The following is a 572676-nucleotide window of genomic DNA, read 5'->3' as shown; positions in this document are numbered from 1 at the left end:
AGCTGAAACAGGAGGTAAGGGGTAGAGCACGACCTTGAAAAGAATGACATGGCCATAGGACTGGTTAGAACCATGTCCAAGATGGTGGAAGATTAAATTTTTCAGTAGACCTTGAGCCTCATTATACGCTCATTGTAATGCATTGTTGTTCAGTTGTCAAGCTGTGTCCGACTCTTTGCGGCTCCATGGACTGCAGCATACCAGGCCTCTTTGTCCCTCACCATCTTCCAGAGTTTGCCCAAGTTCATGTCCATTGAATCAGTGATACCATCCAACCATCTTATCTTCTGTCACCCTCTTCTCTTTCTGCCCTCAATCTTTCCCTGCATTAAGATCTTTTCCAATGAGCCGGCTCTTTGCATCAGGTGGCCAAAGTAGTCAAGCTTCAGCATTAGTCCTTTCAATGAGTATTCAAGATTGATTTACTTTAGGATTGACTGGTTTGATCCCCTTGCTGTCCAAGGGACATTCAAGAGTCTTCTCCAGCACCATGTAAAACATTGAAAAAAGTGAAAGTGAAAGTCGCTCAGTCATGTCCTACTCTTTGCAAGAGATGGACCCATGAACTGTAGCCCACCAGGCTCTGTTCATGGAATTCTCCAGGCCAGAGTACTGAAGAGGGTAGCCATTCCCTTCTCCAGGGGATCTTCCCAACCCAGGGATTGAACCCAGATCTCCTGCATTGCAATTGGATTCTTTACAGTATAAGCCACCAGAGAAGCCCATGTAGTATATTAGCATGTGCTAAATGGTACACCCACAGGCACCACAATCGGTCTGAGACCAACTATAAAAGGTCAAAAAGTGAGCAGAGGCCCATCTCCTGCAAGTCCCTGCCTCTTCTCCCCAAATGATTGCAATAATCCTCCCACGCATTAGCCTATGAAACTACCCAGTCTATAAAAACAAACCACGTCATATTTCAGGGCTCTCTTGCCTTCTGCAGTGGCTCATACTCTGTCTGTGGAGTGTGTTTCTCTTTAAATAAATCCACTTCTTACTTATCACTTCATCTCCAAATTCTTTCAAGATGAAGCAAGAACCTCAGATTCACGGGGAACACAGTCATCACCGTGAATGTAGAGGGGCAGACACTGCAAATACGTGTGAAAACTCAGCTCCACAGACCAACTCTGCAAGCCAGAGGCAAATATTTGTTTAACTTCACAAAAAAGGCTGTTATGAGATGTGTAGGTATCCTGTGGCTTCCCCAGGGTGCCCCACTGTGGCCTTGGCCAAAAGGAGATCAGCTGTGGTCTGGCAAGGGACAGTTGAGAATTGTGTGGGATTGAACATGTCTTTATATCAGTGCCAACTGAAACGGTAGCTGAGGAAGGCATGTGTTTGCCTGAGTTCTAGAAAGGATCAGTTGGAGTGTGACCTGCCTCTCTCCTACCCCTTCCCACTAAAAAATTCCCCTTACACTCAGTTCAGTGAATTCTGAGGTTCTAAACTCAAGGCCTGATCCCTTTGATGGGAACCAATTAGAGGTTTGCAGGCATGCCTGCATGCTCAGTTGCTTCAGCTGTGTCAGACTCTGTGACCCTATGGTTTGTAGCCAGCCAGATTTCTCTGTCCATCAGATTCTCCGGGCTAGAATACTGGAGTGGATTGCCATGCCCTCCTCTAGGAGCTATTTTATGCCATTAGAATAAAAACAGGTTCATGCTTGGCACCAACAGAAGGCAACGTCAGAGAAGGAATTGGTCAATTAGTCAGAATGTCATTGCCTTGGTGGAATTACATAGTTTATGGTCTGACCCTCATTAGGCAAGTGCAGGAGACCCGTTGCCAGTGTTCCAGGAGAGGACAGGTCTCTATGACGGAAAGAAGGCTGTCAGAGACTGATGTTTAAAAATACACATTCAAACATTTTCACGTAAAATGAAAAGTATGACTCTCAAATGAAGTATACATGTTGTACTCATTTGCTGGACAGCAAATGTTCTCTGTAGAAATCTACAAAAGAAGTCAAATTCTAATCAGAGAGGTGTGTGGTAAGCATGAAGTTGTGTGTGTATGTGGGTGTGTGAAATGAAATTTGTTTGTTAACATTAATGACTGGTATCATCAAGCATTTTTATCAGTAATTAGAATCCAAGCAGAAAATCAGAAACCACACCAGATATTTCAAGAGAGGAGAATTTAATATCAGCAATGGGTTCAACACAGAGACAGTAATCACAAGAAGTAACCATCTTTCTTATTACCCCTGGAGACTGCACCCAGACACCTGGACTGGATTAGAGCATTCATAGATGACCTTTTGAGTCTTTCTCTTTCAGGGAATAGCAGACCCTAACAGAATGACCTCCCCTAAGACAGCACAACCCCATTTTCTTCATTCAGAAACTGAGGTTTCACTTCTACCAATGGAGGCCAAATGAACTTGATCCAGATGCTGAAGAAGCCTGAGGCAGAAGCAGCTGACCCTCAGGAATTCCACTTTCCAGCAGGGGCCAGGCCATACCATCCTTCTGGTCACTTGAGGCAAAGTATAGTCACATAATCAAGGTGAGACAAGTGTGGTTTCCTCAGAGATCTTGCTGGACTTAAAGCAAGATCCAGCAAATGGAATCAATGGATGCATATATACATATATATACATACAGGTGTGTGTATATATGTGTGTGTGTATACATGCATACCTATATCTATGTATTCCTGCTGTGGGCATCTAAGTTGCTTCAGTCATATCTGACTCTTTGCAGCCCTATGGACTGCAGCCTACCAGACTTCTCTGTCCATGGGATTCTCCAGGCAAGAATACTGGAGTGAGCTACCATGGCCTCCTCCAGGGGATCTTCCCAACCTAGGAATCAAACCTGTGTCTCCTGCAGCTCCTGCATTACAGATGGATTCTTTACCACTGGGGAAGCCCATATCTATGTATCCATGTATATATACATAGATATACATGAGAGATTTGGATGCATATACACATAAAGAGTGGAGTAGGAAATGGCAAGCCACTCAGTATTCTTGCCTGGAAAGTTCCATGGACAGCGGAACCTGGTGGGCTATGGTCCATGGGGTCACAAAGAGTCAGACATGACTGAGCACACACACACATACATAAAGAGAGGGCTTCCCAGATGGCGCTAGTGGTAAAGAATTGCCTGCCAATGCAGGAGACGTAAGAGACTCAGGTTTGATCCCTGGTTCAGGAGCATTCCTTGAAGGAGGGCATGGCAACCCACTCCAGTATTCTTACCCGGAGAATTCCAGGACAGAGGGGCCTGGTGGGCTGCAGTCCATAGGATCACAAAGAATCAAACAGACTGAAGTGACTTAGCATGAAGTGCCCACACATACAGAGATTTACTTGAAGGAATTCCCACGTGCAACTGTGGAGGCTGACAGGTCTGACCTACAAGACAGACAAGCAGTCTGGAAATTCTAGCAAGAGTCCATGCTACAGTCTTGAATCCAAAGATGACATGGAGGCAGAACTTCTGTCCTCCTTGCTGACCTCAGTCTTTTCTCTTAAGACCTTGAGCTGATTGGATGAGGCCCATCCACATTATGGAGGATGACCTACTTTACTCAGTGCCTACTGATTTCAGTGTTAATCACCTCTTTAAAAACACCCTCACAGCAACATCTAGACTGGTATTTGACCCAGCAACTGGGCACCAGGGCCTAGACAAGTTGACCTGTAAAGTTAATCACTACAGGTATCATTAAAAAAGGTGAATGAATAGATATCTCAGGAAAGCTGGGTGTCTTTGGTAACCATAAAGATTAATCCAAGAGTATTTGAGATTCTGGAAGAGAATTTTCTCATCCTGAAATATTCCAGAGAGTATTAGCCCTTGGGCACAGGCCTGTGGGGGTCTCTCACTCTCCCTCTCCCTACCTCCAGTATCTCTAGGTCCAGCCTTCCTTAGCCTTCCAGAGATGTCTTTGCCCCAGCCTGACCCTTCCCTCCCATGTGCAACAGTCATACGTTCCTCTCTCCTGGTTAGTCTCCTTGCCTGAAAAGCCCTCCATGATGGCAGAGTTCTTCATCATGTTTTGCCAGTCTTATGCAGATGACACCGGAAGGGGTTCTGTTACTGTTATAATAAATGTCTTAACATTCATTTCACACTTAGCATCATCTCCATGGCAGACACTATTTGTTTGAGGCCTAACAACTACTATTCTCCTTCTTCTTTGTAACAAAATCTTGATTTTGTTCTTCTTTCTGAGGAAGCAAGTCTCAGCCACAGGTAATAAATCAGGATTGATGTCATCTTTCTGCCTGTGATTACTTGGGGCGTCAACACTTACATTACCCAATGGGAAAGGAATCTGCTGGGGGACTTAGGGGAAGGACTCTTCACTCTTAAAAACAAACATGCAAAATGGGAAATACACTTCTTCTGTCTCTTCTTTCACTTAATCTTGTCAGGTTTACAGATGAAGTCAAACAATATGAACAACCCCGAGGACAGCAGAAGGGAAAGATGTAAAGAACCTCATCCTCGAGGGCTTCTATGAGCCGTTGATTCTAACCTCCATGCCACTCGACTGTCTTGTGAGAGAATACATGTATTATTTATGCCTTTGATAAACAATACTGTCTTTATTATATTATTTCTTAATACTCTGCACATTTGTTGTCTTTCAACTAGACAGAAGGGACCCTTAAGGGAAATAACACCATGTTTATTATTGTACAGAGCCTCATTCTGCAACTTTCACGTAGTAAACATACCATAAATGCCTTTCTTTGGTAGAATAAGTAAATGGAAAATATAACCCAAACTAATATGGACCAATTAGTGAAAGCTTGCTTTCAGTGGCAGTAAATAAACCAATTAGAAAGAAACCAAGGAATTTGGAGGCTGGGGAATTCTGCCCCTACTTGCAGGTCCCCCAGTACTTCCTAAAGAGGCAGTGTACTCCCACTTCATGTCAGTCCCTTTTTCCTTAAGGAAGGCTTTTATGACTTCTCACAGCAGAAATAGTGCCCTCTGTTGCCATTTCATTGTTCTCTTCCTAGACATTTACCAGCCTCCCTTGCTGTACAGTTGGGACCAGGTGACTGGATTTTGGTCGATGGACATGGGTGAGGCAAGACAGTTCTGAACCTGGCCTTGAAAATCTCCAGTGAGATTATCCTATTTTTCTTCTCCCACACTGACCTTGGAGGCCACGTGTTCCAGATGGGGGCTGTGATAGCAGAGCCTCTGTTAGCTGAGTGACTGGGTGGAGGAGAACTCTGCTGACCCCTATAAATCATGTACTCTAAGTAAACGATGAACTTCATTGGGTTAAACCACTGTATTTTGAGGATGAATTTATTCATAGGGGTAGTCTATATCCTACCCCACTTAATAGGCATCCTTAACTATAGCAGTTCCTTCTCTCACATGTTCTTGGAGCACTAAAATCTCTTCTTTGTAGTACTTTCCCAGTTAATATTTGTGTTTGTTTCTTGTATTCTTTTTTATTAAAGTATAGTTGATTTGCAATGTTGTGTTAGTTTCAGGTGTACAACAAAGTGATACATATGTGTATATATGTAAGTGTATGTGTATATATATATATCATCTTCTGCTGCTGCTAAGTCACTTCAGTCATGTCCGACTCTGTGCGACCCCATAGAAAGCAGCCCACCAAGTCTCCCCCGTCCCTGGGATTCTCCAGGCAAGAACACTGGAGTGGGTTGCCATTTCCTTCTCCAATGCATGAAAGTGAAAAGTGAAAGTGAAGTTGCTTAGTCATGTCCGACTCTTAGTGACCCCATGGACTGCAGCCTACCAGGCTCCTCCATCCATGGGATTTTCCAGGCAAGAGTACTGGAGTGGGGTGCCATTGCCTTCTCCGATATCTTCTTCTACATATATATAAAGTACCACATTTTCTTTATCCATTCATCAGTCTACGGACATTTAGGTTGCTTCCATGGCTATTGTAAATAGTGCTGCCATGAACACTGAGGTGCATGAATCTTCTCGAATTAGTGTTTTCCAGGTATAGGATCAGGAGTAGGATTGCTGAGTCATACAGTAACTCTAGTTTTAGTTTTTTAACGAACTTTCATACTGTTCTCCATAGTGGCTGTACCAATTTACGTTCCTACCAATAGTGTAGGAAGGTTCCCTTTTACATGCACCCTCTCCAGCATTTATTATTTGTAGACTCCAATGATGTTGTATTCGTTTATTAATGTTGTTCTGTTCTCTAGAATGTGTATTCCATGTGAGATCTTTTGTTTTCTATTATATTTTTAGTATTCAACATAGCACCAGGAGTGTAAGTGCAAATAAATATTTGCTAATGATGAACAGAGCGATGAGTGGGTGAATGGATGAATGATTGATCAATGGATGGGCAGATAGGTGAATGGATGGATGATGGATGGGTGACAGATGGGTGGATTTGCAACTCTATGGACTGTAGCCCTTCAGGCTCCTCTGTCCATGGGATTCTCCTGGCAAGAATACTGGAGTGGGTTGCCATTTCCTTTTCCAGAGGATCTTCCCAACCTAGGGATCAAACCCACGTCTCTTATGTCTCCTGCATTGGCAGGCAGGTTCTATACCACTAGTGCCACCTGGGAAGGCCATGTATGAATGAAAGGATGGACAAATGGATATCGATTTTTACTTCAGACTCAACTTGAGTTTGATTCCCAACTCCCAACTTTTAAGCTGTGTTTCCTCAGCCATTCTAAGCCTCAGGTTCTCCATTAGTAAAATGACACTAATCATATTTGTCTCCCATGGTGGTGGTGACGATTAAAAGAGATGGTTCTGTAATGAGGCTCTGTCTTCCCAGCACATTGCTTGGCACCCACTAACTAATATTATAGCTCAGGGATAGAAAAAAGGAATGGCGCTGGAAGAAATTATTAGAAAGAAAACATCTGGTCAATATAAACTTTATTATGCTTCCTGCTAGTGAGTAAGCAATTAAAAATAACATTTGAGTCATTAGACCTATTAAGAGATGTCAGATCAATAAAAACAGTGTGTTTCTTTTTTTAAGTGCTGGGAGAAATGTTTGCTCTGTTGAATTCAGCTTCAGGAACTATGGGATATTGGTGTCCAGTAAATAACTTGGGAGACTTGTGTAATTTTAAAAGATATTTCATTAACTTCTCAAAGATAAATTTGAGAAAATGAAGATAGATTTCTTTTCTAGGCAGAAACAAAGACAAAGCTCCTGAAGGAATAAAGCTCTGTATGTATATGAATAACTCATAGAAAACATTTAATCCACCTTGAAAATTAATCATTTGGTTCAGCAAATAATAGAGCAGCCCTGTCTTGCCTGCTTTCATGGTTTGCCACAGGCCGTTCCAGGATCTTCTGGAGGTATTAAAGAGAAAAATGTTTCCACATGAGTAATGCTGATTCCAGACACTCCACCCCAACCACAGAGTGGAGTAGATCTTGGGTTGGCGTCCCAAATACATTTCTTTATTCCAAGCCTTCAAGTAGGCCATACAGGAAAGACATTCTTGGATTCTAAACCAAGAGTCTACCCAGCCGTGCTGGCTAATGAGTGTCCTTATCCCATTGGTCCCTGTCCTCTGGTGTGACATAGTGCTCACCTTTCAGAACCATCTTTTCCTTCAGGCTGCAGGACTTCCCATGAAGCCAGTCGAATGCTCGTGCCCATGACTACATCGTTGGCTGGCCCCACTGAGGATGAATTTGGATGCAAAATCAGCCAGCTTATTTTTTTTGTTGTTTTATTTATTTATTTATTTTTGGCTGTGCTGGGTCTTCACTGCTGCTCAGGATTTTCTCTAGTTGTGACGAGTGGGGGCTACCCTTCAGCTGCAGTGTGTGGGCTTCTCATTGTGGTGGCTTCTCTTGCTGCAGAGTATGAGCTCTAGGGCACACGGGCTTCAGTGGATTGCAGTTCCTGGCCTCTAGAGTACAGGCTCAGTGGTCATGGTACACGGGCTTTGTTGCTCCGCAGCATGTGGAGTCTTCCCTGACCGGGGACTGAACCCTTGTCTCCTGCTTTGGCAGGCAGATTCTTAACCACTGAGCCCCCAGATCAGCCCCCAGATCAGCCAGTTTTTATGCACTTAGCTGGGATGTGCATCTGTGGAGAGGTCACATGATTTATAGCAACAAGAGCATCTTAAAAAAAGCAGATTTCATCTAATTCCCCCTGCCTTGTTATGTCTGAGCAGATAATGGCCCAGGAAAGGAGAAACAACATGCTGAGGGAACTGAGCTAGTTAGTGGCAGCATTAGAATGAAAGCACACGTCTGCTGATTTCTAGATCAGTGACCTTCATGCTTCATGAATGGTGTGGTATGTCTCTAGCACACCGAAATGCTGCCTTCAGCACTTCGGTACTGAAGGGAGATGAAATAATGGTGTTGGCTTGGGTGGATCTCACTCTGGCTTCTAAGGGAAACTCAGCTCCCACCACCTCCTTTAAGGCTTCCCTGATGAACCAGGGTGACAGCAGAGAGGGCACTAGGCTCATGTAGGAAGACTTGGCTTTGGGTCATAGTTCTCCTTCACTAACCAGCCTGTGGTCTCCAGCACTTGGCTTCCCCACGCTGCCTCCAGAAGTGTCTAGGCCCCTAGGGAGCAAGGATGGAGAGCTGCTTCCATATTCTTTCCCTGGTTGGTCCCTATCCTCTAAGAACACGAATCCCAGGCTTCCGAGATAGGACAGGCCCCTTGAGTTAACCTTCAGCATGGGGAATGTTTATCTCGGGCACACTCCTTCTCCTTTCCTGGGCCTTTATCTGCTCAGACATAACAGGGTTGGGGGGGGGGGGATTAGATGAAATGGACTATAGCTGGTTCTGCTTTTCTTAAGATCCTTGGCTGGGCTGCTGTTGTTGCTCATAAAACTTGTGACCTCTCCATGGATGCACAGCCCAGCTAGGTGCATAAAAACTGGCTGATTTTGCACCCAGATTCACCTTCAGTGGTGCTAGCCAAATATGCACTCATGGGGCTGGAAAGGGTGGGCCTCTAGGCAAATAGTGAAAAATAAGAGGAAAATATATTTCTGTACTTTAATTCCCAGAGATTCAGATGTTCTGGTGAAGGGATTGACAGCCTCTTCTGGGAAGGGCCTTGGAGTAAGTATTTTAGGCTTTGCTGGCTGTACAATCTCTGTCTCAACTACTCAGCTCTGCCTTTGCAACTTGAAAGCAGCCATAGACAATACGGAAATGAATCAGCATTTTCTTGGGCTCCAAAATCACTGCAGATGGTGCTTGCAGCTATGAAATTAAGAGATGCTTGCTCCTTGGAAGAATAGCTATGACCAACCTAGACAGCATATTAAAAAGCAGAGACATTACTTTGCTGACAAAGGTCCATCTAGTCTAAGCTATGGTTTTGCCAGTAGTCATATATGGATGTGAGAGTTGGACTGTAAAGAAGGCTGAGTGCCAAAGAATTGATTCTTCTGAACTGTGGTGTTGGAGAAGACTCTTCAGAATCCTTTGGACTGTAAGGAAATAAAATTAGTCAATCCTAAAGGAAATAAACCCTGAATATTCATTGGAAGGACTGATCCTGAAGTTGATACTCCAATACTTTGGTCACCTGATGTGAAGAACTGACTCATTGGAAAAGACCCTGATGCTGGGAAAGATTGAAGGCAGGAGGAGAAGGGGATGACAGAGGATGAGATGGTTGGATGGCACCACTGACTCCAATGGACATGAGTCTGAGCAAGCTTTGGGAGTTGGTGATGGAAAGGGTGAGGGACATGAGTTTGAGCAAGCTCCTGGCATGCTGCAGTCCAGGGGGTTGCAGAGAGTTGGACATGACTGAGTGACTGAACTGACTGACTGAAAAGTTCTGGTAAAAAAAAATTATTTACAAAAACAAATGGATATAAGAATGCAAGGGATTTCTGTGTGTTAATTTTGCATCCTGAAACTTTGCTATATTCATTGATTAGCTCTAGTAATTTTCTGGTAGAGTCTTTAGGGTTTTCTATGTAGAGGATCATGTTGTCTGCACATGGTGAGAGTTTTACTTCTTCTTTTCCTATCTGGATTCCTTTTATTTCTTCTTCTGCTCTGATTGCTGTAGCCAACACTTTCAAAACTATGTTGAATAGTAGTGGTGAGAGTGGGCACCCTTGTCTTGTTCCTGACTTTAGGGAAAATGCTTTCAATTTTTCACCATTGAGGATAATGTTTGCTGTGGGCTTGTCATATATAGCTTTTATTATGTTGAGGTATGTTCCTTCTATTCCTGCTTTCTGGAGAGTTTTTATCATAAATGGATGTTGAATTTTGTCAAAGGCTTTTTCTGCATCTATTGAGATAATCATATGGTTTTTATCTTTCAATTTGTTAATGTGGTATATTACATTGATTGATTTGCAGCTATTAAAGAATCCTTGCATTCCTGGGATAAAGCCCACTTAGTCATGATGTATGATCTTTTTAATATGTTGTTGGATTCTGTTTGCTAGAATTTTGTTAAGGATTTTTGCATCTATGTTCATCAGTGATATTGGCCTGTAGTTTTCTTTTTTTGTGACATCTTTGTCTGGTTTTGGTATTAGGGTGATGGTGGCCTCATAAAATGAGTTTGGAAGTTTACCTTCTTCTACAATTTTCTGGAAGAGTTTGAGTAAGATAGGTGTTGCATTCCTATACACTAACAATGAGAAAACAGAAAGAGAAATTAAGGAAACAATACCATTCACCATTGCAACAAAAAGAATAAAATACTTAGGAGTATATCTACCTAAAGAAACAAAAGACCTATACATAGAAAACTATAAAACACTGATGAAAGAAATCAAAGAGGACACAAACAGATGGAGAAATGTACCATGTTCATGGATTGGAAGAATCAAAGTTGTGAAAATGAGTATACTACCCAAATGCAATCTATAGATTCAGTGCAATCCCTATCAAACTACCGATGGTATTTTTCACAGAACAGAACAAATAATTTCACAATTTGTATGGAAATACAAAAAACCTCGAATAGCCAAAGCAATCTTGAGAAAGAAGAATGGAACTGGAGGAATCAACCTGCCTGACTTCAGGCTCTACTACAAAGCCACAGTCATCAAGACAGTATGGTACAGGCACAAAGACAGAAATATAGATCAATGGAACAAAGTAAAAAGCCCAGAGATAAATCCACATACCTATGGACACCTTATCTTCAACAAAAGAGGCAAGAATATACAATGGAAAAAAGACAACCTCTTTAACAAGTGGTGCTGGGAAAACTGGTCAATCACTTGTAAAAGAATGAAACTAGAACACTTTCTAACACCATACACAAAAATAAACTCAAAATGGATTAAAGATCTAAATGTAAGACCAGAAACTATAAAACTCCTACAGGAGAACATAGGCAAAACACTCTCTGACATAAATCACAGCAAGATCCTCTATGACCCACCTCCCAGAATATTAGAAATAAAAGCAAAAATAAACAAATGGGACCTAATGAGACTTAAAAGCTTTTGCACAACAAAGGAAACTATAAGCAAGGTGAAAAGAAAGCCTTCAGAATGGGAGAAGATAATAGCAAATGAAGAAACAAAGGATTAATCTCAAAAATATACAAGCAATTCCTACAGCTCCATTCCAGAAAAATAAATGACCCAATCAAAAAATGGGCCAAAGATCTAAACAGACATTTCTCCAAAGAAGACATACAGATGGCTAACAAACACATGAAAAGATGCTCAACATCACTCATTATCAGAGAAATGCAAATCAAAACCACAATGAGGTACCATTACACGCCAGTCAGGATGGCTGCTATCCAAAAGTCTACAAGCAATAAATGCTGGAGAGGGTGTGGAGAAAAGGGAACCCTCTTACACTGTTGGTGGGAATGCAAACTAGTACAGCCACTATGGAGAACAGTGTGGAGATTCCTTGAAAAATTGGAAATAGAACTGCCATATGACCCAGCAATCCCACTGTTGGGCATACACACAGATGAAACCAGATCTGAAAGAGACACGTGTACCCCAGTTTTCATCACAGCACTGTTTATAATAGCCAGGACATGGAAGCAACCTAGATGTCCATCAGCAGACGAATGACAAGAAATCTGTGGTACATATACACAATGGAATATTATTCAGCCATTAAAAAGAATACATTTGAATCTGTTCTAATGAGATGGATGAAACTGGAGCCCATTATACAGAGTGAAGTAAGCCAGAAAGATAAACACCAATACAGTATACTAACACATATATATGGAATTTAAAAAGATGGTAACGATAACCCTATATGCAGGACAGAAAAAGAAACACAGATGTATAGAACAGACTTTTGGACTCTGTGGGAGAAGGCGAGGATAGGATGATCTGAGAGAATAGCATTGAAACATGTATATTATCAAGTGTGAAACAGATCGCCAGCCCAGGTTGGATGCATGAGACAAGTGCTCAGGGCTGGTGCACTGGGAAGACCCAGAGGGATGGAATGGGGAGGGAGATGGGTGGGGGATCAGGATGGGGAACACATGTAAATCCATGGCTGATTCATGTCCATGTATGGCAAAAACTGCTACAATATTGTAAAGTAATTAGCCTCCAACTAATAAAAATAAAAGAAAAAAAAAAATTGAGGCCCACAGGTTGCAGACCCCTGGTTTATTCTAAGCCTAGTCTCTCCAGAGTCTTCTTGACTGAATTAGGGAACAGTTGTAATTTACCAGGAATATTATTTGGAAAGACACAGTTTAAAAAAAAATAAGGGATAACAGATGATGCTTCTAAAAGAGCTGTGGGAATCTAAATTTTTCATCTACTTCATAACTTTTCTATTTGTCTTTTGTCTTCATCTGTATGTCCATGGCTTCCCTCATAGCTCATTTGGTAAAGTATCCACCTGCAGTGCAGGACACCTCAGTTTGATTCCTGCGTTGGGAAAATCTGCTGGAGAAGGGATAGGCTATGCACTCCAGTATTCTGGCCTGGAGAATTCCAAGGACTGTATAGTCCATGGGGTCAAAAAGAGTCAGACACAACTGAGCGACTTGCACTTTCACTTTCATATCTTCATGATATTTTTATCATCTCCTCCTCCTCCTCCTTTTTGGTTACCACTATGGGTCACTTGTTCCCCATCATACAGAGACCAAAAGGCATGTGTATCAATCAGAGATGTGGGTGGAAGCAATGGAAACTATCACAGGATGTCTTAGGCAAAAAAGTTCACACTGGGAAATTGTGAGATGCTCATACAATGGACTGACAGCTCGAGGACCAGACTTTGAAAACATGTCACAAAGGCACTATGAGGCTCCTATATGGGAAGTGAATCAATAATCTTGCAGGAGGAAACATAAGGCTGCAGTGTCATTTCTTGGGATCAGATCCTGTGTCCTCCTGGAGACCATGAAGACACCATGACTAAATTTTAACTGACCCTTCATTCTTTTTTGTTTAGTTGAAGTCCTGCCTGATTCTAAACCACACACAAACCCACTCCATAGTTAGCAGTGGGTAGGTAGGACAAGAGATCTCTATATTTCAAGTGTCTTAGTGGACAACAGGCCACTGAGACCCACAAGCACTACACACAATGGGGAATTTTTCCATATGGACAGGATAGGGGCTTGGGATAGCCAATGCAATGACAAAAGTCAACTAGCACAGATGAGAAATTCAAAGCCAAATTTGATCCCTGTGTGAAATACCCAATTCATATCTGCAGACTGACATCTGAGGGGTGGATTCTAAATTGACCAGAATGTTGTTCCATGTGTTCTGCCTATGGGCACAGGCATGAGTTGGGGGTATGGATTGTCAATATAATCAGACTCACATTCCCTGCAGTAGAAGGATTTTCAGTTCATGGAGGGAGCCCAAGGCTACAGATTAATCACTGACATGGGATTATACCCCTGTCAATGCTGGGTGGGCCACATGTGTTTTCTAAGTCCGCAGGCTCTTTACCAATAAATTGAAACTCCAGAGACAGACACAATGCCCCAGCAGTCATGCCTGTGAAAATCTCATATTTTCCAGTGTGCAGTGGGGAATGTGCGTATGTTCATCACTTTTCAATCCTGAAACACACAGCAGCTGGGAGACAGCTGCTTGGCCTGGGGATAACAGAGTTCATTGCCCACTGACAGCCACTCTTCATTAGCTGGTCATTTTGCTCAAATGGTTGCAGTTCTAGGTAACAAGCCTCTCTGGGGATGTATCACCTAACCTGGTCATTGTCATTAGAATTTCTGGGATTGCTCTTCTCCAATTTAGGGGCAGCATTCCTCAATTTTACCTTGAATGCATGATTTTTACCAAGCAAAAAGCAAACAAGTGTGTGAGCTCAGTCGGGTCTGACTCTTTGTGACCCCATGGACTGTAGCCTGCCAAGATGTTCTGTCCTTGGAATTTTCCACGCAAGAATACTGGAGTGGGTTGCCATTTCCTACTCCAAGGAATCTTCTCAATCCAGGGATAGAACCTGAGTCTCTTGCATCTCCTGCATTGGCAGGTGGATTCTTTACCACTGTGCCACCTGGGAAGCCACCATGAGTTTTACACTTGTTCCCCTCACATTTCATTAGTTTACATGAAAAGATTCTCTGCTTTGATTGAAAATTATGCAAGACTTTGATGAGTTCTAACCCATTGTAGTTTCACAATAGGCAACACATTGGAAAGGGAGAGAATATGGGGACTGAATGAATACAGAATAACGAAGCTCAATTGCAGGTATTCATCATGATACAGCCTCTTTGCCCTTCTCTTACAGTTGCTTGAGTATATTTATCACACTCATGATTTTACCTGTCCCAAAACACACACACTTACTAGTCATTATTTACCCAAGAGTCCTAGTTCACTTTTTTAAAGTTTGACATTATTCTGGGTTGTAGAATTTTACTTGTTAATTTTTATCATGACCTTATAGTCTAGTGAACCAGTCCAGGTACTTAATGCATTTTTATGAATTGGGATATAATAAATAAAAGAGAAAGAATGAAAAAAAAGTGAATTTAACAAGCATGAACAACAACTTACTCAATTCTATAACAACAACTTAATGCCCTCAGCAGACTCCAATGTCTTCTTTAACTGAACCTAAGCAGAGTCCAGTGGCCCAAGCTCAACCTTTGGTTCCCTTACAAAGTGTAACACTTATAAAGGATGCTGTGGTGTTTCTGGGCTAATACTCCAATTAGTACCTCAAAATCTGTGACAGTTTTTTACATCCACTTATTTTTTTCTGAAACTGTCACACTACCTGCTAACCATATGATGGAGATGTGACAAACAGTTGTTTCAAAGACCACACTAGAAAAGTACTTGGCTTTCACGTTGATGAAATAAAAGTTATATCTGAAGGCAGGACAAGAAAAAGATTAAACCTAGAATTCTCTCTCTGAGTTTGTGTGGGCCTTCTCCCTCCCTCACTCACTAATATGTAGTGTGCATCTGCATTCCATTAACCACAGCTCCTCAAAGTGCCTGCTTGACCAGAAAGATTGATTTTTTGCCGTTTTCCTGACACTAGCAATGTATCTTCTTGAGAACAGTGTTCTTTCCCAGCTCTGTATGGGGTCATGGTGCCTTGCTGCTCGCTTTGTCCGTTCATCACTGGACTATGTATCCTTGGTGAAGTTTATGTAAAATATCAGTATGTCATTTTAATTACGATCATTTATCTCAAAAATGTATATGACTGTGCCTTTGACTTCTAACAGGCAGAGCAGTTCTCAGAGCTTCTGAGAGTCTGTTTGCTGGGTCATGATCCTTGGTTTGGCTCAAACAAAATTCCCTTTTTCTTCTGAATTTGATAGTTCATTGAATTTTCATCAACAATGTCAAGTGGTAAGTAGAACAAGTGACATGGAAATATTTAGACCCTAAAATCATTGAGTTTGGGGTTGAAAGGATCTCTAGGAATCATTTATAACACCATTGAAGATCATGATCATGAGTGTGAATGACTGATTATATGTGTCAACTTGTCTGCACCACAGTGCCCAGATATTTGGCCAAACATTACTTTGGATGTATCTATGAGTGTGTTTCTAAATTGGATTGACATTTAAATCAGTGGAGTTTGAGTAAAGCATGTGGCTTTCTATAATGTGAGTGGGCCTCATCTGATCATTTGAAGGTCTTGAAAGAACAAAGACGAATTCCTCCCATCCTTCCCAAGCGAGAAGGAATTCTGGCAACAGATGGCCCTTGGACTTGAACCACATTAACTTCTCTGGGGCTTTAGCCTGACAGCTTACTGTCAGATTTTGGACAGACCAGTTTTCATAATTCTGTTAGTCAGTTCCTCATTTCATGCTTTTGTTTGGTTGGTTTAGTGACTTGCAGTTTCCCATTATTAAAGTTAGCTGATACCTGGGCTGTGTGCTTCAGTCGGGTCTGACTCTTTGCTACCCCATGGAATGTAGCCCACTAGGCTTCTCTGTGCATGGGATTCTCCAAGCAAGAAAGCTAGAGTGGGTTGCCATGCCCTCCTCCAGGGGATGAGCCAATTCCTTAAATAAATCTCTGCCTCTCTCTCCATACATTGGTTCTGCTTCTCTGGACAACCCTAACACAAATCACTAAGGATGAATGTGTGAAACTGAGTCAGGCAGAGGACAAAGATGACAATGAACTTATAATAATAATGTATGACTGACCTTCTTCAGGAAATACTTTGCATGGGCACAGATGACGTACAGGAACGTTTATCTTCATGCTACACACTATGAGGACAAAAATGTGCAGCTGTCTCCTAAGCCATTTATTCCCAGCTTACTTTTGCCAATTGACAGATTTTCCCTATAATCTTCTTTCCCATAATCCATTCTCCAGGAAGATGTGCCCTTCAGCAATTCTAAAATATTTATAAATGTGCTTTCTAAATCTTCTAGCAGCAATCCTTTGCTGAATGTCTTTTTTTTTTTTTTTTTTTTGATGACTAGGGAAAGTTTCTCTGTATCCAGGAACTTCCCTGGTGGCTCAGACGGCAAAGTATCTGTCTACAATGCAGGAGACCGGGGTTTGATCCCTGGGTCGGGAAGATCCCCTGGAGAAGGAAATGGCAGCCCACTCCAGTACTCTTGCCTGGAGAATCCCATGGACGGAGGAGCCCGGTGGGCTGCAGTCCATGGGGTCGCAAAGAGTCCAACACGACTGAGTGACTCCACCACCACCACCACCAGGGAAAGTTTCTCTGTATCCAGGAAACTTGTCTGCATAGCAATGAGGAAGGCTGGGAACCTGAGGCGTATTCTTCCCATTGACCAGTGTAACTCATGGATAATGAGCACGCCCTGTCTGTGAGCTGAGGCAGAAGGTATCTTGAGTTCCTAGAATCCACAGTTCCTCCAACAGAGCCAGGTAAACACTTTTCTTCCCACTGTAAACATGCCAGTGGATACTTGAAGAAAATGTCTTTCAGATGAAGCCCTAAATTATTTTCCTGGGCAGGAAGCAGGCCTCCCTTGGCTCCTCAGACACCTGAGCTCCAATCTGGACCATTTTTGGTAAGAAGGAAGAGGATTGCCTCTGGCTTATTCGCGAAGATGGCTCAGTCCACTGAAAGCATGTCTGTGAGTTTCTCCAGATACTCTTACAGAACAGAGTCAATGATGGGGAACTTCCTCTGGAAAGTCTCAGCCTGATTTATTTTCCCATCATATGTGTTTCCCCTCTGTGGATATCATAGGAAGCTTCTTTTCACTTCAGACTTGGTTCCCCCACCCCTTTATTTCACCTATATTCTCTGAAGTTTAAATGAGCTCTTTGTGAATTCTGACTCTGCCATCATTGAGTAAAAGTTGCTGATATGGTGTGGAGGGTAGAAGGAAAGCAATATAGTGGGAGAGAGAGAGAAATGAGGGGCAAGGCAGAGACCTGTTTAACCACTTTTCCTGCTAGAGTTCCTGCCAAAATCTATAACTCACCCATACATTGTTTCCATGACTATTGAGCAGCTACTCTGCATGCATCCAAACAACCCAGTGGGCTCAGAGAAATGTCATTCTCATCAGAATATGATAGCTTTCAGCCCTAGTGAAAGCCTAAGTCAGACAAATGATGGGCTGGCAAGGGAGGCTTGGCCAGCTCTCAGTGCATACCAGAGCACAGAGGAGATGGAAATGTTACTGGCAGCTAGCTCTGCGTTTTCCCCTTCCTCTAGCAGTTGATCTAGCTCAGAGCCTTATACAATGTGTTAAGTTGCAGAAAGTAGACTTTCAAAGCCCACTGTTGGAATCACAATTGTCCTAACATTCTATCTGCCATCCTGCATAAGGCTCAGTCAACTGCCCCATTTATTTCAACCAGTCAATCTAAGAGAAGACTCTAAAGGCACACATAGGGGCCTCTTCTTGCTCTCTTAGGAGTAGAAGACAGGCATGATTTACTTTCCTTCCCTACTGGAAAGAGAAAGGGAAAACAACAACAACAATAGCAAATATATATATACATATTTGGCTGGATGAATCACAAGCTGGAATCAAGATTGCTGGGGGAAATATCAACAACTTCAGATATGCAGATGATACTGCACTAATGGCAGAAAGTGAAGAGGAACTAAAGAGCTTCTTGATGAAGGTAAAAGAGGAGAGTGAAAAAGCTGGCTTAAAACTCAGTATTCAAAAAAATAAGGTCATAGCATCCAGCCCCATCACTTCATGGCAAATAGAAGGGAAAAAATGAAAACAGTGACAGACTTTATTTTCTTGGGCTCCAAAATCACTGTAGATAGTGAGTGTAGCCTTGAAATTAAAAGATACTTCCTGCTTGGAAGAAAAGCTATGACAAACCTAGACAGTATATTAGAAAGCAGAGATATCTCTTTGCCAACAGAGGTCCATCTAGTCAAAGCTATGGTTTTTCCAGTAGTCATGTATGGATTCGAGAGTTGGACCATAAAGAAGGCTGAGTCCCAAAGAATTGATGCTTTCAAACTGTGGTGCTAGAGAAGACTCTTGAGAGTCCCTTGACTCAAACGAGTTAATCCTAAAGGAAATCAGCCATGAACACTCATTGGAAAGACTGATGCTAAAGCTGAGGCTCCACTACTTTGGCTACCTGATTTGAAGAGCTGACTCATTGGAAAAGACCATGATGCTGGGAAAGATTAAAAGCAGAGGAGAAGGGGATGACAGAGAACGGAATGGTTGGATGGCATCACCGACTCAATGGACACGAGTTTGAACAAACTACAGGAGATAGTGGAGGACAGGGAAGGCTGGTGTGCAGCAGTTCATGGGGTCACAAAGAGTCAGACACAATTAGTGACTAATTAACAACAACAAGAATCTACACCATCACTCTAATTTAGGTTGCAAGAGTGACTGTGTGTCAACTCTTTAAATGAACAAATAATTATTGGCACAATAACTGAACAAATGAATAATAAATGTTCACATCTTCAGCATGACAGGCACAAAAGTCCCCAGTGATACTTCCCTCAAACCTTCACAATGTAATCAAAGTGCCAGGTGTTAAAAATACAAATGGATCAAAACAGTCCGTCCTCTTTAGGCACTCCCAGTCAGAGGAGGAGGTCATGAGGAGAACAAAGAATTACAGCCATGTGAAAAGTTACAGTGAAGGTTCACACCGGGTGCAGGAGAGCAGAGGGGAAGCTGGAGGTGCCAAGCAGCTCCCCACCTCTTAACAGCTCTACTGGTTGGCTTGAGCCGTCGCAAAAAGCTACCACAGGCTGAGCAGTTTAAACAACAGGAACTTATTTTTTTGAAAGTCTGGAGCCTGGACGTCTGAGATCGAGGAGCCTGCAGGTTTGGTTAACCCTGAGGCCTCTCTCCTTGGCTTGCAGATGGCTGCCTTCTTGATATGCCCTTACATGGTCATCTGTGTGCATTCATACTTCTTATAAGAACACTGGTTAGACTGGATTAGGGCCCACAGCAAAGGCCTCATTTTAATTCAATTATCCCTTCAAAGGCCCTTTCTCCATATATAGTCACATTCTGAGCTACTGGCCGCTAGAGCTTGAATATGTGAACTTTCAGGGAACATAGCTCAGCTCATAACCAGAGCAATGGCCACTGAGGAGCCTGGCCCACACTTCAGGCCCCAGCATCCCAGCCTCCAAAATGTGCCAAGTCCACCACAACCACCAGAGCCCCTGGATTCTGGGTCTGCAACTCCATCTCCGAGGGTATTATTACACGACGAGGAGTGGCCGCCTTCTTTAGCGCCGGCTGGAAGGGTTCATGTCTCTAAGTGATACCCTTCTGAAGATGCAATCAGCCTGTAGAATGTGACTATTTATACCAGCTTGACCACAGGGGCTCTCATGCAAATATTTCCTCACTGAAATGACCTCACTGTCTGACACTGTGGAAGTGGCCTTGAGCAACGTTAGAGAGCTGATAACGTGATTCTCCACATCCGCCCTGGTCTTTGATTGACACTTCTTTTGTCTTGTCCACAAAGGTCTGGTGTTTCCACATAGTCCGTTCCTCTGTGTGAGAGGAGAGGCCCACCGTGTCCATGCATAACCTGGGCACTGAAGCATTAACCTTCCCATGATGGCTACATTGAAAGAGGAAAGGACAGAGAAAATTTTCACTCAAAAGGATACATGGCTATGACACTTTTCACAAATTTCACCAAGTGCTTTTCCTAAACCTTAAGTATTCAAAGAACTCCCTTTTGAAATGCCTCAACAATCTTTCCTTCTTTAATTGCTCATTAGTCTCACTCATTAGAGGTGCTCATTTGTCATTGGTTTTGCTGGGCTGCAAGAGGTTCCCTAAGAGCATTTCACGGATTTCATGAAACCCTGGACCTGTTTTAATATCTGCAATGTTACTTTGCAATCAGCTTGCCTGGCACTTGCCTGTTGCATGGGCTAAAACTCTGGGAGAGGCTGAAGACAGAGTTGTGAAGAGATGGATAGTGACAGATGTTATTAAAGTGAGGAGGGAGAGATGGGTGGGGGTGACATTTCTATATAGTTAGGTCATTGGTGACCTTTAATTCCTTGTTTGAGGAATAAATAAGGAATCTTTGGATAGTAAGGCTCCTCTGTATTTCCTTCACATCTTTCTGGGTATATCCACAGCTCACCAGACGTGGCTTCCTCATCCTGTGGTAGGAGGAGTCGGAAGGAAAAGTGAAAATAATTTTAGATTCAGATCTAGGATGGACTACTGGTTTCACAACAGTATCTGGTCTCCTCTACTTCCTTATTACTAAGACCATGCAGGGTATAATAGGCTTTTCTCGTGGCTCAGATGGTAAAGAATCCACATGCAATGCAAGAGATCTAGGCTCAATCCCTGGGTTGGGAAGATCCCTTGGAGAAGGAAATGACTACCCATTCCAATATTCGTGCCTAGAGAATTCCATGGACAGAGGAGCCTGGCAGGGTATAGTCCAAGGAGTTTCAAAGAGTTGGACATGATTGAGTGACTGAACACACACACAAGGACAAAATGTGTATGTATACATACTTGCATATATAAATATATTTGCATTTGTACCTGTGCTGATGATTCATATCTGTCTCCCCACCTAAGTGCAATCCTCCTGTGACTATGAAAAATGAAAACCTTTTCCTTGACACGGAAGATGCTCACCATACTTTGTGTCAAGAAATGTCCGGTGAAAAAGGTACTTACACAATAAGCATATGTGTCTACAGTGAAAAAATTTTCAAAGTCACAAATCTCATCTGTAACACCTACCTTTAAAATTTGTTCCAAACTTAAACTAAATTTGTATCTTGAGCTGTCATTTCCTTTAGAAGTGATGCTGCCAGTGCAAGACATTTGGTTATGTTAGTAATAATTCAATCACTTCATGTATGAAAATTTTCAATTTCAGGAAGTTCCCTGAAATTTTCCCATTTTTTCCCCTTAGGATGACAACTAAGTTTTTATGAGAAAGATTATACCTCAAAACTACAGCTAAAGGACATCTTTAGGGTGTTCTGTGTCCCTCCCGGCCCAGGGCAGCCACTCAGGGGATTCTCTCAGGCTCAGCTCCAGTATTATCCAGCAGCCACTTCTATTTTCTGCCACAGAATCTTCTCTTCTGGTGTGTGCTTCCATGTGGTTTGCCCTGGAAGTCAGAGGGTTTCTCTGTTTTCAGGAGGAGTGAGGGAAGGAAGGAGGGTTGGGTAGAAGCATTTGGGACTGTAGGACTTCCAGGGAAGTTTGGCAAGGCTGACGAGGAACCCTCAAACCAACCTATCCCAGAAATGAGCCTGCTTGCTGTCCCTGCCACCACTGAGCAGCCCAGGGAAAGGCTGGTCTCCATGGGAACCCGAAGATGGATTTCGACCACAGCAGCTGGGATGTTGGTCATTTGTGAGATTAAATAATGAGATCTAAAGATGTCCAAAGCCTTGAAGGTCAGAATCTTTTTTGAGAAAGCCATTTATGGCTAGGCATGTCCGACTCTTCGTGACCTTTTGGACTATAGGCCACCAGGCTCCTCTGTCCATGGAATTTTCCAGGCAAGGATAGTGGAGTGGGTTGCCAATCTCTTCTCCAGGAGATCTTCCTGACCCCGGAATTAAACCCAGGTCTCCTGCAATGCAGGTGGATTCTTTACCACTAGCGTCACCTGGGAAGCCAGGGCATGGTAAGAGGCTGAAAACATAATACATTTGATTGATGGAAATTCTTCACTTGCTCATTTGCTTAGAAAGTCATTCTCCTTTTGCAAACTCCAGTTGCCACTCAAGGAGGATTGCACTTAGGTGGGGAGACAGATATGAATCATCAACACAGGTACAAATGCAAATATATTTATATATGCAAGTATGTATACATACACATTTTTAAGATAATTGGGACCATGTTTTAGTCATTTTTTCTATATTTTTTTTATTGAATTTTTAAAATTGGGGCAGATTCGTATCTTTGTAACTAAAAGTTCTTGCAATGATGGCAATCAAATGCCTCTGTGCCTATGGAAATTATTTAAAATGCACAGCCCAAGGGTCCCATTTCTTGTGATGGCCACCTGAAAGATGCAGGTACATGGTTTAATTCCATGATAGCAAGGAACAGCATCAGAATATGCTGCTCCAAATATGCCACTTTGGCATAAAGATCATTTAGAGCTGAAAGCAATTGACGAAGAGCAGATTGACAAGCTCTCCTTAACCAGGCTTCTCAGGTGGTGCTAGTGGTAAAGGGCCCACCTGCCAATGCAGGAGACCCGGGTTTGATCCCTGGGTTGGGAAGATCCCCTGGAGGAGGACATGGCAACCCACTCCAGTATTTTTGCCTGGAGAATCCTATGGACAGAGGAGCCTGGCAGGCTATTGTCCTTAGGTACCAAAGAGTCGGGTACAACTGAAGCGACTTAGCACACATGCACTCCCCTTAACAAAACTTCAGTTCGGCTCTTCTGAGCACTGTTTGGCTAAATCTTGACTTTTGTACTTGTGTTTTATCTCTACACTATCCAATTAGCAATCCTGCTGTCAGTTTAGTTAGAATCCCCACCTTCAATATCTGATCATCTGATCATCCTCCATATTTAATCAGGTTCCTCACCTCCACCAGTCCTGGTGATGTCTAATGACTCTGGCCTGCCTTCACCAAGAATCAACCTCCTATTCTATGTTTCCTTAGTAATTTTCCTTCCACTGACCCCCACCCTGCTTCTTGGCTATAAATCCCCACTTGGCCCTGCTGAAATTGGAATTGAGCCCAGTTCTGTACTGAGGTCTCTTTTCCCCTACTGGAGTAGTCCTTGAATAACTCCTGTTTTTACCATTTTACTATCCAGTTATGATATTTCTTTAAAAAGACACAGAAACACTGTTTGTCTAAAATCAGGGCATTAATTTCCCTTTGTGGAGATTTTCCCCATCCTTTTGCATACCAAGGACAGAACAATTCTAACTCACCATTAATCTCCAGAGAGGACTCTAAACTCTTATCAGCCCAGAGACACAGGGAGAGGAATCTGCATAACAAATCTTACTGATTGACCCTTACCTCCCATGACTTTCCTCCTTGTACTTACTTTTCCACAATTTACTGCCTCTAAAAGTTCAAACTTCTTTTCCTGTCTGTCCCATGTCTACAGTGTATCTCTTTATGGTAAAAATGGTCTATAAGCTCTCAGGCTTAACCACCTCGGAGGGTCTTGATTTCTTTTATATGAAGGATTACAAGTACACATAAAAATATTAACATCAAATAAAATGTGTGTGCCTTTTCTCCTGTTAATCTACCTTTTGTCAGTTTAGTTTCTAGGGCTCCAGAGGCAGAATCTAGGAGGGCAGGAAAGTCTTTTTTTCCCCTCCTCCACAGTTTTACAAGGGTGAAAATCAGCATGGAATGAGGAAGGGAAAAGGACATCAGTTTCATCAGTGAGAAGAGTTTTGCTGTGTTGCAATCTAATGGTTACTCACAAACTGAACTCTTTTTCAAATAGACTCTGACATTTGAACATGAGCATGGTCCTTAAATGTATCCTCTTGGTGTTGGTTGAACTTTGGGGCCTGGAATGTGGGGTTGATCTGCCCACAAGACCCTGGAAACAGATAGTAGCTGACTGGTTGGTTTGAACATGCCTTTGACCGTGGTTTAGTAAAATGGGTCTGCACAATATACACAGGCCCAGCATCCATTTGCTTTTACTTATTAAAGTGACAGCTATTCCCAGAGTCATCAGGGACCAGTTTTGTAGAATTTTTTATGTATCTGAATCCCCTGAGTCGAGTCCCTGTGGGTTAGGGGTCCTGCCTTCTCCACCCTCCGTGGATTTCGGCAGCCTGATCACTACCACCAGGTCAGAGAAAGCTGAGCCCCAACCACTTTACTGGGACAAGGAGGTGCTCTAATCTCTGCTTCTTTGTCACAGGCTTTGTTACTGGGGGAAGCTCACTTGTTGCAGTTTGTGGAGGGAAGCTCTGTACAAACAGGCTTTCTGGCTCTCTGATTGCAGCCATGAAGTCAGTTCTCAAATGTGATTCCCAGCTGCTCCCTCGAACTTGACCACAGGCCACATGGCAACTGGCTAACCCACTACCAAAGCCAAGCCACTCTCAGCAGCTCATCTGCAAATCTTATTCTCCTGGGATTATAGGAACATCTGCAAGGTTCATTTTATCCTGCAGAGTAAGGAAAAGAAAAATGCCACATAGTGGCTTGTTTGTTAGAAAGGAAAGACTTTCCTTGGAGCTGAGCCATTTGCTTCTGAAGAGCAATGCAAATGAAGTCGCTCTGCAGCTGGGCCCAGGCTCAGTGATCCTGGCATCTTGACAGAAGGAAGGGTTTAAGGACAAGCACGCCTAGTCATCAGTGTCTGTCCTGAGACCCCTACACTCAAAACGGTGTTGGAGAAGACTCTTGAGAGTCCCTTGGACTGCAAGGAGATCCAACCAGTCCATCCTAAAGGAGATCAGTCCTGGGTGTTCATTGGAAGGACTAATGCTGAAGCTGAAACTCCAATACTTTGGCCACCTTATGTGAAGAGCTGACTCATTGGAAAAGACCCTGATGCTGGGAGGGATTGGGGGCAGGAGGAGAAAGGGACAACAGAGGATGAGATGGCTGGATGGCATCACTGACTTGATGGACATGAGTTTGAGTAAACTCCGGGAGTTGGTGATAGACAGGGAGGCCTGGCGGGCTGCATTTCATGAGGTCGCAAAGAGTCGGACACGACTGAGCGACTGAACTGAACTGAACTGAAAGTAAAGCAGGAAACATATGAGATTTGAAGAACTCTCAGACAGAGCTGTAAAAGACTAAAGCAACAGCAAGTTCAGTTCAGCTCAGTCGCTAAGTCATGTCCAACTCTTTGAGACCCCATGAACTGCAGCACGCCAGGCGTCCCTGTCCATCACCAACTTCCAGAGCTTGTTCAAACTCATGTCTGCTGAGTTGGTGATGCCATCCAACCGTCTCATCCTTTGTTGTCCCCTTTTCCTCCTGCCCTCAATCTTTCCCAGCATCAGGGTCTTTTCCAATGAGTCAGTTCTCTAAAGTACTGGAGCTTCAGCTTCAGCATTAGTTCTTCCAATGAATATTCAGGACTGATTTCCTTTAGGATTGACTGATTTGATCTCCTTACAGTCCAAGAGACTCTCAAGAATCTTCTCCAACACCACAGTTCAAAAGTATCAATTATTCGGCACTTAGCCTTCATTATGGTCCAACTCTCACATCTATCCATGACTCCTGGAAAAACCAGGAGCTTTGACTAGATGGACCTTTGCCGGCAAAGTAATGTCTCTGCTTTTTAATATGCTGTCTAGGTTTGTCACAGCTTTTCTTCCAAGGAGCAAGCATCTTTTAATTTCATGGCTGCAGTCACCATCTGCAGTGATTTTGGAGCCCAAGAAAATAAAGTCTGTCACTGTTTCCATCGTTTCCCCATTTCTATATGCCATGACATGATGGGACCAGATGCCATGATCTTGGTTTTTTGAATGTTGAGCTTTAAGCCAGCTTTTTCACTCTCCTCTTTCACTTTCATCAAGAGGCTCTTTAGTTCCTCTTCACTTTCCTCCATAAGGGTGGTGTCACGTGCATATCTGAGGTTATTGATATTTCTCCCAGCAATCTTGACCCCAGCTTGTGCTTCATCCAGCTCAGCATTTCACATGATGTACTCTGCATATAAGTTAAATAAGCAGGGTGACAATATACAGCCTTGACATACTCCTTTGGAACCAGTCTGTTGTGCCATGTCTGGGTCTAACTGTTGCTTCTTGGCCTGCATACAGGTTTTTCAGGAGGCAGGTAAAGTGGTCTGGTATTCCTATCTCTTGAAGAATTTTCCACAGTTTGTTGTGGTCTACACAGTCAAAGGCTTTAGCGTAGTCAGTGAAGCAGAAGTAGATATTTCTCTAGAATTCTCTTGCTTTTTCTATGATCCAGTGGATATTGGCAATTTGATCAGTGGTTCCCCTGCCTTTTCTAAATCCAGCTTGAACATCTGAAAGTTCTCGGTTCACATGAAATTGAATCCTGGCTTGGAGAATTTTGAGCATTACTTTGCTAGCATGTGAAAACATTAAGATCTCATGACCCCCAGCATCCTCAAGAATTAACCCACTCAGTTCTCCATCCAGAGGTAACACCCACTGCCCTAAGACATTCATCTCTACATCATGGTCTTCTTTCTGGGTTCTTCTCTGGGGGCATTTCACTTGAGGTTTCTGAATTTATGATACAGGTCCATTCCTCCAGAAAATGATGACAAACATAATAAACAGGTTTGAAATGTCCAGAGATGGAAGCTAGCCTGTGAAAGGTGATCACAGTCATCAGGAGTATAAACCTCTCAGTGAAGGATTAGCTTCTCACTGATGTAGAGTCTGAAATGAAGTCTTTCTCCTGCTATATACTGAAGAAGGTGTCCTATACAATTATAAGTGCACCCGAATTGTGCCTCACAAAAAGATAGATTGAAGTCTGACCACCATCCCCTGTACCTATGAATGTGATGTTATTTGGAAATGAAGTCTTTGCAGATGCGGAGGAAAAATTAATTAATAGTCAATCAAAAAGGAAATAGAAAATTTTATTAGAGACAACCTGAGGATTATAACCCAGGAGACAGTCTTTCAGAAAGCCCTGAGGACTGTTGTGAAGAGGTAAGGGGGTTGGGGGAGAGACCAGCATGTATGTGGTTTTAGTGAAGGGGTACATGCCATCAAGCATGCATCTCGGTAGAAGGTGACTGTTATTCTCAAGGACCAGACATCTTCGTCAGTGGTTTCAGTGCTTTTCTAAGTGTGGGAAGATGCAGGAAGCTGGGTTCATAAGATATTCTCCTAAAAAGGCTTAAAAACTATCTGGGGACTAATTCTACCAGCTTTCCCAGAGCACAAAATGCCTCATCTTGATCTTCACCCTGAATTCCTTTCAGAGTGTATCGTAGGTCAGCGACTGCAGTGGCCAATGACTTGGTTGTTGTAGAACTGGCTGGTGGGCACCATTCTTTATTTTACAGTCCTCTCCCTTTTACTCAATTTCAGCCAAGGTTTTGGAGGCATTTTGTGACCAACTATCCCACTGTACTGGGAATTCTCATTCTCAGGCCAGGTCAAGATTGCCTTGTTAAGACTCTTCATGTACTATTCCTGGGTCAGGCCCAGTTAACAGTGGCCAATAGCCTCTGGACCACTGTCTTACTAGTCTGTTATGATCCAGGAAATGGTTGCTGCCTGTTGCTTGTTCCCATATCTAGAGTTACACTATTACAATAATTGATCTTACAGAACTGTTCATTTGGTCACGTGTTTCAAGTTCCCTAGTCATCATTACTTTTATGGGAGTCTCAGTCACACGTTTGGTAATACAAGAAAAAATAGCCTTGTAGAACAGGCAGAATACTGCTGACATTAGTAAGATCACAAGTATTTAAGCTCAGAACTTCCATTAGGTTGGTTCAGTAGCTCCCCAGGTCATCTGATCTGGTCTGTTCCTTAACTAAACTCTAGTTTTTAAGGGAAATGACATACTGGACTTCACACATAAAGTTCATCAAAGATTTCTGCTCATACATGGAGAGTGGTGGGTCATTATGACCCCTTACAGGACCAAGAAAGAAAATGATTTTCTAAGGAGTTACAATGCCAAAAGAAGATAAATTGAGCTTTGTGGTTGAACAGATATTTCTTCTGTTGGAGAGGTCTGGTTAATGCATAATGCAGATGTACAATGAACACTAGAGGGGAGGGAAGAGGCTGAAATAGGCAAAGAAAAAAACCTGTGTTTAAATTATTCTTTTCTTGCCTTAAATATGAATTTTATTTCAAGACAGATATAATTAAGTATCAGTTAAAATAAATTCATACTTACGTATGATTCACATGTAATTCATATGTAATTCATATATGATTCATACTTACATATACTCCAACAACTTCTCTTGGAGTAGGGTGGACTCCAACCCAATGATTGATGGCCTTATAAAAAGAAGAAAATTTGGCCACACTGGAAAATGCCAGGTGATGACAGAGGATGAGATTGCAATAATGCAGCTGCAAACTAAGGAAGGCCAAGGAAAGCCAAGTGCTGGAAAAAGCAATACTGGAAGCTACTGAAGGGAGAAGAGGGTTCTATCCAGAGTCTCAGATGGAGCATGGCCCTGACCACAGCTTGATTTTGGACTTCTAGCCTCCAGACCTGTGAAAGAATATATTCCTGCTGTTTTAAGTCATCCAACCTGTACTACTTTGCTACATCAGCCCTAGGAAACAAATATGGCACAATAGATTTTCTTTTCCTCTTTTGATAGGAATCACATGAAATAAAATTCATCAGAATTCCTGTGTTTGTGTATACAAACCTATAGCAGTCCTGGAAGCAGTAAATGTGTGGAATCATATACTCTAGGCATCCAAACTTTCAATCATAATATGTACACTTGAATAAATCATGATGGAGTAAATGGAACTTCTTTCTATTGTCTGTACAGAAAATGAAATTATTATAAAATTATTGTCATGTGGAGAGGCAGTCAAAGAGTACACAGCCAAAAAACTTGGAAAAAGCATTCAGAAGTGTGTCAGGTGGTTATTTAATAAAAATGCAATATTATTTTCCTGATATTTGTCAGGTTTATGGTATTTGTCAGTGTAGTGAGATGAACAGTGGCCTCCAAAAAGATAGGTCCACATCCCATTCCCTGGAATCCGTGAAACTTACCATATTTGGAAAAAGGGTCCCTGCAGATATAGTTAAGTTAGGGTATTGAGACCAATTATCCAGGTGAGCCCAGAATCCACTGACAAGTGTCCTCATGAGAGATATAAAGAGGAGCCAAAATAGAAGAAAAGGAGGCAAAGTGACCACCGGGGCAGATATTGGAGTGATGCGGCCACAAACCAAGGAAGCCAAGGCCCGCTGGGGGAGCTCTCAGAAGCTGGAATAGGCAAGAAAGTGTTCTCCCCTAGAGCCATTGGGAGGGAGGGAGTGTGGCCTCACTGGCGGCTTGGCTTCTAACTTCTGACCTCCATGACCATGAGAGAATCGATTTCCCTCAAGTCACTAAGTGTGGGGTAATCTGTTAAGGCAGCCACAGGAATTTAATACAGTCCACTGTTGAAATTTTGTCATTTGTTGTGATTTCTGCTCTTCTTCTGAATAAACAATCACGTCTACACCTCTTTGTATATTCATAGCCTTGAATTGTTTTTCTTAAAGAGGGCTCTCCAAGTTTCCCAAGGGCTAAACTCCACAAGTCTGGAGTTGTGTGCTGTTGCATTCATATAAAGGTGATGGGAAATGTTGACCCAGTCACCTTTGGGGGTGTCTTTCCTCTCTAGAGTTGGACAAGAAGAATCCAAAGAGGCAATATTTGGAAAGAGGAACTCTAGATGTGGTTCTTTCCCAGTCACCCTGAGGGGTGACTCCATTTGAAGACAGGCGGCTCCATTTCTTCTGAGCTAAGTGAAGAAGCAGGAATGTTTTGCCTTAGTCTCTAGGCCATGGCTCTCAGCTTTCTTCTCTTGTTTCCATGGTTGAGCCTTGCAGAAATCCCATACTTGGCCTTGCAAGCTGTGTGATCACAAGGCACAGGCCCCCCACCATTCTCAGAAACCCCCCAAAGGCCCAGCACCCTCAGCCATCACCAGGAGGCTGGCTTCTCTCTAGTGGGCCTCTTGCTTCCCCAGCTCCCAGCACCCACCTCTTCTCAGACTGAAGCCTGTCTGGGAGCTGGTCCCTGCCATGTTATTACAACTTTTCAGTTGGTCACACTGAGGCCTTTGAGGTAAAACAACCGGCCTGACCCCTCCCTGTGGTGAGCACTACGTCAGAGAGGAGGGGACCTGGCCAGCCGTCCAGGGGCCCTTTCTCCCTCCTGGGACCCTGCCTCTGCCCTCGCAGGCACTTTAAACTTGAAGAGTTGGGGTCCGCCCTCTCTTCTGTTTCAGACAAGTCTCCCCTCCAGCGTCGCAGCATCTTGGACACCTCTTGGACACCTCAGCGTTTTCCCACCCTACAGGATGAAGCCTGAGGGGACACGACATTTGTCAGCAACACTGATCATCCTGGGGCATGTCATCTCCTACTGCCCTTTGGCTGGACAGTTTGAGGGAAAATATGCCTTGGGGAGAAAAAGACAACCGTGCCTGGCTGGAGGAACAGTCCTTGGCAAGCTGCCTGCCTCAGTAAAGTTTGTTCTTCCTCCAGGTCAGTGAAGCAGTCACCTGACAGAAGTCACCAGTTGCTGGAAGCTTCTGGAAGTCGGATGTGAACTCATCATATTCTTTCTTTAAAAATAGCCCTCTACTATGAATAATTCTGGTTGTATTTCTGTTATTTCACAGAGGTGGAAAAAAAAAAAAAAAAAAGCCTTTCCCTTCAAAATATCTCTGTTAATCCCTTTCACGTTTTTGTCACCATTTTCTACGTCTTTATTTCAGCCCTTCAGGGTCCCAGTCGGCTTGCTGCTCTTATGTCCAAATAAATTCTCTGTCTCTCCTCTGCAGTCCTCACTCCACAGGACCCCCAGAAAGCCCTTCTGACACCCCCACTTTCAAAACGGCCTTCCCTGCTCAGGTAGAGGACACAGGTCAAGGACTTGGGCCTCTGATATCGTAGCCAATTGAGGTTGAGGGTTCTTCGACAAAATTCATATGGTTCAGGGCAGGCAACTCCCAAGCCTTGCCCTGGACCAGTGCCTGTCCTGCACTGTGCATTAAGAATGATTCATAAGTAGTTTAATTGCCATGCTGATGGTGCTTTCACACTTCCTTGCACATTTCCTTTTGTTGTTCAGTTGCTAAGTCATGTCCAACTCTTTGCGACCCCATTGACTGCAGCACGCCAGGCTTCCCTGTCCTTCACCACCTCCTGGAGTTTGCTCAAACTCATATCCATTAAGTTGGTGATGCCCTCCTAACATCTCATCCTCTGTCGTCCCCTTCTCCTCTTGCCTTCAATCTTTCCCAGCATCAGGGTCTTTTCCAATAAGTTGGCTCTTCACACTTTTCCTGTTACAAACATTTAATTTGTAAAAGACAAATACTGGAATGTGACTCTGTATTCAGACCGCATTTGGAATTGCTCCTGTTTCTAATAGACCCATTTTAAATACCTTGAAATAAAACTCTTATGATGCCTAAGATACTCAGCCCCAAGTGCTCAACAGGGTGGACCAAAAGGCCCAATTTTCAGCAGCGCTCAGCACTCCTCAGCATCCCCGCCTCCATAGGCAGTGGGCACTGGTTCGGGAGGGTTCTATCTGGGCCCGAGGCAGTCCTGGTTCTGGGATCCAGGGTAGATAGAGCTGAGCTGGGCGAGTTTCCTCAGCCTTTGGTTCCTCTTACCTTTCACTTCGGTGTTTCCCTTCACAGTTTGCAAAGTGCCTGCTGGGCTCTTCGGTTTTGTTCTCCAAAGAGCCCTGAAAGGGTAGAAACTGACCCTCAGGGGGTGGTGGGGGGAGAACTGGCTTCTTCAGGCTCCCCTCACTGGCTGGTGCAAAGCAAGACTGGAATCGGGCGTCCTGACTCCACACTCAGTGCTCAGCTACTAACAGCAATGGCAGTCCTTTATGGAGCGCCTACTGTGTGCGGAGCATGGTTCTCAAAGCTGACTGCATTAACCTCACATGAACCTCAGCGGGGAAGCGCTTGGGTTGGCTCAGGTTCCCCCAAAGGGGACTTTGTGGTGAGAACTCAAGAGCAGGCTGTTTGTTCAGAAGGGGGTCTTGGAAAGCAAGCTGAGGAAAGCTGGAACGTGAGACAGGGAAAGGGGTGAGACTCACGTACTGCTCACCGAGGTCACTGGAGCTTATTCCTGCTGAGGAAGCTCTAGAATCCGCACAGGACACGGAGTCACAATGGGCCAAGAGGGCGGGGGTTTGGACACACCCATCTGAGCAGTCATTGTTCCGGGGCTGCTGTCCTGTTAGCGGATGAGGACAGGGCACTTAGATGCAGAGGGCTGGCTTTGGCATCCAGAAAGAGCAAAGACCTCAGGGAGGGGTGTCCTGAAGGGATTAAGGGGTGGCACTTGAGCAGCACCTGCTATGGCCCTACTACTGGCTGCATTAGAATTTTAGGGACAGGAGCACAGAGAGAGAGAGTCCAAGCCTCCAACTCAGGTCACACACATACACAGTAGGTGGCAGAGCCAGGATTCAAACAGTCAGATGAGAGCTTGTGCTCTTAGCCACCCAGAAATTCCATGTGCTTCTCATCTCCCAGCCTCCAGCCCCACCCTGACCCCCCTCCTCCAGCCTCGGGGGCCCCAAGCTCCTCTATCTCTTGACCCCCACCCTCTCCACACAATTGCAGGACAGGGGTTCAGTTTCACAGGGATCAGAATCCCCAGGCCCTGCTCAATTATAGCCCGAGTGTCCGTAGCCCCAAAGGTCTAAGGAGGGCAGGAACTTGCATTTCTATCAATTTCCAGGTGAAGCTGCTGCAGGCCAGGGCCCGGCTTTGGGGACCTTTGCCCCACACTCAGGGAGAGATGCAATCTCCCGCCCCACCCCACCTGTGGGTCTGAGAAACAGAAAGCTGGAGATGGAAGGGAACAAAGAGTTCCTAGGCTCAGGTCTCAGGTCCAGATGACAAAACTAGGTCACAATGATGAAACTAGGTTCCCATGGACTAAGTGATGTGCCCACGGTCCCCTCTGAGGTTCTGAGCAGTGTCACAAGATGAAGTGATGGGTTCCAGGCAGAGGAGGGAAGAGATATCTCTTGTTGCTTTGCTGGGGATCTGTCCTGGACGTGAGGGCCAGGAGGCAGAGATTAGAGGAGCAGAGTGAGCTTCCCCCCACCAGCCACTGGGGAAAACATTGGGATGGCTTCAGTCCCCTCTAGGGCCAGGCTCACAGTAACCCATCTGCAAGGGTCTCTGTGGGGAAGAAAGTCAAGTAAGGAGAACGGGAGGATGCAGGAGAGCTGAGGGTGACAGGGCAGTGTTTGCTCAATATGTTTATTGACTTTGTCCCTGTGATCTTCAAACAAAGAGCTGATTCATTTAGCTGAGTTGTTTTTTTTTTTTTTTTAATTCAGTTAAAATGGTTATTTAGCACCTCATAAACTAAACAGCCAGTGACTGAACTTCTCAACAAATTCTAACATTGAATATATCAGTTATGATACAAAGATATTTATAGGCACTAATAAGTGGCAGGCAGGGATGCTAGGCCCTGGTGAAAGGGGCGTGAACCAAAAACCCCTGCTCATTTTGACCAACTGAAAATCCAGTGTGTGTGTATGTGTGAACCCACTTCATTGTTTAGGATGTACAGCCCTCACTGTTCTACCTCCTTCATTATCCAAATTCCCTTTGTATCTTAGCAGTGTTTGCAGACTTGGCCTCCTAAACACAAGAATGACGCTCATTCTGTGTGCAACAAAATAACGCTGCCCAAACTGTTATCTTCTGTGTTTCTTTGGGCTCCACCAGGATGTTGAATTACCCAAACCATACAGCATATGTTCAGCAGAGATACTGTTGTAAACAAACATCTCCACCACAGCTGAGCAGGAAGCTGAAAAAATGAATTCAGTCTGGGATTGCTCAAAAAGATGAATTTTCATAGACTGGAGTGGGAGCGGACGATTCACTGGATCGGAAAATGGTTTGGCGACACTCTAATGGAGTTACCGTTGGGTGACAGCGCCCTCTATTGGTTCCCTTAAGGAAAACAGGCAGGGTTTGAGAGCATGGTGATAGGAGAGCTACACATACTAAAATTTGGTTCTGGTGGGAAAAGGTCAGTGGTTTGTTTGTGGGATTTGTCAGGGTGTTGAGGTGCCAGTTTGTCAGGATATTCTCATATTCAGTCCAACATGTGTAAGAGCCACCCCGTCACTCAGAGCTGCCCTCCCAAGTGTTTTATTCTCAGGCTTCTCAGAACTCGTTTTTGGAACTTTACATATACCATCACTTCTGAGGACGGTGGCCTAAGGCCTTGGGGTTCTGTAAGATCATCGTGCTACAGGACTGATGGATACAAACAAGACTAAAGAGGCTCCTCCCTGACAACATTATTGGTCCAAAGACATCAATGAGTAACAGGGGGAGGCAGCGGGGGAGGGCGCCTTGCAGCTTGTGGAATCCATTTAGAATTGCCATTCAAGAGTGTTCTGAAGAACAAATTGCCGGCTGTTCTGTCATTTGGCAAAGAGTTCCTTTACTTCAATGAACATTTAAGGTGGAGAATATGAATTTGGCAAACAATGTGGCAAGGTAGAAAGTTCCCAAGGCCCAGTACGGCCAGAAGGACATGTAGAACCTGTGTAGTGGCAGAACAAAATGGATCTCAAGCACATGATGCCTTCTGCAAGTGCAGCTTGCCTGAATTCAGAAGGATTCCAAGAAGACAGTGCGTCCACTGGGGCGGGCTCACCCAGTGGTGCAGCAGTGAAAAAGAATCCACCTCCAATGCAGGAGACGCCGGTTCGATCCCTGGGTCGGGAAGATCCCTTGGAGGAAGAAATGCAAGCCACTCCAATATTCTTGCCTGGAAAAATCTCATGGACAGAGAAGCCTGGCAGCAACAGCCCATGGGGTCAGAAAAGAGTCAGAAACGACTGAGCACGCTTGGACAAGTGCCCTCTGCAGTGAAAGTGCAGAGACCCAGCCAGTGGACCGCCAGAGAATGTCCTATGGGCAACTGCTTGAGGCAATGACCCAGTCTTTGCTGTCTGTCTAGAGATTCTGAGTAGGAAAGAAATTTCAGGCCAAGAAGAGGGGAGAGAGATGTTATACCTCATAGACCAAGGGAGAAAACAGTTCAACATGGTTTCCTCAAATTAGAATTAGTAGGCAGTAATGACTATAGTGACGGGTCATGAACATTTCAGAAAAACATCTTGTTTGTTAAGAGTGGTAATTAAACAAGCAGGGTATTGGACCGATGTGGCTCTAATGTGGTGATGACTTACTTAAGAAACAAAAATCTAAGCCTGTAGATGCCTCGGGGTTCCAAATCAAAACACTAAGGACAACCAAATATAGTCAAAGCTATGGTTTTTCCAGTAATCGTATGTGGATATGAGAGGTGGACCATAAAAAAAGCTGAGCATAGAAGAATTGATGCTTTTGGACTGTGGTGTTGGAGAAGACTCTTGAGAGTGCCTTGGACTGCAAGGAGATCCCACCAGTCCATCCTAAAGGAAATCAGTCCTGAATATTTATTGGAAGGACTGATGCCAAAGCTGAAGCTTCAATACTTTTGGCCATTTGATGGGAAGAGTCAACTCATTGGAAAAGACCCTGATGCTGGGAAAGATTGAAGGCAGGAGGAGAAGGGAGCAACAGAGGATGAGATGGTTGGATGGCATCATTGACTCAATAGACATGAATTTGAGCAAACTCTGGGAGATGGTGAAGGACAGGGAAGCCTGGCATGCTGCAGTCCATGGAATTGCAAATGGTTGGATACAAATGAGTGACTGAACAACAAAAGGACAACCAATCATAAATAGTCAACTAGGCTTTAATCTACAGCCTGTCAACAATTTCCTTGCTTTGTTCCTACCTTTTCTTTATAAAAGTCTTTCTGTAGCTCCAGTCAGTGGAGTCCTCCTAACCACTTCTGCTTTGCCACAGCCCTGTGTGAATCAATTTTTGCTCAGATAAACTCTTCATGTGCCTCAATTTATCTTTTAATGAGAGTCAGAGACTCCTCTTTCATGACACTTCCAAGGTGTCCCTCCTGGAGGGCTCACAATACCATGGAATACATTGTCATCATATCATAATATGTCTGCAGGAACTATGTAAGGCTCGAGTTTCAGTTTATATTTCACATAACAGTCACTTACACAGATGTTTTAATGTCTGGTAGACACAAATCCAGGGGCTTCCCCAGAGACTCAGTGGTAAAGAACCCATCTGCCAATGCAGGAGACATAAGAGACTCCAGTTCGATCCCTGGGTCAGGAAGATCCCTTGGAGGAGGGCATGGCAACCCATGCCTGGAGAATGCCTTGGACAGAGGGAGCCTGGTGGGCTACCGTCCATCGGGCCACAAGGAGTCGGACACGACTGAAGCAACTTAGCAAGCATACAACTCATTGCTCAGTCAAATTCCTGCTGAAATGAGCACCTCATCTCAACTAGAGCTAAAGGTTTAAAAGAGTAAAGACTCACTTGTAAAAATTTTGTTGTAACCTAAGGAGACTCCAGGCCCTGCACTGCTGGAATCAACAACTGACCCTCACCCACAGAGGATGCTTTGCAGATGTGTCCTTGCTGGGGGCACGTGAAGACCAAAGCCACAGCCTGGCCAAAACATTGCTGAGAACACCTCGGCCCACAAGGACACAGCTCTTCTCCCTGGTTGGGTTACTCCTTCGCTGATCTTCAGCACCTTCATGCGAGATCCATGAACGGGAGGTGGTTTCCAACTACTTACTCATCCGAAGGATCTGAACTCTAATTTTTAAAAAATGAATGACTAAACAGAGGAAAAGTTAAGGAAATATTCCAATTTGTATTTTCTGATTCAGTAACATTCATGTGATTTCCCATTTCCGGTTTGCCTAGCAAATTCTACCCTGGATAGCTTGGGAGGCATCCCTGGAGCCCTAGAATAAAAACCAACAAAGCACTTAAGATCAACATGGATTCGTTTTAAGGTGAACTTCCTTAGTTTAGTTCAATTCAGTCACTCAGTCATGTTTGACACTTTGTGACCCCATGGACTACAGCACGCCAGGCTTCCCTGTCCATCACCAACTCCCAGAGATTGCTCAAACTCATGTCCATCAAGTCAGTGATGCCACCCAGCCATCTCCTCCTTGTCGTCCCCTTTTCCTGCCCTCAATCTTTTCCAGCATCAGGGTCTTTTCCAGTGAGTCAGTTCTTCGCATCAGGTGTCCAAAGTATTGGAGTTTCAGCTTCAGCATCAGTCCTTCCAATGAATATTCAGTGTTGACTTCCTTTAGAATTGACTAGTCTGATCTTCTTGCAGTCCAAGGAACTCTCAAGAGTCTTTTCCAACACCACAGTTCAACAGAATCAGTTCTTCGGCGCTCAGCTTTCTTTATGGTCCAACTCTCACGTCCATACATGACTACTGGAAAAACAATAGCTTTGACTAGACAGACATTTGTTGGCAAAGTAATGTCTCTACTTTTTAATATGCTGTCTAGGTTGGCCATAGCTTTTCTTCCAAGAATGTTTCCATTGTTTCCCCATATATTTGCAATCAAGTGATGGGACCAGATGCCATGATCTTAGTTTTCTGAATGTTGAGCTTTAAGCCAACTTTTTCACTCTCCTCTTTCACTTTCATCAAGAGGCTTTTTTGTTCCTCTTCACTTTCTGCCATACGGGTGGTGTCATATGCATATCTGAGGTTACTGATAATTCTCACAGCAATCTTGATTCCAGTTTGTGCTTCATCCTGCCCAGCATTTCATGATGTACTCTGCATTTAAGTTAAATAGGCAGGGTGACAATACACAGCCTTGACATTTTCCTTTCCCAATTTGGAACCCATCTGCTGTTCTCTGTCCTATTTTAACTGTTGCTTCTTGACCTTCACACAGATTTCTCAGGAGGCTGGTCAGGTGGTCTGGTACTACCATCTCTTGAAGAATTTTCCAGTCTGTTTTGCTATCCACCCAGTAAAGGCTTGGGCATAGTCAATAAAGCAGAAGTAGATGTTTCTCAGGAACTCTCTTGCTTTTTCGATGATCCAGTCCATGCTGACAATTTGATCTCTGATTCCTCTGCCTTTTCTTAATCCAGCTTGAACATCTGGAAGTTCTCGGTTCATGTACTGTTGAAGCCTGTGGAGAATTTTGAGCATTACATTGCTAGCATGTGAGATCAGTGCAATTATGGAATAGTTTGAACATTCTTTGGTATTGCCTTTCTTTGGGATTGGAAAGAAAACTGGCCTTTTCCAGTCCTGTGGCCACTGCTGAGTTTTCCAAATTTGCTGGCATATTGAGTGCAGCACATTAGCAGGATCATCTTTTAGGACTTGAAATAGCTCAACTGGAATTCCATCACCTCTTCTAGCTTTGTTCTTAGTGATGCTTCCTAAGGCCCACTTGACTTCGGACTCCAGAATGTCTGGCTCTAGGTGAGCGATCACACCATTGTGCTTATCTGAGTCTTTAAGACTCTTTTTGTATAGTTCTGTGTATCCTTCCACCTCTTCTTAATATCTTCTGCTTCTGCTAGGTCCATACCATTTCTGTCCTTTATTGTGCCCATCTTTGCATGAAATGTTCCCTTCAGTTCAGTTCAGTTCAGTCGCTCAGTCGTGTCCGACTCTTTGCGACCCCATGAATCGCAGCACGCCAGGCCTCCCTGTCCATTACCAACTCCCGGAGTTTACCCAAAGTCACGTCCATAGAGTTGGTGATGCCATCCAGCCATCTCACCCTCTGTCATCCCCTTCTCCTCCTGCCCTCAATCTTTCCCAGCATCAGGGTCTTTTCAAATTAGTCAGCTCTTCGCATGAGGTGGCCAAAGTACTGGAGTTTCTGCTTCAGCATCAGTCCTTCCAATGAACACCCAAGACTGATCTCCTTTAGGATGGGCTGGTTGAATCTCCTTGCAGTCCAAGGGACTCTCAAGAGTCCAACACCACACTTCAGAAGCATCAATTCTTCGGCGCTCAGCTTTCTTCACAGTCCAACTCTCAGATCCATACATGACCACTGGAAAAATCATAGCCTTGACTAGATGGACCTTTGTTGACAAAGTAATGTCTCTCCTTTTTAATATGCTGTCTAGGTTGGTCATAACTTTCCTTCCAAGGAGTAAGTGTCTTTTAATTTTATGGCTGCAATCACCATCTGCAGTGATTTTGGAGCCCCCAAAAATAAAGTCTGACAATGTTTCCACTGTTTCCCCATCTATTTCCCATGAAGTGATGGGAACAGATGCCACAATCTTAGTTTTCTGAATGTTGAGCTTTAAGCCAACTTTTTCACTCTCTTCTTTCACTTTCATCAAGGGGCTTTTCAGTTCCTCTTCACTTTCTGCCATAAGGGTGGTGTCATCTGCATATTTGAGGTTATTGATATTTCTCCCGGCAATCTTGATTCCAGCCTGTGCTTCTTCCAGCCCAGAGTTTCTCATGATGTATTCTGCAATAAGTTAAATAAGCAAGGTGACAACATACAGCCTTGACGTACTCATTTCCTGATTTGGAACCGGTCTGTTGTTCCATGTCCAGTTCTAACAGTTGACTCCTGACCTGCATATAGGTTTCTCAAGAGGCAGGTGAGGTGGTCTGGTATTCCCATCTATTTCAGAATTTTCCAGTTTATTGGGATACCCCTAATTTTCTTGAAGAGATCTCTAGTCTTTCTCATTCTATTGTTTTCATCTATTTCTTTGCATTGATCATTTAGGAGGGTTTTCTTATCTCTCCTTGCTATTCTTTGGAACTCTATATTCAAATGGGTATATCTTTACTTTTCTCCCTTGCTTTTTGCTTCTCTTCTTTTCACAGCTATTTGTAAGTCCTCCTCAGACAACTATTTTGCCTTTTTGCATTTCTTTTTCTTGGGGATGGTCTTGATCACTGCCTCCTGTACAATGTCACGAACCTCCATCCATAGTTCTTCAGGCATTCTATCAGATCTAATCCCTTGAATCTATTTGCCACTTCCACTGTATAATCATAAGGGATTGATTTAGGTCATACCTGAATAGATAATCTAGTGGTTTTTCCTACTTTCTTCAATTTAGGTCTGAATTTGGCAATAAGGAGTTCATGATCTGAGCCACAGTGAGCTCCCGGTCTTGTTTTTGCTGACTGTACAGAGCTTCTTCATTTTTGACTGCAAAGAATGTAATCAATCTGATTTCGGTGTTGACCATCTGGTGATGTCCATGTGTAGAGTCATCTCTTGTGTTGTTGGAAGAGGGTGTTTGCTATGCTGCCGGGGTCCAGCCCCAGCAGGATCCAGGGGAACCCTCAGGATGAACGGCGTCGGCGAGAGAGACACGTAGGACCAGCCTTGATGGCGCCAAGTCTGCTAGGGAGAGAGAGAAACAAAAAGAAAGAGGCCAGACCAGGAATATGCAGCAGAGTCTGGCAGTTGCTTTATTTTTCACCGTAGCCTTTATACCCTAAGTTGGTACATTTCTAAGGGGCAGATAAGCATACAGACTTAGTTTAACATTATATCAGCTTGTCCTTCACGAAACCAGGTGTGCTCTGTATATTTTTTGTTTAGGAGAGTCTTTTCCATAGATTTTTTGTACATTATCTTCTGGCCTTGAGCTTAGCAGAAAACAGAAAAGTGGCAGTCTCCTGATACAGCAAGTTGCAACATAATAGAAATACAATCTTGTTAACATACAAGTCAGTCTTTCTGCAGAAATTCTCAGCTAAATTTATCTAAAAAGTTTAGCACACAAAGACTCTGCAGCTCTGGTGAGGGAGACCCTGTTTAGCACTCCTGGTTAAAATTAACAATTATCTTATTGTTTTTACACTAGGGCTAAACTCTTATTTTACTGTATCTTTAACTATATTAAACAATAGTTTCCACTGCACAACCTCAGCACATTAACATCAATCAAACATTGATCTAATAACCACTTTTAAAACAATATTTTTTGTATTCTCTAATAGGGCTTCCTCACCCCCGAAAGGGCTCTGTGCCTATTAGGGCCCTTTTTATGGTTAATCTCTATGTATAATATCTTTTGGCTTTCAGGCCTGTTGACAATTTATGGCTTGCACCTGGTGCAACTTAAAGCAACTTCAGTAGCCGACCCTGTCTTTTTTGTGGTTAATCTATTTTCTTTCTATTAGGCGTCATCTCCAAGGGAACTAGATAGGATTACATTTTCACAGAACAGAAATGCAAAGGATTGCAAAAACAGCAGATATGGCACAAAACAGGCTCTTAGTCCAAAAGTTAATTACCTGCAAAAAGTCACCAGTTAATCTCTATCTAAACTATTTTCTATTAGGGACATTTGTGGCTATATTTGTGGGGCTTTTCTCACCCCGCGGAGGGACCTATGCTTAATAGTTTCTTTTGTTAGTGTACTATGCTTAGGATGTTTAGAACAATCATGAGCATTTTTTGCAATGGTAGCACACATTTATCAAACAAGCCAGAATGCCAGCAAAAGGGTTTGAATTGAAGCATTTCCTTCATCCCTGGCCCCTTCATAGGGTAGCAGCGTCCAGGAGATTTATTAATTAGGGTTTTAAGTTGGTCCTCATTCAGTGAAAGAGGAGCAGGAGAGCTCTTGGCAGGCAACACAAGAATCTGCAACAGGGCAAACAAGAACAACAACAGAAGAGGGGGGAGGATATAGGGTGGGGTAGAGGCCGAGGCCAACCTGGAGGGTCCCTTATCCTAGATGGCCTTGCCTGTCAGGTTTTTTCCTCGTGACCTTGTCATGGATAGGGTCCCAGACGGCCTTGCCTGCCCGGTATTTTCTTCATGACCTCGTCACGGGCGGGACGTCCCATAACGGCTCCCGGCACTATGCCAAGTGCATTCTCTTGGCACAGTTCTGTTAGACTTTGCCCTGCTTCATTTTGCACTCCAAGGCCAAACTTGCCTGTTACTCCAGGTTTTTCTTGACTTCCAACTTTTGCATTTCAGTACCCTATAATGAAAAGGACATCTTTTTTGGTTGTTAGTTCTAGAAGGTCTTGTAGGTCATCACAGAACCATTCAGCTTCAGCTTCTTCCGCATTCCTTATTTTTCTGTAACTATTCTCACTCTCACAAATGTTTTCTGTTTTGATGCCACCAATTCCCCTGGGCCAGATGGTAATGGATATGATTATTATTCACAGTCGATGGGAGGGAGGATCAGAGGGTTCAATGGATCTGCTTCAAAGGCATAGGTAGTGAAGTTGCAATGGCCCTCTTCTGGTTCTCTATTAAATAATGCAATCATGCCCACTTTATAGATTAAGACAATCAAGGCAAAGTGTCATCTTTGCTTCAGTGACTTTTGATACCACCTCTATCATTTAATAAATTTCCATATGCATTTGGGTCTGTTTCTGGACTTTCTATCCTATACCATTGGTCTGTCTTTGCAATGCACTAGTGCCGCACTGTTTTAAGCTGTATTGGATGTTTTAATGTCTGATAGACACTCCCCTACAGCTTTTCTTTTTCAGTGTTTTCTGGCCACTCTTGCACATTTATTTTTCCATATGAATTTCAGTATCAACTTGCCATTTTATTCCATTATCTCAGTACCTTGGTCTTTGACAATGGTTTCTGTACTTTGAAACCAGTTTAAATTGGCTTAGTGAATGGAGGGCTACCTTGTAACCTCTGAAAGTAGAGATAGTTGGGTAGAAAAGCAGCTTCCTTCGGCTGATTTCTGACATGAGCTGGTTTCCAAGATCTGTCAGAGAATTCTTAGTGGAAGAACCTCAGTTACCACTATAGCACACAGCCTTTCAGAATGCAGAGGGTAACGATTTAACTAAATGTCTTGCTGCTGCAAAACAAAGACCCCCACATTCTCAGTCTACAGTATCTGAGTCCTCACTGCCCTTTTCTTTACCACTTCCAATAGACTGTTACTAATAATTTACTTTCTGTGACATTCAAAAAGTCATTTCTAGGTATCAACTGCCATATTAAACAAAATCTAAATGTATTTCTTTCATATCAAGTAGATCTGGAAATCATCTGGGGTTGGCATGGCAGCTCATCAAGTATCAAATACTCAAGGAACTTCTATCTTGATATTCTGCCAACTTCAACAAATTCTTCTGCCTCTTGGTTCAAAAGTGATTCCTTGAACTCCAGCCATCACACTCACACTCCAGCTAGTCAGAAGAAGTTGTGGATAAGGGCAGAACTGAGTCATAGGCTGAGAAATTAGATCTTTATCCCATGTGACAGCTAGGAATTAGGGGACAGACTTCTTGAAAAGTGGAAAATAGATATTGGAGGATGCCAGAACATGAGCATGAACTCTGAACACAGTATTTATTACACAAGACATCACTGCCCACTCTCAATAAAGTTATAGCAATTCTGATCTGGCAGTTGGGGTTGGTGAATTGTTTGTTAATTGTGATGATTTTGCGTAAAAACATTCCTTACTCTATAAACCTACTTACACATTAAGTACTTCTTATTTCTAGAGGGGCTGGGAGACATTAGAATTATAATGCTAATTGACCTATAAACCTAAATTGACCAGTTCCAGCCCTTTTTAGAGGGCCTCCCCAATAGCTCAACGGTAAAGAATCTGTCTGAAAGGAGGAGACACAGGATACACAAGTTCCGCCCCTGGGTCAGGAAGATCCCCTGGAGGAAAATATGCAACCCACTCCAGCATTCTTGCCTGAAAAATCCTATGGACAGAGGAGCCTGGAAGGCTACAGTCCAAAGGGTCACAAAGAGTCAAACACAGTTCAGCACACTGCACAGCACAGGTCTTTTTGGAAATCCTGTTTTCGGAGTAGGCTCTTTCCCATCTTTGCTATTTTATGTGATGTATTGCTACTGCTTTGAATTTCTCCAGGAAAGAGCGAAACAAAGAATTCTGAGACTTAGGTCTGTGTGCAAATGCTGTTGTGCTATATCACCACTAGGTGGCGATCATGTCCAGGCGCCTGGAACTCTTTTTCGCTGAACCCAGCTCTGTCTCCAATCTTGGAGCAAAGTTTAAGATCCAGTCTCCATCAGATTTGATGGAGGGAAGGGAAGATGGGGGCAGGGAAGCATGAATCTCCGGGGGTGGCTCTGTAGGGACAGTTAGAAATAATCAAAGTGCTTTCTTCGTTGCCCTTGCCAATCCAGCCTATTTCACGTAACAGTTAAACTAATATTTACTAATCGCTTTCTTCTCCAGGCACTTTTCTAAGCTTTATATGTGAATTAATCCCTCAGCTCCTCCTCATTTCATACATGACGAAACTGACACGTAGGCTATGTTATTTTGTCCTAGTTAGGGGGCAGTGTTAGTACTCAGGCTGTCCAACTCTCACATCCATACGTGACTACTGGAAAAACCACAGCTTTGACTGTATGGACCTTTGTCAGCAAAGTAAAGTCTCTGCTTTTTAATACACTGTCTAGGTTTGTCATAGCTTTTCTTCCAAGGAAAATACTTGTATTGATTGTGCATCTTGAAGCAATGTCTGTGTTTTCCTCCTTTCAGGGCTAATGTGACCTAAGGGCAATTCTTACCCTGCCTGATTCGAGTTTCAGGAAAACCATCTGCTTCCTACACTGTAATCTCTTGTCTTTGTGAGAAAAATTATTTTGCCCTTTTGATAACCACCAGCTGTTTGTAGTTAAAGGGACAAAACACAATTGCTCCTAAATGGGCTCTTATATTGAAGGCAGACGTGATTTGGGAATTCTTTCTTCATCTTGGCACCCCTGTTGGTCACAGGGCCAGGTAAGACCAGGTGAGAATCACGGGACTGGAGACACATGAAACATGGCTGATACTCAATTCACCAATCACTCAGGTAAGAATCACAGGACTGGAGATGCGTAAAACATGGCCAATATCCAGGTCACCAATCACTCAGTTTATTACATACATTTATCACACAACACAGGTCTGTTCAAGTAGGGAGAACAGGAAAGGGGGTAACCTGTAAGGTACAGTTCCGGCGAGGCAGAAAAGGAAAGACGACCTCAACAGAAGTAGGTTACCTTTATTCAGGCAAGGAGGGGCGACAGTCGGCCTAATGACCAGGCTGAGCGCCAAAAGGGATCAGGGAGGCTTCATACTTATAGGGAGGTTTGTGGAAGCGATAAGGGAAACATCAATCAGGTGGGATATTTTGAGTATTCTTTTGTTGAGATGACACTTGTAGTTGGGCAGGGGGTGATAAGTCTTCTGGGTGGGTGTAAGGGGTGGTAGGTTTTTGGACAGGTGGTGATAAGTTCCAGATAGATGCAGCTGGCCTGGAGCATCAGGATGGAACTAAAGTTATGCTTTGTTTTCTCCGAAGTTAGATGATTCAGCAAGGGGCCTTTGAGACTGTTGTTGTTCTCTTTTCTAGGCCCAAAAGACTCCTTCATAACCAGCTTCAAGAAGTCTGGGAAGGAGGTCTTAGCAGGAGAAGGGTTCTCTGGTCTGATTCGGGCCCCAGGACAGGCATGATCGGGTTCACTCTCTGCTCCTAGGGAGCCTCCAGCAGCTCCACCTGTAACAGCTTGGAGTAGGGTCCTCCAGAGAAGAGCCTTCAAGTCACTGGGCTCAGAGGTCTCTTTTTAAGAAGCAGTGGTTGTGCCCCAGGGGACGGGGTCTTCTCTATCAGTTGCTCCTTTGATATACATTGCTCCTCAAATTTTTTTTCATTTTTGGGAGGACCTTACTGGGAGGCTTGTGGGGTCTTAGTTCCCCAACCAGGGATTGAACCCTGGCTCTTGGCGGTAAGAGCACTGAGTCCTAGCCACTGGACTGCCAGGGAATTTCCACCCATCAAATTTCTGATCTAAAGTAACACTGTTAGGGAACGAACTTGTGGTTGCCAGGGGGAAGGATGGAGGGAAGAGATAGGGAGTTTGAGATGGACGTGTACACTCTGCTATATTTAAAATGGATAACCAACAGGGACCTACTGGAGCTCTACTCAATGATGTGTGACAGCCAGTCTGAATGGGAGGGGAGTTGGGGGAGAAAGGGTACACTTATATGTATGGCTGAGTCCCTTCACTGTTCACCTAAAACTATCACAACACTGTTTGTTAATTGACTACACCCCAATCCATGGAGAAGGAGATGGCAACCCACTCCAGTATTCTTGCCTGGAGAATCCCATGGACAGGCGAGCCTGGCAGGCTACAGTCCATGGGGTCACTGAGCGTTGGACACAACTGAGTGACTGAGCATAGCACAATACAAAAAAAAAAAAAGGTTTTAAAACAAATCAAAAAAATAAAGTAACACTGTTAGCATACCGTTCTACGACATTCATAGTCCTACAGTGAACATTTCAAAACAACCATCGTGGAGGCTTACCTTGGCCACTGTGACTCCATTGTGGACTAATTAACATGGCCTATGGGCTTCCCTGGTGGTTTGGTGTTAAGACTCTGAGCTTCCACTGCAGGAGGTACAGGGGAACTAAGATCCTACATGTCAAGTGTCACTGCCAAAAATAAAAAGGCCTAAAGTCATACAAGATGAACAGGAATCACATGATTACAAACCACAGAGACAAATCGATGGAAACATGGGGCCAACCAAGTTCTGGAAGACTCTACCACCAGCCAGCTGGGGGTGTCTAGATGCCATTTTCTGAGCAGGGAAGAAACAGGGCCACCCACTGGACGTGTGCCTCACTTGCATATTTGCTCTTTTCTTCATCCTCACATGCTCATCCTGCCGGTGCACGGCTGGCCTCCGAGCGTCGACTTAGGATCATGATCAGTGACAAGCAGATGGGGCCTGCTGGAGCCAGTTCTTTTACCTGATCATGTAAAACAACCAGGGGCTTAGAGCAGTAAGTCACCTAAGAGGGGAGGAAGGAAAAGGTGAGAAGAAGATCTAATAGTGGACTGAGAGGGTAAAAGGATGCTTAAGGAGGGTTAAGGAGGAAAGGGAAGGGGCAGAAGGGGTGTCCTGGCTGCAGTAACAAGCCATAGAGGGAATGGGGCCACATTCAAAGGAAAGTCCAGTTTGCCCCTTCTTCCACCAGAAACACGCATTCTGGTCCTACAGAAACTCCTGTAGCCCACTTGGGACCTGCCATGTCCCCCACAGGCTGACACCAATGTACCCCATTTCTGAAAAGCCACATTGGAGCCTCTGCGGAGGCCCCACTGATGATGGAAAAGCCTAGACTTCGGCCTCTCAGTCCTGTCCTGCCCACTGCAGTCTCCATGAGCTGAGGAAATTATCCTTCCTGTCTTGATCTTGGCGAGGCAGCAGTGTGCGGTGGTGTGAAGCAAGATCTTCATTCCCTGTCCAGGAACTGAACCTGGAAAGCCTGGATGAGAACCAGGAATCCTAGCCACCAGACCAGCAAGGGCTAGAGGCTAGAAACTATTTTCCTCTGGATCTTTGCCCCCAGTGAAAAATGCATTTATCAGGGAGGCAGACACTATACATGCAGGTACAAAGTTTATTATTAGAGACAGAGCACAACAACAAGTGGGACAGCACACAGAGAAACAGTTTGTTTACTTAGGACAGAAGCAGGGCAGAGCCACAGCCCGAGAGGAAGTGTGTGGGTGTCCCTCCTAGTGAGGAGGACCGCAGTAAAGAGGCAGTCAAGTCATTTACATAGGTCAGTTCTTCTGGGTCTTTGCCTTTCTTCACGCCAAGTATCTGGTTTCTTTTTCCACACCTGAGCTACCCTGGGACACTCCCCAGGTGCGCATGCAACCCTCAGCCAAGATGGATCCTGAAGTGAAGGTTTCTGGGAGGAGCAAGGCTCATTATGGCCTGGCATTATCGCCTGACTTTTGACCCACAAGGAGCCTTCCTGTGCATGCGCAGTGTCTCCTTCGTCCCCAAAGAGGGGAGAGCGGAGCTCCCTTAATCTTGTACTCAGAGGAAGTTTTGTCCCTCTTCGTCTTTGTCATGACTGTTTCCTTGACTATTGTCATGACTATTACCTTAAGGCGTTTACAAAAGACAAACATTGTCTGTTTACCCTGTTTCTTTGTTACTTCCACTACAGAGGGCAAACAGGAGGCTGATCATAAATGCCTTAACTGGAGCCCACCTGTCTCTTGTCTCAGAAAATGCTAAGTTTTAAGTATCCAGCCTGAAGCCCATTTCCTTGTGCCCTATGAAATGCAGACGGGACGCCAGTTGTAAATGTCTAACCTGGAGCCCGTCTATCTCCTACATCAGTCACAGCCTCAGTTTCCCCATCTGTGACCCTAGCCTAGCGGTGATTCTGGAGAAAGGAAAGAGTGGACCTCAGTGTGGGTTGTGGGGTGGGGATGGGGTGGAGTTTGGGGGGTAGGGGAGAGCTAGGTACATATTCTTGCTGCCTCCTTCACGTCACCCTGTCAGAGAGCCTAACAAGGAACAAAACTAACCGGTTCATCTCTGAAAGCGCAAATGGGCTTTCAGCGCAGCCACTGACTACGCTGGCTCTCAGCAGGGGCTCAGAGGCCAGACAATAGAACGATGACTCTTCTCAGCCCTAAACTTTCTCAACTTTGCGATGAGTCAGTGGTTTTGTGTTTATAACCATTGTCCTTGGAGTCTTTGTGTTAATTTAAACACACACACACACACACACACCTAAGGCTATTTGGTAACATTTTTCCTACTTTCAAACAAAACGAAATTCAAGTTAGACAACTGAATTTATTTGCCAGCAAGGGGACCAGTAAGAAAGTAAACTACCTTTAACAGGGAAAAAAAAAAAAAAGAAAGTCCAAACAATTTGCAGGAGGAAAGAAGCCAACTTCAGGTTCGAGTTCTGGGCCTCGCTTCTGATCACAGTGAGCAGTCAGGGGCTTCTTCCACTCTGCAAGGAGGTTTCCTCTTCTGCAAAGCGAAGCGTTGACTCGAGGGTTTTTATGGTTGTTTGTTGTCGCTGCTGTTAGTCACTAAGTTATGTCAGGCTCTTTGGGACCTAAGGGACTGTAGCACACCATGCTTCCCTGTCCTTCACTATCTCCCAGAGTTTGCTCAAATTCATGTCCAGTTATTTATTAGTAACACCTAACTTTGCCCCCAGAATTCTACTTTAAAAGAGATGTAAATATGCAGTGTAAATTCACGAATGTAAACAACTTCAAATGCATTGGATTATTACAAAGTAACGAAACAAGGCTATATGTGTATATAGTTCAATTGCACTAATCACCAAGATCCTGATACAAGTGAATGTGAACACTAATGGTCTTTTTCTTTCTTTTTCTTGTGTTGTTGTTTGTTTTGCTTCATTTGTTTTCAATAATGCCTTGCCAATTCAGAGTACTACTTAACTGGGTCAGAGCAGATTTTAATCTGATGTCATCAAAAACAAAACAATCCCCCCAAAACTAGCTAATCAGGCAGCATAAATTAGTGCATTTGAGTGGGTCAATGATTTTGAGCATATATATATATTTTTTTAATTTTAAACTTCTATTTGAGTATAGCTGATTAACAACGTTCTGATAGTTGAGTATATATTTTAACAGCACTTTTTATCACAAGATAAAATATATTTTCAGGTGAAATTGGGATAAAACATTTGAATAGCCCTAAAGAACCCTCTAGATTCACAGAGTACTTGGAAATCTCCTGGGCTAGAGGTTCTCTAACTTGTAGTCTGAGAGTCTTTACATTTGCCCCTTCCCTAAACAGGGTTCCATCCTCTGCCCCCTCATGCATTCTAGAAATTCCTACTCTGAACCTGGCATAGTTCTAGCCTTGGAACACTTTAAGTGAATCTCTCCCAAATATGTGTACAAACCATCAACTTAAAGAAAGACACACAACACGAGAGTAGACAGTTTAAGTTTTAATCAGGATCTTACTGAGGGTGATAGCCTGGGAGTCAGCCACTAACTCAGTTAGCTCTGCTCCAAAGCAGGAGAGAAGCCTACCAATGGGATTTTTCACAGAACTAGAACAAATAACTTCACAATTTGTATGGAAATGCAAAAAACCTCGAATAGCCAAAGCAATCTTGAGAAAGAAGAATGAAACTGGAGAAATCAACCTGCCTGACTTCAGACTATACTACAAAGCTACAGTCATCAAGACAGTATGGTACTGGCACAAAGACAGAAATATAGATCAATGGAAAAAAAAAATAGAAAGCTCAGAGAAAAATCCATGCACCTATGGACACCTTATCTTTGACAAAGGAGGCAAAAATATAATGGAGAAAAGACAATCTCTTTAACAAGTGGTGCTGGGAAAACTGGTCAACCACCTGTAAAAGAATGACACTAGAACACATTCTAACACCATACACAAAAACAAACTCAAAACGGTTTAAAGATCTAAATGTAAGACCAGAAACTATAAAACACCTAGAGGAAAACACAGGCAAAACACTGTCTGACAAAAATCACAGCAAGATCCTCTATGACCCACCTCCCAGAGTAATGGGAATAAAAGCAAAAATAAACAAATGGGACCTAATTAAACTCAAAAGCTTTTGCACAATGAAGGAAACTATAAGCAAGGTGAAAAGACAGCCTAGCCTTCAAATTGGGAGAAAATAATAGCAAACGAAGCAACTGACAAAGGATTAATCTCAAAAATATACAAACAGCTCCTGCAGCTCAATACCAGAAAAATAAACGACCCAGTCAAAAAATGCACCAAAGAACTAAACAGACATTTCTCCAAAGAAGACATACAGATGGCTAACAAACACATGAAAAGATGTTCAACATCACTCATCATTTAGAGAAATGCAAATCAAAACCACAATGAGGTACCATCTCATGTCGGTCAGAATGGCTGCTATCAGAAAGTCTACAATAAATGCTGGAGAGGGTGAGGAGAAAAGGGAACCCTCTTACACTGCTGGTGGGATTGCAAACTAGTACATCCACTATGGAGAACAGTGTGGAGATTCCTTAAAAAACTGAAAATAGAACTACCATATGACCCAGCAATCCCACTGCTGGGCATACACACTGAGGAAACCAGAATTGAAAGAGACACGTGTACCCCAATGTTCATCACAGCATTGTTTACAATAGCCAGGACATGGAAGCAACCTAGATGTTCTTTGGCAGACGAATGGATAAGAAAGCTGTGGTACATATACACAATGGAATATTACCCAGCTATTAAAAAGAACTCATTTGAATCAGTTCTAATGAGGTGGATGAAACTGGAGCCTATTATACAGAGTGAAGTAAGTCAGAAAGAAAAACACCAATACAGTATATTAACGCGTATATATGGAATTTAGAAAGATGGTAACAACAACCCTATATGCAAGACAGCAAAAGAGACACAGATATATACGAATAGACTTTTGGACTCTGTGGGAGAAGGCAAGGGTGGCATATTTGAGAGAATATCATTGAAACATGTACATTACCATATGTGAAATAGATCACCAGTCCAAGTTCAATGCATGAAACAGGGCACCCGAAACCAGTGCACTGGGACAACCCAGAGGGATGAGATGGGGAGAGAGGCGGGAAGGGGGTTCGGAATGGGGGACACGTGTACACCTGTGGCTGATTCATGTCAATGTATGGCAAAAACCATGACAATATTGTAAAGTAGTTAGCCTCCAATTAAAATAAATAAATTTTTTTTAAGCCATTGACACTGGGTCCATTTTGTATTTCTACAAGGATGCTCTAAAGGAGGTTGCATTTTTTCTTTTTTGGTAATATGATGCCCTACTAAGAAAAACCCAGAGTCCTGTCAAAATGCCCGCAAAGACTGACCAATGGAAATGTGGCCTTTGTAAACCTAGAGAATAAGGTATTGTCAAAGTAACTTGTCTTATTGAAAGACTTCTGTCCCTTTAGAAACAGCACTTGATTTAGCCTGGAAAGCTAAATGTAGAATATCTAATTCTTCAGACTCTTGGAGAATATCAGTAGGGATTCACATTATGTCATTTGGATTCTGACCAAGAACAGGAAACAGAAAGATGAATAGATACACCTGAGAGTTCCTGTCCAATCTCCTTTCCCACGAGCACCAAAAAGATGGAGTTGGTGTTGCACTGTCCTCCCATCAGATGCAATTCCTACGTGCTGTTGGAACAAACATGTAGGAGGATTGGGTAGAGAAACATGGGAGGAGAATGGGGAGGCAAACAGTTTTTTATCAACTTTATCAACTTTTTCAATACCACATGACCAAGAAAACCCATCTGAGCTTCCCTGGTGGCTCAGACAGTAAAAGAACCTGCCTGCAATGCAGGAGACCTAAAATTCGATCCCTGGATCAGGAAGATCCCCTGGAGAAGGGAATGGAAATCCACTCCAGTATTCTTGCCTGGAGAACTGCATGGACAAAGGAGCCTGGTGGGCTACAGTCCATAGGATCACAAAGAGTCAGACACGACTGAGCAGGACTAACAACAAGCAGGCAAGCTGGACTTAGAAAAGGCTGAGAAACCAGAGATCAAATTGCCAACATCTGTTGGATCATAGAAAAAGCAAGGGAATTCCAGAAAAGCATCTATTTCTGCTTCAGTGACTATGCAAAAGCCTTTGTCTGTGGATCACAACAAAATGAGGAAAATTTTTAGAGATGGGAATACTAGACCACCTTACCTGCCTCCTGAGAAACCTAAATATTCAGGTCAAGAAGCAACAGAACTGGACATGGAATAATGAACTGGTTCCAAATTGGGAAAGGAGTACATCAAGGCTGTATATTGTCACCCTGCTTATTTACTATGCAGAGTACATCATGAAAAATGTGTTGGCTGAAGCTCAAGCTGAAATCAAGATTGCCAGGAGAAATATCAATAACCTCAGATATGCAGATGTCACCACCCTTATGGAAGAAAGTGAAGAGGAACTAAAGAGCCTCCTAAAAAGCTGGCATAAATCTCAACATTCAAAAAACTAATATCATGGCACCCAGTCCTATCACTTCATGGCAAATAGTTGGGGGAAAATGGAAACAGTGACAGACTTTATTTCCTTGGGCTCCAAAATCAATGCAGATGGTGACTGCAGCCATGAAATTAAAAGATGCTTGCTCCTTGGAAGAAAAGCTATGACCAACCAAGACAGCATATTCAAAAGCAGAGGCATTACTTTGCTAACAGAGGTCCAAGTAGTCAAAGCTATGGTTTTTCCAGTAGTCATGTATGGATGTGAGAGTTGGACCATAAAGAAGGCTGAGCACCGAAGAATTGATGCTTTTGAACTGTGGTGTTGGAAAAGACTCTTGAGAGTCCCTTGGACTGCAAGGAGATCAAACTACTCAATTCTAAAGGAAATCAACCCTGAATATTCATTGGAGGGACTGATGCTGAAGCTGAAGATTCAATAATTTGGCCTCCTGATGTGAAGAGCCAACTCATTGGAAATGATCCTGATGAGGGCAAGAGGAGAAGGGGACAACAGAGGATGAGCTGTTTGGATGGCATTATTGATTCAATGGAAATGAGTTTGAGCAAAACCAGGGAGATAGTGAAGGACAGGGAAGCCTAGCATGCTGCAGTCCATGGGGTCACAAAGAGTTGGACAAAACTGAGCAACTGAACAATAAGTAGGCAAAGGAAATCATGCCAAAATTCATGAAACAATTTGGCTTACTTTTTAAGGTATAAAAACATCCTTTACCAAGTTTAATTTAATCAAGAATGATAGTATGCTTAGAACTATTTAATCAACTGCTTGCTAACCTGAAGCCTGGAAGGAGCCTGACTTCAGAGAATATGTTGTTTTTGTTCTCATCCGTTAGGGGGCACCAAAATCCTATAAACTGCCTTCAGAGAGCCCTGGAAGGTTTCAATCAGGAGGAAGGGGATGAACAGGCAGGCTGCCCAGGTCCAATCAATGCTCTAAAAGTAGTAATGTCCAATGATTGAAACCCTCCACAAGAGTCCTGTCAAGTTGCTGTATAAGAATGTGTGGCATTTGCATTAAGAAGAGAGTCTCTCGAAGTGACTCTTGCCCTCTGAGGTGTCATAGAACAGGTCTTATCCGGCTTATTCATGGCCAGACATTCAAACACAAGCCTCCAATTTTCACATGTCTTCAGTCTTTTCCTCTCCAGAATAAATACCATGGAAGTTTTGGCAGTTCTTAAATGTATTAGTGAAGGTTCTTTCTGTTCTGTTGCAGGCTGCAGAACTGGGCCCTGGTTAGCTTTACCTGGCATGTCTGACAGGATCAAGAGAACAGTTAAACACCTAAAGCCTGAGAAAGTGGCTGCTAGGAGTTCACAGCAGCAGTCCAAGGTCCTCCTACTAAGGCCTTGCCATTCACATGAATCACACAGGTGACTCGCGCTCATCTCTGTGTCTCCCAAGTCCAAATTTCATCTTCCTGTAAAGGCTCTGGTGGCTCAGACAGTAAAGAATCTGCCTGCAATGCAGGAGACCTGGCTTCAATCACTGGGTCAGGAAGATCCACTAGAGAAGGAAATGGAAACCCCCTCCAGTATTCTTGCCTGGAAAATTCCATGAATAGAAGAGCCTGGCGGGCTACAGTCCATGAGGTCACAAAGAGTCTGACACGACTGAGTGACTAACACTTTCACTTTCATAGAGATTCTGGAGCCCCATCTGGGGTCAGAGATCTAGCCCTGGGCAGGGGATGTGTGTCTATAATGAAGACATGGCTACTGAGTTTCAACACTGAGAAGTGAAAAAACACAGGTTCTAGTTTTGTTATTCTGATCTTGATATCCAGCAGGACCCTAGTTTTCCATCAAGGGACATACATAACAATATCTTTGAGCTGTTTGGCAAATACTATCACTGCAGATGGTGACTGCAGCCATGAAATTGAAAGACACTTGCTCCTTGGAAGAAAAGCTATGACCAATCTAGACAGCATGTTCAAAAGTAGAGACGTTACTTTGCCGACAAAGGCCCACCTAGTCAAAGCTATGGTTTTGCCAGTAGCCATGTATGGAGGTGAGAGTTGGACTATAAAGAAAGCTGAGTGCTGAAGAATTGATGCTTCTGAACTGTGTTGAAGAAGACTCTTGAGAGTCCCTTGGACTGCAAGGAGATCAAACCAGTCAGTCCTAAAGGAAATCAGTACTAAACATCTGAACATTCACTGGAAGGACTGATGCTGAAGCTGAAACTCCAATACTTTGACCACTTGATTTGAAGAACTGACTCATTGGAAAAGACCCTGATGCTGGTAAAGACTGAAGACAGTAGGAGAAGGGGCCGACAGAGGATGAGATGGTTGGATGGCATCACCGACTCGATGGACATGAGTTTGAGTGAGCTCCGGGAGTTGGTGAGGGACAGGGAAGCCTTGCAGGCTGCAGTCCATGAAGTCACAAAGAGTCAGACACGACTGAGCAACTGAACTCATTGAAGTCCTCACCAGGTGGGAGAAGTTAGTAACATGGTGCCCAAAAGCATGTAGACCCCAGACCAGTTGGGAACAAGAAGGTGGAAGATGCTGACTCCCACCTACCTCACCACCAACCAATCAGAGAAGCATGCACAAGCTGACCCTCCCCTCTTTTAAGCATTACTATAAAACTTCTCACTATCTCCTCCAGTCAGGACACGGTTTTGAGGCATTAGTCTGTTGTGGCCCCCTTTTCCTGGGAAGCAATAAAGCTGTTATTTTCTACTTCATCCAAAATTCTGTCTCTGAGAATTAATACAGGGTTGGGTACAGAGGCCTGATCTGGCTCCCATCTCTCCTCTGAAAATTGACCGTTTGTTCATTTTCTCTTTACATTGGCGGCCAAGTGTTGAGGGTGGGTCTGAAACCATGCAGAGCCGGGGACTATCACCCTCTGATTCTGAACTCCATGCTTCTATTACTGTGATCTAAGATATGAGCTTTCTTTTGATTCACATTACTCTTCTCGGCTCTTGATACATCACCTTCATCTTGTATTTCAGCCATGTGGTCTGGTGATGTAAATGTCAGGTCATCACCCCAAGAATTTTCATCTATAACATCTGAATTACTGTTCCAGCTTGCCAAAATCTTTTGCATTTTGATTCTATCACGCATTAGAGCACAAAGTTACGCCAATATTATTTTTGGCTATTAATTTAGCAAAGTTCTGCTTTGTTTTAAAAAACTGAGTTTGGCAGGAGAATGAGACAATAGAAATCACTGAGCTACCCAGAGAAATTGTACAAAATGTGTAAGAGAACTCCTTACTTTTAGGAATCCATCATACTTTCAGGAAATTTTAGTTCTATAAACACAGATTTGAATACTTAGGTTTTTGTCTTATTATTTATAATTGAAAAAACATTGGAAACTCATTTACTGCCTAATGGTAAGGGAATGTGTAAATAAATTTTGATATAGTCATTCAATGAAATATTTTTGCCACCAATAGAAATTTATTTATAAAGACTTTTTTAAGATATAGAAAAATATGTATCACTATATGCAATATACTTTATATAAATTTAGCAGAAACTTGTATTCTCATTATGATATTTTGATTTTTTTCTTTTCTATATTTTTTTCACTTTTATAATGAAATAAGTGGAAAGTCTTCTCTGATGAAAGTCTGTTTCATGATCACTCTCAGCTTTTGATTATGGATAAATTCTTTGCATTTTTATGTCTAAGGAACAATTTTTTGTTGTTGTTGTTGTTGCAGTTTTCAAGCTATTTCTTGGAGAACACTGGGCCCTGTGCCCCCGGCCTCCTCCGGGCGCCCCCCTGAGCCGGCGCATCTCAGCAGCTCCGTGCTCACCCCATGTCCACTCAGGCTGAGATCGCAGCGGGGCCCACAGGTCGGGGGCCCAGAAAAGGCCCGTCGGGTGAAGAGGAGAAATGGTCAATTTGTAATAAACCAAGTTCTCCACCTTCAGGCTGCTGTGGGCGGAACTTTCATTTTTTTAAAACTATCTTGTGACATAGGGTTTCCTTCACTTTGTCCCACTCACATATGTTTTATAGTAGAACCACCCCAATGCGATAATTAGCACTTCCTGTTGAGCTTATCTGGAAGAGCTCTGAAGCCTGCTGCGGCTGTTGCTGCTAAGCCTGAGTCTCTGTCAAATGTTGTCGTTCAGTCACTAAGTTGTGTTTGACTCTGCGACCCCATGGACTGTAGCCAGGCAGGCTCCTCCGCCCATGGGATTCTCCAGACAAGAATACTGGAGTGGGTTGCCATTTCCTCCCTCCAGGGGATCTTCCTGACTCAGGGATTGAACCCTCGCTTCTTGCATCTCCTGCCTTGGCAGGTGGATCCTTTTACCACTGTGCCACCTGGGATGCCCCTCCTAAACTGGGAAGTCTGCAGTGTCAGCTCCCCAGAGCCCCTGTGTGGTGTGAAGTGCCTGACTCTAAGATTCTCTGATTGTACTGGAAGGGCCAGACATGGAAGATTTTGATAGTGAGGTCTCCATCTCAAAGATATCTATCTCCAACAAATCTCCACATTGCTAGCAACACAACCAGATACAGTATCAAGTTGCCTCACCCTTGAAGTTCCCCTTGTAGGGAGCCCTGGGTGAAGTAGATAACTGCCCCCTTGCCTGCTTTTCTCCTCTAGCACCCCAATCCCTGCTCTTATGTTTAAAGAGCGAAGTCCTAGCCCCCTCCCACCCTCAACCCCAGGAAAGGCAGAGCCCCAGGTCTGCACTTTCTCTCTCTCTCCATGACCTCACTATGTTGCCTCATGCATGCTGTGTCCCCTCCAGGACTTTGGAGTCATACACCTTGTCGTTGTTTTTTGAAGTTTCCTGATGGTTGTAGCTGATGTGCCTCTTACAAATACAAAACAACATAGGGGCTGGCCCAGCCACAGTACTGGTCCCAGTTCTAAAAACATCTGTGAGACTCACCACAAGTGTGAGTGTGTGTGTTGGTCACTCAGTCATGTGACCCGATGGACTGCAGCCCACCAGGTTCCTCTGTCTGTGGAATTCTCCAGGCAAGAATACTGGAGTGGGTTGCTATTGCCTTCTCCAGAGGATCTTCCCAACCTAGGGATCAAGCTCAGGTCTTCTGCGTTGCAGACAGATTCTTTACCGTCTGAGCCACCAGGGAAGCACCACAAATAGGACAGCTAAAGTGGGCACACCCAGAGGTTCTGAGAGCATCACTAGCCAGAGGCTGAGACCGATAGGAAACGCCCTGTCATTGCTGTCTTCTACCTGGAGGCTCAGCTTTGCTCTTTTTCTGAGTTAATCACTGGAGTCGCAGAAAGATTAGTGGGATCTGAAATTATATCACAGGTCTGGTCTAGGGTTCTGTGTGCTGGGAATGAACCACATTCCTCCATGTCATGGAGGTTGAAGCAGAAGGATTTCCGCTGCCATTCAGCAAAGAGCTGAGTTTGGCCTTGTTTCCCCACCACTATCGCTGTCTTCCACACCTTCCACACTAAGACTGGATGTGGGGCACCAGCCTCTTTGTCTGCGGTCCTATGGTCCCTGTCCTCCGTGTTCTCTGCCTGCCTTCCATCTGTGGGAAAACTTCAGCCAGAGAACAATTTTAATCAGAGAGGTGACAGAAGGCAGAAACAAAGGGAAATAGTCAAAGGAGACCAAATAATAATAGTTTCATCATTAAGCATAGTCAAGGACTGTAGTTCCTTCTCAAGGGCTATAGATAATATTCTGAGGCATATCCTGTGAGCTGTATTACAGATATTAAAACTTCCACCAGGTGGAAGAAGTTAATTGCATGATGACCAGACCATAGCCATGACATTGTTGCTGCTGTTCAGTTGCTCAGTCGTGTCTGACTCTTTGCGACCCCATGGACTGCAGCACACCAGGCTTCCCTGTCCTTCACCATCTCCCGGAGCTTGCTCAAACTCATGTCCATTGAGTTGGCGATGCCATCTATCCATCTCATTCTCTGAAATTCCCTTCTCCTCCTACACTCTTTCCCAGCATCAGGGTCTTTTCCAATGAGTCAGCTTTTCATATCAGGTAACCAAAGTACTGGAGCTTCAGCTTCAGCATCAGTCCTTCCAATGAATATACAGTGCTGATTTCCTTTAGAATTGACTGGTTTGATCCCCTTGCAGTCCAAGGGACTCTCAAGAGTCTTCTCCAGCGCCACAATTCAAAAGCAGCAATTCTTCGGCATTCAGCCTTCTTTATGGTTCGACTCTTACATCCACACATAACTACTGGAAAAAAAACATAGCTTTGACTATATGGACCTTTGTTGGCTAAGCGATGTCTCTGTTTTTTAATATGCTGTCTAGGTTTGTCATAGCCATGATGTAAGCTGCCGAAATTTTGAGAACTGGCCTCAAAGAAATGGAAACAAAGCAGCCCTGGAAGTGAAGATTGACTAACTATACCTTAACATAATAAAGATGATGCTGGTCAGTCCAATTTCAAGATGGTGGTCTGACCAGCCATCTTTCAAGATGATGACCAATTTCAAGAAGACTATCAGAGCTGACTGTACTGTTTCTGCACGCAGCTCCCTCCCTCTGTCTATAAAAGTTCTTTCCCACTGATTGGCAGTGGAGGGGAGTCAGCCTTTGGATAGATTTCTTCCCCACCCCTCCTTCCCCTCCCTCCCCACCACCCTTGCCAACCCTGGTTGCTGGCATCCAAAATAAAGCAAATTTACCTTTCCACCAGCTTCCCCTGTGGCTCAGCTGATAAAGAATTCACTTGCAATGCAAGAGACCTGGGTTCAATCCCGGGGTTGGGAAGATCCCCTGGAGAAGGGAAAGGCTACCCACTCCAGTATTCTGGCCTGGAGAACTCCACGGACTATTTAGTCCATGAGGTTGCAAAGAGTCGGACACGACTGAGCCACTTTCACCGTCACTTTTCACCTTTCCACCAACCTGGCCTCTTTAATGGCTATGAGCAGCAAGCAGCTGGACCCTCATATTTGGTTACACTGTCACCCTATTCAGATATTACCAGTGGACCCTGTATCCTCTCATTTCACTGCTTACCTGAGCTCCTCAAGATCACCCCAGGGCGAGAGCACCTGTGCCCAGAGATCCTCCTCGCCCCTCTCCCTGCCAGGCTGAGCTCTTGTTGCCATCCCTTTCCAGCCTTTCTCCTTCTCGTCTAGGGTCCTCCCCCTGCCCTGCCTGCCTAAGAAATCAAGGACCCAGGACACCTCCTCCTTGGCCCCCAAGCTGCCTGTGACACTGTTAAGTCTGGGGTGCACTCCTGGCTCTGGGAAAATTGGGGGATAGGCAGAAGAACTGGGGAGAGGGTACCATCTTACAATGTATTTTTTATTATTATTTAAGCAGAAAGTAAAAATGATAACCTTCTCACTTTAGGCATAACCTTCATTCCTTAACATCTTATACGTCGTTTTTCTAGTCTTTTATGGGTTATGCCATTTTTATAGCAGCTGAAACCATATAGCAGCTTTTTATAGTAGTTGAAACTATTTAAAGTACCCTGGAAAGGTACTCCTTTGCTGTTTGACTCTCCCTTTCCTTTTCTCCCTCCTGCACAACCCTTTTTGATTACCGGTTATTGAGGCAAGTCTGAGAGGGGAGGTGAGATCAGCCCTAGTTAACCCCATTGCTAATTGCGATTCCAAGGCTAGCTGTGCTGCCTCCTTCAGGCTCCAGCCTCCTTTCAGAGGGACAGCCGGGTACCAGCGTTCATTGCCTTTTACATTTGAGGAAACAATACTCAAGGAGCTTTAGTGGCTGGACCATCATGACACAGCAAGAGGCAGGGCCAGCACCAAAGCCCAGCCTTCACAGCCCCGTTTCTATGTCCCTGCTGTCAGCAATGGGTGTGGGCTGATTTGATAAGGATCTTCTTGGGGTCTGATTTCAAGTGGGCGAAAGGAGAGGCCCGTGAATGAAGCTGGGAACAAAAGCAGCAGAGAGCAGAGCAGCCAGTGGCAGGGTGGGCTGGCCCCCCTAAGCCTCCTGGGCTTCTGGGAGTGTTCCAAGGAGCCTGGCCTCTATTCCCAGAGGAGAGTTCATATTCGTGCTCAGTCACAGACTATTTACAGCCCATTTGTGCCTACCTGGTGCGCTGGCGATTAGAGGGGCAGCCATGGGCCCACCAGGGAGTGCAGGTTTGCTTTCCCTGGATTCTGAATGTGAGCAGGAAGAGACCTTCCCCTCCACTCCAGGGTACGGCGGAGTCCCCGGGGTTTTCACAGAACTGTCTTTGAAGGAGGCGGTCCTCGGCACCAGTGGCCATTCTGCCACGGGCCCCTCCCAGACCTCCTTGGGTTTCCAAATGGCTGCTCATTCTTTTTTTTTTTTTTCCTGAAAAGAAGAAAGTATGTGTAACTGTACTCATCCCAGGGTCCACCCTCAGGGGCCTCTGTGTATCCTAACAGAACCCCTGCCCCGGGGCTGGAGACGCGGCCCCTAGAGAGCCTGGGCCGGGCCCTGCGTGGGATGTCAGGGGAGCATCTCAGCACGTGCACCCTGCCCCAGCCCCCGGGTGGGGGTCCTTTTGTGGTGGGCCTTGTATGAGCCATTCATTTCTTATTCCACAAACACTTACTGAGGAGCTGCTACGTGCTGGAGACGGAGGGGACACGACCACCACAGCTCCCTGGTGACGGGATCCAGGGGCAAAGCTTTGCGAGTCTGCGCCGGCGCCTCAAGGCCCCGCAACCTCCGCAGACAGGTGAGCTGCGGCCGGAAGATGCCGAAACAAAAGTCGGCGGGAATTTCATTCTGTCGCAAAGCCCTTCCCCTACCTCCGGAACGACCCCAACTCTGTTAGACGCTTTCCTGTAATTAAACAACGGAGTTTATCCAGAGTGGCGACAAAGCTGAAAGTCCGAAATGATTTGAGCCAGAGGGGATTTTGAAGGTTAACTGTGTTAAGATAAGGCAGTATAAAACCGGATGCTGCGCCTAATAAGCACCATGACTTTAAAGCAGTATTGATTACTTTGCTCAGGAAGAGAGATGACTTTCTTCCTAACCATAAAGATTCTTGTTCCTTTACAGTTTGTAAGCTCACATTCTTGACAGGCCACTTAAAGGAAAATTGTGTAAAAATCTGATTTTAAGTTGCAATTTTTCTGCTTATTCAAAAATTAATGTTTTGCATAAACATAAATATTAAAGTGTACATCATATATTAATTCTCTTGTAAGGAGGATTGTCCTTTTTTCTGAATTTATGTATTTTGCAATTAGTTAAGGTGTTAAAGGAAAATGAAAAGATGATAATAGTAAAGAGTAGCTACTTTTTAAATACCCTTGTGTGATAAAACACTGACAGTCCTATGTTAATCCCCCATATTCTTAAGTTTTTATTATTCTTTGTTATTATGCTAAGATAGAATTTATTTTATTTATTATATACAACATTACATAATGTAATTTATTATATAATAACATAGTAATGTTGGACTTCCCTGGTGGTTCAGATGGTAAAGAGTCTGCCTGCAATGCAGGAGACCTGGGTTTGATCCCTGGGTCAGAAAGGTCCCTGGAGAAGGAAATGGCAACCCACTCCAATATTCTTGCCTGGAGAATCCCATGGACAGAGGAGCTTGGTGGGTTGTAGTCCTTGGGGTTGCAAAAAATCGGACGTGACTGAGTGATTAACACCTTCACTTTATAGTAATGCTATTATTATTTACACATTTATTATTAAGTGACAGAGCTTAAGTAACAGGGCTTCCCTGGTGGCTTAGAGGGTAAAGAGTCTGCCACAATGCAGGAGACTGGGGTTCGATCCCTGGGTTGGGAAGATCCCCTGGAGAAGGAAATGGCAACTCACCCCAGTACTCTTGCCTAGAAAATCCCATGGACGGAGGAGCCTGACAGGCTACAGTCCGTGGGGTCGCAAAGAGTCAGACATGACTGAGCGACTTCTTTTTCCTTTCCTTTCCTAAGTGACAGAGCAAATATGTAACTACCTCTTTCTTCTTAGAAGATCACCACAACCACCCCACACTGCTCACTGCACCCCCCCCAAAAAAAAAAAATCAAGAAACAGAAATGCAGCTTCATCTGTGATGAGACCAGGCAACATCTGTGACCTCACTGATCCTGACTGCAGTATCTGGAGTGAAATTGTTAGACGCTCAGTCGTGTTTGACTCTTTACAACCCCCATGGACTGTAGCCCACTAGGCTTCTCTGTCCTCCACTGTTCAAACTCATGTACATTGAATTACTGATGCCATCTAATCATCTCGTCCTCTGCCATCGCCTTCTCCTTTTGCCTTCAATCTTTCTCAGCCCTGGAGCAGTTGCTCTCTGCTGGCTGGAGAGAAACAAAGGCTAACTACTCACCCATTCAAAGAGGCTCAAGTTCTGAGAAACTGCGCTGTGATCTAGGGAGAATCCTGTGTGTCAGGAGGCTCAGCGTGTCAGATACCAATTGATGAGTAATGAACAATCAGTCCCCAACACAGTAGCTTAAAAGAATATCCCAGGGGACTTTCCTGATGGTCCAGTGGTTGAGAACCCACCTACCAGTACATCGGACTCAGATTTGATCCCTGGTTGGGGAAATAAGATCCCACATGGGGCAACTAAGCCTGAGTGCCACACCTAGAGATCCCTTGAGCTGCAATGAAGGATCTTGTATGCCTCAACTAGGACCCGATGCAGTCAAAAAACAAAACAAAACAAAACAACCAAAAAAAGAACATCCATTTTATTTGCTAAGGATCCTGGGGGTCAGCGGTTGCAATGGGTTCAATAGACACGTCTTTGAGTGTCTCTCTTGGGGTTATGAGGCAGAAGTCTTCCTGTTTGGCTGGGGCCGGTCCTTGATGGTGTCCCTTATGTGTCTGGCAGTTGGAGCTGGAAAAACAAATTCAAGGAATTTGGCCTGCCTCAAACTTTCTCCTTAACAACTTACAAGATTAGAAGTCAATAGAGCAATGCCTTCCAAGTTTAAGAAGGAAAAAAGTGACCTGGAAATAAGGCTACAGAAACATGTTTCTAAATGTACAAGAATTCAAGGAATATATTTTCCTCATGCTTTCTTCAAATTAATCACTGACAGGTGAAGTTTAGCCAACTGTTATGGACTGGATTTTGTATGCCTTCCCCATCCCCTCCCCCCACAACACAAAATATTTATATACTGAATCCTCATTCCTAGTGCCTCAGAATGTGACTGCATTTGGAGTTTGGGTCTTTAAAGAAGTGTGTGTGTGCTAAGTCATTTCAGTCATGCCTGACTCTTTGAGACCCTATGGACTGTAGCCTGCCAGGCTTCTCTGTCCATGGGATTCTCCAGCCAAGAATACTGGAGTGGATTGCCACGCCCTCCTCAAGAGGATCTTCCCAACCCAGGGATCGAACCTGTGTCTCTTACATCTCTTTCATTGGCAGGTGGGTTCTTTACCATTTGAACCACCTGGGAAGCCCCTTTAAAGACGTGATTAAGTTAAAATGTGATCATTGCAATGGGCTTGAATTCAGTATGACTAGTGTCCCAATAAGAAGAGGAAATTTGGCACAGACCCATACAGAGAGCATATAACGTGAAGATAGGGGGAAATCGGCCATCTACAAGCCAAGGAGTGAGGCCTCACAAGGAACCCACCCTGAAGACACCTCGATCTCAGACTTCTAGCCTTTAGGACTGCAAGAAAATAGCTTTCTTTTGTTTAAGACATCCCATCTGTGGTACTTTGTTATGGCAGCCCTAGCAAACAAATACACCAACCAAGAAAAATAAGTAAAAGAAATGAAAAAAGAAGTGGGATGAGCCTTGAACCACGTTACCGCAGGGCTAACTCTAACACAAATGGGGGCAAGTGTTACACATGGGCCGAGCATTGGTAAGCTCATAAATCCATTTTTAAGGGACTTGGGCTCCACTTGCACCGAGGCCCACAGGTAACATCAGGCCAGTCACTTGGGTTCACTGGGCCACACTGGGCTTCAAGGTAATGAATAACTTCCAACTCAGGCTCTGGAGGGTCCTAGGCATTCAGGACAAGGGCTTCAGGGATTTCCAAGAAAATGAGGAGGTGAGTCTGTGGGGTCTGGACCCTCCTCTACTTCATGGGCAGCCCCAGGCCTTTGCAGTGAGAGCTCATGGACAGGAGTTTGCTGAAGCTAAAGCAAGCCTGAACCCCAGTGACCTGGATCATTTTCTTAATTTTCTGCCAAATCAGAAAGCTGATAGCATCTTCAGGTGGTTTCACCCCATTGTGTGTGTGCTCAGTTGCTCAGTCTTGTCTGACTCTTTGAGACCCCAATGGACCACAGCCCACCAGGCTCCTCTGTCCATGGGGATTCTCGAGGCAAGAATACTGGAGTGGGTTGCCCTGCCCTTCTTCGGGGGATCTTCCCAAACTAGGGTTCAAACTCAGGTCTCCTGCATTATGGGCAGTTTCTTTACCGTCTGAGTCACTAGGGAAGCCCTTCACCCCATTAGCCTTAAGATAATGTAAGGACATGTTGGTAACTTATCTGGGGTTCTGTTACCAACAACATTTCTAGCCAAGACCCACCACAGGGCTCAAGCTTGGCTCCTCCTCCCTCAGGACCAGCCTGTCACGGGAGATGGACGCTGCTGCTGAAGACAGAGGGGAGACCCAAGGGGCCAATTAGGTAGCAAATCTCAGGAACTCGTTGTTGGGACTTCCGGCCACCTCAGGGAAAGGGTCAGAGTGACCAAGCCCTGATGGACAGGACTGAGCTCTATAGGAGACATTTTTTTTTTTTTTGAGACATTTTTTACCAAAGCAAATCTTTGTCATTGTTATTCCTCTCTCCCCCTCCTCAACCAATGACTCGGAGTTTGAACCCTGGGTTGGGAAGACCCCTGAAGAAGGGCACGGTAACCCACTCAAGTATTCTTGCCTGGAGAATCCCCAGGCACAACCGAGACATCAGTGGGGCCGGGAATTTTCCTTAATAATAAGACAAACAGCAAAAAGCTTTTGCAGCAACATTGATGGACCTAGAGATGATTATACTAAGTGAAGTGAGTCAGAAACAGAAAGAAAAATACAATATGATATCACTTATAAGTGGAATCTACTTCGGCTTTATTGACTATGCCAAAGCTTTTGACTGTGTGGACCACAACAAACTCTGGAAAATTCTTAAAGAGATGGGGATACCAGACCACCTGACTGGCCTCTTGAGAAATCTGTATGCAGGTAAGGAAGCAACAGTTAGAACTGGACATGGACCAACAGACTGGTTCCAAATAGGGAAAGGAGTACATCAAGGCTGTATATTGTCACCCTGCTTACTTAACTTATATGCAGAGTACATCATGAGAAATGCTGGGCTGGATGAAGATTCCACAAGCTGGAATCAAGATTGCCAGGAGAAATATCAATAACCTCAGATATGCAGATGATACCACACTTACAGCAGAAAGTGAAGAAGGACTAAAGAGACTCTTGATGAAAGTGAAAGAGGAGAGTGAAAAAGTTTGCTCAAAACTCAACATTCAGAAAACTAAGATCATGGCATCCGGTCCCATCACTTCCTGACAAATAGATGGAGAAGCAATGGAAACAGTGACAGACGTTATTTTTGGGGCTCCAAAATCACTGCAAATGGTGACTGCAGCCATGAAATTAAAAGACGTTTGCTCCTTGGAAGGAAAGTTATGACCAACCTAAACAGCATATTAAAAAGCAGAGACATTACTTTTCCAACAAATGTCTTGTCTAGTCAAAGCTATTGTTTTTCCAGTAGTCATGTATGGACGTGAGAGTTGGACTATAAAGAAAGCTTAGCACTGAAGAATTGATGCTTTTGAACTGTGGTGCTGGAGAAGACTCTGGAGAGTCCCTTGGACTGCAAGGAGATCCAACCAGTTCATCCTAAAGGAAATCACTCTTGAATATTCATTGGAAGGACTGATGCTGAAGCTGAAACTCTGATACTTTGGCCACCTGATGTGAAGAACTGACTCATTTGAAAAGCCCCTGATTCTGGGAAAGATTGAAGGCAGGAGGAGAAGGGGATAACAGAGGATGAGATGGCTGGATGGCATCACCAATTCAATGGACATGAGTTTGAGTAAACTCCAGCAGTTGGAGATGGATAGGGAGGCCCAGCATGCTGCAGTCCATGAGGTTGCAAAGAGTCGGACACAACTGAGCAACTGAACTGATCTTAACCAATAAATGGAATCTAAAATACAACACAAGTGAACATACCTATGAAACAAAAACATGTCCACAGGCATAGAGAACAGACTTGTGGTTGCCAAGAGGGAGGGAATGGGGGAGGGAAGGATTGGAAGTTTGGGCTTAGCAGATGCAAACTATCATATAAAGGATGAATGAAAACAAGGTCCTACTGTATAGCATAGGGAGCTATATATTCAGTAACATGTGCTAAATCATAATGGGAAAGAATGTGAAAAAGAATGTGTATCTGTATAACTGAATGACTTTGCTGCTGTTCAGTTGCTCAGTAGTGTACGACTCTTTGCAACCACATGAACGGTAGCACACCAGGCTCTCTTGTCCATCACCATCTCCTGGAGCTTGCTCAAACGCATGTCCATTGAGTCGGTGATGCCATCCAAGTATCTTGTCTTCTGTTGCCCCTTCCCCTCCTGCCTTCAATCTTTCCCAGCATCAGGGTCTTCTCCAATGAGTCGGCTCTTCGTATCAGATGGCCAAATAATTGGAGCTTCATTCTAGCTTCAGCTAGAATGAATATTCAGGGTTGATTTCCTTTAGAATTGACTGGTTTGCTCTCCTTGTAGTTCAAGTGACTCTCAAGAATCTTCTCCAAATCACAGTTCAAAAGCATCAATTCTTCGGTGCTCAGCCTTCTTTATGGTCCACCTCTCACATCCATACATGACTACTGGAAAAACAATAGCTTTGACTAGACAGACATTTGTTGGCAATGTAAAGTCTCTGCTTTTTAATATGCTGTTTAGGTTGGTCATAGCTTTTCTTCCAAGGAGCAAGCATCTTTTAATTTCATGGCTGCAGTCACCATCTGCAGTGATTTTGAAGCCCTAGAAAATAATGTCTGTCACTGTTTCCATTGTTTCCCCATCTATTTGCCTTTAAGTGATGGGACTGGATGCCATAATCTTAGTTTTTTGAATGTTGAGTTTTAAGTCAGTATTTTCACTCTCCTCTTTCATCTTCATCAAGCTCCTCTTTGCTTTCTGCCATAAGGGTGGTGTCATCTGCATATCTGAAATTATTGATATTTCCCCCAGCAATCTTGATTCCAGCTTGTGCTTCATCCAGCCCAGCATGTCTCATGATGTACTCAGGATAAAAAATGTACTCATGATTAAATCATAATGGGGAAGAATATGAAAAAGAATGTATATCTGTATAACTGAATCACTTTGCTGTACAACAGAAATGAAACACAACATTGTAAATCAACTATACTTCAGTAAAATGGTTTTAGAAAGCTTCTAAGTGGCTGACCTGGAATTATTCCTCAATTTCTCCTTAAGGACCCTCAAAGAAGGCAACACCCGTCACATAAGAGGCACCATCACATGCTTCACTTTTTTAGGGGAAGAAACCTTCTCTCCCTTGTCAGGCTCTCTGGGAGGCTTTTAACGGAGGTCTGGCCTGTTCTCAAGGTGTGTGGCGTGTGGGGTGAAGGAAGGACGGATGGCCAGAGAGCATGGACGAGCATTGTCTGAAGAGAGACTGCCAGAATGTTCCTCTGGGGCGCACGTTCTGGCTGCAGCAGTTGTTTCCCTTCCAGGAAATTTCAGACAAGTTCACAGACCACCATGAGCTCGCAAACAAACTGCTAATAAAGAGGCTTCCAGCTGGGGTGGAGCAGGAAAGGGAGAAGCCCTGAGACCATACACCAAACAGAAACAGAAAAACAAGTGGTGCACGGAGGGGCTGAGCGTTGACCTTTGCGCTGGGGGCCCAGAGGCCACGGGAAATGGCCAGGGCTCAACAAAGGCTTCAGAGGCGGGTGAGTATCAGGCCCCGGAAGGCAGCCAGGGTGACCTAGGTCTCCTTTGCTGGGTTTCTAACGGCTCCTCTGAGACCCCGCGCTGGAGGAGAGTGAGGAAAGCAGCCGGTTGCCGGACTGAGTCCCCGCAGAGCAACTTGGACGGGTTTTTCCGGTGATTTAACAGCCTCGGTTGCCTCTGAAAGGGGAACGCAGTGCAGCTGGCCCATAAAACTGCCGCGCTTTGGGGTTTGGAAAAAATCCTCTTCAGAGAGAGTCAGAACGGCCCGGAGGGCTGACCGGGGCCAGAGCGCAAGGCTGGCTGGGGAAAGCAGCTGTCCCCAGGGTGGCCGGGTCAGCGAGCGAGACACCAACCCCACCGGAACTGCGGAGGCCCGAGGGCGTGGCGCATGCGCCGTGGTCCTCACGCAGGCAGAGGCTCGCTTCCATTTCCTGGGTGGCTGAGACCCGGCCGCCCACCCGGAAGCGGCGATCCTTGCGTCTCTCTGCTGGGAAGCACAGGAGGACGTGATGGGCGGTGGGCCATGCGGGACCCACGCTTTGCCACGGAGAACTTGGTTCTAACAGATCCCACCAGCAGGTTCAGATTTCAGCTCCCCACTCGGCCAGAGACTTCCGTTTGTCGGTTCTTTCTGGAGAAGGGAATGGCTACCCACTCCAGTATTTTTGCCTGGAGAATTCCATGGACAGAGGAACCTGGCCGGCTGCAGGCCATGGGATCCCAAAGAGTTGGACACGACTGAGCCACTTTCAGCTTCTCCCCCATGTCGAACATCACTTGGTTATTCATTGACACTATTCATTCAACAAATACTTAAGACCGGCTTGGTATAAAACGGCCGTGAGGATGACATCAGCGGTGACTTGGCCCAGCCCTGTGCCAGCTGCTGTAAGTGAAAGAACAGAGTTAGGCACTGTCTTTTGAGAGTATCAGATGGGTGGAGGAAATGCATGTTATTTCTTTGATTTCTTTAACGCTCATGTAGTGAGTGCCCTTTATGCGGAGACCACTGTTCTTAGCACCTAATACATTTAATCCACCTCACAATCCCATATCCTCATTTTACAGAGGAGAAAAATAGAGACAAAGGAACCTGCCCCAGGACCACACAGCTATAGACTCCTATAGTCTATAGGAGTCTATAGACTATACTGGAATGAAGAGTCTGCTTGGTGCTTGGAAAGAACAAAAGGGGGATTTGTTTTCACAGAGGTTGGGAGTCAGGGTGGATTTCTCTGATATGGTAACAGAAAGGAGGAAGTCTGTTCCACAGGAAGAAAAATACGAAAGCAAAGGTCTGGGGTGAGCAAAGTCATGATGAACTCACAACACTTGGAGGGAAATCAGTGCTGTCATGAGAATGAGGTGAGCCCCAGGCAGGATGGGAAGAGATGAGGTTGGAGGGTAAGGTCAAGCCATATTCCGTTTCCTTTGGCAGATCTCAAGGTAAGGTGATAAAGGGTGTGGTGGTGGTCAGGTAGGGGGGTGGAGATCTGTCTTTAAGAAATCAGGCATATAATGTAGCATGACCATGTGGGGAAGTTGCCAGTATTCATTTTGAAAAGCCCCCATTGCATATTTCACATATACTTGACACTTGCAACCACCCTGTGAGGAATTAGATCAAATTAACTGCTTTGTGATCGCACCCAACCCCACCCCTTCCTCATACCCACTCTCCCTCCTTGCTGCTGCTAGCGGAGTTCTGTTCTGGGAGGCCATGCATCCAGCCCTGGCAAACACCCCCATCCTAGCCTCCACCATGGCCAGGGGTGGCTCTGCACCCTTCCTGGCCAATGAAACATTGGCGGGGATTCTGGGAAGCCTTTTGCTTTTCCTGACAAGAGGCACAAATGTGAATCCATCACCACTTTCTCTTCCTCTTTACCTGGAAAGGGACAGGATGTCTGTAGCTGCAAGAACTATTGTGCAACATGATACAAGAAGCGTAGGAGAAAAGCCAAGAGACTCTGAGAAGCTGGCTCTGAACTGGTGCCAGCAGCCACCCACAGCTAGACTTGTTATAGGGGTGAGGGGTCAACCCTTATTAGTTTCAGCCATTTCTGTAACTGAGAATTCTATTACTTGTGTGTTCCTCCTAAAGAAAACACTGTTACACCCTAAACAAACTGAGGATGAGAAAATATCAGACCTAGCAGAGAGGAGATTTAACCCCTAATTCACCTGAGTCTTCATCCAGTGCTCCTCCACCATTCTTAAAAGAATGCTTACCTTGCCTTCGGTATTTCTATGTGTGTTTAACTTTCTTGGCGTTGCACAAGCCAACCCCCAAATCTGCATTGCCCCGGGCACCTTCCAGGCAGCCACGATTTGAATCAGGTGGCCCCACCCTCTTTAAGGGACCAAACAGAGTCCCTGACCCAATAGTGTCAATGCACAGACTAGTCAAAAGCCCATGATATGGTCTGCTCTGGAAAAGAGAATTGGCCAAATAAGGATTTCTCTTGCAGGAATGTGAACTAGGTCGTTCTGGGAGATTGGAAAAGGAAACAGAAGAGCTGAAGTGGGAAGGTGAGACCACCTGGAAGGATCTTGTGTCATCTAAGTTATGAGGAAGCCAAAGCCATGAGAAGCAGAAGTTACAAAGTAGAGAAAGCGCATAAAAAGCAAAGAAGATGGGCTAGTATACCAAGGGCAGGGCAGTAGAAGCAGTCAGCCCAAGCTGTAAAATGCAGGCTTTACTTGGACAGAATTTAAACACAGTCATGAAACCTGCCTGTAACTGATCTTTTACAATATCACTTGGGCTTCCCAGGTTGTGCTAGTGGTAGAGAACCTGCCTGCCAATGCAGGAGATGTAGAGATGCAGGTTTGATCCCTCGGTCGGGAAGATCCCCTGGAGGAGGGAATGGCAACCTACTCTAGTATTCTTGCCTGGAGAATCCCATGTAGAGAGGAGCCTGGTGGGCTACTATCCATGGGGTCACAAAGAGTCAGACATGACTGAAGCAACTTAGTACACACACATGTTCCCTGGCAAGTCTGAATGAGAAAAGAAAAGAACTCTTTTGTTGGTGTAAGTTCTGAACTACTGCTGTGATTATTGCTGAGTTTTAATAATACATATGGAAGTTTTAAATGAACATGCTTTTCATAACTAACCCTTTAAGAAACACTATATTCTACACAGAAGTTAATTCAGAGAACTTGCAGTTTGTGGTCAGACCCAACACATGTAGACTCAGCTACACATGTTCTTTTCAAGAATAAATTTTTCACAGTTTAGAACTGATGAAACTATCTTAGGATACAGCTTATTTCTCCAAAACCCTGGAGTATGACAGATGCCTGCATTTAAATACTAATTCAAAATAGACCATGACAACCTAATGTTTGTAAAGAAGAAAACACAGTTTGAGTTACTCTGCCCATGACTGCTGGAGTTTTCAATTTGTGCTTAAAATCTAAAACCACAAAGTAGATTATTTTTGTTTGGAAAGTGCAAAGTTAAATTCATTCATGTTTACATTGAAATATAGTCTTCTTTCTAGATTGTGAATTGGAGTGGGTTGCCATGCCCTCCTCCAAGGGATCTTCCAGACTCAGGGATCGAACCCAGATCTCCCACATTACAGGCAGATTTTTTACTGTCTTAGCCATCAGTGAAGCCCAGGAATACTGGAGTGGGTAGCCTATCCCTTCACCAGGAGTACTTCCTGACCCGGGAATCAAACCAGGGTCTCCTGCCTTGCAGGCAGATTCTTTACTAGCTGAGCTACCACAAAGCCACTGAAATACAGGGATTCTTTCTTACAGCAACTAAATGTACATAACTATTATGCCTAAGAGTTTTTTTTTTTCTTACAGAGTTCCAGTTATTTATTGAAACTCATCTGATTTCTCCTTTGTGAGTTAAAAAAAAATTTTTTTTATTGGTGTATAGCTGATTTACAATATCCTAAAAGGTTTTATTTATTTTTTAAAAAAAATATTTATTCATTTACTTATTTGGCTGCTCTGGGTCTTAGTTGTGACTTGTGGGAGTCTTAGCCATTGGACCGCCAGGAAAGTCATCCTAAGACCTTTTTAAAATACATGATTCTAGGCACCACCAAAGACTACAAAATCAGAAGCTCCTGTCACTGTGTCTGATAATGTATAATTTTAAAATGTTATTCTGCCTGAAATGGAGACTGTATAGTCCTTGCCATCTCCCAACCCCCACCGTGTCTTCTGCCTACTTTTGGCCTGTAAAAAAACTTTAATCAAAGAATAAGTTTAATCAGAGAAGTGAGAAATGGTGGAACAAAGGAAAACAGTCTAAGGAGACTAAATAATAATAGTGTAATCATTAAGCATAGTTGAGGACCTTTAGTTCTTTCTCAAGGGCTGTAGATAATATTCTGAGCCATATCCTGTGAACTAAACCCCCAGGTGGAGAAGTTTATGACATGATGACCCAGACTGTACTCAGGACTTGAGCTGCCACAGTTCAGAGAATTGACAGCAAAGAAATGGGAACAAGTGCACCCTGGAACTGAAGATTAACTACTGTACCTAAAACGACCAACGACCAAGATGATGCTAGTCAGACTACTGATGATAATTGGAAGATGAGTGTACTGTTTCTGCATGTAACGCCCCCTACACACACACTTTGTCTATAAAAACTTTCACCCCCTGCTTTTCAGGAGTGGAGGGAAGTCGGCCTTTGGACAGATGTACACCACCCTCCTCCCCAGTTGCCGACATCTGCAATAAAGCAAACTTTCCTTTCCACAACCTGGCCTGTTTACTGGCTTTTGAGAGGCGAGCAGCCAGACTTCTCCCCAACGCATACCTTTTGGTAACATGCCTGGTTTAGGAACCAAAGCCTAAATCACCTTAAAGAGATAGGTATATATTTGCATTCACCAAGTAGTAACTACCCAGATCATAGATATGGTACTTAGAAAGAGTTAAGCGAACTCTTCAGAATTAACCCTGTATTTTTAACTGTTCTTCATGATAGAAATATCACTGATAGATTCAGTGTAGAGATCAGCATTAAGTGATTTGTGGAGGTATTTGCCATCCCCAGCAGAAGAGAGTTTTCAGATATAGTGACTGCCTGCCAGCCTTGACTGCCATTGAAAACCAAGCTTTTGGTAAGTATGTTGCAGACACTGGGCAGATTAGCATAGCAACAGACAATTGCTGGGGCTCCTTGAACCAGAGAACTCAGGAACTCCCAGCATGAGATGGTCTGATTCAGCTTCTCTCACTTGCCTGGATTCACACACTTGCTTTAGTTTTTGTGGTTGTTTCCCAGGTGTCAGAAGTAGCTGAGGCATGTACTTAGTGACAGGTGTCTTCTTCCAGGGGTCTCCCACAGGCTTTGGTTCCCAGGTCAGTTGGCAAGGCTTTTGGAATGCAAGTGAGAGCCTAGAACGAGTGAAGGAAAAGGCAGGATCTGGTTGGGAGGTTTCATCTGAAGACAAAGGGTGATGGTGAATGTTGTTGATGTACCAAGACCCTCCCTGGGCTTCTCAAGGAGCTCTAAGTGATTGCTGTGATTCTGTGTCTATACTGATGGCAGGAGAGCAGAGTAGCAAAAGGAAAGCATCCCCTTGACAGGCTCCAGGCAACTCCTTCCTGAGGACTTCATCCTTAATAGAAACTAGAGAGGAAACTTAATAGAAAGTCAATAGACTTAGTAAGAAACTTAATAAACTTAATAGAAACTTCCCTCTGCCTTCAAGCAGGATGCCCACCTAAACAGTTCACAGTGCTAAACAAAAGGGCTCCTGGAAAGCTTATGGGCATGTTCCCACAACAGCCCAGGAAAGCCCAAATTAGCAGTAATTATAGCTGACAAGTTAACATATGTATAACATATATATTACTTTGCCAACAAAAATTCATATAGTCCAAGCTATGGTTTTTCCAATAGTCATGTATGGGCGTGAGAGTTTGACCATAAAGAAGGCTAAGCCCCAAAGGACTGATGCTTTTGAACTGTGGTGTTGGAGAAGACTCTTGAGAGTCCCTTGGACTGCAAGGAGATCAAACCAGTCAATCCTTAAGGAAATCAATCCTGAATATTCATTGGAAAGACTGATGCTGAAACTGAAACTCCAATACTTTGGCTACCTGAGCCAAACTCATTAGAGTTTGAGAGCCGACTCATTAGAAAAGACCCTGATGCTGGGAAAGATTGAAGGCAGGAGGAGAAAGTGATGACAGAGGGCAAGATGGTTGGATGGCATCACCGACTCAATGGACATGAGTTTGAGCAAGCTCTGGGAGATGATGAAGGACAGAGAAGCCTGGTATGCTGCAGTCCATGGGGTTGCAAAGAGTCGGACACGACTGAGCAACAGAACAGTAAATAGCTGAAGAGGGAAATATAGCTTGAAAGAATTATGGGTGTGACTTTTGGCAGGTGGGATGGAATAGAATGAAATAGAGAAAACACTGTGCATTCCAAAACCCACAACAAAAACACACAAAGGCTTTTTAGCATATCAGTGAAGTCTTAAAGCTATAGTCCCTAGGCTATAGCCTGGACTAAGAAGAGACTGTGATTATTTGAAAGGTAAGCAGACCTTGGACCCCCAACATTCTGCAACAAGGAAACAGGTAGTAAGAGCTGCTTAGCTACCCAAAATGGCATATTTGTCTTCCTCATAAATGGGCAAGGGGTATGATGAGGAAGCAACATCTTCCAGAGCCAAAGGGGAAAATAGACTTGGGAACTACTCCCATAACTGGAACCAAAATAAGAAACTTTACCTATTTCCAGAGTGGGGAGACCCAACCACAGTTGCCCAGGAGTCTTCAGGGACCAGTAACTGCTATGGCTCACATCCTTCCCTTGTGTGAATAGGAAGAGCTTTTCTGATTATCCCTCCCTAGTTCAGCTTTAATCTTTGGTGTATATGGAGCAGTCAACTCCATACAGGTTACACCTGTATCCTGCTGTTCGAGGTGGTAGGCGGAATTTTAAAGATGTTTGTCCAAGACTCCTGTCTCCTGCTGTTTAATAAAATACTAATCCAGTTACACCTGTCAAGGGCCTTTGAAGTGAAAAGTGAAAGTGTTAGTCACTCAGTCATGTCCTGCTCTTTGCAACCCCATGGGCACTGTAGCCCACCAGGCTCCTCTGTCCATGGAATTCTCCAGGCAAGAATAGTAGAGTGAATTGCCATTCCCTTCTCCAGGGGGTTTTCCCTACCCAGGGATTGAACCCGGGTCTCCTGCATTGCAGGCAGATTCTTTATCTTCTGAGCCACCAGGGAAACTGTTTAAAAAATAGCAAATCAGTTACAGCTGTCAAGGGTCTTTAAAGATTTAATTAAGACTACAGTTGGTTCTAATATGGGGAGATTATCTTGGATTATGTGGGTGCACTCAACCTAATCACACAAGTCCTTAAAAGTTGAGAACTTTGTCCAATGAAAGCAGAGATGAGACAGAAGGGGAGGTCACAGCGTCAGATGACTTGACCTACCATTGCTGGCTTTGAAGATAAAGGAAGCCAAGGAATGCACAAAGATTCTAGAAGCTGAGATTAAACTTCAGCCAACAACCAGTAAGGAAATAGGAACCTCGGTCTCACAACTCTATGGAATTGAATTCTGTCATCAATCAAGTAAAACTGGAAATAGATAACATTTCTAGAGCCTCCAGAAAGAATGACATCCTTGCCAAAATACGGTTTCAACCTGGTGAAACTCTCAGCAGAAGATCATACTGTATCCCAACTTTTGACAGACAGAACTATAACTTAATAAACTCATATTGTTGTTTGAAGTGAATACATTTGTTTCAGCAGCAATAGAAAATGAATGCATGCCTTCTCCCCTCAACAGCTCTCAAGGAACGACCTCTAGCTCTAGTTGCTTGCCTCTTTCACTTAAGACTTACCAGAACTGCAAGGTTCAGATAAGAAAAATGAGTTTAGTTGATGCCTAAGTGGCAATAGAGACTTAAGAAGCAATAAGACAAATCTGATCTTGCTCACTGACTTGAACCCTTCTACTGTCATCATTTAAGAACTGTGAGATCTTCAAATTTGTTGAGGTGAGATAAAGATAAAATATGTCAGCAAATGGAATTGTGTACAACCCTCAAATCTATGTGCTTACGGGGAACTGAAAGACAATGTTTAAAGCAGGTTGCTCAAATTACAAGTATCCTGGTTGTTCAGTCGCTCAGTTATGTTCGATTCTTTGTGACTCCATGGACTGCAGTACACCAGGCTTCCCTCTCCTTCACCACCTCCTGGAGCTTGCTCAAACACACGTCCATTGAGTTGGTGGTGCCATCCAACCATCTCATCGTTTGTCGTCCCCTTCTCCTCCTGCCCTCAATCGTTTCCAGTATCAGGGTCTTTTCTAATGAGTCAGTACTTCACATCGGGTGGTCAAAGTATTGGAGCTTCAGCTTCAGTTATCAGTCCTTCCAATGAATATTCATGGTTGATTTCCTATAGGATTGACTGGTTTGATCTCCTTGCAGTCCAAGGGACTCTCAGTAGTCTTCTCCAGGACCACAGTTCAAAAGCATCAATTTTTCTGCACTCAGCTTTCTTTATGGTCCACCTCTCACAACCATACGTGACTACTGGAAAAACCATAGCTTTGACTAGATGGACCTTTGTCGGCAAAGTAATGTCTCTGCTTTTTAATATGGTGTCTAGGTTGGTCATAGCTTTTTTCCCAAGGAGCATTCTGGCATTGTGGAAAAAGCATCATGTTATACTCTCTAAGCTGCAATTTTACTTTCTGTAAAGCAGAGATGATATAATCTCCACCACAGATTACATTACTGTGTTGTCCTAATGGTCCGGGAGTGAGAGACAAGAATGAAGACAGAACACGAAATCTGGGCCAAGGGACCTGCAGCCTCTATTGGACTGAGGTGCAGAGTCTACTCTGAGTCTAGCTTTTATTCCTAATTGCAGACTACAAGACTTTCTCAGATCTTTTCTTTCTTAAGACACATGTTGTGTTAATCATCTACTCCTAAATGGCATGGATTACACTGGAATCGTCCAGATTTCCTTGTGTTTACCCCAGGCCATTCCCTTCTGAGCTAGTCCTGGGAACAATTAGCAAATGATTTAGGTAATGTTCATGCCTGGTGCTGACCCCTTGTTCCAAGGTCCATGCTTTCATGAATCCCAGTCATACTCCCTTCTGGGTCTGGCCTTAGGGTTTGTAACAAGGAGATAACTCTTAAGAAAACCATGAAAGATAATCATTAGCACAGTTTCTTAATATATGCTGTTTTTCCAGGTGTTACTTCTGTGGAATTTCTCAAGACTATGAAAGTACATTATTAGGAATTCCCACTGCTTTACTGTAGAAGTTCAGCCTCATGATATTTACCCAACTTGAATCACCCAGGTGCATTTTTTGTAAATTTACCGTATCTGCATGCTGCTTATTCTACTCTTTACCTAATATTTTCCTTTAATTTACATACTCTGTACTTTTCACTTTTCAACATGCAATAAAATAATCACACAGCTATTAAAAAGTTTAAACCTCCATCCATCCATGCAAGTCCTAAAATTATTTCACATGCTGTTTTTTTGAGAAGCCATAAACTGATACAGTCAAAATGTAATAAATAGTAGCATATCCTATACAAATGTTAAAAAATGAGTTATATATTTTCAAGCATTATTCAGAAATTTTATTTGGGGATAACAATTAAAAAACTTCCAGGTATGTATATTAATAATGCCCTGATCACATGAAGTTTTGTGCATTTGTTCAACAGATACCTCATGAGCATGTACTATTTGTTAAGCACCGTGCCAAGCTCTGGGAACAAGGATGAAAAAACAGATGCAATTCACAGTCCAGTGGAATAATGAAAATCCAACTGCAGGTTATACAAATAATGATTTAATTGCAAATGTTACATGTATGCAAAGGACTTTCATTTCTAGATATTTGGTAGCCATCTCCCCAGTTATATTATAAACTAAGTGCTCTGTGGCTATTTAAACTGTCTGCAAATATTTTGACCCTTTTCCTTCTGAGTGCTCAAGTTGGCATCCCCTCCCCTTAAATCTGGGTTCTTAATCAATAGAATAGCAGCAACTAATGCTACCTGAACTCTGAGGTTCAGCATTAGTCACCTACTGTTCCACAACAAATTACCCCTCAAAATCAGTGACTTAAGATATCCAAGATTTATTATCCACAGTCTCTATGGCTCAGGAATTTGGGAGTGGCTTACCTGGAGATTTTTGTCTCAGGGTCTTTTATGAGGTTACAGTTAAGATATCAAACAGGGCTACAGTCATATAAAGACTTGACTAGGGCTGGAGGACATGCTTCCAAGATGGTTCACTCACATGGCCACTGGCAGGAGGCCTCAGTTCTGTACCCTGTGGCTCCTTCCATAGGGTTGCTTGACTATCATGGTAGCTGCCTTCCTCCAAAGCAAGTGACTCAAGGGGAAGCAAAGAGGAAGGCACAATGCCTTTATGTCCTAATCTCAAAAATCACACACCATTACTTCTATATCATTCTGTTCATTAGCAGTGAATCACTAAGTATATTTCACACTCAAGGGAGGGAAGTTAGGTGACCCTTTTTGAAGGAAAGAGTATCAAAATTTTAATACTAACATACCTTTCAGAAAATTGATGCTGTTTCCATGCAGCTTGCTGGTTAGGCTGAAGTTGCATAAAACACTTCCTCCATGAGTTGCCATAAAAAAACATCCACATTGTCTAAGCAGGCCATACTGTGAGGAAGCCCAGCCCACATGCAAAGACCAGTTGGTGCACCAGTTGCGAACCCAGCTTAGGTCCCAGCAAGCAGTCAACATCAATGAAAGAAAGATAAGTAGATGTTTCCAGATGATTCCAGCCCTCAATTGTTGAGACATCCTCAGCCATCATCTCTCTAAGCCATTGAATTGTCCCAGCTCCCCAGACATAAGTCATCCCTAACTCTGAAATCAGCTTCTTAGTACTGAAGGGGAAAGAGTATAGCACAAGGATTATAAGCAGCGGTTCTGGATTTCTGGAGCCAGGAAGCACGTCCTGCTCTGCTGCTTCAAACCACATGACCTTAGGCAATCTGTGTTAATGCCCCAGGATCTTCATCTCTACATTAGGAAAACTAGTGCAGTCAGTCCTTTGTACCCTCAGATATGGAACTCTTGGGTACAGAGAACTAACTGCAAGGAACTTGAGCATCCACAAATTTTGTTATCTACAAGGATTCAGATACCGAGGGATGACTGTACATAGTGTGTGGGTTTTGAAGACTGAATGGAGTAATAGATTCAAAGTTCTCATTATATAATGTATTCCAGATATTGCTATTGGGGCTTTCCAGGTGGCGCTAGTGGTAAAGAACCCACCTATCAATGCAGGAGACATAAGAGACATGAGTTTGATCCCTGGGTCAGGAAGATCCCCTGGAAGAGGGCATGGCAACCCACTCTAGTATTCTTGCCTGGAGAATCCCATGGGCAGAGGAGCCTGGTGGACTGCAGTCTATAAGGTGGCTAAGAATCAGACATGACTGAAATGACATAGCATGCACTGACGTTATTATCAGTATTTTCATTATTATTTTTAAAATTCTCATTAAATCTGTTCCTCTTCTGATATTTCCCATATCAGTTCATGTCACTCCTGGCTCAACATTAAAAAAAAAAAAAACACTTCAATTTCTGCTTCTATTTCACCAACTTTTTTCTGGCTTTATTGAGATATAATTGATACATAAAAATTTATATATTGAAATGTACAGCTCAATATTTGATATACATGCAGTCACCACAATCAAGTTAATTAGCAGATCCATTACTCCACATAGTTACCATTTTCCTCCTTGTATGTGTATATGTGTGTGTGATGAGAAACTTAAGATCTATCCTCTTAACACATTTGAAGTATACAACACAGTATCGTTAACTATGCGTACACCGCTGTACATTATTATCTCCAAAACGTATTCATCTTCCATGACAGAAACTTTGTACCTTTTGACCAGCATCCCCCCATTTCTTCTTCCCACTACCCCCTGGCAACCACCATTCTACTCTCTGCTTCTGTGACTTTGACTATTTTGGTTCATTGCAGCATTATTCACAACAGCCAAAATGTGAAAGCAACCTAAATGTCCATCAACAGATGAATGGATAAAGAAAATACAGTGCATATATACAATGAAATATTATTTGGCCTTTAAAAAGAAGGAGGTTCCACCATTTCAACAACATGGCTAAACCTGGTGCTTGTATGCGGAATGAAATAAGGCAGACACAGAAGACAAACACTGCATGACCTCACTTATGTGTGGAATCTAAAATAGTCACTATTTATAATTTGTTGTCATCTTGTTGATTCTACTTTCATAGTTTCCGTTATCTTTACACTTTCAAAGCCAATTAAGGAGAAGGCCAAGTTCTCCATGGACACCAAACAATGAAAAAGGGAAAATAAACACCCTTAGGAATAATGAAAGCGCTGTATTTACCCAAAGGATAGTGGCGAGTATAGTTGGAAGAAAGGTTTAGAGAAGTTCATGGTGTAGTCCTAAGATAAGCCCTCAACAAAAGATCATGAGAGGAAATGTTTTGAGTTAGTTCTGTTTCACCTGTTTTAAAGGAATAACTTGCTTGAACTTACTCCCTCCTCTCCAACCTGTGATCTGGAACATGAATGCCTGAGTCTGACTATGACCATGGAGAGGAAGAAATGCATACTTCAATGGGAGGTGGAATAATCAGATGGAAAGAACCTGGTTCCCCAAATAATGTCATGAGGTCAGGTTGCCCACCAGCCCTGACAACTGCATAAGAAAGAGAGAAATAAACTTCTCTTGGTTTTCAGAGTCTCTGTGTTACACCAGCTTTGCCATTGGGTCCCTATGACCTGCTCCTTCCATTGCCAAGGAAGGATGGGCAGGGGCAGGGGCAGGGCATGGGGGTGGGGGAAAGACGAACCACTTTCTCAGATATGCTACTGGCGAGTCAAGTTCCTGGAGTAGAAAATGTGCACATGTCTAGACAGACAACCTAAGTCAGCCTCACAGAGCGCTGTCACCCTGGCAAGGAGCAGGTGCAGCACAATAACCCCCATGTTCCCCAGAGGAGCGAAGGAGTGGCTAAGAGAACTTGACCCAAACCATCTGGTCCAATACCCAGACTCTCAATTAATTAATGTTCAAGGATAAACACAATTTCAGGTTATTTCTCCAGAGGTTCTATTATTTGAAGTTAGATTGCCAATAAAGGATTGCTACCATATAAACTTTTTTTTAACGTCTAATACACGTACAGAAAAGTATGCAGAAGTGTATGACTCTATAAATTATCACAAACTGAACACACCCATATAACCAGCACCCAGTACAAGAGAAAAAACATGAGCAGAACCCCAAGGTCCCCCACTGTCACCCTTCTGATCACTACCCCTGCCCAAAGGCCAGTCACTTCCCCTGAGCCCACTCTTTTGTGCTCCATAGAATCAGAAGTCAGTTCTTGCAGGTTTTTCCTTTGTGGGTCCAGCTCATGAAACCAGCAGTTTCCATTCTTCTTTTTAAACCTATTCAAAAACAGAAAAGAAACCAAAATTTGCATGCTCGACTTACCATCTTTCCTCTGTTGGAGTTTTTTTAGATCAATTCTAGTTGGCAAACATTTACTCAGCTATAAGCAGGGCACTTTGTGTTTATTGAACAATGGGTTACAAAGGCAAATTAGACCATTGTGTGCCTGTCTCCTAAAATAGCAGGGGACACTGGGTACCAGTGTGCCTTTAAACCTCTTTGGTGACTGTAAAGAGCAACATTCAATGCAAGAGACATAAGAGATGTAGGTTTGATCCCTGGGTCGGGAAGATTCCCTGGAGGAAGGCATGGCAACCCAGTCCAGTCTTCTTACCTGGAGGATTCCATGGACAGAGAAGCCTGGTGGGGTCAAAAAGAGTTGGACAGGACTGAAGTGACTTAGCACCCACACATGTGAAGACCTACATACATGCAAGGTGGCCTTATGGATTGTATATGGCTGGCAGGCCGGTGCCTGGTAAACTGTGATTGGCATCTCACTGTGTCTGGACTGGGTGCTTTTACAAGGATCCCTTAGATCCCCTAGGTGCTGTGGAATTGGAGAATATGTTCAGATCTATTTGGGATCGCACTATTTGGGGGAAATAATTTCCATCGCTGCTGATGAAAATCTGTTAAATGTCAAATTGTCCTTTGGGTTTTGCAAAGTTCTTGGGTTGTCGTGAAGACATCTCAGGGCAGGAGGTGGGCCTAGATGTAGCCACTGTTTCCTGAGTGTATCAATCAGGGTTCCCTCTAATTCTCTAGGCACAACCAGTAATAGACAACCCATATGTGTGTGATGTGTGTATCTGCATAAAAATGTAGACGCTACAGACAAACACGATTTTCACTTTAATTTCCACATTTAAGGAGAATCTTTCGCCTGTTTCCAGTTTTTAGAAGTCATACTTCAGTAGTCATTACTTCTCAGAACCCACATGATCTTTCTCTATCTCTAAAAAGTAGTTGACCGGCTTATCTTTGGTTTGTCCACCAAACCCCGCTTCTACCTTCCTCCCTCCTTCTCTGTGCCCCAAGAGAAGACCTCTGGCTCTGCTCCAACAGGCCCCCTGGCCCTCTGGCTGCACAGTTGTGTTCTGACCACAGGAAACAGTGCCAGATCAGAAGAGGGAAGGGAGACAGCTGGGAGCGTATGTTCCTCTGGCTCCCTCCCTGCAGTGTTACCTAGGGCTGGCTGCATCCCTCTTCCACACAGCTCTCGAGCTCTTTTCCCCTCTCTCTCTCTGTCCCTCCACCTCCATCCCTCTCTCTCCATCTCTTTCTTGATGACTGCTCCCTCTTCTCCTCTCTTCAGTCTTCAGGCTGGCAAAGTGACCCATCACATCCACACATGGGTTCTGTTGCCATTTTATAAAACTTTCCTCAAAATATCTAGACTAAATGTGCCAAAGACATCCTTTAACTGATATAGCAGCCAAATCCAGCACTGAAACCTAGGTAGTGGTGCTCAGTGTGGCCCTCCCAGGCTTGTTGATAAAGATACTCTCTAGCTTCTTTTTAAAAATATATTTATTTTTTATTTATTTATTTTGGCTGCCTCTGGTCTTAGTTGTGTCTCCCGAGCACATGGGTTTAGCAGCTCTAGTGCATGGACTTAGCTGCCCCAGGGCATGTGGGATTTTAGCTCCCTAACCAGGCATTTCCAGAGGTTAGGAGTTCTTGTGCCCAGTGGAGACTCAATAATAAAGTTGATGACAGACACATAAATCTACCACAATGACTGGATTTCTAAAATGCCTTTTTTCATTGCTGATCTTCCTAAAAATTATTCCAGAGCATCTCGGCCCACCTTCATACTGTTCTAGCATTTGGGGGAAAAGGGTTGAAGTGCAAATTCATATCTGCATTTGTTGATTGTTAGGGCTGTATAACAGGGCTTTCCTGGTGGCTCAGATGGTATGGAATGTGCCTGTGATGAAGGAGACCCAGATTTGATCCCTGGGTCGGGAAGATCCCCTGGAGAAGGAAATGGCAACCTACTCCAATATTCTTGCTGGAGAATTCCATGGACAGAGGAGCCATGGGTTCACAAAGAGTCAGACATGACTGAGCAAAATTTCAGGGCTGTATAATATTTAGACTCCATTCATTCTATAGATTTATTAATATTTATACATAGTATATACATAATTCACCATACTTTTAGAGAGTTCTCCTCCATTGATAATTGTCTTTCATTAAGAACCTCATAGCAGGATGTTTATTTTTTATTTTCATGAGCTGGTCTGGATATAGGCAGGAGGATAAGAACATATTTAAAAGAAATACTCAGTAAACAAAATGCCACCCCCAAATAAAACCATTCAAATGTCTTGATATGTTGTATTCAGATATTTTCCTAAGTAGAGATGTTTGTTTCACATTCAAACTAGTAACTGTACATATTGCTTGTTTCTAACATTTTCTACCTTATCAGATATTTTAAAAAATTGAAATGCAGTTGATTTACAATATTAGTTTCAGGTGTACAACATACTGATTCAAAATCTTTATAGATTATACTCTATTTAAAGTTATAAAATATTGGCTATATTTCCTCTGCTGTACAACAGACCCTTGTAGCTTATTCACTTCACCAAACATTTACCTTTTACAACATATTCATAATTAAAATTTTAATCATTTTTTTCAATTCTCTACAGTTAGAGATTCTAAATGTATTCTAATTTTTTCCATTGCAAATAACTTCTTTATGAACACTTAATATAAAAATAATTTTTATGTTTTTACTTATGATTATTTCCTTAAGAATCACTCTCCCTCCCCTCCAAGAAAGATCAGGTCCAAGTACTATGGTCTCACAACTCCTTTTATATCATAATCACATATTCTATATCTGAATCATTACTAGATGAATGTCTGTCTATTAATGCTCAAAACTGAAGACAGTCTGTTAAAGAGAGTCACATAATTTGCTAGAAGGAGTGGACTTTGGTACAATCTTTCAAAACCTTTGATAAACATTTCTTATTTCAATATATGTCACCTCTCTTCACCACTGCCTTGTCATTTTGTATCCTTATATTTATTTTGTATCAACTAAACTGTACATTCACTTGTTTTCCCCCATAGCATAAGGACATACACATATCCATTCTTAAATAAAAATATTAAAGTGAAAGTGAAGTCACCCAGTCGTGTCTGACTCTTTGCAACCCCATGAACTGTAGCCTGCCAGGCTCCTCCATCCATGGGAGTTTCCAGGCAAGAGTACTGGAGTGGGGTGCCATTTCCTCCTCCAGGGGATCTTCCCGACCCAGAGATTGAACCCTGGTCTCCCGCATTGCAGGCAGACTCTGTTTACTCTTTCTTTACTGTTTGAGCTACCTGGGAATCCCAAAAATGTTAACAACCCTATCTTTTTGCCACAAACAACTGCTACAGTCAGCATTATTATTTTTGAACTTCGAATAGTAGAAATTAATTTTTTAAGTAAGTCATGGGTATGCCACTGTTCTCAGCTCTTCAACTGCTCTTACCAAGCTGTGTTTCAAGAGCTTCTCTCTTAAGGAACCATTGCATCCAATGCCAGGAGATAGAAATGGATAGAGCAGATCTGGGATAAGGAGGCAGTTTTTCAGGTGAGTGGTTGAGCTCTCTTGAACTAGTGGCATGGAGAAGTGAAGGAAAATCATGTTAGAGAAAAATAAATGATGACTTTGCATTGCTTTACAAACAGAACTAAGGGGATGTGCAATAAAAGAGAATGGAAAAACCAATTGAATTGAGGTCACCATTAGCAGAGCATGATGCTGTTGTCCTCAACATTGGGCACGGTAGGCTGCAGCATTCCTGGACCCTCCAAGTAAAGCTAATGTAAACCAGTAGGTGGCAGTCACATGTCTAAAATAGCCCAGAACACCGCAGACCGAGTAATGAGTCTGCTGGGTGTTCAGGGTGTGCTTCCTCGGGCCACCTAACATCATAAATTCTCATTTCAGATTCAATTTTGGATGTATTTTAGTATTTCATGACATTTGTCAGTGCTCGTGATGACTGATCAAAATCATGGCCCAAAGCAGTTACTGTTCTCAAAGTTACCAGTGTGTGGTTTTTCCTTCCATTGTTCAGGAATTTATACTTACACACTGCTCCTATTCTTTTTTTTCCCTTGGGGACTTGACACTACTTCTGCCTTAGAATTGATCATAAATGATATCCCAGGCAAATGCTTCTTACAAAAAGGATGAGCAGAACAAGAAATTGGCCACTTGGGGTTTTGCTTTGTCTGAGCTTGGTTTTCTTGTTCGGTAGGTTTAAACAAAGCTTTTCAACATTCTCCTTTCCAAACAAGACCCAAACTAACAAACCAGGTTAGATCACAACAGTGTGAGATGCTAATCTATTTTGATAGATGCTTCTGTTGTAGGTCCTCACTCTATTTACTGTGCATTGAAGTCTCTGAGCTTGAGCAGCAAGATATAAGAAATACAGATTGTTGTTGTTGTTCAGTTGCTCAGTTGTGTCCAACTCTTTGTGACCCCGTGGACTGCAGCACACCAGGCTTCCCTGTCCTTCACCATCTCCTAGAGCTTGGTCAAACTCATGTCCATTGAGTCAGTGATGCCATTCAACCAGTTCGTACTCTGTCATCCTCTTACATGGGGAGCTGGATGTTTGGAGATTCATTCTGTGGGAGAAAGAAGTTTCTCTGAGCCTTTCCATATCGTATGATGGAAAAACATGATAAACCACTCTTCCATGTAACAGAGCCCAGCAAGGCCAATGGATTGAGTGTTGGTTGTAGGTTACTCCTCACCTGAGTCCACAGGAGTACTGCTCTCTGCAAAAATCTCTGACTCTGGCCCCAGGCCATCAAGGGACTGTGCCCTAAGTTGCCATGTTTGACAACTGTCTGCAAAAATAAACTGTTTTGGCTGCCGTATAAGATTGAGGAGTTCTCAGTTTCATTGTATTGACCTCCCCAAATGAAGAATGTCCTCCACACTCTGAAACAAGAAGTCATTCTGAGGTTGTATATAAGCACAAGTTATTTATGGATACACTGATTACAGAACATGTTATAGCTGAGTCCTAAGTGCTGCTGAATTCACAATAACATCAACTCTGGATTATGTTTCATCAGTGCCTATGGGGCACACTGGGGATAGACATTATTAGCTACACCCTCCCCACTCACCAAACACTCGTTTTGTTTCACACACTCATTCTTGACCAGGAACATTTTTATTTATGGAGGACAGTTTCACTTTTCATGGTGGTAGAACTTTGCCCTGTGTCCTTTACTGCCCACTCTTTGTTCTTCTCCTTTAAAAAAAATGTTCATTTATTTGGCTGCACTGGATCTTAGCTGCAGCATGTGGGATCTAGTTCCCCAACCAGGGATCAAACCAGGGACCCCTGCAACTGGGAGGGCAGCGTCTTAGCCACTGGACCACCAGGGAAGTCCCCCACTCTTGGTTTTTTTTAATCAAGAGTTTATTTGGTACTTTTCACTCTCTTTCTGTACTTAATCTTCAGTCTTGGTTAATGCAAAAAATGAATCACTTAATTTCAAAATCAATTTCAAGTTCATTTTATATATAGATATGTTTGAGCATATATGCATATGATTATCTTCACATATATGACTATTCACATATTTATATCACTCATATATGGATGCATGTGTATAAAATGATTGGGCCTTTTTTGTTCAAAACTAAGAACATATTGTGGACTGGATATGTGTGTACTCTTCAGTTTCATATGTCAATGTCTTAGCCTATAATATGATGGTATGGGGATGCTGGGTTTTGGGGAGGTGATTAAGTTTAGATGAAGTCATGAGGGTGGGACCCCAAGAGGAGAAGAAACCGAGCTTCCTCTTTACACCATGTGAGGACACAGGGAGAAGGTGGCCATCTGCATGACTGGAAGAGGGTCCCCATCAAAAACCAAATTTATCAGCTCTTTGATCTGGGACTTTCCAGCCTCCAGAACTGTGAGAAAGAAATACCTGTTGTTTAAGCCTCTCAGTCTACGGTATTTTGTTTTGGTAGTGCAAGCTGGCTGCCACATAATGTGTTAATATATGTGAGGAGGGCACACAATATGAAAGGCCATGCACCCACCTGTCGCCAGCAGTTACTATCCATTGTGGAATCGCTTTCTCTGCTGATTGCTCTTCCTTTCTTTTTTATCTGTGTCTTCCAAGTTTGCTATCATAACCAAATATTACTTTTATATACAGCCAAAAGCATAATGCAGCAGTTTTGGAAAAAACATATCCCATTGGAATAATAAAGCAATACGTTCCAATGAAAAAGGGAAGGTGCAATTGGTCTTAGAGCCTGTCAGCCAGGCTGATTCTCGAGTCTCTGTTTACTAGGCGCTGACATGGCCAATGTGACTTGAGTGTTTCCTCATTTTAAGCAAAGGTAATAACATGTGACTGATCTTATTCAGGAATGTTGAGCAATCAGAGGAAAAGGTTATATGAAAGCTCTGTGCGTGTACCTAGACTGCCTATGTGAAAATGTGCTGACTCACTTCAGTTATATTTGCACTTTCCGTGAGCTGGCTGTGTGCCCATTACAGGGAATTCCTGGCAGCTGGGGCCATGCAGGAGCCTTCGTGTGGAACTCCCCGAAACCCCTGGTCCAGGGCTTGTGAACAGTCAGAACAGGGCAGAGATGCCCACGTTAGGGCTGGACTTTGTTTGAACAGTCAAGAGTCAAGATGTATTTCACAGGATATCCGGACTGCAGAATTCCATGGCAGCTGGGATTGTCAGCTAAAATACGGGCACTCAGTTAAATTTGAGTTTCAGAGAAGGATGCACAAGAAATAATTTTTAGTATGAGTATGTCCTGAATATTGCACAGGATATACTTATACTTACTTACTTCAACTTTTTTTGCTTGTTTACTAAGAAAAAAAAGTGCACAACCTAAAAGTTGAGAATTATGTTTTATTCGTTGGACTTTCTGAGGACTTCAAGCCTGGGAGGTGGCCTCTCAGATTGCTCTGAGAGACTGCTCTGAAGAGGTAAGGGAGGAGCCAGGGTATATAGGAGTTTTTGCGACAAAGACCAGGTAGCTGGAACATCAAAAGATTACTGTTCATTCAAGAAAACCAGATATCTCAAGTTTAAAAATTTAGTGCTTTTCTACGTATGAGAAGATGCAAGACTCTGGGCTCACTGAAATCATGCTTTTGATGTGCATCTTAGCTATCTCGGGCCAGCATCCTGTTCTTTCCTGCCCCAAGTCCCCTCAGGGCTCACTGTGTGGGCCGCTGCAGTGGCTTGTTGGCTGTGACATTCTTTGTTTACTGAAATGACAGGCAGCATTTTTCATTCACAATCTGAAGTTCAAACTTCACTGGCATTCTGCATTTTTATTTGTTAAATCTGGTAACCATAATGGGGAACATTCACCCTCCCCCCTTCCAGTTTGGTTTGTTGGGATTTTTACTTATTAAACTCATCTACCTAACAGTTTGGGGCTTCCCGGGTGGCGCTCGTGCTAAAGAACCCGTGTGCCAACGCAGGAGACAGAAGAGGCGTGGGTTCAATCCCTGAGTCGGGAAGATTGCCTGGAGATAGAAATGGCAACCCACTCCAGTATTCTTGCCTGGAGAATCCCATGAACGGAGGAATCTGGCGGGCTACAGTCAGTCTATAGGGTTGCAAAGAGTCGAACATGACTGAAGCAACTTAGCACGCATGCATACACACACTTAACAGTTTAGATATTATAAATGCATCCCTGTGAGCCTCTCTGGAAGGCACCCCTGCAGGTAAAGCTGGTGTGCAGTAGACAATGAGAGGCTATCTCGGTAGTGTCAGTGGTGGGGCTGGCTAGGGGCTGGGGAAACACAAGGTCAGGGCTCCATGGGCCTTCTCTCTAGACATTGTAAACTGTAAAGAGCCTCTTGAAAAAAGTGAAAGAGGAGAGTGAAAAAGTTGGCTTAAAATTCAACATTCAGAAAACTAAGATCATGGCATCCTGTCCCATCACTTCATGGCAAATAGATGGGGAAACAAAAGAAACAGTGAGAGACTTTATTTTGGAGGGGCCCCAAAATCACTGCAGATGGTGACTGCAACCATGAAACTAAAAGATGCTTGCTGCTTGGAAGAAAAGCTATGACTAAGCTAGACAGCATGTTAAAAAGCAGAGACATTACTTTGCTGACAAAGGTCCGTCTAGTCAGAGTTATGGTTTTTCCAGTCGTCATGTATGGATGTGAGAGTTGGACTATAAAGAAAGCTGAGCGCCACAAGAATTGATGTTTTTGAACTGTGGTGTTGGAGAAGACTCTTGAGAGTCCCATGGACTACAAGGAGATCCAACCTAAAGGAAATTGGTCCTGAATATTCATTGGAAGGACTGATACTGAAGCTGAAACTCCAATATTTTGGCCACGTGATTCGAAGAACTGACTCATTGGAAAAGACCCTGATGCTGGGAAAGATTGAAGGTGGGGAGAGAAAAGGATGACAGAGGATGAGATGGTTGGATGACATCACCAACTTGATGGACATGAGTATGAATAAGCTCCAGGAGTTGGTGATGGACAGGGAAGCCCGGCATGTGGCAGTCCATGGGGTCACAAAGAGTTGGACACGACTGAGCGACTGAACTGAGCTGAAAGAGCTCTAAGGGTGATGGTTAGGGCCACATCTTAGCCTTCATCTGGCCATAGTACAAAAGAAGCACCTGCAAAATGCAATGAGCTCACCTACCTGTAGACTGAAGCCATTGTTCGGCCTAGTGAAACTTGCCAGGGGCGAAGAAGGATTGGGAAACAAGAATGGGCAGCCAGGCGTGAGGTCACGATTGGGCCACAGCCTGACTTTCCACAAGGACTCTCTTGTCTCTGGATGGTGGGGGCGCTGACGTAAGGGAGTCAGGGACGGAAAGTCAGCTTTCCCTGTTGGTGATGCAAGCCCCGAGCCAGGTGGCAGAGCTGAAAGGCTGAGAGTGTGAGGGCCCTGACCCAGTGTTTCTTGGCAACCAGCCAAATGCCCCAAAGCCCCACTGTTGGCCTCACACTCAGGGGGCACCTGAATATTTGAACTAGATGATAGCGTTCTCCTATGTAACCAATGCATTCAGAGGAGTTCCTCTATGTGGCTAATTATTTCCTAATAGACAACAGAAGAGAGGGTACAGGATAAAGGCAGAGCCATAGACCGGGAATCAGGAGTCCTGGTTGTGTGACTTGAGTCAAATCTCTTCCCCTCTCACCTCCGGACCCTTATTTATGAATTGAGTGGTAGAACTTGATGACCACAGAGGCGCTCCCAACTCCATAATGCTGATCGATAAATGAGTGAGATGCAGGGTCAGTAAACTTTGGTAAAGGAAAGGATTCTGTGACAGGTTAGACATCTAAAGCTCAGTTCACGTCTCAAGATTTGCTTTCAAATGGGGCCCTAAGGTGATAGGGGGTGGTCTGAGACCACCAAAGGAGTAGCAAGGGAACTGGGGCTTAGGAGGAGCCCAGTCCTCCAAGACCCACCACCTGAAACTTTTCATTCCACTCCCCTAAGTCCCAGCTCTTCATAATAAGGCCATGTGTACAATATGGGAGAAACTGATGCTAAACTCATTAACCATTTACATATCCCTTCTCCAGACCAGGCAGGTCTTGGCATCAGAGTTTACACTATAAAAAACTGCTGGTATGGGCTGAATTTCTCTCCTTCAGTACTACTTCAACAAATATTTATTGAGCATCTACTCCATGCCATCATTGTTCTAAGCTCTGAAGAGACAGTATTGAAAGCCCCCTTCCCCTCTATCAGCAGAACGTGGGGAAGTAGTTCACAGGGCATCACTGCTCCTCTGGTTGTTAAGTGAGCAAAAGCTGATTCCATGCTTCACGTTTATTTTACCTCATCCCCCATCCTCACTCTACCAAGCTGGTTTCAACCAGCCCTGGAGAAGCAAGAAGAGTGCTACAGGTTGAATCAGGTCTCTCCCCACACCGCCCCCCAACCCAGTAGCTCAGAACATGACCTTATTTGGAAATAGGGTCTTTGCAGATGACCAAGTTCAGATGAGATCATGAGGGTGAGTCCTAACCCAACATGATTGTGTCCTTATAAAAAGGGGACTTTTGGACACAGGGAGAATGTCTTGTGAAGATGGAGGCAGGAATCAGGGGGCTGCCTCTACCAGCCGGGGATGCCAAAGAAGGCCAGCAAACCACCAGAAGTGAGGAGACAGGCATAGAACAATTCTCTCTCACAGCCTCAGACGAAACCAGTGCTGCAACTCCTGGATTTCTAGCTTTCAACTAGGAGACAGTAAAACTCTGTTGCTCAAACCGACAAGCTTATGCTCCTTTGTTATGGTAGCCCTAGGAAACGAACACAGAAAGCCGGGAGCCAACGATGCTGCTCTCTTTGCTGAAGGCTGTCTCCTGTGTCTGCGCACGCAAGGGCTCAGTCGTGTCCGACTCTGCGACCCCCATGGATTGTAGCCCACGAGGCTCCTCTAACCGTGGAATTCTCCAGGAACAATACTGGAATGGGTTGCCATGCCCTCCTCGAGGGGATCTTCCCAACCCAGGGATGGAACCCAGGTCTTCCACATTGCAGGCGGATGCTTTACCAAATGAGCCACCAGGGAAAGTGGGTGTGTGTATTTCTAGTAGCCTCAGAACACCACTACTCCTAATTCTCAGTTCAGAGGCTCAGAGCTTTTGGGAGAGTTGCAAAGACTGAGGCCGGGTTTGGGGATCTGCCAAGGGCTGGAGTTTTGGGATCAACTTGTTTATAGATGCTGCCAGCTCTGATGTCATAAGCGCTCCACTGACTCTCTTTACCATCTTCCCTTGCTCCTCCTGGATTTGGGATTTAACTTTGCCCCTCCCCAGGCACCTCTCATACCCAATCCGGGCCATGGCCCCACTCCATCTCTGTTTGAAGACTAAGTTACAGCTTCATTTTGTGTCCCGTAAAGTCACTCAGTTGTGTCAAGCTATTTGTGACTCCATGGACTGTAGCCCATCAGGCTCCTTTATCCATAGGATTCTCTAGGCAAGAATACTGGAGTGGGTAGCCATTCCTGTCTCCAGGGGATCTTCCCAACCCAGGGGTTGAACCTGAGTCTCCTGTTCTGCAGGCAGAGTCTTTACCATCTGAGTCACCAGGGAAGGCCATTTTATGTTCTCTTGACCTTCCGTTTCTGACCTTGCCTTGACGCTGAAGAGCTCACATAGGCTGTGCCCTAATTTAAACTGATGGTGAGACAAGAATGCTGCAGGCTGTTCAGGGATGATGGAGGGGGAGTGAGGAATAGGGAAGAGGGTTCATAAAATAAGGATGCATTTGACACAGATCATAGGAGAGGTCATAACCGCTCACACTTGGAGCTTTCCTAGCACTTTCGTGTATAGGAACTTGAAGTTACACAACCACCTGAATTGCAAGACAGTTGAGACAGATGTCATGTTTGCCATTATCCAATCTCTGTGTCACCAAAGATGAAACTGAGGCTCACCCAGGCTATGAAACTTGACCTAAATCATGCAGTGGATAAGTGAGGTGGCATCTGGCTTTCAATACGAGTTTTTTCTACCCCCACCAGACTCTCTCCTGATAGTTTGGCACTCAGAAACTGAAGGAGGGTGCAGAGTCAGGCTGAGACGCTACAAGCAGAGGCAGACCAAAGCTATCACTGACTCGGCTCTTCCTCCTTGTCAAGTACAAACTGGCCAAATACCACACACTAATAACAAAACACCTTGCATTCAGGCAACACCCTACAATCCACAGTATTCCTACAAACATGATCTCATTTGAGCCTTACAAATAACCCTGTAAGGTAGGCATGGTAAACCTGGTTATCCTCATTTTGCAGATGAAGCATCTAAGCAAAAGTGGGTTAAATACCTAGCACCTGGTCACAGAGCCAGCAGGTGAAAGAAATAGAACTCAAGCCCAATCCTTCTCTGCAAGACCATCGTCTTTCCTAACACTCAGGAAGGGGGTCCTGTCCAGGAATGGCAGGGCTTCCCAGGTGGCACGAGTGGTAAGGAACCCACCTGCCAATGCAGAAGATGCAAGAGACACAGTTTAGACCCCTGCATTGGGAAGATCCCTTGGAGTAGGAAATGGCAACCCTGTCCAGTATTTTTGCCTGGACTATTCCATGGACAGAGGAGTCTGGTGAACTACAGCCTAGGAAATCACAAAGAGTCAGACAAGACTGAGCACGCTTGCACGAGCCAGCAATGGCAAATACCTGGTACACTTACAGCCCCATGTTCCACCACACCTTGAGCCAACATTATTCATCAATCACAGCACTGTGCCCGGATTTAGCCTCAGGTTCCCCGGGTGGTGCCAGTGGTAAAAAACCCATCTGCCAACGCAGGAGACACAGGACACACACTTGGATTCAATCCCTGGGTCAGGAAGAGCCCCTGGAGGAGGCCATGGCAACTCACTCCAGTATTCTTGCCCAAAGAATCCCATGGACAGAGGAGCCTGAAGGGCTACAGTTCATAGGGTCACAAAGAGTCGGACACTGAAGCGGCCTAGCACACACACACCTCCTCAAAACAGTCCTCCAAACAGCCATTATTGGTTAAACAGGCCAGCTAGGTGAAAACTATTTTCCAGCCTGCTCTAAGCGGTGACTATAGTCGGCCCAGGGCACAGGGACCTGATGCAGTGTGCATGCATTTGATTAGAGATCTGGCTCAAGACTCTAAAAGACCCTAATAATGTGACCGTTCCCCTATAGTCAGTCTTACATGTTAATGTGTAACCACAGCAACAATGATAATGATTAACTTTTTGGAGCACTTACTGCATGCACAATATTAGGCACTTCACATGCATTTTCCTGAAAGGTAAGTCCTATTGTTACCATTTTATAGATGAAGGGATGGAGGCTTTGAGGATTTAGGAAACTTGCCAGATGCAGGTTGGTCCTGCCAAGGCCTAGAGAGGCCCCACTTATATACTGCCTTGTGTGTTCCTAGACTGCAGACCAGCGGGGAAGCATTTCTTATTTTCCCAAACACTTAAAAGAATGGAGTTGATGCCAAGAATAAAGCTGAGCAAAGCAAACTCCCTCAGAGGTGGCTTTGGGGAGGGTAGGGGAGTTTGCAGTGTGAACAGAGCTTGGCCATCTGAGCTGGAGCATCCACACACATGGGCACAAATTCGTGGTGGTACAGGATGAGTCCAGGGTAAGAAACTGGGGCCGGGGGCTAATTCCCCCATACTGCCATGTTCTGGCATGTTCTTCTGAGGCATTCAAGAACGTAAATTTGACTCTGAACATCCACATTGCTATGAAGGTATGTCTGTCAAGGGTAGAGCACATCTGCAGCTTGATCTGTAACTGGTAGCAATTAATGCACATGGTCAGTGGTCCTACATTTGTTCTTTTGCCCAGGGTTATGTACTTACTAAAGGTGCAGTGAAAGTGAAATTTGCTCAGTCGAGTCCGACTCTTTGCACCCCCATGGAACATACAGTTCATGGAATTCTCTAGGCAAGAATACTGGAGTGGGTAGCCTTTCCCTTCTCCAGGGGATTTTCCCAACCCAGGGATCAAACCAAGGTCTCCCACATTGCAGGCAGATTCTTTACCAGCTGAGCCACAAAGGAAGCTGGATTTGATAAGAAATGAGGCTTCCCTGCTCCTACTGTTTTTGCTGCTTCCACAGGCAGGCCTCCCCTGCCATCGGGTATTGGTGGAAACAGAGGCCCCTGCCATCCTTCACTGGCTTCCTCGGGTTGAAGCAGGTGCTTTGCATTCGTTTGATGGTGCTGACTGCAGCAGGACCAGTAGGGACTGGGAATGGCAGTGGTTCCTGATCAGAGCAGCCTCCTGACCTTGGCAATAGCAGGGGATTCTGGAACCAGCTCCCTGATTGAGAGAGAAGGCAGCCTCCAAATGTGGGAGGAACCTTGGCTCCCTTTGGTGGCTTGGTTCTTTGGTGTCATTTAGGAGTTGTTCCTGAGCCTTAATTCTGAGTCTGCTTCTTCAGCCCTCTCAGTGATTCTTTAATCCATATGAGTCCCGGAAATGAATCCTTTCTGAATGAAATAACTCCAGGGGATCCTGCTCTGTGTCACTGACCTACACAGGGCAGTTCACAGCCTACTTTCCATGACCAAGATTCTAGTATCTAAGGAAACACACTTTTTGCTACATTGTTTGGCCTCATTGCTCCCTTAAATTGGCTCCTTTGGTAAGGTCTGCTCAGCCTCCGTTCTGTACCTGGATTAAACCTCTCTGATTTCTCCCTCAGGTCTCCGTCTGCCTGCCTTGGGCAGCCTGGTTCCTGGTCATTTTCTCTCAGGTCCTCCTTGGTGCCATCACAGCCCAGGGGCCGACCCCAGCACCACGCCCTCTCCAGCCCAGGCTCCTGGGGGCCTGGCCCATGTCCAAGAGCTCTCCCAGGCCTGCTGTCTCCGACGAAACATCAGACACATGTCTGTCAAGGCTACGTGCAGCACAGCTGGGTGACAGCCCTCTGAGGACGGTCACTGGGATTGTACCCAAAGAGAGTGAACTTGGAGACAGGGTAGGAAGGACTGTGGAGATAAGTCTGACCTTATCAACTACTGAGAATCACGCTCACTGAAATCAGTGATTGCAAAAGCAAACAGAAAGTGCTCCTTGCTTTCAAGTTCTTCTCCTACAGTTTCTCTGAGAGTCTCTCAAGGGCTTAGGTGAAACCAAGCAGTTTCGTTTTACTACAAGTCCCTGCAAGAAAGTTTCCAAATTCCAGTGGCCTGGTTTTATCTACTTTTGCCTCTTCAGGTTTGAATGATCTTACACAGACTTACAGCAAGTCCCCTTGAAGCCATTTTTGTCTCATTGGGTTTCATCTCCCAGCTCATGAGCTCATGGGTTTTGCATGATTTCAATATGAAGTCATCAGCTAGTCCCTAAGATTCCTGGGCAGGCTTGAAAACCTCAGGATTCTTTGAATAAACCAGAGGTAAACCTCTTGGTTTGCACTGAAACACTGAAACCCAGACCTTCTCCCAGGTGTTCTCATGTATGTATATTTAAGTTTATTATATGGTTCAAATCTTTTTCTTTTACTCTTGTTTTCTTATTTTTTATCCTTAGTGTTTTTTCACTGGGGTATAATTGCTTTACAATGTTGTGTTAGTTTATGTTGTACAATGAAGTGAATCAGCTGTGTGTTAGTGTGAGTTGCTCAGTCATGTCCGACTGCGACCTCATGGACTGTAGCCCGCCAGTCTCCTCTCTCCATGGAATTCTCCAGGCAAGAATATTGGAGTGGGTAGCCTTTTCCTTCTCTAGGGGATTTTCCCAACCCTGGGATCAAACCCGGGTCTCCAGCGTGGCAGGCAGATTCTGCATTTATCAGGCTTCCCAACTGGTGTAGTAGTAAAGAATCTGCCTGCCAATGCAGGAGAAGCAAGAAATGCTGGTTCGATCCTTGGGTTGGGAATATCCCCTGGAGAAAGAAATGGCAACTCACTCCAGTATTCTTGCTTGGAGAATTCCATGGATAGAGGCGCAAGGTGGGCTACAGTCCCTGGGGTCGCAAAGAGTTGGACACAACTGAGCGTGCACGCGCACGCACGCACACACACACACACACGTATATCCGCTCCCTCTGGGATCTCCTTCCTACCCCTTCAGCCCCCATCCCACTCGTCTAGGTCATCACAGATTACAGCACTGAGCTCCCTGTACTATACAGCAGGTTCCCACTAGCCATCTATTTTACATATAGTATGTATGTCAGTCCTACTCTATCAATTCATCCTACCCCCCTTCCTCTCTTTTTAAACTCTAGAAGTTTCCATCTTGCTTTTCTTCTCCTCAGCCTTTGTGCCTGCCCAATCAAAGAAGGAGAAGACCCAAAAGGAACTCAGACCTGGAGGAGTTAAAGGATCAAAGCTCGGGAAATATTGAGCCCTCTGTTTTACAAAGGATCATGTAAGTACACGCTGGGAGCTGAAACAACACTGAGATTCTGGTGGGAGGAGAAAAGAAAATTCCACCCTAAGACAGTTGCATAAAGAGTGGAAAGTGGTATATATTTCAAGTATCCATTAATAGAGTCAACATACTGGAAACAAGCCAGAATGTGTAGGCTAGGAATTCTGGAATGTGCATTGACAGAACATTCCTGATTTCCAAAGTCATAGCCAGTGACAAAAATCTCATTGTGGTCTCAGGGCTTCCATTCTCTTTTGTATACCCATGGGTTCTCTCTGAGCATAGACCATGAAAGAGTTTATAGAAAATAACAACAAGAAAGTTATAAAGATGGTAACTTTGAGTTTGTAGTTTGGATTAAAAAAAAAACACACACAACTCTGATCAAATCCACATAACTCCATCTAATTCAATTCAAATTACTTTTTAATTCTGTCCCTAACTACATTCCCAGTGCTAGATTAAGTTGTAGGAAATACAATAGAACTATATGAAATGATGATGTCTTTTCTGGAAGGGTAAAAGAGGCAAATATTAAACGTATTAGATAGAGGACAAAACCAGGGGAGATAACCTGAAGCATGTTATTGACATGAAATCTGGTAGGCAGTAAACAAAAGACCAGGGTAGACAAACAGATAGGAGAGTATGAATTGGAGGCAAAGTCCTTGAAATAGTCCTTGAGGTTTGCAAACAGTTTGGGAGGTTTCCGATCTAAAGCTAGTGTAGGTAAATTTTTTTCTGAAAGGAAATAAATCTAAATGTAACTTGTCCCAGGGAGAGTCTGGGGAGTGGTCAGGTGGAAAGAAACAAAACTCAGTACCCATCTCCTGATGAATCTGAGCTCCTCCAAGGACTGGAAAGCTCCCAAGTGAGAAGATTGTAAACCCAGTGTGGAAAAGTGGAAGGGAAGTCAATGTGGGTGATTAGCCATGGCAGAGTGCCAAATCCCACGTCTCAGCCACTTTATCTTTGCTTCCTATCTGTCCTTGGAGGAGATATTGTCAAGAATAGTATACGAATCTAGAATGAGGAAGGAGAAAGACCTAGTGGTGAGAGGTGAAAAATGTCTGAGAACACTGCTGAGAACTCTGGGTGGATATAAATCTTATGGTAAATTAACTCCCACTTTTATGTACTCTTAGGTACATAAAAATGGAATGAATAGTCTCTGCTATTTTCTTCCACACCTGGTCATCTTTTTATGTTGCCCATTGTATTTAATGCCACTTTCATGATGTCAGTCATTGAGGATGGAAATTTATTTCTGTGATGAAGAAGAAAAGCTTTTCTTTGATTCTCTTATGTTTAGTGGCTGGGGCCTATGGATTAAACTAACAAAAGACAGGTTAACAGGTGGAAAAAAGTTTATTTACATGTGCAATGTGCATAAATGCAAGTACTCAGCGATGAGTAACTTAAAGAGTTATTAGAAATAGTAGATTAGTAGGAAAGGGGAGGAGGGAGAAAGACTCCTATGGGAAGAACAAATAGGTTTCTTTAGAAAAGACAAACAGGTTTTTTTAGAACAAACAAGAGATAAAGTTTGTGGTAATGTTTGTCTCCACAGGTATGAGCAGTCTTTCTGACTATCAGGATCAAATTTCCCCCAGAGAAGGGTTTTATGATAGGTTTTACTCTTGGTCTCTCCTGGGGGCAGACCTGTCCCAAAGAGAGAATTTATGGCACGCGTCATTTCTCTAAAGTTTCTGCCTTAAGTCAGATAAGAGAAGCTCTGAGAAGGCTTCTTTCTGTATCTGTGGAATTTCCAATGTCTTCAGTTTAAAAGAGTCTTTGTAACAACCCTGGGGTTCTGAGTGGTCCCCACACCTGCAGCTCTGCTTTTCTTCCTGACCTAATCCTCTGATAAGGCTGTGAGTTTCTGAAGGATCTTATTCATCATTTACCCCTAGAGCCTAGGATGTGTGTGTGCTAAGTCACTTCAGTCACATCCGACTCTTTGTGACCCTATGGACAGGCTCCTCTGTCCATGGGATTCTCCAGGCAAAGAATACTGGAGTGGGTTGCCATGCCCACCTCCAGGGGATCTTCCCTACCCAAGATCGAACCCATGTTTCTTATGTCTCCTGCATTGACAGGCAGGTTCTTTACCACTAACACCACCTCGGAAGCCCTAAAATCTAGCACATGGTTTGCATACTTGTTAAGTTTGAATGAATGAGTAAATAAACTAAAAGTGTATTGTTTTCTTAACATTTGTCAAAGGGCAATAAACAAAAATCATGACACCTTTTAGAGGACAATTCCCAGAATATCTTTAGCCTTGATCTCTCTCCTGTGGTATTGTTTAATCTCTAGCTCGTGTCTGATCCTTTGCAACCCCATGGACTGCAGCCCTGCCAGGCTACACTCTCTATGGGATTCTCCAGGCAAGAACGCTGAAGTGGGTTGCCGTTTCCTTCTCCAGGGGATCTTCCCAACCCAGAGATCTAACTCAAGTCTCCTGCATTATAGGAAGATTCTTTACCACTGGGCCATCTGGAAAGTCTTATTGTCAACTCTTTGTAGCCTATCTCCACCAGGTTTCATGATCATCTCAAATTCACCCTATCCTACTATGAACCCATTATCTTTCCTGAAAACCTGTTCTTCATATGTTCCTAATTCAGGGGATGGCATGTCACCAGATACCTAACTACCCAAGCTTTATAAATGTTATTCCTATTGACTCTCCTCTTTCCCCCTATAGGGAATCATCACACAATTCTACAGACTATACCGCTAAAGTATGTAAAGAATAAACACTCCCTTTGCCCCTGTTCTGTTCTCGTCATCCTTGCCTGGTGTTCCAGCAATCTCTTAACTGGTTCACTGTTTCTAATGTCTTTGCGCTCCAATCCATCACCACATTTTTCAAAACAGGTAACCCAACAGTCTGCTGCTGAAAATCCTCTAATATTCCAGTGCTCAGCAGTCATCTTTCCTTAGTTATGAAATGACATTGCTGAGGCCTCACCCTATATTACTGCCAGATGTAGTCTCCCCATCACACTTTTAGGGTCACAGCCCAGCTCCATCTCTGCTTCTTTCCCCACTCTGACTCCTCAACTCCGCTCCCAGCTCACATGCAGATCTTGGCTCTCTTTGCCTCTAGTCACCTTAAAGAATTTCAGAGTTACTTGCTGCTTTCTTCATTTCGATTCCATTAAGCAAAAGCAGATTTTTATGGAATCTCCAGAAATGATAGGGCATAATGATGGCACAGTCAGAGGAACCATCAACACAATTGTTTAAAGATACAGTGAGTTCTCTACATTGGAAACCTCAAGTTGCAAACTTTCAAAGATGCCAATGTGTGTTCCATCAATGAAAGGCATGAGTGAAACTGCAGTATGCCCTCCATCTCCTTCAGATGATCCTTCAGCTCTACCATCTCCCACCGCCTGTTCCTCCTCCAGTCAGTAACTTTTCTTGCCTGTTCACATGATGCCAGTCCCTGTATGCCAGTTGTTGTATTGTACTACTGTACTTTCAAGGTACTGCACTGTCAGATTAAAAATGTTTTCTGGGGACTTCCCTGGTGGTCCAGTAGTCAAGACGCCATGCTTCAACAAAGAGAGCATCACCAGACACCAAATCTTTTAGCTCCTTGATCTTGGACTTAGCCTTCAGAACCGTTGAAAATACATGTTTGTTGTTTAAGCCAAAAAAAAAAAAAAGACTCCCCACTTCCAGTGCAAGGGGCACGGGTTCCATCCCTGGCCAGGGAACTAGGATCCCTCATGATGCATGGTAGTCAAAACAAAAAAAAAGTTTTCTTTATTTTTTTGTTTGTTTTTATGTATTATTTGTGTGAAAAGTATTATAAACCTATACCTGTATAGTACCACCTAGCCAATTGTGTTAGTTGGATACCTAGGCTAACTTTGTTGGACTTACAAACAAATTGGACTTAACGAACGTGCTCTTGGAACGGAGCTCATTCGTATGTAGGGAACTTGCTGTACTTCTCTGGCATTTTCTGTGTCTCACTGGCTGTGATCCACTCGAAGCCATGACCTCACCCTCTGCCATGTTGCTCTAGAGCTTCCCTCATTAGAGTAGAATCCCTTCCCATCTTCTCTGCCAAAGTCCTAACAGCTTCCACTCCCAGCTCTTGCCACCCCATGGACTGTAGCCCACCAGGGTCCTCTGTCAGTGGGACTTTCCAGGCAAGAATACTGGAACGGGTTGCCATTTCCTTCTCCAGGGGATCTTCCTAACCCAGAGATTGAACACATGTCTCCGGTATTGCAGGCAGATTCTTTACTGCCGGACCACCAAGAATTCCTCAGCTCTAGTAGACAATACTGAAATCCTCATGTTTGTTAAATTCTTCATGTGGAACCTGCTTCCATCTAGCTACAACCACCTGACCTCACCTTTTATAATCAATCAGTTCCATTAAGCTATTTTCCAGGACGAAGGTGCAGTTCTCTCTTTAGGAGGAATTCTACCATCCCCTGAGCCAATCAACTCAAATTTTGGTTATTTTTTACAACAATGTGCTTTGTTTGTGTATTGTTGGAGTTAACACAGATTTTTTTTTCCCCAACTAGTTAATATTTGTGGTTCACTATTGTCCAGAAAAATAGTGAAGAGAGAGAACCAAAGGTGTTGAAGATCCATTGAGATATGCAAAGAAACTATTGCAAGTTCTTTATTTTTCAAATTATTTATTTTTGTTTATGTTTATATATGTTAGTCTATGTACAGTACTGATAGTATACTATATTTGTATGTCAAGGCAGGGTGGTTAAAAATATTTGCTGACAAAGGCATATACTCAAAAAGTTTAAAGACCATTGCTCCAGAAGGCAGAATCACAATGATCTCAGTGCAGTTTCCAAGCCCTTTTCAAACAGTGCCCGGTAGTATTTGAGTTGTTAAAAAGATAATCTTTTTTAAAAGACAAAATCATGACCCTCCTATAGAAAAAAATTAATGCATGTTAAAGATTTTATTTAACTCATTATTAATGAAGGAGAACTGGAGAATCCAAAGAGTAGATATTTTTATAGATCAGAAATATTGAAAGAAATGTGCAAATTCAGGCAAGACTGCCTTCTTCCAAAGGCAGAGAAGGAAGTCCATTGAACTTCCCAGGGTCAAAACTTTATGTCTTTAAGGTCAAGGATGTTTTGCATTGCTTTCATTTGTCTATGAGCTACAAAATAGTTCAAATGACAAGCTCAGAATCTATATAAAATCAAGATCAGGAAGGGTGTGCTCTAGACCAGGGCACTTAAGGCCTGCAGGCCCAATCAAGCCAGCCGCCTGTTTTTGTAAATAAAGCTTTATTGGAACATGGCCACACCCATTCATTTAGGCATTGCCTATGGACACGGCTGAGTGACTGAACTGAACTGATGGCTACTTTCCAGCTATGAAAGTATTTTTGAGTTGCCCAGACAGAGAGAGAGAAAATACTTCTTATCTAGCTCTTTACACCAAGTTTGCCAACACCTGCTGTAGAAGACCATGCACAGTTTTCCCATGAAGCACAAAGTTTTCTCTACACATCTTTATCCCAAGAGGGTCTCCCTCCCAGAAGTCCCACCCACCACCACAGTTTATATTCTCACTGCCACCCAGCCCGTAAGGTTCCTGGGCCTCTGCATTAGTGAATCTCAACACACGGATTGTGAGCCCCCCAAAAGTTCCCTCAACAGGCCTCAGACTGCTTCCAAAGGCTGTAGCTCTCTCTCTGTTTATTTGGCAGTGGGACCTGTTGGTAGTAAACTAGAGAACCTGTGCTAGAGTCTGGTAAGGACTGAATTGTGTTCCCCAAGATTCACTTGTTCAAGTCCCAACCCCCATTCCAGAAAGTGACTGCATTTGGAAATAGGACCTACAAAGAGATGACTGAGTTAACCTGAGGCCTTCAGGGTGGGGCCCCAATCCAATACAACCGGTGTCCTGAAATGAGGTGGTGACACCAGGGATGCCACAAGGAGAAAAGGCCACATGAGCGTGCTGTGAGAGGACAACCACCCGCAAGCCAAGAAGAGTCCCCAGGAGGAACAAAACCTGCCCACACCTTGTTCTGAGACTTTCAGCCTCCAGAACTGCAGGAACATAAATATCTATCATTTAAGCCACCCAGTTGGCGGTCTTTGTGATGGTAGCCCTGGCAAAACTAAAACAGGGCTATTCGTATTACCTGACCTGAAAACTGCAGCAGGGCTTAGAAATTGGCCTCTGGAAGTCTGGAGGAGATCACTTTATTCTTTGGGGACTGAAAGCAGTGATCAGCCATAGACTGATCCAGATAGAGTCAGCCTACTGGGGGTGACTAATGTTAGAGTATATTTTCCCCAGACACTCAATCACAAAATCATTCATTAATCCTTTATAAGATGATGTGACCACAGAGGGATACATATGTGTCAGCGGTGGTGGTGAGAGAGGGGTGGACAGGATGAGTTCTCCTCTGGGGATTCATGGTCTAGGAATGGAGACAGATACAAACACAACCAACTGTCTCAAGTCCTCTGTATACTGGCATGAGGGTGTTAAAGCACAAACCAAGAAGGAATCATAATACCAGGTAACAAGTCCTGTGAAAGAGGGTGTTCTTTTTTAAGTAAGAATCCAGAGGACAAAGGATTGATTTAGTCAGAGAAGAGCAGACAGGAGGGAGAAGGGGGATGGTCATGGAGGGATTCAATGAAAGAAGTCCTACTGGAATGAGACTTAATGTGTGGGGGAGGTACAGAGTTTTAGCTTCCTGCACTGTCCTCTAGGCTTGAAATGCATGGTAGGCTTAAAACAGATGTTCTCACAATTTTTGCTTAGTCAAGGCATAAAACCCTAGTGTCAGGCATGCCATCCATTCCCTCTTTCTTAGGGGCTAAAACTTAAGTGGGCAAGAGAGAGGCACAAAAATGAAATTCTTATGTTCTCCTGGGACTTCCTTGATGGTCCAGTGGCTGATTCCATGCTCCCGATGCAGTAGGGCCAGTTCCATCCCTGGTCAGGGAACTAGATCCCATATGCCACAACTGAAGATTGTCCATGCTGCAATTAAGACCCAGTGCAGCCAAAGAAATTCTGATGTACTTCTGAAATGAGATTGATATTTTATTTATTAAAAAAAAAAAAAGCCCTAGTCACATTTTAATTGCCCTTAATAACCCAGTAGGTTTCTAGTCAATTGAGTTCAGGTCAGTCACTCAGTCGGGTTTGACTCTTTGTGACCCTGTGCACTGCCACACACCAGGCTTCTCTGTCCATCACCAACTCCCAGAGCTTACTCAAACTCATGTCTATTGAGTCCATGATGCCATACAACCATCTCATGCACTGTCATCCCCTTCTCCTCCCACCTTCAATCTTTCCCAGCATCAGCGTCTTTTCAAATGAGTCAGTTCTTCACATCAGGTGGCCAAAATATTGGAGCTTCAGGTTCAGCATCAGTCCTTCCAATGAATATTCAGGACTGATTTCCTTTAGTATGAACTGTTTGATCTTGTTGCAGTCCAAGGGACTCTCAAGAGTCTTCTCCAACACCACAGTTCAAAAACATCAATTCTTTGGCACTCAGCTTTCTTTATAGTCCAACTCTCACATTCATACATGACAACTGGGAAAACCGTAGCTTTAACTACACAGACCTTTGTTGGCAAAGTAATGTCTCTGCTTTTTAACATGCTGTATAGGTTGGTCATAACTTTTCTTTCAAGGAGCAAACATCTTTTAATTTCATGGCTGCAGTCACCATCTGCAGTGATTTTGGAGCCCAAAAAAATAGCCTGTCACTATTTCCATTGCTTCCCCATCTATTTGCCATGAAGTGATGGGACTGGATGCCATGATCTTAGTTTTCTGAATGTTGAGTTTTAAGCCAACTTTTTCACTCTCCTCTTTCACTTTCATCAAGAGGCTCTTTAGTTCTTCTTCGCTTTCTGCCATAAGTGTGGTGTCATCTGCATATCTGAGGTTATTGATATTTCTCCCGGCAATCTTGATTCCAGCTTGTGCTTCCTCCAGCCCAGCGTTTCTCATGATGTACTCTGCATGTAAGTTAAATATGCAGGGTGCCAATATACAGCCTTGACGTACTCGTTTCCTGATTTGAAACCAGTCTGTTGTTCCATGTCCAGTTCTAACTGTTGCTTCTTGATTTGCATACCAATTTCTCAGGAGGCAGGTCAGGTGGTCTGGTAGTCCCATCTCTTGAAGAACCTTCCACAGTTTGTTGTGGTTCACACAGTCAAAGGTTTTGGCATAGTCAATAAAGGAGAAGTAGATGTTTTTCTGGAACTCTCTTGCCTTTTCAGTGATCCAGCGGATGTTGGCAATTTGATCTCTGATTCCTCTGCCTTTTCTAAAACCAGGTTGAACATCTGAAAGTTCATGGTTCACGTATTGTTGAAGCCTGGCTTGGAGAATTTTGAGCATTACTTTTGAGCTAGCATGTGAGATCAGTGCAATTGTGTGGTGGCTTGAGCCTTCTTTGTCATTGCCTTTCTTTGGGATTGGAATGAAAACTGACCTTTTCCAGTCTTGTGGCCACTGCTGAGTTTTCCAAATTTTCTGGCATATTGAGTGCAGCACTTCCACAGCATCATCTTTTAGGATTTGAAATAGCTCAACTGGAATTCCACCACCTCCACTAGCTTTGTTCATAGTGATGCTTCCTAAGGCCCACTTGACTTTACATTCCAGGGTGTCTGGCTCTAGGTGAGTGATCACACCATCGTGATTATCATAGTTCTTCTGTGTATTCTTGCCACCTCTTCTTAATATCTTCTGCTTCTGTTAGATCCATACCATTTCTGTCCTTTATTATGCCCATCTTTGCATGAAGTGTTACCTTGGTATCTCTAATTTTCTTGAAGAGATCTCTAGTCTTTCCGATTCTATTGTTTTCCTCTATTTCTTTGCACTGATCACTGAGAAAGGTTTTCTTACCTCTCCTTGCTGTTCTTTGGAACTCTGCATTCAAACGGGTATATCTTTCCTTTTCTCCTTTGCCTTTAGCATCTCTTTTTTTCTCAGCTATTTGTAAGGCCTCCTCAGACAACCATTTTGTCTTTTTGCATTTCTTTTTCTTAGGGATTTTCTTGATCACAGCTTCCTGTACAATGTCACAAACCTCTGTCCATAGTTCTTCAGGCACACTATCTATCAGATCTAATCCCTTGAATCTATTTGTCACTTCTACTGTTATCATAGTAAGGGATTTGATTTAGGTCATACCTGAATGGTCTAGTGGTTTTCCCTACTTTCTTCAATTTAAGTCTGAATTTGACAATAAGGAGTTCATGATCTGAGCCACAGTCAGCTCCCCATCTTGTTTTTGCTGACTGTATAGAGCTTCGCCATCTTTGGCTGCAAAGAATATAATCAATCTGATTTCGATGTTGACCATCTGGTGATGTCCATGTGCAGAGTCTTCTCTTGTGTTGTTGGAAGAGGGTGTTTGCTATGACCAGTGCATTCTCTTGGCAAAACTCTATTAGCCTTTGCCCTGCTTCATTCTGTATTCCAAGGCCAAATTTGCCTGTTACTCCAGATATTTCTTGACTTCCTACTTTTGTGTTCCATTCCCCTATAATGAAAAGGACATCTTTTTTGGGTGTTAGTTCTAGAAGGTCTTGTAGGTCTTCACATAACTGTTCAACTTCAGCTTCTTCAGAATTACTGGTCTGGGCATAGACTTGGATTACTGTGATACTGAATGGTTTGCCTTGGAAATGAACAGAGATCATTCTGTTGTTTTTGAGATTACATCCAAGTACTGCATTTTGGACTGTTTTGTTGACTATAATGGCTACTTCATTTCTTCTAAGGGATTCCTGCCCAAGTAGTAGATATAACGGTCATCTGAGTTAAATTCACCCACTCTAGGTCATTTTAGTTTGCTGATTCCTAAAATGTGGAAGTTTGCTCTTGCCATCTCCTGTTTGACCACTTTCAATTTGCCTTGATTCATGGACCTAACATTCCAGGTTCCTATGCAATGTTGCTCTTTGCACCATTGGACTTTACTTCCATCACCAGTCACGTCCACAAATGGGTGTTGTTTTTGCTTTTGCTCTGTTTCTTCATTCTTTCTGGAGTTATTTCTCCACTAGTCTCCAGTAGCATATTGGGCACCTACTGACCTGGGGAATTCATCTTTCAGGGTCCCATCTTTTTGCCTTTTCATACTGTTCATGGTGTTCTCAAGGCAAGAATACTAAAGTGGTTTCTAGTCAGTAACCCTTATCAAAATCAAAGTTGGTTATGTAATTTGATGAGTCCAGGGAGCCCTACGAGGTGTGTGCAGTATACTCTCCCGATATAATTATCAACATCAGTATCTCTGGGCAGATTTATACTGGCCTCATTGTCCAAATTTCAACTGTGTGTATCACTGCCCCTTTTACTGGCAAAAGGAAAGCAACAGTGCTTTTTAATCCTATGACTTCTATTTCTCTTTGTTTTTGTTTTGGCAGGGTAAAGCCTATTTCTCTTTTTTATATTTTCCATGATGAAAATAACTTATTCTAGTTATATAAATGACCCATGTAAAACATTCAAATGATACCATTTCATCTCTACACTAATGAGATCATCAGAAATCCTCTGGACCAGATAGAACAATAATGTATATTAGCTTTTCCCCTCATACCACTTAAGAAAGCTATCATATACAGTTAGCCACTCTTAGAAGAAAGAGGGAATATAAGTTACATTTAAAAGAAAAGTAAATTTGGGGGAGGGATGGGTAGTGTGGGAATTACATGGTCAATTTTTATGAACTCTAGGGAAGCAGCTGGTGAATTAACCACAATATTTGATCAAAGAAAACAAAACTCTTCAATTACATTGAAGTGTTTGGAGTTTTCTAAGGAAAACAGACTGGGGTTTGGTAATTGCAGTGTTTTGGTTTGTCTTACCAACTTGTAAAATTTTTGAGATTGTATCCTTTAAAAAAAATCAGTAAATAACAGTAGATTTTTAGCTCTCAGTTCCAGGAAAAAAAATCAGCCTACCCTCAAGTTGAACCTGTATCCATGTGGTCATAATTAAATACCACCAAAGAACTGAAAATCTTCTGAGAACCTGTCCACATTGTCGCATGTTCAGCTACACATAATAGAATGTCGCTAGACAACAGATGGCTGTTTCTAAAATGGCATCTATAGACTCTTCGCAACCCCATGGACTGTAACCTGCCAGGCTTCTCTGTCGATGGGATTTTCCAGACAAGAATACTGGAGATGGGTTGCCATTTCCTTTTCCAGGGGATCTTCCTCACCCAGGGATGGAACCCACCTCTCCTGTGTCTCTGTCGTGGAAGCCATGGATGATGGGGAGAAAATGCTGAATGAGCATCTGGACCAAAGTAAGAAGGAAAGAGATTTTTTTTTTAAATCATATATCTGAGTCCAGGTGTTCAAAAGCTGTAAGCTTCGCATTGTAATATGAATTCAGTGTGGTCTCCAAAACCTCCTGGGGGCTTGTGGAAGCTGCTCATGCCAGATGTAGAGCCATGGAAAGAAAGATGGAGCAGAAAGGAGCTGTGGAAGGAAGAGTGTTCTACTGGGGGCCTCCCAAGAGGCTTTATACGCAACAGTAGCCTACGGTCAAGGTAATAAAGGATGGGGAGGGTTTGAAGGGGCAGGAAAGTGAAGACAGGACTCAAGATGGGCAGGGCATGCCTGGACAGCTGGAAAAGAGAGGTGGATTTCAGGAATGTTCCCTAGTCAAGGAGAAAAACAATGCAGGGTTTAGTGTATGAAGGGAAACAATCAGATTTGTATTTTTGGACACCAAATATAGGCAACAGCACAGAAAATGAATTAGAGAGGTGAATCTTTGGAAGTGAGGTAATGGGTTATAAAGTTAATGTAATATAGGCCTTGCATGTGACAGAGATCAAAGGAGTAGAAATTAAATGTAGGCAGACCCTAAAGTTGAGTGCGTGCTCAGTTGTGTCCAACTCTTTGTGACCCCATGGCCTGTACCCCGCCAGGCTCCTCTGTCCATGGGATTTTTCAGGCAAGAATACTGGAGTGGGTTGCCATTTCCTTCTCCAGGGGATATTCCCAACCCAGGGACTGAACCTGGGTCTCCTGCATCTCCTGCATTCCCTGTGGCTCAGATGGTAAAGAATCTGCCTGCAGTGCTGGAGACCCAGCTTCAATTCCTGGGCCAGGAAGATACCCTGGAGGAGGGCACGGGCAACCCACTCCATTGTTCTTACCAGGAGAATTTCATGGACAGGGAGCAGGCTACAGTCCATGGGGTCACAAAGAGTTGGACACGACTGAGCTACTAACATACACACAGACCCTAAGGTTAGAACAAGCTCTATTTTTTTTTTTCCCTCAAAACAATTGTTTTCTCTGTCCACTGATGAATCTCAGCCTGGAAACCCCCACTTCACAGATGACATCCTTTCTCTTGTTTCTGGACTTATGCCCCACCTCCCTACCATGGGAGAGAAATACGGGAAATTCCTCTTCCCCCACAAGGGCAGGAGGGGATGGAGGGAGGCATCTTCACCCCACATTGCAGGGACAGAAAACAGGATAACTGGCATGCTGGCTTCCTCTCCCACTCCCTAAAGGACCAGTGAGATAAACAGTGGTTCTGTTCTAGACTCCTAGTCATACACTCCTGTGTGGCTTTCTAAATGCTATCATGCTCTCTTTCTAGCTCTCTCCGGTTCGCTTCAATGGCAAGAAAGGTGATGCAGTCCAAATACCTGCCTTCCAACAGCACTTATATAACATGACCTGTCGTCCCTCGGTGGTTGACAGCCAGGCTTATCTGGATCCAGATCCTAGTTGTGCCACGGCCTCAACTAAGGATGACTTCCTGCCTCTGTGCCTGCTTCCCCACGGGCCCACGGGGTACCTGCCTCATAGGATGATTAGGAGAAATAGACAGTCATGTCTATTCGCTCGTGTCTAGTCGCTCAGTTGTGTCCAACTCTTTGCGACCCCATGGACTGTAGCCTGTTCCCTGTCCATGAAATTCTCCTGGCGAGAACAGTGGAGTGGGTTGCCCTTGCCCTCCTCCAGTAAAGCACCTCCAAGTAAAGGGCTTGGACCAGTGCCTGGCACAGAGTAAGTACTTAATAAGCATTAGCAATTATTATTACATATCAAAATAGTCATGTCTCTTTTCTAAAATGAGAACAACAGTGGGTGAGAGAATCTTAGCAGTGTGGTGTTTCCACCCTGCAGACAGGGTCAGCATCAGAATTCTAGTGGGTGAAGAGAAAAGGGGGTTATGACTGCAGTCAAGGGTGGGGGGCGGCTTTGGGGAAAGGGGTGTCAAGTGGAGACCACTAGCCTGCAGCCAACTAGACTGCAGCCAACCTAGACGCTCCAGGTTATTTAAATGAGATACTTTAAAGAAAAGACCATTCTCCATATAAAAGCCCACACCTCTGTGGAGCCAGCCACTAGCCTGTCTCACTTCCCTTAAGATGGCGGCACTCACCCTACAACTCACATCCTTCCGTTTGGATCCCAGGCTTAGTGAAAGCTGAAAATATCTGCCATGCCTTGGTGGCTCAGATGGCAAAGAATCTGCCTGCAATTCAGGAGACCCAGGTTTGATCCCTGGGTCGGGAAGATCCCCTGGAGGAGGGCATGGCAACCCACTCCAGTGTTCTTGCCTGGAGAATTCCATGGACAGCAGAGTCTGGTGGGCTACAGTGACTAACACTTTCACTTTCAAGCAATCTTCCCTATGATGTTTAATTCATTGTTAACAAAACAAAACTTCTGAAAGGGAGAGAATGAAAATTATAAAAAAGATTGAGACTATTGGTGGTGGTTGTTTTTTGCTGGGGCGGGGGTGGCTGCACTGGATTTTTGATGCTGCATAAGGGCTTTCTCTAGTTGTGATGTGAGGACTTCTCATTGAGGTGTCTTCTCTTATTACTGAGCACAGGCTCTAGGTGTTTGGGCTTCAGTAGTTGCAGCATGATCTCCATTGTTGTGGTGCACAGGTTCAGTTGCCCCACGGCACATGGACTCTTCCCAGACCAGGGATCGAACCTGTGTCCCCTGCATTGGCAGGCAGATTCTTCTTCACCGGACCATCGTGGAAGCCCGAGACTAATTTTAATAGAGACACACGGGATCTTAGAACTGATAGGAAATCAAGAAATCCTTTAGTTGTTTTCTGGACTCCAACCTTTTTTTTTTTTTTTTTTTTTTTAGCAGAGTGCTTTATTCAAACAAAAATTTGCTTGAAATCTGTACCCATAAAACAGATAAGCCCAGAATCACTTTGAGAAAGCAGTGCATACAAAGATGGGAACTGGTGGGATCAGCTTGTCTGAATTATCTACCTAGGGGACAGGTGAGAGGGGAGTGCATTATTTGTAGAGAATTGCAAAACAACAATAAAACCAGTTAATAGCTGGTCTGCTTCAAGCAAGTCAATCCTAAAGGAAATCGGTCCTGAATATTCATTGGAAGGACTGATGCTGAAGCTGAAGCTTCAATACTTTGGCCACCTGGTAGGAAGACTTGACTCACTTAGAAAAGACCTTGATGCTGGGAAAGATTGAAGGCAGGAGGAGAAAGGGATGACAGAGGGCGAGAGGGTTGGATGGCATCACTGACTCAATGGGCATGAGTTTGAGCAAACTCCAGGAGATAAGAAGGACAGGGAAGCCTGGCATGCTGCAGTCCATGGGGTCTCGAAGAGTCAGACATGACTTAGCAACTGAAAAACAACTGCTTTGTGTTATTGCTGTGCACTGTCAAGTCTATATAACATCATTTAAGGGCTTCCCTTGTGGCTCAGCTGGTAAAGAATCTGACCACAATGCAGGAGATGTGGGTTTGGTCCCTGGGTTGGGAAGATCCCCTGGAGAAGGGAAAGGCTACCCACTCCAGTCTTCTTGCCTAGAGAATTCCATGGACTGTATAGTCCATGGGATCACAAAGAGTCGGACACCACTGAGCGACTTTCACTTTCATTTTTTCAGCAATTAAGTACTCCCATCTGCCAAGGTGGATGCATGCCCCCTCCCACCCCCGCCCCCTGGCACATCACTGGGTGAAGTGAGGAGGAGGGATCAGAAATCTGCCAACATAACTCCCAACCCAAACAAGTCCCAGTGGCTCCGTGGAACGAGTTTTAAAAACCATCTATCCAGCCCACTCTGCTTATCTGTCAAACCCAGAAAGGTTAAATGACTTGCCCAAGGCCACCAAGCTAGACTCATAAAAGTGACATTCAAATTCAGAGCCAGTGCCCTCTGTGTCTACTCCCCAAAGCCTTCATCTGGGTGAAGAGAAGGCAGCATCTTGTTCTTTATTTCCCCTGCTTGATGGTGGTATGGGTTGATTTGTGTCCTCCTGACCCAGAATTCCTATATTGAAGTCCTAATTCCCAATACCTCAGCATGGGACCCTATTTGAAAAGAAAATAGTTGCAGATCCAATTAGTTGGTCATAACATGAGGTCACTGAAGACGAGCCCTAATCCAATATGACCATTGTCCTTATAAAAGGAGGAAATTTGGATATAGACACACACGTGTAGAGACAATGCTACATGAGGATGAAAGCAGAGACCAAGGCAACGATGTATAAGCTAAGAAACACCAAAAATTGCTGGCAAACCACCAAAAGCTAAGAAGAAAGCCTGGAACAGGTTCTCCTGCATACTATCAGAGGGAACCAATGCTATTGACCTTGATCTTGGACTTCTAGCCTCCAGAGCTGTGAGACAATAAATTTCTGTTGTTTAAGCCACTCAGTTTGTGATACCTTGTTACAGCAGCCCTATCAGTCACTAAGTCATGTCCAATTCTTTATGACCCTCCATGAACTACAGCACACCAGGCTTCCCTGTCCTTCACCATCTCCTGGAGTTTGCTCAAACTCATGTCCATTGAGTTGATGATGCCATCCAACTATCTCACCCTCTGTCACCCCCTTCTCCTCTTGCCCTCAGTCTTTCCCAGCATCAGGGTCTTTTCCAATGAATTGGCTCTTCACATCATGTGACCAAAGTACTGGAGCTTCAGCTTTAGCACTTGCAATGAGTGTTTAGGGTTGATTTCCTTTAGGATTGACTGATCGGATCTCCTTGCTGTCCAAGTGACTCTCAAGAGTCTTCTCCAGCACCACAATTCAAAAGGATCAATTCTTTGGTGCTCAGCCTTCTTTATGGTCCAACTCTCACATCCGTTCATGACTACTGGAAAAACTAGAGCTTTGAATACACTGACCTTTGTTGGCAAAGTGATACTTGGAAGCCAGTATACCTAGTAAAAGGCAAATGGGACATCACTGCAGAGCTGTCCTCAAATGCACACCAGTGAGCTGGAATTGAGGTGGAAAGAGCCACAGAATTCAAAGCCACAGAACCTTTACAAAGTTTTAGTAATTAAGTCCTTGGAGATGGTTTCCAGTTAGTTGGCAGTTGCAAACCCAACTTCATGGAACTCAAAGTAAGACTGAGTTATTGTCTCCCACAAGTGGGAAGGACAGGAAAGTGTCTCGGGGAGACTGAAGCCTGGGCCCAAGTGCCCCAGGATCCTCTGTCCATCACTTCTCTGCTGTCAGCATCTTTCTCTTCTACCCAAGTGCAAAGAGTGTGGTCCCCAGGCCACCTCCAACAGCTTTGGGCACTGAACAACAAAAACGAGCCTCTTTTCTATCAGCTACAGCCAGGACAATCCCTGGGGAGGATTCTGCTTGAGCCAGCTATGCAGTCATCAGCGAGAGCCGTGCTAGACTACGAGAGGGGAGGTGTGCTGGGCAAGACAACCCCAACCACCCAGATGCTCTGGGGCCCACCCGCTGTCCCCAGCAGAACCAAGGACTTGGGGCCATTGTTCCTTCCCTGTGGAAATGCCTCCGTTCAAAGACAAACCACACTCTCCTTGCTTTCTCAGAAACATGCAGGAAGCAATTTAGACCATTTGGACCACCCATGAGAGCCATCTGTGCGTGGGAGGAACGGAAATGTCCATGCAGGTGCTGGTAGCGTTTCCCAGAACCACGGGGCGTGGAATCAGACTGAAAGGACCTCTGAGAGGAAGCTGCCTTCTCCTCCTTGCCATGAGTGAGGGGATGCAACTTTATCATAATCTGTAGCAAAATCCAGGAAAGTACTCCCCAAACAGCATGAGATTAAGAGCACATACTCTGAAGCCTGGGCTTCCCAGGCAGCACTAGTGGTAGGAAAAAAAAAAAACAACAACAAACCCACCTGCCAGTGCAGGAGACACAAGAAAAGTGGGTTCCATTCCGGAGTTAGGAAGATCCCCTGGAGGAGGGTATGGCAACCCACTCCAGTATTCTTGGCTGGAGAATCCCAGGGGCGGAGGAGCCTGGCGGGCTACAGTCCCTAGGATCACAAAGAATCCTACATGACTGAGTCAGCTTAGCATGCATGCACTCTGAAGCCTAGATTCAAATTCCAGCTCTGCCCCTTAAGAGCTGTGAGACCTTGAGCAAGCTCCTTAATGTCTCTGTTTCAGCTTACTCCTGTGTAAAAAGTGTGATAATAAGTCTACTTTCCTCCTATTCTGAAAATTATAGGAGCTGATTTGCATAGAATCCTGACTATTGCCTGGTTGAAGAACATTTGCTGTTTCATTAATTTTGTTGTCATGATTACTCTGAGGAACATGAGCTTTGAAATGGGACAGCCAGAGCTCATCCCATAGCTCTGAAAAGTGAAAATGTCAGTCACTCAGGCGTGTCCAACTCTTTGCGACTCCATGTTGCCTGCCAGGCTGCTCTGTCCATGGGATTCTCCAGGCAAGAATACGGGATTGGGTTGCCATTCCTTTCTCCAGGGGGTCTTCCCTGACCCAGGAATCGAACCCAGCTCTCCTGCATCGTAGGTGGATTCTCTACCATCTGAGCCACTGGGGAATCCCCCAGCTCTACCTCTTACTAATGCAAACTTGGGCAAGTTGCTTAAACCAGCTGGTGCCTCAGTTTCCCCATCTTTAAAAAGGAATGGTAGTTGTACCTTTCTCCTCACTTTGCTATGAGAACCGACTGGTATCAGACATTCCAGGAGCTAATAATGATGGTGCTTGCCACATGCTAAGCATTCCGTTGTCACTTTGTATTTAAATGCATTCAGCCCTAGCAACGCAAGCAGTTATTAAGACCTACTACTATACACTCTGTATGGCCAGGGCTATGTGCCAGTATCTCAGAGGATACTGGGAAGAGGAGGACTGGGAGAGACCTGGGAGAACTTGTCCAACTCTGTCACTTGTTGGATTTTAGCTCCGAGCTCCAAGCATCTACATCTCCATCCACAGAAAGAGACAGGACCCATCTGTCAGCTCTCAGGAGAAGGGAAATTGGCGGCAATTCAAAAACTATGAGATTGACTGGAGGATGACTCGTGTTGTACCTCAAAAGTGGCTGGGTTTACTGGCAGCGAGCAGCTAATTGCTTGAAAAATCTGTGGGAAGGCAGAGTGGTTAATATCTGCAGAGTAGTGATAGAATGGCCTGCTGTGAGAAAATGTCAACTCCGTATGGGGTTGGAGATGAGTCTGTATTAGGCAAGCTGTTCTCCATCCTAAACAGTCCTGCTGGGTGAGACTTAGTGGGTGTCATAGTGAGCCAAAGAAGGAAGTTTTTGACTTTGCTGCTTTTTTTACTCCAAGTACTGCTGTGAGTTAGCATATGGCATCTCAGATGCGAGAATGAACTGTAATTTGTGCTTGGGATATCTGCAACTTGAAGTGATCTATTTGGCAAAGGAGAAAAAAAAATTACAGAATATGATTAAGACCTGGGTGTCTTTAAAGGGAATAGACTTCTGGAAAACAAGCTCTGACATTCAGGTGCCTTGCCAAAAATTATCCCAAGCCATCCATCTCCGCAGTTCCACTTCAGTGCTTGGCAAGGGCGGGAATGAGGCAAGGCAGAGCCTCGACGTCCTCATGCTTCTGTGGTTCCAATAATGACATCATCTGTTACCGTGCTCTCCTTTTCCAACAATGGAAATCAGACTTGGAAAATCGCAATCACTCAGAATCAGCTACTTTTTCAAACGCCTCTCTTCCATCTATAAATTTACATTAACAGTTCCTCAACCTTAAAAATTGTTTTATTTGCAAAGAGTGTGGGCAGTAGTAGAGTGGTATAAAAGGGGACAAGGATCATATACCTGGAAACATCGATCCATAATGCCTTTTGCTTGTATGTGTAACCCTCTCTGCCTGAATAACATCCTCCATAGAAGACTCACATTTCCACCCAGGTGCCCTAGATGTTCAGACCTATGGTTTCTGTTTTTGTTTTTAAATCTGGAAATTATTGTTTCTCATCTTCTGAGAGAATGTGCTTACAAACCAATGCTCACTCCCTTTGGGGGAATTAAAAAGATGAAGACAGTGTGGCCTGGATAATTTTTTCTATTAAGTTAATTAAACAAGAAGACCATTATTCTAAGCAGACTCCAGTGACTTAGCAGCCTATGCAAGCAAACTAGAAGGAAGCCAATAAATGTCTTCAAGTTATGAAATGAAGGCCAAGGACAACCAATCACAGTTGAGCAACTAGGCTTTCCCTAATAAGGCACTGCTTAAGCTATAGCCAATCAAGTCCTTCCTTTGACTTGCTTCCTGAATCTTCTCAATAAGTCTTGCCCCTAACTCCCTTGGATGGAGAACTACTAACTGTTTCCTGTTTGGTACTGCCAATTGGAATAAATATTTCCCTGATGGCTCAGACAGTAAAGAATCTGCCTGCAACGTGGGAGACCTCGGTTCAATCCCTGGTCGGGAAGATCCCCTAGAGAAGGTCATGGCAACCCACTCTAGTATTCTTGCCTTGAAGAATCCCATGGACAGAGGAGCCTGATGAGCTTTGTCCATGGGGTCAAAAAGAGTTGGACACAACTGAACAGCTAACACTTTCACTTTTACTTTCAAATAGATGCTTAAGAATGTCAGAGTATGTTTCAGTTTATCTTTTAATACTCCCCCTCCCGGAAAAAAAAGATGGGATGGAAGGTGAAGACCATGAGACTGCTTTGTCTCCAACCTGATGTTCTATATTCCACTCCCAGTGATGGCACCCATAGAAATGGCATGGAATTTAGTGTCAGCATTCTCAATAGTGGATAGCATCCATTTCAGCAAGCAGTGTCTAAATTAATTCATTAATTCATCATTTGTTCAAGAAGCGTCTATTGCATACCCACTTTGCCCTGTGCTGTGCTGTGATTAGTCACTCAGTTGTATCCGACTCTTTGTGACCCCATGGACTGTAGCCTGCCAGGCTACTCTGTCACTGGGATTCTCCAGGCAAGAATACTGGAGTGGGTTCCATGCCCTTTTCCTGGGGATCTTCCCAACCCAGGGATCGAACCCAGGTCTCTCGAACTGCAGGCAGATTCTTTACCATCTGAGCCACCAGGGAAGCCCCCACTCTGCTCTAGGCACTAGATAATGATGACAAATTAGATCTGGTTGCTGTTCTGTAATAAATAGAAAGGTATATCAAGATGAAATGAATATTTGTCCTCTCTGTGGTATTAAAACTTGTTGGTCTGCATGTACTTTGAGTGAATCTTTTACACACACATGATTTTTTAACATCATGTGCTGGTCATTTGGAAAATCTTGATCTGCAAAAGGTTTTATTATACAATATCAATATCACATCTCCTAGAATAGGTCCTGGATTCCCAGGAGCTTGACAAACATTGTTACTGGCTATAGTAAACATTTGTTCCTCTTTTTTGGTAGCTCAGCATCTTCGAGCTCAAGAACTGCCCCCTCTTGATAAGTCCTGGTGGAAAGCAGACACCAATCCCCAATGCTAGAGTCAGACTTTCTCAGCCTCCCTTGCAGCTTGACTGAGGACAAGTACAAGGCTCTGGCAATCACAGCATCCATGCTGGATTGTGACTTGGGAGGCCAGAGCCTGGCATCTACTCTAGTCCTACTGGAGGCAGCCTTAATGGTGAACTCTAGGAGTGGTCATGGCAGGATGATGAAAGGAGTGGAGTCTTCTGGGGACGAGATCTGTTGTGATTGGGAGGCTTACCTGGCCATGTGGCCTAGTTCTCTGATGTCCCTGGAAATTCAGGGAGTGAACCAATATCTTAATACTTTTCTTTCTGCTTAAATTATCCAGGTTTGGTTTCTGTGTACTCAACTTCCCAATATCTATATCCCCTCAAACTTGAATCTATAACACCATCACTGTGAACAACTCTGAGCACCCAAGTGCTAGAGGCCTGAAGTGTGTAGGAAGCTGGCCATCCATAACAGAAAGCTCTATTTGACCTACTTTGGCCATAACGCAATCATCATTTTCAAGTTACATATTTCTAATTTAATCAGATGGCATTTTGAAATTCCTGTTGATGTAGTAATCCCATTTCTAGGAATCTATCCTGAACAAATAAATCATCACTGTTTCTTTAAAGATATTCATCACAGTGTTATTTATTGTTTAAAAATAATAAACCAGAAACAACATAAATGTGCATTATTGAAACATATCAGCACTACTAAAAATAACATTTTCAAAGAGCAATTAAGGCCATGGAGAGAGTACAAAACTTTATATAAAGTAACATCCCAATTTTCTGTAAAACTCTCATTTTACGTGGATGATACATATCCTTGAAGGTGATAGATCAAATTATTAATATCCTTTATGTCTACATTATGAGATTGCAGGTGCTTTCTAATTTTTTAAGCTAGAAAACAACTAGATATTATTTATTTTGCAGATAATTATTTTATTTACCTTGTATAATTTAAATTTTTTCTGCAATGAATATGCATTAGTCTTACCTTAAGGAATAATAATAAAAGTATAAAATATGTAATTAAAATACATAAATATGTTGGGAATCTGGTTCTTCACTGATTCAGACTATTACCCCAACAGTATTTTAGGTTAGGGAGGTTCAGTCATATTTGCAAGAGCTCATCAAGACAATGATGCTAGTAAATAAGGCTGCTTCACTGTATCCTACCAACAATAAGTATGGAAGTGAAAGTGAAAGTCGCTCGGTCCAGCCATGTCCAACTCTTTTCGACCCCATGGGCTATATAGTCCATGGAATTCTCCAGGCCAGAACACTGGAGTGGGTAGTTTTTCCCTTCTCCAGGGGATCTTCCTGACCCAGGAATCAAACCGGGGTCTCCTGCATTGCAGGCAGATTATTTACCAACTGAGCTATCAGGGATATAACAATAGGCATATACACAGATTATCCCTCATACCCTCCCCCAGAGGCAGTAAGACAGATTTCTGGCTTGTGAGAAGCTTGTAGAACCTTTTGTGGATTTTTTTTAATGTATTTTACAACAGAGAATGATAAAAACACCAAATGACGAAGAGTAGTACAAGTTTAAAGTCTACAGGAATTCAAAAAACGTTTGCCCACCTCTATTGGATGTTTCGACAGTTTTCTTGAAGGTGGTAGGGCTTCTACTCTAAGCCACTGATTCACTGAAGACCTTTATCCTCTTGAGAATGAGCGAAGACACTGAAGAGCTTTTGTTTGTGTGGATTAAATATTTACCCAGCTAGAAACTAAAACAATTTTTTAAAAAAATTGTTTATCAAATCATTTAAAAATAACAATAATAAACCCAATCACATACTAACACAAATAATATATTTTTTGAAAAATAACTGTATTTTCTAAAAGAAAAGGAGAATTGGTGGGAAATTCTATTTTGCAAATTTCTTTAATAAGTGCTTTAATAGAAGACAGCTGGATTCTTATATTTGCTTTTGTATTCAGCCTGTTGACCCATGTTGTTTGGGTTGAAGTATATGAATAAAACACGGCCTTGCACAGATAAGAAGCTGGCAAAAGGGAGAATACATAACCTTTTTCAGATAATTATAAATATCTTTTTTCTTTGATGAGACACCAAATCTCAACAAAAAGTAATCTCTTAAAGGTTAGTTTCAAGGTGGAATCTGAAACTGTATCGGTGAACTTTTGTTCTCTTTTACATTAAAACCCATTAGTCTACATGTACTTTGAATGTGTCTTTTACCCACACATGATTTTGTAACCTCATGCACTAGTCATTTAGAAATTTTGATCTTTAAAATGTTGACATGTTTTGTTACACAATAATAACAGAATCACATTTTTAAATATTACCATGGAGCTCATCAAGAAGTCTTCAGTTATTGGGAATCTGTCAAGCTCACAGTTGTGTACAAGTTTTCCAAAAGTCTAATTTTGCTGGAAAGCCCCAATTTTATCATTTGGCAACGAGGCTTAGTTGTTTTCCTCAAAGTGACAGATTCAGTTTATTTTTGAGAAAATGTTCGCCAGATATGCAAACTTGAATGAGCACAGTTTGTTCATGAGTTATTCTATCAGATAAAGTGATGTTCCATGAAAAAAAAGTGGCAGTTCAACTCACACTTCAGTTGCACAAATACTTGTACTCTAGATAACCACTGACTGTTCACATACAGCAGAAGTGCTTTTCCACTTCATCACACAGAATATTAAAAAGATGTGTGCTCAAAGGGCAATATTTAATAGAATTAATATTTTTTGTTTCTTTAAGCACAATCTTATGTGAAACTGGTATTTTCCTCCCTGGAATTGGGTGATGGATTACCCCAATTATAGGATTACTGATAATGGATTAATGGATTACCAATGAATGGATTACCACCAAGGATTACTTGTGTTCTCACTTTCACCCACCAGCGCTTTTGCACATTTGGTACAAATGTTAAAAAGTGAAAAAAGAAACCAAACAACATCTTTAGCATTATTATGAGCGTTATTATTTTTTGGCAGCATTGCACATCTTGTGGGGTCTTAATACCCTGACCTGGGATTGAACCTGGTCCACAGCAGTGAAAGTGCTGAGTCCTAACCCTTCGACTGCCAGGGAATTCCCATCTTAGTATCATTATGACGATAATTTTGACCTCAAGACCTTCTGAAAGTGCCTCAGAGACCTTCGCCCCCTCAAGATTCCATAGACATACTCTCATACTCTGGGAATTGTGCTAAACCTCAAAAGCTTGGAAGACTTTGACAAGTCATCAGGAAATGAATGCCCCTGGATGTTGGCTGGATAGTGAGTGGAAGGGAGCCAAGGCAAAGGCTGGAGAGCTAAGTAGGTGCTAAACTATAGGAAGTCTTAAGTACCAGGGAACAGAGCTTGAATATTATCCCATGGACAAATGGGAAACTTTAAAAACCATAGCTATCATTTATTTAGCATCTACCGTGTGCCTGGCATTTTGCTCACCTTATTTAATTAACACTCCATGTTAATTCTGAGCTTCCTAGGTGGCACAGTGGTGAAGAATCCTCCTGCCAATGCAGGAACTGTAGGTTTGATCCCTGGGTCAGGAAGATCCCCTGGAGGAGGAAATGGCAAACCACTGCAGTATTCTTGCCTGGACAGAGGTGCCTGGCGAGCTACAGTCCATGGGGTCGCAAAAACTTGGACATGACTGATCGACTGAGCATGCATGCACAGCACACACACTTAATCCTATGAGGCAAGTATCATCATCCTCATTTGTTGGAAAAGGAAGCTGGGGCTTAGCGAAGTTAAGGAATTTACCTTAACTCACACAGCTAGCAAAAGTAATTTACCTTAACTCTCACAGAGAGATGAGACTGCAAAAGTTAGGTGGACAAATTCCAACTTCCTGCACCTCAGGTTTTCTTCCAGGTCACATTTTTTTCAGCTCTGCTGGGTAGGATCCTGGAACGTGTATGTTTTTAACACATCTAGTCTGCTGTGAAGCACTCTGGTTATAAATCTTGCCTATTTACTCTGGGCTCCCTAAGGGCAAGGGTCAAGTCTGTTTATATGCCCGGCACAATGTGGTCACTTAATAAATCTTTAACCACAGAGGTAGTGATTTTTATGGTGCCTAACTCCACCCAGATCCCTTGCAACTTTCCCTGGGTCTAAACTGCACATGCCAGAGTAAGAGAATTTTTTTTTTTTTCCAAAGAGGAACTTGGAGGCCCATATTTTCTGAATTTGACTATGACCTTCAGTGACAACAGTTTTATCTGAGCAATTATTGCTGCATATTCATACGGTGAACAAGGCTTGTTTTTTTCACCTTTCCATTTCTTGGACCATTTGGATCTTACTCTGGATGGAAAATGGGCTTTAGAGCAGGCTGACTTGAATTTGAATCCTGATTCCACCACTGACAAACTATGTAACTGTGGGCGTAACCCCTTTCAGCCTCCGTTTCCCTCCTGAAAGCATGACGACGGCGGTACTGTCTTCTTCAGAAAGTTGTTGAGTGAAATAAATGGAATAGTATAAGGAAATCACTGCTCCTGGGCCTTTTCTTCCCGCCACACCTCCACTCTGGTCCCACAGAGCCCCTCCCCAGCCCCGAAGGGTCCCGGGTTTTCCTAGAGTCAGGCAGGCCTGGTAACTTACCAGCTCCTACCTCATCACAAACTGCCCCTTCCATCAAATGTTCTCTATCTATTTTCATACCTTGGGTTACCACTGGCAGTGCTGTCACTTAAGAGATGATTTAATAAACAAATGAAAAATCAAATGCAAAGCCTTATGTTTACTGCCATAGAAATTTTAAAAGGTATTCCCAATGGGGAAAGGTATGCATGGTTTTGCTGGTAAAATTATTTTTTAAATATTCATTTATTTGGCTGCATCGGATCTTAATTCAGACACGTGAGATCTTCATCGCATCACGTGGGATCTTTCCTTAGGGTGCAGGGGCTCCAGAGTGTGCAGGCTCAGTAGCTATGGCACTCGGGCTTAGTTTCCCTGTGGCATGTAGGACCTTAGTTCCCTGATCAGGGATTGAACTCATGTCCCCTGAACTGCAGAGCAGATTCTCAATCACTTGACCACCAGGGAAGTCCCAACTGATCAAATAATTTTGAGAAACCGAAGACTAAATCTCCCTCCTTAGTTGGAGCAATTGAACCTGTTAATGGTTCTGACAATTCCCAAAGAAAAAGAGAGCTCTGTGACTTCATAGCACAGCGAAATAAACTGGGTGCCCTGATGGTAATCATCTGTCTCACCCTCAAGATAAGTTTTCCCCAAAACTATTTTGAGAAGCACTAACTCACTCTCAAAACTAAGATTCCTTAAGGACGGCATCTCAGGCACTGGGAGTTCTCCAAGCAGACGAAGACACACTGGCCCATATCTTCAGAAGGCTGTGAGCGCTAGGTCTAAGAACAAAATGCTAAAGCCTGTCACCGGCAGGAAAGAACACAGATTTGAGGAGAATTCAAGTCCAATAATGGGCTTCCCCAGTGGCTCAGGGGTAAGAATTTGCTTGCCAGTGCAGGAGACACAGGTTCCATTGCTGGGTTGAGACTATCAGGAGGAGGAAATGGCAACCCATTCTAGTATTCTTGGCTGGAAATTCCATGGACAGAGGAATTGTAGCTTGGTTGGCTACAGTCCATGGGGTCGCAAAGAGTCAGACACGACTGAATGACTGAACACATATACACCCACACACAAATCCAATAAATAAACCTCTACAACACTTTTCAGCTTACAAAACATTTAAATACATATTACCACCTTCAAATATGCTATCTCAGTTTATTCCTAAAAAAAGTCTTACAAAGCAGTCAAGATATGGTTCTCTCCCTTTCTAGGTTCTGAGGTTAGGGCTCAGTGAGATGAAATGACTCCCCACCACCCTTGCCCAAGCCCATCAGTCAGGAAATCTCTGAGCTGACTCTAAATCTCTGGCTGGGCTTCTAGACCAGTAATGCCTCTGGGAGACCAGAAAACGAGGTGGGTGGAAAGGAAAGCCGAAAGGACAGTTGCAGGGGGTTCTGTGGGTTATCCATTCTGGTCGTATGCATCGTGTCCACACGTCTGTCTGCTCTGGCACCTGTTCTTCTTTCAGGAGACCCAGGTCCCAGGAAGAAAGAGCCAGGACTCAAGAACAGCCTAGTCCCCGCCAAACATGAGGCCTGCAGTCAGCCTCTAAGGCACTGGAGGGAGCGATGGCCACCTTCCACACCATCCCAGCTGCCAGCCTGGCAACAAGAAGACAGTGCACAGCTAGGTCCCAACCACCCCTCTTCCTTCTCTCCCCTGACACATTTCCCCAGCTTTCCATCAGCCTTGCCTGGTGGGTGTCTACCAGAGCCACACGCACCCAAGACTTCAGATCCAGTGTTTCTGGTTAAAATGTTAGGTGTCCTCTTTTGGGTCACCCACACTCTTCCTAGAAGCCAAGAGAGGAAGAGAAGAAGAGAGAGAAGGAAGGGGAAAATGAATGTGAGAGGCAGCAATGATTTGTGCATTGGATTCATTTTCCCCTGGAGCTCAAGACCATTTCCAGGATTTTGTAAACTCTTCATGCTAACTGCTCACTGATGTCATCTTCTAGTCCAAATGCTTTATGTGAGCTAGTTGTCATAAATCTGAAATTGCCCCCCTCTCCGTAGCAGTCTCTGAGGTGCTCTCACCTGTTGGAATGAACTGTAATGAATGTAATGAAGACAAAGAATGTATCACAAACATGGAAATTCTGACCTGTAATATCTCTGAAAATAAAACAACACTGATCATGGGCACTGCTGTGCTTGGATGCTTGCCCAGAAACTTCCCAATCCTGGGAGGAGAGATTTCTCAATTAACTTCATCTTCCTTCTTGTGTTAAAAACAGCATGCTTTTACTTTCTGGTTCTTTTGACAAGAAACTTTTGGGTTTCTTTCCAAAGTAGTCAGGGATGAGACAGTTAGAAAAGATTTTGGAACATTATCCGCACGGCTGAAGTTCATGTTTTCAGAGGAAGCAGAGTGACTGTTTCTTTGTTTGGGATGAGGAGGTAGTTTCCTACGTGGTAGTTAATAAAACAGTATTTTTACTAGAGAACCAAGTCAGCTTGCCTACAATAATCAAAAAATATCTAGAGTTAGGAATGCTGAAAGTTGTTAATTCCCAGCCCAAATGAAAGTTAAAAAAAAAAAAAGAGGAATTCACTGTACCAAATTTCTGTTCCTGTTTTATATCCTAATATACCTATTTCACATATAGAAAAAATTTTCTTTGAAATCAAAGAAATGTATCATTTTAATTTTATTTATTTGTTAACTCCATGAGTGGGACTAATGATGTAAGATGGAAAGAGGTGAAATTTTTTATCTTTGTTTTTTGTTTTTCCTTGTTTTCCCCTCAATTCTTTTTTTTTTAAAATTATTTTTCTTTTTCGGTTTCACCTTGTGGCATGTGGGATTTTAGCCCCCTGACCAAGGATTGAACCCATGCTGTCTGCATTGGAAGCCAAGAGTCTTTACTCTTGGATCATAAAGCAAGTCCCTCAATTAATTTTTTATAAGGAATTATATTATTTTGCTAGAGCTGCCATAATGAAGTACTGCAGGCTGAGTGGCTTAAACAACAGAAATTCATTTTCTCATAGTTATGGAAGCTAGAAGTTCAAGATCATGGCGTTTAGCAGTGTTGCTTTCTTTTTTTTTTTTTTTTTATTTTACTTTACAACATTGTATTGGTTTTGCCATACGTTGGCTTGAATCCGCCATGGATGTACATGTGTTCCCCATCCTGAACTCCCTCCCACTTCTCTCCCCATTCCATCCCTCTGGGTCATCCCAGTGTACCAGCCCCGAGCATCCTGTATCATGCATCGAACCAGCAGGGTTGATTTCATCTGAGGCCTCTCTCTTTGACTCATAGATGGCCATCTTCTCCCTGTATCTTCATTTGGTCTTCCTTCTGTGTGCATCTGTGTCCAAGTTTCCTCTTCTTAAGAGGGCATCAGTCATATTGGATTAGGGCACATTGTAATAACCTTATTTTACCTTAACTACCTCTTTAAAGACTGCCTCCAAATACAGTCACATGCTGAGGTACTAGGGCTGGAACTTCAACATAAGAATTTGGGGGGAACACAATTTAGTTCATAACAGGAAACACTGGCCATCAGAGGTCTATGGGTGACAGTATAACGGAATGAGAAATTAAATGAGGAATGGGAGAAGCAGTCGATGAGGAATTGAAAGAACTGGCTTCCAGCCCCAGCCTGATTATGCACTGGTTATTGGACCCTGAGTAACTTTCTTACCCTCTCTGGCTATCTCATCTTCCAAAGTCAAATGAAAAAAGAGAAAATGCCCTCGATGATTTCCAGGGGGCTTAGCAAATCCAAGGAGAGGCAGAAGCAATAACACCCTGCACTGATTCCTTGGTGGCCAGAGGGAGAAGTTTGCATCTCAACCATGGGACACGTTTTCTTTCAAATGGGAACCAGAGGAAAGTTAGAGCAACGCTTTACATGCTTTACAAGTGAAATTAGCACAGTCTTCAACAGAGTGCATGAAATCCGATTTTGCACACCTTGGGGAATCAAAATGACAAAGGGCATGGAACCCTTGTAAGACTGAAAGAAAAATGAATTTTCATTCACCTTTAAGTTAAAAATAGGTACATATGGGGTGGTGAGAGCAAATAAACTCTGATAGAAAACAGCAGCTTCTAGGGAAACCCTGTGAAGGTTTGAATCTTATATATTTTTTTCATTTAAAAAATTTAAACCCCTAAATGGCTTGAAGCATCACTTGAAAGTGTGAGAACTGTGGAGTGAGTGAGTACAGCTCTCAGGGGGGGGCCTCCCTTTTCCAGGAAGGTTTCCCCCTGTGCATTACTCACATCTTGAGCGCCCTGAGTGCTGGTACCTCCAAGAAAAGCTCTCACCAGTCTGTTCCCATTGACCTTCATGCCAGTGCCCCAAAGAAGGGCCTCACACCATCATGCAGATGGCAAAAGCCAAGCCCTGTGTCCACTACACAGTCCCTGCCCTGCAGAATGCGATCCCAGTGCAGGAACACAGGGAGTGGGTCAAAATCTTGACATTCTGTGAAAAGGAAAGGGAGATTTAAAAAAAAAAAAATTTTTTATTGTGGTGATAGACACATAATAGAAAACATACTATTTTAACCATCGCTAACTATACAGTTCACCGGCCTTAAGTACATTCACATTGTTGTGCAACTCTCACCATCGCACTAAACACCAACTCCCCATACCCCCTTCCCACTCCTCCCACTCCAACCCCCAGCCCCCTAAACCAACTCCACTCCCGACCCCCTCCACCTCCCCACCCCCAGACCCTGGCATCTACCGCTGTACTTTCTGACTCTATGAATTTGACTATTTGGATATCTCATACAAGTGGAATCAAAGAGTATTCGTCTGCACCTAATGAATTCAGTTTTTTATTTTGTATTAGGGTATAGTCAATTAACAATGTGGTGATAGTTTCAGAACAGCAAAAGGACTCAGCCATGCATATACATGTATCTATTCTCCCCCAAACTCCTCTCTTGTTCAGGCTGCAACATATCACTGAGCAGAGTTTCATATGCTATATAATAGGCCCTTGTTAGTTATTTATTTTAAATAAAGCAGTGTGTACATGTCCATCCCAAACTCCCTAACTATCCCTTCCCCCCATCCTCCACCCTCCTCCGCATAATTATAAATTCCTTCTTTAAGTCTGTGAGGGACTTCCCTGGTGGCTCAGCTGGTAAAGAATTCACCTGTAATGTGGGAGACCTGGGTTCCATCCCTGGGTTGGGAAGATCCCCTGGAGAAGAGAACAGCTACCCACTCCAGTATTCTGGCTTGGAGAATTTCATGGACTATACAGTTCATGGGGTCGCAAAGAATCGGACACAACTGGATTGTTTCTGTCTTGTAAATTCATTTGTGTCATTTCTTTTTAGATGGAATGCATTTTTAAGGTTTAGTTCAGTTCAGTACAGTTGCTTAGTCATGTCCGACTCTTTGTGACCTCATCCTACAAATAGATTGTACCTTCTTTTATTTTCCCCAGTGCTATACAGTAGATTCACATTTTGTTGTTGTTGTTCAGTTGCTAAGTTGTGCCCAATTCTTTGTGACCCCAAGGACTGCAGCACACCAGGCTTCCCTGTCATTCACTGTATCCCGGAGTTTGCTCAAACTCATGTCCATTGAGTCAGTGATGCCATTCAACCAACTCACCCTCTGTCGTCCCCTTCTCCTCCTGCCCTCAATCTCACATAGCATTAGTGTCTTTTCCAGTGATCGAGCTCTTTGTATCAAGTGGCCAAAGTATTGGAACTTCAGCATCAGTAGTTATCTATTTTATGCGTAGTGTGTATATGTCAATGACAGTCTCCCAATTCATCCCACCACCCCTTAAGGAAAGGGTACTTTTGTGCTTGCAACCATCTTGGTTTTCCCAAGTGCTCTCCCAACTGCCCAGAGTTGGGATTCCCTAATCAGGCTGTCTTGCTGGCAGTGCTCCAGGTTCCAGATCTGGCCCTCTTCTCTGCCCTTTTTTACCAATATTTGCTGAACACTTACAACACGCTGGGTTCTGTGCTGGGCACTGTGGATAGAAATAAAAATAAATCCAGATGTAGTTATTTCAAGAGATCACAGTGGTGGGAGAGACAAACCAATAAGTCAAATCTCTGTTCAGTCCAGTGAATGCCACCTGGGCTGGGTCCTAAGAGCCATGGATAGCCATGGATAGCTCCAGGATAGCTCTTTGGGTCGTGGCTATGACCCTCCACATCTTGGATGGGCTCTCGTGCAAGCAGAGCCTGAGGCAAGGACTTGTATTCCGGAAATTTATTTGGAAGGAGATTCCAGGACTGAAGGAGCAGGGAGGGTCAGACTGGGGAGAGAGAGAAACAAACGGAGAGTGTAATTGAAATCACTGCTGGGAGTAACTGCAATGCTTCCGTGGGGACCTCTGAGAAGATACAGGATGCCTTTGGGATTTCTGTCAGAGGGTGGAGGCTCTCGTGCCCCACCCAGATTGCTGGGTATCCCCAGGGCATCAGCACCCTGAGCTCTCCAGCTGCACTTCCCAGCAAGCCAAGCAGGTACAGCTTTAAGACAGCCCTTACAAATAAATCAGAAGGACACTTGGCTCCCTCCTGGTGCAAAGCTGTCAGGACGAGACCGCAGCTGCTGCTGAAGCCACAGGGAAGCTGAGGGGATGTGACAGGGACACAAAAGCATTTGCTGCACATGCCAAACTTGGTTTTCTCTTCTCTACAGCTCTGGGGCCTCCCTTCTTTATTTTTTCTCCCTTTAAGCCTAGAGGAGTTCCACCTCCCATGCTAACCTCCATGTCCTCAACTCCTGGTGTGCCCAGAGCCCTGAGTCCACTTCTGTAAATACTTCCTTCATTAAAGTGCTTCTGTTTGGAGAAGAAAATGGCAACCCACTCCAGTATTCTTGCCTGGAGAATCCCACGGACAAAGGAGCCTGACAGCCTTCAGTTCATGGCGTCTCAAAGAGTTGGACACGACTTCGAGACTAAATAACAGCAACAACAAATGTCTGAGTCTTTCTAGTTTCTAGAATAGAAAGGGAAAGATTGAGAACATGTCAATGAGAAAAAAACATCAAGAAGGTTGCCATATTTTCAGAAATTCATAGAAGGAGACTTTTGTCTGCAAAGTAATGAAATCAGCACTGATTGTGGAAAACACGTTATTCGTACATTTCAATATTTCCACCCTCTTGTCCATGTACAATCCTTTTGGATTCCTTAGGCAATACAACTCAACTTTCCTCTGAAAAAGAAATAGTAATAATAAATCCTTCTGTTGAACCAACAGGGTGGGACTCTACTTCCTGTTGGGACCCTGAAAAATATAGATTACTCTAGCTGCAGAATTAAGCTTTCCAGGGCATGAGATGGCGATCAGGAGTGTCAGTTGGGTCATTTTTTCAGTTATTCCAGCTGAAGATGATGAAACTGTGAAACTTGACCGAGGCATAGGGAGGGGAGTTGGACTGGAGTTGACATTTAAATGAGTCCCACCCCCTCTCCTGGAGATGGTAAAGGACAGGGAAGCCTGGCATGCTACAGTCCATGGGATCGCAAAGAGTCAGACACTACTAAGCGACTGAACAATAACAACCCCTACCCCAGGAGCTGCTGGAGGCTTGGCTAACCTGGGAAACAGGAGCTGCCATGCTGATCAGGCCTTAACAAGGGTCCTCTCCCTGGGATATGGCAAGGATGGCACAAAAGCTTTCATGTCAGAGCAAACAATTTAATAGTGGATATTCAGAAATGAAGAAATCAGGAGCAAAAAAGACTTGGACAAGGGTACGGTGTCAAGTTCCTCTTTGTATCCTTTTTCCTCAACCCCCCACTGCCAGCCTCCCTCCCTCTGCGCCTATAGGCAAGAAACAGATGATTTCTGAATAAACCTCCATTTCTAGTGCTGCTGTCCTTCTCACATTTGTCAACAGCTATCTTACAATAGGGGCTTCCCTGATAGCTCAGTTGGTAAAGAATCTGCCTGCAGTGCAGGAGACCCTGGTTCGATTCCTGGGTTGGGAAGATCCTCTGGAGAAGGGAACAGCTACCCACTCTAGTATTCTGTCCTGGAGAATTCATGGATTATACAGTCCATGGGGTCGCAAAGAGTCAGACACAACTGAGCGACTTTCAATTTTTCATCTTATAATATAGGGCTTCCCAGGTGGCACCAGTGGTAAAGAACCTGCCTACCAGTGTAGGAGACATGAGAAATGGGTTCGATCCTTGGGTCAGAAAGATCTCCTGACTGAAGGAGAGCATGGCAACCAACTCCAGTATTCTTGCCTGGAAAATCCCATGGACAGAGGAGCCTGGCGGGCTACAGCCCATGGGGTCGCAAAGAGTCAGACATGACTGAAGGGACTTGGCACACACACACACTCACGCACCAGGGGAAAGAGGGCATTCTAAACTAAGTGAAATTTAGAGTTTAGCTATTACACTAGATCTCACTTTTTATAATCTAAAATTTTCTGGAAAAGCAATGAGTCCTGCAGGAGACTTCTTCCAGGGTAGGGAACACACAATGAGTTTCCCAAGGAGGGTGAAAAAGAATTAAGTTGTTTTGTCTTATTCCCTTACAAATTGTGTTCCTTTCATAAATTGGTTTCACTAAGGAGTTAGTCCTTTGGCGCCTTCCTTCCACTGCCCTTGCTGCCTCTATGCTGGCAGTTCCACCAACAGCCTAGGAACTAACCCGGTGCTCCACCAGGTCACTTGACAGAAGTCCTGACCCCCAGTGCAGGACTGTGGCTTTGAGCGCAGGGCTGGGGCCACGTGCCAACCCCAGCTCCACCCCCTCACCAGCTGCGTAACCTAAAATTCTCTGTGCCTCACTTTGCGTGCTAAGTCACTTCAGTCATGTCCGACTCCTTATGACCCTACCAACTGTAGCCTGCCGGGCTCCTCTGTCCATGAGATTCTCCAGGCAAGAATACTGGAGTGGGTTGCCATGCCCTTCTCCAGGGGATCTTTCCGACCCAGGGATCCAACCCACACTCTTATGTCTACTGCACTGGGAGTTCTTTATCACTAGCACCACCTGGGAAGCCCGTGCCTCATTTTACTCACCTGTAATGGAAAATATAATCATCCCTACCTCATGGGGTTGTGTGATTCACATGACAGGAAGGTGGATTTATGCAGCCCAGAGAGTCACGCTGGTCCTTACTTCCGCCCCAGTCCCCAGGGATGGGCAGACAGGACACACTGACTAAGCCCAGCCTCTCCCACCACAAACAAGCCACAGGACCCTTCATTCCCCTACTTCTAGTGACTCCTTCTCAGAAGAGAGGTGGGAGTTTTGTGCTTATATTCCCATCACTCTACTGAGAGAAAACAATATCTATTTCCTTCCAACTCGTAATAGCTACCCTGTGTGAGAGAGAGGGGACATGGAAACAGAAAATCTGCTAATGGAATCTGAAATCAGTCTCTAAGGAGTGTTAGGTGCCCCTCAGGTAACACAGAGTTTACAGATGAGAAGGACATGATCCCAGTCATTCGGTTCAGGGACAATACAATGCCATGTGCCATTCAGGGCTAAACTGTGTCAGGCCGAGTGGAGTGGGCTGAGAGAGAGGCTCCAGGAAGCCTGAAGCAGCCTAGAGGCCACATCCTGGCCAGGACTGTCCCACTTAGTCAAGGACGAGCATCCTGATTCTGGGTGTTACTCTCCCAGAGGATGCGGATCCTGGGCATGTCCTGTCATCAGGTCTGACGCACATCTTTGGCTGGGGAATCACCAGATTTTCAAAACCCGTGACTCAGACCTTAACCAACTTTGATCCCACAGGGGTGTTTCCTTCTGACAGTGTCCGCTTCTCACGGCCGCTGCCACCCACCCGTGGCACCTTTGAAGCCCCAGGGGGAATAGCTTGGATGAAGCATTTGGCAGGGACATGCTTGAGCACCGGCAGAGCTGCTCAGGGCTACTCAGTCCTGCCAGATGCCTCTCATGTTCCCTCTTCCTTGTGAGAGGGATCTCTGCTCTAGAGATCTCTGTAGGACCACCTGAGGCCTTTGTCACAGCTCAACTTCTCCCTTTGCAACTGGAGCTATTCCTGAATCATTCTTCAGTTGACCTGAATGCATTGTTCAGAGGCTCAGGGTATGTTCCTTGGAGACTCCAACGTGCACCAGTGTGGCTGCCCGGAGTCTCTCTGAACTCCTCAGCAACTAGGCTGGACTCAGGTGAGGACGAGGTAGTACCAGGCATGGAATCAGAAGGACTTTTTCCTACTTCTGGGTCATAAGACCTTGGCAGGGCTGATGCAGGGTATAAGACCTCCTCCCTACAGCCCAGTGCAATGTTCAGTCCATTGAAGTTTCCTTCTGAGTGATCAATGCCAGTGGTACCATCTTTTGGTATCACTTCTGCTTCAGCATCTTACTTTAGGATGGCCTGAAGCCTTTCAGGGCAGCTTCCTGAATTTCCATCAAAAGTCTACAAAGCTCAGGAGTCCAGATATCTCCGGTATCTGAAACAAAGTGCAAAATCCTGCAACATCTAAACTCCAAAGTCCCTAAAGTGTTCAAAGAGCCAGCCCCACATCCTCTAAATTTTGCAGCATCATTCTAGTCCTGCCCTCTACCTACTTTCTAGTCCCATCTTGGCATCTCACTGGCTATGAAAACTAGACATCTCATCTCTCCTCACTAATCCTTAGGTTCCTCATTTGTAAAATACTGGTAATAAGGAGCACGCCATTTATAAACACTTTCCAGAAACATCTAGTCTAACACCTACTGAAGTCAGGAATTCCTCTTGAACAACATGGTGGCCAGTTTCTGCTTGACTACCCTCTGGCACCCCCACCATTTCATGAAGACTTTCAATTTATTGCTGGATGCTCTAGTTCTTAAAAAATTTTTCTTTATTACAAACTGGAGTTTCCTCCCTGACTTTCTGCCACTTGACCTAGATCTGCCGTAGGGGCTATAAAAATATGTTTAAGCTTTGTTCTACATGAAAAATATTCAAACATCACTCCCTTCTCCCCACCAACTACCAGGTTTCTTTTTTCAGGCTACTCTTTCTTAGTCCCCTTTTCACGTATGTTCCAGATTCCCCATCATTCTGGTTGTTTTCTTCCAGGAATCCTCTAAGCTTCGTTTTTAAATAGAAGACTTTAGAATGGAACACAATATTAAAGATGCTGTCTGGATAATAATTTCATTTGTGCATTCAAAATAATATTCAACTTGCATCAACTTCTTTACATCTATCTGTTCATCAAGATGTTTGTATATAAAAATATATTATTCTACTGCAAACTTAGAGATTTTCTTAGACTTGCAGGATTTGATTGGGTTAGCATGCATCTGGCTGCAGTGATAAAATACCCAACTAACAGTGGTTTAAAAAATAAAGATATTTAATTGTCTTGCAAGATGCAATGTGTAATCAGAGATTGGTGATTCAGATTTGATGAGAGGCTCAACAATGTCCATCATGGACACTGGTCTGAGACAGCTGTTGCACTTCTGTGCGCAACATTCTTATATATATGTTCTTGTGCATGAGTGCTAAGTCACTCTTCGTGACCCCGTGGACAGCAGCATGCCAGGCCTCCCTGTCCTTCACCATCTCTCAGAGCTTGCTCAAACTCATGTCCATTGAGTTGGCAATGCCATCCAACCATCTCATCCTCTATCGTCCCTTCTATTTTTCTATTAATATAGCCCACAATCACATTAGGCATCACATTTTTTAAGTCCCCCTCATCACAATTTCCTAATTCAGTTTATTACTATTGATGAATGTATAGTCAGTACATTGACTACACAAGTATTTATGTGTACTGCAATTCAACCAAGTCTCCTCCTTCTTGTAGAATTTATTCAGCTGGCTTTGTGGGCCAAGTACAGGACCTTTAATTTATGCCTATAACATTTCATCTTCTTGGATTTGACCCATCACTTTAACAAAAAGGTCTTTGGATACTGATTCGGTCATCCAACAAAATCCATATCTCTCTCTTAACAAACTCTAGGAACTGCTGTGAAGAATGTTCTGTAAATGTCAGACAGTAATATGTGACTCATGTCTGCTGCCAGGAATTTCAGACAATTTCACACTACATTTGAAGCTAAGCCTTTCAAATTTAAGACAAAAGAGGGCTGCTTGTTTTGTATCTTCTCCATTTTGCATAAGTATGCCTTGTGAAACTGGCAAAGAATTTAAAGAAAACAGCTCTTCTAGGAATTCGGAAAAGGTAGGATGACCACAATTACAGATGCATGGGAGTCTAGCCTGTACAGTGTTGCCCACCTGAGCCCTCATACATAGTCCTTTATGAAGGTTTTGTTTCCAGCGGCTTCTCCTCAACCTACATACCAGGTCCAAGTGCCCTTCTCCATCTCTTTCCCTGGCTTTCACTTTCCTCCTCCCCCAGCTTCAAAAGGCCCTGTAACAGGTTTAATAAAGGCCTTCAAAGATTTGCTGTTGTTACTGTTAACTGCTAAGTTGTGTCTGACTCTTTATGACCACATGGACTGCAGCACACCAGGGTTCCCTCTCCTTCACCATCTCCTAGAGGTTGCTCAAACTCATGTCCATTGAGTCAGTGATGCCATCCAACAATCTCATCCTCTGTCACCCCCTTCTCCTGCCTCAATCTTTCCCAGCATCAGAGACTTTTTAAATGAGTCAGCTCTTCACATCAGGTGGCCAAAGTATGGGAGCTTCAGCTTCAGCATCAGTCCTTCCTTTGAATATTCAGAGTTGATTTCCTTTAGGACTGACTGGTTTGAACTTGCAGTCCAAGAGACTCTCAAGAGTCTTCTTCAGTACCACAGTTCAAAAGGATCAATTCTTCAGTGCTCAGTCTTCTTTATGGTTCAACTCTCACATCTGTAGATGATTACTGGAAAAACCATAGCTTTGACTATGGACCTTTGTCAGCAAAGTGATGTCTCTGCTTTTTAATACACTGTCTAGGTTTATCATAGCTCTTGTTCCAAGGAACAAGCATCCAAAGATATCAGGTCCTAATCCCTGGAAACTGGAAATGTTAATATCCATGGCCAAAAAAAAAGGATCTTTGCAGATATGATTATGTCAAGGATGTTGAAATGGCAACATAATTCTGGATTATCTGTGTGGGCTTTAAGTGAAATCAAAAGTATCCTTCTAAGAGGGAGACAGGGAGATTTTACTGCATGCAGACAGAGGGGAGGAGTCAACGTGACCACAAAGGCAGAGACTGGAGTGATGTGGTCACAAACCAAGGAATGCTGGCAGCCAGTGGAATCTATAAGAGGCAAAAACATGTCCCCCCTTGGAGCTTCTGGAGAGAGCATGACCCTGCTGACACCATGATTTTGGCTCAGTGAAACTGATTTATGCTTCTTGTCTCTAGAACAGTGAAAGAATACATTTCTGTTTAAACCAACAAGCTAAGTTTGTGGCCATTTATTACAGCAACCATAGGAAGCTAGCACAGACCCTAATGACTCTGCTAGGAAATGCTCAAGTCCCAATACTTTTCTTTTCACTGCAGATCTATTGGAGTTCCTCCTACATCCCCCATTCTGGGTTGTTTACATATGCTTTTGTTTTATTGTCCCCCTTTTCTTTCCTCATAAATACTTTTCATGCTCTTCAAGATGCCAGTCCACCACATCCTTGCTCCTTCACGCTTTACCAGGATGTGCAGAACTGCAAGATTTGAACTCCCTCACAAGCTCCCTCCATACCTTTGACTAGTACCAGGAGCTCCACCTGGAAGAGAGCTGCTCAGAGCACAGCTACAGGGGGGCACCATTCACATTACAGCCTGTGTGAATGTCCTCTCTGACCTGCCTGGAGGACTCTCTCTCTCTCTCTCTCTCTTTCTCATACACACACACACACTCCTCTGCTCCACCTGTCTGAGTTTTAGCTTACATATCTCACTTTGCTTCCTTGATCACTCTGGCCAGAGGTGCTTTTTTGTTGTTGTTGTTGTTTTCTCTTTTGTTCTTCTTTCTGAAGTTATGAAGCTCCTCGTTTTTTATTCTGTTAAGACCTTCCTGCTATAGCTGGTCTTGACTTTGCCTCTCACTGCTGTCTGCTCTCGGGAGACAGCATTAATTAGGGTCCCTAAGCCTTTGTGTCCCCAGTGCGCTTCCCCATAGCTGCCCTCAGGACAGGTGAGACCAAGAGGTCAGCAGCTTGACCATGGGTTTACAAGTCCCATAGCTTGCTGGCCTTTAGGATTTATTCCAGATGGACATGAACTCCAAGCTCACAGAGGGTGGGAAGAGATGGTGGTAGGTTGAGCAGATGGAAAGGTTTATGGTTCTTAGCTGCTCCAAATTCTGCTTCTTCTGTGTTTCCTCTTCTGTGCATCTCTTTTCTGTAGCAGCTCCCATTTTGCCTCTGAGTATATTTCCTTCTTTCCCTTAAAGGACAATTAATACAGGGCTGCACACTCAGGAAAGTTTTGTGATGCAACTAGATTGGGCAGTTACATCATAGTCACACACAACCCAGCTTAAAACTGGATATCAGCCAAGCTTCTTCTTAAAAGACCCCGGTAGAGCTCACTGGCCAATGCCTTCTGCATGGGTGTCTCTGGGTAGAATCTGGGCTTTTCCATCTCACGTGCTCCTCTTTCTCTGCCCCACAGTAATATCTACCTGAAATGTCTTATTCTCAGTCATGCTAAGAAACTGAGCAACCTCCAGCCTCTTCCTAAGCCCAGACTCCAGGCCGTAATTCTGCTAACAGTCAGTCAAATGATTTGCTGAACAGGCCATTTGAGCCAGGGCTCCACCTCTGAGAATCAGAGCAGACATTTGAAATTATAGTTCTCTCTTTTTTGCAGACCAGTTCAAATTCTTAGTCTAGGATGACCTCTCTTCAACCCCTACTCATCCCACACCCCACTCCCCAAAAGAGGCAGAAAGAAGGGCACGTTTGCGCTTTGCAGCATTACTGGTTGACTAATGAAGATGGGCTGTCCAAGCAGTCCATCTTTGGGGACTGGTTTTACTTTACCAAGAGATAATGACCCATGGGACAATTTCACTCTCTCTTAATCTGAGTGGGCTGGATTTCTGTGAGGTTTAATCAGAGAAAGAGGAAATGAGCTAATGCAAAACCAAACCCCCCAGAGCCTCAGATTCTTAGTTGTTTTTTTTTGTTTTTGTTTTTTTTTTTAGTCATCTGTGCAATGCTTTCCTTCACTTCACTGGAAGGTGGCGAATGGGGAAGAAGATGTATTGGTTTTCTATGGCTGCTATAACAAGGTGTCACAGATTGGGTAGCTTAAAACCAGAAAAGTGTATCTTTCCAGTTCCAGGGGCCAGGAGTCTGAAAACCAAGATGTCAGCCAGGTTGATTCCTTCTGCGGGTTCCCAGGGAGACTGTTCCAGGCCCCTCACCTGACTCCCTGTGGTTTGCTGGCAGTCCTTGGAACTCCTGGGCTTGTTGAGGCATCACTCTGCCCATGTCTTCACATGCCTTTTTCCTGTGTACGTGTCTGTGTCCCAATTTCTCTCTTCTTCTAAAAACACCAATCATATTGTATTTAAGGCCTACCCTAATCCAGTATGACCTCATCTTAACTAATTACATCTGCAGATTGTGTTTCCATTCTGTGGTTCTGGGTGGGCATGAACTTCATGGGGAGAGACCTTATTCCACCCAATATAGGAGGGAAAAGGGGTGGGAGTGTGGTTGGCAGACTGCTGAACTCCTCTCTTATTTCTCATCAGCTGGCGCCCATCCTGAAGATGCATTTTTTTTCCCCAAAATTTTAAACACTTCATTTTATATTGGGGTATAGCCCATTAACAATGTTATGATGGACAATGTTCAGGTGAACAGTGAAGGGACTCAGGCATACATACACATGTATCCATTCTCCCCCAACACCCCCTCTCATTCAGGCTGGAAGAGAACATTGAGCAGAGCTTCCTTTGCTATACAATAGGTCCTTATTGGTTATCCATTTTAAATATAGCTGTGTTTACATGACATGAAGATGCATTTAAAAGGCAACATGGCAGAGTGGGTGAGGTTCCAGGCTCACAGCCAGTCTGTGTGTGCCCGTCAACCCAGCCTTCACCTTGTGTGAGCTTCTTCTCTTTTTTGGCCTCTGTCTCCTCACCTATAAAACGGGGATAATAAAAGGTTTACTTCAAAGGCTCGTTGTAAAGATCATTTGCATCCACCGATGTGGAATACTTGGAGCAATTCCCAGCACATGGTTTGTGCTCAATAAATGTTACCAGCTGACTATATTTTCTAAGTGCTTTTTGCTTGCAAGGGCCATTGGAGGAGGCATTAGGAACAAAAAGTGACTTAGGCAAAGGTTCTGCCCCAAAGGTACTTTTCATCTCATAGTGGAGACTTTAACAAGATAAATGATATAAATTTGTATACACTTCTGCTAAGCGGTGGGTGGCTTTGCTGGTAATTGAGAAGGAGGACAGCCTGTGTCTTGGCAGCCTGTGTCCTCTCTGGGGATGGAATTCGTAGAAGCCCTTTCTACAGAGAGCAATGCTCTTCAGGACTTACAAGGATACTCAAAAACTATATAAAATATTGACGCAGAGACAAGCACTTCACAGATCATCTCAAGCGATCCACACAGTGACCTGGTCTCATTTTACAACTGGAGACAAATGAGAGTCAAACAGGTTAGTGATTTCTCCAAGGTCACCCAGCAGATCCCCATCCTGAAGCCAGTCCTCTTTGCTTGATGCTACAAATCACTCAGTTGGACACGCCCTGGGCCCATGAACCAGACAGCTGCCTTAAAGGAGTAGAAGTCACAGGCTCCAGGAACACTGCATCTGCTGATAATGATGACAAAGATGACAAAGATGCTGCCATGCCTTGGTTTATGTTTACCCTGGGATTTTAAAAGTGGTTTGGGAATTGCTGACAAAACTTTAAAAATAGGTTTCAAACTGAACTTGGCGGCTTGTCTTGTTACTGAATAAAACGTGGCTGTCATTAAATAAACCATTTAGTGCTGAGTGCATCCTGGCAATGGGGAAAGAGTTGCTCATCACTTTGTCTGTCTTTATGTCATGGGGCTTTACTTAAAAAGAAAAAAGCAAATGATTTTGAACATCAGATTGTCTTCCTAAGAAACTCTTCCTCTGGAATTGAGGACCAATCCATAAAAATTTAACTTTAAGCTCCTATATAGTCAGCCTTCCTAGTCATTCATGATCTATAAATAGGGTATTTAAAGTACAAGAGTCACTATTCTTTATGTAAAGAAAGGAGCAATGTTGTAAAAATGTAAGAATCCTTCTATAATACAGTAACCTTGATGACATAGGTTTAATGTCCAGCTCTCTTTCTTTGATAATTTATGTAAATTTTCTTTTATCTATAAAATAGAAATAATAATATTTACTTCTTTGATATTAAATAAAGGATTAAATAAGGCAAGTTATAAAGGCTTAGAACACTGCTTTATTCTTGAAATTTTTATTATAGGCCTCAGAGTACTGACCATAAAATTTGTAAGGAAACACAAAAGACCAAAGAAATCCTGAAAAAGAACAAAGCTGGAGGCAAACATTTAAGGATTTCAATTGTATTACAAAGCTATAGTAATCAAAACAGTTTGGTACTGGCATAAAAACAGGCAAATAGATTGAATTGAGAACCCAGAAATAAACCCTGGCATGTATGGTCAATTAATATTTGGCAAGGGAGCCAGGAATACTCTATAAAGAGAAGACAGTCCCTTCAATAAATGATGATGGGAAAATTGGATATCCACATGCAAAAGTATGAAGCTGTACTCCTCTCTTATACCACTCACAAAAATTAACTCAAAATGGTTTAAAGTCTTATACATAATACCTGAAACCATAAAACTCCTAGAAGAAAACTTGAGGGAAAGATCCTTGATATGAGTCTTGGCAATGATTTTTTGGATCCAACCGTAAAGCACAAGCAACAAAAGCAAACATCAATAAGTGGGACTACATCAAACTAAAACACTCTCGCATAACAAAGGAAATAACCAACAAAATGGAAAGGCAGCCTACAGAATGGGAGACTTATTTGCAAACCACATATCCAATATGGGGTTAATATCCTAACTATATAAGGAACTCATTCAATGCAGTAGATTCAGAGTGTTCTTAAAGGGAGGCAATGTGTTTCCTCTCTCCATCCCCTTCACAGTCACCTTCATGCATTGTCACCTTCACCTCTCTCCATCACCTTCACCTATTGTCAGCAGAAGCAAGTTGCCTTGGCAACTTTGGAGCAACAGTTGTTGACTTCAGGACTTTGGTGCCCGACTGAATGCTGCCTGGCTCCATACTCTTCCCTGGACCATTCATAAGCACGTGGAATCAGGTGGTTTGCAGAGCTGATTTGAGACATTACTTGTTTAAGGAATTGAAAGTACCAAAACAGAGAGAGCAAAAACAATGTGAGAGGAAAATCATCCCAAGATGAGCCTTTTGCCCTTTGAGGTTGTCTGGCTACCACCTTATCCATGTCCGCAGGGAAGGAACAGCCTAATGAAACACTCTTGGAAGGCTGCCAACATCCAAACATCTGTCTCCAAGGAGGCTGGAGATGAGTTCAGTGAGACCCACTTAAGGAGCAGCAGGCTTGCCTCCTGAACATCATGCAGACACACTCACGACAACACTCATTTCTCTTCTTTGGCAGCTTTTTAATTAACCATCCTTTTAGTGAATTCAGCTGTGTGCAATTCATGAGCCATGGGCATGTTTTAATGAACTTTAAATAATAATTTTTATAAAACCAGCCCCAGAAATTATATGAGAAGCCTCTGCCTGAGCCTTTCATCTGGAGCAATCAGCAAACATCAACCAAGCTGCCTGAATGATTTCCAGAGTTCAAGCACATGATCCTTTTTCTCCCTCCTGAGTTTGTCCAGGTAATTTTGAACCTCTGCAGAGAGTTTCTTCATCTGGGGACCAAGAGAACCAAAAGTATCCTGCAGAGAGATTTCAGCATGTTTGTGAAGTCGGGGGGCTCAGAGAGGATATTTAGAATTTTCCTGAGCCTGGCAGGTTCCAGTCCATAGGATTGCAAAGAGTCAGACATGTCTGAGCACACATCTCCTCTCTTTCTCTTCATTATGAAGGTTGCCAACAGCCGTAGTCCTTATAGAAGTCCCTACAACTTTTTTTAACCAGGAAAAATCAAGGATATTTTCAAGGGAGTCGTTGCAAGTTGTTGTTCAAGTTGCTGCCTTGAAATAATATTTACTGACATCACTACCTCTAAAATAATTACAGACCCACCATTATTAAATGTATAAATGCATTATTAATGCATCAAATGCATTAGCCAAAAAAGCATGTGCATTTTATATCACAAATTTGTCTATGAAGCCTTTTGATAACTGTATTTCAACATCGTTGTGGTCTGCTTTGGAATCCTAGGAATTTTATTTCATACATTTTAAGACATTCTTTTGAGAAAGTGTCCCTGGGCTTCATCAGGCTGCCAGGATTCCAGGGCACAAATAAAGTTAAGGACCCCGCAGCTGGACTCATGGTGGGCCTCCTTCCTGTCCTCCTGCCCACCCCAGCACACTTGTCTTCTCTCATCCTCACGTGCAGCTTCTTTTTGTCCTTCCCTTAGCTAGCCCAACTCCTTCCCCACCCCCAGACACTACCCTGGGCTCCATTTCTGCTCAATCTTCCTAAAATATAAACTAAAAAGTATGAGAATTGCTTAATAAGCATGTGAAATGTGGACCCTCAGAGGGTTGTGGGAATGTTCATTTGGAGCTCAAAAGTACCATAAAGGACTTCAAAGTGCAAAAAAATAAAGAAAGAAGCTTTGCTGCTGGACCAGCAGGCAGTGGGTTCATCTGAGGGTAGCAGCCAAGGACTCCTCCATATGCTCCTCCATGAGGCTGGGAGGCCTGGGCCTACTTAAGTCAGCCACAGAGTTTCTCAGCGAGTGGCACTCCTTCATGGCCACACAGATGCACCATCCTGGAATTTAGTCCTTGGAGGACGTCTTGCAGTTAACCTTCAGCATGAGTTCACAGGACCATTGGTTGCGTAAGTGACACCTGACCAGATTTCAAAAGTTAATGTACAAAAATATATTACCTTTTATGGTCAAAGAGTGGCTGACTCATCAAAAAGGCTCACAGGACCATAAGTCTTTAAGAGACTCCTTGGTGTTAATATTAAGTTCTTAGACCTTGCTTCTCTTTTTTTTTGCCTTTCTTTTTTCCTCCTCCACTCTCTCCCTTTTCCTACGCTCTTCACGGGCTCTCTCTCTAAGGTTGGGATTTAAGGAACTTTCTGGAAGGAGTTGCCTTCAGTGGGTTCATTCTCTGTTTCATAAAAGAAATGAGTTTTGAAAGGAGGTCTGGGCTGGGACTTTGTGGGTTGGTGAGTAGGAACAACTTGACTAAAAGCCCAGGATATAAAATGTTATGGATGTAATCATCTGCTCTGGGATTGAGGCCCCATGTCTGGTAGTACTTAAGGCTGGAGACCAGCCTTCCAAATATTCACAAGGGAGAAGCCTGGCATCTTGGGATCCTCATGTTCCCCAGAGCAGTGCTGCCTTTGACAGAGGGGAGCTGTTGCCTGAAGACCAGCAGATCTGACCTTTGCATCTCACATTTGATCTTTTTATTTATGTATTTTTATTCCAGTTTTATTGGAATATAATTGACATATAGCACTGTATCTGGTTTTTTTTTAAGATTTTTTTTTCTCTTGGTGTGGATCATTTTTTAAAAAGTCTTTATTGAATTTGTTACCATATTGCTTCTGTTGTTTATTTTTATGTTCTGGCTTTTTGGCCGTGAGGCATGTGGGATCTTACCTCCCTGAACAGAGACTGAACCCCCACCTCCTGCACTGGAAGGTGAAGTCTTAACTGCTAGACCTCCAAGGAAGTCTCATAGCACTGTATGTTTAAGGTGTGCAGCATAATGATTTGATGTACATACATCATGAAATGCTTATCATGATAAGTTTAATGAACACCCATCATCTCCTATGGGGCTTCCCTCATAGCTCAACTGAATGACTAATACTTTCACTTCATCATCTCCTATAGATAAAGAAAAAAATATTATCCTTTCCTTGTAATGAGAACTCTTAGGATATACTCTCTTAATTATTTTTTTAACTTTTTGGCTGCACTGAACAGCATCCAAGATCTTAGTTCCCTGACCAGGGATCAAATCCACACTCCCTGCATTGGAAGTGTGGAGTCTTAACCACTTGACCAACAGGGAAGTCCCAGGATTTATCCTCTTCACAATTTGTATATATAACATACAGCACTTTTGATTATATTTATCACACTGTACATCTCTAGTACTTATTTATCTTATACCTGGAAGCTTGTTTGTACCTTTTGACAGCCTTCATCCAATTCCCCCTCCACCCAGCCCCCACCTCTGGTAACCACAGATCTCATCTCTTTCTCTATGAGTTTGTTTGTTTGCTTGTTTTTAGAAGTGTAATTGACCTACAACATTGTGTTAGTTCGTGTTATACTGATTCAAAATTTCTGTACATCACAAAATGATCACCATTCATCTCACGTTTTAATTACTGAACAGAATCTTGTAGGAACAGACAGAAAAATAGTGGTCAGAAACCACAAACTGGTGTGTGTTCATATGAAGAGATGAAAGAACATTGATCAGAGCATAGGGAATTGGGTCCTGCTCCCTTCCCTGTCCCTAAACACTGAGAGGCCTCAGCAAGACTCAGGTTCATTCATTTAAAAAAAGAGAGAGAGAAAGAGAATATCCACAGTTATTATGAGGCTGTGAAGAAATAATGGAGGGGAAAAAGAAATACTTGGAGAAGTAGAAATTTTCTGCTCCGGTAGATTGCATTTTTATTATATTTAGAAAAATACATTCTTCATGCTTGATGAACCTATTTTGAAAACTGTTCTCCACAATTTTTGAATGATTCACCTATAACAGGAAAAGTTTCAAAGCACACAGTGATCTTGATACATTTTTTAAGAATATGACACCCTCCTCAGGGTTGCCATTCTTATAATGTAGAAAGAAATCATTAGGTGAAATTTATGTTGACTTTGAGGCTCTACCAATAGAGGCCCAACATGAAGGTAAATCAGAGCCAGATTATCTTAAAAGCTAATCAGGGTTATGAATATGGTCCAACAGGTGAAAAGGAGCCATTGTATGTTCTTGAGCAGGGCAGTCACAGGAAGTACCACTTAGGAGAGTAACATTGATGAGAATGAGCAAGCTGAATGGAAGGGACAATAAATTGCAGTCACTGTGACAACCTAGAGGGGTGGGATGAGGTGGGAGATGGGAGGGAGGTTCAAGAGAGAGAAGACATATGTATTGTTGTTCAGTCACTCAGTTGTGTCTGACTCTTTGTGACCTCATGAAGCTAGGCTTCCCTGTCCTTCACTACCTCCTGGAGTTTGCTGGGACTCATGTCCATTGAGTCAGTGATGCCATCCAACCATCTCATCCTCTGTCGCCCCCTTCTCCTCTTTCCCTCAGTCTCTCCCAGCATCAGGGTCTTTTCCAGCAAGTCAACTCATATGTATACCTGTGGCTGATTCATGTTGATGTATGGCAGAAATCAACACAACATTGTAAAGCAATTATCCTCCAATTAAAAATAAATAGTAAATTAAAAACCAAATTAAAAAAAAAGAAACTGCAGTCAAAGCAGTGAAATGGTGACTCCTACACTCTGGCTGGCCTCCCTGTTCATCGTAAACTCTGGGAGTTTCCTCTTCTCACCTGAAAGCAGGGCCAGCCAAGGCAGATTTTTGAAGTCAAGGGATATTTTTATTTCTAACTTCATCTCTTAACCTCTGAGCCTCAGGATATAGAGGATCTCACACTATCCTAAGACCTTCAATAAGCACCCATCCACGTGGGTCCGACACCATAAAAGATCTCCCCTTCGACTTTGCTTCCTACCCCCACCACCAACCCCAGAGCGAGCCTTCTCCAGGTACAGCTCATCCCAGCTGGGCCGAATGAGATCAGTCTCCTTGCCTTCAGCTTACAACTGATGGAGACATTTATCCCCTCCCAAAGGACTCGTGCTTTCAAAGAGAATCCGTGTTCACACAAACGGATCTGCAATCCATGAAATCTTGTGTTGTGTGACCTGGTGTATCATAGGAGAGCGTGTTCTTGGCAGGCTTGGGTGGAGAGGGGGGAGTCATAGCTCCTTCCCGTCCTCTCTGAGAAGCCAGCCTTCTCAGACAGCTCACACAATCAGTATAGGGACAGCCTGTTACTCGGAGAAGGCTGGTGCCCCATCTGCCGTATGGAAGCTGGGCTTCCCTGGGAGACGTGGTTCCAGGCCTAGGCCAGGACAACAGGGGGGGCTCTGGCTACTGGTATCATAGCCTCACAGAGGGGTAAGGGCAAGAGGAGAGACCAGCAGTGGAAACAACCTCTACAGTCCAGGAAAATCCTCACCACCAACTAGAACCCTTTCCTCATCAGGAAAATGAAGCCCTTTCAGCTACAATATTTTAGGATCATTGAATTTCTTAAGGTAAGCTAGCAAGACACAATCTCTGGGTCATTGCAGGTCACCTCCCATCACAGCTAAAAGTAAAATTGGCCAATTAAGCTGTTACTTCTCAGCAGTTGTTCCATGGCGCCACTGATCAGCCAACTGGTTGACAGATTCCAAGTCTCTCCTCTATTGACTGGTGGATTTTCCCAAAGAAAGAAGTCAAACCTCAACATCCAGCCCGTCAGGCATTCACAGTCTGGGATGCTAGAATCAAGGATGTAGAACAACTTACCTAAAAGCAAGTGCTGTATAATAGAGTCCTGAGTCTATGGGGGTTCAGGTACCACGGCATGAAGGAAAAGCTAGAGAAAAATCTGGTTGATCTGGAAAGTTCTTGTGGAGAACAGCATCTAAGGCCAGGACCTGCTTCCCTTTTCTTTCCACTTACCAGTGGGCACAGCTCAAGATCTTGGGAGAAAGGGACAGGAGGCAGGCTCGGGGCCAGCCATTGCAAAAGCCACTAAAATTAGTATGTCCTATAGTGGCATGGGTGCTCTCTCGAGTCCCATTTTTCTATAAGCACCTCTGGGGATCACCTATTCCCCTGCTCAGTCTGAGAAACATCCCTACCCTGCCTCAGGCCCTGGGCCACCATGGAGCTGTAGGATAACATTACAGAGTTTCTCTCAAATGACACTCTCTGTCCCATGGCTGATGCTGGGTATATTTAATGGGTCCATGATTTATCTTTACAGCTGTCCTTGTTTGTTTTGAAAACATTGGAGCTATCAGTTGGCTCCTTCAGACAAGCCCTACTTTTGGCCTGCAAACTTGGAGAGCAGAACCTCTTCATGAAAAGGGAAAATGAGTCCCAAAGAAATGACTTTTCTAAAAAGTTTTAAGAAAGAAAAATGGTGTTAGAAGTGGAAGTCTACCTAAGAATGAAACAGAGGGAAAAGGCCCCCTTCATGAGTCTCACGAGGTCCCTCCTTCAGAGGGCCCCACACTTGGTTAATTCATGTTTGTCACCATCTTGAAATTCTTCAAAAGTTTGGAAGAAAGGCCTCTGTGCTTTAATTTTGTACTGGTTTAGTACAATGAAGTTGTACTAAAGCAATGAAGTTCTCACAAGCAATGAAGTTCTGGCCAGCTGGTCTGTTTTCAAGAAGTTCTTCTTTGTGTTCTCAGAGGACAGGGAGGAAGCTCAGAGGAGAAAATGGCCATCTTAGCTGTAAGGCTCAAGTCAAGGCTGCCCTGGGATACACCAGGCTCCAGGCTCACCCTCAAGATTCTGTTTGAAACTGACTGGCCCTCCTCTGGGAGAGACATCTTGTCCTAGAGCAAAAGGCCTTCCTTGGCCTAGGGTATCCACTCTGTATCCACACACTCCCCCGGCCACACTCCCTGAATGATGTGGACTCTCAGGTAATGGAAGTCCAGAATTGGAGGACCCAGAATTCAGATTGGCTGAGGAACTGCATTCATTTCCTACAGCTGTTGTAACCACCTCCCAAAGATGGGAGCTTAAAACAACACAAATTTATTCTCTTACTCTCTGGATACCGGAAGTGAGTACTCAGTCTTTCCTGAGCTCAATCAAGGTGTCTACAGGCTCCAGGAGAGAATCTCAATGCTAACTCTTCCAACTTCTGGCAGCTGGCTGCCGTCCATCCCTGGCTCATCACGTGGCCTCCTCGCTCCTGCTTCAGATTACTCTTGCTTCAGACTCTGGTCACAGAGGCTCCCTCATTTTTCTATCACATTCCCCATCACTCACCTAGAGCCAGACATCCTGGAAAGTGAAGTCAAGTGGACCTTAGAAAGCATCACTACGAACAAAGCTAGTGGAGGTGACGGATTTCCAGTTGAACTATTTCAAATCCTAAGATGATGCTGTGAAAGTGCTGCACTCAATATGCCAGAAAATTTGGAAAACTCAGCAGTGGCCACAGGACTGGAAAAGGTCACTTTTCATTCCAATCCCAAAGAAAGGCAATGCCAGAGAATGCTGAAACTGCCACACAATGGCACTCATCTCACAAGCTAGTAAAGTAATGCTCAAAATTCTCCAAGCCAGGTTTCAGCAATATGTGAACCATGAACTTCCAGATGTTCAAGCTGGTTTTAGAAAAGGCAGAGGAACCAGAGATCAAATTGCCAACATCCATTGGATCATTGAAAAAGCAAGAGAGTTCCAGAAAAACACCTACTTCTGCTTTATTGACTATGCCAAAGCCTTTGACTGTGTGGATCACCACAAACTAGGGAAAATTCTTCAAGAGATGGGAATACCAGACCACCTGACCTGCTTCCTGAGAAATTTGTATGCAGATCAAGAAGCAACAGTTAGAACTGGACATAGAACAACAGACTGGTTCCAAATAGGAAAAGGAGTACATCAAGGCTGTATGTTGTCACCCTGCTTATTTATCTTATATGCAGAGTACATCATTAGAAACGCTGGGCTGGATGAAGCACAAGCTGGAATCAAGAATGCCAGGAGAAATATCAGTAACGTCAGATATGCAGATGACACCACCCTTATAGCAGAAATTGAAGAAGCACTAAAGAACCTCTTGATGAAAGTGAAAGAAGAGAGTGGAAAAGTTGGCTTAAAGCTCAACATTCAAAAAGCTAAGATCATGCCATCTGTTCCCATCACTTCATGGTAAATAGATGGAGAAACAGTGGAAACAGTGGCTGACTTTATTTTTTTGGGCTCCAAAATCACTGCAGATGGTGATTGCAGTCATGAAATTAAAAGACACTTGTTCCTTGGAAGAAAAGTTATGACCAACCTAGATAGCATATTAAAAAGCAGAGACACTACTTTGTCAACAAAGGTCCATCTAGTCAAGGTTATGGTTTTTCCAGTAGTCATGTATGGATGTGAGAGCTGGACTGTGAAGAAAGCTGAGCACTGAAGAATTGATGCTTTAAAAAAAAAAAAAAGAATTGATGCTTTTGAAGTGTGGTGTTGGAGAAGACTCTTGAGAATCTCTGGACTGAAAAGAGATCCAACCAGTCCATCCTAAAGGAGATCAGTCCTGAGTGTTCATTGGAAGGACTGATGTTGAAGATGAAACTCCAATACTTTGGCCACCTGTTGGGAAGAACTGACTTATTTGAAAAGACCCTGATTCTGGGAAAGATCGAAGGCAGGAGGAGAAGGGGATGACAGAGGATGAGATGGTTGGATGGCATCACTGACTCAATAGACATGAGTTTGAGTGAACTCTGGGAGTTGGTGATGGACAGGAAGGCCTGGCATGCTGTGGTCCGTGGGGTCACAAAGAGTCGGAAACGACTGAGCAACTGAACCGAACTGAACCACCTCCCTCACGTAAAGACACCTAGGATTACATCTAGGGAGCACCTGGGTAATCTCTCCATCACAAGACAGAATCACACACAAAATACAGTCACAATCACAATCGTTTGCAAACAAAGGACTTTGCAAAGTCCTTTTACCGTGTAAGGTAACATTCACAAGTTCTGGGTATTTGAGGCAGGGTGTCTTTGGGGCGCCATTATTCAAGCTGCCTCAAGGGCAGTTGTGAGTTGGAGCTCTGCCAAGAAGCTCGAGGGTCTTCCTGCTTCCTAAGGTGGCTCTAGAGCTTCCCTCCCAGAAGCGCCTCACCCTGGATGTGAACCCCAGAGGGTCCTGGCAGCCATCCATACCTCTGCAGGGCCCCCAGTCCCACCTCCACCAGTTTGTACCTGTAAACAAACAGAGCAGGGAAGTGGGGATGGCCCCAGGACCTTGCTCCTCACCTCCTTGGCTACTAAGACAGGTCTGAGTCAATATGAGGGTCGCCTTTAATAAGATTTAGTCCAACTAAATCTTATTACTTAGTTGGACTCAAAGAAAGAACAAATAAAATAGTTTTCAACCCTGGAAGGGCCCATGAGGAGGAAACACTCAGTTAGGCCCTGGAGAATAAACTATATCAACTTACTAAATAGACAGGGAAAGGCAGGAGCAGCTTGAGCCCTTTATAAACACAGTGAAAGTGAAACTATTAGTCGCGTCTGACTCTCTTGTGACCCCATAGACTGTAGCCCACCAGGCTCCTCTGTCCATGGGATTCTCCAGGCAAGAAAACTGGAGTGGGTTGCCATACCCTCCTCCAGAGGATCTTCCCAACCCAGGGATTGAATCCAGATCTTCTGCATTGCAGGCAGATTCTTACCATCTGAGCCATCAGGGAAACCCATAAACACAGTGGGATGGCCTAAAATGAGCTCTCTGGGGCTGGGTCAGCTCTGTTTAGCCGCCTAACTTGACTGAGGACAGAACCGGGCAGGTAGGAAATAAGACCAAGTGGCCAATTATCCCAAAGGCTGCGGTTCAGCCATCTCTCACTCTGGAAAGTTTATACAGCCGAGAAAATGATCTAAAATTATCCCCCGGCAGTGAAAAGCCTTGACAATACCATCCCTTGGAAATAGGAAGGACACCCTCAGTGGTACTGGGTCTACAGCCGGTGCTGTGTGGGGCCAGCCCTGAGCGCCCGTGGGGTACACAGAGTTTTCCTCTGAGTCCCTCTTGTCCCCTAAGAACCTTTCTAATCCCTACCCTGTGCCACCAAGGTCCCCAAACATGCAACCCGCGGTACCCAATGCTGCCCCCATTTTTAGGGTCCTGTCAGGAAGGGTTCGGGGAATAGTAGAGGAAATTTAACACATTTTTAACAGAAAGGATGAACAATATACTGAAACCCAAATGCCGAATGCAAGTAGTTTGTACCGAAATTCAGGAGGAGAAGTGCTTTGTGAAGAAGGTGGTACTCAGAATTGGCCTTGGAAGGTGAATCAGACTTAAGCAAACAGAGGTTGGGGTAGTAGGAAGAGGACCAAGGAAGAAAGGAGAGAGCCACAGGAGAGAGTTAGTAAGAAGGCCAGCTGCCTTGAAAGGGAGGGGCTGGAACCAGAGGTCTATGGAGGATAGGCTATTGCTATAGTCCAGGAGGAGCTTTCCTGATGGCTCAGCAGGTAAAGAATCCTCCTGTAATGCAGGAGACACAAAAGATGTGAGTTCAATTCCTGGGTCTGAAAGATCCCCTGGAGGAGGGCATGGCAACCCACCCCAGTATTGTTGCCTGGAGAATCCCATGGACAGAGGAACCTGGTGGGCTATAGTCCATGGGGGTTGCAAAAAGGCAGACGTGACTGAGTGACTAACACACATAGTCCAGGACAAGGCTTAAACTAAGGTGATGGTAATAAGGATGAAGGGCAATGGGAATAGAGTTAATATGGCCCAATGAGAATCATCCATCCACCCACCCACCCTCAAATGTATCCACCTGGCCCTCCCCACACAAATAACGCTCCCATAATCCCCTACCCAGAAATCACCCTTGATTCTTTTCTCTTTTGCTCAGGGCCCTGTAGTTAAACATCATCAGCTGTTTTCAAAATGTATCCTGAACTGGATCACTTCTAATCACCTTCATGGCCACTCCTCCAGTTCAAATCACTATCTCTTGTCCAAGCTACTGAAATAGTCTTCTTTAGATGTATTGTTTCATGGGAATCATTTCATTCCTCCTGTTAAGTTATCCTTATGAGTTAAATTTATCCTATGAGTTATATTGTATAGCCTTATCTCAGTGATGAAGAAATTGAGACACTGAGAGAGAAATTGAGAGAACTTATATAAATGGCAGTTCTGGGGCGAGACCCCCAGCTCCCCATTATGCTATACTCTTCCCCATCTTCTGTGACCAGCTGAAGAAATGGTGCAGACCTAGGAACAAACATGGAAAGATGCTCAAGATGTACTGCAAAGTGAGAAAATAAGATCTCTGTGCAAATATAAGCAGAAACACATCTACCTGTGAAAAATGGTGTATGTTCATACACGCATTGAAGTGTACAAAGATACCAATAAAATAATATTAAAATGGAAGAATGGGTAGTTTTTCTCGAATTTATAGCTATAATTTTTTTAAATTTCCACAGCAACCTGGAATAGATCTTTGCTTACATTTCACCTTCTGGGTAAGTCTTCTCTAAGACCCATACATCCATTCTCACAAGCCACCCCCTCCCTCTCCTGCTTTATCTTTCTCCATGGCACTTATGAAATTGAAAGGGCTGGTTGCTCAGTCGTGTCTGACTCTTTGCAACCCCATGGACTGTAGTCCCCAAGCTCCTCTGTCCATGGAATTCTCCAGGCAAAAATACTAGAGTGGATTGCCATTTCCTCCTCCAGAGGATCTTCCCGACTCAGGGATCAAAGCTGGGTCTACTGCATTGTAGGCAGATTCTTTACCATCTGAGCTACCAGGGAAGCCCATGGCACTTAACACATTCAGTAATTAATTATTTTAGTGATTCTCTGTCTCTCCTCTAGAATGTAAATTCCATGACAGTGAGATTATTACCTGTTCTGCTCAGTCCTATATTCCTAGACCCTAGAACAGATGATTCATATAGTAAGCACTCATTTGTTGAACAAATTAAATTGTTGCATGAAAGGAAAAAGCATGTCATTTTTATTTATTTATTTATTTTTTAAGCATGTCATTTTTATAAGCAAATTTCATAGGCAACCTCTTCTCCTAAGTCAGACCCAGAGGCCACTGACACTGACACTCCTGTGACTCAGGTATCCCTATCAGCTTGGGATAAGTTGTTTGTTATTTCAATGCCACATCCTCAGGGCATGTTACTGCCAGAGGGCAGCCAGCCCTTTGCTTCCTTGGTGGCCTGCAGTGTTACCTGCCCATCCAATTCTTTCTTCTGTGTGTACAGAAGCCTGCAGCACCTGGAGACTTCCCTCCCAGCCAACTTCATGTAACTCTGCTCACCGCAGCCAGTGGAAGTGGTCCAAATCTCTTCCTGGCTGCAGTGGAGCAGCTGGTCAGGTCACTGGAAGCAAAGCCAGGTGCTAACTGCTTCCTCCTCAGTAGACTTAGCTCAATCCTCAGCCTCAAGAGTCTGCTATGCAATCTGTATCCCTCCTTCAAAAGACCTGAGGGAGAAATTCAGCCCCCAAAGCCTTCTCTGGTTGCTCAAATGGTAAAGAAAATGCCTGCAGTACAGGAGACCCAGGTTCAATCCCTGGGTCGGGAAGATCCCCTGGAGGAGGGCATGGCAACCCACTCCAGTATTCTTGCCTGGAGAATCCCATGGACAGAACCTGGCTATAGCCCATGGGGTCTCAAAGAGTTGCACACGGCTTATTGACTAACACACACATATAGCCATCACATTCCAGATAGTGCAAGAGCTGAGGACGTTTCTGGGGGTCAAGTGGTTAAGACTCCATCTTCCACCACAGGGGTGTGGGTTCGATCCCTGGTCAGGGAACTAAGGTCCCACTGCCCCGTGGCATGGCCAAAAAAGATAGCCCAAGAGCTGTAATTTTCTCTTTCTAAACAGCATGGGGACTTTCCTGGCTCCATCGACTTAATAGGTTGGTTTTGCAACAAACTGGGGGGGAAATCTAGAGAATTCCTCCTTTTAATCTCCTGGAGAAATATTGTATGTATGAGTATTTTTAATTTGATTTCTTTTAATTGTTAAACTATTATTATAAAAACGCCAAAGAAAATCCATCAAATGTCATCCCACCACTCCCACAATACAGTTCTCATTTTCCAAGGTCCTCTTCCTCTCTTTGATGACACATACAAACATCATCACACCATTATAGTCATGTTCCACACACAGATTTACACTCTGCATCTAAATTTTTTTTTCTTTATAGAAGACTTTTTAAATCTTCATAAGTCTAGTTTCTGATGTTGGTATTATATTCTTAGGACTTCCCTGGTAGCTCAGTTGGTAAAGAATCTGCCTGCAGTGCAGGAGACCCAGGTTCAATCCCTGGGTCAGAAAGATCCTCTGCAGAAGAAAATGGCAACCCACTCCAGTATTCTTGCCTGGAGAATCCTGTGGACAGAGGAGCCTGGTGGACTATAGTCCATGGGGTCACAAGAGTTGGACACAATTTAGTGACTAAACCACCACTATATTCTTGAGAAGATAAGGTGTGAGAGAAGATGGAAGGGAATCCTTGAAATACCAACCAGCTGTACCCTGTTGTCATTCCCACCCCATTCTGTGTTCAATCAAATGCCCTAACCCAGCAATTCTCATACCTTTGGTTTTGTGTTTGTTTTTTTCTTCCCATCCTCGATCCCTCTTTTTTTCTTTAAACTGAAGTATAGTTGATTTACTCAAATCTTTGGTTTAAAAAAATATTAGCAAGAAACACTTTTAATTTTGTGACCTCATCACTTGCTTAAAAGTTATTGAGGACCTCAAAAAGTGTTTGTTTATGTTGATTATAGGTATCAATATTTGCTGGAGTAGAGATTAAAACTATGAAATTTTAAAAATACTTATTCATATATTTATTAGAAAATAATGCCATTGCATGCCATCATAAATAACATATTTTTATGAAATATGTTACTTTCAAAATACTTTTTTAAGACAAAGGAAAATATAGTGTCAAAGCACATTGGTTTGCATATTTTCAAATTTCTTTAAAGTCTGGCTTAATAACAGACATCTGGATTCTTCATAACCACTTCTGCATTCAGTCTTTGTAGTATACAAGGAGGGTTTTGGTTGAAGTATATGAAGACAATCCAACCTCATCCAGAAGTGTAATTGGAAAAGGAAGGAGTATTTTAATAGGCTTTTCAAATAATTATGGATGTTCTTCTTTGTTCCTATTCAAGTCTTGACAAGTGGAGTTTCTTAAAGGTCAGTTGTAATGTGGAATTTGAAATGATATCAATAATTTTTTGTTGATATATGACAGAAATCAAACCAATATTGTAAAGCAATCATCAATCAATTAAAAATAAATATTACAAAAAACTTTTTATATCTGTCACATAAAAAACATTTGCCTGTCTTTCACTTGAGATGGCTCTTTTACCCATGCACGATTTTGAAACACAATACATTGGTCATTTGGAAGATACTGGTTTTCACTGAGTCATACAGAGTTTCCTAATGTTGACACATTTTATTATAAAGTATTTTAAAAATCACACTTGTTCATATCACCACTGAGTTCGTCAGAAAATTCTTTAAGTATTGGGAAACTCTCAAGCTTGTAGTGAGAATGCAAACTTTAAGAAAAAAAGTTGGGGTTTTTTTTTTTTTTTTTTTGCTTAAAAACTTGAATTTTATTATTAGCAGTGCATGATATCAGTTGTTTTTCTTGAACTAAAACTCACTGTGTTCATTTTGGAAAAATGTCTGCCAAATACTTTTATCTCAATAGCCATAGTTTGTCAGTCATTCTGTCAAGCAAAAATGGAACTCCATGAAATATGCAATTAAGTTCAGCTTGTAACTCAATCAGTTGCACAAGTGCTTTTCCTTATGGCCATGGTGTCCTTAGTTTTGCTGCAGAAATGCTTTATACTTGTCATTTCATCACACAGCAAATTAAAAAGATGTTAGTATGTGAACTTGACTCTTTACAAAAAAATGAATGTATGATGACTTTTTAAAAAATACAGTTTTAACACCACACTGTATTAAGGCATAAAGTCAGTACTTTGATTTTGTGGTACTAAGAGTTTAATTCACTATTGCTTTTGCACTGATCAGTAAAAAATGTAAATAACATCATAGTATTAATATGAAGATGGTTCGAGCTTGCAAATTTCCTGAAGGGGTCACAGAGAACCCCATCCCCACCCCCTACCCCGCACTCACCAAGATTCTATAGATCATAATTTAAGAACTGCTGCTCTAGGAAAGCATTGAGACTAATTACTCTGGGCAAAGGAATATTTATTACGATTGCAATTGGCCTTAGATACCTATCTGGGGTGAGCTGAGTGGGACATATGTAAGTTAAAAGGACTCTTGATCCTTCTACTCTAAAACTGTACCCAAAAGAGAACTAAGGGTCCTCGGTCATTTTTCTAAGTCACAACCTTTCCCTCAATCTCCTAGGTCTTACCAATCTGATGGTAAAAAGAACTACCTGAAGATATCCCAGGGTGACATCACCAAGATGGTGACCCGAATTGCGCTGACATTGCTCTTTCTCAGGAGAACAACTAACAACGCTTTAAGAACAAGACATCCCTGAGAGAATACTAGGACATGAGGGTGAGGCTGAGGCACCCCTGGCCCCAGAGAGACAAAAACACACTGCGTTAGAAAAGAAAGAGAAACAGCCACACACGGACTACCTTGCCCCTCCTCCCAGGACAGTGCTACCTCTGATTCCTCCAGTGGGAAAAGAGAATCCAGGGTGGAAAAAACCGGCCACCCCCAGCATTGTGGGTGGCTTTGCAGAAGCTCCTACTCTGACCTGGCCCCATGAGGATTTCAGGAGACTCTGCGGGGCTCACCCACCAGGAATCTGGCTGTGAGGGAGAAGGGAGGAGAGCTTGCAACAGCCAGCACAGGGATCTTGACTGAGTTCACATCTGTGGTCCCAAGTAGCAAACCCAACCAACAGCTTTGTTCACCTGCAGAACCAAGTCAGGGGTGCACACTGACCAGGAAACAGCAATGGGGTACAGATCTGCCTGATTCAGGTCCTCTGAGAGGTTCTGCTGGCCCGAGAGCCGGGCCTGCCCAGTCTCAGGTGAGGAATGGAATCACAGCCCTGCCCACTATAGAGAGTGTCTCCTGCCCTCGTCTGACCAGAAGGGCTGGAGACAACACCTGCAACTTGTACCACCCAACAGGGCTTGAGTTGAGAGGTGGGCTGGCAAAGCCAATAGTTTGCAGAGCAAAGCCATGGCCCTGCTCAGTCAGGGAACCTGGGATGTGAGTCAGCCTGAGCTAAGACAACAAACAAAGAGCTTGAGCAGTTTTAAAGCTGCTTCTCCCACTACACCCAGGTACAGAATCTAATTCACATTCCCACTTATTGCTGAATATGCCATTCAGCCTCTCTGACCAGGGAACCTCTCCAGGGCACACAGGAAGCTGCACAACCCATTCAACAGTCCTATTTACAGCAGCACTGAATAGAGAGAGGCTCCCCACATCTGCAGAGCAAGACTGCTGGACTCAGCTGACCAGGGAATCCGGTCCACATTCAGGCTGACTCAAGTTCCCGATGAGTGGTCCAGTCCCTGAGTCTCACCCTGCTGCCTTGCCAGGGCAGGGAAGCTAATTCATAGCCCCATCTACTGTGAATCAGTACCCAACTCATAGCCTCATCTACTACGAATACAGTACCCAGTCTTCACCATCTAGTAAACCCGACCAGAGAATTCAAGCAACTGCAGAGCCTCCCTTAGCTTCACAAAGGACTCGCCCAGCAGCAGTCCTATCCAGCTGTTCTCAGCCAGGGGCACACACCCCCAGCCCCATCCCTCAGATGGGGAACAGTAAACTTGCCCCAAAATAGACCTATACAGCAGGACCCACTTGCCCAAGGACTTTATCAGCAAGTACACTCAGAAACTCAAACTAAGCTGACTAGAGGAGAACTGTCTCTTCCAAAGTAAACCTATATAGTCAGGAAGAGGAGCCCAGTTACTCAAATGCATAGATACTCAATGTAAAGAATCCAGGATCATGAATAATCAGGTAAATATAACACCACCAGAGGAATCTAATAAGCTCCAATAACTGATCCTAAAGAAATGGGGATTTATGAACTATCATATAAAGAATTCAGAATAATCCTCTTAAGAGAGTTTAGCGAACTATAAGAAAACACAGATAGCAGTTAAACAAAATTAGGAAAACAATGCATGAACAAAACAAGAAGTTCAGTAAGGAAACAGTAACCTTAAAAAGAAAAATCTTAGAGTTGAAAAATATAATAACTGAACTGAAAATTCAATAGAGAGTTTCATAAGTAGACTTGACTGCGCAGAAGAAAGAATCAATGACCTGGAGGCTAGGACATTACCTGCTCCTGTCAGCTAGGACATTATTTGCTCCTGTCAGAGGAGCAAAAAGGAAAAAAAAAAAAAAAAGAAAGGAATGAAGAAAGCCCATGGGATTCATGGGACGCAATGAAAAGAAAAATGTTTGCGTTATAGGAATTCCAGGAGAAATGAAAGAGTAAGAATAGAAAATATATTTAAACTAATACTGGCTGAAAACTTCCCAAACCTGGGGAGATAAATGGACATGAGGACAGAGCCGTGAGGTCCAAAAGGCCCCACAGAAGTTGAACTTGAATAGGGCTATACTGAGACACATTTTAATTAAATTGTCAAAGGTCAAAGACAAAAAAAGAATTTTAAGAGCATTAAGAGAAAAGAGAGAGGTTACATACAATGGAACCAACATAAGACTTCAGTCAGATTCCTTGACAGAAGCTTTTCAGGTCAAGAGGTAAAGGGATTACATATTTAAACTATTGAAAAAAAATAACTGTCACCCAAGAATTGTATACTCTGCAAACGTGTCCTTCAGAAGTGAGGGAGGGATAAAAACTTTCCCAAACAAACAAAAGCTGAGAGTTTATTATCACCAGACCTGCTTTATAAGAAATGCTAAAGGCAGTTCGAGTGGAAATAAAAGAACATGAACTAACATCATAGAAACATAAAAAGATAGATGTAAGAGCCTGTTGTGATAATCATTTCACAGTATATGTAAGTCAAACCATCATGCTGTAGCCTGCCAGGCTCCTCTGTCCATAGAATTCTCCAGGTAAGGATACTAGAGTGGGTAGCCCTTCACTTCTCCAGGGGATCTTCCTGACCCAGGGACTGAACCCAGGCCTCCTGCATTGCAGGCAGATTCTTTATCACTTGAGCCACCAGAGAAGCCTTATCATGCTGTACACCTTAAATGTATACAGTGATGTGTGCAATTAATAAAGCTGGAAACTTTTTTCTAAAAAGTTACATATATCCCAAAGAAAAGTCTGTCTCTCCGACCCTCAGCAGAGTTGCCCAAACCACTTCCTGTGACTTTTTCTTTGGTCTGACTAAGCTTTCCCAGGGCAGTAAATCCCCTCAAGAGGAACAACTCCCAGCTTGCCCAATCCCCACCTACCTAAGGCCAAAAGCACGGACAAGAGTCCCAACTCTTGTTCCTCTTACTTTGTTCCAAGCTTTATTCCCTCTTACTTTGTCCAGAAATATGTCCTCAATTTTTATCAGAATGCAGAAATGGGCAAGGGGAAGTTTAAAGCTCTCTGCACCCAGTATTTGATAAGTGACACTCATACTGGCAATTTCCCTTTTTTGGACACTTGTGCTGCTTCTAATAGTTCACCGTTATAAATAATGCAAAACCAAATACCTTCAAGTGTATATATTTTTATATTTGACATTTTTTTCATAAGGTTAGTCATTCTACCTGTTGATTTTAGCCAGCAGACATTTAACATCTGGCAGGAGAGCACTTTTATATTAGGACATTAGGTTAGCTACCTGGGCACTCTATATTGTGTGTACCGCACCCTCAATTCCAAAATGAACTGCCCCTTTTCCGCAGGAAATGTTAGTAATACAAATGGTGTTAAGTGTCGAACAGATGTTCAGTTGCTAAGACCAGGGAGAGCCAAGGTAATGTTGGGGACCAGAATCCAAATAATGAGAAATAGTCACAAGATGCATAAGATTCTGAGTTCTGTGCAAACTGGGCTCTGTAATGAAGTAGGTGGGCAAAGAGCTAAAATATCTGATCTGAAGATTAAAGCAAGAAACTGTCTTCTAGGCACAGTCTAGGACAGTGGTTAACAAACACGGGCTTGAAGTCACATGTGTGCATGCTAGGTCACTTCAGTTGTGTCCAACTCTTTTCGACCCCATCCGACAGTAGCCCGCCAGTCTCCTCTGTCCATGGGGATTCTTCAGGCAAGAATACTGGAGTGGGTTGCCATGCCCTCCTCCAGGGGATCTTCCCAGCCCAGGGATCAAACCTGAGTCTCTTAGGTCCCCTGCACTGGCAGGCAGATTCTTTACCACTAGTGCCACCTGGGAAGCCCAAAGTCAAATCTATCTAGATTTAATTTCCAGCTCTACAAATTGTGTGTGTGACCTTGAAAAAGCTGCCCAAACTATCCCAAGCTTGGTTTCTTGTCTCTAAAATGGAAAATGTAGATGTTATGACCTTGAAAGGGCTCCAGAGTCCTCAGGCTTCCTTTTGGGTTTGGGCAACGAGCATACCAGCTGATGAAAAGTGGGGAAGAGAAGAGAAGGCCCCAGGTCCTCTGTACTAACCCTTGTGGTTCCTCGATTGCTCCCACATTCTTTTGTAATTAAGCCCTTAGGGAATAAAACCTCCTCAAATTATCCTATTTTCTTGTGCATATCTGATTGCTGTTGGGACCCACACTAACACAAAGTCCTTCCTCTGCTTTCCTCTGTATCACAAGGAACTACACTCTCCAGGCTTTCTGGCTTCCAAGTGAGTTCAGTCAGTAAGGACGGTGTTGAGAACTGGATAGTGGAAGCCTGGGGCTTGCCCATGTGTGTTCTTTCCTGCTTTCAGTGGTGCTCCTGAGGTTCCAGCTTCTACCCTGCGCTGGATCCTGAGCTTTCACAACCTGAGTCTTTCTCTTTTGCTTTCTGATCTTGCTAATCTCTCAGCTGCTTCACCATTGCTATCTGGTCTCTTCTCTTCCATCACCTGCAGAACCAGTTCCCTAGATTGAATGTTCTTTGTTTGGAATACTCAGAGGGTCTCTGTTGCTTGTTTGGACTCTGACTGAGACATTCTCTGAGCCTTAGTCTCCTCATCTGTAAAACAGGTAATAAAGAATACCCATCTTTGAAGGATACTGTGAGAATATCAATGTGTGAAAACTACACATAGTGTATATAGTAACTGTTGAATAGATATTGACCATTATCTATCTTCTCAGAGTTTCCAGTGGTCTTTGGGACAAAGTTCATCCTTTGTAATATAACTTAAAAAATCCAGCCCCTGTCTTCCTTCCAGCTCATGGTGAGTCAGGAATCCAGTAAGTCATGGGTAAAGGCATATAAAATATCTACTTGTCACGAGGAAGCAAAGGATCAGAAACCTGTATGGAAAACAGTGCAAGGTTACATAAACAAAGGAACCACACAGTGAGCATGAAACTGAGATAAGTTTCCAATCCAGTTAGAGGACCTTTATTCACTTCCTGATGGAACAGGAAACTGCTCCACCTCCCATTATGCAAGGAAAGAAAGGCAAATGGTGGCATCTGGTTGGAAAAGGAGAAAAAGGGATTATGGGTTAACTCTAATTCTCAGAAAGGTTATAGAGCACGGGTTGTGTTCCTCCAGTTAAGTGGTTCTGGTGGCATTTACAAGTCCTAGTACACAGTGAAAATCCAGAGCCCTCTCTTATTTCCCGTTTCACCATGGAGTTGAGTTTCTTGACTGGGTTCTCTGTACCATCAAATCAACCAGAAACCTAATCTTCTCTTGCCCTGGTGCCCACATCCCACAGAAGGGAAGGCAGTTAGCTCCCTCTTCTCCTCACAGCTGGTAAGAACTGGGTGGGTACATCTTGTGTTCCTGTTGTGAAATGGAATGCACAAACAGGGGATGTGATTCATGTCTGTAGACACATAGTATTCCTGACAGCTAATCAGGAAATGCCTTTTTATGTCTGGTCTTGTAAATCCTCTTCAAAAGTTTGATGGAGGCTAGATGGGAGCCATTGTGTTAAAGAGAGCGCTTGTTATCTCCTCAAGGACTGACACCACATGCCCATCACCACCAAGTTCCGAGAAAACTCTACATCCTCACCCCTTTTCCTCTGCCCCACGCCCATCCCCCCACCCACACCTCCAACACACACACATTCTTTGGAAAAGAGGTCACATAACATGAGGCATACTTTAGACTGAAGCATGTTGTTTGTTTTCATGGCAGATATTAAGTTTCGCTTAATTTATATGAAGTAGAGAGAAATATTTAAAAGCCTTGTAAGAACAAATAAATCCAGCTCTCATCTGGAGCTCAGGAAATGGCGAAGAAAGGAACAGGTAGGGAGAAGAGTCATCTATAAATCAAGTGGATTTAACAACTAGAATTGTGACTTCCTCCCGAAGGAAATGAAAACTGCTCCTCTGATCAGAGAAGCAGAGCTTATTATTTTATTTTTCATTCATTCATTTGTTTTGCAGGAAGGTGTCTAAATTAATGAAAAGGGCTAGATGTCAGGGAAATACAAGATTTTCACAGAAAGATGATGGAAACCACAATTTACTGGTGGCAACAGTGTGTTGCAAACCATTTCTTAAATATCTTAACAAAAATGAAAGTCTGCATTTTAGTGAACTTAGGCCAAGGGAAATTGTGTATAAAACCTTCTCAGAGTCAGGACTTTTGCTCAGTGAGTAAATAGTGTTTGGCTGGTTGATTAATAAGGACGTATTTTGAATTCCTTGAGATTTAACAAGACAACAAATTGGACTTGTTTAGATTTCTCCGTTGGACCAGCAGGAAAACTTTGACACACCTCCCCCACTGAGAGGACAGGGAGGGTGCTTCCTTGAACCCTTTCCCAGACTCTGAGCCCCCCAGGGCTGAAGTCACACACAGCTCAGGATACACAGAGGTGACCTCTGAATTGAGAGATATTTATTCAAAGCCTTCTCTAAACTATCAGATGTGGAGATGGAGGAGCTTTTTGTAAGACCACATATCACACCCTCCCCCCCAGAAAAAAAGTAAAGTCTGTCTCTCTGATCAGAAGAGCAGTGTTCATTCCCTTTGGAGGAAGCTTCCACTCAACTGGAGGTACATGGATGACTTCTCCGTCTCTATTTGCCTGTCCCTGTTTTCGAGCACAGTAAAAGCAGAGAAGTCATCCTTGTTTATCCACTCTCTTTTCTCACCAAGTCTGGCTAGTGCTTTTGAAGGGGGGCTCCAGCTTTCTCTTATCTCCATCCTTGATACTTTGCATGAGCATGTTTAAACAGCCTCTCTTCCTCTCCTTTGCCTCTGAAATCATAAGCTTCCTAGCACTCTGCTTTCATGTGCTGCTACCCCTCTGCAACTACCATGGGTTCCTTTTGCTGCCAGGCTGAGTCTAAAATCCTCTTCAGAGCTCTCAGTGACTCTCCCATTCTTTCCCAAACTCCTCCTCATCTGCTCAGTTCTCCCTCTAGTTCCAGAGGTTTCCTCTTCCACTACCCAGGCTTCTTTCTGTCTTCCTTCTCTTTTGACATGGATTTCACCTTCCATGGACATTACTTCCCTCTCTCTGCAGAACACACCTGCCCATCCCAGCCCTACTTCTTGAGGACTTTGCTTTCATATTATTCACTTTCTTTTTTTTTTTTTTTTATTCTTCTCTTTCTTGAAGCTTCCTCAACATGCTGAGTTTGTGGTGCTCAGTTTAGCCCCTGATTCGCCACACTCACAGATCATTTTCAAACTGCTCCATTTGTGTGACGCTTGTCTTCCATCAGTGCGACAAGGTTCTCAAGGACAGAAATCCATTTCCAAGGCTTGCCTGTATTTGGTGACTGTAGAAAAACTTTAGGAATGAATGCATGATTCAAAATGGATCCATTGACACCATAGTGTAGTAGAAAGGTCTTTGGAGTCAGACAGACCAATCTCAAACTGCTACCTCTTCACCATGTTGCTGAAAACTCTGAGTCTTAGTGTCCCCACATGTCCAAAGAGGACACTAATATTTGGCAGAGTTGCTATGCGTATTAAATGGCATGAAATTTATAAGGCTTCTGAGATACTGCTTGGCCCATAATTAGATGTCCAGGAGATGGTAGTAATTTCTGTTATTATTGAACTCTGGAGAAAGTAGGTGGCAACATTCAATTCTGGAACTGAGTGGGACTTACTGTGGGAGACCCTTGCCCTTTGATCCCTAACTGACAGCTAGAGAGAAAACAAGTGTAGGTTTACTGTCTGCTCAGCCCAGACAGAGTTGACTTGTGTCTAACTCACTGAAGGAGATTTACTTTATAAGGTGAGAATGCAAGTCTTTCCAGATGGGACCAGCATACCAGAGGCTCATTCCCTGAGCCCAACTCGTAAGCTCCTTGCCTCAGAGATAATGCAGGGCTCGGTGGTAGAGGTCAACATTGACATCCAAGAGCAATGCCCCAGAGACAAGAAGCAGACACTTGGCCTTGGCAGAGAGATTCTCCAGGCAGCAGGCTGGCGCTAGATGCATAAGGAATAGCTCAATCAATCCTGTAGCAACCTGGATGCTGAAAGGCACAGAGAAATATGAGGAATGGAATAATAGTAACAGACCCTGAAATAGTTCTTACTATGTGTCTGCATTGCTTTAAGAATTTCTGTATAGCAACTTATTTAATCTTCACAACCACCTATGAGGTACCTACAATTATTAAGCTAGATCATCTCTGTCTATCCCTCACCTATTGCAAAGAGATAGGGTATGGAAGCTTTTCCTGTTTCTTTCTACTCTCTTTTCCTCCCTCTGAGGATGAGGCTAATCCACAAAGATCCTAACAAAACTGGATGTGGAGGAAGCCAAGGTTTTTGCTCTGTGTCTGGGGCAATATTTAACTCAGTTGGTAGAAACCACTAAAAAGTAAACACAGTTTTGCTTTACATGCTTGTCGTTTCTTTGAGGGGTAGGAGGCTGCTCTTTGAGTGTCATGAAATCACTCTTTCCTCAAATGTGAAGAAGTAAACATTAAATGAGTAAATTCCCATCTAACTGGACAAGAAAAGAAAGGGGCATCCAAATGAATGTCACCTAACTTTCCTATAGACATTGATACAAAATGAAGTGCTATTTTGCAAAAAGCTTAACACTCGGCCACTTGGAATCATTAGATTTTGAGACTGCCTTTAAGGCTACTTCAATCCTTTTTCTCCTCTTTGGCATCCATTGTATTTATGGGACAATTCTTTAATTCACATGTAGTAGCTATGAGCATGGACTCTGAAGCCAGACTACCTGAACTCTATTCCGGATTGGCAACTCTTGGTGATTGAGTTCATCCAGGAGCTGGACTTGAGATGAGGGTTTGGGTACAAGTGGCTTATCTGAGAGCTAAGACCAGGAAGCACCAGTAAGGGAGTGGAGAATTTCTTTAGGAAAGGAAAGACAGACAACAAGGTGTGCGTTAAAGGGCCAGGCTACCTAGGGGTGCTGAGGATTCTAGTCCAAGAGCATTTCTCTGGAAAACTGTAGAGAATACACTTCAAAGACATCCTACCCAAGGGGCAAACAAGCTGAGGATTTATCAACCATGTCCCACCCCTCACTGGCTGAGCGCTGCCCCCTAGTATGTGAACTCCCTGGGATTTCTGGCCTTTCCTCTTACAAACCAAGCTTGCTCCTGTGGCCACAGAGGCCCTCTGGAAAGAGTGGGGACCTGTCTGCCTATGTGGGACCAGTGAGAGCCAAGGGATGCAGGTGGAGGACAAACAGCCTCAGCTATAGTCCACTCCTGTTGTCACACAGATCTATCCATGCATCTGTCTTGTCACTGAGTTTGAAGGTGGCTGGTCACAATTTCCAAGGGGAAAAACAGTGTACAACAGGCACATGAATGAGATAAGCCATCATCACTTCTGCTGCAGTTAGTGTGAAGGCTCTAATTCTGGTCTTCATCATCTGGTTCCTCTACCCCCTGACTTCACTCTGAATTCCTCTGACCCTCAGCCAGTCCTTTTGCTGGCTTAGGTTGTGTACCTGTTGGGATAAATTATACTCCCATCCCTGAGGGGTCTGAACCCCCGGTTTCCATGTCCTTGTCAGAGTATGATTGCTACTATTGCCCATCCACGGTCTAGTAGCATCGAGAGCGGGGGACCAGACTGTCCGCTGAATTCCAGATACACTTCTTCCTGTTCTCACCGTGTAGAAAGAAGCCTGCTTCCTTGAGATAATCAAGATCAACTATTCCTGCCAGTACATAAAGTCTTTTTTTGGGGGGCGGGGGAGCTTACTGTATACTGATGCAGGAGTTTTAAGGGACTAGGTGACAGACACAGCTTTAAATGTAGTGAAGCCCTGACTCAATTGTACAGGTGTTCCTCCCATTTACTTCAGAAACCACAGTCTTTAGGAAAAAACCAAAGCTGCAGAAATAGGAAGCACAGTCTCTCCAAGTAGGTCACTAGGAATGATGGTGAGAGGGCCACCTCCTGCTTTACTCCCCGGATCTGTGTATTCTGTCTCCCAGGGTCATGACTTGATGCATATACTGCACCTTGAAGACAGCACCCAAAAGCCCATGGTGTGTCATCCCCAGCTGATATCTTAGCTAAGTCTTCACGAGGTCATTTCAAAACTCTACCCCAGCCAGCAGCCCCCAGATTATGGGGTGTGTGATAGGATCAGTAGATCCTGTGGTTGTATGACTGTTGTCTTGACTTCACTGTAAAGTGGCTTATTTGGCCTGAAGTTAGGTAATGTGGATTCCCATGTTGGTAAACCAGACATTCTGTGAACCCTTGGTTAAGGGTGCTGGCACTATGGACAGGGAAGCTAAATCGACCCCACTAAGCACAAGTCTGTGTTTCCTTCCAAGTGGGATGGGGTCCAATATAATCAACTTTCAACCATGGGTAACTGACTCCTTGAGAGATGGTTCAAAACTGAGAGGTCAGCATCGGTTTCCACCTCTTGTAGGTCAGGCAACACATGCAGCAGTAGCTAGGTCACCTTGATAAGGGGATTCCATGCTGGTGCCTCCATCCTTGTCATCTTATAATCAAATGATAGGCCTGGTTTTCAGCAGCCTGCCCTCTGGCTGCAGAAGATGTGAATCTCTTTATTCAGCAGCAGAGAGGACTCCTCACCTTCTCCTTCTTCACTGACATGAAACGTTTCACTTATTTTTTCAGAGTGAATGCTGTAAACAATAGACAATCAATCCCCCAATCTTTGTAGCTAGCATTGCCCCCAAATCTTTCAAGAGCTGGTATGTGTTAAGTCATTTAGTCATGTCCAACTCTTTGTGACCCCATGAACTGTAGCCGAACAGGTTCCTCTGTCCATGGGATTCTGAAGGCAAGAATACTGAAGTAGGTTACCATGTCTTCCTCCAGGGGATCTTCCCTACCCAGAGATTGAACTGGGGTCTCCCCCATTACAGGTAGACTCCTTAACATCTGAGCCACCAGGGAAGTCCCAAAAAACCCCATATTCCAAACATGATCTTATGCTAAATCGCTTTAGTTGTGTCCAATTCTTTGTGACCCTATGGATTGTAGCCCACGAACTCCTCTGTCCATGGGATTCTTCAGGCAATAATACTAGAGTGGGTTGCCATGCCCTTCTCCAGGAGATCTTCCCCACCCAGGGATTGAACCCATGTTTCTTGAGTACCCTGCATTGGCAGATGTGTCCTTTACCACTATCGCTACCTGGGAAACCCTTAGGGCCTATGTTCAGACCATAAAAACTAACATGAGACTTCACATGATGAATCCCAAGGTGAGAAAACTCTTGGCAGTTTTCAATTTAAACTAGGTTGAATGCTTCAAGTTAAGGACCAAAGTCATGAGGCTGTCTTCCTTTGCAAATAAGGTGACTGGTCTCCTCCCTAAAAGAAGGGGAGATTACATAAGCAAATTAGTATTTCTTAAGATGTATAAATTTCCACTGTGGGACAGATCCCACAGATTTGGTGTAAATTTCCTAGTCTTGCCACTGACAGTTCCTTTGGCCCTGTAGTCTGGGTCAAAGCTCAATGAGAGATGGAGGTTGGAGAGTTCTTGCCCCTACTCTGGCATCAACCCATCACCAAACACTGAGTTCTCAGCCTTTTTGGACTTCAATTCTCTCATCCATAAAATATGGGTGAAATAGCTTCATCCATTATGTACAAATTAAATAAGATATTGTGTATATGTGAGGACTTCCCAGGTGGCTCAGTGGTAAAGAATCAGCCTGCCAAAGCAGGAGATGAGGGTTCAATCCCTGGGTTGGGAAGATCCCTTGGAGAAGAGAATGGCAACCCACTCCAATATTCCTGTCTGGGAAATCCCATGTACAGAGAAGCCTGGCATGCTACAAAGAGTCAGAGATGACTTAGTGACTGAACACATATGCATGTATATATGTGAAGGGTTTGTAAATTTAAAAATGCCATTTAAAATGAGTTTATATTAAAAAATAATTATTAACTCTGCAAGAGATGAAACCTGGGCCTTTGAATTTGGAGACAGACATCTGTAAGAATTACCTCTGGCTCCAGCCTCTCCCATTCACTCTGGTCCATGATACCTGGCCTGGCTAAATTTATGTCTTCTCTCCTTCAGCTACCTCCCCTGGGCTCTGTCCAGGTCTCTATGCCCTCACTCTGGCCACTGACCCTATTCCTACATTTGTACCCTGTGTTTGGTGTAACATCCTGGGAATATCTTGAGTCACGTTCCAACATCGCACCTCCCTTGATTTGAACTTGATTGTCCTATTTCTCTTCCTGTCTGAATTCTTCTTCCTTTGCCCAGCCTCCCACACTAGGACAATGACTCTGCTATGTTCATTTTTTATCAACATAGATCCTAGATGAGGGAGAGAGTATGATTTTTAACCAGCCCACGTGAACTACCAGACTCTAATTCTCAAGTTACACACACAAAAATAATTCAGAAAGGCTGGGGTATAGTTTGTTGATCTCTTTCCACCAGCCACAACTGCTCAGACTCCCTTTATCTTTCCATGGCATCTGGACACGCCACACAAGGGGAACCCACACCTCAAGGTAGCTGAAACTCAAGTCACAGTAAAAACTCATCAATTTGAAATTGATTCTGAATCAGTAAAGAATAGGATCGAGTCAAAAAGCATAAGACTAGGTGCCTGGCACATAATGAAAGCCCAATAACATCAGTTGAATGAGAGTCCCCATATGTGATTTTTGGGTCCATGCTTAATCGATAATTATTCACAATTCTGTCTAGGTAAAGGACTTTACCCTCTGGCCCTCGGTTTCTTCATGAATAGAACACGAGCATCTCTGTGATCCCTTCCAGAACCAAAATTCTCTTCTATGTAACTGGGTTAAAGTCCACTTTTGCATCACCGATGAAACAGAAGTTTTCTTCAGTTCTCTGCTCAAATGTCTCCTTGTCGGAGAAAATTTTCTTGATAATTCCATATTAAATAGCGTCTCTCTGTTTCCCCTGTCACCCTCTGTCCTCGTCCTCCGTTTTATCCTTCTTCGTGGCGCTATCAGACGCTCACTCACTATTTGTTTACCACCCGTCTCCTGCCCCTGGAGAAGCAGTGCCTCCACAACAGAGATTTCGTTCATTGTGTCCATAGCTGTGTCTCACTGCCAGCACCCAGAACAACACCAGACACGTGGGAGGTTCTCTATACAGAGCCCTTGAATTAACGTTGGATCTAAACAAGCTATAAGGAGTATAAATTGGGAAGAATATGTACCTATTACGAAATCAAACTTTTCCAATTCTCTGGATACCGTTTCAGATTGACTCATTTGCTATGAAATTAATGCAGCTTCCTGCAAACCACCTGTCTCCTTTATAAACCTAGCCCCTCCAAACCATCTCTTAAGCAATGCTTTGTAACCTTGATTCTAGTTATTCTTAATCTTGAAGGTCATCCAATTGCACACATTAATAATAATTAAAATTCAGTTTTATTTGTTCAAGCTGGATTTCCCTGATCATAATATCCCAGACCAATGAGTTCGGTGGCTGAGAGTTTATGACCACATGCTGGCTTCTCTACCATCTGAGAATCTGTTTTAGAACATAGAGATGCAGTGAGACTTCCTGAGTTTGAATGCTGGCTCTGCTAGTTGCTACCTGAGTGACTGGACTTCCCTGGTGGCTCAGATGGTAAAGAATCTGCCTGTAATGTGGGAGAAGCAGGTTCGAGCCCTGTGTCAGGAAGATCCCCTGAAGACGGGAATGGCTATTCACTCCAGTATTCTTGCCTGGAGAATCCCATGGACAGAAGAGCCTGGCAGGACACAGTCCATGGGGTCACAAAGAGTCAGACACACCTGAGTGACTAACGCAAAGCGAACACCTGAGTGATTTGAAGCAAGTTACTTAGTGTCTCCTTTTCATGTGTAAAAGGGAGGTGATAGTCACTCTATTTTTCTCCAGTTGCCTTTGCCATTCTGTATCCTAATCCATTCTAGGAGGCTAAACTTTGCTGAATGTAGCCCCTGGGGTTTTGGTCTGGGCGACAGGAAGGCCCTGGACAGGAGATCAAGGGCAACAGGAAAGGGGGTTGAAATATTTCTCCTCCACACCCTCCCTCCTTACCAGGATTTGGTAATGGCCATCTTTCTTGAGCAAAGTATCTGACAAACAGCTCAACTGCCATGACAGAAGATGTGACTGTGTGAGGTGACGCTGTCCTCTGCCCCATCCTCCCAGCCTGAGATAGTGTTTCCTGGGTTTGCTAGTTCCAGACATACCTTAATCCTTGAAGATCCCCTTCATCCTATCCATGTCTCTGAAAGCAGTCCCTTCACTGAAACCTCCTCATCTCATCCTTTGAATTGTGCTTTCTGTCTTCTGCCAAGTCCTAACCAAAAAGTGTAAGAAAATGTTAGTTGCTCAGTCGTGTCCGACTCTTTGCAACCCCATGGACTGTAGGCCACCTCTCCTGTCCCTGAAATTCTCCAGGCAAGAATACTGGAATGGGATGCCATTCCCTTTTCCAGGGAATCTTCCCCACCCAGGGATTGAATCCAGGTCTCCTGCACTGTAGGCAGATTGTTTACCAACTGAGCCAGCAGGGAATCCCAAATTCAAACCCAAGCATCATGAATGCACCACAAGGCATCAAATGAGTGAAAGCATGTAAAGCAAAGAGGACATTGCCTGACACCTTCAAGTTCTCAATTTGTGTTAATGATTATTATCTACATAACAAGACGAAGAGAAGTTGTACAAGACAGCATGTGTGAAAACACTGATACATTGTTCAGAACTGATGTACATTCTGCCTGATGGGGAAAAACTGGCGTGGTATACAGTCTTTTGTGTATGATCCTGAGTAAGTTAAGAAATCTCCTAGACTCATATGGTTGCTGTGGGAATGACAGAAGATGATGCATATGACAGATAGGTACAAGACCTGATAAACTGTAGGCATTCATACCTGTCAATCAAAAGGGGCAGGAAAGCTGGGCCGGCTTCACAGGTGTGTAATCTGTGCTTAGTAAGGACACTACACCTGGTTTAATGTTGGTTGCCACTTTGAAATTCTTAGTAATTTTTGAACAAAGGAATCTTTGTTCAATCTTTCTTTCTATATGGGACTCCACAATTTATGTAGCTAGTCTGGGAGGGAGGGCTCACTTTATTTTTCAAATCATTGATGTCACACTGTAATTCATGATTTCTTTTTGTATCAAACATAAACATCTAGCTGAAGGGAAATAAAACTCTTGAAAGATGGCATCTGGTGTTAAGTTTGCATTAATCAATTAATTAATATCTGCCAAAAAGCTGGTATGTGTATGTATCAGGCACTGTGCCAATTACTTCTTTGAGCCTAAAATTTCCTGCTTTGTGATTCCAGGCTGAGTTGATCAACATGTGACCGGATTGGAACTGACCTTTTTGTGAACCTTTCAGTCCTATCTGTGGTATCTGAGTCTTGGGAGAAAAAAAAAAAAAATCCGTTTCTTATTTCATCACAGGACTGTGACTAGAATTTGGACAGTGAATCATCCAAACTCAGTTAGAAGAACTGGCAACTAAAATCCTCCAATTAAAGGATTTTAAACTCCAGGAACAGCATACCAAATTTGGTATGACTTGAGGGATGATGCATAACTTTTCCAGGGTCTTAAGTTTGCAAAATTGAAAATGTGAAGCACTCAAAATGATTACCTCCTCCAGGTAACATTTTATACTGGAAGGTGTGCTGCGACCTTGAAGGAGAGTGAAGGAGTGAAAATAGAACATAGGCTTGTCTATTTAGGGAAAAAATTACTCTGTCAGGATCAGAGAAGGCGGGCCTGCTCCCTGCGAACCTTGGTGGTGGCCCAATAATATGTGTTGCCCTTGGAGATGCTCCTTGCTCATTTCTTCTGTGCAGAAAGGAGGTAGACATATATCCTGAAAGAAAGATGCCTTCCAAACAACGGCAACACATGCTAACTTTCCAGGTGAATGAAGAAAGGCTATGAAACGGGTCTTATATGTTTGACTGGAATCTAGAGGGATTGAATGGAGCAACACCTAGGAGCGTAGCTCTGGGCTAAAGGACAGGCTTTCTTTAAAATGAAGCATTAAATTAGAGCACTTTTTCTTGCTTGCGCATTACAACACACACACACAGAGCCAGTATTGCCATCTTTACAATACTAGTTAATGCCATTTCTAAAATATAATGAAGTAACGCTGTGAGTGAATTTAAGATTCACACTTTATCATGAAAGAATTCAGAGATGAAGTGATAGTAAGAAGTGGGTTATTTAGAGACAAACACACTCCTCAGAGTGTGGGCCATCTCAGAAGAAGAAACTGAGAGAGACAGAGAAAGAGAGCACGTGTAAGAGAGTGCTGAAATGTGGCCTGCTTAGTTTTTAGGGGTTGGGTAATTTCATAGGCTGGGGCTTCCCAGGAGGCTCAGTGGTAAAGAATCCACCTGCCAATACAGGAGATGCCGGTTCAATCCCTGGGTTGGGAAGATCCCCTGGAGGAGGAAATGGCAACTCACTCCAGTATTCCTGCCTGGGAAATCCCATGGACAGAGAAGTCTGGTGGGCTACAGTCCATGGGGGTCACAAAAGAGTCAAACATGACTTAGTGACTAAGCAACAACAATTTCATAGTTTAGTGAGTGGGAGGATTATTCCAATTATTCTGGGGAAGGGATGGGGATTTCCAGGAATTGAGCCACTGCCCACATTTTAGCCTTTGATGGTTGGCCTCAGAATTGTCATGTTGCTGGTGGGTATCATTTAGAGGCTAATGTGTTACAATGAGTGTATAATGAGGCTCAAGGTCCACTGGAAGTCAAATCTTCCACCATCTTGGACCCAGTTGGTTCTAACCAGTGTTTATCATGCGCTATGGTCATGCCTTTCTTTTAAAAGTTGTGCCTATCCCCCTTCCCTCCTGTTTCAGTAAGAGAATAGAACAGATATGGAGGATGGGAAATAAGAAGCTGATAGAGAATGTGACTGTCTATTTGTATAAGTAGTTCTAAAAGCAAAGAGACTAGTATTCATCTATATGATTAATATGTCAATCATCTATATGATGAATAAGTTCTCCAAGTTGTTTTTCCATGAGGCTATGGGCTACTCGAGGCTAACACTTGGTACAGAGTTTGTCTCCATATGGGTTTAGGCTGGAAGAAAACATGAAATGCAGCAATCTTTTTCAACCTCCCATGAGCAGGCTAAAACCAGTATGGAACATCTTTTCCCCATAAGAGTGCCTTTAATGCTCTGATACAACCAAAGAAAGATGTTGGAAGGGGGGAAATAGGCACAAAGGGTGATATGTTCTGGGCTTCAAATTCCTTAGAGTGCAGTCTCTAGATGGCAACTAGGAGGTAAGCCAAAGCAAGCTCATGCTGTTGGTTATCTTAAACTTTTGAAACTGCATACTGAGAGAACAAAAGGACCTGAGGACAGCTGCAAGTCAGGGAGTATCAGCCTCAGAATACGCTGGAGGCAGACAGGGGAGGGAAACTGTCATGGACCAAAGGTCAGTGGTGAGTCAAAGAGGCAGCCTCATCAAAATGCCTACAGCTGTGTTGTTTACAGCCACTGTTATCAGACTCTGAGGGTTTCTAGAGTATGCAATGGGACACAGGTGTAACTAATCCATAAGTTAATGGGCCATCTGATAATAGAGAGTACAATAAATATTTGTTGAGTGAATGTTGTTGAGTGGGCAGGGCTATAAGGATTCACATATTCATTATGAAAAACACGAATTTGTCCTCACAGGTTAACTCTTGTCAGAAAGACTGGACTATCTCATCCTGGGTCAAAGGTGAAGGATTCTAAGTCTCCCTTGCCTGGGGAAGGCCTTGGCCCTGTCCTCCTCGTCATCCTACTGTCCTTTGTTGACTTCACCCTCATAACTTCTCCTATCCCTCCTCCTCCCTGAGAGAGTATGTAGCGTCAGGTAATGTTGATTTTACCTGAAGAAAGGAAGACCCACCACCTTCTTCTCATCTCCTTCTGATCTTTTCTGTCCTATCCACTCTTAACCCTACCATCCGCATCTTCTCCAACACTGCGGTGTCTGTCTTCTCATTTATAGCCTCTTGTTTCTCCATCTCTCATCTAATTACTTATCATATATTTATGATATCATATATTTATCTTCTCTCATCTGATCGCTTTATCATATATTTTGTTTTGTTTCTTTTTTAAATTTTTATTGGCGTATAGTTGCATTACGATGTTGTTAGTTTCTACTGTACAGCAAAGCGAATCAGCTGTACATGCACATTTATTCCCTTTTTTAGATCTCCACCCCATTTAGGTCACCACAGAGCACGGAGTAGAGTTTCCTGTGCTATACAGTAGGTTCTCATTGTTATCTATTTTATGCGTAGTATCAATAGTATATATAAGTCAATCTCAATCTCCCAATTCATCCTACCCCTGCTTTCCCCCTTGGTATCCATACATTTGTTCTCTATGTCTGTGTCTCTATTTCTGCTTCGGGAATAAGATCATCTATATCACTTTTGGGGCTTCCCAGGTGGCTCAGTGGTAAGGAATCTGCCTGTCAAGCAGGAGTTGTGGGTTTGATCCCTGGGTAGGAAAGATCCTCTGGAGAAGGAAATGACAACCCATTCCAGTATTCTTGCCTGGGAAATCCCATGGACAGAGGAGCCTGGAGGGCTATAGTCCATGTCCATGGGGTTGCATGAGTCAGACATGATTTAGCAACTAAAGAGCAGCAGCATAACATTTTTCCCCAGATTCCACAAATGTGCTAATATGAAATATTTCTTTTTCTCTTTCTGACTTCACTCTGTATGCCAATCTCTAGGTCCATCCACATTGTTGAGAAAGCTAAATACTAAAAGTCATATGAACACGCCACCTGGGAAGTCATATGAACATGCACATTTCATGTTTTCCAAAAGATTGGATATTATTTTATTAACGGTAATACTTGAATGTACTTTTTTTTTTCCTACCACCCTCCTATTTCAACTTCCTGGGATATATTCCTTGGTCTCTCACATTATTTCCAAAGTCTGGAGTTAGAATTTCTATCATCAAGGTGTTTTCTCTTGAAACCAATCTGTTTTTCTCCATTACTATAAGCTATTGTAATATCAAAACAGTTGTTAATGGAAAGAAAATGCACTAAAGAAGTTTAAAAGAAGGAGGATTTGTTGTGGACTGGGAAGCTTATGGAAGACTTTACTTAGAAGGGCAAACTTGAGTTGGCCTTTAAAAATGTGTAAGGTTCAAGCAGGCCAAGAAGAGAAAGAGAATACTTTAGGAAGAGGAAATTATGTGGAATAAGGGATGAGACAAAAATATAAGAAATATTAAGTGTGAGAGGAGGAAAGAAGGCAGACTTGTATGAATGAAGCTCTACGTACCATGGCAGGGGGACATGACGATGAACACGATACGTGACAGCCACATGTTCACTATCAAGCCAAGTCTTTGAGCTTTACCTTTGCCTTGGCCAAGATGGTTTTGGATGAAAATAACAGAAAACCACTCAAACTAGTGTAAGCTCCAGGGAGTGAGGTAATTTAAAAACAAAAGGATCTAGATAAACTCAGAGACAGAATGGACAGCTGGGTCACCCCGAGGCCTGGAACCAGGAATGAAAACCTACCAGGAGCTAGAGCTACAAGTTTCCTAGTCTTCATCACACAACTCCACCCCAGTCATATACTTTCTCATCTTGCCTTCTGTCTGCATATCTGCCTCATCCTTCCCCATGAATGTGGTAGAAGACAATTCTTCCCACAGCTCACATGCTTACATCTCTTCAGTTCAGATGACCAGCAGAAGCTACCCACATCTTTGACTTCCAATTCAAATTTCCATGAAAGTGAATTTGGTTGTCTATTCCTAGGGCAACAATAGAAGTGATGTCATATTGAGAAAACATGGCTTCTGAGGCCTACCTCTAGGATGAAGCAGCGCTCAGAGAAGGAGTATGGGACAGAAGCCTGGACAGATACACTAACAGATGTCTTCAATGCTTTTAGAACCAAGTGAATGCTTGGCAGTGGGTGAATAAATAATAGAAATGATCTCAGGAAGCTTCAGCAGGGAGATGAATGGTTTAAAAGTGAAGATTCCCAAAGCAGGAAGACCAAAGAGCAGCTCTTTGAATCTAAGCACTGAAAACTTAAAATAATGGGGTCATAGTCAACCTGATCACTATTCTCTAGAAAAAAATATACTTGTTTAACAAGTATACCTTTGTATTTAGTTATGACAGGAACATGTCTTATTTCATAGATCAGAGCCAAGCTTGAGCTATTTGATAGTATATATAAACACTGTTATATGTTGGCAGTTATCTCCTTATCCAGTGGTTGTCCAACTTCCTGCTTTGAAGTTAGAACTGGGGATAATCTAAATTAGTAGAAGGAAACCCATAAAATGAAGTTGGTTCCATGCTGTCCTACTCTAAGGACTTTGTAAATTCTCACTCTCTGAAGCTGGTCAAAATTTGTTTTTCATCTGTTGCTAGTTAATTTGACTGGTTAACTGAGGTCGTAGTTATTGGTCTAAACCCACACATGGGACAGTTGGTTTCACTCTGTCCCTTGGCCACAAACCATATCCTCATGAAGCTCCATCCTCAGTTCCAGCTGAGGGAGGGTTGGGTGAACAGATACCAAAGCCCTACCCGTGAGTTTGAAAAAAACTAAAAATGCTGCCACTCCTCTGACATCCTCAGCTTGCTCCTGATCATTAGATGATCTGCTGCTCCTTATATTATGACTGTATTACTTCAGTATTACATGATGCTCTGTTTTTTCTGGCCTTCAGTGTTAAATGTTATAGCTACATCTTCAGGCTTGCTGTCATTATAATAGAATAATATGGATGCAATATCTTTTTTGTTTCTTTTAACAACTCTGTTAGAATAGAACAGAAAACCCCACTTAAGTGACTTAAAAAAACAAAAAATTGTATGGCCTTATATATCAAGGGCCAAATGTCAGGCAGTATATGTCTGTAAGAGCTGCGCCTAACTAACTAAGGAGCAAAGGCTGGGTGGCTTGAACAACAGGAATTTATTTTCTTTTCGTGCTGAAGGCTCAAACTCTGACATCAAGGTACGGGGAGCTTTGGTTGCTCCCAGGGCTTGGCTTGCTGCCTTCCCTTGGCACTTCCATCCCTATGCCCCTCCCTGAATGTCCTACTCTCCTCTTCTTATCAGGACACTAGTCTGATTGGATTAGGGCCCACCCATGAGATTTCATTTGACTATAATTACCTCTTTAAAAGGCAGTATTTGCCAATATAGCCAGATTTCAAGGCACTGAGGGTTAAGACTTCAATGTGTGAATTTTGGAAAAACACAATTTAGTCTACAATAGGCAGCTCTGTGGTTGGTTAATTCAGTGCTTCAGGTGTAGCCTCAGGCCCCAGGGGTTGCTGGGGCTTCCCTGGTGGCTCAGATGTTAAAGAAGCTGCCTGCAAGGCAGGAGCCCCATGTTTGAACCCTGCGTGAGGAAGATCCCCTGGAGAAGGGAATGGAAACCCACCCCAGTATCTTTGTCTGGAGAATCCCAAGGATAGAAGAGCCTGGCAGGCTCCAGTCCATGGGGTCACAAAGAGTCAGACATGACTGAGTGACTAACACACCAGGCGCTGCCATGATTCCGCTCAGTCATCTTCAACACGTGGGTCTGAGCCTCAGCCTTGTTCCTCATGTTGTAAAATGGCTGCTGCAGTTCTGGACATCACATCCAGGTAGGATAAGCCTAGTAGAATAATAATCTGTGTCTTCCTGGGTATCTCTCTCTACAGTCCTATTCAAGAGGACCCAGTATAGACTTCCCTTTGCTCACTGGCTGGAATCTCTTCATGTGCACTTGCTTAGACTAACTCCCAGTGAAAGAGAGAGAGATACTGCCATGGTCAGCTTGGGATAATCACAATTCATTTCCAACCTCTCTCGGAGCACAGTGTTGCTTTTTTAAAAAGAGGAGAAAATAGATAGCTGTGCAAAAACAGAGTCCTACAATCAACAAGGAAGGGGCAAAATGGGAACTGACATTGTCTGCTGTAACATTTCTTTCCTGGCACCATGTCCCTGAATTTCAACATGACTATAGACCCTGTGATATTCAGTCTGCTGCTAGTAAAGCCAATCTTTGGACCTGCAATAAAAAGTCCTGTAAAGAAATAGCAGTTTTCCTGGAAGGACCACCTGGAATGGGCAGTCTCCTCCAGTTTGTGTCTTCTCTTTTCCAAGCCCCTGACCCCACCCCATGTTTAGCTGCATCTTTGTAACACACCCAGTATCTTATGTTCAACTAGAAACCCTGATCCCAGTTTCTGCGCAGAAGATGTAAGAGTCTTCTCCCTGGCTAGTCACTGCAAATATGTATCACCGAGAATAAGATGAGCTGGACAAGAGAACATGGATCCCTCAATGCACACTCATCACCAATATTAAGAAAGTGACTTGGAAACTGTGTCATACAAATGGCGGGTGACCAGTTGGAGCATCATTTACGTGTGTTAGTTAATGCAGGGCTTGTTATCAATATCATTTAAAAACTAGTCCTTTACTACTGATAATTAATTAATTTTAGAAGGACATTCTATTCTACTTTCTGGTTAATTTCATTGTTGTATTGCTTACATCAAGAAAGGAGAATGGCAGGGGGATAGGAAAGGATGTTGTTTAAGGGTACAAACTTACAAGCAGTAAATAAGCCTTAGAGATCTAACACATAGTATAGGGAATACAGACAATAATATTGTATTATAACCATCAAACTTGCTAAGAGACCAGAACTTAATTATTCCAACCACCAAAAAAAAAAAAAGTATGTAATGTTATTAGAGGTGTTAATTATCACAATCATATAGCAATATATAAATATATCAAATTAACATGTCTGCCTTAATTTGTGTACTCAGTTCCTCATTCATATCAGACTCTTTGTGACCCTATGGGTCCATACTGTAGCCCGCCAAGTTCCTCTGGCTCCTCTATCCACCGGATTTCCCAGGCAAGAATACTGGAGTGGGTTGTCATTTCCTCCTACCAGGGATCTTCCTAACCCGGAGACCAAACCTGCATCTCCTACACTGGCAGGTGGATTCTTTACCACTGTGCCACCTAGGAAGCCCCATGCCTTAAATTTACACAATGTTATATCAAATATAGTTCAGCAAAAGTTCAAATCTGTAAAAGAAGAAAAATAAAGGGTTGTATTCTACTAAATATTAAAACAGGTTATGAATCTACAAATATTTGTAATATTGAAAATGTATTTACTTATGCTGACTAATGTTGAAATTTACCTAATTTTTTCAAAAAGGAGATTCTTTTGCTTTGTTTTTCCCCCAGACCATCCCAGAAGAACTTTAGAGTCTCTCATGTACTGCAAAGATGCTCAACATTGCTAATGATTAGAGAAGTGCAAATCAAAAGTACAGTGAGGCACCTACCACCTCACACGGGTCAGAATGACCATCATTCAAAAGTCTACAACTAACAAATGCCAGAGAAGGTGTGGAGAGAACAGAACCCTCCTACACTGTTGGTAGGGATGTAAGCTGGTAGTCACTGTGGAGAACATTATGGAAGTTCCTTGCAAAACTGAAAGTAGAATTACTATATGATCTAGGTATCCCACTCCTAAGCATATGTCTAGATAAAACTGTAATTCAAAAATATACATGCACCCCTATGTTCACAGCAGCACTGCTTACAATAGCCAAGTCACAGAAGTAACCTAAAGGTTCACTGAGAAATGAATGGATAAAGATAACGTGGTACATATACTACAATGAAATACTACTCAGCCACGAGAAAGAATGAAACAATACCATTTTTAGCAATATGGATGTAACTAGAGATCATCATATTAAGTGAAGTAAGTCAGAAAGACAAATACCATACGATATCACTTATGTGTGTAATCTAAAATATGACACAAATGAACCTATCTATGAAACAGAAACAGACTCATGAACAGAGAGAACAGACTGTGGCTGCCATGGTGGACGGGGTTGGGGGACAGATAGATTGGGAGACTGGAGTTAGCAGATATAAGTTATTATACATAGAGTGGATAAACAAACAGGTCCTATTATACAGCCAGGGAACTAGATTCAGTATCCTATGACAAATCATAATGGAAAAGAATATTTTTTTGAAAAAGGAATGTGTATATATGTATAATCAAACCACTTTGCTCTAAAGCAGAAATTAACACAACATTGTAAATCAATTTACTTCAATTAAAAAAAAGAACCTCATAGTGCAATGAAAAACCCACAATCTATTTTTAATCTCCCACAAGTCTCTTATTCTCTGACAATTCAATTTATTTGATTGAGCTCAAAATGGTTTTGATTCCAAGAAATAAAGGTTATTTTGTTTTGCTTTCTGATGAGCAAACAGCAACGTGTGAATAATTAATACAGAAAGAAAGCTTGCTTTCTTCTACAATTTCTACTTAATATTATCAAGTTCTTTTAAACTATGAGCTTCCTATGTCCCTGATTACTTATTTAGAATCACTTTCCCTATTGCAGCTCTCCTTTGACCAATGAATACTACATCGGAGTTGATTCTTATTTGTGTGCCTGTATATATATTTTGCACACATCAACCAATCACAACTGCATTCTGCTTTGGACATTTGTTTCTGATAAGCATGGAACAGAGGGGTGAAAGGGGCCTTTCTCTGGAATGAATTGAGCCAGAAAATGTCAAAGACAGCAAGTCACAAGGAGCACTGGTGACCACACACTGGCAGCTGGTGCGCCTTGTACCAAGAAAGAGGAGAAGGGCCAGGAGGGTCAGGAACTAAGTCTTAGGCTTAAGTCATCAGGAAAATTAGCCTTAAAAAAAGATGGAAACCTTGATAACTACCTTTAAGTATTTTTCATGAAGAAAAAAGAAAATGACAGTAGTCACAGCTAGATTTTACTGAGCTTTTACTTGGATGAAGATTTCAAAGAAGCAAATTATGCCCAATCATGAAAGACAAACATAGCCATCTGAGGCTAGAGTGGTTCTCCCATAAATTGCTGCCCCTGGGGTATACCAGTGCAAGCCAGCTGCTTCTCTGTTAATAAGACCCTGGAAAGGACTTCTTTTTTGAAGTGGAATGTTGAACCAGGTGATTTCTCATTTTCCTTTGTGCTGAATCTGTGATTTCTTAAAAGCCAGGAAAGCCATTTGATGAATGGCATTTTCTTAGAAAACATTTAATCCAAGCTACGCCACAATATAGAAACACCTCCTTTGGCATCTCCGAATGCTCTCCTAGATGACTAACACTAAAATGGTGCCTTCTCTCTCATTCAGTCATGCACTCATTCATTCACTGTACAGAAATGTCAAGAGCCTCTGTTATGTGCTAGGTCCTATGCTAGGCACAGCAGACACCACGTGAATAAAGACATAGGTTTGTCCTCAGGGACTTCCTAGTCCATTAGAGGAGGCAGACAGAAAAAAAAAAATCAAGTAGATAAATTACACGGCTTTGGATAAGTACAGCAATCAGAGCATGCACTTGGCAGAGAGGGAGCTATGAACTCTGTCTCTGAGGTCAGTGAAATCTTCCCAAAGAATTGAGAGCTAAACTAAGTTTGCTAAAAACAAATTCAAATTTTCAAACAGGCAAAGGAAGAGGGTATTCCAGAGAGAGAGAGCAGAATGGTCAAGGTAACAGGAAGGAAACAAACACTGAGGTTGAGCCAAATCTTGATGCCCCTACTTTTGCCAGACTAAGCGATTTGGAGATCATCTCGTAGGGGACGGGAGCCAAATCAGACCTGCATTTCTAGAACTGATGCTTATTTGAGTCTACTGCTCTGTCTGCTCTGTCCTATCCATCCTCCCCGGTTCCTCTTCCTGTCTACTTGTAGTCTTCCCATGTTCAGCATTGCAACTAGAAGGGTGAAGATGGTTCAGTGGGGCAGTCCTTTACCTCTGACATATAGCTACTTCTCCACTGCCCCAGGCACGCTGCCTGGACACATTCCATCCCATGATAAACCTTGCTACTCCACACCCAGACACAGACAAGATTGGACTTCATGAGTAACTTCTAATCATTTCATAGGTTTTCCGGAGTTTTATAAGCTGCCTCCCAACTCTTATTTCTTTGAAAAATAATGCTACTTCATTTCAGGAGAGATGCTTTGCTTATGAGTGATAGATTCTATCGTTTTGCAGCTAGTTAGAATAGAAATTTGCCAAATTAATGATCAGAGTTGTTGCATGACTGATAGTTATAAAATTAAACTGAAAGAGTACTAGAAAAAAAAAAAAAATTGCCCAGAAAAGACTCTCACCCCAGCCCAGAATAGCTGGGTCAGGATGACTTCATCATGGGTTATTCCACTTCTAATTTCTAGATTGCAGGATAATTTCAATAAAGATAGTGCCGGGCAGTTACCGAGTCAGCCACACACTTGGAGTTACTGCCTATAGGACTTTTACAATGGAGTGAGGAGATGAGTCACATTTTATTACAGAGTACTTATGTTCGATAGAGCTTCAATCCATCGGACTATGAAGAGGTCGAGCAAGAGAAAATATATCCTAAGGAATACACAATAGAGGGAAAATGATACACAGACTATCCCCTTTAACTTCAAGCACTGTCACATCCCCCAGGGGCTATTCTTAACCATCTATGAATGTTTTAAAAGGCAAAGATGACCTTAAAATGTGAAACATATTGTCAGTCTAATTTAATGGAATATAGTAAGACTTTCTTTTTTCCTGTTTTAAACTGGCAGATTGTGTTGCTTAAGTCTTGGGTTAGATCTCTCAGTTGTGAGCAAATGCATAAAAATAGCTTTCCATTCTGTAGTTGGGTCTAAGCCAATTAATAAAAATAAGGAAATGACTCAGTGGAGAGTCTGAGATACTCTACTTTTTAGAATTCATATTGTCCCCCATATGCACTCACTTAAAAACGGACTTGAGCAAGACCTCAAAAAAGTTTAAGATGTTCCCGTCACAAGGATAGCTATGTTCCAGAGACACTCCAAAATAGAGAGACACATGTCCAGTGATAAAGACTCCCAAGTAGAGGGGACTGTTTTCCATGCAAAGCACATCTCGTAAATATTCACTGTTCCAGAGTTCTTTTTTCAGTTCTCCTTCAAGTTTCCCTTCTTCCATCAAATGAGAGAACTTCTCAGGGTGATCATTTGAGTTTAACACCTCTCCCTAAACATCTTTTGCATTCTGATTAGTGACCTTAGAGCTACTAAGTTCCACTTTCACAAGAAGGATGAATTTTAGCTTAAAACATCCATGAAGAACAGAAGCAGTGAAAGAGAAAAGGGGGATGAATCTGGTGATAAGAATGTTCCATAACATTTAAGAAAGCAACACCAACTCAGAAATACAAATCATGAACCTGCATGTCCCTGGTGTGTTCTATACAGAGCACAGAGCTGTTTCTTGATCAGATTTATAAAAGAAAAAGCTGAGGATTCTACTTGAGAGAGTCAGTAATCTAGGATAAACTGAAACTTTTTAAGCTGACACTCTAATTTCCTTTTTGAGCCTGGGAAGAAAAGGCTTTCTTCATCTTAACCATGCAGCAAGCCTCAATTAAATGTGACAGGCACAGAGAAAAATTAGACCATTGGGAGAAAAATGAAAATAAACAAGGTTGGTAAAAAAGCAAGGGAGAAAAGCTAAGTAACAATCACCAGCGTAAAAGGAAATGTGTTGGAGTTGCTACAAAGAAAACTAAAAAGAGACGTGTGAGTAAGCTCTGAAAGTACTGAAAATGAGTGTAGGCAAGGAGCTGGAAACAGGAAACAGGACTATGTAGAAAAGAAAGAGAAGAGACAGAAGCAAGAAAATAATATACACTATTTTTAATGAGAAGTGGTTAATTCATATTTAATGCATTTTTAAAAGAATGAACCATTGTACCATGGGAATTCTAAGACTGCCCACTGCAAAGGTTATATAATCCATTGCATTATTGTGTAGGAAAATAAACACACCACAGACCCAAACCACTAGTCACTGAAAATGACTACCAGCATATATTGGTGGGTAATGGTTTTTCCTGACATTAGGATGTATTCCTGGAGCATCACCATAATCCACAAGGGAGATTTATCTTCAAAGGATGTTGTACATCACACATCCACTCAGTAGAAAGTCTCTTTCTAGCCTATAATACTGTTAAGAATTATGATTATATATCTATCACCCTATAGTACAATAATAAAATCTTTGTTGACTAAAAAAATAAATTAAATAAATAAATAAATGCAGGAGGTCCTATGATTGGCCCGGCCTCTAATTTCTAGCTGTACTTCTGGTTGATTACCTTATGTTTCCCTCTTACTGATTTTTTTGCAGAAGCAGGCCTGCCCTGTAGAGAAGGATTATGAATGGATTCCCTGAAGAGAAACCTGATACAAAATTGGACTTGGGGATTATGAAGCTCAGTGTTTATAAACATGAAAGAGATTTGAGATGAAATTTTTATTTACAAAGGAAACTGAAGATTAAGGAACTAACTTGTGAATAGTTAGATGTAGTATAGGACTTCTGCTTCTCTATGTGACAAAAAAGAAAAATGTTAAAGGCATCTGGAAGAGGAGAGGGGCAGGGAAACCAAACCAGCCAAAAATTACTAATGATTAATAACGAGAAAAAAAAAGTCTTGTTTTATTTAAATTATAGAACGTGGATTTAGTGTTGTTCAGTCACTAAGTCGTGACTGTTGCATTGCGACCCCATGGACCACAGCATACCAGGTTTCCCTGTTCTTCACTATGCCCCCGGAGTTTGTTCAATTTAGTGTAATTTTTATAAATCCTTGATTCAAAACCACGTGATTACATTGTTACACATAACTAGAAGGTGCAATTATATGCAAATAGAGGGTTTGGACGACCTCTTAGCAGTAATCTCTTCAGGGAGGTTTTTACTCATACTGATTGCTAGACTACCGATCATAAAATGTACCACCACTTGCACTCTCATCTTTTTGATCACTTGTGATTCTAGAAATTCCATGAGTTTTTAGAAGGAGCCTCTTCTAGGTGTGAATCGCAACCTCCCACCCACTCACAAAACCACATCTCCATGGGACTCTAAGAACGCAACCCAAACTGGTCTGCACTGCTGGTAGAACAACAATTCTTGGAGGCAACTGGACTAAGATTCTTCAATATGTTCACATCTTTAATTCAGAAAACTCACTTCTAGAAAACTATTCTAAAGTGATAGTCATAGATGATTGTAAAAATAGCTACATGCCTGTTCATCACAGCACTGTTTAAAATAGCAAGGAATGAAAAAAAAAAAAATAGCAAGGAATGAGGATCAACTTAAGCACTAAACCATAGAGGCAATTCAATAAACTATAAATTTTGTTAAAATTATGTTAGATTTAATGTGATGCGGTAGTAAAATATATAATATATAATGTGTAGCAAAATATATATTATATAAAATATATATAATAAAATATACAATGCATGTGGTCTTCCCTGGTGGCTCAGATGGTAAAGAATCTGCCTGCAATGCAGGACACCCAGGTTCCATCCCTGGGTCAGGAGGATTCCCTGGAGAAGGGAATAGCTATCCACTCCAGTATTCTGGCCTGGAGAATTCCATGGACAGAGAAACCTGGCAGGTTACAGTCCATGGGGTCCCAAAGAGTCAGACACAACTGAGCAACTAACACACACACAGACACACACCCACACACATGGACATACACACACATATATATGTTTCCACAATAGCTATAAAGATTTTTAATTTTACACTCCTAATAAAATGTTTGGGCTTCCCAGGTGGTGCAGTGGTAAAAACCCACCTGCCAATGCAGGAGATGCATGTTTGATCCCTGGGTTGGCAGGATGCCCTGGAGTAGGAAATTGCAACCCACTCCAGTATTCTGGCCTAGGAAAATCCCACGGACAGAGGTGCCTGGTAGACTATAGACCATGGGGTCTCAAGAGAGTTGGACATGACTGAGTGACTGCACACATATATGTTAATCTGCCCATTAAAATATAATTAATGATCATCTCTGGGGAGTGGGACTCTGGATGATATTTACTTTCTTTCTGTTCATCAGTAATGAAATATTGTTTCTCAATGAATATTAGTCTATAATAAATAAAAAAAGGTTAACTTCTAGAAAATAAAATTGTTTTCTAAAATAAAAGGATTTTTAAAAAGTTCCAAAGCTTGCAGCCTGTTGGATACGGAACCTGTTTCTCATCTGACCTTGCCCAATACTCTGTTAAGTAGATTAAGTAGGTATGTGGGAAAAAGATGCCAAACAAGGGACTAGTATTATTCTTGGGGGCATTCCATATCTTCTTGGCATTTGGGGTTGGGCGCCAGGCAGGCCTCCACCTCTTTGACTTCAACTATAACAAGACGGAATCTTCTGCCAGGTGGTGGGCAGCACCCTCTGCCCCTGCTGAGACTGGGGACTCTGTGGCCCCTGTTCAGTCCTGACCCCACACTCCTGGATCTGCCAGCAGTGTCTTGGCTGATCCCCAAGCTCTCTCAGGAGAACTAAAACCTTGGCAGCGCTCTGACCTGGCCAGATCACTGTCTCTGAGGCTAATATCCTGAGACAGCAAGCAGGACCAGCTGCATAACTGGCAGGTCTCAAGGTAAAATGAAAATGCAGAGCCCCCTGTTCAAAACTGAGGAAGAATGGCAAGATGGTGACCACAGAGCATGAACCAAGAGCAGGCTCTGTGAGCACATGGGCCCTGTGTGACTGCCCAGTTCACTCATCCATGGAGCTTCCCTGGCACCAGCCTTCTTATTTCTTATCAAGTCTGTTCAACTGCAAACTGTGGGCAAGTTAGTTTGTTCCTGAGCCTGAAAATGTGACCCCAGAAAGAGAGGCAGCTTAAACAGAGACAAGACAACAGTTAAGGTAACATAATTTATCTTCCAACACCCAAGGACCAAATTCCCTGTGATCAGGTTGTAATAATGCCACATTGTTTCAGAGTATGTCTGTGGGCAAATGAAAGGGGCATAGGGACAAGGAAAACCTCTCAACTGTCAAATCTGTTCCTCTCCCACAACCTTAAAAACAACTAACTTCCAATTATTTAGCAGTTTGTTGCCCAGTGGCAGGATTATCTTGGCCAATTCATTACAAAATCAAATTATAAATTTGTTACCAGTGGGGCTTCCCTGGTGGTCCAGTGGTTAAGACTCTGAGCTTCCACTGCAGAGGGTTCCACTGAATCCCTGGTCAATGAAGTTTCATGTGCTGTGAGGTGCAGCCAAAGGAAAAAAAAAGGGGGGGGGGGAATGAATTTGTTACCAGGAGTTTAGTGGCAATGATAGCTCCAATGTGATATTAGCACTTTCTCTTCCTCCAACTTGAACTTTTCAGAAAATTCCACCAAAAGGATTTCACAGTGCTAGCCAAGCCTGTGGGGTCAAACTGCCAGAGGAAGAACTCTGGGGGAGGCAGGCTGAGGAGTCTGAAAGCAGATCTGAGTTCTTCCTCTGTTACCTGTGTGCTGGGTGGTCTGGGAATAAAGACTTAATTGCTTTCTGCCTCACTCTCCTCGACAGTAAGCAAAGATAACAATACTCACAGAGCTAGCTGTTGCAAGAATAAAATGAAATAATATAATGATGTAAACTTTTTTTTCTAAGTCTATAATAGGCTTCCCTGGCTGTCCAGTAGTTAAGACTCCATACTTCCACTGCAGGGGGATGCAGGTTTGATCCCTAGGGGGGGAACTAAGATCCTGCACATCAAATAGAAATGAATGAATTAATTAAAAAGTGAAAGTCTACAATATATCATAATTATTAGTAAGTCATTCCCCGAAAATATAGCCATTTGGATAGGCAATAAAAGGGAAGTGATCAGGTACTAAATTGATATCCTGCTTTTTTTTTCTTTTTTCCTGCTTTCTTTTAGAAGGAAATAGTTTGTTTTCCTGTCCCTAGGTTCCCAGTGTACATCTGTACAGAATGTTTCTGAAAAAGGAAAATATCACCCCTCGTATCCTTCAGCCAAAGGTATACAACTGCCTTTTGTTCTGGAAATTGGACACCTAATAACCCCGCCAACTTTCAGAGTCATTATAATAAACGATGGACTGGGGCAGACTGCCTACCCATAGTTGTAACTCATTTATTTCAACTAATGTTTTACACTTCAAACTGCCTTGTAATAGAAGACTTTAGACAGACCTTGAAATACCATTCAACTTGCACTTCACCTGATTTCTCAAATGCCTTTCCCAAGTGTAGACCTAGATTATACAGGCTCAGACCCCACGCACCAGTTAACCCTGGGTCACTGAAGGCCCTCGAGATGGTAATAACGGAGGCAGGCCTTGTGCTATTGTCAACATTTTAAAACTTGTAGAGATTTAAAACTAAATCTGCCCATGGTGAGACTATACATGGAAATGAAACAAAAATCCACTGCTTTTGACTGGAATCTAATGAATTCCAAATAAGAATACTAGTTACTTAAAAGGATCAAAAACAAAACAAAAACCACCCCAAGAACATTATGATGAAGAGTGATCTAAAGTATGAGTTGCTGCGGTGACGTGGCTGAACAGTGGCACATGGATGTCACAGGGATAAAATTTTCCATTGTTTCATGTTTATCATTTGACACGTGGAAGTTCTCATATGTTAGGCCCTGTTTAGAACACACTCCTCTCAGGAAGGTTGGCACAAATTTACAGAAGGGATCTAGAAATAATAGGGCTGGAAGTAGGAGGACTCCCCAGGAGGCATGGATTTATCATTTATTTATTTTATTGGCCGTGCTGGATCTTCGTTGCTGTGTGGGCTTTTCTCTAGTTGCAGGGAGCGAGGGCTACTCTTTGTTGGGGTTCTGGGGCTACACTTCATTGTGGTGGCTTTTCTTATTGCAGAGCACACGCTCTAGGCACACGGGCTTCAGAAGTTGCAGCCTGAGGTCTCTAGGGCGTGGGCTCAGTAGTTCTGGCGTACCAGCTTAGTTGTGAAATCTCCCCAGACCAGGGATCAAACCCATGTCTCCTGCATTGAAAGGCGGATTCTTATCTACTGGACCACCAGGGAAGACCAGGAGGCATGGATTTAGAGTCAGGTCCCAGAGGAGAGGAAGCATGCTTTCCTAAGCCCTGAAAAACAAAGGCCACACGATTTAAATTTAAGGGACTCAGTGGCTCAACAAATGTTTATTGCTAAGGACCCAGTGCTGATCAAAATAAAGTCCCCATCCTCATTACGTTACTTCCTATTCAGAGAGCTAGAACACGAAACCAAAAAAAATAAATAGGAAAAGGAAAGGATTGCAATTAGCTATTAAGTGCTATAGGGAAATAACCAAGAATGATGGTAGTGAGTGATTGGGGTGGGGGGGGGGGTCTGCCACATCCAATGGCAGACTTGGGGTGTGTGGGGGGTCTCTGCCAGAGAGGGGCTATCTGAGGAGAGCTGAGACCTGAAGGATGAAAACAGTGAAGAGGTAGGGATTGTTACTCCAGGCAGAGACCAGCAAGTGTCAAGGCCCTGAGGAGGGAAGGGTCCTTGGTTTGTTGGGAGAACAGAGAGAACGTACTTCCATGGAGGCCTGGTGAACAAGCAGAGGTTGGTGTAGGGTGAGGCAGAAGAGCAGGGTGGCCAGATCTTACAGAGTCCTGCAGGCTGGATGAGGAGAGGAGGCAGAATGAGGGGCCATCAACACATTTGAAGCAGGAAATTGGTTTACTGTGTTTGAAGATACACTTGGCTTTGGCAGTTGGGCAGGAGAGGTGAACACAGGGAAGAAGGGAAGCAGAGACACTGGCGGGAGGTTCTACCGTCACCCACGTGAGAGTGGGAACAGAAGCCAAGATTCCTTAGAAGCCAACCACAGGCATTGAAATCCACTCTGCCCTGAAGCAGAGTTAACCTGTTTGAATCTACTGTGAATCAAAGACTCCTCTGCAAGAAAACCCAACTCTTCCCATGCAATTTCCCCCAAACTGGACCATGTTGGCCATGTGTATCTGAAGAGACGGCTGACTGCTAAGAAAGGCCCTAATGGGAATAAGGGACAAGTTGTGATTACAGAGTGAACACCTCCTCATGCTGGAAATTCTAGAAGTCCAATGGGTCAGGAGGTGGGAACATGGCAGGGGCCCCCCAGACTGGAGATTCACAGTTTGAGGTCAAAATGCAAATCAGAGTCAATAGGAGGGCCTCTGCACAGCACCCTAAGGCGGGGAGTTGGTGGGGTGGGGCCAGGGCAGGATCTACAGAGAGGGGTGATTATCACCTATTTGGAAGTGACTGTGTCCTCATAGTACCTTTGGTTCTCTTTCAAATTAATTCAAATTTATTTTTAGTGTTTTGTAAGCTCCCCATAGATACTATATATAGCATGTTCTAAACTGATAAGATGATAAAAATCTCATTCCTTTCTCTATTTCCGAGATAGTTTTCTAAGGACTTATTCCAACATAGGCTGGCAAGTTTACTCGGCTGCATAGTAGAGTGGAAAGAATGTAAGTTTTGGAGTCAGAAACGAATGAGTTCAAAGCCTGGCCTCATTCATAGTCTGGTTCTATTGTCTTGGTTAAGTTATTTGAACCCCCTAGTCTCAGTTTGCAGATCTGTGTAATGGGGATTGTAAGGATTATGAATAGTGCAATTTTCTGGTTGCTGCTAGATACTTTATGCCAGTATTATGTTTACAGAGCCAAGTACACAGATTCCTTTCTCACAGGAAGTTGCTATCTTATTTTATTTGTTTTTTAAATATTTTGGCCAGACGGCATGTAGGACCTTAGTTCCCTGATGGTGCATCAAACCTTTGTCCTCTGCATTTCAAGGTAGATTCTGAGTCACTGGACCACTAGGATGTCTGTAGATATCTTATTTTAAAAAAAGAGAGAGAGAAAAAAAAAGAGAGAGAGAGAAAAGAAACCTTTTTCTACTTCTGCAGATTGTATCAAGCCCTGACATATACAAGCAGTTACACAAAAGAGATTCTGGGTGAGAGGATGACTGGGTGCAGACCCTCTCCTACATCCCTCAACAGGGACAAAGACTCAGGAGCGACATCCCCATCACACCCACTTGTTATTTTTTACCTTCCTTTTTGAGGTTATGGCTGGAAACTATTAGAGTTAGGGAAACGACTAAAATAACTTTCTTCAATCATGAAATTATTGTCAATGTGGAAGTTCCAAGAACATTCAGCAGCCTCAAAGCACACCAGGGTGGCAAGCCGGAACCTATTTGCTTTTGAAACATAAACGAGGATGGTTCTTTAAATGTAACTTCTCACTGTGCCCAGAAATGAAAAATTCCAGCTTGTCACTGATCTCTTACGAAATTTGGAAGTAGCTGTTTCTTTCGTAGGCAGGATTCACATGAAAACAGCCCAACTCAGCCCTCATTCCTTTTTTCACTCCGTGTTTGGTTATAATTAAGTGTTTCATTCTTGAAGTCCCATATCCACCGAGCCTCCCTGTAGAAAAAAAGTTATCAGAGGCTTATTTCTGCCTCTGCAAAGCAGGGGGGAGGTCCCCCACCCACCTCTGTCTGAACATTAAATCAACAGGCGCTAGAAGTTGGATGGGGCCCCATTTTCCAATCCTTTGATATTCCTTCCAATATCCCAGCATGCAGGACACCAAACCCAGGAAAACTGTATGTAATTTTTTAAATCGTTCTTGTTCATTTAATTGATACCTGTAACTAGTGTTCCCTTCTTCAACTTTCGCTCATTTAGGTTAAACCTTGGATGACTCAGATGGTAAAACAATCTGCCTGCAATGCAGGAGACCCAGCTTGGATCCCTGGATTGAGAAGATCCCCTGGAGAAGGAAATGGCAACCCACTCCAATATTCTTGCCTGGAGAATTCCATGGACAGAAGAGCCTAGTGGGCTACAGTCCACAGAGTCACAAAGAGTCAGACACAACTGAGTGACTAACACACACACTTGGCAGGTCAAGCAATGTGTGGAAGAGGGTGGTAAGAAGATCAAATGTTGGAAGTAACTTATTTTTGGAAACTTTGAAAATAAAGGAGAATGAGATACACCTAGGATGGAGGTCAAGAAGTAAGACCTGGAAGTGATTGAGTCTTTTCCTCACTTAGGGAGAACAGAGTATTGTGGCTTGAGTTGGGTGTTGTGACTCTTGGTTGAGAGATGATGGAACATGGTTGAGTTAGTCAGAGCAAGTGGGTCATGCTGCGGAGAAGAGGAAACTTGGTCTCCTCTGGTGCCTCCCCTACAGGTGAAGGTGGACCACCTCTGCCCTCAGGAGTGCTGGCTCTCTTGCCCAATCCATTTCCATAAAAAATGAAAGAGAAAATCTCAGAGTAGGAGATTGGAATGCAAAGATGAAAACAGGCTTTCCTGAGTGTGTCATGACTGCAGCATGGCCCCAAATTAGGTCATAAAGTGAACTCGGGCAGCCATTTAAGTGGTATGATTTTAGGGACTCGGAAAAGCAGCCTGTCCTCACATCAGCTCAAAATGTTTATCAAGATTCTCTTCTGTGTGTTGGATCCTTCTAACTTCCTGGCAAAAGGTCATGAGCTATCTGAGAGAGGTAAACACAATGCCATTACTGCCCATCAGAATTTTAGTGTGACTTGGTTTCCCACTTAAGACCATGTGGGAGAGTGGAGGACAGTGCACGCTGGCATTTTTACAATGACCAGTAGGGATGGTCAAGGGTGGCTTGCTGCCGGAGAGGACCTGGGACAGACAGAGGCTGTCCTACCCAGAATTTTGCAAGCAGCTGGTCTGAAAGATGAACCCTGTCTCCTAGGATTAACAAATCAGTCATGAAGCACTTCCTGAGGGTCTGTTATGTGTCAGACACTCTACTAGATATTGTGGACCTCCTCAGGTTAACAAAAGGTTAGGAGACCACATGGCTGCCCAACTCTGCATTCAGCAGCATCATGATAGGCAGGTCAGTGTGAAAGCAGAGATGTGCACAGGGTCCTGTGAGGACACAATGAAGGGTGCTTAGCCCAGCTGCAGGGAGAGAAAGAAGATGGTTGGAATGGCTTTGTGGAGGAGATGATAGCTGAATCAATGTTTTCTTGCTTTCTGTGGTAGAGATGACCAGCCATATTTCACTGATTCTAAGATGTGCTTTTTTCCACGTTGTAGCAACTCTGAGCTCTGTCTTGTAATTGTTGGAGACATAGAAGCTCTAGGCCAGGCAAGCTGTCATGACATAATTATCATTACTGCACAGAAACAAACTTGATTACTTTGTCATCAGTTCATTTACTTGCAACATTTAATGAGGAGTTGAACTGCCATTTAAAATGTTCTCTAGAGATTACACATGATTTGGTATTACTGTAAAAAGATTGTCTACATAGAAAAGTATGGGAACAGAGTAAAAGACAATACGTTCATCACTAAGAAAGCAGATACACATCATTGGAAGAATGACCACAGTTCCATATTTTCTCCCAAAATAATAAGTATTTTACAAGACTCAAGGAAAGAGGGTAGAAGTAACTGAAGCTCTGTTACATTTTGTTACTATGATACCAAAAAAGAATCATCCATCACACACTAATCAATACAGCTAAAGGCAGGATAAATTGGTAAAACAAGAGAAATAGATATGAGAAATTGTCAAAGAAGCAAAGGCTGGTGGTCCTGATTCATATATGGCACAAAACAGCCGTTAAAGCATTATGGCATAATTTTAAAAGTAGAGGGTTCTTTCCTTATTATCGGCAATCTAGCCAATCAATAATGTTTACCTTAAGCCCAAACCAATAGTGAGCTAGAGAAAGTTCAGACAACACAGAAGGCAAAATGCAAGTGCACATCTCCTGCAGTGATATCAGTGAAGTCATGATAGCTTGAAATAGTCCAGAATGGGAGTGTTTACACCTTGGGAATTGGCAGTTGCTATAAATCAGGGCTTTGTTGTTTGTTTTTAAGAACTGGTTAAACAGTATCTCACTGCCAAAGTGGGAATTTGTGAATTATACAGAAGTATCTCGTGCAAGGCTTGCTAGGATTTGGAACCAGGTATTAGGGCTTCCCTGGTGGCTTAGTGGTAAAGAATCTGCCTGCAAATGCAGGAGACCTGAATTTGATCCTTGGGTTGGGAAGATCCCCTGGAGAAGGAAATGCAACCCACTCCAGTATTCTTGCCTGGGAAATCCCAAGAACAGAGGAGCCTGTCGGGCTATCGTTCATGGTGTTGCAAAAGAGTCAGGCACAACTTATTGACTAAACAGCAAAATAAATTTACCAAGAACAGAGGTCATTTCTTTATATGTTTCCATCAGTCTTTCCAGAACCACATGGCCTATTATCTTTTCTTAGGTCTACACATCTCTTTCTTCTCTCTCTCCACATTTCATGGCCATCTCTGGTACGATCAGGTTCAGTTAAAGTCAGGCAGTGTGCAGACCTGTCTTTTTAAGAATTATGGCTGAGGTGGGTTCTCAGGAAAGGGATATAGGGGCTGGACAAAAATGATGAGCACCTCAGGCCTCATTCTTAAAGGAAGTTGGTTTGGGTAACACACTCAGGTGGAAGGATATGAGCAGAAGTAACTGCTTTCAGAGTTGCTAGAACAAAAAGTGGAACCCGGGCATGATAGAAGATGAGGCTAAAGAAATGCACAAAGGTGAGGCATAAGAGGGGATGTTAGTTTCACATATGGCAGGGTTTTCAAGTCCAAAAGTATCCAGCCTAAGGGAACTGGAATCTAGACAGGCCCATGGGCATGCAAAGTCCTATGGCATCCAGCTCTTCGGTGAGAAGGCTACCACTAAGGCAGTGGAAAGCTTGAGCTGTAGATGTGCCCATTGACTGACCCCTTCCATAGCTGGGCAAGTCATTCATCCTCCCAATGCCTCCATTTCTTTATCCACAAGGTGGAGATAAATAAAGCTGCCATCTGACTACCTCAAAGGGTTGTTGGGGAGGCAAATGATCTACCGTATGAAAACCCTTTGAGGACTGTAGAACAAGATTCAAGCATATGGTATTTACTCATCTGTAAAATAAGGGGGTTGGCCTAGATGGGATTTAATGTTCTAGTCTTAAAGTTCTACAACTCTATTATTACCCTTATTATCTGATGATTATGCTAAAATTATGGGTTTTATGGACATGAAACACCCTTCTCTCATCTTGCCAAGAAGACTTAAGGCAAAGCTTTTAGGCTGAGAAATACCACTTCCTAGGTGGTTATTTCCACAGAAACACCAATAACCATAAACTTATGCAGGAATGTGAACTGTTTGGGTTTAAGTAGGAAGAGGAAATTGATTTATAAACCAGGAATAGAACCAAACCCCTAAAAAAGAATAGTTTCTTTCTGTACATTACACGTAAGTATGTAACCTGATCCCTCATTTTAAAAATACTGCTTTTTAGATATCTGCTTTTAAAAATATTACATATTATACTACAACTGAAATGCCAAAAGATTTAAAAGTGGTTTTAGAAAACTGTGGCTAAAATTTAGAGGTTTAAAATGATGAGGTCTAGAGATTTTTTTCATTCCTAAATTGCTCTTCAGCCACAGTGTTTAGTAAGTCTCTTGTATTTTAGAAAGGAAAAAGGAAACATCATCTTCTTTCTAGAAATATATCACCAAAAGTGTGCAGTTAATGACCAATAATAGTTTGGAATCATTGCTGATACTCAGAGGGCTTCCCGTGTGTCAGTCCCTGGCCTGAGCACTTTGCTTGCATCTTCTTATTTCCTTGCAAAATCTCAAGTGAGGCAAGCAGTCTTATTAGTCCCATTATAGAGATGAGAAATCAAGGCTTCAGGAGAATAATTGACTTGCTCAGCTAGCAAGTGGTGGCTCTGGGATTCATAGCTCCCTTGCTCCAGCCCTCATCCTTGCTATCCTGTGCTAGCTTGCTTCTGAAAACTTAACATGATTTTTTAAAAAACAGCTTTCCCAAAGGGAAAGATAGATGTCATTTCATATGTTGAGGGGTGGTTAGAAAATGATCTCATTGAAAATAGAGGCTCTGTGATACTTCAGTTATTAAGAGCTAAGAGTGAGTAGTATGAGGCCATAAAAAAAGAACAGAATGTTGTCATTTGCAACAACATGGATGGGCTTTGAGGACATTATGCTAAATAAAAGAAGTCAGAGAAAGATAATACTGCACGATGCCACGTATATGTGGAATCGAAAAAATACAACAAACTAGTGATATAACAGAAAAGAAGCAGGCTTACGGAGATAGAGAACAAACTAATGCGGACCAGCTGGGGGGAGTGGAGAGAACTACTGAATGAGGAGTTTAAACTATTAGGTGAAGATAGGCTCAAAGATGTATTATAGTGCTGCTGCTGCTGCTGCTGCTGCTAAGTCGCTTCAGTCGTGTCCGACTCTGTGCGACCCCATAGACGGCAGCCCACCAGGCTCCCCCGTCCCTGGGATTCTCCAGGCAAGAACACTGGAGTGGGTTGCCATTTCCTTTTCCAATGCAGGAAAGTGAAAAGTGAGAGTGAAGTCCCTCAGTTGTGTCCAACTGTTAGCGACTCCATGGACCAGAGCCTACCAGGCTCCTCCATCCATGGGATTTTCCAGGCAAGAGTACTGGAGTGGGGTGCCATTGCCTTCTCTGATGTATTATACAACACAGGGTATATAGCCAATATTTTGTAACAACTGTAAATGGAAAGTAACTTTTAATAATTGTATAAAGAGACTTCCCTGTTGGTCCAGTAGTTAAGACTTTGCGCTTCCAATGCAGGGGGCATGGGTTTGATCCCCGGTCAGAGAACTGAGATCCCACATGCCACAGGGCCAAAAAGAAAAGAAAAAACTGTGTAAAAATTTATAAAATTTTTTTCTAAGCATGAATAGTATGTTCAGTGTTCTCAGCACATACAAACAGACCATGTTTTCCAGAATGGCCAGCCTAAAACATTAGAAGCATCGTGTCTCAAGAAAGGCTTGGACTTTTAAAATGCCTCTTGTTCCATAAATAAACAGGAAGCTTCCTTAACTAGCAGGGATTTGGAGAGAAGGCAGGAATTCTCCATCCAAAACTTGGCTTCTTCTCTGCTGTTGACTGAAGCATCAATTGCAGCTCTTTCCGCCTATGGTTCAGAATTGGTAAAACTTGTGGAAAGTGAACGAGACCCTGTGGAAAAGATTCTCTCCCCATTTTCCAGGTAAAATGTTTCAATCAAGTATCTTTTCGTACATGCATTCAGACTTTAAAAATCCACTTACAGACAACTAAAAAAAAAATAACATTCAATTCTCCCTTTTTAGGTTAACCATAAATGTTTGTGAGGCACAAAAGCCCATAGTAGAGAGGAAAATAATCCAGCTGAGTAATAGGCTTCTATTTCTAGAACATAATTACCAAGAAGAGCAATCAAGGGGCAGGCATTTATTGAACATTTACTAAGTGCCTCGCTGCGTGGGATAGAAAATAAGAGCAGTAAGATCTTAATTAAAAGATCCCTGGGAACTAAACATTGTAAAAACAAAAAGCACACAGAATTTCTATATAAACTGTGCAAGCAAAGTTGCCTAAGGGAAGGAAAAAACATTAGATGGATGAAGAATTATGAAGCTGGTCCTTTCTTGCCAAGTCTTTGGGGGTCCTTTACCCTTCAGGGGAGAAATATCCTCTCTTAAATCTCTTCACATTCTCTTTCACTCAATAGATTGGTGGGCTCATAGATACTGGGAATGCAAAGAGGAACTAGATCCCACTAAGAAGCTATGATTCTAGCCAGGATGTATACAAAGCCTCTCACTCTCCTCCTCTGCCCAGCTCTCCAGTCAAAACAGGGTATGATCATCATTCCCACTGATACATAGATTGGCCGATGGCTTTTCAAACAAAGCTCGTGCACACTAAAATGTGACCTCCATCATGCTTTTGCATTTTAAGTTTGTCTCTTCTGATTGTAGATAAAGAGTTTTAGATACCACTATATGGGTTTTAAGAAGAATAAAGAGAAACAACCTAAATGATCATCAATAGAGGAATGGATAAAGAAGAAATAATATATTTATACAATGGAATATTACTCAGCCATAAAAAAGAATGAAGTAATGTTATTTGCAACAACATAAGTCTAGAGGTTATCATACTAAGTGAAGTTAAGTCAGACAGAGAAAGACAAATACCATATATCACTTATATGTGGAATCTTAAAAACTGATACAAATGAATTTACTTATAAAAGAGAAACAGACTCACAGATTTTGAAAACAAACCTATGATTGCCAAAGGGGAAAGGTGGCAGGAAGGGTAAATTAGGACACACACATAGCATATATACACACATATACAAAATAATCAATAAGGAAAAAAAGAAAAGAAGAAGAAGGCAAGCCTAGAGTCACCTCAGTCCTGCTCGTCTAGCTGGCACTGAAGGTCTCAGCTCAAATGTCACCTCTTTGGAGAGTCATTTTATGACAACTGGGTCAACTATTGGTATTCCACTACATTAAACTTTTATTTTATCCGTGGCACTTATCTTTACCATAAATTCTCCTATTTCTTTGCTATATGTTTTCCTGCACTTTTCCCTAAGCATTGTGAGAGCAAAGATCTTGTCAGTTTTGTTTTCTACTCTGTCCCCAGGGCCTAACACAGTGGCTAAAACACAGAAGATTATCACAGTATCAAGCTGAGTGGATGAATGAGTGAGTGAGGGGGTGAAGGAGTCAGGCTGACCACCTGACTTAGTTCCTCAAGTGTGGTTGGCAGAGTAAATCCTCAGAATTCTCATGACAGGAAAAAAAAAATAGATCTTATCATTTTAAGCCTTATGATCCAGTAATCCCACTTCTGGGTATACATCCAAAGGAAATGAAAACAGCATCTGGAATAGATACCTGCATCCCATGTTCACTGCAGAAGTATTCACATAATAGCAAAGATGTACAAACTACCTAAGTGTTTCTCAACAGATGAATGGGTAAAGAAGATGTGTTTTATATACATATATACACACATATACAATGAAATATTATTTAGCCATAAGGAAGAAGGAAACCCTGACATTTGCTGCAATATGGATGAAACTTAAGGGCATTATGTTAAGTTGGATAAGCCAGAAAGAAAAAGACAACTATAGTATAATATCACTTATATGTAGACTCTAAAAAAGCCAAACTCATCTAAACAGAGAGTAGAGTAGATGTTAACAGGGGTTGGGGGTAGGGAAATGGGGAGATGTTGGTAAAGGGTACAAGTTATAAGATTAATAAGTTCCGGGCATCTAATTTACAGCACTATATATATTCCATATATTTAAAGCATTCTATATATATATATATAAGATCTACTATCTTAGCAAATTTATATATATAATACATATATATGTATATATACACACACACATAGTGATTATAGTTAATAACAGTGTATTATACACTTGAAATTTGCTAAGAGAGTAGATCTTAAGTGTTCTCACCACAGAAAAGAAATGGTAATTATGTGCTGTGATGGAGAATGAGATAACCGCTACGAGGATAATGATTTTGCAATATACAAGCGTATTTGCTCAACACATCACTACCTCACTTTAAGCTACACACTGTATGTCAATTAAAACTCAAAGCTGAAAGGAAAAAAATAAGAGTGGTTGGCAGGGGTTTGGAGAATCAAGAGCTCCCATGCTGGTCTCTAAGCCCTAGACCAGAGTAAGCAAATGATGAGTCAGCCTCCTGTTCCTATAAGTAAAGTTTTATCGGAACACAGCCACACCCATTAGCTTACTCATTACCTATGGACATTTTTGAGCTCCAATGGCAGAGTTGGGTAGCTGTAATGGAGACCATATGATCTGCAACCTGAAAATACTCACAGTCTGGTCCTTTCAGAAACCATTTGCTGACCCTTCACCTGGACTCACCCCGGGGGAGTAGAACTGAAACCATGAGGCGCCCAGTTTATGAGCTGTGGGATACAAAGGAGTTAGTGCCTCTTCCTCATTTAATTGTTGGTCTCCTTTCATTAATACATACCGTCTTCTTGAATACAATTTTAAATCAAAAGCCTTTTGTACTTAAATTTTTAAAAAGTTGAATGATCTAAAGATAATGGAGTATGATAAATAGATGGGCTAGGTGTTGCTGCAGTAACAAACAACCCAAAAATCTCAGCAGCTTAAAATAGCCCAGTGCATCTCTTGCTCACATGGCATTTCCCGTGTTGGTTGGCGGAGGCTCTTCACAATGTTTGGAGAAGGAAATGGCAACCCACTCCCACTTCACAATGCTGTCACTCAGGAACTGCAGGCTGACGGACACCTGTCTCCACTCTACTGCTGCAACTGCCCAGAGTGGGGAAGAAGACTGCACTGAATCAGGCACTAGATGTTGAAGCTTCTACCTGGAAGTGACACATATACTCCCTCTCACATTTGGTTACCCAGAGGAGGACTTACGGTCACATCTTAATTCATCAGGGGGAGGATGTAATCCTCCCACCAGAGTGGGCACTCGTATTTGTGGGAACTTTGTAGTTATCTATAATTATTCTCTAAATACTGAGTTAAAAGGAAATGTAGTGGATTAGGGTCAGCGCCATGGGTGCTCATCCCAAGTAGAATTGAATCCACAGGGATGAAAGCCGGAAGAAGGGGCCCCTTTTCCTGAGTTCTACCCCTGAAGGTACCCCTGAGAGACCACAAGCTCCAAGTTCCATTGTTTTGTTTTCTTTTTTAAAAAAAAAACCAATGGAATTTGAGATAGGCTGCAATATACTATCAGATACGTTACTAACTTTAACATTTAAAACTCCACTGAGACCAAAATAATCTAGCAAATAATATCAAAACACTACTCAGGAATTTAGAACTTTTTGAGTTTCTTTACATGGGTCTATAACTCTCAAGGCTAAAGAAAAGTTCTCCCCAGGTCCAGCTGCAGCGAGAGTGCTCTGCATTCCTTCACGGACAGCAGCAGGCCTCTGGTGAAGAGCACAAGAAATGTTTGTCTTCCAAAGTCTCCATATCTCGGGTGGGGAACTGTCTGGCCTGGGCTTTCAACATCTTTTTCATCTCACTTCTAGAAATCAGTGCAAGCCCTAGAGCCAACAAACTGAGCATCTAGGGTAGGGTTGGTACAAGGAGCAGAGGTCATGGCACACTTGGGGAAGATCGATCGATCTTTTGCTTTTCAAGAGTCTTGGGTGAGAAAAAGAGCACAAGGAGGAACGCTATGGAAAGAAAGGAGGAAGATCTTTAATGATCTCACTCGGACTGAGGACCGAACTAGCTCTTGGTGCAGAGCAGCACGCATGGGTGCCCTAGAGGAGTCAGAAGGGAGTATGCTTTATCTCACTTATCCAGAAGATGAGTTTTGACCCTGAAAGGGAAAGCTTCACGTCCAATGACAAAAAGCAGAGACTGTTGATGAGCGTTACCCATGGAGGGAAAGCATGCACTGAAAAGAAAAAGTGGATTATCTTAGTTTGCTAGGGTTGTCATAACAAAGTACCATGGATTGGGTGACTTAAACAACAGAAATCAATTTTCTTGTAGTCCTGGAGGCTGGAAGTCCAAATTTAAGATGTTGGCAGGATTGGTATCATCTGAGTCTTCTCTCCGCAGCATTGAGATTGTCACCATCCTCCTGCCCCTTCACGTGGTTGTCCCAGGAGCAGGCACATCCCTGGGGTTTCTGTGTGTGTCCTTATCATCTCTTCTTATAGGGAGACCAGTCAACCTGGATTAGAGCCCAGCCTAATGGCCTCACTTCAACTTAATCACCCCTTTAAAGTCTCTCCCTCCAAAAACAGTCACATTTTGAGGTACTGGGAGGTTAGGGCTGCAACATAGGAATTTAGAGGGGATACAGTTCAGCCCATAATGTGGACTCTTTGCTGATATATAAAAATATCCCAAGCTCCTCAATCTGTTCAAATCAATAATGGATATTGAGTATGACTGCCCTGAACTCCCTGTCCTCACAAAATCTCATCTGGCAGAACCTTCCCAACACCGTGTGTATATGTGTGTCTGTGTGCAACTCAGATGTATTCTCAAAAATAAAACAAAAAAGTGGGGTGTACAAAATGAACAACTAGAATCTTGAGATAAGCACAGTGTCATCCGACATAAGGAAACTATCAGCCTCAATACCCTTAACAATATTGCCAATGTGATAAAATATAGGTGCAGTACCATCCATACTTTTTATGACCATGGAAATTTGAATGACATAGAGACAGGCATGGAGACTCTCCTGAAGAAGTTTAGGAGTTCCCAGAGTATAAGGCTGTCCTCACATTCTTCTGAAAATGTCTTATTTGCCCCCTGTCCTAGATGATGGTTTAGCAGGGTACACAATTTCAGGGGCACTTATTTTCTCTCAGCACTTTGAATTGTTCCTCTGGATTCTGAATCCTCTTGTTGTTAAGACTATTATATAATTATTGTATTTTTGGGGTTTTTAAAAAATAATTTCTTCTTTCTTTCTGGTTCTTTTTATGATTTTTTTCTTTTTGTTTTGTTTTCAGTTTTCTAAAGCTTCATTTTGATGTTTGTAGCAATGAATTCATTTTTATTTATTTTGCTTCAGATTTAATGTACTTCTTCAAACTGAGAATTCAGATCTCTCATCAGTTCATGTTTTTTCATTATTGCTTTGAATATTGCCATTCTTCCTTCTGTTCATTCTCCCCTTTTCTAACTCCAATTAGATATAATTTGAAGATCTACTTTTCTCCTTCATGTCTCAGCCTCAATTACATAGTTTCCATGTCTTAATCTCTCTGTATAGCATTTTTAGATGATTCTTCTCCCCTCTCTTCTAGTTTAGTAATTCTCTCGTTAGCTGTGATATATCTGCCATTTAATCTACCCATTACATTTGAAATTTCAAGTATTATATTTGACATTTCTAAACATTCTATTTGGCTCTTTTTAAAAGAACATTTATTCTTGATGGTCTTCTGTTCATTTCTTATGGTTACAATTCCTTCTATTTCTTCAGAGACCTGTGTTCGATCCCTGTGTTGGGAAGATCCCCTGGAGAAGGGAAAGGCTATCCACTCTAGTATTCTGGCCTGGAGAATTCCATGAACTGTATAGTCCATGGGGTTGCAAAGAGTCAGACACAACTGAGCGACTTTCACTTTCACTTTCAAGCCCAAAGTTCTTATTGTCTAATTCTATTGCCCATTGTTTCTGCTGAGCCCAGTTTATGGTGGCTTATCTTCTCACATGCCTCTCGTTTTTACACTCAGTACAAATAAAGCTACTCTTAAAGGTAAGAATCCTCAAGACTCTAGGTTGAGGTTGCATCCCTTCTAATACTAGGTTCCTTGGGGTGTTATGAACTAGATACACTTGTAAAATAATTTTTCTTCCTGGAGTTTCCTGGGTCATGTAAGTAGAGTAAATACTAAATCACTATCATGTCAGGCTTGGGATTATAAATTCGCAGTAAAGAGCTATTTTGTTTTCATTTTCAATGCCTTTTACCAAGGCTAAAATAGAGATATTTCCTTGTTGGCTTCCTTTTTGCTAGAGCATGAATTTTTTTTCCCTAATCCAACGTTTTACTTGAGAATGTAGATGTCTGAGACCCCTAACTTTTTCTAGGATCTCAATTTTCATCTTAACAGGCCTTTAGTCTCCCCTCAGAAAATCAAGCTCCCTGGATTGGCAGATAACCCCCAAGTGGCTCCATGCTTCAGGGTTTGCTGACCACTCTGGTTTCAACTTTTTTTCTTATAGTCTGTGAATCTTACTCTCTTACAAATTTAACTTTGTTTTTAACAAATTTTAACTTTGCTGTATATTACTCAGTGTTTCTATGTCTTGTGGGGAAATTTTTTTCAGAATTTCTAGGCAGCCATACTGCTGGAGACCAAAGTCTATTCCCCGGCTCTGAAGAACACAGTTACCTCCAGTTATACCTGAAGTAACTTGTTCTTGCTTCAGTCTAGTGGGACAGAGTGCCTCCTTTCCTTTGTATATCTATGAAATTCCAATAATCCATGGACATATCTTATATTTTTATAATTGGGGGAGGGGTAAAAATGTGACAAGTAGGTGTAAAAACACTTTGTTAACTCTAAGGAGTGGTTCTAGTCACTCTGTAACTAAGGTATGGTACCGGGCTCTCCTTTGGAAAGAGAATACTCTGTGCTCTGATATACCTCCTCTGGTGGGAGTTGGGGGCGGGGGAGGTGGGGGGGTGGAATCTGCTTAAGTAAGGTATCCTGTGAGGAAAGCTGAGCGCCGAAAAATTGATGCTTTTGAACTGTGGTGTTGGAGAAGACTCTTGAGCGTCCCTTGGACTGCAAGGAGATCCAACCAGTCCATCCTAAAGGAGATCAGTCCTGTGTGTTCGTTGGAAGGACTGATGCTGAAGCTGAAACTCCAATACTCTGGCTACCTCATGCAAAGAGTTGACTCATTGGAAAAGACCCTGACACTGGGAGGGATTGGGGGCAGGAGGAGGAGGGGACGACAGAGGATGAGATGGCTGGATGGCATCACCGACTCGATAGGCATGAGTTTGAGTAAACTCCGGGAGATGGTGATGGACAGGGAGGCCTGGCGTGCTGCGATTCACGGGGTCACAAAGAGTTGGACGCGACTGAGTGACTGAACTGAACTGAACTGACTGAAGGTATCCAGATTCATTTGCAAGGATTAAAAATCTACTTTTGAAGGGACTTACGTTGCAGAGAAGAAATTCTGACTCCATGTTGGAACTGTTTCTTTGACTTGCTTTTTATTGCTTTTGTTATTACAATCATACATAATGGCGTGTCTCAAAGGACCCTGTCCCTCTGCCTGACGGTAAAGTGCCTTTGTTCAGCTCATAGAGATAATCTGACCTTGCCCACCTGTGAATAGAAAAGATTAACACATCCCTTCCAAAGGCTGACACCTCTCAGAGATATTTTGCAAGACTTGAGTTCCCTGGACTGCAAGGAGATCAAACCAGTCCATCCTAAAGGAAATCAGTCCTGAATATTCATTGGAAGGACTGATGCTGAAGTTGAAGCGTCAATATCTTGGCCGCTTAATACAAAGAACTGACTCACTGGAAGAGACCCTGAATGCTGGGGAAGATTAAAGGCCAGAGGAAAAGGGGAAGACAGAGGATGATATGATTGGATGGCATCACCGACTCGATGGACATGAGTCTGAGCAAGCTTCGGGAGTTGCTGATGGACAGGGAAGCCTGGTGTGCTGAAGCCCATGGGGTTGCAAAGGACATGACTGAGCAACTGAACTGAACTGAAGACCCTTTTTACTTTACTTCCTCACTGCCCCTCCCTCTCCATTCTGCCTTTTGACTTTAGTTCCTCATTGTTTCTCTCTCTGACTCTGTAAAAGAACCTGGTATCCAGAACCCAACAAAATGATTACTTTGAGAGATTAGTCTGCCATCTTCTTGGTCAGTTTGTTTTCTGAATAAAATCATATTCCTTGCCTTAACACCTTGTCCCTTGGATTTATTGGCCTCTCATGCAGCGAGCAGAGTGAGCTTAGACTTGGCAACACTTAGCACATAGTGTATTCTACCAGTATGTTCCTTCTGCTTATAAACAGGACAAAACCACACAAAAAGCAAGGATTGGAAAGAAAACAAACTCTTAAATACAAATTGTGTATTTTTGCACCTTAGAAGTTCAGCCTATCTAAACATTTGTGTTCATTTAGTTCTATTGACTTTGCACTGAGTTTTTTTAAATCTTTTGGCCATGCCATACAACATGTGAGATTTTAGTTCGCTAAAACTGTGCCCCCTGCATTGGCAGCATGGAGTCTTAACCAGGGAAGTCCCACTATCTGACTTTTTTGAGTTTCTTCAAGTTCTTTAAAGATCGTGTCAGCTCCTCAGTCCAGATTCACTAGAAAAACACCTTCATCACTGTTCCTTGTTGCACCTGCCCATCTGTCTCACCTTGACCAAGGGAGTCTGCTCTGGATATCTCTAAGCTCCTTCTTTTTTTAAATTTTGTTTTAAAATTTTTATTTTATATTGGAGTATAGCTGATTTACAATGTGGTATTAGTCTCAGGTGTACATACCAGGTCTGTGTATTTTACCAGTGACCTGTCCCTTTGGAAAGGTCAGTGACTTCTGTCTTTCCCACAGATGTTTAGTGCGTACCCACACCTTGAATCCCCTTGTGTTTGTCTGCCTCCCTATTTTTAGAAATGGCAACCCACTTCAGTATTCTTGCCTGGAGAATTCCACAGACGGAGGAGCCTGGCGAGCTACAGTCCATGGGGTCGCAAAGAGTTGGGCATGACCGATGGACTAACACTTTGACTTTCAAAGGATTTTTTGTTTGTTTTTCCCCTCCAAGGTTTTAAAACTTGGCTACAAGGTATGGGGTGTGATTCTTCGGACCAGCGTGACGGTTCGGACCTTATTAAAAATGAGAAATCTCAAGCCTTTCTTCAGACCTACTGAATCAGAAACTGCTTTTTAAAGAGATCTCAGGCAACTCAGATGCACATTAAAGTTTCAGAAGCCCTGTTTTAAAAACCATCATACTGAAAGAACATTTTAAAATCAATCAATCATAAATAAAATAAAACAAACCATTTGCCAATGTTTTGTGTATGAGTCCTGTGGAATGCTCCTTAAACATGCAGATTTTCTGATTCACCCAATGAAGAGCCTGAGTCAGTATTTCTGTGGACAGACCAGTGTGGAGACCACACTGGAGAAGATTACTTTTAAGCAGAAAAAGTATTGCATCTTCACTGTGCTTTTCATCAATAGACAGTGTTTCTAGCATGTCAGGGTGATTCACTTCTGACACACTCGTGCAGGTATAAGTTCAGCAAACTTCACTTTTTTTTTCCCCTTTCAGAAACCTCCTTGATTCCTTAATCAAGGTCCCTAAATGTTCAGATTTTTTCCTCAAGTTTTCCCAGGGTAACTGTAGCCATCCCAGCTTTAACTGGCTCATGTGTGCTTTCATCTCTGCCTTCTGCTGTGTACACTTTGGGGAGAGGGGTCCAACGTGCATTAGATCACCTGCCCAGGAAGCCAGTGAGCATCTTCTCAATACAGTCCTTCAGCCTTGACTCTGATGGGCAGAGACAGCTCACTTTTCTCTCCATACCTGCTACAGGAGGGGACAAAAGAGAATGGTATTAAAAACATGGCAAAAATCTCTTTTAAATGGCCACTTTGTTAGATCCCTATCATTTGATCTCCTCCCACCTTCCTGCAACCAGAATGTACTCACAAACCCCTGTCCAAGCTGAATATTCAGGTTGGGCTCAAGTTCTAGCCCTGGTGATTTCTTACTATGTGAACTTGAACAACTTTCATAAGCTTCCATGATCTATTTCCTCATCTCTAAATAGAAATAGTAAGAACACATAGCCCAAAGTTTTTTGGGAGGATTTTCAAAGATAATGCTTGCCAAGTATTGCTCTACATTTGCTGCAAAATAATCATTGATGAATTTAAACATGTGATCAAAAAAAGATGGCTTGGTAGCTAAATACCTACCAGTGGTGGACAGGTACTTTGTTGGTCCCCAATGAGCCATGATTCCTGGCTCTTACAACCTTCTCTAATTGCTTTCTGCTTTGACTTTGGACTTGGCTGTGCCATTGAAATAGGGTGGCAGGGTACAACTTTTAAAATAATAATGTAGCCATAGGACATGAAAAAGACCAGTTGGAACCAATTAGGTCCAAGATGGCAGAAGATTCAACTTCCAGTGGACCGTGAGACTCATTATACGCTCATTGTAATACACCAGCATGATAAATGGCACACCCACTAGCACCATGATAGTTCTGAGGCCAACCATAAGAGGCCGAAAAGTGGGTGGTGGCCCAATTCCTGGAAATCCCTGCCCTGTCCCCAAAATAATTGGAATAATCTTCCCACTCATTAGCTGATGAAATTACCCAGCCCACAAAAACTAACTATGCCTTATTTCAAGGTTCTCTCTCTCTTGCCCACCCTCCATGGATGGCCCACCCTCCATGGCCTGTGTTTCTCCCAAGGCCTCTTGACTTCTGAGATGGCCCACACTCTGTAAAGTATGTTTCTCTCTAAGTAAATCCAGTTCTTACCTATCACTTTGTGAAATCTTTCATGATGAAGCTGCTGCTGCTGCTAAGTCGCTTCAGTTGTGTCCGACTCTGTGCGACCCCATAGATGGCAGCCCACCAGGTTCTGCCATCCCTGGGATTCTCCAGGCAAGAATGGAGTGGGTTGCCATTTCCTTCTCCAATGAAGGAAAGTGAAAAGTGAAAATGAAGTCGCTCAGTTGTGTCTGACTCTTCGCGACCCCATGGACTGCAGCCTACCAGGCTCCTCTGTCCATGGGATTTTCCAGGCAAGAGTACTGGAGTGGGATGCCATTGCCTTCTCCTCACGATGAAGCAAAAACCTCAAATTCATTGGCAACACTGAGGCAGGAGGCAGATGGGTTCCCCACAGGGTAAAGCAATTGGAGATTCATTCTCCACTGACCAAAACTCCAAGATAAGAATAGCAGGACCATTATGGGAGGAGGCCGGGCCCTGCTCAGACTACACATTTTTCCTTCCTGAAGTCAGGACACCTCCCCAACCATACATGCCATTCTGGCCATTCCAGAACCACCTAGTCAACTTACAGAATCATGAGGAGTAACAGACTCTATTGCTGTTGTTTGAAGCCACTAAGTTTTGAAGCTGTTTGTTTTATAGCAACAGATAAACCCAATAACCATTCTTCCCATTTCCATATTAGCAGAATACCAATTTTATTTGGTGTACAATGTACCCAGTTTAAAAAAAAAAAAAAATCTGTGTTCCCTTCCCTTTCAGAGAAAGGCAGCCATGTGATACAATGTTGATCAATAAAATTAAGTTGGATGGGGCTTTCAGAAAATCTTCCTGAGAGGGGCAGACCACACTGGCTATCCACTCATCCCCTTCTGGTGCCTGAAACACAGAATTGATACTGTAGGTGGGTACATTACTGAATCCAAACTCTCTCTGCTCATTGCACTAGTAACTGGAGAAGCTAGGGCTCAACTTGCAACCTAACAGTATCTCTTCCTTTTAAAAACTCTCTCATTTCTCATCTTTACTCCATGTAAGAAAACAAAGGAAAAAGAAGCAGTCAATCATGATTGCTGCCTAGAAGCTGACAAGCAGCTTTGGGCTGAGAAGTCCCTTCTCTGGGCCACACTGCAAGGGCTCCTGCCAGGATTCAGCTTCTCTTTTCTCACCAGTCTTCTGTAGATCCGGCCTCACATGTGATACTCTAAAATTTTTGCAAGTGCCTCTCTGACCTTGAATTGTTTTCTATCCCTCTGAACTGAACATGCAAGTAAGAACTTGGAGACTTGAAATAGAAGGCAGTGTGATCAGGGAGGTGAACTGGGATGCGAAGGCACACACAGAATGTCCTCATCATCTATGTTTCTTCATATGAACATGTTATGCTGGATAGGAATGAGGAGTCCTCTTAAGGCACACAGTTTAAATACAACCTTTTAAAATATCCTGCAGGAAAAAAAAAAAAAATCCTGCAGAAGTCCACAAAGCAAATGTGAAACCCACTCAGACCTCCCCCTTCCTCTCTTTGCCCCAAAGACCTGGGTTTTTCGGTGACAAATTTCCCAGACTAACTCAGTGCCAACCTAGTCTTCTGATGCTCCCAAATGGCCTCCAAAACTTCCTTCCCTGTTACATATTCAGAAGGACAAACTCCTCTACCTGGTCAACGGTGACCTCCCTATCGTCAACACCAGAACCCTGCCTCCTCCCTCTTATTGCTCTATTATTGTAAAGCCAATTTGTCATCTTGGCATTTGTGTCCTGAGGGTTCTAGGAATGCATGGCAGGCGGTCACCATGGCCTCTTTGCTTGCCTCTGCTGGTTTCTGTGCACCTTCCCCGTCCCACCTCGGCTCTGGGGAAGGAATCCGGTCCACAGCGATCTTTCTGGCTCCCCTGTGGTGGTGCCTCTGTCTTCTGGCATGTCATGGGACAGTCAGAAACATCTTCACAGCCTTCATTCTGTTCTGAAACGCAAACAGGAAGTCTAGAACAAGAAATTACAGGACTCTTCTTAAAGAAGGCAAAGGAAGAGTGATAACTTGACCTTAGAAGAATCTCCACCTCGAATGAGAGAAACCTGCTTACAGTGCATGTTTGGATCATTGAGGAATTTGTATTAAAGGCAAAGCAAACAAAGGGTGTGTGGAATTTTGTTAAATAGCTTCACAGTAGTGTAGTCGTATGTCTTAAGTATGAACTGTCTGACATAGAATGTCTCTTAAAAATGTGTTCTCTCACAAAGTCGAAAGAGCAATTTTGAGAACAAGAAGCAAACTACTTATATCTTCTAAGGATGTTAAAGAAAGCCACAAAACTGGGAATGTGAAAATGAATAACAGAAGCCAAATGGCTACCAAACCTTAGAAAAACATAAGCAAGAAGCCATACAGATGCAAAATAACTCATCAGCCAAAGTAGGACACAGATGTATTATGTGTGCATTGTTTAGTTAAGGAAGAAACACAAATTAAAATACCTTATAAGCAGAAGTTGATCTTACTGAAGAAGACAAAAATCTGGAGCTCAGTTTAGTGCCATAACAGAAAACAAATGGACCAGGCCAACAAAAATAGTGGCTTGTTTTAGAATTACTCTATGAAGAGATCATTCTGAAGCATCAGCTTTTGTAAGGCCTGTTAATAACTAACCCACCCTCTTCACTTAAACTCACTTTGCTTACAATGCTAAATCAAGAACTAGATGCTCCAGGCATGGCTGGGACAGTCAGGACAGCCAAGACTGCCATGGTACCACTTTATGACAATCTAGGGGGAAAATGCAAAATACCAATGCCCGGGCCCCACACCAGACCATTTAAACCAGTCTTCTAGGGTGTGGGGCCAAGGCAATGGGGATTTTTAAAGTCAGGTGATTCTAAGGAGCTGCTAAGATTGTGACCCACTGCAGAGGAAGCCAATAAAGCTACCCCTGCCACATTCATAGAATGACGTGCCCTGTTATTGCTTCTGACTGTGGAGTTTTGTAAAAGCCCTTGCTCTTAGCCTTTAGATAATCAGCTGTCTTCTTGATGTTTGTGAGCTCCTCACAATGCTACCTCCACAGCCTCAATGGCAAATATTTTCTGGAATTCCTGACATGCACAGTAGAACAACCAACTTGGCCCGTGGATGGCTCTTTGGATTATCTTACAATGCTCCTTCCGAGAAAGGAGAGGCCAACAAGATGGAGCTTTTGGCATTAGTTGCCTGTCCCAAGGTGATGACACCTGCGTTCTCATCTACTCTTATCCAGTCCTCTGCTAGAATGCAGAGAAGTAGTAAAGTCAATATAAGAGGTGTTTATAAACAGAGGGGGCCTGAAAGCAAAACAAAGTGGTAGTTAAGAGGACCTCTCTGGAGTTGGTCATCCCAAACCTTGATTCTTGGCTCCTTCTTTCCAGTTCTAGGATTTGGACAAGTTGCTCGAACTATTTAAAACTCAGTCTCTGCATTGTAAAAACAGAATCATGCTCTGTCCAAGTTGCTGTGAGAATTAAGATAAATGGCATCCATTAGAACCTCCATCCATATTAACTCTTTAGCAGACAGTGGTGCATAGCAGTTGAGTGAAGGGTCAAGAGCCAGACCGCCCTCGTTTCAATCACAACCCTGCCACTTTCCAGCTGTGTGACCTTGGGCAAGTTACTTAATCTCTCTGTGCCCCAGTTCCCTCGTGTGCCCAAAAGGGATTATAACAGTACTTATATGTTTGGTGTTGGAGAAAGAAATGGCAATTCACTCCCATATTATTGCGTGGGAAATCCCACAGACAGAAGAACATGGCGGACTACAGTCTATGGGATCACAAAAGAGTCAGACACAACTGAGCGACTAAATAACAACCACATAGGTTTGATGTAAGGATTACATTGACCTAACATTAAGGGGACTTGACATCTCAGTTTTCTCAGGACAGTTTCAGTTTATGCCTCTTGTTCGGATGTTGTGGCTGGTTGAGCATCTGCCTGCCCCACTTCACTCTCAGAGATGTCCCAGATTGGATAATTAAGTACTTGGCCATGGTAGTTAACGCGTATATCACGTAGAAGAGCGCCTGGTATATAGAATAGGTGCTAAATGTGTACTAGCTGCTAATATTAGCCCCCATAGCAATGCTATCCAATAGAAATACAATGTAAGCCACATAGTAATTTTTAATTTTCTAGTTAGCCACATTTTATTGTTATTTTATTTACTTTTATCTTTTGGCTGTGTTGCATGGCATGTGGGATCTTAATTCCCTGACCAAGGATTGAACCCATGTTCCCTACACTGAAAGCACAGAATCTTAACCTCTGGACCTCCAGGGAAGTCCTCTAGTTAGCCACATTTAATAAAGTAAAAAGACATAACTGAAATTAGTGTCAATTATATATTTAACCTAATATATGCAAAATATCAGCATTTCAATATGTAATCAACATAAAATATTTTGTGATTTTCTTTTTTAGCCTTTGAATTTTGGTGTGTGTTCTACATTTATGACACACCTCTATTTGGACTAGTGACGTTTTGAGTGCTCAGGAGCTTAGTTGATTAATGACGTCTCAGGTGTCCACATGTGGCTAGAGGTTACAATACTGGATAGAACGTTCTACACACTTTCCATTCCTCATAGACAGTGATGGGCCAGATGGTCTTAACACCTTCTCAGGTCTGTAGTGTCAAGGCTCAGATGCTTATCTTCTCTGCCACATTCCTATAAGCAGGGCTTTGATGTAGGGCTGTGGGATGTATTTTTACCGAGCATCTTAACTTCACCTTGCCATCAGGTGACCAAGGTGACTGAGAAGGGAAGGGTAGTAATCTACCCTTGAGGAAATTTCTGCTGGCTCCCTGGCAAGTGGAAAAACAATGGACCAATCAGAGTTTGCAGGCTTCTTCATTACTATGGTCTTGTTACATTATGAGAAGAAATGTCAGAGTTATTTTATTTTCTCCCATGTCACAGTTTCCTCCTATTTGGAAACATCACCAAGAAAACACAGAAGGTGGTTTTGTTGTGAATACTTGGGCTTTTGGGACTTCTCAAGTGGCTCAGTGATAAAGAACCTGCCTGCCAATGCAGAAGACACAGGAGATAGGTGTGATCCCAGAGTCAAGCAGATCCCTTGGAGAAGAAAATGGTAACCCATTCCAGTTTTCTTGCCTGGAGAATCCCATGGACAGAGGAGCCTGGCGGTCTACAGTCTATGGGGTTGCAAAGAATCAGACATGACTGAGTGACTAAGCACGCACACATATTTCGGCTTCTCCCCACAGATCATCTCTCTCCAGCCTTCTGATTGTGTTTTTGTTCCATTCTCTGGACTGGGCCCAATATCACCACATTCCTTTCAATTATGCTGCCTCTAACTAGACCCAGAGGTGCAGTCAGAGCCTGACCAAACACCAAAGAAAGTGGAGGGGTAATTTCGGCTCTGGCACTTTTTGGCCATCTCTATTTTCTCCTTCAGGGACAGTTTTTTTAAATCCCAGCAAGTCTTAGCTTTGGTTCCTCAAACTTAAAAAGTCCTTAATTTGGGAAGAACTGATATTGGTAAGAGATGGAGCAAGAAAGAAGGGATGTGACATTATTTAATTTCAAAAGTGAAAATTGAGCCCTACCAACCAATGGATTTCATTTATGGATCATGCTAAGTCCTGGATGGCAAGACTCTTAGGATTTACAATCTTATAGGTATGACAAGACTGACCTGCTAGATCAGACACTCTGCCAAACACATGTGAGGGCTACATAGCCGGTGAAAGCTGTACAAATGAAAGGAATGGTCTTAGGATGCTAGAGGCCATGTAATTCAGTGTTCTCTTTTACTGACTGGGAAAGTGGGCCAGGAGAGACCCAAACATGTGAAGTTCAAATGGAAAGTGAGTCAAACAGAAGGGTTGGGAAATCTGGTCCCCTGACTCTTCTTACTCCCAATACTATATATCACACCATAGTTACTTTGATTTGGGGGTTATTCTCCTACTGAAGTTCAGCATGCTGTTTACAGCCCCCAAAGTTTTATACAGTTGAGATGCTTCCATGTCTCAAACCCTTTCACCTGGGTCAGGTCTCCATCAGAGGGTCTCATCAATGTATCCCGATCCCAATTAGCATTTTCTAAAAGGCCTGGGTGAAAACAACCAATGAGAAGACACTGCTCAGACATACACTTGACCACCAATCTCCCTACAGGTGGCAGAACTTCAGTTGTGGTCTGAAGCTGGTGGTCTGCATTTCGATAGAGGGGGAGATCTGGAAAAGGGTCTTAGCACAGTGGATTAACTATAAGAGTCCTTTCCTCCACAGCAATCTCTCACTCAGAGCTGGACTTGCTGATAGAGAAGGTGGGATTATAAATTAAGGAGAATAATCACACAAGCCACCTGTGGGAACCATTCAGAGCTGACAAAGGCGGGTGGGCTCCCGGGAAGGTGGCTGGGACAGGATCTGGTTGTGTAAAAGAGAAAAATAATTTATTCCATGAATAATGTTTATTTTATGAATAAAAAAGGCTGATGACCCTGTGTGTGTTAAACACACAGAGTTGTATCCAACTTTGTGAGGCACCATGGACTGTAGCCTGCCAGGCTCCTCTGTCCACAGAATTCTCCAGGTATGAATACCGGAGTGGGTTGTCATTCCCTTCTCCAGATCTTCCTAACCCAGGGATTGAACCTGGATCTCTGGCATTGCAGGGAGATTCTTTACCATCTGAGCCACCAGGGAAGCCTTACACAATTATTGTTTGCTATTTTAACTCCTTCAGCTACAGAACGTGTGTGTGTGAAGTCGCTTCAGTCTGACTCTTTGCGACCCTAAGGACTGTATCTCACCAGGCTTCTCTGTCCATGGGATTCTCCAGGCAAGGTTCTTTACCACTAACACCACCTGGAAGCCCCAGGTACAGAATGCCCACATGTTAACTTTCCAAGGTGGGCTTCACTGGTGGATCAGATGGTAAAGAATCCACCCCCCAGCCCCCCACTCCCTCCACTTCCCCCACCCTCCAGCCCCCCTGCAATGTGGGAGACCTGGGTTCAATCCCTGGGATGGTGGAAGGCAGTGCGTATTCTGTAGCTGGGGCTTCCCAGATGGCGCTAGTGGTAAAAGAACCCGCCTGCAATGCAGGAGAGGCAAGAGAGGTGGGTTCCATCCCTGGGGCGGGGAGATCCCGTGGAGGAGGGCAGGGCAACTCACTCCAATCTTCTTGCCTGGAGAAGCCCCATGGACAGAGGAGCCTGGAGGGCTGCAGTCCATGGGGTCACAAAGAGTTGGACACCACTGAGCGACTAAGCCTAGCACACACACAACTTTTCAAGGCAGCACAGAACAGGGTGCTCCAGCGCACATCTTCCCAGCTGCCACCGTTCAGCGAGACTGACCCGGTGAAAGGGGAACAGAAAACTAACACGTGGCGGTATTGTTCCCAATAGATTTCCTACATTACACCATTCATGTGAACTGCAATGAATAACTGTACTGTGGAAATTGCCAGCATTAAACCAAAAAGAAGTTTATCAGTTCAGGTGTCTTTTAGAGGGTGATTTTATTTGAGAGGGATAAAAGACAGGAAGAGGAGTGTACACCTTGCTTTAAACCAGCTATTCATCACTTCTCTAAGGAATTGCTGACCTATGATTTAGGAAGGGAAGACCATGCAGCTAGTTACACAGCTTTTGTCTCTGATGTCACCTGTTAAAGCTAAGACAGGCTGTTCCTTTGGCTTGCTGCTGGTGGTGGTGGTAATGGGGAGGTAGGGGTACAGATAAAGTTTAACTGGTAGTCGTGGGGATCTGTTTAAGCCATTATAAACTGAACTTAGGTGAATTTCATTTGTATTGGATTTTTTTTTTTTTTTAGTCAATTGCTTTCAATTTGATCTCACCAAAAAGGGACTCATACCACATATTCCAGAAAGCTTCCTGCAAAGGACTTGGCGTTAACAGAACACAGAGGCTTTGGTGAAAAGACTTTTAAAGTCATAGCTGGTTGGCATGACCAGAATGAATCGCAAAGGGGTCCCAAATTAAAGGAGAGGCGGAGAGCTTTGAAATCCTTGGGAGTTGAAGCAAGAGTCCATTACGATTCAAATGCAGGGGCTCAGGGGGCTGGAGAAGGGAGAGTAACTCCGGGGGTGCTGAGGCCGGCCCCTCGGCATCCCAGACCCCAAAGGGAGGGCGTTCCGCACCGTGCCTCTCAGTTCAGACAGTAGGCGTCTCCTTCCTAACTCGCGAGCAGCGCTGAACGCTGGTAGTTTTCTCTTGCCACCTGATGAACGTTAGGAAAGTCGCTCCGACCAACTGGTTCAGTCCAGGGACTCAGCAGGTTTTAGTTTCCTTTCTGTTCAATAATTTTGGAAACTATGACCGATTTGATTCTGGGTAGAAGGCGCTTGGATTAGTGACTTGCGAACACCAACACGACCACAAACGACTTTGGACGTTAACCAGAAATGAATACTATTCAGGATCTCATCCTTTCTAAAATCCCGGGGGTCAGAACACCGGTGGTTTCCATTAGCTTCAGGTGACGATGATGCAAACAGATCCACGGGGCAGAATCCCACGATCCGCGGAAAACTACAAGCAGGCTGCGGACGCTTGGGGCGCGCGGGGCGGGAGCACCTCCCGCAGGTTGCGGCCGGAGCGCGGGGCCGGATCACCTGACTCGCGGAATTTGGGGCCGCGCGCGGTGGAAGAGGAGGGGAACGGTTAGCACCTCCCTCCCGGCTCCCGCGGGATCCGGGTCGGCGGGGGCCGGCGCCGGGCGGCCACGTGGTGGTGCTGCCGCCGCCCCCGCCCCGCCGGCCCAGCCCGGGAGCCGCGGCGCCCACGGACCCCCGCAGCGGGGGGAGGAGGAGGAGGAGGAGGGACCGAGGCGCAGGAAGCCGAGCAGGAAGCGAGCCCGGCGGCCGCGTTTTCCTGGGGAAGCGGCGGGCGGGGTGGCGCAGCCAGCGGGGCCGACCCGGGGAGCCGCTGCCGCCGCCTAGATGGGGTGAGTGCGCGGCGCCGGGAGTCGGGAGGCTTCCCGGCGCGGGGTCCTCGGCTCGGATCCTCGCCTTTGTGTCTGGGACTCCGATGAGGGTAGGAGGCGCGGAGGACGCGCAGGGCGGAGTGGCTGCGAGGGTCCCACTACCAGTCCCTTTCCCCCGCCTGCCGCCAAGTGTCTGCAGAGGGCAGGCGGAGAAACAGAGGGAGAGGGGAATGGTGGGGGTCCGAGTAGAGAGGGAGGGCGCGCCAAGTTACGAGAGGGGCTTCTCCGGCTGAGTCCCCGCCACTCGCAGGCCGGCTGGGGCAGGGGTAGGCGCGGAGGGACCGCGGGTGGGAATGAATGACCAGCTCCCCCACTCCCGGCGGGGCGTTCTGGGTACCCCGAGCCCGCTCCCAGTCCCACCTGCCCGGGCCGCCCGGCGTCTGACTACCCCAGGTCCCCGATTCTGGACTCGACCCGCCTCCGCGCTGAACTTGGAGGAGCTGAGGAGGAAGGCGCGAGCGGGAGACTCGGAGGGCTCGGGCGACTGAGGGTCCGCTATTGTTCTCTTCCTGACTCCAGGAGCCCTCAGGCTGCAGGCGGGACCACTCCGGGCCTGCAACTGCCCCCCAACCCTCCAGCTCCCCCATCTTGCGGGTCCTTTTCCCCATCGCAGCTCCGAGGAGGGCCGGGAGGAGGGATGCTGGAGTTCGGGCAGACTTCGGGAGGAGGGAGTTCTTGGAGCCCCAAGAGGGGCGCCCGCCAGCCATCTACCCCATCCTCTGCCCAGGAGGGTGGGTACCCTCCCTAACCCACCCTCCTCCCTTCGCTGCTGACTCGGGCAGGTTGTGTGCCCGCGGTTTAGTTTCTGCAGTTTGCAGAGTTCGTCTGCTAACCCTGGGCTCGCGCTCTCCTTTGCTCTGGACCTCGTACCCCGCTTTTGTGGAGGGGGGTGGGGCTGAGAGCCGGGAGAGACCGCAGACGCGGCAGATGGAGCCGGGGGTGAAGTGGAGAGGTTGCAAGTGATCTCCCAGCGCCTGAGTTCTGTGGCCAGGCTTGCGCTTCTCCGAAGAGCCCGGCTCAGCACAACTTCGTTTCCGATGATTGGGGAAATATGCGAACTCGAGGTCGCTCACCTGGGCCTGTGGCCTCGCTTGACCTTACGCTCACAGGTGATTTAGATGGGATCTGTTTTCTTTCCGGGAGAGACTGCCGAGCACCCTGGGATGGGGGAAACATTGCCCCTTCTCTGGAGAATGTGATCTCAAGCTCGTCAGAGCCTGACAGAGGGAGGAGTTGGTTTTGTCTGTCAGTAAGACTTAGCAGAATCTCATCTTAGCAAGGAGAGTTTCACCTTCATGAGGTTTGGACAAACTATCAAAGGAGAGCGCATCACAGGGAGGCTGGATTTTGATTGCTTGGTCTCCACCCTGCGTAGTCCTGTTTACAGGTGTGGCTGGGAATTTTATTACTGATGGATGTAATCTGATTATCCTTTCTTAGTGATGCTTAACTGGTGTCATATTTTTTTCTCTTTTGCATGTAAAATAGTTGATTTTATGTGAGGAAATGTATCCTGTTCTTACAGTTTTTAACTAGTCCTTGCATGACTTGGAATGGGAGTGGGAGAGGTGGTCCCATTCCGGGCTGTCTGCATTCATTGAGATGTTTCAGTAAAGCATTTATTGTGTCATTTACACTCCTTAGATGTATTTTTAATGTCTTTTTTGAGGGGGAAGGGATATAACCCTGTTGAAAAATCTTATTACTATTATCTGTGAAATTGAAATAAAGTAATGGCTGCTGGGCCCTGGAGATTCAGTGGAGACAAGATGTAGTGCCCTTGTCTGCCAGTATTGTATCTGACAATGAAGTTCTGTCTCCAGACTGCCACTTCTGTAGCATCTTTGAGGCAGGCACATCTAGCATCACTCACCTCTTAAGGGTGAAGAACCTGAGCTTTGAAAGTTAGGGAAACTTGGCCTTGGAGTTACTGGAATGTGGTGGAGGAGCTTTGTCTATCCCTTCTTTCTATCCTTCCTGTTTTTTTTTTTTTTTGTTTGTTTTGTTTTTTAATAAAAGTATGAAAACTTTCAAACATACATAAAGAGAACATAATAAGACTTCCATTTTCCACTACTTATGTTGGAGTTACTGATCTTTATATATTTGCTTCATATCTCCCTCTTGTTAAAAATAAACTGCAACTGAAATATTTTATCCATCCCTCCTCTTCTGCATCCATCCTCAGATAACCACTACTGTGAAGTCAGTATACAGAGTGTCCGAACATGTTTGTACTTGTGTGTTACATATCCACAAACCATATCCCCAAGCTTAACATTTTATTTAAGTAGCGTGATTCTATATACATACAGCTTGCATTTTTAAATTTGTCAGTATGTGTTTGAGATGCCTGTAGATCTTATTTACTTTAGCTGCTGCAGAGAATTCTAGTGTATGAATAAATTATAGCATGCTGTTTCCCTTGCCAAGAGAAAATTTGAGAGTTTCCAGTTTTTCACTGTTACACTTTTTCTGCATAGGACAGTTTCTTTTTCTACTTTTTTTTTTTTTTTTACTTAACAGTGCTACAGTCAGCATCTGAAATGTGTTCTCCTTAAGCAATTTCTCTGTGAAACACACCTATACAATTGATTGCTGGGTAGTGGGATCTCGGTAATGAAGCATTTATTCTTCTTCTTCAGCATGTATGTAGGGTATATGTCGGGTCTCTCAGTTACTTGCTGAATGACAAGTGAAATTGATCAGTTTTAGCTTTTAAGGTTATGTTAGTTGGCTGAGTTCTTCAGTTTTTTTCAGTTTTTTTTTTTTTCTTTTTAGAAAAACAAGAGAACAAGAGTGCCTCTTAATTTTAAAGTGGGAAAGTGAAAGTGAAAGTCACTCAGTTGTGTCCGACTCTTTGCAACCCCATGGACTATACAGACCATAGAATTCTCTAGGCCAGAATACTGGAGTGGGTAGCCTTTCCCTTCTCCAGGGGATCTTCCCAGCCCAGGGATCAAAGCTTGAGACAAAAGTGTGATGCGAGTTTGGGATATTTATACTAAAGCCTTTTCTTGGCTGGTCACCCAGGTGTAACCCTGGATTACTTGCTCAACCTTCTCTTCCTCATTTCTTCGAGCTTGGAAATATTAGGGGCTTAAGTGAAGTGAAAGTCACTCAGTTGTGTCTGACTCTGCGACCCCGTGGGCTGCAACCTGCCAGGCTCCTCTGTCCATGGAATTCTCCAGGCAAGAATACTGGAATGGGTAGCTGTTCCCGTCCCCAGGGGATCTTTCCAACCCAGGGATCAAACCCAGGCCCCTGGCATTGTAGGCAGATTCTTTACCATCTGAGCCACCACCCATTTACAGAGGCATGCTCCTGCTCTATGCGTATATGAAAATATGGCTGTGTTCATGACATTTTCCATCTGATTCTAACTCTGTTAATCTGGAAGCAGTTTAAGGCATTAAAACCCTTTGGTTTCCTCATTGTTACTTCAAGTTGCCAGGCACACTCCTGCCTCAGAGCCGCTGCATTTACTGTTCCCCATTGTTTGGATCACTCTTCTCCTAGATGTCTCCAGGGCAATGCCACTCAACCCCTCAGCTCTTCACTCAGAAATCATCTTCTCTGGCCACCTCTTTATGGAATACCCTGGTGCTCTTCTCTCTTTCTCTTTTTTTTTTTTGTTTTTTCTTTTGGACCAGGGATTGAACCTGCTCCCTTGGCAGTGAAAACTCTGGGTCCTAACCACTGGACCACCAGGGAATTCCTGTTTCTCCTTTGTTTTCTTCCTAGCACTTAATTGCCTCCTAATTTGCCAGGAGTTAATATTAGTTTAGTTCACATTACTAGTCTGTCTGCACTAGAATCTGTGCTCCATGAAGACAGGGATTTTGTCTCTTTTGTTTGCTATTGAATTGGTAGTGTCAAGAACAGTGTTGCACACAGTAAGTACTCAAATATTTGAATTTCATGCCTTTTGTTGTGATTTTCTACTTAAAATTTCTCTTAGCACATATTGGGTCTCCTTAATGGTGCTGGCTGTTCCCCCAGCTGCCGTTGAGTGCCCCAGATGTCATATTTACAGGTTCCATCAGGATAAAAAATACAGGTTCTTATAAACAGAGCACTCTATTAAATCCGTGTGATCTATCCCACAAAACACTTGTGTCTTCAGATTTTTTTCTGCAACATTTGCCTTAACCTGAATTCAGAGGAAAACAAGTAATATGATGCTCAGAAGCACACCCATCTTTCCTTTTCTTAGTGCCTTAGCCTTCCAACAGTTCAGCTGTGGATGCGCGTGACCAAGTGATACTCATTCTCCATTCCATACAGGATCCAAACAGACTAGAAATGATCTCGAGTAACACCCACCACACTGAATTTCCAAGAACAGAAAGTGTATGTCTCTGAATTGTTGCAGAGGGTTTATTCATCATTGCTTTGATTTTTGTGCATTCATCCTGAGGTCATGTTTTCTTTTTTCTCTGGTTGAGGGGAATGGTGACCTTAATCTGAAGATTCAGGAGCGACCAACGTATAAAATAGTATACCCAGAAATATGTAAAAGAAAAACTGTCACATCAGAAAGTCCTTAACTTACGGTACTGAAAGCATTCACTGTTCGTGCTGTGCATTATTTTGCTAGAAGCCGACTGAATATCCTCTGTGTAGAAGAAATGATGAATATAGGAGTTGACAAGACAAAGCTAAATATATCAAAGGCCTCTTGGGTGTATTTTAAATGGGTGATAGTGAAAAGGATTCTAACCTCCCCCCCCCCCCCCATTAATGATTTATATAGGTGTATGATACTGTTGGTATCCTTTTAAGAAAGTCATGGAAAAAAAAAAAAAAAGAAAATCATGAAGATGCTGCATGATTTAGAGATTATTTCTTGTTTTATTGCTACCCATGAGCTGAAAAGTACAGTTGGTAGTAGTTTAATGAAAGATTGTTAATCAAACTGTTTCCCAACTCCAGCCATCTACCATGAACAGACTGCTCCAGCCTTTGACATCAGGCTCACTGATGGGTATTGGTAAATATATCAATATTTTAGCAAGTAATTTTACGGACGTACCATGTGTTTTAAAACAAAACCCCTTCTCCCTGAAGTATGCCTCATTCTTCAGTTTTATATTCTGTGTATAGTTAAGTGTCTGTCACATAGTAGGTGGTTAACATTGAACTACACACACCCACCCACCCTCCCATGTTGTCATAAAGCCCTTCAGGGTGTTCATCAGATATTGAACTTTCGGGAGCCTGGAGGAGAATTGAAACAGAAATCAAAAGTTCCGAGGAGTGGAGGGAGTTACCCAAATGCAGGCTGAAGCTCAGAAGATGTATTCCTCTTCAGGGAAGTCGGATCACATCTCTGAGCCTTGGTTTTCTTTCTTTCTTTCTTTTTATTTGAAACTGTTTAGTTGCAAAGAGTGAAGTTTAGCCAACTGTTATGGGCTGGATTTTGTATGCCTTCTCCACCACCCCTCCCCCACACACAAAATATTTGTATATTGAATCCTCATTCCCAGTGCTTCAGAATGTGACTGCATTTGGAGGTTGGGTCTTTAAAGAGGTGTGTGCATGCTAAGTCACTTCACTCATGTCCGACTCTCTGCGACCCCGTGGACTGTAGCCTACCAGGCTCCTCCGTCCATGGGATTTTCCAGGCAAGACTACTGGAGTGGGTTGCCATTTCCTTTTCCAGAGGATCTTCCCCACTCAGGGACTGAACCTGGTCTCCCTCACTGCAGGCAGACTCTTTACCTTCTGAGCTTTACCTATAGTTTAAAAACCTGCTTCCGGCCTTTGGAACAGTTCCTGGGTCTTGCCTGCTTCACCAGCTGGTTTTGTGTGATAGGTCTCACCTCATCTAACCTGAACCTGGGACCTAGTCCAGTTCTTCCTGTAGTAACTGGCCTCCACTGGAAACAGTGTCTTGCCTTGTAAATTCCACAGCCATCGGTCACCCCTGGGTAAGGGGCAGTCTTTGGGAGTTCATGACTTGTTTCTCCCTGCTTCTAAATGAACAGAATCCAGTTGTGAGAAAAGTTGGTTGTAGGCCAAAGAGTTTATTGTACAGTGTGAGAAAATACATAATGTTTTCCTTTATTTTTTTCTTAAATTGACATTTAGTAAACAGCAAAATTTATCATCAAGTAATCGAGCATAAGCATTTTGTCTTCTGCTATGTCAGTTTTCCTCACTGTCAATAATTACTTTTCTAACCTTAACTCTTCTTATCCCTGTTAAGTATTGCAGTTGGTAACAGTGATATCAATCTACAGTTGTTGTTTTTCCTTTCCTTCTAGATGAACTCAGTTTGCTTAATCCAGAATGTTTTCTTTTTAAAGAGCTAAATGAGTCTAGAATTAACAACCCCAGCAGCATCTCTCTTTTCACTTTCACTACGTCTGTCCAGTTCCTTTTGCTGGCTGAAATGACAGAAACCCAGCCAGGAAAGAAAGCCTTGGCAGAGCTCACTGGTGGGGAATAAAAGGCGGAGCAGCTTCCTTCGCTATAGGGCAGCACAGAGTCAAGTGTTTTCCTCCAAGAGAAGTTCATTTTGCAGACTGAGGCAGGCCATCTAGCAGGAATTCTGAAGTATTTTTGAGTTAAAGATGGACATTTTTGCAAATTGGATGCAGGTGTTGGACCACTTTTCCTAGAGGGAACTTCACTTATATGCAACGATGCTATCCACTTGTAATCTTTGTTGGTTTCAAAAGGTTCGTGGAAGTCCCTGGGCTCAGCCCAGTTGTGAACATCTTTGGAATCCCCAGATTAACCCAAGGTCTGTTGAATGTACCTAGAAGATCTTGTTGCATTTGTCCTATTTACTTTTAACAGCTGCCTTATAAGGTCGGGAGTACAATGACAAGGGAATCTGTTTTCTAACAAGTGCCACTATTCCTCAGACCTGACGATATCATACATGCATGTGTGCTGTTGCTCAGTCATGTGTGACCGTTTGCGACCTCATGGACTGTAGCCCACCAGGCTCCTCTGTCCATGGGATTTTTCAGGCAGGAAGTACTGGAGTGCATTGCCATTTCATCCTCTAGGGGATCTTCCTGACCCGGAGATCGAACCCTGTCTCCTGCGTCTCTTGTATTGCAGGCAGATTCTTTACCATTAGTGCCACCTGGGAAGCCTTATCCTACAAGAGTGCAAAGTAATAACTGTGGGTCTTATATCCCCAGTAGGAAAACCAGTTTATATACCATCGACGATTTTTAGGAACTATTTCTATTGGAGGCAGTAAAATGCTATTTAGAAGTAATAAGTAGTAAACCTGTCATATGACTATTTTGCAGAGATGTGCTGGATTCTAAGGCTGGGTCTTGAGTTCCTCACTCCAGGGATATTTCTTGGTCTAGTGCTGGCACATACCATTTTCTGCTTTGCAGGGGACAGCAGTTTCCTCCCGTTACTGTTGAAGGAGGGAACGAAGATGTCCCTGGGTCCAGCACATGACACTTCTAAGCTCACGGGGTCAATCTCTGGCTGCTCAACCAGGTAGGGGGAATATCTCCAATTCTCTGTGTCCTCCTCTAAGTCTCCTAGCCTATGGGGCTCCCTCCAAAAGGGACCTGAGGAAGACAGGGTCACATTTCCTAGCTGGGGAACTGGTTCTCAAATAGCAGCTGGCTTTTCCAGAGGAACTAGCCCATCCCTGGGAAGTAGCAAGTGCTGGGAGAGAGTCATCCCACGGTCATCGGCCTTGCTCAGGAGCTTGTTCTGTCACTATCCATCTTAGGTGACATCCTCTATCTCTTTAATGAGTATTTGGGCCAAAAGGGATGGTGACCTGGCTATAACAGAAGGTGAATAATGTAAGCTTTTTTCGACAAGTCCTTTGAATTGACTTGAGCACCTTCTCTGCACCAGTCACTTTGCTTCTAGACTGGCAGATTTCCGGAGGTCTGGGCCGTCTTACTCAGCACCAAATCCTTTGTGAGCAGTACATGCTGGTGGAGTCATTGAGTGGTAGATAGAAGATCTGGGGATGAACAGCAATGCCTGCCTTCATGGAGCTTTGAGTTTTAATGAGGTTAACATATTTTCATTCCACTGGAGTACAAGGCTCCAGTGGTTGGAGTGGGGTGGTGGGGGGAACTCAACCGACAGCAGATGTTGAGGTCTAGGAAAGAGAAATGAGCCCTCTGAAAGTGGCACAGTCAATAAGGGGCAAAGGTAGAGGTGAGCCTCAGTTCTGGCTCCTCTTGGCACAGGGCTTCTAGATGTTGTCCTTTTCTTTTTCTCTCTGATATAGACAGTGACCTTGGGAGTCCCACAGGTAGCTAAGGACAAGTATTATGAATGAAGAAGACTGGTATAAACTCGGACTTGCTGCAGTGGAGTCTGGTGGGGAGTCCGAAGTGAGGCAGATGGCTTTGAGCAGCAACAGGAAGGTTGGAAAAGGAACTGCAACCCAGGCCCTTGGGATCCTGCTAGGCAAGAATCACATAAACAAACCCATTTGTCAAGCTTTGTCAGTGAGTTAACAAGATCTGTGCTGAGCCTCTTCGTTTGATGAGAAGGCTCACATAACTTGACCATCTCCTCCTACAAGAGTTGACCTGTTTGTGATTGATGGCTTTTCAAAAATGAAAGGGAGTGCTGACTTTGGGTGGATGGTTTTGACCCATAGACATTTCACTGGTGGGAGAAGCAGCCTGTTCACAGTGGCTCCTCCCAGCTGCCCCAGAGGACGTGGGAACCTCTGAGCTGGAAGGCTAAGGGACTTGTGGGTTGCTTTTCCTTTCTTCCTTACCAAAGGCAGCCAGAAGCAAAACACAGTTGACCCTTGAACCGTGTAAGGGTTTAGGGGATACCTCCCACCCCACTACCACCAAGTTGAAAAATCTGTGTATCGCTTTGACTCCCCTAGAACTTAACTTCTAATAGCCTACTGTTGATGGGAAGCCTTACTGATAACACAAATTGTCAATTAGCACATATTTTGTATGTTGTAGATATTATTTATTGTTGTTGTTCAGTTGCTTAGTCGTTTCTGACTCTCTGACCCCATGGACTGTAGCACACCAGGCTTCCCTCTCCTTCACCATCTCCCAGAGCTTGCTGAGATTCATATCCATTGAGTCAATGATGCCATCCACCATCTTGTCTCTGTCACCCCCTTTTCCTCCTGCCTTCAATCTTTCCCAGCATCGGGTCTTTTCCAATGAATGGGCTCTTTGCATCAGGTGGCTGAAGTATTGGAGCTTCAGCATCAGTCCTTCCAATGAATATTCAGGATTGATTTCCTTTAGGATTGACTGGTTGGATCTCCTTGCAGTCCAAGGGACTCTCAAGAGTCTTTTCCAACACCACAGTTCAGAAGCATTAATTCTTCAGCACTCAGCTTTCTTTATGGTTCAACTCTCATATCCATACATGACTCCTGGAAAAACCATAGCTTTGACTAGATGGACCTTTGTTGGCAAAGTAATGTCTCTGCTTTTTAATATGCTCTCTAGGTTGTTATAGCTTTTCTTCCAAGGAGCAAGCATCTTTTAATTTTATGGCTGCAATGATTATCTGCAGTGATTTTGGAGCCCAAGAAAATAAAGTCTGTCACTGTTTCCATTGTTTCCCCATCTATTTGCTGTGAAGTGATGGGACCAGATGCCATGTTGGTTTTCTGAATGTTGAGTTTTATAAAAAGCCAACTTTTTCACTCTCCTCTTTTATTTTCATTAAGAGGCTCTTCAGTTCCTCTTCATTTTCTGCCATAAGGGTGGTGTCACCTGCATATCTGAGGTTATTGATATTTCTCCCCTCAATCTTGATTCCAGGTTGTGCTTCAGCCAGCCAGGAATTTTGCATGATGTATTCTGCATGTAAGTTAAATAAGCAGGTTGACCGTATACAGCCTTGACATACTCTTTTCCAAATTTTGAACCATCCATTGTCCTTGTCCGGTTCTAACTGTTGCTTCTTGACCTGCATACAGATTTCTCAGGAGGTAGTAAGATAGCCTGGTATTCCCATCTCTAAGAATTTCCCATAGTTTGTTGTGATCCATACAGTCAAAGGCTTTAGCATGGTCAATGAAGCAGAAGTAGATGTTTTTCTTGAATTCTCTTGCTTTTTCTATGATTCAGTGGATGTTGGCAATTAGATCTCTGGTTCCTCTGCCTTTTCTAAATCCAACTTGAACATCTTTTAGTTTTCAGTTCACGTACTGTTGAAGCCTAGCCTGGAGAATTTTGAGCATTACTTTGCTAGCATGTGAAATGAGTGCAGTTGTATATTGTAGCCTTACAATAAAGTAAGCTAGAGAAAAGAAATGTTAAGGAAATAGTGTAAGGAAGAGAAAATACACTTCCAGTACTGTATATGTATCGATACCCTAAGTTTACATTGTCTGTTTATGTGATTAGTTATCAATATCCACATCAGTATAGTCTTATGGTATAAAACACTGCCGATGTTATATGTATTACTAATACTGGACATCAAAAATGAAGAGTTGTGAAAACATTCATATTTATAGGAAGAAACAGTGGTGTGATTGCTTTATGGTGGCTTAGTATAATTGATACAACTGCTTCATGGTAGTGTAGCCTAGACACTAATGAATGAATCTTTATAAAATCTTATGGCATACAGTATTACAGTTATATTCATAATACAGTATTGAAAACTGTTACTTTTTTAAACAAAGCTGCTTAGCGTGTTGATAGACTGATAGGCAGTTTCTCCTATTATGAGAGAGAGGCATGCTGTAATTTTTTTTGAAAGCAAAGTTAGAAAACAGTAAGAAACCTAATGCATTATTAGTTTTATATTAAATATCACCCACCTTATGCCTATTTAAGGATAGACTAGTATCTGCACATTTTATGCGTTCATGATATACCTTTAAAAAAATTTTTTTTATATTTCTAGGCTACATGGTTCATCGGTAAGGTTTTTCAAGTTGTCCCAAATCTCCAAAAGGCTTTCCAATCTATTTATTGAAAAAAAGTTGCATGTAAGTGGACTTGCACAGTTCAAACCTGTATTGTACAAGGGCCGTAAACATATGTGCGGCCCTGAAGTCCCACGTTGAACCATGTCAGGAAGGCCTCACCCACAGCCAGGTGGGGAGACGCCTACCATTCTGTCTCCAAGTGAATCTTATTTTGGGCTCAATCCACATTCATCGTGGATGCAAGTTACTTCGACGAATATGCTCAGGACCTTCTTGAATCTTCGTTTTAAAAAAAAAATCCTTAATTTTCTTTGGGGAGAAAAAAGTTTCACATTTCTTTCCTTTGAGCTTAATTATTTACTTAAAAAAAATATTTGTTTGGCTATGCTGGGTCTTTCAGCATGCAGAATCTTTAGTTGCAGTGTGTGGGATCTAGTTCCCTGACCAGGAATTGAACCTGGGCCCCCTGCATTGGGAGTGTGGAGTCTGACCACTGGACCCAGCAGTGTATATTAGTCACTCAGTCGTGTCTGACTCTTTGCAACCCCATGGATTGTAGTCTGCCAGGCTCCTCTGTTCATGGGATTCTACAGGCAAGAATACTGGAGTGGGTTGCCATTTCCTTCTCCAGGGGATCTTCCTGACTCAGGGATTGAACCCGGGTCTCCTGTGTTGCAGGCAGCTTCTTTACGATCTCAGCCACCAGGGAGGCCTCTGGACCACTAGGGAAGTCCCTTTTGAGCTTTTTTAAATCGGAAGAAACTAGAAAATATAGGCGTAGACACTAACCAGGATCTGTATACCAACCAGGATTTCCTAACACTAACCAGTATCTGTATACCAACCAGGATTTCCTAAGAGTTTTTTTTTTTTTTTTTAAGGAAAAACTCCTTTCTTCCACTAACCTTGTGTATACATCCAGTCAGCAACACCTTGATAATTAGATTCTTTCTGTGCTATACAACTTTAGGTCATGTTTGGTGTGCTGTTCGGTGACTTTTTCTATTGCTTTTCCTCTAGAGTCTCTAAAAGCTAGAAAGAGATGACCCCTGTCCCAGCCTGTCTCCCGGGCCGATCTGTGGACTTCTGTGTTACCACTTGTGCCTTGTCTGGCAACAAGCTTGCTTTCTTCTTGTACTTTAACACAACCCCTGATTATTTTAAGTGCATACCCCTTGGAACAAAGCGCATTTGATTTTCATTACATTGCAGATGGGTGTTTTTGTCCACGGTGGCAAAAGAAACAAAGAGTGGCTCACCCTATCCTGGTGATATCTGAGGTGGCAGGCTGCTGGCTGCGGGTGCTTGTGTGTGTGGCTTCCAGAACCAATACTGCCTGCACCCCCTGCCCCATTACTGTCTCACTAGTGATTGTTTTAGGACAAACTTTTATTATATCAGTGCTTGTAATGGTTGTAAAGCATTGTAGTATTTCATTTTTTTTTTTTTTTTTAATAGCTTGGAAAGAGGTAGTATACAGGACGTTAGAATAATTTCCTAAGGAACAGAAATGTCCTAGTGATGGGGAAGGATTTAAATATCTAGCTGTTCTGCTTTTTCATATTGTTCCAAAGCATGGAAACCTCCACCCAGTCTGGAGTTGCCAGCTCAGCTGAGTATAAAAATAGCCACTTCACTTGTCTGTAATTATCTTTACATTTTATGTTATTGACTGGGTATCTTTAGCCAAGCTGTATGGAAAAGGATTTTTTTTTTTTTTGGACTGGTGAGCTCATTACATTTATTCACTATGTGTATGCCTCACATGTTAAAAGGACAAAGAAATAAACTGCCACCTTCCCCTGGAATGTTGTGAGGGCAAACAGCCAGAAGGGAATGCCTTTTTTCGTATTGGTCCGTTCAGACTTCCTAGGGGGAGCTCTGTATATGCCAGTGGCTGATCTGAGGACTGTTCCATCTTTAAAGGCAACAAAATTTTTTTAAGTTGTAAAAAGGTTGGTCTGTTGGTCAGACTTTTTTTAAATTACTAGTGCTGTCTAATATGCAGCCCGGGAACTGAACTTGAGTGTCAACCCAGCCTTCTCTATTTTTAAATTGTGCCACTTTGGCCAAATAAACTTGCTTGGTGGCAATTTCCTAATCTTGAAACTGAGAATAAAAGCAAAAGCGTCTAATTTTGAAGTGGTGTGGTGTGAGCATTAAATGAGATAATACTCATTTATAATCAGATAGTAAAAAAAAAAAATTTTTTTTTTTTTTTGCAAAGTAATCATGTAAATGACAGCTATTGTTACTGTTACTAAGGTTATCATGTTCTGTATCCTACCTTTGAAGAACTGTTGACAGATTGGCCAATATGATTGTATCTGCCATTATAAGCTGTAGCACTAAAAAGGGGTTGCTCCCATATGTCATTGAAACACATTTGCCAGGTATCTTCTGTGCAGTTTGGGACTGTGTTTTCCTGTGTTATCATTCCTCCATTTAGTCCTTCTCTATATCCTTAGGTGGACAGTATAAAGGCATATTTCCTATAGTTGTGATCAATGCTGTTCCCAGTTGTATTAACACATTCCTTAGTCTCATCAGACAACTTTTGTTTCAGTCACCATCTAGGCACAGAGGAGTAGTCTTGTGGTTAAAATGAAGATAGTAGTGTCTAGAATGAAGTGATGGGGAAGTTAAATTCCCTTTTGAATCCTTTGGAAAATTGTCCACCTTTTGATAGAGAAAAACAGACATGTTTTCTCAACCATATATAACAGAGTAATAGTTTGCACAGAAATCCGTCAGTCTTGAAATTAAAAAATTTTTTTTAAATTGGAGGATAATTGCTTTACAGTGTTGTGTTAGTTTCTGTTGTACAGCAACATCAGTTTAGTTCAGTCGCTCAGTCGTGTCCGACTCTTTGTGACCCCATGAATCGCAGCACGCCAGGCCTCCCTATCCATCACCAACTCCCAGAGTTTACTCAAACTCATGCCCATCGAGTCGGTGATGGCATCCAGCCATCTCATCCTCTGTCATCCCCTCCTCCTCCTGCCCCCAATCCCTCCCAGTCAGGGTCTTTTCCAATGAGTCAACTCTTCGCATGAGGTGGCCAAAGTATTAGAGTTTCAGCTTCATCATCAGTCCTTCCAGTGAACACCCAGGACTGATGTCCTTTAGGATGGACTGGTTGGATCTCCTTGCAGTCCAAGGGACTCTCAAAGAGTCTTCTCCAACACCACACTTCAAAAGCATCAATTTTTCGGTGCTCAGCTTTCTTCACAGTCCAACTCTCACATCCATACATGACCACTGGAAAAACCATAGCCTTGACTAGATGGACCTTTGTTGGCAAAGTACTATCTCTGCTTTTTAATATACTATCTAGGCTGGTCATAACTTTCCTTCCAAGGAGTAAGCGTCTTTTAATTTCATGGCTGCAATCACCATCTGCACTGATTTTGGAGCCCAAAAAAATAAAGTCTTACACTGCTTCCACTGTTTTCCTATCTATTTCCCATGAAGAGATGGGACCAGATGCCATGATCTTAGTTTTCTGACTGCTGAGCTTTAAGCCAACTTTTTCACTCTCCTCTTTCACTTTCATCAAGAGGCTTTTTAGTTCCTCTTCACTTTCTGCCATAAGGGTGGTGTCATCTGCATATCTGAGGTTATTGATATTTCTCCTGGCAATCTTGATTCCAGCTTGTGCTTCTTCCAGCCCAGCATTTCTCATGATGTACTCTGCATACAAGTTAAATAAGCAGGGTGACAATATACAGCCTTGACATACTCCTTTTCCTGTTTGGAACCAGTCTGTTGGTCCATATCCAGTTCTAACTGTTGCTTCCTGACCTGCATATAGGTTTCTCAAGAGGCAGGTCAGGTGGTCTGGTAGTCCCATGTCTTTCAGAATTCTCCACAGTTTATTGTGATCCACAAAGTCAAAGGCTTTGGCATAGTCAATAAAGCAGAAATAGATGTTTTTCTGGAACTCTCTTGCTTTTTTGATGATCCAGCGGATGTTGGCTCAACATAAGTATACATATATCCCCTCCATCCCACCACTCTATGACATCACAGAGCTCTGAGCTGAGTTTTGAAATAAAATTGTTGATTAATTATCCTTTCTTCTGCATGTGGCAGAGTGACTCTTTTAAACTAACTTTCATCCGTTATCAACTTGTGGGATTTACTGGATCTAAGCTTCATGATTTGATAGTAAGTGAGTGTTAAACATGATAACCTATACTTTTTTTCCCTTAATTTTGTGCCTGCCTTGTAATAATAGTAAGATGCTGTTATTGCCAGTTGTGCCAGACTTTGAGGGGAAAATGTGAATCATTACTGTCTAATAGAATATAAGCAAGCCATAAATACATGCCATCACAAGTCATTTCAAAGTTTCTAGTAGACATAATAAGGAAAATGAAGCAACTGAGATTGTAATCATCTTTTATTTTTATCTAGTATATCCAAAATTCTGTCAACATGTATTGAGTCATATAGTTGACTTTTTTTTTTAATAGTAAATCTTTGAAATCCATTGTGTATTTTCCACTTAGAGTGCATGTCAGTTTGTGTTGGCCATGTTTCAAATGCTTAGTGGCCATGTGTGGCCAATGACTGCAGTATTGGACAGCACTGGTCGAAGTAGTATGTCCTTTTGTAGGTCCTGTAACCCCAGTCCTACCTGACACTTAGAATGCCTCAGTAGATGCAGGTTTGATTAAGCTTCGCTGTGTCTTTACCTAGTTATCTGGAATTTTGCCCTTCGTTTTTAGTGTTTCCTTAGAGAAGTATGATAGCTCGCTAGCTTCATCATAATCTGATTACACATGAAATAGTGGACATTTGTGTTCTTGGTTTACAAATCTGTGGGTCTCTGCTTTCTTGCATGCGTGCTAATCAGCATGGACTTTTTTTTTTTTCTTTGTTGTAGGCAGGGATTATGTATGGGACAGTTTTCTACATCTCCCTATGTACTTTGGCCAGAGTTGGTAGGCAGTGCCTGTGAGTAAACAAGACAGTATAGATTTCTTAGTTTTCCTTTTAATTTGCGGGTTCTTGAGTAGCCGTGATGTTTTTACTCTTTAGAGCCTCATGGGATCGGGTGCCAGGTATGTGAGTTTGTGTGTGGGGCCCAGGGTGGAGGGGAGTGTGTTTTAAATCTTTGTTGCAGGTGACAGAAGTACTCCCCATCCTTTATGTTAATGCTATTTTATTCTATCCCTCAATACAGAAAAGGTTGAAAATTGAAAGAAGGTCCAGGCTCTCAAATTCAGTCAACAGAGCCTGTGTTCACTGTGAAGGTGGTTCTAGGCCTCCCGACAGAGCACAGGCTTGGAGTGGCCTGGGGCTTTTAGTGGAAAGGATCTGGAAGGCTTTTCCATTTGCACTGCCAGGAGAGTAGTGTGGCAAATCCAGGCCAGCCTAACCCCTGGGGGGTGATGCTTGGTGACTGAGCCACTGTGTCGGGCTTCTCTTCCAGGTATCTTGTTTAGAATCAGTTAGGGTGAGTGAAAGCATGCTTCCTTATCATATCTTCAGCGATATTCAAGGATTAACTGCTCTGAGAATTATCCTTGGTGCTTGAGGTCTCCTGATCCAGCTGAACCCCAGCGTTCCACCCCCTCCTCCAGGCAGCTTCCCCACTGTCTGCCCCGTCTCGTTGTCCCCACTCCCCCCTGAAGTCCCTATCTTCCTCCTGAGCTACTTCACAGGGTCCTTCAGGACCCAGCTGTTATGATGGCTTTTCATTTCGTGAGGGTTTTTAACAGTCTAATTCTGTTATTCATTTCCAGTTACTCGTGATTGTTTCCCTTATTGGCAGGTTCCTGTAGGAGAGCGAAAGAGCCGGTCTTATTTTCAGAGTGGAAATAGCCCAGAAGGTGGGGCTTGCTGGCCAGGTGTTCTGTGGTGAAGAAAGAATGGAATGCTTGGAGGTGGGGATGGGTGAGGGTATGCTGGCAGATCAGGGAGCAGCTCATAGCCAAACAAATGGATGATAAATAGGCTGTCCCTAACCTATGGGTTCAAAGGGGACCTTGTAGGTCACCCCACTGTATTCAACCACTTAGACTCTGGAGGGTGTGTATTTCACTTCTGTAGATTCTTAAAGTGAATTTAGCTACAGACTTCCAAATGAGCTGAACAGACAGACGTACAAGCTACAGCAGGGCTGCCGAGGTTCTAGGCTCCTCTCACTGTGGCGTCTAAGGTGACAGCCTGAGCGGGATTGACTTGGTGGGAAGGCAGCAGGGGATTTGTCAATATTCGTTGATTGCAAGTCACAGAAACTCAACCTGAACTAGCTTAGGATAGGAGGGAGGGCTTCCCTGGTGGCACTGGTGGTGAAGAACCCACCTGCCAATGCAGGAGACGCAAGAGACATGGGTTTGATCCCTGGGTCAGGAAGATCCCCTGGAGGAGGGCATGGCAACCCACTCCAGTATTCTTGCCTGGAGAATCCCATGGACAGAGGAGCCTGGTGGGCTACAGTCCGTGGAGTTGCAAAGAGTCAGACATGACTGAAGTGATTTTGCATGCACGTAGGTTGGGGTGAGGGGTGGGGGGGCAACTTGGCTCAGGGGACGCCAAATTCTGTGCTAAAAGGGTGTTGGGGCCTCCCTGGTTCCCTCCCTCAAACCAGCTCTCTGCACTGACTTAGGAGTGTCTTGGACAGCTGCCAGGCTCACATTTTCCTAGTTTCTCCGCCAGAGAGGAAGGCTTTAATCTTCCCTTTTTCTTCCCCGTTCTGCCCCCTTCTCTTCCTTCTTCTTGTACTCACCCCTTCCCTGTCCCTTTCCTCTCCCCCCACCCAAAATTCCAGGGGCGGTCTCTGACAGCCTTGCTAAGGACACCTTTCCATCTCTTGGGAACAGCTACGGTCAGGCTATAACCTGACTGGGGTAGGGGGAGGGGGAAGGGAATAGGAGGACAGCTTCCTAGAAAGAAATGCAGTTATCAGAAGAAGGCTGGGCACTCGGAGTCATGGGGCAGACAGCGTGCTACATGGCAATGTGTTAGGTTAGAGAAAATGCAGAGACGTGCCTTCAAGTGAGCTGGGCTGGAGATGAGAATATATGATTTGAGTACGTGGTGTTCGAATGACATCCCAACATGGTAGCTGGGGCAGCAGAAATGGTTTTTGTGCTCTCCATCTGCTGTTCCACTCCTGCTTCTAGGGCATCAGAATTCACAGTATCCATGTTGTTAACTTATTTATCCCTTATCCTCAAAAAGTATTTGAGGCACTAGATGACTGATTCATCAGAAGCATTGTGATTATCGTAAATGACACTTCCTGCATACAAGAATGTGGAGAGTCTGAGTTACCCCATTTTAAAGCCAAGTCAAAGAACTGATGATGTCACAGTAAGTCAACATTTGACCATTTAATCTTTCTAGAGTAAAACCAAGGGAATCTGGTATAACCATCCAGGGAGCTACCCTCTCGCACTCTAAAGCTGTTTCTCACTAACAACTTAGCATTTCACTTTTTGTATTTCATCTTGTTAAAAACAGCTTTATCGAGGTAAGATTTACATTCCACAAAATTTACCATTTTTAGTATACAGTACTGCTCAATTTTTAATAAATTTACAGAGCTGTGGAATCATCACCACAATTGAGTTTTAAAACATCTCTCTCACCTCCCCCAAAAGAGCCCTCATGCTCATTTGCAATTCCTCCTTATCATCCCCCTCCCTAGGCGACTGCTAATCTACTTCCTGTCTATAAATTTGCCAGTTCCAGACATGTCGTACAGATGAAATCTTACACTGTGTGGTCTTGTGTCTGACCTTCACTTGGCACAATGATTTTGCGCTGCACGTATCAACCCTTGGTTCCTTTTTGGTCCTGGATAGTCCGCCTTCCCCTGTATGGAAATGCCATGTTTTGTTTACCTAGTTGGTGGATGTTTCAATTGTTTCCACTTTTTCACGCTTATGAATACTGCTGCTGTAAACACTCATGTGCACGTCTCTGTGGACACGTGTTTTCATTCCTTCTGGCAAGACACATCATGTGATTGCCAGGTTGAATGGTAAATGTATATTTAAGCTGCCAAACTACTTGCCACAGTGACTTTGTGCTTTCCACATTTTATATATTCACCAGTAACATTTGAGGAGTGGCCCTGTCTTTTTGAACTTGAATGACTCTTTTGGATTTTAAGGTGGGGGAAAGCCAAGAAATGGACTTGCGATGGAGATGGTAAGGCACTTGGCACATACCCCTTGCTGTTTGGGGTTGATTACTAGATGTGTGCAGGGCAGCTTTTTTGCTTGAGAGATGAACACAGTGTTACCTCTTGATAGAGCTGTTGACACCAACATCAAAGATTTGGAAATACACCCTGGAAACAGCATTTTAGAGATCAGCTTAAAAATAACCTCAAAAGGGGGGATAATCACATGGCGTTTCTTAGTCCTGGAGTGATTTTTGTATTCCACAGTTGGCTTGTTTTGATTAAGCCCATGCTTTTTAAATTGGATGGATTTAGGGCATGAGGTAACCTTGGGGCTTTTCTTTGGTAGGTTTATCGGAGCATGTGAGTAGCAGATTTGACAGCCCAGATAGTAATGTTGCCAGAGCCCCGACCAGTTCTATATCAGTGCTGGTGGCTCTGACTGATTCATGGACCAAGATTGGTCCTCATTGATGGCAGGTTTTATTTTTAAAGAAGAATGATGTGTTTGTTTCTCAAAAGAAATGTCATCCCCTGATAAAGGCAAGTTGTGAATATAGGGAGGGAGATTAATGTTCTTAAGAGTTTCACTTCATGATCATTATGGTATATTATCTGGATGGCACTTATGGTTTTAAAAGAGTGTGGTCATTTTTGGGGGGAGGGAGTGAGATATTACAGTATTTTAGGAAGGATTCATCATCAGGATGACACTACTGCCTATGTCTTTTTTTCTCCCTCTTACCTTTCCCTCTTCTCTATCATCTGGGCAATCTTTTATCTCACCTGCACCTTAGTTAATATATGAGTGCTCTCAGCCCATAATTAATGCTTAGTAAAGTTTGCATGTTTCTTGAGTCATTTATTCATTTATCTATGTGTATCTGGTCTGCTGAATAAATAAGACACCTAAAATGTGATCACAGAGCAGCTTTGTTTTGTGTCCCACTGACTCTTTAAAATTTATTCAGAGAGGTTAGCCTATCTCATGCCTCTGGGTGAAATCTATATCTTTTCTGATTCGATTTTGTAAAAATTCTACAGTCAATTTCAGTTGCTAAATACTCTTAATTTATAACTTGGAATGCCTGATTTAAAATAAAAGTAAAAATTTCAAATTCGATTTAAAAGAAAATATCTTCCTTTTTCTCCCTTTCTCCATTTTCTCCTGTTACTCTACCCCCTTTATCTGACTGTAATGGTCTGTGTCCCCTCCAGGGTTGCAATGCAAACTGGAGGCAGGAGAGGGGAGATGAGAGGTAAGAAGAATGAGAAAGTTCTTACTTGATGGTACACAGGAAGACAGTGCTCTGCTCTCTAATCCTGACAGATATTTTGAGCTGATTCTTGCTCTTTGAGGAGGTACTTTAGGCTGGACCATGTGCTCCTAAAATTCATATGTTAAAGTCCTGACCCCTGGTACCTCAGGACGGGACTGTTTGTGGAGGTAGGGCCTTTAAAGATATGATTAAGATAAATGAGATTCTATGGGTGTGATTGGTGTCCTTATAAAAAGACATGAGGACAAAGGCACACAAAGAGGAAGCACTCGTGAACACAAAGGGAGAAGGAAGCCATCTACACCCAGGGAGAGAGGCCTTAGTTCAGTTCAGTTGCTCAGTCATGTCTGACTCTTTGCAACCCCATGGACTGCAGCATGCCAGATTTCCCTGACCATCACCAACTCCCAGAGCTTACTCAAACTCATGTCCATTGAATCGGTGATGCCATCCAACCATCTCATCCTCTGTCATCCCCTTCTTCTCCTCCTGCCTTCAATTTTTCCCAGCATCAGGGTCTTTTCCAAGGAGTTAGTTCTTTGCGTCAGGTGGGCAAATTATTGGAGTTTCAGCTTCAGCATCAGTCCATCCAATGAATATTCAGGACTGATTTCCTTTAGGAGGGACTGGTTTGATCTCCTTGCAGTCCAAGAGGCCTCAGAATAAATCAGAATTGGCTTTGCTGTTACCGTCTTCTTGGACTTCTAGCGCCCAGAACAGTGAGGATAGAGATTTCTGTTGCATAAGCCACCAGATGTGACACTTTGTTACACAGTCCTAGCAAACCAGCAGAGGCGGCCTTGGAAGATCCTTCTCTCCTCCTGGTTCCACTCCTGGACCGTCACTAGGGACCCCTCTGATTCCTGTGTTGCAGGTTCTGCTTTGTCGCTTTTCTGTCTGGGACTTGGCCTCTCTCTGCCCTCTTTACCCTGTAATCCACTCTGTTAGAATCCAGGACAGCTTACTACCCTTCCATGAATTGCCTAGGTCAGGTTTACTGGAGACAGACATCTGTGCGCAGATAAACTTCAGCATCAGGCTGATCACAGCCCAGCAGCTACCATGCCTTCATTCCCACCCTCAGAACTTAGGCCAGTTTCTCTCCGAACTTGTAGATTTTCCAGGCGAGGATCAGACCCCTGTCCAGTCTCTCTAAGTGGTCCTGTAGGCCTTTCTCATTAGGTTGAGTAGGCCTGGTGGGAATCATTGCATCATTCCTTCCCAAGAAAGCTGCTGCTGCTAAGTCGCTTCAGTCGTGTCTGACTCCGTGTGACCCCATAGACAGCAGCCCACAGGCTCCTCCGTTCCTGGGATTCTCCACTGGAGTGGAGAAAGAACTTCCCCCAATCTCCATGTGCTCTGACCCATTTAAACCCTGGATGTGAGTGAGGGTTCAAGAGTCCTGTTACTAGTTTTCGGCTAAATCCTTTGAAATTGTGCATCTTGCACTGGGCGCGGTGAAATGTCTGTTGTATCTTTGTGCTTCCAATTCGACACCCAGTGCTTGTTCAGGTGGCATTGAGTAGTAAAGAACCTGCCTACCAGGAGACCTAAGGGACGGCTTGAATCCCTGGGTCAGGAAGACCCCCTGGAGGAGGGCATGGCAGCCCACGCCAGTATTCTTGCCTGGAGAACCCCATGGACAGAGGAGCCTGGCAGGCTACGGTCCATAGGGTCACACAGACTCGGACAGGACTGAAGCAACTGAGCATGAACACTTGTTCACCCATCCCTTCTCTCAGCCTCAGTGAACTTCCGCTGAGTGTGGACCATGGAGAAAGTCCTGCTGAGGTCAGAGGTGAACACTTGGGTGTTGCTCAGTTCAGTCACTCAGTCATGTCTGACTCTCTGTGACCCCATGGACTGCAGCTTGCCAGGCTTCCCTGTCCTTCACCATCTCCTGGAGCTTGCTCAAACTCATGTCCACTGAGTCGGTGATGCCATCCAACCATCTCATCCTCTTGTCCCTTTCTCCTGCTGTCAATCTTTCCCCACGTCAGGGTCTTTTCCAGTGAGTCAGTTTTTCGCATCAGATGGGCAGAGTATTGGAGCTTCAGCTTTAGCATCAGGTGCGGCTAGGATGTACTTTTTCCTTCTTGAGACGTTCCCTATCTGGAAGTGGTAGAATCTCATGCAAAAATAATAGGTCAGGCCTGCAGATGCAGGGGAGCCCTTGGCCTGCTTTGCTTCAGGCTGATAAAATCTCTGTCCTAAGTAAGCACTTGCCCCTTGGGGGTTTTAGCAGCTGGTCCTTGCTCTCTATTGACACTTACATTCCATTATTCAAATGGTCAGCTCCCTTGGCTAAGCTCAGCGTGTGATTAGGGAGATGCTGCCGGAGGCGCACAGCTCAGAGAGATGAGAGGGAGGTGGAGGGAACAAAGAGGAGCAACCTGATAAGATTTATAGGCCAAATGAGATGGTGATTTGGGGTTTTTTAAAACTTAGTGCTTTCATATGTACATGTGAAAACTGATCACGGCATTTACTTAATCCTATTGCAGCTAACCCAGTCCATTTAGGACCAAAAAAAGCCTTGCTGAGGTCAAAGATGAAGTCTACAGTCTACCCAGGCACCTAACCTGTATCTCTGTCCTGCACATTGCTTCAGGAAACATTTATTGATTTTTATACCAATGGCTAGCACCCAAGTAATAAGCAAAATGAAAACTCTACCCTGAAAATCCTCCATTGCAATGTAAACAGCCTGAGATGTACATTTTCAAATTTGCCAGAAAAACTGGTAACTGGGACTCTTGAACGCCTTGCTTATATCCAGGGTCTAAAAGGGTCAGGGAATGGAGACTGGTGGAGAGTCTCTTTCAGAGAGAAGTTTGCATCAGTTCCTACCATGCCTGCTGAGCCTCCCTAGAGAAGCTTCAAGGACTGCTGGCAGAGTTTGGACGGGCGTTTGACCTTCACTTCACCTGGGATGGCTGTGCCCCGTCTTGTAAGAAAGACCCGATGAGGAGCCCTCTTCCCGTCAGCCTGCCCATATCCTCAGTTTCCTTTTAGAGACACTCAGACCCCTACCTCTGTGCTGAAGACTTCTCTGATTTTTCCTAACCCTCAGAGATTTCCATCCAGGAAGCAGAGTCTTAAAGCAGCTTCTGCCCCCAGCGGCAGTTTAGTTGGCAGGACAGGCCTTCGTCAGGGTCTTCTTTATCCGGGGGGACCTTTGACAGCATGTATTTGTTCTGCCGCCTTGAGTGTTTATGCAGCTTTGGGTTAAAATTCCATTTTTTGGAGAGAGAAGATTGCAGAAGCAGGTACTCAAGGGAGAAGAGGTAGATGCTGAGCAAGAGAGAAGTGTTTTAATCTCAGTGTCTTGCATTTGTTCAGGGTGATCGCCAGTGCTTTGGATTTTAAGTCTCATGTACTTTTTACTTGGAAGAAAAATTCTCAAAGCCAGTCTGGGGGTGCATGTTTAGTGTTCTGGTGTTGCTGAAGATTCCGAGGAAGTATCTCACATTCCATGACGGAGGGATTAGTTAGAGCAAGGACATTGTTATTCACTCAGGTCCTCTGGTGCTATGATGACTCAGAGGGAACTATTTTAAACCACTGCCCTTGAATCCTGGGGTATGCCATCTTGGATGCTAATATATCCCTGTGATTCAGGAAAAGATACATGTGTGTATAGCTGCCATTTGCCTTTGTGAGTTATTGTTTCTTAGTGGCCATGGTAACTAGCTAGTTTCTCTCTTAGCTTTTAATGTAGAATGCTCCCCTCTCATCCACCCACAATATTTTGAAAGATTCAGTCAATGTTCAGAAATACTGATCTATCATATCTACTTATGCAGTGTCTCTAAATTAGTTTTAATGAAAGTGTCAATTATAGGTATGATTAGGTGGTATGACATGTATAGAACAGTGGTTCCCAATCTCATTGAGCATCCAAGTCACCTTGTGAGTTAAAAAAAAAAAATTACAAGAGACTTCCTTTGCAGTCCAGTGGTTAAGACTCTGCACTTCTAGTGTAGGTGTGAGTTCAATCCCTGGTCAGGGAACTAAGATCCCACATGCTGTGGGCCATGACCAAAAAACAAACAAAGAAAAAAACCCAATTCTGAGCCTCACTTCTGATTACAGAATCTAAATACCTGGCTGGGGGCTCCAAGGGTGCCCTTATGTGCTGACATAATTGTCAGCATTGTCTTACGGAATAACCTTTGGGTCACATGTAGGAGTGGAAGTGGGGGTGAGTGGGAGAAGGAGTGGTTTGGTAATAGAAGAGAGGAACTTTTTTCCTCTCTTTTCCTCATGATTACGTTTCGGTTGGAGGTGGCTTGTGGTAGAGAAATAGCTAAGGAGAATTTAGGAGCAAGGAACCTTTTAGCACTAAGGACATTGCTTATTAACCTTTGTTCCTTCAAAATTCATTTTCAACTAATCCAGAGGTTCTCAACCTGAAATTTTCCTAGCTCTACAGATTGGAGAAGGTAATGAAGATTATTAAACTATTTAAAAAAATAACAGCTAAAGAATTAACATCTTTGTGGAGATAAGTCACATTCTATTCAATTTACCCATTTGAATGGTACAGTCGATCAGTTTTTGGTGTGTTCACAGGTTGTACAGCCATCATAGTAATAAATGTAGAATGTTTTCATCACCCCAAAAGGAAAATTCTATATCTGTTATGTCATTTTTAATACTCAAAGAAGTCTAACTTGTTAGTTCACAGTATAGCTCTATAGGCTAACATCAAGGCTTTTTGATTCAGGCTAGAAATTCTATTCGATAAGGGTAGTTCATGTTCAGCTTTGGTTGAGAGTTGCATTATTTTAAAGGGAAAATGGATTAACAAACACTGTTTGTTGGATCTAGTCTTTCAGATGAGAGGGTCACCGTCTGTACCTCCCTGCCCTATTCCATCCTCACTGATGGAGTGACATCGCATGGTAACTGGCAACGAAGCAATGCTTGTTAACTTATTTTGGGTTGAGCATGGAGTAAACTGACCAACATTTTTGCTCAGTGGGTAGACAGGCTTTGAGAGGATTTAATTCAAATACCTTTTCCTGTGTATGTGAAACATACCCTTCTCTTTTTGAACCATCCAAATTAGATTCCCATGCAGCTAATTCAGCTTTATCGCAGCTCTTTTGACCTAAGCACCTTAAGTTGTTTTTCCAAGGACTGCTGTTAGTGTGGCTTCACTAAGTTGATAGATGTCACTTTATCCAGTCTGGGCTTTGGAAGTTTGAATCTGGGAATTGGAGCCGAAAAATTCCAGCTGAGCCAAGGAAGGCAAGTCACAATTGACTCATGGGTCCTTTTGGGGAAGAGGGCGTACTGAGGCAAAGGGAGCCCAAGTGACTTCCCACAAGTCCTGACTTCTAGGACTAGGTCCTGGAGTTAGGTCCTTTTACCAATTCCCGGAAAGCAATGATTTGTTACTAATTTTAATTATCCCCAGCTACAGTTCTTGTTTCTAGTTACTGTTTTGTGGGTTTCTAAACCTTTTTACCCTTGACCCCCATGTCTGTCATCCCAGAGTTATACCCTTGGACCACCCAGCTCTCAAACGCCCAGAGCTTCCAGAAAAACATTCATTTTCACAGCTAATACCAACCCCTGGGAGTTTTTGGAATTACTTGCTTTATTTACTTAATCTTCTTTAAATGAGCCTTTGCATACTTCTCACTACCATGCTGAGGGGTGGGGGGGAGACAAAGACAAACACACCAAACTACTAGCACCCACACCCATGCAACACGCTCCCCCACCTCTAGCCCTAGGCGCCCCATGACCTCAGACAAAAATCTGACCCAACTTTGGCTGAGACATTGTGTTCTTGCCTGAAAGAATGCTTTGGGTGGTTCCACCTTGGTGGGTTACAGAGTTTGTGGGTTATCCAAGGCTGGGTTTCTGTTTGCTTCTTTTCCTGGTGCATGGATTTGTCCTGTTATCTTGGTTATTAGCACTTCACCTGGAGGGTGGAAGGAATTGAACTTCAGGGGTAATTTCCATCTTCTAGCTGCATTTGGTGGAGAACCGTGAGCCGGTGTCAGGTTGGGAACATCTGCTTATCAGGGTTTCTACTTGGATTCATCAAAAGATGGTTGCTCTGACATGATGAAGGGCTGTTTCATAAACCAGCACAGCTTTGATAAGGATATTTCCAGTTCCACATACCTCATTTCTGACTTCTCAAACTTGTATGCCAGAGTCAACCAAGCAGATTCCTTGGTCCTGCCCTTGAGATTCAATTTCCAGGGAATTTTGCATTCAGCAAACTGTCCCCAGATTCTTCTGATTCAGATTAAGTTGGGGGGCCACCCAGAAGCACTGTCCTCAGAGTTTATCCTTTGCCGTTCAGGTACCAGCCCAGCCTTCTCTGTGGTTAAGTACATGGCAATTAACAAGGTGTAATTACAGTGCATGCGGTTTCCAAGGCAACAGACATTCTGTCACTCCTGCTGAGGCTGGGAAGATTGAAAGGGACCACAGGGAGGCCACAGGAATGGTGTGGCCTCCAGATTAATGTCATTGAGGTGCTTTGTGACCCGTCCAAAGGTCCCTGCTTATGGAAAGCAGCAATAATGAAAGTCAAAACTTAGCAAATTAGAAGCCAGGGAGCCACTGGACCACTTCTGGAGGTGGCAACAAAGACCTCAAGAGAAATGGTCCAGCCATTCAGTTGCCTGCATTTCCTACCCTGCCCCCAACCATGCCATCTGTTTCCTCAGATCAGTTTAGTCCAGAATAAAGATGGTGGACGAGCATGATGACCTTGAAAGGCTTTTGAAAGGTAATGATCAACTGTGGTCAACACCTGACCATCGTTCCTTAGTCCTCAAATAGATGGGCCTCTTTATGTTCCACTGTTCTCACTTTGTAAGCTGAGGCTTGACGTTACATTTCTTGAGTGCTTTCCAGGTGATAAGAACTTGTACATAGATTTTTCTGTCATTTTTGACCTAAACATACACTTTCCAGGTTTCAGGATGGAAGAGATCAAGTTCATGCCATGTTTTAGCCCAGGAGTTTACTTTCAGGTTTTAGTTTTAAAGCTGTAGGGCAGTGGAAAAGGCATTCACCCATTAGTCCAACTTTGGTTCTGAATTTTATCATACAGAGGTGTGGGGAATGCAAACAGGTTTCTTCACTTTGAGATTCCATCTCTTCCTCTGGAAAATGAGGGGCTCCAACTAGATCTATAGTCTTACCTTTTGAAGGGTGACAATGCCTTTGCAGAATCTGATGAAAATAGGAACTTTCTTTCCAGCAAAAAGTACAGGGACTTTGCTGGTGGTCCAGTGATGAAGACTCTGCAATCCCAATGCAGGGGGCCTGAGTTCGATCCCCTAGTCAGGGAACTAGATCCTGCAGGATTCATCTAAGACCCGCCACGGCCAAAAAAAAAAAAAAAAAAGTACAGATATACTGTCATTCCAAAAATTTACCTTCATTTTCTAAAGGCACCACAGATCCCTCCTAAATGAGGTGGTTTCTTAAGACTTTTCCAGCTCCGGATTGGAATCACTGGGTCCCACGAGGACCTGGGGAGAGTCTTTCACTGTTTTGAGTAGCTTCCTGAGGAATGAGGTATTTGATGAGGGAGGTTTTGTTGTTTCTTGCATTTTCCCCTCATTGCCCTGTGCATCTACGAGGGGGAAAAAAAAACACACTGAGAAAAATAAATAGGGAATGAATGGCATCTGGAATGTGAGCTGTGCTTCAGTATGCTTCACTCCTGTGGCCCTTTCAGAGGAGGTGGAGGCTATAACTGTACCGTGAAGGGAATGGAGAGGAGGGAGTGAGGCACTGAATTTTGTGCAGTGACAGGCCAGCCTTTACTTAAGCTTATTCTACTTTGAATGAGGAGTTGGAAGAAAATGAAAAGTTTCAGTTAACTTGAAAATGTTGGACGCTTCAAAGGAGTATCACAAATGGGAAGAACATAACATTCTGTACCACTTCCCAGCCCTTAACCCTGACCACCTTCCTAACTTAAACCCAGACGCTTACCCGTGGCCCAAAGTCCTGGTCCAGCTGGGAGGGAATCACTGTAGTGTTTCTTTGGAAACCTTGAAGTGTGTATGTGAGTTGCTCTGTCATGTCTGATTGTTTGCGACCCCATGGACTGTAGTCCACCAGGCTCCTCTGTCCATGGGATTCTCCAGGCAAGAATACTGGAGTGAGTTGCCATTCCCTTCTCCGTGGGATCTTTCCAACTGAGCAATGGAACCTGGGTCCCCTGTATTATAGGTGGATTCTTTACCATCTGAGCCAGGAGACCTTGATACCTAATTTCTTTTTTTCTCTCTGGCTAGGTGCTGAAGGTGTCCTCTAGAACTGTGGAAGGCTGAATGGACTAAACATGAAGAGCTTGAAGGCCAAGTTCAGGAAGAGTGATGTAAGTACTTGTGACTCATGTCTGGCTGCAGAAACACCCTCCCTTGGACCTTGATAAGGTGCTGGGTTAATCAACTACAGAAGTCAGAAGTGCTCTGGGGCCCAGCTCAGCATGGCTTTTGTGAATGACGTGTTCTTGCTGTTTGTGTATATAGCTTCTAAAAATGACTTTTTTTTTTTAAATTCTGATGTCTGTGCCTTGTAGGGAAAGTAACAGTTAAATTAAACATCTTAACAAAAAGAGTCAAATACCTCAGCATTTCTAAATCCCTCCAAATCTGACTCAGAATGTCATTTTTAGAGAGTGATTTTAAGGAATTATGTGTTAGCGTGGTTCATCTTGGGTGTTTAGGAAACTTAAATTCTGTTAAGGCTTTTGTGGTAAAACAGCAATATCTATTGCCGCCTGCACCTTTATTCCCCCTTAATTCCTGGGGTTCTTCCTCACTTCTTAGTCATCATACAAGCCTTTGGATTGGAGGAACCAATGATGATGCCTGAATTATGAGACAAAGTCTCTCAGAGGAGAAAATGGAGAAAAAGAACACAGCAGTGGGATTATATGTGATGCTATTGTAACAGAAGGTCAGCTCATAAACCCTGCTGAGGCTCCAGTCTTGTGCTAGCTGCTCCAGATACTTGGAGCAGAGTGGATGAAGGGGAGAAATACATGGAAGGATGTTTGATGAATGTCAGCGATGTCACCCTCCTAATGGGCTTGCTTGGCTGTCATTTAACATTGGGTAATTAAAAGTAAACCTGGATTTTATTGCTTTGCTGTGAATTATATGACAGCTTGGCAAAACCACATTTTTGCTATAAGTGGAGACCATGTCTTACAGCTAACATGTCACGCATGCACATATACACGTGAACACACATACCTCCTCTTGGCTGAAGCTTATCTCCTGAGGCTACATCATGACATGTAACTTACTGCCCTGATAAGGCCCAGACTGGAGGAGGTGCTTGTGGAATGATTGCAGAATCTTGTTATGCTGAAAGGAAGTTTGAGCTCTAAGGAGAAAGGGTTTTTAGGAAAAAGCGGACTTCGCCTCCTCATTCTTCAGGTAAGTTAACTAAGACTCAGAGAATGTGACTTGGCCGAAGTTGTCCAGGTAACCTTTAGCCGGAGTGATAACGTTGGTCATCTGACTTCGTTGACCTCTTGCCCCTGCCACTCCGCTAAGAAAACTTCCTTCAATGTTCTCATTTGTTGGCCAAGTGATGCGACAGTCTCTAGATCTCATTGGACTTTCAGTTAATAAGGAAAAGGCAGTTAAATGGAAAATGTTGTCCAGCCAGGCCGATTCGGGTTTGTAACTTGTGTGACCAGGTTCACAAATACCTCTTCCATTCCATTGGGCAGCCTCCATTTGTACAAGCTGAAATTGTTTTAGCAAAATTTAATCAGTCTAGACTTCCATGATATATGAACAGGGGCAAGGGGGGAAATAATAGGAGCATACACTTTAGGTTTATAAACTGGTGGCTGTAGGGAGGGTATTGCTGGAATCTAGTTTTTAAATAAAAACTGAAATATTTCCATGATTTAGGGGGAAAAAGTCACAGTAATAACACTATTAAAAGCTTCTGGAATTTGGCAGTTGAAAAGCTATGATTTTGGCAGTTAGCGCAAAGGGAAGAAATGTTAGAAGAGCAAGCTTGGGAGAGGAGAGCAAAAGAAATTGGTATTATGGGGCCAGATGGTATCAGATGGCTCCCCAGTTTCACCCCAAATTGCTTCCCAAAGCATCATCCCTCCACTGCAAGATGGAGGGGATGAAAGCAGAAAAGAAAAACGTTTCAAACCCCAGCTTGTTAATCCGCCCTGGGTTAGTAAGAGCTAACCATTATGAAATATTTACTTTGTGTCAAGTGCTGGGCCAAGCTCATTATGTGAACTTTGTTTAATCTTGCTGCAACCCTTATGTGGTAGGTATTATTGGCAGGCTCATTTTCCAGATGAAGAAACTGAGACCCAAGGAGCTCCAGTCCCTTGCCTGGGCCTGAGTTCTTCTAGCTCAAAGTTGTATAGTCAGTGTTTGCGCCCAAGTAGCCTGATTCCAGACCTCAGGTTTTCCAAAAGAGGAAATGTGGATGCAGGTCTGATTTTATGAGACAGCAGTCCGGGCAGTAGCTTGGGAAAGCGACTTCGGACCTGGGTCTGTGGGCTTGGGCAAGTCTTTTCTCTGTCCTGAACCCCCAGGCTCCTCAGCTGAAAACTGAAGATAGTGTTACCTCATGAAGTTGTGAAGGTTAAGTGTTCTCACACCTGTAAGGCACACATTTTAGGCCTGGCATTCTGGAGATGCTTGGTACATCTTTCTACCTCTTTCTTAATCACAGACACCCATGCTGGAGTTGAGAGGACTTCAGCTGTATGGTTGGCAGGCAGGTTCAGACTCACCACAAGCTTTACTTGGGAAGGTGACTACCTCCTGCTCGGGCATTGTAAGTGGTCTTCAGAGCACAGACCTGGGTGGTGAGGGCCTTCTCTGACAACATGTATTTCTCCCTTTAAGCAGTAGATTTTAGATGAAAATGATATCAGCATGATTGTAAAACAAAAGCAGCAGCTTGTTCTCTCCTATTCTCTGTGTGACCACTGGGAATTTTTACTTGTGTCTGAAATTTCAACTAGTCAAATAGGACAGACTGCAAAGTGATATTTTTGTTGATGCAAACTTTATTTCATGTGTGACATCTTTTGCTGACTCCTGAATATTTTTAAAATTGAAAATTATTATTAAAAAAATAAAGAAGGATATTCACTACTGCTGACCTTCCTTTGAAAAGTAATTGGAGGTGAAATGTAAATTGTCATATAAAAATGTTTTAAAAGGCAAAAAAAAAAAGTGAAAGTTGCTCAGTTGTGTCCAACTCTTTGGGACCCCATGGACTATGCAGTCCATGGAATTCTCCAGGCCGGAATACTGTAGTGGGTTGCCTTTGTCTTCTCCAGGGGATCTTCCCAACCCAGGTCTCCCAACCCACATTGCAGGTGGATTCTTTACCAGCTGAGCCACCAGGGAAGCCCAAGAATACTGGAGTGGGTAGCCTATCCCTTCTCCAGTGGATCTTCCCAACCCAGGAATTGAACTGGGTCTCTTGCATTGCAGATGGATTCTTTACCAACTGAGCTATCAGGAAAGTAAAAAAAAGAAAATTATTATATAGAAATTGCTAATTGAAAGTAAAGAATGAGTCAATAATATAATTATGGTTTATAAAAAAAAAAAAAAAAAGCAAACACAATGAGAAGTAGGCAGAAAAGTGTATGTGGTCCGGAGGGCAAAATAACCTGTAACTAAGTTGCTGTCTCTCAGGAGGGATATAGAACTGGGAGTGGGTTGGTGGGGCAGTGGCGGGGTGGGGAGGATTTTGCTTTTCACCGGGTGCTTTAGGCTTTCATTTTTTGGTATATGTGTATGCATCCCCATGTGTCACTTGTTACAAGAAAAACAAGTTCTAAACTGTTTACATTCGGTTCAGTGAGCCAAACTGTACTCTTCTTTACCCAAAGTGAGTGGTCTCTCTTAGGGAATAACCCTAAACCCTCACCCATCAAATTGCCTGCTAGTTTTTGTGGGAGGCTGAAAGAAGGATAAAGAAAGGGCCCTTTGTGTTTCTGGGGGGTAGGAGGAAGAGGGACAGCAGATCATGTTCATGCTCTCGTAAAGAGAAGGCAGGTGACCCGCGGGCATGATCACATTTCAGCCAGCCCGTGTCTGGGAGGTCTGCAGCCAAATGAGTTTGTGACCATTGAGGGCAAAACCCAGGAGTGAGAAAGGATAAGCGTGGCCCGGAAGAGCCCCCGTGGACGCCTTTAAGGTCATTGTGCTGCACTAGGACCATCAGGCAGACAGATTTCTTCCGAGCATCCTTTCCAGAATGCTTGACTTAGGCGGCTGAGTTTCTGTGCATGACCTAGGGGGAGGACCTTGCCTGTTTCTTTGGGCTGTGGTTAGATACCGTCCTTGTCTAGTGGCTTCCATCCCTAAACTTAATAGGGAGCCTGCAGGTAACCCACAGAGGCCAAAGAAAGTCATGGAGCTTAACAGATGTTCCCCCTAATGTGGGTGACACTTTCCGATTCCTGTTTCTAACTTGATTTGGTCATCTTTGAACTGGGGTTAGGTACTGGAAGGGATACTGGAGAAATATGCGGGATGCTGGTTGTCTTGAAGAAACTAAAAAACCCACATCAGAGGAGAAAAACTACACACAGGCAATAACTAAGACAGAATGCAAATCCTATACAATATAGATATTAATAGGCTATCCAGGATGATATAACCAGTTGTTAAATTAGGAGACCTGAATCATAAATGCTATAGATTTTCAGAGAGGAGTGAATCTCTGGAAATGGGAAAATTGGTAGGAGGTTTATGGATCTGAAGCTTCTTCTAGGCCTCAGGGAGGCATAGGATTGGAAGGCTGGTTAGGAGAGGAGGAGAGGGTAATGATGGCGAGCAAGTTGTGAGGCACAGTGGGTAGACTCACTTTCCAAAAATAGCCCTTGACCCACAACAGTGACACTTAAGGAGCCCAAGAGAATGCCCATGGCATGGCTCTGAGTCTTTGCATAAGAACACTGTAAACTTTTCATTCTAGTCTAAAAAATGGATGTACTTGACTTTTTATGCTTATAAAGTAAGTACAGGGTTCTAAATCATCATTATTTATTTCTTTTATGACTAGTTTGAAAGTAGCTTCTTTACCTCTTTAAATATTTGCAGCAACCAGTACGTGGTTCCACTTGGAAAAATGAGCTGTCATCATGAGAAATGAAGCCAAGAAGGTTGGGATTTCCCTTTGCTAATAAAATGCTCAGGCTTCTGGAATTTCTTTGTAAATGCCAATTTTTAGTGCCTTGAGTGAAATGGGTGGAGGTTGAGGGATTCGAAAAAAGGGTTGAAAGATCTTTGTAACAAATCTTGAGAACTGCCTCTCCAACATGATCGAGGCCTTCAGAGTTTACTTTGTGGGTGTGTGTTTAATTTTATGACAGATTTGTTCCCAATTATGTTTTCCACTGTAACAGGGAAGCAGTGGACATTCCATTTAGGGGGGGAAAAAAAGGCATCCAGTTTGAAATGGCTGTGTCCATGAGAGATTAAATTAATGGTATTTCTTTATGGAGCAGCTACTAATGATGGCAGCTTTCAGCCAAAGAATGCACACACCCCATGAATCTTGAGGAACCAGACACATCCTGCTTAGACAGGAGTTTGAATTTGTTGCCTGTTGAGAGAGTGGCTCTTGTGAAGGTCGATAATCGGCATCTCTGCCAAGGTATTTTTTTCAAGTTTTTAGTTGTTTATAGTAAGTTTTTATACATGCCCATGCCTCCCTCCCCCACCTCACATGCAAAAAAAAAAAAAAAAAGAGCTTTTAAAATCCGAGCCTCTTTTGACAGAGGAACCTTGGCTACATCTATCGTAAAGCTTAGCCTCTTTTTTTCCCCCATAGATATAATTTAAAAATACATCATAGGTGACCATTTGGGGAAGAGGCCTGAGTCTGTTGTAAACTTGTGCAGAGAATGTGTCACGCTACATAGTTTCCAGGTCCTGTCAGCCCATCTTAGTGAGGAATCTGCTGCTGCCTGATTTTACCTTGTATTAATTTCCTGGGGTGGGGGTGGGAAGAGTGAAAGTCTATCCCTCAGTTGTCTGAATCTTTTGCAACCCCATGGACTGCAGCCCGCCAGGCTCCTCTGTCCATGGGATTTTGCAGACAAGAATACTGGAGTGGGTTGCCATTCCCTACTCCAGGGGATCTTCTGGACCATGGGATTGAACTCCTGTCTCCAGCATTGGCAGGTGGATTCTTTACCACTGAGCCACAAGGGAAATCCATTAGTTACCTAGACTTGCTGTGAACATGCTTTGAGTGGCTTATACAACAGTAGTGTATTAGCTCACAGTTCTGGTGACCAGAAGTTTGAGATCAAGGATGTTGGTGGGGTTGCTTCCTCCCTCCTGAGGCCTGTGAAGGTGAATCTGATCCGTGTCTCTCTCAGCTTTGGTGGTTTGCTGACAGTTATTGAGATGCATCACCTTGATCTCTACGTTCATCTTCACATGGTGATCGCTCTACATGTCTCTGTCTTCAAATTCTCCTTTTCATAAGAAAACCAGCCTTATTGGATTAGGGCCCACCCTAAGGACCTCGTTTTAACTTGATGACCTTTGTAAAGACCCTATCTCCAGATCAGGTCATATTCTGAGTACTTAAGACTTCAACTGATCAATTTCGTAGAGTGTGTCAGGGGTGGGGCTCACAGTTCAACCCCAAACATGCCTCCATCCTTTTCTGTCCTAGAATAGATTCTCCAAAGCCCTGGCACCCCCAGCTGAGCACGTGTGCTCATAAACTTTAGCTCCACCATTTCTTCATCTTTTGGACTATACATTTTCAGTGTCTAATAAAGTGAGGCTGGAGTATCACAGTTTTTTAATGGGTGTTGGTGCCTAATTTTGTTGTTCAGTTGCTAAGTCATTTCTGACTCTTGGCGATTTCATGGACAGCATCATGCCAGGCTCCTCTGTCCTCCACTGTCTCCCAGAGTTTGCTCAAATTCATGTTTATTGAGTCAGTGATGCTATCTAACCATTTCATTCTCTGCTGCCCCCTTCTTTTGCCTTCAACCTTTCCCAGCATTAGGATCTTTTCCAATGAGTTGACTCTTCAGATCTGGTGGCCATATCTTCTGAATGGTCATATCTCTTTGCCTTCCTTACTGTCCATGGAGTTCTCTAGGCAAGAATACTGAAAGGGTTTGCCATTCCCTCCTCCAGTGGACCACGTTTTGTCAGAACTCATCACTGTGACCTGTCTGTCTTGCATGGCCCTGCAGAGCATTGCTTATAGCTTCACTGAGTTGCACAAGCCCCTTTGCCATGACAAGGCTGTGATCCATGAAGGGGCAGCACCTAAACATAATGTTAATCACAAGGATAAACACAATCACACGAGTAAACATGTATTGATCACTGACCTACTACAGGAGAAATTAGGAGAAGAGTTCCCATTGATTGAATGCTTGCCATGTGCCAGGCACTGTACCAAAACCCTTCATGTGTAATGCTTACAAAATTGTATCCAATAAAGACCATTGCTGTAATAACAATTTACAGAGAGAAGTTAAGGTTGAGAGAAGTTAAGTAACTTGGGTAAAGTTGCACGTTTGATAAATGGCAGAGAGATCTGAATCCCGGTTTCTCCTGATGCCAGAACAATAGCTATGCACAGTTGTTGACACAGGTATTCCCTTTCTTAAGTTTCAAAGCTGCAGACTGCAGAAAGTGAATTTTGCTCCAATACTCTAAGCAATAAAGACCCATGGATTGATTTTGTCATTGTCAGCTCTCTCCACCGATGGTGGCAAAGCTCGCCAATAGTGTCATTCCCCGGGCAGAGGAGGCTCTGGGTTGCTTTGTGGGAGGCAGATGCACTTGAAACTGAACTTTTGAAGCAAGAGAGGACAGATGCTGCTACTTTTTGCTCTTCCTCTGTAGTTCAGAAAACTAATTCTGATTCTAAATGGAAGCCCCATTACTGGCTAACTAGACCATAGCCTCATTCTAGTCGTTGTTCAGTCGCCCAGTCGTGTCTGACTCTTTGAGACCCCATGGACTGCAGCATGCCAGACCTGCCTGTCCTTCACCATCTCCTGAAGTTTGCCCAAGTTCATGTCCATTGCACTGGTGATGCCATCCAGCCATCTCATCCTGTGATGCCCTCTTCACTTTCTGCCCTCAGTCTTTCCCAGCAACAGGGCCTTTTCCAATGGGTCAGATGTTCACATCAGATGATCAAAATACTGGAGCTTCAGCTTCAGCATCAGTCCTTCCAATGAGCATTCAGTACTCTTAAAATTGACTGGTTTGATCTCTTTGCTGTCCAAGAGACTCTCAGGAGTCTTCTCCAGCACCATTTTTCGAAGGCATCAATTCTTTGGTGCACTGCCTTCTTTACAGTCCAGTTCTTACAACTGTACATAATCACTGTGAAGACTATAGCCTTGGCTATACAGATCCAGAAAAACATCTATTTCTGTGTTATTGACTATGCCAAAGCCTTTGACTTTGTGGATCACCACAAACTGTGGAAAATTCTTAAAGAGATGGAAATACCAGACCACCTGACCTGCCTCTTGAGAAATCTGTATGCAAGTCAAGAAGCAACAGTTAGAATTGGACCTGGAACAACAGATTGTTTCCAAATCGGGAAAGGAGTACATCAAGGCTATATATTGTCACCCTGCTTATTTAACTTATGTGCAGAGTACATCATGAGAAACACTGGGCTGGATAAAGCGCAAGCTGGAATCAAGATTGCCAGGAGAAATATCAATAACCTCAGATATGCAGATGACACCACCCTTATGGCAGAAAGCGAGGAGGAACTAAAGAGCCTCTTGATGAAAGTGAAAGAGGAGAGTGAAAAAGTTGGCTTAAAGCTCAACATTCAGAAAACTAAGATCATGGCATCTGGTCCCATCACTTCATGGCAAATAGATGGGGAAACAGTGGAAACAGTGACAGGTTTTATTTTGGGGGGCTTCAAAATCACTGCAGATGGTGATTGCAGCCATGAAATTAAAAGACTCTTACTCCTTGGAAGGAAAGTTATGACCAACCTAGACAGCATATTAAAAAGCAGAGACATTACTTTGCCAAAAAAGGTCTGTCTAGTCAGAGCTGTGATTTTTCCAGTAGTCATGTATGGATGTGAGAGTTGGACTATAAAGAAGGTTGAGCGCCGAAGAATTGATGCTTCTGAACTGCGGTGTTGGAGAAGACTCTTGAGAGTCCCGTGGACTGCATGGGGATCCAACCAGTTCATCCTAAAGGAAATCAGTCCTGAATATTCATTGGAAGGACTGATGCTGAAGCTGAAACTGCGATACTTTGGCCACCTGATGCGAAGAACTGACTCATTGGAAAAGACCCTGATGCTGAGAAAGGTTGAAGGCGGGAGGGGAAGGGAATGGCAGAGGATGAGATGGTTGGATGGCATCACCTACTCAATGGACGTGAGTTTGAGTAAACTCTGGGAGTTGGTGATGGACAGGGAGACCTGGCATGCTGCATTCCATGGGGTCGCAAAGAGTTGGACACGACTGAGCAACTGAACTGGTACAGATCTTTGTTGGCAGAGTAATGTCTCTGCTTTTCAACACAGTCTTGGTTTGTCAAAGTATTAGAACTTGTAAACAGTATACCTGAAGAACTATGGATGGAGTTCTATAATATTGTACAGGAGGCAGCAAACAAAAACATTCCAAAGAAAAAGAAAAGCAAGAAGGCAAAATGGTTATCATTCTAGTTACCCCAGACCATAATTGTAGGAATTCTTAGTTAAACCTGATATCGTTCCAGCTGTAGCTGGAAACCGATATGAAACTCAGAAGCTGGCCCCTAAACTTGGGGAAATCTGATCGTCTGCACAAGCAGAAAATCATCTAAGTTATTACCTCTTATCTCTTTATTCTGAAATTACCTAATCATTTTGAACTATGGCTGACTTCGGTGTTTTTTGCTTGACAAATTCTCGTATGTAACTTTTCTTTTGAAGTGGAATAGGAGTTGCTTCTGAATTCATTCCGTGGAGATTTTTCAGTTGAGTTTCTTTCCATAGATCTTTGCCATAGGAGGTGGTTCTTTGCATTTCTGTGGCAGCAGGTGTCAGCATGAGTTGAAGGCACAATGTCTATTAGGATGACATTAGTGACAAGCATTGACTTTCCTTTCGAGTTCCCACCTCCCTTTAAACAAGGAAAGTCAGTATGTTCTGATTGACTTGGTTTTCCAATCATTAGTTGTTACCATGTGAAAGTAGTTTCACTTTTCAAGAAGCACTGCCTAAAAGGATTTCATTTTCTATCTTCTTAGGAGGCTGAAGGACATGGTATCTCCCTCCCTCCTTCCTCTTGGGCTGTCCAGTGGGCTGACTGACTGGGAGGTGCAGAGATTTATAATGTGGGAAAAGGACAAAAAAGTCTGAGGATCCACATGTCCTCCTGGGATGGGTTTATTTTGAAATGTATTTTTCAATGCTGAGAATGTTTCTATGGTAATTTTTCAAACTTGGGCTGTGATTTTGGAGGTTTCTTTATTTTTCCATGAGAGTCAGCATCCATGCTTTAAAGGGTTGTTTCATAACTGAGAAGCTGCAGGGTCCTGTTGGGAGACCCCAGAGGACATATTTATTATGATACGGGGTAAGCTGTGATAACAAGATACGTGAAATTGAATAGATAGAACTGTTTCCTTAAGTAAACATTTCTAACACTCTAGAGCCAGCAGGACAGTTTTGCTTGATGGACTCATCCAGGGACCCAGGTTCCTCTCTAACGTCCTTGTGCTGCCCTCTCGAGCCGTGTTTTGTGTTGCAGTAGGCGGTTGCTGCATGTGGCTCTTGAGCACTTGAAATGTGGCTAGTCCAAATGGAGGTATTCCACAAATGTGAGATAGCCACCAGATTTCAAAGATTTAGTACTGAATAATAAATGTGTCAAATACCTTAATAATAATATTTATAATTGCACACTGAAATGCTAATAGTCCAGACAGAATGAATTAAGTAAATTTAAAATTCACTCCCCTTGTTCCTTCTTATTTAATATGGCTCCTAAACTTATATCTTACTAATTCCTTTGCACAGTGCTGGTCTAGGCTGTTCATGGTGCATATTCTATATGTAAGAACCAGAAAGAGGGAGAATGAACCCCAAGCATCTCTTTTTTTTAAAAAAACAAACAGGTCTTAGTTGTAGCACGTGGGATCTTAGTTTCCTGACCAGGAGTGGAATCTAGGTCCTCTGCATTGGGAGCATGGAGTCTTAGCCACTGAACCATCAGGGAAGTCTGGTAGCATTTTTTTTTAAAGGATGTGATCCCGAAGTCACACAAGTCATTCTCCCCTCACATGGAACTTACTGGAACTTAATCACATACCCCTACCTAGCTACAAGGGAGGAATTCTGAGAGGAAACACTCTTTCCAGATGGCAGCCATGAAACCAGGGACACCTCAAGGGATAGGAGGAATGGGTCCTGGAGGAGATTACCTCAGTGATCTGGGTTGAATTGCTACCCATCCCCCAAAAGATATATTGAAGTCACATACTGAGTTCCTCTAGGACCTTATTTGAAAATTGGATCTTAATAGAGGTAATTAAGTTAGACTGAAGTTATTAAGATGAATGCTAATCCAACATAACTGATGTCCTTATGAAAAGTGGACGCTTGGACACAGACCTGGGCAGAGGGAAGACTATGTGTAGAGACAGCAAAAACACCACATGGAGATGAGGGCAGAGAACTCTGTGATGCACCTGTAAGCCAGGGAAAGACCAAAGATTGTCTTCAGACCCCTAGAAGTAAGGAGAGAGGTGTGAAATAGACTTACCCTTAGGAGGAAACAGCCCTCCCAACACCTTGAGCTTGAGCTTCTAGCCTCCAGAACTGGGAGACAATACATTTTTGTTGTTTTAATCAACCCAGTTAGTGGTATTTTATGGTGGCAGCCCTGGCAAACCATTACACTTGGCCACAGGCAGTTTCCACAGTGAGTTTCATCTGAGAGAGTTAGGTGGTAAAGGTGTGTCATATGTTCTTCATTTTGATTGCTTTTACCCCAGTAGTGAACATTGGTTGCCCATTTGTCCGATTCTCCATGTTCTGTTGGTGGACATGCTGTTCACGTGATGTGAAGTGCTTTTTCCGTGTTTGAAATGGAAACTGCTCCTAAGTGTCGCCAACTGGTGACGTTAGGTTGTCAATCAGGCTTTTCCTTCTAGTCCAGTAATAGGCTGGGTTTGATGAGAAGTGGGATTAAAAGGACCTGTGTTAAGTATACCACAGAGTCATCATTCTGAGATAGTTTGCAGCAACGGGAACTGTCCTGACCTGATCCTACACCTTCACAGGGAAGTTTGGGAGTGATGTCAGCCTACAATTATACATTTTAAACTTAGTTGTAGGTTACACTAAAGTGCATACATTCATTTGGTCAGTATACAATCTATGAAATTGTGAAACATGAGGATTCTTAATTATATCAGTTTCATTTGAACATATGTGCCCGTTTGTGACATATGTGTCATACTTTCAAGCTGAGGCTTAGAATTCTGAGCAAAACATTAGATTTGTTGTAAAAGAACTTAAAATAGTGGCATTTCCCACTTCTCAGTCATGTAGCTTTGTTACTATAGCCTGACATAATATTAATTTTTTTTTTTTTACCCTCATTCCCCTTTTCATTCATAGTTTACTATTGATTCTTTTCTACCACTGTTGCTTTCAAAGTCTTGTCATTCTCTTTGTGGGCTTGGACTGTTGAATATTTGAATCCAAATGCAAGACACTATATTTATCCCAGTTAAATTTTATTTTCTTAGTTAAGTTTGTTCAGTAATTCTGTTGCTCTGGTTTTTGCATTAAATTCTAACTCTACCATAATCACATTGTCATCCATCTTATCATGCTCAGCCACTCAGTCATGTCTGACTCTTTGCAACCCCATGGATTGCAGCTGGCCAGGCTCCTCTGCCCATGGGATTTTCCTGGCAAGAATACTGGAGTGGGTTGCCATGCCCTCCTCTAGGGGATCTTCGCGACGCCAGGATCAAACCTGCATCTCCTGTGTCTCCTGCATTGCAGGTGGATTCTTTACCACTGAGCCACCTGGGAATCCCCAAAACTTAGTAGGCATTCCTATTTAATCTAAGTCATTAATGTATGGTACATCTAGCTCTGTCTTCAGATATGACTATATAACCAGACTCCAAAGAATAAATTAAGGCAATGCCCATTTGGAAGGATGTCAGTGGTTAATATGTATCACCTTGTCATATATTATATATATATGTATATATAATATACAAGCATGCTTCATTTTATTGTGCTTTTCAGATATTGTTTATTTTTCCTAAGAAAATTGAAGGTTTATGGCAACGCTGCATCGAGCAAGTCTTCTGGCACCATTTTTCCAACATCATTTGCTTACTTCATTTCTCTGTCATACTTTGGTAATTCTTACAATATTTCAAACCTTTTCATTATTGTTATATTTGTTGTCATGATCTGTGATCTTTTATAATGCCATTGTAATTGTTTTTTGTTTTATAATTTTTGACTGTTATGCACATTGTTTATTTAGACATAATTCTATCTCATACTTAATAGACTATAGTGTAAACATGACTTTTATATGTACTGGGAAACCAAAAAGTTCCTGACTTGCTTTATGGCAATATTTGCTTTATTACAGTGGTCTGAAACTGAACCCATACTATCTCTGATGTACACCTGTATATAATTATTAGCAGCCTTTCAAATGGGCAGTGCCTTAATTCACATTCTTTGGGGTCTGGTTGCAGCTGACCCATTATACTATTTCTCAACCCTGTTTATCTTGTCCCAGTTTTATTCTTTACTATCTATGCAATATTGGACAGGTTACATAATCTCTCATCTTTGATTTTCTCATCTGTAAACCAGGGTGATGCCAGCACCTTCCAGCATCATTGTGAGGATTAGGATAAAGTCTGGCACACAGTAAGTTTTCAGTAAATACTACCCAATGATACCGGTTAACCCTGTTGCCTTGCCTGGTGCCTGGCATTAGTAGGTCTTCAGTAGTGTGTGATGCATGAATGGTCTCTAGGTTTACTGTCTAGTTGAGGTACTGTGATTGACATGCATGAAACAGGTACAGCAACAGAAGGCTTGCGTCATTCAAAACAAAACCAGGAGCCCCAGTGATAAATACTGTAAAAGTTAAGGGAGGGCTTCATTGGAAAGGGTGAGTTTGGAGTTGGGCCTTCTTGACTGGTAGGTTAGGATTAAGAGAGGAAGTCAGTACTGGTGGGGGGTTGTCCAGAGGAGAGATCAACAAGAGGGAGATGAACCGAATAACTGAGTTTAGGTGGGAGGGATGGACTTCTGCACAGCATCGGAAACTAAGGGTGGGTGGTGTTGATAAAGTTGCAAAATGAGGGTTGAAGATGATTGCATTTGGGGTGGTAGGATGGTTTAGGTTTTTGAGAGACTAATGGGAGGAAAGGGCCAGGACTCTAGGGCTGAGGCCCCGGTGGTGGCTGCTGCGGGGAGGGAATGGATATGGTACTTTGAGTGGGTGTGAGACCAAGAGCAGAGAAGAAGATTCCTGTTGCACCACACCCTGCCCTGGGCACGCCAGCCAAGGGAGGTACTCCCCATCTCCTGAGAAATCTGGCGTGGGCTGTTATCACACTCGCCTTTTACTAAGCAGCTTTGTGGGAAACTTCAAGAGGTCTAAAAAAAAAAAGAGTGAGAATCTCCTTGATTAAAAAAGAATGTTTGGAAAACATTAACATTCAAATGCACTGCTCTGCCAGGCATTGTTCTAAACAACAAATTGTAATCTGCTTCTTGTCTCTGTTAGAGGAGTACCTTTCTTATCCCCATTTTACAGATGAGAAAGCTGTGACACAGTAACTCGCTGTGTTAGATTGCTAGCATGGTTGTAACAAGTAGTATAAATGGAGTGGCTTAAATAACAGAGATGTATTGTTTCGTATTCTGGACAGCAGGAGCCTGAGATCAAGGTGTCAGCAGGATGGAGGGCCATGAGGAAGAATGTGTTGCCTGCACCTCTCCTCGCTTCTGCTGGTTTGCTGGCTATCTTTGGCGTTTCCTTGGCTTATGGGTGCATCTCCCAGATCTCTGCCTTCATTTTCACACACATCTCTGTGTGTGGGTCTCTGTCCAAATTTCCCTTTTTCATGAGGACACCAGTATTATTGGATTAGAGGCCCACCTTTCTTCAGAATGACTTCATCTTAGCTAATCACACCTGTCATCACCCTATTTCTAAATAAGGTAATGGGGGTGAGGATGTGAACATGTGAATTACAGGAGGACACAATTCAACATAGCACCTGTCCAAATCAGAAAGGTGAAGCAGGAACCAAGATTGGTGCCTGGGGACTCTGGCCCCACAAGCCACGCCTTCCCCCACAAGCCACGCCCCCACAAACCACGCCTTCCCCACTAGCCACGCCCCACACCATGCCTCCCCACGCCACGCCTTCCCCCATAAGCCACGCCTTCCCCAGAGTGTCTGTAGTCGCTGCTGTGCACGGGTGTTGGCTGGCGGAGCTATAAAATATTCCAGCCAGCCAAGTAAAGTCCTGAGATTGGATTTCGAATTCTTCTTTCCATAGTACAATGGCAACTGACCAGTGATAATTATGGATAAACTATGACCAAAACATGTTCTGGTAAAGCTCAGTAGCTGGATTCCCACTGATGGGTCTGAAATCCTTTGGTGTCAGAGATAAGCGGGGGCGGAGAACATGGAAAGCAAAACGAAGTAGTTAGACCTGTTCCTGGAGGATCCAGGCCTACAGACACATTGGGACCTGTAACTTAAGGAATATCTGTACAGTTTTTTGTGTTGAAAACTACAAAGGGCGGGACTTAGGCCAGCCTGGCTGTGCCTTTGACTGTTAGGGGCACAGCTATCCCTGAGTGGTGGATCTGGCCCTGGAAGGGGTCTCAGGGCATCAGCTGTGCCCCGTGAAGAGGTGCAAGATGGGTTGTTTGGTAAGGTCTGCTGAGTGTGCAGCAAGTCCCACAGTCGTGGGACCCTGGTACTATAGATTCCTGCCTTTTGGAGTGCCTTTGGAAAGCGACTTCTGCGCTTCCCACACAGCGAACCATGGTAGGCAGGATGAGATCGTTGTCCCTGCTCTGTCTGCAGCATCCGCCCAGCTCCCTTCTCCAAAGAGTGTGATGAATGAATGAATGAGAGCAGCATGGAAACACTGCTCTTTGTCACCAGGGCCACACCCATTCCTCTAGTTCCTGTTTGCTCAATATTTACTACTCTCCCCCTGTGGACAGAAATAGATGGGCAGAGGGATTTTCTGGGTGGGTTTCCTTCAGAGTGGCCTGAATGTCCTCTCGGCCACTTCTCGTTGTGTTATATGACATTAACAAGCATCATCAGAGGGCCTGCCTTGTTATGTACAACCCAACTGGGTTTTGTATCCATGCTATGAAGTTATTTGATGTCTGTAGTGCATTAGCTGAAGTGGTTGGAGAACCACGCCAAGACCAATCATGAACTTGGATCTGATGTAGGCTAAATAACTAGCTTGTGTCCTATGGGCAAAAATTATCTAAATTGAGACCCAGTTTACTGACTAGCTTCTGTGTCTCCTTGGTCATGAGAGAGCTGGAATGTTTGATTAGGAATATGGCCACTCGATACCAGAAACAAAACAGTGCTTAGGTCATAGTTAAGATGGAGCAGCTATGCCAACCTCATTTAAAGGAAGCCATAATATCACTATTATTCATTTTTTAAAATGTATTTCTAAATCATTTCGCCAAAGTTGGTCAAAAAGAGTCTGTACAGCTTGTTCCTCGCCGCGGAAGAATTCTCTCAAATAGTCAAGCAAGTCCTCAGTCAGGTAGAGGCCTCAGTTCATGGCTCCAGGTATAACATGGTGAATGTTACTTATCTTTGAGTCTTTGATAACTTTCAAGCCCATTGTGAGCCCTGTTCACACATTCATTTCTCTACTATAAACCTGTTTAATAAATAATACTATTGGGTTAGCCACTGTTAAGATTTTTGATCCACTTAAGGGAAGCTATGTAAAGGAACGAATCTAAAATATGGAATTTTTTGGTCATATTATTTACATTAGTAAAAAATGGAGAGCAACCCATGTTTTGGAGGAGTATGCAAATAAATTATTTCATCCACAGAGAGGAGTGTTCTAGAGTTCTTACAAATACTAAGCTTAAAAAATTATGCAGCAACTGGGAAAGTGCATTTAATAAATTGAGTGGAGAGAGATTCAAGTTACAAAATCATATGACATTATAATTACAAAAAGCAAGTGCATATGGTACATATCAACACTTAGAGGAATACTTAGGAAGGGTGAAAGGATGGGTGAAAATATTTAGCCTTAAGGATATTCACCCTGGTGATACTCTTAAATATATGAAAACTAGAAACCAGTTTAGCATTACAGTAAAAAAAAATTGGCTGGGTACATTTTTTAGTACATATTACAAAGCCATTAAACATGTTGCAGAAATCTATTAGCGAAAGCTGTTTTGTATATTATTGAGAGATAACAGTAAGTTCTTAAACATACTTGTGATGGAAGATATGAACAAGGTAAGAGACTGCTAAGGACAGATCCAAGTTTTGTGGAAACAGGGTTATACAGAAGTATATGGAAACCCTCCTTAAAAAATTTTTTTTTTTTTACTTTACAAATTTTACAAAGATGAAAACAAACAAAAATATATGTACATACACTGGGAACACATTGTCAGGCCTTGAAAGGGACTCATACAGGGAAGGGGTCCCTTAGGTTTAAGCTTCAGTAGCTTCTGGGTGTCTTGGTCTGCCTTTTTGCATCTTCTGACCTGAAAGTAGAAGGCGGCCAAGCCTGTGGCATTCAGTCCATCTCAGATTGCAGCAGTTATCTCCTAGGGGCCCTCTGCTGATACCATCGTAGGCCTAGTAAATTGCCCTACACAACAGGGTTTGTAAAAGGCTTTGTGGTGGTTCTTTTCTTCATCTCATTTAAGTACATTTATCTTTCTTTTAGTTTGGTCAGTTTCAAAGAGCATTGTCTGGACCATCCACTTAGCATTCCTGGGGAACTTGTTAGAGCTGCAAATTTGGGGCTACCTAACTAGAAACTCTGGGAGTGGATCCCAGCCAAACCCCCAACCCCAGGCTATTCTGGTGCCAACTCAAGTTTGAGGTCTAGTCCTATAGCTGTCAACCCTCATTTTACATGATAACCACCCAGAAAGCTTTTGTAACTGCTGATTACTGGGACTCACCCCCAGAGATTCTTTGTCCTATGAGAGGGAAAAGAAATCCTTTACCACTGAAAGTGAAGGATTTATCGTTTATGGCACTTACAACACAAATGGAGAGCTGTGTAGATGAACACTTCATTAGCGTGCTTTGTCCTTCTGAACTCTACAAGGGAATCAGTATCTGTAATTACTTGACTGGCTGAACAGTGTTTTTGCACAGAATCCAGAGTTATCTCTTGAGAGTTAATTTCATTCATTAGTTAAGCCCAGTTTCTTGGACTTCCCTGTGAGTCCAATAGTAAAGACGCCACACTTCCAATGCAAGGGGTATGGGTTCATTCTCTGGTCAGGGAACTAAGATCCCACATGCCAAATGACGCGACCAAAAAGTAAAAATTACAGAAAGAAAAAAATAGCCCAGTTTCTCTGCACTTCACTTAATAGCTCTGCTGCTGCTGCTAAATCACATCAGTCATGTCCGACTCTGTGCGACCCCATAGACGGCAGCCCACCAGGCTCTTCCATCCCTGGGATTCTCCAGGCAAGAACACTGGAGTGGGTTGCCATTTCCTTCTCCGATGCATGAAAGTGAAAAGTGAAAGTGAAGTCGCTCAGTCGTGTCCGACTCTGTGCGACCCCATGGACTGCAGCCTACCAGGCTCCTCCATCCATGGGATTTTCCAGGCAAGAGTACTGGAGTGGGTTGCCATTGCCTTCTCCGTCACTTAATAGCTCTAGCCTCTCTGAACCTCTGATTCCTATTCAATAAAATAGGAATATGAGAAAAGTACCTCCCCCCACTAGGATAGTGTGAAGATTAAAAATAAGATAAAAGTGTTCAAGTTTTTCAGATCCCTTTTGCAAATACTTTCTAATTTGTCCCAAGTAATAAACTCATCTGTCAAATCTATTTTTAAAAAGTTTCTTCCATTTCTATATTCCATAAGCTGAATTTCAGGACAGTTTTAGATAATGAAGGAATTATTTTTTTTCTCCTTATGGACTGACTTTTGTTGCCCAGCTTTTATATTCCGTGGGCAGTTGGAGGGAGAAATGATTCCCGTGATGGTGGGACAGGGATGGTTGTTTGAGACCTATGTTGTCCCCTCCCGTAGCCCCTTGAAACGTGGCTGGGGTGGCTAAGGAATGGAATTGAAAATTTTTTTTTCAATTTCAATTTAGAAATGGATTACTCAGTTCAGATGTTGGAAACTTTTTACCTTGGAACAACTTAAGTTTGTGAATTTACCTGTTCAAGCATAAATTATGTGAAATCTAAATACACATCAGGTATTTCTGATAAAAATGTCACATTACAATTGAGATAGAAGACTGTTGACAGTCCCTTGGGCAGCAAGGAGATCAAACCAGCCAATTCTAAAGATAATTAGTCCTGAATATTCACTGGAAGGACTGATGCTGAAGCTCCAGTACTTTGGCCAACTGATGGGACGAGCCGACTCACTGGAAAAGACCCTGATGCTGGGAAAGATTGAGGGCAGGAGGAGAAGGGTATGTCAGAAGATGAGATGGTTGGATGGCATCACCGACTCAGTGGACATGAGTTTGAGCAAACTCCGGGAGATGGTGAAGGACAAGGAATCCTGGCGTGCTGCAGTCCATGGGGTCACAAAGAGTTGGACATGACTGAGCTACTGAACAACAACAATAATGTAAATGTAGAGGATGTTGAAGACTTAATATGAAAAAAAAGGATGTAAAATTCCTGTTAATAGTTTTCATGTTGATTTCATGCTGAAGTGATAATATTTTGGTTATATTGGGTTATATGAAGCATTAATTTTGTCTATTTCTTTTTATACTTTTAACTGCAGCTCTCAGAAAATATAAAATACGGCTTATATTACTTCTCTTGGACAGCACTGATAGACACTAATAAGAAACAACAGAATTGAAAAAGCAAGCCACAGAACTGTTAAGACAAAGTAAAATGATAAAACTGGTCACCTAAGTCATTTTACCTTAACCTAGTCAGCTGTCATCACACTCGGGAGCACTGCACTCCCTTAAATTTGCTTTTATGGGAGCAATTTAGAGCCCTTCTCCTTTTTTCTCATGATGTTTGCCAACAACCTCTGTGTTGGGAAAATGTCAGAGCCTACCATTTGCCCTCCAAATCTGAGAGGAGTTTGAGCTGTAGCTGCTGGTTTAGCCACACAAATTTCAATATGGAGCATCTCAATGAAATTCATTTTTTAAAATATGTGATTTTGGCCTTTGTGTGTTTTTTTCTGTGAAGTGCTCTTTTAGCATAGGAATGTAATTGTTCTGCCCCGGAGTTTTGCTCTGTCCATACAAGGGAGTTACATTCTTGGAATTCAGATTTATAACCACTTCCTTATTTTGGTACTGCCTCCTAATCTACTTTTAAAAGGGGACTTGACCTTCATATAATTCATATTTTTCCTTGAAATGTTAAACCACCACTTCAGCTGCCTTGGCTTTAGGTGACCCATGGAATGTATCTTCCCGGATTGAATGGTACTCATTAAACTGAGCACCGTGAAGATTTCTTGTAAGGTAAACATCAATACAATGCCACTTAAGGGTTATTTTCTGCCTTTATATGGCTTTTGTCCCATTTGGGGGGCCCTTAGTCAGAATATCTCTGGCTGAGTAATGGATTTGAGGCTGCTTAGACACTTATGTTGACATTTCCAAGGTGACACTTGAGACATGAAGTTCTGAACTCGTGGAAGAAATTTTTTATTTCAGAATGTCACTGCACGGGTGTTTTGCCTGTTGTATCACCGTGCACAAGGTACTGCAAGCTTTTCCCTCCTGATCTGGGTAGTATACTGTTTGTTGGTGGCTCCTGTGACAACAGGAGTGTTTTTTCTCAGCGTGGAATCCTAGGTTATCTGTGCCACCATTGGGGCACCAAAGTTATGCCTGTGCCCCCTCTGGATATGCCACACGTGGTTCTTTGACGAACTTTTGTACGGAGAATTGCGTGTGTGGTGAGAAATATCCTCTTTCCACTCCAAAAAAGCTTTTTATCATCTTAACAAGAGGCAGTAACTCAATCAAGACCTCCAGCTCTCACCGCTCCCCACATCAATTACAGCATATTAAGAGATGATAAATATGCAAAACATGAGGCCCACAGAGGCAAAGACGTTGTTGGCTCAGCGTTTTACTGTTTCTTCCGAATGGCGTCAAGGCTTGGCAGCCGATTTTGTGGACAGGGCTCCAGGCTCCATTTACGGATCTTAGCTCTGCCAATTACATGCCTGAGACTGCTGCAAGTCTGTTCACCTCCTTTGCTTTCCACATGTGTAAAATAAGATGCTCTCAAAAGTCTCATTAAGCTTTAAAGTCCTGTATTTCCTGGTAAAGTCACTTTCCAACCCCCCTGTGCTCCCATTCATCTCTGCATCCACTGGTAATTGCTTCTGTAAGAGAGTCAGAAAGCGGTACATTTATTTTTCCTGGAGTTGTGTGAAGTCCCAGGGGCATGTGGAAAAGAAAGAATACACATCTTAATTGAAGCATGTTCAAGTCTCCCCAGTGCCTCATCAGAGTGTACCTTCTTCCTCTCGTCCTTGGCATTTCTTATACTTTCTACTAACTAATGTGATCCTGTTGTATTGAGTGATTATAATGACATTTTTTTTTGAAACATGAGGGTCTTTTTTTTTTTTTTCTCCTTCACGTTTCCTTAAGCACAAAGGCAGGGCCCTAGACAGGAAATCTGTCTCTGACCTCTCCAAGGGGAAAATCAAAGCTTTGTAAAATGGCCAAAGAAGAAAGAGATTGAGATAGGAAGAAAGGAAGGAAAAGGCTCTTATGTCATAGGTATCTACTGTATTTATGAATTTGTTTTGTTTCTGGAGTAAGGAAGGGTTATCTTTTTTTTTTTTTTTTTTTGAAGGAAAGGTTATCTTGTCCAGAAATTAGGTAGTATAAAAGCTCAACTCCTCCTAAGTTTTATCTACCTATAATTGAAGATATGATGTAATATACTCTTTAGAACCATGTTGAAAGTAACAAAGGAGCTAAGCAGTAAGAAATTTAGAATTTTTAAGAAGTCTTTAGAGTTCTGATCAGTTGAATAAACACACCAGCTGTTAAACAGTTGTCAAGTAATTTCCTTGCCCCTTTCACCAAAACAAAACAGGGGAAACTTGGCTTCAGTTTATTCAGAACATATTTCCTAAGTGGTGGGTAGCTCTGAATTTGGATATTTTGCCAACTTGCAATAGTGAAAATATCAGTAGCTTAAAAAAAATGACTAAAACTGTTGCTTTCTGTTAAAACTACAGAGGGTGAGATTGAATATAAAAGACTATTATGCCACAGATAAAATTAGATGCCTAAGAGCCCGCCTGGAGCCATTTAGTTCAAACACTGGTAATCAAACCATGATGGAACAGTTATTCATACGGAAATTGATTTCTAAAGTCAGCTTTCAAAGTCTGTAGCTACTTAATGTCAGTTTCACACAGGATGGGTTTTCCTATTATTTCTGAATTTTGGACACTCCCCCCGCCCCAACACCGAACCCACACACAAGCCGTTGATTGAAAAAAAAAAAAAAAACCATAACCCCTATAATCTTGGGCAGTTGTTTAACTCCTACTGTACATTAAGATTGCCTGGGGAGCTTCAAAAAAAACTAAATCCCAAACTATTTCTGCTTCTTGCCCCTTGCCGGGCCCGCCCCCACCCCCCACCAAAACCGACTGAATCAAAGCTTCTGGGGAGGAGCCTGGGCTGGGTGAATGTCCGGAGCCGAAAGTGTTTAGAACCACTGATCCAGGATAGCAAGTGGTCATGTAGCAAGGAAGTAAGTATTGTAGATACTTCTCTGATCTGAGAAGCATCTCGATGAATTATGTCCATCTTCACCTACTACCGATTCCCCCAGTGATAAGAAGTAGAAAAACATGGTTTTCAAAGCATCCTGGAGAAATCAAATGCATGGAAAGCTGCATTTAGAGCAATTTAAATTGTTTTCAAGTGGATGTTTGCAGTTTGTTTGGCTTTCAGGCTGAGTTGTGCAGGCAGATAGCTTCAAGTCTTAGATCAGGGACATTTGAGTTTGACCTTGGTGAAGAAATACATTCTCACTAACCAATTGTGTTTGTTTGCTAGAGCTGCCAAAACAAAGCTCCACAATCAAAGTGACTTAGAACAACAAAAGTATATTGTCTGGCCTCTGGAGGCTAGAAGTCTGAAATCAAGGCTTGCAAGGTTATGGTCCCTTTGAAACTTGTCGTCCATGTTTCTTCCTGGTTTCTGGTAGTTTGCAGGCCATCTTTTGATGACTTTGGCTTAGAGATTAATCATTCCAATCCTCTGCCTTTCCCTCCAGGTGTTTATCTCTGTCCAAATTTCCCGTTTTTATAAGGACAGCAGTCCATTGGATTAGGGCACACTCTGTTAACCTCAGTTTAAATTAATTACCTCTAGAAAGACCCTATTTCCAAATACGGTCACCTTCTGATGTACCAGAGGTGAGGACGTTAATATATCTGTTTTTTGGAGGACATTCAGACTGTAACACCAACACATGAAAAAGAAAATTCCTTTAACATGTTTACTTCATTCTTTTATTCATTCTAAAGGTGTAATTCTTCACTCATAAAGCAACATCAGACTAAATGTAGGTTGGACTCATTTTCCTCAGTAGAAAGACTATGGCAGATTGAAGCTGAACTGCTAGAATGGTTTGTTTGGAGGAAATAAATGTTGCGATGGACAGGAAAACTAGACTCCAAATCAGGAACGAGTGACTTCTACGTGTTGCAGCGTGCACTACACGTTTGATCTGTGTGTGTGTGCATGCGTGCTCAGTCACGACTCTCTGTGACCCCGCCAGGCTCCTCTGTCCATGGGATTTTCCAGGCAAGAATACTGGAGTAGGTTGCCATTTCCTCCTCCAGGGGATTGAACCCACATCCCCTGCCTTGGCAAGCAGATTCTTTACTACTGAGCCACCTGGGATCTATAGTTTTACTTCAAAAAGAGGGAATTCTCTGGCAGTCCAGTGGTTAGGACTCAGCCCTTTCACTGCTGGGGCCTAGGTTCAATCCCTGATCCAGGAACTAAGGTCTTGCAACTGTGCATGGCCAAAGAAAAAAAAACAAAAACAAAGAGAAACCCATCCAGCCATAGGCTAAAGGCTTTCAGGCAATCTGCTGGAGAGCCCTGACATGTTGCAGGGCACCTGGAGCGTGGGAGACTCTGATGCTTGTCAAACATATGTCCCAGTTGGCATAAAAATATGCTTGAAAAAATTAGAGGACAGTCATTCTCAGGCTTTCTGTAAGGAAATGGGCTGATTTTGTATGATCATGTTAAGAGACAAAAATTCAACCAAGTCCATTTGAAGGTCTAACTAATTTTTTCAGGTGATTAATGAATAGGGCTGCACCACATCCAGCAACCAGAAGGGTGCTCCGAGGGACTGTACAACATGGAAGGTGTATACAGAGAGAAGGGGCTTTGGGCTGTTAGTCAAGGAAAGAAAGGATGATTTTTTTGTTTGTTTGTTTTTAGGCAGGACATTATCCTTCTGAGGGAGGAAAGCAGGCGGGGTAGGGGCTATTATCATGCAGATTGATGCCCCTTCTTCCTCTGGAGGGTGAGAGACCCCACCAGGAGACCTCATTGGTGCTGATCAGAAAATTCCAGACTAGATTTCCCTGGTGGCCCAGTGGATAAGAATCCACCTGCCAATGTAGGGGACACAGGTTTGATCCCTGGTCTGGGAAGATTCCATATGTCGCAGAGCAGCTAAGCCCATGCACCATAAATGCTGAATATGTGCTGTAGAGCTTGAGAGCCATAAGAGCCTGAAGCCTGGGAGATCTCAGGTCGGAGATGTGCAACTACTGAGCCTGTGTGCCACAACTGCTGAAGCTTGCACCTGGGGTCTGTGCTCCGCAAGGAGAAGCCATTACAAGGAGAAGCCCGTAAATCGCAACAAAAAGTAGCCCCGGCTCACCACAGCTAGAGAAAAGCCTGTACAAAGCAGTGACGACCCAGCATAGCCAAAAGTTAAAGGAAAAACAACAACAACAACAACAACAAAAAATTACAGATCGGTTGATAAGATTACACTTCCGGTGAAAGTCAAAACTGCTGTTAGGTTGGGTATTAAATCTAGGTTTGGTACCATGGGCTTTAGCACATGTGGCACCGTTTTGGTCTTGTGGTTTTTCTCTTTAGCAATCGTGTTTGTTTGTGTGATGGGCCTGGTGGGTTAAAGCACTTGGTTGCCAGATTCATAATTACTTTGGTATGATTCCTTAATGGTGAAGCCCCCTTGGGTTCTTCCTATGGGGTTGGCACTCTGATGGAAGTTGTGTCAGTATGAGGGAGTATGTCCATGTCTCTTGTTGCTCAAGGATGGACTGACTGCCTTTGGGGCACCAAGGCTCAGGAATTTGCTGAAACTGCCAAGCTGGGGAAAGAGTAGATTTCAATGGTTCCCAAACTTGCTTGATGATAAGAATCACCTAGGTGCTTGTTAAAATCTCTAGGTCATCTCCCTGGAGATTCTGGTTCCGTAGGTCTGGGTGGAGCATGGGAATTTATATTTCAATGAGGATATTCCCTCCTACCCCTCTACCACCCACCCCACACACATGACTCTTACCAATAAACTTGAGAAACACTGGACTAAATGATTTCTGACCAGCAACCTAAGACAGTGATGTTCTAATATCTTATTCCTCCTTCCTGGCAGAGACTACTAGTCGACTACCCAACATCCATTTTCCTGTTCTTTCTTAGTAATAGGACTTCATTTTTAAAATTTGAGATTCAATGTATTCAGCTCACAGATCACATGTGACCAATGAGAAGTTGACATGGGGACTGGGGAGAGTCTCCATAGGGATCTTACAACTTTCCTGAAAGCTACTTGTTTTTTACCTATTCTGCCATCATCCTCTATTTTTTCTCCTGGGATCAGGACTTGATGGCTAGCATTCCAGCTGCCATTTTGGGCCCTATGGTGACCTTAAAGATGGAAGCCTTGTATTAAGGTGGTGGAACAGATAGAGTCCTAGTCTCAACTGCCTTGTCAGCTCTGGACTGACTCTTCTCAGACTCTGTTTACGTGTCAAGACTTCTATCTTGTTTAAGCCACCATTTTGTTGAGTTTCCTTTCATATGTGGTTGAACCTAATCCTTAACTGATGTATCTCTAAATGTGGAACTTTGACTTTCCTCTAAGCTAAAATCACATTACTGACCAAGTCACCCAATTTCTCTGTGTCTCTAAGGTAGATTTTCTAAAACGAAAACCTGCTCTTTCTCTCCCCAAGGGTAAAGGGAACAATCTGTAATTTATATCTAAGGATTCTCTCAGTTTCAAGATGTGGGAACAAGTCCCTTTGTGGGACAAATAAGTTGTCACATATCCTTAGTGACTCAGAGTTGGTAATAGAAGTTTTCAATTGATAGATGCATAAAGAAAGGAATGTGAGTGAGAAGTCAAGGGTGCTGGAGGATAGGAAGACAGTTTCCTTTTTTAAAAAAATTTATTACTTTAAAGCACCTTGTGAACTGTACCATGTCTCATGTCTGTTGTTTACTGAGCACTTCGTTGTATATATGATGTTGTTTCAGATACTTTAGGCCAGTTTCCTCAAGTGGCTCTGCTGAATTTTTAACAGGCATTATAAGGAAGAAAAGTTTCCTGTGTCAAAGAAGTTTGGAACATGTCCCTTTCAGCAAAATAAATAGGTTTGTTTATTACAGGACTGCCTGGTGCCTTTAAGCTGTTAATGTACATTGTAAATGTCTAAGAAAGGGGAGGGTTGTATGTGTGGGGTTGGTTGGAGGCGGGGGGGAGGGGGGCGGAGGGAAGAATGCCATGTGGTAGGTAATCTTTTTACTTCACAACCATAGGATGTGCATCTTGGACAGGACCACCTTGGAGAAATGCAGCTTTGTAGGGGAAATCACAGAATATGTAAGAACACAGATTTAGTGCTGGCCAGATGCAAGGCCCTGGATCCCCACAGAAAATGGGAGACGTGGTTCTTGGCATTGGGGAGCTGCACTTTTCTCTGGGGGGACAAGACATTTACATGTAGAAGAAGAATATTCAGAATAGAATCTTAAGTGCTGCATGAGTGATTTCAAACAAACAAACAAAAACAGGCTTTTTAAGTTCAGATGAAGGTACAGTCTTTGTGAGGTGACTATCAACATGAATTTAATGAACATTTCAAAGCACCTTCCATGAGTGCTCCTGAAGATGCTGAGGTGGTCTATTTGAATTTTATTTTCTTTTTGAGTAGTGAATTTTAGTTCTATTAAAACTGTTTAAAATTCTTCAGATAGAGTTCTAAATTTCAACCATAAAGACTCCATTACTAGATTTCTCTATCACTTTTAAGCATCCATTAATAAGTCATTTTAATCCTCTGCTTGCTGGCTTCTATTGCTCAATCAGTGTTGTTTAGAGTAGCTTTTAAAGTCACATTAAACATCCTTGGGTCAGGAAGATCCCCTGGAGGAGGAAATGGCACCCACTCCAGAATTCTTTCCTGGATAATCCCATGGACAGAGGAGCCTGACAGGCTAGAGTCCATGGAGTTGCAAAGAGTCATGACTGAGCACCCACATACATAAACCAAACTGAGATTTGCAAAATTATTTTACATTTTTAGGCAACCATGTGAATGTAGCATTGTGTTAATTGGGATAGGAAAGTGGAGGGAACCAAAATTAAGTATATATAGCTCCTAGTGGACATTCCAGCCAAGAAACCAGAAGCATGATTTTCTGTTTGATTTTCAGGGCTGAGTGGTTTCATTCCTTCCTGGACTCAAGGTCATACGATTGTGATCATATGTTGCCATAAGTAAGAACTATTGGCCTAACTAGTTATTGGACAGGAAAGGAAGCAAGAACTCCCAGCTTTAAAAATCGAACAGTATGTAATAATAATTAAGCCTCTTCTGTTGCGTACAAGAGCCAGGAGTGTTTAATATGCAATTAGCAATACTATGTTCAAATACCTTCCTGACATTCTCAGAAATTCTTAGCCTTAGGATTCTGTTTTTCATTACAATTTCTGTCCACCTCTCGGATAAGGGGCATGGATGGTGTTTGCTGATTCTATTAAGATTAGAGCTTGAAACCAGCCTTGAAAACAACAGCAGTAAACCAGCCTTGAAAACAGTAAACCAGCCTTGAAAACAACATATATGTAATGAAAGTCAATTCCAGCCATTGAAGAAAAGGTGGGGCCAGAGAAGGGGACTTTAAGGCCATGAACGTTCTCCTGACATCTCCTTACAGGAATGTTGTTATGTTGGGGGTCAGGGATATTTGGGTTACACAAAGAAAAGATTGTTTTTCAAAAAGCACCCCAGTATTTTAATAGGTGCTTGTATATAGTATTTCTACTTTTGCAGTAAAGGCAGTATTTCCTCATTTTATAGAAGGAGCTGAGACTCAAAAATGGAAAGTTTTCCCCAATGTCACAGAGCTAGGAGGTAGCAGAGCTGAAATTCAACTCAGGCCTATCTGATGCAAATGCCCTCATTTCTGTGTCACATCAGCAAAGCTATTTTTGTGTGTGTTTATTTTTAATAAAAAAGTCTTTTAATATAACAAATTCTCAGGTGTCCAGAAACCAGTTCTCTAACTAATAAATTAGTGTATATTGAAAACTTCAGATTTTTTACTCTAAGTTTGTAATTGCTGAAGTATAGGAAGCTCCGGTGACTCAGATGGTAAAGAGTCTTGCCTGCAATGCAGAAGACCCAGGTTCAGTTCCTCGGTCTTGGAGAAGGAAATGGCTACCCACTCCAGTATTCTGGCCTGGAGAATTCTATCGACAAACGAGCCTGGTGGCCTACAGTCCATCAGGTCACAAAGAGTCGGACATGGCTGAGTGACTAACACTTAAGTTTTTATGGGCTTCCCAGGTGGCACAATGGAAAAGAACCTGCCTGCTGATGCAGGAGGTGCAAAAGACTGTGGGTTCAATCCGTCAGTTGGGAAGATCTCCTGGAGGAGGAAATGGGTCCCCACTCCAGTGTTCTTGCCTGGAAAATCCCATAGACAGAGGAGCCTGGCAGATTGCTGTCCATGGGGTTACACAGAGTCAGACATGACTGAAGTGATTTGGCGTGCATGGCATCCCACTCAGTAAAGCAGAGTCCTTTCCAGGTCTGGAAGCCACCCTCTTGTTTATTCTGCTCCAGGCTCACTTATAAGTTCCTGAGCCCACCCAGCCTTTCACATACTGTTCCCACTCTAGAAGGCTCCTCCCCAGGCACCCACAGGGCTGCCTTCCTCCAGTAAATGTCACCTGGAGCTCTCTTGAGCTCTCTGCTCAAATGTCACCTGGAGAGCTCTTCCCTCACCCTTATTGTTGTTATTCATTCACCAAGTCATGTCCAACTCTTCATGTCTTGCGACCCCAAGGACTGCAGCATGCTAGATTTCCCTGTCCCTCCACCATCTCCTGGAGTTTGCCCAAGTTCATGTCCACTGAATCCCTGACACTGCCCCCCTACCCCAATCACACATTCCTCTCACTTCCTATCCTTACTTCCACTTGGTAAACCTTTGTCACCCTTGACATGTTATCTGCTTATCTTCGACTGACTGCTTAGTGTCTGACCTGTCTCTCCCCTGAGAGCAGCAGCCCCTGTGAGGACCTAGGCTTCAGCTAGTTCACTGCTGGATCCCCTGGCACATAAGGGGTGCTCTCAAGGGATCTCTGTTGAATGAATAAGTGATGAATGAATCACAATTACCTCAGTTATAAATGAAGAATGTTATCATCTGTCTTCCCAGAAGTTTTACAAGGCTGGATACTTTGAAGGAAATGAGCCTTTAACAACCAAAAAAAAAAAAAAAAAAGGATTTCCTGGCTGAAATGTATGTCTTTGTGTGCAATACTTGGGTAGTTACAGTCCGGTACAAGAAAAACAACTGTATTTCCTGTCCTCTAGGAATTTGTGATCTGTAAAGAACTCTGACCTTGGAAATGCCTGATAGTATACATCTGGAGTTGTTTGTGGCAAAAGATGAGGCAAACAGACAAATATTCTATATTATAGGAACGGCATAGGTTTTAAAGGATAAGTATGGATGGATTCATGGGGCCCACATCTTTTGAGAGAATGGGAATTTGTTGGCACTGGTGGTAAAAAAAACCCACCTGCCAATGCAGGAGACGTAAAAGACATGGCTTCGATCCCTGAGTCAGGAAGATCCCTTGGAGTAGGGCATGGCAACCCACTCCAGTATCCTTGCCTGGAGAATCCCATGGACAGAGGAGCCTGGCAGGCTACAGTCCATGGGATTGCAAAGAGTTGGACGTGACTGAGTGACTTAGCATGCACACATGTAATCCAGGTGAGGCAGAAGCTCCTGGTTGTGACCAGTTCCACTGGGGGCCATGTACCTCCTTGGTCAGCAATCCTGCCTCGATTTAGAAAATGAAATGGTGAAAGACAGAGAAAGGTCAACTGCTTTTGTCAAGTGGCTAGTGAATTATGAATTTGGTGTTAATTTCTTAAAATATCTTCTACTTCCTACTGTTCCACTTACTCTCTTGGTTTCTAGGTTCTTTTCCTTTAAAAGGTAAGGGGGAGAGCATGGGTAGACCAGATAACTTTCCGTGAAACTGTCTTCTCCCTCCTGCCTTCACTGAAGTTGATAGATTGATGAGATTCTAGGAGAGAATGGAGGACCTTTTGGGCTAAAGCCTTTGCTCTGTATTTGGGAGATAGGTTCTCTGACTGTTGGTGGCCAATATGTGAATCTTAAAAGTATTTGTGCATGTGTGTATATGTATTGGCTTCTAGTTGTGCACTTGAGATGAAAGATGTATTTTTTTTTCATTTATGAATTAAACAGTGATTAATTGGTATTTCATTTTAAGACTGTTTATTTTGAAGAGTTACCACCACCAATAATCCTTAAATTTTTCACATACCTAAAGTTAATGATAATAGGAAATGTGCTTTCAAAAATCTTGAGTCTTATTTTCTTCTTTCCCCATTTAATCAGAGCTGAACAGCTCACAAGCAGAAATCATGGGGTTTGGTGTATATAGACACAGTTGTCAAAACTGCACTTTGATTTTTTTTTTTTTAAACAAAACGTGGTTTTATGAATTGGAATTTTAGTTGTTTTGGCACCGACCACCTTCATTAGATATTGTAATTCCCCTCCTTTATCTCCCCCTTTTTGAGAAGAAAGAAATCCTTGTGGAATGCAGTGATTTAAGAGCTTAGGGCTGGGGAGAGTAGCCTGGGGGCTGTCACATGGTAGGACTTGCTTCCCAAAGCAAGGCCTTCTTGAGGGTATGAATACCGATTACTGCAGCTAAAGAAAAGAACCCTGGGAAGAGGGAGTACCTCCCACCCACCCCAGACATGCCCATTTGTCTCAGGCTGGAGGTTGCTTCTTGCTCAGCATCCCGTGTGAATGTAATGGCAAAGGACTCTGGTGAAACTGCCTTTCTTTTCTGAAAGAAGCCTTTCTAAGGCACATGAAGTACCAGCATTCTCGCCTCTTTAGCACAGATCTGAATGGGGTGGGCTCCCATTTCTCAGGGAGGTAGTGAACTTGCTGTACGTCCCTGATGAATAATAAAGTTGTCCCCTCATCTATCACGACCTTCCCCTTCCTACCCCAAGGGAAGCAGAATGCCTACTTAGTAGGATTTCCTGAAGGACAGAGGAAAGGCGAGGACGGAGAAAGGTCCATTCTTCTCTGCCCGCCATCCCTGTCACTTGCCTGTATATGGAAGTGGAAAGACACATACATCATCATTAGCTCAAGACAGAATGCTGGCCAGTGGTCAATGGGAAGAACAATTAACAAATTAATGAACTGTGGCTGGGGAAACTCTCTCCTCTCAGTGCCCTGGGTAACCACCTTTATTAAAGCAGCACAGATGGAATGTTGTTGATTCACAACTCTTGCATTTTCCTGTGGTAACATAGCCCAACTTACCAGGCATGAATGTGAATTCTATGCATGGAGGTGTGTAGTTCATGGTTCCCAACTTTTTTGTTGTTGATTTGTTTTAAAAGATCGTGGTAGATTTATTAGTACTAACATGGAAAAATGTCCAAGGAACAGTGATAAACGGAAATGAAAAGCACGTTGGAGAACATTATACATGGTGTAAGCTCACATGTATAAAGAAAGAAAACAAATATATTCAGATGTGTTAAAAGATACCTAGAAAAATTCATAGGAAGCTTTAACAGTAGTTGCTTCAGCGAGGAGTAAGTTTAAGGCTGGGGATAGCAAGAGGAGTTTTACTTTTGGCTTTATATCCTTCTCTACTATATGGATTGTTTTACAATGCCCATGTGTCACTTTTATAGGAGAACCAAATTTAGAATTCCCAATGTTTTTAAGTATAAAAACCCTGTCCTACTATATGTATAGGAAGTTTACAGACCTTTAACTTCTGGTAGGTATTCTGTTATCATCTGTTAGTTGAGAAGATACATAATTAGGACCAAAATCATAATCAAAACCAAGATCAATAATGTACAAAATGAATTTGAATTGTAATTATTATGGAGTTTACTGTATTCAAAAAGTGTGTGTGTGGCGGGGGGTTAGACGCGAATGACACACAGACTGATGCTCATGGATTAATGACGCTTTCTGATTTCCACCAAATTGAGGCTCCTTCCCCTACCCCCATCCCTGTCCCAATCCAGGGCCAAGGCCTGGTGTCGCCTCTGCTGCTTTCCATCACTTGAAACGGTCACGAAGTCTTCTCCAGATTCAAGGGGAGGAAAAAATAGACTCTTGACTCTTGATGCCGGTGGCAAGGGTTTGGAATAGCCATATGGGACCAGAAATCTTGTAGTGCCACTTTTGGGTTGGGCTCCACTGGGAGAGCAAAAAAATTGTGAATTTTAGAGTCAGGCAGATATGGGATCGGAGGATTCCCAGGTGACTCAGTAAAGAATATGCTTGCCAATGCAGGAGACGCAGGAGGTGTGTGAGTTCGATCCCTGGGTTGGGAAGATCCCCTGGAGAAGACAATGGCAACCCTCTCCAGTATTCTTGCTGGGGAAATCTTATGGACAGAGGGGCCTGGTGGGTGACAGTCCTTGGGCTCCCAGAGTTGGACGCAACTGAGTGCACACGCACAGATATGGGGATAGACTTCAGCTCTCCCACTGCCTGTATGAACCTGGATAAGGTACTAAACATTTCTGTGCCTCAGCTTCCTCATCTTTAAATGGAGATTGCACTTAAATCTCACTGGGATTTTGGGGGAGTTGAAGTTTTAAAGTTTTCTCGTACATGACATGGTGCCTGGCACAGGGGAGTTGGCACTTAAATATTTGTGTTTCTGCTTCCTGCCTACGCTTTCCTACCTGCAAGACAGACCCAAAGCCAGTTATGTATAAAATCAAATTAATCAGTGAATTCTTTTTGCTTGTGAGTATTAATGTACATTCCAGCTACTAGGACTGTTTAACTGCCAAATTTAGTGGCATGAAACATTTACTACACTCACACTCTTCTGGACAGGGTACACTGGGACAGCTTGTCTCTCTGATCCATGATGTGAGACTTAGCTGGGGAGAGTCAAAGGCTGGGTGTGGGAATCACCTGGAGGCTCATTCACTCATCATCTGATGGCAGCTCGTACCTTAGACTTTCAAGTCTTTTCAAAGCATTTTTGTCCCCTCTGTGTAGCCTGGGCTGGGTTCCAAGAGAAGCACCCTGAGAGAGAGCCAGACAGAAGCCAGGTCACCCTGGTGTCGCCTCTGCTGCTTTCCATCACTTGAAACGGTCACGAAGTCTTCTCCAGATTCAAGGGGAGGAAAAATAGACTCTTGACTCTTGATGCCGGTGGCAAGGGTTTGGAATAGCCATATGGGACCAGAAATCTTGTAGTGCCACTTTTGGAAAATACAGTTTGCCACAGTATATGAACAGTTTATAAGCTTATAGGCAGAGGTGCTTCCAGAAGTTTCTAGCACTGGTGTTCCTTTGGTTACTGCATTACCTGCCAGCAGGTACACTTACCAGAAGCTGAGAACTGAACATGAGGGCCTGGAATATGGCATTTTGAAGTCTGTCCCGGGATACATATCACCTTCCAGCTTTGAACTTGAGCCTGAGTTTTCATGTAAAAGTCACAGAAATGTTTGGTTGTCAACCAAATGTTGGTAACAGAACTCAAAGGTGTAAGACACACTTGGAAAACCAAAGATCAATCCTTTTCTTCGCCTAGTGCCATAAGGTTATTTTATTTCCTGACAAGAGCCGAGTTACCTGTATACCCTACCTTGACCCCACGATAACAGTTCATGAGCTTTTTTTCCTGAGATTTATTTTAAAATCATTTAGATTGTTCTAGGAAAGTTGTAGTGTTTGAAACAGCAGCTCTGGAGGAGAAGAGTTGACCTCTTCAAATGTGATCACTCTTATTTTTCCCAGTAGATAAATATATATCAATCACTTTTCTCTCAGCTTGTTTGTCAAAGAGCTATCTTTAAAGCTAAACAAACTAAACTCTCAGGAGTATAAAGCCAAAAAGAAATTTTGTGGAGAAAGAGTGAACACAGAACTTTAAAAAAAAATAACATATAGATCACATACTTTGATTATGTATGAACTAGAAAGCCTAACGAAGGAATGGTGGGGTGAAAAAGGACTGTAGTTGTTGATCATTTCTATGGACTAGAATTAGTCTGTGAAATATTCAGTTACTTCCAGATTCTGCAAGACACTTCAATGACTCTGTCTCAGATTTTTGAAAAAACTGTCAAGTAAAAATAACAGTTCTGTCAACTGAAAAAAATTGCATAGCCTAAAAGTTGAGAATTGTGTTTAATTTGACGGACAGCTAAGGACTTCAATCCCAAGAGAAAGGACTCTCAGAGAGCTCTGAGGGACTGCCTCAAAGAGGTAAGGATATATATATACACATAGGAATTTTTGCAAAAAAGGCAAGGTAGTTAGAACATCAAAAGATTCAAGAAAACCAGATATCTCAAGTTAAGGAATTTAGCACTCTTCTATGTGTGGGAAGATGCAAGAGTTTGGGCTCAAGAAATTATGCCTTTGATATGCACCTCAGCTATCTTGGGCGAGGATCCTATTCTTTTCTGTCCTGAATCCCCTCAGGGCTCATGGTAGGGAGCAGCTGCAGTGGCTGTAACATCCTTTGTTTACTGATGTGACAGGCAGCATTCTTCATTCACAGTTCAATGAGATCTCATTGGGGCTGTTTGGGATACACCAGGAATTGTTGTTGTTGAATCACTAAGTCACTTCCGACTCTTTGTGACCCCATGGACTGCAGCACAACAGGCTTCCCTGTCCTCCACTATCTCCCGGAGTTTGCTCAAATTCATGTCCGTTGAGTCAGTGATGCCGTCTAACCATCTCATCTTCACCAGGGATAACAGAGGTGAAGTCTTTGGAAAGGTACAATGCTATTTACATGTGAAGTTCTGGCTTTTTTTTTTTTTTTAAAGTCAAAGTAGGACCCTGGCATGCTGCAGTGCTACTAAGAAAGGAGGGACAAAGTCCAGCCCCCACATGCTGGACTTTCCCGTTTCTTGTCTTTCCCCTCTTCTTTCCATCCCCTTTCTTACCTCTTTTCTGCTCTGTCTTCCTACATCATTCTTTCCCCCTGTGTCTTCTCTAAGGCCTTGGGTCTCTACTGATGCCTGCCGATATTGCCTGTTAGATTAAACACCAAACAGCTTATGGTCAAAACTATGTCTTTAATATACATTTACAAAGATTTTACATCCTGCCTGGCCCCAGGCTTAAGAGGGTTTGGTAACTGATTTTATGATTACTATCTAGCCTGTGGGGAAACTCCCTTGTCAGGGTCAGATAAACGAAGTCCTTGCTGCTTTCTACACCAGAACAAGATGTAAAATATTGCCCAAGTGACAGATTAGTGCCTGAAATTCAGAGTGTCTGCTTCGATGCCTTGGACTTGGGCTCTTGTTTAAAATCATCTCTTTATTTTCTCTGCCAGACAGTGTTGTAATAGATTCGCATATTTTTCTTAATTGGACATTTCTGCCTGATCTAGAGGAAAATAAAAGTCACTCAGTCGTGTCCAACTGTTTGTGACCCCATAGACTGTAGCCTGCCAGGCTCCTCTGTCTGTGGGATTCTCCAGCAAGAATACCGAAGTGGATTGCCATACCCTTCTCCAGGGGACCTTCCCCACCCAGGGATCAAATCCCCGTCTCTTACATCTCCTGCATTGGCCGGCAGGTTCTTTATCACTAGCACCACCTGGGAATCTAGAGGAAGGCTATCTCTAAATTGTTTAGTCACTCAGTCATGTCTGACTCTCTGCAACCCCGTGGACTGCAGCACCCCAGGCTTCCCTGTCCTTCACCATCTCCCAGAGCTTGCTCAAACTCATGGCCATTGAGTCAGTGATGCCATCCAACCATCTTATCTTCTGTTTTCCCCTTCTCCTCCTCCCTTCAATCTTTCCCGGCTTCAGGGTCTTTTCTGATGAGTCGGCTCTTTGCATCCAAATTGCTTTCCCCCCCAAAGTGAGCTTTATTTATCCATGTAGCCTAATAGTAAGTAAATCATTTTTTTTTCAGAGAGACCCTCCATTTTGGACTGGATTGTGCCTCTCACCCCATTCATATGTTGAAGCCCTAGCCACCAAAACTTCAGAACGTGACAATATTTGGAGATCAGGCCTTGAAGGAGGGGACTAAGTTAAAATGAGGCCTTTAGAATGGGGCCTAACCTGAGTCTGACTTTTGTAAAAAATTTGAACCCACGAGGAGACACCAGGGGTATTCAAACCCAGAGCAAAGACTGTGTGAGGACACTGCGTGAAGGTAGTCACCTGCCAGCCAACGAGAGAGGCTTCAGAAGAAAGCAAACCTGCTGGCACATTGACCTCTGGCTTCCCAGCTGCCAGAATTGTGAGCAAATACTTTTCTGTTGTTTAAGACACCCAGCCTATAAGCGTTTTGTTACAGCCGCCCCAGCAAACTAACATGCCTCCACATTTAGGGAAAATTTGTAAAGTCAGGCTTGTATAATGTGGGGACAATCAGATAAATATAAACTTGTTTCGCTTTTGGGGAACAGCTATAGAATGATGGTGAACCAGAATGGGGGTGTGTGTGTGTGTGTCTGTGTCTGTCTGTCTCTCTGTCGAGAAATTCTAGGGAATGGGCTCACACAGCCAGGGGACTGACAAGTCTGAAGTCTGCAGGTTCAGCTGAGGACCCAGTGCAGAGCTGACATTGCAGTGCCAAGTCTGAAGCTAGTTGGCAGTCAGAATTCCTCTTTGCGGGGGATCTCAGTCTTTTTTTTTTTTCCAATGGTCTTCAGGTGTTTGAATGAGGCTCCCTTGTATTATGGAGGATAATCTACTACCCTCAAAGTTTCCTGATTTAAATGTTAATCATATCTACAAAGTACCTTCACAGTAACATCTAGGCTTGACCAAACAACTGGGCATCAGAGCCTAGCAAGCAACTTGACACTTGAAGTTACCTATCTCGTGACAGTGATGCCAAAGTGGCACCCTGAACTCACAGCATAAGAAAAGTGGGATTTCAGAAGCTGATTTAAGAAAAGCTAACTTTCAAATGGTATTATTAATAATGATGTGCTTTTGCATGTATAACCTCATTTGATCCTGTCAACCAAACGTTTTTTTCTCTTCCAGTTTTATTGAGACATAATTGACATACAGAGTGTGTAAATTTAAGGTGTACAACATAATGATTTGATTTACATATATCATGAAATGATTACCACCATAAGTTTAGTGAACATCTGTCATCCAACCTCTTGGTGTGATGCATGAATGTGAGTTAACCACACATTCAGTCATAATGTACTCATTACCCCTAAACTTCTGTTCATGATACAGGCATTAAGTGTGATGTCGACTGTGCTGGTATTTACACAATGCTTCTGCATTTCAACACTCTTGCTACACTCATTTTATAAATCACTTGGTCTACAGGTTTTTTTGGTTTTGTTTTGGGTTTTTTTTTTCTCTGCCTTTGTGTCTTAAGCAGAGTATAGAAAACTGGTGAGACTTGTACTTAATTTTCCTTGGGACTTTGTATCATAATCCTGCTTTGCTACCGTGGGAATTCCTGCTTTAAAAAGAAAATCTAAGCTCTAATTGAGGTAATATTTGAGTTTTACTTTTCTTCTGTTACTCCTCCTGGCCATTCGATTGAGGCTTAGAGAAGTAGCCATCTAGTAATTCAAGCTGCTTTTCTGAGGGGACAGTCTCTGATAAAATGGAGAGGTGGGATCTCCTAGGTAACCAAACTTGTGCCTCATAATTGCCCTCATTTTAAAAGAGTCTGGGTCTATTTAAGATGTGTTGGTAACTGTTAAAAAGGAAGCCATTAACCAACCCTCACCCCCCCTCCCAACCAACTTCACTGTGATTTAAATTAATCCCTGCTTTTCATTCTTGCAAGGAACTAATTAACACCCTAATGAGATAGAGTGCTTTAAAACTAGGTGACTGGTCTCCCCTTTCTCTGGAAGGGGTTAGAATATTTCTTTGGGAGCAGTGGAAATTTATGGGTAGTTTACTAAGGGATTCAAATAATTTAGAAATATGCTTCTACTATTAAACTTTATTCTCTGTGACTTAGGTGTTATGGAGATGAATTCTGGGATTCACACAACCTAAATAGCTTTCTGAGTATATGACCTGAATGTACTTAACATTGCAGATTACTTAGAGAAACTAGAAGAAAAGAGAATTGAATAGTAATTATATCTTTGAAGGAAGGGAGGTATTCTGAGCTAAGAAGCAACAGAAGGACTCACGAATTGCACTTAAATTAGAAAGCTTAAATTCACTGGGTAGTAGATGGACTTCAGGACAGATGGACTCAGTCCACTTCCTATTAGTAGAGAGATAGAAGACTGAGAACATATTTGTAGCAAAAAAAATGGTCATCAGTCTTTATTATTTTCAACCCATCAACTCAGTTCAAAACAAGCAGAGGACATAGCCAGTAAATGAACACAGTGGAAGTGTTCTCACTCAATAATCAGATGCTACACATTAAAGTCAAATGCAAAAATATCTCATAATACAGGGGAGGGAATGTGAATGTGCTGTGCTTAGTCGCTCAGTCGTGTCTGACTCTTTGTGACCACATCGACAGTACCCGCCAGGCTTCTCTGTCCATGGGGCTTCTCTAGGCCAGAATACTGGAGTCGGTAGCCTTTCCCTTCTCCAGGGGATCCTCCCAACCCGGGAATCGAACCCAGGTCTCCCGCATTGCTAGAGGGAAGCCCAATACAATGGAGGGAATGTGAATACAGATCAGATATTTGGTATTAAGAAATTATTATTAAAGGTCTTAAGCTTTATAATAGTATTTTTTTTTAACCACTGTCTTTTAGAGATAAACGCTGAAATGTTGAGAGATAAAATTATATGATGTCTGGGATTTGCTTCAAGATAGTCTAGATTTGGAAGAGAGAGAAGTGAGTAAGGGTGTGGATAAAATAGAATAAGGGAGAGGGAAACCAGTGAGTTGATACTTGTTAAAGCTGGGTGATGGGTAGAGCGGGATTCTTTTTTTTACGATTTGCTTCAATGTGGACCATTTTTAAAGTCTTCATTGAATTTGTTACAGAATTGCTTCTGTTTTATGTTTTGACATTTTGGCCACAAGGCATGTGAGATCTTAGCTCCCCAAGTAGGGATCAAACCCACATCCCTTGCATTGGAAGACAAAGTCTTAACAACTGGACAGTCAGGGAAGCCTCCATTGGGGATTCTTTATATTCTTTTCTTTCCCTTTGTTTGAATTTTTTTTTTTAATAAAATATTTTAAATGGTTTCTAATAAAAAGTTAAAAAAAACCAGAGTCCACACTAACTTCAAAGAAAGAGGAAACCAGACATGTTGTGCCTTCCAATGGAAATACATAACACCTTCTATGAAATATTTGTTATTGCCAAAACATTGAACTTGAATTTAATCAAGGATTGAGATCCTCCTGATTTACAGGGAATAGGGAGATAGAGGAACATGTTATAAATGTCATTATGAGATGCAGTTTGTACAAGCTCTGTAAGACGGTTGATCTCACTTCCCTGGTGGCTCAGATGGTAAAGAATCTGCCTGCAATTCGAGAGACCCAGGTTCATTCCGAGGGTCAGGACGATCCCCTGGAGAAGGGAATGGCTCCCCACTCCAGTATTCTTGCCTGAAGAATTCCATGGAGAGAGGAGTCTGGCAGGCTATGGTCCATGGGTTCGAAAAGAGTCAGACAGGACTGAGAGACTAAACTAACACTTTCACTTTTCACTTTCTTCAACAAGTAAATTAAAGAAAAAGAGGGGTGGGGAAGGAGGAGAACCTATAGATGAAGAGATTGAAGAATGGAGCCACCATTTACAGCGTAAGGACCTTGTTTGTATCCTGATCTCAACAAACCAAGAAAAATTTATGAGACAATGGGGAAAATTTGGATTTGTCTAGATGTTTGATGTATTAAGGCATTAGTGTAATTTTTTTTAAAAGATATGATGTGGTATCGTACTTATGTTCTAAAAAAGTTCTTATCATTTAGAAATATTTATTGAAGCTATGCTATGTGATTTGGGATTTACTTCAGATGATCTGGGGCGGGAAGTATTTAAACTGGGAGGATAAGTGAAAGGAGACCGCACCAGTTGATAGTCTTGGAAGAGGAGTATAAATTATTTCCTCTACTCTTGGATACTTTAAAATATTTCCATAAAAAAATACCAGTTTTTGCTCATTGTTGTATAATCAAAAACATTTTTCCATAGTGATGATACTACCCAGTACCCTCATTCTTTGCTGGTATCCTTCACAGAAAGCAATTTTATCTGAGATATTTTTGAAAACTATATGCACAGATATGTTTCTGGCTGTGTTCTTTGTGTCACTTCCCTGAAAATAACCGAAATTTTAAACAACAAAGGAATGTTAATTTTTTCAAAATAACTTCTGGAATTTTCTGTATTCTATTAATATAAAATAACAATGAACTGCCCTGTAAAGTTGCTTTTAGTACATTATTAGCATGAAAGGAAGCAGGGCAAAAATTAAGCTAGAAAAGATATCCTTAAGAAAATTGACTAAAAAGAAGTAAAGCTAAATGTTTGACTTTTTTTTTTTTTTTTTTTAGCAGAATATCAAATTATGGGTGGGGATATTCCTCTTGTGTATCTCTTTCTAATTTGTTCTTATGTGATTATATTTTGTTTTTGAGATCTTAAGGTAGATGGATTAAAATGTATAATGTTGTGAATTGAGAAAATATGCTCACATACGTATATTCAAACTACAGTATTTATCTTCACCTAAAATAAAGATACTGTATTTAAGAAAGTAATATCTTGGAGGCTTATATTTTAAGTGAATGATAAATTTTTTGGCAGTTATATGCCCCAGAAAACTCTTCTATAGGATGTTTATTTATTTGCATCTTTTTGCATTTACTTATTTTGAAGTAAACAAGAGTAAGTAGCCTTGATACTTTTGATTTGTGGGAGATTTTTGCTTTTTCTTACCCAATGTGGGGAGGCTGCTGGCAAAGTTGACTTACACATAGCTTTTTCATTTTCTAGTTTCTTGGCACTCAGCTACCTAAGTGCTTCCCTTTTGTAGGACCAAAAAGGGAAAAGGAAAGAATAAGTGGCATCTTGTAAATAGTTTGGGGAAAAATAATTTAAGGAAATGACTAGTCAAGTCACTGATAATCTGGTTACCTTTCTTGGTAAATGTTGTCATCTCAGCTCCTGTTTTGATAGAGGACAGTTGAAAGCACTGGGATTGCACCATCCGGGTGAAGGTTGCACGGGTTCAAAGCAGGAAGGTTGAGGATTAACCAGTGATGGATGGCCTGACCTTCCCGAAGTCTAGCCAGTGTGCATGTTGTGCTAAAGCACTAAAGAGCACTAGAGCGGTGGTGAAACGCTGCCTCACCCTTCCTCGGCCTGTCTTCTGCCTCTTAAAGCTGCAGCAAGGAGTGAATCACAGGCCCCGAGTGGAAGTGGTCCCTGGAGATGAGACAGATGTGGGCCCAACCAGGTGTAGTCAGGAACCACCAGCCCACCCAGGGATTGCCCAGGAGCCTGGGGCCTGAAGGCTCAGCTGAATGGGGCTGCCCTGCTGTGGAAAGGTGACATCTGGCCACGTGGTGGGTTCTCTTCTGCTCAGCAGTGATGCTGTGCTCCCATCCATGGACCAGTGCCCAGGAGGGGCCTGATTCTCTTCAGGTACCCAGAAAAATCTGGCTCGTGGGTTAACTTTATTTTTCTTGGCCATGCCATGCAGCATGTGGGATCTTAGTTCCCTGACTAGGGCTTGAACCCACGCCTCCTGCAGTGGAAGTGCAGAGTCTTTACCACTGGACCCCCAGGGAAGTCCCTGGCTCATGGGTTTGATGGTATATATTAGAGCCCTAGTACTGGATATGTTGAATCACCAGAGCTAATTTTACCAAGACAGTTCTGAGTTTCTCCTACCTTGTAAGAGTACTAGTGCTTACCATTAATTTTGCAAAATACTTACTCACTCTGGGTAGTTTGAAATGATTTATATCAATGATTTGGTACTTACAGGGTTTTTTCGCTCCCTCATATCCAGAAACTGTGATCATGAGGCAAGAATTAACACACAGGAGACGAGCTATTACTGGCATCTTCCCGCAGTCTCTTGCCCACCTCTATTCTGGGAGCCTGGAGTAACTTTATTGTGCTTAGAAGCCTCCAAGTGACTTGTGCCTGGGTTTCTGAAACACAAGCTGTTCATCTTGTGTTAAATTGTAAAAAAAAAAAAAAAAAAAAAAAAATGTTTTATACTCAATTTCCAGGATCCTTAGAAATTTATTAAGGTAAAATAGGAGAACATGATTCTCTGAGGAGTCTAAGGCCCAAGAAGTTTCAGAGAGTTGTCCGGAATTGTACATTTTAGCTGGAAGTTATTAATAACTTCCCACGGCACAGGGCTTTATCGTGGGTCTTGTTCACTACTCTGTCCAGTGCACGGGAGGTGCTCAATAAGTTATCTGCTGAATGAATGAATGGGCCAAGCCAGCCTGGGCCAGTACTGTAGTGTCCCTATTGAATATGCGCACTGTACCCTATTGGAGCTGTAACTGATCTGATGAACTGTCTCAGGTCCATGAGGAATAGCATTAAGAAGGTCTTTATTTCTCTTCAGTCTTTGCTTTCAACCGTGCCACTGAATCTCCCTTTCCTGTCCCTTCACAGCTGCAACCTCCACAAACTTCTAGAAATGAATCCAGTTTGGGAAATTAACCTGCAACATGATTTAGATCTTCTCCTCTCTTTCCTCCAGTGCAGCTTGCCCTAGTTTCAGCACTGGACGTGAGAGAGACATGGGGTATCCTGCCTTTCACTCTGGCCTCTTGCTCTTTGGGGATGGAGCCCCACCTGGAGCGAGGACAGGAGAGATGCCTGGAGGTGGCAGGGAAGCTGAGCAGCTCTAGACTTAGCTAGTTGCAGCTGCTGCCCTCCTCTTCTCTCTGGTCAAGGCTGTTTCTCACCAGCAGCTCACTCAGAATGCGTCCCAGGTCTCAGTAACCTGACTCAGGAGCTGTGTCTCCAGCTGGCCCCTTTCTGGCTCCTCTCCCTACCCTCTTGCCCTTGGACAGCCGTATTGGTCAGGGTGTGTCAGCAAGATGGCTCAAGTAAGTCTTCATAACGTGGCATCCGTTTGAGTCCCAGGAAATCCACTGGTCCTTGCCTCTCCAAAATGTGGGTGCTGCTTTCCTGGATCTGCCTGCCTCTTCTGCTCCCTCCCCTTTCTCTTCTCTGTTCTGTCACTCAGGACACAGGGAAATCAGTCAATCCACTGCCTAAGTAGATGGACAACCAGTGAAAGAGATTTTGGTTTTTTCCTTCTTGAAGGCCCCCCCCCCTCCCATCTCATTTTGTTGGGGATGGGGAGTGAGCTGGGTGGCTGGGGTGCCTAGAAGCGAGAACCCTCCCCTCCCATCAAGGATCTCTTGTTCTCCACCACCCGCCCAGCTGCCCTAGTTCTACTAGAGACTGGGAAGCTGGTATTAGTAACTTTAGTTACTTTTTAGTAACTTCTGGAGGAAGTATACAACCTCAGTCATTTAGAAGTTGGGTCACTTACTAGTTTTTTTATCCAAAGCAGTAGGCTTTGTCTCTCATGCTCAGGCAGTAAGGAAAATGATATCAAGATTTTACCAGACACTTAGGTGTCAAAGACATTTTGGTAGAAGATAAAGCAGTTACGTTGAGTGACACCATTAATGGTCTGAAGGATCAAAAAAATTGTAAACTTACAACCCAGGATGTTAATTGGCAGGCTGGGTAAATTCCAGTAGCATTTGTGCCTCATCTCATGTATTCTTCAAGTCGCAGTATGCTGTACAGATATAAATGTTCAGTATGTTCAAGACAGAGCTGTGCATAATCATGAGGACCTGGTAACAACCTAGATGGTGTGAGAAACCTTTGCTATAGCTCGTTAATGATATGGGAAAATATTCAGCATATATTACCTGATGAGAAAAGCAGGTCATAGAGTCATAGAAGAAAATATTTGTTTTATGCATAGAAAAAAATATGATTGGTACAAAAATTTAGGGCTTCCCAGGGCACTGGAGAAGGAAATGACAATCCACTCCAGTATTCTTGCCTGGAGAATCCCAGGGACAGAGGAGCCGGGTGGGCTGCTGTCTATGGGGTCGCACAGAGTCGGACACGACTGAAGCGACTTAGCAGCAGCAGCAGCAGATGGTGTAATGGTAAAGAAACTGCCTGCCAGTGCAGGAGGTGCAAGAGATGTGGGTTCAGTCTCTGGGTGAGGAGGATCCTCTGGAGTAGGAAATGGCAAACCCACTCCAGTACTCTTGCCTGGAGAATTGCTTGGACAAAGAGCCTGGAGGGTTCATGGGGTCATAAAGAGTCAGAGTGAATGACTGAGCACTTCAGCACAGCACAAAAATATACAGGTTTATTAATCTTGAAGGATAGGATTGAAAGTGATTCTATACATTTTTTTCTTTTTAATTCTCTGTGGTGTTTGAACTTTTCTGCAGAGTCTTGTTTACATGTATGAAACATTTTAAAAAGAAATTATACTATTAACTTGATGAAAAGCCAGAATATGTACTTGTATAAGCTGTTTTGTCTTTTACATGTCTTATATCCTTAATTACTGACGAATTTATACATTTCTTATAATTTCTAAACTTTAATACTCTTTAGTCAGTTTTTCTCCTACTTGGCCTAATAACTATTACTTCATTCCACATTCTTGCTTATATTTCAACAACTGAATGTCCTAAATATTATTTGGCACTTATAAAGGCATATGGTAATTTGGAAAAATGCCTTTATTACAGTATAAATCTTCCAAGTAACTTTAAAAATTATGTTGTGGTCTCCATTTTGAAGACCAGAAAATGTGAACACTCTTAACTTGCGGAAAGAGCCTCCAAATGCTATTTGTCTTTTATCTTGACTGTTCTGTAATTTATTGGAATCACTGAAGTGTTTCAGGGAAATAAATTCCACAGGGTTTATTTAAGTGCCTAGGGCTTAATAAATTAGAATGGAGTTTTAAGCACGCAGAGAAATGTTGCGTCATAGGTCTGCATCTCTTCGTTTGTGTGAGTCGAGTATCAGCTTATAAAATCTGTGGGTTAGGAACCTGGCTATGGATCTGGTTTTCTGTGGGCCACCCCCTACCCCGAGTCTACAATCCATGGGGTCACAAGAGTCAGACACAACTGAGCAGCTAACACTTTCATACTTTCCCCAGGCCTAGCATGTTGCATGGTACATGATACACTGACGGTTGTGATAAAAGCAAACATTTACTCAGTTCTTGATATGTGCAAAGTGCCTACTATGCGATTTTCATGCATTATCTTGTCTAGCCCTCAAACAACTCAGAAGTAGGTGATTTTGAACATTTTCTGAAGTGGGGAGGGTGCAGAGCTAGAGTATATGTAGAGTGATATATGAGAAAAATGTCAGTAGTTGGGATGCCAGAGTGAAAGTGAAAGTGAAGTCGCTCAGTCGTGTCCGACTCTTTGTGACCCCATGGACAGTAGCCCACCAGGCTCCTTCGTCCATGGGATTTTCCAGGCAAGGATACTAGAGTGGGGTGCCATTTCCTTCTCCAAGCTGGCCTCAAATTCCACAGTTACAGACATACCTTGGAAAAGCTTTTGATTAAGTTAAAATTCAGGTTAAATTAGACCGTTTTCATGAAAGTCCGTGTACAGCATAGGTTTATATAAATTGAGATAAACAGAAGGCACAAAAATTCTTTAGTGTTATGAGAAAACTTTATAAGAAGGATCTTTTCAATGGTTGCCACATTTTACTTTATTTAAAACCTATAGAATCCTCTCTCTGTTCTGAGTACTGTCATTGGAATAGTTAGGATACTAAATAGAGCAGTTCAGAGTTAGGATGAGCCCGCAAATTATTCTATTATGGTGTAGGATGCGCTGGGGGTAAAGGTGGTGGCATTTAAGCTATGCTTGAAGGGTTTTTGACAACTTAGGGAAATTAGTATTATTAGCATAAAATTTTGGAGGCAGATCTTGAAAATGGGTTGGGTTTTGTTAAAATCACTCTGGGAGGGCTTCCCTGGCAGCTCAGTGGTAAGGAAATCCTCCTGCCAGTGCAGGAGACAAGGGTTTGATCTCTTTGCTGGGAAGATCCCACATTGCCATGAAACAGCTAAGCCCATGCGCCACAGCTATTGAGCCTGTGTTTTAGAGCCTGGGAACAGCAACTACTGAGCCCATATGCCGTAGAGCCTGTGCTCCACGACAAGGGAAGCCACCGCAATGAGAAGCCCTTCCACCACCACTGGTAATCCCCCTGCTCGCTGGACTGGCGAAAAGCCCACACAGCAATGAAGACCCAGTACAGCAATAAAGAAATAAATAAATAGAATTATTTTTTTAAAGGAAAAAAAAAAAACACTCTGAGGAATCATGCAGGTGTCTGAATGAATACATCATTCATTAGAAGAAGACCACCATCTCCCAGCAGGATGCTCTTCATATAAAGAAGAGTGTACTGGAGCAAAATGTGCTGTCTTACACTTTGAAATGTCTAGTATAAATGTTCAGAGTAGTGGCAATCAACATTGCATTCTTGTTTTCATGTTCCAAGATGGCCTACATCTTCGTTGTTTTGTATATTAACCGTTTTACTCCTTTTGCTACACACCATTTATGTCAACCAAATTTTCTAGATTTTTGGATTCTTATACTTTGATTCATTCCTTGATCAAGGAAGGAGACCATGGCTTTGAAAACTTAGTGAGCATTTAGGTGAGGGCGTACTCATGATTTCTACTCCAGTAGAATTGCCACATGATGCTCAGTGCCTCTCGAAACTCTGTTGGTTTTTATTTATTTTAATTAAAAATATAAAAATAATAGTTAAAAAAACAAAACTCTGTTGGTGTTGGGCCACTGCATCTTGGTGTTCAGTATTGTAGGGAAATCTGAGCCAACCTGATTTGGGGAGCCTTTGAAAATAATCTTTTTACAAATTTTAAAAAATTTCAACAAAATGTGGCTCAAGATGCTGGTCTCTTTCCCCCTGCTCTCCATTCACTAATTCTAGCCACATTTGGAGACATGCTTTTCTTTAGCTCATGGTAGTTTTTTTTTCTATTAATTCTTTTATTTCTTTATTTTGCTTAGATTTCTATGTCATATTTTGCCAGGATCTTTTTTCATATCTTTTTTCTTCTCCTTTGTATTATATCTCTCTACTTTTCCTTTGAGTTAAATTTTTCTTATACTTTAGCTCCAGATTTCCAAGATTCCTCAGTCTACTCTTCACCATTCCCCACACATTTTAAATTTGGCATCTTCGTGTAGTCATCTTTGATTTCAGATTGTTCTGTGGAATAGTTTCAGGTTTTTTTCTCCTGAATCTGGTTGAAAGCAGACATTTGAAAACTGCTCTAGTTTCTTAAAGCATAATTCTGTTTCATGCTAACAAATGTGCTCCGATTCCTCGAAGAAACTTGCCTCTTTTGGACTTGTTGGAGCTGTTTTTAGGACCTGTGCTGTCTGGGGCAGCTAATATTTATAGAGAGAAGGCTGTGCTCATCATCCAAAATGGGGGGGAGAGGTGGGTTCTATCAGATACAATAAGATTCCTATTTGAATATTTCAATCCACAAACCCATTTCAAAAGGCCAGGAACCTGAGGAATGGGTGACTCTGAGGTGACTGTAGCAAGAAGCTCTCATCTGTGCTGGAGTTCAATGCCAGGAACAGCCTGCAGTTTGCTGGCACAGTGCCCCTTTCTGGGCTGGCCACGGGTGCCTCTTGTGTCTTTCAGTGTCCTGTTGGAATGGGGTGCACTCCATGGTGACGCTGAGTGGTCACCCTCACCATCTCCCTGTATCCCTTTAATTAGGCATCATGAATGGAGTTCATTGGAGTCTCTTCCTGGCAGGCAAGCTTGTCGTCGTCATTAGTCCATTGGCTTTTCCTCCAGCTTGTCCTGTCTGACCTGAAACTAGATACAAGAGGTTCCCTGGAGTTTCTGGCTTATGGCTATCATCCTTCTGTGGTTTCCTGAGCAGATGCAAGTTTTCTCTTCATTTTATATTTTGCAGTTCATTTTAACAAGACACTGATAAGTCTGTCAAGATATTTAAGACATCAATGAATTTTCCTGAGGTCCCAACCACTTTAGTAGCTTAGCTGAGAGTTGCAGCTGGAGCCTCAGGACTTGCAGACAGTCTCATCTGTGCTGTTGCCATCAATTGAGATTGATGGGAGCATATGATGAACATGAGCCTCAGCCAGTCTTCCTAGAGGAAGAGAACCACTGTTCAAAATAGCAAAGGGCCTTCCCTTAGGAGTGTGAAAAATAACCATATTAGCAAACACATACTCAATGCTTACTATGTGCCAGACCATGTTCTAAATGTCTTGCAAATATTTGACTTAATTTAATTCTCACAATCATTCTATGGTAGAAGTGACTCTTATTATCTTTTATTTTTATAGCCAAGGCACACAGGAGTTAAGGAACTTGTCCCAGGTCATGGGGCTGGAAGCAGGCTGTGACCCTAGGAAGTCTGGCTTCTTGCTCCCTGCTTTAAAGCACTACCTTATACTGCGTTTCAGTAAGCAGGCATGAAGTTGGGGATCTGATAGTGAAAAGAGTTTGGATTTGTTAGAATAAAGAGGAGAGAGTCAGTTGATGACCAGGAGTGCAGAAGGGGTGTCAAGATGACAATGTCAAGATGATAACATTTAATTAGCTCCCAAGAGGAAAGACTGTCTTGGGAGAATGGTTAGATGTGTCTACTTCCTCAGTGGTTTCATAGTAGCACTGCCATCTTTTAAAAACCCGAATGCTTTACTAGAGTCTTTCACTTGGGGAAACATTCAGTCATTCGATGAATGTATGTTCATCATGGGCCATGTGTCAGCCCTGGTGCAAGGCACCTGGGATACAGAGGTAAAAGCCAGAGCCCCTGCCCTTGAACTTGACAGTCTGAGATACCACTAGATATACACCAAGCAACTTTCAGTAGAAGTGGACCATGAGTGATAATAAGCTGTGTGTAACATGCTCTGGAAAATGGAGTTTCAGAATTTCAAAAGCATCCATGTTGTTTATTTTTATTTCATTGTTGTATCAAAAGACTCATTCATTTCCAGTACGTATGTCCAAACTGCAGATTCCCGACTTCTATATTAGATGAAGGTCAAAACCATAGCCCGAGGCCACACAGAAGAATTCCAATATTGCTTGACTAGAATTTTCCCTCTTTAGGCGACTTTTGTCTGAGTTTTCTTGGCACTCAGTGCCTAGCTGAATCATCCAATCCTAAGTAAGATGCTTTTCTGGGAATCCCTTGTGCACTCGAAAAGGATAATGAATGAGGCTTTACATACGGGAACCTTGATGAGTTTTCCAAAGTTCTCTCCCTTGGTTTTGACTTGTCTGTTGTGCTTTTTAGGAAATGTGCAGTTACACGCTTCTGTCTTCTTGGGCTCTGCTTGGGAGCCCTTTGTCTGGGGTAATCGGGGAGACAGTGATACAGGAGAGCTATCTATACACGAGCTCATGGGAAGTCTCAGAAAGATCATACTGTTGGTAAACGTCACAGCCCCTGGTCTTGTGCTTTTCAAAACTGCTGCCCTCTGCCTTCAGACTTCAGGCTGAAATAATTATTTGTTGGAACCAGATTTTTTCCCCTGTGGGTGGATATTGAAGTTTATTTTGGATTGGCTATTATTGGAGTGAAGAAAGGCTATAACAGATATGCCGTTTCTTGAGAACTACAAGAATTCGGGTGTAAATAAATCAATGGTATCTCTTGCCTCAAATACATTAAAATAGCCAGACTGTTTAAAAGTAACCTCTGATAACATTAGACAGTGTGCTTATGTGTGTAGTGTTTTGATTATTTAAGTCACTTTCTGATCCTTGAGGCTTCCAAACCCAGCGGCAGCACAGCTAGAAACTTGGAGTGGTGGTGATGAGTGGGAGCCCTGGGAACCTGGGAACCCAGTTTCCTCTAAAGGGGAAAGGGTTTATTTTAATGTATTGATTCATTTAAAAAATATCCAGATAACTCCAGAGGCAGGGGGCATTGTGGATGAATGTGAAATTTTCTGTCATCAAGTACAGTCTGTTTGGGGAGTCAAATGTTTTTAAATGTTCTGTTATCTTCTATTTTACAAATGAGGACACAGAGATACAGGGAGTTAAATGACTTCTCCAGGGCGCACAGCTAGTGAGCAACAGAGCCAGGGTTTGACTCCAGGAACCCAGACTCCAGGCTCTTAGCCCTGTATTCCATGGCCATTCTGTGAGACTTGAAATGGGAAAACCATGTACTTCGAATACTAGTCTAAAACTTTGTTTAAATGGAAGGCAAGGAGCAACTTTATGCCTCCTCAGCAGATAGAGGTGGCAAGATAAAAACAAGAGTGAGGAAAAATTGAGCAGTTTCATGTAGAAGGGGAAAGAGTAACTTGGATTCTGGAGCCCAACAGATTGGCTTGAGAGGGATGTTCATGTGTGGGGGTGGCAGGGGCCAGAGGGAGAGCCAGGTGAGCAGGGTGGAATTGAAGGTTTGAAATGGAATTAAGAGACGTCCTTCCTTGTATGTGTGTGTGGAGAGCTGCTAAAGAGTATGGGGTCCCCTGTTGGCCATAGATAGCCATGGATGCTTTTGTGAGCCAGAGCAAGAAGCAAGAGCATTTAATCTCCAGAATAGTGGGCTTGGGAGAAGGGAGGGCTGGGGGTGGTGAGGAACTGGAGGTAGAAAGGCCAGTTAAGAGGCTGTTGTCCAGATAAATGTCCCAGATAAACAGTGATCAGTGTCAGAGCCTCTTCCCTGGTTCTTTAAGTGTCTGTACCTGTCAGTGTGCCCAGGACTTGGCAAAGAGGAGAGCCCCATCCAAAGTGTCTAACACAATGCCTGGCAGTAGTACGTGTTTGTGGAACTGAACTGGATTAATTAAAGGCAGTGGCTGTAAGATGGAAAACAAGTCAATGCAAGGGAAACTGGAGAAGCAGTTGTCAACAGTGGTTGGTGAGTAATCATCTGGGGAGAGAGAGGGAGAGGTAAGCCAGGGTCTCTGGCTTGATGGGTAATATGATTTTAGTAACAATTACAGTCGGTGGGCTTTCCACACACCTTCAAGCGATTCACTGACGCCAGCTGGGTGTCCTGCTAGTCAACCCAGTTCTGTCACTGTCTACCTGGAAGTGACATCAGATTCCATAGCTTAAGGGCTCAGTGCCACAAGACTACCCCCAACCTCAAGTCCAGGTCATCACCTGTACTTTTGACTGTCTAGCTAAAATTCAGAGGCTCTCATAACCCTTCCCGCCTTGGGTTTGATGAATTTACTAGAACAGTTCTTAGAACTCAGTGCCTGCGTGCCTGCTCAGTCGCTTCAGTTGTGTCCCATGGACTGTAGCCCACCAGGCTTCTCTGTCCTTGGGATTTCCCAGGCAACAATACTTCAGTGGGTTGCCATGCCTTCCTCCAGGGGATCTTCCCAACCCAAGGACTGAACCCATGTCTCCTGAATCTCCTGCATTGTAGGCAGATTCTCTACCTCTAAGCCTCCTGGGAAGCCCTTTTATTTACTAGAACTCTGGTTTATTATAAAAGGATGCATCTCAGGATCAGCCAGTTGGAAGAGATATCTAGGGTGAGGTATGGGGAACAGGCATGGCGCTCCCATGTCCTCTTTACATCTGCAGGTATTCACTAACCTGGAAGCTCTCCAAACCCTGTCCTTTTGGGTTTTTATGAAGGCTTCTTTACACAGGCATGACTGATGAAATCATTTGCCATTGGCAGCGGATTAAACTTCCAGCCCCCTCTCCTCCCCTGAAGTTGGGGGAGGAGACCGAAAATTCCAACCCTCTAATCACATGGTGATTTCTTCTGGCAGTCAGCCCCCATCCTTAGTTGTGATCCAAAAGTCACCTCATTCATACAACAAAGGATCCCCCCTTTTTCCCTTTTGCTCTCACCACTTAGAAAATTCCAAGGGATTTAGGAGCTCTGTGCCAGAGATGGGGACAGAAATCAGATATATATTTCTTATTGTTAGATCACAATATCACAGGTGAACGTACCCCTAACCAAGGCACCGGCATCAAGACGAGGGACCCATTGAGAGGAGGGTGCAGTGAGGGTGGTTCAGGCTCTTTTCTCATTGTGGGACATCTTGATTGCCTACTGGGACTTGTTCCATCTTTAGTGCAGAAAGGTAGGGAATGTTGAGATTCACCCTCTCGTCCAGTTCAGCTTTTAAACAGAAACAAATGTAGTTAATATCAGGCTAACTTGTCATCTTCATTGTTGCCCAGGGAAGAATAATTCTGGCTGATCATAGAATCACATGGAGAAATTTTAAAAGCTAACCCTCATGTTTTTTCCCAGAGACATAGGTGATTCTATTATGTAGCCACCTAGAGCCACGTAGCTGTGCTCTTTGAAAAACATTGGGTATAAGCAGTTACGTTGTTTATTTTAATCATAAAAAGTTTTTTCCTCTAAAAATTTTGAAAAGCTTAGATAAGTGGATTTTTAAAAATTTGTCAGTCCCACCAGCCTTGAGATAGACTCTAGGCACAGCCACCTTGATGCAGGCTCACCATGTCTGTGTGTCTGTACCCTGGTGACTGAATGAATACGTACCGAATCAATGTCATCTGTGGGTCTCCCAGAAGGTTTCTGTTGACCCACAGTCAGTGGGGATGGAGTCCTTGCAGGCTATTTTGTGCTGGGTAAGCAACCCTCTTTCCATGTATCATTGTCTTAGATTCCTAGGACTACCACAAACTGGATGGCATAAAACAACAGAAATGTATTCTCTTACAGTTCAGGAAGCCAGAAGTCCAAAATCAGGGCCCAGGCAGGGCTGGTTCCTTCTGGGGAGTGCTGGTGGAGAAACTATCCCATGCCTCTCTCCTGACTTCTGCTGACTGCTCGTATCCCTTGGCTTGTAGACACATCACTTTAACCTCTGCCACCCACTCACTGTCTTCACCTGGCCTTCTTGCCTGTGTCTGTGCCTTTGCTTCTTGTAAGGATACCAGTCATTGGATTTGGGATATCTCAAAATCCTATTTTCAATTAAGGTCACATTCTGAGGTTCCAGATGGATATGAGCAGAGGACATTATTTGATGCACTGTAGTCCCTTGTGACTTGCCTATGGCTAGGGTTAGGGGACACTAAGTTGGGGGAGCTGCATTGGCCTCCCACCCTAAACTCGGGATCCTCAAATATTCTCTGAGTCTCCGAACAAGAAAACGAGCCATTGGCAATGGAGATACCCTAGTCCTAGGTGGACACCTGTCCCATTGAGGAGTCCAGCTTTCACTGGTTGAACCCGCTGGTTCTAGAAGGGAGAGTTGGGAGAGGGGAGGACCAGTGCAGGGGTGGAGAAGGGGCAGCAGAAGGTACAGAGAAGTTCAGATCTGGTAGAATTTGTAACTCCAGAGACTGTTTCCATTGCTCATAGATTTCTTTAGCTCTTATTTTGTCCCTTGGTCTTCATTTAACATCTATAAAGGGTATGATGCCTGGGCATGATGAGGGCAAGGGACCACCCTGGTCTTTTCTCTGACCACTTAGACACTGACCGTGCATTCAAACATTTGGCTTAACAATGTGTGGATGAAGTCATTTCATCTGGATACTTCATGTGAAATCTATATTGTGTCCCTTGGGTAAAGAGCAAATCTCAGGAGTTGTAGCTGTCTGTTATGCTCAAGTTGAGGCCAAAAATACCTGTGGTTTGTGCTTGGATTATAGCCAGACATGTCCCCAAGTGTCCTGTCTGTGTGGAAGTAAAGTCTTGCTCAGGCCTTAAGATGTTCGTTATTGCACATATATCACCCTTTAGGCAATTAATATTCTTTGATTAAATCAAATCTTATTTGTATATGAATCATAAATATGTATACAATGCCAAAGAATGTTCAATCTACTGCACAATTGCACTCATCTCACACGCTAGCAAAGTAATGCTCAAAAAATTCTCCAAGCAAGGCTTCAGCAGTACGTGAACTGAGAACTTACAGATGTTCAACCTGGTTTTAGAAAAGGCAGAGGAACCAGACAGAGATCAAATTGCCAACATCCGTTGGATCATAGGAAAACGCAATAGAATTCCAGAAAAAAACATCTACTCTGCTTCATTGACTACGCTAAAGCCTTTGGCTGTGTGGATCACAACAAACTGTGGAAAATTCTTCAAAAGTTGGGAATACCAGACCACCTGACCTGCCTCCTGAGAATCTGTATGCAGGTCAAGAAGCAACAGTTAGAACCGGACATGGAACAACTGGCTGGTTCTAAATTGAGAAAGGAATACATCAAGGCTGTATCTTGTTACCTTGCTTGTTTAATTTATATGCAGAGTACATCATGTGAAACGCTGGACTGAATGAAGCACAAGCTGGAATCAAGATTGCCAGGAGAAATATCAATAACCTCAGATATGCAGATAACACCACCCTTATGGCAGAAAGTGAAGAGGAACTAAAGAGCCTCTTGATGAAAGTGAAAGAGGAGAGTGAAAAAGCTGGCTTAAAACTCATCAAAAAACTAAGACCATGGCATCTGGTCCCATCACTTCATGGCGAGTAGATAGGGAAACAGTGGAAACAGCGACAGACTTTATTTTTGGGAGTTCCAAAATCATTGCAGATGGTGATTGCAGCCATGAAATGAAAAGACGCTTGCTCCTTAGAAGAAAAGCTATGACAAACCTAGATAGCATGTTAAAAAGCAGAGACATTACCTTGCTGACAAAGGTCTGTCTAGTCAAAGCTATGGTTTTTCTAGTGGTCACGTATGGACGTGAGAATTGGACTATAAAGGAAGCTGAGTGCTGAAGAATTGATTCTTTTGAACTGTGGTGTTGGAGAAGACTCTTGAGAGTCCCTTGGAGTGCAAGGAGATCCAACCAGTTAATCCTAAAGGAAATCAGTCCTGAATATTCATTGGAAGGACTGATGCCAAAGCTGAAGCTTCAATACTTTGGCTACCTGATGCAAAGAACTGACTCATTGGAAAAGACCCTGATGCCGGGAAAGACTGAAGGCAGGAGGAGAAGGGGATGACAGGATGAGATGGTTGGATGGCATCACCGACTCGATGGACGTGAGTTTGAGCAAGCTCTGGGAGTTGGTGATGGACAGGGAAGCCTGGCATGCTGCAGTCCATGGGGGTCGCAAAGAGTCAGACACAACTGAGTGACGGAACTGAACTGATATGAGCTTACTGTTCAAAGAGGCCTTACTTTGAACATGCTTATGAATAAAACCATACTTTAAATGCTTTGTATAACTATAAAGTTCATGTACCATAACAAGTTTGCTTTTTGGGAGTTCCTGCTTTTAAAAGAGACTTAAAGCCCAGAGTTTCCAGTCTCAGTGCCACCAGACTGAGGTCTGTCCCTCTGCTTCATGTGGCCCACCACGCCACCCTCTGTGTTCTGCCTGGGTTTCTCCAGTGCAGTGAGCATATCATAGGAGCAGGACTGTACAGTGGAAAAGATCCAGAGGTCTGGGGTTTGAATCCTGATTCTCCACTTTTTCTGGCCTTGTGAGTTTGGCCAGTATATGTATGTTTGCTGATCATCCGTTTTCTCATCAGTAAAATGAGGATAATAATAGCAACCTGATTGGATGGTGTGTGAATTTCCTAGAACTGCCATGAACTGCCATAAACCAAGCGGCTTAAAACAACAAATGTGTTCTCTCTCAGATCTGGAGGCTAGAAGCCCAGATCTGTGGGTTTCTACAGCAGATCTGGTAGATCTGTAATTAAGGTGTCAACAGGCCCATACTCCCTCCAAAGACTCTAGGAGAGAATTCTTACCTCTTCTAGATTCTGATGGTTGCCAACATTCTTTGTTTAATGGCATCAGTCCAGCCTCTGTCTCTGTCATCACATGGCCTTCTTCCTGTTTCCTCCATGTCTTCCTCTCTCTCTCCTTGTAGAGACACCAGTCAGGAGCTTGAAACCTGCAAAAACCCTCTTTCAAAAGAAGGTCAGGACTTCCCTGGTGGTCTAGTGGATAGGAGTCCATTGCCTGCCAATGCCCGGCACATGAGTTCAATCCCTAGTCTGGGAAGATTCCATATGCCAAGGGGCAACTAAGTCTGTATGCCACAATTACAGAACCCGTACCACAAACTACTGAAGCCCACACACCTAGAGTCTGTGCTCCACAAGAAGACGAGCCACAGCAATGAGAAGCCCGTGCATCACAATGAAGAGTATCCCTTGCTCGCCGCAACTAGCGAAAGCCCGCACACAGCAACAAAGACCCAGTGCAACCAAAAAAAGTTAAAAAACTAAAGCTTAAATAATTGTCACAGTCTAGGGTTGGGCGGGGGGACATGGATTTTGTAGGGACACTATTCAAGCCAGTACAGGTGCTTAGACTGAAATGAAAGCAATTCTTTAGAGCAACCAGGAGGGACTAATATGTAGTAGAAACTCAGTAAGTCCCAGGAAGCCATTTCTTTAAAATATAGACCTGATCCCTTTGCCCTACAGCCTCATCACTCCTTTCCCTTTTTGGTTATGCTGGGCCACCCTCATCTCACTTCCTCACCATCTTTTGGGGGCTGTTTCTCCGGGAATCTGGTTACCAGCTTCTATTTTTCCTTTCTGCCATCATGGTGGAAACTCTGACATTTATCTAAATGACCCACCCAATAACCTGCCTCTGGTCGATAGCACTGTGCCCTGGACCTTACCCTTATCTGCCCCGATCCCACGGTCATTTCAAATACCTGTTCACTGGCACCTCCCGTCCTCTTGACCCTGGAATCTCTGCTTTCTCTGTCTTCCCAGTCTCCAGGCATGGATCAAGCTACCCACCCTCTGCTCCCATGCTACCTAATGCTTCTGGTGAAAAATCATACGACTCCACTAAATGCTTTCTTTATGGAGTTATAATTCCTACTCTCAGCTGGACCTTCAGGGCTGCTTGAAAACCCCTTTACTCATTTCAAGTGGGTTTCCTCTCTCATTCCCCCAGGAGCTAGTGGGAACATTTGCTACTGGGAACATTTTTCAAGCTGCTTAGCCCCCCACTGACTCAGCCTCCTTTACCGCCTGCCTCCCCGAGCAAACAAAAGCTGTAAAACATGAACTGACGTCTTCTTGACGACTGTGGCTCTGATCACCTTCCTCTTCTGCCCTTCTGTCTTAACACGCCTCTAATGCACAGATCAGCCTTCTGCCTGAGTTGAATCCTCTCTTCTGCCCCCTTCAACCTTATGTTTTTCATTCCTCCTTTCTCCACGGACCTCTGTGCTTGCCTCAGTCTGTAAACAGACTTAAATCTTGCTCATCCTGAAAAGTGCATCCATTTTCTTTAAATTGAACTGCGTTTAGCTTTCTTCTCTTGAGAGGACCAAGAATACATGTTTCTTAGCTTCTCTGTGCCGATTCCTCATCTGTAAAGTGAACTCAGGATGGTACTTGCCTCATAGGGTTATTCTTAATATTAAATTGTATTTATATTCTTAGGTCATGTTGTTGAAAACTGAAAGTGTTAGTTGCTCAGTTGTGTCCGACTCTATGTGATCCTGTGGACTGTAACCCATTGGGTTCCTCTGTCCATGGGATTCTCCAGGTAAGAATACTGGAGTGGGTAGCCATTCTCTTCTCCAGGGGATCTTCCTGATCCAGGGATTGAACCCAGGTCTGTCCCATTGCAGGCAGATTCTTTACCATCTGAGCCACCAGGGAAGCATTTATGTAATATTATGTAACATTGTATGTAATTGCAATTATGTAATATTAAGCAGGAACTATAGTACAGTTCTTAGAACTATATGGTTTTGGCTGTTTAGGGTAGTAATAGTATCCCCTGTGGGCTTTGATAGGATTCAGTTCACATCACTGGCTGAGCACTGACAGATGATGTAGTAGTTACTGTGTATGTTTCTATCCTCAGAAGTATGTCAGTTTCTTCAGGGTCAACAATACTTCATGTCCATCTTTTTATCCCTAGGGCTTTGCATAGTAATGCACACAGACACACACACTGGGTTGATGTATGTTAATAAAACAAATGAGTGCCAGAGCCTAAATGAATTCGATGGAACCATCTTCAGGGTCAATATTACTTCATATCTGTCTTTTCATCCCTAGGGCTTTGCATAGTAGCATTCACACACACATACACACACACACACACACTGGGTTGATAAATGTAAATAAAATAAATGAGTGCTTGAGCCCAATTGAATTGGATGGAACCATTTTTCTCCCTGAAGGGTAAAATTGGTTTGACCTGTTTCCAAGCTTTTGTCTGTTCCCATGAGACTGTTTTTACCTCATGTGACGTGATTTTGACGTATAGAATAATGTTTTTAACACTGGCCAGCATAGTCAGAGGAAGGCATTTGATAGGAGCATGGAGCCTTTATATATCTTTGGGGCTAAGACAAAGGCATCAAACGAGGAGGGGTTAATCAGTACCGGCTCCCGAAGTAAGAGGAAGAAAAACAAAGCTGGTGAAGGACCAGCTCTGAAGTGAGCCCCTACCATCTGGCAGCAGTGGGCCAGGGGCCAAGGCTTTATGACAAACAAGACAGATGCTGGCCATTGGCCGGCCGTTGGCCATTGGACTGGATTGAACTCATAGTCCAGTGAGAGTTGACAGACCTTTAAAGACATTTTAGGAATACTGTTTAATTAGAGTTGTGCCAAATGCTATGGAAGAGGAGGACAGGAGAGCCCAGCAAGGGGAAGTGACCTGGTCCAGTGATGAGCAGTGAGTGAGGGGCAGGGAGAAGTGAATAGGGTGGTCTGTGAAGTGGGTTGGGTGGGGGGACCAGCCTGTTTCTGGATGGAGGTGTTTATGATAATGTGTTATATCCATGTCATAGCATGCATCGTTTATGTGGAATCACATAACACAGTCTGTTAAAGGGAAGCTGACAGATTTCAGAGTGATTTGCAGACACACCATAGCCTGCATGTGTGAATAATCTGACATAAAAGTGTGGGGAGAGGGAAACTCATTTTAGATGAACTTATGTTTTGGTCCGAAGTAGCTAACATTATATAGAAGGCTTTTTATGATGCTGCTGGGCTTGTTAGACAGGAGGATGGTGAGATTTTAAAGTCCTGGTGTATTAGTAATTTTCTGGGTTTTCCATGGATGCTAAAAAGGACAGACTTGTAAGGCCTCACTTGGATCAGCTCACTATTTACACTCTCATCTAAATACATCTTGCATTTTTCAATTGTTGTGTCTTCTCTCCATTAATGTAAATATTGCTCATTACAGAGTCTAGTTTATCATCCAGTCAAATAGCCTTCCCGCCCCAGCTGAAAGTTGTCCCTCTCTTTTATTGGACTGATTTCCAATTTTACTCCCTTTTTCACTCTGATGTCTTGTTTTATATTGTTGGCATATTTCTCATATTGCTATATTTTGTCTCAATATGTAGAAAATTCAGTAAAGACTATGCCAATCATGTAAAAAAGTTTGAATGATTTAAAGAACAAATGCATGAATGTAAGATCTGTAGACTGGGGAAGATCCCCTGGAGAAGGAAATGGCTACTCACTCCAGTATTCTTGCCTAGAGAATTCCATGGATAGAGAAGCTTGGCAGGCTGCAGTCCGTAGGGTCGCAAAGAGTCGGATACCACTGAATGACTAAGCACCTTAGAACACCTAGAAGGTAGATATCTAATAATTACTGGCTGGTACAGTCAATAGGGAAAAATACCATCTGGCTTGAAGTGTGTCAGCTTCTTGTCCTCTTTCTTAAAATGAGAGCTATGTGTTCTTTTTTTCTCCCCGGATGGTATGAATCTGAGGCCTTCCCAGTGGTGAAAATGGTGTCTCCTTTGTCTAATGTTCATTTTAGCCTAACTGATTGTTTTGGCAAAACAGTCTCCTTTCCATAAACTAGAGAGAGAAATGCTGTCTTTCCAAAGATAATCTCTCAGATAGACCTCTCCAGATGGCTGTTCAAGCTCCATCCAACAGGAGCTATGCAAGTGTTTGATCCTTAGGGTTTTCAGCATTTTTCCCAAAGGAAGTCTAAGAAACTTTCTCTTCCTGGATCACTCTGTGCCACTGGATTATTTTGGTTTGGACTGGTATATTCCAAAACTCAAACCTGCCCACTAGCCCGCTGCCTGTGACCACTCAGTTTCCACTGGTTTTTCAGTTCCCAGTGATTAAACCAAAATAAAAGAAGGTGATGCCATGTCTGGCCAGGGGCAGACGCTGCCAGTTGCCAAAGCCCTGTGTTCATCACGCGGTTGACAGGATCTCTGCTATCCTGGCAGGAGGCATGCTAGACTTTCAAAAGGCCAAGCGTGAAGGAAAAGCTCTTAAGTAAGTGAGTGTCATTTGGAAATGATTTGATGAATAGGACAGTTACAGGCCAGCCATTGAAAATCCCCTATGTGATATATTAGCAGGAATGTTTGGAGCCCACATGGAAGGTAAGGTCTGCCTTTCCCACATGCTGCCCTTCATAGCTGACACATTACACATGTCTCCGGAGCGTAACATATGGCTTCCTGAACTTGCAAATGGGGCCCAGCATGCTCTGTTGAAATAGTGTCTGTTTAAACAGTCTCCTGGAGAAGTGAGCCACAGTCACTAAAATAGTTAATTTCATGTCTGCGAATGTCTTCTCTAGAGCCCTTTAAAATGTGTGTGTGTTTTTTTTAAGGAGCATAGTAGAAAATTTGCAAATTTAAGGTGTTGACTGCCTTTGAAGGGGTTGTGAACCATGCTTACTAATTTGTACATTTTGAAAGAATCAGAGCATAAACCAAAAATGGAACAGTGCAGATCATCTAATTCAAGCCTAATCATAATCACTGTTTTTATTTTTTTGGTGCCTTATATGTGCCAGGCCCTTTATATTAGGCTGAGCGGTAAAGAATCCACCTGCCAGTGCAGGAGACATGGGTTTGACACCTGGGTTGGGAAGATCCCCTGGAGAAAGGAATGGCTACCCACTCCAGTATTTTTGCTGGAGAAATCCTATGGACAGAGGAGCCTGGCGGGCTACAGTCCATGTGGTCATAATGTGCTGAGCGACTAAACAACTACATTGTATAACCAGGTAGAATTCCTTCCAGCTTATTGATAGGAATAGAGAGACTCAGATGTGAATAACCTGCTCCATACCACCTACATGGGAGGTTTTGGTGCTGGAATTTCGACTTAGAAGCACTAAAAATATGAAGCATGTCTTTCTCTATGCCAGGAATTCTTAATTTGGGCTTGTGGATGGGCTGGGGTTAGGGATTTAAGCTGGAGAACCCTCTTTTGACTGCGAACGTTTGTGTGTTTGTGCATTATTCTGAGTAAAGTCCATATGTTTATCAGATTCTCCTGGAGGTTTGTGTGGCCTCCTAACAACTGTATTTTGACAGCAGGCTCCATTCAGTGTAGAGACAAGAAGACATCAAGTAAGAATGCAAACCTTCCAAAGGCATTTGATCTGGTGTTGGTATGACCAGAAAATGAACCACAAGTCTTCTTTCTAAACTCTGTGTGTGTGTGTGTGTGTGTGTGTGTGTGTGTGAAATAAATCACATATAGAGAAAAGTGCAATAAATGAGAATGTAGCCTTTAGTGAACATCTCTGCATGCTGCATGCTGTGTCGCTTCAGTTGTGTCTGACTGTGATCCCATGGACTATTGCCCACCAGTCTCCTCTGTTCATGGGATTCTCCAGACAAAAATACTGGAGTGAATTGCCATGCCCTCCTCCGGGGAATCTTTCTGACCCAGGGATCAAACCCGTGTGTCTCGCGTATCTTACATCTCCTGCATTGACAGACGGGTTCTCTACCACTATCATCGGCAAGAGGCACTATAACCAGGTCAGGAAATTGAGCCAGACTCTAGAAGATGTCCCTTTCTGATCAGATGCCATGCCTCTACCCAAACTACTATCCTGACTTCTATGGTAACCTTGTGCTTTTCTTTATGGTTTTACCATCTTTATGTATATGTACCGTTAAACAATATGGATCCTTTTTTCCTATTTTTATCTTTATACACGCACAGTCATACTGTTGTGTTCTTTGGTGTCTTGCTTAGTTAGTTAGTGAAAGTTACTCAGTTGTGCCTGACTCTTTGTGACCCCAAGGACTATCCAGCCCATGGAATTCTCCAGGCCAGAATACTAGAGTGGGTAGCCTTTTCCAGGAGATCTTCCCAACCCAGGGATCTAAGCCAGGTCTCCCGCACTGCAGGCAGAATTTTACCAGCTGAGCCCCAAGGGAAGTTACTTTCACCAATATTGTTTTAGCTGTCTGTCCATGTTGTTGCATGCAGTTGTAATTCATTCACTTTCATTGCAGTGTTGTATTCCATTGCTTGGTTATATTGAAATTTATTCATCTTCTGTTATTGGATATTTGATTATTTGTAAATTTTGCCTATTATGAGCAATGCTTTCGTTAACATTTTATTCATGTCTTATACATGGGTTCCACATGCAACTCCTAGGGAAAGCCTAGTATATTTATTAAGCTTTTGTAGGAAGTGAAATACTTTCTTTCATGAGACAAAAGTGAAGAATTCTTCTCTTCTCCCATCCCTGTCCTTAATAACACTTTGTGGAGGAAGAAAATTCTTCCAAGTAAATTCTCTGCTTAGCCTTAGCATGTGTTCCGGTTGTTCCCAAATTTGCAATCAGATCCAGTTGAACCTGGATCAGTCCAGGGCTCTCTCCCCAGCCCCACCGCCTAGCTCACTGAGACTGGAACCTCCAGGATGGGGCCTGGGGGGAGTCTGTGTATTTAACCAGTTCCCAGACCATCCCCGTGACTGGGAGACACTGGGTTTACCCTGATGAATTGATGAGGCGTGGATCCTTGGTTGGGAAGAGATTTGGAGGAAGTGTATCTATGATTAAAATCTTGGAAAACTGGCCTTAGAAAGAAAAGTTGAGGGAGCTGGATTTGTTTAGCTTCTGTAAAAAAAAAAAATCTGAAACATGATTAAATAGTTTTTTTTTTGCAAAAGGATGAAAGAGTTTTAGAAATGAAAAAAACATTTCCCAAGTCAGAGACTGTGGAAGAAACTCCTACTAAAATCAGCAGATACTGAGCATTTACTCGGCACCGTGGGGGTAAGAAATAAAGGCTGTTGTCAGTGCCTTGAGGGAGCTGGAGACAAAATGAGTACATGCTGAGCTGGCGCACAAAAGCCAGGACGTGATATTTCATCCAGTCTAGACTACAGGCTTCAGTGGAGGTGAGTGGGCGGGCCCTTGGGAGGAGAAGCCGAGAGAGGTCACCGGGAAAGGCTGGAAGTGCCTGCAGGGTGTGCGCTGGGCTTTAGAAGGCTGCCCCTCTGTGGGCGGAGGGATGGGTTGACTGCACTCTGAAGCAGTGATGTCCATTTATTTTTTATTGTGATACCCCAATAAGAAATATATTTTATATCACTACCCACTACATACTTAAAAGTTTCATGGAATGTTTAGCCTTATTACATATTATACATGTGATGCTTAAAATTTCTTCATATATATATATATATATATATATATATATATATATATATATTTTTTTTTAATGTTTGAGTAACCCAATACGAGGTTGAGAACACTGTTCTAAGGGGGCCGGGAACCCAGTGTGAGGCAGAGCTGAGTCTGCCCTGAGCCTACCTTATTGGGATTGCCAATCAGGGAGAGGGGTTCCATGGAAAGTGGTGAGAGAGGACTTGCTGATGTGATGGTGGGCTCCCGAAATCTTCCTCGATTCCAGAATGTGAGTGAATTACTTTGGAATGTTATGGCAAAAGTTCACACTTTACCTATCATGGGTGTTGAGCCAATAGACACAACCAAGCCAGAGATCTGGAGAAGGAAGGATTAATTATTGAAGCAAGTAAGGGAACACTGGGAATCTCACCCAAACCAGTGCCTCCCCAACAGCAAAATGGGGGAAATTTTAAGCTAAGGGTACATCCATATTCCACTGGAAAAGACCCTGATGCTGGGAAAGACTGAGAGCAGGAGGAGAAAAGGACAGCAGAGGACCAGATGATTGGATGGCATCACTGACTTAGGAATTTGAGCAAACTTCAGGAGATAGTGGAGGACAGAGGAGCCTGGCATGCTGCAGTCCATGGAGTCACAAAGAATTGGACATGACCTAATGACTGAACAACAACATTCATATTCCTGCAGGGGCTTGAGCAGAGGAGAACTCAGCATAGAATTGGGGTATAAAGATAACAGAATCCAAGCTTTAGTTAATTGAAGTCAGGAGGTTCAACATCATCATTCCATCCTCCACCTGGGTGGGGGACTTAGTTCCTGCAGGTATGTGAGGCAGTTAGTTGCTCAGTCGTGTCTGACTCTTTGCCACCCCATGGACTATAGCCCGCCAGCCTCCTCTGTCCGTGGACTTCTCCAGGCAAGAGTACTGGAATGGGTAGCCATTCCCTTCTCAACCCAGGTCTCCCGCATTGCAGGCAGATTTACCGTCTGAGCCACCAGGGAAGCCCTTCTCAAAGATGTATTGTTGTTATTATGTCTGTCCCCTGAGGAGGAACTAGGACTCTGTCACTGCACTATCGTTTGCCTTTTTCTGTTTCTGCAATCCTTGTTTTCCCTGATTACTGAGACTTGTTCAAGGGCAAGCACTGTGGCCAGACTCAGATCACAAAATGGCTTAGGACAGAGGGGCTTCTCTTTTGTCAAGAAAGCCATCCCTGGATTTCTTTCTCCAGGGATCCCCTAACCTATCTGCTTACAATACCAGATAGGAGAGTAGGGTGTCCTTCATATGAAGAAAGTTTTCCAACTTTCCTGACAAAAATTGGGTGTCCAACAATTCAGTTCAGTTCTGACACTAATGCTCTGGAGTTAACATCTGATTCCACAGGCTAAAGCGCTCAGTCCCACAGGATTGCCCCCACTTCAGATGCCGGTTTCAAGTCCTCAGCCAACCATATGTCTCACTGACCAGCTGTAAAGTCCAAGGGTTCCCACAGCCCCTTTTTCCAGGTTTGATAATTCACTAGAAATACCAGACAGAACCCAGGAAGGCACTTCACTTTCTAGTGTCAGTTTTATTATACATGATACAATTCAGAAATAGCCAGAGAGAAGAAATGCTTGGGGCAAGGTATGGAGTGTGTGCACATGTGTGTGGGCGCCCAACTCTCCATGGCTTCTGCAGCAAAACCATGCTCCCAGTACCTTTGTAACTGAGCAGGACGCCGTGGGGCCTCCCAGGACAGACGCCCCCCCCCCCCCCCCGCCCCATATTCTCTGCTGTGGGTCCCCTCTGAAGTACCTAAATAATAGTATCTCATACACATTTCCTGAGTTTTTCAGATGCTCGAAAACCACAACTAAATGGAAGAACTACTTGATGATTAGGAGCACAGAGCCCCCAGACCTTCTGGCCCCTAAGAACAGATGCTGTTCACCACCCATCAACCACTCAGAGAGTTGTGCAGGAGCTGATCACATACCCTGGGACACCCCTCCCTCACCTGACCTTTAGAAATGCTTTGCTGAAACCTTCAGGGAGTTCAGAGTTTTGGGGGGGGCGGGGGGCATGAGCCACCCTTTCTCCTTGTATCGCCCTGCAATAAACCTTTCTCTGTGCCAGATTCCAACATCTCAGTTTCTTGGGCCTCACTGTGTGTCGGGCACAGGAATGTGTGTCCAGTAACATGCACATGTAACTAATTTTAGGGAGCCCCTGCAATCAGATGTTTCTCCACCAAGAGTCGAGTGCCTTAGTTGCACTGAGAAGGAAAATCCTTTCATGTGGCCTTTCTTTCCTTAAGTACTTTCAATCATGTCCTCTGAGATTTAATATCCTTTTGATCTTCCCAATCCAGTTTTAATTGGGTCAGTTTAAGTTAGGGAAGGATTTTAAAAGACAGCACTAATAATGGAGCAGTTAGGATGATGTAGATAGGAATAACTGGTTGGAAATGTGCTTCAGTAAACGTTTTTTTGTTTTGTTGTGGCTTGTAAAATGCAGTCTGGAGGGAAGTAAGCTGCAATCCATTTCTCTTAGTGTTTGCTACATTTTGTCATTAAGTAAAGCCTGCAATTCTACTGACAAACACTTGTGCCTTGGGCAATGTATTTGTTCTGTTCCCCTTCAGTAGGAAGCCTGATTTGTTTTTTTAAGTAATTTTTTAAGACATGTGAATTTATATTATTAATTTTTTGGCCATGCCATGTGGCATGTGGGATCCTAGTTCTCTGACCAGGGATCAAACCCATGCCCCCTGCCTTGAAAGAGTGGAATCTTAACCACTAGACCACCATGGAAGTCTCAGGAAACTTGATTTGTAATAAAAGATAAAACCAGTGTCTTCTCTGTGAGTAAATTGTAGGAGAATGGTGGATAATTTGGCCTAGACACGTTCTTTCTTTGCTAAACAATGTTTAGAGAGCCTTTGTGTAGAGCTTCACTGTTCTATGTGATATCTACTAGCTACTGGCACTTGATATCTAAAATTAAATTTTGAAATTCAGTTCCTCAGTCTCACTGGCCACATTTTCAGTGCTCAATAGCCACATGTGGCTAATGCGAGATTGGTGGTTGAGGCCAGATAATTGTTTGTTGGGGGAAGAGGGGTATCCCGAGCATGTAAGGTGTTTAGCATCACCCCAGCTACCTACCAGATGCTGGTAGGACTCCCTAGTCATGACAATCAAAACTACATGTCAGGATTGCCAAATGTCCCTTGAGGGCCAGTCACCCCTGGTTGAGAATCACTGGCCCAGTGGCTACAGTTTTGGGACAGTTGCAGATGTAGAACATTGCCATCATCATAGACTATGCAATTCCAGAATAATTCTTAGCAGAGTTTGGCTTTGGACATTTTCTAGATTAAACCTTTTAAGTTTTAGAGCAAGGACAGTGATTGTTCAGTTCAAAGCCTTGGGAAACTGAGACATACACAGGTGTTTTTTTGTTTGTTTGTTTTTTGTTTTTTTCAGGTGACTCAATATCTGAAGCATGTAAGTACCCCTGTGGTGTTCTGGACTTCATGCAGCCTAGAGGACAGATGTATGATTTTCATTCAGACCTACTTCCCCTCTCTCTGTGTTCTTGGACTCAGTGATGGCAAGGAGAAGGAGGACTTCCCTTTCATGGGGAAAGGAGAATGTCCTGAGAAATGGAAGATATCCAGCCCTGAGACTCTCAGAGAAGCAAACTTCTGACTTAAGCCCTGGGTTACCTCTTCCGTGGCCTGTGGCTTTCTCGAAAGCCCTGCCTCTAGGCTAGGGTTGGAGGGAGTGCTGGGGCCATCTGCTGGCCCCACCCTTGCTCTATGAGAGGCACAGTGTTACTGAGTTTTCTGGTTCCATGAGTGCAGAGAGATGCAAATTGTCCTGAGCCCATGGAAGTCTGCAGTCCTTTAAAAGATTCCCTCTTGTTACTTTTAAATCTCCAGTGTCTCCTCTACATTTTCCTGGAAGTGGTCCAGGGCAGAGTCTTTAACATGAATTGCCTGGTGATTCTTATTTTCAGGGTCACAGGGAAGCAGCCAGCCCTAGAGACCTGTCTGTAGAAAGTGCTGGGGAGAGAGGAAGATTCCCTTTCAGGGCAGAGGTGTCCATCCCTGGAGGCGCCAGAAAGTAGGCTTAGCAGGGGTGCGGTGGGGGTGTGTCTGGAAAGCAGGCTGGGCTTGCAGTTTCCCAGGGTCTCTTCCTCCTCTGTGAACCCTACGTGCCTCACACACCTCCTGTTGACTCTTCTGCCATCACGAGTTTGTTCTCCATTCTAAAATCTTCAGTGGCTCACCGCTGCCCTTCCACGTTGGACACTTCTTAGTACTCAAGGCTCTTTTTGCTCTGATATCAAGATCTTCTCTATCCCTTAACAAGATTCTTGTGCCGCCGAAAGCTTTCCTGTTACTGCCATTTGCAGAATTATTCTCTCAGGGCTGAGGGTCCGTGGTGGTGGGCACTTTGCTCAGGGCCATTTGATGTGTAATAGCTCGTTCAGGAGGAAGTTTTGTTTCTGGTGAGATTCTGCTGAGTTGGAAGCCTAGACAACTACTTTAAACCAGCATACGACTCAAAACTGCAGTAAACTGGCCAGGAGCAGTGACAGTGAAAGCAGACGGGGTGTCGCGTGTGTAAATCCTCAGGCTGCCTTGGGCTGGTGGCCGGTTGGTCCTGTCCCCTTATGGGTCCAGTGAGCTGTGGACCAGGTCAAAGGTCAGTGTTCTGCGGTGCCAGCTGTCAAGTTTAGCCGCAAATAAGCTAATGTGTAAACTGGCCTCTTGGTCTTTGAAAGTTGCTTCATCTTCCCCATTTCAGTTGAAAGAAGTTGCTTTGTTTCAGAGTTTGGGGACCGGCCGCTATTTCATTGAACTGTGGATGTTTTCTTTTGGGAAACCAGTCCTTTTGGGTGTCTCCATGGTGAAGGGAAAGGTATTTTTAAAGTTGCCCACTGCGGGGCAGGTTCTCCTTTGAGTGACGGGGAGGGTGGAGAGCCGGGAGGTTCGGGATCCTGGTGGCAGGATAGCCATGGCTGCTCTCGCTTACTGGCTCTGCGTGTCCGCTTTGCCCCACAGACCAACGAGTGGAACAAGAATGATGACCGACTGCTGCAGGCCGTGGAGAATGGAGACGCCGAGAAGGTGGCCTCGCTGCTGGGCAAGAAGGGGGCCAGCGCCACCAAGCATGACAGTGAGGGCAAGACCGCGTAAGTTAAAGAGATTGGCTTCTGACAGCTGCTTCTGGGTTCTCAGCTTGTTCTCTGAAGTTCTCAGGGTCCCTGGGGAAACTTTGCAAGTGCATCTAGTACTACCCCCACCACCCACCGCTTGTTAAAATATGTAAGAGGATATTTTCGTCTAGTTCCTGTCTCTCCAAGTTCCAAGTTTGAGTTTTGCCTTGAATGGTTACATTTGTTCCTGGCGTAACCACAGATTTTGCCAGAGAACAAATAGCACCAGCCTTGTAACCAGCTAACTGATAGGTGGGAAATGAATCCGATCCCAGGTTAGAAATAGCGTAAAAGAGAAAGGTTTTTTTTTTCATAATCTTGAAACCTTCCTTATTATTTATAGTATTTGTTGTTCAGTTGCTCAGTGGTGTCTGACTCTGTGACCCCATGGACTGCAGCACGCCAGGCTTCCCCGTCCTTCACCATCTCCCAGAGCTTGCTCAGACTCATGTCCGTTGAGTCAGTGATGCCATCCAACCATCTCACCCTCTGTCCTTCCTTGCTCCAGTCATCTTACAGAGAGGTTATTGACTTTAGATTTCTAATCTGGACTTTTATCAGCTAGGATTGTGTAGTCCTTGCACCTTAATTTCTTCACTGTACAGTGGAGATGACAGTATTCAGCTTCTAGGGTAGTTATGAGAATAAAACAAGATACTGACCTTGGTTGGGTGACCCCAGAAGCAGGCTGTGAGGTGTGGATTTGAGTGTAAGAAGTTTTTATAGCCCATGATCTCAGCAAGTGGACAGTAAGGGAATGAAGCCTCTATAGCATGTTATTGACAGGTTACTGCTATGAGCAACTGAGACTCATTCCCACTGAGGACCTCTGGGAATCTGTCTAGACTTAGAGCAGGGGTTGGCCAACTATGGCTCAACTGTCTGGCTTTATAAATCGGGTTTTGTTGGAACGCAGCCACACCTATTCATCCAGCCTTGTTTGTGGCTGCTTCTGCACTGCAAAGGCAGATTTGAGTCTTAAGACAAGGACTGTGATGCCCACAAAGCCTAACATTTTAACTAGTTTGCTTACCCCAGGTTTAAAGTATGCTTCAGAGTTGTCCCACCCAAGGGGTGAGGAAACTGGGGTATCTATTCCTGGTCTCCTGACACTGCAAGGTTGAGTGTCTTTGCTAGGGGCGATAACGCTCATGGCCAGAACACCTCTAAAAAGATGATGGAGGGGCGCCTGGAGCCATAGATGCCAGGTGTAAAAAGCTGCACAGTGCCCAGCCCACAGTAAGCACTTGATAAAGCCAGCTCCCTTCCTTTCTTGTCCTAGATTAGTGTTGCTCAATTCTGGCAGCTCTGGCATTAGACTCTCCTGGGGTGCTTTTATTTTTTTTCAACTTCGTTTTTGGTCCTGCTGCACCTCTTGTGGGATCTTGGTTCCCCGACCAGGGGTTAAACTCATGTCCCTTGCATTGGAAGGCAGATTCTTAATCACAAGACTGCCAGGGAAGTCCACCCTGGGGTGCTTTTTAAAATATGGATGCCACACCCACCCTGATGTTCTGAATCATTTGGTCTAGGCAGAGGACCAGGAATCCATATTTTAAAAAGTATCCCATGTAGATTCAACCAGAGAGAACCATTCTCCAGAAATTAGATTGAGTGTAGATTGAAGCAGAGGTATCAAGAATAAATGGCAAATTGTCAGGGAAAATTGTCCCATTTTAGTGCTACGCTACGTGCTAAGTTGTTTCACTCGTGTCTGACTCTTGGCGACCCCATGGACTGTAGCCCACCAGGCTCCTCTGTCCGTGGGATTCTCCAGGCAAGAATATGGGAGTGGGTTGCCAGGCCCTCCTCCAGGAGATCTTCCTGACCCAGGGATCAAACCCACATCTCTTATGTCTCTTACATTTGCGGGCATGTTCTTTACCACCAGCGCCACCTGGGAAGCCCCAAATTAACCCCTCTTCCCAGTACCCATTGAAAAGGGTGATCCCATAGAAGAGACCCCAACTCTGTTGATTGGGAGCCACAAGGAAGCTCAAGGGGCTAAGCTTTCTGTAGGAACCAGGCTAGCCAGCACATAAAGAGGAGAGGGTACACGTTCTCACACAGGTCAGGGTCTGGTTCTGTAGGAGATGGGCTTGTCCTTTCGGCCAGCCACCCTAAGTTGAACTGCACCCCCCTCCCCAGTCTCAGCTTGACTTCCTTCTTGGCGGAGGGCTGTCTCAGGTGTGGGCACAAGGCTGTATCCCTGGGAGCCCTGACTTGCTCGTTGGGGCAGTAGGCTGGCTTTGGGTGTTGGCTAATGTTTTGTTGCATCAGTTGCCTACTCAACCTTATGTAACTGTTAGTTCTTACGTCTCTTGCACTCTAGACTATAATTTCCTTGCTAGAAGGGACTGTGACCTTACAGTTCCCAGCTGGAATTATCTAGCCAGCGGCTTGGTTTATAGTTTTCTTTTAAAAATAATTTTATTTATTTTTGGCTGCACAGGATCTTCACTGCTGCACAGGCTTTCTTTAGTTGTGGCGAGCAGAGACCACTTTCTGTTGTGGTTCATGTGCTTTTCATTGTGGTTTGTCTCATGGAGTACAGGCTCTAGATGCATGGGCTCAGAAGTTGTGGCTCACAGACTCAGTAGTTGTGGTACAGGGGCTTAGTTCTTCTGGCATGTGGGATCTTCCCAGACCAGGGTTTGAACCCTGCATTGGCCAATTCTTAACCATTGGACCACCAGGGAAGTCCTATAGTAGATAGTCAATAAATATGTGTTGGATGAGTTAATTAACCTTTTCTTGTGATGCTATATTTGGAGTTCATGTTCTCGGAACTACAGTGGCAGAGACCACCCTCCAAAGCCTGTCCTGAGATTTTTTTGCAGTTTGTATTACTCTGTGTATCACCATACAGCTTTCTAAGCTCCTCCTCATCCCAGTCTGGCTCTGCAGATGTCTGCACAAGACAACCTTTATAGCCACCCCAGAGAAAGGGAAGGGAAGTGCTCGTGATAGTTTTGTCTAAGACAATACTCACTTTAAAAAAAAGAAAGATTAGCAGCTTTGCCATACTTATGATCACCTTGATCAATTTGTGCCTTTTGTTAATAAGATATTCATTATGTATAGAACAGATGGTCACATTTATTTTCTCTTCTCTCTCTTTTTTAATTGTAAAATATGCACATCATAAAACTTAACCAGTTTAACCATTTTAAAGTATCCATTTCAGTGGCATTAAGTACATTCACAGTGTTGTACAACCATCATCATCATCCAGTTCCAGAAATTTTTCATCACCCCAAAAGGAAACCCACACCCATTAAACAGTGACACTCCTTAACTTCCCCTCCCACTCTTCCTGGCGACCACTAATCTGCTCTCTGTCTTTATGAATCAGCCTATTCTAGATATTTCATATAAACGCAATCATACCATACGAGGCCCTTTGTCTCTGGCTTCTTTCAGATTAATGTTTTCAAGGTTCATCCTTATTGTAGCATGAATCAGTTCATTCTGTTCTTTTCAACTAGAAATGCACACAGCAGTTATAAAAAAAAATCACCACCTCCATTTAAAAGATGATAAAACTAAGGTCCATGTGACACATCTCTCCCTAAATTAACCCTGAGCCATTTCTAATATCTCTGCCTTTGCACTTACAAGCCACCATTTTTCCCTTCAGTGACACCTAGTTAGAAAACTAGAGAGACACTGTGCAAAAGGAAGAGAGGAGATAATTAATTTTTCCGTGCAAGATTTTTCATAAGACATCATCTGCTAAAGTTAAACTTTTCTGGTTGGACTGTTCCTTTTGATTTTTAAAATTATTAACTGATAACGGTAAGAATTTAGTTTTCAAAGCCACCATAGAATTAAATCTATCTGACTTCATGTTTTCTTTCAGATCTAATGGTCTTAGTGTTGAGAAGGAAGCGGGGTTGCTGTGGGGTCGGAAATCCTCTCTCTTGTCCCTTTGTCTCTGTGTGTGTTAGTCGCTCAGTTGTGATTGACTCTTTGCGACCCCATGAATGGTAGCCCTCCAGGCTCCTCTGTCCATGGGATTCTCCAGGCAGGAATACTGGAGTGAGTAGCTGTTCTCTTCTCCAGGGGATCTTCCTGACCCAGAGATGAAACCCGGGTCTCTTGAATTGCAGGCAGATTCTTTACTGTCTGAGCCACCAGGAAAGCCCGTCCCTTTGGTACCATGTAATTCTGCAAGGCCAAGTGTCTGCCGTAATAGTGAGCCGCAAGCAGCATTGTTCCCTTGGTTTCAACATTCTTACCTTGCAAGTCTGCACTTCTGGCTTTGGGTTAGTCTAATCTGTGCATTCCTGCCTGAGTGTATGTGCATGTCCCTCAAGCTATGGAGACTTTGCTGTCCTTGTTCCTGTTCTTTCCGTGTGCATTGGGTTTGGTGTCAGGGGAACGGGGCACTCCCTAGGAGTTGTTCTGAATTCAGGGCGGGTCAATGCACAATGTTCCTCCCTCAAGAACTCTGGCTCCATCAGCCCCCTGGAGCTTGCAGGGCCTGCATTTGGTGGAGGGTGTGTATAGAATGTTTTGCATTTGTCTCCAAAGGGTAAGACTAGATCACATACCTGGAAGTTAGGTCCTTGACAGGACTTGGCCTCATTCTATGCCCACTCATTAGGGTTTATTTACCCTTTGATTTATGCACACCTCCATATCAAACTGAATTTGGAGGCCTATCTTCTAGTGAGCTTTTGTGATAACCCATTTTGTTATCTCGCTCAGTGATGCACAGTGTTTTCCTATTGCCTAACAGCTTGGAGTCCTGACTTTGGCTTTCAAGGGCCTCCTGGTGGCCCTGTCCTTGTTTTGCTGTTTTCTTACTCGTTTCTTCTGCTGGAGGTGGCACTGTCTGCTCCCTGCCTTCCTCTCCTGTGAGACATCTAGGTGTTTGCCCCAGGTTCTTTAGTCCAGAATGCCTTCCTCCCTGATATTCTCAGTCCTTTGTCTTCTCTTTGAAATACTAGAATCTTGATTGAAAAACTTAGAAAAGTCTCTCCAACTTAAATATGATCTGTATTTTTTTTTGGCCATGCCATGTGGATGCGGGATATTACTTCCCTGACCAGGGATTGAACCTGTGCCTCCTGCATTGGGAGTGCAGAGTCCTAACCCCTGGATTGCTAGGGAAGCCCCCAAGATCTGTGTTTTCTGAATGACTCAAATCCCTTATAACATGGAAGCTCTCTGAGGACAGGGATCCTATGATTTCAGCGGTGGTGTTGGTCTTTCCCACTGTTCCAGGTTTATAAGAGGCACTTGGCGGCTATTTGTGGAAGTGAACTTTTCAGCCTGGTTCTAATGGAGAAAACACTCTTTTTGCTGGTACTATCTCATGGGTAAAGTTGTTAGGGATGAACTAACTTGGGGCTGAAAAGGAAAAAAGCTGGTGAACATCACAACCTGACACATGTCTCTCCCAGCTTCCAGTGCAACTTCAGTAGAGACAAACTCAGCCCTCACTACCTAGAGAATCGGATGACCCAGAAAGTCCCAAGAATGAGGCAGCCATCTCGGTTGACATTCTCTAGAAGCTTCCATAACCCAAGGTCAATAACCAGATGGGTGGTTTAGTAATTCTTCAGACTATTCAGTTCTTCCTAGAACACTTCCTTTAGGGAGAGATAAGAAACCTTGTCTGACATTTTTCTTCCTCTAAAACTGATCTGAAAGGGGTTAAAAAAGGGGGTGGAAGCAATCGAATAACTGAAATTCATTTCACAAAGAGTAGAAGCAGGGTGATGTCTTGGGTCAGAAGAGAACAAAATAGAGCCGGGCAGAGAGTTTCAGCCGTGGGCTGTGTTTATGGAGTCAAGCTTGGCTTCCCTCAGCCCATCTGTTCTCTTTCCACAGTGGAGGTGAGGAAGGGGGAGATGCCATTGCCCTGAAACCTCTCACCATAGAGCAAGCTAATTGTTTCAAGGTGGTTTCCCCTACATTTGGATGTGCGTTTAATTAAAGTTATGTGTGTTTGTTTTAGGAACAACCAGACTAAATAAAATCACTGCTGGGACTGTGGTATTTGAAGAAATACCACCCAGCCGTGTGTGTATAGAGACATATATATATATATGTTGTCTGCATCCATATTTAGCCCACCTTTCAAAAACCTGATCTTTTTGACTTTGAAAACAAGAACTTGTGCAAGTATTTTTAGATGCCTCGGTGGCACTTACATGTAAAATAGAGGAGGTAGTCCTTGAATTCTGCAGATCAGTATGAGAAGGGGCTTCTCTGGCGGGTGGCTTGTTGTATTTCTGACTCTTCCTGTTTTCTGGAAGAGAAAACCAAGAGATTTCCAAGACTGAAAACCCTTGGAAATCAAGTCATACCACCTGGTTGCCTTCTCTCACAGCTCTCAAATTCGTTTACCTAAAACTGCAGTATACTTTATGTGTAATTGCAGCCTCCTTCTCAGCAAAATCGCCTTCCAGGCAAAACCACCCTGTGTTTTGTCTAAATCCTGTTAATATCTGGCAGAGGGATGAACTGAAAGCTATAATTTCTTTATAGCATATCTACTCTGCTTCTGGTCAAGTGCATTTTTGAAAGTGACATAATGTCTGTTCCTGTCTTGCAAATGTACCCAAATGTTTGCTTCTAGTTGGGAGGTATTAAAGTGCTCCAAAATCATTCATAAGCACATAACAAAAAAAAAAAAGGAGAAAATATGGTCCTTGCCTACAAGATGCACAGCATCTGGCTGAGAAGATAAGACCAACGGAAGTACTGGAGAAGAATTAAGTGCTAAATCGTAACATACTAACTGTAAGGGGTTCAAGATGGGAAGAGGTGGTGATGCACTGGAGTGGTGAAGGAATGCTTCCTGTGATGCAAGGTGGCCCTGAGAGGATGGGTTGGGAGGATGTAGGTGGGGACAGAGGATGTGGTAACCGTGTGGATGGAGGCCATCCCAAATGGAAAAGAGAAACAGTACCATGGTCATTATTTCCTTCCCTTCCTCCAGAGCTTATCACAGCACTTCAAGGTCAGGGACCCACTTGACAACTAGATCCGTGGTTCTCAACCTGACTCCCATTAGAAGCTTCCTGGACAGCTTTGAGAAGTGCTGGGCATCACCCTCAGAGCTACCTGTGTTTAATTCCTATGGGCTGCAGTCTGGGCATGGGGTTGTTTAAGCACACAGGTGTCTTGAATGGTCAGCCCAAACTGATGAGGACCATGGTGCTGGTCACTCTGCAATGAGACCCCAGGCTTTATAGCCCAAAGCTTCCCACAGGTTTTCCCTCATGACAGGTTACAGGGGGACTGGGGAAGGCCCACGGAGCCCAGGTGAAATGTTTTCTAACACACATACACCTGTGTGTGTATGTGTGTTTAGTTGCTCATTCATGTCCAACTCTTTGTGGAGTTGGAGCCCGCCAGGCTCCTCTGTCCATGGGGATTCTCCAGGCAAGAATACTGGAGTGGGTTGCCATGCCCTCCTCCAGGGGATCCTCCCTACCCAGAGATTGAATGCAGTCTCCCACATTGCAGGCGGATTCTTTACTGTCTGAGCTACCAGGGAAGCCCATCCACACATATATGTATATACATGCTTGTGCACAGAGTAAAATTAAAAGGAAAGATAAATTTTGTCATAAAGTAAATTATGTTAAAGTTATATAATTCACAAGGTGTTTATAGGGAAATAGTGTCATGGGTTAAAGCTGAACAGATCATGTTGCAAAACTGTGCTTTGGAAGGAAGACTTGTAACCAGGGAAGTGGTGCAAATTGATGAGAATAGGTATGGGGATTAAGAACTACCGTGATTAAAATATTGGTGGGGTCACAGGATTTTTTTCATTTTGAAACTTTGCAAAGCTGGATTAAGTATATTGAAAAGGAAGGATTTTAGACACTCAGATGGCTTATTGTTGCCCAGGGTTGCAGCAATCTGGCTTTGCGTCAGGGGCGAGACCTGCCACCACATGCAGAGGTCAGGAGAGCCTGGGAAACGGAGTTGTGACAGAGGGCGGAGCCGGGGCGGGTGGGCGTGGCCGGCAGCACACGCAGGCGTTGACCTGCATCCAGAGTAACCTCGCAGGAGGAGGGGGCACCTGGGGCAGGAGGTTCTCACGCTGGCAGCCACCAGACAGTTCAAGGGTTGAGGCACATGACATCGCTCAACACACGCCTGTCCTTTAGAAATACTCCTGCTTCCTTGCCTGCGTCCCTGAAACTGACACTTTACAAAAGGCCGCCGCCGCCGCCGCCGCCGTTCAGGCAGCAGAGTCATTCAAGGTCCAGTTTGCCCTCTTTCATTAAGTCTTTTCTAATTTCCAACAGGGATGAGCTTGACCTCAGCCACTACCTCTCTTAAACCACCTAGAACTTGATGGGTCTTGTTTACCTATGTACTTACATTACACAACAGACAACTCTTATTGATCATGTTAATATTGATTAAAGCCCCCAGCCCCCAACACTGGGCTGGGGGCTTTCGTATGTGTCCTGCAGTCAACAGACAGTTGATCTTTCACCCGTTAGAAAGATCATGTCAGTTTCCCCCAGTGTTTCTCATCTGATGCTCTCAATCACCCTGGAGTAATTTGTGAAGAGAAAAGTATGGGTCAGAAAGGTTTGGAAATTGGTACAAATCACCCATTCTGGGTAGTAGAATCTGGGGCTCATGAATCAGTTCAGTTCAGTCACTCAGTCGTGTCTGACTCTTTGCGACCCCATGAACTGAAGCACACCAGGCTTCCCTGTCCGTCACCAACTCCCGAAGCTTGCTCAAACTCATCTCCATCAAGTCAGTGATGCCAACCAACCATCTCATCCTGTGTCGTCCCCTTCGCGTTCTGCCTTCAATCTTTTCCAGCATCAGGATCTTTTAAAATGAGTCAGTTCTTCACATCAGGTGGCCAAAGGATTGGAGTTTCAGCTTCAGCATCAGTCCTTCCAATGAATATTCAGGACTGATTTCCTTTAGGACTGACTGGTTGGATCTCCTTGCAGTCCAAGGGACTCTCAAGAGTCTTCTCCAACACCACACTTCAAAAGCATCAATTCTTCGGCACTTAGCTTTCTTTATAGTCCAACTCTCACGTCCATACATGACTACCGGAAAAACCATAGCTTTGACTAGACGGAGGTTTGTTGGTGAAGTAATAGCTCTGCTTTTTAATATGCTGTCTAGGTTGGTCATAGATTTTCTTCCAAAGGAGCAAGTGTCTTTTAATTTCATGGCTGCAGTCACCATCTGCAGTGATTTTGGAGCCCAAGAAAATAAAGTCTGTCACTTTATTTTGGATTTTGGAGCCCAAGAAAATAAAGTCTGTCACTGTTTCCATTGTTTCCCCATCGATTTGCCATGAAGTGATAGGACCGGATGCCATGATCTTAGTTTTTTGAATGTTGAGTTTTAAGCCAACTTTTGTACTCTCCTGTTTCACTTTCATCAAGAGGCTCTTTAGTTTTTCTTCACTTTCTGCCTTAAGGGTGGTATCATTTGCGTATCTGAGGTTATTGATATTTCTCCCAGCAATCTGATTCCAGCTTGTGCTTCATCCAGCCCGGCACTTCACATGATGTACTCTGCATATAAGTTAAATAAGCAGGGTGACAATATACAGCCTTGACGTACTCCTTTCCCAATTTGGAACCAATCTGTTGTTCCATGTCTGGTTCTCACTGTTGCTTCTTGACGTGCATACAGATTTCTTAGGAGGCAGGTAAGGTGGTCTGGTATTCCCATCTCTTGAAGAATTTTCCACAGTTTGTTGTGACCTACACAGTCAAAGGCTTTTGTGTAATCAATAAAGCATAAGTAGATTTTTTTTCTGGTATTCTCTTGCTTTTTCGATGATCCAGCAGATGTTGGCAATTGGATCTCTGGTTCCTCTGCCTTTTCTAAATCCAGCTTGTACATCTGGAAGTTCACGGTTCACATATTGTTGAAGTCTGGCTTGGAGAATTTTGAGCATTACTCTGCTAGCATGTGAGATGAGTGCAATTATGTGGTAGTTTGAACATTCTTTGGCATTGCCTTTCTTTGGGATTGGAAAGAAAACTGACCTTTTCCAGTCCTGTGGCCACTGCTGAGTTTTCCAAATTTGCTGGTATATTGAGTGCAACACTTTCACAGCATCATCTTTTAGGATTTGAAATAGCTCAACTGGAATTCCATCACCTCCACTAGCTTTGTTTGTAGTGCTTTCTAAAGCCCATTTGACTTGACATTCCAGGATGTCTGGCTCTAGGTGAGTGATCACACTGTCGTGGTTATCTGGGTCATGAAGATCTTTTTGTATAGTTCTTCTGTGTATTCTTGCCACTTCTTCTTAATATCTTCTATTTCTGTTAGGTCCATACCATTTCTATCCTTTATTGAGCCCCATTTTTGCATGAAATGTTCCCTTGGTATCTCTAATTTTCTTGAAGAGCTCTCTAGTCCTTCCCATTCTATTGTTTTCCTCTATTTCTTTGCATTGATCATGAATACAAGAGACAAATCATTTGCCCTAAGGAAGATTTCGTATTTCCCAAGTACTACTTTCAGACTGCATTTGTGAAACCAAACAGTCCTGAAGAAAAAGAGCCAATGTTCAGCTTAGGTGTCTTGGGATTTCCTATCTCTGGGTATGTGATCTTTCATCTCAGTGTGTCGTCCTCCTGTCACTAGGAGACCTCTGTCCTGAGAAGAAGCATGGCTGACTCTATTAGCACATTATGGGCACTTAACAACAATAATCCTGTCTTTATTTATTTTATGCCAGTCACCTTTTATTATATCTACCTGAAATGTTTACCAGGAGAAGGCAACCAATGTTTCCATTTTTCAAACTGTCTGCCACCTCAGTTACTGATAGAAGCAGTGATCAGAGTCACTGTTGCATCTACCTTTGAAATAGCTGAAACAGAGGCAGGCCTACCACTTCTCTGCCTGAGGCGATTTCTCTTGGGCCTGTGGAGTTGATCCCTGCTAGAAGAGAATAGTTTTTCAAGGCTTTTTTGACTAGAAGCTATCAGACAGGGATGCCTTCCTTTCCCTCAGATTATAATCTGAAACGGAAATCCTGGCCTAAGGATTAAGGATTGTCCCACTGAAATATTTGGTGTATGCTAAGCCTCATTTGAGGCTCAGTGACCTCATTAGAATTTAGGTGTTGCAGCAAGTAAGTCCCATGAAATTCTTGGTAGGCTGGGTTGGAATCACAGACTTTAGAGCTGTAAAAGGCTTCAGTGGTCATATGGACCAGGTGAGTAAACTGAAGCTGACGAATGTGGGTGACTTCATTGTCTCATACTTGGAGATTGCATAATTAAGACCAGAACCAAAGAATGCTGGCTTTTAGTTCCTGCTCCTGCCTATAATGCTGGTGGTCCTAAAAATTGGACATGTTTCAGAATCACGTAAGGGGTTTGTTGAAACACAGGTTGCTAGGCTTCTTCCCTGAGTCTGAGCAAGATCCTAAGAATCTGCATTTCTAACAAGCCCCCCCTGATGCTAAGACTGCTGGTCCAGGGGGCACACTGTGTGATATGATGTTGGGAAGCAGAGTCAGTAACATAACACAAATTCTCTCCTAAAAACTTACCACCTGAAAAAAACATGGCCATGCCAGTTTATAGGTGTACCTTGGTTTGTTGTTTTTTTAGTCACTAAATCCTCTTTGTGACCCCATGGACTGTGATCCCCCAGGCTGCTCAGTCCATGGGATTTCTCAGGCAAGAGTACTGGAATGGGTTGCCATTCCCTTCTCCAGGGCATCTTCCCAACCCAGGAGTTGAACTCGAGTCCCCTGCATTGGCAGGCAGATTCTTTACCACTGAGCCACCAGGGAAGCCTGTCCCTTGGTTTAGTGAAACACAAAATAGAAACTTCAGATAGACAGATTCAAAACTGAAACCTGCATTACCCCCACCCCGCACCCCAGATCGCATCTCTCTGCTAGGAAAATTGCAATAGGCTAGACAAAATCTCTGTCATCATGGAAGGTGTATTCTAACAGGGCAGTCAGACAATAATCACATGCCTCTTTAACATAATGTCAGGTGCACTGAACAACAACAAAAAAGCAGCAGCTAGGGGCCACTGTGAATAAACCTGGTTAAGAAAGACCTCTCTGAGCAGACACCTTCATTTGAGCAGATTCCTGAATTGGAATGAGGTGCAAGCCATGCACTTTTCTAGAACTGTCCTGGTGGAGGGAACAGCTGGACAGATGCTCTGAGGTAGGAGGGTGCTTGATGTGCTCAGCGAACAGGGAATGAACTAGAAGGTAAGATCACAGTGGGAGCCAGTAGCCCCTCATATAGAACCTGGTGGGCCACGGGAAGATTTTGGGTTAAATCCTAATTCCAAATACTTAATTTCCCTTATTCATATGATCTAATATCTTTTCTCCCTCCAGAAAGATCCCTTACAAAAGGAATGCAGTTAAAGTATAGGCGATTTGGGGAAATGCTGATGTTCTCAGTTCAGTTCAGTCGCTCAGTCGTGTCCAACTCTTTGCAACCCCATGGACCACAGCACGCCAGGCTTCTCTGTCCATCACCACCTCCCGTAGCTTACTCAAGCTCATGTCCATCGAGTCGGTGATACCATCCAACCATCTCATTCTCTGTCGTCCCCTTCTCCCGCCTTCAATCTTTCCCAGCATCAGGGTCTTTTCCAAGGAGTCAGTTCTTCACATCAGGTGGCCAAAGGATTGGAGCTTCAGCTTTAGCATCAGTCCCTCCAATGAATAGTCAGGACTGGTTTCCTTTAGGATGGACTGATTGGATCTCCTTGCAGTCCAAGGGACTCTCAAGAGTCTTCTCTAACACCACAGTTCAAAAGCATTAATTCTTTGGTGCTCAGCTTTCTTATTTATTTATTTATTTATTTTTTTATAGTCCAACTCTGAAAAGCTAGTTATTATTGTGAAATAATAATATAAATAAGAAAAGGAAAAGCTGGTTATTGTTGTGAAGTATTTCTGAGTCTCACTGACCATTGTTACTCCTCTCTTGGAAATAAAGAGCTTTAAAAAGAAAGAAGGGAGATGTGGGCTTAGCAGGGAGAAACTGCTACTAGGGTCAGGGCAGTGAACTCAAGTCCTGATCTTTTCCACATTTTCCTAACCTCTCTTCCCTGGTGGCTCAGAAAATGGTAGAGAATTCACCTGCAATGCAGGAGGCCTGGGTTTGATCCCTGGGCCACAAAGATCCCTGGAGAAGGGAATGACAACCCACTCCAGTATTCTTGCCTGGAGAGTTCCATGGGCAGAGGAATCTGACTTCCATGGGCAGAGGGGCCTGGCAGGCTACAGTCCATGGGGTCACACAGAGTCAGACAGTAACGGCTGAGTGACTGACACTTTCACTACTTTCAACCTCTTTGAGCCTCAGCGACTTCATCTATGAAGTGAAATGTTAGACCAGTTTATTCTTCTCAGTCTTCTAACTCGCTGGGATTATTATGGGTGTGTCTGATGGTGCTAGTAGGGTTTGGTGTATGGTCATTTTCTATAGCTTGACTTTGGGTGTGAAAAATTGATTGCAGAAGCAGTGGACAGGACTAGAGAGTTGCTGGTGGTGGCCAGCCTGTTGCATTCCTGACCTCACTCTGCTGGCCAGCTCTTTTGGGATCGGGAGCTGGGTTGCTTGTGAAGAAAGAAAGAGTTGGGAGTGAAATCCTTCATTCAAGAAAGAGTTTGAATGAAATCTGTGAATGAACATGCGTTAACAATCCAGGTCTTCTGAAAGTAGCCATGTGAGTTTGTGTTTCCTCCAAATATATGCTTCAGCTGGCAAAGAGGAACCAAAAGAATTGTGCTGGTAATAGCTCTACAAGATAGAAGGAACCTTCCCGGCCATCACTCACAGGCTTTTGAATAGCAGCAGTTTCAAATCTCCTTCGGGTGAAGGGCCTTGAAGAATATCGTGGCCTTGTCCCAAGGTTTTGAATTTGAGAAAGTTTGCATAACTTGCTGAGTGATTTTGAAGGAAATGAAGCCTCTGTTTTGGGCTCTGTGTGCTGTGGCAATTGGATTCATTCCTTTTCATTTGAGATCATGGGCAACCCTCATCTGCCCCAGTAAGAAGCCTGTATTTGCCTTTTGGCCAAATATTTCCAGTTATTTTAATTTAAACTTTGTTTCTTTAAGAGCGGCACAGCCAGTAAGTTGTATTATGTGGCGTTTCATAGTTTGCAGACAGATCTAACAAGTACTGTGGTTTCTCAGCGTGGTGATGAAGGGCCTGATCTGGAGGCAGAACACCAAGGTCAGAATTCAGGCTCCCCTACTTACTGGTTCTGGGGCTTTGTGCAAGTTCACTGGACTTCTCTGTGCCTCAGCTTCCTCCTCTGTAAAATGGGATGATGATAATTATTCCTTCCGGAGCCTAGTTAGCGGATGTAATGAGTTACAGGGGCGTGGTATTTCAATAGATAAACAGCTTTTAAAAATATTTTTTAACTTTTTATTTATTTTTATATTTGGCTGCTCTGGGTCTTTGTTGCTGTGTGCGGATTTTGGCTACTCTTTATTGCAGTGCATGGGCTTCTCATTGCAGTGGCTTCTTTAGGTGTGGAGCATGGGTTCTAGGCACAAGAGCTTGGTATTTGCAGAGTGCAGACTTAGTTGCTCCAGGGCATGTGGAATCTTCCTGGACCAGGGATAGAACCTGTGTCCCCTGAACTGGCAGGCAGATTCTTATCCACTGTATTCTGCCAGAGAAATCCTGCTATTATTGTTGGTGCTGCTGTTGGTTTTTGTTTTTTGTTTTTTTTTTCAGTTGCTCAAATATGGTTTAGAGGTGAGAGAAGTGAAGTTAGTACCTCAACCCTGATGACAAGGCAGCAGACCCAGCCATGGTATTTCAGCCTCCTAGGCTACTCATTTTTTTTTCCTGCTCTTCTTCTTCTGTGCCTTTGGGCTGCCACCCAGCTGTTGTTCTGGGCTCTCCAGGTTTTCTTGGTCTTCTCTTGGGAGTGGGAGGGAGAGCGGAGGAAGAGGAAAGGGTGGTTGGTGGGTTCCGGGTGGGATGGGGAATCAGAAAACTCTTAAGCGCAGAAACCTTGGGAACTTTCCAAGTGACAAAAGCAGAGAAATTCCAAATATCAGTAAGCAACAAAGGGATCAGAGGAGCATGATGTAAATCTTCAGGCCGCTCTGTTTTTGCCTTTTAGTTACCCCTCTGTGGAAGGGCCCAGCTGAGTCTTTTTTACAAGAAAGCTAAACATGGCCTATTATAATGAAACTTAAAACAGCATCAATTCCTTTTTTGTGGGGCAAATCCACAAGATTGCTTTCAAGGCTAAGGGATTATGTTTTCAAAAGAAGTTTGAAACAGTGGGTGCCTTGGTGAAAAGGATGGTGTGAGGCTCTGAACTCGCCCTCCGTTTAGAGCAGCACTTGGAAAGCAGTCACGTACATGGGGATCAACTGGGAAACTTGTAAACACAGCTTTTGAAGCAGTGATGCTGGGTGGCGCCTGAGAGCCTGCCTGTCTAACAGCCCCTGGTCCATGGATCACCCTGTGAGCATCCAAGATTCGGGCTACTGAAGAGCTGTCACTTCAGCTGTAGTAGAATCTGAATGGCCACCCTGCTGTATCCCTGGGCAGAGACGAGTGTCCCTGCCACTGGGCCTGGGGTTGGACAGATGGATAGAGGTGTTTATACCCCTCCCTCCTCCACTGAATTCTTGACCTCTCTAAGTGAAGGGATAAGCCAGTAGACTCTCTCATAAAATGTGTTCCTATCAACACTTGAGTGATGTTTCTTGTCTTTAAAAGTAGAGGCCCCACTTTTTAATTAGTTGTAAAAGCCTACAGAGACAAAGCCCAAGGATGTTCTGATTTCGTTTTGCCTTCGCTTTTCTATTCCTCTAAGGGGAAATTTCAGCTGATAATTAGTTACAATAACTACCTCAAAGGGTTCATTAAGAAAGACTGAAGTGTTTCTTCTGTGGGAAATTTAGGTGTAATTAAAATTCTCATCTCTCAACTTAAAATTTGCCAGACAACACGTCTTGGCTAGAATGTGGACAAATTAGAGCCCTCATGTTGCTGGGGGTGTAAAATGGTGCTTTAGAAAGTAGTCTCGCATTTCATTAAAGACTAACATAGTTACCATATGGTTCAGCAATTCCACTCCTAAGTCTATACCCACTAGAACTGAAAACAGGTGTCTACACAAACACTTGTACACAAATGTTTTAGCAGCCTTATTCAAAATAACCCAGAAGTAGAAACAACCCAAATGTCCATAACCAATGAATGAATAAACACAATATGATATATCCGCTCAGTGGAAGGAATATCATACTGTATGTGCTACACATGGGTGGGCCTCAAAAAGAGGCCAAACATGAGAAGACAAACACAAAAAAAATCTCATACTGTATGACTCCATCTTGATGAAGTGTCCAGAATAAGCAAATCCATAGATAAAGTAGATTACTGATGGCCAAGGGCAGGCATAGGATGGGAAGTGAATATTAGTGGGTATGAATTTTCTTTTTTAAGTTGATTAAAATATTCTGGAATTAGATAGGGACGTTGGTTGCACAACTTTATGAATATACTGAAAACAACTGAATTGTGCGTTTTAAAATGCCGAATTGACATACCGTAAAATAAAAAGTTTGGAATCTGCCCATGCTGTTTCTTAAGTCTTTATTTAATTTGTTTTAATAGGATTATATCTCAACATCATGGACTTGTTTTAAATAGTTTATCATAGAGTTTCTCAACCTGGGCACTATTGACATTTTGACATGTTGGTATGATTCACATTTTAGACTAGTCAGAGAATTGTTTGTTGTGGGGAGCTGTCCTGTGTATTGTAGGATGTTATAGCAGCATCTCTGTTCTTTCCTTGGTGGCTCAGTGGTAAAGAATCTGCCTGCCAAGCAGGAGACGTGGGTTCAATCCCTGGGTCGGGAAGATCCGTTAGAGAAGGGAATGGCAACCCACTCCAGTATTCTTGCCTGGAGAATCCCATGGACAGAGGAGGCTAGCAGCCTCTAGTCCATGGGATCACAAAGAGTCGTATATGACTGAGTGACTAGTCCCTTCCCTTTCTTTCCTGGTCATTATACATTAGATACCATCCCTCACCCTGTGAATAATAATCACAACTGTCTCCAGGTGTTGCCAAATGTCCCCTGCCAAAATCACCCCCAGTGGAGAACCACTGGTTTATCTTTAGTCTTCCTGTTAAAAGCTGAGATCCATGAGGACTTCTTTATTCATCATGTGTTTCTCAGTGCTTAGAACAGTGTCGAGCACATAAATACCCTACTATGGTAAATATGTAAATGAATTAATATATTCAGCTATAGAGATTTATAAAAGTAGACAACTATAGAAATGATTCCATGCTCAAATTAGTTCCAATGCCCTGGGATTAACTTTGTCAAGAACAGCCTCTGTTTTGGGATGAGGGGGCTGTTCTTCAGCCTAGTACTTTTCCTACCCACCTCACCCAAGTCTGCAAACTGTCTTTACCTGGAGGTGTGTTCTTTTATCAGCTATCCAGGGCACAGACTGTTAGAGGCCACCAGCCAAGATCTTCAGTATTTGTGTGCTGACTCGGGGTGCCATCTCCTGCTTAAGCCTGAGGCAACACCACAGATGCCACCTGTAGCCCAGACCAGCACCCACCAGTCACCCGGACTGCTGCTCTGAGGATGTCTGCATGTATCAGGCACTGCATAAGAAAGGAAACATACTCACTGTCATTTACAGATCCGGGTTCTGTGAATGACTAACCATGTTTTCCCACCCAACCGAACCCAACGCTCCACTTGAGTATCTTATAAAAAGTTACTCAGGTGGAGGCTAAATGCTATTGAGGCTAAATGCTAATGACTTGTTGCTGCCACACCCTGCTTTGGGGATTGTCACTTCTGGAAGGTGCCTGAATCTTAGCAGCTCAAGTGTGAGCATTAGACAAGGCTGATCTCAGATGGTTTTTGTTTTTGGTGGTGGGTTTTTTTTTTTTTTTTTTTTGTCATCAATGACTGGTTATAACACTTTCTTGCTTTTCTTTCTTTTTTTTCCTCACATTTTTTTAAAATTGGAAGATAATTGTGTTACAACATTGTGTTGGTTTCTGCCATACAGCAACACGAATCAGCCATAAGTATACATAGATCCCCTCCCTCTTGAACCTCCCTCCCAGGCCCCCTTGATTTTCTTCTTGGTTTGCTCCTCCTCTCTTCTTTTTTTTTAATTTCAATTTAATTTTATTTTTTTTAATCAGAGTATACTTGCTTTACATTGCTGTGTCAGTTTCTACGTTATAGCAAAGTGAATAAGTAACGTGCATGCACACATCCCTTCTTTTTTGGATCTCCTTTCCATTTAAATCACAACAGAGCACTGAGTAGCATAAACCCAGAGAAAACCGTATTTCTTTCATTTCTTAAGCAGTGATGGTTCTGACCTAATTTCTGTTGGTCTGTCTTTTCTGAACATTGAGACAGATCCTTTTCTTAAGCAGCATGTCTCTATCTCTGTTCCTTGCCTTGTGTTGATGAGGCTTGGATAATTGGTGGCATTTCTTTGGATACGTATTCATGCTTCACCCTTTGCTAAGCACTTTTTACATATACCTCATTCATTCCTCATAGCCCATTTTACAGATGTGGAAACTGGGATACAGAGAACAGTTGCCCAAGACCACTCAATGTTAACAAGCAGCGGAGTGCAGATTCAAACCCAGTTAGCCTGAGCCCTTGAAGATGATGTGTATTGCCTCCCCAATATCCTGCTTCTTGTTATACTTTCTCATCTGGCTGCACATGTTTGTCCTTCCTTTAAGCTTTGATAAAGCTCTAAAGTTTGGAAGTTTTGTCTGATTTTTTCAGAATCTTGGGTGTTTGGAATAAGGACCAGATTTTCTGAAGTTAAAGCCTTATAATGACTGGATATCCAAATTAAGTACACACAGAAGAATAGCAAGGTAGTTTTCCCACCTTGCCCTTCTGTATACTGGCTTAGGAGCTTGGTTAGGAGCTTCTTCTAGGCACAAGGCTGGGGGAATGAAAGAGGGAAGACAGGGCTTTCTCTTCCAGCAGCTGGAGGAGAATTGACCAAACAATGCAGCTCCATTTGTTGGTCATTTGTTGCTTCTCAGGTGTAAGGTAACTGGATTGAATGTATAAGTGGTGTTGGTGTGAGGGACTTGCTGACAGAGTCACCTCATTGTCTACTTCGTACCTTATTTCTTCGGCATTTGTACAGTTTCCTTAAGAACAGGGCAAAGCTAAATCAGTATACTGATCATTTGGGTGTTCTTTGATGTGATAATTGATTTAGCAAACTCAGGTTATAGACATTTTATCCCAAATAAGGTAGTAAAATGATTTTTGTATATATTATTAAATAAAGGGATACTTTATAAATATCAGAGTATTTAATCACAGTGATCAGTAAATACCAAATAACTGTATGTCTTGGTAGTTATTCTTTCTTATTTTATATTTTCTCTTTCTAAATCTAGCCCACATATTTTTAAATGCTAGAACATAGTATAAAATAGCATGTATCGTATGTATTACAAAGAATAGTGTATCGTATTTATATAGAGTATAAAATGTAGAATATGCTGTTGAAGATTTTGCTTCTAATTCATTACTGAAGAGGCCTTGTTATTTCACAGGATATGCTCATAGAACTTTTAAAGACTTTCCCAGTTTTAGAACACGGCTGTAGTATGTACAGCCATGTGTGTGCCCATATGTGTTGTAGATGGGCTGTTGGTTACTTTATCAAGAATAAATATACAATTTAAAATCTGAATTATAGAATTTCTTTTTTTGCATCATGTTCTAGACTGAGCACTGGCTCTTATTTGTCAACTGTTTTTCTTATCTTTGGAGTAGGGTGTCTTAAACCTTTTAAACTGGCTCCTACTTTGGCCTTAACACTATATCCAAAAATCCTTTTGAAGTCACTTAACATATTCTGTACAATTAAGGTGATTTGACACATTCTCCCATCAAAGCATTTTGGTCACGATGCCCAAGTATCTTAAACAGTCAACTCAATTACATGCAGAGTTGAAATATTTTTGGCAATGGGTTTGACATGCATTTATTGTAGTATTAAATATGGGGATGTACAGTGGTGAAAATGCTTAAATTTGTTTATCAAAAAATCTGGAGAACTGATTGGCTATCATACACGTGTCTATTTAACTTACATACATTAATCTTCTCACACCACATCGGTCTCCTTTAGAAGACACAAGGCCACCAACTCGTTCTTAAGAAAACTTTCGTTAAAGTAAAAGATCAGATGTGTCTTTTTCCTGTATGAACTGTATTTCTGGAAAACTAAATTGTCATCAAGGGAATTTTTTTTCTCTATAAAAATTCCAGCTAATGAATAAGAAAAAAATCATGGATTAGAATGTCACCACTTGGCAAACCACAAATCAAAGGACGACTCCAAGTAGTGATTATCGGTGGTTGCTAACATCACTGAAACGGAGCCAGCTAGACATTACGTGTCTTCAATGAAAGTACGCGATACCACTCATGAAGTTGCTTTGCCAAAAACTGAGCCTGTATCAAACCAAGCCCCTAAACCTAGCTACAAGTTTACAGAACAGGTAGAGACAAGAGAAACATGTTAAAAAATACTATGGGGAGGGAGGTGCAGAAAAATCCAGATACTGAAAATTCTACAGGCCCAAGTGCATGGCTTTTTCATAAAACAAATTGCAAGGACCAAAAAAAAAAAAAAAAGGGAACATTATTAGACATCAACCAGATCTCAGTATGTTGACTTTTTTTGGATTTTGATTTCCATAAACTATTCAAAAATGATAATATTTATGAAACAATTAGAAATAGTCAATGCCTGAATATTTGACATTATTGAAAAATTACTAAAACTTTCAGTTGTGATGATATTGTTATTACATTTTCATTAAGAGCTATTTTATTTTAGAAATACATATTGAAATATTTAAGAATAAAGTGATATGAGATGTGCTTCAAAATAATAATGGTTGGTAAGGGTATACATGAAACAAGGTTGTTGGATACAAAAGATTTCATCACATTATTTCTACTTTGTAAAGTGCTTATCTTTTAAGTATATGTGTAGAAAAATTCAGAGATGAAAAGATATGATAAATGAGATCCTTAAGAACAATTTTTATGTGACATCCACAATAAACACCTGGAAATGAGCCTCCTTTCAGAAACACCTTGAAATATTGGTTTAGTTAGTTGAATTTTATCAACTAAGAATGATTTGATTAGCTAAAAATATGAGATTCTGCATTATAAAAATACCAGCATAAACATCTATCATTATATATGGATAATTGGCTCTTTATAATTATTTATCTTTATACTAGTTCATTTTCTCTGTAAGAACGAGTGCTGAAGTTTCAGGTGAAATGTATGAGGATAAAATTATGAATTGGGAAAAGACTCATTTCATTTTCTCATCAGAACACAGTGTTCTGCAGAAGAATAATTGGAGATTTCCCAAAATAAAGGAAAAAGTCTCTTCATGATCAAAACTCTGAGGAGAGAGGGCAAAACAAAATCACATGCACACTATTTATTAAAACATATGCAGTGAAACCTTAATTAACTGGATCCCTCAAAACAATGTGTTATAACCATCAAAGATGGATTGCTTTAACAATTTCATTTTTAAAAGCAATGTCTAAGAAAATTGGATTGGATCGTGAGCCCAACTTCCTAACACCTCACTTTTCTTGACTTATAATGACCACTGACCTTTCAAATATGATGCTGAAAATTATACAACTGCCAAGCTATCCATAGAATATTGTGTCAGATTCATCAGAGCACATTTATCAGCATGCAGAAGTGGCCTTACAGAAATGGTTCATTGTCACATGTTCAAGTCACGTGTCACAAGTTGAATGCCCTATAAATATAGCGTGCAATCCAGAGAAAATACAGGGCTCCCCCTATGACTCAGTGGTAAAGTACCACCCACAATGTGGGAGATGTGAGTTCAATTCGTGGGTCAGGAAGATCCCCTGGAGGAGGAAATGGCTACCCACTAGTATTCTTGCCTGGAAGATTCCATGGACAGAGGAGCCTGGTGGGCTACAGTCCATGGGGTCACAAAAGAGTTGGGCATGCCTGAGCAACTGAGCATGCATGCAGAGGAAATCCAGGAAGTCTTTTTTTTTTAGCTTTTAATCTAAATTTTATTTTTTTTTCCCATTTATTTTTATTAGTTGGAGGCTAATTACTTTACAATATTGTAGTGGTTTTTGTCATACATTGACATGAATCAGCCATGGATTTACATGTGTTCCCCCTCCCACCTCCCTCTCCACCCGATCCCTCTGGGTCTTCTCAGTGCACCAGGCCGGAGCACTTGTCTCATGCATCCCACCTGGGCTGGTGATCTGTTTCACCCTAGATAATATATATGTTTTGATGCTGTTCTCTCGAAACATCCCACCCTCGCCTTCTCCCACAGAGTCCAAAAGTTTGTTCTGTACATCTGTGTCTCTTTTTCTGTTTTGCATATATGGTTATCGTTACCATCTTTCTAAATTCTATATATATGTGTTAGTATACTGTATTGGTGTTTATCTTTCTGGCTTACTTCACTCTGTATAATGGGCTCCAGTTTCATCCATCTCATTAGGACTGATTCAAATGAATTGTTTTTAACGACTGAGTAATACTCCATGGTGTATATGTACCATAGCTTCCTTATCCATTCATCTGCTGATGGGCATCTAGGTTGCTTCCATGTCCTGGCTATTATAAACAGTGCTGCGATGAACATTGGGGTGCATGTATCTCTTTCAGATCTGGTTTCCTCGGTGTGTATGCCCAACAGTGGGATTGCTGGGTCATATGGCAGTTCTATTTCCAGTTTTTTAAGGAATCTCCACACTGTTCTCCATAGCGGCTGTACTAGTTTGCATTCCCACCAACAGTGTAAGAGGGTTCCCTTTTCTCCACACCCTCTCCAGCATTTATTGCTTGTAGACTTTTGGATAGCAGCCATCCTGACTGGCGTGTAATGGTACCTCATTGTGGTTTTGATTTGCATTTCTCTGATAATGAGTGATGTTGAGCATCTTTTCATGTGTTTGTTAGCCATCTGTATGTCTTCTTTGGAGAAATGTCTGTTTAGTTCTTTGGCCCATTTTTTGATTGGGTCATTTATTTTTCTGGAATGGAGCTGTAGGAATTGCTTGTATATTTTTGAGATTAATCCCTTGTCTGTTGCTTCGTTTGCTATTATTTTCTCCCAATGTGAGGGCTGTCTTTTCACCTTGCTTATAGTTTCCTTTGTTGTGCAAAAGCTTTTAAGTTTCATTAGGTCCCATTTGTTTATTTTTGCTTTTATTTCCAATATTCTGGGAGGTGGGTCATAGAGGATCCTGCTGTGATTCATGTCGGAGAGTGTTTTGTCTATGTTCTCCTCTAGGAGTTTTATAGTTTCTGGTCTTACATTTAGATCTTTAATCCATTTCGAGTTTATTTTTGTGTATGGTGTTAGAAAGTGTTCTAGTTTCATTCTTTTACAAGTGGTTGACCAGTTTTCCCAGCACCACTTGTTAAAGAGGTTGTCTTTTTTCCATTGTATATTCTTGCCTCCTTTGTAGAAGATAAGGTTTCCATAGGTTCGTGGATTTATCTCTGGGCTTTCTATTCTGTTCCATTGACCTATATTTCTGTCTTTGTGCCAGTACCATACTGTCTTGATGACTGTGGCTTTGTAGTAGAGCCTGAAGTCAGGCAGGTTGATTCCTCCAGTTCCATTCTTCTTTCTCATGGTTACTTTGGCTATTTTTTTTTTTTTTTTGTATTTTTTTTTTTTTTTTTTTTTTGTATTCCATACAAATTGTGAAATTATTTGTTCTAGTTCTGTGAAAAATACAGTTTGTAACTTGGTAGGGCTTGCATTGAATCTATAGATTGCTTTGGGTAGTATAGCCATTTTGACAATATTGATTCTTCCAATCCATGAACACGGTATGTTTCTCCATCTGTTTGTGTCCTCTTTGATTTCTTTCATCAGTGTTTTATAGTTTTCTATGTATAGGTCTTTTGTTTCTTTAGGTAGATATACTCCTAAGTATTTTATTCTTTTTGTTGCAGTGGTGAATGGTATTGTTTCCTTAATTTCTCTTTCTGTTTTCTCATTGTTAGTGTATAGAAATGCAATGTATATCTGTGTGTTAATTTTATATCCTGCAACTTTACTATATTCATTGATTAGCTCTAGTAATTTTCTGGTAGAGTCTTTAGGGTTTTCTATGTACAGGATCATGTCATCTGCAAACAGCGAGAGTTTCACTTCTTCTTTTCCTATCTGGATTCCTTTTACTTCTTTTTCTGCTCTGATTGCTGTGGCCAAAACTTCCAAAACTATGTTGAATAGTAGTGGTGAGAGTGAGCACCCTTGTCTTGTTCCTGATTTTAGGGGAAATGCTTTCAATTTTTCACCATTGAGGATAATGCTTGCTGTGGGTTTGTCATATATAGCTTTTATTATGTTGAGGTATGTTCCTTCTATTCCTGCTTTCTGGAGAGTTTTAATCATAAATGGATGTTAAATTTTGTCAAAGGCTTTTTCTGCATCTATTGAGATAATCATATGGCTTTTATCTTTCAATTTGTTAATGTGGTGTCTTACATAGATTGATTTGCGGATATTAAGGAATCCTTGCATTCCTAGGATAAAGTCCACTTGGTCATGATGTATGATCTTTTTAATATGTTGTTGGATTCTGTTTGCTAGAATTTTGTTAAGGATTTTTGCATCTATGTTCATCAGTGATATTGGCCTGTAGTTTTCTTTTTTTGTGGCATCTTTGTCTGGTTTTGGAATTAGGGTGATGGTGGCCTCATAGAATGAGTTTGGAAGTTTACCTTCTGCAATTTTCTGGAAGAGTTTGAGTAAGATAGGTGTTAGCTCTTCTCTAAATTTTTGGTAGAATTCAGCTGTGAAGCCATCTGGTCCTGGGCTTTTGTTTGCTGGAAGATTTCTGATTACAGTTTCGATTTCCATGCTTATGATGGGTCTGTTAAGATCTTCTATTTCTTTTTGGTTCAGTTTTGGAAAGTTACACTTTTCTAAGAATTTGTCCATTTCTTCCATGTTAAAGTAGAAAAATAGTTATCACAGGGAGAAAGGAGTTAGCAACTAGAAGGGGCACATGGAGATCTTCTGGGGTACTAACAGGAGATACAAGGAGGGATTTTGGGCCTCTGGCCACATTGTGTTTCTTCAGTGTGAAAGCAGAAGGGACATGTTCCACTTGAGAAGTTTTAGCAAACTATACAATTATGAGATGTGTAGCTTAAATATGTTAGAGTGAAAGTTGCTCAGTCACGACCAACTCTTTGCGACCCCATGGACTATACAACCCATGGAATTCTCCAGGCCAGAATACTGGAGTGGGTAAACTTTCCCTTCTTCAGGGGATCTTTCCAACCGAGGGATTGAACCCAGGTCTTCTGCATTGCAGGCAGATTCTTTACTAGCTTAGTCACAGGGCAAGTCCATATGTTAAACTTCAGTCCAAAGTTTTGTATCTATACACATTTGCATGTGTGTGTGTGTGTGTGTGCATGTGAGTGTGATAATTTCTATTCCTGGTATTCTCATCTTTAGCAGAAGATTTTTGGCTGCCTTGTCCAGATCATTTTGATTGAGTTCTCCCCTGGTCAAAGGATATAGCAGAGTGAACAGCTTAGAAACAAGCACATAGACATTAAGAAAAGAAGATAAATATTAATAAATATTAGGGCTTAATAATCTGGGGTATTTAGATCCATCACTTTGAAAGCAGAGTTCAACAACTGAGTCTCTTAGTGGTTTCATGTCCTCAAGAGCAATTAAATTATGTAATATACACTGTTACTGCATGTGCATGAATGCTAAGTCACTTCAGTTGTATCCAGACTCTGTGACCCTATGAACTGTAGCCCACCAGCCTCCTCTGTCCAGGGGATTCTCTAGTCAAGAATACTGGAGTGGATTGCCATGCCCTCCTCCAGGGTATTGTCCCAATCCAGGGATCAAACCCGTGTTTCTTACGTCTCCTGCAATGGCAGACAGGTTCTTTACCACTAGTGCCAACACTGTTACTAAGGGTGGGGAAATTTTAGAAACCTTTCACTGTGATTAAATGATTTACTGTTTAAAGATGAAGTTCATTAATTGTAAAATTAAGTTACCCCAACAATGCTGAAAACGGGTGTTACTGTTTATTGTCCTGACTTTTGGTGCGGTTATTTTGGTTAAGCAGTATTTAATCAGAAATTTCACTTAAACAAGTCACACGTTCCCGAGTCATTCCATATGATCAAAGCTTCACTGTAATGTATAAACATTATACAATATGTGTAAATCTATTATAAAGTAGATTTTGACTTTAAAGAAACATTACACATAAGTTGCTGCACAAATGAAGAAACGGTCAATGTGATCAGAGCCAGGGAAGCTAAAATGATAGAATGTAAGAGCTGGAGGGAACATTAGAAAGCATCTGAGTCTATCTGCACCCTTGACAGTGAAGGAAATTTAGGCTCTGAGAGCTTAAATTGACTTCCCAAAGATACATAGCTAACATATGGCTGATCTGCAACCAGAACTGATAGAACCCTATTTGCTTACCCGCCGACCCTCAGTCGGCCCAGTTCTCCAGAGCAGAGTTGTGGGGTCAAGCTCATTTGAGTTTGAATCAGTTTAGCTCTTGGATTTGCTACTTGGGTGTGACCGTTGGGCCCAGTGACAGATCCTGTCTTATGGAAAAATATTGCCTGGGTATTAATTCAGAGGTACAGACACCAAGTATCCTGAGAAGGTAACTCCCTAAGACAGGTCTGAGGCATTGGAGAGCTCAGAGGTGCATTAACCTCCTCAAGGCATGGCTGCTTAGTGGGATTCTGCTTTCCTTCTGCTGTGGAAGTGCCCCTCACCCTGGGATCTGCGGGGAGGATGGCTGTGGCCTTTGGATGTTGTCTCTTTTTTTAAATATTTGTTTATTTTAAAAAATATTTATTTTTATTGGAGTATAATTGCGTTGTAGTGTTGTGTTAGTTCCTGCTGTAAACAACGTGAACCACCTATATGTATACATATATCTCCTCCCTCTTGACTCTCACTTCCATCCCACCCATCTAGTTCATCACAGAGAACTGAGCTGAGCTTCCTGTGTTATAAGGATATTATCTCTTTCTAATGATAAATCTAAACATGCTGAGCAAGGTTTGTACCCTCAAGTGTCATTGAGTTCCAATGCCTAACTGTGGGCTTCCTTTAATGCTGTTTGCACCTGAGTGTAGACACCTGCCATCTAATGGAGATGGTGTTAGGACTCACATCAAAAGGCTTTTATGGTGAATTCCCTGGTGGTCCAGTGGTTAAAACTCCCTGCTTCCAATGCACAGGGCAGGAGTTCGGTCTCTGGTCGGGGAACTAAGATCTCTAACATGCTACTTGATGTGGCCAAAAAAATTTAAAAAGGCTTTTATGAGAATGAAAAGAGCTAATGAAAAAAAAAAAAAGAAAGAAAAGAGCTAATGTACTAAAGTGGGTAATAAGATGCTTGGCACACATTACCCATGTAAAATAAGTTGTGTAGTTATGTACACACACTTATTGTGTACAACACACAATAAGTTGTGTAGTTGTGTACAACTTCAGTTAACTATTGTTATCTGCTAGAACACAGCAATGGATTTGATACTGATGCTGTCCAAGAACTCTGACCATTGTTTGACTTGGACAAATGGCTTTGTTAAAAACACTGGAAAACAGAAAAAAAAAGTTGATTAATTACTTATATATTTAGGAATTGAGTCAAGTTGGGACTCTGGTTATTTTTTCCTAAAGGAATAAGGAATGTAGTTGAATTTTACTTTTTTCAAGCCTATCTTTACATGGGAAGACCTAAGATGTAGCTCCTAATCCATTACTTAATAAAAAGTATCAATGAGAAAATTATCAGACCACTTCAAGCATCTGTTTTCTCCTTTTTAAAATGAGGTTGATAGTACGACCTACTCATGAGGTGGTTTGGAGCTTAAGTGAGAGATAGTGTACACAAGAGGCAAAAACATGGTCGGGGTAAGTCTATAAAGAGTGGCAATCTGAAGGAGATTGTGTTACCTCTTTTCCAGTTTTCACCTTGCTGCTACGAAAGGACACGTGGAATGCCTCAGGGTCATGGTTACACACGGTGTGGATGTGACTGCCCAAGATACTGCCGGTATGTCATCTTTTTCTCTTAAGCCAGCAGGCCAGCAGGAAAGTAGGTATCACAGAAATGATACGTATTCCTTGTAGAAAATTTACACTCTATACAGATCAACCAAAAGAAAAACATAGAATCTCCTCCAGTGACGGGGCTCTGATGTGGTTTCATTATTTGGCCCTTTACAAGTGTTTTCATCTTATATGTGGTTAGTCAACTAGAGACTATGCTTCTTATCCCCCATTTAAAATTTTTATTTTCCAGGATGATATATATGGACCAAGTACTCTCCCCTGATTTTTGTTCTTACGAATCCTGGTACAGTGTAATGAGTGGAGTGAATTATTCAGGTGCTCATTTCATCAACTAGCTGAGGTGGACTCTGTGGACAGAAGGCAGGATCTTCACATGGATCAGCTGCCCTTGGTCTTCACCCCTTACTGTATTTTAGTGCATCTGAATCACCTGGGAACTGGAGGGGAGGAAGGGCGAAAGAGCTTAAAGGGGGAAAGGAGAAGAAGGAAAAGAATAAACAGCGCGCACACACACACACCTACAGACAACCCCCACATATGTATCCCAGCTCTGTCTTCAGAGATTCAGAATGTCTGAATGTTTCCAGCCAGTTGGTACTTTTGTAAAGCTCCCAGCTGATTCTAACGTGAAACCAGTGTTGATAAGTGATGATCAAGTCAGATAGAAAAGGAAGTGCAGTCTTGTCTTTTATGAACATTGTTTTATGGGAAGGAGTCCCTGGGTTGCCAGCCTGGGTTTCTGCCCCTGTTGTCCACACCAAAAGGTGGAAGCAACTACTGGTGGCTTTTCACTTCTCTATTATACTTGAAAATCTTTGTCTTCTAATAGACTTTTGTTGGTTTTTACTGGAATATAAGATTAGCCTGTTCTGTAGTCTTTATTGAGGCTTTTCATTAATCTGTGATGGATCCCTTTTGCTTTCCACCTGAAAACACTGACACCTCAGAGTAGTCATCTTGGGGGCAGATTGGTCAAGTGTTATGAAAATACAGTTATTACTCAAAATATGGCCGGAAAACTCATATTTCAGAATTGTTTTCATAAAGTCTGTGGCACTTAAAAAATAATATCAGGGTCTGGGAATATTTATTCTTTGAGAATAGACTTGTTTTTTTAAGACAGATGAAGCCACTTAAAGTCAAGTCAGGTAAATGAGGTGTCAGTCTGGTAAAATCATTTTTGGTTAAAAATAGGGAGTGATTGAAGTAACAGAATGATTTCCCAGAGCAGTGCCACAGAAAACTCCCAAAAAATATTTTGAGAAATGGCAATACTTCAGGTGACACTAGTGGTAAAGAACTTGCCTGCCAATGTAGGAGACATAAGAAATGCAGGTTTGATCCACAGGCCGGGAAGATCCCCTGGAGAAGGAAATGACAACCCACTCTAATGTGCTTGCCTGGAAAATTCCATGGACAGAAGAGCCTGGCAGGCTGCAGTCCACGGGGTGTCAAAGAGTCAGACATGACTGAGCACAGATTATTATAATACCAGCAGAAGAAAGAATGGTTTCTCTAAGTGATTCCCTTGAAGGGAACACTAATTTATGTTGCTAATTAAAGTCATCTTTAATACCAAGATCCATTTTTTTTTTTTTAAGTTTATTGTTACTACTTTTAAAGTTGTACCACATGCATACAGAGCAGTATGAGTGGCTACCATCCCCGTGATGAGGTGTGTCCTCTTAAGTAGAAGAGATTTCTTTAAGAAAATCATAATCTAAAAAAGTTTGTTTAGTGTGAATAAATTTGAGCTGTAATATAATTTTGTTTAACTGCATTTGATGTTAAAAAATAGATTAGGAGTCTCATATTTCCATCATAACTGAACATCGCTACCCTATGTTTTTATTAAAGGGAAAAAAATGTTTAATACATGTTCATTGTAGAAAATTTGGGAAATACAGAAAACTACCAAGAAGATAACCAGTGGTTCTACTCCAAGAAAAAAAAAAAAATCTACTGTTTTGCTGTATTTCCTGCCAGATTTTCCTGGTGCAGTTTTACGTAGTTGAGATCACATTATATAATAAATTCTAAATCCTGCCATTAAAAAAAAAAAGATTACCATGATCATTTTCTGTACTAAAAACTTAAGAAGCATAGTTTTTTGTGGGTGTCTAATACCATGTGGATAGAGTTTGTATTTACTACCAGAGCCCTCACTCAGTTCCTGAAAGCCAGGGGAGTCATGCAGTGAGACCTGGACACCCCAGCGCAGTTCCCTCTTCCTTGCCAGTGGAGATGACAGTGCTCTCCAAGAAGCTTGAGGGGAGGACTTCCCTGGCAGTTCAGTAGTTAAGACTCCATGCTTCCACTAAAGGAGTCACAGGTTCGATCCCTGGTCAGGGAACTAACATCCCACAAGCCACAAGGCATGGCCAAAAAATAAAAAGCTAAAAACTGCATACCCATCCTCCCATCCTGGACTCTTCTCTGAGCTGGTTAGTGGAAACTGTCACAGCCCATTTCTTTCAACTCTGATTGAAACTGGTAGAATCCATAGCACTTGGCAGCCCCAGAACACCTGCCATACATCCTGTGAGTTGGAAATGTCTCAAGCTGCCTGTCACTTTTCTCTCATTTCTAATAATGAGGTCAGCACTCTGGTCCTCAGGCTTATTGTTTTGCTTTGGTCTGAGTGAGACACTGACTTCTCAGGATTTCTTGAAAGCATGCAAACAGAACCCAGAAACAAAAGAAGGAGAAGTGGCATGGATAAAAGTACATGGAAAATCTGTTGCATTATCTAGAACAACACTTCTCAGAGTTTTTCCTGTTACAATGAACAAGATAAACGTGATAGCCTTTACTGCTCATGTCCTTCCTATTGGCTATAACATCCACTCCTTTCTCTCCTCAAGAATGCGTGTCAGAATCCAAGGGAAGGGCAAGGACATTAGTCACTGTGCATTAGTGGTTGTCGTTAGCCCAAGACATTTGATAAAAGGATGAATTAAATGGCTCGGTTGCTGTTGTGTCCAGCTTTTTGCAACCCCATGGACTGCAGCACACCAGGCTTCCCTGTCCTTCACTATCCCCTAGAGTTTGCTCAAACTCATGTCCATCAAGTCAGTGATTCCATCCAACCATCTCATCCTCTGTCGTCCCCTTCTCCTCCTGCCTTCTATCTTCAATCATCAGGGTCTTTTCCGATGAGTCTTCTTATCTCATTATCTTATCATAGTGCTCCAAAGTAGTGGAGCTTTAGCTTCAGCATCAGTCCTTGCACTGAATATTCAGGGTTGATTTCCTTTAGGATTGACTGCTTTGATCTCGTTGCTATCCAAGGGACTCTCAAGAGTCAGCTCATAGATGCTGTCTTTTCAGTCAACCTACCTGAAGTGTTGCTATGTTATTGCTAAGATCCAATTATCTTCAATTCTAATACCCAGTGAGAACTGGTATGAAAATCTGTTACCATAAACCCAACTGCCCTACAGAGTTTCAGAAAAAACCCTGCTTTCAAAATATATCATTACACTGACCCTTTTAATTCTTTATATCCACACAGTGTATAGCATGGTTAACTTGGTACAATTACATACTTCTTAAACTGGTGACTGGATTTAAGTTCAGAAGCAAAGGGATTTTAGTATCTATTTCTTTATCAACTATCCTTCTACATCAAATGTTTGGAAGTCTGACCACAGGCTTTTCATAAATGCTTTACAAACAATCTCAGGAATCAAACACTGTCAGTAGATAAAGCCTTGTGTGTGGTACCAATAGTGTGAAAGTGTTAGTCACTCAGTCGTGTCTGACTCTTTGTGACCTCATGGACTGTAGCCTGCCAGGTTCCACTGTTCATGGGATTCTTGAGGCAAGAATACTGGAGTGGGCTGCCATTTCCATCTCCAGGGCATCTTCCTGACTCAGGGATTGAACCTGTGTCTCCTGCATTGCAGACAGTTTCTTTACCTTCTGAGCCACCAGGAAAGCCCAGTACATCTCAATTATCATCATTTTAGATGGCTTTGGAGGCTTAGGTGAAAGCATACGTGTGAACATCCTAGCGCCCAGTCTCTTTTGCACATCAGGTTTTGAAAATATTTCACATCTTAAAAAAAAAAAAAAAAAGCTGTGATTATCACCAAGCCAAACACTCTCATAGTACAAATCAGAAAAAGAAATCCCCAAACTGGCAGAAGCTCATGACTCATGTTTTTGGTTTGTGGAGGTTCCCCCATTCCTTGGCTTCCCTGGTGGGTCAACAGTAAAGAGTCTGCATGCCATGCAGGAGACACAGGTTCAATCCCTGAGTCAGGAAGATGCCCTGGAGATGGAAATGGCAGCCCACTCCAGTATTCTTGCCTGGGAAATCCCATGGACAGAGGAGCCTGGTGGGCTACAGTTCATGGGGTCACAAAACAGTCAGACACAACTTAGCAACTAAACGCACACACCCCATTCCGTATCACCTATTTGCCAAATAGCACCATAGACACAGTGATAGCAGTCAGCTGGGAAAGTCTGCTCCTAGGCTCACAGTGCTGACTCTAAAGAGGACCTTTGTGTTTGCTTGTGTTCTTCCTTGATTTAGGAAGTGGCATTCTGTTTCTTTAGAAATGAATCATTTCTCCCAGATGTGTAGGCTTTTTTTTTTTTTGGATGCCTGTAATTAGCATCTGGAAAGATAAGATAGGATTAAACAGAGCGTTAACAGAAGATGGAAGAAGACCAAAGAATCTTCTGTTTATTATCAGTGCTTGTCTGAAGTATTAGCTTGCAGACTCCCTTTTTTAGCAAGTGTATGCATTTGACACAATGTGACCCGGTGGCTTAAACAAGATAGACTTTTCTCTCTTTCAATTAAAAGTCCCAAATTGCTATGGCCACTCAGCTCCACACTGAGGACTCTTACCCAGACTTGTTACTCCACCATCCAGGGTATTGCCTTGGTCCTAACGGCCCAGGGGAGCTCCCAGTCCCAGCTGGCAGGAGGGAAAGCCCAGGTCATGAAGCGGCATACACTCAGATCTCACTGGACACTGAGTGATCTGTGGCCACTCCTGCCTTTAAGGGAAGCTGGGAATTCTGGGCAGAGCAAGAAATTGTCCAGTTTAATAATATAGAGGGGGGGCTTCCCTGGTGGTCCAGTAGCCAAGACTCCATGCTCCCAATATAGGGGGCCTGGGTTTCATAAGATCAGAGAGCTAGATCTTATCACATGCCACAAGTAAGAGTTCAAACACCGCAACTAAAAAATTCCTGCCTGCCACAACTAAGACACGGTGCAACCAAATAAATAAATAAATGTTAAAAAGTATGTATAGAATGTTTTGCTGTAGAAGGAAGTATAAATAGAAATTGAAGAATGATGTGTGATTTGTCACACTCCCATATCTTAAATTTTCCTTGATCCCTTTGCATACAAAACTTATTTTCTCATAGAAGAAGAGAGTCTTAGGAGAGTGAGAACTGAGCTATGGAATATGGAGATACCATAATGCACAGAGGCCTCAGGAGGGAGACACGGGAGAACCCTTCTTCCTTTCTAGGGTTTCTGGTATTCGCTTAGCTTTTGTTTGGGTTTCTGGGTGGCCCTCCATTCCATTATGCCCTTAATCTGTCTCACATATAATACCATATAATACCAATCTAGCTCACATATTCTAGCCCAGAACAGTTATATCTTAAAACTCAAGTACTTGAGAGAATGGGTCATTTAAAATGTAATGGCAGACTGTAGTCCATTAAGTATTTCATATTTAATTTGGAATAAAGGCAAGCCAGAAATTGATTGCATGATTATAGTTCTTTACTTCCTGGTTGTGCACGTGTATGGCATGTCTGAAGGGCCAACCAACTATGTACAGTTCAGTTCAGTTCAGTTGCTCAGTCGTGTCCGACTCTTTGTGACCCCATGAACTGCAGCACGCGAGGCCTCCCTGTCTGTCACCAACTCCCGGAGTCCACCCAAACCCATGTCCATTGAGTCGGTGATGCCATCCAACTATCTCATCCTCTGTCGTCCCCTTCTCCTCCTGCCCTCAACCTTTCCCAGCATCAGGGTCTTTTCACATGAGTCAACTCTTCGCATGAGGTGGCAAAAGTATCGCAGTTTCAGCTTCAACATCAGTCCTTCCAATGAACACCCAGGACTGATCTCCTTTAGGATGGACTGGGTGGATCTCCTTGCAGTCCAATGGTCTCTCAAGAGTCTTCTCCAACACCACAGTTCAAAAACATCAATTTTTTGGCGCTCAGCTTTCTGTATAGTCCAACTCTCTCATCCATACATGACTACTATGTACAGTGATCAACATAATCTGGCCATGAAAACATTTCAAATGATATATACATGCAGGAGGTGCAAAAAAAAAAAAAGCCTTTTGCTTCAGTGTAAATCACTATGCAAGTCTATTTTGTGGAGATTAAGGGATAATTTCAAAATTCTAATAGTAAGAATGGTTATTAAAAATCTCTGTGTGTGTGTGTGTGGTATGTGTATATATATGTGTGTTATACACACACATAACTGAATCACTTTACACCAGAAACTAGTACATCATTATAAATCAACTACATATACTTCAGTAAAAAAGACACAAATAAAATTTTATTATTTTTTATTGCAGTATAGTTAATTTACAATGTTGTGGATTTTTTTTTCTTTTTTAAAAAAAATATTTATATCGGGGCACAGTTGATTAACGTGTTAGTTTCAGGTGTACAACAAAGTGATTTAGTTATACATATACATGTATCTATTCTTTTTAATAAAATTTTTTTAAAGAAAGAAATACATCTTTCATGCTCTGATCTCTCCCCTGGAACTATAACTAGGTGAATAGATTTATGCTTCAGTGGTTGAAAACTTGATGTAAAGATAAGCATTTCTAAGAACAATGTTTAAATATATTTAACGTAAATAAAAATCAAATTAATTACCACTTTTATTGTTTATATTCAGCATTTTGAAACTCTGGTTCTTAAGTAGAGATTTCAAACCACGTCTAGTTGAGTATCTTTTAGCTCTCTTTATTTTTTGAAATGTTTCCTTATTACGATCTGAAACTGATTTCTCAGACTTCAACCTTTGGGTGGTGTTTCTTTGCCTTGTCTTCATCTCAACGAATTCATCAGTTTAAACATTTGTCACCTGCACTTGAAGACTGTGTTCTTAGTCTCATCAGTAATTCCTTCACTATATGAGTGAGTTCTGTTCTGTTTCTGTAGCAGTCTGAAATCATTGAATAAGTGGTTAATGTCCAAGTTAGCTTGGGGGATGGTGTTCCATGGCTGCAATGGCTGGGCCATCCTTCTTAGACTCTTTGAATAACAGGATTCTTAAACCACCTGGAATAGCCTCTGACACTTGGCTTACGAGTAGCACTGATGTCTTCATTCACAGACAGAGTTCTGCTGAAATGCACCTGAATTAGGGTTGCCTTGTCATTTTCCTAAAGGGAAATTGCTTTCTGATATTCCAGACAGATCCACAGCCAAATGGGGCCAGTCTTATGTGGGGGCTGGTTACAGTGAAGTTCTGTCACTAATATATTCTCTCCAGAAAATTTTGCATTTGGAAAGAGATTTTGTTTTAATGGTAGCTGTGAGAGACATCTCGCTCCAGGGTAATGTTGTCCAGGGACTGATGCATCATTGGAATTTAGAGATTCTTTTAAGTGAAAAATGCCTTTGTGCTCCTGGTTAGGGAAACCTATCACAGGGCCAAGGAATAAAAGTGTGTTATTTCTATAGAAACACAGTGCTTACTTCAGGTATGGCTGGAACTCTTGCACTGAAAATGAAAGACTGTTATTTATTTTATGATGGTTGTGTAAATCTCCCTACCCTCTTGTCTTTGGAGAACTGTGCCTTTTTCCAGTGGGTACTATTTATGTATTAGAAGAGCTTTTGTCTACAGGATAGACAAAAGTTAATGCACTGCATACATGACATAAACAGTCTTCTACTTACAATCAGGATGGGTTCCAAAAGTTCATCTGCAAGGCATTTGTTTAAAACACAGAATGTGCTCCTCCTTAGAAACACTGATAGAAATGATGGTCGAGGGCCCGGCTAACCCACCAAAACTCAATTCATAGTTTAAGCAAACTCACTATTGTATGTTATACCTCCTGAAAAGAGGTTTCCTGTGGTAAAAGGAGGAAGGGGAAAAGAAGATACTTGTCTTCCTACTTCCAAAGATCTCATTGCCTTATTTCCTGATTGTCTTCATCCTTATCCGTTTGGGCGGAGGTCAAATGGAATGTTCTACCTCTTCCAACCAGCTCCCGCTATGCATACCCTTAAAATCTCTGTGCAGATTCTCAGCAAAGAATGTATCTGATCTTTTAACCTTACATTTGCTTTTGTGCAGCTCACTGTGGTCCTAAAACCTTCTAATTTTAAATATGGTATTTCCTAGCTATATGATTCTTTAATAATTAGTGGATTTCTGGTCAGTGTTATAAAGACTAATTCAGAATGGAGAAATGGTATTTGGAGACCAGATCACCATATAAAAGAAGTTGTTCCTCTAAGCCAGGGGTTCTCAACTGAGTTATGTGATTGCCGTCTATCCAAGGGATGTTTGGCAATGTCTGGGGACATTTCCGCTTGTTCCATCTGGACATTCAGTTGATAGTGGTCAGAGATGCTACTCCTCATCCTGTGGTACATAGGGCCACCTTCCATAGCTTCGAATTTCACTGACGTTAAGGCTGAGAAACAAGCTTTAAGTGTGGGTTGCTTACAGACATTACATTGGAGGTATCTTGATCAGTTTACAAATGCAGGATTTAGGAGCTTGGTTCCCTGCCCCCAAGCCTCCCTCCCCAGACATTCACAATGGACAGACTCTCTGATTCAAATTTACAAGTGTGTATGGAGAGCCTGGTCTGTGTTAGCACACACATGCTGTTTCTTTGGTCTTCGTTTAGGCTTCCCAGGTAGTGGTCTTTCTTTAGGCTTTGCTTAGGCTTCCCAGGTAGTGGTAAAGAACCCATCTGCCAATGCAGGAGATGTAAGAGACGCTGCTTCGATCCCCAAGTTTGGAAAATCCCCTGGAGAAGGAAATGGCAACCCACCCCTAGTTTTGCCTGGAGAATCCCATGGACAGAGGAGCCTGTCGGGCTATAGTCCATAGGGTTGCAAAAAGTCGGACACAACTAAAGTGACTTAGCACACATAGGCACTTGGGATACAAACTTTATATTCTAGAGGGAAAGGAAGAAGAGTTGACTATATAAATGTGTGTGTGTGAGTGTGTGTGTGTGTGTAGGAGGAAGGGGAGTCAGGTGAGAAGGGAAGGTTGAAGGTGCTCAGTGCTATGAAGGACAAAGAAATGAAGCAAAGAGATGAGAGGAGTGGGGGAGGAGTTTTAAGTGGTGAGATCAGGAAAGGTCTCATCAAGAAGCAGGTTTCAGTGGTATCAGGCAGATAAGCAGGCAAACTGCATGGTTATCCTAGAAGAAGATGATCCAGGCTAAGCAAAGAGCAATTCTCTAGGGCCCAAGGATGGAAGCCTGCTAGCCTGGTAGCCACAGCAAGGCTGTCCCTCAGCCCCTCGCCCACAGATGTTCTATAGGCCCACTAGATGGTGCAGGGGAGGGCACTGGGTGTAATGTTGTTTAGTCGCTAAGTCGTGTCCAACTCTCTTGCAACCTCATGGTCTGTAGCCTGCCAGGCTCCTCTGACCGTGGGGTAGAATTTCCTAAAGTTATCTGACCACAGAAATGTCAGACAGTCTCACGTTGGCGTCACATTCTTTGAAGGGAACATAAAGGGATGCTCCTTTGATAGTGTTGTTTTTATAACTCTTTTCCTTCTTCCACCGGTTCCAAGTTTGAACATTTGAACTACAGGTAATTCCCGTGCAGAGCTGGAGCACATTTGGAGGAAAGCGAAAGGACAGGTGGAAGTGGGGTTTCATGCGGGTGTTGGGTGTGTTCTCACATGGCCGCCTGTGCTGGGTTCCGGGGCCCATAGCAGTCGTGGTCTGGTGTCAGTGTTGTGGACGCAGGGCATCTGGCACCCTTGCTGACAGCTGAAAGCAGAATTTCCAAGCTGCATACCTAGAGTCTACCGCAGGCTTCTAGCCCAGAGCTTAATTGTACCCCAGGAGAACGGCAGCTGGCATGGGCCCTGAATGCTATCCAGAGGGCAGGATGCTGTGTTCTCCCCACTTTTGTCACAATGAACTTTGCAGATAAGAAGTGGAGGCGTTACTTTCAAGAATAACAATTCCGTCTTTGTTGGAGAACAGTTTATTTCCTCATAGTTGTCTTCATCACAGAGATAAGAGATTTAAAATGTGTGGTCTTTTTCTTCCAATTTTTTTTTTAATCCATTTAGGACACAGTGCTTTGCACCTCGCAGCCAAGAACAGCCACCATGAATGCATCAAGAAGCTCCTTCAGGTAAAGTGAAACAACTTAAAATTATAAATGTGTCATTTTAAAAACTTGAAAGTAAACTTGTGTATGTGAAAGAGCAAATAAATACACGCATACTCCTTTAAATATTACCCCAGAATCTGGGTTCCCTAAGAAGCTTCATTATTAAAATTTCAGATAGCTAAGGAGAAGATTATTTCCACAGCAGTTTCACTGGTGGAGAAGGGGATCCTAAGAAATTTGGAGTGCTTTCCTGGGATCCAGCTCTTTTGTCCCCTTTATTCAGCTGTTTTTTTTTTTTTTTTTTTTTTTCTTTTTGGAAGGACATGTACCCTTCAAACAGTCACCTTAAAAAAAAACTTCCTGTGCTGCTGGAGATCCTTACAATACAGGATCTCTAATATCCTAGTATTTATTCTCGCTCAATCATTAGTAGAATGCAGCTTTTCTTGAGAAGCAAAACTTCAACCACTATTTCCTTGAATGTAACTTGATGAGCTTTTAGTTCTTAGTTTTTGTTCAAATTCTTGGTTTTATTCTTCTTTGTAATTTTAGGTCAACTCCCTGGTTGGAAACTTCCGTGCCAGGAAGTTTTTATAACGATCACTTAGGGTGACAGCTTCTGTCTATCTTTGAAGATGAATATTTAACGAAATCCCAATAGTTCATTCAGTTACTTCCATCTGTTGCCAGTCAAAATGCAGTCTTGGCTGTTTTCAGGAACAGCACAGAGCAATAAACTACGTGTTTGGAGTACTGTCTGTTCTGTTGAGCTGTCGTCTCGGCCTTCCTGAGCCCTGTTTGGGACCCAGCATCTTGCTTTAATTTGGCTTCGCAATTGTGATACAGAAATGTGGGCACATTCTTCAAATTGTCCTCCTCTGTTGACCACACAGCTTCTTGTCTTGCGTTACATGATGCAAGCTACCTCCAGTGCCAGGAATGCTTAACCTTAACAGGTCTTTGACGTGAAATTCAAGAAAGATAGATCAACATCTGTGATGATGAAGATGATTTTTATTATGAGGATTCTCTCTAAAGAAAGTTACCATAGAACTTTTCTTCTCTGCCTGCTCTGGGGCTGGATACCCTGGATAAGTGAAAATCATTGAGTTGCCCAAGTGCCCTGCCTCCACACCCATGGTCTTACCTTCAATTTTTTTTTTTTTTTGGAAACCTTATTTGTATTTTAAGTCTCTATTCCCATCCTGGCTTGGCTATCCAGACTTTGCATCTGGCTCTGATTTGAGGGAAGAAAGAACTTGACAAGCTGGAAATCCTCATGGGCAAGGACCAGATATTCTAGCCTCTAATGTAATTTTATATCTGGTTATGCAAATAGATTGGTTTTTCTCTGGAATCTTTGAAGCCTTTAAACAGTTCCTTGTGCTGTTCTAAAATTAGGCCAAAGCATGGTAAGTTGTAACATGATCTCTATTCTTCTTACCACTGAAGGGCAGACAAACATTTCCAACATTGCCTGCTCTCCACAGATCATCTGAATGGTGTTCTTCTTTCTGGGTAGTTGTGAAAACCAGAGGCTTTGATGGCCTCCTAGTGGGTTGTTTACCTTGAGTCCTGCACTCCTCTGATCTCTGCTTCACTTCTTGTCTGGGCAGCCCACACCCTCTGCAATGGGGCCACTGCCATCTCCTGCCAGCCCCTCACCCTGCACCTTCTGCAGCTACTCCTTTCTCTCTGGCCTTTTGCTCTTACTGTCTGTCTCCTGGAGAGACTTCCCTTCTCCAGGGGCTACCATTTCAGGGTTCTACCTCCTCAAGGTAGTGAGCACAAAGAGAGCCTTGTAAGAGTCTTCAAATTCAGATGACCTCTCCTTCTCCTACCCCCCTCCCCCATCCCCCTGCTTTGTCTTCTAGCAAGTGGTCCCTGGGCCCTGTGCGCTGTGTCAAATGGTGAGTGTTTACTCACGAACAGAGCAGCCCCCATCCTGCTGGAGCTTGCCACTTGGTGAACAAAGACACAAATGCCCATGGCAAATTGCACATCACTAAGAAGCAAACTGGCAAGAGTATTGTGAGAGGTGTTCAGGAGGGCCCCTGTAGAGGAACTGAGATTCAAGCTGAAAATTAAGCAGTGCAGAGAGCTGTGGGAGAGCATTCCAAGCTGACAGAAAAGCAAGTGCAAAAGACCTGTGGTCGGACCTTTTGCAAGTGCAAAAGGTTGGAAGGGCACTAAGTAGTCAGGGAGGAAAGAAAGCCAGTGAGGGGACCTGGGGGAAGTGAGGGAGAAAGAAAAAGAAGGGCCCACAGGACTTTCCTGACGGTCCAGTGGTTAAGACCCTGGGCGTTCACTGTAGTGGGTTTGATCCCTGATGAGGGATCCCTCATGCTACACAGTAAGGCCACCAAAAAAGAAGGGCCCAGGATGCAGCCTTGTGTGACATGATGGAAGTGCGGAGGACTTGGAAGTAAAGAGCTACACTCACAGTTTAGAAGGTCTCTCTATTTGTGTAGAGAATTGACTAAAGAAGGAAAAAGCAAACCATGAAGACAGCCAGGTGGCCGTCAAGGCTGTCAAGGTGAGCAGGTATTGGTTCAGACCAGGTGGTGATGATGGAGGAAAGGAGGAGAGTTGATTAGGGTGTGTTTGGGGTACAGAATTGACCAACGTGGTGGTAGACTAGATGTGAGGGAGGAGGAGGAAGCAGAAATCAAGGATGACTCGGTGGTTGCTCAGGGACTAGAGAGATGAATGTGCTGTTCAGAATGACAGGGTGGCTTGGGAGGATCAAGCTGTACCAGGAGGAGACCCCAGAAGTTTTGCTTGTGCTGCCTTTGAGGTGCCCATGAGAAATAGGCAGGAGGTTATGAAACCCAGGGCTCAGAGATGCCATCTGCTGTGTACTGACATGAACACAGGCTCCACGCAGCCTGTCTGAATCTGAATTCTAGCTCTGCCAATTACTGTGACCCGAGCAAGTTACTAACTTCTTTGTACCTCAGTTTCCTCATCTGTAAATGGGGTTAATGGTATCTAGTCAGGGTTGTTAGCAGCCTTAAAACCACTCCTGGAACAGTGCCTGGCACATAATAGCCAATACTTGTGAAGTAGTTTTGTTGTCATTGTTAAGATAGACATTTGGGAGGCATTAGCCTCTAGACGGGGTTTCGAGCTGTGGATGTGGATAAGATGACCCAGGGTGATAGCGTAGAGAAGAAACACCAGGGGCCCTGTGTTCCCCTCTGGTGAAGGGTGGCCAGAGCAGTGGGAGGGAAACCACAATTGGATGGGCCAGACAGGGCTCCAGGAGCCGAGAGGAGAGTGTTTGGAGAAGAGGGAGTGGATCACAGGTGAGAGGTTGATGAGAGAAGGACAGAAATGTTTGTCGTCATTAAAAACATGAAGGTGGTTGGTGACTTGGATCCCCTGATCCCAGGAATATTCCTCAAGGAATATTGAGGGCAGACGCCCAACTGCAGTAGGTCCAGGAATGAACAAGAGTCGGGGAGATGGTGTGTGTGCAGGCCGTTCTTAACAGAAGGTTGGTCTTGTGAAGGGGGATAGAGAATTAGGGCAGGAAGTGGAGGGACAGGTGGGATCATGATGAGACTTCCTAGAGCATGTTGTTTAGCTGGTGGGGATGATCTGTTGGTGACAGAGCTGATGGAAGGGGGAGAGGTGACAGTTCATTTCTGTCTTGACTGCTTCAAGGTGAGTCTCTCCCCATGAAACCATATGCTCCTGGAGCACAGCAGCTGGGGCTTATTCAGGTTTATACTTTGCTTAGTAAGTTGCATCATACCTTGCAGGAAAAGGATGAACTGAATAGAACTGAAATTTACTATATATATTTATTGACTTTTGTCTTATAGTCTAAATGCCCAGCTGAAAGTATCGACAGCTCTGGGAAAACAGCTTTACATTATGCAGGTAATTTTCTTTCTCTTATTTGTTGTCTTCTACCATGAGAAACAGTACATTTTTATTTTCCTTATTTTATTTAAGCCATTAACTTTACCATTGTTATTCCTGATGCCGTTTTCTGTCATCCTTCCTAGACATTATTCCCCTCTTCCTCAGTTTGCAGATTGTGTAGGGTTTTACTGAGGAATACAGCCAGAATTCATCAACTGCCTGCCAAACAGCTAGTAAACATTGTCATGATTGTTATATTTTAATTGTGAGATTCTCGTTTAAGAGAGATGTATGAGCATTTGTAGATTTCAGGTAATGTGTGATACAGATTTGTTTTTGCTTGGGGATCAAAAGGATCTTCAATCGATTTTATACATCAAAGTTTGGTTTTACTATCGGTCACACAGTTTCAAGTGACAAAACGTTGATACAGAACTCTGGGATGATTAGATTTACACATTTCTTTTAGTGCTAGTTGTAGAAAACCTTGGGGCTTCCCAGGTGGCACTAGTGGTAAGAAACTTGCCTGCCAGTGGAGATTTAAGAGATGCAGGTTCAATCCCTGGGTTGGGAAGATCCCCTGGAGGAGGGCACGGCAACCCACTCAAGTATTCTTGCCTGGAGGATCCCATGGACAGAGGAGTCTCGTGGGCTACAGTCCATGGGGTTGCAAAGAGTCAGAGATGACTGAAGTGACTTAGCATACATGAAGAGCTAAGCCAAATGTTTGCCTAAAGGCAACCAACAACTGGCAAGCGCTGACCGTAGGTCTGACGACACTGAAATTAAACGGTAATTTAAAACACCGCTTGCTTATCCATCCTGACATCATTTCTCTTCAGTGTAGCCACGTATCACCTGCATACTGGGTGGACGTGAACTTTTCTCTCCTAGAAGTGTTTGATGCCCCGGGTTGTGAGACTAGCCTTGTGACTTGCTGTGGTTTCTGTGTCTTCCTTCCCTTAGCCGCACAGGGCTGCCTTCAAGCTGTGCAAGTCCTTTGCGAGCACAAAAGCCCCATAAACCTCAAGGATTTGGTAAGTACCAGATGACCATTAGAAGTGGAGATGGACCCTGGTTTCCAGAGCACCATGGGCTCCTTCTGGAGCATTTGGCAAAAGTCTGCTGCTTTCTGACCTAGATTCTCTTGTGCAAAACAGATTTCGGTGTTAGCCCCATTGGTCCTTAAACCATTAATAAAACATTTTGCAGCATGCACTTTCAGTATTTATTTCTAAGGATGGACATATGGCTTACTATCAACCTAAATATTAATAAGACTTATTTTATTGACTTTTAGTAAAAAATAAGTCTAAATAGTTCTATTATTTTCGTTCTGTACCCCATATATCATCTTTGGTGCTCCTGGATAGTGTTTTCTAACTATAAAGACCACTTATGCCTATTTAACCTTGCTGGACTGTTTCGAGAATAAATTGACATGCCTCTTGCTCCTGTTTATGGCATTGAATTTCCTGCTATAGCATGAGACTTGGCATGTGTAAGTTACACTTGATGGGGACATTGTGAAGTGAGCATTTAAAATCTGTAAATAAATTCACACTTGCTGAATCTCAATACTTTATAACCAGAAAGTATTATAACATCACAGAGATAATTTTCTAGGAATTCTGAAGTTCTACTCTGAGTGAATACTTAATCTTTAAGTAGCAGTTGTATTTTTAAATATCCCCACATTATAATAATTGAATATATTGTAACTCTTTTTTTCCTTTGCCTATTTGAATACATCTGCCTTAAAATTATTGTCAACCACATATGTGGGGTATGTTCAATGCAAGAACAGAATAAGAGCTTCTCTTTATGGCTTGCATAATTTGAGTCAGGTCCCCTATTCACCCTAAGATTGTGGAAATTGTCACCCATAAATTCTCCTGGTATTTTTTTCATTTGTTTTATACTGTGATGTTGAGATTCTTAATTCATTTTGCAATTTGTATGAGCTGGTAATCTAATTTTTTCTAAAGAAATTGTCAATTGTTATATTAAACAAACCTTTCTTTCCATCAATCTCTTTATCTTGTCATGTGTCAGTAATGGACAAATAAACTCTTAAGCTATGTTTTGATACCTAGTAAAATTATGAAAGCATATGCTTTCCAAGAAGACAGTTGATGGCATGGCAGGATGCTAGGATACTTAGAAGAAAGTGCTTAGAGAGCATGGGACCTAGTAATGCCATAAGGAAACAACCCTTCATTTCTCCAGAACATGGAGAGCCATTTCTCAATGAACATGGTATACTTGCCTCAAGCCTTGACATAAGTACAGAAGGAATCAGGACCTTTGCAAATCTGGTATTTGGCTTCTAAATTAAAATCTTAATCTGAATTTGTCTCCTAGGATGGGAATATACCACTGCTTCTTGCAGTACAAAATGGCCACAGTGAGGTCTGTCGCTTTCTTCTGGATCATGGAGCAGATGTAAATTCCAGAGACAAAAATGGAAGGTACCACAGAATTAGAAAGCATGTGATTTCACTGATATCCACATTCTGAGAAGTTTTCACAGCTGTACTTTGGATCATTTGTATTAAAGCAGTTTTAACTTCTTTACTGTGTTCTGCCTTTTTTGGATAATTAAGAATCTGTTTTGACTTAAAAAAATATTTTCTCCAGACCTCTGGGAGCATCATAACTGACTGTGTCTATGATGACATTATTAAATGTTAAAATGGATAGGCCATTTCCTTTGATTTTTCAGGCATAATAAAAGTAAACATATTGGTTGTTTTAAAAAAACAAACAGGCTTAATAATGTTATAGGTTCTTTATAAAACTTGATTTGAGAAAAAGACAAGATTTGTGCCAATCATATTTAAATTCCATCGTAGTTATGTCTATGTTATTTGACCTAATATTTTTTATGATTTAATCTGAGCTTTTATAAAACAGTTAGCCGATTTTGGTAGCATTCCACTTTGAATTTCCTGGAGTATTAAGAGTAGTACAGGTTTAAATGCACTTAATCTCCTTTTCTCTGTTTTTAAGACAAATGAAATTATTTCCTAGCAGAAGTTTCCAGATTTTGTTTTCCAGTACTGATTTTTTGTCTCCTCATTCTTTAGAACTGCTCTCATGCTGGCTTGTGAGATTGGCAGCTCAAACATCGTAGAAGCCTTAATTAAAAAGGGTGCAGACCTAAACCTTGTAGATTCTCTTGGACACAATGCCTTACATTATTCCAAACTCTCGGAAAATGCAGGAATTCAAAGCCTTCTATTATCAAAAATCTCTCAGGATGCTGGTATGTGAAAGAAAATAGCCAATGTTGTTTCAAATTTATCCCACTCCATTTTCCCCAAAGAATAAAGGAATTTGTACATTATTATTCTTTTAAATATATTCCTGGGGAAAAATGAAGTGTTGAATATTGTGTATGTTGTGTATATGGGTGTTTTGTGTGCGAGTGTGTGTTTATATACCGCCCCCCCCCCCCCACCCAAAGTAGATATGAGTCATTATGGTTGTTATAGTTTTTTTTTTCTCATTTTTCTTCTATAGATTTAAAGACACCAACAAAACCAAAGCAGGTATTTATCTTTGGAAGAGGAGATTCTTTTTTATCATTCCTTGTGGGAATTTCTGATTAAACCACTCTGTGGGCCATTAGGAAAGTGATTAAGACTAGGCTGAAACTACTTAAGAAGTAAAATACCTTTGGAATAAATGATTCGTTGTAAGGTGGTAAATATTTTCTTAATGATTTAACCTGTTCCCAAAGCATGTAACTTTAAACTTGCTACTCATATATTCATCTTTTTTCTGAAATGTACTAATATTTCCTACTGGTGTGAAAAGGTTTGATGTGATTTTTAACTCTGAGAACAACAGTATTTTAACTACTTGTAATATCACATGAATTACAGCACTGTGTTAAATATTTAATGAAAATATGAGATTTGCCACTTTCATTTTAGTTAGATATTTTCTAAAATGTCATTCATTTTACACAAATAGAAATTGAGAAGTTTACGCTGTTACTTTGGAGTTTTTCTTAAAAACATAGTCACTATTGTCTAAAATGGGCTATATATTTGATTATTTATAAGTCAAGGTTCTTGGAAAAATTATCATACTGAGCAAATACTTGATACTGAATTTATTTTGTACCAATTGTGTTATTTATTCATAAACTTCAGAGAGGAAGTTCTCCCTTTTCCCCATATTCATAGTCATTCCTTGGTATCTGCAGGGAATAGCAGAATCTGCAGACACCCAAGTCTCTTGTATAAAATAGTGTGGTACAGTTGGCTGTCTGTATCTGTGACTCTGGGATATGCAGACGGTTGAATCTGTGGGTGTGGAACTTGTGGATATGGAGGGTCAACTGTACATTTTTAAGAAAAGGAATGGAAGTAGTGAAAAGGTAGGGGAAATACCACTGCTTTGCATTAAGATGGGAGCTAGACTATGAACATACTCTGGGTTCTAAATTGTGGTAAACAATTCCTTATCCTCTCCTTTCCAAGTTCTGCACACCAACTTAATCTGGTTTTGTCTTGTGTTTTTTATTTTCTTACTTTAAAGCATGAGCTGCTAGAAGAACACTTGGAGCATGCATATTACTTATTTTTATGTTGGTAGCAGATTTCAGAACTTGATAAAGTAAAAAGTGCATGAACTGTTGAGGTTTTTCTCATTTGTTTGATGAAGCTATTTACTCAGACTTTACTAACCTAACTAACCCACCTCCATTCTTTGGACTGTGATAACTTTCAGCATGATCAAGTCTCTAAAATAAGCTCAGAGAGAAGTGGAACTCCAAAAAAACGCAAAGCTCCACCACCTCCTATCAGTCCTACTCAGGTAAAAATGAAAGAAAACCAACAATGAAAAAAACATAACAAAGCCATAATTTTGTTATTTTGTGTTTAGGTCAAAAAGAACTGTTTTAAAATTGACCCGTAAATGAACATTTAAAATTTTCTTTAGCAGTTTTAAACTACAAATAGTGATATAAAGAATTTTGATTATAGTAGGGAAATAATGTTGATTCTTACTTATTTCAAAGCTGAAGAATTAGACTATCTTTTTTTAGAAGTTTCAAAATTCTGAAAATCCAGAACAGGACCTTTTTCCTTAAGATAATAAGCTCAGACAGAGCTCACATTAACAGCTCTAGTAAAGTGGGGAGAATGTGTGACTGGTGAAGCATTAGTTGAAAATGAATTTTAGTTGGTCTATCAAACATTATTGAAATATATTTGCCTTTCATATTACATTTAAGATTGACTAACATTAAAGGAGCTTTCATTTTTGAGCTTATAGTGATTACTGAGTAGAAGAGAAAGCTTGAGTAACTATGAGATGATAAATAAAAACAAGCCAGGGTTTATTTTTAAAAGAAGCATAGGCCATAAAAAGAATAATCCTTATCAAGTATTTAAGAGGAATATCTCCTTCAATAAGTAGTATTAAATATGTTAGCATATTCATTAATATTCTCAATCTGCAATAGAAGTTTTATAAACTTGTAAAGTTAATTCTAGTGAATATAGGAGCAAAGTTCCTTAGTTAATTCTACTCTGTAAACTTTCAGAAAGTATTTGAGATAGGTGAATTGTATTGAAAATACATTACCGTTGAATTAATTGAAACTAAGCATAATTACTGTTAGATTTATTTGCATTGGTTAAATAGGCTAATTCTTTGGCACTGGAGAAGAAAAACTTTTGAAGAAGGATTCCTTATTGATGGTTTTCATTTTGGTTTTTTAGTTGAGTGATGTGTCTTCCCCAAGATCAATAACTTCAACACCACTTTCAGGAAAGGAATCAGTATTTTTTGCTGAACCACCCTTCAAGGTATTTCATTTCTGTGTCCAACTTATTACTTAATTTTAAGATATACAATAGATTTGACTTAAGTTATATAGCACGGGTAAAACAGAATATGCTTCTGAGTCATTGGTTTACAACCTTTTCATCAGAAGTCGTCCTCTGATTATTTTTTCTGGTGAGGACTCCATAAAAAAAGAGTAGACTGAATATATATATTAACTAATATTTAATTTTCTTCATTTAAGAAAAGGACAAAGATTAGAACTTACCTGATAACCAGTCATCTTTCCAAATTGAGTTGACATAATATCAATCAAAAAGAAAGAAATGGATAGTCGCTGATGTCTTACTAAGAAGTAATTATATATTTTTATATAATTATAAAAGTAATATGTATTTATTTTTAAAATGTTAGTAAATCCATTCTACCTGATTCTCTAGATTTGTGGTTGGAATGTATTCTAAGGAATGAGAGGGTATTTCAATTTAATATTTGTTTACCTAAGTATCACTAGGAAATTATACTTGGAAAAAAAAGTAAAATTTATATTTGTTACAGTGAAATTTCAATGGCATAATTGTGTATTTATTTCCCCCATCTAAGAATTACTAAAAATAAATTTGTGTTTAACTTAGATGCACATTGATCTGAAAAAGATTCTATCAACCTATCATCTCGTTTGTGTTAACTAGATTTTATTAAAATATAAGGCAAGGAAAGGAAGTTATGCCTTTATAACTACCATCCTAATATCTTCTAATATGATTATGGCTCAAAGGTAGTAAATGCATTCCAAAGAACAATATGACAAATTATGTTTTTCAGAAATAGAGTGTAAAAAGACTTATTTCTTTAAAAAAATCACAGAAAGATAAAAGGGACACAATCTGCAATAGTTAAAGTTTTAAAAGATAAAAAGATGCCAATGGGTGGTGATGATGTGGAAGAACTAGAACTCTCATACTCTGTTTGTTGGATTTATAATGGTACAGCTACTGCAGCCCTCCAGGCTCCTCTGTCCATAAGGATTCTCCAGGCAAGAATACTGGAGTGGGTTGCCATGTCCTCCACCAGGGGATCTTCCCAACCCACAGATTGAACCCAGGTCTCCCACATTGCAGGCAATTCTTTACCATCTGAGCCACCAGGGAAGCCCATAGCTACTTTGGAAAACCATCTGACAGTTTCTGTAAAAGTTCAACATACACCTAACATATCGTCTAGCCATTCACTCATAGATGTTTACCCAAGAGAAATTAAAATATGTCTCAAAAAGTACACAAATGTTTATAGCATCTTTTTTCAAATATCCCCAAACTAGAAACAGTCCAAATGTCTTACAACAAGTGAATGGATAAAGATAATGAGATATATCCATATATAAGAGCATTAATCAGCCATAAAAAGAGAATGAAGTGCTGGCCAAGCGGTATCATAGATGAATCTGGAAACCATCATGCTGAATGAAAGAAGCTAGGCTCAAAGAAGTTCATCCCTTGTAATATTCCATTTATAGGAATTCTAGAAAATGAAAAAAGGAGAGTAGTGTGATTGCCTGGGAATGGCAGGGATTGGCTAATGAGGCATAAGGAAACTTAAGAGGTAATGGGGATATTCTGAATCTTGATTATAGTGGTATCTTGGGTATCTGTTAAAACTCCTCAAATTAAAAGCTTTCAATGTATATACTTTATTGTACTGTAATAGAGTTGAAAAATTAAGTGCTTATTTTTTAAGTGAAAATAAAGCTTTTGTTATGATAAGCACTTGCCAAAAATGAGCCACTCTATTTTTAGCATTTGAGCATTTACAAAAGTTCCTTTGCTGAAAAATTATCTCTCTCATCATGGTCTATGGCATATCTAGATAAAACCTAGTAATTTCTGGCAAGAAACTGTATTTTGTTTTGGAATGAGAGTTTGGCTTTGAAGTTACAAGAATTTTTCCAATATACTAAAAGACAGATATTCGGGGATACAGGTTTAGAGGAAATCTTTAGGAGATTGTCAGTCCACAGCCATAAGAATTCTTATTCCCTTATAAAATTACCTGTATTTTCCCTGACAGGTCTCATTGATTACCATTTCTCTTAAAAGCAATTAATATATTAATGGTTTATTGATAAAGTGATAAAGCTAAAAATACTTCTAATGTATTTTAATATATTACCCAGATAAGTAAAACTTCTATTTGTCTTTACTATGAAAGTAGTATTCACAATCTCAAGTTTTAGCACACAGCCCAGTGAATTAGCTATTATGTAAGTTTATTATAATCTTCAAAGATTTTTGTAATATTCATGAGGTTTCATTTTGTAATATTTTGAGAATATATCCTTAGGAACCTCTAAATAAAAATTTTATCTCAGGGGTTAATTGTTGCTTTTATGTACTTATATTTTAAAATATCTTCTTTCCTGGAGATGGTCTGTTTTCATACCAACCCGTGTAAACTCAAGGAGAAAAATTCGCTGGACTCTTTTGCAGAGTGTGACATTCAGGAATATATTTTAAGTCATTTTTGTGTTCCAGCAGGCTGAGATTAGTTCTATACAAGAGACCAGAGACAGGCAAAGTGCCAGTACTACAGGTAAGACGAAGGGGCCTGTCCCCATGACTGGTCTCTATTTCATGTCCCTTTAAGACAGCAAAGGCCAAGGAGAGATACCCTGTCTGGGGAAGTCAGAGAACCTCGGGTACCACCCAAACACTGCCAGTCTTTCACAGTCTGATGCTGTCTACTTCAGCAGGCTTTCACCTAGATTTTAAGGAGTCCCTGAGCTTGGATATGAAAAAAGAAATCTCTGTTTTCATCTGTTCCTAATTTAACATTGGCATTTCCTTCAGTGATGAATATAGACAGAAAGCCCCAGTAGTGTTAGCAGATCAGTGATTTTGACACCAAGAGATCTCACAGATGGTATCATATCCCCTTACTGTTATTATAAATATCTTGAAAGATCATTTATAGTATCTCTACTAGAAACTATGGCAGTTATTAGACCTGCTTCCAGATCTTGTTGTTTGGTGGGTTACAAAAGAAGCTTGCTGATTGCTGTAGCTTGTACATTCTATTTTATGCATTTTAAGACACTGTTTTGCGATGAGGTCCACGGGCAGCCAGCTAGTGACCCTTCTTGCGACTGAGCAGCAGGTTATTTCTTGAAGAGAGAGCCAACTGAGCACCTCCACGGCTGCCATAATTGAACTTTTCTACTTTGGATTTTAAACAGACGTGAAAAGAGTGTCAAATCACATGCAATCATATTGTCTTCAAGGAGGTTTGATTCATTGTATTGAGTTCATCCTGTTGCTTTACCCTTTAAGAATGTAGTACAGTACCTTCAGCATCAATTTGAAATGTGGAGTAGATTATTTCAAAAGGCCCCTTTTTTGTTCCAGCATCCAGTTTCTCAATCTGTTATGCACATCATGTGTGTTTGGAGCAGTTAACTTACAAAATTTAGACATATAAGCATATTATTGGCTGGGGAATTTTTGCAGAAACTAATGCTTGAGACGTTAATACAGCTCCAGTTAATAATGTGTTAAGAAATATTCCTGGTAGAGAACAATGTTAATATAACTGCACAACTGTTACATTGGATACTTTAAAAGCCATCCATCCTATCTTAGAAGTAATTTTTGTTGCTTAGAATTACCCTTCTGCTCCCAAATCCCCTGATTCATTCCAAGCTGACCAGACTCTATGTCAAGAACACTCATAAAGCTGTGGTTTAGGCCCCAGATATCATTAGTAAGCATTTCTGTGAAGAGATGTCATTTCGCATCCTTCTAAATTAAGACTCAAGTTTTCATCTTTGCATTAAATGGTTTTGAGAAATTTTTTAAATAGAGGTGAAAATTTGGATCAGTGCTGTTCAGAGTGTGGTCTCTAAACTGTTGCCAGTCTAAAATTAAAAAAGGGATTGCTCCAAAAAGTCATCCAGCCAAGCACACTGTTTCATCCACCTGACAATTTTTATCCATAGGAAGACTTTCTGGGTGAAGGAAGCAGTATATTGAATGACATTCTGGAGCACATTTCTTGTCTTATCTCAATGAGAACTTTGAGTAGCATAGCTTTAGATGTTATTTCAGCATGATAATCAGTAGAATGTCAAATAGTTGTGGTTTACCAGCAGTGTTTATTGTGGGATTCGGGAACTCATGTTTCATGCAGGGGTGGTCAGCAAATGCCTTAAAGAAGAGGCAGGGTCTGATGTGGGTCTTGAAGGATGCCTAAGAGTTATCCAGCCAAAGAGATGCTACAAGGGCAATCATATGGATGAAAAATTAAAGAAGCAACCTTATGTTGAGAATAGAGAGGGTGTAAATCTGATGAAAAGGGGATACTGGGGAAAGACGTGATGAGTCATAAACCTGAAAAAAAAGTAGATTGAAGCCAGATCCAAGAGGCCTTAATCCAGATAAAGGAAGTTGGAGATTATTTTTGGAGGGAGAGCAATTAAAGCACTTGAACCAAAGACATGACTCCATCTAAGTATGTTTTAGGAAGATTAGTCTGACAGTGTTGTTGGTACAGGCTACATTTTCACTAGAGGAGAGAGAGAAAGATTTGTTAGGAAGCCATTTGTACAGTTACCAGGTATGGTGATGAAGTCTAAACTAGGGTAATGGGGATGGGGATAAGAAGTGAACCAGATTCCAGAGATCTTTCTAAAAGGATTCATAGAGTGGGATATATAGGGCATGGGAGGAATAAAAAACAACTAAGGTGTGGCACAATCAAGTGAACAGAAACTATATGACCAAATCCATCAGTTTTCAGATGAGTTTATTTGTATCTAGGCATCTAGTATTATGCTAGGGAGTGAGGAGACCCCATCCAGCTGAATGGGGCTTTCATCCCTAGTCTGGACGAGAAGGAAGAACTGGATTGGGTAGAAAGTGAGTTTGTTAGAGGTCAGAGAAATAATAGTTAAATTTTTAAAATATTATTTTAAATTGCCTTTCTCTTTCCTAAGGTGCTGATAGCTTATTGGATGTAAGTTCTGAGGTTGACCAGCAAGATCTTCTTGTCCTGTTGCAAGCAAAAGTTGCTTCTCTTACCTTACACAATAAGGAGTTACAAGATAAATTACAGGTAGGTAAATAGATCACTACCACAGTCTGTTCAGTCGGGTCAAGCTATTGGATTTCTCAGGGTTAGTTGGGTATTTTGTTTTAGACACCAACATTGGTTTCTTCTTTTTAAAATATAATTACCCTTTAGCATTTTATGCTTTCAAATTGTTTCTTGAGACTTACTCACTAATTTATTATTTTTATAAACTGGTAAATTATATAATTATATACTTAGTATGATATATATGACAATAGATAGCTATATGCACACCATATATATGACTAGTTATTCATTTAGTAAAGTTGATCATTTCACAGATTTAAGAATGTGGTAAGAAGTAGGGCAACTACAATAATGTGAGAAACAAAGAAAAATTTGAGTCAGAAGCTCTGCAGCCAAAACAGGTCTTGCATTTTTAAAGTGGCAAACATAATCTGTCCTTCAAGAGCACAGAATAAGCTTAGTGTTGTTAAGCCTGACTCTTGTGTCCCAGACCATATTTTTTCATGGGGCAAGAGGACGCGTGCAGAATGATACTGCTGCTCCCCCATACTCAAGGTTTGGATTTGCTCCCTGATTGCAGTTGCTTGCTCATCTAACCACACCTTTGGTGTCATTTCATTCTTGCCTTCTTTCCAGGCCAAAACACCCAGGGACGGGGAAACAGACCTGAGCTTTGACTCTTACCATTCTACTCAAACTGACTTGGCCCCATCCCTGGGCAAACCTAGTGAAACCCCTCCTCTAGACTCCAAACCATCTCCATCTGTCATAACACATTCCTCAAGTAAATCCACTCTCGACAGCGATGTCAGAATCCAGCAACTCCAAGAGGTTTTACACGACTTGCAGAAGAGACTGGAGAGCTCTGAAGCGGAGAGGAAACAGCTGCAGGCCGAGCTCCAGACCAGGAGGACAGAATCAGTGTGCTTAAACAACGCCGAGATCTCGGAGAACGGCTCCGACCTCAGCCAGAAACTTAAGGAAACTCAGAGCAAGTACGAGGAAGCTATGAAAGAAGTCCTGAGTGTGCAGAAGCAGATGAAGTTGGGCCTGGTCTCACCGGAAAGTGTGGATACTTACTCGCACCTGCATGAGCTGAGGATCACCGAGGAAGAAATGGACGTGCTCAAGCGGGACCTCCAGGGTGCCCTGGAAGAAAGTGAACGAAATAGAGAGAAAGTGAGAGAGTTAGAGGAGAAGCTGGCAGAGAGGGAGAAAGAGGCAGTTATTCAGCCACCGAGGGAGGAGTACGAGGAAATGAAAAGTTCCTATTGCTTGGTGATTGAGAATATGAATAAGGAGAAAGCATTTTTGTTTGAGAAATATCAAGAGGCACAAGAAGAAATCACAAAACTGAAAGATACATTGAAAAATCAGGTGACCCAGGAGGTGGGTGATGAAGCTGAGGACATGAAAGAGGCCATGAACAGGATGATCGATGAACTCAACAAGCAGGTGAGTGAGCTGTCCCAGCTGTACAAAGAGGCCCAGGCAGAGCTGGAGGATTACCGGAAGAGGAAGTCTCTAGAAGACGTCACAGCTGAATATATCCATAAAGCGGAGCATGAGAAGCTGATGCAAGTGACCAACGTATCCAGAGCGAAGGCCGAAGAGGCACTGTCCGAAATGAAGTCTCAGTATTCAAAAGTGCTGAATGAGCTGACCCAGCTCAAACAGCTGGTAGATGCTCAGAAAGAGAACTCTGTCTCCATCACAGAGCATTTGCAAGTGATAACCACTCTGCGGACCACTGCCAAAGAGATGGAGGGAAAAATAAGCAGTCTGAAAGAGCACCTGGCGAGCAAGGAAGGGGAGGTGGCAAAGCTGGAGAAACAGCTCCTAGAGGAGAAGGCGGCCATGACCGACGCGATGGTGCCCCGGTCTGCCTACGAGAAGCTCCAGTCATCTTTGGAAAGTGAAGTGAGTGTGTTGGCCTCAAAATTAAGGGATTCCGTGAAAGAGAAAGAGAAGGCCCATTCAGAGGTTGCCCAGATTAGAAGTGAGGTCTCACAAATGAAAAGGGAAAAGGAAAACATTCAGACTCTCTTGAAATCCAAAGAGCAGGAAGTAAATGAACTTCTGCAAAAATGCCAGCATGCTCAGGAAGAACTCGCAGAAATGAAGAGACATTCCGAGAGCTCCTCAAAACTGGAAGAGGATAAAGACAAGAAGGTTGGTGAGACTGTTGCTATTGAATTTCTAGCTAGCAAACCCTGGTACTTTGAACCTTCATTTACTGAAATTAGCATTTTTAGCATTTGTTAGCACTAAGCTATTGTGAATGCACTAAGGCTCCACACAGGACTCCATCTGTCCCCAACACCACATTAAAAATAGTAGGGTGGACATTTATTTAAAGAGAGAGAAAGCACTTATCTTCCTCTACTTCCCTCACACCAGAGTATTTTCAAATGTGTGGTACATATTTTCCCCTTAAAAATTATTTTACAGAAGCTCTGCCAAGTGTCAGGGGCCAGAAGTGAACCCCCCGGCTGAGAAATATTTGTGATCCATCTTAAACTTCTACTCCGTTGGAATCCAGACAGATTTCCTCTGTCATATGGAAAATCAATTACTGCCAGACTTGATACTGCTTCCCTAAACCCCATGAGCTTACTCTTGAGTCAGTTTAAAAGCCCTCCCTGGTCCTCATTTTCAAACGTGTGCAACAGGAGAGAAAGGGAGGAATGTGGGGGACCAGGCAACTCGAGATGGGCTGAGCATGGAGGAAGGTGGAGAGTAAGGGAGAAGTGAAGGATGCTTCTGTGCTTGGATCTGCTCTGCATCCCCAGATGCCCAGTCTCCCAGGTTAGATGTTCTGAACAGCATTCACTAGAGAATTATTTATTTTTTATTCCTTTATTATCATGAATGTTTCCAAAAGAGCTTCCAAAGCCAAGGAGGCAGGGGTTTGAGAGGAGGTGGGCGTGGGGATTGTCTTCACTACAAGGTAGGATATCAGAGATACCAGGGTTCCCAGAACTTATTTCTGATTGCCTATGGCAGCAATAGGGAACAAAACCTAGCTGGCTCCAAATATTAAATACCTGAAATTCTGTTTTTGATTTAATTTTTTTAAACAGTCCCCCATCTTAAGGGTGAAAGAAGGGAATCCACATAACAGATGTTACCTTCATGGCCCCAAGCACAGTCTCATTCCAGGGCTCTTGTCTGCATAGGCTTGTTGGTTTCCCTGACTCTTACCTGTTTTTGTTTCATTGTATGGCTTTTCTTTGAAAAATTAAGAAAAGGGATTGCTCCAGGCCCAGAGGCCAGTCGAGGCTGTGTTCCCAGTGGAGAAACAGCTGGCATCTTGCCTCTGCGGGTGCCTTCTCTCCTGATAAGAGCTTTCCTTTCTCGCTAGATAAATGAGATGTCCAAGGAAGTCACCAAGTTGAAGGAGGCGCTGAACAGCCTCTCGCAGCTCTCCTACTCCGCCAGCTCCTCCAAGAGGCAGAGCCAGCAGCTGGAGGCGCTGCAGCAGCAGGTCAAGCAGCTGCAGAACCAGCTGGCGGTGAGTGGGGCTGTTTCCGTGGCTGGCTGGGGGGTGGAGGTGGGCGACAGGTGGGAGCCAGGCAGAAAGCTGCCCAGCCTAAGAGAGTCGTGCTTTAGTGAGCAGTTGACTAAAGACCTCTAGGTGAGGGCCAGAGAGGGAGCTGGTGGGTTTCCCAGTCCTTACCTGCAATGAGAATTCCGTGTGTCACTGGGAAGGGAGGCGTCTGCAGGATAGTGGCAGGAGCCTTCTTGTCTTATTCCCTCTTCCACTCACTCGCTCCCCTTTCTCCGTTTTTCTGCTTCAGTAGTTACCATCTCTGGCAGTGGCTTGACATGTTTCTTATTAGGGGGCCAGGATGCTTGGTGGTTGTATATCCACATGTCTGAAGCTGCTTCTTGGCCCCTCTCCTGATTTCACCCAGGAAAGCTCTTTCACGTCTGTACTCGTTTCTGGTGACTGTTGTAACAGAGCAACAGAAACTTGGTTTAAAACAACACAGATTTATTACTGACAGTCCTGGAGATCATAAGTTCAAAGAAATCAGTTTCACAATAGTAAAGTCTAGGTCTCAGCAGGGCTGGCTCCTTCTCAAGGCTCTAGGGGAGAATCTGGTTGACTTTTCAAACTTCTGGAGGCTGCCTGCTTTCCTTGGCTCATGGCCCCTCCCTCATCCCCAGAGCACATCCCTCCAGCCTCTGGTTCTGTCCTTCCACCTTTGACCTTTTTGCCTCCTCTTGCTGCGATTCATGGGGTCGCAAAGAGTCGGACACGACTGAGCGACTGAACTAAACTGAACTGATAGGACCCTAGTAATGACATTTAAGGTCCACCCAGATAACCAGTATAATCTTTCTTTCCATCTCAGGATCCTTAATCTAAAAGGTCCCTTTTGACTGATAGGTAACATTTATAGATTCTAGGGATTAGGACATGGGCATCTCTGGAGGGCCTCTCAGGTTGAGAGACTGAGAGGCCAGGGTGGTGGGTGGTTCATCCATGTGGATACCGAAGTCAACCAAGTAATGACAGAAGCAGGACCAGAAAGGAAGACAGTGATCAGAAGACAAAGCTATAGAAAATGTAAAGTTTTCATTGTTGCGTGCTCACTCAGTTGTCTTTGACTCTTTGTGACCCTGTGGACTGTAGCCCATCAGGCTCCTCTGTCCATGGGATTTTCCAGGCAAGAATACTGGAGTGGGATCCATTTTCTCCTCCATCTCCCCCACCAAGGGATTGAACCCGAGTCTCCAGCATCTTCTGCATTGGCAGACGCATTCTTTTACCACTGAGCCATCTGGGAAGCCCTTTAGTTGATGAGGGTATGTGATGTTTTCTACATGAAGATTAGTTTACCCTGGGCTGTTGCTGGCTTCCATTTACATGAACTTGAATTTTGTGATTCCTTCAGTACAGATCAATACTAGTGAATTCAGGTTTCTACAGTCCTTACTTCCTCTGGCTACAAAGTTCAAAGCTTTTTTATGTTACCAGCTCTAGCAGTGGAGTCGTAGTCAGGGAAGGAGAAGATGCTCTTGACTGTTTTGCAGGTCATTTTTCTGATCAAGTGGTTATCACAGACTCATAGATAAAGTACTAATGGTTTATATAGTCATTCTTACAATTATCCAACATGCATTTAATGAGCTTCTATGTTATCAGTAATGTACCAGGTGTCCATGATATAAAAATGAATAAGACACAGTCCCTGCTTTCATGGAATATAATGGCTTATTCAATGTACTCAGTGTGGTAAGCATTCGTTGAGAGAGTACCAACATGCTGTGGGCATAGAAAGGCAATGTGCATAGCCAGTCTGGGTAAATCTTGGAAGGCTTCCTGCAGGAAGTGATGCTTGTACTGAATCTTAGATGAGTAGGAGGCAGCAAGGATGTGGCATTTAGATGGCCCATGGTAGCTGCAGCAAGCACAGCTTGGAGTGGAGGTGTGGAGTGTGGACGGCTGGAGAAGTGACTCAGGAGCTAGGTATCTGCGTGAGCTGAAGAGAAACAGTGGGAGGCAGGGGAAGCCTTATACAGATTTGCTAGAAAGACAGGAGATGGTGGTGAGGGAATGGGATGCTTTCAACTGAGATCTTGGAGATAATGACTGAGGCAGGGAGGTAACCATACGAGTGAGTGGCTGGCAGGAAGAGAGACAGGTCATGAAGCTGAGGTTGAGGGACTGAAAGGCCAGGGTGGTAGGTGGTTCATCCACGTGGATACTGAAGTCAGCCAAGTGATGACAGAAGCAGGACCAGAAAGGAAGACAGTGATCAGAAGACAAAGCTATAAATGATGGAGTGGAGGGAGCCAAGAGGCGGGAGGAATCAGCACAGAGAGAGCTACCAAGTATACTTCCTAGTGGCATGAACTTCAAAGATCAAAGGTTCCAGGGTTGTCCTTAAATGGGAAGGACACCTCATAACTAACACTGATGAGAAGGAGGTAAGAATAGATACTGATGGACCTCAGCTGGTTTTTTAAGTGATCCATATGTGATAGTTTCGATTTCCATTGGGAAATAGGAAGAAAGGCCTCTTCTTAGAAGAGTTAAGAGCTGAGTTGAGATCCTTGAAATAGTCACTGAGAGGAACTGGAATAACATCTCAGCAAGAAGAAATAAAAGCATTAACAGCTGTGCTGAGGGGCCATTTGAGATTGGGGTCATCACCCTGTTTACCTCCTCAGTACACAACTAAATCACTGAATTCCCCAGGGATTATATACCACTGGTCACACAGTAGGTGATCAACAACTCTTTTTATAAGATTACATTTTAAAAATTAAATTAATAAATATTTGGTCATTTTAGAAAAGTTGAAAGATTAAAAAAAAAACTCTGAAGAAGCTAGTCTAGATACACATTGTCTATAATTTAACCACTCAGAGACAGTAACTGCATTTGATGTAGTTCCTTGCACTGTTGTTTACTTTGTTTGAATACATTTGCCTAAGTATGTGTATTTATATTTGTTTAAACAAACATGGGATTATAATAACTACTTTTTACAGGAATTTTCTTCTGGAGTTGACATATGCCAAGATATGAAATAGATTTTTTTTCCCCTAAGAATATTGACAAGTGTTCCAAACCACACACCCCATCAAGTCCACAGCAATTTCAAAAGCTTCCTGTGCTAGTTGCTGGAAGGAATCACTAGGGTAGCATTTGGCCACAGCCTTCTCCTAGGATTTTTTTTTAAGGTCTCCTAAGCCCCTGATGGTGGCTCAGATGGTAAAGAATCTGCCTGCAGTGCCAGAGACCTGGGTTCAATCCCTGGGTCGGAAAGATACCCTGGTGAAGGGAATGACAACCTACTCTAGTATTCTTGCCTGGAGAATTCCATGAATAAAGGAGCCTGGCAGGCTCCAGTCCATGGGGTCTCGAGTCAGACACGACTGAGTGACGCACACAACAAGCTCTTGAACAGTGTCAAATTGTCTCTTTCTAGGAATGCAAGAAACAACACCAGGAAGTGATATCTGTTTACAGGATGCATCTTCTTTACGCTGTGCAGGTATGATGTCGGGATCCTAAAGAGACACCACAACAGGGCTTGTCCAGATCCCCGTCTTGAAACTAGCAGAACGGATGAGAATTTGAGGAGATGGATTTTCAGTGGAAAGTTTTTTCAAATACCTTCTGCCTTGCTTTGGATTTTGTGTTGGGAGCCCCTTCCCCTGTTAATGGGGAGCTGCCTCCTTTGTTGAGTGCTGAATGAGGAGGTAGCCGTTACATGCCCCGAGAAGGAGTCTGGGGGTTACTTTCCGGGCCTGAGGGATATTTGCTGAGCCATTGGTGCCGTCGCATTCCTGGGATGGTCAGTGTTCTGACTGGCTGGGCTCTCATTTGCTGTTAAGGTTCTAGAAACCCTTTGTTGAGGGCTCTGCTGGGATACCCAGCCTCCTTGTCCTCTGGAGGAAAAAAATCAGGGCCCTCACTAGCCTCAGTTCCTCCTGGAAATGTGGGAATGGGTAGGGCTCACATTTCCTGGGAAGATCAAGGGGGACATCTAAGGGCTTATGCCTGGTAGTCATCTCACTCCCTAGGTGAGGGAGTGCCAAGATTTAGGTCCTAATGAGTGTCATTTTGTTTTATTTTAAACCTTTTTGACACTCACTTTTCTAACAAGCATTCAGCCTCCCCTCTGCCCCTATTATTTTCTGCATTTTGATGCTCCTGTGGGACAGCAGCCTCTGCCTTTTATTCACCTCCTTCCTCGCCACCCCGCAACGTCCCACATGAATTGTGTCCAAGGCATGATATCATAGGTTATTCTAATGAGTGTCTTGTGTTGGAATTTCCTAGGGCCAGATGGATGAAGATGTCCAAAAAGTACTGAAGCAAATCCTTACCATGTGTAAGAACCAGTCCCAGAAGAAGTAACGTGGATTCCTTGGCAGGACCCTGGCCCCTTGTTGTCCACCTTTGTGTTATATCCAGAGTCGTCGGCAGCCACTGCCGTTGTTCTCATTCGTGGTATCACTGTGACCCTTATCAGAGAACTTCTTCCCTTTCCAGAGACTCCTTTCTGAGGACAGGTCCCTGGAGAAGAACGTCCTCCGTAGAACCGCTGAGAGACTTCAGAGCAGCAGAGGGGAAAGATGCAGTTACCCCTTCTGATCCAGAGCTGGCATCAGTCACGCCCAGGAGTCTGGTCCCTGCGCTGGCAGCGGGGCATCTTCCCTGGTACCTGCCTAGCTAAGGGGCTCCATGGCTGCATGACACGTTGACGCTCCATGCAGCCGTGCTTCTGTTCCTACACTCGGCCGAGCCATTCAGCACAGTAGGGTTCTCTTTACTTTTGGTTTCCTAGCCCCATCCCCACCCCCAAACACGACTTAATTTCTAACCAAATTAGTATGACACTAGTTACACGCTATGCGCTTAAGATCCTTTATCATGATGTCCTGTGGATTTAAAAACTTTAATTCCATTTTTTCCCCATCTGCCTTATATTTCTCACCACCCTGCTTGTCAATCTTACAGTCAGATGAGCACTATTAACTTAAATATGAAGTTTAAAAACAAAAGCAAATTGTCCTTAAAAGTTCTTTCTTAAGTACATTGCTGACATGTTGCAAATTTTCTATGCAAACTTGCCTCCTGCTGTTTGTTATCCACGAAGCTCAGGAAATCCAAACATTTGTGTTTCAACAAGGGACAGTAAACTGTGTGTTTACAGCCAAAAGAAATGCCTCATAGTTTTTAACCTCAATTTTTTAAAAGTGTTTTTTTTTTCTGTACAATATTTTTATTGGCTCTTAAAGATGTTTTCATATCTAAATCCCTAAGTAACTGAAATTTACATTAGACTATATTAACAAAGTATTTTTTAGGTAATCATGCTTAAGACTTTATATATATAACTTTTCTCTCCACGTTTTCAGCTATATCAGAAGGTGGCTATATATTCCACTCAAAATGAGCTGCCACCAACACCCCTAGACTTTCTACCATTGTGTTCTTAGGACTGTAGCACGTCTCTAAATATAGTAAATCCTCTTTAGCCCATTGAATATTTCTGAGTGCCCCAACTCTACCAGCACCTGTAAATTACCTCGGGAAGGACTGTGAGTACCAGTGGGTTTTTCAACTTTGAAACAAAAAATCCTGGTAAACATTATGGTGCCTAGCCGAGGTCTTGGGAGAAAACATCTCTGTTCCCTTTACTTTCAGGTTAAAAATGTTTCTGACTTGCTTGCAGCTTCCTTTATGGCCTTGATCTTATAAGGGATATAAACTGAAGACAGAAGTCTCTAACGTATAGAACTGTTAAGTGTAGGCCGGCTCTGACGGGGCTGCCTGCGCTCAGAGGCCACTTGGCAGCCCTGTGCTGAATGAGGGCCAATGACAGCGAAGCAGAAATGGCTTTCGAACTTGGTGTTACTTTTCTTAAGTTGTTTATAGTTCAGCAATTTCGAACATGCTCCAAAGAAAAATGTGAAAGGACTTTCTGTCACAGCACTTAAGAAAACACAAAACCACCCCCACCCCACCCCCACACAGAAATGCTGCAGAGTGTAAAACTTGAGACATTTTGTAGGACGCCTGACAAAGTGTAGCCTTTTATCTTGTTTCAGGATGCATATTTATTTCAAGTACTCTGGTTAAATACTGAAGTTACATGCTGTAGTTTAGCATTTTGCCTTTGTAATTTACAGAAAAGTACTGCAGAAAATAAACTTTTGTTTCGTTTTGCATCTCCCTTGTTGATTTTGGGTGCCTTCATTAGCATGCCCTGTAGGGCTTCTGAAGATCAGCTCAGTAGCTCTTCAGGGTGACGGTTTTTATACCACGTGTCGTGTTCAGCAGGTGGCCGTTGTCTGCTATCTCTCACGCAATATGTCATACCGTTCCCATCTTCTAGCTCCTGGGACCATCTTAAACTCTCCCCCAATCATCAGCCACTTTTGAACACTTTCATCACAGTTATTTCATTGAAAATTGCCTCTCAGTTGATCTGCAGTCTTTTTTTTTTTTAACCATTTAAAAATCTCCATTAGATTTTTTTTTTCTCTTCTATTTTTGAAAAAGTAAAAAAATGTGTGCTAAGTCACTTCAGCCCTGTCTGACTCTTTGTGACCCTATGGACTGTAGCCTGCCAGGCTCCTCTGTCCATGGGATTCTCCAGGCAAGAATACTGAAGTGGGTTGCCGCGCCCTTCTCCAGGGGATCTTCCTGACCCAGGGATCAAACTTGTGTCTCTCATGTCTCCTGCATTGGCAGGTGGGTTCTTTACCACTAGTACCACCTGGGGAGCCTGAATACATACACATGGTTTATTTTTAAAAAGTCAGAGACATTATCCTGTCACATTACAAAGTTAATTCATTCCTGAAAAAAACTCCTGTAGGGTGAATTCTTGCAGGTTGAAATCATAATTAAAACACCAGATGACAATGAAATGGGTGCAATTATTTAAGTAGCTCATATTCTTCATAGCACAGTGTAACAAGGCCATCTCCCTTTGCTCACGGGCTGCTGCCGCCAAGGCATACCATAATACTCGACTGAACACTTGCTCACCTCCTCCCTCTGAAAAGAAAAAGGACAAAAGATACCAATGAAAATAATGCAAAAATATAATGTCTGAGGCTACTGTTATTTTAAATTATCAAGTGCATGCTCCCTAAAAAGAGCTTACCTCAACAGAGGCCAACCGTTCAACTCAGAAAATAATTTCCTGGGGACACTCAAATGAGTTCTTAACTTAGATAAATCCAAACCAGGCTTCTTAAATGGAAAGAACTGTCATATGCCAATGGCAGGGTAAGAAAAGAAACAATCATCCCTCAATGATTATATATCACAGTATAATTGTAGGATAAATGAGATAAACTGAAAGTAAGTCTCTCCTTCTGACCTCCCCAGAAGTAACAGCTATTTAGTTTCTTGAATGACCTAAGACAGTCTGTGTCTATATGTATTGGATCGTTAATGAACATTTTGGCCACCCTAACATTTTACTTTCCTCTTTAAATATGGACACTTCATTCATTCTTCAGGACCATACTTTTTCCACCTAAAATATCCAAGAGATTGTTGTTTGTCAGCACACAAATCTCATCCTTTTTAACTGCTGCATAATGTTCCATAGTATAATTGTGCTGTATTTTATTAAACTAGCTCCTCATTGATGGGCATTTAGTCTGTTTCCAGTATTTTACAGCCCTAAAACTGATGTGATGACTATGCTGTGTGTAAATGTCTGTGTGTATGTGTGTGAGCATCGTTTGGGTAATTTTCAAATTGTCCATTTGCACACTGGCTTCCATCAGGTGATACAAGAATGCAGAGAAGGAAAAAGTAGAATAGCGTGTGGATTGTCACAGTCAGAAAGAAAGGTCTTTTTCTTCACATGGGTTTCGTAAGAGTCATCAACTTGTTTTTCTTACGTAAACTTTCAGACTGACTCCAAAGCCTTTAATAATTCAACTCACCGATCTTAAGATCAACACATGATATGCTGTGTGGAGAAAATGCTCCCAAAATATGTTGATGCATAACCTTTTGCCATGTGGCATAACTGGAATGCTGGGTGCTGACAGCAGTTGAAATACCACCCAGCCAAGATGGGGGTGATGTAAGGTTTAAAAGGCAGACTGCAAGGCAGAGACTGAGCTGAAAAAAGCAATAGACAGAGGCATTCACGAGAGCAGTTTCTGTTTACCTGCTCAGGGCAGAGAACTGTCAAGCATTCAGGGAGTGTGGCATATTTGTGAAGCAAAGGACAAAAACCCATCAATGACAGTCACCATAATTGAGCCAACAGGAGCTGGTAGAGGGAGCAATCGATGTGGGTGGGTTCCAGCAGATGAAAAGGCTCCTTTGAGGAGTAAATCCTCAAGAGATGGAGGTGGATAGAAGGGAAGAGTCATTTCTGCACATTCACTATAAGCCAAGCCCTAAAAATGGGAAGGAACTATTTCAAGAATGGCGACTGGGTGTACCAGATTGTTAGTGGAGAATATGGAGGGGAGACAGAGGAGCAGGACACGGTCAAATAATGTAGGATTTAACAAAGGAGAAGGGTAGTAAGAATTACCTGTGTGTCACCATCAGATGTTTTCAAACCTATACATTTAAATCAGGCTAAACACACTCTTCATAGGCAGAATAACACCCTCCCAAAGAGGCTCATGTCCCAACTCCTGGAATTTAAATAGTTTCTGTTATATGGCAAAGGAGAATTAAGTTCTCAGATAGAATTAAAGTTGTTAATCAGCTGACCTGATTAGCCTGATACAGAGATTATCCTGGGTTATCTGGGTGAGCCTGTGGTAATCAAAAGGCTCTTGTAAAGCAGAGGAAGGAGTCAGAGATTTAAAGATGCTGCACTGCTGACTCTCAAGATGGAAGAAGAGCCGAGAACCAAGGAAGGCGGGTGGTTTCTAGAAGCTGGAAAAGGCAAGAAAACAATTCTCGCTGAGAGCCTGTAGCCCAGCCATGGTCATGCAGACGTTTGACCTCCAGAAGAAGGAGGTAATAAATTCCTGTCGTTTTAAGCTGCTAAGTCTGTGATGACTCGTTATAGCAGCAATAGGAGACATAACAGAGACCAGAACCTCTAATAATGGGGAGTTCCTGAAGATGACACAGTTTACTGTTATTGAATATGAGTAATAAGCCAGGCACTCTGCTGGATGCTAAAGGTTCAGTGGTGAATATAAACCTCCTGCTCACAGGACCACGCATCTGGTCAAATGGCCCTGCCACGGAGCAGACATACCATGTTCATTGGATGAGTGGGTAGGTGGAGATTTAGATGGATGAATTGCTTATAAGGCCCTGCATCATGATCTCCTCTTAGGCTGACTCATTCTCCTGTCTCTCTTCCTCTCATTCTTTCATCACGTATTTATTTTTCACTGTGCTGGGCCTTCATTGCTGTGTGCGGGCTTTCTCTAGTCTGGGCAAGTGGGGGCTGCTCTCCAGTCGCAGTGCACGGGCTTCTCTTTGTGGTGGCTTCACTTGTTGCGGTGCACGGGCTCAGTAGTTGTGGCACACAGCTTCAGTGGCATGTGGAATCTTCTTGACTAGGGATCAAACGAGGTGTCCTCTCCTGTGTGCAGGCGGATTCTTAACCACTGGAACACCAGGGAAGTCCTCTTTCTCTCATTCTTAGTTGAACCTTTTGTTCTTTGAATCAATTAAATTTGCTCTGTCCCCAGGACTTTGCGCTTGCTATTAACATCCTATAATGCCCTTGTTGACATTTGCCTGATTTGCTCCCTTATTTCCCGTGGTCCCTCCTCAATGCCACCTTGTCAGAGAAGTCATCCTTAAGGGCCCCATATAAACCAGCACAGCCCTCCCCACCTGCCCACATCACTTTCTAGATCCCATACTGTGTTTTGTTTTTCTTTGTATAATTTGTTACTTTCATGGAAGGTGGTTCATTCCTTTCCCAAAGCTGGACCCCTTAGCAGGGGCCTGAGACCAGCGGGAAGAAGGTTTTCTCCTAATTCACACAAGGCATGCTCACTTCAGTCGTGTCCGACACTTTGTGACCCCATGGAGTGTAGCCGGCCAGGCTCCTCTGGCCCTGGGATTCTCCAGGCAAGAATACTGGAGTGGGTTGCCATTTCCTTCTCCGTAATTCACACAAAGTTGCTGCCTATTCCCTAAGCCACCTGCCTTTTTCTAACTTGCAGGGTGCTTACTAGCAGCCCTATGTTTTTCTTCACCTGGTAGAACAGAAGCTCCAGGAGAGCAAAATCTTCATTGCTTTGCCTGCTTTTGCTTGCCTAAGGCTTAGAAAGAGCAGTGTCAGGCACATGGTAGGCATTCAGCAGGTATTTTTCCTTAAAGGGATGGACAGATACATGGAGAAACTCACAAGTAAATGGAGCACAAACAGCCTTAGGTGTGTGACTATGAGACCACGGATGGGACACCAAGGGAGCTCGGAAGAAAGACATCCAACCCTGCCTTGGGAGGCCGGAAAATGTGTTTTAAGAAATTACACCGTCCATGAGAAAGTTTATTTGGATTTCCTTGTCTTCAAGTTTCACAGTTCCTGGGTTTGGAATAATCTGGAGATAATCACATTTGATTGGGGATTGGAAGACTTTAGAAGGAACCCTCTACGCATGGTTCCTCTATGTGATTTCTGCAATAGCAACGCTTAATCAGGATGGAGGGAGAAACTTTGTGTGAACAGACTGTATTAATAAAAGCACTGTCTCAGATTACTAGCATTTCAATTCAGAGTCAGTAAACAGAACTGAAGCACACCTACTATTGAGACAGAGGGAAAGGGCAAGACACAAATGCTTGATGACGGAGTGAGGCTGCTGGGATGCAATAAAGACCAGCTGGAACCAGCTGAAACCAAGGTGGCTTTCAGAATAGCCGGGTCATTGATCTATATAGCTCATTATACCTTCATTGTAATACTAAAAATCACTCCCCTTATGCCATGCTGGTTCCGATGTGGGCCATAAAAGGCCAAAAAGTGGACAGTGGCCCAGTTCCTGGGAAATCCCTACACTGGTGGCTCAGACGGTAAAGAATCTGCCTGCAATGCAGGAGACCCAGGTTGGGAAGATCCCCTGGAGAAGGGAATGGCAACACACTTCAGTATTCTTGCCTGGGAAATCCCATGGACTGAGGAGCCTGGTGGGCTACAGTCCATGCGATCACAGAGTCAGACAGGACTGAATGACGAACACTTCCTGAAATAGCAAGAGGCCTCCCTATGAAATTACTTAGACCATAAAATGCTATGGCCCCATGCCCTGAGGTCGCTCTCACTGAGCCGACTGCATTCTACCTATGGAATGTGTATCTCTCTAAATAAATTTTCTTTCCCTTTACTGTGGCTTGCTCTTGAATTCTCTCTTGCACTAAGCTAAGAGCCCTCACGTGGCAGTCCATCCTAAGGATTCCTGCAGACTCCAGGTCGTGGTGATATTTCCCTCTCCTGCAGCTCCATAACTAAGATTACATCTGTAGCCAAGGTTGAAATGCAAGGAAAGAAAAAAAGTCACAGAGGTTTAGAACTCTAAGAGTCTTTAAAGTTCTTCTCATCTGATTTCTAACTTTACAGATGAGGGCAATGTGCTTCTGGTTAGAACTAATTACATGGAGATGGCACCAGAGTGTTAGCTTTAGGAATGAGAATTCAATGGCTGTTCAGCACCTCACTTCTCACCAGGACCAGCAAAGCAAGTGTTCAGGAAAGAGAAGTTATTTTTATTACTCTTGGAAACAATCTCATAGGCACTTCCTACCATGACAGAACATTAAAACTCTTCAATCCAACAAAGACCAACTTGTAAGGTAAGGGTAAGGGAGATGTGTCAGAGAACAGGAAACAACTTCTTCCTTTTTATCCTCATACATGTTAAATATTATTCATAGAATCACAAAAATCTCTGGTTTAACCTCACAGAATCCTGAGACTGGAAGGGGTTTTAGAAAGCAAGTGGTGCAAATACTCTCACAGTAGAGGCGAGAAAATCGAGTCCCCTAGACTATGACCTGCCCCAGGGCACAGAGTCCAAAGCAGAACTCTGCCATTTCAAAGCCCAGCTCAGTGCTCTCATTGTGGTTTCATGCTGAGGATTCTTTTAGGAAACAGAGAATAAAGCAGGTGGGATCTTTCTGAAATTTTGGCTCAGGAGCTTGAGGGTAGAGATTTAAGCTTTAATAGGCCATCCAGGTTTAAACTTATGGGATATTAAAAAGCAAACTCACTTAAACAGCTCCTCCAACTTAACTCCAGAAAGGCTATCTTGGCAGTCCAGGAGCAACAGCAATTAAACGTCAACAAAGGAACTGGAAAGAACAAACACTAAATGTAAACACCACCTGTCAAGTTCTTGGTAAATATTTTCCTTTTCTCTCTACTGAGCTTGCTCGTTTTTGAAAAGGAGAGGACATACCAGTTCCAATTTGACTTGTCATAGGCCCCTAACTCATTGTGGGGTTCATGACAACTCCTTAAACACAAGGCTACTTGAGCCAGTGCCATTTATCTGGGTATTGACCACAACTGCCCCTTCACCTGGCAAATCTAAATGATTGTTTTCACTCTGTGTCTTTCAGGCCACTGAAGGTGGGTAGGATAAGGCTACATGGTGTATAACTTTGCGCTATGTAGTGTTTGCCAAGTGTGCCCTGTACCCTGGAAAATATTCTCTGACCTGCCAATCATTAGCAGAACTAGTGGACCATTTCTTAAGCTACTGACTCCCTACACTCCGCTCCACTACTCACGTGTAGCGCGAATTTTACCAGGAGAGGCAACACAGACGGTGCCAGCACCGTCAATAGTTCTGAGGCTTTCCTCGCCGTGCCCCGAGAGACAGAACACCCGGGGAACCGCAGGGTGCAGGGTGCGCGGGAGGCGCAGGGTGTCGCCGAATACAGCCTGGGTACATCGCGGCTTTAAATAAAGTCGAGGAGCCCGAGGCCCCATTCCATCCTTCGATGGGATTTATCGCCTCTTTCCGGATCTCCATCTCCGAGAGGTAAAGTCAAATTGAGAAAAACAATAGTAGGCGGTACAGCTGCAAGAGACGGAAGTGTCAGGACGAGACTCCGGACGCCCTCATCTCGCTTGGGAGGACCGGAAAGCCTCCGGGGCGGCAACAGCTGTAGTTGGCTGGGGCAGCCCGGGATTCCACAGGACCGGAAGTGCCCGCGTCGTCATGGCTACAGGCGCGGACGCTAAATGCCGCTCGCAGCATTCCGTTCTTATGGTAACACCATTGTCTCCAGAGCCAAAACCCCGGCGGCGGACGCGGAAGGCAGAGCTAGCTGAGCGTCTCGCTCCCGCAAGGCAACCTGTGGCGCCTTGAAGGAGGTCCGCAGAGGCCAGTACACTGAAGCGCCCCACGGAAGGCGAGCAGAGGGTGCCCGAAAGCCTAGTTCCGGGCCTTCTGCCCTCCGCCAGGTACCCCGCGACACTTGCCTCTCGGCCGCCCTCGCCCTCTTTTCTGACCAGGGCCTCTGCGGCCGGTGCGCCGCTGACAGGAAGCCAGGGTGAACCTCCGACGGTGCTTGAAATGTGTTAAGATTTACGAAGGCGAGACAACTGCAGAAAAGAGGAAAGCGATTTGCACTGGAGAGAGGGGCCAGAACTTGGTGTTACAGTTCAGGGCCATGGGAAATCTCACAGGAACAGAATTTAGGAGATTGAGAAGTTAGAACCTCACCCCCTGGCCACAGTTTATATATATGCATATATATATATATATATATATATATATATATATATATATATATAGGTGTGTGCGCGCGTACAGTTTATGTATGTGTGTATGTGTGTGTGTTTGAACTTCGCCCCCGGCCACAGTTTGTGTGTGTGTGTGTGTGTTTGGCTGCACCTGGTCTTAGTTGCAGCACTCAGGATCTTCATTGCAGCCTGAGAAATCTAGTTCCCTGACCAGGGATTGAACCTGGGCCCTGTGCATTGGCAGTGCGGAGCCTTAGCCACTGGACCACCAAGGAAGTCACCGGCTACAGTTTTGAAAGTAGAGATTAGAAAGACAAATTAGTGAATCTTCCCTTCTAGTCTTTGGGTGGAGCATTAGTCAGAGACCTACTCAGGGCTCAGGTGGGAATGAGTGACTTTCTGCATGGTGAAATTAGGAGAGACTTGGTGAGTGCTAATGTTCATAAATAATTGCATTGCGTTTTTATTGGGTTTAAGCAACGGGGATAACCATAAGGGTTCAATTTAGAAAATAATATAAATCATTTTTTTCTTTTTTTGGCCATCAGTTTTCACTGTTTCCTCCATCAGTTAATGACAGCAATTAAAATAGATGCATGTGTTTTAGCTCTTTAACTAGGATCACCTACTAAATAGATGTCTCTAGGGACATGAAGAATTAACAAACACACTATTAGTGTGTTAGTTGTGAGAGCTGGTCATCTGCAAAAACAATATCTGACTTGAGTAGGAGATCACAGTTTCCATGATTCAGGAGATGTAAATGTGTTGGCTTAAGGGGTAGGAAAGATCAGAGATTGGGAGGTAATGTGGAGTAAAAATTAAACAATAGAAATTTAACTCAGGGATTTAATTTGGCAAATGTCTTTAATTTCTGCTTCCACCATTCATGAGTGTGTGTGTAGTCTATTTGTGGACTTAGGATGGGTTATATGTTTGGACAGTTTCAGTTTAATGCTAATAGCATCCAACAGAGGGAAAATAGAACAGACTTCTAAGAGTTTTCTTCCGAAGCTAATCTCACATGTGATTCTTGGTAGGAAGAAGATGCGAGCCAGCCCCATCCGCATCCCAACTGTCACCAATGATACCGACTGGGACTTCTGCTTCCATCTGTAAGTGCCACAGAGTCTTAGCATCACTTTCCACTGGCCTGAAGCACTGGGACCTTCACTTTTTTTAATATACGAAAAGATTTTGTTTTTCAGTGTTTACATTTTATGTTTTTTAAAAGTATGTTCAAATTTAGTAGACATTTTTATTAAATTTTTTTTTACTTTGTATTGAAGTATAACTAATTAACAGTGTTATGATAGTTTCAGGTGGACAGTGAAGGGACTCAGCCATACATATACATGTATCCATTCTCCCCCAAACTCAACTCTTCTCCCATTCAGGCTGCCGCATAACACTGAGCAGAGTTCCCTGTGTGACCTCCACTTAAGGCCAATCTTGGTGAGAAGCTTTGCATGCGTGTTATAGGGAAGATTGAGCTTCTGTGTTGTTTTCTAATCACAGTTCTGGACTTCCCTGGTGGCTCAGACGGTAAAGCATCTGTCTACAATGCAGGAGACCGGGGTTCAATCCCTGGGTCGGGAAGATTCCCTGGAGAAGGAAATGGCAACCCACTCCAGTACTCTTGCCTGGGAAATTCCATGGACGGAGGAGCCTGGTGCAGGCTACTGTCCATGGGCTCGCAAAGAGTTGGACATGACTGAGTGACTTCACTTTCACTTTCACCTGTGCAAGGGCTTCCCTGGTGGCTCAGTGGTAAAGAACCTGCCTGCCAGTGCAGGAGATGTGAGTTCAATCTCTGGTTTGGGAACATACCCTGGAGAAGGAAATGGCAATGCACCCCAGTATTCTTGCTGGGGATATCCCAGGGACAGAGGAGCCTAGCAGGGTACAGTCCATGGGGTCACAAAGAGTTGGAGAAGACTTAGTTGAAGCACGCACACGTGCAACCTGCGCAAGATGGAAAAGAAATGTTTTTTCCTAATTTAAGGGAGGTTTTAACTCTTTTTTACAAAGATAATTTTAACAAGATTGGTAAAGTCATGGAGAATTAAAAAGTTAATGAGCAAATTGAAATTGTTTCATGAAATAGTATTAGTCTCTCAGTCATGTCCAACTCTTTGCAACTGCATGGACTGTAACCCACCAGGCTTCTCTGTCCCTGGGATTCTTCAGAAAAGAATTCTGGAGTGAGTAGCTATTCTCTTCTTTAGGGGATCTTCCCAGCTCAGGGATAGAACCCAGGTCTCCCGTATTTCAGGCATATTCTTTACTGTCTGAGCTATCATGGAAGCCCTTCATGAAATAGACAATAAGTAAATTAAAATTTTTACATCATAGCAACTAATACTTATTGAGCAAATACTATGTGCCAGGCTCTGTTCTAAGTACTTTTATATTTTAACTCAATTAATTTCTTCAACAACTCTGTGAGGGAGGTACTGTAATTACCCCATTTTTTAGATGAAGAGTATAAATTAAAGAAAGGTTAGGCAGTTTGCCCAAAGTCACATAGCTAGTAAGTGTTGTTCAAACTGGGCAGTGTGACTTCCGAGTCTATTCTTTAACCACTTCTCTATACCAGGGCTTTTCAACCTTGACATTATTGACATTTTGGATTAGATAATTATTTGTTGTGGGGCTATCTTGTGCATTGTAACATCCTTGGCCTTTACCTATGAGATGTCAGTAGCTCCACCCCAGTTGTGACAAGCAAAGTTATCTCCTGACATTGCCAAATATCCCCTGGGAGCAATATCACCCTTGGTTGAGAACCATTGCTGTATACCAATGCTATCAAGTAGAAATACAATGCTAGCCAAAAATCTAATATTAAATTTTAAGTCACCATATTAAAAAAAAAGAAACAGGTAAATGTAAATACTATATATATATATAATATTATATAAAATAGTTAAGTATTTTTCTTCATATTAAGTCTTTAAAATTCGGTGTGTATTTTACACTGCAGCAGATCTCAGTTCAGGCCAGCTACATTTCATGTGCTTAATAGCCAAGTGTGTCTAGTGGTTAACATGTTAGTATAATTCATTCTGTACCATCTTATAAAATATTTTAAGGATTATATAACTATAAAAATTGAAGTTAAAAATGTAGAGTTCAGGGATTTTTCTGGTGGTCCAGTGGTTAAGAATCTGTGTTTCAGTGCAGGGGAAATGGGTTCAAACCCTGGTCTGGAAACTAAGATCCCACATGCCCTGCAGAGCAACTGAGTCCACTCACCACAACTGGAGAGCTTATGCACCAAAACGAAAGATCCTGCATGATGCAATGAAGAACCTGCATGCTGCAACTAAGACCCAATGTAGCCAAATAATAAAATAAGTATTTTTTTTAAAAAAGAAAAAATGTTGAGTGCATAGTAGAGTATCTTGGAAATAGTCAGATAATTCATATCTAATTTTACTAGTAAGAATTCATATTTATGATGGCAATATATAGAATAAGTTAGAGACCTAGCAAGGCAGATCATTCATTTAACTGGCCTAATCTTTATATATATATATATATATATATGTATATATATATATATATATGTTTGGGTTTTTTTTTGGTCATGTAGCACAGGGGATCTTAGTTCCCAAACCAGGAATCAAACCAGCTTCCTTTGCATTGGAAGTGCAGAGCCTTACCCATTGGACCACCAGGGAAATCCCTGGCCTAATCTTTTTATTCTGACTATCCTCTGAGATATCTATCTGGTCAGTTTTCTCCAGGTATCTTTCTTACCTTTCACAGCAACAAATTCAAAGCTAGTTCAGAGCTTTGCAGTCTCAAGTCATTTATCAAGACTTGAACGTTTCTTCTTCCTTTGAGGCCCTGCTATTAAAGCTTAGGCTTATTGTTTTTAATATTGAAAGAAAGTTAATAATATTTTTGGTGACCCCAATAGATTGAACTTCTGCTCCAGGTATATGAAATATGCAGCCTAAGCAAGGTCTTCTGTTGAGGGACTAAGTTTTCTTTCTGTGAGTTTCTTGAGTTAGGCTCTCTTGCCACAGATTTCCTCTATCATCAGTCTTTTTCAGGCATCTTAAAGACCTTACACTTCCTTTTTCCATTCATTTGTTCATCATTAAATAAGCAGTTATTTTTTCCTACTGTGACCCAGGTATCAGGGTTTCTTAGAAAGAAATGAGACTCAGTCCCAGCCCAGGTGGATTTTACTTACTAGGAAGCAAAGAAGTCTCAGAAACAAAACAAATTTTGAAAAAGACTATAGTGTGATTTGCACTATAGTCGAAGTTGGAGGAAACTTTCGCAAGCCTGTAGAGGGTGTTTGTACTGCTACTCCAGTGTGATATTTCCAGCAGAGGTGACACTCCATTTGGGTCTTGGGAGAGTATGGAATTCACCAGGCAGAGATCAGGCAAGTTTAACTCCTATTTCCCAATGTCATGGCTCCGCCAGGCTTCTCTCCCTTTTCCATTGAGTTTTTGCACGTCGTCTGAAAGCACACTTGTGTTTGGGCTGAGGGCAGTCCTGCCGGGGCCTGGGCCTGGGCCTGGGCCTAAAGCAATGTTGCTGCCCTGTCCACATGGTTTACCCACATGCCTAAATAAATATAGGTTATTTAGAACAGAACTCTGGATGGATATTAACATGTCATTTATTCGAACCTGGTGTAAAAGGTTACATTTGACATTTATTTTCCTTCTAAATTTTCTCCTTTTTGTATTCTTGCAGGGAGCATTCATTACTTATCTAATTAGTGGAAAAGGAAGATAAAATTTATTTTGAAAACTATGCAGTTGTTGAGCTTTTAAAAGCTGTCATGAATACAAAGGTGATTCTTTTGGGGAACTTACTTCTAATTAAAATTTCTGCTGTTCCTCTTAAGATCTTAGAATTCTATTTCTTCTGGATCACTTTATGATTTTTCTGGTAGAGTTAGGATATGGTTACCTCTTATGTTAACATAGGATTCACTCTTTGGACTTTATCACATCAATTACCCATTCATAATTATGTTTAGCACTGAAATCTGAGATTTACGTTGTCTGTGTGTATGCATGTGTATGTGTGTGTTAGGGGTGGGGCAGGGGTGCTGGGGAAGAGGGAGAAGATTTTTCAACCCACTCAGCTCTTTCTTCAACACGTTTTTGGTTTATTGTTTTTTTTCTCCTAATAATTGAAAAGGTCATTTCTCTCCTGAATCTGCACTTGACCCAGTGTGCGTTCCCCTCCCTTCTCCTTGGTGGAACTACATCCTCTTTAGTTACGGTTTATATTGAAGCTTTTAAAAAATTTGAAAGAGGACATGTGAAGTTCCAACCTCAAAATGTTAGTTCCCTTGAGCTTATTTCACTGTGTCCATTTTTGCCCCTGGTTTGGATCAGAATTTAGAACACTAGGAATCTTGGAGATGTTCCAATTCAACATCCTGAAGTCATGGAGCTCATAAAATAATAATAGCTAATGTTAAAAGAGCACTTACTAAATAGCAGGCACTGTGCTAAGTGATTTATGAGTATTACCTGACTTAATCCCATAACCTCATCAGGTGAGTGAGTGTATTGACTTCATTTTACAGAGAAACAAATTAATAACTTCAGGTCTTATGGTTGGTAAGCCACAGAGTTACAGCTGAGTGGGTAGTTCAACAAATCTGTTTTGTTTGAACCACTACATTGCTGTTCTAATTCTGGGTTTTGCAGGTGAAATGAGTTTGCTACTTGGCTTTATTCTTCAGGTCTGTTTTAAAGATCATATCCCCAGCCCCAAGTTGGGAGGGCTCTGTCCTTCAGTGCCATGTTGTTTGAGATATGCAAAGGTCAAACCTCACTCCATGTCCCTCTCTAGTACCCACAGGTCCCAGCAAACCAAGATCCCAGAACATCAGCGAACAGATGAGTCATCTCCCACTAGTGGATCTGAAGAGAGTGAGGAAGACACCAAAGCCAAGGAGAAGGCCATAGACTGTATGTCTCATCCCAAAGAGAAATTGGCCCAATCCCAGAAGAAAATAGCTCAGCTGATTAAGGGGAAAAAGGTAAAATAAAAATTCACAAGGATTTCCCTTTTCAAATGGAAATTTCCATGTCCATGAAGGCCATGAAGTGAAGGAAGGTGTTAATATTTCTGTATAAGTGGGAGAGAATAGAGCAGAGCATAGTTGGTAGCCAGCCCACCTTCCAGCTCCACACATGGGTCACTAAATACTTCCTTGGAGTATTTGTGCTCTTGGCTTTAAACTGAAAATTGATGTTGGGTCTTCCTGTTGCTGTTTGGTTCTTTTAATTAACAAACAGTTTTTGATTTCTCTTGAAAGGTTTCAGGATAATATCTTTTGGGTAACAAGAAGTCCAGGATAGTGAGGCAAGAGACTGAGAACAAGGGTAGCCAGGCGCAGTCTAGGCTCAGGCCTAGCAAGGATATGGTAAGATGCCTGTGGTTACAGTGGAATCCTAAGGAAACCAAAGGACAGGAAGTGGGTGGTAGCAGCAGAGGTCAGGGAGTCCAGGTATCCATTTCCAAGAGCAAAGCCAGGACTTGGGAACTACGGCCTCAGAGCAAATGTTTAGCAGGAGTGTTCAAAGTCCAAGAACATGAGACAGCCTGTCAGTGACCCTCGTGATTAACACACAGGCACCAGCCTGCTCCCAGAGCATTATTTATCAACAAAGAATTCTTATGCTGACTTACTGACTTCCTAGCCGTTCCCAAACAAGGGGAAAAGTACTTGTGTGAAAGTCTGCAGATGGCTTAGGAAAGGCTGAGAGGCATCTCAGAAGACAACAGAAGTTGATACTTCCCTGGATGGATATATCTGTAAATTTACCTGTGTAAACTACCCAGAAACTTGGAAAGGACCATCATCCTGACCCATTAGTATTTCATGAGCCTAGGCTAGAATGATCAGTTCTAGAAAGACAAGTACCAATTGCTGTGGAATGTAAGTGTGAACTTCTAAGATTTGACAGCTCCTAGACCACTTTGGATAACGACAGAGATTGAGATTTAGGAGTTAAATCTAGCCCACCCCAGTTCTCACCGCCCTGAAGGACAGGAGGGTTGGTGGTGCAGTGGCAACGCTGGGCTGACCTCTGGAGCCCATATTGGTTGCTTGTGTCCCCAGGACAGGAAGTGTGGGGACGGATGAATACACGATGTCCAGAGCCAGGAAAGGACTCAAGGTGTTGGACTCCCATTCTAGGTATTTTTTATGGTATTATGCTTCCTCCTTGGAATAGAACTTAGTACTTAGTGTGCGGTTGGCCCATGAAGAACACTCACATGTTCTAACCGAATGGCTGTTTTTAAAGCATGAGGGAAAATGTCCCTCTAACATTGTTTGCCTCTGTGTGTTTGAGCTGAGAGGGATGAAGTCTAAGGTGAGGAAGGATGTGGGGGTCGCGGGGGTCAGAAGAGAACAGTCCTTAGACTTCCTCTGTGTTACTCTGTAAGGATATTACAGTCAGATAATACAGAACAGATTCAGATCCCTTTGATATTGACTCACTTTCCTCTAGAGTAATTCTGTAAGGTGAGTGGTATAGATCTCTAAGTAGAAAAGGAAGCTGGGACTCAGGGTGTTCTTGCCCTAAACCTCACAGTCAGTAAATGTCAGGATCAAGATCAAAATTCCTGGATCAAAATAAGTGCCTGACTTTGTCAATCAGTGCAGCTACCTGGTGACCATGTATGTAAAGTTACTGACATCTGTGCGTTAAAGATGTAAGTCTGTGATTTCGAGAGCTCTGCCCATCAGTTCTACAGGGCCAGGGACTCTTTTCCCCCACCCCATCCTTATCTTTGCCAGTAGAGAGATGATTTATTCAGCAAGTGCTGAATGAGTGGCCTCCTCTGTGCATGGAGCATACAGTAGTGAATTTGAGGAGTAAACTGTTCTTGGGGAACCTATTTTCTATTTGGGGAGACAGATCATAGGCAGAAAATTTTAGTTAATGGAATATCAGAGAGGTAAATGACATGAAGGAAAAAATTAAAATTGGTAATGGGGTATAGTAAGTGATGGGGTGAGAGGCTGTTTTAGATAAAGTGACCAAGGAAGGCCTCTCTGGGGTGAACAAAATGAAAATGACACAAGAGGGTAATGATCTGTGAGAGTGTCCCAGGCTGGGCAACAGCAGGTGTACAAGCCCTGAGCTAGAAAGTAGTTCACTGTATTCAGGAACATCAGATATATTTTAAAATCCTATGATCATAAATAATAATAAAAATTAGAAGAAGGAGAAAAAGATGGAGGAGGAGAAGAAAAAGAATGATAAGCTCCTAGCTACTTGGTCACCACTGGTGGGTGCTAGTGAATGAACTCATTATTTGGAAAGCTGGTAAATTAAGGGAAAGATTAAAGTATATATCCTATCCTTCTGATATGAGCTGTACTGTTGGGTAACCAAGAAGTAGATGAGGGGAGATTTCATTTTTATAAAGTTAGTCCAGTTAACAGATGAAGAAGGAATGATTGAATTAGGATATCATCATTCTATTATCTTTTATAGATTTATTCATACAGTTGTGACTTCATCAGCAAGAGACAAGCAAAGGTTAGGTGTCTTCTGATGGTAGAACATATGAAGTAGTTTTGCTTGGGTAAAAAAAAGCTAAAGGTAACCAAACTTCTAAATCCAATGACCAATATAAAGGCAGAATGGAGGATGGAAGGACATGTTGAGTAACACCATAAGGATGCAGTCAATCCAGTTTCCATCTTTGGGAAACACTATAAATCAAGTAACTCAGTTTCTTCCATAAATAATTTTCAATGAAAAGAATTAGAAATAAAGGTGGAACCCATGGATTAAAGGAGACTCAGGAGATAGATCTCAGTATTTGGACAATCAAACTGCAAAATATGAGGTAATTATTAGATATATGGGAGTAGGTTGCCGGGGTCCAGCCCCAGCAGGATCCAGGGGAACCCTCAGGATGAACGGCGTCAGCGAATGAGAGAGAGAAAGAGACCAGACTAGGATATGCAGCAGAGTCTGGCAGTTGCTTTATTTTTCACCGTAGCCTTTATACCCTAAGTTGGTACATTTCTAAGGGGCAGATAAGCATACAGACTTAGTTTAACATTATATCAGCTTGTCCTTCACGAAACCAGGTGTTCTCTGTATATTTTTTGTTTATGAGAGTCTTTTCCCATAGATTTTTTGTACATTATCTTCTGGCCTTGAGGTTAGCAGAAAACAGAAAAGTGGCAGTCTCATGATACAGCAGGTTGCAACATAATAGAAATACAATCCTGTTAACATAAAAGTCAGTCTTTTTGCAGAAATTCTCAGCTAAATTTATCTAAAAAGTTTAGCACACAAAGACTCCACGGCTCTGGTGAGGGAGCCCCTGTTTAGCACTCCTGGTTAAAATTTACAGTTATCTTATTGTTTTTACACTAGGGCTAAACTCTTATTTTTCTAGATCTCCAACTATATTAACAATAGTTTCCACTGCACAACCTCAGCACATTAACATCAATCAAACATTGATCTAATAACCACTTTTAAAACAATATTTTTTGTATTCTCTAATAGGGCTTCCTCACCCCCCAAAGGGCTCTGTGCCTATTAGGGCCCTTTTTATGGTTAATCTCTATGTATAATATCTTTTGGCTTTCAGGCCTGTTGACAATTTATGCCTTGCACCTGGTATAACTTTAAGCAACTTCAGTAGCCGACCCTGTCTTTTTTGTGGTTAATCTATTTTTTTTTTCTATTAGGTGTCATCTCCATGGGAATTAGATAGGATTACATTTTTACAGAACAGAAACGCAAAGGATTGCAAAAACAGCAGATATGGCACAAAACAGGCTCTTAGTCTAAAAGTTAACTACCTGCAAGAAGTCACCAGCTAATCTCTATCTAAACTATTTTCTATTAGGCACATTTGTGGCTATAATATTTGTGGAGCTTTTCTCACCCCGAGAAGGGGCCTATGCTTAATAGTTTCTTTTGTTAGCATACTGTGCTTAGGATGTTTAGAACAATCATGAGCATTTTTTGCAATGAGAGCACATATTTATCAAACAAGCCAGAATGCCAGCAAAAGGGTTTGAATTGAAGCATTTTCTTCATCCCTGGCCCCTTCATAGGGTACCAGCGTCTAGGAGATTTATTAATTAGGGTTTTAAGTTGGTCTTTATTTAGTGAAAGAGGAGCAGGAGAGCTCTCGGCAGGCAACACAAGAATTCGCAGCAGGGCAAACAAGAACAACGGCAGAAAAGGGGGGAGGATACAGGGTGGGGTAGAGGCCGAGGCCAATCTGGAGGGTCCCTTATCTTAGACAGCCTTTCCTGTCAGGTTTTTTCCTCATGACCTCGTCATGGATGGGATCCCGGACGGCCTTGCCTGTCCGGTATTTTCTTCATGACCTCGTCACGGGCGGGACCTCCCATAACGGCTCCCGGCAGTAGGTATTTGATAGCAAGGAATCATTGTTAATATTTTGGTGTGATAATGATTTTGTGATTCTGTTGGTTTGGCCCAAAAAGTTCATTCGGGTTTTCCCTGAGATGTTGCAGAAAAACCCAAACGAACTATCTGGCCAATCCAGTATTTCTAAGTCCATATCTTTTGGAGGTACTTATGAAATATGAGATGACTTAGTATCTTGGATTTGCTTCAGAGCCATAGAGGGAGAAGGTGAGTACATGTGGAGCGTAGATATGAAACAAAATTGACCATGAGTAGTTACTTGAGGCAGCTAAGTGAGTCATTGTCCATTCCGTTTTTGCATACTGTTAAAATTTTTCACAGTGAGAGGTGAAAATAAGTCCCTCTGGCTGTGATGTAGAAAGTTAACTTTGCGGGGGCAGGGGTGGAGGCAGTAGAAGGGGCTGAGGTCACCCAGGTCATAGGTGAGGGTGGCTTGGCCTGGGTATGCATGGCAGGAATGAAGAGAAGAGCTTAGCTTCAGGCCTTAGTAGTAAGGTGGAGCTAACAGGACTTGATGGGTTGGTTGTGGGATGGGAAGCAGGGAGGAGGGAAAAAGATGACAGTGGATGCAGTCCTGCATTCCTGTGATGAGATGCGGGCCAGGGATTTTCCTCTTTTCCAGAAAGCATGATGACTTGCTTGCTCTCTGCAGAACATTGAAGCAAATAAGGAGCTGATTCGCTGTGTCATCCTTTCTCGGATTATTTTTGGGGAAGAACACTGGAAATGTGCACAGGCTTTGGCCACCCTGGCTTATGGCTACCTGACACTGAGAGGTACTCTGTTTCCCAGTTGGGTGTGGGTGGGTAAACCATTGCTGAGCAAACACAACTGCAGTGGGGGTGGGGATGACCAGGGGAGGATCCATCCTGTCCCCAGCGCACAGCTTGTCAAGAGAAGGGAAAGCCCATGGGTGAGGCAGGCAGTAGGATGGGGGTCTTAAGAGGTAAAAATAATAATGAAGGAAAGAAGGCAGAGGGCAGAAGACTGAAGGACAAAATGGGGTAGAGGAAGCGGAGCCAGTGAGGAGATAGAAGAATCAGGAAGGGCCAACTCAGGGAAGCCAAGGGAGAAGAAGGCATTTCAAAAGAAGCTCAGTGTGATTTCAGCAGGTTCTGATGGCGGAGAGAAGTCAAATGGGGTGAAGGCTGAAGAGAGACCCGTGGATTTGTCCATCAACAAGTCATTGACAGTTAGTATGGCACCAACAAGTAAACTGCTTGGGCCCTGGGAGAGCCCAGATTCAGGAAGACAATTTAGGAAACTGTTTCTGAAATTCTGACTGGAGGTGAGGGCAACTTGAAACCAAGAGGAAGGTACCAGAAGCATGTGAGGGGGATGTTGTCTGAACTGAGGGAAGGTAGACGCAGCCCCCCTTTCTTCAGAAAGATTACTGAGTGGGTCTGTGGAAGGAGGTTGGGCTTCATCTTCTGAAGTCAACACTTTCTATGAGCAGCCCCAGTAGACCTTGAGTTTTGCTTTTCCAGTTAGATTCCAAGCTGACTCAAGACAGGTAAGCAAGTCATGTCACAAAAGACGCTGGGAGCACTGCCCTCTTTTCCCTGACTCACAGTTCTTCCCGCCACATGAATGGGCAGCCACATTTGAGTCATAGGTTGGAGGGGGGAAAAGTTTTCCTGTAAAGGAAGGTCTTTTTTTTTTTTTTTTTCCATTTATTTTTATTAGTTGGAGGCTAATTACTTTACAATATTGTAATGGTTTTTGTCATACATTAACATGAATCAGCCATGGATTTACATGTATTCCCCATCCCGATCCCCCCTCCCACCTCCCTTTCCACCCGATTCCTCTGGGTCTTCCCAGTGCACCAGGCCTGAGCACTTGTCTCATGCATCCAGCCTGGGCTGGTGATCTGTTTCACCCTAGAAAATATACAGGTTTCGATGCTGTTCTCTCGAAACATCCCACCCTCGCCTTCTCCCACAGAGTCCAAAATTCTGTTCTGTACATCTGTGTCTCTTTTTCTGTTTTACATATAGGGTTATCGTTACCATCTTTCTAAATTCCATATATATGCATTAGTATACTGTGTTGGTCTTTATCTTTCTGGCTTACTTCACTCTGTGTGATGGGCTCCAGTTTCATCTATCTCATTAGAACTGATTCAAATGAATTCTTTTTAATGGCTGAGTAATATTCCATGGTGTATATGTACCACAGCTTCCTTATCCATTTGTCTGCTGATGGGCATCTAGGTTGCTTCCATGTCCTGGCTATTATAGACAGTGCTGCAATGAACATTGGGGTGCACGTGTCTCTTTCAGATCTGGTTTCCTCGGTGTGTATGCCCAGAAGTGGAATTGCTGGGTCATATGGCAGTTCTATTTCTAGTTTTTTAAGGAATCTCCACACTGTTCTCCATAGCAGCTGTACTAGTTTGCATTCCCACCAACAGTGAAAGAGGGTTCCCTTTTCTCCACACCCTCTCCAGCATTTATTGCTTGTAGACTTTTGGATAGCAGCCATCCTGACTGGTGTGTAATGGTACCTCATTGTGGTTTTGATTTGCATTTCTCTGATAATGAGTGATATTGAGCATCTTTTCATGTGTTTGTTAGCCATCTGTATATCTTCTTTGGAGAAATGTCTGTTTAGTTCTTTGGCCCATTTTTTGATTGGGTCATTTATTTTTCTGGAAGTGAGCTTCAGGAGTTGCTTGTATATTTTTGAGATTAATCCTTTGTCTGTTGCTTCGTTTGCTATTATTTTTTCCCAATGTGAGGGCTGTCTTTTCACCTTGCTTATAGTTAAGGAAGGTCTTTTTGTGTGTTTGTTTTTTCTTGATGGGGAAACCAACTTCCTGGTTAAGTGTCCACATAATATAATAGTGCTCAACCTTGCACCCAGACTTTCTGAAGCCTAGCCTAGAATTTTTCTAGGTTATGATCATGACCTTTCCTTGAGAATAGCCCAGGGTCTTTTATTTCAAGTATAGGCTTTACCCAATTTCTTCACTTTAACTTTTTTAAAAAGTCTGTGGTCCTTCAAATAAAATAACAAAAGCTTTGAAAAATCACAAACCTTCAAGAGGGATGAAGTGCTTACTGAATTCCACTTAGTTTTGTTGTCATTAGTTCTGCAACTGCTTTAAAATGGACAGAATTTATGAGCCAGGCTTCCATGTAGGCAGAACATATGCATCTGTGCATGCTCATGCCTCGCTGCACATGTCCGTGTTTTATGGCCAGCAGACCTGCCTGCCTCATTTCCCTGGGAGCCTTTTCCGGTACTGGGGGAAGGGCTTCAAGCCAGAAGACTGATTTCTCTCAATAAACAGTCTTGCAGTATTTAATGAGACATTTGTATATAGGAGATGCTGTGAAGAGGACTCTGGGAACTATAAGGTACAGAAGGCACAGTCGTGGCCTTTAGAGAACTTACAACCATGTAGAAGGTGAGCTACACATAGACAACTATGATAAGAAGGCACCAGAAGGCAGATGCTATGTGACTGGTTTAAATACAGGGCTTTGGGGATGCTGTTGTTCAATTGCTAAGTTGTGTCCGACTCTTTCTGACCCTATGGACTGTAGCATGCCAGGCTTCCCTGTCCTTCACCATCTTCCAGAGTTTGCTCAAACTCATGTCCATTGAGTCAGTGATGCCATCCAACCATCTCATCCCCTGTTATCCCCTTCTCCTCCTGCCTTCAATCTTTCCCAGCGTCAGGGTCTTTTCCAGTGAGTCAGCTTTTCACATCAGGTAGCCAAAGGATTGAAGCTTCAGCTTCAGCATCAGTCCTTCCAGTGAATATTCAGGACTGGTTTTCTTTAGGATTGACCGTTTTGATTTTCTTGCTGTCCAAGGGACCTTCCAAGAGTCTTCTCTAGCACCATAGTTCAAAAGCATCAATTCTTTAGCACTCAGTCTTCTTTATGATCCAACTCTCACATCTGAATATGACTACTGAGAAAACCATAGCTTTGACTAGATGGACCTTGGGGTCATTGGGTGAAATCATTCCTTGCTGAAGGTAGTTAGTGATAGATTCAGGAAGAGATGCCGTTCAAGAAGGCTCTTTGAAAAATGTCTGGGGTTGGGTGGGCAGAGGACGGGGTGGACATTTCTGATGAATAACAAAGCCTGGGGAGAGGCCTGGAGATGGGAAGGTGCAATGTGTGTTTAGAAAGCAATCAGCAGCCTGGCTTTCTACACTGAGGACTGCTTAGGTGAGCCGGGAAAGGGCACCTGGGGGCAGGCTGAAGAACTAGTCCTTTGTTTGGTAAACAAGGAGGACTAGTAGAAATTTTCTAGCAAGTGGTGAATAAATAAAAGTGGGCCTGTGGGAAGGTCAGTTTAGCAATGATAACTAGAGTGGAAGCCATCTCATCTAGCTGTTAACATCTAGATGTAAATTCAGGCTGATGACAGGGCCATAAGTGAGAAGGTAAGGATTTGAGAGTCTGTGATACAGATACCCTTACCTTTTGAGCCAGAAATCCCACTTCTGGGACTCTTTCCTGAATCTACAGTTATAACCTGGATGAGACAGTTTGGCTGAGATTATTCTTTGCAGCACTGTTTATGATAATAAAAGATTGGAAACAACCAAGTATACCCATGAATCACTCATATGTACAGTGGGGGTATGCAGTCTTAGAAAGGGCACGAGGAAGTTGTGTCTACAACCAGGGAGGGATCTCCTGATACATCTTTAGGCGACAGAGAATGCACCATGCCGGACGGTGTTTGTAACCTGCCTCTTTCTGGGTGAGAAGGACGGGAGAGAAATGAGAATATGTGCTTATGTTCCCATAAAGAAATACTGAAGGAAACAGAAGAAGGAAAAGTTACCTAGAGGTTGCTTGTGGTAAATGAGGATAAAAGTGGAAGTGAGATCTCTCAACATTTACCTTTGCATAAAATTTTGACTTTTGAACCATGGGTATGTACTGCCTATTCCAAAAGACTGTGAAGGAAGAATTGGCAAGACATGGCACTGGATTTGGGTTTGAGGAAAAGTGAGGCCCCAAAATGACCGTGAAGTTTCAGGCCTCTCAAGATGCCACTGTCAGAGACAAGCAGATCAGGAAAGAAAGTGGAGTGGAAGAGGAAATGTGGATCTGGTTTTTGATATACTGATTTTGAGTTGCAATAGCAAAAGCCACAAGTATGTTTTAACTAGGTGCTAGAAAACTGGGACCAGAACTTGGAAAGAAAGGAAGGGAATCATAAGCATGGAGGAATATTTGAGACCAGAAATAGGGAGGGGCTAAGCATGAAGGCCAAGGTTGAAGTTATAGGAGTTGATAAAACTTCTGGGAGGAAAGAGAGAAGAAAAGGAAGAAGTGAAAAGACAGGTCCTTGGAGAATGGACACATTTATGGGAGGGAACAGGGGACCCTGGCAGAGTGAGCAATGTCAGAGGTTTATCAAGGAGAATCAAGTTAGTGCAGTACCTTGGAAGCCAAGAGGAGAAGCCAGCAGCCAGGGTGTCTAATGCTGCCATGAGATGGGGGTGCAAGAAACCGTGAACACACTGATTCAGTAGGATGCCTTTGGGGACCTCACAAGAACCTGCAGAAGGGTTGGAGCAGAAGCCAGATCCCAGGAGTGAGGGCAAGGCACAGGGGCCAGCAGTCTAGACTATGTATGTCACATCCTGCATAGTTAAAGTGATGTGGGGTAATAGAGGGTAGTTAGGGAAGGCAGAAAGGTCACATGAAATTTATAAGAGGAGGAGACTTGGGAAGATTTCTCGCAGTGAGGAAGGAGCCAGGTAGAGAGTTTGAAGGTTTTAAAAATAGAGCAATGGATGCGATGAGTCCATAAGTCAATACGAGAGAACACAAGGCCTTTGCAAAGCAGAGTATAAAAGGCTGTGGGCTGGTAAAATAGAGTAAGGGGACACTCGAAGTGGAACTCTGTCACCAGCTGACCCGATGAGAACCGTCCTGAGGCTAGGGCTTCCGTGGTTGAGAGAAGGGCAGGTGGAGAACAACGGGGTGGCCGGTCACCTTGTTACCGCTATTTCCAAGTGTTTAGGAGGAAATAGTAATGTGAACAGGCAGTTTCCTGAGGCTTTTCCTATTTTTAATGAAGCAATGAATTAATCTGTTAGCCTGTTTTTACTGGGGCCTTTCCAAGTATATGGGGCTCTATTATAAGTTCTGCAAAACACCAAAAAAGAAGTATAAGTCATGAACCCTACCTTCTCTGTCTAGTTGGTTAAAAAAAAAAACAAAAAAAAAAAACTGGTATAGGAACAAAAAGAAATGATAAAAAACCCAGGTGATCAGACCTTCAGGAAGCCTAGTACCTATCTTAAGTGAGTGTGCATTTGAGAAGGCAGTCTTTTATAGAGATGCTGTTAGCAGCTTTATGAAGAATGTCCAGTGTATGTAAGGACAAGTATAATAAATTGCTTAAGAGGTACGGACCCTGGTAGTAATGATAATAATGGCTAATATTTATTTAAACTCATTTCCCACCAGTGTGCCAAGCACTGTTTAGTCCTTTTTCATGAATTAAATGAATCCTTGCAACAACCATACAAGTTAGGAGGTATTTTCATTGCCATCTTATAGATGAATAGACTAAAGTACAGGTAGATTAAGTAACTCATTCAGGTAGTGGCTAAGCTGACTTCTGTACCTGGAAGTCTGGCCCTAGACCCTGCTCTCTTAATCACTACTGTGAGAACTTCCTAAATATAGGTGATGTTCTAAGGTGACAAAGGCTGAGGAGCTCTGAACAGATTGTCTGTGGCCTGAGTCAGAGTAACAGACATCAGTGGTGGAATCTTATCCCAAATTAAAGAGAAATGACTGATACATTGGGTGAACAATCTCCGGACCCCTTTCCCAGTTTATCAGTATGTGCTTGTGATTTCTGAGTCTCAGGCTTCAGAAGCAGGTCTTGCTGCTGCCCTTTCACTTCTGTAGCTGCTGCATTCCTGGTGCAGGGAGAAGGTTGGTGTCCTTGGCTTGGGAAAGCAAGTAAAGGAAACTGACTTGGTCTCAGAGCAGATGTTGGAACTGGGGAGTTGGGACTCGGAGTTAGGGAACAAGGTCACTGATCTGTGAGTATCCTCTGGAGAGAGAGGAAATGAATCTTACATGTACACGTATATGCAGATGCTATTTTTCCACAAAAGAGGGTGTTCTTGTAATTATGAAAAAGCAAATTCTTTTTAAAGCATTAGATTCTGACTCATCGTATTTTTTGTCATCCTGAATTTTCTCGTGTAGGGAATGTTATAAAAATATTATCACAGAGTGACATTTTTTAAATTTATTTTATTTATTTGGCTGCATTGTGTCTTAGCCATGGCGCATGGGATCTTTGTTGCATCATGCAGGATCTTTCATTGCTGTTCGAGGATTCTCCAGTCATGGCGCTGGGCTCCAGTAGTTGCACTGTGTGGTCTTAGTTGATCCATGAAATGTGGGATCTTAGTTTCCTGACCAGGGATTGAACCCATGTCCCCTGCATTCCAAGGTGGATTCTTAACTGCTAGACCACCAGGGAAGTCCCAGAGTGAGATTTTTTTTTTAAAAACAAAAAAAGGACTTTTTTCATACTTGGAAACTTTAGAAAAAACATTTGTCTGAAACTATAGTCTCTAAACTCTTGAGAATTAGCTTCCTTAGCACTAAAAAAGCTTTGTGTGCTCTCCATAAATATGTATTTATTATAAACTATGTACAATGGTATTAAATATTATGTAATATAAATATTCATTAAAATGGAAATGAACAAATACTTTTTTTAAAAAAAGAGAGAAGTTTTTATCCCCTCCACACACCCTAATGGCATCTTGCATACCCAAGAGGGTATACACATCCCACTTTGGAGACCAGAGTGCATTCTGGGAAGAGTAAAGGAGTCATTTTTCTTTTTTTTTTTTAAGGAGTCATTTTTCTTTAGGGCTGAACTTTCAAGTTTAATGAGCTGTTTAGTTCAATTTACTTAAGGCCCACTGGTCAGGAGCTCTGCTTTTTCATCAGAAAGACCACAATGCAGTGAAGGGGAGACAAGAAACTATATAATTAACTAGCTGATGCATTTAGAGAAAGTGTTCCCTTGGGGATTTCACAAGCAGCGCTGGGCCCCCAGGGCTGGGGTGTGGGGCTGGGGGGGAGACTTGCAAAGCCTCAGAACAACTTCAGGATTTGTTTCTCATTTAGGAGCCCAGGAGCAGTGTTGTGCTGATCCGGGAGTGGTTTTCAGTGGCTCATCCAGTTTCACTTTGCTTCTTCCTCTACACCCAGGGAAGCATCTAAATGTGGTTCCTGCTCTCATTACTGACATACTCCCAAGGGCCCAGCTGGTTGTGGAAAGCAAACTATTTGATAAAACGACTCTCAGTTTCCTAGTTAGTTGTCTCAGTCTGATTACCTGGCAGAGTTTTCTGTTGCCGGTACCTTCTCAGGACCTGTAAAGACTCCCTGTCACCCCGTAGATCAAGTCCAGCCTCCTCGTCTTGGCATCTAAGACTCCATTTTCCCCATCCGATTCATATCTTCCATGTCTTTCAATTTAAACCTCCCTTTAGTCAGACTGGTCTTCTCACAGCCTTCCCTATTATTCCAGCACATGTGTGTGCGCGCGCGTGCGCGCACACACACACACACGTTCTGTCTTTTTGGCCTCAGGCTGTTTCCTCCTAGTGGAAACCCTTTCTCATTCTTCTCCATCAGTCACACACACACACACACACACACACACACACACACACACACGTTCTGTCTTTTTGGCCTCAGGCTGTTTCTTCCAAGTGGAAACCCTTTCTCATTCTTCTCCATCAGTCACACACACACACACACACACACACACACACACACACACACACACACGTTCTGTCTTTTTGGCCTCAGGCTGTTTCCTCCTAGTGGAAACCCTTTCTCATTCTTCTCCTTCAGTCACACACACACACACACACACACACACACACACACACACACACACACGTTCTGTCTTTTTGGCCTCAGGCTGTTTCCTCCTAGTGGAAACCCTTTCTCATTCTTCTCCATCAGTCACACACACACACACACACACACACACACACACACACACACACACGTTCTGTCTTTTTGGCCTCAGGCTGTTTCCTCCTAGTGGAAACCCTTTCTCATTCTTCTCCATCAGTCACACACACACACACACACACACACACACACACACACACACACACGTTCTGTCTTTTTGGCCTCAGACTGTTTCTTCCAAGTGGAAACCCTTTCTCATTCTTCTCCATCAGTCACACACACACACACACACACACACACACACACACACACACACGTTCTGTCTTTTTGGCCTCAGGCTGTTTCTTCCAAGTGGAAACCCTTTCTCATTCTTCTCCATCAGTCACACACACACACACACACACACACACACACACACGCACGTTCTGTCTTTTTGGCCTCAGGCTGTTTCTTTCAAGTGGAAACCCTTTCTCATTCTTCTCCATCAGTCACACACACACACACACACACACACACACACACGTTCTGTCTTTTTGGCCTCAGGCTGTTTCTTCCAAGTGGAAACCCTTTCTCATTCTTCTCCATCAGTCACACACACACACACACGTTCTGTCTTTTTGGCCTCAGGCTGTTTCTTCCAAGTGGAAACCCTTTCTCATTCTTCTCCATCAGTCACACACACACACACACACACACACACACACACACACACACACGTTCTGTCTTTTTGTCCTCAGGCTGTTTCTTCCAAGTGGAAACCCTTTCTCATTCTTCTCCATCAGTCACACACACAAACACACACACACACACACACACACACACACACACGTTCTGTCTTTTTGGCCTCAGGCTGTTTCTTCCAAGTGGAAACCCTTTCTCATTCTTCTCCATCAGTCACACACACACACACACACACACACACACACAGAGGTTCTGTCTTTTTGGCCTCAGGCTGTTTCCTCCTAGTGGAAACCCTTTCTCATTCTTCTCCATCAGTTGCACACACACACACACACACACACACACACACGTTCTGTCTTTTTGGCCTCAGGCTGTTTCCTCCTAGTGGAAACCCTTTCTCATTCTTCTCCATCAGTCAGAACCTACCTACTCTTCAGGAAGGAGAAGAGTCCCACTTCCTGCATAAAGACTTTATTAACTCACTGTTTCTCTAAGTGTGGTCCTCAGAGAGCCTATATCAGTATCACCTAAGATAGCTGTTATAAATCTGAGCCCTTGGTTCTCCCCTTAGAACTTGTGAACTGTAACTACTGGAGGCCCAGGACTCTGCACTGTAACAGGTGCTTTCAATGCAATTTGAGGACCCCTGTCATCTGGTAACTTGAGATCCATTTTTCTCTTCCATTTGAGACCTACAGAAAGGGCATTTCTGAGTGTTCTAACAAAGACTTCTTGGCTTCTGGGTCCCTTTTAGGGCTCTTTCAGATAAACCATGTTCTCATTGTTGCAATTCATTAAGAAGGACCTACACATTTGGAACATATGAGGGCTTTAGGCTTCCAAAGCAAGTCCTTTAAATCACCTCTAATGCTGCTGACTGCACTGCACTGTGAAGGCAGCTCCAAAGGCCAGTGCTGGGTGCTGTGCTTAGGAGCTCAGTCATGTCCGACTCTCTGCGACACCATGGACTGTAGCCCACCAGGCTCTTCTGTCCATGGAGATTCTCCAAGGAAGATTCTGCAAGTACTGGAGTGTGTTGCCATGTCCTCCTCCAGGGGAATCTTCCCGACCCAGGGATAGAACCCAGGTCTCCTGTATTGCAGGCAGATTCTTTACCCTCTGCGTCACCAGGGAATCCTAAGAATACTGGAGTGGGTAGCCTATCCCTTCTCCAGGGGAGCTTCCCAACCCAGGAATCAAACTGGGGTCTCCTGCATTGCAGGCAGATTCTTTACCAACTCAGCTATCAGGGAAGCCCCCCATGGGCCAGAGGGAGAGCAAACTGGGGGCTAGGGTGGGAGGGGCAAGTCAAAAGCACAGCGGGCCTCCTTCTGTGGCAGGGTGATATGTTTCCCAGACCTCGGGTCTGCGGGGAGGAGAGCTGTGCCAGCCATGGGTGGTCCTCAGGAGGGCAGAGGAGAAGGCTTCGGTGTTCCCTGCTGGCCTTTCTCTTTTCTCCAGGGTTCCCCTTATCCATCAGAGATCACTGGACATGAGCTGGGGGGAAAGATGAGGAAATAGTTCTATAACCTGAACACTCCCAAGTCTCCCTCTGTTAACTGGACTAATTCCAGTTCAAATAAGTGCCTCAGGAACATCAGCCTTTAGTTAGAAAACAAGGGGAAACATGCCCCATATTCTGTCTTGTGGGGTGTTGGCATCCCTTTTGTCTTCTTTCTCTAGAGAGGGGCCTCACTGCATTAGAAATTAGATCCTGTGTGTGTGACCAATTAGTATCAACAATTTCATCTTGGATTGAAAAAAAAAATCCCCAGATGGAAGTAATTGTATTCATAAGCCCCTGTCTTTATAGAATCCCTTTTCCAGCAAGCTCAAAGCATGCACTCTGGTGGCATAACCCAGTTCATTTCTGGACTGTCTCCATGTGTTTGGTAAAAGGGCAGCTGCTGTAATTTTGTTGTCATTTCACATTTGGGGGATGGAGAAGCTCTGTGGGTTGAAAAAGTCACATGGCATTAGCAAGCGATTGAGACCGGGATCCTCAGCTTCCTTTGCTGTCTCCATCACTCCATCAGTGATGTCCAAATAGAGTCTGTCGATGAATGCCAGGATAGCTGCATAAGAAACACTTGTGCAGTTAATTTCAAATATAGAGTCCTGGACACTCTTCCTCTAGAGATCCCAACTCAACAGGTCTAGGGAGGGGGTGGCCAGGAGCCTTATTCTTTACAAGCCTTCTAGATGATTCTAATGCACTGCAGTTTGGGGAGCCAGTACTAAAGACTGTACTGACAACCACACTGCCCACCTTAGCCCCTCCCAGGAATGTCTTTGACTGAAACGTGCCTTCTTGATGTTTTCCTTCTTGCCCTCCACCCTCTAACTCTCCCAGGCCTTCCAGCTCAGGCCAAGAAACATGCCGAGTCCGCCAAGAACGTCCTGCTGACCTGGAAGGGAACCACAACCTCAGACAAGGAAGAAAAGCAAATTCTGGAGACTCTGGTCATGCTCTACTACACTCTGGGGGTGGCCTGCCTCCTGCAGAACCAATATCCTTTCCTTCCCAGCAGGGTCTGGGGATCAGGGCCAGGGGCCATCCATGCCAGATGAGTCATCTCACACAGGGTGGGAGGTGGAACCGAGGCCTCGTAGCTCCATTCCAACGTCCAGGCCCTCCATGAGCCTCCACTTGGAAAGTCCGTCTAGAAAGTACAAATGTTCCTCCTGCGTCTATTCACATGAGCTCTGAGTTGAGCCATGGGAGGGTTCTCACTGGGGACACACCTCCTGGGCACCTGAAAGTTTGGGGAGCCTGTCTTGTGCTTCATTGAGCCCTCAAGACAGGCAGTGTTAGCAGTAAGGAGGTGGGTGATAATGGCAGTGGCCATGTAGGAAGATGGAGGATGGATGGTAATTTGAAGCACTGTTTTTCAGAGTAGGCTACACATCCTCGTCCCCTGAGGAGCTTTAAGAATGATTGCTATTTGGGTCTCACCCCTGAGAGTTTGATTTAGTAGACCCCAGGTGCATCTGTTCCCTGAGATTTTTTTAAAAGCCCCAGGTGACTTGTAACACACAGCCAAAAACATCTGATTTAATGTACACTTGATGGTTTTAGTTTTTCTAAAATGCTATTGAGAACATTGCCCATGAAGCCAAAGGCCAAGCAAAATAGACCAGAGAAATAGTTTTCTGTATTTCAAGGGAGAACAGTTAAAAATGCCTCTCCTCCAAAAGCTTGTGATTTTGACAGCCTGTGGGTACTATCTCTTCTTGAAAACTAAGGGGTCTTTCATGTTTATGAATAATCATAAACCCTCTTTGACCTTCTCTCTACACATCCCCCCTCTACATTTTTGGTCCTGGTACTCAGCTTGCAAAATCTGATACACTTCCTTCCTCTCTTATGCTGTTCGCCAGAGGGCTATTGAGAATGCGGGAAATGGAAGGATATTGGGAATTAAGGGGATTTTCTTTCCTGCTGTTTGCCTCTCGCCAAAAAGCTGCTCTGCTTGGACTTTCTAAATGACCCAGAAAGTCCCTTTCAGCAAAATTAGTTCCTCTCTTTTGCCATTCACAGAGACCAACTTGGGAAAAAATGAATAATTGTCACGCAGTAGATGCCTCTAAGGAAATCCGTGTAATTCACAGTTTCCGTTCACTCCCAATGCTTGCCACACATCCTAGCCCTGGACTCCTGCAACACCACAAGACACCCAGGGCCCCGTTCCTTTTCTGAAGAATCCTTCCTTCTTGACAACACATATAGATGAAAAATAGAGAACAGAGGGAAGTGTGTGTTTCCAGATAGTGTTTCGTTTTCCCACGGGTCCCTTTGGTTTGCTCACCAACTCTGCCCTGGTCGGTGGGGGCGTTTGTGTACCTGGCACTTTCCTTGACTGTTTCACTGGCAGAGAGGCGTATTTCAACCTGCAGAAGTCAGAGAGAAACATGAAGGAGCTGAGGAAATCATATAAGGGAAGCACTTGTGGGTTACAGGTCTCAGAGAACGATCTAAGAATCGCTTTGGGCAGGTGAGATCTGGGCTTAGAGAAGCTTGCATTTTTATGACTTTTGTTCTTGTTCAGTCACTAAGTCTTGTCTGACTGTTTGCAACCCCATGAACTGCAACTCACCAGGCTCCTCTGTCCTTCACTATCTCCTGCTGCTGCTAAGTCGCTTCAGTCGTATCCGACCCTGTGCGACCCCATAGACAGCGGCCGACCAGGCTCCCCCGTCCCTGGGATTTTCCAGGCAAGAACACTGGAGTGGGTTGCCATTTCCTTCTCCTCGCTATCTCCTGGAGTTTGCTCAGATTCATGTCCATCAAATTGGGGATGGCATCCAACCATATCATCCTCTGTCACCCCCTTCTCCTCCTGCCTTTAATCTTTCCCAGCATCAGGGTCTTTTCCAATGAATCAGATCTTCACATCAGGCAGCCAAAGTAATGGAGCTTTAGCTTCAGCATCAGTCCTTCCAATGAATATTCATTCTTATGACTAAGGCCCGGAATTACATGATTGTCCTGTACTCTGTATGTAAGGGGAGAAAAATATTTAGAGCAAAAGAACCAGAGACTCAAATAATAGTAAAAGAGGCTCATGTTTACCAAATGCATACTCCATGTTCTAAGTTTTCTGTGCTCTTTCCCATTTAATCCTCATAGCCACCCCTGAGGTAGCTGGTGCAATTACTTATCTCATTAGAAAAAGGGCAAAGAGAATGAGCTGAGGATAAAGAAACTATCCAAGGAGATAAGCTTTAAATATTGGATTGGAACTTGATCTGAACTTACAGACTCTTAGCCCTTCCTTGTGCTGCCTCTCCTACTTACTCTAAAATTATTTTTTTTTTCTGAATTGCCACCTACTTTTGTCATTAAGTGGTCTTCCCTCATAGCTCAGTTGGTAAAGAATCCATCTGTAATGCAGGAGACCCCGGTTTGACTACTGGGTTGGGAAGATCCACTGGAGAAGGGATAGGTTACCCACTCCAGTATTTTTGGGCTTCCCTTGTGGCTCAGCTGGTTAAGAATCTGCCTGCAATGCAGGATACCTGGGTTTAATCCCTGGGTTGGGAAGATCCCCCGGAGAAGGGAAAGGCTACCCACTCCAGTATTCTGGCCTGGAGAATTCCATTGACTGTATACTTCATGGGATCGCAGAGTCTGACACGACTGAGCAATGTTCACTTTCACTTTGTCATTAAATATGACAACTTAAATGATAAAGAAGAAACACTTATTGAGAGCAATATATTGAAGGTCCTTGAGTTATTCATAGCACATGCGTTTTTAAGGAAAGTTGTATTCCATATGGAAACAAAGTTCATGGAATTTGTTCAATCCAGAATGAGACTTAACTGTTTTACAGTTAGGGATCCTCTGAGAATCAGAATATTTAGATATGATATAATGGGCCCATCAGATTATCAGAAAAAAAATAATAAAAGGTTTACTGTTCCCTAGATTTTTCAAATATCTTCACATCCTTGAAAACAATCTGTTTCCAGAACTGTAAGCACTTGGCGTGGTAGGGTAGATGATGGAATGGTAAGTAAATGAAATACATGAGTCATACTTGCCTCCTCTAAACAGCTATGAATCTAGTAGTCAAATGGGAAATGGTGGGGAGATGTTCGAATGTCCAGAGTTAAATCAGAAATGATTCTTAAGTCCACAGGCCCATGAGTTAGAGTCCAGTGACCGTCTACTGCTGTCACATGGGGCAGTGACTTAGATTTTTGTGCTTATGTGAAAGATAGCCTTGTTCCTCTTTCAGAATAACTTTGAGTGTATATTTCATTCGTCCATTCCACACACTTGACCTGTTTTGTACCTGCACTGTTCTAAGTGTTGGAATGTTTACAAAAGTATAACTACATTCTCGACACTGTTCTAAGTGCTTTACATGTATACACGTCAGGATCATATTTTAAGTACAGTTTTATAACTGTTTTTTGAACTTAGCACATTTAAAATTTTTCATGTCTAAAGTATTTTATTGTGTGATGTGCCCTGATTTATTTACTCATCCCCCTTTTGGTGGGGGGATACTTAGACATTGTTTTCTCTATCCTTTCTTATTTTTAACTGAGGAAGAATAAACTAAACTAGATCAAACAAAACAAAGGAAAACCCCTGCTTTAGCCTAAGAGAGAAGGAATCAGAGGTAATAAAATTTTATCTTGATTTTAGAGCGTCTTTGTTATGGGGTAAATTATCCCATCTTATGAACTGCCGGACGCCATTTTTTCCATATGCTTTTTTATAAAATTAGCCTAGCATGATGTATTAATGGGTTTGATGGAATGGTAGTCAGTGAAATCTGGTGGGTAAAATGCTGGTTAATAGGGGTGTGTTTACAGCAAGACTGGACTTTGGGCCACCACACAGATGATCAGCTTGTGAAGGCCAAATTGTTTGGTTCTTAGAATCAGTTCCTTCTGTGTCTGCAGAGCAAGTCACCTCTCTCTGACTTTCTACCCTTTTCCCTTTTCTTCCAGAGCCTCCTTGGCCAACTGCAGGTTAAACCTTGCACTGATATACTTTGAAAAGGTGGTTGACAACGTTATTGCCAATAAGGGTGACAATACGTCAGATCTGGTCAGCCTTTACCAGGAAATGGCTCAGATCGAGCAGCTGAGGAGGAACCACGAGCACGCCATCCAGTACTTGCACCAGGTAGGTGGGCTGGCTGAAGTCCAGGCCAGGAGGCTTTGTTTGACCGCAGGCCTGGTTCCCAGAAGGGAATAATGGGGTGGGATCAATTTTCCTCCAGATCCACACAAGAGACCTTCCTCAAACTCTGGATAGGGAACACAGGCTCATGGTGGGCCTGTCTGCCCATCAGGTGTGACCTGATTTAACACAGCATTTCCCCTCCTGGCTTCCCTCACCTCTGTCTGTGCCAGGAAGAGGGAGCTGAGGGAAAAAGCCAGAGGGGCAACTGAGTTCATGTCTTTAACAAACACAAAGGGCTTCTAAAATGAAAATTTGTAATATTTTGGTGTAATGCTCTCATTTGTCCTATAAACTAGTCTAGCTGGTTGAATTTCCAAATCTAAGGCTCAACCACCAAGATGGTGTTTTGCTTGGAGGTAACTAATTTGGCAGATACTGAGAGGAAAATGAAACAAGATGTACAAAGGAATGTTGAGTCTATCATAATTTAAACAGTGTAGGGCACTTTATGAATCAGGTACTTAAAACTTTCCTCGAAACTGCTGGGTAAATTCACCTTTTTTCTCCTCAAAGAAGAACCGTGCCCATGGCTTCAGGTATCTCCCATGACCGAGATCAGATCATAGTACTGGATTTCCTATTTTGCAAAAAAAAAAGTGCAGTGCACTCAAACATTACATGTGACAGCAGTCTGCTACTGAAGAAAAGGCATTGCCTGGGCTTCCCTGGTGGCTCTGAGGTTAAAGCGTCTGCCTCCAATGTGGGAGACCCGGGTTCGATCCCTGGGTTGGGAAGATCCCCTGGAGAAGGAAATGGTAACTCACCCCAGTATTCTTGCCTGGAGAATCCCATGGATGGAGAATCCCATGGACGGAGGAGCCTGGTAGGCTACAGTCCACGGGGTCACAAAGAGTCGGACACGACTGAGCGACTTCACTTTTTCACTTTCACTTTCACAATCCAGAAATCCCAGGTTATTGACATCACAATGGAGAGATGTTTGGGAATGCTGCCTCGAAGGCAGGGAGTCCACAATTTATGGAGAAAGCCTGGCTGGTGTGTCCCAGACTCCCTTAGAGCAGTAGTCCAGTTTATAATGAATAAAACAGTACATAATCAAAATAATAGGTCAAAGCAAAAATAGCTCAAGCAAAAATAATAGTTCAAATGTATGGAATGCTTTTACCATGTGCACATGAGGCTTTATTAGTTCATTTATTTCATGAAATAAGCATATGAAGTAAGCACCATTATTTATTTTTTATCTTATGTTAAGCATGAAGAAACTGAAGCGCAAAGAACTATAGCTAATTCACTGGAAATTGTGTAGCTAACAGGTTGGGGGGTGGTGGGCATGGATTTGAACTCAGAAGATTTGACCCCACAGCCTCTACTCATAACGATTCTGCACTGGGTCTTAGCTCTAAAGTGTTGTCTAAAGTGTTATTTGGAGCTCCTTGAAATACCTCACGGTGTTTGGCCTATGAAGTATAAAGTGCAGGTGGCTCTTTTCTTGCTGGTGGGTAGTGAGCTGAATGCTTTCTGTCTTCTTTCTTTTTCCAAAGTGTTATTCCTTCCACTTTAGTTCAGATAATAAAAGCTGTATTTCTCTAATGCTTACAATGTTTAGTGATACTGTTGCAGGAAGGGGGACCCCTTCCAGGGCCCGAAACTGGGCTCTTGTCTAACACTCGGAAATGAATTGTCCAAGGAGACACATGCTGACAAAGCAAGAGATTTTATTTGGAAAGGGCACAGGGCACCCAGGTGGAGAGCAGTAGCTAAGGGAACCCAGGAGAACTGCTCTGCCGCGTGGCTCTCAGTCTTGGGTTTTATGGTGATGGGATTCGTTTCCGGGTAGTCTTTGGCCAATCATTCTAATTCAGAGTCTTTCCTGGTGGCGCACGCATTGCTCAGCCAAGATGGATGCTAGCAACAGGGATTCTGGGAAGTGGATAGACACGCGGTGTTTCCTTTTGACCTTTCCCGAACTCTTCCAGTTGGTGGTGGCTTATTAGTTCCGTATTCCTTATCAGGATCTCCTGTCATAAAACAACTCATGGTTACTATGGTGCCTGGCCAGGGTGGGCGGTTTCAATCAGTGTGCCTCCCCTAATGATACCTAACCACTATATACATATTCATTTAATCTTTACAACTGTTTGTGACAAATACAATTTTTGTCAGCCCTGTTTTTATATTCAAATAAATTATAGTGACTTCTCTTATGTTACGGTAAATGGCTGAGCTAAGATGGGAACCCAGGCAGTTGGGCTCTGGGATTCATGCTTTACTAGACTTTTTTTTTTTTTGATACTGAACCTTTGAGAGGTTGAGCTAAAGCTATAATTTTGCTTTTGTGATGAAACATAATAAAAAGTAACAATTTATTTAGAACCTACCATGTGAAGGTTGCTGTGCCCAGTGCTTTGCACGCATCATCTCATTTAACCTTTCCCACGCCCTAATCAGGGCTTTCCTTGTGACTCAGCTAGTAAAGAATCTGCCTACAATGCCAGAGACCTGGGTTCAGTCCCTGGGTTGGGAAGATCCCCTGGAGAAGGGAAAGGCTACCCACTCCAGTATTCTGACCTGGAGAATTCCATGGACTGTTAGTCCATGGGGTCACAAAGAGTCAGACACAGCTGAGCAACTTTCACTTTCAAACCCTAATCAATGGGAAATATATATTCTTTCTACATGTGAAGGTAAAATTACTTGCTCAAGAATCACAGAGAGGAAGTAGCAGATCTGGGACTCAAACTCCTCTCTCAGGTAGGTAACTCCATGATTAAATAAACATCGGCCATCAATCAGCTATCACTTCTGTGGGAGCTACTATAAAATCCACAGTGAAACATTGCCATTTGGGTACTTAACCTTCTCACAATTTTCTGTATTCCAGGCCCATTCTATCTGTGTCTCTTTGTACACTGAAGTCAGCCCCCAAGCTGCAGAGGCGAGCGCGTTACTAGCCAAGGCTTATGCCATGTCTGGAGAGGTCCAACACAAGGGTAGGTAGAAGAGGTGATTTTGCAGATATTATCATTTCCCACTCATAGGAGGGACACACACTGCCAAATGGAATAGGTGTATCTATCAATATGCACAGATGATAAGTAGCTTTTCATGTCTGTGATAGAAAGATAAGACTAGATACCATTTTGTAGAGTCATTTACACATGGATTTAGACACAGTAATATCTCCCCAAATTAGCTGGAACATCAAAACCAGTAAAATCATCTGATTTCTATTTCCTCTATTCCTAGAATCTCACCAAAATTTACCTGCATGAAGAGTAGAGAATCCTACACGCAATGAACATGGCCTGAGATCTATCAGTTAATTAGGAAATCCAGTGATAGAAGAGAAACATTGGCTCCTCTCCCCAGCCTCCTCCACTCTCAACCTCCTTGACTCTTTCTCTGCCTTATGAGAAAGAATGTTTGTAGCAGCTAGAATTTTCTCGACTTCTATTCAGAAGTGAGGTACTGGGGGTTCTAGAGGAAAGCTGAGTCATGAACCCATCCCTCAGCAGTAATCCTTCTCAGGCAGGGCCATCCTTTTCATAGTGGGTAGCTTTGAGAGAGACTTGGAGGAACCAGTAAGGAAGGACAGTCCCATGCTCACCTGGCTTGATCCAGTTAGTGTACACTAAGGGATTCATTGGTTTATCAGGAGGAATTTGAGATTTATCTAAAATGTAATTTAAATATTTTTAAAAATGCTGTGCTTTTAAAAACAATCTTTTTTAAAAAAAAAAATCTTTTCTGTGCTTATAAAAATAATCCATTTTGCTGGACATTATCTGCCAGTTACATATATGAGAGAGAAAGGAAGAGTGTGTGTGTGTGTGTGTGTGTGTGTGTGTGTGTGATGAGGGGGATATTATTTTCTATTCTTGTATTTCCCTATGTTATTAAATAAACTTTTTTTTTTAGTTTTCAGAAGTTATTTGGATATTTTGAACATTGGTTTCTTTAGCATGACTGTTCATTGAAGATTCTTATTCTAATTATCTTGCTCCTTTTAAAAATGTCCTTGTGTATACTCACAGTATTTGTGCTCCATGTATATATTTGATTTTTTAAAAACAGTCTTCATGGTTATTAAGAAGTTTAATCTGTTTTTGAATATGTAAAATTTGTTTTTAATGAGAAAAAGTTTATGATTATATAGTTGGGAGATTCCAAGACTGTCTTGTTCTTTCCTTACATACCAATTTTAACTAAAGAAAATCTTCAACTCCTAGCATCCTCTAAATTCCAGATGGATTAATATTTTTTACATCAGAACTGAAAAATATAAATTAGCCAGAAGAAAGTTCAGTATTAGAATAAAATGTAGTAAAATTAAAAATTGGAGAAAAGAATTCTCTGAGCATACAAAGATATACCAGAAAAGAAGAGACTGGTAAGTTTAATTATAAAAAGATATAAGACTTGGGCCTGTCATGAAAAACTGTAAATAAAGTAAAAAACTCAACCAAGATGAATAGGTAATCCAAATAGGCCCTAGTTATTTTTTTTTTTAAGAGTTTGTAGTTAACTTTCTAAGAAAGAAAACTCCCAAGTGCAGATGATTTCACTGAGTAATTCTGCTTAACATCTGAAGAAGAAATAGCACCCATCCTATATAATCTTCTTCAGAAAGTTAAGGAAGAAGGAATACTGCCCAACTCATTTTTCAAGGCCAGTGTCTCCCTGATACCAAGATCAGACAAAGACAGAAGAAAAAACAAAACCAAAATAACAAAAATAATAATAGACCGATACCTTTCATGCACATAGATGTAAAAAAAAAAACAAACTCAACAAAATGTATAGCAATGTACAAAAAAGAATAATACACAATGATCAAGTGAGGTTTTTTTCCTTTGAGAATGTTAGGCTGGTTCAGTATTGAAACCTGAATCAATGTATTCTACCATATCAACTAAATCCTAAAAGAAATGAGTCCTAAATATTCATTGGAAGGACTGATGCTGAAGCTGACCCTCTTTGGCCACCTGATGTGGAGAATTGATTCATTGGGAAGGACCCTGATGCTGGGAAAGATTAAAGGTGGGAGGAGAAGAGGACAAGAGAGGATAAGATGGTTGGATGGCATCACCAACTCAATTTTGAGCAAGCTCCGGGAGTTGGTGATGGACAGGGAAGCCTGGAGTGCTGCAGTCCATGGGGTCGCAAAGAGTAGGACACAACTGAACTGACTGACCATATCAACAATCCAAAGACAAAAAGCACATAATCTTATCAGTTGATGCCGAAAATGCATGTGACAAAATTCAATATCCTTTCATGATAGAAAGGGAACTTCCTCAGTCTGATATAAGGCCTGTACGAAAGGCCTACAGCCAACATCACGTTCACTGGTAAGACTGTATGGTTTCGTCTAAGATCACGAACGAGGGCAAGATGTTCACTCACTGCTCTTATTCAACATAGTACTGGAAGTGTTAGCCAGTGTAATAGGCAAGAAAAAGACATGCGACTTAGAAGAAATAAAATGGTCTCTATTCGTCAACAGCATGACTGACCAAGGCATTTACAGTTCCAAGGAATTTACAAATCTCCTAGAACCAGCAAGTGAGTTTAAGCTTAGCATGGTCATAGGATATAAAATCAACACACATTTCTATATTAGGAATGTACAATCGGAAACCAAAATTTTTAAAAATATCATTTATAAGAACCCCACTTCCTAAACGAAACACTTAGGTATAAATCTAGCAAAATATACACAGGATCTGTGTGCTGCAAACTACAAAATCCTGATCAAAGACTTCACAGATGATCTAAATAAATGGAGACACATTGTGTTCTTGGAAGACTCACAGTAGTAAAGATGTCAAAGTGAAAGTCGCTCAGTCATGTCTGACTCTTTGCGACCCCGTGAACTATACAGTCCATGGAATTCTTCAGGCCAGAATACTGGAGTGGGTGCCTTTCCCTTCTCCAGGGGATCTTCCAAACCCAGGGATCAAACCCAGGTCTCCCTCACTGCAGGTGGATTCTTTACCAGCTGAGCTACAAGGGAAGCCCAAGAACACTGGAGTGGGTAGCCGGTCCCTTCTCTAGCAGATCTTCCTGACCCAGGAATTGAACTGGGGTCTCCTGCATTGCAGGCGAATTCTTTACTAACTGAGCTATCAGGGAAGCCTGTCAAGTCTTCCCAGATCAGTTTGTGAATCTAACTCAATTACAATAAAAATTCCAGTAGTTTTTTTTGGCTGGGCTCAACAGCTTGTGAGATCTAATTCCCCAACTGGGGATTGAACCTGGGCCCTCAGCAGTGAAAGCACTGAGTCCTAATCACTGGGCCACCAGGGAATTCCTAGGAACTTTTGTAAATATAGATAAGCTGACTGCAAAATTTATATGGAAAAACAAAGAAACTAAGAAGCTAAAACAATTTTTTAAAATAGTACAGTTGGAAGAATCGTACTATTTGATTTTAAGATTTACTCTATCAAGAGAGTGGTATTGGTAAAGGGACAGACAGAAATCAGAATCATCAGAACATAAGGAGAGCCCAGAAATAGACTTAATTAACTAATGGCTGATTAATTTTTGACAAAGGTACAAAAGTAATTCAATGTGCAAGTGATAGTCTCTTCAACAGATGGCATTGGAACAATTTGTATCCAAGTGTCCCCCAAAACCTCAAACACTTTCATATTGTACGTAAGCATTAACTCAAAATGAATCACTGTCCTAAATATAAGAACTAAAATTTGTATTTACTTTACAATAATCAAGTAATAATATAAAACAGCAAAGATACCAATTTTCTTCTATCAAATTGTCAGCATTTTAAAAAATATAAGCTTTTAGCATTGAAGAGAGCAATTTGATTACAAACTCCTTGAAGGACAGTTTGGCAGGATATTACACATTTTAGAGCTATATATATATTAAACTGTAAGGCAATCAACTTTTCAACCATACTGTGTGAAAGTTACAAAAATTTGAAATTATCTATCATTTGCCAGATAGGTAAACAGGTCTACTCAGTCATAGCTGATGGGAATGATATTGTAATTGATATAAAATTGTGTTGGTGGTTTAGTCACTAAGTTAAGTCTGATTCTTGTGACCCCATGGACTGTGGCCCACCAGGATCCTCTGTCCATGAGATTTCCCAGGAAAGAATACTGTAATGAATTGCCATTTCCTTCTCCAGGGGATCTTCCTGACCCAGGGATAGAACTCACATCTCTTGTGTCTCCTGCACTGCAGGCAGATTCTTTACTGCTGAGCCACCAGGGAAGCCTTGCTATTAAATTCAGTTCAGTCACTCAGTCGTGTCTGACTCTTTGTGACCCCATGGACTGCAGCACGCCAGGCCTCCCTGTCCATCACCAAACTCCCAGAGTTTACTCAAACTTATGTCCATTGAGTTGGTGATGCCATCCAACCATCTCATCCTCTGTCATACCCCTCTTCTTCTGCCTTCAATCTTTCCTAGCATCAGGATCTTTTCAAATGAGTCAGTTCTTTGCATCAGGTGGCCAAAGTATTGGAGTCTCAGCTTTAGTACCAGTCCTTCCAATGAATATTCAGGACTGATTTCCTTAGGATGGACTGGTTAGATCTCCTTGCAGTCCAAGGGACTCTCAAGGGGCTTCTCCAACACCACAGTTTAAAAGCATCAGTTCTTCAGCACTCAGCTTTCTTTACAGTCCAACTCTCACATCCATACTTAACTACTGGAAAAACCATATCTTTGACCAGACAGACCTTTGTTGGCAAAATAATGTCTCTTCTTTTTAATATGCTGTCTAGGTCGATCATAACTTTCCTTCCAAGGAGCAAGCGTCTTTTAATTTCATGGCTACAATCACCATCTGCAATGATTTTGGAGCCCCCCAAATAAAGTCTCTCACTATTTCCACTATTTCCATATCTATTTGCCATGAAGTGATAGGGCCAGATGCCATGATCTTAGTTTTCTGAATGTTGAGCTTTAAGCCAGCTTTTTCACTCTCCTCTTTCTCTTTCATCAAGAGACTCTTTAGTTCTTCGCTTTCTGCTAAATGTGGTGTCACCTGCATATCTGAGGTTATTGATATTTCTCCCAGCAATCTTGATTCCAGTTTGTGCTTCATCCAGTCCAACTTATCTCATGATGTACTCTGCATATAAGTTAAATAACCAGGGTGATGATATACAGCCTTGACGTACTCCTTTTCCTATTTGGAACCAGTCTGTTGTTCCATGTCCAGTTCTAACTGTTGCTTCTTGTCTCAGGAGGCAGGTCAGGTGGTCTGGTATTCCTATCTCTTTCAGAATTTTCCACAGTTTATTGTGATCCACACATTTGAAGGCTTTCACATAGTCAATAAAGCAGAAGTAGATGTTTTTCTGGAACTCTATTGCCTTTTCGATGATCCGGTGGATGTTGGCAATTTGATCTCTGGTTCCTCTGCCTTTCCTAAATCCAGCTTGAACATTTGGAAGTTCACAGTTCACATACTGTTGATGCCTGGCTTGGAGAATTGTAAGCATTACTTTACTAGTGTGTGAAATGAGTGCAGTTGTGCGGTAGTTTGAGCATTCTTTGTCATTGCCTGTCTGGGATTGGAATAAAACTGACCTATACCAGTCCTGTGGCTGCTGCTGAGTTTTCCAAATTTGCAGGCATATTGGGTGCAGTACTTTCACAGTATCATCTTTTAGGATTTGAAATATTCTATCACCTCCACTAGCTTTGTTCATAGTGATGCTTCCTAAGGCCCACTTGACTTCGCATTCCACGATGTCTGTCTCTAGGTGAGTGATCACACCATCGTGATTATCTGGGTCGTGAAGATCTTTTTTGTATAGTTCCTCTGTGTATTCTTGCCACCTCTTCTTAATATCTTTTGTTTCTGTTGGTTCCATACCATTTCTGTCCTTTATTGAGCCCATCTTTGCATGAAGTGTTCCCTTGGTATCTCTAATTTTCTTGAAGAGATCTCTGGTCTTTCTCATTCTGTTCTTTTCTTCTCTTTCTTTGCACTGATCACTGAGAAAAGCTTTCTTATCTCTCTTTCCTGTTCTTTGGAACTCTGCATTCAAATGGGTATATCTTTCCTTTTCTCCTTTGCTTTTCACTTCTCTTCTTTTCACAGCTATTTGTAAGGCCTCCTCAGACAGCCATTCTTCCTTTTTGCATTTCTTTTTCTTGGGGATGGTTTTGATTACCGCCTCCTGTACAATGTTACAAACCTCCATCCATAGTTCTTCAGACACTGTGTCTATCAGATCTCATCCCTTGAATCTATTTGTCACTTCCACTGTATAATCATAAGGGATTTGATTAAGGTCATACCTGAATGGTTTAGTGGTTTTCCCTACTTTCTTCAATTTAAGTCTGAATTTGGCAATAAGGAGCTCATGATCTGAGCCACAGTCAGTTCCCGGTCTTGTTTTTGCTGGCTATATAGAGCTTCTCCATCTTTGCCTGCAAAGAATATAATCAGTCTGACTTGAAATTAAGGGACTAATTTGATATATTTTAAAAAATTGAAAAGGAAACATGTATAAGGATTTCACTGTGGCAGTATTTGTAACTGTGAAATATTGTAAACAACTTTATCAATAAATAAAAGGAAAATTTGGTATGTTAGCTATATAGAATTTTGTAGTATTTAAAAGGGCTAGAATTTAGGAGTTTCTTGGTTGTCCAGTGGTTAGGATCCCAGGTTTTCACTGCCATGGCCTGGAATCAGCCCCTGGTTAGGGAACTGAGATCTTGTAATTATCAGAGTGTGACCAAAATAAAATAAAAGGGCTAGATTTTACAAATAAAGAAAAGATTAATTTTTAGAAAGCAGCATTAAGGGGCTTCCCTAGTGGTCCAGTGGTTAAGAATCCATCTGCCAGTGCAGGAGACACAGGTTTGATCCCTGCTCTGGGAAGATCCCACATGCCACGAGGCAACTAAACCGATGAGCCACAACTGCTGAGCCATTGCTTCAGAGTCCATGAGCCACAACTACTAAGCCTGCAATCCTAGATGATGTGCTCTGCAACAAGAGAAGCCACTGGAATGGGAAACCCACACACCGCAACTCAAGAATAGCCCCTGCTTGCTGCAACTAGAGAAAAGCCCACACACAGCAACAAAGGCCCAGCACAGTCAAAAATAAACTAAATAAATATTAAAAAAGCATTAAGGAAAAAATAACTTGCACTTTTAGGACACAGAAAGTAAATGTGATGGTTTAGTTGCTAAGTAGTGTCTGACTCTTTGCAACCCCATGGACTGTAGCCTGCCAGGCTCCTCTGTCCATGGGATTTTCCAGGCAAGAATACTGGCGTGGGTTGCCACTTCCTTCTCCAGGGGATCTTCTGGACCCAAGAACTGAACCCAGGTCTCCTGCATTGCAGGCAGACTCCTGCATTGCAGGCAGATTCTTTACCAACTGAGCTAGGAGGTAAGCCCTATAGTTACATTTATATAAACATGAAAAATGAACTGCAAAGTAAGAAAAACTGCATCAAAATGTACATCAAAATATAAACAGAGGTAGAGACTTCTGGCTGTGGCTTTGTGAAGAGTTCTGTATAACCTCTTAACATACACAGCATACACATACACACAAACTGAATAAAATGATAAAAAAAAAAATACCCATTTCAGGACACTGGAAATAATAGATAAGCAAATAACAAATTGCAAATCATTCTCAAAAAACTGTTAGAGCTTTAGGTGAAGAGTGAGTCTTTTTGGCATCTTGCCTGGGGCTGCTCCCACCCATCCACAGCCCCAGCTCAGTCCCTGAAGAACACAATTTTATCAACAGGTTCTCTTTAGCCGAAGAGAACCAACAGCTTTGCTGGCAGAGGAGGCTAGTGACTCGTTTAGAGCACGGGACAAAAGCCTACAGATTTATCAGCTAAAAGTGGCCAGCATAGTAGGAAATGAATTGGGGAATGCCTGGTAATTGTTAGCCTGAATATGCTGTACTGGTTGGTGTCAGTAGCAGGCCAGTCATCAATTTTAACTGAAAGAACCTTGAAATGAGAGAGTCATAAAAAGGCTAAATAAGTTCTCCCAACATCTCTGGCCACCTGGGAAACCACATACTCATGCAGGGGACACTGGGGGGGTCCAGCAAAAAGCAGTCAAAGGAGACTTAAAATGCGGTAGAGCTTTGAACACACTCCCCAATCTACATACAGATCGCTCAACAGAGGACGAAAGACGTAGCATCTGGAGGCATTTGAGCACAACCTCTTCCCAAGTCAGTGGGTCAACACTAGTTAGGCAGACACAGGGGTCACCCCCAGGAATCCAGACTGAAAATTAAAATAAGCATTGAAACCTGAGCAAAGACTTTCAGTTTTTGGTCCAGTGTGTAGGAACTTGGAAATCATCAATCCATTCTAACAATATAGAAGCTGATCAAACTGAAAAATCAATAACTCTTCTTTGATCTGTCAGAGAAGTGAGGTCATGGGTCACAAATCAACTGATCCCTCTGAAACTGGAGAAACAGGTGAATACAGAGAATCACAGTTTACCAGAACAGATCACCATCTTGACAGAAACCAGTACTGGGGTTAAGAAAACCTGAACTGTAGTTGATGAATTTCTGGAAGCTCAGTGTGGGCAAAAATTTTTAATTTTTAATTAAAAATTAGGAGAGTTAAAAATTCCAAGGTTAATCATAGGGGATCCCCCATACTTTATATTTTTACCTCCAGGAACTTTGTCAGGTTTTCAAAGTGAATATTGGAGGAAAAACAAACCCTTGCTTGCAGCAGGGAGGGCGGAAAGTAGCCGTTTAAAAAATATACGAGAGCATTCTGCTTAACAAGGCCTGCCTTCAAGAGAAACTTTTTTTTTTTTTTAACTAGACCCTAAATATTGGATTTTTACCCCCCAGAACCTAACCAACCTGAGGAGATGGAAATTTCCAACTTTAGCCTCCTCCATGCTGTCCCATCTGAGGGAGAGGGGGACTGAGGAGCTCTTGTAGAGTTCACAGTCCAGAGGCACGGGCTCACCAAATCACAGGATTATACAATGCTTCCCTTCCCCCAGCACCTTAGTACCACAGTACTAAAGGCCTGTTTGGAGCTGTTCCTTTTATACAATGCATCATGCCCACTTACCAAGAAGAAATACAAGGCATACTAAACGTCAAAGACCATAATTTAAAGAGACAGAACAAGAATCAGTATCTTTCTTACTTACTTAGAAATGGAAAATGAAGTGTCAGTTGTGTCCAACTCTTTGCGACCCCGTGGACTGTACTGCCAGGCTCCTCTGCCCATGGGGTTTTCCAGGCAAGAATACTGGAGTGGGTTGCCGTTTGCTTCTCCAGGGGATCTTCCCGACCAAAGGATCGAACCTGGATCTCCCGCACTACAGGCAGACTCTTTACCATCTGAGCCACTGGAATTATCAGACAGAATCTAAAACAACTTTGTGATGTCCAAGGGCAGGACATGGATTTCTCAGCTCAAAATAGAGAATACACCCTTCCCCTGCCTTTCTTTTTTGGAAGGGGTAGGGTGTCTGTTATTGATCTATCTGGACCCTCAAGGACTGGGCAATGTCTACCCATACTGGAGAGAGTGGAACTTCTTTACTCAGTCTATTGATTCAGATGCTCATCTCTCCTGGAAACACCCTCACAGACACACTCAGAAATAATGTTCTGCCAGCTATTTGGGCATCGTTCAGCCCAGACAAGCTGACACAAAAGTCACCATCATAAATCCACTCCTCATCAACTTGATATCTATACACATCTCCTTAATCTTCAAATGCAGACAATAGCAAGGTCATCATTTTACCTGACATGATACAGCTCTCCTGGTTACAACTGAAAAGACACTAATCCCTTCCCGAGAAGAGGAGGTGAAGTCCTTCAGGATGTTGACTCGCCTTGTGGTATCCCATAACTGGAAAGCTATGATGTAAATTTGATGATCCCCAAAGGCTGATACAAGGCTAATACATCTTATGTTACATGATAAGAAAATAAAATAGTAGAAAACAAAGACATTTGCTTAATATGAATATGTGTATACACACATGTACACAAATGTATTTATAAAATAAGGAGGAAATTCTCATTACAATTGCAGTCTCATTTCTGTAACTGGTTCTGTGGTCATGGCTGGTATATCTTTTTCTACTACCCATTCTGTATCCCTTTTGTCTTCAAGAAGCACCTCAGCTGGTAATGATTCTTTATCTAATAAAGTGGCCCAAACCTTCATTCCTGAATGGGTTATTACTAATCTGGCCTGGATTAGGATGTTGTAGTTTTCATTGATCTTAATCACAGGGCACAGTACTACTAAGAGAAGCCCTAAGGGACCTGCTGTATTCCAGACAGACTCTCCTGACCTCCACTGTGGAGTAGTACTCCAGTTTCCCCTGAGGGATCAGGAGCAATCACCCCAGTCAGCACAGTAACTCCTTTCCCTGTCTTTTGATTCCAAGGCATGAGGAATCCAAATGACCAGGTGGTGGTCTCAACTTCCAGTTCAGTGGAATCATTGTATCTCCTAATGAATTCATTCATCCCTCTAGAACTAAGACCTTTAGGCCAGCAGAACATATAGTAATGGTAACAGGAAGCAAAAATTTTATTAGTGGGTCATAGGGATAATGATGAGCGATGGTACTCACATTTCCATTCCTTAATTCCTAGACCTGTGAATCCTGACTATTGGAGAAACAGCACCATATACTGGATGCTGATTCAAAGAATATACAGCCTTCTGGAGAAGCTTGACCCAGCCTTGCAAAGTATTGCCACCTAGCTGACACTGTAACAGAGTCTTCAAAAGACATCCTACTGTTTTATCAAGCTAGCTGCTTTAGGATGGTGGGCAACCATCCTAAGGGCTTCCCTGATAGCTCAGCTGGTAAAGAATCCACCTGCAATACAGGAGACACTGGTTAGATTCCTGGGTCGGGGAGACCTGCTGGAGAAGGGATAGGCTACCCACGCCAGTGTTCTTGGGCTTCCCTTGTAGCTCAGCTGGTAAAGAATCTGCCAGCAATGTGGGAGACCTGGGTTCGATTCCTGGGTTAGGAAGATCCCCTGAAGAAGGGAAAGGCTACCCACTCCAGTATTCTGGCCCAGATAATTCCATGGGCTGTATAATCCATGGGATCGCAAAGAATCAGATATGACTGAGTGACTTTCACTAACTATCCTAAAGTGGTGATTTCCATGAGCCTGGGTCCATTGTTATACCTCCTTTGCTGTGAAGTGATTTCCTTGATATGAAGCAATATTGTCTGGAATATCATGATGGTGAATAAGGTATTCTCTGAGTCCCCAGATGGTAGTTTTGGCAGAAGCATTGCATGCAGGAAATGCAAATCTGCATCCAGAGTAGGTATCTGTTCCAGTAAGGACAAAATACAGGCCCTTCCATGATGGGAGTAGTCCAAAGTAACCAACCTGCTACCAGGTAAATGACTGGTCACCTGGGGAGTGGTGCCATATTGGGAATTCAGTATTGGTTCCAGGTGGAGCAGTGGTAAAGAATCCACTTGCCAGTGCAGGAAACACACGAGATGTGGCTTTGATCCCTGGGTCAGGAAGATTCCTGGAGAAGGAAATGACAACCCACTCCAGTATTCTTGCCTGGAAAATTTTATGGACAGAGGAGCCTGGTGGGCTACAGTCCATGGAGTTGCAAAGAGTCAGACATGACTGACCATGTATGCACATCATATCACTCTGTGCTGGCGTACTGGGCACTCAGCAGTGGCCACGATCAAGTTGTCCTTGGTGAGTGGAGTCTGTGTTATAGAGCCCACTCCTGGTACCAAAATCCATGTTAGTCAGGTTCTCCAGAGAAGCATAACCAGCAGTACATATAGACAGATATATAAGAGGAGCTTTATTATAGAAGTTGGCTCATAAGTAGTTACGGAGGATGAGAAGTACCACAATCTGCCATGTATAAGCTGAAGAGCCAAGAAAGCTGATGGCATAGTTTAGTCTGAGTTTGAAGGCCTGAGAACCAGGGAAGCTAACGGTGTAAATCCTAGTATGAGGACAAAGACCTGAGAACTGGGGGATGTGGGTACCTCTGATATAAGTCTTGGAATCCAAAGGCTCAAAGGGCTGGAGTAGATGGATTTCACAGTTCAAGAAAAGAAAGTGAGAGTCACCCTTCGTTTGCCCATTTTGATTCTATTCAGACCCTCAATATTTTTGATAATTCTTTTCTATGTTGATAAGTGAAAGTGAAAGTCGCTTAGTCATGTCCAGCTCTCTGCGACCCCATGGACTGTATAGTCCATGGAATTCTCCAGGCCAGAATACTGGAGTGGGTAGCCATTCCCTTCTCCAGGGGATCTTTCCAACCCATGGATCAGACCCAGGCCTCCCTCATTGCAGGTGGATTCTTTACTAGCTGAGCCACCGGGGAAACCCAAGAACAGTGGAGTGGGTAACCTATCCCCTCTCCAGCAGATCTTCCTGACCCAGGAGTCAAACTGGAGTCCCCTGCATTGCAGGCGGATACTTTACCAGCTGAGCTACCAGGGAAGCCCATGTTAAAAAGGGTAGCTCTTTACTCAGTATACTAATTTAGATGTTAGTATCTTCCAGAAATACCTTCACAGACACACCAGAAATTATTATTTACCAGCTTATCTGGGATCCCTTAGCCCAGTCAAGTTGACACATAAAATTAACCATCATAAGTGCTTATTTGGGGACAGAATTATACTGGCAATCTCTATCTCCCACTTAATTTTTCTATGAATGGTAAACTGCTCTAAAAGGTTTATTAATCAAAAATAAAACCAAGCACACACAGATAGCACCAGAGCAAAGACATTAGCCTCCCAACACCGTGGGGGAGACAGATTGTATCGTTTACCTGATAAGTAGAGCCCCACAAAGATGTGTCAGAATCTGTGATTACTCCTATAATTATCTAAAGTGTAGAGTTGTCAACAACAACAACAAAAAAGAAGAATACAGAGAGGCAGAAGCCCATGACTCAGAAAAAGGGCAGTCAATAGAAATTGACTCTTTAGTGGGCTAGATGTTGGATTTAGCAAAGACGTCAAAGCAGCTATCATAAATATGTTGAAAGAATTAAAGGAAACAGTTCAAAGAACTAAAAGAAAATATGATGAAAATTACTTAGCAAATATGAAATCTTTATATTTTTATAGAGAAATATAAACTGCTTAAAAAAACTAGCTAAAATGGAAATTCTGGAGTTTGAAGATATAGTAACTTAATAAAAAAAATGTGTTAATGGTCTCAACATCAGCTTTGAGATAGCAGAAAAGATAGAGATAGCTCAAAAGCAGGTCACTAGAGATGATCCAAACAAAAGAATAGCAATAAGAGATACTGAAGAGAAATGAGAGCATAAGAGATCTGTGCGATAACAGCAGGAGTACAAACACTCATATAATGGGAGCTCCACAGAGAGAGGAGAAAGAACAAGGCAGAAAATCATCTAAAGAAATCATGGCCCCAAACTTCCCAAGTTTGATAAAAATGTTATCCACAGATCTGAAAGTCTCAATGCCAAAGAAGGTAAGCACAAATAAAACCACAACTGCACATGTAGTCAAATTGTTGAATGACAAAGCAGCAATGGAAAAACAACTATTTACAGGGGAACAATAATATGATTAATGGTTGATTTTTCATCAGATAAATTAAGGCTAGAAGGCAGTGGAAAATACTGCAGTAAAATTCAGCCAAGAATTGTACATCCCACAAAACTTTCCTTCAGAAATGAAGGTGAGATAAAGACATTTCTGGATAAACAAAATCAGGATGTATTGGTAGCAGCCTTGCCCTAAAAAAAACACTAAAGGAAACCCTCAAGCTGAAAGAAAATGACAGCAGGTGGTCATCCACAGAAAGGAATGGAATTGGAACTGATAAGTATGGGGGAAATACAGTAGACTATATTCACATACACAAATATTCATCAGCTTGTGAATGTGTAAACAAAATGTCATATATCCATATGATAGAAAAATACTCATTGAGAAAAAGAAGTGAAGTACTAATTCATGCAAAAACATAGATGAACCTCAAAACAGCATGCTACATGAAAGAATCAGCTTGAAAAGACCACATATTGTGTGATCACATCATGTATCATGGTTACATAACTATTACAGACTGTATAATTACAATGGGTGAATGGGTATTATACAGTTTACACCTTAATACAGTGGCTAAAAAATGTTAGTGCCTGTTCCCAAGTGATGTGTATGGAGACAATTTTCATTTTCTTTTTGCTTCTCTGCATTTTCTAGATTGATTACAAAAATATCTATTATGTTTGGAATAAAAGACATCATTGGAAGTAAATTTTTAAACAATAACAACTGTATATTTAAAATTCTTTTAAAATCAAAACTCACTCTCTCCACACACATACACTCAACAGGAACCCCAGTAGACAGCAATCTCTGTAAGACTTTAACTAAAAATATAGTCTTCCATTGCACATGAGAGTTTAATTTCTGGTTATTTTAGAACTTAGGATAAGACTGTTCAGACATAAGCTTTCTTTTCCTACAGAAAATCCATGCATTTCATAAAAAAAAAATTAGAACTTCTTCTGATGCCATCAAACTATATCTGAGATTGTTTGAAGCTTTTATAGTCCTGGAAAGAGGATAGCTATGGGCTTTAAGCATGAAAATGTCTAATTGATTGAGCCAAAGTTGAATTAGACACTTGTAAAAGTTAGCATATTGCTTTAAATAATTGTTTCCCTTTTATGCAGATGCTGTTGGGCTGTATTTTATGAAAAGCATCACTGCATATCAAACAACATTGGGCCCAGATGATTATGAAACACTGACAACTGTTGAAGAATTTTGCAAATGGCTTGTTCAAAATGGGGAAAAGCGGGTAAATATTATCAACTCACAAATGTAATTGCTAGATTGTTTGTTAGATTGAGGCAGTCTTTTTCATTTCATAATTCAGAAAGTCCTGTGCTATAAAGAACAATATTGCATAGGAACCTGGAATGTTTGGTCCATGAATCAAGGTAAATTGGAAGTAGTCAAACAGGAGATGGCAAGAGTGAACATTGACATTTTAGGAATCAGTGAACTAAAATGGACTGGAATGGATGAATTTAATTCAGATGACCATTATATCTACTACTGTGGGCAAGAATCCATTTGGAAGAAATGGGGTAGCCTTCATAGTCAACAAAAGAGTCCAAAATGCAGTACTTGGGTGCAATCTCAAAAATGACAGAATGATCTCTGTTTCCAAGGCAAACCATTCAATATCACAGTAATCCAAGTCTATGCTCCAACCACTAATGCCGAAGAAGCTGAAGTTGAATGGTTCTATGAAGACCTACTAAGCTGAGCGCTGAAGAATTGCTGCTTTTGAACTGTGGTGTTGGAGAAGACTCTAGAGAGTCCCTTGGACTGCAAGGAGGTCCAACCAGTCCATCCTAAAGGAGATCAGTCCTGAGTGTTCATTGGAAGGACTGATGTTGAAACTGAAACTCCAGTACTTTGGCCACCTGATGTTAAGAGCTGACTCATTTGAAAATACCCTGATGCTGGGAGAGATTGAGGGCTGGAGGAGAAGGGGATGACAGAGGATGAGATGGTTGGATGGCATCACAGACTCGATGGACATGAGTTTGGGTAAACTCTGGGAGTTGGTGATGGATAGGGAGACTTGGCATGCTGTGGTCCGTGGGGTCACAAAGAGTTGGACGTGACTGAGTGACTGAACTGAACTGAACTGAACTGATGAAGACCTACAAGACCTTCTAGAACTAACACCAAGAAAAGATGTCCTTTTCATCATAGGGGACTAGAATGCAAAAGTAGGAAGTCAAGAGATACCTGGAGTAATAGGCAAATTTGGCCTCAGAATACAAAATGAAGCAGGGCAAAGGCTAACAGAGTTTTGCCAAGAGAACACACTCGTCATAGGAAACACCCTCTTCCAACACCACAAGAGACAACTCTATACATGGACATCACCGGATGGTCAATACCAAATCAGATTGATAATATTCTTTGCAACCAAAGATGGAGAAGCTCTATACAGCCAGGAAAAACAAGACCGGGAGCTGACTGTGGCTCAGATCATGACTCCTTATTGCAAAATTCAGACTTAAATTGAAGAAAGTAGGGAAAACCACTGGGCTTCTCTGGTGGCTCAGCTGGTAAAGAATCCACCTGCAATGTGGAGACCTGCATTCGATCCCTGGGTTGGGAAGATCCCCTGGAGAAGGGCATGGCAACCTACTCTAGAATTATGGCCTGGAGAATTCCATGGACTGTTTAGTCCATGGGGTTGCAAAGAGTCAGACATGACTGAATGACTTTCAGTTCTTCTAGGGAAAACAACTAGGCCATTCAGGTATGACCTAAATCAAATCCCTTATGATTATACAGTGGAAGTGACAAATAGATTCGAGGGATTAGATCTGATAGACACAGTGTCTGAAGAACTATAGATGGAAGTTTGTAACATTGTACGAATGTTTGGTGGTGATCAAAACCATCCCCAAGAAAAAGAAATGCAAAAGGGCAAGATGACTGCCTGAGGAGGCCTTAAAGAATTGAGAAAAGAAGTGAAAGGCAAAGGAGAAAAGGAAAGATATACCCATCTAATGCAGAGTTACAAAGAATAGCAAGGAGAGATAAGAAAGCCTTCCTCAGTGAACAATGCAAAGAAATAGAGGAAAACAATAGAATGGGAGAGATTAGAGATCTCTTCAAGAAAATTAGAGATACCAAGGGAACATTTCATGCAAAGATGGGCACAGTAAAGAACAGAAATGGCATGGACCTAACACAAGCAGAAGATATTAAGAAGAGGTGACAAGAAAACACAGAAGAACTATACAAAAAGACCTTAGTGACCCAGATAAGCATGATGGTGTGATCACTCACCTAGAGCCAGATATCCTGGAGTGCGAAGTCAAGTGGGCCTTAGGAGGCATCACTATAAACAAAGCTAGTGGAGGTAATAGAATTCCAGCTTAACTATTTTAAATCCTAAAAGATGATGCTGTTGGCACGCAATATGCCAGCAAATTTGGAAAATTCAACAGTGGCCACAGGACTGGAAAAGGTCAGTTTTCATTCCAATCTCAAAGAAAGGCAATGCCAAAGAATGTTCAAACTACTGCACAATTGCACTCATTTCACACGCTAACAAAGTGAAAGTGAAGTGAAGTCGCTCAGTCATGTCCAACTCTTTGCGACCCCATGGACTATAGCCTACCAGGCTCCTCATTCCATGTAATTTTCCAGGCAAGAGTACTGGAGTGGGTTGCCATTTCCTTCTCCAGGGGATCTTCCCAACCTAGGGATTGAACCCAGGTCTCCCCCTTTGCAGGCAGACGCTTTACCACCTGAGCCACTTGGGAAGCCCACGCTCTAGCAAAGTAATGCTCAAAATTCTCCAAGCCAGGCTTCAACAGTACATGAACTGAGAACTTCCAGATGTTCAAGCTGGATTTAGAAAAGGCAGAGGAACCAGAGATCAAATTGCCAACATCTGTTGGATCATAGAAAAAGGAAGAGAATTCCAGAAAAACATATACTTCTGCTTCACTGACTACACTAAAACCTTTGACTGTGTGGATCACAACAAACCATAGAAATTCTTCAAGAGATGAGAATATCAGACCACCTGACCTGCCTCCTGATAAAACTGTATGCAGGTCAAGAAGCAACCACTAGAACTGGACATGGAACAACAGACTGGTTCCAAATTGGGAAAGGAGTACATCAAGGCTGTATATTGTCACCCTTCTTTTTTAACTTATATACAGAGTACATCATGCGAAATGCTAGGCTGGATGAAACACAAGCTGGAATCACAATTGCCAGGAGAAACATCAATAACCTCAGATATGCAGTTGACAACACCCTTATGGAAGAAAGCGAAAAGGAACTAAAGAGCCTCTTGATGAAAGTGAAAGAGGAGAGTGAAAAAGCTGGCTTAAAACTCAACATTCACAAAACTAAGATTATGGCACCCCATCCCATCATTTCATGGCAAACAGATGGGCAAACAATGGAAACAGTGACAGACTTTATTTTCTTGGGCTCGAAAATCACTGCAGATGGTGACTGCAGCCATGAATTTAAAAGACACTTGCTCCTTGGAAGGAAAGCTATGACCAACCTAGACAGCATATTAAAAAGCAGAGACATTACTTTGCTGACAAAGGTCCATCAGGTCAAAGCTATGGTTTTTCCAGTAGTTATGTATGGATGTGAGAATTGGACCATAAGGAAAGCTGAGTGCTGAAGAGTTGATGCTTTTGAACTGTGGTGATGGAGAAGACTCTTGAGAGTCCCTTGGACTGCAAGGAGATCAAACCAGTCAGTCCTAAAGGAAATCAGGCCTGAATATTCACTGGAAGGACTGATGCTGAAGCTGAAGCTCCATTACTTTGGCTGCCTGATATGAAGAACTGACATTAGAAAAGACCTCGATGCTGGAAAGCTTGAAGGCAGTAGGAGGAGGAGACAACAGAGGACAAGATGGTTGGATGGCATTACCAACTTAATGGACTTGAGGTTGAGCAAGCTCCAGGAGATGGTGAAGGATAGGGAAGCCTGGCATGCTTCAGTTCATGGGGTCTCAAAGAATCAGACATGACAGAGCATCTGAGCAACATCATTCAGAAACAGAAGCTCAGAGGAAGCTCGGGTAATGCCCGGAATAAAAATAGGGCTGGTGCATCTTGCAATAATAGTTATTTTTTTAAAGTATTTTTCCTGTACCTTGAAATATGAACTCATTCGAATCCAGGACACATAATCTCTAGTCCTGTAAATTTCATATTTTAAGTCAAAATGGGCTTTCATCTTTAGATATAGCCAAGTTTTTTTTTTTTTTTTTTTTTTTACTCTTGATATATTATTTCCTTCTCAGTTTCTGGTCTTCAGCTCTTTATTGACCAAACTTTTGTTTTCACATTAAAAAAGAGTTATAGCCATCAAAAGAAGCTTTTGATCGCTGACCTTTTTACTAGAAGTCCCATGAGTCTAAACTCTTACTCAAAAACTTTGGATCTGAACTTTATGTACTGAGTTTAGCGTGAAGGCAGTGAAGACCTTTATTTGTCATGAGATACCACGTGACTTTGATCTGACCAAGTCAACCCTTTATTCTTCCTCAGGCATGTGAAGAAACAGTATGGATCTGACATGATCTTGTTGGCCATGTGATAACCAGTTTAAGAGTAGGGTTCTAGGCACATAATAGGGAAGTTTTTTTTTTTTCCGAGGAATGAAGAAAAAGCTTTTTTTATTTCACATTTGAACATTTTTATAAATGATGACATTTTCTTTGGTTCTGTTCATTGCCGCTCGTAGAGGCAAAAAACGTGGTGATGATTTGCAGTTTTTTTTTTATTATTTTTATAATGGCTTTGGCATTTTCTGTTGGTTCAGAAGATTAATATAAGCTAGCAAAGCCAGAGCTGTATCTAATATTTTAATTTCGTTTCCATGGTGTGAAGGCACTTGGTCAGAATCTCGTAGTGTATTCTTGTTAGGTTCTGATACAGTGAACATCTTGACTTTGTGATAAGACACCAGTATCAATGCCTAACAGCTGTCTGCTTCTAACCACATGTACCAATCTCCTAGAGAGAGAGACGAAAGCACATGAGTGCCAGGTGGCTCTGAATCTAAACCACAGGCAGGACTGTGGACAGATCACCTTTACTACTAGGAAACTAGCTCCAGGAGGGCAAGGGTTTTTGTCTGTTTTGTGCACTGCTGTGTCCTCAATGCCTGAAACAGTAACTGGTACATAGTAGGTGCTCAATAACTTGAATTACTTTGCTGAATTTCATAACACACTTCCTGTGGGATGTGCATATGTACTAAGTCACTTCAGTCTGACTTCAGTGTCTGACTCTTTGCAGCCCTATGGACTGTAGCCTACCAGGCTCCTCTGTCCATGGGATTCTCCAGGCAAGAAAACTGGAGCGGGTTGCCATGCCTTCCTCCAGGGGATCTTCCTGACCCAGGGATCGAACCCGAGTCTCCTACATCTCCCGGTTCTTTACCACTAGTGCCACCTGAAACCGTAGCCCAAAAGAAACTGATCTCAGGGAGACAGCAGTGAGCAGTCCTGAAGAGAGATCTTAGTTCCCTGCCAGGAATTGAACACCGGTGGCCTGGATGAAAACCAGGAATCCTAGCTACTAGACCATCAGGGATAATTCCATTTTAAAAGGAGCTTTTTCTTCTACCCTTAAAGCCTGAGATGAGACCCTCAGCCTGTTCTAGAGGACCATAACAGAAACTCAGATGATTTAGGGATTATTTTTCCTTTGAAAAATAACATTTTTTTTCAAATAGAGGTTTAATCTGCCACTGATAAAAAAATAAACAGGATCCACTAGCCAGAACTGCCATCTTCCAGGTTGAGAGTATCATCTCAGGCTTGAGAATAGGAGAAAAAGCTCCTTTTAAACTGGAATTGGTGACACCATTTTATCTTAGTATATTGAGTACAATTTATTTTCAACAAAAATATATGTGTATGTATATATATATGTATTGACTATGTAAAATGTCTATTACACACACACACGTATGATTTTTTAAAGTTCAGTTCAGTTCAGTCGCTCAGTTGTGTTCAACTCTTTGCGACCCCATGAACTGCAGCACGCCAGGCCTCCCTGTTCATCACCAACTCCCAGGGTCCACCCAAACCCATGTCCATTGAGTCGGTGATGCCATCCAACCATCTCAGCCTCTGTCATCCCCTTCTCCTCCTGCCCTCAATCTTTCCTAGCATCAGGGTCTTTTCAAATGAGTCAGCTCTCCACATCAGGTGGCCAAAGTATTGGAGCTTCAGCTTCAACATCAGTCCCTCCAATGAACACCCAGGACTGATCTCCTTTAGGATGGACTAGTTGGATCTCCTCGCAGCCCAAGGGACTTTCAAGAGTCTGCAACACCACAGTTCAAAAGCATCAATTCTTCGGCGCTCAGCTTTCTTTATAGTCCAACTCTCACATCCATACATGACTACTGGAAAAACCATAGCCTTCAGTAGATGGACCTTTGTTGGCAAAGTAATGTCTCTGCTTTTTAATATGCTATCTAGGTTGGTCATAACTTTCCTTCCAAGGAGCAAGCATCTTTTAATTTCATGGCTGCAATCACCATCTGCAGTGATTTTGGAGCCCAGAAAAATAAAGTCAGCCACTGTTTCCACTGTTTCCCCATCTATTTGCCATGAAGTGATGGGACCAGATGCCATGATCTTAGTTTTCTGAATGTTGAGTTTTAAGCCAGCTTTTTCACTCTCCTCTTTGACTTTCATCAAGAGGCTCTTTAGTTCTTCTTCACTTTCTGCCATAAGGGTGATGTCATCTGCATATCTGAGGTTACTGATATTTCTGCCGGCCATCTTGATTCCAGCTTGTGCTTCCTCAAGCCCAGCATTTCTCATGATGTACTCTGCATATAAGTTAAATAATCAGGGTGACAATATACAGCCTTGACGTACTCCTTTTCCTATTTGGAACCAGTCTGTTGTTACATGTCCAGTTCTAAGTGTTGTTTCCTGACCTGCATATAGGTTTCTCAAAAGGCAGGTCCGGTGGTCTGGTATTCCCATCTCTCAGAATTTTCCACAGTAATTTTTTAAAGAGAGTCCAATAAAGCAAACATTGCAAAATGATAGCCAGTTGGTGAATCTGGTTGAAAATATTTTGTGTATTTATTCTACTATTCTTTCAGATTTTATGAAGGTTTGAAAACTTTTTTTAAAAAGTCATTAAAAAAAAAAAAATGGGAGCAAGGACTTGGGACTTCCTGGTGGTCCAGTGGTTAAGACTTCTATTGCAGGGGGTGCCAGATCAATCCCTCCTCAGATAGCAAAGATCCCACATGCCTTGTGGCCAAGAAACCAAAACATAAAACAGAAACAATATTGTAACAAATTCAATAAAGAATTTAAAATTGTCCACAGTAAAAAAAAAACTTTAAAAAAAAAAGAGCAAGGGCTATGGAATTCAGACTGGCTGGTTTGAATCTTGACACTGCTAACTGTAGGGTGTGTGAGCTCAAGCAAGATCCTTTGCCTTTATTAGTTTCCATTCCTTCATCTAGAAAAGAGTGTAATGACATTTCTCTGTTGTAGGGTAGTCATAAAGATGAAATAATATTGTCCATGTGAATTAACTGCTATAATTAATTATAAGCTTGGAACTTCAACTCTTCATGGAAACATTACCTAGATGACATATCACAACCGACTGACTGATCCTGGTGGGTTGTGCCATTGTGGGGTAGGATGCCTCCCATAGAGAATACAACCAGCTTGCTCCTTCAGAATTGCCAGGCAAATTAAAAGTATGTTTGTATTTTTTTATCCCCTAGGAGGCTTATAGACTGCTAAAGGCTTCATTGAGATCTGAGATCTCAATCAGCTATGGTGACTGTAGTGAAAAAGTGGCTGAAAGATTTTATAACATGGGCAAGATCTGCTTTGCCAAAGGAGAGCTCAGAAAGGCAGGTCAGCTGCTAAGGAAGGTAAATACTGGCTGGTTTTGTTACATTTGCTCCCAAGCCTGTAAGCACAATGTGAGGGGAGGTATGTGTGCGTGTGTGTGTTTTCCCTTCACTTCCTTTTTTCTTGCCTTCCTTCCTTCTTCCTTCTCACTCTTTTTCTTTTTTTTTTTAAGTAAAGTGTTCTCTTTTAAATATTCTCCAAATTGTGAGATGTGCTGAGGAAGAGTATGACTACAGAAACTTTTATTGTGCCCATGCCTGGACCAGAGTCTTAAAAGAGTGACACTCTAATCCTGAAATCTTGGTATGTCAGTAGCAGAATCTTGAGGAAGCACTCGAGGTTGTGTTAGAACAAGGAACACTTTGTACGGCCGTCCTTACTCAAGTACTGATTCCTGGTGTCCTAGAAGTTTATTCCCTGGAAGTAGGATGTGGCAAGAGGTGTGACCAACAGTTGTTCAACCCGTCAGCATACTAACAGACCAAGCTTAAGACTTGGTAAGATTGGTAGTGATGTCTCTACTTAAAACCCAGATTTGTTCAATGTCAGAGGGAAAGTTAGTATAAATCAACTAATATTCATGAAAATGAAAGTGAAAGTCACTCAGTCAAGTCTGACTCTTTGCGGCCCCATGGAGTATACAGTCCGTGGAATTCTCCAGGCCAGAATACTGGAGTGGGTAGCCTTTCCTTTCTCCAGGGCAAAGTCAAAAGCAGTCCACACATGTATATTGCCAAATGTCAGGACTGGATACATTTTATCTCCTTTCAGGTTAACTAAATGTAATTAGAAAATACATATTGAAATAGTAAGTAACAGAAGAAAGGGGACTTCATTCTGAAGGTTAAGAGAAAACAAAAACCCTATGAAAATATAAGATCACAACAGCTTCTTCAGGGGAGGGATAAACACATGGCTGGCAGCTCTGTCATGGGATCATAAACCTGTAAGAAGAGAAAACTTTAAAATGAAAGGATCACAGTTTGAGACCAAAAGATGAGATGAAAGTAAATTTTTAAGGGTGAATTAAGGAATTTCAGGAAAATTAGAAATTCGAAACAATGCAATCCAGATTGAAAATATTGAAGAGAATCTTAACATGCTGAGTGGTGTTGAGCAATATTCCCCAAATCTAGGATTGCAACAGAACAAATTTGTAAAACAAAATAAAAACGAAACAGAAAACAGATTCTTGAGTCCCACCCCAGACTATTAAATCAGATATTCTAAGACTGGTGTCCAGAATCTGTATTTTTAATCCTCTTTAGCCAAAGAATTCTAATGTATTTCTGAAGAGAGACTGTAATATCAATACTTGAAATAGGAACTGTAATTAAAGAAATCATTGAAGATAACTTTTCTGAATCGTAAAAGGCCACATTGTAAGGGCTTGCTTACCATGTTCCACACAAAATCAATGAAAGGAGAGCCCCAGCTAGATCTAGCAATGAAGGCCCTGCCCTCCATTTAGAATAGGGATTCAACCTGAATCTTTGTTTGGATGCCAGACATTGTGTATTTTACATTGTTGAGCGTTGGATATTTTTGTGTTCCTGTAAGTATTCTTGAACTTTGTTCTGGAACTCAGTCAAATTACTTTGTTGTGAAATTCAGTTACACTGGAGTTTGGTCCTTTTAGGTCTTGCTTTTAAGATTTGTTAGATGGGACAAGGGGTCATTTAGTCAAGGGCTACTTATCCCCCATTACTGAAGCAAAAGCCTCAATACCTCTGATAGCCCACCCAGTGCTCCATGACAATGTGGCTTTCCAGTTTGGCTGGTGGGAACAGGCATTGTACCTGGCTGTATGTAAACACTGCCCTGTCCCCTCTGGGATCTGCAGATGATTCTTTTCTCAAGCCTTGGGTAGTTTTTACATGTCTGTGTTAATCAGTACTCTCCTGAATAACAGCTGTCCCTCTGTGTCTGTGAGGGATTGGTTCTAGAACTCCCCACCTGCCCTCTTTGCCAACACCAAAGTCTGCAGATGTTCACGTCTCTAGTATAAAATGGTGTAGTACCAAAAAAAAAAAAAAAAAAAATGGTGTAGTACAGTCAGCCCCACTATACCTGCAGGTTCCCAGACTGTGGGTCAGCTATATTTGAAGGGGATGTACTGCAGATACAGATATTCTTTTTCTGTGCAGCTGTCTCTCCTCTGTTACTCTGCCCTAAGAATCTTCTGAGAGTCTGAGCTCCGTATCCTCAATTCAGGGTGCTTGCTGAGCTCCACTTCCCTGCATAAAAGCTTGGAGAGGCTCTCAAAGTAGTAATCTGGGGAAGTCGTAGGGTTTACTTCACTTGTTTTCCCTCTCTCAGGAACACCGTCTTTTGTTGCCTGATGTTCACTGTCTTGAAGATCATTTCAAATATATTTTGTCTACTTTTTCTTTTTTGATTGTTTCATTTGGGTGGGTAAATCCAGTGCCTGCAATTCCATCTTGATTGGATAGAGAGATCAGCAGTTAAGTTTACAATGGAAAACTGCTTAAGGGTAAAGTTATGTAGCATAAGAGTGCAATGCAAATTTGGGACTCGTACACTGATTTAGTTTATATCCATCCATTTGGGACAGCTATTTGGAAAATCTTGATGGAAACCATGGCTGTAATTCTGGTGGAGACCACTCTGGGTTTTAGATAGGCATGTTGTCAATTTTCCGGAGAAGGCAATGGCACCCCACTCCAGTACTCTTGCCTGGAAAATCCCATGGATGGAGGAGCCTGGTAGGCTTCGGTCCACGGGGTCGCTAAGGGTCGGACATGACTGAGCAACTTCACTTTCACTTTGCACTTTCATGCATTGGAGAAGGAAATGGCAACCCACTCCAGTGATCTTGCCTGGAGATTCCCAGGGACAGGGGGGCCTTGGTGGGCTGCCATCTATGGGGTCGCACAGAGTCGGACACGACTGAAGCCACTTAGCAGCAGCAGCAGCTGTCAATTTTCAGACCTGTTACTTTGGTTATCCATAGCCACGGATGGTAGTGGAAGCTTCAGCAAAGCTGAAGGGAGAAGCTCAGGGGGGTCAGAGCCTTCAGTTCAGACTCCTTCCTCCTTGGTAGGGAACCAGGAGGAAACCAAGTTCAGTCTTTTGAAATGTAAACCTGTGACATCTCAGTTCCACTTGTGCTCTCCCGAGTTTGGTTTGTAGTTAAGGTGCTTGCTATCTGATTCTCTTTGACCTATTATGTTTCTCAACTTGCCTGCAGTGTCTGATGATTCAAATCCTCATATATGGAGATGAGCACAGTAAAAGCAGGGACACAAAAAATCTCCTGACCCGAATGCAGAGGTGAGTTCTGGTCCTGATCATCAGCCAAGTCTTCAGTGTGGATATACGGATAGCATGGCCTCTCCCAGATTCATTTATTTGGGGTGATTCACCTCTATTATTCTTGTTAGTTAGGCAAAGTGCCAACCTGTACTTTGGATGAGGTCAAATTCTAACCTGGAGGTACCTCGCCAATTTCTAGTAGTATTTCGAACCCAAAGCTATAGGGGTCTGCTGAAATAATATTTAGTATTTATATCTCCTTCAATGCTGAGCATTATAACCAAATCCCACAAGACTGTCTCAGCTAACAGCGTGACAGATACAAATCAGATTTATGACAAAGTAAGTGAATACATTAAACTTATTTTTCTTGCTGAATATATAAAAAATCTAAGTCCCTAAACATAAGGCAAGTTTCGCGGGGGGTGGGAAATATTAATAGTTGTCTCTAAAAGTAATAATTAAAGAATCTCTTCAGATTCATTTTAAAAAATGTTTAAAATTTTGGCCAAAAACAGTGTTTTGTGCCGACCTGCCCCTTTATTTATCCTTGGCATATCATTGCTGTTTGTTCATTTCAGAATGATGTTGATCCTGAACTGTTCTCTTTTGTTGAGTGTGTGTTAAATCTCTGAAGCTGAGCTAGGTCTTATCCATAAAAAAACCTAAGCCTCACAAACACCCTACATGATAGCTCTCATTTGCCAGAAGGAGCCTGACATTCTGTAAAGGAACATGCTTAAAGTCATGTAAGTCTTGGAGGTTTAGATCCAAGCAAGTGTGATTCTAAAGGCCATGTGCTTTCCCCTTAGAGCCCTTTAACAAAGAAGTGTGTCATTACGGGGTGAGAGTTAGGATTCTGATTGCATTTCATTGGAGGTGATTCATAGTTAGTACTTTCTCATCAGGCTGGCTGGGGGGTGGAGGGGGTGGGGGACAAGCTGGGCACAGAGAATTCATGCAGCCCATCTCGTCCCCATCTATCTCAGTCAGAGCCACACCTAAAGGAGGCCCAGCAGAAGACTGTCTCATGTTTCATCTTACCCAGGACAGCACGTTTTCTAGCCTCTCTCAGAGATGCCCATGGTAGGAAGGGATATGGGGAATTTTGCCCCCTGCCCACTGGTATAATGTGAAAGTATGTCTTCTTAGTCAGTAACCATCAGCTCAGTTCAGTTCAGTTCAGTTGCTCAGTCGTGTCCGACTTTGTGAATCCATGGATTGCAGCACACCAGGCCTCCCTGTCCATCACCAGCTCCTGGAGTTTACTCAAACTCTTGGCCATTGAGTCAATGATGCCATCTAACCATCTCATCCTCTGTCTTCCCCTTCTGCCTTCAATCTTTCCCAGCATCAGGGTATTTTCAAATGAGTCAGTTCTTCGCATCACGTAGCCAAAATATTGGAGTTTCAGCTTCAGCATCAGTCCTTACAATGCATATTCAGGACTGATTTCCTTTAGGATGGACTTGTTGGATCTCCTTGCAGTCCAAGGGACTCTCAAGAGCCTTCTCCAACACCACAGTTCAAAAGCATCAATTCTTCGGCGCTCAGCTTTCTTTATAGTCCAACTTTCATATCCATACATGACTACTGGAAAAACCACAGCTTTGACTAGATGGACCTTTGTTGGCAAAGTAATGTCTCTGCTTTTTAATATGCTGTCTAGGTTGGTCATAACTTTCCTTCCAAGGAGCAAGCGTCTTTTAATTTCATGGCTACAGTAACCATCTGCAGTGATTTTGGAGCCCCCCCAAAATAAAAAGTCTCTCACTGTTTCCCCATCTATTTGCCATGAAGTGATGGGACCAGATGCCATGATCTTAGTTTTCTGAATGTTGAGTTTTAAGCCAACTTTTTCACTCTCCTCTTTCACTTTCATCAAGAGGCTTTTTAGTTCCTCTTCACTTTCTGCCATAAGTGTGGTGTTATCTGCATATCTGAGGTTATTGATATTTCTCTTGGCAGTCTTGATTCCAGCTTGTGCTTCATCCAGTCCAGCATTTCTCATGATGTACTTTGCATATAAGTTAAATAAGCAGGGTGACAACATACAGCCTTGACAAACTTCTTTCCCGATTTGGAACCAGTCTGTTGTTCCATGTCCACTTCTAACTATTGCTTCCTGACCTGCATACAGATTTCTCAAGAAGCAGGTCAGGTGGTCTAGGTATTCCCAACTCTTTAAGACAGTTTGTTGTGATCCATACAGTCAAAGGCTTTGGCATAGTCAATAAAGCAGAAGTAGATGTTTTTCTGGAATTCTCTTGCTTTTTCGATGATCTGGCACATATTGACAATTTGATCTCTGGTTCCTCTGCCTTTCCTAAATCCAGCTTGAACATTTGCAAGTTCACAGTTCACATACTGTTGAAGTATTGCTTGGAGAATTTTCAGCATTACTTTGCTAGCACGTGAATTGTGTGCAGTTGTGTGGTAGTTTGAGCATTCTTCAGCATTGCCTTTCTTTGGGATCAGGATGAAAACTAACCTTTTCCAGTCCTGTGGCCACTGCTGAGTTTTCCAAATTTGCAGGCATATTGAGTGCAGCACTTTCACAGCATCATCTTTTAAGATTTGAAATAGCTCAACTGGAATTCCATCACCTCCACTAGCTTTGCTCATGGAGATGCTTCCTAAGGCCCACTTGACTTCACATTCCAGGAATTCTGGCTCTAGGTGAGTGATCACACCATTGTGATTATCTGGGTCATGAAGATCTTATTTGAATAGTTCTTCCAATGTTCAGAAACCATAAGAACATTAATAATAACTATAATGTAGAACTTATTCCAATCCCCTGGTGTTGTAAAATACATATACTATTTCTGACTCATAAATAACCCAATTCGGTAGGTATTTTTATCTTTCACGTTCAGGTGGTGAAACTGGTACTCAGAAAGTTTGAGTATCTTGTTTAAAATCATCTAGCTGGTAAGTGTGGTAAGATTTGAACCCAGATCTGTCGTATTTCAAAAATGTACTGCCTTTCACTCTGTAACAGGGATTCTGACTTTGAGGAATTTGAGAATACATATGGGGGCACCTGGCCAGCAGGCATGTCCCCAGAGTCTCATTTTACATATGTTGGAACTGAGGACAGATAATGTTCAAGTTAAATTACCCAGGAGGAGGAAGAGCTGGGATGTGAATGTAGGTCTCTCTAACTCCAGAACGTGCCCTTCATATGCAAGGTAGCTTACTCTCTGAAGGCAGGCTGTCTGGATTTTAAATCAGGCTCCATCACTCAGCTCTCTGATCTGGGTGAAGTTACTTAACCTCTCTCATCCTCTATTTATTCATCAGTAAAATAACAGTACCTTCCTCGAAAAGTGGATTTTCTGAGACTTAATAAGATCACACATAATACAGCACTTAGATCAGGGCCTGACAGGTCTTGAGTACTCAGTGAATGTTGGCATAAGAATAAAATTATAATAAGAATTATCTTTCTGAGATGCTGGAGATAATAGATGAGATATCACTGATTACTTCCCAGGTGGTGCTAGTAGTGAAGAACCCACCTGCCAGTGAGGGAGACGTAAGAGACTCAGGTTCTATTACTGGGTTGGGAAGATCCCCTGGAGGAGGGCATGGCAACCCACTCCAGTATTCTTGCCTGGAGAATCCTATGGACAGAGGATCCTGGCGGGCTACAATCCATAGGACTGCAGAGTCAGACACGACTGAAGTGACTTAGCATGCAAGAGTGATGGATAAAGAGTATATATTGCTAGAGTCAGCCCTGTCATCTTAACCTGCCTCTGCCACTTATTAAGTACACAACCTTGGGAAAATCACTTAACTTCTGAGCCTTGCTTTCTCCATCACTAAAATGCAGATAATAGTATATCACATAGAGTTATTGTGAGTTTTAAATAAAATAATGTATATAACATGCATAGGCTAGTGCCTGACAGAGTATGTACTCAGTAAATGTTAGCAAAGCATCCTTTCCTCCCCATTATTCTGTAATATACAACCTTTTGCTTCTAGGGAAGTGGGTCAGAGTATTTGAAATTGTAACTGTGATTAATTGTTAGACAGGATTACAATATGTTTGTGTTTGAGAATTAGATTGAGAATTTGGATCTGAACATACTAAAGTACACTTTGTACTTTAGAGGTAATAATAATGAAACTAAAAGAGTAAAACACGTAGTTTCAGACAAGAAATGCATGTTTCCTCAAAACCGAAAGCAAAAGTTCTACTCAGCTTATATTTAAAAAGAGAAACTTCAGAATAGCTGGAATGAATCCATTGCCTCAGTAGCCTGAGGTCACTTTCCACCTCCGAGTCTGTGTTCCTTGTCCTCCATGATTTGAAAAGAATCATAGGAGGGCAAGAAATTAATAGGCATTGGAATAACCCAATTCAGATCCCAGGTAGTAGGAATTCCTTGTGGTTCTTGGAGACTAATTCCTCTCTCTGTAAATTCAATGAAACCTAGACCTATCAGGAAGGCACATGGAAGGGGAAGGATCTTAAGGACTCTGCTGTAGCAGAAGTCGAGTCAGTAAAGGTTTCTTTCCCTGAAACAAGTCCATATCTCATCCCTCACGAACTGCTGAGCAAAGCCATAGAAGTGGCTGCCAAAGCCCAGATGTCAAAAAAAAGAAAAAAGAAAAAAAACCCCAAAAAAACCCCAGTCCAGGAATTGTTCTCTGCGCTGAGCATCTTGCTGGGATAATCAGCCCCAGATGTCCTGGAACTCCGCTAGTTTTCCGATGTGCTCTTGTACTTTCTACCCCACCTCCTCCGGAAACCCAGTGACAACATTCACTGGGCTTTCGTTGCCAGGAGCCCAAATTCCTGGCTTCTGCAAAGAAGTGAAAGCAGAACTGGCTGCATGAATTAGGAGTTAATTCCAAGGTTAAAAGTTTGTTAGTTGCACGGGCCTCAAGTAAGATCTTAGTGTATAGAAAAGGTGCAGAAAATCTGGTTTAGAAGTAAACATTGAGATTGTTTAGTCTGACTTTTACCTAAATCACAAATGGATTTCAGTTTTAATCATTTATATATCAAGCTCCCTCTAAGCTCTAGAAATACTCAGATGTTTAAGATATAGTCCTTTCAAGAAAACAGACACACTGGACCAGATTACAAGTTAGTCTGCAGTAAAGCTTTAAGAAAAATGTAAACAGAGGACAAGTTATAAATTGTGACCCTGAAAATGTAGGTGGAGACTTGTTTTTATGCTGTGGGCAGGGGGCTGGGTCTTCAAAGAAAAATAAAATATCCACAGGTAGGAAAGCCAGCAGTGGGCATTTGATGTAGCACGACCAACAGCATAGTGCCATGGAGAAGCTTGATATTTCTGAGGAAAAGCAAGTGGCCTTGAGTTGTTGTAGTTGGAGGTATATGAGTAAGACTCACTGGAAAAGATCCTGATGCTGGGAAAGATTGGGGCAAGAGGAGAAGAGGGCGTCAGATGATGAGATGGTTGGATGGCATCATCAACTCAATGAACATGAGTTTGAGCAAGCTCTGGGAGGTGGTGAAGGACAGAGAAGCCTGGCATGCTGCAGTCCATGAGGTCGCAAAGAGTCAGACATGACTTCGCAACTGAACAACAGTAAGAACATGTTGGAGATGTTTGGGAAGATAAATTGGGGTCCTATTACAGAACGTGTATGTGCCATGCTGATGAGTTTAGAATTTATTCTGTAGGCAGAAGATAACTATCAAAAAATTTTGAGCAGGATGTGCCATGATCAATTACTGGCTTTGGAACATTAACTGTCAGCCCTGGGAAGGATGGATGGGACCTGGGGAGACCACAGAAGTAGGGACACCAGTTAGGAGGCAGATGCAATAGTGCAAGGGAGAGATGTTGAGAGCCTTAATTATCTAAAACCATAGTAGAAGGAACATGGAGAAGATGGAGTTGAGAGCAGTTTGGAGTCTCAAATTGGCAAGACCTTGAAACCAGTCACATGTGAGGTATAATAGAGTCAGGGGCCCATTCAAAGGTGGCTTTGAAGTTTCTAGCTTGAGCAACTTGTTGAATGGCCATGCTATTAAGGAAAGCATATTGGCAGGACAAGGTCATCTTGGAGGATGTGTAGTGGGTCTGGAGAAGATAATTTCCATTTTGGATGTCTTAAGTTTGAGGTGCCCATAATACATCTACTTGACAATGTCTAATAGGCTGTATGGACCAGAAACTCGAGATATATTAGAAGTTAAAGGAATGGATAAGAAATCCATGGATTATGTGTATGTCAAACAAGAAAACGTAGCAACTTTGGAGAATATTTACACTTGCTTTGGAGAGAACATATGTGGTATTTTTTAATCAAAATAGAGACAGCTCGCGTTCCCCACTTACGGAGAGACATCCTGCATCTTCCTTTCTTCATCTAAAGAAATGCAAATAAGAGAACTCTGTTTTACAGGTTTTATTTACTGTATGGCACATAGTAAGCTTCTGTGAAATGTTAATTATTGTAATTATTATTATTATATTATCCAGGAGTCATTCAGAAGGAGGAACTGGGAAGGAGACTCAGAAAAAGTCTTTAGAGAATTAGAAGAGTCAGGAAAAAACAGAAAGGAGCTCACTGGAGGAGAAAGTTTCAGAAAAGGGTGTGCTCTTTAGCAATGTCACAAAAGACACGAAGGGGCAGTTCAAAGAAGAGGGATGCAATTGTCCAATGAACAGAAAGCAGGATTTCCAATCTCATACAGACTTTATAATTCAAATGAAATATACTTACAACCTATTATATTGTGTGGTAGGGGCTTCCCAGGTGGCACCATGATAGAGAATCCACCTGCCAACACAGAGGATGCAGGAGATACAGATTTGATCCCTAGACTGGGAAGATCCCCTGGAGAATGGAATGACTGCCCAATCCAGTATCCTTGCCTGGAAAAGTCCATGGACAGAGGAACCTTGTGGGCTACAGTCAATGGGGTCACAAAGAGTTGGACACGACTGAGCACACATGCAAGAATATTTGTGATAATGAAAAGTATAGGTCATATAAACTCAGTCCTGTCAAAGATATGGGGCGATCAGCTATCTAGTACCCTATGATGAAACTGTGGATTGATATATATAACTATATATCTAGCTAGATAGGGCTTCACTGGTGGCTCAGTGGTAAGGAATCCACCTGCCAATGCAGGAGATGGGGGTTTGATCCCTGTGTCGGGAAGATCTCCTGAAGGAGGAAATGGCTACCTCCAGTATTCTTGCCTGGAAAATTTCACAGACAGAGGAGCCTGACGGGCTACAGTCCATGGGCTCGCAAAGAGTTGAACACAACTGAGCGTCACACACACACACACACACACACAAATCAGGAACTCACTCATTATCTCTCCGGGTGGCCTTTTCCAATAATAGACAGTTCTAATTGTTAGAATGCAAGGTCATGAAGTTGAGAGTCAGACAGACATCTGTTTGAATCCAGGCTCCTCCACTTTCTCTGTGCCATAAGGCAAGTTATCCTAAGCCACGGTTTTCTCTAAGGAGGATTATAATAGCATCTATAATAAGGAAAGACAATAAAGAGTAAATGAGATTATTCACATAAAAAATGTAGCACTGCAGCTCATATATAGTAAGTGCCCAGTAAGTATGAGCTATTTTTGCAACTCTAGCTGGTCACCCATACTTACTGGAAGTATGAAGGCATGGATCATTAACTTCAACTTTGTCCTTGTTAGCCATCTCTAGGAGAGCTGCATGCTGAAAAATTGCTTTTGAATAACTTTCAATGGCTCTTAAGCTGTAGAACACAACAGAAGGATCCTTTTCTCTTGATAGGAGGGGAAAGGAGGAGAGCACCTCAATGCCCATTAACCTATTAGTGATCTATTATCTTCTTGGTCAAAAATCTTTGTGAACAAAAATCACCTTTTCTGGGCCGAGGGACTAGGGAGACAAAGCCAAAGAAAAGTAGGATGAAAAAAAAAAGGATTTGGGGGTGTTTATTTCCAGAGAAAATTGCAGTAAGTAAAACAGTGGACACGCTCAGTAAATTTTGTGTCAGCCAGACTAGTCTTGGGCAAGACCTTAGTGATGAAAGTTATGCTCCACAAGCTAGATTGTTTCCAGGCTACTGCATTCCTATTCTTTCCCTGTCATTAGTGTATACATTCTACTGCCGCCTCTACAAAATTAAAGGAGAAAATATTCTGCCAGACCTTGGAGTATGAATGGGTGGGGAGCAAAATCTGCTCTAACATCCAGGTGCCCAGGGGCGGTGGCCTTTCCAAATTAGGATTCTGGGGACAGCTAGCAACACTGGGACAGGTAGAGCAGTGAACATTTAGGAGCATTTAACTCCCATACGAGGGTCTCCGTGGAGGGGAACAGAGGCTGCTAAGTCACAAAGAGCCAACTCAGGGTACCTGGTCTTTGGTAGTGCATCAGGGGAACTTAATCAGTGGCCACTCTGCCATGCCCACAAAAATGGAATGACAGGAGGTAGAGCGTGAATAGTGCAAGGAAAGCAAGTATATTTTACCACCTGGGCCCACTCTGGTAGTGATTTCCTGGAGTGCTGCCTGAAGTTCCAGAGCAAAAGGCTAGGTTTGGTGGAGCTTGATTTATCATCATCTGCCGTGGGGCATGGGATGGGGAAGAGATAAACTGTGACGGATTTGCGATTTATGCACAGAGTAAAGAGCAGTGTACCTCGAGTCCAGACATCTTGTATGTGAGTCCCAACTCTGCTATGAGATAGCTACGTGACTTTAAGTAGCCTAAACATCCTGAGCCTCACTTTTCCTCATCTTCAACATTCCTTCAACAAATGTATCTGGTGAGCATCTACTAAATCCTAGGTGCAGTTAGAGCTGCAGGTGGTAAATAAATAAAGATAACTAAAACATGGCCATTACTGTTAAGGTGACAACTGTCTAGTGCAAGAGACAAACATGAAAATAATGAAAATGTGAAATACAGATTCTGTAGTAGAAGTCTCAGTGTACTAAGAGCAGCAGGGAGAGACCATCTGAGGAATCTGGAGAAGACTTCATAGAGAGGGTTACATTCCAGTTGTTTCTTGAAGGGCGAGTAACAGTTCATCCAGATGGAGAAGAGAAGACATCCCAGGAAGAAGGCACTCTCTATGCAAAATCACAGAGGCCTGACAGAGGGCAGCGTTTGGAAGGAATGGTGAGTTCTTCATGGCTGCTCTATGGGGCAGCATTTCCTAAAGGGTATTGTAAGCAATGTTGATTCCAAGGGACAGAGGAGGAAGAAAGGCTCTGTGGCAGAAAGTGTAGGAAGAAACCAAATTGAATTACACAAAGTGACAAACGTTTATTTCCTGAAGTACTTCCCAGAACTTTTTACACACTAAACTTCCCCCACTGGCATGTTGGGAAGAAATTAATTTTTAAAACACCACTGTATAAAGTAATTAGCTTCCAACTAATAAAAATAAATAAAATAAATAAATAAAACACTACTGTATTTATATTTACCTGAATTCTTTGTAAACTGGTCAGTGATATAAATTTTGGCAAATAAAACCTTATTTAGAACCACAGAGATAATATCTTAGGTCTAGTTTTATTTAAAGCAAAAGGTAAATATAGCACATGTTTGCACTGAGGGTACATGAATACTTTGGCAGTTTGGTAACAAATTTGGCTCCTGCTTTAGGGCATAATAAATTCTTTATGAAAGATGACTATCTCACCAGTGAACTATTTTACCTGATCATAGAAACATGACTTCAACACATCCTGATGAACTAATTTTTCTTTATGATTCATGGTGGTTAAGAGCTCTCGGCATGGAGACAGGACTGTTCAGACCCCAGCACCACCACTTTCTAGCTATGTATAATCCTGGTTTTCTCATCATAAGATGGGGATGAGAACAGTACCTATCTCTTAGTGTTGCTGCAAAAATGAGATACTATGTGTAAAGTGGTTATCAGGTAATAAATGACAGTTATTTTCGTATTTACTGAAACCTGGGCTTTGACTTTATCGCCTTCTAGCTATACCATTGGCAGTGAAGGAAAATGAGACAGGGGCTAGTCACTGCAAAGCTACTGTGAGGCTGGTGTGGAAAACATTTTGCCTGTTAACAGCTCAGAAGTGAGGTAGAGCTCACCCCTGGAAACACTGTATCATAGAGAAGAGAGTCTAAGACAGTTTCTTAAATGCACAGATGATGTATCCGTTGTATCAGCCAGAGGCCTTTCAGTGACCTGTTTTCAGGAAAGGGGACTCCTACCACCATGTGGCGAGAGAGAGCAAGGCCCAAGGTTGGTTTCTAGTTGCAGTCCCTAGCAGAGAGCCCTCTCAGATCTCTGCCCACCCCTGATTTTATGAGACCCCTGGGCAATTGACTTAATTTGTACCTACTTTTTTTTTTTTTCAAATTTGGAATCATATTATCTCTTGGTTTACTGATCAGGAAATTAAAGTGCCAGATAGCTTTCTGTATTTTATATGGTCCAGTAGTAGACAGAATGAATCAGTCTTTACTGGGGCTTGCATATTAAAAAAAAACCTCAAGTTGCCTCATAAAATTTTGTATCTCATATTTCTGTGGAGCAGATTTTTTTTCAGGCAAACGGGGCTGTGAAAACCACACTTGTTGCAGGCTTGAGGTCTAAATAGGAGGTGACTGAGGAACACTTAATAGAAACCGGATTTCTGGATCAGAAAATCTCTTGGACTAGATTACTTCTAGTTCCAGGCCAACTTCTCCAGTATCAGGCAACCAGCGTATGGAAATCTTAATGGCTGGGAATGAGGATGACAGATCCTCTTTTTAGCAGTTACAGTGCCTCTGGGCTCTAATCCCTGTGCTCATGAAGAGGAATCACCTGAAAAGCACAAATAATATATAAAAGGCCCTAAATTAGATAATTTTTTTCAGCTGTGATTAAATGCAATCCAGATATCTTAGATACACCCCTCACCTGCTGTCTGAATCAAAGGAAGTCCCCTGCTCTTTAGGGAGAAAACCTAAGACTCTAGTACCATTTTGGAGGCCCTTTAGCAGAGTTAGCATTTTAGGGGGATGGTCACTTGGTAAAATAGTTGCCTCAGACTGAGTTTAGCCTTCTAGCTCAATAAGGCAGTGGTTGGTGCTAGAAGGAGGGAGAGATGTCAAAAACCAAGAAAAAATGCATAAATGGTTTTCTCCTTTCCTCTAGGTCTTCTGTTATCAGTAAAGGGAAAAAAAAAAAAAAAACCACTATACAGGATAGTCAACAATAAAGCCAACCTGTTGATAACAAGCATTCTTGACCACAAAATATATTTACCAACACCGATAGCAGTCGCAGATCAAAAACAGAACCAAGGATTCTGGGGGGAAAAAAAAAGATCCATTTAACAGCGGCATTACAGGTAAAATACGTATGGCCATTAGAAACCAGGATCCTGTTACCTGAGAGGAAGGAATCTTTTTTAGACACATGCTTTAAGTTAGTTTCTCATGTCACTGGGACTCCCATTACCTTCCATTTCCCCTTTTCTAATTTCATTCTTTCCCATTTTGACTTTTAAAAAAAGTTCTGCTGTGCATAAGTAGTTTATGCATGAGCATTTTAATACAGTACTTGTAAATATCTTTAGCCATAACCTGTTTGGGGTCCCTAAAATTGCTTTGTGAGGAAATGTTTGACCTTCTGGAACACTGACCTAACCTGGTCTACTGAAGTCATACCATGTTAGAGCCATAAGGCCTTTTTGATTTTTGTAAATGAAGAAAACAGGGACAAGAGGGATTGATTCATTCATGGTCAGTCTAGTGACCATAAAGCAGATAGTCCCCTGAATCACAGGTGACTACTCTTTCCACCCTACTATGCTGCCCCTACCAGACTGGATTAAAAAGACTTGGGAATGGAATGCTCACCAAGGTTGTTAAAAAAGAAGCCCCTGAATGGGCTTCTCTGGTGGCTCAGACGGTAAAGAATCCGCCCGCAATGCGGGAGACCTGGGTTCGATCCCTGGGTTGGGAAGATCCCCTGGAGAAGGAATGGCTACCCACTTGAGTATTGTGGCCTGAAGAATTCCATGGACAGAGGAGCCTGGCGGGCTACAGTCCATGGGGCTGCAGAGTCAGACACGACTGAGCGACTTTAAAAAAGAAAAAAGGCCCTGAACCAGTGTGTATCTAGGAAATTGGCAGTCTGAAATCATATTCCTTTGTGTGTCGAGGGACAGAGGAGAAATCAGATTCAGTTTGTACTACAGCTTTTATTTTTCCCTTGTTATCGCTCCTGTTACCTGAGCTGATTTAGTGGAGCTCAAACACTTGTGTCTTTGGGATCCACGTGTGTTTCTAAGAACATTTCTATCACTCATCAGTGCTTATACAACCACATCTTGGTTCTTCATTCAAGAGAGTAGTTTCTCATTTCATTCTGTTTAGTCTGTAAAACCTAGTAATCAGCTAGTATCCACAGTATTAGTAGTGAGCAGTGTTCTGCTGTGGCAGGAGGACATATATATCCGGTGGTCTGGCCACAGACTGCTCGGCTTTCTCCTGCTAGCTGCCGCGCTCCCTCTGCTGATTCCGAGTGCTTTAAGCCTGGCACCCAGGAGCAGGGTTTCCGCTTACAGCTCTGGCCGAAGGCACCTATATTCCACTGACCTTCTCTGCAAGTACTTATTAACTAGTCACTCAGTGACTCACTGCAGATTTTAGCCCTGCTTGGAGATGGGACTGATGTTCTTGCCCAGAATATGCTGAGTTGACTAAAGCAGCCTCAGAAGAGTGGCTTCTGTTTTCACACACGCAGTTGAAAACAGGTTTTCAACAATGACTGTGATAAAAACAAAGTATTAGGAGTGGCCACTCGGACTCCATTTTGGGTGGCACTAAAATTTTTAAAATTTTACTATTTTGTGAGGTCCCAAACTCTTAACATTTCCAAACCAACAAACCTCTATAAAACAATAGCATAAAGTATTACACTGTAAAATAAAACATTATTGTGTAACCCTGTTGTCTCATTTGAAATTATTTTTAGTATCTCCAGTTTTTCTTTGTTGACTATAAAAATCCCCACCTGTCCCCTGAGATTTTGATTTTAAAATGTTTTATGAAATGGTTTTAATATCCTCATATCTGACAAAATAGAAAGCTGCCATCTACCTTGGTTCTAAAAGTTTAAAAATGTTACTATTTTGTGAAATCCCTAAGTTTTAAAAAAACACATTGTAAATGTTCAGCGCAACACAGCTTAATATAAAGTTTCACTCTTGGAAAACTGGAGCTGAGAGCTAAGCTGCTTTCTAAACTCATTCAGTGGGAAGCAGCAATCTGGACAACCAATCAAAACACCTGAGGTTTCCAGCCACCCTAGTCCATAAGGTCATACACAACTTATACATTCCTTTAGTTATTGGCCACTAAAATTTCTTAGATGAGGGTTAGCTACTTTCTTTTAGTCCCTGTAACCGAATTAGAAAGAAAACAAACAAAACCAAGTCCAGCTCAAACTCTCCCACATATACATTTTAATAAATGTTCATTAGCAAGCATACAGTTTATGCAACCGGCTCTGTAAGTTCAGTGAGGCCTTACCTCCATGTGTTGGCAGTTCACCCATCACTTTGCATTAAAGGCCCACTTAAGGCAAACCTGACAATATTGCAGAGATGGGGCTGTCCTAATCCAGTCAGCAAGAAGCAACAGAAATCCCTGGACAAATGGCAGGAAGTAAAAGTCAAGCCTCAGGCACCAGTCCTAAGGGTACAGACTACAGGCCTCACTAGATTCTTATATTCTTTCCATAAAGGGATGGGGAACTACTCTGAAATAATTTAGTTCACATATCCTGAATACCTCTAGTTTTACCAATGAGAGTCACTAGTATTAACTAGGAGTTACATCCAGTCGTCGAGCTATGAATTTCAAAAAGATAACCTACTTCAAACATTTACTCTTTTATTGGGGCTTCTGAAGTGACTGAGATATGGATGCCAGGAACACCCGTACCAGCTGCCTGGGGCATTTCTGATTAGAGGCTGAGCTGTCCACTGCTGGAGAGGAAAACCCACGGTAGAGCTGCTAACTGCTGCAGGGGAGCATGTAACCTGACACACGTATAAAAATGCTACCAATACAAACTCGGGAAAAGAGAAAACACTATCTCCCAATTCCTCAGGACCCAACAGATTTCATTTCAGGTGGGGACAAGAGGCAGCAGCATGAAGATGGAAAGGGGAAAGGGGAGTCTATGTATTTCTGACCCCACCCACCCACCCTAAGCTATAGGGGCTGCCACATGCTGCCCTTTCAGCAACAGTAACTCATACTTAGCAGGACTTGAGAGTATCACAGAAACTGTGTGGCTTCTTGTAAAAAAACAAAACAAAACATGTATTACAAGACTTATTTTTATTACAACAGTAAAATTTAACATTTTTGTTTTGAATCATTTCATCAGTTCTAGGTGGAAGCACATCATAAGTAGGGAATAAACTAATTTAAAGTAGAAAAAAATAGCTACTGTAAGTACAATTTTATTAGAAAGAATATGAGGTAAACTTCAGAAACGCAGAGCTAAATCTTAGTCTTTTTGTGACACATGAATTCAGTTTATAGTCACCAAAGCATCTGCGTTGCCCAAGGAAGCGCTCCCCCCAGTGGTCTCTCATAGGAACTTGAACAAAGTTAAGCTCGCAAATTAGGGAGTCAAACAGCACACACATAACTAGAAAATTCTTTATTAAATCATATCTTGATTTACGGTGACTGAGAAAGAACTAAATTTATTAGCTTCTGAATTCTAAGTAATTCAAGATACGTTCAGCTGAAATAGTAGTCTTAGATGTGCAAAAATATTTAATCATAGGTTCAACTTTCATAGTGACTAATAATCTGAAAGTGGAGGTCCTTTTATCTGACGAATATTTACTCTATCCTGGCACTATTTTAGATACTAGACATGCCAATGGAAAAAAACCAAATAACTGTCCAATTTTAAATTTAAAGGAAAATTGTAGTCCTTGAAATGTTTACTGAATAAGTATTTTCATAATTATGTTTTAGATGTGTTTTGTTCTTAATGCTTATCGAGACAAAAAAAAAATCTGGACATTTGGTAGATTCAATCATTTCCTTCTTGAACACATACTATAACTTTATAAAACTCCAACGACTTTTGTACCAGCTGGGCATCCCGAGATTGCCTGGGAGATTTAACTAGTTATCGGGCATTCACCCTGGGCTAGATACCCAGCATTGCACGAGTCGAACAGGTATCTGGGAGCAGCACCTACGTGCCCGCCCACTGAGACATGCCTTGGTTTGGTTGAGAAACTTTAAAAAAAAAAAAATTATTTTTGGTTGTACTAGGTCTTCGTCGTGTGCAAGCTTTTGTCTAGTTGCAGAGCACAGGCTCTAGGGCACTTGAGCTCAGTAGCTGCGGCTCCTAAGCTCTAGAGTACAGGCTCAGCAGTTGTGGTACACGGGCATAGTTGCTCCACAGAATGTGGGGTCTTCCAGGATCAGGGATGGAACCTGTGTCTCCTGCATTGGCAGGTGGATTCTTTACCACTGAGCCACGTGGGAAGCCCTGGTTGAGGAACTCTTATAGGCAAATAGAAGGTATCTAATAAGTACTTACTACAATGAATGGTTTTCAGAACACGATGAAAATCTGTAATTCTGAAGACTTTCATATCATGTTTATAGATGCCTTCAAAATGTAAATAAATCATATAATTATTCAGACTTGTTTGGTGACACCTAAACTTCTGAACACTTGCAAAGACATCACCTGTAAAAGCAGTCACTTCAATGCAATTAAAATGCTATTTTAAAAAAATATCCTTTAAAACAGTGGTTCTCAAACTTTAGCAAGGATCAGAATCTCAGGGGGGTGGGGAGGGCGAAGAGGGGGGAAGCTGTTTAAACTACATATTGCTTGCCCCGCCCCCAGAGTTCCTGACAAGTTACCAGGTGGTCTAGGCATGACACTCTGAGAACCACTGCTTTATGACAAGAGTCTCCAGAATTCCAGCTTGGAAGTGATGCCCATATGCTATTGCTTTTTCTAATAGTAAATAAATAAAAGAACATTTCTGATATGGCTTCACCAAACTTCAAATTTTTATACTCTTAGAATGTCCTACTTAAGTAGAATAACACATAAAACTTATGCACCTTGACTTATAACAACTTCCACGAGTTCAAAAGACAGAACCACAGACTAGTCCAGTACTGGATAATCTATGACTATGTGACAACATTACTGACAAAACCTACAGCAACTATCAGGGGACAGGGACTGTGCTGCTTCTTCCCCTTAGAAAACCTTAACAGGAAGTCATGAAGGGCACTGCCCTCAACATGAGAACATGACCTACTACGCATGTCCACATAAACAGTGCGTGAACTGTCACGTGTACATGAACGATGCATGAACCATTATGTGTACATAAACAGTGCACGAACCGCCATACTGAAGACTAAGAGTCAGGAACTTCTTCATCAGGACAGCAGTAATATTCCACAAAGCATATCTGTCCATCTTCATTTCTAATCATATACTGTAATGAGAGGAATCCTCGGTTATCTGTTCGAATAGATACCTTACAAGACAGGACTAATGCCTTTGTAGAGGGTTTCAGTAAAGAAATCTTGTATCTGCAGAAAAGTAAACAAAAAGCTGTTATTTGGACACACTTAAAGCATAATTCCAAGGACAAAAGTTAGCCAAGAACTACCAAATAGCAAATATAAGAACAGAATCAAAGAGCTGTCCAATCTGCTAATACTTTCTTCATTTTGAAAATTTAATTCCCTATCACAATGCCAAATTCCCAAGTAAACCCAGCAACCTACTATTTATTTCTTGCTATACTTTTATCTACACACTGAAAGTCTTAAAAAAAATTTATTTAATAGAAATATAGTATTTAACCTCGCCTTCATCACCAAATGGCAACCTACTGACCTGTTGACCTGGGTCTGACTGCAGTGAAATGAGTCCATCAAATCAGAATCTTTGGGATAGTCAAGGTGGGAGCTTCCTGCATTCCCAAAAGTAGATAACCTATAGTAGAAAATGAGCAATTCATTCATTCATTGGTTCAACAATAAGCTACATTAGTATCCATATAAGCAAACACTTCCTTAAGAAGCTCATTCCAGTGAGTGAAACAGGTATGTAGACAGCTGTAGACAAAGCACTGTAACAATGACATGATAAAGATTCCTGTAGATGCTGCCGGAGTACAGAGAGCTAGCAACTAATAAATGACTTTGCAAAAAGCCAGTCACAGAAGGAATCTAGGGGGCTTTGCCTCAATTTCATTACCTTAATATTACTTTGATATTGTCCTTCCCTCTTCCTCAAATCAGAACCATGTAACAGGAGAGTGGAGGAGTGACGGAAGACCCTGATCTATGTCAGTGGCAAGCCCAGGGCCCTGCCAACTATGTCTACTGCCACACCAAGCAATTAGGGCTTTTGTGTGTTTCAGGCTGTTTTATGGTTTTCTTTGCTTGGGAATATCAGTAGGTTGCAGACAATTTGTGAATGTTTATGTTTACTTAACTTACTGATCATTTGTTTTGGAAAGTGAAAGTGTTAGTGGCTCAACTGTTCAACTCTTTGCGATGCCATGGACTGAAGCTCACCTGGTTCCTCTGTCCATGGGATTCTCCAGCAAGAATACTGGAGTGGGTTGCCATGCCCTTCTCCAGGGGACCTTCCCGACCAAGGGATCGAACCTGGGTATCCTGCATTGCAGGCAGATTCTTTACCATCTGAGCCACCTGGAATTAACATATATGAGCATTGTATGTGACTGCTATATGAGCACAGTGATAAAGACATAGGTGCTTGCTGGCTTTCCCCAGAATCCATCTTTCCTCTTTCTCTGAGCCATGTTGTTTAGGCCCAGCCATGCTGATGGTTCCCAAATCTAAATTTTTAGTCTAGACTGATCTCCTGAACTCTATACCTATCTATCCAACTACTCCTTAGTGTCACAGGCTCAAGTTTAACATATCCAGAAAAAAATATTTCAACTTCCAGTTCCCCACCACCAAATAATTTCCTGTACAGGAGATGAAAAATACCATGATCCACCTAGTCACCCATGCTGAGAGAGATCGTTTAGATGAGGAGCCTCTGGAATACTCTGTTTAAAGTGCCTGGAATCTTTAATTCACATCACTGCTTAAGTAGGGTTAGACTTATTTCCATTTTGATTAGCATTTTAACCAATCTTGAGCCAATTTTTTAACTACCTAACCAATAAGAAAAGCCTGCAGTTCTTCTAACGTAGATTCAAAAAGAATTACACCTCTCATACCGTATGTATTTAACTCCTTTACTCTAATATTCTGAAATATTTCAAAAGAGTAGAAAAATAAATTCTCTCTCTAAACTGATTCTAATCCTGAGTTTTGCCATTTCATTTGTTGGGTCAAAATATGAAAAGCAGCTTGATAGTTTTTGATACCATATTCCTGCTGAAAATTGTCCTCTTAGGAAGCTCACCTTGACCATGCCTCCCTAGGCAGACCTGTGCTGGTTCCCTAAATATCTTAATGCCATGTAATTTTGTTCTCTCTAAGGTGTTCCACGTATATCCTCATCACCTTGATTTTAAGCTTTTCCTTCCTGTAGTGCTTAATAAGGTAAATATGCACACTATAGGTGATTGATACTTAGTGAATGAACCATGTATAGAAAACACCTATTCCCTCCAGCATCCTGTACTAACTTGGGAAAAAGAGATACCATATGCTGTGAACACCTTTTGCAAAAGTTTAAGCTCAATTTTCCTCACAATGCAATTGATCTATGATGGTAAGTAGTACAGCAATGAAATGACCACTAGTTTATGAACTCAGAGATTGGGCTACTCTTCTAGAAACCAACACTACCTAGCTTTAAATAGTGAGTTAGTCTTCCTGGGTCTTCTAGTGTCCTGACACATAAAAGTATGAAGTAAAGAGTAGAAGCTCTCTGAAGTTCTGAAAATTCTTGTAACCTGGGTAACAAAAACTCTGCATCCTAAGTAAATGTGTAAGCAGGTAGATGGAGTAAACTACATTAACTAGGACTGCAGGGCTTTCAAGTACCTGAAATAAGGTTTATCTGGAGACATGGTGATCTGCAGGACCTCACTCGTCATATCCAACTCAGAAAATGCTTCACGGAGCCCCTCTGACTGCAGAATAATTTTATTAATGACATTGGTGCTGCAGAAATCAAAATCCAGAGTCTCCTCAGGCTCTTGAGTATTGATTTTACACACTGTCACCACGCCTCCTTCTTCCAGAAACAGCATCAGAGGGTAACCATAACCTTGGTAACACATCCGAAGTGCAGTAAAAGTCCCTGCAATGGAAACAAATCATACTCTGGGCTTAGCTTTATAGCTCTGGGCTCAGCTTCTCCTCAAATGATGCCTAAAACTCAAGAATATTTTACTGTGTCCATTTCTAGCATATATGTATGTATATCCTTATGAGAAGGGACTACATCTTCCCTGATGATAGTTGTGTGTAGACAATTCCAAAAATAACTGCAAAAAATTGGGATTAAAATATAACTCTTTGAAATAGTTTTCCAGGTTGCAAAAAAAAAAAAAGAAACACTTCAGAGATAGCTAGGTGATTATATATAAATATACAACTTTAGGATGGAGAATCTATACCATCCATATTGCATGTATTAATAATAACTGCTGTAGGATAGACTGTGCTATTCTTGAAGGTTCAATCTGTGTTAACAATGGATTGCTTTCATATTGTCTTATTATAACATCAATGTATTCACTGTGATAAGGACCCTTCCAATGTTTTCTACTGGGAGATAGTCTTTATATTTCACCACATCTTAAGGTCTAATTGGGAGGAAAAGGGTGGTTAATCGAGGTTAGGGTTTTAGCTCTGCAAAACACTGAAGAGCAGAAGGAATATGACAGGACACTCTACTCTTTCTTACTGGGTGGAGAACCACAATGATGAATGGAAGAAGGCAGGTGCTTTTATGGAAAACCAGTTGGGGATCACTGCATTAGAAAATGTATAATTTTAACCAATTCCAATAATAACGGAATTGTCAGTACAAAATTAAAACATATTTTGTAGAGGACCATAACTGATCCTTTCCTATGAAGTAAAAATCATCCTTCTGGGGTTTCCCTGTAGTTTTAACTATTTCTAAAAGTATATGACTATTTTAAAGAAGAGCATTTAGGAAAATAAACTTAATTTATAAATAGGGCTTAAAGAAAAAAAGCAAATGTCAAACACAGTGAACTGGGAGTTAGGACAACTGGTATCTGTTTTTCTCTGCCACTAACTGTAATTCTTGACAAATTAGGGAAAAGAAGCAATTAAAATATATTTCTCAATGTTAAACATATTTAAGACATGTTCAAAGTATTCTTTTGATTAGTTAAAATTTAAAATCCTAAAAACTTTGTAAATTAAAAGGTGAATGTAAATATAAGAACCATTAGCATCTACTAATGTTGTGAAAAATCGGAACACATGATTGTGGCAAATGAAAAATAAATTGGCAATTTTTTAAACAAATGTTTATATTACTTATATTCTAATAATTTTTCTTGTATTTTTCTGACCATCCAGAAATGCTTTTGTGTTATTATAATGACAATAAAATAGCTCACCTGGCATAGGACTTGATCCAAAAATAGACAAACAGTCTAAAAGGACAGTTAAATTAATTCGAAAAGTAACAGACTCTTCTTGAACTCTAAACTCTTGAAATATTCCAGCCTATAAAAAAAAAAGTAAATGTGAAAATGTATGTTAAAGAATGAAAATGCACACATACAATTCTAGAGCTCACTTTGTTTTTAAAATAACAATACTGTGCTAAACCTATGAAAATAATTTGATTATCAATCAACACATCTTAAACTTCTTCAACTGTGATCCATTAGAATACTACTACTCAGTAGTTGAAGGTGTAACTGATTTCAGTCTGATGCAAAACTTTATGAAAAGGTCCTTCATCTAGCTCCTTGGAGTCATCCCTTACATGCCTCTTCCTTGTCTCCTTTTTGTGCCCATCAGATGGGCTAAGGTCATGTGGAAAACAGCCAAACAAATTAGACAATGCATGAGTAATACTGGTTCTCAATTTCTTTTGAGGACGGGAACCATGTCTGATTAATCCCTCTATACCTGAGGTCATACTGTGCCCTTAGGTGTTCCCCCAAAATGCTAAATTGAATGTGAAATCTTATCTGAACCATACAACTATTAGTCTGTAAGAACAAACAGATTATAACCAATAAGAGGAAAAAATAATAGCGAAGTAGTGCAAAAGAGCATATACTACAGAAACAAATGTTGTGGGTTCTCATCCCAACTAAGCCACTTGCCAGCTAAAGGACTGCTGACAAATCACTTAAATAGCGTCTCAGTTTCCACAAATATAAAATGGGAATAATAATAGAACCACCTCATAGGACTGTTGTGAGGATTAAATTATTTAAACATATAAACATACAAAACACTCAGAAAAAGTGCCCACCTATAGTTTAATATATTTTAGACATTATTAACCATTACCTCTGTAAAACAGGATAGGAAAAGGATTTGTTACGAGGAGAGAAAAAGAATTCAAATAATATTTTGTGCTCCAACTTAAATGAGAACCCTTGGAATTCATTGACCTGGGTGAAGAAGGTCATATTTCACTGGATTAAAGGTGCCAACTTCCATACCTGAATAAAAGCATTTGCTTGTACACATTTTGCGTTTTCCACTGTAACCTTGATTCCATTTTTAGTAGCGAAACACGTGGCATGTTCTCGGAAATGAATAGCCTTCAAGATAGTGGAGAGGTTCCTGACGTTGTCAAGGCTGGCCACTAAGCAGTAATCATTCTCGTCTGTGATCCGCTGGGTTAGGAGGGGCATGGTCCACGGTGCATTCGGCCCCGAGGGATGCTCCTGAAGAGATGCGACAACAAAACTCCCCGTCCAGGCTGACGAGGCCCGCGATTTCAACCTGCGCTGAGCCGAGTGGAAGAGGCCTGGACGCTGAACTCGCCGAAGTAGGGATTGAAACCCCACCTCTGCCACTTAACTATCTGTAACTTTGGGGGAAATTACCCTGTAAAGGAGGGTTTCGTCGTCTTTAGTAAGGGGACAGTAACACGAAAAGTTACGAAGGACAGAAATACACAACTAACATGGTCACCGGGATCAGTTTCGCCAACCCAAACAGAGGCTCCGCTTCCTCAGTCAGAGAAGAGGTGTCCCGCGCCTCCAATCTTGCTTCTAACAGAGGATATACTAGAGGGGCGGGCTTGAGTCCTTGGAAGGTCCTCCAAGAAACCCAGACAACTACCCAACACCACTCACCAGCCCACAACCCGCTTACAGACTTGTCTTGGGATCCCCAGCGCTCAAACCCTACCTTTGCGCAGCGCCCAGGAGCAGCTCCCAGAAAACTGCTGAGGAAGTGGAGCGGCTCCCGCCACTCTATTCAGATATTGCCGACCACCTCGGCCACCGTCACCATAGAGATAGAGGAGGCCTAGAGAGCCGACCGGGCCGTACCATAGAGACAGGAAAGAGGCACCATAGAGCTGCAGGACCGTGGAGCTGGGGGCCGGGACCATAGAGACGGGAAGGCGGAGCGAGCGGCAGAGCCGGAAGGAAGGCCCAGAGCGAAGGCGCGGAGCAAGATGGCGGCGACCAAGAGGAAACGGCGTGGAGGACTGGCTGTTCAGGCGAAAAAGCTGAAAAGAGACGCGAAAGATGGCAAGCTGCCGGCTAAGCCGAACGACGTATCAGAGGAGGCGGCGGAAGAAGAGAAAGATCGTATCCCAGGCCCAGTTTGTAAGGTAAAGGGGGCTTTGCGGCCGCGGCTCCACGCTCTTTCGTTGTGGTACCTACCTGATTACCGCTCTGCGGGTTTCAGAATTGCTGGGGGTGTTAACAGGAGCTCCGTCTCAGCTCGCCCGGCGGGACCCGCTGCCGCGTTTGCATCTAACCCTAGTGCACGTGGCTGCACTCTTGGCAGGCTGCTGACTGAGCAACTTCACCGATTTCAAAGCTGTTACCTGGCTCGCAGAGAAGCGACTTTCGGGAACTGTTACAGTGTTTGGTCTAATAACCTTCGTTTTTTGTTGTTGTCGGAGGAAGGAATTCTTCCTTAAACTTGTTTGTCTCCCTCGAGTATATATCCCTTCCAGTGATGGGATATCCAGAATATTCCCATATACTGAATCTTGAAGCTGGTTATGCGATTCTTTAAAAAGCTACTGTCCTTTGGGACTATGCCTTAGACGTGGTCTTTTTTTTTTAATTTTACTTTTAATTGGAAGATAATTGCTTTACAATGTTGTGTTGTACAGTTTTCTAATGTACAACAACGTGAATCAGCCATAAGTATACATGTATTCACTCCCTCTTGAACCTCATTCCCATTCCATCCCCGACTTGTTTGATTTGTAACTCTCAAGGAATACGGAAAACTAGGGTAGATGCTATGAGTTTTAGGTGTATTCGACAAAGTTTTAATGTGCCAAGCACTGTAAGAAGTTAGGTTTCCCGTGCTTTGGGATTGCAAAACTAAAACGTGACCACTTTCTCCTAAAATGTTGGAGTTTAGAAAGAAACTAAGAACTGATATGTAAGTTAATGGTTTTTATTCAGAAGAAGGTGAACACAAGTTGTTGAATCTTTCATTCATCTGAGAGCTCCTTAAGCTAGATAAAATACTGTGGAGACAATTGGTCTGCTTTAGTAACTTACTTCCATCTTCCCTGCCACCCCCACCACAGCTTAGCATAGATCTCTATATACCACGTAGTGAGTGATAGGTAAATGACCCTTTGTAGTGGTTTGCAAGCACTGGGAAAGGAGTTAGCTTTGAGGAATGAAAGATAAGCTTGAATTCTAACCCTAAGAGAGGACTAAGAGTTGTTGAAAAGAGAAATTGACAGCATTTACTGGTGCTTATGATATGAAATAAGGGCAAATGGAAGATTCAAAGCGTGGGGGACTGAAATAATGGTGACATCATCAGAAAAATTGTAAGGAAGTTTACCAGATTTTAAGATTGGGTGTCCTAAAGTTGAATTTGAGGTAAGTTAGATACTGGATTATTTGAGCTAGAAAGAGTTCCTTATCTTTCTGTAGAGTTAGTTGACAGTGAAAGCTGTGAGAGTGATTATGAGAACTGTCATAATCAGGAGGAGGAACTGGAAAAATTGAAGAAAAACAAAAGGAAAGGAAGCCAAGGAGGTTTCCGGGTGGCAGCTGGGGTCAGTAAATGCTACTGAGATTGAATTAAAGGCTGAGGTCAGGATTGTTTGGGTTGCTACTTGGAAGCATTTATTTTTAAACAAACAAGATAGATTCACCATGAAATGTTAAAATTCTCACACTTTTTTCCTTTAGGGGAAGTGGAAAAATAAGGAACGGATTCTCATCTTTTCTTCTAGAGGAATAAATTTCAGAACAAGACATTTAATGCAAGACTTGAGAATGTTGATGCCTCATTCTAAAGCAGGTGCTTTTGTATTGTATGCTTTAAGATTCCGTATTTGTAAACTTGCCTGTTTATATATTTTCACTTCTAGTCACACTTCGTTCATTCAGCATGTCAGGTAAAGAACAGTGACTGCTCAGAAGTTTTATCTGTTCAGTGCCAAGATTTTTCCAATTAATATTTTTTAGAAATTCTCTGCAAAATTCATTAAGCACTGTCTTCTCTAAAACATTTTTTGAAAGTCCGAGAACATGTTCTCAGAGGCCATGAGCTGGTTTGTCCTTCTAAATGAATCAAGACTGCCATGTATTATTTTCTGAATTTAAAACAAAACAAAAAACTGTTCTTATTAAAAACTTAATGTACCAGGAGTATGACTGAAGCACCTTTAAGTTGGGACTCAGTCTACTCCTAATGCCAGGCTTTATCTTTTATAATGGGATGTCTTACAGGCAAATGAAAAACATTAGTAATGGGGTTTGGAACCACGACGTGTTCTCACGCAGCTGTTTTTTGTGCCTGTGTTGGGAGGTGCTTAGGTTTTAATTCTTGGTAATAACATAACAGTGTTTCTGAAACAGGTCTGTACTTACATAAAGAGAATTTTAATTTATATTGTTTCCTAAGTGAGTGCTTCTAAAACCTGTGTCCTAAAATTGGTTTGTGAGAATTTTTCTGTTTTGGAAAGAGATTCATAACATTTAGGTAGACCTCATTTTATTGTGTTTCACTTTTTTGCAATTTTTTTTTCTCTGTTTGCAGACTTCTGGTAACCCTGTGTCAAGCAAGTCTCTTGGCGCCATTTTTCCAATGGCATTTATTTGCTCACTTTGTATCTCTGTCACATTTTGGTAATTCTTGCAGTGTTTCAAACCTTTTCATTGATGTTATTTTGTGATCTGTGATCAGTGATCTTTGAAGTTACTACTGTGGCTCACTGGAGGCTCAGATGATGGTTAGCATTTTATAGTAATAAAATATTTTTAAATTAAGGCATGTACATTGTTTATTTAAACACAATGTGTTTGTATATCTGATAGACTACGGTATAATATAAGCATGACATTTATATGCACTAGGAAATCAAAAAAATTTATATGACTTGCTTTCTTTCAATATTCTCTTTATTACGGTCATCTGGAACTTAACAGGCAGAATCTCTGAGGTATGCCTGCACACAAAGAAACACTGCCTAGATCTTCATAATTCCTGAGGACTATTTTCAATCACTCATTTTTGCATTTCAAAAGAACAAGATTTTTAAAGAGGTCATGTGTCTTCAGCTGTAATCATTTTGAAGATCAGTAAATCTCATTTAAACTGAAAATTATAAAGATAATAGTTAATTTTCTAGAAAGTATGAGTGATTTGATTGAAGTAGCTTTGAAATCTTTTTGTTTAATTGTTTTGTTTTCTTTTTACAGATACTAAAATGGATCGTAAAGATAAGTTATTTGTGATTAATGAGGTAATTTAAGAAAATAAAGTAAAATATTCTAGCAGCACTGTTTAGAAACAGTATTTTAGAACGTGAGAAATTGATCATTTAAAAAAGAAGTCAGTTATCCAGTGACTTAAGTTGTTTTGTATAAGACACGCAAATTTTATGAACTTTAATTATGTACCTTCTAAATTTTTGTAGTACTCATTGTCTATTTCACACAGTTTATTGCTTCAGTACATATTATTTCTTGGTCATTCTTAAATTTGTCTTCTCTCAATAAGCATATTGAGGAAAGTATTTTGCTAGTATTAAAAGCAGTGCATGTGATATTTGCTCTTAAGGTATTATGGACTAGTAATAGGTTAAAATTTCAAAGTACTGTTGAAAACTAAACTTCCATTTTTAAAGCAAATTTTTTTAAAACTTAGAAGAATTGTTTTAGATACTTCTCTTTAGTTATTAGAAAGGCTTCTGTTATTCATTTAGCACAAATTTTTGAAGCCCTGTTCTATCATGGGATTATTCTATAGAAACAGTGTTAAAAGAAATGCCTCTGTCATCATGGAACTTACATTCTAATGAGGGAGTCAGGCCCCTAATAGGTAGTATAATTTCAAATGAAGATAGGAGACATAAACAGGATCTGAATTGCAGCAACTAAAGCTCACAACTTAGCATGTAGTTATATTTATTCCTAGAAAGTAAGCAACAAAAGCATTGGATTGATGAATTCTTTAATCCTCAGGTAGTGTATATATATTAATTTATAAATACTACAATAATAAAGGACTTCACTCCCTTATTGCTTTTGTGCATTTCTCACTTGTGACTTTATAAATGTTTAAGACATTGAAGTTTAATTCAACTTGAAATAGGTTTTGTATACTCCTTAGTGATTTTACAGAACCAGATCACAGAAATGGTAGTACAGATGAGGAAGAAAAAACATAAATTTCTTGAGCTTAAAATAGAACAGCAAAAGAGTTAAACATCAAAGTAATGGTTATGAAGGATGTTTTTGGTTCTTTAAGGACTGTTTTTCTACAGTTGGTGAGTCTGGTTGTAATGTGCTTTATTCCTGGGGTTGTTTGTTTTTAATCTTAGTAGTTTGTACACAGGAATATGGTCAGAAGAAGAGATTCCCCAAGGGAGGCCAGTTAAAATGCTAGACCAAAAAGAGTAGCTGTTAATGTCAAAGAGGTGGGCAGAGCATAGCTTACTTTATGCAGAAAATCTGAACATTTCTGCAGATAAATCTACTTTGATTTAGACCTTTGTAACCTCTTAACCTGCTGAAGTATTCTTGGAGGAATCTGAATATTCATTCTTTGAATTACTTTAGATCTTAGTTTTATTATGTACTTCATTTTCCTCTACTTTGCTCCATTTAGGTTTGTGAAATGAAAAACTGCAATAAGTGTATCTATTTTGAAGCTAAGAAAAAACAAGATCTCTATATGTGGTAAGAGAATGTATTTTTTTTTTAATTTTTTAAATTATGAAAGTATAACACATTTACAGGAGACTTGGAAAATAAAAGTTATAGTTCCACAATATATTATAGTTATTTTTTAGTAGATTAATTATGATAAAATATGATAAAAAATAATTTTTAGTTGGAGTTTCAATATCAAACTCTCAAAAATTAATAGAATGAATAGACAGAAAAGTAGAAGAATATAGTGGACCTGAAAAGCACTGTGAACCAATTCAATATAATTAAGATTTATCCAGTTTTCACACAACAGCAGGATACAAATTCTATTCAAGTTCCCAGAGACTATAAACCAGGAGACACTGGAACATATCTAGGGATGTACAACAAATGCAAAAATTCCATGGTCTAAAGGTATTGAAATCATACAGAGTCTTTTCTTTTAAAACTGAAATTATTAGAAATCAATATTGAGAATGTATTAAATAAATTTGGGAATAAGTGAATATTGTTAGCACTGTATGGTATCTTTTCTTTTTTTTAAACTGTGCATTTTATGTTTTTGGCTGCACCATGTGGCATGTGGGATCTTAGTTCCCAGACCAGGGATCAAACCTGTGCCCCCTTGCATTGGAAGTGCAGGGTGTTAACCACTAGACCACCAGGGAAGTCTCTGTGGTATCTTTTAAATTGAGCTGGTAGTAAGCTTTTACTACATTCTAAATTCTAATTAGTTGAAAAAACTTTTTATATTTTTTAGGCTTTCAAATTCACCTCATGGACCATCTGCTAAATTCCTTGTTCAAAATAGTAAGTTGACTCAATTTAAATTTTTTTGTGAGAAAATTGAAAATCTTTTGGGGTAATTGTGCCAAAGTTATAACTATTTTTGTTGTTATAATTTTTCTAGTTCACACCCTGGCTGAGCTGAAGATGACTGGAAACTGTTTAAAAGGTTCTCGGCCCCTTTTGTCTTTTGACCCTGTAAGTTTCTCGTTACATGTCTGAGGTTAATTTTCTACTGTGCATGGTGATTTTTTTTGAGTGGTTATAGTTGTACAATTCAATTTAGTTAATAAAACACAATTTTAAGCAAAATTAATGTTGTCAAATAATATGTTCACTTTATTTTTACAGGCTTTTGATGAATTACCACATTATACTTTGTTAAAAGAACTCTTAATTCAGGTAAATATCTTTACTAGAAACTTTTTAGTAAAATATTATAAATAAGTGTCTTCCTTTTAACTGTATCTAAAACGCACATGGTATGTCATAGAATACAGAACTAATGTGTCCCTTTTTCCACTAGATCTTCAGTACACCACGGTATCATCCCAAAAGCCAGCCATTTGTGGACCATGTGTTTACATTCACCATTTTGGATAACAGGATATGGTTTCGGAACTTTCAGGTTAGCTTTTATTTTTAATTATATAAGTTAGGATATATAGTGTTTATGATATAGAATAGGCAAATGACACTCTTATTCTCTTATATAGCTTTCTTTTCCCTACAGACTTGTAGTCAATAACCCCTATTTCATAACCTAAGTTCATGGCTATCTGCTGATATGGAGTATGGATTTTCTCACAGATCACTAAATATTGAGTAAAATATAAGTTTCTCTCCTAAGAGGTTAGAGTCTGCTGGGGCTGGGGTGGGGTTTTTGACTTAGAAAAACATAGTCCCCGTAGAAAACATTTGTGAGAACTATTAGATGAGTCATACAGCGATTCATTCAGGAGGAGAGGTGGATGAAAACAGCAAGACAGAATTTCAGACAGCGTGTGAAGTAAACTGGGCTTTTTTCTGCTTCTGTTAAGCAGAAAAGATACATGAGTTAAACATATCCTCTTCTTAACCTCTGAATGCAGGCATACCTTAAACAACAATAGTAATATTTGTGGTTCAGAAGTTGCTCCTTAATTCCACAGTCAGTAGCCATTCAAAAATAAATTTTGCCATGTATCCTTTTGTATGTCTTTTAATCTAATTTGAATTAGATTTATAAAAACAACTCAAGGATTGATTTAAATTTTGAAACAGTGCCACATAGGGTGCTTGAATACATTTTGTTCTCATGGTTGCAATTTTAAATAATCATTTTATCAGTTTTGCAAGAAGACATGTGCTGTGAGAAGCTAGATACAGACCAGATTGAAATGACTCAATTTTAAAGACACTGAAAAGACATTTATATTTTCCTATGACAACTACCTGTAACCAGTAATACATTTCAGAAAATATTGATGATTTGGCATTTGCCAAGTTTCCCTTCCACCTTAACTTTATTGGTTATCAGTTCTTTAGGTACATTTGTAATGAGGATATAGCCCGTGTACCATGTAGAAGTATTTTATTCAAATCAAAATGAAATGTTTCCTTTTTTTAATTAAAGATCATAGAAGAAGATGCCGCTCTTGTAGAAATAGGACCCCGTTTTGTCTTAAATCTTATAAAGATTTTCCAGGGAAGTTTTGGAGGACCAACTTTGTATGAAAATCCTCACTACCAGTCACCAAACATGGTAAGCTGTTTCTGTTCAGTGGTCCTTGATGTCCTAAAACTCTTGGGCCAAAGTAATTCTGTCAAATAAGTGTTCTGTTAACTGTGAAACTGAATTTGGTTTTTGCTGTATCCAGTCTTACAGATTACAATTTTTTTTTTTTTTTGATGATGCAGGGTAAAGGGAAATAGGTTTCATAAGTGAATGTCCTTGCCATGTATAAAATGTTTATTTTTATTCAAAAGCACCTTTCATATTTTTTTTGTTTCTAGCATCGGCGTGTCATAAGATCCATCACAGCTGCAAAATACAGAGAGAAACAGCAAGTGAAAGATGTGCAGAAGCTGAGAAAGAAAGAACCAAAGACTATTCTTCCCCATGATCCCACTGCAGATGTTTTTGTTACGCCGGCTGAGGAAAAGCCGGTAGAAATACAGTGGGTGAAACCAGAGCCAAAAGTTGATTTGAAAGCCAGAAAGAAAAGGATTTACAAAAGACAAAGAAAAATGAAACAGAAGATGAGCAGTGGGAATGCAAAATGAATTAATGGAGAACTAATTTGATTTCAGTTTTTTATATTTATTTTGTGTTCAGTGTGTAAATACTTTTGTTATTTGCGATGGCCTTCCATCTAATTAGTGCAACGTTTAAAAGAAAAAACTTAAGATTTTGTGACTTTGGTCCGGGTGGGTCTATGTTTTTCTAAATAAAATATCACCAGAACTCATCACCTAATTTCTGTTTTTCTTTTTAAAGCTTTACATGTTACTAAAAACTTAGCACATTTAAGGTTTAGGCCCACTGTTTTGTATTAAAATTTTGAGTTTATTAAATCTGAAATTCAGGCAGATTTACTGGATTGTTATTATATGTAAAACAGTATTAGGCACTTTGAGGGCATCGTTTCAGATGGTGCAGTGAGGGTGGAGTGCTAGAAGGGGAAAGCATCTTACTGAGGTTTGAGTCCCTGAGGCACAAGGCACGGGAAGAGCCAACTTCTCTTGTCTTGTTACCTTGAAAAAATATGAGAAAAATATTCAGGTTTTGCAAATCAAATAAGTTGATATATGTATTGAAAGCATTTTGTAGATTGCAAATTTAATTTAGAAGCAGTGGGTGTAAATTACTTAAATTAACAGTAAAAGGAAGAAAAAACAGTTATGGCACCAGAACATGTGAATTTTTCCTGTTATGAAAGAACTTTATTTGAAGCAGGGAGAGCACTGGGCTTATCACCCTGAAGAACGATTAGTAATAGACAAGATTCTGGGTGCAAGTGGCCAGGGACAGGGTAGGGTCATGCGTGTGGTGTTTTGTCACTTTTTTCCTGCTAATCATTTTCCCGTCCTTGCTCTGCAACATTAGTAATTGCACAGTATTCTACTCTGCCACACCTCAGCAGTCCCTTATTGTTGGATATTTGAGTATTTCAGTTTTATCTTTTCTGGTATAGATGCTTGCAGCAAACATTCTAATACATATTTTGTATAATATATGGAGTTAAGAACCCTGGTCAAAAGTTAGAAACTCGTTCCTCTAAATATTGTACCTCACCAGAGGTTAGTGTTCATTTCCTTGTGCCCTTACTAATGATGAGATAATCTTTGTCAATTTGATAGGTAAAAAATATGAATACTGTGTTTTGGCTGGCTATTGGTTTTTCTTTTGTGACTAATACTGTTTTTGTGTGGTAGTTACACGAATTTGTTGGAGAAGGAAATGGCAACCCACTCCAGAATCCTTGCCTGGAAAATCTCCTGGACACAGGAGCCTGGTGGTCCTGTGTTGTAGTAAAGAGTCCATGGGGTCGTAAAGAGTCCATGGGGTCGTAAAGAGTCCATGGGGTCATAAAGAGTTGGGCACAACTGAGTGACTAACGCTTACTTCAGGGGAAAAAGCCGATATTTAAGCAATTGAATATAGGATGAAAATAAGACATTATTGTAATCATTTATGTGGATACCTCATTTGAATGAGAATTTCTCAAGTCCATGTTCATTTAGAAGTCAACCTGTTTAATAAAGATCTTCCTTTAGGCTGAAATTTACATACAGTGTAATTGTCTTTAAATTTTGATACAGTATTACAAGCAAAAATAGATCCTCTTTCCCTCAGGAAAGAAAAAGAGGCAAGTGACTGAAAAGTAGCAAAACCAGATGGAATTGGAGAAAGAAAAAAGTCATTTTTTTGTTCACTGTTTGTTTACTCCCCTTTCCTAATTACATTCTCAGCTAGAGAAATGTCCTGTTTTTCCTTGCACTCAAACTTCTCAATCTTCCCTATTATCATTTATAATCCAAGACCATATAGTATCCTCCTCCTTTGGAAAAGAGGCTAGTGTATGAATTTTTAGTAGTGAGTTGGTTGGACAGTGTTGTGCCTAGAAACTTGAGATTTAAGAGTTGGTTTGTTTTGATTGTGCAGAGGGCAGGATGTTAGGGAAGAAAGGGACAACTGCATAGACTTTAGGTACCCTGATTCTGTACAAGAGAGATTTGTTAGCAACAGAGCCAACCCTTCTAACCATATGTGGTTGACAATCTAAATTTAACAACAGTTGTAGGGATCTTTCACCCCATAATACAGTGTATCAGTTTCATCAACCAAAACCTGCTACTGGTTAAATACTATCCCTTAGCTGCATTCTTTTTTTTTTTTTTTTGGTGGCACCTCTTTTCTTGTGGCTTCAGCAGAACATGAACCGTGAACTTCCAGATGTTCAAGCTGGTTTTAGAAAAAGAGGAACCAGAGATCAAATTGCTAACATCCACTGGATCATCGAAAAAGCAAGAGAGTTACAGAAAAACATCTATTTCTGTTTTATTGACTATGCAAAAGCCTTTGATGGTGTGTATCACAATAAACTGGAAAATTCTGAAAGACATGGGAATACCAGACCACCTGACCTGCCTCTTGAGAAACCTATATGCAGATCAGGAAGCAACAGTTAGAACTGGACATGGGACAACAGACTGGTTCCAAATAGGAAAAGGAGTACGTCAAGGCTGTGTATTGTCACCCTGCTTATTTAACTTATATGCAGAGTTCACTATGTTGAAACGCTGGGCTGGAGGAAGCACAAGCTGGAATCAGGATTGCTGGGAGAAATGTCAATAACCTCAGATATGCAGATGACACCACCCTTATGGCACAAAGTGAAGAAGAACTAAAGAGCCTCTTGATGAAAGTGAAACAGGAGAGTGAAAAAGCTGGCTTAAAGCTCAACGTTCAGAAAACTAAGATCATGGCATCCAGTCCAATCACTTCATGGCAAATAGATAGGGAGACAGTGGAAACACTGGCTGACTATTTTTCTGGGCTCCAAAATCACTGCAGATGGTGATTGCAGCCATGAAATTAAAAGAGGCTTACTCCTTGGAAGGAAAGTTATGACCAACCTAGACAGCATATTAAAAAGCAGACACATTACTTTGCCAACAAAGGTCCATCTAGTCAAGGCTATGGTTTTTCAGTAGTCATGTATGGATGTGAGAGTTGGACTATAAAGAAAGCTGAGCGCCGAAGAATTGATGCTTTTGAACTGTGTTGCAGAAGACTCTTGAGAGTCCCTTGGACTTCAAGGAGATCCTACCAGTCCATCCTAAAGGAGATCAATCCTGGGTGTTCATTGGAAGGACTGATACTGAAGCTGAACTCCAATCGTTTGGCCACCTGATGTGAAGAGCTGACTCATTTGAAAAAGACCGTGATGCTGGGAAAGATTGAGGGCAGGAGGAGAAGGGCACGACAGAAGATGAGATGGTTGGATGGCATCACCAACTCAATGGACATGGGTTTGGGTAGACTCCAGCAGTTGGTGATGGACAGGGAGACCTGGCGTGCTGAGGTTCATGGGGTCACAAAGAGTCAGACACGACTGAGCGACTGAACTGAACTGAACTTTTCTTGTGGGATCTTAGCTCCCCTGACCAAGGATCCAACCCGACTCTCAGCAGTGAAAGTGCTGAGTCCTAACGGCATTCTTAACCTAAATCGATCTTGGAAATGTAGGTTTAGAGCCCAGAAAATTAGTGATGGATGTGATGGATCCATCAAGAGTGATGGATGGGTGGATCAGAGCAATTTTATTTACGGTGGTAAAACATTTAATATTAATTTAAAAAGTGTTGATGCTCCCTCTTAAATTGTTTCAGTATAAGTCATTTTTAAAATTATTATTTCTCATGCACATTGGTCAGGACAAGGAGTACTAGAGATCTCATTAAGTGGTAACCGAAGAAAAGAGTTAAAAGATCTGGTTTTGATCCAACTGAATCCTGCCATTCATCAGTGGGGCGTTCCTCAAGCTTGAGTTTTCTCATCTGTAAAAGCGTGGCTCAAATTGAGAAATTATCTTCAGAACTACAAGATGTTTTCCAGAATCTCATCCCATCAAACTCCTTTCTCATCTCTCAGGTCGGATGTCAAGTTAGTGTCTCTCTGACTGCCGTCTGTGCCCCTCACAATGACACCCCCCGGGGCCCCGCCTCCCGTGACCCTACCTCCGTCTCTCCTCGGCCCCGCCTCCTCCCCGCCGCGGCTCCGCCTTCCTCCCGCGCGGCTATTTCCGGAACAGGGCCCTCCCCGTGTCCATGCGGAGCCGCCGCCGGCGCCGCCCCCTCGGCGCTCCCGCGTGCCGCAACCAGGGCCGCCTTTCGCCACCGCGCGCCGCCGTCGCCCGGCGCTGCCGTCGCCGCCGCCGCGCTCGCTGGCTAGCCCGGTGCGGGCGCCGGGCTCCCGCCGCAGGAGAGGACCACCAGGGCCGTCGCCACTACTTCGGCCCGGGCCCGGGCTCCGGCCCCGCCCCGGGCCCCGGCCCCGGCCCGAGCCCCCTGCCCTGTCGGGCGATGAAGTGTCACTACGAAGCGCTGGGGGTGCGGCGAGACGCCAGCGAGGAGGAGCTCAAGAAAGCCTATCGGAAGCTGGCCCTGAAATGGCACCCAGGTAATTACTCCGCAACCGCCGCGGCCCCTTTCAAAAGCCGCGGCCCTCGCGACCTTTCTCACCCCTCTCCGCAGGGTAACTCTAGGGACCTGGCTGTGCCCGGGCTTGCCCGCCCGGTAACTCCCCTCGCCCTGGAAACCGTGCCGGCGTCCGGCCGGTGGCCCCTGCCCAGCCCTGGCGATGAGGGTTCTCAGCTCATCGGCGGTCGCAGCCCTCCACCCCCAGGCTTCACTCGAGACCCGAGCACCTCGTTCTGTCCCAGACGTCCCCGGGTTCCCGCGTGGCGACTTGATGGGGAAAGATAACATACTAGAGACTTCTCGTGCTCCTCCCACCCCTCCGTAGATGACCCCGAGCGGGGCGGAGTCCCGAGCTTTTAACCCAGTCTGTCTCAGGCTTTTCCCTTGCTGGAGTTCCTGCAGCTTTCCTGGACTTTCACCGGGAAAGCTGCCCTTAACTTCAGCGGGAAATCCCAGCTACTTAAGTGTGATTAAGACAAAGGGGCTAGTCAGATGTCTTCTAAAGAGCTATGCTTTTTTTCTCTTTTGGTAGGTTGATTCTGTATTTCACTTCGGGTGTTCTGCAGATTGAAAATTTTAATTGCGTGCCTTCCCTAGTGAAGTTATGTGTTTACATCTATAGAAGTATGCTTCTTTCGGATGTTTTATTTAGTTGTAGTCCAGACCTGTGTGACTGGTGAAGTAATCTGATCTTCTCGACTGGGTAACGAAGACAGTATTTGAAGCTCAACTTTTTGAGGTTTATAAGAGGCTTTCATATTAGCACTAGTCCATAAAAATGTTTATAGAGTGGTTAGAATGCTAAGACGGAGACCTCAGTCTTGTTTGGAAAACATGCCTTACTGGAAAGGTAAATACAAATGCAAGCAAAACAGCATAACGCATATAATTGGTAGTGGGTTACTAGAACAATGACTTGGTTACTAGAACATGGGCCGGGGGTTATTAGAACATGTTACTGGAACAATGACTTCCCTGGTGGCTCAGACGGTAAAGCGTCTGCCTACAATGTGGGAGACCTGGGTTTATTCCCTGGGTTGGGAAGATCTCCTGGAGAAGGAATGGCCACCCGCTCCTGTATTCTTGCCTGGAAAATCCCCATGGACAGAGGAGCCTGCTGGGCTACTGTCCATGGGGTCTCAAAGAGTTGGAGGCGACTGAGCGACTTCACTTTCACTTACTAGAACAATTAATAACTGCCCCAGGAATTCAAGACCGGGAGTTTTCACCATGTACTGAAAGGCAGTGAGGCTTCCCTTTGGCAGAGGAGCCTGGCCTTTAGCTGGCTCTAGAGGGAAGAGGGAGAAGAAAATTTAATTGTATAGGAAAGAGCACCGTGGTGGGCAGAAGATGGTCCAAAGGAGAGTTTGACGGAAGGCAGCGTTTATTGGAAGTCTGAAAATAGATGTTGAGAGAAGGGCTGAAGGAAGGGCTTAGAACCCCAAATCAGAAGGTAGTGGTTCTAGTTGATGGAACAGGAAATAAAGGTATGGGTTTGTTGCTTAAAGCTGTAAATGATGACCGTCAGAGGAACTAAAAAAATCTGATGTATACTGGAAGGGAAGAGGTAAATGAGCTAAATGTTCTTCCAGAAGTCACGAGCTATATCCAAAATTAATAGGTCCAAAAACAGTATAGAAGAATGGTCTTAGAGTAATAGGGATTACTGTTAGAAATAGAGTTGGAAATTTGTTAACTGTCTGGGTGGGGAAGGGTGAGAAAGAGAATTAATACTTGTGACCAAATGCACATATAATTTTGATGACAATATTAAAACGTTTTTGAGTAGTAGGCTGAGATTAGGTTGTAAATATCTTTGATTGGCCAAGGATGGTGAAATGTGTTTTTCCAATAATAGATAATTGTGGCCAGTTTTATTAAGATGTCCTGGAAAGGTACTATGAAGGCAGCTTAGTAGATTGAGGGGGGCCAGAGACCAAAGTCAGGTAGAGTCAACCTTGAGCACTTAAGGACCCAAACCAGTCTTGGGATCATTGGGAGGGGTAAGGGCTGCATTGAAGGGAAGTTGCAAAGGAAAAATGACCAGATTTGATTAGCTGGAAATCAGTGCAAGGATAGGATATATACTGTCCCATAAGACACATGATTTTGATGTGCTTTACTTTGCTGGCTCATTAATTTGTTAAATCTGTCACTCAGCAAATGTTTAATTTCATCCTATGTGCAAGGTAATGCATTAGATATTTCCAAGGTTGACATTCGGGTTGTGCTTCAAAGACTAATGTGTGCCTCATATAGAGGCCACTCATTTCCATTGTTTAAAAAAGGAATTACCTTTATTTCTTTTATTGAAGAATTGAGAATAATTTCCAATAGGGTCAATAGCACTGCCTACTAAGATCACTCCTTGCGAAAGCCAGTCTTTCAGTAATTCATCTGATGAGTGTTCCCTGAGCACCTTACTGCAGACAAGACAGGAGTGATCCCTGCCCTGCTGGCCCTGCTGTCTTCGGAGAGACACAGAGGAAAACAGTCACTTTCCATCCACTGAGATAAGGGCAGTAGGAGGGTACATACAAGGTGCTTCTGAGCCCCTGTACCAATCTGGACTGGTTTTTGTGAGGGTGGGATAGATGTTCATCCCTGAGTGACATCTAGGTTGAGACCTCAAGTGGGATCGCAGCAAATACAGGAGATGGGAGATAAGAGGGAGCACAGCAGAGCCTAGGAACGGGAAGAAGTCAGCTTGCCCAGGTGAGCAAGGGCTGGGTCTTGAAGGTTGTGGTAAACTGGGTTAGGAAAATTGGGCTTTGGGAAGCCATCGAAGGGTTGCAAACAGGAGAAATGATAGGTTTGTGTTTTTCAAGTATTCCTTTGGCCGTATGGTGGAAGACTGGGTTGGAGAGGCTAGGCAGGAGGTAAGGAGACCAGCAGATGTCACCAGGGACACTTGACATCACCTGGATGATGAAAGGACCTGGAAGCAGAGATGATTCACATGCTAAAATTCTCAGTGAACAGGGGGAGTGGTTGGGAGGCTAGTGAATAGTGAGAAGGAGGGGAAGGAGGAGAGGTAGCCAGACTGTCTGAATCTCCATTTGAATGGACAGAATGCTGATATGTACTGAGTGGTGAATAAGATCAGTGACCAGGAGAGGAGGTCAGCTTCATCACCAGACCTGCTGTATCAGAGCCCCAGGGGCCGGTAGGGAAGTGTGTTCTCAGGGAGCTTGGCTTCAGTTAAGGCAGGGTGTAAATGGCACAGTCCATGAAGTGTTCTATAAGCTACTGTAAAATCATTTGGGAGAAAGTAGAGGAGGGCACAAGTTTATCTAGAGAAAAACACAAAGAATAGTATGAGAGTGCCTTTTAAACTTCAGTGGCAGGATTTGAGATATCTATGGCATTTGCCTAATGTTAATAATTAAGGTAGACTTCCCATTTTTTTCTATGATAGTTTTTTAACTTTTTACACTCATCTTTTAGATCTCAGTTCAACCTCCTAGTCAACCAGTCACAGGCATATTTAAGTGAAATAAAAAGCCTTATGACAGATTGAAGAAGTTATTTAAAAAAGAAGATTCAGAAAGCGATAGATCTTGCTTTCAGATGGTACACTGATGGGTTTTCTCATTTTAAAAGGTTTAGCTGTCACCAGACTTCTTTGAGGGAGGGAAGAAGGGAGTGGGAAGAAAAAGGACAACAAAGTACAGTACAGATTAAAAGGTGAAGAAGAACCACCCACCTCCCACCCCTAAACAGTCACCTTTTCTGTCTCATATCAGGAGATTTAGTTGGTGGCTTTTTCTGTCATTCTGCTTTAATGTGAACTATGCTGCTTTGTTTATCAGACCATCATTACTAATGATTTGATGAAGACATAGAACTCATGAGCTGGATTGTACCCTTGTATATAAATCAGGATTGTGTTTAGCTGCAAATGATAGGAAGCCGGCAGTCGTGTTCAAAAAGTTGTTCTTTTTTCGCATGTAGTAGGAAAGCAGGAGGTGGCCCTTCTTGGGTAGTTCTGGCTGCTTGATGAAGCTATCAAAGACCTGCTCCATCATCCTGACCATAAGACTTGAGTCTTTGTGTCAAGTGTAAGCAGTTAGGAAGTTCACTGCTTTCATGGGGAGGTGCAGAGAGGCAGGTGAGCCCCAGGGTCGCAGGTCTCCCGTGAGGTCGTTGGACTCGGCTCAGCAGCTGTCAGATGGGGCCTCACTCACCATCTGAGATGGCAGTAGGGGTCCCAGGTGGCAGCATGAGGGAGGAAAGGATAAAGCAGGAACAGGGTGTGTGCTGCTTGTCTTTCAAGGAAGAGTCTAAAAAGCTGCCATAGAACACTTTCATGGATTTTATTGACTAGAGCTTAGTCATGTAGTCAATCCAGACTTCAGGGGAGGCTAGAAATGGCATCTTTATTTGGGGGATCGGGTGCCCCCATAAAATCAGCATTCATTTGTTCCCGGAAGAGGGGATGAACCTGCAGTCTCTGCCTCAGTTGGCATAATCTGCCGGCAGGCAGTATACCCAGGCTTTGGGCAGGACGCAAAGGGTGAGTTAGAGCGTAAGCTGAGTGCCACCCAGGCCCATCCCTTTCATCAGGAAGAACAGTGCTTCTCCTGGGAAGCTTCACTTAGTATTGATTGATTTGTGTTTGTATCTGATGGGCTGAAAGTGGGTCACCTGATAATCTCAACTTCAGAAAAGTTTGAGGAGGTAAGGTTTTTAAGTGTGTACATTACCATTGTGATCAACATCATAGTTTTGTTAGGAATAAGAGGAGAATGGATACTGAGTAGGCAACTAGTAGTACTTGTCACAGAGTAGTAATAAAAATTTCAAATAATTAAAACAGGATACTGGGTGTCCTGTGTTTAGAACCGGATGGCAACATGGCCACAGCAAGGTGAAAGTGATAGACTCATTGGAAATAATGGAAAACCTAGCCACAGTGGTTTAAGTAAGTTAAGAACTTATTTTTCTCACCACAGAAGGCTTGGAGGTACATGCTTGCTGGCATTGTTTGATTGGCTGAGTAATGTCACTGTGAATCTCTTGCCTTTTCTTCAGGGTCTCAAGATGCTGCTGAAGCCCCAGCACTCACATCCATGTATAAGACAAAGAGGAAGGAAAGAAAATATAGTGCTTTCACCAATGCTTTCACCTCACTGGTCAGAACTATGTTACATGGCCCTGTCTAGCAGCAAAGATAAGCCAAAATGCTTGCTTAAATTTTAACTCATCCAGCCTCCACAGTAAAGCCTGAAAGAGAAAAAAGAGGGAGAAGTTTTGGATCAGCTAACCTTTAGTATCTGCCACAGAGTGGATTGAGCACTCTATTTGAGTTTAAAAAACTGTTTTACAGTTATCAGTTGGTTTGTCAGTAATTAACATGAAAAATACTTAAAACTCTGTCAGCTATAAATTCAGCATGGCATAATGTGATATTGTTACTAAAAACTAATATAATTAGCTATAGTGATTAAAAGTAGAATGTTAAGGAATTAATGAATAGCTCCTTGATCATTACTATCTTTGACTGCATTTGAAGTGCAGGACACAGCTAAGCGGCTCACACACACACTTGGGCCTCCCAGGTAGTGCAGTGGTAAAGAACCTGCCTGCCAATGCAAGAGACACAGGTTTGACCCCTGGGTCGGGAAGATCCCCCGGAGAAGTAGATGGCAACCTACTCCAGTATTCTTGCCTAGAAAATTCCATGGACAGCAGAACCTGGTGGCCTACAGTCCATGGGGTTGCAAAAAGTCAGACACACTGACTTAGTGACTAAACAACAACAGTTACTTCCTCATGATTAAATTCAGGTTAAATATTTCTAGCAGGAATGTTACAGAGATAATGCTGAATGACTGAGCATGCACGCACAAAGTAGAGTATATTATGGTGCACATAAAAAGTAGGAGATTTAGTCCAGAGAAGAGAGGTAGGCTAGAAGATGACCCATGGGAAATTAGACCTGTGATGGAGTTTTTTCATTTCTGTTTTTTTTATTTTTTGTTAATTTCAAAGGAGCATGGTTCTAAAAGCTTTTTGTGTTCAAGCACCTAAACAAAAAGAACTAAGGCAGACTGCTGCACTTGAGAAAGTGTTGTCAGTGTCAGTTGTTGAGCAGAAGGCTGCTTGAAGGACGTGGGACTGTGTGGTGGTATCTAAAAAGAGGAGGTTGGGTACGCTTGAGAGTCTTGCTTTAAGACTATTTCTGTCATTTTTTTAAGAAGCATGTATTGCGTTGTAGCCTAAAGAATGTTGATGTGTACTCCATAGTAGACTCAAGATACTGATATTTTGCTTTTTGAGTGTGTTAGTTATCTATTGCTGTGTAACACATTACCAAAAACTTAAACAGCAAATATATTCAGGATGTGGACTCACACCATTTTCTGGGGATCAGAATCAGAACTGTGTAGCTGGGTGGTTTGACTCAAGGTTTCTCAGAAGGTTGAATCATCACTGGGAAAACTCACATTCAAGCTCGCCCCCAGGGTAATGGCAGGTCTCAGTTCCTGTTGGCTGTGGGCCAGAGGCCTCCATTCTTTACCTCATGGGCTTTTCAGAGGCCACCAGAGTGTCTTCACGCTATGGCAGCTGGCCACTCCCAGAGACCCAAGAGAGGGCGAGCACCCAAGATGGAGACTGCAGTCTTTCATAATCTAGTATTGAAAGTAATGTCCTGTCCTGTCATCAGTTCTGCCTCTGGGTTTCAGTCACACAGACCGACCCTGTTGATGGGGGAGAAGATTACACAGGGTGTGAACGCCGGGAAGGTGGGGGTCCTTGGGGGCCATCATGGAATCTGGCTACCACCCTGAGGCAAAGATGCTTTCTGAATTCCATGGTTAAGGAGGCAAACTAAGAGAAAAGTAATTAGTATATATTTTATAAGCTTTATGGGATTTATTTTGGTGTATGTTGATAAGAAAGAAAACCTTAAAGATGGTGGTAAAGACATACTAAATATAACCTAGCACCAAACAGTAACAGTCTTTCTATATCTGATGGATGTATTTTGCTCCTTCTAAAAATAAAATGTGTACTACCCAGGGTTTTCTGTTTGTGGATATCCAGACTGAGTGCTGAGTGGCACGCTGTGATTTAGAGAAAAGCATGAAATTTCTACTCGAGTTGACACTTACAGCCGATCCTGATGATCAGCTGTCAGCCACTTTCTCTGCTTTTCCCTAGTTGTTTTTCTTCGTTTTGTACACATCCATATATGGCATTCCTGATGGAAGTGGCCCTTTTTAGAGTCTGTCCTCTACTTTTCTGATGAGTGAATTTCTGTCCTTTATTTTAACAGATAAAAATCTGGATAATGCCGCAGAAGCAGCTGAACAATTTAAACTGATCCAAGCGGCATATGATGTGTTGAGTGACCCTCAGGAGAGAGCGTGGTGAGTATCGTGCTGTCCCTCCTGGAGTATCTGGCTGGGAAGAATGGTCAGCAGAGGGCTTTTTAGAAATGTAATACATCACACTGTTTGGGGTGTATTCTGAAGCTCAGTCATCTATTCATTATGTAAAATGCAGTGTTTGGGTAGGAAGGAACCTGAGAGATTACTTCACCTCTGATTTCATAGATGAAATTTGACAGTAGTGGAAATAGTTTTAATTTTCATACTTAATGAAGCTCCTTCTCATTTAATAAGGTCTCTTTGATGTCTGACAAATTAAATGATGTCAGTATTCTTGCCTGGAGAATCCCAGGGATGGGGGAGCCTGGTGGGCTGCCGTCTATGGGGTCGCATGGAGTTGGACACGACTGATGTGACTTAGCAGCAAGCAGCAGAAAAGGAAGAATGTTGACTTATCCTTAAAAAACAACAAAATTCTGTAAAGCAATTATCCTTCAATTAAAAAATAAATTAAAAACACAGATACAGTGTTTTTGTCAAGAATTGTAATATTTTTTTCCAAGAACTTCTTTATATGGAGGAGTTAAGCATCTACATCCATGACAGACTCTTTAATGATGACCTGATCACTTAATTCACTTAATGCCATTTCCAGACATAAATTTCTACTTTTGAAATCAGTTTGAAGGTTTCCAGATTCTCAGTGAACTTTTTGCTGTGAAGCAATAGGTTTAATACTCTTGACATAACCATGCAAGATGCTGCTGGTACAGAGAGCAGATGGGTGTTCAGTTCACCTGTGCAAGTCTTCTCTCTTATTAAGAAAGGCTATAAAGAAAATTCTTATTAAATTACCTTTTCTATAAAAATTAGAGAATTAATTTTTCTCCTCCTGAGGAATTTGAAAATGTGGCCTTAGAAATGCTTTTGCTTTCCTTTGGAAGCTTTGAGATTCTTTCCTGCCTTCCATTTGCTCTAACTCTTCTCTAGATCTTAGGTGGTATTCCTGCCCGAGGAGTCCCTTGTCCTTTTGTTTGAAGCACCTACCTTTTAATTCTCCCGTGAACTGGAAGCAGTTCGGCACAGTGGCAAGGAATGTGGTTCTTCTGATGCTGGACTCATGGTTTTGAATTCTAGCTCTGCTGCTTATTGGCTTTATGTTTGTGGGCAACATTATTTAATATTGCTGAGCTTCAATTTCTTGTTGTATCAAACAAGGATAATAATTGACTTTATGGAGTGAGGGTCAGTTGTATGTGTGTGAAGCTCTTAGATGGTTTACATAAACACTAGGAGAGTGTTACTCATGTCCATGTTGGTAAATTCCCAGATCCCAAAAGTGTATTTAGTCTATGGACCAGATGATGTCTACTACTGTCTGACTTAGGCTTTTTTCTGGTGAAAGTGCTCCTACTTTTCTGGCAGAGTAGAAATTCCCTGGCTTATTAAACTCCCCTCTTCATGTTGGCTAGTTTCATATATGGCTAGTATCATATAATGACTATAATGGACTTGGAATTGCAGTCGAAGTTTTAATCAGCAGTTCTGTGGAAGATTCTTGCAGAACCATGGATTATAGCCCACCAGGCTCCTCTGTCTGTGGGATTATTCCAATAAGAATACTGGAGTGGGTTGCCATTTCCTTCTCCAGGGGATCTTCCCAGCCGAGGGATTGAGCATAGGGATTGAACCTAGGGATTGTCTCCTGTATTGACATGCAGATTTTTTACCACTGAACCACCTGGGAAGCTATTAAGTCTTTAACTGTTGATATTTTTCTTCAAGGTTTTGGTTGTGGGTTGGCCACGTTAAAGTGTAAAGAAGTTATATTTTGACTGTTTCAGAGTAAGGGATCTTTTGAATTCTTACTTAGTCAGCCTTCACTGTTGTTGCTAATTTTTTTTTTTTTTTTTGCTTAGGTATGATAATCATAGAGAGGCTCTGCTTAAAGGTGGGCTTGATGGAGAATATCAAGATGACAGTTTAGATTTGCTTCACTATTTCACTGTTACCTGCTACTCTGGTTATGGTGATGATGAAAAGGTAAGAAGTGAACTCACTGATAATTTATCAAGCATTTAAGTGAGACTCTTGAATGCAAATTCTTAAAATTATTCGAAAATAGAAAGTGATAGACTACTCATTTGAAAACTGAGAAACATTGCCTTCATATTTAACCTGTCAGCATGTAAAGACCTTCAGTTGAAACCTAAATGTATTTGCAGTGACAGAGCTTGGGACTGTAAATTTTTTTAACAGTTAAAATTTTTTTTTTTAATTAAAAATTTTCATGTTACATTTAAAAATCTTATTTTATGAGTAAACTACAAAAGTGTTAAGAATGTGTGTTTCTGTTACTATTTTTTAGGGCTTTTATACAGTGTACCGTAATGTTTTTGAAATGATTGCAAAGGAAGAACTAGAATCTGCTTTAGAAGAGGACATGGAAGATTTCCCAACTTTTGGAGACTCCCAGAGTGACTATGATACGGTAAAAGGAATACTCACTACCATTTTGTAGTTAGCATTTATCAGTGTGTCTTTTCCCCATTTCTTTATTTTTTTTTAAAAAAGAGGTTCTAGTTCTCCGTCTTGTACTGTGACTCTCTTATCTTTTGTTTTTCTTGATCCCCTCCCCTCTTTACTTTTTCCTCTTGATCATGGTCCCATTCCATTAATTTCCTCATCAAATTAATTCTGAAGAGTTACTGTGTAAAGCCTTCAAAGGACTGTCTTCTCTATTGATTAATAGTAATGTTTTATATATATTTTTATATATAAAGAAAAGAGGTGTTTTGCAGCATCAGTATTTACGGCCTTACTGGAAAAAAAATCCAAATGAAAACGAGTGTTCCACTGACTTCCCTTGTCCCCAGGTGGTCCACCCTTTCTATGCTTACTGGCAGAGCTTCTGCACTCAGAAGAACTTTGCTTGGAAAGAAGAATATGACACACGGCAGGCTTCAAACCGCTGGGAGAAGCGAGCCATGGAAAAAGAAAACAAAAAGATCCGGGACAAAGCGAGGAAAGAGAAGAATGAGCTTGTCCGTCAGCTGGTCGCTTTCATCCGTAAAAGGGATAGAAGAGTGCAGGCTCATCGAAAACTCGTGGAAGAACAAAATGCAGAGAAAGCCAGGAAAGCTGAGGCGATGAGGCGGCAGCAGAAGCTAAAACAGGCCAAGTATGTGGGCCGGGCTAGAGCCTGTCTAGACGTAGGTGCCGGTCCCCAGAAACGCCATGGATATCTGACCTGGTGCTTTCAAGGGGGTTTGATCCTCACCCTGGCTTCAGCCTTTCTTTTTATGTCCTGGCACTGGGGTGATGTCTTTTCATCAGCTATGAAAAAGTTTTTCTTTTAAGTTGGGTGTTTTCCTTCAGAGGCCCATTTACACTTGAGATCCTTTACAGACTCTTATAACATTTAATAATAACTAATATTAATTGAATTCTCATTCTGTACAAGGCCACATCCTAAGTGCTTTTCTTGCAGCAGTGCTGTGATGAAAGTTCTGGTTTTTATCCTCTTTCTTTGGAGGAAATGAGACAGGCCCAAGATCACATAGCTAATAAATTGCGGAGGTGGGAATTGGAGCCTGAAGTCAGTCCAGGGCTCTGCTTTTAAGCCCCACGCAGTACTCTACTTTGTTAGTATCCTCTTAGAGACGTAGTGCCTTAAAGTTCTGTTGTTTTGAGTCACTATAAAAGCATTGTGTCCAGAGCTTTATAGCATTCTTTAAAAAACTATCTACTTGAAAGTTCTACCCACCTCATCTTTGGGAAAGTGCCACTTACATTGACACTTAGGATTTAAAACCACCTGAAGACTTTTAGTAAGTTGCTGAGAGTTAGATGTTTCAAAACCTGTTATCTAGCAGAGCGATTAAAATCAACCACAGAACCGCTAACAGATTGAAGTGAGTTGGCCCGTTTCAGCCAAGCACAGGTTTTGAGTCTGTAGGCATGGACAATTGGGGAGGATGGGTTTTAAGTCCCAGAAGTAAATGAAACCAATGCAGAGACCATGCCGTGTGTATCCAGGCTGGCAGAGCAGTACAGAGAGCAGACCTGGATGGCGGTAGCTGACTTGGAAAAGGAGCTCAGGGAGATGGAGGCGCAGTATGAAAAGCAGTTTGGAGATGGATCCGGTGAAGATGAAGTGGAAGACCAGGAGCTCAGAGATGGACAGGATGGTAACTTCCTCCATTCATTAAACGCTACAGGGAATGCTTTTATTTTGCACTCAGGATGCTCACTGCTGCTGCTGCTAAGTCACTTCAGTCATGTCCGACTCTGTGCGACCCCATAGACGGCAGCCCACCAGGCTCTGCCGTCCCTGGGATTCTCCAGGCAAGGTCACTGGAGTGGGTTGCCATTTCCTTCTCCAATGCAGGAAAGTGAAAAGTGAAAGTGAAGTCACTCAGTCATGTCCAACTCTTAGTGACCCCGTGGACTGCAGCCTACCAGGCTCCTCCGTCGATGGGATTTTCTAGGCAAGAGTACTGGAGTGGGGTGTCATTGCCTTCTCCGCAGGATGCTCACAAGCACCTGCAAAGAGTTCAGGGACACAGCAAGGAACGGGAGGGCGGGCGGGTGGACACCTAAAGAACACCTGGGTTCCAGCCAAGTGTTGCCAGTTTCATGTTTGTTTTGAGAATGAGGCTGGAAATTGGATTTTAATGTGCCATCTCCCAGTTCTTTTGTTTTTTTTTCTCCCAGTTCTTAAATATGGCAGATAATTGAAAAACAATTTGGCCAACTGAAGGTAGTCTATGGAAGTACACAGTATCATTGCGATAATTTCATTCACAATTTTCTGACCATGTTTTAAACTATTTGTCTGCATAAATATAATGAGAAGTGGGCATATTATCAGGTACAACTGGTTATTTTCTAAAAATGCAATTAAATAGTAGGTCAAATTTTAATAGTAACACTTTCCGGAAAAGCTGGTGTTGTGCAGAAGCCTGTCTGGTATATATAAGTTGTCTCATTTCTGACCTGTAGAGGGGCTCCTTTTTTGTGCTGAAATGTGTCTTTTCTCTGCCTCTGTCATTAGAGCACAGGCATGTGACTACCATAAAAGGAGAGGATTGGGCATTGTTGAGAATAGTGATCAATATACCTGACTTTCCCCACTGTCTCTGGCTATTCCATGATAAAAAATTAAGTGATCTAATAGTTTAATTAAATAGTTTAATTAATTTTACCTTATTTACAAATGTGGCTTTTCATTGAGTAATAGCTCAGATGGTAAAATGGCACTTCTTTTTACTCCAAATGATTAGGAAATGGAACATTTCCTTAATGAATTAGAAGTAGTGTGTGTGAAAGTGCTTTGAGAGCTATAAAGTGCCTTATAAATGTAAGGTGACATGATTATGTAGAGTTTTACAATCTGTAAGGTGCTTTCACACACAAGATCTTGCTTTGTCCTCCCACTGTACCCCTTGAATGTAGGTTTCGATCATGTAATTACCTCTGTTTTACTGATGAAGAAACTAGGACTCTGAGAAGCTCTGGTATGTGTCTGAGAACATATGAAAACATTCTTAGTGCAGATTATGTCTTCAAATTCAATATTCTTTATTCACTATTTGAATAAGCTATTTGAAAGCATACACATAATTAGAAAGTATCTTATACTAAACATTGGTGCTATTTTGATTATTTCAGAATGTCCTTCAGAATCATACTACCATTACTTATTATAAAAAAGCAAAATGTAGAATATAGGAGAGATATCTTGGGATCTTGATCCTGTAATAAATCTGAAACAGCAATCAGTTTACTTGTTTATTTCTTCTAAAGATAGAATGTGAGATTGTGCAAAGACTTTCAGCAGAGCTTAGGTTTTGTAAAGGGTCAGTACTGATAGTAATTATTCTGTTGTAATAAAGCTTCAAGCTTATAAAATCTATGAAGACAGTGTTGGAGTTTACATATAATATGCTGTTTTGTGAACCATCTTTCTCATAAGGAATATCATAAGCTATTTAAGCTTACTTAAGTGTTTAAAAGTAGATTACAGTTATAGGTACTATACTATATTTCCATTTGTATGGGCTTCCTTGGTGGCTCAGATGGTAAAGAATCTGCCTGCAATGCAGAAGATCCAGGTTTGATCCCTGGGTCAGGAAGATCCCCTGGAGAAGGGAATAGCTACCCACTCCAGTATTCTTGCCTGGAGAATTTCATGGACAGAGGAACCTGGTGGGTACAGTCCATGGGATCATAAAGAGTAGGACATGACTGAGCGACTAACTTTTTCACTTTTACATTTGTATCAGACACGACTGAGCGACTGAACTGAACTTGTTGAAGAAACTGCTTTGTGGTAGAAATATGAAAGTGACATTTGATTTTCTGAGCTTAGCAGACATCTAGGACTCTTGAGAATTTTTTGAATCATCTTCTGAGTAGACTTATAAAAAGGACTTGAAAGATAAAGTGATTTATTTGAAAGGCTTCCCCTGTAATTCAGTGCTGCTTTTAAAAGGCCAGCTCAAATCCTGGTAACAATTGTTTTTTTCTTGGTGAAGAAGTAACAAATTTTAGTTTCTAATTTGTGTGCAATTTTAGGTCCTTACCAAAGAGATGTAACTTGCTAACATGTTTTAGATTTATGTTCTAATCAAACAGGATTCTCACTGTAGGCTTCCCTCTGGTAGGTAAAGACAGCGATGAGGCCGAGGACGCAGAACTTTATGATGGCCTTTACTGCCCCGCGTGTGATAAGTCTTTCAAGACTGAAAAGGCGTAAGTTTACTATCTCTGCACTCACCTCTTCTTTTGAGGTGAGGTATAACACTTTCAAAGTCCTTAAAGAAGATGCTTAGAGCAGTTGTTCGTGAGCCCTCACCTTCTATCTTGGAGGAATATCTTCCCAGTGGAGAAGGGAGAACCATCTGTACCAGCAGTTAAGCTTGGTGTACTGATTCTCATTCATTCCATGTTCCTCTTTAAACGTGTATGCTGTCTCCAGAAAGAAACATTGCTTGTTTTGGTGAAAAAGGCAAAGTCACAGAGGCAAGGGGGCGCGGAGCTGAGGCTGGTCCCCTCTCTCCACTAGTGTGCACACTCATGTCCAGCCATCACACTGCCTTGCAGACCGTGGCCCCCAACCCAAGACCTTCAGATCTGTCCTGCCTGTAGTGTATTTGCTGAAGTGGCAAGACTTTGTCATAGGGGAACAGTGATGAAGGGAGAAGTATTAAAAAGGATACTGTCCTAACTCAGGGGCCAAGGGGGCAAATATGGGAGAAAATGAAAGGAGAACTAGCAAGGGAGAAAGAAGCAGAACGTGTGCAGTAGAGAAGGCAGAGGTCAACAATGGACATGGGGCTGTGGGAATCCCAAGTGGTACCACCGTGTAACCCCAGGGAAAAGTGAGTGTCATGAGGAGCGGTGTGAGGCAGACAAGTTAGAACCAAACAAGGAAACAAAAGCAACAAGGAAGGAGGTTTGAAAATTTATTTTTTATCTGGAAACTGAATGTCAAACTGGCAAGTTGCATGAATAGAATATAGAGTGCACAGTTCACCTTTTGCTCACATTTCACCCCGTTCGCATGTGCTTATTCTCTTTCCACACATAGACAAGATTTTTATTGGAATAATCCGAGAGCAAGTTACGTGTGTAACGCTCCTTCACCTCTAAATACTTCAGTATATATTCCTTAAGAATAAGGATATTCTCTCACATAATCACAGCTGTCAGCTTCAGGAAATTTAGAACACTGATGCAGTACTTTCATTTCATTTACTACCCGTATTTCACTTTTGTTAGTTGATTCTTTGTTAACGTCCTATGTAGCATTTTCCTAGCTTCAGTATAGGATCTAGTGTAGGATCACGTATTATTGCATTTATTTATTTGGTCTCATTTAATCTGGACCAGTTCCCTTGTCTGTGCCATTGACGGTTTGGAAGAGTACTGACCTTTCAAATGTCTTTTTAAGCAGAGCCATTTCTCACTTGGGGTTTGTCCGTTGCCTCATGATTAGATTCAGGTTGCTCGGTCCTAGCTAGAGTGCTGTACACACCTGTGTTGCTCTCAGGGTTTCTGTCTAGAAGCACAGACGGCTGCCCGCCTCATGGCTGGTGATGATTTTGGTCATCCAGTCAGGGTGTTGCCTTATTTTTCCACTGTATAGTTAGTGTTTTTCCCCTTGCAATGTTTTCCCTTGTAGCATGTTTAAATCCCTACAAATAATCTTTCCCTTATCAAAATTTCCTTCCTAGATTTAACATTTATTGATGATTTCATCTTGTACCAGTCTTCACTAGAATTGTCTCAAAATGAGGCTTTTCCGGTGCCAGCGCTCCTGCATCAGAAGTCGTCATTTGACCTTCTGCTGTACATGAGAGCATTGATCTGCATGTCTGTTGTCAGAATGAATTTAGGAATTTTGTGTCAGTATGTTAAATTCATCATTGCCCTTTTTATGCTCAGAATTTCCCAGGTGTGTTCAGTGACAATTCCATCAACCTGACTCCTGTGTCCTTTGACGTGTCTGAGTCATATTTTTGAACTCTTACTTTCCGGCATAGAATGTTCCAGTTTCTCCTGAAAACTTCGTTCTTAAGGAGAATTTTAGTGGAAACGAAAAGTAGGCAACCCCCACTAGAAAATCCAGATCTGAACAGGATGAGATCTAGTCCTTTAGTGTTGTCAGTTTTATTTTGTTAAGTGTTATTTAGTTGCCCATGGGAGCACTGAGATAGACATCGCTTATATAGACTCACACAGAACGGTAGAGATGCATCTGAACTTATGTTTAGGGTAGTGGGAGTGAGAAGAGAGACCGTTCTAGAAAAAAAGCAAAAGGACATAAACTACTCCTATACTTCAAGGCCTCATATCACAATTTCTGAGATCCAGGGGGTCTCCCTTTAAATGTTAGAATCTTGCTTTGTGATTTTCCACTTAGCCATACTTAAGTGATTAAGAGAAAACAGTGATGAAGGTTTGAATTCTTAAAATGGGAAAGGAAAAATATAGAACATTTGACAAAAAAGATAGGAAGAAACTATGTAGATAAGAGGACATAGGGAAGGTGGCGGGGGGAATGCTGGGATATAGGAAAAAAGAGCAGTCATGGGCTTCCAGTGTACTTAAATGCCTAAGAAATCCCAAAAGGGTTCTGTGTCTCCTTATAGTATCACTGATGATTCGCTAATGGGAAAAAAGTAGATTTCAGCTTGGTTGTATTCATCCAGCAACACAGTTGGGCATCTGTGAATTAATCCCATGGCAGTCACTCATTTCAACTTGTCCTTTCAGTATGAGGAATCATGAAAAATCAAAGAAGCATCGGGAAATGGTTGCCTTGTTAAAACAACAGTTGGAGGAGGAGGATGCAAATTTTTCAGGACCTCAAACTGATGAAAACAGTCTGAATGCCAATTCCGAGGAAGAGATGGAGGATGCGCCAAAACAAAAGTACTTCTAAAAATGTCACTAGACCTACTTAGCCCATTTAGAGATTGCATTTAAAAGCTGTTTTATTGCAGGGAAATTATTCTGTTATGCTAATATTGTCTGCATTTTGGAAGAAACTAGAAGGTTAAGAGAACTTTTAAGTATTGAAATGGATAAAAGCATGATGTCAGACATAATTTTTACAGACTGTATTATGACTATTAATAGCAGTTTTATAACTGGCTAATTGATGTGCTTTACTATCAATTGAACCACTATTATATTTTTCTAAAATGATAATGTGGGTATTTTTCTTTTAATGCTTTATGATACTCAATATTTTTTAATGTTATTCTTTGTATTGCTAGTATTTTGGTATTTTTTCTTTTTACTTAGTCAAATATTTGACCTTTTGATCTATATTTGTTCTTAGGCTTTCTAAAAAACAGAAGAAAAAGAAACAGAAACCAGCACAGGTACATTGAAAAAGTTTTATTAACATTCAATATCAAATGTTAAGTTGGAGTGCTCTTGTTTATTTAGTGTAAACTGTATTAAAGAGTGGAACTTTCACACTCTAATTTCATATTGATTGTAAAACAGATTAAAAGAAGCTGAAAGTATTTTGGTTTTTCAGTGCTTTGCCTTATTATATGGGCTTCCCTGGTAGCTCAGCTGGTAAAGAATCCACCTGCAATGCAGGGCCTTATATATGTGGTCAGTTGACCTAGTTACTGTTGTCTGTGTGTTTACAAAATTTGCATGTGGAATTCTCGTAGTATGGATTAACTGAGGGATCACATTAAAAACATCTAGACACACGTGATGGTAAGATTTTTAAATCAAGGTAGCCGTTCACCTCATAAATATATGAAAATGTAAGGGTTGATCATTTGTATATCCAAGTTTATTGTGCCAACAGTGTAAATGAAAATTTGGAAAGGGAAAATTTGCTTTCCTACTTCTGGGCATGTATCTGGAGAAAACTCTAATTTGAAGAGGTCTCTGCACCCCAGTGATTATAGAAGCACTGTTTATAGTAGCTAAGACATGGAAGCAAGTGTCCTTCAATAGATGAATGGATAAATAGGGTGTGGTGCATATACACAGCTATTTAGAAAGAATGAAATAATGCCATTTGCACAAAGTGAATGGACGTAGAGATTAAGTGAAGTAAGTCAGGCAAAGCTAAAAATCATAAAATATCACCTGCATGTGGAATCGAAAAAATGATACAAATGAACTAACCAAAAATAGACTCACAGACATAGAAACCAAGCTTATAGTTACCAATGGGATTAGCAATAGGGGGAGGCAATATTAGGTGTTTGGGAGTAACATATATACTCTACTGTATATAAAATAGTTAAATAACAAGGACCTATTGTATAGCACAGGAAACTATATTCAATATCTTATAATAACATAATGGAAAATAATTGGAAAAATATATATGTAACTGAATCACTTTACTGAAAACCTGAAACCAATACAACATTGGGAATTAACTATAATTTTTTTAAGGTGCTTAAAAAAGGAGTATTTGCTTAGAAACTTGTAGTGATTGTGATTCTTGAAAAAAAAGTTTATATTACTCAGTAAGTCATTTAAATATTTTACCTTGGGGATTCATATTGAATTTCTATCTTAAGAATCACTTTTAACTAAAAGTATGTTGTAACACAACATATTGTGTCACATACATGTTGTTAATATGTGTAACACAATTTTGTGGATTTTTTGAACCTATAAAAACAAAATGAACTTGTCCATTTTACTAAGGATATTTAGTGATTCTACAGGGAATGGAATTGATTTCTGTGCTGTTTTAATGTGATCTAATTATGTTAGCTTATATTAAGTATTAAATGTTAACTGTAGTTTTTTAAAAAATTGGAAGTGTTTTTATGAAAACTTAGGTAATGCACTAATAATTTTTCATAAGACTTTAGATTTGGCTTGTTTATCCAAATGGTTTATGTTCGGTAATTTTTAGCTGTTTCCTGGGCTTCCCTGGTAGCTCAGCTGGTAAAGAATCTACCTGCAGTGCAGGAAACCCCGGTTCGATTCCTTGTTGGGAAGATCCCCTGGAGAAGAGTTAGGCTACCCACTCCAGTATTCTTAGGCTTCCCTGGTGACTCAGTTGGTAAAAAATCCACCTGCAGTGTTGGAGACCTGGATTCGATCCCTGGGTTGGGAGGATCCCCTCCCTGGAGGAGTGCATGGCAACCCACTCCATTATTCTTGCCTAGAGAATTCCCATGGACAGAGGAGCCTGGCAGACTACAGTCCATTACGGGTAGCCAAGAGTCAGACACGACTGAGCTGCTAAGCGCGGCACAGCTGTTTTATACTTCAGAAGTTATCATGACACATGAATTAATCACTATTAAAACTGTGACTTAGAACTTTTTGCCTCGGTTATAAAACCACACAGCAAATTGTATACTCCTTTTATAAAATGACTCATGTCATTTTCCACCCAAAAACTCTCTAGTCATTAGTTTAGAACACTTTTTTCTTGTGTGCCAGAACCACTGGAAAAGACAGAATAGAGAGGAATTTATACCCAGTAGGTCCTAAGAGTGCAGCAGTAAGCACATATATTTGTATTTTCTTACCAAGGAAGATACTTACCACCCCATTTTTTTTCTCCAAAGGTATATGTATTCCTTGATGATACCTATGGTTTCTGATTATATCAGGGAGAAAGCCCCAATTCAGATCTAGTTTTCTGTAGCACTTTTCCCTGGATTTTTTCTAAGCTCTTTTTGAAGGGAAAGGTGGTGTGGAGACACATACAGGTAGATAAAGGAGCAGAAAGCAGCAGATATTGAGAATCATGAAACTTCAGGTTGGGAGTTTTCTGTATTGTCAAAAAAATTTGCATAAGCCAACAAGGATTGTAAAAGAAAACCCCAGAAAATTGAAATTGAGTGTAAATAAATAAAACCCTCTTGCTGACAACAAGGAAGAATTAGTGTAAGAAACTTTGAATATAGCACTCTGAACACCGTCCGTGGGACATACCCTGAAGACAAAATTAACTGCAAAAGAAAAAAATCTTAAACTTTACTTAGATATTTTAGTGATATTGGTGTGGTATTTTTGAAACTATTTTATGTATATTATAGGAGAAAGCAAATAAATATACTAATGTTGTCAGGAAACAGATTTTGTGGTAGGAGAAGGGAAATACAGGTATAGATTTAGGGAAGGAGAGAACACTAATGAAGTACTGGAATTGGAGGTATGATATTAAAAAAATAAATAAGACACAAATGCTCAGTATACATTGAGGGCCCCGAAGCAGTGACACCCTGTAGCAGTGAGCATATATAGTACACACATCTTAGTTTCTACAGCCCCTTCCCCAATAAAAGGAGTCAGGATTTGGTCCTTGGGAAAATGACTGATTCTAGGGCCGAGACAGAGAAAGTACAAGGTGAGCCTGGATTATCGATGCTGGAAATAAAGGGAGTATTCAAAAATTGATGGGAATAAGTCAGAAGTACCCAGAAGTCAGCTCATGAGCTTGCCAAATATGGGAAATGTTGAGGAGTCAAAAAGAATAATGGTGATAGATTTCACATATTGGTTTTATTAAAAAAAAAATCATGAGTCTATATTGAGCTTTAAAAAAGAGAGTTTGAGAAAGGAGGCAGATGGGAAGGCATCACTCCAAGAATATGAATTAATACAAATGCAAATGGCAGGACTATTCTGGACCCACCAGTATAATAAATGGTTCACATAAGAATCAACAATAGATGCCAGATCCTTGGGGTAAATAGTTATTAGGAAAGAAGATACTGATACATTCTGTTTATTACTTATTAAAAAAGGAAAAAGGTGCTTTACAGTAGAAAAATCCAACAGTAACCATCTTAACCAAATGATGAGACTTTAATCACTGAAAAATGGAAAGTGACATTTTGCTTCCTGATAAAATGTACTGAGGGCACAGCATTATGTCTGTAACATTCCTGCTAGAAATGTTTAACCTGAATTTAATCATGAGGAAGTAACTGTTGTTGAGTCGCTAAGTTTTGTCTGACTCTTCTGCGATGCTATGGACTGTAGCCCACCAGGTTCCTCTGTCCATGGGATTCTCCAGGCAAGAATACTGGAGTGGGTTGCCATTACCTTCTCCAGGGGATCTTCCCGACACAGGGATCAAACCCGCATCTCCTGCGTTGGGAGGCAGATTCTTTGTCACTGAGCCATCAGGGAAGCCCTGTAAAAAAGGACATTACTGCAATACTTATATGGATTTTGTAACAGATAATGAGTGTGAAGAGGGAACTGGATAGGAAGGAGAATGATCTTAGGACAGACATGGTATCTTCCTGCAGCTTGCTTTTATAGTTCTGGGGATGGGAGTCAAGGGGGAACGTTTTGCAGAGAAAGGGAACAAGGGGAGAAAAGAAGGAGAAAACAAATGTGGCAAAACATTACCCAAGGCAAAAGCAAGTCAGTCGCATTTAGTGGAGATACATTTGTGAGGTGTTTTTTCTTGTGTAATGCCTGTTTCTTACTGTTTTCTTTTTTCCAATGTAAAATAATTGTTCATTGCTGGATCATTTGGAAACTATGGGAGACTATCAATATCATCCCTAATTCTGCCTAAGGATATTCCTTAATGTTGAATTAAGTTGTAATCAAAGGTTATATATAATTTTCTCTCTTCCGTTTTTGCTAGTGTGTTCTCGTTTTCCACATAATTGAATCAGTGTCTTTGGAAACGTGACTTTGAAGAGCTCTATAATTTTCCTTCATTTGTTCAACCATTCATTTACTGAATATTTGGATTGTTTCCAGTTTCCCCTAATTTAATATTTCTCTAATGGACATTCATAGTCTTTTCTGCCTCTCCTTTTTATACCCTGAAGATGTCCTCCTACTAGAGTGTATAGGACATGACCATTGTTTATTATAGCTGTTTGGTAACATAACATAAAAAACTAGTGGTATTACAGTATTTATTTTGTAATGGCGCACATATTTTCTTACCTAGAACTATGATGATAATTTCAATGAAAATGGAACTGGAGAAGGAGTAAAGGTTGACCCGGAAGATACCAACCTAAATCAAAATAGTGCCAAAGAATCAGAAGATAGTCTCCAAGAAAATGTTGGGGTCACAGAGACTGTGGAACTGTGTGATGACCCCAAAACTGAGGCTAAAAGGTAAGTCAGAGTTGCGTGTTGTTTTCTAATTACTTGTACTGGTGGTGAGGATGGCTTTTCATGTATCAAGTAAAACACCCTTTCCCATGATGGACGCTGTGAGTTGGATGTATCTGTGACTTATTCATACACAGGTATGTCTACCAAGGATGATGTTGGAGGGAGAATGCTAGACAGTGTGCTCAGATGTTTCGGCAGCATGGCCCAAAGCAGAAAGGAGTTTCATGGACCGAGTTTCTGTTTTTCTCATCCTGGTGAAGTCCTTATTTTGTGCTGGGTCAGTAATCCTTGGTGAGGCTACAGACAAGGCCATGCCCCACTCACCTGAGCATCACTGTCCGAACCTCCACACTCAGGCCAGGCAGCCTGCGTTCGGCCCCAGCACAGGGCATCAGGGTGGATGTGCCAGCTTGGGGCCTTCGCTCTCTGGTTGCCCAGGAGTCATGGTGCTGCCCAGGCCTCCGGGGTTGGCGAGGGGGAGGTGTCACTCAGGAGATGAGTGATGTGGCTGCCTTGAAGACTGGAGAGTGGAAAGCGGGAAGAGGGGGTTGCACATACTCTGATGCTCGGTGTGTGTCCCCATTTTACACATGTGGAAACTGAGTCTGGGGTAAATGACTTGCCCTAGAACAAAAACTGGTTAAGTGGAAAGGCTGGCTGACTGCATGGAGGACCCGGCTCTGCTAGTTCCGTGGGGCCCTGCTGTCCTGTAAAGGTCCCTTGGGGGCTGCTTGGGCGCATGAGGGGTGGGCCAAAAGGTGGGGTTCCAGGCCCCTGAGCACCTCCTTCATCTAGAGCTGAAGTATTTTTGTTTATTTTCCATATGACTTCTGTGTGGGTGTCACTGGGGGCGGAAAAGGGGTATTCAGTGCTCACAGTCAGACTTTGGCAACCACCAATAAAATTCTGTTTCCTCACTTAGTGATGTGAGAAAAAGAATCAGAATTCAGGTGACCTCTTCACTGCTGAGGAGTGGTGGAGCTGGGGTAGACACCCCACTACCCCCCCCCACCTCCCAGTATCCTGATGCCCACTGCGTTTCTGCAGGACCCCTCTGCTGCTTCTCTGAAGTGCATGGACACTAACTACCTGCTACATGTGTGTGTGTGTCTGGAGTACATTTTTTTTCTTCTTATTTATTTTTTATTAGCATTAACATACAACATTAGTTTCAGGTATATAACATAGTGATTTCACATTTATATACATTATGAATTAATACCACAATAAGTCTACCCTCTCCATACAAAATTACTGCAGTATTCTGGAGTATATTCATATGAATACATTATATCTCCTCTAAAGTACATTTTAGAAATAGAGTCTCAGATACTAGCTTCAGAGATGTAGCTGTCTTTCATAATATGGTAAGTTGTTCTTTGGGAATATTATCCTAAATTTTCCCAAATTAGCCTCAATGCTAAATGTTGGATATATTTGTGGCCTCTCTGATGTTATTTTGTAAATTAGTAAATGTTGAATCTGTTGCATTTTATGTCATTGTGTCTTTTTCTTGATATTTTCAAAGCTGGCTGAAGGGAATGGCAAACCACTTCAGTATTCTTGCCTTGAGAACCCCATGAACAGTATGAAAAGGCAAAAAGATAGGACACTGAAAGATGAACTCCCCAGGTTGGTAGGTACCCAGTATGCTATTGGAGATCAGAGGAGAAATAACTCCAGAAAGAATGAAGGGATGGAGCCAAAGCAAAAACAACACCCAGTTGTGGATGGGACTGGTGATGGAAGCAAGGTCCAATGCTGTAAAGAGCAATATTGCATAGGAACCTGGAATGTTAGGTCCATGAATCAAGGCAAATTGGAAGTGGTCAAACAGGAGATGACAGGAGTGAACATTGACATTCTAGGAATCAATGAACTAAAATGGACTGGAATGGGTGAATTTAACTCAGATGACCGTTATATCTACTATTGTGGGCAGGAATCCCTTAGAAGAAATGGAGTAGCCATTATAGTCAACAAAAGAGTTCGAAATGGAGTACTTGGATGCAGTCTCAAAAATGACAGAATGATCTCTGTTCGTTTCCAAGGCAAACCATTCAGTATCACGGTAATCCAAGTCTATGCCCCGACCAGTAACACTGAAGAAGCTGAAGTTGAACAGTTCTATGAAAACCTATAAGAGCTTCTAGAACTAACACCCAAGAAAGATGTCCTTTTCATTATAGGGGATTGGAATGCAAAAGTAGGAAGTCAAGAAATACCTGGAGTAAGAGGCAAATTTGGCCTTGGAGTACAGAATGAAGCAGGGCCTCCTGAGAAACTTGTATGCAGGTCAGGCAGCAACAGTTAGAACTGGACATGGGACAACAGACTGGTTCCAAATAGGAAAAGGAGTACGTCAAGGCTGTGTATTGTCACCCTGCTTATTTAACTTCTATGCAGATACATCATGAGAAACACTGGGCTGGAGAAGCATAAGCTGGAATCAAGATTGCCAGGAGAAATAGCAATAACCTCAGATATGCAGATGATACCACCCTTATGGCTGAAAGTGAAGAACTAAAGAGCCTCTTGATGAAAATGAAAGAGGAGAGTGAAAAAGCTGGCTTAAAGCTCAACGTTGAGAAAACTAAGATCATGGCATCCAGTCCAATCACTTCATGGCAAATAGATGGGGAAACAGTGGCTGACTTTATTTTTTGGACTCCAGAATCACTGCAGATGGTGATTGCAGCCTTGAAATTAAAAGACGCTTGCTCCTTGGAAGGAAAGTTATGACCAACCTAGACAGCATATTAAAAAGCAGAGACATTACTTTGCCAACAAAGGTCCATCTAGTCAAGGCTATGGTTTTTCCAGTGGTCCTGTATGGATGTAATAGTTGGACTATAAAGAAAGCTGAGCGCCAAAGAGTTGATGCTTTTGAACTGTGGTGTTGGAGAAGACTCTTGAGAGTCCCTTGGACTGCAAGGAGATCCAACCAGTCCATCCTAAAGGAGATCAGTCCTGGGTGTTCATTGGAAGGACTGATACTGAAGCTGAAACTCCAATATTTTGGCCACCCCATGTGAAGAGCTGACTCATTTGAAAAGACCCTGATGCTGGGAAAGATTGAGGGCAGGAGGAGAGGGGGATGACAGAAGATAAGATGGTTGGATGGCATCACCAACTCAATGGACATGGGTTTGGGTAGACTCCGGGAGTTGGTGATGAACAGGGAGGCCTGGCGTGCTGCAGTTCATGGGGTCGCAGAGAGTCAGACACGACTGAGCGACTGAACTGAACTGAATACTACATAGTGTTGTGTTACACTCCTTATCAGCATCTTTTTTTTTTTTTAAAGATTTTACTTACTTGTGCTTATTTTTGGCTATGCTGCATCTTCATTGCTGTGCAGCCTTTTTCCTCTGGTTGCAGGAAGCAGAGGCTACTCTCTAGTTGTGGTTGTGGGCTTCTCATTGCAGTGGCTTTCCTTACTGTGGAGCATGGACTCCAGAGTGCTTGAGTAGTAGCGGCAGACAGACTCAGGAGTTGTGGCCCCTGGGCCCTGGGACACGGCCTCCGTCAGTAGTTCCGGCTCACAGGCTTAGTTGCTGTGTGGCGTGTGGAATCCTCCTGAATCAGAGATTGAACCCGTGTCTCCTGCATTGGCAGGTGGATTCTTTACCACCGAGCTACCAGGGGAGCCCCATTTGTCAGCATCTTTTAAATGTATAGACCACATAACTTAATACAGACTCCTAGGTTCTGACGAAGTGCTTGACGGCATTTTAACTCATTGGTTATAACCCATCCCATCTGTTCTGTAAACATAGTTGCACTCAGATTTTACCGTAAGAATTTGGTTAGCACAAATGAGGGAAAGTATGAGAGCACTGAAGAAAATGAAGATATACATAGCAGATTAAGCAGAGGGATCTTTTGGAGTTAAAGGAGAACAGGAGGAAACTGAATATACTGACTGGCAGTCTCTGGGTTATAGAATACAGGGGAGAGAAACTCATCACATCAACAGAAAGACATCATCTTTTAACAAAAGAAAATGCTTTACATTTAACAAATTTAATTATATGAAAAATGCATTGCAGTGTCTGTTTTTCTCATTTCACTGTGGAACTGGTGAAATGTTTATCATCAGCTGAATCAGGTTTAACAAGTTGTCTCTTAATGTCATAGGTTATTTGTGAGCACTGCTGGTTGGCCATGAAGATAGTTTGCTTCAGTAAATGGAGTATTAAGTACTTACTTTTTTTTTTTTTACAAAAATGCACTGAATAAAAAGTTCAAAGATATTTTAGAGGTCTTGCTTTATCTTGTGTTTCAACTTATAAGTAAATTCCTCAGTTTTTGTATCAAATTTGGTATCTAATCTTACCTCTAAAGTTGTTTTTTAAAGTTGTTCATTTGAGATGTGAAAAGTAATTCACTTGGCCATTAAAATGAATGAATTTTTCTTTAAAATGCACGTTACTCTTTTGGATCTTCTTGGGTTCTAGATGACAGTTAAAAGGGGGGTACGTTATTGAATTCTTTCCTGAATTCTTTCATTTATTTTCCAGTGTTTCTAAACCCAAAGGAAAGAAAGCCAAAGATACTAAAAAGTCTGTCAGAGTACCTGCTGAACCACAGACAGTGGTAAGTCCAAACAATATTGACAGCTTTTCCATGGACCTTGTTTAAGCAGTGTAATCTGCATTCTCGAGTCTAATCTAAAGATAAGTGTGTACCTGGTGAACCCTTCACCTGCTACATGCGTGTGGCTCCATCAGCAGTTTTCCTTGATGAATGTAAATTTTATTCAGAATATACGTGCCACTGACATTTTTTTCTTTATGGTAAACAGAGGCACCCTGAACGTCTCAGATTATACCAGAACAGTTTCTGTTGTGTTTTTCATTACTTTGAAATCCAGGGCCTTATCCTTATGGCATGTGCTCTTGAATGTCTCAAGACCCTTAGAGTTGATGCTATTGGTTAATGAAACTCAGCTTCCAAGAACAGTTGCCTCTGCTGAGTCTGTCTTAGTATTTTGCAATTGCTTGATATTTAATCTCAACGTGAAAACATTGCTCTCAGATAATAACACTTGCTTTCATTTATGATTTTTTTTCTCCCCTTCTCAGAGTGATGTGCTTATCAGCTGTACAACCTGCCATAGTGAATTTCCATCCCGGAACAAACTTTTTGATCATCTAAAGGCCACCGGTCATGCAAGAGCACCTTCATCCTCAACATCTTTGAACAGTGTAACAAATAGTCGAAACAAAAAAGAGAAACGTAAAAACAGATAGAAAATCTGCCAATGCTTTTTTCTTTCAGTTGTCTCTAGATTTTGAAACCAAAAACTGAACTGAAATCATCTAAAGAGTTAAAATTTCAGTGATCTGCAATTTATTGCATTGTGGAAAATTATTTTTTATCTTGTAAAAACATTTTTTTTGTTTAATATATATTTTTTAAACATGTCATTAGTGACTGAATTCTACTTTTGCCATCTGAAATTGACTTGAATGTCCCAAAACAGGTAAATATTGTAAAGTATGCAGTCTTGACTTTTGTTGGCTCATGTGGACAGAAATGTACAGGGAGAATTAAATTATTTTAACACATACAAATTCTCCTTTCTGCTTTATTTTGTGAATTTCACATGAAGTACTTTTATATGATTGGGTGCTTTTGTGTTTTGTTCTGTTTCATGATCTGTTGATGACTCAGATCATTTTAAAATCGTCATGGATTTTTTTTTTCCACCTGATACCATGACTCCAGTTCTGATTTTAAAACCATTTCTAAATAACCTGTTGTTGATTACTGCATTTCCACGCCGCCGCCCCCAGAGGATAATGATAAGTGAAAATAATTGAACATACATGGTTGTTTTTCAACAAGAGTATTTCTTCAAGGTATATCTGTTTAACTTGAGATTTTACTGGTAATTATCAATAGGATATATCTTTTGGTTTTTCACCCTGATTTGACTCATGGAGTTGGAACAAATTAATTTATAGGGTGCTTCCTTCTCATAAATGTGCACAGTGACAGGTATAAAGCATGATGAATTCAGGTAGCCCATGGTTCACAATATATTCTGACTCTTTTAATAGAGGATATTCTTCCTTGGATTTTTTTTCACTGTTTTCAGAAGTTTTTTGTTTTTTCATCATTCAATGGAGAGAAACTTTTTAAATGAAAGATTGTTCTCCAGGGCTGCTATTTATGCCATCTATTCTGTAGCAAGGATGAATATTAAATCAGAAGAAATAGGGAGAATCTTTATGAGTGTGGTCGAGTACATGGATCAGTGACGAGTCAGTTTTTAGGATGGATTAAATAGGCAGTGCTTTTAGCTGAACTTGAAAGTAATTTTGAACTCACTAGCTTTGAAATGTATACTTGCTGATCAGTGAGATTAATTCTCTCCATATATCCTTGAATCATCAAATGAAGCAATCTTTAGTTATGCATAAACTAAAACACACGGCCCCTGATGGCAAGTTTTTCTGAACTGTTCATGGATAATATTGATGGTATGGATCCATTTTGTGCGATGGACTTAAAAATATGCATTTGTGGCTAAATTTTTTATCTTTTTCATTTTAGATAGATGTTTATTTTCTTTATCTCTCCTCTTTCTCCCTAACTTATTGCTAATTCTTTCTAATTGTTTTCCTCCATTTCTTGGTCCCTTTAGGGAAAATACCAGCCAGTTTTCTGTCTTTGATCTTTTCCTCTCAAGTTTCATCTGAACACTCACCACCTTCCTGTAATTTGAGCAATTAATTGGTCATAGTCATGAATAGGGATATTAATGAATGGGAGGGCATATTAGTCACAGGTTATTTATCATCAGTAAAGAATTGGAAGTCATCTGGAAAGGCAGATAGTGTCCTGCAGATGCCCTTCAGATCTCCCTTGCTTTCCATGCAGGTACTAACCCTGCAGGTGTATTCAAATTTATTACTACTACATGTGAAGATTGGTTGGGGTTACTTGTCAGTTTTATTCTGACTGTCAAAAATCATCCATACTTTTTAAGAGAGCTTCATCAGTTGTGATTGGAAATTAGGTTTCACATCTCATCCTGTGTATGCTGCTGCTAAGTCATTTAACTTGTCTGAACTTCATGTTGCTTATGTCTGACTCAGTTGTTAGCATAATAATATTGTCTCCATTTAGCACACAGGATTATTATTAAGATCAAATACAATAGTATATGTGAGAATGTTTTTTTAAATGCAGAAACTTTACATACAATTTTGTTGAATTTGGATAAAATTAAACTTTTTCCAGTTAAAATATTTGCAGATAGCAGTATATGTGCTGAGTTAAATGTGCTTTAAGTTTTAAGGGAATTTCCAATCTACTTCTGAAGAGGAAAATAGAAACATATGTTATGCCAAGGGTAAAATGTTATTTTTGCTGACTCACAGACATTCAGTTTTGTCTGAGGCAGAGCAGAATATTGAAAAATATTTGAGCTCATATTTTACGTTGATCTCATTTAAATCTAGTGGTAACTACTGTCTTGATTGAAGTTAGCTCAGGTGTGGAAGATGCATTGCTTGTTGGTTCTGGAAGGAGAGTGTTAGGAGAAATCCAATTTTTTTTCTCCATAATCATTCAGTGATACCAAAGCTTGGGTTCTCTATAAAGTCCAGTGAGACTTCCCCTATTTCAAAATAGGAGCAGTATCCTTATCAAAAGTCCAACACTATAGGAAAATAAGGTTGTATCAAAATGAAAAACAGCTGCAGGACAATAGGAACCATAAGTAAAAAGACAAGCCTCACTCAATCTGGGAGAAAATGTTTATGATACATGTAACTGACAAAGGATTAGTATCCCAAATACATTAAAAGACAAAAGAACCTCCTGTAAGTCAGTGAGCAGTTGACAGCCATGCATTAATATGAAGTAGTTCTCAAAGTTCTTGGTATCAAGACCCCTTTTAACAATTGAGAAGCCCAAACTGTTTTTTTGTTGGTAGGTTATATCTATTGATAGTTACTCTATTAGAAATTAAAATAGAGGAATTTTTAAAGTATTAACTTATTTAAAATAATACATGTTAAATAACACTTTTGGAAAGCAACTTTTTCAAAATGAAAGTTTAATGAGAAGAGAGGCATTTGTTTTACATTTCTGAAGATTTCTTTAATGTCTGGCTTAACAGAAAACAGCTGGGTTCTCATATCTGCTTCTGCAGTCAGTCTGATGCTCTGTGTTTTGGTGAAAGTATATGAAGAAAATTGAGCCTCCTCTGGATAGGAAGTTGGATAAAGAAGGACCTTGGGGGCCATCCCTGGATCTCCCAAGGTCGTCAGGTAACACTTGGAACTGCTGCGTTAGAAAAATGGGTAAAATACATGACCATAAAACGCTTGAGTAGTCAGACAATATGAAAAGGGGATCATTATCAATGATAATCAGGGAAATATGACTTAGTCGTTTCATGTGTTCAAATGGGCAAAAGGCAAAAAAGTCTCACAGGATCAAGTGTTGGTAAGAATGGAGAAATGAGAACAGTTGCTTCAAAGTGATGGTGCCTATGGCAGTGGAAGATGTACGCCCTGACTTGACAACTCCAGGGTAGACTTAGAGGCTCATAGTATCTGCAGAGTCACAGCACGGGGACTGTCACCCAGGTCCCACCCCAGAACTGCTGAGTGAGTTTGAGGTTAACACAACTTCTCGGGTGACTCCTTGCAGCTTGAGAAGCAGCACTCTAAGGAACCCATGTGCAGGTGGACAAGAAGACTTAGTGGCAGGTTACAGCTAAATTGCTTGTGTCTGGGAAAATCTGGAGATGGACCCTACATTTCCATGAACAAGAAAAAAAATTGCACAATGGGTAATTAGATGGCAAATGAGCAGTTAGAATGAGTTAACTTGCCAGCATCAGTGGCTGGCCCTTAAAAAAAATATTGAATGAAAACAAGATATCAGAAGGTGACATGTATGCCACTTATATGTAGTTTTAAGTACTGTTGTTATTTATAAGGAGAAAATACAGAACCATCAGTGGAAAACACATCATTCAGAAAAGCAGATGCCTCAGAAAGGGAGGGCCTGGGAGCATGGCAACAAAGGGTCCCCATCTGAGCCAAGACTTCTTACTAAGATCTGAAGGAAGATGTTAGCATTGATTCAATTCTGAGTGGTGGCAATGAGGGTCTATTACTCTAGTACCATGTTTTCATTAAATACTTCAAATGTCCAGAGAAATACAAATTAGTGGTCCATTTCTTGTTGACAGAAAATACACTTGCACAAAGGGGGAGATGAAGGGATTCAGGTCTATATTTTATTGCTGGTGTATTCCTTAAACTCACTGGCAGAGGCTGTTACTTACTTGACGCTCTCAATTCCCTCCTTCTCACAATTCTGATTTTTAATTGGGTGCAAGCCACCTAGAATCTAAGGATTACCTTCCCAGCCTCTTGAGCTGCTAGGTGTCAGTAAGTTCTGGCCAGTGATCTGAGCAACTTTGGGAATGTGTCCTCAAAGACGTGGGAGGTCCGTATTCCTTCCTCCACCAGCTTAAATGAACAGGTAATGACTGGAGCTTCCAGCTTTCCATTTGGGACCATGAGTCCTCACAGGAACGTGTCGAGAGCTTCCATCCTTGACACTCTGAAGGACCCTACGAGCCCCCAGACTACCTGTTTCTGCGTTCCAGAGAAATAAACTGCATTACTGAAGCCTCCGTTGTTTTCTATTTCCTATCGCAGGTGACTCACGTCCTGATTGGTTTTTTTTTTTTAATTGAAGATAGTTCAATCCTTGTGTCAGGAAGATCCCCTGGAGAAGGAAGTGGCTATCCACTCCAGTATTCTTGCCTGGAAGATCCCATAGACAGAGGAGGCTAGTGGGCTACAGTCCATGGGGTCGCAAAGAGTCAGACACTTCTGAGTGACTAACAGTTGATTTACAAAGCTGTGTTCATTTCTGCTGTAGAGCAAGGTGATTCAGTTATATATGTATTTTTTTTCTTTTTTATATTGCTTTCCATTATAGTTTATCTCAGGATATTGAATATAGCCAGTTGATTCTTATTTCAGCGTATGAGAGGTATGGTTTTAGCAAGAGTGAGGATGTGGGCTCTTAGCTCAGCGATCTGGGATCAAATTACAGTGACAGCACCAACTGTGATCTTGGGCAAGGCATTTAAACTTAAGTCTTTTTAATTTTCTTTTAAAATCTGTAATAGAGGGGTGAAATCAACCTTTGGCAGATTTGCAAAGGTGAAAATTGTGAGCACTATGCCTGGCACATAGTAAGCATTCAGTAACTATTAGCTTTTACTTACTTTCAGTAATCTCTTCTGCTTTATAATTTTCTTGCTTTATTTAACTTCACTTTGGTTTCTGAAATCATCTAATGGAGTAATTTGGGGAGAAATCCATAATTATATTGATCCAATGGTATATTTATTTTTCAAGTACTAGTTTATACATTGGAATTCTTTCTGGCTCAAAGAGAACTAAATTTGTACAGGCTAAGCTAAAACTATGCTATTTCAATGTGGTCGCTTGACACAATGGATGCTGTCTTGTAGGTCAGTGATCCTAATGGTATTAGAAGACTCAGTACATTTGTACAGATAATTACTTTGCCATTAAAATAAGTCAGGGCCCCAGCATCATTGATGTCCTTCCTTTCAGATACAAAATGGCTTCTGAAAATAGAAAAGGTTCAGATTATCCTTTGCAGTATAAATAATTTGAATGTCACTTAGAGAAAGTTTCTAGCAATTTCAAAAATGAAAAGGCCATAGTATTTCCAAGCATTTAGATAAAATGGTATATGGCTAATCTATCTCTTCAGGTAGTTATTTTCAAATTTAATAGTAACTCACACTTCTGTGTAGGAGGTAACAGTAGTCTCAGCATATTTCTCAGCAGAATTCCCAACAGTTCCATCCAGTAGTGGAGTCCATCTCTTGTGATGTAGCTCCCTGTTTCTGGGACCGTCCGTCAGGGCTCTCTGCCAGAAATGCCATAGAAGGATGCCTGCCCCGGGGGTGGAGGGATTCCCTGAGGGACAGCAGGGTCCTGGGCTGGGGTTCCCTGCCTGCTGGGGTTCAGGGGAGCCCCACAGTTTGACGAGGCCTCTGGCAAGTAAGCCACACCACTTGCCACTGGGCATCCTTTTAAAAAGCCAGTACTCCACGCATAATTTTCTCTCCAAACTTGAATTGGGTTTTGAAAGTGTAGGGCCAATGCAGATGGCAGATGACTGCGAGGAAGGACACTGAGGAGAAAACTTATCCAAAGTAGGCAGGCCCATTGACCACGCTTTAGCTGAGATACGTGTGTTCCGTGTTCTGGGTCAGCCTGAGAGAGCGGTGCCGCTGGAGAGAGATGTCCTTAGTGCTATCCACACCCCCCCACTGGTGCATGCATGCTCAGTCACGTCCGACTCTTCGCAACCCCATGGACTGTAGCCTCCAGGCTCCTCTGTCCATGGAATTTTCCAGGCAAAAATACTGTGTGGGTTGCCATGCCCCCCTCCAGGGAATCTTCCTGACCCAGGGATCAAACCCATGTCTCTTGTGTCTCCTGCATTGGCAGGCAGATTCTTTACTACTGAGCCACTTGGGATACCTTTAAACCAGGGCTCCCTTGGCTTCCAGCATTCACTGCCCTCACGTGGCTGGAGGTGGGCCCAAGAGGATCCAGTCTCTTCTCCCTCATCCCAGCTGCTCCTTCCTGGGGCCTTCCCAGTCCTGCTGCCCAAGGACCCTACCCACCTCAGGTCCTGGGTAATAGAATCCTTGGAGTAGGCATGTGAGGGAGCCTTTTGAGGTTCCTCAAAACCAAGAGGCAGAGATGGTATTTCTTCCACTTCAACAGAAGTTCAGTGTGGAGAGACTGTAAGTCTTTGAAGTTAGACTCAGATAGGTTCAGACCCTGGCTCCAAATGTATAAGGCTTGTTAACTACCCCACCAAAACTTTGAGCCTGTTTCCTTTAAAATAGAGAGATTAATACTCATTTCATAAGTTAGTGGTTGTGGCTCATGGTAAAGAGTTCGCCTACAATGCAGAAGACCCAGGTTCTATCCCTGGGTCGGGAAGATGCCCTGGAGACAGGGCATGGCAACCCATTCCAGTATTCTTGTCTGGAGAATTCCATGAACGGAGGAGCCTGGTTGTCTACAGTCCATGGGGTCACAAAGATTCTGGCAGAGAACCCTGTTGGATAGTCCAAGAAACAGGGAGCTCATGTTAAGTCTGTATAATGTCACCCTCCTTATTTAACTTATATGTAGAGTACATTGTGTAAAATGCCAGGCTGGATGAAGCACAAGCTGAAATTAAGATTGCTGGGAGAAATATCAATAACCTCAGATAGAGATTACACCACCCTAATGGCAGAAAGTGAAGAGGAACTAAAGAGCCTCTTGATGAAAGTGAAAGAGGAGAGTGAAAAAGTTGGCTTAAAATTCAACATTCAGAAAACTAAGATCATGGCATCCAGTCCCATCATTTCATGGCAAATAGATGGGGAAACAATGAGAGACTTTATTTTGTTCGGCTCCAGAATTATTGCAGATAGTGACTGCAGCCATGAAATTAAAAAATGCTTGCTCCTTGGAAGAAAAACTAGGACAAACCTAGACAGTGCATTAAAAAGCAGAGACAAAGGTCCGTATAGTCAAAGCTATGGTTTTTCTAATAGTCATGTATGGATGTGAAAGTTGGACCATAAAGAAGGCTGAGTGCCAAAGAATTGATGCTTTTGAACTGTGGTGCTGGAGAAAACTCTTGAGAGTCCCTTGGGCTACAAGGAGATCTAACCAGTCAATCCTAAAGGAAATCAACACTGACTATTCACTGGAAGGACTGATGTTGAAACTGAAGCTCCCATACTTTGGCCACCTGATGCTAAGAACTGACTCATTAGAAAAGACTGTGATGCTGGGAAAGATTGAAGGCAGGAGGAGAAGGGGGCAACAGAGAAAGAGATGGTTGGATGGCATCACCAACTCAATGGACATGAGTTTGAACAAACTCCAGGAGACGGTGATGGACAAGAGAGCCTAGTGTGCTGCAGTCCATGGGGTTGCAGAGACAGACGCGACTGAGTGACTAAACAACCACACTGGGCCCACCCAGATCATCCAGGATAATCCTCTCAAGATCCTTAACTTAATCACTCTGCAAAGGCCTTTCTGCCTTGTGAGGAAATATTCACAGTTTTCAGGGACGAGAATGTAGACGTTTGCAGGCTTGAAGTGCTTTCTGCTCCCAACCGCAGGCTCCTCACTCAAGGGTCACTGCAAGGACTAAATGTCGGTGCCTGTGGAGCAGGAAGCGCTCAGCCTGCCGCACAGCTGTCCTGCTGGCAGGTCTTAGGTCCCGGGTAGACCATGAGCTTCCTGAGGGCCATGAGGGACTTGTCCTCCTCCTCTGTCCTACACCATACCCAGGATAGTGCTGGAACCACCGCACAGCGTCAGCAAACCTCTTGGCGGATATTTTAAGTGCACAGTCCCTGTGTGGCTCTGCGTGCAGCTGGGCCAGTTCCAAGAGGCACCCTCAGTGGAGCCAGGTCCCGGCTCTGCTGATGCAACAGTCATCCAGTCAGAGTGTCCTGCTGTCCATCCAACAGAAGACAGACCTGCACTGGCTCTATACGCACTTGGTGAGAAGTTGAACCATCAAACTTCCTGTAAATCAAAACTACGATCTTTGTGCAAGCCTAGCGTTCTCCATCAGGCTCAGGATAGGCACAAGTTCCTGTGTCCACATGGCCCCTCTAAAGTGAAATCATGCAGCTTTGAGATTACAGGAGCATCCAATTTGGTTTTCTTTTTAAAGGAAATTTGAAATTTACCAGCTTCTTAATATTTTCCTCAGACCCTTGCCTACTTTATAGGAGACTGACTCAGGATCCAAGAGAAATGTTTACAGATGGTGGTTTAGTCACTAAGTTGTGTCCAATTCTTGCAACCCCATGATAGCCCACAAGACTCCTCTGTCCATGGAATTTCCCAGGCAAGAATACTGGAGTGGGTTGCCATTTCCTTCTCCCAGGGGATCTTCCTAACCCAGGGATCAAAGCTACATCTCCTGCATCGCAGGCAGATTCACAGATAAATTTTAGAAAAAAAAAAGATAAAAGATAAATGAGACTTTTATTAAGAATATAGCTGGAACAAAATAGAATGGGGAAAACATGACTCAACCATAAGATGTGGAAATGAAGTGGAGATTGAGTGGACAGCAATATCATTGAGTCTGGGTGAAGAGAAATGTCTGCTGATCTCAGGGTGTGTTCATAGCTGGACAGAGATGTGAACGTGAAGTCTTGCTCTGCCCACCCCATGCTCAGTTCTGGGTGCTGCCCCTACAGGAAGGCACCATGGGCAGGAACTCTGAGGGTGGCAGTGTCCGGAGGAGTTGAAAAGTTTGGAAGCACTGATTCGAGAATATATTGGAAATCAATCAAAGATACTTAGCAATATTTAGCTGGAGAAATGACAAACTGAGGGAGCTAAACTAGGACTCAGTTCTCTGCATCACACTCATCTGAAACCTCTCCTCCTCTCTGCATTTCCTAATCCTACCCTTCCTGCAAGTCATACTTGAAGCTCAGGCATACCCCTCAGGTTCCTGGGACCTGGGGGAGGAGAGCAAATGGACACCCACACACAATATGTTGAAATGTTTCAGAATTATACCAAGTTAACAAACTATTGAGTTAAATATGCTTTATCCTCCTACCTTGGTCCTTATGACTTATAAGGACCCAAAAGTCCAGGTTCAGACTTTGAGTTCTCAGAATCCTTGCCTTTCCTATCAACATGAGGTGGCATGGAAAGACCTGACCTCTGACTTCTTGCCCCCCTTGCTTTTCATCCTCAGCTCCATCCTGCTTCATGTGTATCCCTGTAGATATCCCAGCTCTCATGTCCAAGTATCTGACTCACATAGTCTGCTGTGCCAGGAAGACATCCAGCATTTGAGCTTGGAGCCATTTGGGCAGTTGTTGTTCACTTGATCAGTCATGTCTGAGTCTTTGTGACCCCATGGAACTCAACATGCCAGGCTTCCCTGTCCTTCACTATTTCCTGGAGCTGGCTCAAACTCATGTCTGTTAGGGCTTCCCTGGCAGCCCAGCTGGTAAAGAATCTGCCTATAATGCAGGAAACCCCGGTTCAATTCCTGGGTCGGGAAGATCTGCTGGAGAAGGGATAGGCTATCCACTCCAGTATTCTGGCCTGGAGAATTCCGTGGACTGTATACAGACCATGGGGTCGCAAAGAGTCAGACACGACTAGCGACTTTCACTTTCATGTCCATGAGTCAATGACAACATCCTCTGTTGCCCCCTTCTCCAGGGACCTTCTGGAATTCTGGGATCTTGTGGATTCCTTACTCCTGGAGAGTGGCCTTGCCAAAGGAAAACCAGAATGGGATACCTCTAAAACTGGGGGCCCAGAGCAGGAGTGCCTATTGCCTGAGTTTTCAAGCAATATTATTTAAGTGATTCCTTTTCCGTGAAGATTTCCCAACGTCTCCTCAGTCAAAACAAGTATTTCTTCCCCTGACCTCAAACTTGCCAACATAGTAAGTTTGATACTTACCATCTGCTCCCTCAAGAGCAAAACAATGGAACTTGGGGTGGGCTAGAACCCACTCTGTACTTCTGGGGGCCAGCTCTGAAATCACTCTGCACTGGAGGGCTAGAGGCGAACAAAAACACCTAGTGGAGGCTGCTCTCTGCCTTGACCCCATGAACCATTTTCAAATGGAAACTTCAGCTTCCTAGACCCAGTGTCTTATTTTCTTTAAAATTTAATTAACCGCAAGTGTAATTCTATCAGTATTATCACAGCCATACCTCAGGAGAGAATGCAGTCAGCTCTTCCCCCAAAGTTATCACCCTTTGCCTACTCTAGGTACCTCATGTAAATATTTGTACAGTATTTATCCCTTTGTGACTGGCTTGTCAGCATAATGTTTTCAAGGTTCATCCATGTTACAGCGTGTGTCAGAATGTTCTTCCTTTTCAAAGCAGAATACTATTGCATTGTACCACATTTTGTTTATTCATTCATCCAGTGATAACATCTGAGTTGTTTCCATCTGTTGGCCATGTAAATTATACTGCTATGAACATGGTTGTATAAATATATGCTAGAAATTCCTGCTTTCAATTCTTTTGGATCTACACCCCAAAGTGGAATTGCTGACTCATGCGGTAATCCTGTTTAACTTTTTGCAGAACTGCCATACAGTTTTCCGTAGTGGAAAACATTCCCAACAGCAGTGCACAGGAGTTCCAATCTCGTCATATCCTTGCCAACACTTGTTTTATTCTTTTAAATAATAGCCATCCTAATGAGTATAAGTGGTATCTCACTGCGGTTTTGATTTGTATTTCCATAATGGCTAATGATGTTGAGCATTCTTTTCATGTGCTATTAGTCATTTGTATTTCATCTTTGGAGAAATGTCTATTCAAGTCTTTTGTCCATTTTTGAACTGAATCATTTTTTTGTTGTTGAATTATAAGTGTTTTAAAAATATATATATATATATTCTGGATATTTAGCTTTCATTAGATATAAGATTTTACAAACATATTATCTCATTTTGTGCCTGCCTTTTCACTCTGTTGACAGTGCGCTTTTGAGAGTGCACTTTGATGCACAAAAGTTTTGAAGTTTTCTTTTCTTGTCTTATCCAAGAAATCATTGTCATATCTGATGTCCTGAAGATTTGTACCTATATTTTCTTCTAAGGGCTTTATAGTTTTATCACTTAGGTTTGATTAACTTCGATTCATCTTGGGTTAATTTTTGTATGTGTTGCAAGGGAAGGATTCAGATTCATCCTTTGCCTGTGGATAACCCGTCCCCGCAACCCCCACCATTTGTTGAAAAGATTATCCTCTTTTCATTGAGTGGTCTTGGCATCCTTGTCAAAAATTAATTGATCATATATGTGAGGGTTTACTTTTGGCTCTCTGTTATATTCTATTGGTCTCTGTGTCAGCTTTATGTTACTACCATTCTGTTTGATTACTGTAGCTTTTGTAGTAAGTTTTGAAATCAGGAAATGTTAGTTCTCCAACTTTGTTCTTCTTTTTAAAATATATTCTTTTTATTTATTAAAAAATTTTTTCCTTTCCCTTATTTTTTTAAAAACTTTATTTTTTATTGGAGTATAACTGATGAACCAATGTTGTAATAGTTTCAGGTAAACAGGTGAAGGGACTCAGTCATACATCTACATGTATCCATTCTCCCCCAAACTCCCTTGCAATCCAAGCTGCCACATAACACTGAGCAAAGTTATATGTGCTATACAGTAGGTCCTTGTTGGTTATTCATTTTAAATATAACAGTGTGTACATGTCCATCCCAAACTCCCTAACTATCCCTTCCTTCCATCCTTCCCCCTGGGAACCGTAAGTTCATTCTCTAAGTCTGTGAGTCTTTTTCTGTTTGACAAGTTCGTTTACATCATGTCTTTTTAGATTCCACATATAAGGGATGTCATAAGCTATTTCTCCTCTGTCTGACTGACTTCACTCAACATGACACTCTCTAGGTCCTCCCATGTTGCAGCACATGGCATTATTCCATTCTTTTTAATGGCCGAGTAATAGTCCATTGTATATATGCACCACATCTTCTTTATCCATCCCTCTGTTGATGGACATTTAGGTTGCTTCCATGTCTTGGCTATTGTAAACAGTGCTTCAGTGAATATTAGGGTGCATGTATCCTTTTGGATCATGTTTTTCTCTGGATATATGCCCAGAAGTGGCATTGCAGTGTCATATGGTAGCTCTATTTTTAGTTTCTTACAAATATATTCTTTTTAAATTGCATACCTAGATAGCATGCGTTTCTGAAAGATATTTTCAAGAGTGGCAAAGTCAGAATCTTTATAACTTTAATACAGAAATTAAACTATTTCTTGTATTTGCTGCACTAAAAAGGCTGAATGATAATATATCTTGCTTTCTTGCACCAAAACCCACCTCCTTTCCCCACAGTCTCTCTGGAAGAGCTAGAGGAGTCAGGGAGGAGTTGCATCTGGGTTTAAAGATTCTGCTAGAAGATGTAGGAGAAGAGGTGAGCAGGTAGAGGAAACCAATGCTCCTGGGAAGGTAAGCAATGCTCCTCCTAAAAAGAGGGTGGAGGGTAGGATGTTGCTAAAAAGAAAGAAGCAGGGAGTTTACTGCAGATGGTTCCCAGGGTTTAGTAGTTGACTCCAGGGATGTTACCAAGAATAAAGAGGACTCTCCTGCCCAGGTTGGTGGAATTGGCACAGGGCCACCAAGAGCATAGGTCAGGCCCCTGTGCCAAGTCCTGGTACTACCTGGCAGTGCTGAGTGGAACTAGCTAGACACCAGCTCCAGCAGAAGAGTGGTTTTTAATGACAGCTCTGCTAGAGTTCACTCACTACACTGACGTTCCCCATCCCCAGTATCATCACAGGAAGAAAAAAAATATCTTTTTTTTAAAATATTTTATTTCTGGCATAATTTTCACTCTCTCCTCCTACCTCCTCGCTTTTAAAAAATTTGCCTCAAGTGGCAATCAACAATGCCTGTAAGTTGGGACTTTTTAGCTGGAGCAGAGAAGGAGTTAGATAACAGAAAGGCCAGCTGCTTAACTCTTCATAAGTGAGGATGAGGTAATGATTTTCAAGCTGGGCAACAAGACTAGGAAGGGAACAGAGCAATGAGTAGGACAAGGAAGGCCCTAAGTGTGCCAAAGGCCAGCCATGAGACTCCCAATCACTCATGGCAGCCGGGGATGGGCTGATAGAGGAGGCGAGAAGGCTGTGATTAGGGGAGTGGGGCAGCACAAAAGGATGGCAGGGGGGCATGCAAGAATCAGAAGTTTGGTTAAGACTGACTTGGGGGATGGTGATTACTGGTGCCAGGCTCTCATGGCAAGAAGGTAGTGGGCACAATCAACATCTCCTGAGGCCAGGAGAGCATATGTGCTCCAGGGGGAGGAAGAAAACACAGTAGATACCTAGCAAAAATGTTCAAGATGCTGCTGCTGATGTGAACCTGTAGGCCAGAAGGAGGTTGCCCTGGACATGTGCTTGGGAATCATCAGCATCTAGAAAGTAAAGCCATCATGGATAATGGGTGAAATCACAAAGATAAAGTATATGGAGAGGGGAAGAAAGAGATCAAGACAAAAGTCCAGCAGGTACACCAGCATTAAAGAGCAAACTGAACCAAAACAAATGCATGAGAATGAAAAGGAATAAAGAGATAGTGCCTGCATGCCAAGTCATTTCAGTCATTTCTGACTCTTTGCAATCCTACGGACTGTAGCCTGCCTGGCTCCTGTCCATGGGATTCTCTAGGCAAGAATACTTGAGTGGGTTGCCATGCCCTCCTAGAGGGGATTGTCCCAACCCAGGGATTGAACCCACATCTCTTATGTCTCCTGCATTGGCATCTGAATTCTTTACAACTAGTGCCACCTGGGATACCCAAAGAGAGAAAATGAGATTGGAAGGTCATGGAACCACTGAAAAAATAGGAGAAGATGCCAAGAATCTCAGCTGCCACAGAGATTCTAAGTGAGGTGAGGGCTGAATTTGGCAGTTAAAAGGTTATATTAGGGCTTTTCAGAGAAACAGAATCAATAGGAGTTATATTTACACATACACATACATAGCTATGTATATAATGATATGCATATGTGTATAAAGTGTATAGTGTACATAAAGTGTACAATAATGTACACAGCTATGTAGTTAAAAAAGAGATATAGCTATATATCTATATATATCCATGTGATATCCAAATTTAGATTTATTATAAGGTATTGGCTCATGTGATTATGGAGACTGAGAAGTTCCCTGGTCTATTGTCTGCAGGCTGGTATAGTTTGAAGGCCTGAGAGCCTCAGGGGCTGATGGCATAGATTTCCGCTCGGGTCTGAAGGCCTGAGAACCAGATGTGCTGAGGACAGAGGAGATGGATGGCCCAGCACAAGTGGTCAGGCCGAGAGGGAAAATCCAATTTTTTCTAACCTTTTTGTTCAAGTCTTCAACACATTGTGTGATGCCCACCCACCTTGGGCAGGCCATCTGCTTTACTCAACCCACCAATCCAAATGCCAATCTCTTCCAGGGACCCCATCACAGACATGCCCAGAAATAACATTTGATAAGTTATCTAGGCACCAAGTGGCCCAGTCAAGTTGCCACAAAAATTCACCATCACAGGGGTTGTAGGTCACTTTTGCAAGAATAGCTTCTCAGAAGCCAGCCTATGGGGTACTGAGAGACGGGCAGTGAGGGAGTGATGTAGCAGAGCCCAGGATATTTTCTTAGCAGCTTTTTAGGAAAAAGATCTACATTTGAAAGACTTTTTTTTTTTTTAAATGGAGAGAGAGGTATGTTTTTGGGCTGAGAGAAAGAAGAAAAAGAATGTGTAAGTTGAAAATTCAGAAGAGAAAGAATAATTCAAGCTACAAGAGCCTGAAGAATAGATGTGTGCTGAGGTGTAGGTTTTATGTAAAATAGCCTGAATGTGATGATTGGCTCTGTGAAGGCTGAGGAAGAGGTAGCTGGTGAAAAAGCCTGGGGACTCCCGGCAGAGAGAGCCGGGTAAAGCAGCCCTGGGATGGGGGGCATTGTGTGGGGAATACAGCCATGCAGAAGTCAGGGGAAGGTGCAGGGCCACCAGGCCTGGACGCCAGCCAGAGACAGACTAGTGGGAGGACATTAGACTGTAGGTATTAAGCAGGAGAGTGATGTGATCAGAATTCTTGCTGGATAATTTCAGTGTTTTTCTGATAAAGGACCATTACTTACTGAAAATGAGAAGGCAGGGATGTGAACTGGGGGCCTAAGCAGAGTACAGAGAATTGCAGTCCCCCTGGAAGATGAATACGAAGTGCCCAAGAGCCCTCTAGATTCCTCCTGCAGATATTGTGTTCAGTCACCTCAGTCACGTCTGCCTCTTTGTGACCCTATGGACTATAGCCCGCCAGGCTCCTCTGTCAATTCTCTAGGTAAGAATACTGGAGTGGGCAGCCAGTCCCTTCTCCAGGGGCTTTTCCTGACCCAGGGATCAAACACGAGTCTCCAACATTTCAGGCAGATTCTTCACCATCTGAGCCACCAGGGAAGCCTGTGGATAGTACAGCCTCACAATTCATCCAAGAGAGGCTTCCTTTTCTTTCTAAAATTACCTCTGGTGCTTTATTACCAAGATCTAAGTGTGTGTGTGTGTGTGTGTGTGTGTATGTGTATTTCTAAATAGAGATTTCTTTATATATTATTTGTTTCTATTCATATATGCATTTCTAAGTATTATGTATTTATCAATATATATAATTTATGTTTCTGAATACACACATACAAGCCCCTATTAGATGGCTAAATGTTTATTTCAGATAAACTAATTGCTGCCTTAAGCTGTTGGTAACTGTAGCATTTGTTGATAAACTGCACACAGCACTCTAGGTGTTAGTTTTTGCCTTTTTGCGAGGGGCACTGCGTTAGGCCCGATGTATATGAGGATGGAGAAGACAAGGTCACCAGGAGTTTAGAGTCTGGTTAAGAGGTAAGATGTCTCCACAGGCATTGACATCTTTCTCAGATGGTGACAGCCAAGTGCAACTAAGCAAGTTCTGTGTCAAAAGGAAAGGGAGGCTAAGGAAAGAGTTAATATTCATTGAGCAACTGCCAGTGTATTTGCTTATTTAAATCCTCCCAAAGGTCCCAAGTGCCTATACTATACTATCCTCTTTTTTTTTTTTTTTTTTACCCAAGGAAACTTCAGCTCGGAGAGGTTAATTTGCCCAGGACAAAACACATGGAGAACTTGCGCAGTCTCCCTCTGTCACATCATTTTGTCTCATCTAATTAAAAGTTTGTGTTTTCATTGCTTGCTGTCTGCAAGGACCCTCCCCAATCAGTTCTTGATGAAATCACGTTCTTAACATCTCTATGTTCTCCATCCTGGATTACTAGCACAACGTTGCCAGTTCCGCCAACACTCCTTACGTCTGTCACCAGTCAGACCAGGCCTACCTTTATCTGAACTAAACCCAAAGGGGTTGGCATAACTGAGCCTTTGGTTCTGTGTCTTCGCTCTTACTGAGTGCGTTCGGTGGCCCTTTCGTTTTTGCTGAGATCATTTGTGGCGTTGGTTCTATGACTATGCCTGGTTTTAACGGGCAGAGCTGTGCTACGTTTACTGTTTGTCCCTTAGTTGGAAATGTGGCTTCAGCTTTAAAGTAACCAGAGCAGTGTGCTGCTACAGGGCCCGGAAACTTCAGACCTACTTTTGAAACATGACTGTGATGCTCTGGCGTGAAGTGGTGATGAAGTGGCCAGTGCTGATGATTTAAGTGGGATCTAAAGGTGGAAGAAGAATCAAGTCCTCCCATAGATTACAGACACTTTAGGAGGTTATTTTGAATTACTGGAAAGTTAAAACTACATTGATATAAAAGATGGAGCATTAAAACACAAAGAAGAGCATAGTTTATTGCTATATTACTAGTTTATCAGTGTTATATTACATCTCTTTGAAATTATTATTGTTAATGGTATAACCAAAGCTTCATGGTTTTTTTTTTAATTACTCCCTCCTGAGTGGATTGTCATTTCAAAGGTTTTAAACAGCTGCCAACATTTTAATATTATATTTTCATCACATGATTAACTGTCAGTATATTCCTTGTGGAGGAAAAAAGTTTACTTCAGCTGAGCATTCATTACCTTCACTTTAGGCAGTTTCAATAAGAAAGGAAATAGAAAAGAGTTGGCAAGCATGTGGATTTCTTGCCTTATGTAAGCTGGCTTACATCCCACCTCCTGTGGGTAGAGCAGAAAATGGAAGGGCAAGAAATGATGGTGCTAAACTCCTACCCATGGCTCCAGATGGAAAGAATTAGGAATCCATCATGTGTATAAACCAGTGAAAGAAATGAATACTTGCTCTTAGGACACAATGCTTGCCCTTCCTGCTCGGTGCCTCCCTCTGATGGCTCACACATCTTAATCACCAAATGCGCTTCAAGAAAGAGAAGCAGTTTATCTTGACCAAAGCACTTGGATAGACTCATGCAGACTTCATGGTCAATAAATGAGGCCTAGGACCAGGCTATGGTTCAGAATTTCATTTCTGCTTTTACTCTACAAGGACTCCAGGAGGTGGGAGACTATCAAGGTGTACTCCTAGATGTGCACAAGATCCTGTGGGATTCAGGAAGCCACAAGGAATATGTTCTATGAATTAAATCCTTCAGGCCCCTTCTTCCAAGACAGCGTGTCCTGCATGACAGGGATCTTGGCCTAAGCATGAAAAAAATTTTTTAATTAGTATTTTGTTTTAAATGTGTTTTATTTTTTTTCCCTTCATATTTTATTAAATTTCTAAGTGGTTGATGTAAACATTATTTTCAATGTTTTCCCCTTTTTCTTTATCTGGAAAGAAAAGAAATATCAGAAATGGGAAGGCTTTGAAGAACACAGAAGGAAGTGTTGTCTTTCTTGTGCAATCTCCCCAATCCCTTAATTTTCACTGACAAAGAAGAGCAGAAGAATGTTCCAAGTAGAGTAAACTATAGATGCAAAGAAACAACATGCATAACATGGAAAGAAAAAAGGGAGCTTGGAAACTTAGGGGACAAACTGTGAAAACTCTTGAATGCCATAATAGTTGGAATTTGGACTTTGTTCCATGGGCAACAAGGAGCCCGCAAAGCCTTCATAAGATGAGAGATGCAATCATATTTATCCTTTGATTAACTGACTTTGAATCAATGTGGACAATAGATTGGGAAGGAGTCCAGAATATCAGTTAGGAGGTAGTTGAAATCATTCAGGAGAGAGGATGATGACCCAAATTAAGGCAGTTTTGGTATAAGTAGGCCATATCGGAAAACTTACCATTGAAGAAAGTATTTATGAGCATTATTATATTGTTACCAAGGAGGATTCTTGGCCTCCTTAATCAATAGAAATTGATCAGAGGCCAGACGAGAAATTCAGGCAAGACTTTAATGGGTCCCCTGCTGCAGCAGAGGGGAGTAAGAGGACAAACAACCCTTGCTAGCTCGCTCCCTGAGGTGAGGGTGAGATTATTCCTTATATGGGGTAAGGGTAGTAGTGTCTCTAGGGGTGGCTTAGGTGGTCTGCCCACCCGTTAGGTGGTATTGTGTACAAGGGGCATGCACAGTAAGGACTGCTTTTGTTCCAGACTTTTCAAAAGTGGCATTTGGGCTTTTTGGTCTCTTTCTATCTTTTGTCCAGAATTTGCCCCAACTGTGCAAGCATGCAGTTATTTTTAGTCCCATGTGATTTCTTTGTATTTTGTTGCTCGAGGAGAGGTATGTCCAGGTGCAAGCATTGCAGCACTGCTGCAAAAGGTCCCAGGTCACACCTTGTCTCAATGTGAAAGGCAAAAAGATAACTGGGGTAAAAATAATGCCCTAAATGATGCGCCTGAGACAAAAGTTTCATTAATCAAGAAGAAATTCCTTGTAGGAGAGAAATTAAGTGTGTTTTATGTTAGAAATGTTGAATTTGAAGTGTCCTGATAACATCCAAATGAAGGTGTCTAGACAGCTAAAATCTTGGAATTGGGGCTCAGTTGGTAAACAATCTACCTGCAATGCAGGAGACACCAGTTGGATCCCTGGGCCAGGAAGATCCTCTGGAGAAGGGAAGGGCTACCCATTCTAATATTCTTCCATCGAGAATTCCATGGAGAGAGGAGCCGGCAGGCTACAGTCCATGGCTTTCACTTTCACTTTCAAACAGGTTGAGTCTATAGGATGACTATTTGCAAGTCATCAGTATAGTCAAGGTAGGGGAAATTTCCCAAGTAGATGAGGTTGCTGATAGGGAGAGAGTCTAGCAAGGAAGAGATGGCCCAGGACAGAACCCTGTAGTGGAGAAGTTGCCAGGGAGGTTGAGAAGGTGGCATCCGAGATAGAAGGACCACAATGCAGAATCTAAGGAAATCAATTCAAGAAGCAGCAGTTGTTTAGAAAGAACATTCAAAGGAAACATTTTGGCCATAAGGAGATTCGGGCCATACAAAAGTCACTAGTGGCCTTTAGAGAAGGCAGCTGCCCAAAAACAAGAGGCCAGAATGAGGTCCTAGTTATTGAGGCATGACAGGAGGCAAGGAGTTATACTGGAACAAAAAAACTGCTCTTGGGAGACTGTATTGTGAAGGAAAGAAAGGGAATGTAGTTTGGAAGAAGAAATTGCTATTTGCTTGGTTTATTAGTTTGCAAGCACTTTTACATCTGTTAGCTTACTTGATTCCCAGGACAACTTAGAAAGTAGGAAAGGCAAGTACTGATATGCCTGGGAAAAGGAGGTCAAAAAGAGGTGAAAAGGCTTTGCCAAGGTCATCTATAGCCAATTCATGGGAGAACTGAGTTTAAAATTCAGGTTATTTGGCCTATAATCCAATCATCTTTCCACTGTGCCCGAACAGAGCATTTCTAAAGTGTTTGCTCTGTTTGGGTACTGCCTATGAGAAGGATTGAGCTCCTTGTTACAGGGGTTTTAATCTTATCTAAAGGAATGTGCGGAGCCACTGGAAGGTTTTGTGCAAGGGAAGCCCATTTTTAAGTCAATGCCTGAGGGAGACCAACCTGGCAGGAAAGTGTAGCATGTCTCAGTAGAACAAACACTTCGGGGTAGACTATTAGGACGGCGCTTCAAACTGGGACACAGCTCAAAGAAACATTGAATGATAGGCTGAGAAAGTGACTTCCCATTCAGTTTTATGGAGCTTCTTCTGATTGTGTTAAGGAGAGGGTCTCAGCTGGCCAGTATCTTTTTTAAAAAATAATTTGCAAAGCTCATTTATTTTTGGCTGCACTAGGTCGTCATCGCTGCACAGGCTTTTCTCCAGTTGCGACGAGCAGGAGCTGCTCTCTGGATGCTATGCACGGGTTTCTCATTGTGGCAGCTGCTCTTGTTGCAAAGTACAGCCTCCAGGGTGCTTGGGCTTCAGTAGTCGTGGCTCCCAGGCTCTAGGGCACAGGGTGAATAGTTGTGGCACATGGACTGAGTTGCTCTGCAGCACGTGGGATCTTCAAACTGTCCAGCATTGGCAGCCGGATTCTTGACCACTGAGCCACCAGGGAAGCCCTATTAAGTCAATTTTAAGACAAGTGGTGCACAGTTATGGAAAAGAAGTGCTACGAATGTGCAATCTAATGATGATAAAGTTTGGGAAATTATGAAAACAGACTCCTAGACATATAGAGAACAGACTGTGGTTGCCAAAGGGGAGCCAGGGAGGGAGACAGATGGACTAGGAGTTTGGGGGTTGGTAGATGTAAACTATTTCATTTAGAATGGATAAACAACAACGTCCTATTGTATAGCACAGGGAACTGTCAATATTCAATATCCTGTGATCAACCACAGTGGAAATGAATATTAAAAAAAGAAAGTATAAAAATACGTGTAGATTGCTACAAGTCTTGTTATAAATAATATTGGACATAGTATTAAAAGAATAGGAGTAATGAGAATTTAGTCCAGGGTAAGATGATGGCAGCGGAGACAAAGAAGACTCTGATAGACATTTTAACGGAGTCAAAGGACAGGACAGTTATCTATGTGGGGTATTTTCTGCCTCATTTCTCAGGATGCTTATGATTGTAAAATTAAAAAGACTTGTGTAGTCTATTGGATTTATTTTCTCATATAATAAGGAGCCCAAAGGTAAGGTGGCTCCAGGACAGGGTAAGTCAGTGGCCTGTTGACATCACTAAGAATTCAGCTTCTCTCTACCTTTCAACCTCAGCAAATAAGCTTTGTTCTCAAGACTACAAAGTGACTGTTGTGGTTGGAGCCATCCTACCCTGATATCTGATGCTTTGGTGCAAGAAGAAGACATCTCTTCCGATGATGAAGAGCAGAGGATGAAGAAACATTTCCCCAAAGGCGCCTCCACCAGAAGATTTTCCTGGAGGAATCATGTCATATATCAGGTATAAACATTCACCACAGAGGGGAGTCAAATTACCATAACTAACCCAGGTTAATTAGGATTTATTCTCTGAGCTAGGGAGTCAGGTCGTTTCCTGCAGGATGGCTTTCTCAAGGTAATAGGGGATAATAGGGACTCTGCTAACAAACATGGTTGGTAGGTAGTCAACCACTGACAACCAAGACCAGTGGTTTTAGAATTTCTCAAATTAACTCCTGAACATAAGTGGGGAGTTCTTGAGGCTTGTGGTGCTTTTATTCTTAAAAATTTTATTTAGCTCTTCTCTTCATGTGTTGAATTAAGGCAGAGCGAAACACTTCCACCGCAAAATCAGCTTCTGGTTTAGTGATGCACATTGAGGGTGCAATGCGGAAAGTCTGAGGAGACAAAGGAAAAATAGAGCAAAGGGTCATCATAGAATGAACTATGATTTCAAGGAAATGCACTAGACTGAGAATCCAACATCTTGCTTTCATAACAGTCCTTATATTTCCCTCAAGGGTTGGTCTTCTCCTGACCCAGTGCTGTATCCAGGCCATCCATCCTCTAGTCTCAACAATTCTGGTACCATCTTCTCTGCCTCTTTTCATTTTTGTCATCTGCTGACCTCCTGGTCCTTGCACAACCTCCACTGAGGTCTTAAGCCTCTATCCACCCTCCAATTCTGCCACCACCGAGGTTGACTTCTGTGTCCCAGTGTACAACCCAACAAACTGGCATCTCCATTTCTTTCTTTCTTTTTTTAATTTTACTTATTTAGCTGTGCTGGGTCTTAGTTGCAGCATGTAGGGTCTAATTCCTTGACCAGGAATTGAACCTGGGCCCCCTGCATTAGGAGCATGCAGTCTTAACCACTGGACCACCAGGGAAGTCCAATTTCTCAGTTTCTTGATGGCCACATCTTCCAGAAACTTCATCTATGATCCTCCTCCACATTCCTGCACATCCCAGGCCAGCCCCACAAGCCTCATCTTCACTAGGAATTCCTCAATTTCTGATTCCCGCTGCCTCTGCCTTTCTCACGGAAACTTTAGCAGTCTCCTCATGCCTCCATGATCTGTGGATCTGTCACTCTGCTTAGACCTCTGCCTCCCCTTCTTACCCAGCTCGGAGCACAGGATTAAGGACATGAACCACTCTCTCACCTGCCCCTTTCTGCCCTTCTGCTGCTGTACCCACACGGCAAAGTCCCAGCCCCGATCAGAGCTATCACAGAACTTTTGCTCCAACAGACAGCTGAGAAGTGGTAAAGAAACTCAAACCGCTGGTGGACTGACAGACCAACTAAAGTAGAGTCCTGCTTCTGCTGGTGCCCTGAATGTTCAGGTCCTCTGTCATCCCTGGCTCAACTCCTACACCCCTTACTCTATTTCACAGACAATCTTGACTCCTGCTTCTCAGACGCTGTCAGGCAAGAAGGCTCTGTAAATTTGCTCGCTCCCACACACATTCTTATATTCTTGCCTGAAGGTTCAGAGAATGAGCTGTCTCTAGTATTCGACTCCAAATTTTCCACCTGTGCCTTTGGCCCATGAAACACCATTCACCTCCCCTCCAGGAAACATCTCTGCATTCACTTGCATCTTCACCTCCTCCTCAACTTCCCCTCAGCCTATAAATAAGCAGCCTTAAAGCTCTTGTCAATCAAATCCAAGCCACACATGCATGCATGCATGCAAGCCAAGTCTCTTCAGTCATGTCTGACTCTTTGCGACCCTATGGACTGTAGCCTGTCAGGTTCCCCCATCCATGGGATTCTCCAGGCAACAGTTGTTGTTGTTGTTGTTGTTGTTTGGTCGCTCAGTTGTGTCCGACTGTTTCCATGGACAGTCAGACCCCATGGACTGTAGCAAGCCAGGCCTCTATGTCCCTCACCATCTCCCAGAGTCTGCCCAAGTTCACGTTCATTGCATCAGTGATGCTGTCCAGCCATCTCATCCTCTGATGCCCTTCTCCTTCCCAACAACAGGGATTTTTCCAATGAGTCATCTGTTCGAATCAGATGACCAAGATACTGGAGCTTCAGCTTCAGCATCAGTCCTTCCAATGAATATTCAGGGTTGATCTCCCTTAAGAGTGACTAGTTTGATCTCTTTGCTGTCCAAGGGACTTTCGGGCGTCTTTTCCAGCACCAACCACAGTTTGAAGGCATCAATTCTTTGGCATTCTGCCTTATGGTCCAGTTCTCACAATGGTATGTGACCACTGGAAAGATCATAGCCTTGACTATATGGACTTTTGCTGACAGAGTAATGTCTCTCAACACACTAGGGTTTGTCATCACTTTCCTGCCAAGAAGCAATTGTCTTCTGATTTCATGGCTGCAGTCACTGTTCTCTGTGATTTTGAAGTCAAAGAAGAGGAAATCTGTCACTACTTCCACCTTTTCCCCTTCTATTTGCCATGCAGTAATAAGGCCAAATGCCACTATCTGAGTTTTAAAAAAATATTTAGTCTAAAGCTGGCTCTTTCATGCTCCTCCTTCACCCAAATCAAGATGTTCTTTAGTTCCTCTTCACCTTCTAACATTAGAGTGGTGTTATCTGCATATCTGAGGTTGTTGATATTTCTCCCACCTATTCTGATTTCCAGCTTGTAACTCATCCAGCCCAGCATCTCTCATGATGTACTCAGCATATAGATTAAATAAACAGGGTGACAGTAGACAGTTGTGTCGTACCCCTTTCTCAATCTTGAAACAAGCAGTTGTTCCATGTAGGATTCTAACTGTTGCTTCTTGACCTGCATACAGGAGACGGGTAGGATGGTCTGGTATTCCCATCTCTCTAAGAGCTTTCCACAGTTTGTCACAAACCACACAGTCGAAGGCTTTAGCGTAGTCAATGAAACAGAGATAGATATTTTTCTGAAATTCCCTTGCTTTCTCTATAATATAGTGAATGTTGACAATTTGATCTCTAGTTCCTCCTCATTTTCTAAACCCAGTTCGGACATCTGGAAGTTCTTGGTTTGCATAACACTGAAACTTTGTTCTTCCCCAGTAGCATATTGGACAACGTCAGACCTGGGGGACTTATCTTTTGGTGTCATATCTTTTTGGCCTTTTATATAGTTCATGAGGTTCTCACAGCAAGTACACTGGGCTGATTTGCCATTCTCTCCTCCAGTGGATCACATTTTGTCAGAACTCTCTGCTATGACCCGTCTGTCTTGGGTGGCCTTGCACAGCATGACTCATAGCTTCATTGAGTTCACAGGCCCCTTCACCATGACAAGGCAGTGACCCACGAAGGGGCCAAGCAAGAGTACTGGAGCCACAAATAAAAACGTGTTGACCTTCCTGGTCCCTTCTAGCTACCATACAAATATTCTCCTTCCTTTTTTTATACTTAATAAATAAAAAGTCTGGTTGATGCTATTGGCCATTATCTTTCACTCTTCCTTCCCTCTATTCACATCTCAACTCAGTGCAGTCTGGTTTCTATCCCACCAGCCTTCTGACTCCACTCTGACTAAAACTACTGGTCACTTGCTGAGTGCAGAATCCCAATGAGCACATTCCAGCCCTTATCCTTTCTGGTCTTCTCATCTGCATTTAGCATTCCAACCCCTCCCCCTTCCCAAACCTCTCCACTCTTGCTTCTATGACTTCTCACTCACCTCATAGCTCTCTGCCTGCTGTTGTTTTCTAAATATTTATTTCTGTGGTTGTGCCAGGCCTTCATTGTGGCATCTAGTTTCCTGACCAAGGATCGAACGCGGGCCCCCCTGCACTGAGTGAGGAGTCTTAGCAGTGGACCATCAGGGAAGCCCGTCTCTGCCATCTGGGTGCCTATTATTCCACCTGCCCTTTAAATGCTGACATGACCCCTCTGTCTCTCCTCACCTCTCTGCATTTCACATCCAGACTCCCTTCCCAGGAGATCTCCTCTGCTCCCCACTTCTATGTTGATGACCTCCAAATTGTGATCCTCGCCTTGATTTTCTCCTCTGATCTACAGACTTGTCTAAGAAGGAAAGGGACCAAGTCCGAAGCTGCACTCATCCTCACACTCCCTAATCCAAGTTAGACACGAGGGAGTCATCCTTGACGCCCCCCTGCCGTCATACCCAAGCCCCGTGTATTTCCCTGCCCTTCTGCTCTCTCAGGGTCTCCTCTGTCGCTACTGCTGCTGTTCCAGATCAGACAAAATCATCAGCCCCCACCCGCAGCCTGCCTCCAGTCATGTCCCCTCAGCTTTACCTTCCTCAGAGGACAGACTCAGAAATCAGGCTGCCTGAGTCTGGATCCTGAGTGACTTGGGCAACTTCCTAGTTGTGCAACTTGGGCAACTTACTTAACCCCTCTGTGCCTCCTTTTCTTCATCTGTAAAATAAGGATAGTAATACTTATTTCATAGGTGTGCTGAGAGGATTAAATGAATCAACGTATGCAAAGTGTTTTCGAACAGTGTCTGAAAAGTAGTAAGGCTTCTCATCTTTACCACTCACAGCCTCCAGACTCCTGCTCCAGCCCCAAGATATGTGTGTGTCTGTGTGTGTAGCTCTTCACACACTGCCATATTTCTGTGTGTGCTTTGAGAGTTTATCACTGTTTAAGGCTCAGCCTAGCCAGAAAAGCTGACCCAGGAGTCTCTTCTCTTTCCTCCTATACTATCCCTTTTTATGGTTATGGCAAGCTTACTATATTGTATTATAATTTTCTGTTTGTGTCTTTCTCCTCTGCCAGCTCCATGGAGGGAAGGGTAGATCTTATTTATCATTGTAGCTTTTGTATCCAGCCTACCAGTGACTCCTTAGCACTTACGTGCGTGCCAGGTAACTAAGGAATAACTAGGCAAGTAAACAATGAATTATTTTCTGTCTTCATAAGTAACCCATCTTGGGACTTTGAATCATTAATTTGCTCTGTCTGATTCATACAGAAAAATATCTGGGACCAGGACTAGACAAAACTCAGCATTTCCCAGCAAAAGTGCTCCTCTGGTTTTGTTTGCTATGGTTTGGTTTGGGCTGGGAGAGCTTTCAGTCTCTTTGTTTACAAGCTGATGGGAAGCTGAGGAAAAGCTGCAGAAATAAGAGGACCCAGACCTGTTTCCTTAAGTGGAGGGAGTGAGGAGGGTCCAAAGCACAGGTGGCAGATTCAGATCTGAACAGGAGAGACGACTCGGTCTCCCTAACCTTTAGGAAAGGAGGTGGGAAATGGCTCCCAGACAGAGGAGCATCTGCAGGGACCTTGCCTAGTAGCTTCCATTTTCTCTAAGAAGCATCGGTCAAGAGTACTTGCTGAAATAGACTGAGGGGCAGCAACGGAGCAGAGAAACTAGGAAGGATGACCCCTGTTTGAAATGGGAAAGAAAGAGGCCAAAGGCTAAGGACAACCTAGGGGAGGAACAGGCATGACCCTAAATCCTTAAATCTCTGTCCTGGAGCTAATTCCTGGAGCGGGTCCTGGGATGTGCGAGATGGAGCACACATCACTTCACAGCAGTAGCTGCCCCTGCCCACAGCAGGGCCACACCAGGGTCCGGACTGCAGGGCTGCGCTTGGCTTTTCCAGGAGTTTGGGCCAGGGAGAGCTCGCTCTCCGCCTTTCCCAGCCTGAGGGTGAAGGGCACCCGGAGTGGCTGCTTCTGAGTTCTTCATCAGGGATGCAGCCAGGGTGGTCCCCCACCTCCTCCGAGGGTCACCTGGGCCTGCCAGCACTGTGACATTGCTCCTGGCCACAGCGGCCACTAAAGCTTGGTAGACTTGCGATTCACAGGGCTAGAGTCCAGCACTGAGTTCAAAACGACTAGGATTGCTCTTCCAGAGGTTAGAACTAATTCATACATGAGACAAGCTGTTTATGCACGACCGTTATGACACTATTATAACCCATCCTGTAAGTCTGGCTTGTCAGCGCAGTCCGTTTCTGCCACCTTAGACTGTCCTCTGTGTCCATTCCCCGCAGAACCGCGGGAACCAAACCATTTAGCATGGCGCCCTCTAGTGGCCCAAAGGCATCACTGTCCCTTTCTTTTGAAAATATCTGAGCTGTGAAGGCTGGGCTTCCCTGGTGGATCAGATGATAAAGAATCTGCCTGCAATGTAGGAGACCTGGGTTCAATCCCTGGCTTGGGAAGGTCCCCTGGAGGAGCGCATGGCAATCCACTCCAGTATTTTTGCCTGGAGAATTCCGTGGACAGAGGAGTCTGGTGGTCACAAAGAGTCAGACACGACCGAGTGACTAAACACAGCACCGAGCAGTGAAGCCTAGACGAAGTGGAACTGGGTTCCCTTCTCACAGGCGCCAAGGAAAGGGACCAGCACTGGGACATTAGGAGATGCCCACCTAAACTGACAGGTAAAGACCAGCCTTTTTCTTACCTGAGAGAAAAGGCCGCCTCTGCCAATCAGAAGCCCCATGCATTTGCAGTCGTGGTGGATTTGATTTACCTCTTCACGGGGAAGAGGCTGGTGGCTCACCTGTAAATACATTTAAAAAATACTTCATGTTTAACGTTTGAACAATTAAACACATTATTTCTAAGAGAAATTAAAAGCAACTCAAGCAATCAATGCTCTACTCTCCCTCTCAATCTCTCTCCCCCTGTAATTGAACAAAGCTGTTAATTTCTGGATCGGATTTATTTTGGGGGGCGGTGTTATTAAAAATATTTGTTTTTTATCCCAATTCATCCCAGATTCCCAAAGACAAGATGAAGTTAAATGCAGATCGCCAGTGAATCTTGGCGTTGCAGGTGGTTACCCCAGGAGGTTGATTCTGTCATAGCTATATTTGGAGCCTGTTTTATTTGTGTGGAAATTGTCCTCAACTCTTCACTTGGTTTTGTCCCTGTAAAAAGTTCGTTTCAGAGTCCAGGAAACGGCTCAGAAGTTGCACAATGACACGAGCAGCCCAAGCTCTTTCTGAGCTACAGCACAGCCTGGGCAGCCACCGTGGGGCCCTGTGTCCTCGTCTTCCCTCCTTGTGGAATTTGCTCTTTTACACCCAAGACTTAACACTCCAGGGTCAGGAGAGGTAAGCTCTCTGGAGACCCAGAGGTTGGTTCGGGTCACGTGGCATCTGAAGGTGGTGACTCCTTGTGGGCCCAGGCTTGCCAGCACCCGTCTGATGACATTGGACTGGGACTTCTGTTGTTAATGAACACCAACCTCTATAGTCAAGTCTGGCTGCGCATCTGCATCATCTGGAAGCCATTTTGAACCACAGACATTTAGGCCTCAGGCCAGGCCTATTGATTATCTGGGGCAGGGCTTTGTTTAGTCATTAAGTCACATCCAGCTCTTTTACCACCCCGTGGACTGTAGCCCGCCTGGCTCTTCTGTCCATGAGGTTTCCCAGGCAAGAATACTGGAATGGGTTGCCATACCCTCCTCCAGGGGATCTTCCCAACCCAGGGATCGAATCTACATCTCTTAATGTCTTCTGCACTGGGAGGCGGGTTCTTTACCACTAGTACTTCACCACGATCCCATCTGAACATCACGTGCTGTGTGCTTAGTCGCTTAGTCACGTCCGACTCTTGTGACTCCATGGACTGTAGCCCACCAGGCTCCTCTGTCCGTGGGGATTCTCCAGGCAAGAATACTGGAGTGGGTTGGTGTTTCCTTCTCCAGGGGATCTTCCTGACTCGGGACTGAACCTGCACTGGCAGGTGGATTCTTTACCACTGAGCCACGTGGGAAGCCTGTAGAGCAGGGCTTCGACAACTGTGTTTGTAAATGCTCTTCAGATGCTGGGCTGTGATCCCTCTGCTGTGAGCGCTAAGCATGGTCACCGCCGCTGGCCTCTCTTCTGTGGCACAGCCCTGAAAGCATCAGCCCTGGATCTGGCTCTCTGGCTTCAAAGGCATTTGGGCATGATCCTGGCTCATGGGCCAACCCCTGCGATCCCTGTGAGGTGGAGGAGGGCTCCCTCCCATGCTCCCGGCTTCATTTTTCTGCTCTGGGCTTCCCAACTGCCTTCCTCTAGGCTTGGGTATCCATCCCCTCGCCCCATCCACCCTGAATCCTTTCCTGGTTAGGTGTCAGTGGCTGAGCACAGGCTCAGACTGTACCTCCCACAGAGGTCTGTATTCTCCATCTGTTGTGAAGCTTTAAGACTAGGAAAATATTATTCAAACATTCAGACAAGAAGAGGACGCATGATGGGGTAAAAGACTAGGATCACCTCATTGATCCAAAATGTTATCCTGCTTGTCCCTGAGGCTCTCGTGAGGGAAGACAAACACGGCAATATAATTTAGGGCTAAACGGTGAAAAGGCTTCCTGGGTAGCTCAGCTGGTGAAGAATCCACTTGCAGTGTGAGAGACCTGGGTTCAATCCCTGGCTTGGGAAGATCCCCTGAGAAGGGCATGGCAACCCACTCCAGTACTCTTGCCTGGAGAATCCAGAGGAGCTACAGTCCGTGGGAACACCAAGAGTCACACACGACTGAGCAACTAATCACTGAACAGCACAAACTGTGAAAACTAGAAAGAAGTCAAATATGGTTTAGGGGATGAGGGTTCAGAGGTCAGGAAGGGTTCCTGAGGGGCAGCTGGATTGCGGGGTCTGGGTGGCCAGCAAGGGCCTGGGGAGGGACTTTAGTCTCACCCTGGTCTGAGCCAGCACCCTCTCTGCTCCTCTGTCCTTTTTTGTCACTCCCTAGCCTCAGCTGCCAAGACTAATTGACCATCTTGTAGGCATATGCAGAGAAAAGCATGGTTGAAAAAAATCTAACAAGGCAAAGCCACAGGATAGCCTGACCCGGCTCTGTGCTTGAACCTGAGTTCCAACAGCCCCATAATCAAATAGGCATGTTAGTAACTAGCCTCTTCTTGAGGGTATAATGTAGCTTCATGTTTATTTTGTTTGTGTTTGTCAACTTGTTTTGAGAGGGTAGGTTTTCATTTAAACAATTATAAAAGTAGTTCATGGTTATTGGGGAAAACTCCTTAAAGCAGTATGGAAATGCATTTAGTAAAAATTGGCAGTTTCTCTTCCTAAAATCCTACTCCTAGGGACACTGCCTGTTAGTAATTTGGTGTGAACAAGACAATTTTTTTATGCATACAAATGCTATTAAATGCACAGTTTAAAAATAACTCATACTTTATAATGTTTTGCATTTGCTTTGAACAATTTACAATGTGTCTTGAACATCTTTCCATGTCAGTGTATCTGGACCTAGTCTTTTTAAAGACTACCTAGTATTTTGTTGCTTGTTGGTAGAGCAATTTGTTTAATCTCCTAATTTGGGACATGTATGTTGTTTCCTATTTTTGTTTATGATCAAAAACAATATTGCAAACATCCTTGCTTATTTATATCTACATACATCTGTGAATATTTCTCTAGGACACATCTCTATAAGTGGAATGTCTAGGTGAAAATTTAATATTTTAATAGACACAGATGAATTTCTGTAAAGGGCTGTATCCAGTTCAAATCCTTACCAACAGCACATGGGAGTTTTAAATCTGGGTTATATTGTATAGCATCAATACATCAATACAGCATCAAAGCCAAGCTCTGAACTGTTTCAATGACAAGAAAGTGGTCTGAAGTGTTGCAAGGGCCTGAAATCAATCAACAAACACTGGTAAAGCGCTCATCATCTGTGTATTTCTGGGCCTCAAAAACATCGAATTTATATAGGAAAAGAAGATATTGATACTTGAAAATCGAGTCAACAAGTACATGATTTGAAATATCCTTTCAAAGGAGCTCTTTAGACAGTGAGTGTGAGAGGGATTCTCTGAAGGCTGGAGGGAGAAGCAAAGGCAAGCGTTAAGCAGGAGGAGATCTTGAAAAAGGCTAGGATTTCCAAAGCTAGAGACAGAGAAGAGAGCACCATATTCCATGACTGGGGAAAAGTTTGAGTGGTATTTGGATGTACTGTCATTGAGGGGACAATAGAGAAGTTCCTTCAGACCCCATGCTTACAACTACTGAAGGGCAGAGAAAAGAGGAAAAGTGCTCATTCTACAAATACTATTTTATAGCCTGCCTTATTTTTTCCATAATACAGTCTGCATATCTTCCCATGTCACATATATTTCTGTGCCACATAGTGTGGATTTATCATCACTTGGCTTGTTTGGTATCAGTGGCCATTTGGGAAGATTCTGACGTTTTACCATGACAACCCGAGTCCTGATGAATGTCTCTGTTGACGTGTCTTGAAGGACACAGTAACTGGGGTTGGATTAGCAGGGAAGGCAGGAGTGCCTCCTCTCTCATACGGCTTTCCTCGGGGGAGTCTGGGCTTTGAGGAGCCTAGGTATCCTTGAAGGGGCTCCTGGGTTGGGAGAGGACTGGAATGGACTCGTCTGAACCTTACGACAGCCCTTGACAGGGCCCCAAGCTGAAGATAAGGATGTCACAGCTTGTGAGCCAGAGGGCCTGCCCTCATATTACAGTACTCTTATTTTCCTATTGTCTTCTTATAGCTTTCAAATCTTATTTAAACATTCCAGCCTTGTACTGTCTCTGCTGTGTGGTGTTAAGGGAAAAGTCTTATATTCATGGTCTGGGCTGAATATTGAAAGAATTGAGAATCAGTCCTTCTAAACTAGGATGGTATGGTGAGAGCAAACAGCAAGACATCTCCCGAGGATAAGAATTAGGGGGAAGGCATCGGTCTGACTATTCCTTCCCATCCCAGAATTCTCCTGCTGTCACTCCCCTCTGAGGATCTAGATTTTACTTTTATGGAGGATTAGGACAATTTCCTACCGACAAGGACCCTAGGGGCAGCAGGAGGGACTGTGGGAAAGATTTGAGAAACAAGGTGAAGAATCAATAGGACTTGACATTAGAAATAAGGAGAGAGAAGGAGCCACAGATTATTTCGCGGTTTTGAGGCTGGGGAATTGGGAGAAGAGTGGGGTTACAAAACAGAAACGGTGACCTTGGGAAGAATCACTGGCTTAAGGGAAAATCCTAAATTCAATTGTTGTCATACTGAGTTTGAGGTCACAGTGGGGTATGTCATCAGAAAGTCACATTCCACCTGGTTATTGAGAGATTAAAGTCCATTCACAGACAAATACAAAACTCTATAAATCTTTAACATCGTCACCCAAACCATCACCACAACCGTCTCCTGGCCCTTTTTCCTGCTACTAGCTCTCTGGGCTGCCTGCCCCTCCCCCAGTAATTCTCCCCTTCTTTGTATTTCTAATGCAAAATATTCAGTCATTGCTGATGCTCTTTGCCTACCATCAGCTCCCTTCTCCAAATTCTCTTCCTCACTGCTCCAGAACTCTCCATGACCCGCAATCAGGTTGTTTACACTCAATGTTCTCTCTCATGCTCAGTCGCTTCAGTAGTGTCTGGCTCTTTGCAACCCCATCGGCTGTAGCCAGCCAGGATCCTCTGTCCATGGGATTCTCCAAGCAAGAATACTGGAATGGGTTGCCATGCTCTTCTCCAGGGGATCTTTCCAACCCAGGGATCAAACCCGTGTCTCCTGCATTGGCAGGCGGATTCTTTACCGCTGAGCCACCGGGGAAGCTCTAACACTCTACTCATTTCTAATGAGCTTCGCTTGCAGTCTTTGCCTGCTCTCTCTCTGAATGAATGAGCTTGTAGCCGAGGCTTCCTGCCTTAACTCTTGCTGCTCCAAGAAGCTACAGAGAGACCAGTAGATCACCACCTACCTTATCCTTCACCATTTCTATTCCTATCATGAGACCTTTGCCTCGGACATCTCCTACAATTTCGAATTCATCCCGCAGCTTAGCCAACTTCAGCAACATATAGGTGCCAACTTCTTGGCTATTTTCTTGTAGATTTTCTTCTTTAATCACCTGTTGAGAGAAAGCCCCAAATGACTTTCCATTTAAACAGTTTTAAAAGGGACTGAGAAATAAATGTATGTGACCTGTTTACAAAACTTGACCAGACAAATGGAACCCAAAGTCTTATGTGGCCATACCTCGTCTCATAGAAAGATCTGCTGTAGGGAGAAAAAAAGTCTTGGTAGAGGGAACACTTCCCTTATACCCTTCTCATCTTCAGGAATGGGTAAACATTTAGGGAAAAATAAGAGAGACATCTTAATGTTGGGCTCTGTGTGGGCCCAGAGTCAGGGCACCTGAGATATAAAAGGATTTTCACCTACTTTTGCTCACAGCAGAGATCTGTGATTCTTTTCTTTTTTAAACTTTTTATTTTGTACTAGAGCTGATTAACAATGTTGTAATCGTTTCAGGAAAACAGCAAAGGGACTCAGACACACATATACATGTATCCATTCTCCCCCAAACTCCCCTCCCGTCCAGGCTGCCACATAACATCGAGCAGAGCTCCCTGTGCTATATAGTAAGAGACCTGTGATTCTGGACCACATATGAGCAGTACACTATGTTTATAACCAGCCGATAGTAACTGCATAACTGCAGGCAGAACTTGATGTTTTTAAGATCTCCTTGTTCACCTACATCCTACCTGCCAAATTGTTTGAGGTGACTCAGCACGTAAAGAACACTAGTTGGCATTTCTACAGAATGAAATAAATGTCACATCCTACCCACACTTTCTCTTTCTGAGATTTAATCATATTTGAATATACTTTTTAATTAGAAAGGGGACTTTTTACTTATTTTTATTAAAAAATACTTTTAAATTTATTTTTTTGAACAAGTGAAACATGTGCCTTGTTCAAACATCACAAAGTACAGAAGCAAAGAGCAAAATGAGCCTCACTGATCCCTGTCCTCCAGCACTAAGTTTCTCTCCCCACAAACAACCACTGTTAATAATTTCTTGTGCAGTCTTTCAGAAACTATGCTACACTTATTTAAGCACGCACTATTATGCATATAATACATGCATGCTAAGCCCCTTCAGTCATGTCCGACTCTTTGTGATGCTATGGACTGCAGCTTGTCAGGCTCCTCTGTCCAAGGGATTTTCCAGGCAAGAGTACTGGAGCGGGTTGCCATGCTTCCTTCAGGGGATCTTCCTGACCCAAGGATTGAACCCACATCTTTTATGTCTCCTGCATTGGTGGGGGCTGGGGGGGGGGGTTCTTTACCACTAGCACCAAGTGCTATTATGCATATAGTTATGCAAACCTTTTCCAACAGATGAGACCACAGGCAAAAATCAATGGGCTAGTGCTGAACCACAGCTGAATCACCTAGCTGGAATTGCATAGAGCTCATCTGCTCTTTCGTCTTTTCACTTATGACAGTACAACAAAGGTAAGGAAGCATATATAAGACAGGACCAAAATTCAACTGACATCAAAAATTGCCATTGGTCACCATCCATAAAGCACCAATCAAATCACAAAAGAAATTTCAGTGCTACCAGCTAGCTAGGGGAATTCTTAGGTTTCCCATGTGTGTGAGGCTTATTATATATGATTTCATATCCAATACTTGAAGCACTGATAGTAGATCTCAAAAAATGGGAGAGGGAGCAGAATAATAACTGGAAATCTAAACAAATTCATGGACTAGGAATTAACTCTTCACTTTAATTATGTCATGTGATAGAGTCCTGACAATATGTGTGTAGTTTTGAAGTAGTTGATTGGTGAAATGAGTGATGTTGATACAGCTGCTGGAACGTACCTCAAGCACGGCTGAACCAATGGCGCAGGCCATGGGGTTCCCTCCGAAGGTATTGAAATGAAGCAGGCGCTTGGTTAAGGACTTGGCAATCTCTAGGCGGAGAAAATAAAAGGTGGATAAAGAGTGACACATCTATAATTTCTCATTGTGCTATTTGGATTATATTTACTTTCATGTTGTAGAAAGGTGTTTATAATATATTTCATGGCATCCGATTCATTCGTCACTCACCAGATAGTGATGTTATGGATGGAACTGTCTCTCTCCCCTCAGGCATCCCCAACTCATATGTTGAAGCCCTAACCCCCGGCGCGACTCCCTAGAGGCAACTAAGGTCATAAGGGTGGAGCCCTAATCCAATAGGATTGGTGCCCTCATAAGAAGAAGAAAGACCAGAGCCCTTTCTCACTGCAGAAAAGGACACAGCCAGAGGGTCATCTGCAAGAGAGATCTCACCAGAACTCAACTGGTCTCTTACCTTTACCTTGGACTTTAGCCTCTAGAACTGTGGGAAAATAAATGTCTGTTGTTTAAGCCACCCAGCCTGTGATATCTTGTTATGGTAGACCAAGCTGATGAATACAATAGGTAAGGAAAAACTGCTTATTTACTCCATGAGAAGCTTACTAGTAAAATCTTCAATGTGTTGTGTGAATTGAAAAGTACTTTAAAACTTGATTTATGGGAACTTACATGAATCCTCATTAATTAGCCTTTTTTCTGTATTCCACTCTTGGGACTAAGAAGGACATATTTTTAAAAAACTCTCATAGCAAGGATTTCATAACAATCTCCAGATGGTTTGAGGGTGAAAATATATATTCGGTTCATTATAGTTCACCTTCAACACCCACGTTTTCATATCTTTCCTCAATTGATAAAAGTACTAAAATATTACAAGGCACTTAATTATCCTTTGAAGTTTCTCAAGTGTGCTTGCTATTGGTGGGAAAAATAAATGCAATAATCTTTAAGATTTTCAATAATAAGTGGTTTGTAAAAGTATTCTCTGTAAAACTTCACTAAAATGGGTAATACAATTAATGCTAATGTTCATTTTATAGACTGTTCTAGTTAAGTGAGATTGCATTGTATTTAGTTGTTGATAATCAGAAGAGAAAACTATCACTCTGAAGGCTAACTCTACAGCTTATTGTGGTGGCAAGACTAAGTCAGAGTGTTCTCAGAATGTGATTCCTTGGACACTTTAGGACTGGCTTCAGGTTGGTTAACATGGATCTCTTGTGTTGGTTTTGTTTTGGAGCACATTTGCCTAGACCTTGTCAATGTAGTAGAACCCTATATATCACTGTGAGGCTGGGAGAATTGGTCTTCCCTACAGCAAGGAGCAAAAAGGGCTGGTTTTCTTCCATCTCTTCCACAATCTGGCAGACAGACTGTTTCCCTTTAATATTGCTTGGGAAATGCATGTGTAGTTCCCATGACGGTCTCTAGCCCACATAAGGTACAATACACATGTTTTCTACGATTGGGAGGCAAGGGGCCCAGAAGCAGACACAAACTGCCCGTGGTTCCTACCTGGAGTTGTTACAACTGCTGCCATGGGAAAGCCATTCCCAATCCCTTTAGCCATGGTGACAATATCTGGCAGGACATCATGTGTTTGGAAGCCCCAGAAGTGAGAGCCCAGCCTTCCAAATCCTGTCTGCACCTGATGGAAACAAATCCGAAATCACCAGGAACCTTCTGAGAAATGCTGGTTTTCCTGACTCTCTGGTCTCTTTCCTTCTCTTCTACCTTCTCCTCCTTAACATCATCATCATCATCATCCTTGTATTATGATGGAAAAAGCACCGTGCCTGAGCTTTTGGGCACCAAAAGCCATTTGCTAGCATTGTTTCAAAACTCTAGACATGTTTCTTAACTCCTCTGGACCTATGTTAGCTCTGTTGAGTGGAAACACTTAATAGCAATACATCACAGGGTTGTGGTGAGGGTTATATAAATAATGCATGTGAAAAAGGTTGTTGTGATCAGCAATCCTTAATAAAGACCCTCTGTGGGAAGGCTGTGTCTGCCCCATGCTGGATGAAGCAGTAAGTACAGCATGCAGATTGGCGCTGGGGTGTCTGTCATTCAGCCCAGACAGCCTGGTTGTCCTCTTCCCTGTGGAATCCTTTTCTTCCTGAGAATCAGTCATGAGGAGGACTCAGTAAAGCCGGTTAACTCAGGATGGAACTAAATTGACCACATTTGTTGTGTTCACGCTGTTTCCTCTTCCTAGAAGACTTTTCCTGCTTCTGTCTCTGGCTAACTCCTCTTGTTCTTCAAAACATGTTTTCCTCACTATCTGGGCTAGGAAGACTTTCCTACAAGGCACCTAGGATGCCATCAGAACCTCTCACCTTGGACTATTATCACCAAAGTACATGTCTAATAGGGTTTCCCAGGTGGCGCTTGTGGTAAAGAACCCTCCTGCCAACGCAGAAGACACAGACACGGTTTAGATCCCTGGGTTGGGAAGATCCCCTGAAGAAGGAAATGGCAACCCACTCCAGTATTCTTGCCTGGAGAATCTCATGGACAGAGGAGCCTGGCAGGCTACAGTCCAGAGAGTGTTTAGCACGCATACACCCACATGTCTAATAACAGAGACTGTATCTCATTCTTCTCTTTATCCATAATATTTAGCAGAGTGCCTGATGAAAGTAGACACTAAGTGTTTGTAGAATGAATAAAAATGTGGCAGAAGTGCCTAACTGAATAAAGGCACACAAATATTCCCTTGCAAATTTCTGCCAGAGCCTTTTTTGGTGATGGTTCCTTGATTCCCTTCTGGTTCTCAATCTCTTGGACTGTCTCTCTCTCTCTCTCTACACATACACACTGCACTTCTGGGATAGAGGTGTAGGCACTTGAAGCTGATTCTGAAATGCTCTTGAAAGAGTAAGGGTCCTTCTTAGACTTTTTTTTATTATTTTTCTGCTCTCTCCAAGGTGCTGTTGCAAAGGCACATTTGGGGGTTACAATTAGATAAGAGTGAGCAACACAGGAGAAGAGCTTAGATGTGAAAGTCAGACAGACCTGGGCTCAAACCCTGAGTCTCCTCGTTATGAGTCCCTGAACACAAGCTGATGAATTTGCCCAAAAGAGAGAACCTAAGAAGAGCTCATGGCAAATCCATCCAACTTGTCTGTCTATTTTCATTTTTTATTTCATCTAAGTACCATAAATAAATGGTAAAAAAAAAAATCAGATTGCTTGGACAATACATGAAATTATGTAGGGCCATAAACCATGTGAGTCACCTAGGAAGTACCAGTTCTATAGACTCTTTGAGTTGAACAGAGATGACTCATTCTAAGGTTCATAAACTCAAATGTCGTAGGAGATAAGAAGCATATGGCCATGAGAGAAGCAGGCTAGGTCCACCTCTATGAATTGGAATGGGAACTATGTGTGCAGATGCCTTGCCTAAAAGCAGTAAACTTCAAATTTAAGTCCAGCCCACGCCAGACCAGCAGAGACTAATGGCCCAATATGGCCCCATGCTAAGTCATTTCAGTCATGTCTGACTCTTTGCAAACCCATGGACTGTAGCCCCCCAGGTTCCTCTGTCCATGGAATTCTCCAGGTTAGAATACTGGAGTGGGTTGCCATGCCCTCCTCCAGGGGATCTTCCCAACCCAGGGATTGAACCTGCATCTCTTATGTCTCCTGCATTGGCAGGCAGCTTCTTGACCACTAGTGGCACGTTGGGAAGCCCTTATTGTAGATTCCAAATTCCTCATTTTTTGGAGGGAAAGCCAAGGTTAGCTAACTAAGAAGGCATGTAAGATCCCTGGGTGCAGCGCTGGCTCTGCCCTCAGGATCTTCTTCTGTTCCGTCCTTTCCTGCCCCCCTTCGTCTTTCTACACCATTGAAAGGCAGGTTGCCTCGTGGTTAGTGTGGTCTTTGAGTCTGGGTGTGAGTTCTGGCTCTGTCCCTACTAACTACATGATCTTGACAGGCAAATGAACCATCTTGAACTTCAGTTCACTTTTTTTTTTCCCAATTCAATTTTTTTTTGGCTGTACGACATGGCCTGTGGAATCTTAGCTCCTTGACAAGGGATCAAAGCCTGTAATGGAGGTGGGATCCCCAACTTCTGGACTGCCAGGGGAGTCCCTGGAACTACTTTTCAAATATCTGTGATTATGGCCCTCTTCTTAGAGGCTGGACTTTTTTTTTTCCCTAAGTCTGATTTCCAAACAGATTTTATTATTAAGGTAAGATGAATGCTGCCAGACTGCTGATACTATTTTGGCAAAAGTTAAGATGAAAACTTGGTTGTGAGGTTAAACTAAGTTTAAGCTGAATTCAAATAGGAATTTTAAAAGTATGTTGAGGAATGGCAACGTCCTAGGCCTGTTAACTTATTTGATAGACTTCAATTGGGACATTGAAGTTCTAATCTAGTAGTGTACTAGTCAGTCAATGAGTTAAAGATTCATTAACTTATACCCTCATCTTGGAATCTGCAAGTAGATGCTTTCTGCCTGGACTGCAGAGCAGGGTTTAGAGGTTTCTCCCCACGCGTTTCCTGTCCTGGCTCCATCACACCTGCTCTGTGGCCACTCACTTCATCTGCAATGCACACGCCTCCCCGCTCGCGCACCAGCTCGAAGGCTTCCTTTAGAAACCCCTTCGGGTACTGAACAATGCCATTCACCCCCTGCAAAAGACCAAACCAAGAAGACCTGGAATAACAGCACAGAGCCTTGAAAGTATTGAAAAAAAACAAACCAAAATCTGAAGACAGATCATGATCAATATTAGCATTAGTGATACTAGCAATTTTTGGAAGTTTCTAGAAATGTTTCAACTATGGGTGAAAAGAAGAGCCATTCCTCTTAATGCCATGCCTTCTGGGAAATGGTTGCAAATGTAGTCTTTCCTGAGAGTAGAGAAAAATAGATTAAGGGAATTTAGTAAGATTACAGAATGGCTTACCCTGACAGTGTGGGTAATAAGCAAGTGAAAACTGCTGGGGTTTTTTATTTTTACAGATTTAAGAATTCAATAGTTTCATCTATCTCTCTGTTCAGAAGATGGATTTGTAAAGGTCAGTTGAAAACCAGGGGCCTTCTTTTTTTCAAGGGGACGAAGAGAATGACATAGAGGGACATAACAGTGATCACTTAAATAATTTGGAAGTCACTAGAATGTATGAGTTAAAATTGATAATTTACAACTGAGTTCAATTAATGTTTAAGGTTAACACACTTACTTGAATTGGCTCTGCAAAAAATCCAGCAATTGATTTGGCCACAGAAGTGCTCAGAGTATCTTTGAATTGTTCAATATATTGGTCTTTAGCTTGACAGCAGTCTGCAATAAACAAACAAACAAAACAAAACAAAACACAGCATTTGAAGATGTGAGAAAGGCATCCAGAAGAAAGGGGGGGAAAATGTAGGAAAAAAGAAACCAGGATAGCAAACTGACTAGAGTCCCTCAAGATACAGTAAAGCAGGATATGGGGATATAGGTTTCTGAAAGGGAAACATTGTCAGAACAACTTGGGCTTTGTTCTGAGCAGCAAGACTAGCCTAGCCACAAAGGTGTAAACAAACTACTTCAGTCATTTCCATCTGGGGAAGAAACACCCCAGAGCATCATTGAGTCTGGGATAGATGGCTGTTTCACCTAAGGAAGCCAATTCTCTCGACATGGTAGATTTAATTCAGATGTAATTGCTCTGTGGATCTGATTTATTTGGAAATAACTGTTTACCTTGTATTGCCACTTAATCTGATATACCGTTTTAAAGCTACAAAGTATCTCAGTCTTTATGGTTAGTAAGTGTGTTTATATACTAACTCCAATACTTTGGCCACCTGATGCAAACAGCCAACTCATTGGAAAGGACCCTGATGCTGAGAAAGATTGAAGGCAGGAAGAAAAGGGGACGACAGAGGATGAGATGGTTGGACGGCATCACCGACTCGATGGACATGAATTTGAGCAAACTCTGGGAGATGGTAAAGGACAGCGGAGCCTGGCATGCTGCTATCCATGGGGTCATAAAGGGTTGGACACGACTTGGTAACTGAACACCACCACCAACAAATATGTTTATAGAATGATGAGAATTCTAAAGAAGAAAGCACTACAGTCATGTAACTTTCATCCACGGTCTTAGGGGAGAGGAAGCATTCTCCTCTGGAATAGCAAATGTCCCAGAACTAGTGTGTCCACATATGAGAACCTTCGGAATTTTTATCCACACCTTTAATTTGGTGTATAGCACCACATAATCTCTGAATCTAAACCCATATCCATGAATAGCAGAGGCGAGGCAGAGGGAGATATGAGTGTGATGGGAGTGTCTGGTGAAAGCAGTCAGGGAGGCAAGTCACCATCTACCATCATGATGCTTGCTTAGAGGCATGGACGTGGTCCTGTCTCCTGAAGGCTAGAGATAAGGAATAGAAACCTTCAGTTATCATCATCAAAAGTGAAGCATAAATATAATTTATACTTCAGCTCTTAAAGAGTGAGAAAAACATGACCTGGCCCCAAACATACTTTGAGGCTATATGCAATTTTTGAAAAATCTTGCTCAACAGAGTTCCCTGATCTTTGGTGAACTGGAATCGAGGGCTCAGGATTTGAAGAAGGAATTAATGAAAGGTATATAAAAACCAGAAAGTACACTTATTTGCATCATTTATGTTGTTTGATGGGCAGGATATAGTAGACAAATGAATCTGTGCCCCTGGAGATTGAAATTTTCTATTTTTATTCAGAAAGGAAAAGAAAACAACCAAGGATGACCTTAGAGGATGAATTATACATATGTTCAAAGGATAAAATTTGGGAATTTAGCAAGACCATTTGTCATTTGAGAAATCCAAGTGTGGAGCAAAATCAACCCTAATGGCTTAAATTTGGACAAAACAAACCATGAAGAAGATTTTGCTTGAAACTGTGCTGCTGCTGCTGCTAAGTCACTTCAGTCGTGTCCGACTCTGTGCGACCCCATAGACGGCAGCCCACCAGGCTCCCCTGTTCCTGGGATTCTCCAGGCAAGAATACTGGAGTGGGTTGCCATTTTCTTCTCCAATGCATGAAAGTGAAAAGTGAAAGTGAAGTCGCTCAGTTGTGTCTGACTCTTAGCGACCCCATGCACTGCAGCCTACCAGGCTCCTCCGTCCATGGGATTTTCCAGGGAACCTGTGCTAGACCTTTCATAAATTTTTCCTCCACCGTGCACAAGTTCAGCAATGTGAGTCATCAGTTGTCACTGGATTTTTCCTTCATTGGCTCATTGCTGTAACTCCAGGTCAGGCCAACTCTGGAGAGAGACCTGGTGTAGTGGTGTCATCATGACAACATCAAGCAGGTGGATAGGGACTGCTCTCCTGGTTGTTATCCAGGAAATGGCATAAAGAGGGAACTGTTTTCATTTTATCTGGTGGTATAGAAAGAGTTCGGCTTCCCAGGTGCCACTATCAGTAAAGAACCCGCCTCCCAGTGCAGGAGACATAAGAGATGCAGGACCATCCCTGGGTTGGGAAGATCCCCTGGAGGAGGACATGGCAACCCACTCCAGTATTCTTACCTGGAGAATCCCATGGACAGAGGAGCCTGGTGGGCTACAGTCCATGGGGTCAAAAAGAGTTGGACATGACTGAAGTGACTTAGCATGCAGGTACACAAAGAGTTAAGCAAGAGTGAGGAGCCAAGAAAGAACAATTTTTAAGGAAAAGGGAGCTTGTGTTGCAAAAGGAGAAAGAGAAATGATGTGATCAGTATGAGGTTAGGAACATTGTGTGGGCAGTGGGTTGAGATGTGCTTTTCATCGAAAGGTATATCTGACATTCTGGGACTTGAATGAACACTTGGAAAGAAAACATCCTGAGGAGGGGGTGGAGGAGAGAATGAACTCTACCACACACATATTGGATTCTTGCCCAGGCTGATGAGGGGAGTGATGACATCCTGCTGAGGTGAAAAAAAAATGCCCCCTGTCAAACCTGGGACCTTTATGTGTTCAGTGAGTGAACTCTAAGAGGACCTAAGAACTGGAAACTTCTCTACTCCAAGTAATTTATATGTTGGGATGTATTTACAAAAATATATAAATATGCCTTTTTATAGCAAAGACCCAATGCTTCTCAAGCCTAATAGCACTAGAGGAGGCTGATGTCACTTCTTGTATGAAGAAAGGGTATTAGTCTTGTCTCTTGAAGATACGAGTGAAGAAAACAGCTGACTTCAGATGTGCTGAAGACCACAGTTCCGAGAGCCAGAAATGTCTTGTCTGTCACTATCACTTAGCCTCCTGAGACCACTAGAGAGATGACCCTGGGGTCCTCGTATTTTCAAGTTGGCCTGACAGAGACGAGAAGGCAGAAAAGAGCGAGGAGGCAGAGGATGAAGAGAGAGGGACACTGAGCCAGGAGGGAAGCAAAGGACCATGTCTGCTGCCTCCAAGGCTCTGCGCTGATGTGCTTGCAGTTGGATGGACATCTGTGAGGTTCATCCAACTGATTTTAGTTTTTGATGCCACATGGCAGTGAGGTGCAGGCATAGTAGCCCTTGGCATTGCTACTGTCTGCCTGTCTCTACAAAAGCCCTCTTTCCGGGACCTTCTTGGTGTTCCAGTGGTTAAGACTCCATGCTGTCAATGCAGGGGCTGTGGGTTTGATCCCTGGTCAGGGAACTAAGATCCAACATGCTGTGTGGTACAGCCCAAAGATTTTTTAAAAAGGATCCCCATTAAAAAAAAAATTCTAAAAGTTCTCTTCCTTGGTTTCATGAAGGCCTGGAATAAGGGGCCACGGGGGCAGATATTGCTGTCTGCATTTCACAGATGAGAAACAGGAGCTTCATCTTTCAGAAGGAGAGTTTGAGTGAAGTTTAAAACTTCCTCACGGTTTTATGTTCTGTGACTATAACATCTTGTTCTGAAGTTCATGCTTTCAGCCTCCCACCTCCACCACGTTCCCATCTGAATTTTAAGGTGATGGTGAAATTTCTTACTTTCAAAGCTGATTTTTAAGGCTTCCATTTACCTTCTTCTTCTCAGCCCGGTGACTCACACTGCTTCATTAAAGATCTCTCGGCAGGAGAACTTCGTGCTTTCCTCCAGCGCTATTTGGAAGCAGCCACCCAAATAGGTCGCCTGTGACCTGAGCAGCAGGGCACAGGTCCTGCCCTGTGATGACAAGCATGGGGTGGAGCTTGCTGACAAATCAAGAACTCAGGCTGCTTCCAGGCCTCCTCTCCCTCATGTGAGGAAGAGGTAAAGAATGTAAATAACAATGCAGTTGATGAATAACAGCTTTCCTGGTAAGGATGTCTTTACAGTTTCTGAGGACATGTCAGCAGCCTTCAGGAACCGCCTTCTGTTTTGACAAATACTCTCTTGGCTGGTATTCTGAGTCGCTGGGGAACTTCTTGACTGGAGTTTCGAAATTTCTAAAAGTGTTCTTTCCCTTTCCTCCGTTGGGAATTGGTGACCTCCACTGGGAACTGGTGAATAATCCCCCCAACCTTGTTTTCCTATGAAATTGGTAGCAGAACCATTGCTAGGAGAGCTGAGAGAGCGCCTCTAATGAAGCACTGGGTGACAGTGTGTTTCTGGCTTAGGTCTGATAAGTGTGAGATGCTGAGATGTGTTTCCTAACGGGGAATGGACGCTCTGATGCTCTGAAGGTATTGCGGTCATTGGCTATAAGGAGCGTTGGCTCACTGAGGAGTGACTTCCTAGTTGTATTTGCCTTGAATTTTCCCTTTCCCACGTTTTCCCATTTGCCTTTCTCCTCATTCCCTCCCCTCCGGACCTTCCCCCACATGCCTCCCTCCCGGCTCAGTGGGACCTGGTGCACAGCTGCATTTCCTAATTGTTTGCACTGGAGAGTCTCGGCAGTGGCTTCCTCCCCAAGGGCCACGGAAAATGTCTGGGCACATTGTCTGCAAATGACAAAAGAGGGGGTTTGGCAAGGCATGAACACAAGACAGTCAATTTGGGGCAACATATGGTACCAATCAAGGCAAGAGGGCTTCTTAACTTTATACCAAGATTCCTTCCTTACTCTTCTCCCACTTAGGACAAAAACTTGATATTCTGCTTTGAAGAGATAATTTTTTTCTTGGAAATCAGTTATGAGGACACTCTACAAAGGAAACTGATTTCTGTGTCTGCCTGGAAACAATTGGCTCAAGAGTCTGGTGGGTAAGGGCATCTGAAAAAATGAGAATAATTAGGTATCTGATTCTGATGCTGAAAAGCCGGGTACAGTGGGTGAGAACAGAAGGTGAGAAGGATGAGTATATGGAAATTATATGCATTCAAGGCTCTGGGAACTTATTTCAATGCATTTATTTGTAATTGATTAGATTTTACTTAAAAACAAAACAAAATGTAAAAACATCTCTAATGTTAAGTATTACTCAGACTCTGAAGGTCTTTCTAAGAAATGTCTCCTTTAAATGATCTTTCATTTGGTTAAGTCAAATTGAGGCCTTGATTAATCACAGGCTTCCTATTAGTTTTTAGTCCTAATGACTGGAAAAATCTGATCAATGATTCCATACACCTAGGAGTCTTTAGAGGAATATGGCAAAAATCTTAGAACTTACTGGTCGGCAGCCCATCCCATGAGGGAGGTCCATCTTATAGATGCCTACATTTGTCAAGCCAAGTGTGTAAGGACTGCATCCATGGTAGGCTCCTCTGCAGACAGAAAAGAGTGGGAGGACTGGGTTAAGTGTGCTTTCATTTGATCACTGGCTTGTGGAACACTGGGTGGCACAAAAAAGAAAATCCATGAAAGCTATGGAGAAGAAAAAGAACACCATTAACCTACAACCTCAATGATCTCAAAGAAATCATCTAAACCTGTGTCAAATGAATTTACCTCTTTATTTTTTCTACTAGCATCACAGATTTGAATTGTGAAAGGAATTTTGGGAGCCATCTGGCTGAGAGCTCTGATCTTAGACCTGGCCTACTCCATTCCTCTAAGCAATGAGACTCGTCTTTTATCAACATACCAGAAATTATATATTCAACGAGTCTGCAAAGTAGTCTCTTTGATAATCTGAGTATCTGTTCCTGTGATGTGGCTGTCGCTTGACATTTTTGGGGACTTGTCTTCAAGTGCCCCATAAGCCATCCTAGTCAGCATAGAAGAAACACGGGCTTTATTTCTGGAAACTGAAACAGTCATATTTATTACAAATTATCCTAATCTCTTGGTTTCAAATAAGTTTGGACAACTTCCCAAATCAAAATCACCCTTCAAAAAGGATTTAGGACCATTGAGACTATTTGAAGGAATGGTTGTATATCCTGAAAGCAGAAACACAAACATGTATTGAACCCTAGTAGGACCAAGACTGCTCTGAATAGATCACTATTTATCTGGACATACATATTCTAGATGTTCAAGCTGGTTTTAGAAAAGACAGAGGAACCAGAGATCAAATTGCCAACATCTGCTGGATCATCAAAAAAGCAACAGAGTTCCAGAAAAACATCTATTTCTGCTTTATTGATTATGACAAAGCCTTTGACTGTGTGGATCACAATAAACTGTGGAAAATTCTTCAAGAGATGGGAATACCAGACCACCTGACCTGCCTCTTGAGAAACCTATATGCAGATCAGGAAGCAACAGTTAGAATTGGACATGGGACAACAGACTGGTTCCAAATAGGAAAAGCAGTACATTAAGGCTGTATATTGTTACCCTGCTTATTTAACTTATATGCAGTGTACATCATGAGAAATGCTGGGCTGGAGGAAGCACAAGCTGGAATCAACATTGCTGGGAGAAATATCAATAACCTCAGATATGCAGATGACACCACCCTTATGGCAAAAGTGAAGAAGAACTAAAGAGCCTCTTGATGAAAGTGAAAGAAGAGAGTGGAAAGGTTGGCTTAAAACTCAACATTCAGAAAACTAAGATCATGGCATCCAGTCCCATCACTTCATGGCAAATAGATGGAGAAACAGCGGAAACAGTGGCTGACTTTATTTTTTGGGCTCCAGAATCACTGCAGATGGTGACTGCAGTCATGAAATTAAAAGACGCTTACTCCTTGGAAGGAAAGTTATGACCAACCTAGACAGCATATTAAAAAGCAGAGACATTACTTTGCCAACAAAGGTCCATCTAGTCAAGGCTATGGTTTTTCCAGTGGTCGTGTATGGATGTGAGAGTTGGACTATAAATAAAGAAAGCTGAGCACTGAAGAATTGATGCTTTTGAACTGTGGTGTTGGAAAAGACTCTCGAGAGTCCCTTGGACTGCAAGGAGATCCAACCAGTCCATCCTAAAGGAGATCAGTCCTGGGTGTTCATTGGAAGGACTGATGTTGAAGTTGACACTCCAATACTTTGGCCACCTGATGTGAAGAGCTGACACATTTGAAAAAGACCCTGATGCTGGGAAAGATTGAGAGCAGGAGGAGAAGGGGATGACAGAGGATGAGACGGTTGGATGACATCACTGACTCAACGGACATGAGTTTGGGTAGGCTCCAGGAGCTGGTGATGGACAGGAAGGCCTGGTGTGCTGCAGTTCATGGGGTGGCAAAGAGTCGGACACAGCTGAGCGACTGAAGTGAACGGAGCTGAACATAATCTAGAATGTTTATTTAGGTATAAAAAAATCACAATTCTTTATCGCTGTATTTCTTTGATAGCAAATGTTCATGCCTGTAGTCCCTGCATGCACGTTTTATCTGAAATGTGTAATATTAGATGTCCCTTGGTAATCAAATCTTCTAGAAATCAAATTTTCTCTTGGATTTAGACAGAAGTCATGGCCACAGTAGTGGGAGAATGGGACTATTTCTTCACTCCACCCACTTTTACTATGTCATGCCTATCTTTTACATAAACATTATTATGAGTCTGTGTAAACATCCTGTGTAAAATTATCCAATGGAGGCACATGCAAACAAAATTGTTAGTTTTTTAATATCATTTTTAATACTAAGAAAGCCACCAAATGTTTCTAATTAATGTTGGGACTTCTCTGGTGGCTCAGTGGTAAAGAATCAGCCTGCCAATGCAGGAGACATGGGTTTAATCCCTAATCCAGGAAGATCCCACATGCTGCGGAGCAACAAAGTTTGTGTGCCTCAACTGTGGAGCCTGTGCTCTAGAGCCCAGGAGCCGCAACTATCAAGACCTTATGCCCTAGAGCCCGTGCTTCTCAGCAAAAGAAGCCACTGCAATGAGAAGCCCACATACCACAACTAGAGAGTAGCCCCTGTTAACAACAACTAGGGAAAAACCTGCATGGCAGCAAAGATGCAGCACCACCAAAGAAATAATTATAATTAACATATTAAATTATTGATTCTAAAAAGTCATCCAAAGGAGCAGAAAGATACAGGGTTAGCTAGGGTACTGAAGAATTGATGCTTTTCAATTGTGGTGCTGGAGAAGACTCTTGAGAGTCCCTCGGACTGCAAGGAGATCCAACCAGTCCATCCTAAAGGAGATCAGTCCTGGATATTCATTGGAAGGACTGACGTTGAAGCTGAAACTCCAGTACTTTGGCCACTTGATGGGAAGATCTGACTCATTGGAAAAGACCTGGATACTGGGAAAGATTGAAGGCAGGAAAAGCCTGGCATGCTGCAGTCTATGGGGTTGCAAAGAGTCGGACATGACTGAGCAACTGAATTGAACTGAACTCTGAATTTAGAAAAAAAGGTGAAAAATGGTACAACTGGCACTGTGAAATAAGTATACGGCTTCTTATCATAAGCAGGGATGAAAGTGAGTCCAGTGTCACATGGCAAAGCTTCTGGGGGTGCAGACCAGTCTTTCACTATCTGGCATAGGGTGCAGTCAACACCATGTCTTTTTACTTTTAATCTAGTTTTTTTTTAAATTTGTATTTTGTATTGGAGCATATGGGGTGGTGATAGTAGTAAAGAACACACCTGCCAATGCAAGAGACATAAGAGACGTGTGTCTGATCCCTGGGTCAGGAAGATCCCCTGGAGAAAGGCATGGCAGCCCACTCCAGTATTCTTGCCTGGGAAATCCCATGGACAGAGGAGCCTGGTGGGCTACAGTCCATTGGATTGCAAAAAGTCAGACACAACACAAGTGACTTAGCACACAGCACATAGTTGATTAACAATGTTGTGTTAGTTTCTATATCATATCTTCAAAGTTAAAAAGCTGTCTTATAGCCTTCTTTTTAATTCCATACAGAATCTATGACATAACTAGGCCTCCAAACTCTTTATTAGTTACCCCAGTCAGGGACCCCTACTTGGATCAGGTCAATTTTTATGGTGCTATCCAGTCATAAAATTCATTTTATGGATCTTACCCTAAAACCTGAAATTAGAAAAACACCCCTGTGTAAGTTTCTCTCCTGCTCTAGGCTATATTTTAGAGATTAACATTTAATATTGGGGTGAGTTAGTGTTAAAATGAATATTCCAAGATGTGATTACCTGAAAGAAATGATGTCTGTGCTGTTTGAGTGTGCTCTGGCCATCAGCATGGCTAGGTCATTGGCTTCTGAACCACTGTTCACTAAGAAAATGACCTGGAGGAAAAAAATACATGTGGTCATGAGACACAGATTATTCAATTCATTTGAAATTATGAAAGAGTGTATCCCAGCCTCTGATTATTATGAAGAGTTCCCTTCATACCAGTCAGTTCAGTCACTCAGTCGTGTCCAACTCTTTGTGACCCCATGGAATCCCATCATTTAATTATTGATTCTAAAGCTGTTCATTGAGCAGCTGCTGAGCATTAGAAATACAACAATGGCTAAGGGATTGTCCAAATTGTGAAACATTTCAGGCTTCCATTAGAATTACTTGATGCTCTTCGAAGTGCTAAAATGGAGAGGCTTGCTGAGATGTACAGTGGTTAGCAGTCAAGGGAATCTGAGAACTTGGTCTCTTGGCTCTTGAAACTGAATCATCCTGCTTGACTCTGAAGGCTTGGCCCAGAGGCCCCCAGAGGGGCCAGAGGATATCCCAGCCTGTCTGTTCAGTGTTTGTGAATGTTAAAAAAAAAAGGGAGCAAACAAACAAAACATGCAGCTCATCCCGACTGAAGGAAAGGGGAGCCCTGAAGGGCACTGGATCCTTCCTAACCCGATTTTAGGTTTTAGAGTAGGACCCATCAAATGAACTTTAAGGCTAGATAGCACCACCTATGGAGAAGGCAATGGCAACCCACTCCAGTATTTTTGCCTGGAGAATCCCCCTGACGGCGGAGCCTGGTGGGCTGCCGTCTATGGGGTCGCACAGAATCAGACACGACTAAAGCGACTTGGCAGCAGCAGCACCATCTAAGGGGCTTTTCAGGTGGTGCAGTTGGTAAAGAATCTGTCTGCCAGTGCAGGAGATGGAAGAGACACAGTTCGATCCCTGGGTTGGGAAGATCCCCTGGAGTAGGAAATGGCAACCCATTCCAATATTCTTGCCTGGAAAATTCCTTGGACAGAGGAGCCTGGTGGGCTACAGTCCACAAGGTCGCAAAAAGTTGGACACAACTGAGCATGCACAAGCACACAACACCATCCAAATTTGCTGGATCCAATGTTGGGGTTCCTGACTGAGGTAACCAAGAGTTTGGAGTCCTTCCCTGAACTTAGGTTACAGCTATTTCAGATTTCTTCATCTCTTGTAGATCGTATAGGAAATAGGGTATTTAGATAATATGGTAAAATAATAATCATAGCTGACACCAGGTTCGGTGCACTGTTTTATGTAGATATTAACTCACTGAATCCCGAAATGCAAATTTTGGCCAACATTTTAACTTCTCAATCCAGTTAAAAAAATTCAATCTTCAGATGCAGAAAAATATCCCATTTAGCAAAAATATCAAAGTGCATCTCAGACCAAATGAATTTAATGGTATATTAATTTTCTAAAAAAAATGGCTTCACTCTTTGTTAAAAAAGAAATGCCAATGACTTGGCAGAGGGACTGTGGAGCCAAGAGATGAAAACTTCCTGAGTAACACAGAGGACAGTGTCAGGAAGGCTGGGGCACCCCTTAAGCGATGTCTGCAAAGATATGGTAAGGAGAATGATCAAGGAGAGGCAGCCACTTGGAGCTGATGAAGTGACTGTCAACTGGTTTTAGCAGCAATTCATCGATTTCTTTCTTCTCCTTGAGTGCTCAGGCATGGCTACTAGTGCACTCACTTTAATGTTCAGTTAATGTTCACTCACTTTAAATGTTCAGTGCACAGACCAGGTTCCCCGCCCACACTCTCATTTCCCCGTCCGGCTTCCCTGGGATCAGCAGATCCTGTCCCTTTGAGTTATGAGCATCAGACCTTCAGAGGCTCAGGAAGAAGTGCTGAAAGCTTCTCTGCGTATTCGTGGATCAGAGGGTGGAAGAAGACGGAACTTGTATGCCACAGGCGGCCCAGCTGCCTTTGCGCCGCCGCGTTTACTTTCCTGGATAAACGGAAGAGCAGAGTTATCCACACTGCCGCTGGCATATCCCTCCTCACACAACACTGACCATTGAATTCAAACCTATGGGCATTTATCAAAGAGTTTCAAGAGGCAGATTTCATCCAAACACAAGAAAGAGCTTCTTTTTTTTTTTTTTTTTTTTTATTTTATTTTATTTTATTTTTTTCTTTTTTAATTTTTATTATTATTATTTTTTTTTCCCAGTGGGTTTTGTCATACATTGATATGAATCAGCCATGGATTTACATGTATTTGCCAGAGGTATCTGGTAACGGAATGTATTGCCTCAAAAGGTAATGAATTCCTGACCAAGAGAAGTGTTCAAAAGCAGACTAAATGATTGACTGCTGGGGATTTTAAAAGATAAATTCCTAGAGAAGAAGGAATTTTGAAGTTATAATCTCTTCTAGCTAGATTTTCTTATTAACTACGCTTTAAAGAGTTTGGAAAATAGAGAAGACTACATGTAAGTCTGGGTGTCTTTCCATTTTATTCTAAAGAATTATAGCTCAATCAAACACATGTTTATAAGATCAATAACTTTTCCTTTAAAGAAGATTCCAAGATGTGGGTCTTAGTAGTGGTCGGTGTTGATGAACATTCCGTTATCACATTTTGTGAAGGATCCAGTCTCACGTTGAGGGATGGTAGGAACTAAAGGTATATAAATATGTGAGCCCTGACTTGGAATGCCTTGAAAAGATAGGCCAAGGTGTTTGAACTTGATCCAAAGAAGAGAAACTGCTGAAGTCTGTTATCAATAATTGATACACCAAAAAAAAAAAAAAAATCAGTTTAGTGGTTAAACAATTTTGAGGAATACCAGATCAAATTCTTTACTGCAGGACTTATCAGTACCTTTAATAGGCTAATGTGCCCTGTGTCTCCCCAGGAGGGAGATGGAGTTTAAAGTGTTTCCCAACCTTATTTTCTAATAGAACCAGTTAACAATGAACCTCTCCTGTGATCAGTGTCCCACAGAACTCACTTCAGAAAACTGTGGATTGTTAATAAACTCTTAAGTGGAAGAGACACTTGACAAAAGCATTATTTAGCAGAATAAATCTGAGAGCCACATGAAGGTAGGAGGGAAGACTGGAATTGGTGAGGCCAGTTACGTGGAAGGCATGGTAGCCTTCCATGTGTGGGGGGAGCAGAACCAGGACACTGGGAATTCCTGAAAGGGGCTAGTAGGGAAAGGCATTTCAGTGGAGGGAAACTATATCTTGGTATCAGGTTGGTTATATAGAGTGAAAGGCAGAAAAGAGTCCAAGATGATTTTGGTATTCTTGCCTGTGATACTGGGGGAAACACCAGGGTTGGTTGAGAAATACAACCAGTCTTAACTACCCAGCTCCTAGCAAGGACTTACCCAGAGGAGGTGGCTCACATGTGCTCCTTGAGTAAATGAATATGTGACTAGAAACAGTTTTGTGGGAAGCACAGTGGATTTGGTCTTGGTAATGTCAATTTTCAGCTGATGGTGGAGTATCATGGGCAGGGGGTATCCTGGAGGCTGAGGGCATCTTACTGCCCACGTTGGGTGTCTTAGACATGTTATCATAGCTTGGTGAGGAGCTGAGGCTGAACAGTTGGGTGAGGCCACTGAAATGTAGCAACTAAGTGGGAAGAGGTGGGGAGATGGGGTGAGACCAATTCTATGGGGGAAATAACAAGAGAAGAAGGGAGTATAGAGAGAAGAGGGGAGGGCTCAGGAAAGAGCCTGAAACACTCAGAGTCAGGAGGTCAGAGGGACGAGGTGAATGGGCAGGGGGCAACCAGGAGATGCATCAAGGTCATGGGAGCCAGTGGGAGGGGTTCATTCACAGACACCATGTTGCATGTAATTGGGAGGAGTCAATGTGACTGTTTAAAAATGTTCTCTACTTCATTTTTTCTTTACTTCTTTCATGCATGTTTATGTTTTAAACTGCATCTGAAATTTAGTTTTCAGACTCCTCAGAATGTGGTATGAGACCGTGTGTATGTACCATGTTGCTTCAGTCATGTCTGACTCTTTGCGTCTCCATGGACCACAGCCCACCAGGCTCCTCCATCCATGGGATTCTGCAGGCAAGAATACTGGAGTGGGTTGTCATTTCCTACTTCAGGGGATCTTTCTGACCCAGGGATCGAACCTGCGTCTGTTTCATCTCCTATATTGGCAGATGGGTTCTTTACCACTAGCACCACCTGGGAAGCCCTTCGTTTGGGACTAGTTCCTCCTGAAGACTCAGACAGCTGAGGGAGGAACAGGTGAGGGCTGGACCTGGGAGTATAACTCCCTCCTCATGGCCTGACAGGTGCTCATGGAAAAGACCTTTCACCCTCTCTTGCACAGAAGGGCCCACACCTTGTTTAGACTTGCTGCTTTATTTTTGCCCCATGTACTATGAGTTTTATTGACCAGATTATTAAAGGCAAGCCAGAATAAATCTTAAAATGAGATGGCTGCACTCAAACAAAAAGTACCACAGAGGGACCTGCCCAGGGCATCCGCGTGTAGGCTGATGATCAAAATCACAGAAAATCTCAAGATTAACGCAGTCATCCATTTCTGGTGTAAATTTTCAGCTCTGGTTACATCGTCTTCTTATCATCCTTTCTTCCTCCTCCATTGCATAAAGTTGATAAAGAAGAGTTGGATTAGGAGTGATTTCTCATCTCTCATCATCTCCTATCCCCCCACACCTGCCCTGTGTACCCTGAGAATACCAGGATTTCCCTTCTTCTCTGCCTTCTCCTCTTCTGCCCTCCTTCTCTGGGCTTCCCTGGTGGCTCAGTGGTAAAGAATTTGCCTGTGATGCAGGAGACCCAGGTTCAATCCCTGGGTTGGGAAGATCTCTTGGAGAAGGGAATGGCTATCCACTCCAGTATTCTTGCCTTGGAGAATTCGATGGACAGAGAAGCCTAGCGGGCTATAGTCCAAGCGGTTGTACAGAGTCGGACACGACTGAGTGACTAACGCTTTCACTTTCACTGCCCTTTCCTCAGTGCATGCCCTCTCTTTGAAAAGCTGTAGCTACTATTGAGGAGAAACACACACAGAGCCATACCCCAATCACATGGTACACATCCCATTGCATGTACCCTGAGGATGACAAAATCTTGCATTGTTAAGAAAAGGCAAAGCATGCTGCGAAGATTTTTTTTGTTGTTGTTTTGTTAGCCAGAAAATAGGAAGGAGCACGTTAGCCACAAACTGCCATGCCTAAAGAGAGAGAGCTTTTCATCAAGGTTCTGAGTCACTAACATGATCGTTAGCCTGTTTCCCATATATTCTCTCGGAGTGAAAAGTCCAGAAATTTTAAGGATACTCACGGGTGGCAGTGACCAACACTGACAGTGACAATCCCAGAAAAGAAATCCAGGTATCTGTTTCCCTCATGATCAAAGAGCCACTCCATGTGTCCCTGGTGGAGCAACAGGGGCTCCGGGAAATAGGCTGTGAGCACAGGAGAGAGATGTTGCTTATGGATCTCCAGGACTCGGCTATAGGCCAGGGACTGTAAGGAGACAAGAGTTAAGCGCTTAGCATCTTCCTTATTCCCACATTGCTTACAGATCAACAGCAGGTCCACACAGCAGCACCTGGACTCCCCACCGACCTCGCTCACCAGGGCATCTACTTGCCCAGGGACCTCCTTGCAAGACACACCCAGAGCCTTCCTCTCAAGTGGAGGAAATTATTCATGTGGCCCTTTGATCCTTTTCTACATCAAACATGAAGAAGGAGGCTGGAATTTTCTACCTCTCCATAGAAAGCCTTGGCTTTTAGTTGATTTTAGTTGTGAAAAAAGAGACTGAAAGAAAAGTCTGAAGTATCATGTTTTTTTCCTCTAATTTTTTTTTTTTTAAGAATAAAAAAATGGAGTGCTTGTAGTGTTCAGGACTTTAATTATAAAGCTTCCGTCCAATCGTTCTCTTCTCCGTGGGTCCCTCCTGACTTTATCGATTCTACAGTTTCTAACTTATGAATGTCACGTAGAATGAAGGGGGGGTTGGAGAGAGCGAGAGAGTGAGAGAGAAAGAGAGGAAAGGAGAGAGAACGAGTCCAATATTTATTGCGTGACTGCAAAATGAGAACTTCACACTTTCTGGTGGCGGACTCAGGAAGGTCAGATCAGGCACGGACAGACGAGACGGAATGAAATGTGTGCCATCACATGTGTGTTCTATGTATTTCTTCATGTGTGTACACGTATACCTGTATCCCTGTGATACCTATGTGGTCACGGGCAGTCTCTTCCTTATACTCTGTGTCTCCCTCTGCTTTGTCTCCCATCTCTGCCTCTCTCTCTCTCTCTCTCACACACACACACACACACACACACACACACACACACACCTCATACAATACCACTGAGGGAGTAAGAGAGTTCGGAGGCTCCCACTGACTTGAAGGCTGCGATACCTGAGATGGCTCAGTGGCAGGCAGGGCCGTCTGTGGGTCTTTCTTGAGGAAACAGTTACCTTAGCCCTCCTGAGAAGAACCCCCTCACTGGAGTTCTCCTAAAACCTCGGTGCTTACCTGGTATCTTTCGGGTGTGAAGTCACATGGCGGCATGCTGGGCTTTGTGTGAAGACCGCGCCTGGTCACAGATGTCCAGAAAGCACCAGCTGAAAGCGGAGTGGTTAGTGTCCTCAACTAAGCATCACACAGGCCTGTTCGTAAAAGTGACCTGTCACCCAAGTCAAAGTCCTGAGGGCCATTTTATTTCTTAGTTTTGAGAAAGTCATTTAAATTTTGGTTTGGGTTTAAAACTGAGGTATCTTTTTTTTTTTTTTTTAAATTTATTTAAACAGCTCAGAAAGAGTTTATTACAAGGCAGCCAGGCAAAGAGAAACGAGGACGAGTCTCAGAACTGCCTCCCCAAAGGTGAAGGGGTTTGGATACTTATGGTACAAGCAGGGTGGTCTTAGATGTGGGGGAAGGTAACTGGAGGTAGGGAAAGAGGTGAGGTGATGGGCGTTCTGCTTGGGCGCATCTCAGTTACAAATGCCTACATGTAATTGATTTACTTCATTGTCCAGCAGAAATGAATACAACACTGTAAAGCAATTATATTCCAATAAAATAAATAAATAGCAAAACAAAACAAAAAAACCCCAAAGTGGAGGTGCTGAGCATGATCAGGGGATGGAGTTTTCTGGCGTCCGATGTCACCAGGCTAGTGTCCAGATACCTGAACAGGCCACAGACTGAGGTATCTTAATAATTAACTTTTACTTTTTTTGGCCATGCATTGAGGTTTGCAGGATCTCTTAGTTCCCTGACCAGGAATTGACCCCAGGCCCTTAGCAGTGAAAAGGCAGAGTTCTAACCACTGCCTAGCCAGGGAATTCCCAATAATGAATTTTCTTAAACAACAAGTCCTACTGTATAGCACAAGGAACTGTATTTAATATCCTATGATAAACCATAATGGGAAAGAATATGAAAAAGAATGCATATGTATGTATGTATAACTGAATCACTTGCTGTATAGCAGAAATGAACACAAGACTGTAAATCAACTATACTTCAATAAAACTAAAAATAAAAAATAATGAATTTTCTGGAGAAAAAAAGAGTTCCTCTTGAATCTGAGGGAAAGCACGGAAGTTACTGGGGAAAGTCATAGTTTCTCCCGCCTTAGTCCCTCACAAACTTGGGAGGCTCCTCCCTCTGCCGCCATACTGTAAGGACGGCAATTCTCTGTTCAGCTCAAACTTCCCTCAGGGCCGGGGGGGTTTCTGGAGTACATCCTTTTTGTTACTGGAGGTCCTTTCTAAGGTTTGGGCTGCCTGGTCCCTGAATCCCAGGGCCAATCCCAGTTTCTGGTGCTGCGCTGGCTCTCAATAAACAATGAATGAATGGCTGTGGACTATTGTTGTTGGGGAGGATGAAAAAGGGGCCATGGACTATAATAATATGTACATGCAAGGAGACCTAGAAGACAAAACCTTCTTGTAAAACACAACTCAAAGTCCATGAAAGCACAAGACCAGGACAAACACAAGACAAACTGGAGCCAGAGGAATCATTAAATATTTGGAGCTAGGAGGAAGCTTAGGTTTTTTTTTAGTTTGTTTTTTGCTTTTGGTCAAGATGCTCATTTTATAGATGTAGAAGCCAACTTAAAGTGGTGAATTAATTTAAGATCACCATGCCAGTTAGCTACAGAAGAAGAACAAAACTTTGAGTTTCTGACTCCCAGCCTGGTACCATTTTGCTCATTCACATTTTGATCCCTCTCTATAGCAGGGGATGGAATAATAGAATCAGAGAACACTGGAGCTGAAAGAGATGTCTAGAAACTTTATAAGTACTCTTGGAAAAGAATGCTGCTAATTTTGAGGTTCAAGGTCAGTACAGAGATAATTTTACAGGTGGGGAGAGCTTGGCAAATGATTTCTCTTGTTCAGCATGAAAGTTTGAATCCATGGATGTAATGTTGGAGTTTTGTGTGGCTATGGAGTCACCATCCTGAGGAACACAATGAACAATTGTGCTTTTAAATGAGCTGGAAAGTAATGACTCTGAATATGTTTTTTTTCTTTCATGAAAGAGTTCATTCACTTTTCTGCTCTAAATAATCATGAATGTCATTAATTTGCTCTTACTTTAAAAGCAAATGGCTTTGGCTATCCATACATAAAAATGGCCCAAAAATAAAACTAAGTTTTCTGAGAATTTCATCCTTTGAAAAGCTTTTCATTGTGTCTGTCTACATTAGTTACTCTTCTGAGATGGGGAAAAAATTCTTAGTGTTTCTAAGAATTCAAATTCTCTTCCCTGCAGTCTCATTTTCCTATTTGTAAAATTGAAGTTACCCACTGAGGAGACTGAAAGGTCTCTTGACTCCAAAGTTACAGGAAATTATGAAAGTGGTCTGGAGAGGAAATAAGGAGAGTTGGAAAAATTTGATAAAGAAAAACTTGAATTTTAAGTGGTCAAGGTAGGTATATTCAATTTGTTTATTCACCAAATTCATAGGAATATGATGGTGAAATGAGGGCTCAAAATAAAATTCATAAAATTCTGCTCTCAGAAAGGAAGAGGGAAGGAAGAAAGATTAGCTATCAAGTAGGAAAAATAATGTCAACAAGTAAAATAAGTCTAGATAACATCTCACATTTATATGTGGAATCCAAAAAATAAAACAAGTGAATAACCATATTAATAACAAAAAAGAAACCAACTCACAGATATAGAGAACAAACCAGTGGTTACCAGTGGTGAGAAGGATTGGGGGAGGGGCAAGACATGGGTAAGAGATTAAAAGGTATAACTACTATGTATAAAATAAGTAACGCATAAGAATATATTGTATAGCACAGGGCATATAGCTGATATTTTATAATTATTTAAATAGAATATAGTTTATAAAAATATTGAATCACTATTTGTATACATGAAACTAATCTGATTGTACTTTAATGAAAAAGAAAGAAATGTAGATAACATCTTAAAACAGCTGAAAATCTATCTCACTAAACAACCCAAACTCAACAAAAATAGAAAATACAATAATTGATGGACAAAAAGAAGCAAAATGCTTCAGTTTTCATTATTTACTAGAAAAAACCTAAATACATTGTTAATTGCCTGCATTCTCTATTCAAAATTACCTGTGTTTTGAGGATGCCATAGATTTGAAGTTTAACAAAGTTTCTCTGAGACTCCTGGAAATTGTGTGTGTGCACATGGGGATTTCCAGGTGAAAATTCTAGGGGAAATTCTCTTTGTAATGATAAAAAGTTTTCTAATATTCATAACCAGCTTTCAACACAGAGTGGAAATTTATCAAGAGCTTGTGACTCTTTCAAATGAAAAAAAAAGGCTATAAAACATTTGAAAATATACAATGCTCATACTTGGTAGAACATTAAAGAAATTTATTTTAAAGTGCTAACGACGCCTTATTTCTGCATAGCATATTAAGACACTTTAAAAAAGTTGTCAAGAGGGGGAACGGATTGGGAGATTGGGACTGACATATATACACTCTTATGTATAAAGCAGAAAACTAATGAGAACCTACTGTATAGTGCAGGGAATTCTACTCAGTGCTCTGTGGTGACCTAAATGTGAATGAAATCCAAAAAAGAGGGGATATATGTACATGTATCATTGATCCACTTTGCTATACAGCAGAAACTAATATGATATTGTAAAGCAACTATACTCCAATAAAAAAACATAAACCAAAATAAATATATTTAATTAAAAGTTCAAAACCAAACCAAAACAAAACAAACTTGTCACTTTGGGGGTCTCATTTGATACTTGGCATAGCCAATGGATTCAGAAAGGAAGATATTATCACTCATCTTAGCGCTGAGAACGTGATTAAAAGTGAGGTGTTTGCAGCTTTGAGCCACCCTTCACCATCCTGTTGATTCTTACAAACACCTCCCACCTTCCCTCCATATCCTTCCAATAAATGTTCTTTTGCTTAAAGTGAACCAGGGCCAGTTGACTTTGTTCACTAGCAAGAGCTCTGCTTGATTCTGAGGCTGGTGACTCTTGTCCTTCCTTTTGGCACGTTTGGGGGCAAGCCTAGTCTGAGCCCTTCCTTGCCTTCTGTTGTGCTTGGATCAGTCCACAGATGGTAGAGAGGATGGTCTGGTGGTGCAGGTGGAACACCTACTTTTAGGCTAATTTGAATGTTTTTCTTAGGAAAGACTTTGCAGGAGGCTTGGGAAGTTTCTCAGCTGGAAATGGGTGTTATTTGCAATTAATTTGCTCTCCTATGCACACCTCCTTGTGGTAGAGAAGGCAGATGGTAGCAAAATGGTATGTTTGAGTGTATACCCACCTGCCTGAACATGTTATACATTCAATAATCTTTTGTGTGTGTGTGTGTGTGTGTGCTCAGTTATGTTCGACTCTTTGTGACCCCATGGATTGTAGCTCACCAGGCTTCTCTGTTCATGGGATTCTCCAGGCAAGAATGCTGGAGTGGGTTGCCATTTCCTCCTCCTGGGGATCTTCCCGATCCAGGGATCGAACCTGAGTCTCCTGCATCTCCTGCACTGGCAGGTGAATTCTTTACCACGAGTGCCAATTTAGCTAATTAGTGAAAAAAGAAGGCAGAGCTAAGATATTTTCTATACTCTTTCATCCAAAAAACAAATTGCTTCTGTAACTTTGTGGATATAGTTAGCCTAATGTGATTGTGCCCGTCAAACAGAGGCAAGGCTGAATATTGTGTGCACACATATATCACACAATATACATGTAGGTGTTACATAAGGATTGTGACACACTTTTTATTTTTTGCATATCTGGCAATACTTACACCAGGCGATCTTCCTATCTAACATGGACCCTGTCTCCTCCTCCCCCCCCATTTTATTTTTCTATCCCCTCACCATAACTTATAGCCCATATCTCTACTGGATATTTTAAAAATATATTTATGCATTTTTCTATTTGTCCTCAGTCTCCCCCATTGAGACACATAAGGGCTAAGGTTTTGTTTTGCTCACTGTGGCTTGGTTTAAGCACAGGGGCATGGTAAGTGCTCAATTACTTATTGACTAAATGTCTATTTGTAGAACCCAGCAGGTCCATAAGAAGGGTGTGTTCAATGAGTGTGTGCTTGGATGAACAAACAAGCAGGCAGGTATTTAAGACTAGTAGGTAAGAAAGTGGAAGTCAAGCACCAAAGTTTTTTGAAAAAACCAGGTAGAGTAGGACACCCATGTCTATGTGTTGTGGGTTTTTGTAAGATGACTTCTCCCGCTCAGTGCCCTTGGGGGAAGACTCCTTGGTGAGTTGATCAAGATCTCTAGGCACCGAGCCTCACCTGGTCCCACCCCCAGCCCAGCTCCACAACCCTCAGGGCTCGGGTAGGAAAGGGGAAGGGCCAGCAGAGACAGTATGTTCTCTTGCTTTGTCAACAACCAGCACTTTTAGGATAGCGTCCTCTGTTTACCGAGCATGAGACTCTGGGCATAATTCTAACTCCTTCTCAGAAAATGTTGGAGTTAAATAATGTTCTGGCAAAAGACCCATGACTGGGGGAAAAGAGAAATCCAAACAGGACTGGAAGAAGAGTGGTTTAGAAAGGGCTTGGTGGAATCACTCTGACTTTGGAGTCAGACAGGCCTGGCTTTGAATCTCAAGTTGTCATGTCTACATTTCTGCCTTTGATCAAAATTTTAAATGATCCTTTATCCTTCTGTCTCATCTGTGAAATGGGATAATAGTACTCCCTAAGAAGTTTGGTTGAAGATGAGAGCACCAGAAATATATTAAATTTCAAAGAATCACAGTTGTTAAGGGGGAAGAAAGCAAATGGAAGAGGAAGGCAGGAGAGAGGAAAAGGAAAGATGTGCAGAAAATGAAGATAAAATTGATCATCATGGGGCAACGGAAAAGAGTCCCCTTTGTTCAGGGCCTGTGGGGCATGGGGTCTTGCTATGTCTCATCAAAGAGATATATGATGCCTGCTTATGCTCATGTTTCATCAGGGAGATTAGTGAGAAGGTAGTGGGCTCCTATGAAACAAGATATATGTGAAAATCAGGAACACATAGGAAATATATATATATATATATATATATATATATATATAAACATGAAGCTGCCACCAGACCTGGCCACCCCAGGTCTGTTCCTGCTGGAGAAAAAGGAGAGTCTGCTTGGAAGAAGAGACTCAGAGTCTAGTCCTGGCTTAGGTGGCTTTGGGTAAATGACTGCACTTCTCTGAGGTTCAATTTCCTTGTTAGTAATTGAGGTGGGGGGGGGTACCACCTCCTAGGGGCTTAGCAGAAATTTGTGAGGATGCTTTATGTCTTTTAAAGTAGTTATCTTCAAGCATCTGTATACTAGAGTTAACACTTCATTATTTGAATTGCTTTCTTTTATTTCTTCTTTATGTTTCTGCAGATATTTTTAGTTTGAAATTGTGTCTAGTCTGATTTTATTACCCATGAATTTCATTTTGGGATGAAAGGTTGCATTACAAAATATTGGACATGAGAAGGGGACACTGGGTCTGACAAGGTGAGGTCTAGCCCACAGGTCTTAGATGATCGGTCTGGAATTCCAGGATTCCAGGCAACAAGCTCCAGAACTCAGCCTTTCCCCTCTCACTTACCTCTTCCACTGACCCACATCCCCCTGGTTTCCACTCACCATTCAGGGAAGAGCACGTCTTGGGGGTCCAGCGAGATAAGGTTTTCAGGTGCAAAGCTCTCAGCAAATGTCTCCAGGCTCCAGTCATCTCTCCCGGTCAGGAAGCAAGTCCCCACAGAAGCAGGTCGGAGCAAGGACTCCACGGTGCACTGACCAGCTGGACTTTGAGATCTGGAAGGAAGGGGAGGAGCTCCAGAGGGGAGTCATGGAGGGGTTGCTGCCTTCACTTCCGGGGGGCCGCAGAGCTTCCGTGGCGAGGAACAGTGCCTTAAGGGGAGAGAAAGGGCAAAGGAAAGAGGGAGAGGAAAGGAGAGAGGGAGGAAGAGAGGAAAGAGAAGGCAGGTGGGCAAAGCAAAAGTCTTCTGGATGTTTTTTAATTGAAGGATAATCTCTTTACAATATTGCATTGGTTTCTGCCATACATCAACATGAATCAGCCATAGGTACACATATGTCCCCTCCATCTGGAACCTCCCTCCCACCTCCCACAGCATCCTACCCCTCTGGTTCTCCTGGACTATTTTGTTGGTTTTGTGTCCCATGAGGGTCTCATTGGATGAACGTTCCTCTGCCGCAGGGTGATGATGGGTGTGGGAGAAGCGTCAGGATATAGTTGCAAGGGTCAGAGACTAAGAAAGGAAAATAGTGAAAAGGAGAGAGAAGGAAGATACGCGTGAAGTGAACAGGTAAAGACATGCTGTTGGTGTTGGGGGTCTTAAGGAAGACAGGAGGGACTAATGGGGAAGAGAGTGGCTCATGGGAAAGGAGAGGGGTACTGAATAGCTAGGGAAGGCCCTGGACTGCTGCCTTAGGTATCAGAATAGCGCAAGAAGTTGAGAGCTGAGGAGTTGGGGGCTTTATTTTTACTATGCTTTAATTTCTTAAATTCCCATTTGTCACTCCTGTCTCTCCTGCACCCTTATCCTCTACAAGTAACTATTCTGTGGGTTTAATGTATACCTTTTTCTTGATATGTATTCTCATAAAGGGCTTCCCAGTGACTCAGCAGTAAATAATCCACCTGCAATGTAGGAGACCCTAGTTTGATCCCTGGGTTGGGAAGATGCCCTGGAGAAGGAAACGGCAACCCATTCTAGAATTCTTGTCTGGAGAATCCTATGGACAGAAGAGCCTGGTGAGCTATAGTCTATGCGGTCACAGAGTCGGACACGATTAAGTGACCAAACAATAACAAATTCTTGTAAAATGTGTATTGTTTGGGGTGAATGCGTTTTTAATTTATGTAAATATGTGTACTTTTTTTTTTGCTACTCAGAGCCATGTTTTTCAAATCCATCCAGGTTGCTGTGAATAGACCTCATCCAGCAGCTCTGGAGTGGGTGCCCACGTGCCTCTGTAGGACAGTGCCTACATGGGCAGAGTGACAGAGGCCACTGGAGCTGGGAGGGTAAGGGGTGTTGGTTTGGAAAGTGACTCCTGTTGATGGAAGGCAAGAAGAGACAGAAGAAAGAGGCAGGCCACTCCACAGCAGTAGGTGGCAGATTTAATTAGCAAGGGAACTTACTTATGAGGCTTGTCTTTGGAGAGTAGATCTTTGCACCCCACCCACCGGAATCGCAAAATGATTTTAAAAAATAATTTTATTTATTTAATTTCTGTTTGGCTGTGCTGGGTCTTTGTTGCTGCATGGACTTTCCTCTAGTTGCGGCAAGCAGGGGCTACTCTCTAGTTGCGGAGCACAGGCTTCTCATTGCAGTGGCTTCTCTAGTTGCGGAGCACAGGCTCTAGGGTGCTCAGGCTTCAGTAGCTGTAACAAGTGAGCTCAGTAGTTGTGGTTCTCAGGCTCTAGAGCATAGGCTCAATAGCCATGGTGCACAGGTTTAGTTGCTCCGTGCATGTGGCATCTTCCCCAAATGGGGATTGAACCCGTGTCTCCTGCATTGGCAGGTGGATTCTTTAGCAGAGTCACCAGGGAAGCCCCTTAAAATTTTTTATAGAGGCCTTAAGTGAGGTCAGTCAGGTACGCTGTCCAGTAATGTACACGTTACTCTCTCAAGCCTGCATCCTTGGACCAGTTCCCACTGTGTGAATGGCGGGCAGAACGCACATGCCAAGGACAGAGGCGGGGGCGAGGAGCCTCTGAGTACCTGGATTCAGCTCTTGGCTCAACCAGTGGTCACATCCTCTCCATCTCCTCCTTCAAGAAGGGTGGGATTGGGGAAATGCCATATAGGGTAGACGTGTCCCGTTGCCTTTCACAGAGGACCAACTGGTTTGACCACGTTCTCCGCAAACATCTGGGAAACAACCTTTTTATCCCAAATAAAAAGGAGAGGTAAGGGGAGGTAAGAGAGGTGAGGAGCGGTGAGGAGAGAGGTGAGGTGGGAGAGGTGAGGGCACCAGGTAAGCACAGAAAGTGTTTTAAATTCAATGTAAATTGCCCACTTTTGTGTGGGTTCCCAGCTCCCAGCCCATTCTGCTTTGGGGGCTTGTAGAAGATGATTATCCAGTCTGGCTTGTCAACTACCATGGGACTGACCCATGTCAGCAAGACCAGTGGCAACGCCACCTCTCCTGGGCTGCCTAAGCTGTCACACTGTTGGGCTGAGGTGAGAAAACATTGAGTTCCTGAAGTCTGGCACGTGACCTCAACTTCACTGGGCAGTGATCTATTTTGCTTCTGTGAACACTGCAGACTGTAAGCTCCTTTGATCTGAGATTTTTTCCTGGACTTTAAGTTTAAAGATTATTAAGGTGAGAGGTACCCATCTGGGGCTGCCTAGGGTGGGGAAGCAGAACATGGCACATGGAATAATTTCACAGTGAGCACTTGTACCTTCATTATTTAAAAGGAAAAACATTTATTTTGATTACCACAATACAATATATGCTCTCTGTGAAAACAGAAAAAATTTGTTCTCATGTGTGTACCTGTGTATACACATTTTTTTCATAAACTGCTTATAGCCAACAGTATAGCTTTTTGTTAAAAAGAAAGATCTGAGTCATCAGTCCTAATTCTTTCGAAGTATTCTGTGATATGTTTTGTTTAATTTTGGAAAATTCTTGGCTATTGTTACTTCAGTATTTCTTCCCTGTTCTCTCTTCTTCTGATGTTTTAATTATCCACATATTACATCTTTTGAAATTGTCCCAAAGTTCTTGGAGGTTCTGTTATTTTCTCCCCCACTCTATTTTAATCTGGGAAATTTCCCTTATCCATCTTCAGAGTTCACTGATCATTTCCTCAGCTGTGTTCAGTCTACTGATGAGCCAATCAAAGACATTTTTAATTTTTGTTTGTTGTTGTTGTTATGCATTTTTGATTTCTAGCATTGCCTTTCAATTCTTTCTGGCAGTTTCTATCTCTCTGCTTCCTTTACCCATCTGATATTACATAATGTCTGCCTTTCCCATTAGGACATTGAACATATTAATCATAATTATTTTTAAATTGTCTGATAACTCCAATATTTGCATCAGAGTCGAGTCTGATTCTGATGTTCAATTTGTCTCTTCAGATTATTTTTTCCTCTATCATTTTAGCATCCCTGGAAACTTTTAAATGAAAGATGGATGTGATGTATTAGGTCACAGGACCTGAGGTAAATAAGTTTTTACTGTGAGCTTTTATGTTAATGTGGTAGAAGCTGGGATGTGTTTGTTTTCTGTAGCTATAGGTGCCAGAGGATTCAAATTCCTCTAGTGTCCTTGCTTTGTCCCCTGTGATTTGAGGGCTTCCTTAAGAAATTTTCTTTAAATAGAGCCAGGGAAGCTCTTTCAGCTATTATTCTTATTCTTCTTCTTCTTACTATCACTGTTATTACATTTCTTGCTCAGTCGTGTCTGACTCTTTGCCACCACATGGGCTGTAGCCCTCCAGTATCCCCCGGCCATGGAACTCTCCAGGAAAGGATACTGGAATGGGTAGCCATTCCCTTCTCCAGCGGATCTTCCTGACCCAGGGATCAAACCCTGGTCTCCTGCATTGCAAGCAGATTCTTTACCATCTGAGCCACTAGGAAACTGGAGCCCTAAAATCTTATGATTGGATCTCAGTTTTTTAGTGGACCTATGTCTCTGAACTGGGTGATCGTCACAAGTATTTATCTATGAATTTTCAGTAAGTATAAACTAAAAAAAAACCAAAATCTGCCCTCTACCCTCTTCCCTGGCTTCAGTTTTCCCAGTATGTTTCCTTGAAGCCCTTACTCCTTTTGACTATGTTCTTTATTTTCTCCCTTAGGTGAGGTAGGAAGCATAGAGGTGGCCGGAAGACTTTGCCAACTGATACAGGGTTCCGGCAAAGTCTGCCCTGGAGAACAGATCTGTGTTAAGGTGAAGTCTCTGTGCATATCTCGTGACGGTTACTCTTCTCCTTCCCCAGCCAAGGGCTTTCCAGGTGGCTCAGACAGAAAGAATCTGCCTGCAGTGTGGGAGACCTGGGTTCAATCCCTGGGTCAGGAATATCCCCTAGAGGAGGTCATGGCAATCCACTCCAGTATTCCTGCCTGGAGAATCCCATGGGCAGAGGAGCCTGGTGAGATACAGTACACGAGGTTGCAAAGAGTCAGACACAACTGAGAAACTAACATTTTCACTTTTTCCCCAGCCAAAGGGACCTTCGCCATGATAATCTGGTGGTGTTCCTGTACTATAGATGATGCCCAGAAAATTAAGGATCCTCCTAAAACTCTGGCAAACAGGGAATTTCTCATTCTCACGCTAGTCCACACTCAGCCTCTAGCAATTTTTCAACGTTACTGTTATGTATTTCTACCAGTTGTGGCTCCAGATTAAGAAGGTCTTGATTGTGACTTTGAAGACTTGCCTGTATTTCTAGATTTCAGAGTGACATTTCTCTCTGCAATCTCACATCTCCGATGGGTTCAAGAAAAGCCATTGGTTTTCAGTTTCTTCTTGTAAAAATGAAAGTGACATCTTCCAAGCCCTTTACATGTTGGAAGTCTCCAGATATTTGACTTAGTGAGTCCCTATAGATGGACAGCTATATTTTCTCCAGCATCCTAGGACATAAAACTTTGTGCACTAGAATAACTGTTTTTTTTTTTTTTTTTTTAACTTTGGACAAATTCCTGAAAAGAAATTTCTAGGTCAAAATGTATATATATTTTAAATGCACTCCAGTGAGATGACATCAACTTGTCATTTAACTAAATTAATATGACACAAAACTCTTTTCCAAAATGTTGGGTCTTTTGAGTTTTATAGCTACAGTGATATCCACTGAATCTGAAAACTAGGATGAGGAGGAAACATTAGGTTCCCTTCAGATCTAGGAGTGGCTCAGACAGGAAAGACTCTGCCTGTAAAGCAGGAGACCCGGGTTGGATCCCTGGGTATTCAATCCTACTCCAGTGTTCTTGTCTGGGGAAGCCCATGGGCAGAGGTGCCTGGTGGGCTACAGTCCTTGCGGTCACAAAGAGTCGGACAGGACTACGTTTTCAGATACAGGAGGCATTTAAAATAACACTCTAAGATCTTCTAGGTGCAGAGGTAAAACGAATATTATATAGAAATTATTGTTGAATTATAAAGGATGTTAAGAGACATTTGCTCTGGTTCTTTTCGTTCTCTCTTTAAGCAGATCAGGTGTAATCTTCTTCATTTTATATAAGACCAGAGAAGATGAGGAACTTCCCCATGACTGGTAAATAGGAGTGTCAGGATATCAGTCAAGGGACTTGCCATCTATAGTTCCCACATAGTGAATTA

General features: G+C 42.5%; 6 protein-coding genes, 1 long non-coding RNA gene and 1 other non-coding gene across 17 annotated transcripts; 6 read left to right on the top strand and 2 right to left on the bottom strand.

Annotated features, from left to right (window-relative positions):
• Positions 1-69048: 69048 nt before the first annotated feature.
• Positions 69049-73844, top strand: LOC133046860 (uncharacterized). Of its 2 annotated transcripts, none has more exons than XR_009690577.1 (4): positions 69049-69171; positions 71644-71704; positions 73001-73040; positions 73568-73844. It is a non-coding gene; the product is annotated as an uncharacterized LOC133046860 (long non-coding RNA). The 2 variants fall into 2 exon arrangements; XR_009690578.1 differs by lacking the exon at positions 69049-69171 and adding an exon at positions 70494-70537.
• A 144398-nt stretch (positions 73845-218242) lies between these two features.
• Positions 218243-379222, top strand: RAI14 (retinoic acid induced 14). Of its 5 annotated transcripts, none has more exons than XM_061129245.1 (18): positions 218243-218390; positions 247017-247099; positions 316048-316178; positions 344290-344378; positions 354704-354768; positions 358578-358635; positions 359587-359657; positions 360985-361091; positions 361710-361888; positions 362146-362174; positions 363364-363450; positions 364362-364448; positions 366960-367014; positions 369413-369531; positions 370153-371688; positions 372881-373030; positions 376464-376529; positions 377321-379222. In XM_061129245.1, exons 2-18 carry the CDS (start codon positions 247064-247066, stop codon positions 377396-377398), a joined length of 2943 nt encoding a protein of 980 aa, XP_060985228.1. In that variant the 5' UTR covers positions 218243-218390; positions 247017-247063; the 3' UTR covers positions 377399-379222. The 5 variants fall into 5 exon arrangements, with proteins under 5 accessions (XP_060985228.1, XP_060985224.1, XP_060985229.1 ...); XM_061129241.1 differs by having other exon boundaries at positions 366957-367014; XM_061129244.1 differs by lacking the exon at positions 218243-218390 and adding an exon at positions 218461-218479 and having other exon boundaries at positions 366957-367014.
• Positions 379223-386170: 6948 nt separating this feature from the next.
• Positions 386171-461211, top strand: TTC23L (tetratricopeptide repeat domain 23 like). The gene is made up of 12 exons (XM_061129249.1): positions 386171-386417; positions 387740-387814; positions 392538-392727; positions 397785-397908; positions 409118-409274; positions 410634-410759; positions 413233-413410; positions 416316-416424; positions 431156-431283; positions 442124-442206; positions 451216-451322; positions 459498-461211. The coding sequence occupies exons 2-11, from the start codon at positions 387747-387749 to the stop codon at positions 451295-451297; spliced, it is 1245 nt and encodes a 414-aa protein (XP_060985232.1). The 5' UTR covers positions 386171-386417; positions 387740-387746; the 3' UTR covers positions 451298-451322; positions 459498-461211.
• On the bottom strand, positions 456509-464727 carry RAD1 (RAD1 checkpoint DNA exonuclease). 5 transcript variants are annotated; one of them, XM_061129252.1, is made up of 7 exons: positions 464553-464725; positions 464326-464428; positions 463856-464246; positions 462791-462899; positions 461232-461490; positions 459091-459189; positions 456509-458780 (listed from the first exon to the last, which is right to left on the bottom strand). In XM_061129252.1, the coding sequence occupies exons 3-7, from the start codon at positions 464048-464050 to the stop codon at positions 458603-458605; spliced, it is 840 nt and encodes a 279-aa protein (XP_060985235.1). In that variant the 5' UTR covers positions 464051-464246; positions 464326-464428; positions 464553-464725; the 3' UTR covers positions 456509-458602. The 5 variants fall into 5 exon arrangements, with proteins under 5 accessions (XP_060985235.1, XP_060985238.1, XP_060985233.1 ...); XM_061129255.1 differs by lacking the exon at positions 464326-464428 and having other exon boundaries at positions 463856-464083; positions 464553-464727; XM_061129250.1 differs by lacking the exon at positions 464326-464428.
• A 62-nt stretch (positions 464728-464789) lies between these two features.
• On the top strand, positions 464790-472749 carry BRIX1 (biogenesis of ribosomes BRX1). The gene is made up of 10 exons (XM_061129248.1): positions 464790-464982; positions 466544-466655; positions 468059-468102; positions 469470-469540; positions 470274-470323; positions 470424-470497; positions 470651-470701; positions 470826-470927; positions 471915-472043; positions 472295-472749. The coding sequence occupies exons 1-10, from the start codon at positions 464824-464826 to the stop codon at positions 472562-472564; spliced, it is 1062 nt and encodes a 353-aa protein (XP_060985231.1). The 5' UTR covers positions 464790-464823; the 3' UTR covers positions 472565-472749.
• Positions 472750-476820: 4071 nt separating this feature from the next.
• DNAJC21 (DnaJ heat shock protein family (Hsp40) member C21) lies at positions 476821-506193 on the top strand. Its single transcript, XM_061129247.1, has 12 exons — positions 476821-476966; positions 484269-484362; positions 486243-486366; positions 486692-486814; positions 487200-487504; positions 488362-488513; positions 490992-491079; positions 493606-493764; positions 494177-494219; positions 498761-498933; positions 503457-503532; positions 504021-506193. The coding sequence occupies exons 1-12, from the start codon at positions 476870-476872 to the stop codon at positions 504186-504188; spliced, it is 1602 nt and encodes a 533-aa protein (XP_060985230.1). The 5' UTR covers positions 476821-476869; the 3' UTR covers positions 504189-506193.
• Positions 506194-526140: 19947 nt separating this feature from the next.
• AGXT2 (alanine--glyoxylate aminotransferase 2) lies at positions 526141-567067 on the bottom strand. The gene is made up of 14 exons (XM_061129725.1): positions 566980-567067; positions 560380-560468; positions 559170-559354; positions 555704-555827; positions 553852-553946; positions 550000-550093; positions 549237-549330; positions 544637-544737; positions 543989-544081; positions 540946-541078; positions 539407-539498; positions 537484-537633; positions 532201-532299; positions 526141-526248 (listed from the first exon to the last, which is right to left on the bottom strand). Exons 1-14 carry the CDS (start codon positions 567065-567067, stop codon positions 526141-526143), a joined length of 1545 nt encoding a protein of 514 aa, XP_060985708.1.
• Positions 558617-558687, top strand: TRNAH-GUG (transfer RNA histidin (anticodon GUG)). Its single transcript has one exon. It is a non-coding gene; the product is annotated as a tRNA-His (tRNA).
• Positions 567068-572676: the final 5609 nt, after the last annotated feature.

Source organism: Dama dama, chromosome 25 (genome assembly GCF_033118175.1).
Source record: "Dama dama isolate Ldn47 chromosome 25, ASM3311817v1, whole genome shotgun sequence".
Taxonomy (NCBI): domain Eukaryota; kingdom Metazoa; phylum Chordata; class Mammalia; order Artiodactyla; family Cervidae; genus Dama; species Dama dama.
This window is presented reverse-complemented; position numbering and strand designations above follow the sequence as displayed.

Excerpts from the sequence above, each read along its gene's own strand:
- RAI14 (XM_061129241.1), top strand. The coding sequence starts at position 247,064 with ATGAAGAGCTTGAAGGCCAAGTTCAGGAAGAGTGAT. Across the intron at positions 354,769-358,577 it reads GCATCAAGAAGCTCCTTCAG|TCTAAATGCCCAGCTGAAAG; the intron begins GTAAAGTGAAAC and ends TTTGTCTTATAG. Across the intron at positions 373,031-376,463 it reads AGCTGCAGAACCAGCTGGCG|GAATGCAAGAAACAACACCA; the intron begins GTGAGTGGGGCT and ends GTCTCTTTCTAG.
- TTC23L (XM_061129249.1), top strand. The coding sequence starts at position 387,747 with ATGCGAGCCAGCCCCATCCGCATCCCAACTGTCACCAATGATACCGAC. Across the intron at positions 387,815-392,537 it reads TGGGACTTCTGCTTCCATCT|TACCCACAGGTCCCAGCAAA; the intron begins GTAAGTGCCACA and ends GTCCCTCTCTAG. Across the intron at positions 392,728-397,784 it reads AGCTGATTAAGGGGAAAAAG|AACATTGAAGCAAATAAGGA; the intron begins GTAAAATAAAAA and ends TGCTCTCTGCAG.
- RAD1 (XM_061129255.1), bottom strand. The coding sequence starts at position 464,050 with ATGCCCCTCCTAACCCAGCGGATCACAGACGAGAATGATTACTGCTTA. Across the intron at positions 462,900-463,855 it reads AAGCAAATGCTTTTATTCAG|GCTGGAATATTTCAAGAGTT; the intron begins GTATGGAAGTTG and ends TTTTTTTTATAG. Across the intron at positions 459,190-461,231 it reads CCAGATAAACCTTATTTCAG|GTTATCTACTTTTGGGAATG; the intron begins GTACTTGAAAGC and ends TTTCTACTATAG.
- BRIX1 (XM_061129248.1), top strand. The coding sequence starts at position 464,824 with ATGGCGGCGACCAAGAGGAAACGGCGTGGAGGACTGGCTGTTCAGGCG. Across the intron at positions 470,498-470,650 it reads CCCTTTTGTCTTTTGACCCT|GCTTTTGATGAATTACCACA; the intron begins GTAAGTTTCTCG and ends TTATTTTTACAG. Across the intron at positions 472,044-472,294 it reads ACTACCAGTCACCAAACATG|CATCGGCGTGTCATAAGATC; the intron begins GTAAGCTGTTTC and ends TTTTGTTTCTAG.
- DNAJC21 (XM_061129247.1), top strand. The coding sequence starts at position 476,870 with ATGAAGTGTCACTACGAAGCGCTGGGGGTGCGGCGAGACGCCAGCGAG. Across the intron at positions 476,967-484,268 it reads GGCCCTGAAATGGCACCCAG|ATAAAAATCTGGATAATGCC; the intron begins GTAATTACTCCG and ends TTATTTTAACAG. Across the intron at positions 486,815-487,199 it reads CCCAGAGTGACTATGATACG|GTGGTCCACCCTTTCTATGC; the intron begins GTAAAAGGAATA and ends CCTTGTCCCCAG.
- AGXT2 (XM_061129725.1), bottom strand. The coding sequence starts at position 567,067 with ATGACTGGAGCCTGGAGACATTTGCTGAGAGCTTTGCACCTGAAAACC. Across the intron at positions 553,947-555,703 it reads TTCTTCCTGAGCCTCTGAAG|GTCATTTTCTTAGTGAACAG; the intron begins GTCTGATGCTCA and ends TTTTTCCTCCAG. Across the intron at positions 544,738-549,236 it reads GAAATGCAGCTGTGCACCAG|ACTGCTGTCAAGCTAAAGAC; the intron begins GTCCCACTGAGC and ends TGTTTATTGCAG.